Source organism: Mustela putorius, unplaced genomic scaffold (genome assembly GCF_011764305.1).
Source record: "Mustela putorius furo isolate JIRA1106 unplaced genomic scaffold, ASM1176430v1.1 tig00003909_pilon_pilon_pilon, whole genome shotgun sequence".
Classification (NCBI taxonomy): domain Eukaryota; kingdom Metazoa; phylum Chordata; class Mammalia; order Carnivora; family Mustelidae; genus Mustela; species Mustela putorius.
The window spans coordinates 28,192,105-28,657,189 of NW_025422057.1; the positions used below are offsets into that span (position 1 = coordinate 28,192,105).

A 465,085-nucleotide genomic window follows, 5' to 3' on the forward strand; every position below is an offset into this window, starting at 1 on the left:
CTCCCTGCCTTGCTGTCCCTCCCTCCCCCCGGCATTCTCTCTCTCTCAAACAAATAAATAGATAAATAAATAAAATATTTAAAATGAAATGCTCAAGTTCTATTTAATGCTGATTTCATATGACATACTTGACCCTGTCCAAGAAACATTAAAAAGTATATGCAGAAAACACAAAATTGTGGTTAAGGAAATAGTAACAGTGTTTTCAAAAATAAGGGCCATAAGTTTGCAATGTTAATGACTTATTCTTAAGAAGAGAAGTCCCTATTTTACAGACAAATGAAGTATTTGTTAACAATTTCGACAAAACCCAGAGTATCGATATTTTACCAGAGAGTTTTCTGCCCACAATGTTGACATGCAGCAAAAAGGAGGAGGGGAATCGTAGGGCTGTTCCTCAAAAAATGAAACCTAGAATTACCACGTGATCCAGCAATTCTATTTCTGGATGTATACGGAGAGAACCGAAGGCCGGGTTTCAAACACATATTTGTGTGTACGTCCATGTTCACAGCAGCATGACTCACGGCAGTCAAAGAGTAGAGGCAAAGCTTGGATGGAACAAGTCCCCTGACACAGGAATGCATGAACAGAAGGTTCTATCATACAACGGATACTACTATGCTAAGGGAGTCTCAAAAGGACAGATAGAAGATTCCACTAATAGGAGGGATCTGGAGTAGTCAGATTCATGGAGACAGAAAGTGGAATGGAGGTTGCCCGTGGCTTGGTGGAGAGAAAAGAGGAGTTAGTGTCTGATGAATACGATTTGGGTCTGGGGAGATGAAAAAGCTGTGGGGTTGGGTGGTAGTGATGATCGCCCAACCGTGTGAATGTACTTAATGCTACAGAATCGTCCACTTAAAAATGGTTAAAATGCCGAAGTTTTAGGTTACGTGACGTATATTTCACCACAAGGGAAGGAGAAGGGAAATCCCATGAACATTTCTGAAATAGAGGTTGCTCTGTGATGGACACACAGGGAGAGACTTGTTGAATTTCTTCGCCATCGCCTGGGTAGCTCCCAGAAACGTGAGGCGCACGAACTCAGACAACACGCCGGCAGAGTGACTCTGTGGCCTTGAAGACGCAAAGGGAATCCTGCGAGGATTCACGGGCAAGTTGAAAGCCTTCTCTCAGCCCTGACCGGTTCTCGCATTCTGTTGTTCGTCACTTTTAAATTCTCAGAGCTGTCCCGAGAGACTCTCCTCAGGGAAAAATGGGACGGACCGGAGCGGACGCCAACTCTGCCTGCTGTGAGGAAAACTGCCTCGGGCGGGGGAGGGGGAGGCCCGCACCGCAGGCAGGAACCCAGCGGGCCTTCGCTCAGAAGAATTTCGCCTTTTTTCTAGGCTGGAAGGCCGTGTGGGGCCGGGGACTCGCACTGAGCCCAGGCGGCACGCAGGGCCCAACGACCGGCGAGCGGCGGGCGCCGGGCCCTGGGACCCGTGCCTCAGTTTCCCCGGCCAGAGGCCCTCCGAGCGCCGCCCCCTCTGACTCCGCGGGGCGGGCGGGCCGCCAGGGGGCGCGAGCGCGGGGCGGGCGCCCGGAGGTGGGCGCGCGGGGACCGAAGATCCCCCGGGCCGCGCGGCCGCGAGAGGCGGAAGCCTGGGCGGGAGGCGGGAGGCGGGAGGCGGGGCGGCCGCGCTGAGTCACACCGGATCGGCCCGCCCGCCGCTTCCAGGGGCGGAGGTGACAGCGGCCCGGGACGGGCGGCCGCAGCTGCCCGCCGCGCCGAGGGACCGCTGGGCGGCGGAGAGCAGGTCAGGGGCCGGGCAGGGAGCTCGGGTCGCGGACCCGGTGCGGCGGGCTGAGGGGACCCGCGCCCAGAGGGACGCGCCGCGCGGCCGGGCCTGCGCCACCCTTGCCCCGCGGCGGCCGCTGCCCCGGCCGGGAGCCCCCGGGTGGGGGACGGGGAAGGAGGTGCAGAGCGCCGGCCCTCCTCGCAGCCCGGGTCAGGTCCGGCCGTGTGAGGTCCCTGCCGGGGCGGGGGGAGAGGCTGGGCGGCCGGCAGTCGGGGGGACGCGGATGTGGGCTTTTGAGACGGTGTCAAGCCCCGGGCTCTTTTCACTGCACCGCCCTGCCACTCGGGCAACGAGGCGGAATCTGAGAGCTGGAAAAGAATTCAGCACGAGCCCAGCCCCCCTGTTTTACAGATGAAGAAATATTCTGGCTTGCTCAAAGTCACATCCAGGCGGTCTCGGAGTCGGTGATTCTGTGTCAGGGAGGCAGGGAGGGATGATTTCCGAAGCAAGACTAAGTAAGACCAGTTGGGCTAGAGATGCAGGTTTGGTTATGCTGGACTTTTGCTGTCACTCACGGACCCCCGCATTCCTGCCACAGGTATTGATGTCCACCAGGCATCAGTTTCTCCAAGCACTTAACCACGAGGAGGGTGACGGTGCCGTCCTTTGCATAAAGGAATACTGGGGTTATGAACTGCCCAGGTCTGCGGCGGATCAGGCGCTGTGGAGACCTCTTGGGGTGTAGAGTTAATTTTTTAAATGCAGAAAAAACCCCACTTTAAATGCAGTCTCATTATCCTTTATTGTCTCTCATTTATGCAATGATGAAGGGCCCTCGCACCGTTATTCTGTTATATTGGTAACTTGCCTATTTTACAGTAATATGCACAGCTTATGTTGGAAGACTTTCTTTTCCTAATTATTGATGCTGTGATACGTGGCAAGCCAGTGGTAGGCTAAATGTTTAGGGTCTGAGCCTAGTTAAGCTCTGATTGTTTGCAAAGGGGGAGTTCCAGGGGGAGAGTGGGACTGATTAATTCCTGGTCTTATTTGGCATTTGGCAGACTAAAAAGTACCTGACCACATACAGGTGTGCTTTCTTAGTGCCGCATTTATTACCCATCAGAAATAGATTCCAGGTGATAAGCAAGTTAGTTTATCCCTCAGCACCTGTTTTTCTCTAAATTATTGAATTAAAGGATCTCCAGCCCCCTCGGAACTCCTGATTTTTCCATGTTAATTTGAAACATATGTCACTCATTGTGACAAAAATTTTAATAAAACAAGTCACCTTATCAGCGTTGGCCTAACATAAGTGTGGAAGCGATTTTTCAAATTACTTCAGTGTTAAATTCACTTAAATTCAGAGATTGGAATGGATTGCTTTGTGAGGATAGCTAAAATCTGACTTGGGAATGGGATGTGTGGGCTGCACAGATAACTTCTGCAATAAGCTGAGAACATTCTGCCTCAGGAAATGTGATAAGATATCTTTTATATAGGAGGCATATTGTGTGTGTATTTGGCTGAGATAGAATAAGAATTGTTACAGTCTGTCCAAATATGTGCAAGTTATTTATTTTGTCTTGCGGCCCCAAAGCAGAGCATTTTCCCACTTCTGGTTTCTTCTGGAGCTTTCCGAGTGGCCCTTTTTCCTGCAGAGACCCTTTCCCGTTCCTCTTTCATTCACATTGCATTTCAGAGCCTCCTGCAAGCACTAATCGCTGATCGAGCTTTGCGCTGCTTCGAATATGACAAATCCCAATTCTTGAGTCACTACTTATGAACTCCTAAGGGTGGGTGTTCATTTTTAGAACATAGTGCGAGAATCCAGGAGGCTCTGGCTCTGAAAAAGGGTTAAGTGGACTGTGGTTAGATTTTTATCTTTGGTGTTACTTGAAGGCTGCAGTATGGGAAGGCTCCCCGGCCAGCAAACTCACTTATCTCTGCCTCAGAAGGAAATCCTTTCTGCAGAATGCCTGGGGAATCTTCAAGTGTGTTATTGTTCTCAACCCTCCCACTTTACAGTGTTGGGCTAAAATAAGCAAAAAGCTGTTTTTCAAATTTCAGATACTTCAGTGATTTTTGTTGTAGATACTTGTTATATTGGAATTTTTTAAATGATAGGAGCAACTACAATAAAATGCAAATGGAGACTTGCAAAGCTATTGCCAGGTATAAGACTTGAATCATTTTCTAGGTTTATTATTGTTTCTGAAGTCAGTGTATTACCTACAGAATAGCATTGTTACAGGCTTATCTGCTCTGAAATTCTCAGCTCTGCTGGGTTTTTAGCTAAAGCATCCTGAAAATTCATTCAGAGTTACATATGAAAAGTTTCACAACAACAATCTAATTACTATTAAATAGTTTCTTACGTTCGGCTTAGGAATACATCTGGATAAACTAATTTTCAAGATTGGATAACATAGCTTGTGGGTCAGGTGTTAATTATGAGATACCAGGGACATCTGGCTGGCTCAGCCTGTAGAGCATGCGACTCTTAATCTCAGGATTGTGAGTTCAAACCCCACGTTGTTCATAGACCTTACTTTAAAAAAATTATGAGAGTTAAGCCTCTGCCTTTGGCTCAGGTCGTGATCTCAGGGTCCTGGGATCGAGTTCTGCATCGGGCTCTCTGCTCGGCAGGGAGCCTGCTTCCTCCTCTCTCTCTCTGCCTGCCTCTGCCTACTTGTGATCTCTCTCTCTCTCTCTCTCTCTGTGTGTCAAATAAATAAATAAATAAATCTTAAAAAAAAAATTGAGATATTAGACTTTTGCCTGGAAAGACAGAGACCTAAAGTAATCGCCATAAAATAAGATCACAGAACAGCTCTATACTGAAAAAAGCCCTTAACTTTTGGTTGGGTGCTTTATCCTCAATGCTGTAAAAGCCAGAGGAGATAAAATGAACATAGAGTAGCTCAAATGTATTCTTTTATTTTTAGGTGTTAGGGATTACCCAAGGACCCAATCACCAAGAACCGAGACAGCACAGCAGAGCAAATAGGGCATTGTGCTAGGGGGCTGAGGTCTGCAGTTCTGATTTGTCCATTCACTACATTAAGCACCTGTGTCTACCAGGCGCTATTCTGAGGTTCTGGGGATAGAGCCCCAAATGAAACAGACAAAGCCCCATGGAAAGGCGGTAGCATTGCAGTATGCGGCAGACAAATCAAACTGCGAATGGGTAGATGGTCACATGCTCATCATGCTCTGGAGAACTTTAAAGAGGTGTAAACAAGAGGAAAGAGTAAGTATGTGGGGGGTGGGCAGGATTGACTTTATTAATACAGAGAGGTCAGAGAAGGCCTCTGCTAAGGTCACTTTTGATCCAGGCCTGGAAGGAATTGAGACTGTGAGGGTGGAGGGGACAGAAGGATGAGCAAGTTCCTGGCCCAGATGCTGAGCCTGTTTGGCATGCGTGAGGGCTGGCGAGGTCCTAGCGGCCCGGCAGTGCCACGGTGGACGAGGGTGAGGTGGCAGCAGAGGAGAGGAGGTGGGAGTGGGAAGGGGCGCATCAGTGTAGCCCATTGTAAGGACTTTGACCTTTGCTCTGAGTGAGGGGGAGGAGGCCATTAGAGGGTTTTGAACAGAGCTGTTCATGATGACTTCAGTTTGACAGCGTCACTCTGGCTCCTGGGCAAGAGCAGAAGGGGGACAGAGCTCAGAGTCAGAAACACCTTCCCTTTCATACTAGTGTGTGACCCTAAACCATAACTCTTCTTGGGGCCTTAGTTTCCTCATCTGTAGGATGACCAGGTCCCTTCGAGCTCTAGAATTTTAAGATTCTAAGTAGCGTGGAGCTCGGGGATATGAAGAGTTTCTAAAAGTAAAGAGCTTCAGATGACCTGGAAACTTGACTCAGACCTTCCTTTAGCTGAATCCCTCAAATCAAGAGATAATCAGTCTTCTCACTCAGGTTGTCAGGTCGTGGGAACTAAAATAGTTTCGTGAATATTCGCTGCTGATCCCTTTAGTGCTCTGCTGATCCCTGAATTTTCTCTTCCTGCTTGAAAGAGGATGAAGAGCTGTTACTCATCAACAGAGCTGGCAACCAAAGTAGCTTTTGTTGTTAGGAAAGTTGGAAACTTTGGGAAGGAAACAATTCTAATTTTATATTTATCATGGGTCATTCGAATTTTTCTTTCTTTCTTTTTTAACAGGGAGGAGGCTGAAAGATTTGTTTTTAATTCTCTTAGCCCCTTCCCATTCACCTTATGTCGCATAGATACTCATTCTAATGCATGGAATGTGTTTCTTTTTATCTGTGTAGGATCTTGTTTGTTTTATGTGTGTTTTAATTTATAAAACTGTGTTTCATTTTGCTGCCTTTTTCTCTAAATACTGGTTTGAAGATCCATATGTTTCTACATGTACATCCATTTCTGTGTGTACATCGTTTTTAATTAATGCATTATACTCCATGCCATGCGCTCAAACCCTAGTTTTTCGTATCTGTCTGCGTGATAGACACTTGGGTTGTCCTTCCGTCCTCACATATGTGTTGCTGCAGGGACCATCTTCATACCTATCCATTTATAAAGCTGCATAATAGTTACTCAGAAGGGAATCGCTGGGCTATAGGCTGGCACATAATAAATTTGATTAAATAGTGGTAGGTTCCTCTCCGCGTTGGCTGCCAGAAGTGTTGGAGACTTCCTACGCTCCCCTGTCCTGCCAGCACTCAGCTTTATCCAATTCTCCATCTTTCCTGGTCTCGGAGGTACAAAGTGATCTCTTGCCATTTTAATTTGTGTTTCTTTGCTTACAAAAGATTGCGAGCATCTCTTATATATACAGCTCCTTCTGTAAATTGCTTATGCAGATCTTTGACCAGTTTCTATTGCAGTTGCTATCTGCATTGTTCATATTTAGACTGCAGATGTCTTCTCTTTGGGCATCTGCTAATTTTGTCTGTCTTTTTTTTTTTTTTTGAAGTTTTATTTATTTGAGAGAGAGAGAGAGTGTGTGTGTGTGTGAATGTGTGCTCACGCAAGCACGCAAGAGAGGGGCCGGGGCAGAGAGAATCTCCAGCCAACTCCCTGCTGAGCACGTAGCCTGACTTGGGGTCCATCTCACGACCCTGAGATCAGGACCTGAGCCAAAACCAAGAGTCAGTCCGTTAACCGACTGAGCCACCCAGGGGCCCCTCTTTGTTGTCCTTTGATCAAACGTTCTTAATTTGATGTAATCAAATAAATTCTTTGACGTGTTTAATACTTGTCGAGTTTGAAGAAGCCCCTCTCAATCCCTGGGTCATAGCAATTTCTTTAATTCAACTAGAACCCATGTTGTGTAGGGATCCAGTCCTATTATTCTTCATTTAATGTGACAAATTTTCCAGTAATATCTCCAAAAGCATCCATGTTTTCCTCCATTGAATTGTGGTATCTTTTGTCTCATCTATGGTTTCTGTGGATATACTGGTCTGTTCGAAGCCTCTGTTCTGTTCATTAGTCTGTCAGTTACTGCTACATGTTTTATTGCAATGATTTTTATAGATTTTATAATATGTTCTCATGATGGGCACAGCAAGTGCCCCATCTATATTCTTCATCTTTAAGTTTAATTAGCTACTCCTGGACCATTATTTTTCTATATAAAATTTGGAATCATGTTTATAAATTCCTCAAAAATTCTATTTTTAAGGAACTTTTACTTGGATTACATTGAATTTATAAATTATTTGGGAGAAGCTTGACATCTTTTTGATATTAACTCATTTCCTCCAAGAGCATGTAATGTGTCTCTCCATTTATTCAGCACTTTTTAAAAGAATTTTTGTTTGATTTGGAAATAATTTAGAACTAGCAGAAGAGTTCTAAGGTTAGTACAAAGAGCTCCTGTATGTCCCTCACCTAGATTCACCAAATGTTAGCATTTTGCCATATTTGCTTTATTACTCCCTCTCTGCATTTCTATGCATGTTTTTTTTCTGACCCATTTGAATTTGTTACATCATGCCCTTTTATCTCTAAATACTTCATCAGCTAATTTTTAAATCCTTTATTAGAACTTTAAGTTTTTTCTCCATAAAGGTCTAGGAAGGTGTTTTGGTTAAACTAATTTCTAATTATTTCATAGTTTTGCTGCTGTTGTGAATCATATCTCTATTTTCTCTATTTTCTTAAAATTGGTAGTTTAAGAGAAAGAGTGTTGACTATTAGCATGCTTATTTTGTATCTGACAGCCTTTCTTCCCCATCTTATTCAAATAGTTGATTTCTGGGTTTCCCCCACTGTTCCCACTATTCTCATTTTTTCCTCGCTATTAATTACAAGTCCTTGAAAATAGTGCTAGTTTTGTAGCTTCTTACCCATCCTTATACATCTTATTTCTTTATCTTTCCTTGCAGCAGCTGCCAGAATTTCCAGGACTATTTCAAAACAGTTGCTATGCTAGTAGGTGCCTTTGTCTGGCTTTCAGTCTTAAAGAGAATGAGTCCAGCGTTTTTCCATTTCATATACCGTTTGTTTTGGATTTTAGATGTGCCTTTCTCCAGTTAGGGTGTTCTCCTCTGTTCCTAGTTTACTGAGCATTTTCATCATAAATGGGTATTAAGCCTTATAGATACTTTTTCGGATTTGTCTCCAAAGAAGTAAGATGGCATCAAGAGGGTGCCTATGGAAAGCCTTAGCCTCTGCTAAGGTTAAATTTTAAGCAAAAGAGGATTTTTAAGAGGAGTCTTCAGTACTTCTGAACCTTATTTACATAAATTAATGGTAAATGTTTCATGATTCCAATATAAGCTTATTTCACCTTTAGATCAGCTTTTTTCTCCTGCTGTTAAGAGTCAGAATTTAAATAGCTGGTGTAAAGAATGAGAGAGAGCCATATTCAGCATCACAACTGGGGTCGTCAGCATGATTGTAAATATAAGATATGTAAAATTATAGTTTGTTTACTCCGGATCAGTTTCTAGTACAGGTATAAATCTTACCCACGTAGATCTCACAAAATGTTGAGATACCTCAACAGGTAGGTCTTTAGCAACTGTAACTACTGGGGTATCAGGCAGTTGAGTGTCATCATCATCTCTTTTGGTATAGGGTTGGGTTTTTTTTTTTTTTTAACTAGCTGTTTTCTCCTAATTATAAAAATTATACATCTTCATTGTAGAAAACTTGTAAAAATATAGAAAGGCAATTCTTTAATCCTGACTTCTAATACCAGCCTGTAAAATGTTGGTTATTTCTCGCTCTTTTTTTTTTCATGGGGTTGGGGCATGCTCATGGAGAAGGAGAATGTACTTAAACTTGGGCTATATATAATTATATCACCCTTCCTCTTTCAGGGTTAGACCACCAACTCTCGTTCTTACTTTGACTGATCCTCTGAAAAAAAGCAAGAAGATATGAGTAACTTCTAGGCTGATTCCTTAGAAACTGTTAGGCTGTTCCTGTGGGAGCCTTAGTACACAGACAGCCCGGCCTCACTGTCAGAATTCGGGGTTTTTGTAGCCCAAAGGCTACTGGACCAAAGACCAGCCTGGTGTGAGAGAGGGCAGCAGTCTCTCTGATGTCATTTTGCTTCAGTTCATTGAGCATTTTTCCTTCTTTAGGCCACTCTCCAAAAAGACAAGTATGGAGAAAATAGTTGTGATTTATCTTATTTTGACTCTGAAATAAGTCCAAGGTTAACATTCCTACCAACTGGTAGATTCCACATCTGCCTGGCCCTCCCCCTTCTCATTCCCTCTCCTTTTGCCTTGCCTCCCCCCACTTTTTTCTCATTTTTGTCCTAACACCCACCTACCACACCTGCCTTCCCCATCCCTCAAGGAGAAAGTGCTTCAGTGGCAGCAGATCTTTGTTTTTTTGGCTGACAAGTCCCAAGCAGGTGCCTGGCGCATACTGTGCTCTCAACGAATGGAAGCCATAAAATGACTCAGTCTGTAGAGAAGTAGCTCTGTGATACAGAGCAAGGAAGTCTAAGGGGGGGATGAAGAAAGTTCTCTCAGCCTCCTTTAAATACATGGATTCAGTAAAGTGGTAGAATGCCTATTTCCTCCTTGACCTTGTATGCATTACCATCAACCCAGGCACAGAGCTGACTTCTCTCCATCTGGTTTAGCAGCACCTGTGAAGCCTGTGGTTTCTGAGCCTGGGGTGTGAGTGACTGTGTTGCTGACAAGCACACGATGGGAGTGGGGCCCCGGAGAGAATAATCCTTGCTGACGTTCTAGCCATGGGTTCTGAGCCCAGCACACACTGCATTGTTTTCATGAGGTGATTCTCTGAGGATAAATGATCTGTGCCATCAGCAGAAAAAGTTGCAGTGGATGTGTTAGGCGGTGCTGAACTCCCCAGCCTCGTGCCCCATGTCCTCCCGTTTTCTAGTCTGTTCTTCCCTCCCATCCCCAGGAATGCAGAAACCTTTTGGTGTTTCTGTCATTTCTGGATCCAGGTCAGGATTGTCATGATGACAGTCGTGTTGTGCATGCCTGGTGACTTTATCATAAAGCAAGGCCTCAGATCATGTTAATTGCACAATATAGGGTGACTTAAAAAAAAAAAACAACAACCAGTTGCTGCTAATACACTGAATGGTGCCAAAGAGACCAATGGCACAGACCCCATCTATCCTGTACAGACTGTTTTCTGACTCATTGTCATTTATTACTCTACTTGATACCCACCACTGCCCCCAGCAAATCTGAAACTCTGCTGCCTGGCCCTCTAGTCTGTTGCAAATCTACCTGTACACAGTAATTTACTTTAAGTCCCCACTTCATGCTTTCCTCACACATTCATCAGATGATCTTTCCTACAACAATAATGCTAGCGGTAGTATGCTGTTAATTACAATTGCAAATACTTCATCTTTCATTTTGCTGGGTTTCACTAATGGTCTAAATTCAAATGAAAGGAATATAAAACAACAATACTAATAGAAAATGGCAGCTAATATTTTAGCCAGTCACCATACTAATGCATTCTCATTTAATCTTCAGAATGATTTTATAAGGAAGGTGCCAGTATAATCCTCCTTTTACACATGGAGAAATTAATGTACAAATTGGTTGAGAGGGGCGTCTGGCTGGCTCAGTTGGTAGACCGTGTAACTCTTAATCTCAGGGCCTTGAGTTCAAGCCCCACATTGGTTTAAGAAACTTGCCTGGAAGTTACACTGCTGTTAAGTGGTAGAACTAGAATTCAGACTCACATGTGTCTGTCTCCAAAGCCCATGCTCTTAACCAGCATGCTGTATGTGGTTGGCCTCAGGTGAGCAGGTGACTGAAGACAGGGAGTGACACAGAGTCACATGGTTCTCGAGGACTGTCCTTTTTTCACGTATGCTGTGTTACTCACCAGTGCTCTGAGTTGTGGAGCGCATGGGAGGATTTTGCCTGGAGCCGAAACCATTTGGGAGGCCTCCTCTCCAGATCCTGCCTTGACTCTTCCAGATAGTCAAGTACCCTCCTCGGGGCGCCTGGGTGGCTCAGTGGGTTAAGTCTCTGCCTTTGGTTCAGGTCATGGTCTCATGAGCATCGGTCTCTCTGCTCAGCAGGGAGCCTGCTTCCCAGTCTCTCTATCTCTGCCTGCCTCTCCATCTACTTGTGATCTCTGTCAAATAAATAAATAAAATCTTTAAAAAAAAAAAAAAAAAGAAGAAGAAGAAGAAGCTAGTCGGTGTTCAAAAATAACCCATGGTGGCTCAGTTGTTTAAGTGTGTGCCTTTGGCTCAGATCATGATCCCAGGGTCCTGTGATCAAGCCCTGCATCGGGCTCCCTGGTGGGCGGGAAGTCTGCTTCTCCCTCTCTCTCTGCTCCTCCCCCCGCTTATGCTCTCTTCTCTCTCAAATAAATAAATAAAACCTTTTAAAAAAAATTCCTCATCCCAATTGTTTCAATTATTTATTTTTTTATTTTTATTTTTACAGAAGATTTTATTCATTTATTTGATAGGTAGCAGAGCACAAGTAGTCAGAGAGGCAGGGAGAAGGAGAAGCAGGCTGTCTGCTGAACTGGGAGCCCAATGCGGGGCTCATCCCAGGACCCTGGGATCATGACCTAGGCTGAAGGCAGACGCTTAACGCACTGAGCCACCCAGGTGCCCCTAATTTTTTTTTTTTTAAGATCTTATTTAAAAATAAAAATAAATTTAAAAAATTGAAACGGGGAATTTTTTTTTAAAAAGCTTTTATTTATTTTAGAGGGAGACAGAAAACGAATAGTGGGGAAGGGGCAGAGGGAGAAGCAGGCTTCTCCCTGAGCAGGGAGCTAAATGCAGGGCTCCATCCCAGGACCCTGAGGTCGAGAGCCCAGCTGAGGGCAGCCATTCAACTGACTGAGCCACCCAGGCACATTCCCCCCCTTTCTTTTTTTAAGATGTCTCTATTTTTTAAATAATTGATTTGTTTGGATCAGGACCCAAGAAATGGGCACACACTGCATTAAGGTTTGAGTGGTTTTTAACTGATTAGTCCCCCTTTTTCATTTTAGTTTTTTGGTTACCATTTATTTTTTTTTTTTTTTTTGGAGAAACTGGGCTTTTATCTTATAGTTTCCCAGATTCTGGATTTAAAAAATAATTATTTATTGAGAGAGAGTGGGATGGGGGGGTGAGGGGGAGAGAGTCTCAAGTAGGCTCCACACTGAGCATGGAGCCCCATGTGGGGCTCAATCTCAGAACCCTGAGATGATGACCTGAACCAAAACTAAGAGTCAGATGCTTAACTGTCTGTGCCACCCAGGGTCCCTACATTCTGAATTTTTTTTTTTTTTTTTTTACATTCTGAATTTTTAAATTGGTTTTTGACTTAACTTTTTTCACCTATTATGAGTTAAGTTACCCTTTTAATCTGTCAGTCACTACAAGAGGTTCCAAGTTATTCAGCTTCCATATATAGTAAGGATTCGCTGGTCTGCATATGGCTTGGTCTGGCCCAGAGGTAATTTCTGAGGAGTCTTCCAAAACATTCCAGGTGACAGGGTAAGACATAATCAACAGACTGTCTGTATTTCAAAACATTCTGCCTCTGAAAGAATTTTATAACTGCTAATTGGCAAGGCATTTCTGTGTTCCTGGAGTTAGTGGGGAGAACAGAGAAGGGAGTGAGTAGTCTGTTTTTCTTCTTTTAGACAGTGTTTGTTGCTTTAAGGATTTCTGGGGCTCAGGGCCAGAACCTCCTTGGGATATTATTGTCTTACGGTTTAGATCTGCTTATCAGGAAACAGAATCCCCGAAGGGTCAGGTAAGAGGAGAATGGGTTTACATTAAAACCAGACTTTCGTTAGCGTCTATTGGGGTCCTGTATTCCCGAGCAGCGAGCTGAACTGTGGCATAATGCTAATACTTATGTTTTTCAAACCTGTAGTTTTCATTACTTGTTCTTCTTGCTGCTGCCACCTAGATGTGAATCAGTAATTATGATAGCTGGACCACTACAGATGTGAAGTCCGGTTTTGTCTTATAGTTCTTCGAGTCTTGTTGCCTTAACCTGGTGGGCGGCTGTGATGGTTGTGCAGCGTAGTGAGTCAATATTGGAGGTCAAAGAATGAAAATAGCTGAAGTAGGAAGCCAGGTGTGGATTTATGTATCCAGTGGCTCGGAGAGTATAAGAATACAGTATCACAGTGTTAGTATGTTCATCTAGTTTTAAAGGCAAATAACTAATCAACCAAAGCTAAAAATTTTAATGTAGAATGAGAAAGACATGTGATGAATATATTTTAAATAATTTTATTATAAGGTGCCTTGTTTATTTTAAGTAAGAGGTTTGCTTTCAGGCTCTGAAAACAGTAAAGGAATGAAATCTCTCTGTTGACTTTTACCAGTGTGTTCAGAATTTATTCTTATATTCTCTAGGTATGAGTCAGGCTTGGTATGTGTTCTTTTCTGGTAACTCCAAACACTTACAAAGTGAAATATATTTATTATTCACAAGGTGTTAGAGTGGTTTGATAGTTCACTGATTGTTGATCCTTGCAGTGATCAACTAGCAATAAGAATAAGCACATGACATTCTTAGCTGATTGCAGATAGCAACAACGCACACGAGATGAGGTATTTGAGAAGTGGGGTGTGGGTCATTAGATGGTACCGTTGTGAGCCATAAAGCTGTAGTGCACTGCGGAGTGACCTCCAGCATCTTAGTGAGGTTGGAGTTGAAGATGCAAGAGAAGTAGGGAGTATCTAGAAATGAGGCTGAACTTGGGGGAGCAGGGACCAGGTCACAATGAGCTCTATACAGTCAGCAGAAGGGTTTGACATACTTCTGCAAGTGCTGACTGGGAACCCCTTGTGGAGCGTCAAGCAGCCGCAAATGATGGGATTTTTGTATTTAAAAAGATAATCCTCATTGCAGTGGGGAAAATAGAACTGAAGGCCAGGAGCCTGGTAGATAGGCATGTAGGAAGTTGTTGCAGTAGTCCCCAAGGAAAGGTGCTGAGGGTCTAATGTGGCAACAGTGATCTCAAATTTGTACATTTCAGGCCCGAAAGGACAATTTTTAAAAGGTCGACGCATTTGAGGGATTTAACAGTAGTGTCCGTGATTTCCCTAGAAGTTCAAGGGTTTTTTTTTTTTTTTTTTAGAAGAGTAAATAAATTAATTTTATATCCCTCTTCTAATCCCTGGAAGGCATTTGGCAAAGGTTTCCTTGGACCCATAAGTGGGGATCTCGTTTGTGAACTGCTGCCAAATCCCTGTGGGTCTGTTGTGAATACACAGCTCATTTAGAGCTTAGAGTAGAGGGGGTGTCAATTGCTTTGTCCTTGTGACCAATAACCACAGAATCACATTGTTCCCCCTTCCTCTCAAGAAGCCTGTAGCAATTTTGGGCAGTGAGCCAGCACCCAGAAGTTGCTGCCTCATCTATATTTTGTATGTTAGTCAGTCTGGGTGATGAATGATGGTTCTCCTCCTCCTCTGTCACCATCATCATCATTCTCATAGCTGACATTTACAAAATAGAGGAGTGCTTACTATTTGCCAGGACGTGTACTAAATGTGTTATCTACATGATCAAACTTAATCTTCCTAACACCCTGTAAAGTAAATTGCTATTACTGTCTTCAGTTTACACATGAGAAAACTAAGGCTGAGAGTGTGTAAGTAACTTGTCCCATGTCACATAGCTTTACAGATGCTGGAGCCAGAAATTGAACCCAGTTTTCTTTTTATTTTAGAGTCTGAGCTCTTAACTATTAGGAATTTAGTTATTACTTGGTATGATTTGGTATGATTTCTCTATTTAAATTTGCTCTAAATTGCAGCTCTGCCCAGTAAGGTCCATGTAATCAAACAGTGTTTCCTGCAGCTCCTAACTGGTATAAAACACAAGTATAGAACATTTTTAAACATGAAGCACAGGAGGGACACCTGGGTGGCACAGTTGGTTAAGCATCTGGCTCTAGATTTCGACTCAGGTTGTGATCTCAGGGTCATGAGATCGAGCCCCACCTGGGGATTCCTTGCTTAGCATGGAGTCTGCTTAAGACTCTCTCTCCCTCTCTGTTTGCCCCTCTGCACCTCAAATCAATAAATCTTAAAAACAAAACAAAACAAAACATGAAGCACAGGAGAAATCATGGGGGAGGTGGTGCATGGGCAGAATAGGGAAGCTATTTAAATTTCTAACTTTTTTTCAAGGATATTCTTGTATGTCATGAATATTCATGTATGTCATCATTATTTTGACTCCAGTGTAGCAGTTGCTGAAATACATTCAATTTAAAAAATTGAGATATAACTCACAAACCATAAAATTCACCCTCTTAAAAGCTATACAGTTGAATGGGGTTTTTAAAGTGTATTCAGAAAATCATGCAGCCATAGCCACGATCTAACGCCAGGACATTTGCTTCACCCTGTACTCATTAGCAGTCAACCCCCATTTCCTCCTGCTGAGACACACATTTTCAAATGTATTGAATACCAAAACACATCCTAAGCTATGAAAAAAATTCCAAGACTATCTATAATCATCTTCTCTTTAACACAGATAATAATAAATAATAATAGCAACCAACACCTCTATCATGCTTAGTATGTGTAAGGTACTGTTCTAAGTGTCTTACTATGAGACACTATTTCACTATGACCCTACAAGGCAGGGTCTATTATTAAACCCATTTTACAGATGAGGAAATTAAGGCACAGAGAAGTTAAGTAACTCACCTCAAATCATATAATTCTAATAAGGGATGGAGTTAGGATATAAATGTGGGCAGACTGGCTTTGTCGTCTGTGTTCTTAATTATTATATATGTCTTAAGCTAATCATTTATATTTGAAAATGATATGAAGAGCTTGAAAACATGCTAAATAAAAGAAACCAGTCACAAAAGACCACATACTATATGATTCCATTTATATGAAACATCCAGAATAGACATATCTATAAGGGTATTTATAGAATAATAATTTGTAGAAAGTCAGTTACTGGTTGCCTAGGATTGGAAGTGGGGGGGGGGGTAGGGTGGGTGAGAGACTGTTGTGGGGAAATAGGAAGTGACCCCTAATGGGTATGGAATTTCTTTTTGAGATCGTGAAAATGTTCTAAAATTGATAGTGGTAAAAGTTGCACAACTCTGGGAATATACTAAAATACAGTGAATTGTATGCTTTAAGTGGGATGAATTATATAGTATGTGAATTATAACTTAACCTGTTTTTTAAAAATATGAAAAGAAACAACCAGAATGATTTTCCTTAGAATACTTTTGTCTTCATCTGAAAAAAATTAAATATATTGTATAAATACGGTCTCTCACACATATGGTCCCCCACCCCTTTGCCCCCCTTTTTTGGGGGTACTCAGTCACTTACAACCAGTTCTAAGCCCCTGCTTGCCTACTCAAACATTTCAGATGCTTCCAAGTACCTAAAAAATCAAAGCCCAACCCTGGATGTGTGGCCTATGAGACACTATACAACTGTGTTGGAAAGAATGGCATGATCACTGGGAATGTGGTACATGCTTGGGTATATAATTTAAAGCAGTTCAGTGCATTCAGTCATTTATTCTGCAAATATTTATGGTGGGCCTGCTATGTACCAGACTGTTCTCTAGATGCTTGATATAGATCAGTGAATAAAATAGACAAAAACAATCCTTGCCTAGTAGAGTGTATAAGAGATAAGGTCTAATCCTATAGGCTTTGTAGAGCAGGGATTATTGGAGTTGGATGTTAAAAAACAATAGGAGTTTATGCAGATGATAAGAGTTATGTGTGTTTGATGGAAGAATGAGGTGCCTACCTGGTCAGGTCGAAACATCTAGCATCTATACTGTTTTTTTTTTTTTTTAATTTTTATTTTAACTTTAACTTAAAATTTAAAATTTCAGTGATTTATCCCAACAACCATTTACTTTCCTCCTCCTGGGTCTGAAGTCGGGCTGCAATTTGGCTGATCCTAGACTGGGCCAGGTGGAACACAACAAGCTTTCATTTGGGTTCAAGTCTCTTTCCCCTTGTCTTCATTCTGGGCCCCTGGCTGAAGGGACAGCAGCTTTCCATGGCATGTTCTTCTCATGGTGGGTTATTAGAGCACAAGGAGACCAGCCAAACCATAAAACATGGTTTTAATCTTCTGCTCATGTCCTTTCTACTGGCACTCCATTTGTCAAAGCAAGTCACATAGCCAAGTCCAACAAAAACGTGACAGGGAGCTATACTCTGCCCACGGCGGAAGGCACTGCACAATCACACAGCGAAGGGTATGGATCCATAATTCTATTATAAAGAAGGTGATGAATTTTGAATAACAATTTACTCTACAAGAGTATATGTTATAAACTGGAGAACTGGCTGAACAAGGCATGAATACAGAGGTGAACAGACATGGGGATAAAAATGACAAAAAATTGTGAGGGTATGTCAAAGATGTTGTTAGAGGATTGGAACAAATTGTCAGTTATGGTGCTCCACTGATTCTTGACTTGTTTTAGTTAGTTCTGTGTTGCTGGTATCAATTTTATTTCACAACACTATGGTGTAAAGACATTGACTATTTCTTTTTCTGAGACATATTTTACCTATTCTAAGTTTCCTTCTGCCTGACTTTTGGAAAATTTAATTTTAGGCATCACTGGTGCCCTTCCTTCCCTGCACCCAGTAGTATCAGAGAGATTCCTGCATCTACATAGTAGAAAACTAGAGGAGGAGCTGTGTCTTTAGGCTACAGTGGTTGCCTCCTAATGTTGTAGGAAAACCTACTGTTCACATATACAAAATTCAGAGAGTTTAAAATTTAGAGTTAAAAAAAGATATTCTAATCTATGAACCAGAGAAGTTTAATACAAAACATTTGCAAATACCAAATGCTATGAAATGCTTCTGCCTTTGATGGAAAAAACAGTGGCAGACTTATATTCTCATGGTAAATAACTGTAAAAGTGGGAAAAACATGAGGCAGCTGTTTTCAGACACTAAACAATAGGCAGCATAGGTCTGTGATCCTTGAGAGAAAGGAAATACCAGGTAAACCCCATATTCACCCTGGCTCTTTGCCTGGGGACGTTTTCCTAACTACAGCCCAGGAAAGTGGAGCTCAAGTGAGAGCAATGGTCTCACTGAACAGGGGAGGAAGAGATCAGAGTTTGGGACTACAAAGAAGGCTGATTTGTAGGACAGAGTACAGGAGGAGAGGGAGCAACATATGGGTATAGGGCACAGGAATCTGATCAGGCATTCCCCTCAGTTGCTTGGCCAAAGGCCAGGATGGGTAGTCACAGGGCAAGACTCTGTGAGACCTGATCAGAGTGGCTGCTGTGGGGCTGAAAGGTGTACAGAGACACCCGAGGGGGGCTTAGTGCTCAGAAATGTTGAGGGGCACCTGGGTGGCTCAGTGGGTTGAGCCTCTGCCTTCAGCTCAGGCCATGATCCTAGGGCCCTGGGATTGAGCCCCGCATCAGGGTCTCTGCTTGGTGGGGAGCCTGCTTCCCTTTCTCTCTCTGCCTGCCTCTCTGCCTAGTTGTGGTCTCTGTCAAGTAAATAAACTCTTTAAAAAAAGAAAAAAAGAAATGTTGAAGTTCTAGTCCAGCCTGAGTGAGAGACCTTGATGAGTACTTCAGACTTTCATTTGAGACCCTAAATAGGACAACTTTAGGAGTGAGAACAATACCCTAGAGTAAAGGCTTTACCTTAAGACTAGGTTAAAACCAAAATAGACCCATCTTATGCTGCATAAAACCAAACCTGCTAGGATCAAAAGGATCTTCCAGTAATTTAACTGCTTATCAAACCAAAATTCAACACCCATTAAAGCAAAACAACATAATCCAGGCTTTGTACAACATTTCATCCACAATATTTAGCATACAATAAAAATTACTATGATACAAAGAAGTAAAAATATGACAAGCAAAATGTGACCCATACTCCAGAGAAGAGGATATATGATGGCCCAGATGATAGATTTAGCACACAAGGAATTTAAAGCAGCTGATGTAAATGTGTTCAGATATTTAAAAGAAGAGATGGACATAATTAATGAATAGATGGAGAACATTAGCAGAGAAATGGAACTATAAAAAAGAGCCAAATGGGGGCGCCTGGGTGGCTCAGTGGATTAAGCTGCTGCCTTTGGCTCAGGTCATGATCTCAGTGTCCTGGAATCGAGCCCCACATCGGGCTCTCTGCTCAGCAGGGAGCCTGCTTCCCCCTCTCTCTGCCTGACTCTCTGCCTACTTGTGATCTCTCTCTCTGTGTCAAATAAATAAATAAATAAAATCTTAAAAAAAGAGCCAAATGGAAATTCTAGGACTGAAAAGTACAATAGCTAAAATAAAGATTAACTGGATGGATTTATGAGAGCAAGGGAGACAGGCAGAAAAAAGAGGCCAATGAGCTAGAAGGCAGATAAATGGAAGTTATCCAAACTGAAAAGCAAAGAGCAAAAAGATTGGGGACAGGGGTAACAAAACTGTAAAGACTGAGACATTATCAAGTAGTTTAACATATGTCTAATTGGAGTCCCATAAAGATGGGAGGAAAAACAAAGAAGAAATTCTATTTGAAGAAATAATGGCCAAAATTTCCCCAAATTGAGTGACAAACATCAACCCATAATCCAAAAAACTTAGTGAACCTCTAACAGTGAATATGAAGAAAGCTACACCTGAGCACACTGTACTCACCTGGTGAAAACCAAACTTAAAGAGAAAAATTGTACGAGTGGTCAGAGAAAAAAAGATATGTAGAGAAAGCTATGAGAGTGAAATAAAAATATTTTCAGATAGGGGTCCCTCGGTGGCACATTTGGTTGGACGTCCAACTCTTGGTTTTGTCTCAGGTTATGATTTCAAGATCATGAGTTTGAGCCCCATGTCAGGCTCTGCACCCAGCTCAAAGTCGGCTTGGGATTCTTTCCCTCTCCCTCTCCCTTTTCCCCTCACCCTGCCCATGCACATGCTCTCCCTCAAATACATAAATCTTAAAATATTTTCAGATAAATGAAAGTTGGAAGCATTTATTGCCAACAGACTTAATACTGTTAAAAATGCTAAAGGATATTCTTTAGGTTGAAGGAAAATGATACCAGAAGGAAACTCAGATCCTTAGAAAGGAATAAAGAGCACTAGAAATGGTAATTATGTAGGCATATGTGAAAGGCTTTTGTTTCCTAATTTATTTAAAGAACAACTGACTGTTTTTAACAAAAATGGCATTGTATAATGGGTTTTATAATATATTGCATTATTTATTGCTGTATAATAGATTATCTCCAAAGTTAATGGCTTAAAACAGTAAATATTTATTATCTTACAGTTTCTGTTGGTTGGGAATTCAAGAGTAGCTTAACTGAGTAGTTCTGGCTCAGAGTCTGTCATGAGTTGCCATCAGGATGTTGTCTGGGGCTGCCTTCATCTACAGTCTTGACTGGACTCTAGGATCTCCTTCTAAGATCTTACTCACAAGACTGCTGACAGGAGGCCTCATTTTCATCATGTGGGCTTTTCCATAAGGCTGCATGAGTACTCTTACAACCTAGTCTTGGAAATTACACAATGTTACTACCACAACATTAGTATGTGGAAAATTCTTTAGGTCTTTCAATGGACTTTCCTGAAAACATTACCTTTTGGGAATAGGAATCCATTTTATAAACGTCGAGTCTTGGCAATGAGAAATAATATTTAACTTCAAAAAGCAAGTGTGTGGTTCTCTTATTCTCGGCAATACAGGGCTAAAAAGAATAGTTGCTTTGCTTTGTGTGAAGGGATCAGAGGTGTCAGAAAATGAAGTTTAAATCTGTTTCAGGAAAGAAATTCTAAGTATATGCATATTGTAATTCTTAGAGAAATGATCAAGAAATCCAGAGGTATAGCTAAGAAGCCAAACTAAGAAGCTTGGCTTAAGAAGGCAATAGAGGAAATGAAATGGAATACTAAAAAAATATTTGTCTAGTTTGAAATAAGGCAGGCAGGCAGGAACAAACAAATGGGACAAGTAGAAAACAAATCCCATGTCAATAACATTAAATGTAAGTGGTCTAAATATTTTAATTTAAAAGTGAAGTGCTCCACAAATAAGTGGAAAACAATCTGAGGGTTTTGAAGGGGCGGGGGGGTGGGAGGTCGGAGTAGCCAGATGGTGGGTATTATGGAGGGCATGTATTGCATGGAGCACTGGGAGTGGTGCATAAACAATTCTGTTACACTGAAAAGAAATAAATAAAAAAAATTAAAAAAAAATCTAAAAGTGTAAGTGCTCAGACTTAATGTCAACTGTTTGAAAGAGAGGTATTTTAGAAATAATTCAGAGAAAGACAAATACTGTGTGAGCTCACTTACATGTGGAATCTAAAAAAAGCCAAACTCATAGAAACAGAGAGTAGAATGATGGTTCTCAGGGGCTGAAGGGTGGAAGAAATGGGAGGATGTTGGTCAAAGAGTACAAACTTTCAGTTATAAAATGAATAACTTCTGGGGATCTAATATAGATAGGCATGGTGACTACAGTTAACACTGTATCATATACTTGAAAATCGCTAAAAGAGATTTTAAATGTTCTTACTGCAAAAAAAAATTAATATTGTGAGGTGATGGACATCTTAACTAATCTTATTGTGGTAATCATTTTGCAATATATACATATATCAAATCATCACATCGTGTACCTTAAACTTACACAATGTTATATGTCAATTATATCTTCATAAAGGTGAAGGAAAAAAGAGATGTGCTTTAAATATAAAGGCATTAGATATGTTGTGAAAAAAAATAGAAAAAGGTAAACCATGTAAATAATAAAAAGCAGGTATGACTATACTGACGTCTGAGAAAGTGGACTTCAAGGTAAGGAGTATTAACAAGATAAAGAGGGACATATTGTTATGATAAAAGGGTCAAGTCATCAAAATGACTGAGCCATTCTAAATGTGCTAATAACAGAACTTCAAAATACATGAAGCAAAACCAACAGAATTAAAGAGAAAAATTCCTTTAAGAGGGGTTTAATACCTCTTTCTCCATATTGACAGAGCAAGTAAATAAAAATCAACAAGGATATTTATGATCTGAATGCCACCATCAGTCACCTTAACATAACGGACATTTATAGAACACTATTCTCAACAACTACTGAAGTACACATAGAGCACTCACAAAGATAGACCATATGCTGGGCCATAAAACACCTCACTGAGTTTAAAATAATACAAAGTACATTTCCTGACCACAGCAGAATTAAACTGGAAATGAATAACAGATTGGTGGACATATGGAGTCTTTGGAAAGTGAACAGTGGGCTTCTAAATAACCCCCTAGTTAAAAGAAGAAATCACATGGGAAATTAGGAAGTCTTTTTGGTTTAATGAAAGTGAACGCATCATATCAGAATCAGTGGGATGCAGCTAAAGCAGTGTTTAGCGGGAAATTCATAGCTTCAGATGCTTATATTAAAAAAAAAAAGAAGAAGGATTTAACATCTGTTGTCTAAGTTCACAGGACATTTCTCATTCACAGGAATGAGAAAAAGATAAATTAAACCTAAGGTTGAAGCAGGGGAATAACAAATATAATAGAAGAAGAAATCAGTGAAACAGAAAACAAACAATAAAGACATTTAACAGTGCCAAAACTTGATTCTTTGAGACGATCCCCAAAATTGGTAGCCTCCTAGCAAGACTAAGGAAAATGGAGAGAGAACAAAAATTTCTGATATCATTACAGATCGTGCAGATATTAAAAGGTTAAAAAGGAATATTATGAACAACTGTATGTCAGCAAATTTGATAACCTGGATTAAGTAGAACCATTTCTTGAAAAACACAACTTACCAATATGGAGACAAGAAGAAATGGAAAATTTGAATAGCCCTATATCTGCTAATAGTATTAAATATAATGAAAAACCCTTCCTTGAAGTTTTATAGGCCCAGGTTATTTTACTGATGAATTCTATAAAATTTTTTTTTTAAAGATTTTATTTATTTATTTGACAGAGAGAGATTGCAAGCAGGCAGAGAGGCAGGCAGAGAGAGAGGAGGAAGCAGGCTCCCTGCTGAGCACAGAGCCCGATTCGGGCCTCGATTTCAGGATCCTGAGATCATGACCTGAGCCGAAGGCAGCGGCTTAACCCACTGAGCCACCCAGGCGCCCTGAATTCTATCAAATTTTTAAGTTTGAAACAATACCAGTCTTACATAGACTTTTTCAGAAAATAGAGAAAGGAACACTTCCCCATTCTTCATGTGGCTAGCCTGTCCCATATACCCAAAATCTAACAAGGACATTTAAAGAAAAGAAGATTATACACTAATCCCTTAGGAACACAGGTGTAAAATCTTCAACAAAATAGTAGCAAATTGAAATTTGCACCATATAAAAATAACATTAAGGGCACCTGGCTGACTCAGTTTGAGGAGTGTGCTATTCTTGATACTGGGTTCGTGAGCTTGAGCCCCAGGTTGGGTGTAGAGATTACTAAAAAATAAGAAGAAGAATACATCATAAGCAAATAGGTTTTATTCCAAGAATGCAAGGGTGATTTGGCATTTGAAAAAATCAATGTGATTTGCAACATTAATGGAAGAAGAAAAAACATGATTATCTCAGTAGATACAGAAAAAGCATTTGATAAAACTCACTTATTCATGACTTTAAAAAAGGAAGGGGCAAAACAAAATGGTATGCACAACTGAAACAAAGTTCTGGACCATGCCCTTCATTTCCTTTTTTTTTTTTTTTTTTTTAAGATTTTATTTATATATTTGACAGGCAGAGATCACAAGTAGGCAGAGAAGCAGGCAGAGAGAGAGGGGAGGAAGCAGGCTTTCCACCGAGCAGAGAGCCCCAGGCGGGGCCCGATGCCAGGACCCTGGGATCATGATCTGAGCTGAAGGCAGAGGCTTTAACCCACTGAGCTACCCAGACGCCCCATGCCCTTTATTTCTTTTGGCAGGAATCATAATGATCAGACATGTTAGCTGCCCAGAAGGCCCAGAAAAAGATAGGACATAGTTAATCAATTGCCCTGAGATTGTATGCCTTTTCTATTTCTTAGGGAATTAGCATTCCAGCTTGTATCAACTACCAGACACTACTGTTAGTTTCTGTAGCAATTTTGTAACCTTCTTATTAAAATGTCATCTTTGTTATCTTTCATGGGAGTCTGTAATATAAATCTCCCATCTGTTTCATTCTCCATTTATCTTATCCAGGCTCCTATTTGTAACTGGTTACTCCCAGATTCAAGGTTTCCATTTAGATACATTATTTTCTTTACATATCCTACTTTAGTCCCCTCCTCTCCTGTCAGATATCTTATCACACGAGAGGAACCTTGAATTTAAGGTTTGAACATCCTGATTTAGAACATTAAATCCTTCTCATCGACATTAAGGAATCAGCCATTCATTGGGTTTGCTGTGTCTTGGTGTTACTCTCAGGTTCGTCTTAAATAGACAGTACCAGAAGATTCCATATATACATTTTCCTTTCAAATTTAGTGGCTTTAGCTTCTATAAATGACAAGTATTAGTTTTCGTTACTTGTTTGTATAAAGCTGCATGTCTGTTTTCCCTGGTGTTTGACTGGTGGTGCTCTTTGAAATGAGCTAAGTCACCCATCCTCAGGTACTTTTAACTCCTTTCTTTTCCCTGTATTTTTTTCCTCGGAATTTTCTGTTTTTAGAATTCCTTTTCTTACCCTTCCTTTGAAAATACCAAGAATATTTTATAAAGTAGGCTGAGAAACTCCTCATGTCTTTTTAAGTCTTTGTCTTCAGCAAAAGATTAGCTTGTACTTGAAACAGATCGGGGAAAGAAACAAGATGCCTACCTTGCAGATCTCTGTAACATTTACCCTCACTGTTTGGAACACTGGGTTAATACATTTTCTTGGCGTTCCCTGGATACTGTCCTTAAAACTGCCTGTTCTCGCATGTTCATGGTGCTTCTTGTTATCTGCAGCCTCACCCAAAAGTTTCATTTTACAGTTTCATCTTCATCTGCAGGTCTGCAACTGCTGTCAGATGTATTATCTGGGCATTTCTTACATGCACAGCACAGTGGAGCTGTGAATTTTAATGTATTGCTCAGCTGCTTAGCTCAGACATGTCCAATGTATTTACTTATGAGTCAGTAATTCTTAAATATCCACCCATAATTGAGATTCATGTGTGGTTTAAGGAATGGGCACCTGAGAGAGTACTCCAGGAACGCGTAGGTTGACCTATTTGAAAATAATATCTTAATGGAAATATCTTCAAACTTGGTAGATGAAATGTTAACCTTGGGACCTTCCTCCTCCGGTGCAGTTTTGTTAAAAAGACAAAACTGATGTAGAGATAGATGAGCATATTTTTTTAAAAGTAGCTACAACTTTGTTTTAGGTGAGAAGTGTTTGGTTTAAATGCTGTGGTGGACCGTGATTGGCAGAAAGTCTGGTCTATATCCTGTCCATCTGCCAAGGTTGCTGCCTTCCAACGGGGGACCAATTTGAAATGAGCAAAATGTAATATAAATTGTAAGACAGTTTATGATAGAAAATTCCTTTTCTGCCTTCGTTACTCTGATCACCCTGATTCAGTATATGTGCTGCCGAAGCGAGCACTGATCACCCTGATTCAGAGCAGGCTTTTCATTTTTTCCCCTAAGAATCCAACATGCCATATAGCCTGTTTTACCCAAGTACTACTTGGGTAAAGCAAGTCAGTGCTGTTGTCATCAGAAGAGCAGAAGGCAGAAGATTCTGTTGTAGGAGGACATGTTGACCTCTGTCTATGCTATGCTACTCAGCCCCATGGGGGACGCCATGATCAAGATGTATTTTACTTTTCCTCCTCATTCGTTGCTGGTTCTCTGAGTAATCACCTAGCAGTGACTATTGACCTTCTGTCCAAAATGATCTCCAGTGACATAAACCAGAAAAGAAAATGCTATTTTCCTAGCTTCTCTCATTTCCTTCCTGAACAGATTTAAACTTCATTTTCTGACACCTCTGATCCCCTCACAACTAAAGCAGAGAGACTATTCTTTTTAGCCCTGTATTGTCAGGAATAAGAGAACCACACACTTGCTTTTTGAAGTTAGATATTATTTCTCATTGCTAGGACTTGACATTTATAAAATGGATTCCCATTCCCAAAAAGTAATTTTTTCAGGAAAGTCAATTCCACATATTCATGAAAGGATATTCCTTTGAAGGAAACTATACTGGAGAGTCCTCACAATGAAGATCCCCTGCCCCACTCCTGTCAGGTAGGCAGAGAGGTGCTGGTGGGAGCCAGGGCTCCCCATCTGCAGGAGCAAACAAGGAAGGAGAAACAGGAGGCCTTTGTTAAGGAAACCCCTTCGGAAATTTTGTTCTAGAATCCCAGAATGTAGACTTCTACTATGAACTGGGAAATATTAGGAAGAATATTGGAAGTGTCACCAGCGCTTTTTCAAAGAACAAGTTTCCAAACCTTTTGTACATGGCATCCTACTTTCCTGGTAGTAAAACAGATGGCTCAGAGTTTTGAAATGAGAATTTAGAGTTTGGGCCCCCTGCACCAACTCCATCAAAAGTGGGGCGATTTTTTTTTTTTTTTTAGTGGAGTAATGCAGGCATCAGTATCTTCATCAATATTTTTTGAAGCCTTCAAAATTTACATCTCTAGCTCTTATCCCTCACCTGGATTTACAATGGTAGGTTTAGGAAACTCATTTTTATAGTTTTCTGTATTCTTTGTCCCCATTTTTTTTCATGCAGACGTTCTCAGAAATGCTGAAAAATCTTTTCGGGCACATACTCATCAGGGGCCTGGCAGAATATGGAAGGCATGCTTAAGCTGGGTCATTTGAGGAAGTCCAACTTAGAATGGAATGGACAGTTTTGGGGTATATAACTACCCCAGGCTAGCAGGAGAGCCACCCCAGGCCTGAAGGGGCAGGGAGCCAGGAGCCAATGGATAGCAAGGAAGGAAGCAGGGGAATAAACACTCCAGCCTTACCGTCCTTCTCCCATCAGCTCTTCTGCCATACCCTCTGTTGGCTGAACCCAACTGGAAGCCAGAGGCAAGAGGGCACCTTGATGCAGTTCTTGTGGGCTCTGAAGGGCACCGTTGAAGGGAGCAGGGCAGAGGAAGGTGGAGGACAGGCCCAGGAGGGAAATGCAAGACATCTAGCACATTATTTATACCTCAGTGTCCTCCATCTGTACCAAGCTCAGCTCTTCTCTCCAATGACTCCTTTGGAAATGACTTTTTAAGCTGCATAATATCAGTATCTATCAGGGTAAAAGTTTATAATTTGTATCTTGGGAGATTTCATTAAGTATGTCCAGACTTGTAGATACGTTGCTCATTAAACATGACTGAAGTTCCCCAGGCCTTCCTTCACGTCCTCTTGCTTGAATGACATACATTTTAAAAACCCCTTGTTTACTGTGGTAAATATATGTAACATAAAAGATACCGTTTTTACCCACGTGAAGTGTGCAGACCTGCGGCACGCCCCACATTCGCATTGCTGGGCAGCCATCGCCACCAACTGGCTCTGGAAGTTCCTCATCTCCCCACACTGAAACTCTAGACCCGTTTCTCCCTCTCTCCTGTCCTTGGGAACGACCATTCTAATTTCTGTTTCTTCGAGTTTGTTCTTGGCACACCATGTAGGTGAAATCACACAATATTTGCCTTTTTGTGACTTAGCATAATGTCTTCAGGGTTCATTGGTGTTCTAGCATGTGTCAGACCGAATTCCTTTTTAAGGCTGAATGATATTCCGTTGTATGGGTGTACCACATTTTCCCCCTAAGTTTATTTAAATTCCAGCTTGTTAGCATACAGTGCGATATTGGTTTCAGGTGTAGACTTTAGTGATTTGTCACTTGCGTAGAATACCCCGTGCTCATCACAAGTGCCCTCCTCAGTCCCCATCACCTGTGTCACCCAACCCCACACCCTGTAACCATCAGTTCTCTACAGTGAAGAGTCTGTTTCTTGGTTTGCCTTTATTCCCCCATTGTGTTCATTTGTTTTGTTTCTTAAATTCCGCATGAGTGAAATCATACAGTATTTGTTTTCTCTGACTTATTTCACTTAGCATAACACTGTCTAGCTCCATCCATGTTGTGGCAAATGGAAAGATTTCATTTAAAAAAGAAAAGATTTATTTGAGAGCGAGAGAACATGTTTTGGGAAAATAGTGGGGACTATTCTAAGCTTCTGGGGGGCAGGAACTGTATCTTGAATGTTCTTTGGTACATCGTAGGAGTTACACTGTATTAAGAGGCAGCTGCCACAGGTGTAAGTTGTAGAAAGTGCTAAAATATCCTTGAGTCACTAAAAAAATGTCACTATAGATTTAAGAATCTCTTTGTCTCTCTTTTTCTCTTGCTGTCTAACTGAAAGATAAGCCTGCGTATCTCCTCCTGAGATGAATGGTCAAGTTATCTCCAGGGTTTTATTTTTCCCTAGGTGGGGTAGATACTTTGGAATAGGAGTTGATCTGTTTAGGACAATAGAAGAGAGTTGAATGCTCCTGTCAGCCACCAACAGGATTAGAGAATAAATATTTAAAGAAGAGTGGGTTCAGCCGGCATCAGAATTTGATTGAGTCCATAAGGCTTGATAAATATTTGCTAAATATCTGAGTGAATTATAGAAAATGGGAAAACCTGGTGAAAAATGTAAAAATCAACCGTTTAAAAGATTAACCAGGTTCATGGACAGGTTAGTGGGGAGAAAAGAGGAAAATGACTCTTAAAAACAACAACAAGAACAAAATGTAAACAGATAATGACCCTCGTTAAGATACATATGCCTAAGTGCTGTATGGTAAAGTCTGTGGTTTATTTTGAAAAGCATCAAAAATAAAATAAATATTGCAGTGTGTCAAAAAACAACAGAGCTTGCTAAATGGATAAAGGGAGAGGTTGTGTGATGACAAGCTTTGAGATGTGAATGGTAGACTCTAGGTCTTGTGTGTGAAATTCTTTCAATTTTGCTGTTGGAAAAATGTTATAAGAAAATGTCGGAGAGAGTGGGGCACCTGGGTGGCTCAGTGGGTTAAAGCCTCTGCCTTTGGCTCAGGTCATGATCCCAGGGTCCTGGGATCGAGCCCCTCATCGGGCTGTCTGTTTAGCAGGGAGCCTGCTTCCCTCTCTCTCTGCCTGCCTTTCTGTCTACTTGTGACCTGTCTGTCAAATAAATAAATAAAATCTTTAAAAAAAAAGAAAGAAAAAGAAAATGTCAGAGAACCAAAGAGGAACAATGGAAGTTTAGAAGATTTTGAAGGGAGAACCCAGTGAGGTTTAAGAGAAGGGTAGCTTGTAGTAAAAACAAAACAAAGCAAACACACGGTCACTGGAGTTAAACAGACCTGAGTTCTGGTATTCTTTTTTTTTTTTTTTTAAAGATTTTATTTATTTGTCAGAGAGAGCAAGCGAGAGCGAGCACAGGCAGACAGAGTGGAAGGCAGAGTCAGACGGAGAAGCAGGCTCCCTGCGGAGCAAGGAGCCCGATATGGGACTCGATCCCAGGACGCTGGGATCATGACCCGAGCCGAAGGCAGCCGCTTAACCAACTGAGCCACCCAGGCGCCCCGAGTTCTGGTATTCTTGAGAGATTTTAGCTCTACTACCCGGGGGTGGCACTGGGATTTGAACCTGGGCACCCAGGCTTTAGAGCCTTCCTGTCTACCTTGCAATGCAGCGGCGATTTAAGCTTCTAGCTCGTGTCTGGCACATGGTAGATTCTCAAACGGTAGCTGTTGCTATTAGCATTACTGTCGGCTCTAGAGGATGAAGAAGCCCACAGGAGCCTTCCGGAAGGCTTAGAGGACACCTTTACACAAGCTGGAAGGTCAAACCCTGTGTGGAGAAGAGATGGTGAATTTCATTTTAGATATGTGGAAGTAGAGGTTTTGATACAACAGTTTCATATGTTTTTTGAAAGTTTGATGAATGATTTGCTGACCCCCAATTTTTTTTTTAAAGATTTTATTTATTTGACAGAGAGAAATCACAAGTAGGCAGAGAAGCAAGCAGAGAGAGAGAGGGGAGGAAGCAGCTCCCTGCAGAGTAGAGAGCCCGATGCGGGGCCCGATCCCAGGACCCCGAGATCATGACCTGAGCGGAAGGCAGAGGCTTTAACTCACTGAGCCACCCAGGTGCCCCTGCTCACTCCAAATTTAAAAGCATGTTAATATGCTGAGCCCCGCTCTAGGCTGGTGAGCAAAACAGACCCAGATCTTTCTCCTCATTTGGGTTCTGTGTTCTAAAAGAGTTTGAAGAATTAAGGATCTTTATATCTCAAATGCAGAACGGAAATGCTGGCATTCACCAGCGAGCGAGGAAGATAGTGTTTCCACAGCCGACTTCCTTGAGGTCCTTGACATCCTGCTGCCCCGGCCGCTCTTTCCCCTGCTTTCTCACAAACCCAGCTGCGCTCAGAGTTCCTCCGCCATTCTTCTTCCTTCCATCTGGAGTTGGTGGAACAGCTTATATAAGCTATTTGTGATTAAGTTTCAAAATATCTGTCCAGGGCGCTACAATGGCCCCAACAGGAGCACTAACAGTTGCTTCTCCTAGGGTGTCCAGGGTGGAGAAGACGGGGATGAAATTCACTAGGTGCCACGTAAACCAGGGGGGCCCGGACACCTCTGGTCTGGTCTCTGTCCCACACAAGTCCCGCACTCCAACCAGGCCTGGACTCCGGCACCCTCGCAGGGTGTGTGCTCCACAGCATTACGCACTCCTTCCAGCAGGGTCAGAGGTCAGTCAGCAAAAGTATTCACAGCAAAAGTATTCACCGAGTCAGTCCCTCCCCTGCTTCTGAGTCATTCTCTGGTGCAGCTGAAAGGCTCTCAGGGAGAAGCTTTGACTCTTTCACCTCGCAAAGCTCACTCCTCAGTGTGGCAGGGTCTCTCTCACATCCCACAGAGCTTATGCTAATTCTTTCCCTGACATTTCAGATAATGAGGTACATATTTAGTCTGCGAGTGACATGGAATTTGAGAACATGTACTAGGAGGAGGAAAATAATATTCACCACGGCCCAGCCTTGAGTTGTGTTAATAATATATCGATGGCTAAGAGGTTTGCAAAATATTACGCTTGTTTAAAAAAAATATTTATGACACCACCCTTACACGGAAATCTGACATCTGGCAACGTCAGCTATTTGGAGGACAGCCAGAAAATAAGAAAGGGGCCTCAGAGCACATGAAAACTAACTGTTGAAAAACTCTAGCTAACTAACACATGTAGTTTGCCACTACAGAAGAGTTTGTTAGCATTTCTTTTGGAGCTTGTTGACTTTTTATGTATCTGAGAACTTGTAATAATTTGGGTGGTGTCTGTGCGGTCTTCTCTCTCCAGCAGAGTATAAACAGTGATCTAGAAAGAGGGTAGAAAAGCTGACAGAGGAGATGACTGTAGCAGGAAGACCCAAAAGTTACACAGTACTGCTGTTATCCATCACTGCACAGTAGAGTAATGTATGGTCTTCATAATGAACTTGCATCCGTCAGTTGAAGAGTAAATTACGTTCAGTGTCTTCCTGTTGCAGAAGGCAGAGAGGTATATAAAGTGTCTATTTTTTTTTAAGATTTTATTTATTTATTTGACAGAGAGAGATCACAATTAGGCAGAGAGGCAGGCAGAGAGAGAGGAAGGGAAGCAGGCTCCCCACTGAGCAGAGAGCCCGATGCAGGACTCGATCCCAGGACCCTGAGATCATGACCTGAGCCGAAGGCAGCGGCTTAACCCACTGAGCCACCCAGGCACCCTAAAGTGTCTATTTTTTAAACGTGGTCAAAACTAAACCATGTTTCGACATGTTAAAATGGTCAATTCTGTGATGTTTCTGTACTTGAAATAGCACATTCTCTGGTCATGATTTATCAGTGAGACAGATTTGAGCCTGTAGCTGACTATGGAAATGTTTAGTAATAACTGCAAACATTGCATACTTCCTGGACCAGCCCTGTCCTAGGGGCTTTCGCACTAGCAGCCTCCTGTGTCTTTGGTGACAGATCTGGGTTTCCATTTCCATTCCATCCCTGACTTACTGTGTGACCTCGGACCGATTACATCACCTCTCTGAGCCTGTGTCCGCAAAATGAAACCAATAATACACGGTAGGATTGTTGTGAGGACTCAATGAGAAAGTACCTGGTATAGTGCATGGCACATAGTAAATGCTCAGTAAATAGTAGGCATTGTTATAATAATTTTTATCATTATCATCATCCTCTTGATGATTATGACTGTATAATTAGCTATCCCTGTTTTTCTGAATAGGAAGCTAGCACAGAGAGTTTAAGGAATATGTCCAAGGTGAAATAACTAGTAGTGGAGCTGGCATTTGACCCCTGGTTACTTTGCATTCACATTAAGCTGCCTCCTCAGCATGTGATTATAATTAGACTTTTATTCTTAAAATACATGGTAGGAAAGGACAGAGGATGTGGGGAATGTTCCTGGCCCCTTCTTTTTTCCACTGTGGACCCAAGTCATATCATTATAGAAAAAAGTTCCAGCAACACAAAAAATAAGCTTCTTTCACTCAACAGTACAAATGAAATATTCAATGTGAATTGTGTTGCATGATTCACTAAATCTTAAAATCACTAAAATCTTAAAACCCCACATTGATATGCTCAATTACTTATTATTATATGCCTCACATGTTTGGCCACATCCCTGTTTTCATAGTAATAAATCAGTGGCACTATAACCATTGTCTTTTTTTGTAATTCGGCATTTAGGGCTTTTTGATGTCATCATAGTTATATGTGAGATGAAAGTTAGAATCCTTGTTGCTAACAACATCAAATAGATACTTGAGGTAAATAAAGGAGAATAGACTTGAGGCCTGGACACTCTGGAGAGAGTCATTTGCTCCAGGAGGAAGACCTAGGGAGGGAGGTTGCTAATCATGGCTAATTGTTTATAGGTGAGCACATGCCGGTGAGTTCCTCCCTTTCTGTTGCTTAAACTCGTACTGAGGCTCCCCAAGCACATGAGTCAAGGTAACTAACACACCAACTTAGCAAAGCACAGACACCGTAACAGTATGAGGATACTGTGCAGACTTGGGGCCTAGGTGTCTTTGAGCTGAAAACACACTCTTGATCTGGTGTTGTGTATGTACTAGATCTTGTCTGGAGGTGTCATTTTTCTATCACCTTGTCTTGTTCTTTTTGTGGGTTTTTACTTTTCAGTGTTTTTTAAATCTCTGCCTTTTTTTTTTTTTAAAGATTTTATTTATTTATTTGACAGAGAGAGATCACAAGTAGGCAGAGAGAGAGAGAGAGAGAGAGAGAGGGAGGAGGAAGCAGCAGACTCCCTGCTGAGCAGAGAGCCCGATGCGGGACTCGATCCCAGAACCCTGAGATCATGACCTGAGCTGAAGGCAGAGGCTTAACCCACTGAGCCACCCAGGTGCCCCTAAATCTCTGCCTTTGAGGTGTAATCCCACATTCGTTTTTCTTTCTTTTCTTTTCTTTCTTTCTTTTTTTTTTATTCTGTAGTGGGTAGGAGCCAGGATCCCCTGGGCCTGAATCCTGGTCCTGCTGCTATGAATGAACTCTGTTGATCTTAGACAGTTTAAGTTTTCCAACTCGCTGAGCATAAGTATCCTAATCTTTAAGATAGTTCTGGGGACATAAATGAAATGCTGTATTTAAAATCCCTACTTTTTAAATACCACATTTTAAAACTACCATATTGCCAGTACTTGAAAAATACTAATTTCCTTATTGCCCTCTACAGGTGTATTGAGAGGTCTACATTTCCCATCTTTGTATCTTTTCTGTCTTTCATAAGTAAAGGTCCCTTTTTTTTTCAATTCCAGAATTGCCTTGAGAAGCAAATGAAAAATGTATTTTGAGGAAGTTATTATTTTTGTGAGATAGTGCCTTAATTTCTTTAAAGTACAAAGTGCAAACTTCTTATTTGCTTGGCTTTGCCTTGATTCTAAGTGTCTTATCTTAAGCTTTATCATTCTCAAGATATGGACCTATATTCCAGTGTCTAGTTACGCTTTCCAATTTCTTTTTGACCTGTCTTTCTAGGCTGTAAAAACATGGAGGCTGGCTCAGTGGTTCGTGCCATCTTTGACTTCTGCCCTAGTGTATCTGAAGAACTACCACTCTTCGTAGGAGATATCATCGAGGTGTTGGCAGTGGTGGATGAATTTTGGCTTCTAGGAAAGAAAGAGGATGTTACAGGTAAGAGGCTCCTACGTAATTCCTTGCTGACAAAACAGACCACCAACCCTCCCTTCTTTCCATACTAAAAACAAAGTTTAAATGGGAAGCCCAAGTCATAAATTTAAGAATCCTTTGTGTTTTTTCTTATGTTTTTACTGTGGTTTCTACCAGAGAGGAGAGAATGTTTGTTATCATTCCATCTCTCCTCATGGGTTCCTTCCAAAGGTTGAGATGGTTTGATACCAGCTGTCCCCAGCCCGTGGTCTGTTCATGTGTTTACCTCCCCTTCCTGGGCCTTTATCCACCATTGCTTCCCTTCTGAAAACATGTGTTACTTCTTTATTCAGAAGCCTGTTGTTTGCCTTTACTTTTCACTACTAGCCTTTATCTCCGATTTATGGAACTTAAGTCACTCTCCCCCATGTTTTCTCTGGTTGTCTTCCTCAAACGTTTTCTACCCTTTCTTCCACTCTTTTCAAGGGAGCATGATGCATTCTGTTCACTCCTTCCCCAGATCCGTGGTTGGTCCAAATTTATTAAAGTTGCACCTGCGCTCAGCACAGCCACCTCCCACTTCTTATGCATCTGGTTTCCTTTCTTCTGGACTTTAAAGTCTATGTTAGCACCTGTTTCTTTCTTTCATTAGCCTAGGGAAGGGTGGAAGTTTTTACCCCACACTGTGCACCTGTGTTAAATCCAGTCCTTAACTTGCATGTATTTACAGGAGTCTGGCCTGGAGTTTGTTATATAGTCCTTTGAACAGACTCTGTTGACGTTTACCACACACTTGGGAGATAATACATTATGTCCCAGTAGAAATGATAACTCAGCTAAGACAAAAACGACAAGTTAAGAGTTAGCAAGGCAAAGAAGATAGACAGAAAATGCCCTGGGTTGACAAAGAACTTGGAGAGTGGAGAAGAGTTGAGCCAGGCATGCAGTGTGGAAGGTTGAGGGGGCAGAATGTGCTGGACAGAGGGGCAGGAGCTTGGCCATAGAAGATAGAGGATGCCATGGTAAGGAATTACAGAATGGGGTATAGTACAGGTGCCTTACACACAGTCAGATCTGTAGTTGAGAAAGCTCGCTGCTATGGGTTGGAAAGTGACCAGAAAGGGCAGAACCAGGGGCAGGGAGGCCTACCGGGAGGTTGTTGCGATAACCCAGGTGAGACATGCTGCTGACTTGGACCAAGGTGGTGGGTCTGGAGATAAGTGGAGGATACAGGAGGTTTCTAGAAGGTGGGATCCATTAAATTTTCTGATGCTTTTCAGCCAACAAGCCCTGTCTGTCTACTACCACCTTATTAAAACCCTACCTATCTTCAGACTCAAATGCAAGGTTTTCATAAAATTTTTCTTGTTCTTCCTGAAAGCCTTTCTGCCTTCCTTAACTTCCACAGCAATTTGTACACCTCTATTGTGTCGCTAGATTTCAGAATGGAATTATTGCTTATGTCTCAATTCAGTTTTAAGACCTTTGAGAGCCAAGACTGTCTTACCCATTTTTCCTTCTGCAGCGCACCCTGTGTCGAGGGGCACTGGATCAGTGCTAATTAGATCGAATTGCATTCCCTGTGCCCTGCATGCCTTAGAATGTGTGGTCTGTGCTTGTTCTGTAGAGATTCTCCAGTTATGAGTACTTGGTTTTCAATTCATTGTCTGTAAATGGGCTCAGAAGAAAAGTTACTTTGTCCTGGTACATAGAGAAAATGAAATTTCAACATTAGAAATGTTTACCTTTATTTTCAGGGCAGTTCCCCAGCAGTTTTGTGGAAATTGTGACCATTCCCAGTCTAAAAGAAGGAGAGAGGCTGTTTGTCTGTATCTGTGAATTTACATCCCAAGAACTGAATAGTCTTCCCCTCCATCGAGGTAAGTTGGCCATTCAAGAGTAGAATGTTTACTTTTTTCAAAAGATTATTTATTTATTTGACAATGAGAATGAGAGAGAGAGAGAGAGAGAGGGAACAAGCAGGGGGAGCGGCAGGCAGAAGGAGAAGCAGGCTCCCCATTGAGCAGGGTAGCCTGATGCAGGGCTCCCTCCCAGGACCCTAGGATCGTGACCTGAGTTGAAGACAGATGCTTAACTGACAGAGCCATGCAGGCACCACAGGGTAGATTGTTTAAAATAAGATTAGTTGGGCACCTGGGTGGCTTAGTCAGTCAAGTATCTGACTTTTTTTTTTTACTTAAAAAAAATTTTTTTTTTAAATTTCTTTTCAGCATAACAGTATTCATTGTTTTTTTGCACCACACCCAGTGCTCCATGCTATACATGCCCTCCCCAATACCCACCACCTGGTTTCCCCCAACCTCCCACCCCCGCCCCTTCAAAACCCTCAGGTGACTCTTGATTTCAATTCAGATCTCAGGGTTATGGGATGGAGCCCCACATTAGGCTCCATGCTCAGTGGAGAGTTTCTTGGGTTTCTCTCTCTCCCTCTGCCCACCCCCCGCACTTATGCCCTCACTCTTTCTCTCTGAAAAAATTAAAAATAAAATAGGTTTAGTGGAGTTGTCCCATTTTGACAACTAGGTCTTTTTTTTTTTTTTAATTTTTTAAAAAGATTTTATTTATTTATTTGACAGAGACCACAAGTAGGCAGAGAGGCAGGAAGAGACAGAGAGAGGGGGAAGCATGGAGCAGAGAGCCTGATGCAGGGCTCGATCCCAGGACCCTGAGACCATGACCTGAGCCAAAGGCAAAGGCTTTAACCCACTGAGCAGCCCAGACGCCCCCCTTTTTTTTTTAATTTTTTTAAGTGGCTAACCTCTGGGGAGTAATGGCAAGATTGTGCTGACAATAATAATGTCATATTTGCATAACATTTTAGAATTTCCATAGTATTTTATCACAAATACATTCTCATCTGATCCTTAACACAGTTTTGGGAGGTAGCACAGTAGATATTATTAATTGCATTTAGTAAATCATGAGAATGAGATTCAAACTTTTGGCCTCCGAAAGTAAAATCATGTCACCTGATTATAAGCCCATCATTCTCTTTCCACTGCCCCATATTGTAGCCACACTTCAGACAACCTTTAGCTTTTTCCCCTTAAAAACTAATACAACTTTGCTAGCAATATTACTATAAACGTATAAGAGCTGAGGAGGAATTGTGGTGTGGAGATTAAGAGACAAATACAAAACAGCCCCATTTGACTCCCAACCATTAAGTAATGTTACCTTAAAGTTCTCATCAGACCCAGTTTAAAAGGACGTGGTTTAAAGTGAATAGTCATAGCCACGTCTCAGTGACATTCCAAGTATTTCTCACTTCGCTCCGATAGGCATAGAAACTTCTAAAGACGGACTATAAACCCTTTCACCAGATATACTTAAGTCCGCACATTTCTGCATAAGCACAGGAAGCAGTACTGTTCTGCAAACTGACGTTTACGATCAGTGCAATATTGTGATGACTTAGGACAGCCAGCAAAATGGTAGAATTTATTGCGCATGTTATTGTCACTTGTTCTTTTAAGTATGGCCCTAAAGGGATAGGCTTAATTTCTTAAACCACATGCATATATGAGAGAGACAGAGCAGAGGTGGGGAAAGAGAGAGCCTAGCCAACTTCCCTAACCCATAGTCATGGAAGAAGGAATATTGGATTTGGATCTTCATCCTCAAAATCTGTTTTGAGAGTTTCTCATACTTCACTTCACACTTGACCCTCTGCCTCTTTTCTGAACACTTCCTTATTAATCAGTGTTGGGAAGGCAGAGAAAAATAGATGAAGATGTTAGAGCAGGGAATTCTGATCTGTCCCTACTCACAGCCCTGGGGCTGTAGTTCATGTCAGACCAGCGGGAGCGGAGAAAGGGCCCCAGAGCACAGTGTCTTCCATCACAGCTATGCAGAGGATGTGGGTGGCATGGATGTGTCCTTTCCTACATCTGATTCCTGGAGCAAATAGTGGGCATAAGAAAATACTCTAGGAATATGCAGTATGTCTAAGACATTTGAGGGCACCTGAGGATGTAGCTTCTGGAATTAGCATTTTTTTGCTTCATAACTGTATCTTGTGTCACCAAGCTTTAGATACTAAAAAGAGACATTTTCTGCTAAATGCCTTCTCTGGGAAGACTGGTCTCATGGGTTCTTCTGAACTTGCTTTGAAGTTAAAATCCACTTTGAAGTCAGTAATCCCAGGGCTACCAACCAGATTTCTCAAGAAGACCCTAGCATGGACCTTTTACCCATGAGCCTCCTGAGCCAAGACTGACTCAGGCTCAGGCTGGGCCCTGGAATCTGTAGATGTTATCGTGATTAGTTTTTAAGCAAAGGAAGAGGATGTAGCAGGGGCGATCCATAGGAAGCGACCAGAAAGAGGTATGCTAACTTCCGGCGGTTTGATCTGGTTGTCTTCCCTGATGCTCTCCTGCCAGTAAGTGCGCTATTTAGCTCTCTTTCCTTCTGAGCTTTTCACATCTTTCTTAGCTCTGTGTCTTCTGGTTTGAACACATAAGCCTTTGAGATTGGGGAATTTCGATGTACCTCTGCAGTTTGTCTTTTTCTGGGAAGTTGAGCACGAGACACAGAAATGATAATTAACTTCTCTAATTTTCTATACGTGATAGTCCACATTAACAGATAATAATAGTTGGAAACACAGTAAAAATGAAAGTATTGTTTTATACCACATACAGTTTATAAGACTTGAGTCAACACTTCCTGATTTTCAAGTCTAGTGCTTGAAATGGCCCTTCTGTTTCTTATACTGAAAATTGTTTTTTTTCCATTAGGTCGGTGTCTCAGCTCATGAGTAGCCTATATTCCTGTATCTCTTTCTCCTAGTACTATTAATCCTGTTGTTTCTTTATCTCTCGTTAGTACCTTCTGTGTAGCGTGAAGTTTCTCCTGTCTTGTGTAAATAAAACTTTTGGTGATTTAATATCTCAGGAGGGGATCTGAAAACCTTGAGAGCTTGTGGGATGATGTTTGAGAACTGTTTTGTTTCACCAGACTGCCTTTAGTTGTTACCTGCTTATCTTTCAGAAATATCATTGGAGTTACATTATTTTTTAGATATTTTATTTATTTAATTGAGAGAAAAAGAGAGAGAGAACATGAGAAAGGGGAGAGTCAGAGGGAGACCCAGACTCCCTGCTTAGCAGGGAGCCTGAAATGGGGTTTGATCCCAGGGCCCTGGGACCTTGACTTGAGCCGAAGGCAGACACTTAACTAACTGAGCCACTCAGACACCCTGGAAAAATGATATATTTTAATGGTAAAATTATATTACTAAAGAAACATATGTATTTAGATATATGTAGAGCAGGCAGCATAGCTTAGGGGATAAGCATTCTGACAGCCCTAGATTTAAATCTGACTCCACAACTTATCACTGTGATGTTAGGCTGGTTACTTGCATTCTCTCAGCCTCATAGGATAATAATACCTAACTCAGCTGGTTGTGAGGACTGAAAGAGGTCGTACATGTTCAGCATCTGGCACAAGGTAAATATTCAGTAAAGATATCTTTCTTCTTCTTCTTCTTTTTTTTTTTTTAAGATTTTGTTTATTTATGTGACAGACAGAGATCACAAGTAGACAGGCAGGCTGAGAGAGAGAGAGAGAGAGAAGCAGGCTCTCTGCTGAACAGAGAGCCCGATGCGGGGCTCAATTCCAGGACCCTGAGATCATGACCTGAGCTGAAGGCAGGGACTTTAACCCACTGAGCCACCCAGGTGCCCCTCTCTTTATTATTCTTTTTTTTTTTTTTTTTTTTTTTTTTTTTTTTTTTTTTTTTTTTTTAAGATTTTATTTATTTATTTTACAGAGAGAAATCACAAGTAGATGGAGAGGCAGGCAGAGAGAGAGAGAGAGGGGGAAGCAGGCTCCCTGCTGAGCAGAGAGCCCGATGCGGGGCTCGATCCCAGGACCCTGAGACCATGACCTGAGCCGAAGGCAGTGGCCTAACCCACTGAGCCACCCAGGTGCCCCTCTCTTTATTATTCTTAACCCAGGGTTCCCGGACTTCATAGATGTGCTTTGGGAGGCCTGGTTTCCTGATTGTTCCGGGAAGGTGTGTGTGTGTGTAAACATTCTTTCAGATTCTTTCTGGAATTGGGATCACCAGTACTCCTTCCAGCAGGTGTCACTCTTTCTCCTTTCCATAAAGCTGTCCAGTTGTTATGGACCATTCCTGTCTTTTTTAGTTGAAACTCAAAGACAAGGCTGTCTTTGTATGTCTTCTTTGGGAAAATGTCTGTTTAAACCCTCCGCCCATGTTTTAATTGGATTGTTTTGTTTTTTTGGTGTTGAGTTGTGTAAGTGCTTTATATATTTTGGATATTAACACCTTATGGGATCTATCATTTTCAAGTATCTTCTCCCATCCAGTGGCCCGCCTTTTTGTTTTGTTTGCTGTGCAAAAGCTTTTTATTTTGATATAGTTCCAACAGATGCATGAAAAGATGCTCAACATTACTAATTATCAGGGAAATGCAGATCAAACCCACAGTGAGATATCACCTAATACCTGTGAGAATGGCTAAAATTAAAAAAATAAATAAAAAATAAAAACAAGAAATAACAAGTGTTGGCGAGGATGTAGAAAAAAAGGAACTCTAGTACACTGTTGGTGGGGATGTAAGTTGGTACAGCTACTGTGGAAAACAATATGAAGATTCCTCAAAAAATTAAAAATAGTGGTGCCTGTGTGGCTGACTTGGTTGAGTCTGACTCTCAGTTATGGCTTAGGTCTTATCTCAGGGTTGTGAAATCAGGCTAGGGGCTCCACACTGGGCATGGAGCCTGCTTAAGGTGCTCTCTCTCCTCCTCCCTCTGCTCCCCATCCACCCTACTCAGGCGCACATACATGGTCTCTCTCTCAAAATAAATAGAGAAAGAGAGGAAGGTAGGAAGGACAAAAGGAAGGAAAATACCATATGACCCAGTAATTCCAATAATTTACCTAAAGGAAATGAAAATGGGGTTCTTGGGTGGCTCAGTAGCTTGAATGTCCGCCTCTTCCTTTTGGCTCGTGTCTTGATCTCGGGGTCTTGGGATTGAGTCCCAAGTTGGGTTCTGTACTTGTTGTGGAGTCGGCTTGGGATAGTCTCTCTCCCTCTCCCCTTCGCCCATGTGCACGCACATGGGCATGCTTACTCTCTAAAATAAATAAATCTTTTTAAAAACCCCTGAAAAGACTAATTCAAAAAGATATGTGCACCTGTATGTTTATTAAAGCATTATTTACAATAGCCAAGATATGGAAGCGACCTAAGTGTCTCTTGATAGATAAATGGATAAGGAACATGTAAATATATACAATGGAATCTTACACAGCCATAAGAATGAGGTTGTACCGTTTGTGACAACATGGATAGGCCTAGAGAGTATTATGCTAAATAAAATAAGTCAGACCACGAAAGACAAATACCAGATGAGTTCACTCATATGTGGAATCTAAAAGAGCTAATGAATAAACAACAACAAAAAAGCAGAATCAGCCCTGTAAATTCAGAGAGCAAAGTGGTGGTTGCCAGAAGGAACAACATGCATGAAGGGAGTGGGAGGAGCAAGCTTCCAGCTATGGAATGAGGAAGCCACGTGGCTAAAAGGCCCGGCATGAGGTATGGAGTCACTGGTACTGTAACCACAACGTATGGTGACAGATGGTAGTGATGCCTGGGCACAGCATAGCATGTAGAAAAGTTGAATCACTGTGTTGGACACTGGAAATAAATGTAACATTGTGTGTCAACTCTATTCAAATAGAAACATTTTTTTTTTTTTAAGAGAAAAACAAGGTTTTCTCCTAGAAGGATCCATGCAAGTGGCCAGGGCCATTGATTATCTTAAAAATAAACAGAGGGAGAAAAAAAAAAGATGGGGGGTGGGCAAAAAACAAGAATGAGAGTGTGACAAGGAAAATACAGAGAAAGAGGAGAGAAGAAAGTTGGTGGGAATGATGAAATGCCACTAATAATGACCTCACATAGCACAGGATGCCTACAACCTTAGGTTTCTAGGCACCTCCCACCCTCAAAAAAGACCAATAAAAAAATGAATCAATAGTTTTTAAATTAAGTTTTTAATTTTAATTCCAGCATAGCTAACATACAGTGTTATATTAGTTTCAGGAATATAATGTAGTGATTCAGCAATTCTGTACATTACTCAGAGCTCCTGGTCAGTGTGCTCTTAGTCCCCATCTCCTATTTTACCCATCCCCAACCCACCTCCCCTCTGGGAACCATCACTTTGTTCTCTGCAGTTAAGAGTCCATTTCATGGCTTGTTTCTCTTTCCTTATTTTATTTATTTATTTATTTTAATTTATTTGCGAGAGAATGAGAAGGGGGGAGGGTCAGAGGGAGAAGCAGGGAGCAGGGAGCCTGATGCGGGACTTGATCCCAGGACTCCGGAATCATGACTTGAACTGAAGATAGTTGCTTAACCAACTGAGCCATCCAGGCACCCATTTCTCTGTCTTTTTAAAATTTTGCTAGTTGGTTTTATTCCTTCTTATTTTTAAAGATTTTATGTATTCATTTATTTATTTGAGAGAGAGAGAGAGCGTGAGCTTGGATAGGAGGGAAGGACAGAAGGAGAGGGGGAAGCAGGGAGCCTGGTGCAGGGCTCGATCCCAGGACCCTGAGATCACGACCTGAGCTGAAGGCAGGCGCTCAACCAAATGAGCCCCTCATTTGTTTTATTTCTTAAATTCCACATATGAGTGAGATCATATGGTATTTGTCTTTCTCTGACTGACTTATTTCACTTAGCATTGCATTCTCTAGCTGCATCCCTGTTGTTGCAAATGGCAAGATTTCATTCTTTTTTATGGCTGAATCTGAGTAATATTCCATTATGTGTATGTATATATGTGTGGGGTGTGTGTGTGTGTGTGTGCATTAGATCTTTATCCATTCATGTATCAATGGGCAGGCACGTGGGCTGTTTCTGTAATTTGGCTATTGTAAATAATGCTGCAGTCCGCACAGGAGGGCATGCATCCCTTTGAATTAATGTTTTTGTATTTGGGGGTAGATCCCCCAGTAGTGCGATTACTGGATCATAGTAATATTACTGGATTTTCTGCAAAAAAAAAAAAAAATCATAGGGTAGTTCTATTTTTAATTTATTGTGATGCCATGTGTGTGACATATGAGGGTCGGGTTCTGACATGGGTCATTGGAAGCGTAGTAACATGTGTGGTCAATCTACCTAAAGCACATGGTCTCCTGGGCATTGCAGTTTGGGGGGACCTAATAACTGCAGTTAGGCTTTTTATATTCAGATTCTAGGAAGACTTGCATTTGTTCTTACCATCTTATCCCCCCCCTTTTTTTAAATATTTATTTGTTTGATAGAGAGGAAATGCAAGCAGGGGGAGTGGGAAAGGTAGAAGCAGGCTTCCTGCTGAGTGGGGAGCCCAATTCGGGGCCTGATCCTAGGACTCTGGGATCAGGACCTGAGCTGAAGGCAGACACTTGAGGACTGAGCCACCCAGGTGACCCTATCTTATTCCTAAATGCATTTCCTGCTCAAAGAAATAAAAAATCCAACTAGAAGAAGCAAGCAGCTGGGTGCTGGGATTAACTGTGTGTGAGTGAAAGCCTCAGCTTGACCCTGAGGGTCACCACACTTCCTGTTTTCCTGTTTGCACAATCTGGGCACTCTCTTCCAGCCATTACTCATATTGTTTCAGAAGTCTGGAAATGACCCCTAGGTAGCCTCTGTTCCTCAGGAATCACCTGGGGTGCCAGGGGAAGAGCTACATGACTCTGACGAAAACCAGAGACTCGTGCAAAAACCTTAGCACCAGCGACAAAATAAAGATGTTGAGCTGAACTATCTCTAAAGTGATTTTCAGGGTCTAAACTCTGATTTTCAAAAAAAAATCCACTTTTTTTTTTTTTTTTAAAATATAGAAGTAGCCAACAGAGCTATCCTGGTCTGCTAGGTAATAAAACTTACCAAAACAGTCGCCTGGCTGAAAATAGGAGAAACAAGCCCTATGATAAGGATTTCCGGGAGATCTGGCAAAGCAAGGAAAATACTGTCTGTCGTTCTGCAGCTTTAGGAAAGCCAGCTCATTTCCAAGCCTGTGGAGTGGGAGTTGTGGCCAGCTTTTATTGTTCTTATTCCCCAAAGGCCCATTGTGCCTGGTCAATAGTCATATCTCCGAAGACTTCCCTCTGGGTTTTTGTTTTTGTTTTTAAGATTTATTTATTTATATTTGACAGAGATTTATTTATTTTTTATTTGACAGAGAGATCACAAGTAGGCAGAGAGGCAGGCAGAGAGAGAGGGGACAAGCAGGCTCGATCCCAAGACCCTGGGATCATGACCTGAGCTGAAGGCAGAGAATTAACCCACCGAGCCACCCAGGTGCCTCTCCCTCTGGGGTTCTGATGGAAGACCCTTAGAGTTGGCAGGGGGAAAAAAAATCACTTATAACACTCTCAGGACCCCGAGCTCCAACCAGTGGATATTGAGTCATAAATTAAAGGAATATAGAAATAGAGGGCCAAGACCCCAATTTTCAAGAATATCTAGGTTTTAAAAAAAAAAAAAATATATATATATATATATATATATATATATGTAAAACCTATCAAATCAGTGAAAATGTATTGGATGCCTACCACCGAGTACAAAAGCTTACATGAGGTGCTGTGTAGTTATAAAAATTCAAGTGTCAAAATGAGTGATATTGATAATTTCTTCTGTAGGCTACAGATGGCCAAGGGGAATGTGGGTTTCTGAGATCCTTTAGAGAAGTATGCTAGGGTTTCAGAGGGACAGGCTTGTATAGGAGCTAATGAAAGTGACCTTGTGTGGAACAGGGTCTCATAGGTGAAATAGTATTGACTGGCTTGGGGCGGGGAGGGTATGACTGGCTGTAGGTGCCTGGTTGCACAGAGGTAAAAACATAAAAATAGTGTTTTGGTAGTTTAGTAATTAAGCATCTTTAGAGAGTGTCCAGAACAAACTTATTTTTTATATATTTCAGTCAATAAGAATATAATTTTTAGAGAAGAATCCTATGGGAGTAGGAAGAAGCCTTCATGACTTGAGAGAAAAGTTTGAGCAGGGGAGGAATGTGGTAAAATTGGTACATTTCTCATTTTATTTGGCACGAATCATTTGGAAGAGAAAGTCTGGGGCAAGGTTTAAGAGAATGAGATGATGATTGTTGGACTCTGGTGGTAGCAAGAGCAAGCAGTGAGAGGAAGTAGTTTCTGCAAGAAGATATTAGAGTGAGGTGGCTCAGTTGGTTAAGTGTCTGCCTTTGGCTCAAGTTCATGGTCTCTGGAGCCCTGGGATGAGCCCTGTGCTGGGCTCCCTGCTCCATGGGGAGTCTCCTTCTCCCTCTGCCCTTACCTGCTGCTCCATTCTCTTTCTCTCACTCTCTCATTTTCTCACTAGTTCGCCCTTAAATGCATAAAATCTTTTTTTAAAAAAAAGGCTTACAAGAGGCTATTAGAGGGAAAAGGGAAGCTAGCTGCTTGAAGCCAGTTTTGGAGGGAAGATATAATTAATTTGGGAGTTGAAGTTGGAAAATCATTGTCATTATCAAATGGACATTGACTGCTTGCTGTGCAAAAGGCATTGTATCTGACTCATGAAATACAAAAGTGGTACTGGCTGTTAAGGAATATGTAATTCACTCAGTGAGAAGATAGGACAGACTCAATTTGTTAATTTAATTTGTTAACTTAATTTGTTAATCAAGAGCATGCAAGTTGATACCCTAAAAGAAAATCCAGTTTCAAAATAAGCTTGACTATAAAATGACTTACATGACTCAGGAGCTTTGCTCTCCTGGTCTTACTTGGGCTAGTTGCGTTCCTTGATCACCTCTGCTGATGAAAGTAAAGTTGACCAGGTGTCAAGTGATTGGAAAGTTTAAACAGGTTGAAACTGATCATCCACAAAATGAACAGTTAGTTCATCATCAGGTCATTAAGAGTTTGTTATAAAACAATTTAGTACATTATAGAGTAACTCTTTAAGTTGGGGGAAGTCCACTAAGACCGAATTTTAGCTTGATTTTTTCCCCAGAATCACTTGTGCTATCCTTTCCTATCTTTTCTTTATCTTACCTTCTGCAACAGTAAGGCCGATGCTAACTGTTCAGCTTACATTTTGTAAAGTTAACCTGAAACATTGAATCTGTTTTCAAAAACAAAAGTCCTGGAGCCCCTAGGAGGCTCAGTTGGATAAGCATCTGCCTTCTGCTCAGGTCAAGAGGATCCAGTCCCAAGTTGGGCTCCCTTCTCAGTGAGGAATCTTCTTCCTCTCCTTCTGCCCCTCCCCCCAGTTTGTGTGGGTATGCATTCTCTCTCTCTCTCTTTCTCTCTCTCAAATAAATCCTTTTTTAAAAGATTTTATTGATTTGTCAGAGAGAGACACAGTGAGAGAACACAAGCAGGGAGAGTGGGAGAGGGAGAAGCAGGCTTCCCACTGAGCAGGGAGCCCAATGTGGGGCTTGATCCCAGGACCCTGGGATCATTACCTGAGCCGAAGGCAGACGCTTACTGACTGAGCCACCGAGGCACACCTCAAATAAATAAATCTTAAAAAACAACAACAAAAAAACCCACAAAAGTACTGAGTGCTAGAACACGCTTTTAAGATTTCATTATGATGTATTGTCAGGGTAAGGATAGTTCAAAAAGGCCCCTGGAGGAAGTAAATGAAGAGCTTGTTGCTCGTATACTGTACCTCCAACCATTCCTGAGGGGTGCCTGGGTGACATGGTTGGTTGAGCACCCCAGCTCTTGGTTTTGGCTCAGGTCCTGATCTGAGGGTTGTGGGATTGAGCCCTGAGTTGGACTCCTAGCTCATCGTGGAGTCTGCTTGAGATACTCTCCTTCTCCCTCTGCCCTCCCGCTCATCCATGCTTGCTCTATCTCAAATAAATCAATAAATATTTAAAAAAGAAAAGAAACCATTCCTGAAGACTTCTTTTTGTTTTATTTGATATTGAATAAAAGTTAGTGTGAGAGATCAGATGCCTCTTTCAAAGGATTATTATGGACATATATATAATCTTTGTCATTTATAAACTAATCCAATGGCACAGACAGTAAGAATATTGGTTAGTGGCATTTTTTTAACTTTTTGGTCCTAAGAGCCTTTATACTGTTAAAAGTTACTGAGACCCTAGAGAGCTCTTGCTTATGTGAGTCTATTGATATTTACAATATCTGCTGTTAAAACAGAAATTTTAAAAACATTTATCAATTCATTTTTTTAAAAACCTATTATGTATTAACATAAATAGCATATTTTTAATGAAAAATTTCTAAACAAAAAAGTTTAGTGAAAAGAGTATCATTGATTAACATTTTTGCAAATCTCTTTAGTATTTGTTTTAATAGGGGCTCCTGGGTGTCTCAGTCGGTTAAGTGTTTGCCTTCAGCTCAGGTCATGGTCCCAGGGCCCTGGGATTGAGCCCTTTATCAGGCTCCCTGCTCAGCAGGGAGCCCGCTTCTCCCTCTGCCCCCTGCCCTTGCTCTCTCTCTACCTTAAGTAAATAAATAAAATCTTTTTTTTTTAAAGATTTTTATTTATTTATTTGACAGAGATCACAAGTAGGCAGAGAGGCAGGCAGAGAGAGAGGGGGAAGCAGGCTCCCTGCTGAGCAGAGAGCCAGATGCAAGGCTTGATCCCAGGACCCTGAGATCATGACCCAAGCCGAAAGCAGAGGCTTAACCCACTGAGCCACCCAGGCACCCCAATAAAATCTTTTTAAAAATATTTGCTTGAATAGAAGAAAGATAGACTTTTATATTTGTATTTATGTTCAAATGAATGTGGTTTGTTATTTTAACTGAAGTACATAAAGTGTATGAAGAAAATATAGGTTGGACTTTGCAGACTCTCTGGAAGGATCTTGGGGCTTCCCCAGGACTCCATGCACAACCACACGTTGAAAAGCACTGCTTTCCGGGACTGTGCACTATATTGTCACTGAATTGTCAAAATTCACTAAATTGTCATCTAGTTCACTAAATTGTTGAAACTTTTAGGCCCTTTAAACTCCAGAGGTACACTTCCCTGAATCTGATAGATGTTTGAAATGATGAATGGCACTATTTAGTCATGGTAATGTTGTTTTGGGTTGATGACTCAGGTCGATATCTTTGCTTGTCTTTCTTTAGGTGACCTAGTGATTCTCGATGGTGCCCCCATGGCCAGCTGGCTGCAGGGCCGGAGCTGCTGGGGCACCCGGGGCTTCTTCCCATCATCCTGTGTTCGGGAGCTCTGCCTGTCCTCACAGAGCCGGCGGTGGCACTCACAGAGCGCCTTGCTTCAGATTCCTGACTACTCGATGGGACAAGCGCGGGCGCTGATGGGGCTTTCAGCCCAGCTGGATGAGGAGCTGGACTTCAGAGAAGGGGATGTGATTACCATTATTGGAGTTCCTGAACCAGGCTGGTTTGAAGGGGAATTAGATGGTCGAAGAGGCATTTTTCCAGAAGGGTTTGTAGAACTTTTGGGGCCCCTGAGGACTGTGGATGAGTTGGCAAGTTCTGGAAATCACAACGACTGCATTATTAATGGAGAAAAAGAGACCCCTGCAGGAGAAGAAGAGAGGGGGCCAGAAGAGGATGAGGACCAGCCCGGGACCTACGGAATAGCCCTCTACAGATTCCAAGCCCTGGAGCCGAATGAGTTGGATTTTGAGGTAGGTGATAAAATCCGAATTCTGGGAACACTTGAAGATGGGTGGCTAGAAGGATTGCTGAAGGGCAGAACAGGCATCTTTCCTTACCGATTTGTAAAGCTGTTTTCTAAAACAAGAGCAGAGGAGACCGTGGGTCTGCCACAGGAAAGCAGCCCTGCTGAGACCGCTGACACTTCTTTGGGTTGCTCAGAGAACTCCTTGGTGGTGGAGGGAAAACGACCCGGATCTCCCGAGTACAGCACGGAGAAGTCCCACTGTGCTATTTCGGAAACATCTGCCTCTCCCCAGGAGCATCTGACTTCTGAGTATGAAGTAAACAAAACCTCCTGTCAGGATGAGGGCACCTCAGGGGAGCCCCCAAGAAGCCCAAGCCTGGGGCACGAACAGCCTCTTGCCAAAGACTCTTCTGCAGAGGATCCTTCAGAGATAGTCAATGGGGTTTCCTCCCAACCTCAGGTACCTTTTCCTCCCAGATGGCAGAAAAACCAGTGTTATTCTGCAGCAGGAGGCGGCCACCTCAGCTCAGAGCAGCACGCTGACCCTCTTCCCTTTGACGCAAGGACTAAAGAGGACTTCAGCCTACCTCCCAGAGGAATGGCCTCCCCACCAAAAACCCTTCAGAAGCCAGTGCCCCCTCCTCACGGTGGCTCCTGTCTTCTAGCCCCTCCGGCAATCAGACCCAGCCAGTTGAGCTCTGCGCTCCAGGGCCTGGTAAGATGTGCTAGAAAGCACCACGCGTCCAAGGACAACCCTTCCAGCTTTTGTTCTGCACCAGAGAGATCGGGAGTGAAGCCAGGTCTGCCGGACAAGGTGTTTGCAGCCGAAGAGATGGCACTCTTACAGGGAGAAGGCGACACTGACCTGGATTCCAAGTTGACACAACAGCTGATAGAGTTTGAAAAGAGCTTGTCGGGGCCTGGCATAGAACCAGAGAGAATTTTGCGTCACTTTTCAATCACGGACTTTAACTCTGAGAAGGACGTTGTCCGAGGTTCCTCAAAGCCGATCACCCAGCAGGAGCTGCCTGAGAGGAGGAAAGCCCGAAGGCCCCCGCCACCGCGCCCCTGTACTCCAGCATCCGCTTCTCCTCACGTGCTTGTTGACCAGAACCTGAAGCCTGAACTGCCCTTGGCAATGCGGCCCTCTCGCCCAGCTCCCCTGCCTCCCTCAGCACAGCAGAGAGAGGCTCCCACATCCCCCAGGCTCCTGCCCTGGACCGGACCCAGCTGTGAGACCCCAGAGAAGGAGAGCCCTGAGAGTGTGGACCAGACTTTGGACCAGACTTCCCAGTGTCCCTTAGTATTGGTGAGGGTTCAGGAAATGGAACAGGACTCAGATGTGGGTAGCAGGGCTCAAGAAGAGCTCAACTTAATGCTGGACGAGAAGCAGGATGAACCATTAAGGGCAGAAACCCTTGAGGATCTTGAGTTCTATGACAGCAACATCGAAAGTCTGAATATGGAACTCCAGCAACTCAGAGGTAAGTGATGGGGAATTAATAGATACGCATTATTGACATCTACCAGTCCACGTAATGGCCTCTGCATGTTTTTAAGAGAGATGTTACTATCTTTGACAAAGAATGATTTGCTTTTGCATTACCTCATTTCTTACTCTGTCGCCACAATTGGACTGCTCTGTCCCAGTATATCCTCTAACCACTGGAGCCTCCTGTCTTAACTTGCTGCTCAGTTAGGCAGTTCAAACCTCATGGACATTTATATCACCTGTTGTGCTAAGGCCTCCATAGTGGTCCTGCAGATGGGAAGTCCCTGACTGTGGTGGCCTTCTCTAACCAGCGTCTGGTAAGGACTAAAGACTTGCAGGCTAAGATTCATGAAAAAAACTATGCCTCTTATCTTTGTGTTTGAAGAACTAGGTTTTGTTAAAGATTGTGTATATTTGAGGGAGGGAGAGAAAGAGAGTGAGCGGGAGAGCACAAGCCAGAGGGAGAGGCAGAGGGAGAAGCAGATTTCCCCATTGAACAGGGAGCCAGATGCTGGACTCCATCCCAGGACTCTGAGATCATGACCTGAGCCGAGGGCAGATGCTTCATGACTGAGCCACCGAGGCACCCCAAGGTCTCGGTTTCAATAGTAAACATAAGAGCTAATAACTATTAACTTGTTCATAGTGAGGATGTGTTACCATTTGCTTGCACAAATAATCTTCCCACCCACCCTAAACATACTGGGATAATTCACATGGCTGCTTGATGGGTGAGGCAGATAAGATCTGTAGAGACGGAGTAGCTTACTGACGGAGCTGGGAGCTCCTGTGTTTAACTACTGCGGTTTACTGCTTCCCACCTTGCACATTCAGAAATTTGAATTCTGTCCCTCAATTTAGGGGTGAGCAGCTTCAGGAGACTTCATTCGTCTTCACCAACTCCCATAAGATATAATTTCTAGAGGGAAAAGACAGAAAGCAAGGTGACCACAACAGACTAGGACCCAAGGACACACAGACACATCACTGGGCAGGTGTGCCAGAGAGCTCCGAGCCCACATGCGGTCAGGAGAGGAGACAGCCCCAGTGGTCTGTGGCTGCAGGGCCTGCAGGGTGCTGAGGGGAGAGAAGCGCAGGAGAATGGCTGGCCAGCTCCGCTCGCTTCCCTCCCCCCTGCTTCAGGCCGCTGACCAGTGACTGGAAACAGAAATCCCAGCGAGGAAGAGTATTCTGGCAAAGCCAGAGATGGAGTCATTTTCTGAAAGCCGGAAAGCAGACGGGGTGAAAGAGAGGAGACTGTCTCTGCAGTGAGCTTGGGGGAGGACAGCTGTGCAAGTGGGAGCCGGTGCAGGGACTGCAGACTGGGTGGTGGCGTGGCAGGAGGGGCTCCTGGAGCAAACCAGTGTGATGAATGAGGGGAGCCAGACCCCTGAGTCCCCACCCCCGTCACTGCGCTGAATGGGGGCGGTGGCCGCAGTTACCCTCAACATGAAGCATGAGGCTGAGCACCAAGGCCCGTCCTCAGGGGATCCTGCAGGGGCGCCTGGCTGCCTCAGTCTGGAGAGTCTTGGGGTCATAAGCTAGAGCCCCACGTTGGGGGTAGAGTTTACTTTAAAAAAAAAAAAAAAAAAGAAAGAAAGAAAGAAAGAAAGGAAGGAAGGAAGGAAGAAAGAAAGAAACAAGGAAAGAAGGAAAGAAAGAAACAAGGAAGGAAGGAAAGAAAGAAAGAAAGAAAGAAAGGTGGCATTTAAAGAAATGATCATTGAAGATGAGTACCTGAAGTCTCGGGGGATTGCCAGATACCATGATGATTTCAAGAGCGTCTGAGGAGGAATTCTAAGGGAGTTTTGGCTCAATACCACATCCCCAAAGTCAGAGCAAGTTCCAGGATCTTCCACTGCCTTCCGTACTTCTAGGTTTTGGGATATACTCGTAAACTGTTCCTGTGTGAGATATACAGGAGGCAGAACAAAAGTGTCTCAAATTCCAGGTAGTGGGAATTTCTCAATAATGATACTTTTTAGGGGTGTCTGACTGGCTCAGTTGGTAGGGTAAGTGACTATTCATCTTAGGGTCGTGAATTCAAGCCCTATGTGAGGTTCCTTGCTCAGTCTGGAGTCAGCTTGAGATACTCTGTCCCTCTCCCTCTGCCCTCCTGCTCATGCTCTCTCTCTTTCTCTCAAATAAATCTTTAAAACATTTTTTGCTTTTTAATGTAAAATAATTTAAGATCTATAGAAAAGTTGCCAAAAATTAAAGATCTCCTATACCCTTCACTCAGCTTCCCCTTACCTTAATGTCTTACATAACTATAGATTATTTATCAAAATCAGGAAATAAATATGACAGTAAACATTTGAAAACATTAAAAGGGCATATTCACATAAAATAAAAGACAAAAAATAATTTCAAAACTGTAAAATAATCTCACAATTAGTATTAAAAAGTTATTCTGAAAACAAGGTTTTTTTTGTTTGTTTTAAAGATTTTATTCAGTTATTTGACAGAGATCACACGTAGGCGGGGGGAGGGGGGAAGAAGGCTCCCTGCTGAGCAGAGAGCCCAGTGCAGGACTTGATCCCAGGACCCTGAGATCATGACCTGAGCCAAAGGCAGAGGCTTAACCTACTGAGCTACCCAGGCACCCTGAAAACAAGGTTTTAAATACACAAAGCTTTAGTCGCCCTGAGAGTATTGATCTTTATTTTGTTAGTGTTCTAGGCATGGGAGAGAGTTTCCATCTTGGATTGATTTTTACTGAGTTAAGAATGTTTCTAAAAGCATCTTTAGATGGGGCCAATAGGGTGTAGGTTATTTCGGGTAAGCTCCTTTTTATAAACAATGAAAATATTTTGTGTACTTGCTCTGATTTTTGCTTCCCTATTAAAATAAATATTGTTTTTGCTAATTCAAAATTTAGGCAATAAATTTTGACAATATTCATATCTTAAAATTTTTTGCGGTGTAATTGATATATATCAGTGTAGAACATAATGATTCACTATTAATATTCACATCTTCTCTATAATCTTCTGTTAAAATATTTTAAATAACTATAACCTATAGCAAATATTAAGCCCTGGAGAACACTGGGCAAATATTTTTGGTTTCAAGTATTCAAATAATGGAACATTATTCACCCCTCGGAGCAAGATTTAACATTACACAGAATCATTTGTCAGGATTGCCAGTTTAAGGACTTTTTTTGCTTCTAAAACTTGATATTTCTTGGACAGTCACTTTATAAGATCTGTATAAAATGTGCTGTACAAATAAGGTTATTAATATTTATTTGATTTGCAGGCATGACTCACTGTCAGCAGCACGCGGGGCCACGAACACAAACACTTATAAACACACTCATAGCATAGCAACAGTTACAAGCAAAACTAACTGATTAGATCCTGATCGATTCTCTCCTGGTTCTGTCCTCCTGGTCAACCTTAATCTTTTACTCTGTGTGTCAGCATTTTCTGCTCTTGCTTTCAACTTGATGCAGTGGATTCCTTCGAACCAGTAACGTGTCTACCTTTATTACTAGGCTTTATTCTCACAGGAGAATTATGGTATTTTCTCGCGTGTTCCACATTTCTTGACTGATTTTTCTTTGGATTCAGGAAGACATACACATTTCCCAAGAAACACTGAGAAGGTATTCCCACAGGGAAGCACTGCTCAGTCCCAGCTCAGTTACCTGAAACTAATTTCAAGGCTTACAATTCCAGGGATGACCAGGATTTTGGAACCCCAACTATAATTTTGCAGGAGGGCTGTTCTAATTCTGACGCATTCTCAAGAGTCCTTTGGAATCTCACCAGCTTATTCTAGTGAAAGGTCTCTTTTTAGACTTCTCCCCTCGGATAGGCCCTGGGGTTTGAGTTTTGACCCCTTCTACTGAGAGGGTCCTTGAAATAAATGTTCCATTTTTCCTGGGATGGACAGATGCCCCAGGGCAGTGCCATTTCTGTGGTTTTTTACCTTTCTGGATTCCAGTTTTCCTTTGGTTTTGTCTAGCGCACTACCATCTTGTCAGTGTATTGATAGCTTTAAGATTTTTTTATATTTTCTCCAACTTTTTAAACTTTTTTTCTGTGAGAGGATTGACCCAAATAACCCAAACTTCAGTTATTAGAACTAAAAAGCCCCAATAGTTGTATCATTTTTTTAAAGATTTATTTATCTGAGAGAGAGAAAGAGAGAGAGAGAGAGCACACTCACCGGCAGAAGGAGGGGCAAAGGCAGAGGGAGAAGCAGACTCCCCGCTAGCAGGGAGCCCGATGGGGGCTCGAGCCATTGATTGATCACAGGACTCTGGGATCATGACCTGAGGCAGCCCCCTAACCAACTGAGCCTCCCAGGAGCCCCACAAATCCCTGATAGTTTCAGATAAGCCATTATTTGGCTCTGAGAATTTGGGGTTTCAAATTTGGAATTAGCACATTGAGTCAGAGTAGAAGAGCAGGAGGCGTCTCTGGTTATAGAGTTTTGGGGAATGAGATGCCGTTTTGCAGGCTTTACGATGGCATTCAATTCAGTCTCTCATTCGCCCAGCAAATGTTGGTTGAGTTTTTGCTGTGCGCCAGGCACTATGCTAAGGGCAGGGTAATAAACACAGATGTGCTCTCTGCCCTCAAAGAGCTTCTAGTCAAAACGAGTTGCTGGTTAGTAAGTTAAGGTCTATATCTAAAACACAGTACCTTCAAATCTGATAAATGTGTTGACTTCCAGAGCAGTGGAAACGTGTAGAGTTAACCCACAAACTTTCAGATTTCTTAGTACATACTTCTATTTTTTTTTTTTAGTTATTAATTTTTATTTTATGGTCTATTTCTAGTTCTTATTTAAATTCAAGTTAGTTAACATACATGGTAAAATTGGTTCCAGGTGTAGAATTTAGTGATTTATCACTTACATACAACACCCAGTGCTCATCACAAGTGCCCTCCTTAATCCCCACCACCCTTTCAGGGCATCTCACCACACCTCCCTCTATCAATCCTTTGTGTTCTGTAGTTAAGAGTCTCTTAGGGTTTGCTTCCCTCTCTGTTTTTTTTTTTTTTTTTTTAAGGTTTTATTTATTTATTTGACACAAAGAGATCACAAGGAGGCAGAGAGGCAGGCAGAGAGAGAGGAGGAAGCAGGCTCCCTGCCCAGGACCCTGGGATCATGATCTGAGCCGAAAGCAGAGGCTTTAACCCACTGAGCCACCCAGGTGCCCCTGTTTTTTGTTGTTGTTGTTGTTTTTTTCTTCCCCTGTAGTTCATTGCTTTGTTTCTTAAATGCCACATATGAGTGAAATCATATGGTACTGGTTTTTCTCTGACTTATTTCACTTAGCATAATACCCTCTAGCTTCCTCCACATCGTTGCAAATGGTAAGATTTCATTCTCTCTGATGGTGAGTAATACCCCATGGTATAACTAGGCCAGTACACATCACTTTTAGAGCCCCTAATTAGGACTATATCCTGTAGCCCTGAGAGAATTGTATTTCAGCATGTGACAGTTCTGTTCTATCTCTAGGAGTGGTTCCCTTGCCTCAAAAGGACAAGTACATTCATTTCTTTACTCAGCAAATATTTCTAGAGCACATACTAGGAGGCAGGCACTGACTATCCATTGATTAATAAAAAGGCCATAGTCACAGTATCATTCATGTTCCTGTAGCTCTTAAATTCTAGTGATACTGGCCTCTGTATTTACTGAGGTCACTGTTTGTCTTGTTGCCTCTGACTCATGGCCGTAGTTACTCTCTTATGGGCAAGGACCCCACATTCTGAATCAGGGCAGTGGATGGTGAAGTGTAGAGCCAGTCTCCTCCACATCAGGAACCTTGCTCCTAAGCTTCTCTTCCCTTTAAGGTATTGTGAAAAGGGATATTGACCAGAGACCCTCAGCATAATTTTAAAAGACTGTTGCAAATCAAATCAGAACATGCTTTTTAAGGACCGGAACATTTTCAGCAAGATATTGAGTGAGATCTAAGGCCCACTAAAGAGAGCCATTCAGTTAACAAGTAGGAGAATTGCTGATTTGGAACAATAAGATCTTTATACTGAAGTGATATATAATATTCTAGACAGATTTTTAAAAATTTGAAAGTCTAGTTTTTCTACATACGGAAGCAATTTGTTATCCTGAAGATTCCTTGGAATGCCTCAGGTATTAAAAATTCATTCTCGGACACCTGGGTGGATCAGTGGGTTAAGCCTCTGCCTTCAGCTCAGGTCATGATCTCAGGGTACTGGGATCGAGCCCCGCATTGGCCTCTCTGCTCAGTGGGGAGCCGGCTTCCTCCTCTCTCTCTCTCTGCCTGCCTCTCTGCCTACTTGTGATCTCTCTCTGTCAAATACATAAATAAAATATTAAAAAAAATTCCTTCTCAAACTAGTAAAAGATAAGGGAGTTAAATAGCCAAAACTCTTGTGGTCTTTCAAGATATAAAAGTTTATGTGAAAGGATTAATAACCTTTGTTTCTGGTTTGTCAGTACGTAGGAAAAAAGCAAGTCTCCTTGACTTGTGACATCTGGTTCAGTGTGTTGGCTCAGTAAAAATTAGCTCCGTTACTTGTAATGGATTTTATCTTGGTATAAAACAGCAAACAGAGTCAGAAGGCATTAATAATCTATGTGAATTTAGGACTGAAACTACTTTTCCTTTTATGATAGGTCTTTTAACGTACATCAGGAAATGTAGCTTGAAATGGTTGACTTAGCTATAAGTAACCTGTGAATGAATCACTGTTCTTAACTTTGCAGTATGGCTTTGTGAGCATTTCCTCATCCCCAGCTCCTGGCAGAGGGGTGGAGAAACTGGACTACATCCAGGGATTTTAAGTATCAGTTTCAGATTTCACTGAGGCTTTGCTGGACCCAGGGAAAGCTGCCGCCGCCATCCCCCCCCCGCCCCCCCCGCGGCCCGCCTGAGTGCACCACTTCTAACCCTTCACTTTCCCAGACGTAGCAAGACTCAGAAAGACTCTGGAGCAGTCATTTATGCAGGCAGTATTGAGTTCCTGCTGTATTCTAAGCCGTGATCTCTGCCCTCACTGGGAGAGACAAACAGTAAGCAAGCAGAAACATGCATATGAATTAGAAGGCAGAAGAAGCTAAGAAATCAGGGAAGACCTCACTGAAAAGTGACATTGTGACATTTGAGTGAAGATCCAAATGATTGTAGGAAGCCAGCCAAGCCATTTGGAGGGGGAGGTAATCGTCACCGGCAGATGGGACAGCAAGGACAAGAGTGCGTCCCGTGTTTGAGGGACAGCAGGAGGGCAGTTTGACTAGAGCGAAGGTGTGGGTTTTATGGTTCATTACTGAGAGTAAGATGAGAAGCCACGGGAAGGTTTAGAGCAGGGGAGTGGTGAGATCTGATGTACAATGTTAGAGTCCCTCTGGGCAGCCTGTACCAGGACAGTAGACCAGGGATGATGCAGAGTGCGTGGTTCTGGGGACATTTTGAGTCTGAGCCTGTAGGACTTGCTGGTGGGTCGGGTGTGAGGTATGAGAGAAGAGTCAAGGATGACCCTGAGGTTGGACAACTGGAAAGACTGGAGTTGCCAGTAATTTCTCAGTTCATGGTGAAGACAGCAGGAGACGCTGGCTGCTGTGGGAGGTAGGACAGGGCAGAAGTCAGGAGCTCAGTTTTGGTCACATTGTTGCATCTGTAAGACATCTGAGTGCAAGTGTTGCCTAGGCAGTTTGATAACAGCCCTGAGCTCAGGGGGAGGGCTGGAGACGTGCATTAGTGACAAAGACATTTTGGCAGCACAGAGACATTATTTAAAGAGAAATTTACCGAGATTACTTAAAAAAAATTTTTTTTTTTTAAGATTTTTATTTATTCATTTGAGAGAGAGAGCGAGCACGAGAAGGGGAGAGAGGCAGAGGAGAAAGCAGACCCTCCACTGAGCAGGGAACCCAATGCGGGGCTCCATCCCACCTGGGATTACAACCTGAGCTGAAGGCAGATGCCCAACCATCTGAGCCACCCAGGCGCCCCTAAAATTTTTTTAAAAATAAAGTGTAGATAGAGAAAAAGAGAGGTGGCCCAGGCACTGAACTTTCCCAGGAGCAGAAGGAGCTTGAAGAGTAAGGCGTTAATCGTAATTAGAATTAACCGAGCACTTACTACTTGTCAGACAATGTGCTGGGTCATTGAGCACTTTTTCTCATCCTCTACATTGCCCACATTTGACAGATGGGCAAGCAGAGATTGGCCCAGAGTGTCACAGTTGGTCAGTGGTCGCACTGTGGTTCGAATTCAGGCCCATCTCCTCAAACAGGCTGTGTGCTCTGTCCCTGGCTGTCCTTGCGCCCCACTGTGGTGTCCATGCATTTCAACTTCAGGAAAAACTGCTCCATCTCTGAGAGCAGGTGGTAGGACGCAGCACTTGAAAAACTCAGAAGTACAAGTGCTCATGGAGGAGGGATTCCGAGTGGCCCTTGCCAGCTTCCAAAATAAATATGCCAAGCATAACATTTTTTAGTACTCTCATTTGTTGAAAACTACAAGAGCATATATGTATTGATATGCTTTGAAAAAATATTTAACCCTTCCTCACAGATCCACTCCCGATGGCTAGCTTATCATGAAGTTGCATGAGTTTCCAAAATGCTTACTCATTTATGCTCAAGGTTCCAGTTTCTCTATTTGAACCCTCACCTAACTCCTAACCCTTTAAGTTCACCACTAGGTGAACTTAAATGCTTCTCACAGCCTGTCACATTAAAAGCATACGCACCTTTCAGATCACATCAGATTTCCCCCAAACACCTCTTATTTTCCTATATTCCAGCCTTTTTCTCCTTTTACAGTGCTCCCAGACTCCTGCTCCTGCCTCCCCTTCTCCCAGTTGTCTCTTTTCATTCGTGCTTCCTTCCTGCCTCTGTCGGGGAACTTACCTTTAGGTCTTGGGGGGTCTTTCCTCTCCTTCATTTGCAGGCCCTCTGTACACACCACCAGAGGTTGTAGCACCACAGACGCCCTCTGAGTAGCTTTAGCCAGAGCCATTTCCTTGACAGCTCTTTCTTAGGCAAAGAGGCAGCTGTATTGGATAAGGGCAGAAACCACATTTCCAGTCAAATTCATGTTCCCCGCAGTCCTGCTGTGTGCCAGGTGATTGCAGATCTAGGAGAAGCCCCGGGACATGCTGGTGTTTGCAAGCGGCAAGACAGGAAGATGGGCTAGCCAAGGAGAAGCAGGTAGTCAAGTGAGCGGGACTGATCCATTAAAGCGGGTGCATTGAAGAAGCCGAAGTGGCGGGGGGGGGGGGACTGCTGGAACACCATCTCTTGAGGGGCTGGGCAGGAGCGGGGTCCAGTGAACCAGAGGAGAGACTGGCCTGGTCGGAGCAGAGACTGTTTCTCCATTTGAACAGGAGGGCAGGCAGAGTGTATGGGTACAAACGCACTAGGATGGTAGATGATAGGGAAAGGATGAAGAAATGGTAATGATTTCTGGAGGAAAAAGGCAGAAAACAAGGTAGCCACAGCAGACTAGGGCCCAAGAACACATAGCTGTGTCACTGGGCAGGTGTGCCAGAGAGCTCCGAGCCCACATGCGGTCAGGAGAGGAGACAGCCCCAGTGGTCTGTGGCTGCAGGGCCTGCAGGGTGCTGAGGGGAGAGAAGCGCAGGAGAATGGCTGGCCAGCTCCGCTCGCTTCCCTCCCCCCTGCTTCAGGCCGCTGACCAGTGACTGGAAACAGAAATCCCAGCGAGGAAGAGTATTCTGGCAAAGCCAGAGATGGAGTCATTTTCTGAAAGCCGGAAAGCAGACGGGGTGAAAGAGAGGAGACTGTCTCTGCAGTGAGCTTGGGGGAGGACAGCTGTGCAAGTGGGAGCCGGTGCAGGGACTGCAGACTGGGTGGTGGCGTGGCAGGAGGGGCTCCTGGAGCAAACCAGTGTGATGAATGAGGGGAGCCAGACCCCTGAGCTCCCACCCCCGTCACTGCGCTGAATGGGGGCGGTGGCCGCAGTTACCCTCAACGTGAAGGATGAGGCTGAGCACCAAGGCCCGTCCTCAGGGGATCCTGCAGGGGCGCCTGGCTGCCTCAGTCTGGAGAGTCTTGGGGTCATAAGCTTGAGCCCCACGTTGGGGGTAGAGTTTACTTTAAAAAAAGAAAGAAAGAAAGAGAGAAAGGGAGGGAGGGAGGGAAAGAAGGAAGGAAGGAAGGTGGCATTTAAAGAAATGATCATTGAAGATGAGTACCCGAAGTCCCGGGGGATTGCCAGATACCGTGATGATTTCAGAGTGTCTGAAATCTTCCTCCTGAGGAGGAATTCTAAGGGAGTTTTGGCTCAATGCCACATCCCCAAAGTCAGAGCAAGTTCCAGGATCTTCCACCGCTTTCCGTACTTCTTGGTTTTGGGATACACTCGTAAACTGTTCCTGCGTGAGATATGCGGGAGGCAGAACAAAAATGTCTCAAATTCCGGGTAGTAGGAACTCCTCAATAATGATACTTTTTAGAACTAATCATGTTCCACAGAAATGTCATGTCTTCTGTTCTTAAGATGAAAGCATGACAACACGGGCTCAGAGAGCTTAGTAACTTCCCCAAGATTATCCAGCTGGTGAGTGGCAAGGGCTAGACTCGCACCCAGGGCTCACAGAGGTGCGTTCTTAACCCCTAAGCTAGCTTGCCCTCTCCTCTAGCGCGTGCCTATAAATTAGACATGGTTCCCGCCTGCACAGAGCATTCAGTGTAAGAGATGGAGATAAACAACTATAATGAAGTCACATGGATGAGATGAGAGAGAGACTTGCTCTGGAAGATGGCAAGAACCACAGGAAGCAGAGACTATCACTGGGGCAGCGCGTCTGTCACCTGACCAGAGGTGCCTACTGGCACAGTAGGTATTTGAGGAAAGGAAAAAGAAGTAGTGAGGAAAACAGCTCCATGGATTTTTTATAACTGGAAGAACTGGAGTCCTGGGGATCAGCTGTTTCATTTTACATATAGGTAGATTCAGTCCCGGAGAGAGTAAGAGGTTTGTCCAAGAGTAAACATATTATTGACAAAGTGCATAACCCTGGTCTCCTCACAGTTATGTTGTGTATTGTTTCACAAATAGGGATTAGGCGAAGGTTCAAGGAATCATTCCTGGGCATCCAGTAGATGACACACTAGCCAGAAGAGTCATCTTACCAAAGCCTGGCTCTGAGCCTGGTACTGCCCCTTGAATGAGGTAAACAGCATTCAGGTACTTCGGGACCTGCCCCAGTCTACCCCTCTGGCCTTATCTTCTGTTACTTTTTCTACTTACTCTGTCCTTCAAACTGTTCCCCATTTCCTAATTCTGTGGAAATTCTGCTCATGCTTGAAGGCATTGCTCAAAAGCCACCCCTTCTGCAAAATCTCCAGTTGCCCCAGTAGGACTCGGCTCCATCGCCAAAGCCATCTGTGTTTGTTATAGAGCTGGTCACATTGGATTTTCCTTTGAGTGTTGCTCCTGCATTGCAAGAGGCAGGGGCTAACTTGCCCATGTTTTCTCTCTTCTACAATACCTCACCTATAATGGGCGCCTAGCTAATGTTTCTTGATTCAAATAGGTATTTTTATCTGTACCTTTCTGCTTTCTAACCTTCTTCCCCAGTTCCTGAATATGCTGGATGATTGGATAGGAAAGAGATTTTTAGGAAATGGTCTTCATGCTTCTCTGTCATGGCAAGTTTCAAGGAAAGTGGGAAAGTCTACGTGTAACTACGTTCTTCTTGGGGACAGTTTGAAAATGATCCGTACACCCAATCGGAGTAAAAAGGAAGTTCTCTTTCTTGCTCCAGTGGGATGTCCCCATGCGTCTACAGGTGGGAGTGGAAACCACTTGTGATTTGAGTGTATGCCAGCTGGTAACTTCACTCCCATAAAAAGCAAACTCTCAAAGGAGGAAGAGTTCTGCCTCTCACTAAGGGAGATCCACAGAGTTTCAAATGTCCAGGGAGTAGAAAGCCCAACTTGGAGGATGGGGAACATCCATGTGTTGTGCTGAGCTGTGCATGAAAACATGACTTATACCACTGGTTGATGACTGAAATACCTAAAGAGGCAGAAGAGCTATGGGACCTTACCTTGGCCTTTTAAAGGGGGCTGTTCTCCCTCACTCGGCATTTTTCTGCAAGACCTTTCGAACAGCAGAATGCTTCTACCTTCAGCATAGAAAGCAGCCAAGCCAGTCTGACCAGCTTGAGGGAAACACCGAACAAAGCTGCCAACTCCAATCACATGAACACTGGTTACTAATTATCTTCTGGCCTCTGTGGGGAAAGATATAGCAGCTTCCTGATTGGATCCTGAGGTTAAAATAGCTCCACATCTCTCTGTGCTCCAGCTGGAGGAGCAAGAAGAGTGTCTCAGACACTTTGGGAGACATTTTCAGAAGGACGGATACAGCCTCAGGCTAACCTGCATCTGTCCACATTTCAGCCCCGCCCAGGCCCATGGAAGAAGGAAGTAAAACGCCCATCTTTACGCACACCAAACATGTGTGAGACCTATGAAGTTAGAGAAGAAAGAGAAGCAGAGAAGAAAGGGCACTGGGGTTCCAGCTGGGAGTATGAAGACCACAGGAGTCTACAGAAGAGGGACCTTACAGGGCTGGATCGACTTTACAGAGAAGGCAGCTTGGATTCCAGACACTGGACCTTGGGGCAGAATCGGCCCTACAGAAAAAGGCATTGTGGATACTGGGCTTTTGAGCAGAGTGAACCAAGCTACGAGGACTGTGAGGAAGCGGAAGAAAGTAGAAAGGACTGTATGAACTACGGAAGTACGGCTCAGAATTGTGATGGTTACAAGAACTCAGAAAACATGGATTATGGGAATCTGAGCCCAGGGACTAAGGGTAACTGGCTTACAGGCAGCCCGGAAAGCTGGACAGCTGGAGGGTATGGGGACGTGAATGGCCACACAGATGGTCAGAATCTGAATGGTGATCCTGAGGTCTCCAAAGAATGGTGCACTCGCCCCAGTGGTTTGAATGATTCTGGGGGGAATTGTGGTCAACCTGAAAAGTGGCACATGGACCACAGGAATTTTAATTATAATCCTGAGGATTATGAAGAAGCTAATTTTTATTATAGAAACCGCAACAATTTATGTCAGGCTCCTGGGAATTATACTAAGGGTCGGTCTGTGGACTTCCCAGATTTGGATGGAGTGAATGAAGGTAAAGAATTTGTCAAGTTCTACGAAAGGGACAGAAAGGTTTATCAAAATGGTAAAATCTGTCCCAAAGCAAAGAGTCATGCGCTGGCTCCCAGTGACTTTGATATGGAAAATAAAGGCTACGATACTCTATTTGCAAACTGTGAGTATAAATTTCAGAATTACAGAGGGACAGATTCTGTGCATCAGATGAAGAATTGGGAGGATAATGGTATTGACAAAGCAGGAAAGACAGCGCTTGGGAGCAGAGACACATTCCCGGATAGTCTGCAGGATCAGCGGATGAGAGGGGACCCGGGAGAACACCACGGTGGCATTGTTCAGGGCCCTTGGTTAGGGAAGAATACTTGGCATTTTGAGGAAGAGAAGAAAAGAAATGGCCTGGAGACTTGGAAAAGGAATAGTTGCTACCGCCGCACAGCCCCCAGCAGCCTGAGGCGCTCAGAATTTGTGCAAAACAGAAAGAAAACCCAAGGTATGAACTCAGCCATCCTTTTGAGAAGGATACAACATGAAAATAGATAAAAGGGGTGGTTATACCAGGTACTAGGAACACTCATGCACTTAAGGAAACTGACCCTCAAAATTCTTATTTAAGTGTGTCTTGAATGAGAACAGCCTAAGAGATTTAATCCTTTTGGGAGGCACTTCATGGAGCAAGACCATATATAGTGCTATACATATGCACCGTGGCCTCCAGAAGGAGACCCTATTCTCATGTGAACTTTCCTTTCCTTCTCGGTTTTGTCAGGCATCTCTAATCCTAAATATCTTTCTATTCTTACTGTAATTTTTTTTTTTTTTTTTGGTCTTCTGGGGATGGCAAGTTCATTATCCAGGCACCAAGAGATAATTTATTTTCCTTCTCTCAATCCCTATAGTGTAGACATTAGGGAAAAGAAGATTTAACTTGTTTTATAGAGTGTTCATTTCTTGACATTCAGGAAACTTGCACTACAAGATTGTAGTGCAATCTTGGACTACAACTCTTCTGGAAATCAGAAGATGATATTCTGCATAGTGCTTTGTTCAAGCACACAAGGCTTTGTATATTCAAATTACTCCATCTCCTTTAGCCCTAAACTGAGTTATCTGTAACATGAGTATTAATTGAGTCTTTTGTAATGTAGAGGTTCTTTCTTTCTTGCCAGCTTATCTTCTCCAGGTCTCTGAAATGAACTATGTTTGTTTTATTTTGTTGTTGTTTTTTATAATTTCTGGACTCTCTGTTAAACCTTTATTTTTATTATGTATGTGCTATTCTCCTGTCAGGCCAACTTTCTGGTTGCCAATTTGGGGGAGTGTAGGTTATGGTTATGACCAGAGGATAAGCTGTAGAGTCACAAAATGTGAAGGATCTAGAAAATCTATTGCACACCTTCCTCCTAAGTGGAAAGTCTCTCACCGAGATCTTCAGAATATGTTCACTCTTGGCGGGGGCACGGCAAGTCCCTGGTCTGATATCCCCTAACTGTTGATGGTTTATCCTGTGGTTTTCCAGCACAGTCTAGACTAAACTAGAATTTCCAGGACATTGTTTTGGATAAATCAGGCTCCCCACCTGCATTTGTAAAGATAAGAATGAAACCTACCTGGTTTTAGTTGGGAGAATGAGGTATTTAGCAGCTAGCCACTTTTTCTAGATGCATTTTTGCTCTGAGATGATAGGGATTGAATGACCTCTAAATTCCTTCCAGCTCAAAACAACCACAACAACAGCCACCACTCCCCCCCCCCCCACACACACACACAACCAAAAGTGGTTCTATGATTCCTTATATTGGTTTTTGTATTGGTCCTATTCCCTTTCCCCACATCTGTTCCTTAGATGAACTTTGTTTCCTATCTTTAGTTCCTTATTGTATTAAGCCTCTTAAGTGTAATAAATGTGTTTTACTCTCTCTGACTTAATGAGAGTCAAACCCTTCTGTCCAGAGTGGTGAAATTTGCCCTGTGATCTCTCTAACAGTAGCTCAGTCCCACCTTCTGTCATTTCCAGTTTCAGAACTCTCTCTGTATTCGAGGACTGGAGTTTTGATGGTGCGTTCGTATTTCGCTCAGTTGTCACCCCTTTTTTGTACCTCTAGAATCCTCCTTAACCTGTAACAATCTTAGTCTGCCCGAAAACCCTTTTGCTTTCTACCATACTTTGCTAGCTGTCTTACACACACACATACCACTGCCCTTCCCGAATGTTACAGTTACAACATGTAATTCAAGAAAGAAACAAGTGTGGGAGTCTGTCTTCTGCCCTGAGTTCACATCTCAGCCCCATCATTTATTAATAATGTAACTTCAGGTGAATTACCTAACCTCTCTGAGCTTTGGATTCCTTATTTATAAAATGAGGCTAATACTACCTGTGTTGGTGTGAGAACATAAATAAAGCACTTAATGACATGCCTGGAACATAGTAGGTGCTCATAAATTATGAGTTCTTTGTCTCATGGTGACCCACCTCCCCTCCCCCTTATCATTTGCTCTGCCAGCCTGTCACTTCCAGGTCTCCTCTCTCCTGAGATCCAGATGGACGCCCCCCACCATGGGACATCTGCCCTCAGACCCTGTGTCTGCAGGTGTGATTACCCAAGGGGAGTGCCCTGTCCCCTCTGCCTCTTCCACTCTCCCCACCCCCCCATCTGAGAAACAAAGCCCCATTTAATGGCTGCTCCAGCCTGTCTCTTGAACTAGAAACCAGGTCCTTCTATCAGGACGTGTCCCTTCCCTCACCTGCCTTATCAGTCATTCTCCTCTGACAGCCTCAGTCTTACGTGTTGTTAGGGCAGGTCTCTTTGCCCTTAGTCCTAGGGTGCGGCCCCTCGTCCTGGGAGGCGGGCCTTAGTCCTAAGGTATTGCTCTTTTGACGTTTCCGTGGAAAACCAGAGTGTTTATTGAACCTCCTAAGTTGAAGGGACTCACATTTCAGGCGGCGTCTTCTTGGCTCCAGACCGTTGTGAATGAGTATCCGCTGGGCTCTTTGGCGTCCTGCTGTTCTGCTTTCTCCCGGCTTCCTGGAGTCTCAGCACCTGCAGGCAGCGTTCAGGGATTTGAGGGGAATTTCTGCACAGATCTTGGGCTGCTGTCTGTGTGGCTCCCTCTTTTCCAGACATCTCCCATAATATCTAAACACTTCACAGCCCCACATGCGAGCCTTTGACTCTTCAGCTCAAGAAAATTGCCAGCTGTTGACTTAACATTTTTGCTTTATTCTCCCCCCACCCCCAACATTCTGGAAGACTAGGGATTGACTTCAGGGGATAAGAATTGGGGAAATATGGATCTTACCTAGTTTGCTTCCCTTGTTTTGAGTATTTTCCCCTCTAGTTTCGGCTGATTTTGGTTGCTTTTCAGTGCCTTTCACATAGTTAATTTAGGAAATGCCTTACCGAGAGTTGCTAATAGTTCTCAATAGGGAGCTTGGTAACAATGTAAGAGCTGCAAAGCTCCCATTGCTAGACCAAGAATCAGCAGGAAGATTTTACACTTGCTAGTAACAGAAGTGGTTATAATGGGGAAAGGACTTGGTGCTTCGAATTCCATGTTAACTGAGTTACATGATATTAGGATATTGGAGTGAAGGAATCTTCCAGAGAGAAATAGGACACTTGAATCCAAGTGAGAGTCAAGGCTTGGAGGTCCAGGGTTGGAGGGTTACAGTCAAATCCTGTATGACTATACATCAGCAAGTCCCATGTTTTATAAATAATGGGTAACCACCAAGACTGAGTCTTAAAAGTCTATTTGGTGGGTTTCAACTAGCATTTTTTAAAAAAGATTTTTATTTATTTATTTGACAAAGAGAGGGATCACAAGTAGGCAGAGAGGCAGGCAGAGAGAGAGAAGGAAGCAGGCTCCCCGCTGAGCAGAGAGCCCTATTCGGGGCTCAAATCCCAGGACCCTGGGATCATGACCTGAGCCAAAGGCAGAAGCTGAACCCACTGAGCCAAAGGCAGAAGCTGAACCCACTGAGCCAAAGGCAGAAGCTGAACCCACTGAACCCCATGCCCCTCAACTAGCATTTTTGAAAAATAAATTAGAAGTAAATAGAAAATGTCATAGCACATCTGATGTAGTAAAAGTATGTATGTATGTCATACTTTTGTGTGTGAGCGTACACATACACACACACGTCTTATGTGTTATGTATATGTTGCATCACAGTGTAAAGTGTGGCAGCCACAGTTAAAAAATGTTTGAAAAACACTTAAAGCTGACCCATTGTTTCTGTAACCGAAGAGATGGAGCACAGAGAAATTGAAACGTCTGTCCAAAGTCCTTAGCTTAGGAGCTGAACCAAGGTCTCCTGAAGCCCAGACCAGTGCTCTCAGGGTTGAAGTCAGAAGCACAACTGTAAGTTCCTTCCACATCAGTGAACTTAGAAAAGCAGAAAAGTGTTGCATTAGGGGTGTTGGAGGAGGGACTTCAAATGGAGGGGCGGTAGCCAGAGTGACACACTGCAGAAATAGGGGAGGGGTGCGGACCAAAGAAAGACCTTGTATTTGGCAGATAGAGTGAGGAATAGGTACCACTAAGGCCCAGAGCACATTACAAGGAGTTTAGGAGGGAAGTGGTGATGAAGATAGAGAAGCAATTCCTTTGAAGTCTGGACAGTAATTGTAGTGAAACAACAGAATCCAGGAAAATCTTGTGTGTGTGTGGCTTTTTTTTTTTCTCCCAAGATGAGAAAAAGCAGCATAGACCTGAAGGCACTTTTGCCCATATTACACACATAGTTCAGGTTTTAGTACTCTGTGGGGCAAGGTTTCTTTCTTTTCATTGTAGGTGTGTGAACATGATACTTTTGTAGGCTGGATTCAGACTGGATTCAAACTATTGGAATAAAATGTCTGCCAGTCTTTCCAAAACATTAGCTTTTCATCCTGGCTCATGTCATAGCTGATTGAAAGCTGTGAGTGTGGCAGGTGCCATGAGGGGCGTACCCATCCGAGTCACAAATGACCAGCAAAATAGAGGTTTCACGCTCAGTAATGCTGGTGTTCCATGCTCAGTAATGCAGGTAGGGGCGGTAGGATTACTGTAACTCACCTGCTTGGCTGTTCTTGGGGCACTTTGTGCCACTCCCTCTAATGTCATTCTGTTACTATAAGCATGAGCCGCTCCCCAATTTTTAGCTCACGAGAGTGTGTTGAGTCCCAAACACTTACATTCTGGTTAGACCTCGCTTGCCTGACGGTCCTGAGGAGGGGTGGGGCTCCTGCTCCAATGCAAGCTGGCTAGAAGTATGTGTCCTCTTCCTGACCAGCTCTTCCCTTTCTCTCTCTCTCTCTCTCTCTCTCTCTCCTTCAGGGACCGTCTTTCTCTTGATGTTTTTTGCATTTTCCTGAGTGTCTGCTTCTCTCGTTGCAGACTCACACTTCCCGTTTACTCATAGTTTCTACTCCTGCTTCACTTTAGATTACATAGAACCAGACTCTTGTCCCACCACTGCCTTGGGCCATTATTACAGCTTCTGTTCCTGTCTAATCTGCCTGATATCCTAATTCAGATTCCGGGGAGAGCAAGTACAAGTGATTCAGCTGGTGTGTTTTAGTTCCTCCTCATCATATGAACTAACCATTCATTGATCTAGATACAAACCAGTGGCCCAGAATGATACAGGTGTGTCCGGGACGGGGGTCACGGGGACTGCCGACCCCGCCCATTTGGAATGGGGTGAGCTCTAGAGTGCCCCAGTTCTGAGGCGTGGCTGGCCCACACCAGCCCCTGCATTTGGAACTGGGTGGAGGTGTTTTTTGGCTGTCACAGTGGCAGGTGCAAGGAACTATTTGTTTAGAAGGCAAGGACCAGGGACACAAAATGTTTTCAGTGTGTAGACCTGTCCTATCCAATGAATTGTCCTCTCCAGAGTGCCAGTTGTGTTCCCACTGAGACACTGGAGAAGATAGATAAGACTTGTGCCGGCCTTCAGGCACTTGCAGTTTTGAAAAGAAAACAGCATATAAACAAATAGTTAAAATACAATTTTATAAGTCCCTTAAGGGGAACTGTTAGATACCTTTACTCCACTTGCCCTACTACCTGTATAACCTTGTGTAAAGAATTTAATCTCACGAGCTGCAGTTTCTTTATCAATAAAACGAGCTGATATGCCTACATGACAGTATTGTGAAGATTAGGTGAGTTTACAGATATCTACGTACCTTGAACAGTCCAGTAGAGCCTGGCATGTGGGAATGCTAAATAAACATAAGCCGCCACCGTCACTTCACCAGCACAGAGATCCCACATCCCCTTTGACTACAGTTCCACAGGAATTTAGTAGCCAGTACTTGTACTTAGTGCTGTACCAAGCATCAGGGGGTATCCAGAGAAGGGTGTCCCCCGACCCCCAGTATACACACAGGACTTTACAGACCAGGTGAAGAGGTAAAATGTAAAACAATCATGTACTATGGTACAGAAATGTACCATCTAGATAGTGAATGCTAGGGACAGTCAGAAGGGGAAAGCTCAGTCCTTATCTGAGTTAGGGGAGAAGGCTTTAGGAAGATGTTTGAACTTGAGCTAGAGCTGAAGAGAGTAATGGAGGTTGACCTAGGCAGAGAGAAGCAGGGGGAGCATTCCCAGCTGGGGAAACTTTATGAGCAAGGGTACATAATTGTGGTGACAGAGAAACACAGTGTGGGGAGCACTGGAGTACTGAAGTCTCAGAAACCAGATGGCGGCTTTGACCAGAGCTTGAGAAATAAGATGGGCTAGGCGTGCATGGGTTGCGTCATCCTCTCAGATGTAATCACTGAAACTCTGCGTAGATGCCTTCTGTGAGGCAAAGAGTGACTGGGGAGAAGAGCAGGTGTCTGAGAACCGAGCCACAGTTTGGGGGCAGACAGCGGAGGGATAGGGCAAGATCATGTGAGGAGGTCAGGAGAAAACCAGAGAATTTACCTTCAATGTATGTACTTTTTATTAGCATATAATGTATTATTTGCTTCAGGGGTACAGATCTGTGATTCATCAGTCTTAAACAATTCACAGCGCTCACCATACCATACACCCTCCCCAGTATCCATCACCCAACCTCCCCATCCCTCCTACCATTCTCCCCTCCAGCAACCCTCAGTGTGTTTCCTGTGATAAAAAGTCTCTTATGGTTTGTCTCCCTCTCTGGTTTCATCTTGTTTCACTTTTCCCTCTCTCCCCCTATAATTCTTTGTCTTGTTTCTCAAATTTCTCCTATCAGTGAGATCATATGATAATGGTCTTTCTCGGATTGACTTATTTGGCTTAGCATAATAGCCTCTGGTTCTATCAGTGTCATTGCAAATGGCAAGATTTCATTTTCTGATGGCTGGATAATATTCCATTGTATATATATACCACATCATCTTTATCCATTCATTTGTTGATGGACATCTGGACTCTTTCCATAGTTTGGCTATTGTGGACATTGCTGCTATAAACATTGGGGGGCACGTGCCCCTTCAGATCACTACATTTGTATCTTTAGGGTAAATACCCAGTAATGCAATTGCTGGATCATAGGGTAGCTCTATTTACAACTTTTTGAGGAACCTCCATACTGTTTTCTAGAGTGGGTGCACCAGCTTGCATTCCCACCAACAGTGTAGGAGGGTTTCCCTTTGTCCGCATCCTCGCCAGCATCTATCATTTCCTGACTGGTTAATTTTAGCCATTCTGACTGGTGTGAGGTGGTATCTCATTATGGTTTTGATTTGTATTTCCCTGATACCAAGTGATGTTAAGCACTTTTTCACATGTCGGCCTTTTGAATGTCTTCTTTACACATATGTCTGTTCATGTCTTCTGCCCATTTCTTGATTGAGTTTGATAAGTTCTTTATAGATCGGATACTAGCCCTTTATCTGATATGTCATATGCAAATATCTCCTCCCATTCTGTGGGTTGTCTTTTGGTTTTGTTGACTGTTTTCTTTGCTGTGCAAAGCCTTTGGTCTTGATGAAGTCCCAATAGTTCATTTTTGCTTGCCTTTGGTGATGGAAAACCAGAGAATTTAAAGTAAGAGAGAATGGCCAATGCTTTGAAGAGCCCCAGGGAAATGCTGTTGGATTTGTTGAGGAGGTTATTGTTTGACTGAAAAGACAATATTGATGTTATAGTGATACTCAGAATTACTTTCAGAGGATTTCTATGGGGGATGAGGTCATAGAAGGAGTGCATGAAGATCACTCTTTCAAGACCTTTGGCAAAAAGAATCAAAGACCTGTGACTGTATCTGAGGGGTCACAGAGTTGGACAAATCTTTCCTGTGCTTACTTTTTACAATCAGGGTGGTGTTGCTTATTGGAGGACAGATGGGTAGGCAGGAGGGAAAGGAGAAGGAAAGGGTTAATATATGGAGGCAAAAGACATATCTGGGGGGCCATATTTACCCAAAGGTTAGGAGATGACTGAAGCCTGAGAGGAAATAAGGCCCTCCTGAGTTTGGAATGATCCAGTCTGGTAGATGCCCACCAAACCCAAAGACCTTGCCCTGGCATCAGAAGCTGTGTCCTCAAGCTAGGTTGTCTGTTTTCTCCACAAGCCATGCCCTAAATTGTCTTTGTAGAATGTTTCATCAGCAACATAGGAAGATTGGCCTGGGGCAATGGCAGGTCTCTGTAAAAGCAAGAGATCTTAAGGAAAGGCAAGCTGTTGGGGGTGGATAGGAAGAAGAGCTCTTGAGGACCATCTTTCATGCAGACTGGAGGATGTTAGAGGGCGCAGTGGGAGAACCCATGAATCAAAGCAGCTAACTTGCAAAACCACGGCAGGCCTGGCCTTAAATAGGATGTCAAAGTGAGAACCCAGGAACTTGACTCACCCACAGAGTAGATGCCCCAGAATTTTCCAAATTGGTACTTCCCGAGAAACCAGGCAGTGCCCACACTGGGCATGACCATCAGGCTGTAATCGTGCCCACGCACAGTGATTACTGGTGGGAAGGGACATGTTTGCATACACGGTTCCACAGTGGACCTCATTCCACCATATCAAGAAACCCATAGCTTCTAACTGTGAACTGAGAGGAGGCTGATGGAATATATTATGTTTCATTGACTCTAAAACACCATCTATTGTAAGACATTGAAAAAGTTTAGGTACCATTAAAAAGACAACATCTAATTAAACTTTAACACACTATTGGAAAACACATCTTGCTTTTAGAGATGTTAAAATGTGAAAAAAATGTGCATCTTAGCATCTACTGAAATGTGAAGATGTTTCTACTTAGTGCTGACCTCACAGCGATACTTAGATGAAAAATATGGTAGAATTTCTTTAACTTTCCTCAGTGATTTGGAGATAGGAAATTCAATTTTTTTTTGGTCTCCAGCCTCTGCCCAGCTTAGAGGAGGATGGAAACCTCATTTACCCCCAGTGCCACAGGTCCTAAATTTTAACTAAAATTTTCATAAAACTTAGGATAGTTCATGATTTTTCAAAATCTTTGGATAATGTCTTGTATCCCAACAATAGCAGAGTAATGCTTAGGACACTCTAAGTTACAATGATTGTTGCCATTTATTAAGTGCCACTTGCTGTGCTAAATCCTATGGATTAGGTATACATTAGGTACAGAAGTCCAGTAGCATCTAAGCTTTGTGACGGTGGTAAAGAGAGTATTTCCAGAACCTAGTAAGTTGGGATGTCATAGGTACTCACTGAATGTGTGTTGTCAAATGGAATATTCTATTTTGGGGCACGGAATAGGTTCACTGAACAGTAGGTAGGGTTTTAATACATGTTCTGTTCCAAGTTGAGATAACTGCACTCTAGTCCTAGTTTTCCTATTTCTTTTTTCCTATTTATTACAATAAATGGATGTTGGATTTTTTTCAAATGTATTTTCCCCCCTGTCAATTGACTTGGTCCAATGATTTTTCTTCTTTTGCCTGTTGATGTGGTAAATTACATTGTGTGATTTTCAAAAGTTGAACCTGCATCATACTCCTAGAATAAATATGACTTGAGGGTGTTAAAAAAAAAAAAGATAAAATGGTACATATTATTTTGAAGACTTTATTTATTTGACAGAGAGAGAGATCACAAGTAGGCAGAGAGGCAGGCAGAGAGAGGGTGGGAAGCCGGCTCCCTGCCAACCAGAGAGCCCTATGTGGGGCTCGATCCCAAGACCCTGGGATCATGACCTGGGCTGAAGGCAGAGGCTTTAACCCACTGAGCCACCCAGGTGCCCTGGTATATATTATTTTGTATTGCTGCTCAAGAAGGGAAGTTTAGGGAAAAGACCGATGCAGGGATTAGAGAGGCTTTCATCTACCTGGACTTAAAGGACAGAAGGTGAGGAGAAAGTTAGAAAGACAAGCTGGGCTTGTCATGTTCAAGGATGAGGAAGGGAACATATACTGGAAGTTGGTGTCACTGAGTTCCATAATAACGGCAGCAAGGACCCTGTCCTCAGGGCTTGAGGAGACGAAGTGGCTGCCTGGCTGTGTCCAAAGAGGCCTTACATACCAAGTGCCACTGCTTTTGGGATTAGTTAGTAGCTGATGTGGTTACTCCAAACTGAAATGAGTAAATGAAGTAATAAGGTAGCACATCATGGAAGAGTTTAGATCTCCGAAGTGACCAACGAGTCCCAACCCTTTTGTTATATATATATATATATATATATATATATATATATATGGAAACAACACTCCAGAGAGGTCCTGTAACATGTCTGAGATCACACAGGAAGGAGGGGAGGCAGGGCTTTTTTGAGTACTTCATTCACTATACCTGCTGTCCTCTGAAGATCTTAGAAGCAGCTCCAGAAACTGCTCAGAAATGGAAGCCAGAGGAGATAGAGAAGGAGAGAGGGACTACTCTCCTTCTCCACTACCCAGAGCTTGTTTAAACCAACACAATACTTTATGATTGGGTTCCCAGGGAAAACCTAACTTATATTTCCCTTGTGTTGAGGTTTTATTTTTTTTTCCGTGTTTCAGCTAGAAAACAGATACTAGCAATATAATGTCAGATATCCTGAGTTTAATGAGATTTTACCATCAAAATATCGGATCACACTTGGAAAGAATCTTTGAGAGATTGGGTTCATTCTAATAAATATAACCAAAGCCCTCAATGCTTAAGTTGATTCTATTTTGCATTATTCGTTTGTTTCATGAATTTATGTTTTGCCTGTTCAAGTAGATTCATTAAATCAAATGGGAGTAACTTTAAGTACCACCAGTTATACTCTGTTCCATTTACTATTCCTGAACTCAGGAGAGATGACATAACTTTCCCGATGAGACTAAGGAAAGCTTTTGAGGGCATTTCAACTTTTTCTACTTGCCCAATGGCCTAACACTCTGCTTGGTAGCTCCCTATTAAATATTCATACAGTTTTGTAGTTAGAACTTGAATAGGATTATGATTCAGGGAAATTGATTGTGGGGGGATGCTCATTTATAAAGGATATGTAAAATACTATGAGAGCAAGTGGAAGGAATAAAAGTTAACTACCTCACAGAAGCTGCAAAGTCTAGTTTTATAGGGTAGGATAGAAAAATAGCCAGAGGGGCACGGACATGAGCAAATTTTGAAACATCACCGTGGTGTCATGATTAAAATTGGAACTATAATGCCAGGCATGGCCATGTGCATAGGAAGAAGACCTATAATCCAGAACAGACCTTGACCCCTCATGGGAAGCACAGGCTGTGGATGCTGGATTTGAATATGCAGCTGTCTCAGCCCTGCAGTCACAGACCAGCCATGTCAATGCTTTGTGCCCCTGTTTCCTCATTTGTAAAATGAGAGCAATAATAACTTCCTTCAAGAGACTTGGTAAATATAACATCAGGTACGTGTGTGTTTGGATAATAAAGTTTTTCATATATAGGTTTTTTTGGGGGTCTGATTATAATCGATATCTGCTTACTCAATAATTTATTCTTGGCTGGCTATTTTATGAAAACTGTTTTTGCTCTCTTGATAATTCCACTTCTGCTGCCTAAAGATTAAGTAACAATAGTGCTGTCCCACCAGCAATACACCCCTCTAGGAGTGATGTATATTGGAAAGTGTTCAAAAATGGTGCTTGAGTTGGTCCTAGAATTAAACTTCCCAGCCTAGCAGTATAGGAAGGTACAGACTTGGATACGGTGCACCTGACTCCTTGGCTCTTCCCAAGACCCGGATAGGATCTAGAAAAAGGAAGGGGCAAATGAGAAGTTTTGAGCTGAGTTCCCCCTGGTGGAAACCCTCCCAGCAGGGACTGTGCTAGAGGCTACTTGCCAAAGTAGGTGGCAGTTACAGAGCAAAGGCTACAGGGAAAGTTTTTTCAGTTGCCTTTGAGATTTAGGACCTAAAGGGGATCAATTCCTCTCTGAAGCCGGGTGGCCCCGAGTGTTGCAGGTGCTAAAGGTAAAGACAGGGTGGGGGCTGGGTGGCCTGCCTGGAATGGCAGGAAATGCGGGAAAACCAGGATTTCTGATTGCCCTGGTTGGGACTGGGGAAGATGAGCAAATTTACAAAGACCGCCTGCTCAGGAGACTGTGGTGTTGTTACTTAAGCAGCATTTCCTGACCCACTGTCTCCCGCAGTCTACAGGGATGGGGCCAGCAAAGAGACCTCAGATCATTAAAAAGTGAAGAAAGAGTTTGCAACAGATTAACAGAGTAATTGAGAACTGTTGGTGTTAGAATATTCTCATTTTGGGACGCCTGGGTGGCTCAGTTGGTTAAGCAGCTGCCTTCGGCTCAGGTCATGATCCCAGCGTCCTGGGATCGAGTCCCACATCGGGCTCCTTGCTCCGCAGGGAGCCTGCTTCTCCCTCTGACTCTGCCTTCCACTCTGTCTGCCTGCGCTCGCTCTCGCTTGCTCTCTCTCTGACAAATAAATAAATAAAATCTTTAAAAAAAAAAAAAAAAAAAAAAAGAATATTCTCATTTTATAGCAAATGTTCTCTCCTCCACCTTTTTACTCTTTGTCATATCAGCGTTACATGTTCACTGTAGAAATACTAGAAAACACAGCCCAAGAAAGGGAAAAAAAAATCAGCACTTCCATCTCTGCCAAGACTTTCTCATTTTCAGATATACGCACTGAAAGTATTTTCCCTTTTTAACTAAATCGCAGTTTGTTCATAAACTCTTGGTGTACGCTTTTTCCATTTAACCACACACAGACAACATTCCATGTTAAATAAAAATCTGTATCTCCGTGGCTATAATAGTATTTTGTCATACAGATATGCCGTAATTTATTTAACCAGTTCCTTTTGGGGAGAAAGTTTGGCTGTTTCTGCTTAGGTCGTTCTGAATTTTTTTTACACATTGGAGAACATCCCTGCCTATGCATCTTGCGCATTTGTCCAACTACTGATGTATAATATCTTCCTAAAAGTAAACTTCTGGCTTAAAACGTTTGACTTTTTTTATTTTAAGAAGTAGAGAAAGTAGGGGCGCCTGGGTGGCTCAGTCAGTTAAGCATCTGCCTTTCGCTCAAGTCATGATCCCAGGATCCCAGGTTTGAGTCCCAAGTCGGGCTCCCTGCTCAGTGGGGAGCCTACTTCTCCCTCTCCCTCTACCTTTCCCACTGCATGTGCTCGCCTTCTTTCTTGCACTCTTCCTCAAATAAATAAAAATCTTTTTTGCAGTGTTTTTTTTTTTTTCAAGATTTTATTTATTTGTCAGAGGGAGAAAGAGAGAAAGAGCACAAGCAGGGGAAGTTATGGTAGGCAGAGGGAGAAGCCTGCTTCTCCCTGCTGAGCGCTGAACCCAGTGCTGGACTCAATCCCAGGACTCTGGGATCATGACCTGAGCCCAAGACAGGCTCTTAACCAACTGAGCCACCCAGATGCTCCTAAATAAAGAAAATCTTAAAAAAACAAAACAATAACAGTATTACAAGTTATTACCTGCTGCCCTGCCCCTTGAGGTATCATGTCTGTCAGGGTTGACAAGAAGGAGCTGAGGGTTCTTGAAGGGGGAGCTCCCCCCTTCCTTTAGGAAGATGATGACTCTGTAAGTCAGAAAACCATCAGATGACAGCATAAAATAAGCATTTTCCTTGGTTTCACGTATGTTCTGCTGTAAATTATCAGAATACTGTGGAATCGTTACTGTGCTTGACACCGTTAGATTGGATCCTGAGGGGTTATTGATTCTGCCAAATGGGGTTTTACAGATCCCCTTACATGAAGATATGCAGATGTGCTTACATATGTAATTGCTCATGGTGGGTGCTTCAGAGCCGCTATGCCCTGCCATACTGTTGGCTCCCTGGTGGCCGCCAACCCCCCCCCCAGGTAGAATTTGGGTCACTGCTGGCCTCACTTGCCTGCAGACACGGTAGCTGTGGGTCAGGGGCCATAGGTGGGCTCCAGTCCCAGCTGCGCTTACTGAGGACTGTGCTTACTGAGCCGGTTCATGGAGTTCTCGTTTCTCGCCCGTGCCATGGGGACGATATGGTAGGCTTGTTAGGAGGATTAAATACCCTGGTGTTTGTAAAGTGCTGAGAACCATGCTTGACGCACTCCGTGAGGCCCTGTAAGTGTTGGTTAAAATACGAAGCTCCGAAGCTCCGAGGGGCTGCACGAGCAGGTGGAGGGAAGCCAGGACTGGGGAGGTGGGGGGGCCTCCCAGAGAGAACTGCCATTCCAGACGCAGCGTGAAGGGCTCTTACCGAAAGCTGTCACCTCCGAGCTTGCTCAAACTTTCACCAACAGAGACGTTTCTTAGTTAGCTTGACATCTGATTTTCAATTACTGGTGATACATTAATAGATTCGGGTGCGATGGAGAAGTGCAGGCTCAGCACTTTCAGAGCCTTCTGCCCCAGAGCCAGCTCCTGCCCTGATGCGGGTTTTCTTTTTTCCACTCTTTCCCTTCTCTCTCTCTCTCTCTCTCTTTTTTTTCACGTAGTGGCCTCTTTTTCTGCAGCTTTCATTTCCTTAGTTTCTTTCAAAGTGTGAGTGCTTGAGAGCTGTGAGCAGGGCTCCCAGGCCCTGTAAATCCCTCCGGGTTCTCTTTGCTGTGCTGGGCCCGGCCCACTGGGATCTGCATTCTGCTGGCTACAGGGTAAGGCCCCAAAGTGGGAGGGCTGGGTCCCTGGACAGAGCCCTGGCCAGCGGGGAGGAGGGGGTGCTGCCGAAAGCCAGGTCCTAAGGCAGACAGAGTAGACAAGTACCACCCACTTGTCTACTTAATGTCTACTTGCCTCTTAAATGAGAGCTGGATAGGCCTTCAGAATTCTTCCCTAGAAAGCATCCCCCCAAAACAAAGCGTAGTAAGCGTAGGCAAAGTGGGAGGCAATACTCTTCGATTAAAACCTCCTGAAGTTAAACTGTGACTGTTTTAAGGAGCAGGAGAGGAAGGCGTGAGAGGAAGGTGTGGAGTTTGAGTAAAGCTGGGCCTCACCCTGCCGCTCGTTCCCCAGGAGGATTCCAGCTCCATCCTTTAGAACCGGCCCTGCCGTGATAGCCTCGGGGACTCGGGCGATTCATATGTAAATGTGGGAAAGCCTCAGGGAAATGCCTACCCTATTCAAAGGATTTGGGGGTTGCGGAGCATTCCAGAGCTCTGGGAAGATTCTGCTCTGCCTGTTACCCTGGGACCCACACGTCCTCCCCCTGGCTGCGGCCCTCGGGCCCTGCAGGTGCGTCCCGGGGCACCGGAGTCCTCGGCAGCAGGTGGGGCAGCCTGAGCAGCTGGGGACCTTGTCGGCAGGTCAGAGACTTTCCCCACCAAACCCAGATCCAGCTTGCAGAGGAAGCCAGAAGTGAGTGGCTTTTTTTCTGTGACCCTGCTTACAAGTGTGGCTTGTAGAGTTGAGGGAAACTGCGGGGTTGCTGGACCCCCTCCTTACCCCACCGAGGAAGGAGCCTGGTGACGCACGCTAACCTGCGGGGTGGGGGTCCTGAGAGTGGCTGGAATGGGGACTTTGTGCAGGTGGTGGGACCTGGGACCGGGAAGGGGAACAAAAGGAAAGAAACAACCCCGCACGAACTGTTTGATCAGAGAGACTAATTTTGTGCAATCAGCTTTGGCTCCAGCCCCTGAATTCCTCTAGGGCCATCCCAGGAAGAAGGTGGGAGCTGGTCTGCACAGGGCAGTGTGGGCTGGTACTGGCCTCAGCCTCCTCCTCCATGTGCTTCCTCAGTTTTTATTGTTCTGAGAGAAAAGTGGAGTGTTCCAGTATCTTGACAGACGAGCATTTTGACTTGGAGCATTTTACCTAAATCTGGTGCAGAGAACATATTTTGGCCTGTGGTGGGAAAAGAACTAACTTGTGTTGAGTTATGGTCTTGTTTATTCCCTCAACAGCTTGGCAAAGCAGGCACAATTACCCTCATTTTACAGATGAGGACATTGAGGCCCAGAGGTCAAAGTGGCCTCTGTCGGGGTTGACCAGATAGAGCAGGGAAGAGCAGGGTTCCAAGCCTGTCCACACTGCAGCTCGCTGAGCGAGGAGGCCCCCTCTCTCACTCGGTCATCCCAGGCACTAAAATTTTACATCAGAACTTTTTCCTTACGCAATACATGGAATAACGGAAAATGGGTTTTACATTTGGAGTCATTTCAAGCCAGATATTTCTAGTTTGACTTAATCTTGAGAATTAATATGTGTTTAGAGCTTGAGAGTCACCTATACCTTCAGAAACATGTAGAATTTTAACAAAATTGCTGATACAGTCTTTGAGGATTTTAAATCATGCTAAAGTGTTCTTGGTCCAAGAGTTTATAAATACACCTGCCAAAAAAAAAAAAAGAAAAAAGGAAGCATCACACTGGTCATTTAAAAGAATTGTTACCATTTCATTTTTCTCTTAATAAAAATAAAAATCGAGTTTCTTAGTGTAGGTTGCTGGCTTTTGATTGATGAATACACTTAAGCTTTCAGCTATTATAATTAATAGAATTTTGATTCCTGAGATTTGAATAGTTTCCAGGGAATTTTCAAGAGTTGAGGCAAATAAAGCCCTGACCTTTTCTAGTTGAGATTCCAGTCTAGGGAGGCAAATTGGTACAGGGTGAAGTGCATAGGATTTAGATTGAAATATATTCAGATTAAAATTCCAGCCCTGCCATTTCCTCACTACATAACCTGGGACAAGTTGGTCAGCCTCTCAAAACCCACGTTTTCTATTAAATCAAGTAATAATAAATCAAATAAGAAGTTCAGAGTTTTGACATGAATATTAAATAAGTTCAGGGACATAAATAGGTAAAGTGTATTGCCCTTGGTAGAAATTCAATAAATGTTCTCCCTTTCAGAGCTTTTTGTCCTGTATTAAAAACGAGTGTCTTCTAAAAGTAACGTATAATTATGTTGTACACCTAAAGCAAGCATGTCAATTATTCCTAAATAAAAAAGATAATAATACATTTTAAAAATGAGCTTCTCTTCTCAACTTGCCACTTATGGAACCATATTTGGGAGTGAGATCCTATTGCTTGTAATTGCAAAGAAAATTTGAAACAAGGCTATTGAAAATGAATTTTTACGTATGCTACAATTAATTTGGGCCGGTGATTTAGCATTCTTGTGAAATAAGAGTTATGCTTGAACTTCTGTCATTCGTTTGCCCAAAAAAATTTCAAGAAAGATATTTTCCAATTATGTCTTTTTATACTTTGTTTTGAATAGTATAAAATTTACACGATTGCAATAGTACCAAAAACCTCCTGTATATCCTTTATTCACATTCCACCAGTGTTTAACATTTTGTTAGGTTTTTGTATTCATTCTCCACACACACACATAGACACACACACACTTTTTTTCTGACTGAGTGTAGGTTTCATACATTGTGTCTTTTTGTAAGCGTCCATGTGTGCATTTTGTATGAACCATGGATGTCATACCTGACCGCATGGATTTGCCATTTTAGGAAATTTTTCACTGATTTAATCATTTATCTAACTTATAGTCAATATTACAACTTCACCAATTGCCCTAGTAACGTCCTTTGTAGGAATTTTTCCCCCAGATCAGGACCTAGTTCATATTCACACGTGGCATTTATATATCATCTCCTCAGTTATCTTTGGGAACTCTCAGGCTTTGCTCGCTCGCTTGCTTGCTTTAAGTAAACTGTACACCCAGTGGGGGGCTCACACTCATGACCCCCAGATCAAGACTCACAGGCTCCACCAATTGGGGAGCCCCTGCTTGTCTTTCATAACGTGACATTTTGGAAGAATACAAATCCTCAATCTGCATGTGTCTGCTGTTTCTTCAAGATTTGTTTGAGATTTATGCATGTTTGACGGGGATACCGCATAAGGGATATGTGTTGTTTCCAGATATGACAAACAGAAAAATATGATGTCTGTTTGCCCCTTATTGGTGACGTGAATTTTGTTTACTCAGTGACCATATTCTCCCTTTCTCCATTATATATAGTCACTATTTTTTCATTTTTGTAATTAATAAGTAATTTGTAGTAACGATCTCAAAACTGCAAATATCCTCATCATCAGACCCCACCATCAACACCAGAATCACCCATTGATGATTTATGCCTGGACCACATTTTATTCTGATCATTGCAAAATGCTGGTTTTCTAATTCCCATCATTTCTTCTATATTTATTAGTTGACATTATACCATAAGCAAAAACATTATCCTCTCCCCATTTACTTATATACTTATATGTTATCAATATGAATTCATGGATTCTTAGTCAATGGATTATAGTCTATAGCTTATTTACTTTGATACTCAAATTATACCAGATTTGGCCAGTGGGAGCCATGTTAAGCCACCTCCATGCCTTTTGGAAATACTTTCATTGTTTTGTTGGGCACTTTCTTACTTTCTGCCATTCAGTGTTTCCGGTTCACCTGTACCTTCCTTGCCCCAATCTTAGTTATTTCTCCAAAGAATTCTGGTTCCTTTTAGTGGAGAGTGGTTTTTAGAAACCAGAATCTGGGTGCATTCTTTTTTAAACATTGGAATTCCTAGAGAAGGGGCTGTGGGGAAGATTTTTGAAGACTAAAGTCTGATGTGAAAGCCTCGTTTCCCATAAATCGTACCAACACATGTGTTTTTGCTTCTTAGATCTGCTAAAAATATTCTTGTGATCACACCCAGATTAGTATATTTACTCAACCAAATTCGTAGTTTTTTTAATGTGGATTTTTAAGGAATTTGAAATAAACTGAGCAGAGTCAGCTTGATTTTCAGATTTTTTTCGTGTTTATTTTAGTGTTTAATGTTTATTTTTAATGAACAAATGCCATCCCATCTTTATGAATCTCATCATGTGTAGCTAACCATCATGTGTAGCAGCCAATAATGGGTCATTGTAAAAGCTAATGACCAGGTACATATTTGTTTTTGTTTTTAGTTCATACGGTATGGTTCTACAGAGGTTCTTTTGGTTGAAAATAACATTAAAAAGAACTTCATCTTTCTAGTACTTTTGTATCTTCTAGGGCATTTGGAATAACAAGGTACTCATGTCTTCATTAATGTTTCAGTAGGGACAATCTAGATAATTTTTGTATATTTCATTGTGGATGTTCACCCTCCATCACGGTGACTGGAACACAGTAGGCCATGTAAGTCACCCAGTTCTCGGACAGGTAATTCCCATCTAACTCTTGTCTTCTCCTTAGTTGTCATTGTCATGTTCCCCTAATATTCTTTTTAATGTGCTCCATCAGTGTTTTTAACGTCCAGTTTGGTATTTCTGCTGCTGACCTCATGCATTGGTTTTTTTTTTTACACATAATTAAGTGAAAGCAATTCTTATAAGAACAGCCCCTCTCTCAGCCTCTTTCCCAAGGGGTTTTGGACACTGATTTGCCCTCCTGAAGTGGCCAGCTTCTCTTTTTTAGGATAAATTCTAGAAATGTTATCACACCGATGAGAGAAGTTCTCTTTGCAGAAATGGCTTTCTCAGCCCTTCATCTGTTCATAATTGGAACTGACGTGTGATCAGATTGCCTGGTGGTTGACAGCAATGAGACTTTGGTTCTCAAGGAATGTGTTCTTTTCAGCCTGAACTGTTGAAGAGTCTTGCTTCCACACCCGGAGCTGCTGACCAGTTCTCTCTTCCCTTCTAGAAATGACGCTGCTCTCCTCCCAGTCTTCATCACCGGTGGCCCCTCCTGGGTCCGTGTACACCGAAAACCCAGAGCAGAGGATGCTGGAGAAGAGAACCAAGGTGATAGAAGAGCTTCTCCAGACAGAGAGAGACTACGTTCGCGATCTGGAAATGTGCATTGAGCACATCATGGTGCCCCTGCAGCAGGCACAGGTGGGAGCCGTGCGAGAAAGTTTGCTTTACCCCGAATGTGATTCTCCAAGCCTGGAGCATTAGATTACGGGTGCTTTCACCACAAGGATTACTGGCTTTGAAATAAAGGCTGTGACTGCTTCTCCTGCTCTTAATTGAAGGGCCCCCACATGTGTGTGTCATCAACTTACGCTTTCAGCATCCTGTCACTTCCCGAGACTACTGTTAACTTACCAGACTTGCTGTATTAGCTCCCGGGACATTCCCTGCCTCTGTGGCTCCTAAAGACACTCCCAGGCAGTCTGGATGGTCACTGCATTGGGAAGGCGGTATAATAATGAAGTCTGGGGACGGCGGGTTCGGTGGCTCTTGCACCTGACAGTACAGCGTTTGTTCAGGAAACCCTGACCTTCATGTGTGTGCCAGATACTTGTCTAGATGCTGGAGGTAGGGAAAAAAGGTTAACAGCCTCCTGGGCATTTACTGTCCATATTGCTTGTTACTTGACCATCTGGGCCTGGCTTGGGTTTATACTTCTGGAACATTCACTCCTAAGAGCTAGTACAGGAAGTGGGCACTGCCATCAGATTTTGGATTTTGCATGGGAATTTGTATCCCAGTATAATTCTAGACCAAACTGGTAACACGGTCCTTTTAGGAAGGTAGTGGGGGCAGGGAGTGAGCTGAGAATAACTGGGTCAGGGACAAAGAGTGACACTAAAGACAATGCTGGACGCTTCTCTTCTGGAATCTTGGTGATGGCAAGTGAAGATGACCTTCAACAGTTTTGTACCATCCTTGAAGAGATGTTCCTAGTATGAATGGTGTGCCATTAATTTCATTTCCATGCATCTTTACATTTTGTCTCCCTTTCTCAGATACCAAACATTGACTTTGAAGGACTTTTTGGAAATATGCAGATGGTGATTAAGGCCTCAAAGCAGTTATTGGCAGATCTGGAAATCAGCGATGCTGTAGGTATGACCTCCTGCCATTGCTTCAGAAGCAGCTCCTCCCCACCTCGCAACCACCACATTTGTTAAACTTCATGGGTAGGAGGTAAGAGGTGAAGCAGCCTTGAGAAGCTAGAAAATGAGATTCTAGCTACCTAGTTCAGGGGTCACTTGGCCCTCTGTTCTCCTTTATCTACGGCCTACGTTGAGGTGATGTCAGCAGTAGAAGAGATTTTAGATGTCACATAGTGTGGGTTTTCCGGACTGACACTCCTGAGATTGCTAGCACAGGTTGCACCCAGTATCTACTTTTGTCTATAAAATAAAATAGACAATACCGAATATATTGTAAAGAATAAGCACAGCTACAGTTTTTTGACACTTCAACTCTACATATAAGTATGCTGAGTCATGATTTACAGTGTTGGCTGTCATGTGGGTCATGGTCAAAACTGTTTGAAAAACAGGCATCTGTTTTTAATCAACAAAGGAACTGTGTTAGTTATCTATTGCTTTGTAACAAATTACACCAAAACTTAGCAGCTTTAAATCAGGGACATGTATTACCCCACAGTGCATGTGGCTGAGGAATCCGGGAAGGGCTTAGCTGGGTAGCTCTGCTCAGGGTCTCTCCGGAGGTGGGGGTCAAGCTGTTGGCCTGAACTGTCATCCTTTGGGGCTCAAGGATCCACTCTAAGGAAGCCTCCTCAGCTCTTCAGGCCCTAATTCCTTGCCCTTTGAGCCTCTCCAGGAACTGTCCTCAGGACATGGCAGCTGGCTTTTCCCAGTGAGTGATCTAAGGTGGAGAGAAGGCTCAAGATGGGAGACCCACAGAGTCTTCTGGATATGACATACTGTCACTTCTGTTGGTCACACACACCAGCTCTCGTACAACATGGGAAGGACATCCTACCATTTTGCTATTTTCCTGGAATTATGGTCACAAGATGCTACCGCAGTTCTAGCCATCCCCCTATACACATTGACACATCAGGCAGAAGGGAAAAGTAACCCTGTGTCATTTAAGAGTGAGCAGTGCTTTCCCACTGCTCTCCTATCAGATTTCTCTTTATTTCTCATTGGCCACAACTGGGTCACATGCATGTGCTTATTAAGCTGATCCGTGGAAAGGAGAATGTGACCATGATGTTGGCTTAAACTAGGTACTATTCACCTGACTCACCTGGGAGAGGAATGGCCACAGGAACAGAATGCGGGCGAATTAAAGCTTTGGTGACCCACTAGCAAAGGGCAAATTTGGCATGAATTGCATAAGCAATTTTTGGGGAAATCAGGTTTATTTGAGTATATTTCTTTGTTTTTTTATTTTAATATATTTCTAATTTAGCTTATTTTTAATACATTCCCACTGCACATAGAGAGTTACAAAGAACAACTTAATGAAAAAGGCTCTTACCCATTCCCTCTCCACCAGCTCTTCAAACCAGAAGCACCCAGTGTTACTAGGTTTCTTCTCTTGCCTTCCAGAGAGTTTATCATATATCCACAATTACATATATATTTACTCTAGGCCCCAGCCTCCATTTTTTTTTTTTTAAATCACACAGGTAGTAGGGAATTATTCAAACTGTTCTACACTAAGTCTCACCCCTGCAACAACAGTGTACCTTCCAAGCAGTTCTATGAGCCAGGAATAGAAATGGAAAAAGTATACAGAGAGGGGGAGAACTCAGCCAAAATCAAGGTAATACTGGGTGCTGGCGAAAGCAGTGCAGAATTCGCATTAGTAATCTGACTGGGGAAGGATTCTAGTGCAGACAGGACAGGATCTGGTGAGGGAGGAAAGAATGGGGCTTGTCTGAGTAAGGAGAGGAGAAAAAAGCACCAGGAGATTCTGGGTACATAGAGTTTTAGATTATTTTACCCCTGTCTCACAGAAAGAAATCTATTTTACATTGTGACCCAGGATTCGTGTGTGTGTATGTCTGCGCTTTGACTGTGTCCAGCATTGCTTGAGATTTTCTTTTCTATGCCATTTATTTCCACAAAGTGCTGAATGTGACCCACACAGTAGATCACATGACCCATTTATGGGTTGTGACCCACAGTTTGAAGGACACTGGAAATTAAGATGTAGGTTGGCGAGTTGGTGATTGGTGTAGAGTGGGCCCTACAGAGAAGGTCACTGCAGTGAGTGGAGGGCACACGTCAGCAGCAGCACGATCATGATAGTTCTGGAAATGTCGATGCGGAAACGGTGCAAAGGAATAACGCAGAAGAAGGCAGGCAGATATTCAATATGGAGACATTGGAGGTCAGGGCTCCCAAAGTGTCCCCAAGGTCAGGAAGGCAGCCAGCCCCGTCCACTGCCATGCCCGCTAAGCTGTGGGGACAGGCAGAAGTGAGGCTGCCCCAGAGAGGGCAGCGTGAGAGGGATGTTTATGGGAGAAGTCAAGTTTCTCTCATAGAAAGGAGCAGTAATTAAAGACGTAGATTTAATGTAAATGAAAACTACGTAAAAATAGAGCGTTCCATAAGACAGCACATAGAGAATGGAGGTGACATTGAAGAGAAAGCAGTTGGGTTCTGTGGGGGGGTTTCTGTCCAGAGCAGCTGGTAGGAAGGGTTAGCAGGCTTGCTAAGTGGGATCAGGTTTTGAGAGAGGACCTCAAGGGTGAGCGGACCTTGAGGAGCAGTACAGGCTGAAGCAGCAGGAAGGACGACGGAATTGTCAGAGTCATTATGGTGGTTATTAGTTTACAGCTATGTTTTGTTGTTTAATGCTTTAATAAATACACATGTTACTGTCACAGATTTGGAATTTTTTTTAATATTATAGGTGTTTTAATATAATAAACTTCATTTATAGTCCTGTGTATTTAATTCATGCACAAAGAAGAGGTTAGAAACTGCAGCTGTGGAAGGACTCTCTTCCTCACTGTGGTTTTCCCTGGGGCTTAGAGAGTGAGGGGTCCTTACAGTTCTGATCTTATGTGAGGAGCACTTGCAGACACCTGTGCCTGACTGAGAAGGGACTGGAGACAGTTTCTGTGTGTGTGTGTGCTTTAAAAAATAAATATGTGATGACATGATTCTCTGAAATTTTGCTTTAAATAAATATGATTTTGAGCTATTTCATGTAGTGCTCGCTTCGGCAGCACATATACTAAAATTGAGCTATTTCATGTAAATTATAAATTGGGTGATTAGTCTCATTATCGTTTCTTGTGATAGGATTTAATTGATAAAAGTTTGGTTATCCGGCCTGCATGGAGGCTACTGAGAAGAAAGTTACTAAAAACACTCTATGTTTACGTATAATCCGAAGGGCCTGTGTTTCTTGATCACCGGGATGAGCTTGAGGGAACATACAAGGTTTACTGCCAGAATCACGATGAGGCCATTTCACTGCTGGAAATCTACGAGAAGGATGAAAAGATCCAGAAGCATCTTCAGGACTCCTTGGCAGATCTCAAGTAGGAGTTTTGACCCCACTCCCCTTTCATCATAATTCTTTAGTTCTGTCTTTGAGAAGTCAGTCAGTCTGTTCATAGGTCTAGACTTCTTATGACATCTGTCTTATTTTAATCATAAATGATATGTTATTATAGGTCCTGTTATGTAACTTGCTCTTACATATTGCCTTTTCCCTTGAAAATCTTTAGTGGCTTCCCACTTCCTATCTGTTACAAAGTGTTAAGTTAGCATTTCAGGTAAGAAGCAGCCAGGAAGGGGCACCTGGGTGGCTCAGTGGGTTAAGGCCTCTGCTTTTGGCTCAGGTCATGATCCCAGGGTCCTGGGATCAATCCCCTTAACGGGCTCTCTGCTCAGCAGGGAACCTGCTTCCTCCTCTCTTCCGGCCTCTCTGCCTACTTGTGATCTCTGTCTGTCAAATGAATTAAAAAAATCTTTAAAAAAAAAGAAGCAGCCAGTGAGATAGTTGGTCCAAACGAGTAAGAGCATAGGTAAGAAGACCCAATTTACCTATTTCTGATCTTCAGGTAAGATTCTCCTGGACTTAGGTTATAAGGATACAATATATGTCTGAGTAGATCAAAGTGAAGTTAGGGGCTTAAATAACTCTTTAATGGACTAGACATGCCTCCATAGATATTCATGATTTCCCTTTTACCCTGTGATTTTTGTTTTTTGTCTGCCCAAGTAACAGGCATTACTTGAACTAATATATTCTCTGAAGAATGTGAGAATCGGCATTTAGCATTACCTCTAAGCAGTTGTCTGTTTTTTTTTTTCATGCTCGCTGCCCTGTAGGAGCCTATACACAGAATGGTAAGCTCATTTCTTTGTTTTCTTCTCTTATATATAGACAGAAACCTAGAAGTAGACCTTTGCAGTATTTTTCTCCATAGCGCTTACCACAAAATGATACTTGCTACAATGTTTGCTTGTTGCCTATTTCCTTCCACTGCTAAATCCCTAGCACCTACCACAGTACCTGGTATTTATTAAGGTGCCTAGAAAATATTTGCTGAATGAATGAGATTGGAATGGAGAGCGAGAGAACAGCTATATTTAAGAATCATGACCATTACCAATAGGTCCTGTATTATTGACATTTGATTAAAAGTCTTTTTCCTTTTGTATTAGGGGATGCACAAATTACATTAATCTGGGATCCTTCCTCATCAAACCGGTCCAGAGAGTGATGCGCTACCCCCTGCTGCTCATGGAGCTGCTGAATTCCACCCCAGAATCCCACCCTGATAAGGTGCCCTTAACCAGTGCAGTCCTTGCGGTCAAGGAGATCAACGTGAACATTAATGAATATAAACGTCGCAAGGACCTGGGTAAGAAAAGCATACTTGCTGAGAAGGAGGTATGCCCTTGACAGTGCTGTCTTCCTCAAAAGAACTACTCCTTCACCAGGGATGGGCAAGGCAGGGGCTGTAGAAACGGTGGCAGAATGGGGGGAAATGGGCTATGAAAAAGCAAGCAAGAACATAAAATACAACTGTGGAATATTGGAAGTAAGGCGCCTGTGATCGAGCTTGTAGCAATGAGAGTCTTTCCAAAGGATACGGAGAGTGGCTCATTCAGGCGCGGGTGAGTACTTTCTCTGTTCATGGAAGGCCAGCCTTTTCAACGCTTAGGCTTGTTTTCCTGCATCTTGTGTTGGATGTTTTACTATATCCACTCAGGTTAGGACTTCTCCTCTTCTTTCAGGAAACCCCAGTTTGCCCAGTCTCTGGGTCCTATGACGCTTCTCTGGCCTGAGCTCCGCCCCCAGTGCTGTGTAGTCAGTTGTAAACCACCCAGCGCTTTCTTTATAATGTGGGAGGAATTGAACCATATCTTTTCTCTTTCATCACACCTCTCATGAGGCTCTCATTTGAACCCCCGATGAGTACAGCATGGTGACCATGTTAAACGGATTTGTTAGTCACACCCTCAAGAAATCTATAATGTGGTATAACCTCTTTCTCTACCTTCTACGCACTGCAACACCCACATTGTTATGTAGTGTTGACTGTGCTCTTAAAACCCTCAGGCCTGCTAGCCTTTTGTCTTGGTTTAAAATTTATTTATTTATTTTTAAAGATTTAATGTATTTATTTGAGAGAGAGAGTGAGAGAGCATGAAGTGGGGAGGGTCAGAGGGAGAAGTAGACTCCCTGCTGAGTGGGGAGCCTGATGTGGGGCTCGATCCGGAGACCCTGGGATTGTGACCTGAACTGAAGGCAGATGCTTACCAAATGAGCCACCCAGGCGCCCCCCCTTTCTTAACATTTAACATAGTATGTATTACTGATTTCAGAGGTAGAGTTCAGTGATTCATCAGTCTTATATAATGCACAGTCCTCATGACATCAAGTACCCTCCTCAGGGCGCCTGGCTGGCTCAGTGGATTAAGCCTCTGCCTTTCGCTCAGGTCATGATCTCGGTCCTGGGATCGAGTCCCGCCTTGGGCTCTCTGCTCAGTAGGGAGCCTGCTTCCCCCCCTCTTTGCCTGCCTCTCTGTCTACTTGTGATCTCTCTCTGTCAAATAAATAAATAAAATCTTTAAAAAAAACAAAAAAAAGGTACCCTCCTTAATGTCCATCACCCAGTTACCCATCCCCCCACCCAACCTCTTTCAGCAACCCTTAGTTTGTTTCCTAAAATTAGGAGTCTTCTGTGGTTTGTCTCCCTCTCTGCTTCGTATCTGCTAATGTGATGTCGTCTTCATCTCCTACAACAACAACGTATACCTTTGTAGCACCACCCCGTCTTCTCCCTGTGACCATGTCTCCAGACTTTTCTAGAGATTGTGCCTAAGGTATGACACAGTAGTTGGTCACATGACTCCCATATAGCATTTTACTATGTGAGACGATTGCATAGAAATATCTCGTTTGTACATGAGACCATTTAAGATGGTCTTATAAAGGAAGTAGGGTTCCTTCCTACATTTCATTGGAGAAGAAAATGAGGCTTAGAGGAGTTAAGTGACTTCTGGGAGGCCACACCTTGATGAAATGATGGACCCAGGCCTTGAGCTCAAAGGTGTCCTGGACTCCAGATCTTGACTCTTCTCCCGACCCCTTGCTCCCTTTCCTCCTAACCACCTCTAGTCTGCACCATCTCTAGCTTCGTCAAGTAGCCTGTCTCTCCATAACGGTGACTTGCATTCATGTGTTGTCTCTACTCAGCTACAAACTCATTGAAAAGAAGCACTAGCTGTAGTTTGGGTTGTTGATCTCATTTTGTGGCTCATGTTGTAGCCTGTCCATGCTCAGAGAAGGGCTTTCTTGACTCACTCCCTAGTCCTCAAGTACCGAAAGGGCGATGAAGACAGCCTCATGGAGAAGATTTCCAAACTGAACATCCATTCCATCATCAAGAAATCCAACCGCGTAAGCAGTCACCTGAAGCACCTGACCGGCTTCGCTCCACAGGTGAGATTCCCACCGTTGAAGGCTTGGCGCATCTTCAGCAGCATTTGGGGGTTCCACATCATGGGCTTCCTGCATGGTGTCATGTGGCATGATTCCCCTTTTAGTACCTCTTTCGGTGTTTGCCCCGGGGTGGATACAGGGCCCGGCAGCTCCTGTGCACGGGAATCCTCACGCCCCGCCCTGCCCCCCATGCCCTGCGGAGCCGCTTACAGTGTGTGCAAAGGCTAACCGGGAGGCCTAGTCGGTCTTGATAATAGTCATTGTGGTTTTAGACGCCCGGGAGGAGCTTGTGACATATTTGGAGAGACCAAATTAAAGACGTGAAGCTAGAAGGGATTTAAGAGGTCACCGTAGTTCCACACAACTGTCACAAATTTTAAAAATGTGAAATGTGAGAAATTGAGTCATTGGGAAGCGTTTGTCCACATCCCTGAGAGTGCATCACAGACTTCATTGTCCAGCTTACGTGCAGCCTGCGGCCAGTGGGGAGCAGTGGCTAGCAAACAATCAGTTGCCCAGCGTTGCAGTGTGTTCTTGGTATGCCCTAGTACTTAGGAAGATAGGAGTTGCAGGAGAACGAGCTTCGTGTGGACAAGAGATTTAATCCAAGCTCAAAGAAAGGGGCTTTAGCATAGGGACAGAAGAGGACATTCCAGGCAAGGGGGCAGCTCGAGACAATGCACCGGGGTAAACGAATGTGGTCACCGGGGCAGGGAGAGAGCACCCTGACCCGAGCAAAGCTCATCTTCCCATCAGGAGCAGGAAGAGTTAAGGTGAGAAGGCAGGACGGCCCACATGTATTTTGGCGCTCTTTCAAGGTCATGTAGATGTATTTAACTCAAGTATGATTTGGGGAAACATCAAAGGCTTGAAATTTGGAGAAAAGATATTTTTAAGAAAGATACTTTTGCCAATAGGATAGATTGAAGGAGAATCCAGATCGGCTAATAGCACTTGTTTATTTTGAACAGATCAAAGATGAAGCGTTTGAAGAAACAGAAAAGAACTTCCGGATGCAAGAAAGATTGATCAAATCATTTATCCGAGACCTGTCTCTCTACCTGCAGCATATCCGGGTGAGAGAAGGCGCTGCCCTGCTTAGAATCACACAAGCTGGAATTCTGTCTGTTTTCCTGCTTGTCCGCCTACTGTGGGATGCGTGTTGAATAATTTGAACTCAGATGACCACTGTCCCCTGACATACTTGTTCCTGGGGGTCCTGTACGTTATTTAAGAGGTGACAGTGTTTGGAAGATGAGCATGCTGAATCTGAATTCTAGAGCAGGCTGCTCCTTCCCCGCTCTCGCTTTCACCGACCTCCCCACCATCTTTTTCTTACCGTCCCCTCTGTCCAGTTGTTTGTGAAGCACTTGGCACAAGTTCATTTTGTCAAGATCATTTCGAAGATCGAATAGTATGAGAATGGTTCCCATTGGAGGCATGTGTTCTCATAATAATGTTAACGTCCATCTAATTTAGTTGCCGTATACGAGGCCTCCAAAGCTGTTAGGATCATGAATGGGTCTGGAGAGCTGGAGGGGCTGAGGAGGTCAGGAGGTGTTTGCTTCTCAGTCAGAGGTGGGACTAGACTCCTTTCTGTTTGGGTATCTCCTTCTCCTATGGGCTTCACAGAATGGTGTTTATGTAAGCATATCATGTACCCCTGTCCTTCACACATGACATCTCTTCCTATGAAACCGTTTTCTTAAAGAGCCTCTGCTTGCTTAAAAACAAAAACAAAAATTCAGGAAAATGGTACAAATTCAAAAGGTACCAAAGGGATAAGTAAATTTCATTTTTTAAAAATATTTTATTTATTTATTCGACAGAGAGAGAGGATCACAAGTAGACAGAGAAGCAGGCGGGGGTGGGGGGGGAAGCAGGCTCCCTGCTGAGTAGAGAGCCTGATGTGGGGCTCGATTCCAGGACCCTGAGATCATGACCTGAGCCCGAAGGCAGAGGATTAACCCACTGAGCCATCCAGGCGCCCCCCAAAGGGATAAGTAAAAAGTGGAAATAATTCTTCCTCCAACCCGTCTCCTAGGCACCCTCTAGAGACACAATCTGCATTTATCAGATTCTCCTCTCATTGGAGATAATCGTGTGTGTGTAAGAGAGAGGGAAAGGTACACCCTGTTGAGCATCTTGGGTTTTGCACATAGTAGTATTTTGGAAGTCATTCTAGACCTGTGCACACAGAACTGCCTTTTTTTTTTTTTTTTTAAACAACTCCATAGTATTTAATGATACAGGTGTGCCACAACATGTTTAACTTGTCTCCCATTGATGGACATTTATTTGTAGTTGGCAAATGATTAGATATATTGGCCCAAGATAAATCACAGATATATCATTTTCTGATCTGTGAGAGTATATCTGAACACCAGAGGACTAGATGTGCTGAGCGGAATCATAGCGCATGTACACAATGTACCAGGGAAGACTCCCTATTGGTCGTGTAAGAAAGGATTTCCCCTATCCCTTACTAACACACGGTGTTACCAAATCCAAATGTCTTCTCTTTGCAAGATAGGTTAAAAATGCTATTTCCACATAGTTTAAGTTTGGATTCCTTATGAATGAAGTTGAGGATATTTTCCTATCTTTAAGTCATTATATTCCTTTTTCTGTTCATTTATCTATATCTTGAGGCCCTTATTTATTTATTTGATTTATTTATTTGATGATCCTTCTCTTATTGATTGTACTTATTGACAGTACTTCTGCATTGTTGGAGAAAATAGAAGAGGCCTTTGTGTATGATGATAGTTTACCGCTATTTCTCCCTCAGTTTGTTGACTTTTGAGTTTGCTTCAGTGTTTTCTCCATGTTGAAAATGTTTAGGTTTGCATGGTCTGAACTTTTCTTTTATGGCATCATAGGCCTATGTCATACTTGAAAAGTTCTTTGCTCTTCCAAGGTAATAAGTATCTCCCAGGTTTTAGTATTTTTATTATTTCATTTTTTAAAAGTTGAAGTCATTGATATAGTTGGAATTTAGTGTATAAGGTTGAGGTAGGGATCCAGTGTGATTTTTTTTTTTCACACCTGCTTTTTCAATTACCATCATTTATTAAATAATCCCTATGATTTGAAATGCTCCCTACATTTCCTACAGGCCCCTAAGTAGCAAAACTCTCTCGCTTCATGTTTTAAGTATGTAATTATTTAAAAATTAGGGTTTATAAGACTTTTTAAGAGCACATTGGCTTAAAGTGGAAGATTTGGCAAAAACAGTGTTGATACAACTCCCAAGTATAGTCCCTGGTCTAGGACTTTGCCTTATAGTTCCTCTACTTTTAGTACCCTCCTATTGGGTGTTTTTACCCCATGTTTTCTTCTCTTTTCTTTTTAAAGGTTTTATTTATTTATTTGACAGGGAGAGTGCGAGATCAGAAGTAGGCAGAGAGGCAGGCAGAGAGAGAGGAGGAAGCAGGCTCCCCACTAAGCAGAGAGCCCAATGTGGGGCTCGATCCCAGGACCCCGAGATCATGACCTGAGCTGAAGGCAGAGGCATAACCCTGAAGGCAGAGCCACCCAGGCACCCCACGCCCTATGTTCTCTAAGTGTGTAGCAAGCAAATACCTGAGTCCCCAGCTCTTAAAAGGCCTACCTCCATGGTAGTGGGTGGGACATAATGGAACAGACACAGCCATTGATAGGCAGGTCAGTTTGGTTCTGACTACTAACCAGAAATGAACGGAGAGGACGTCGAACGGTTTCATCACTGACATAAAATGAAAAGCCCTGCCACATAAAAATTAGCTGGATCCACGGAGAGAGAGCAAGCTGGCAAGAACATAAGCTGAGGGACATTGATTATATGTGGTATCTACTTTGGCATGTAGTCTACTATTTTGATATTTCACCACATTATTTTTTAAGACTTTATTTATTTATTTGACAGAGATCACAAGTGGGCAGAGCAGCAGGTGAGGTGGGGCAGAGCCGGGAGTAGGGAGCAGACTCTCTGCTGAGCAGACATGTGGGGCTCGATCCCAGGACCCTGGGATTATGACCTGAGCTGAAGGCAGAGGCTTAACCCACTGAGCCACCCAGGTGCCCCATTCAGCATTGTTTAAAATGAGAGGACATCACTTTTCACATTTATTCTCCCACTCAGGAGGAATTAGGAAGATGACACAATCTCTCCTTCTGACGAAACACCATGTCTACACATACAGGCATAGGACTTAAAGACAAGAGGTCTGCCAACATCATAAAATAAAATGTAAAGTCAAACTGATGTATGAGGCACTGCTGTTTTTGCGCTTAGGGACTTTATTTGCCCTTGAAATCTATGAATGGGAGTTTTGGGTACATTTAGATTTTATTTGGGTTAATATCAAAATAATAGACCTTCCCCTAACTTCAACTAAAAAAGGAGAGAACCCAGCGTTGTTTCAGTAGCCAGAGAAAACAGCCTGGGATTTAAAATGTGTCAGGATCTGTCAGGAACAGTTTACTATTGCATTTATTTATTTATTCATTTACTCAGCATGTGATCATTGAGTCAGCAAACAAAACAGACAAAAATCGCTGCCCTCTTGGAGCTTACGAATTTTCAGGGGATTGTGGGCGGGGGTGGAAGTAGAGTCAGTGAGCAAACATTAGTAAGTGATCTTGTCTGCAGCGACAAAGGACAGAGCAGTCAGGTGTGTCTGAGTGCAGGAAGTGGGGCTGTAATCTGCATAGGGTCCTGGCCAGCTGTTGAAGAAGGTGACACCATGAGCTAACGCTTGCAGGAGGAGAGGTGATCGCTCCTTATCACGATCCTGCAGGAATCCTTTTGGGCTCAAGTTGGGAACATAAAGGAATGCTAAAGAGCTGAAAAACCGTCACCACCTTTTCCTAAGAGTCTTAGGCTTTTCTCTGTGCCTTATAAATCACAATTGATGAGAGTGTCCTTATTTCAAAGCTAAAATACTGTGCTAGAGAGAAAATTTTAAATTTTTTAAATTAAATTTTGTCCCATTCTGCTAACAGGGATGAATGGTAAAGGCTAGAAAGTTCTGCCTGTCTTATCGCATTTGTTTCTAACCGGCTCCAGGAATCGGCGTGCGTGAAAGTGGTGGCCGCAGTGAGCATGTGGGATGTGTGCATGGAGAAGGGACACAGAGACTTGGAGCAGTTTGAGAAGGTGCATCGCTACATCAGTGACCAGCTCTTCACAAATTTCGTAAGTGACTCTTCCTTCAACCCTCTTTTCGTAGGGTGGCCTTCTTCCCAGGGTTCTCAAGAACCTGCTCTGTGGAAAAGTTAATTCCACAGACATACCATGTGCTTCAGGAATACCAGTCATCCTCTGGCTCCATTCGTATCAGGGTTTTATTTTCAGAACAATGGCTTTAATTAGTTAAAAGGACAGGTTGGGCCTCTGGTATTCAAAGAGAATTTTTTATAGCTTGTGATCAGTCAGGTTTGAGGAGACAGAGGCAAACTGGGAAATTTCATCTGGTATCACTGTTGATAACTCTGAAGAAAAAGGACAACTGTAGGAGCCCTAACTTAGAAAGGAATATTTAGTAGTTTCAACGTTAACCAATGGATCTTTGAAATGGCGTGTGCTTCCTTATAAAGATGGTACTAAAGGCCAAATTGCTCTGGCAATTCTAAATATAGATGTGGGATTGTTTGATGGTGAGGAGAAAGAGATGAGTGGGGTTTGAAGGTTTCTTGGAAATTTCTGGATGGTTTCAGGCTGAAGAAAGTATTCATTCACATTTGAGGAACACACAGGTGTTCTCACCAGTAGCATCTTACTGAAAGTAACATACTAAGTCCCTATTTATGTTCTTTACGTGACAGTATCCTGCCCCTCGATGTCTGTCCTTCTAGAACAAATTAAAGAGAAAAATCTTTTGAAAACTAGAAGCAGGTGTTAACAAGTAGTTATGATTAGAAAAGGTATGGTGGGTGTATGAAGGCTTCTCCCCCTCAGACTTCTGCAACAAGTATCTCTTGGGTTAAATTTGATCCGTGTAGACCTGTGTACTAAGCTGTGATACCGGGCAGATGACCCGTTATCCACGGTGGCGCTAAGGCAGGCTCAGCACATTTTGCAGGCTCTAGCGAGTGCATATGGTTGGTGAAGGTTATACATTGAGAAGTTTTTATAAAATGTGTGAGTCTGTCTGGCGTTGAGTAAGTAGAACGCCTTAGACCTGCGTGGGTTTCCATTGTGCGGGAGGAGCAAAGCAGGCGCTGCAGGATATCACAGATCAGCCCGACGGGTGTTTCAGGGAAGGACACATATCCGTGGTGACGGGTGGTCACTGGACTTACTGTGCAGATCTAGCCTCAGTAAATACAAACCCGGATAAATACAAAGTAAATACAATTTACAAAGTAAATACAAACGTCGTCTGCCCCAACCTGATGCTTGGTTAAAACCCCGAAATAGGGGATCTGGAAGGGCTGAGCCTTGTGGTTGTCTTGTCCCCACAGAAGGAGAGAACGGAGCGGCTGGTCATCTCTCCCCTCAATCAGCTGCTGAGCATGTTCACGGGGCCGCACAAGCTGGTGCAGAAGCGCTTCGACAAGCTGCTGGACTTCTACAACTGCACGGAGCGGGCGGAGAAGCTGAAGGACAAGAAGACCCTGGAGGAGCTGCAGTCGGCCCGGAACAACTACGAGGCCCTGAATGCGCAGCTGTTGGACGAGCTGCCCAAGTTCCACCAGTACGCGCGGGGGCTGCTCACCAACTGCGTCCACGGCTACGCCCAGGCCCACTGTGACTTTGTGCGCCGGGCGCTGGAGCAGCTCCAGCCGCTGCTGTCGGTGCGTGAGCCGCCTACCCTCCCCTCCGCGTCCCGCCCCCCAACCTCCGGCCTGGGAGAGGGGTCACAGGCTCTCCCAGTGTCCTGGGAGTGCACATGTGGGGTGCCTGAGAAAGTCTTCCCGCTGGAGATATTAAAGAGGGCCCTGGGTCAGGCCCGTCCCACCTGGAAATTCCTGGCCCTTGCCTGTGTCTGGGGCTTCCAAGCGGCTCTTTCCACCCTGCAGAGCTGCGGAGTGGTGGAGAGCCACCGGCCGGGCCTGCTGGCAGGGCCGCGGGACCCACACCGGCAAGCCTGGGTCCTCCATCCGTGGTCTCTCTCTCTCTCTCTCTCTCAATCTCTTTCTCTCTCTCTGCCCCATCCGCCAACTCCAGTTAATTAAAGTTGCTGGCAGAGAGGGCAACCTGATTGCCATCTTCCATGAAGAGCACAGCAGGGTCCTACAGCAGCTCCAGGTTTTCACCTTCTTCCCAGAGTCACTTCCCGCCTCCAGGAAGCCCTTTGAGAGGAAGACCATGGACCGCCAGTCCGCGCGGAAACCGCTCCTGGGCCTGGTGAGTGGGGGGGTTCAGGCCCGGCCTGGTCAGCAACGACCCCTGTGTCCCAGAGCAGGCCACTTAGCCCGGTTCTCAGCTAATGGACGCAGGTATCATACTGATATCAACGAGTTATGATGTTCAGACAGGCTCGTATGTGTAAAGCACTTAGAAATGGCCTGGCACAGGGAAGCTGTCTTCATTGTTACTGCTGATGCACCCAGCTTCGGCCACAGAGGAGTGCTTTCACAGGAGTTTAAATATCTTATCGTAATGGATGATAAAGGTCATGGAGTTCTCACATCTGTCGTGGGCTCCTGCAGGCAATGTCCCTGAGCATCAAGGTGGGTAATGGTAGTGACCGCCAGTAGCTTTTTTACACTCGATATGTCGGTCAGAACAGCTTCTGAAAAGCATTCTCAGATCTTAGTCTATCCAGTGAATGGAGTTTGCAAAGGACTAATATTAATACTTTGATCAGTTAATTAAGGAAACTGATTTAAGGGTATGTTAATTCTGCCAGGCTTCCCCATGTTCAATCATGTATTGGAAAAGCCACTAGGGTGGCTCAGTCCGTTGGGCATCTGCTCAGGTCATTCCGCTCAGGTCATGATCCCGGGGTCCTGGGATCAGGTCCTGCATCAGGCTCCCCACTGAGGGGGGCTCTGCTACTCCCTCTCCCTCTGTCTGCTGCTCTCCCTGCTTGTGCGCTCTGTCAAATAAATAAAAATAAAATATTTAAAAAAAAGTAATTATCTGATACATGGCCAAATTGTTCATGGCTGACTGCTTTTCTACCCAAAGTAACATTCTTTTAGAACTCATTTCCAAAGTAGGATGAGATACACCAGATTATATGGGGCCATAATTGGAAAGATTATTGATCTCTCTTGACAACACATTGCTCCGTATAATCTCATAGGCATTAATTTATATTACCTTAAAAGGGAAAATCAAATTTATTATTACTTTTATTTAATTCTAATTTTTACAAATCATAATTGTTTTTATAGATGGGGAAGTCAAGATAAGGAAAGTCTCAGTTTATTATTATTTTTTTTAATGGATTTTATTTATTTATTTGACAGAGATCACAAGTAGGCAGAGAGATAGGCAGAGAGAGAGGGGGAGGCAGGCTTCCCACTGAGCAGAGAGCGCGATGTGGGGCTCAATCCCAGGACCCTGGGATCATGAACTGAGCTGAAGGCAGAGGCTTTAATCCACTGAGCCACCCAGGCGCCCCCAGGAAAGTCTCAGTTGTTTAAATTCATATAGCAAAACAGAAAATCTTGTAATATTACTTATATAGTTTGAACTCTTCTGGTGGCACTTCTTTTTAAAGTTTTATTTTTAAGTAATTTTTACACCATGTGGGGCTTGAACTCACAACCCCGAGATTGAGAGTTGCACATTCTACCGACTGAGCCAGCCAAGCACCCCATGGGACACTTAAATCACATTTTTTGGTCACAAGATAAACAGATGTGGCACTAAGATGGGACATTAAATTTTCTTAATAGCTACCAAGGCATAAAACATGAGCTAAGATCATGATTTTTACCTAGCCACATGGACTGTCTCAGGCTCAAAAATATCTGATGGGAGTAGCAAGGGGCTGGCTGTTGTTGCCCCCATTTCTGAGACTCACTGTGAGCTGAGATTAGTTGTGGCCATGGTCTGGGGCCAGGGAGGACTTGTGTCTACTACGTCTCTTGTGTTGCCTTCCAGCCAAGTTACATGCTACAGTCGGAAGAACTCCGGGCCTCCCTTCTGGCAAGGTATCCCCCTGAGAAACTCTTCCAAGCAGAACGGAACTTCAATGCCGCTCAGGACTTGGATGTCTCACTTCTGGAAGGGGACCTGGTGGGCGTGATCAAAAAGAAGGACCCCATGGGCAGTCAGAACCGCTGGCTGATTGACAACGGAGGTAGGAATATTAGACCTCAGATTACTCTAACTCTAGATGAGGAGAAAGTTATTTCTGACTGTATCCAAATCTTGTCTAGGCCAAAAAAGAAAAGAAAATGAAAATCTTTGATTAAAGGGGAAAAATAACCTTCCAAGTTCTGTCCATCTTGGGAGAGTGCAGTGCCCAGTCATTACCAAAACAAAATCTGTCTTTGGTTTTGGTTTTGTTTTCACAAATTCCAGAAGGGGCTCCATTTCTTACCTTTGCAGGCTCTTGCCAAGCTTCGCAGCTCTTCCAGGCCATGCTTACAGGCCCCCGAGCCCTTTCAACCTGTTCCAAGTGAACCACAAAATAAGCTGCCCTCTTCCAAGCTCTGGAAATGGGTTTTGAGGATGTGTGAATTTAGAACCTGTAGTAAAGGGTTTTTTGTTTGCTTTACTGGTTTTACCTCATGACTAGGGAATGGCTTTAAAAATAGCTTTACAGCTTTTTTCTAGCGGGGGTGGTAGCAGGGGCTAGGGGGTTTGTTGGGTACAGAATTTAAAGAAAAGTAAAAAAGAAAAATCCATGTCATTTCTCCACTATTCCAATAATCCAAAAAGCTCTAAAAAACAAAGGGCTTTTTTCCCAGAACTCACTCACCAAAACCTTCCCTGATCTGAACTTATTTGGTAGCAAAATCCCAGCAAAGTGTTGTAGCTGTTTATAATTGTAACTCCTCTCTTTTGACGTGAATAGTCATACATTATAGAAACATCAGTGGGTTTAATTTTGAGGCGGTGACCCAGACCCTGCTGGGGTTGTCATTGTCATAAACCATATACGGACCTGATTCCTTTCCCCAAATTCAAAAAGGCTGAATTCCAAAGCCCATCTGGCTCTTAGCATTTTAAATAAGGACTGTGGGCCTATACAATGAACTTCTCTGTTCACACCACCGGAATGGAAAATTGTGACATTCTCAGTTTGAAAGTATTTTGTGGATCTCCTCCCCCGCCCATCCTTCCTGCTTACCCAAAAAATGGAGATTGGCAGTGGGAAAGGAACGCAAGGATGGGGGGCGATGGGCCAGGGAAGCTGCTGATGGGTTCACAGAAGGGTTCCCAGTAACCATCCAGGCTGTTCCACCCCTGGGGCTTTTATCTACGCCATCCCGGTGAGTGGTGGCAGGAAGCCCACGGTATTAGGATCGGCAGTTAGACCCTCTACCCCTCACCATCTGCCCAAGGGAAACCACTCCCTCTGCCCCCATTAAGGCAGATGTAACAAAAACACATTGAAGATGAAGGCGGAGATGGCTGTTGGTCGCATGGAGGTTTTATGCTCTGGGCACTTCCCTTGACAGATCCTCCTTTCTTACTTAGTATTATGAAAAATGTACCTGTGGATCAAGGATTTCAGTCTTATATGTTACAAAGTTTGAGCTGCAGACCCCTGTGTCATTATCTTAGGACATTTATTAAAGTGATCACGTGCTGTGCCCGCGTTGCGTCCACTTGAGCCCCTATAGACCGCTTCCAGCCTTAGCCTGTTCTCACAATACATCCACCATGTTCCCAGAGCACACGTGGAGATTCAAGTGCCCTGGATGGAAAAAGGGCCGGTGGCCCTCTTCGAGCGGATCAGTCACTAGGAGGATGGTTTTTAAAATCCCTTTTTCCATACTTAGTGTATCTGAGCACATCCTTAGTTAAGTCTCTCCTAGCCTTTGTTTCCGTGATGTAGATATCCTGTTCAGTTTTCTTCATCTGCTCATTCTCAAGCACATGGCCACTTGTATTACTGTCCCCTTGAATGTCCACAAGGACTCCCGTCACTCACCTTTCAGGCAGTGGTAGTAAGCTTGCCCTGGCAGGTAGCCACAGGGTTGTGTCTCCTGGGATTAACTGTCCCACCTTTTTTGTCCCTAAGCATCTTATTTTGTGTCTCTCACTATTGCCCTTGCTCTTCAACCATTTTTTTTTCGGTGACTCTGCCCGCCATCCATTCCATTAAAAGCACTTCCTGTTGACTCTTCCTCCCTGTAGTCACCAAAGGCTTTGTGTACAGCTCCTTCCTGAAGCCCTACAATGCGCGCCGCAGCCACTCGGATGCCTCGGTGGGCAGCCACTCGTCCACTGAGTCGGAGCTGGGCAGCTCCTCCCCCAGGTTCCCGCAGCAGAACAGCAGCAGCACCCTGACCTTCAATCCCAGCAGCATGGCCGTGTCCTTCACATCGGGGTCTTGCCAGAAGCAACCTCAAGATGCCACTTCATTGAAGGAACTGGACCAAGAAGCTCTCAGTGCATCCTTAAATTTGGGTTGTTCAGAAAGCAGTCCTTCCAGATGCCCCACCGACCCAGACCCCAGCTCCCAGCCCAGGTCATGGGACCTCCCAGAGGCAGCCAGAGACATTCACCCGCCTGCCCCCGCCCTCAGGAGTTGCAGGAACTCCAGGCGTCCAGAAACGGTCGGTTACTCCCTACAAGGGCGAAACGGGCAGGGAAAAGACCTTATGAGAGGGTGTACGAGAACATCCCAGTCTCTGGAAGACAAAAACGAAGAGCCAGAAAGCAGGGAGGCAGAAGGCAACCAGGCAAGTGCTCCCTGGTCGCCGTGTGGCAGACGTGGCGGGAGTGTTGGGGGGTAGGTGGAGGAGAGGGGGAGTCCGAGGTGCGCCCAGGGCCTGGGTGGTGGTCTGGGCTGAGCTCACTGACTAGTCTTATAAAGCACACACGGAATCTCGCTCTAGGAGTGAGCACCTCCACGCCTTCAGGTTGGCTGACGCTTCCCGGGCTGTTTCTGGGCCCCTTCTGCTGTGTCATTGGGCATTCACAAGGTGTTACAACGAAAACCTTTTCCACTGTGCCAGCTCATAATCCCTCATCGTATAAAGTCTGCCATTTATCCCATCTGTTTTTTTATTCAAATAGCTCTGTGTTTTCCCCCTGGAATTTAGAAATAACATTCTCAGTTTTTTCTATTCTTTTTATAATGGCCTATTTTTGTCTTTATGAATTTGAGTAAGCTTTTGTATCTTGAGCATATTAAACCTACCTATTTTAAGGTCACTTTCACATTCATGGCTGGCGAACCTCTGGTTGCCTTTGCTCCCTCTTGTATCAGGGATTTTCCACGTGTGTCTTAGACCATCTGTCTATGAGCTCATCTCCAGCCGGGTTGCCTTTGAGAGACTCAGATGTGTCCTGGGTTGTGGAGGCATTTGCCTCTGCCAACCTCTGGATTCCAAAAGACCAGTTTTCAACACAAGCTTCTCAGTTCACCGGTCATTCTACGCCACATTCCTCAGGACTACAGATGGGCTTAAGGAATTGCCTGTTCCTCAGGTGATTCTGCTGCTGCCCACTGCCCAAGACAGGCATCCAAGTTTTGGGCCAGTCAGTGGACGCTTTTCTTAGACATGTGGAAGGAGGAGATGGCCCCCCCCTTTTAAAAATTCTGATTTTGTTTAAAAAGTTCACTTATCGCTTCATCGACTCCTCCAAGTCCTAAGAGTATGTTTTCATCCTTGTGCCTCCCTGGGCTTTGTGGCTTTGCCTCCCTGGACTTTGTGGCTTCCCCTCCCGATCACTGAGCACCGCCTATCAGCCATATTGGCCAAATTTCCTTCTTTCACTTTTTAAGGCAACTCTGAAAGAGTAGAAGGATATAAATTCTGGTTTTCTTTGAATCTGCCCTGTTCATTATGGTAGCTCTCAGGTCTATGTAGCATTTTAAATTTAAGTTAGTTAAAATTAAATAAAATTTAAAATTAAGTGCCTCAGTCTTACTGGCCATACTTCAAGTGCTTGATAGCCACACGTGTCTAGAGGCTGCCATATTGGATGGCACAGGTATAGAACATTCCTATCACCGCAGGAAATCCTGCTGGACAGTATTGCTCCAATCAATGTCTCGTTTTCTCTCCCTCTCATAGGTCTATTTTGCTGTGTATACCTTCAAGGCACGGAATCCAAATGAGCTGAGTGTGTCAGCCAATCAGAGACTCAAGATCCTGGAGTTTAAAGATGTTATGGGAAATACAGAGTGGTGGTTAGCCGAAGTTAATGGGAAGAAGGGGTATGTCCCATCCAATTATATCCGCAAAGCTGAATATACCTGAACTTATTCTCCTCCTCACTCAACCTTGCTGCCTTCACTTCCTTCTGCTGAAGGGTCCTGGTGGCCCCGTGAGAGGGCACCTGCTCCTGGGACACTGGCCCCATCCGCACTGTTTAACTACGGCATGGCACAGGACACAAGATGAGTCTTGTTTCCCGCCATTGGGTCGTCAACTTTGATGCTCACTAGACTTTCTAGAATTTGAAATGGACCCCAGGGCTTGTGAGTGACTCTGTGACCATGAGAAGAAAGGCATGTCTCGGGTCAGCCTTTGGAAATGAGAAATTTCCCATAAGAAGACCAGTATCAGATATATGCTGGAAGCACGCTCCAGCCTGAGAGGATGTGGGCTTGGGTTGTACCATACTGAGTTTGGGGTGGTCCCATGCTCCGTGAACAAATGCCAGATACTGACTTGGATGAAGAGAATTCTCTGGGAGCCCTTATAGACTGCGCCTCCGCACGTGGCAAGAAGTTTGTTGAGATTGTACCAAATCTGGTATTTCAACGCTTCCGTGTTTAGTATACATTCATACATACACCCACACCCCTAATTTCCAAAAGTCCCTCAAATACTACCACAATCTGTAACCTTATTTGTTTCAAATACTGCATTCCCAGATTGCCGAGCCAACATTCAGTTGTGTTCTCTTTTTTAAAAGCATTTAGGGTCTTTTTTCCCTTCATCATTTCTGTGAATGGGTCTCTTCCCTTTGAGATGTACAACCGTCTACCCCTTCTTGACAGTCACCTGCACCTTACGAGTCCGTGTGTGATGTCTCCTGGCCCTTCACCCAGAATCCAATAACAGATAGCTTTTCCTAGGAGAACAAGGTGAGAGCTTCAGCCACCCCATGGAAAGAGCTTGCCTTATGGTGAGCTGAACCCGTTTGGCCTGGCGGAAGCCTGGATGCCTTTCTCCTTCATCCGCACTACTGTCCACAGATGCAGAAAGCCTAATACTCGTGTAGTGTATGAATGGGAAGTGGTCCCAGAGGTAGCTTATCCAAGACTTGGAAATAAGCATTTTTCTGTTTCACAACTAACCTCCATGCTTCAGAGACCATAGTCTAAGCCAGACAGATTCTAAAGTGCCTGATCGTCCCTCCATCTGGCTTCAGGAAAATCTCCGCTAATCCTTACAACAAAGAATCGCTCCCTGACTATTCTATTTAAGCAAGGCTCTTATTCTTAAGGTTTACGCCAGATATGAGGCCTACCTGGGAATAGAAAACTAGACTTTTGTCTCAAGAAAGGGAATTAAGAACACCTGACAGCCCCCTGCTCCTTCAAGTGCACCTTTGGCCTTAAAAATCCTGATGAACTGGAAGACACCTATGGGCCCCTTAGCCTTGTGTGTCTGCGGGTCGGTCAGAAGGCAGCAATGCGAGTCTCTTGTGAATAGTGTTTATATTTAGAGATGTTTATATTTAAGTAGTTATTTTATAAATAAAAGCATTTCTATGGGCCGTGAGTGTGTTTTCTTGATTTCTGTCCATGTGTTTAGCCTGAACCTTGTCGGATTTCTGAAGGTAACTTTTTGACAATTCAAAACAATGGCGAGATTCCAGACAATGGGAGAGGCTAACTGAAGAAATTCCAGTCAAAAATCCATTTTGTTAAATATAATTTCAACAGAATTCCCATACCCTCAAAAGATGCCCATGTTGCAGGTGATCGCCCCTCTTTACGCTGTTTTGTACTATAAAATGCTAGTGGAACAGAACTGGAGGCTTTAAACTAAAGGCTATAAGGTAAGCTCTTTGCTGATATCACAGAGGTGGAAACTGACGCCCTAGAGATGAAGTAACAAGGCATGGAGTAGCAGCTGCGCGAGGGTGGGGATGGTACGGGGGTGGGTAGGGGGAGTAGCAGGAGCACTGGCCGCCCAGGGTTGGGGGTGGGGGTTGCTGTGGGTGAGGGGAGACCCTAGACCATGAAGCAATTACCTGATACTGTGAAGGGAGAGAAAACATGACGGGTTAGGTGGACTCTGAGAAGAAATTTATCAGTCAGCTAGGCCAACTCTTACTTTATGGACTAGGAAAATGGGATTGAGAGACATTGTGACTTCCCCAAGCCACCCATTGAGTTTTTAATGGATCCTGAATTGAAACTTGGGTCTTGGGTTCTCTAGCTGAGTCTCTCCACCTTGTTCTGGAGCCAGACGGTCTGGCTTCAGATACTTAAGAGCTTTGTGACCTTGACAACTTACCCAACCCATTCTTCAGCTTCCTTATCTAAAGTAGGTGGTAATACTATCCGCATCATGGGTTATTGTAAGGATTGAATAAGTTAGTACATGGAGAGTCCTAGAGCTGCCTGATCCTTAGTAATAAATTGGAGAGCCCTTGGGGTCCAAGTCAAGGAATTTAAATTTGATGAGTCTGGTAGTAAGAAACTCTGGTAGGCTCTTAAATGGATTGTCTGTTTTAGGAAAGCTAAATGTTAAGGGGATGATTGAGAGGGAGGACAGATCAAAGGCAAGAAAATCTTAATTAGTTGGAAAAAAGTTAACTGCTTTGGGCATCAGATTGCTGGAGAGTGGAAAAAAGCATTCTACAAAGACTGCAGTTGAAGAAATGATGGAATCACTGACAAAAGGGAGATCACTGAGATGGGAGCAGGTTTATGAAAAGATGAGGTTTCTCATATTAAACACAAGATATCTGCCTATCTTGCTCCTCCAGGTGTGGCCTTAGCCCAGTAGCATCACTGCAACCCGGGAATTAATGGAAATGCAGGCTCCTCCTGAGCATCCCAGAGCTCAAGATCCTGACATGATTTATGTGCACAGCACAGTTTGAGAACCATCTGTCAAGGCAATTTTTTTAAAAGATTTTATTTATTTGCTTGAGAGAGTGAGAGAGAGAGCACAGAGGGAGGAGAAGCAGACTCCACTGAGCAGGAAGCCCGAGGTGGGGCTCAATCCTAGGACCCAGAGATCATGATCTGAGCTGAACTTAAACATCTGCTTAACCGACTGAGCCACCCAGATAACCCCCAAGGCAATTTTTTTTAATGGAACTTTCTACTGTCAGAAAAGTAAAAGTTACAAAACCCATGGGAGGAAAGAGTATCAGATGTTTCAGAAATGTTCCTGAAGAAAATTTCTTAATCTGGTTTATCTGCTTGCTTCAACTCATGCATTTTCTCCCTTTCCTGCCTGGAAGTAGCTCTTCAGTTGTGCTTTTATCCGAGAGTCCTAGGAGAACGGAGCAGTGGTGGGGACTGCCATCTATAAAGTCTGGATTTCTGGCTTTCATCTCAAGAGCACTGTGAGAACCAAATAAAATGACGTGTACATTTTTGTGCAATGTGAGCTCTAGGACTACATGGTTCTAATAAGGATTGAATTTTGTGTCACCCTGTTTTAATTAGATTGTGAAACTAGGACTCTGCTATGTGGATTTTGTTTCAAGATCAGGATTTCAAACCAGCCCCAGAAGAACGTGGTTGTTTCATGTGGAGAACCTTAGACCCAAGGACCAAGATACCTCAAAATGCCGACACATTATTCTAAATCCTCTCTCTAGTTGCCACAACTCACACAACTGGGGATTTTAAGCTCTTCTGCCTGTTAATACATTGTATTGATGGAGTTTTTACTGTCACACCTTTGCCAAGTACAACAGAACATTGCCTTACCTCACCTAGCCTACTGGAATCTTCCTGCAATTGTTAATGAAGATCAGGATTAGTCTTTTGCCTCTATCGAGAAGGGAGAATTCAACAACAAATTGGGGGCCTTGCAAAGCTACATAGGGCCATCTATTCCTTCATATCCCTCCAAGGTGACCCTCAAAGAGAAAGGAGCCAATTTAGTGTCCTCCCAGAAGTTCTGATAGTGTGGTGGGAGGGAACGAATGTTCTAGTTAGGGCAACAGTGGCGTATTCATTCAGGAAAAGTTGATTGGGAGCATGGAGACACCTGGGAATCCACTGCTGATCAGGGGGTGTCTACAGACTTAAACGATGGTACAAGGCCCTGCCTGAGTACCGCCTGTCCCTGAGACACCAAGTTTCTAGCTCCAAACCGTTCCCATGGCAGCTGTCCTCAGGTCCAGGATCAGGGATGCCAAGAGTGACTGTGGATCTGTCCACAGCCTCCTCCTGTGGTTGGAATCACCATGTCTCACTTTAACAAGGGACCTTCCTACAACCCCTCGGCTGAGATCAAGAAAACCTCCCAAAAATGATGAAGCTGAATAAGATCTTCGCAGTTTGCCAGAAGGGGTGGCAGGCATGAGGACTGAAACCCATTTCAGCAGGGCTAAAAAGATGGCATAATCCTACGAATTCAGACAACAGGATTCATTGAAGATGAAACTTGGGTCTTGGGTTCTCTAACTGAATCTTTCCACCTTGTTCTAGAGCCAGACGGTCTGGCTTCAGATACTTAAGATACCTCCATTTTGTTTCTTGTTCACATATATACAATATTGGAGAATATTGGCAATTTTATCAGAGCTTCTTAGACTCAGGGTAGTGTGTTGGTTTCCCACTGCGGCTACAACAAATTACTACAGTCTGTGGCCTAAAACAACACAAATTTATTATCTTACAATTCTGGAGGTCAAGAGTTCAAAATCTGTCTCATGGGGCTAGATTCACTGTGGCAGGGGGGCTGGTTCCTGCTTGAGGCTCCAGGAGAGAATCCGGTTCCTTGCCTTTTCCAAGCTTCTGGAAGCTGCCTGCATTAGCTTATGGCCCCTTTCTCTGACATCAAAGCTGGCAGCATAATGTCTCCTAGGGTCTCCATCATCATTCTGGCTGTGACCCTCCTGCCTCTCATATAGGGATCTTTTTGATAATCAGGCCCCATGTGGGTAAGGTCATCTCAGTATCCTTACTCATGTTTGCAAAGTCCCTTTTGCTATGTAAGGTAAGTAAATCCTCATGGGTTTGGAGAATTAGAGCATGAATATCTTTGGGGCCCATTATTCTATCTGCTGCAGATACGAAACCATCTGATATTTCTGAGGCAAATGATCTTCTTGAAAATGGAAACATGATCCAGTTGTGGATCATGTGGCTCATCACTGGTGATCCTGGAATAGGGGTCAACAGAACTTTCCTGGAAAAGATCAGATAGGAAATATTCCAGACTTTGCAGGCCATCCAGTCTGTCACAATATCTCAGCTCTGCCTTTGTAACCCAAAAGCAGGCATAGATAATACAGAAACAAGTGAGCATGGCTGTGTTTCAGTAAATCTTCATTTACAAGAACAGCCAGCCAGATTTGGCCCGGGAGCCATACCCCTCCTCTCAGTCTGGCTACAGTAAAAAGATCCGGGTCACCCATTAACTTTGAGGTTAAGTGTATAGGAAAATGAGACCTTTTGAGGAAGGAAAATGAAAAGCTAGCAAAAGTGTAATTGGTTTAGAGATGGGAACTAATGTATCAGCCAGGCAGATATCCGTGGGGTTAGGAGGTGTCTTTTTTTTTTTTTTTAAGATTTTTATTTATTTATTTGACAGAGATCACAAGTAGGCAGAGAGTCAGGCAGAGAGAGGAAGGAAAGCAGGCTCCCTGCTGAGCAGAGAGCCCGATGTGGGGCTCGATCCCAGGACCCTGAGATCATGACCTGAGCCGAAAGCAGAGGCTCTAACCCACTGAGCCACCCAGGAACCCCAGGAAGTGTCTTTATGATACCAGAATGTAAACCATGACAAACCAGATCACAGTTTCCCTGCAACGGGTGCTAACAACAGAAGAGCCAGCAGGCAATGTTGTGAACATCAGGTCTGGGAGAGAAATCTGTGTCTTGCCAATCTCTACAGGATTCTAACCAAGCTGTTTCCCAGAGAGCTGTGAGTGACTGTGAGCTTAAGCAGCAAATGTCCCAAAGATTGGTGTTCCAGCAGAGCCTGTCATTACAGTGGAAGCCAAGAAGAGGATAAGAGAATCTGAGATCAGTGACAGTGGTTGTCAGGAAGAGGCTGTCACAGCAAGGACCAAGTTTACTAATCAATAGGGTGACCAAGGACTTGACTGAAGAAGGGAGTTCTTATACTATTAGTTCATTTTTGTCAAGTTTAGTAAAGACCAAACTAGTCTTAAGTAGCATTTCTTCCTGAAACTTTATTTTTCTGCTCATTTTACCTAAAGAAGCCCTACCCCTTTTATTTCTTTCTGCAACTTCTTTCCTAAGTGACTGCTTTTTACACTGCAGCTGTTAAATTCTACAGCCTAATCTATTACTTGCCTATGAAGTAAAAGAGAGTACGTTGGAAATGGACGACTTCTCTTGTTGTTGTTGTTAACTGCTTTATTCTCATGGTTTTATTTTTATTTTATTTTTTTATTAACATATACTGTATGATTTGTTTCAGGGTGAAATGAACTGCTTCTTATAGCCAATTCCTTTATGCATTTTTTACAGTCTTTTACTTTAATATCTTCAAGCATCATAAAGCCTTTTATTTTTTTATTTTTATTCCAGTATAGTTAACCTACAGAGTTCTAAGAGTTTCAGGAATAAACTGTAGTGATTCAGCAGTTCTGTCCATGACTCAGTGATCCTCACAATAAGTGTGCTCTTAATCTACATCTGTTTCACCCATCCCCCCATTCACCTGCCCTCCAGTGACCAACCAGCAGTTTGTTTTCTTGAGTTAAGAGTCTGTTTCTTGTTTTGCTTGTTCATGGTTTTATATATATATATATATATATATATATATATATATATAAAACACGTTATACATATATCATATATATGTGAAGATTTTTATTTACTTGGCACTGCATGAGCACAAGCAGGGGGAACAGGAGGTAGAGGGAGAAGCAGGCTTCCCACTGAGCAGGGAGCCGGATGCAGGGCTTGATCCCAAGACCCTGGAATCACGATCTGAGCTGAAGGCAGACGCTTAACCAACTGAACCTCCAGGTTCATTTGGTTCTTAAATTCCACATATGAGTGAAATCATATGATATTTGTCTTTTCTTTTTTTAATTTAATTTGACAGACACAGTGGGAGAGGGAACACAAGCAGGAGGAGTGGGAGAGGGAGAAGCAGGCTTCCGCCTGAGCAGGGAGCCCAACCCCAGGACCCTTGGGATCATGACCTGAGCCAAAGGCAGACCCTTAATGACTGAGCCACCCAGGTGCCTGGTATTTGTCTTTCTCTGACTTATTTCCATTAGCATTATATCCTCTGGTCCATCCTTGTTGTTGCAAATAGTAAGATTTCATTCTTTTCTATGGCTGAGTAATGTCCCATCATGTACACACACCACATCTTCTTTATCCATTCTTCAGCTGATGGACACTTGGGCTGCTTCCATAATTTAGCTGTTGTAAACCTGCAGTAAACATAGGGGTGCACACATCCCTTTGAATTTGTTTTTTTGTTTTTGTTTTTGTTTTTTTGGATTAATTCCCAGTAGCGGAATTACTGGATCATATGATAATTCTATTTTTAGTATATGTGTTGCTGAAGCGAGCACAATGATAATTCTATTTTTAACTTTTTGGGGAACCACCATATTGTTTTCCACAGTGGCTGCACCAGTTTGCTTTCCCACCAACAGTGGGAGAGGTTTTTCTCCACATCCTCACCATTACTTGTCTCTTGTTTTGATTTTACCCATTCTGACAGGTGCGAGGTGGACCTCGTGGTGGTTTTGATTTGCGTTCCCCCGATGGTGATGATAATGAGTATCTTTTCATGTGTCTGGTGACCATCTGTGTGTCATCTTTAGAGAAATGACTTTTCATGTCTTCTGCCTATTTTTAATTGGATTTTTTTATGTTGAGTTGTACAAATTTTATATATAAATGCATATATACACATATATATATGTATATATATGCAACTATCTTCTTCCATTCAGTAAGTTGCCTTTTGGTTTTGCTTGTTTCCTTTGCTGGGCAGAAGCTTTTTATTTTGGTGTAGTCCCAATAGTTTATAGTTTGCTTTTTTTCCTCTTGCCTCTGGAGACATATATAGAAAAATGTTGCGGCAGCTGATGCCAGAAAATTACTGCCTTATTCTCTTCTAGGATTCTTATGGTTTCAGGGCTCACATTTATGTCTTTAATCCATTTTGAGTTTATTGTTGCAAACGTGTGAGAATATGGTCCAGGTTTCTCAACACTGTTTGTTGAACAGACTTTTTCCCATTGTGTATTCTTTCCTCCTTTATCCAAGAATAACTGAGCATATAATTGTGGATTTATTCTGGGCTCTCTGTTCTATTCTGTTGATCTATGGCGTCAATTTTTGTGCCTGTACACACTGTTTTGATTACTATAGCTTTGTACTATATCTTGAAATCTGGGATTTTGATACCTCCAGTTTTCTTTTTCAAGATTGCTTTTGCTATTCAGGGTCTTTCGTGGTTCTGTACAAATTTTAGGATTGTTGTTTCTGGTTCTGAGTAAAATGCTGTAGAGATTTTGATAGGGATTGCATTAAATCTGTAGATTGCTTTTGGTAGTATGATCACTTTAAGAATATGAGAATGGAAAATCTTCAATTTCTTTCACTAGTGTTTTGTAGTTTTCAGGGTATACATCTTTCACCTCCTTGGTTAAGTTTACTCCTAGATATTTTATTATTTTTGATGCAATTGTAAATGGGATTGGAGTGGGGTTTTTTTTTTTCATTTTTCCCTTGTTTAATTTTTTAATTTAAATTTAATTAACATACAGTGTTAGTTTCAGAGGTAGAATTTAGTGATTCATCGGTCGCATATAACATCCTGTGCTCTTTACAACAAGTGTCCTCCTTAATGCCCATCGCTGTTAGCCCCACCCACCCACCTACCCTCCAGCAACCCTCAATTTGTTTCCTGTAGGTAAGAGTCCCTTATGGTTTGTCTCCCTCCCTGATTTTATCTTATTTTATTTTTCCCTCCCTTCTTCTATGATCCTCTATTTTGTTTCTTAAATTCCACATATGAGTGAGCTCATTGGTTTTTTTCTGACATATTTTGCTTAGCATAATACAGTCTAGTTTCATCCACATCATTGCAAATGGTAAGATTGCATTTTTTGATAGCTGAGTAATATTCCATTGTATATATACCACATCTTCTTTATCCATTCATCTGTTGTTGATGGACATCTGAGCTCATGCCATAGTTTGGCTGTTGTGGACGTTGCTGCTATAAACACCTGGGAGCACATGCCCCTTTGGATCAGTACGTTTGTTTCCTCTGGGTAAATACCCAGTAGTGCAGTTGCTGGGTCATAGGGTAGCTCTATTTTGAACTTTTTGAGGTACCTCCATGCTGTTTTCCACAGCGGCTGCACCAGCTTGCATTCCCACTAGCATCATAAGAGGGTTTCACTTTCTTCACATCTTTGCCAACATCTGTTGTTTCCTGACTTGTTAATTTTAGCCATTCCTGCTGGTTTGGGATTTTGATTTGTATTTGATTTGTATATCATTGTGGTTTTGATTTGTATTTCCCTGACGCTGAGTGATGTTGAATATTTTTTCATGTGTCTCTTGGCTATTTGTATGTCGTCTTTAGAGAAATATCTGTCCACGACCTTTGTCCATTTCTTGACCAAATTGTTTGTTCTTGGGATGTTGAGTTAGATTGGATTGTTTCTTTTGCTTTTTGCTACTTCATTATTAGTATATAGAAATACAATGGCTTTCTGTATTTTTGATTTTGTATTCTTCAACCTTTCTGAATTCATTTTTCAGTACTAGTAAAGGGGTGAGTGTGTGTGTGTGTGTGTGTGTGTGTGTGTGTGTGTGTGAAGTCTTTAGGATTTTCTATATATAGTATCATGCCATCTATAAGTAGTGAAAGTTTTCCTTCATCCTTACTGATTTGGATGCCTTTTATTTATTTATTTTTTTGTGGTCTGATTGCTGTGGCTCAGACTTTCAAGACTATGTTGAATAATAGTGGTAAGAGTAGACATATTTGTCTTGTTCCTGACCTTAGGGGAAAACCTCTCAGTTTTTCCCCATCGAGTATGTTTTCTGTGGGTTTTTCATATATCGCCTTTATTATGTTAATGTATGTTCCTTCTAAACTGACTTTGCTGAGGGTTTTCTTATCACGAATGTATGTTGTACTCTGTCAAATGCTTTTTCTGCATTTATTAAAATTATCTTATGGTTTTTATCCTTTCTTTCTTTTATTAATGTGATGTATCATATTGGTTGATTTGTGAATATTGAACCACCCTTGCATCCTGGGAAAAAATCCCACTTGATCATGGTGAATGATTCTTTTCAGTGTATTGTTGGATTCAGTTTGCTAACATTCTGTTCAGGATTTTTGCATCTATATTCATCAGAGATATTGGCCTATAGCTCTTTTTTTTGTTAGTATCTTGTCTTTATCTGGTTTTTGTATTGGGGTAATGCTGGTCTCATAGAATGAATTTGGAAGCTTTCCTTTCTCTTCTATTTTTTGGAATAGTTTGAGAAGAACAAGTATTAACAATTCTTTAAATGTTTGGTAGAATTTCCTTTCCTGGTGAAACCATCTAGTCCTGGACTTTTGTTGATTGGGCATTTTTTTAAATTACTCAATTTCATTGCTGCTAATTGGTCTGTTCATATTTTCTCTTTCTTTCCTTATTCAGTTTTGGGAGGTCACGTATTTCTAGGAATTAGTCCAGTTCTTCTAGGTTCTTCAATTTGCTGACATACATCTTTTCATAATATTCTCTTACAATCCTTTGTATTTCTGAGGTGTTGGCTGTTTCTCATTCTGTTACCCTGGGGTACTACTCTGGGGTAACAGAATGGATACCCCAGGTCTTTTTATTGACCTGGGGTAACAGAATGGATTTTGACCATTTATACTCAAGTAATTACTGATAGGTATGTATTGCTATTTTGTTACTTGCTTTATGGTTGTTTCTGGAATTCTTTTCTGTGTTTTCCTTCTCTTGCTGTCTTCTCTCAAGCTTTGGTGGCTTTCTTTAATGATATAATTCCTTTCTGCATATCTGTTACTGGTTTTTGATTTGTGGTTACCATTAGGTTTATATATAACATATATATATATATATATATATATATATATATATAGCAGTCTATATTAAGTATATAACATATTAAGCTGTCTACATTAAGATGCATACAATAGTCTGTATTAAGTTGTTGGTCACTTATGTTTGAATCCATTCTTTACTCCTCTTCTCCCCACATTTTAGGTAAATGGTGTCATGCTTTGCATTCTTATTTTGTGTCTTCTTGGATTTTTATAGATATACTTAATTTTACTGCCTTTGTGTTTCCTACTTTTTGTCTTTCTTTTCTACTCAGAGTCCCCTTAATATTTCTTGGAGAGCTGGTTGAAGGATGATGAATTCCTTTGTTTGGGAAACTCTTTCCCTCTCCCATTCTGGAGGACAGCCTTGCTGGATAGAATATTATTTGCAGGGTTGGTTGGGTTTTGTTTGTTTGTTTGTTTGTTTGTTTTACTTTCAGCACCTGCATAGATCATGCCTCTCCAGGGTAGCCTGCAAAACTTCTGCTGAAAAATCAGCTGACAGCATTATGGGGTTTTGCTTGTATGTAACAGTTTTCTCATGCTGCTTTTAAATTATCTAGCACTACTTTTTGCGCTTTTAATTACTATGGGACTTGGTGTGGACCTCCTTGGGTTGATTTTGTTGGGGGCTCTCTGCCTCCTGGATCTGGATTTGTTCCCTTCTCCAGATTCAGCAACCTTCTGGCTATTATCTCTTCAAATAGATATTCTGTCCTCTCATTCTGGGGTCCCTATAATGTGAATGGTATCATACTTCATGGTGTCACTGAGGTGCCTTAGTCTATTTTCACTTTTTTTCCCGCTCTCTCCTGTTCAGCAGCATAGTCTTTCAAAAACAGTTTAGTATCTATGTGGAAGACTGCACACTTAGAGCTAACTATGGTTCTGCTTACTAAGTTGTAGCCATTTGAAGATTTAAATGTCAATATTTTCACGAAGTGTTCGCAAATTTTTTAGTAAAGTCATGAACAATGTGTATTTGTGATTAAACGTGCTCATCCTAGGACCTAACTGCAACAAATTTCTCTAGAGAGCATTTCAAAAGGCGCTTACACAAAACCAGCCCACAAGAAATTAAGGTTTGATCGTTATGTTTATTCCTCCTGTTCGTGCCAGTGTACCAACGTGGAGTTATGCTTCTTTCCCTTTTGCTGCACTGTTACACAACTGGGGAAAATGTGTGCTTTATTTATGAAGATTTTTTTGAATCCTGGAAAAAACTGTTTTCAAGAGGCTCACAGCTTAGTGAGGGAGATCCAAACAGAAAATTATCTGACAAAGTGATAGAGTAATAAGAAATTAGCTGGGGAGTATTTTGAGTTGTAAACTATAGTTCCCAATTCTGGTAAAACTTAAGCAGAAAGGAAGTTTTCAAATGATAGCAGCTAGCTCACTGACTCTCTGGGAGAAGAAGATAGCCCGGTTTGAGTCTTTGAACCCAGGAAGGATGCTCAGTATCGGGCCAAATCCCTGGCCCCTGGTGCCAGAACCCCCACCAACGGAGGTTGGTCATAGCTGTGACTGCCAGATGTCCCTGCCTTGGTGTCCCTGGTGCTGATGTATCTAATTAATGGAAAGACTTTTTATAGGCAGAAGGGAATGGGACACAGAAATTATACTAGCAAAAAGTAGAATGGTTGTGGCCAGGTCACCTTCCTTTAGGGGACACAGGGGTCTGTTGGGCAGATTACCTCAGTAGGATTGACTGGTTTAAGATTCCATTCCTGGGAAGGGCTGAAACTAAAAAGTGAGTATTAAGTCTCCGCTTGGTGGCTTGAGGCTTAGCATAAGTGACCCCGTTTTGGGCTTCTTGTCTCTTTCTTTAACAGGAATTAGAAGAAATGTGATTGGACCAGATGCTGGGGAGCTGTTATACCATACTCAGGATTCTAACTTTACTCTGGAAAGTAAGAGTAACCTGGGCAGTTTTGCATATCTGATCACTCTAATAGACATGGGGAGATATATTTAAGAAAACAACACAGGATGCACAGATATCTATGCCCTTAGATGTTATGAGAATCTGAGAGCAAAAGGGATGGGGGTAAAGACCGAAAACTGGAAGGGCTGGGTGGTCAATGCGATCTGAGAAGAAAAGAAAAAGTGAAGAGTGATGCCCAGGGTTTTCCTTTTGTAGGACTGAATGGACAATGAGGTCACCCCTGGAGGTAAGTAGAGGGAAAATCTTCTGAGTGGAGGGAGTAGAAGCATCTGTCAAAGTAGGGTGAGTTGAGGGTCAGATGCCTGAAGAATATTCAGGTCTGAGTATCTGCAGTAACTGAGTATCAGTTGAACATATGAATGTCAAAACTGGATGGGAGGAAAGGGCTAGAGGTCAAGGACCAAAATATAAGAATATCTTAATGTTTCAAGGGCAAGTGAAAGAAGGGGACCTTCAGGAATAAAAGTAGGAAAGAGCAATCATATTATAAGTGGTTCAGAGTGGGGATTCAGTTATCCAGGGTCTGGGCCAATAAGATTTGAAATGGGAGGAGTCATCACCAAAGTTTTAGATTCAGGCTGGTTCTGGTTTCCACCAGCTTCACTGCCTGTCTTAGTCATCACTTCTGAGAAAAGAATGACCTTTACTTTCTCTTTATTTGCATCAGTAGGAGTAGGTAGGTCAAAAACTCTTTGCCATTGAAGGAAAAAAATCAGCAAATTGATTTCTGGTCCAGGCTCTGCCAGAAATACCCATGTTTTGACTTTGGATACTCTGACCTTTTGTAGGTTATGTGCTTTTCTGAAAAATAAGAGACTTGAACCTGATAATCTCCAAGGGTTCTATCAGCTGGGTTAGTCAGGAGACAGAAACCTTATATTATTTTAACAGAACCATATAAAGAATTAAGCAGGCATTGAAGAAAGGACCAAAGGAAAATAAGTTTCAGAGAGCCAGCACCTTCCAGAAGCAGCTGCCACTGGAAGTCTATGAGAACAAAATGAGAGCGGTCTGCATTCCCACAAAACACAGGAGGTCCTCAAAGAGCCAACTCCCAGCCTTCTGAGAAGGCGCGCTGCTAGTGTCTGAGGAGCACAATGACCCTGCTTCCAGAAGCACAGGACAAACTGAAGTCTGCCCTGCTGCTGGTTATAACCTGCCCTGCAGACAACACTGCCAGGGTGATGCTGCTGAACAAAGCGAATAGGAAAAACCCCTTCCTCCCCCAGCCTCGCAGCTATTCTGCTCTTCCTACAGGACGTTTCGGTCTCTGAGCATCTCATTCAACAGTCAACATGATGAATAAAGAAAAATATAATTTCATCACTGAAATGGAAGTAAAGAATATACTGAACCCAAAGTAATGGGACACACACACACAAAACCCTGGAAGATAAGAAGGGGCAAAGCTTAGGGTGACTTCTGAAGCCTGAAGACTTTGACCTTCGTTGACAATACAGGATGCCAAGGCAAGAGATAAAGCCAATGCCTGTCAAGATAAAGAGTATAACAGGAGACCCTCTGATAAACCTGGACGCAAAGATATATACGCCTTTATCTGTAGTAATACAGATAACCGAGAAATCAACCGCACCCTGCAGGAGGAGTCAACAAGGCAATGTGTCTATCTCCAGCTAGACACTATGGTAAGGAGAGGAAACCGCCTTTGGAATTTGTAAACCACAAGTTGGTTCTTGTGCCAGATATGGTCTGAAGTCCCACTAACTATATGGTTTGAAACCCCTAATAGAGAATTTAATTCAAATCAGTTCTGGGTAATGCCCCCAAGGGACAGGCAAACGCTTTCCCAGGGAGCTCAGCTTTCAAAGAATGCCCACAGATAAAATGCTGGGAGTGAGCAGCTCACAGTCATAATTCACAAGGCACACAAGGAAACAAAGCACCATGAATAAGAACCAGCAGAAATCTCAGTAGTAACCAGGGAAACTGATAAAAAGTGTATTGAATTGGCACTCAGTTTGGCGTTACCTAGTGGGTGGATGCACATAAGCATGTGCTTAACCCATATTCCTACACTACATCCTAAAGAAACTCTTAAACACGTATCTTAGGGGTAATATAGCAGAATGTTCCTGGCACTATTGTTCATAATGGGAGAAAACCCCTAGCAATAACCCTACTGAGCAGCATGACAATGGATACATGGTGGCATATTCACACCCTGCCTTGCTGCAGGAATGAACCAGCCTCACTGTGTGCATTGACACAGATGGATTGTTAATAAAATAATACTGAACAAAAGCCAGAGAAGAATATGTCAAGTATGAGTCAGGCCATTTACATAAATTTAAAAAGATACACCTTGTTTAAGGGTACAGACCAAGCAGTAAAACTAAAGTGAAAAGCAAGAGAAAATTATTATCACAAAATTCAGGATAGGAGTTATCTCTGGGAAGGTAAGTAGGAAGGAAATATAATCAAAATGGGATCATCACAGCGGGGTCTGGGGGTTCTACTGTGGTTGGATAGAATGTGATCCTGCTTTAGAATGTACATTTTACACACTTCTGTGTGACTGCGCTTACAAAAAATCAGACATGATCCCTACAGTCCTTTCCCAACCCGTGGGACCTACTGTCAGAGTGATGTACTATCCACACTTTCAATGCCAGCCTCTTTGGCCATCAAATAAAAGGGACCCGATTTTCTCAGCAGTTCTTGAGGGCTGCTATACTCTACAATCTTCCCGTTGTCTAAGACCATTATCCTGAAACAAAGGAGAAAGAAAGGTGTCAGCAGTCATTTTACATCTTGGCATTTGTATGAACAATCAGGACCAAGACATGGTGTATTCATTCATGAAAGGCTACAAAGCAGTGAGAACAAATGGACGGCAGCTGTCTGCATTGACAGCTGGTTCCATATATATGGCCAAAGAATGGTGGGTTCCAAAGAATCAAGTAGTAGAAGAATACAGTAGACGTCCCTTTACAGAAGTTTTTTTTTTTTTTTTAAAGATAGACCTTGTTTAAGGGAGCCTGTTGTCTCCAAACAGGTTCCAAGATTATGGACATTACCCCCATTTTTAACGTACCATGCCAGAGCTGGAAAAAGCAGGAAGCGTCTAATCATGGTTCAGTGGTTGAGAAGATCTGTGGTTAACACCTGCCCCTCATGGCTAGGGTCTTCACCTCCTCACACTCCGTTAATAATCATATACAATTGCCCATTTTGCCCTCAAGTCCATTCCCTTAACCCTGCTGGCTTTCACTCACTTGGTGTATAATTTTGGACAAATTCCTTGAAGCTTCGGTTTCCTCATCAGTAAAATGATGGTGTTTAGACTTTCAGCTGTGGGGTATTTTATGACTAATGCTATTTCTGTCATTCAAGGGCCCAGTGGTGTCTGTCAAGCTGTCCCCACACTCACTTGTCGCTGTCCATGATGGTGTGCAGCCTGTGAGCGATGGTGATGGTGGTGCAGTGGGAGAACTCCTTTTGGATGGTTGTCTGGATGAGGCGATCAGTCTCCAGATCCACGGCAGCGGTGGCCTCGTCCATGATCAGAATCTTGGATTTCCGAAGCAGAGCCCGGGCCAGGCACAGCAGTTGCCTTTGTCCTACGCTGCAGCCAAGGGATCAAAGTAAGCATGAGCCTCTGGGAGCCATGGCCAATGTGGTATGGGGTAGGTCACATTCCAGATCCGACTTTTGAAACCCCAACTCCTAAATTCCCCCAGAACAAACACCTCACAGAAGGGGCTAAGATGAGGTTTTCCAAACTCTCTCCTACCGCAGGTGCTTAATTTTAAAAATTCATAGGCCTGGGTCCTGCTCTTCTCAAACACGAGGGGGAGGAGCCTCAGGGCATGTATTTTTTAATAAATACCCCCAGGCAATTTCCATGTTTCATGAGTTTGGAAAACCGTAGCCGGGGAACCATTCTTTGGGTCCCTAGGTGATATCCCAGCACATCAACAGCAATTCCAAAATAGGATGGGAGGTCTCCAAGTTCACCACAGCCGTGTCTGACCCAACACCATTAATATAGGTTGACGCCGCATCAGAATGTCCCAGTGGCATTTCTTAGCAGCCTCAGCAAATCCATTCATTATTTTAATGTGTAATTCTAGTCTCAAGGCTAATTATTTGTTCAAGCCCTTCTGCCTCGATTAGAGACGTAGCTATCTAATGAACATGGTGTCTTGGTGTGAGATGCAATGTATGTGGAAATCGAATATGCTTGTAAAATGCAAATCGCTTTAATTTGCTAAAAGCCAGTAATGAAGGCTGGACCTCTTACTTACATAAAGCAGCTTTGGGAAATGATGTGGAGGAAATATTTGGGAATTCGCTAATTGCTCTTTCCTGCTGTGGCCATTAGGGAACATATTAAACAGAGGGGGGCTGGGCTAAAGTTCTGTAATTCTCCACAAGAAAATTTCTGCTGGAGATGAGAAGTCACCCAAGATGAACTCCCAGTTTTCTACTGTAGTGTCCGCACAGAGACAGGGCAAGACTGGAGTTCGGTTGCATGCCCTCCTGCCTGGCCCTGGGGGGCTTCCTAGAGCAGGCTGGGGCCCAGGTGCCAGTCTGGCTTTCAGCTGCTGTCTCTCTCCACATGACCCACCTCCCATCACTCACCAGAGAAATGGAGGCTTCAACCACTCCAACCCAGGTCTGAAATCAAGGCCCTGGTCGCGCCATTTAAGTGTCCCCAGCATGAAGAGAGAAAGAGGGTCGGATGTGGTGTTCTCACAAACCAGACATGTCAAGGCCCCCATGTCATATCTGGCCAAAGGAGCTCCATAGCCCCTCATGGCTGCTTATCTGCTACACGACATTTTCTACACGATCAGTACATATTTGTGGACTGAAGGGTCTTTTGCATAGGCCTGAAGACCCACTTACGTCCTGCTAGTTCCCAGATCCGTTGCTGATGGAAAACAAATGGGATGGCATTCTGTATCAAGGCTACACACTGATGTCACTGATGTCACCTGGGCCCCGATTCAGTGGGTCTGGGGCACCACCTGGGCATTGGGATTTTTAAATATTTCCCTAAGGGGTTCTAGGGACTAAGACTCTCTGCTCTAGGTAGTGCTTCTCAAGCTGTAATGTACACACAGACCACCTGGGACTCTTGCTAACACGTACATTCTGATGAGTCGGTCTAGTGTCAGAGTCTGCATTCGTAACAAGTTCCCAAGGGAAGCCAGAGCTACTGGGCCACCCTTCTGTTCGGAGCTTCCTCAGCTCAGGGTCCATGCCCTGTCTACCACTCGGAAGGCAACCCAGGACCGGAGTAATTCTGTGATCCCACAGAATACTATTAGCACCAGGAACAAAGGGGTGCTTCCCCCCACCTCCTCCCACTGCCTGTGGGGGGAAGTGGGTTATGAAACATTACCTAAGGTTGTCACCAGCTTCTGTCACTTCATGAGACAACCCAAGTTGCAGGCCAGATACAAAGGATTTGAGGTGAGCCAGCTCCAGGGCCTTCCAAATCTCCTCATCTGAGTGGTTGTTAAAAGGGTCTAGGTTCATCCTCAGGGTTCCAGAGAACAGGATGGGATCCTGTGAGTCAAGGGAGGAGGGGGGCTATTGAAGCTCATGACAAGAAAGGGTCTAGCAGGTTTTATTTGTGGCTAGAAGAGGGCAGATAGGACTGGCCCGAGACGCACAGCTCAGTAGTGGTCAAGCTCTTGTGAAGCCTAGGGGGCTTCCACAAGATAAAGGGGAGCTCTCGGTTTTTTCACTGCGAGATTCATTTATGGATTTCCAAGTTCACCTCAGCATATCTTAAGAAGGTAAGAGGAATGTTCCACACCCTCAGATGAAAATTCAGGGTATGGAAGTGAAGGGATCAGGGGTGGGCCGGGGAAGGGACAGGACAGTCATGGAAGAATGTATTAAGCTTTTTGAAGAAGCTGGAGAAAAGATTACATCAAACTGAGTGAATATTGGACAAGACAAAACCATCCCCAGAGACTTGGCTACAAGAAGAGAGGAAGAATGGACCCACATACCACCTCCCACCCCCAGGCCAAGAAGCCTCCAAGGCAGACCTTATTTGGGAGGGTCCAGAGGAAGCCAAAGGGAAGACTTTTTTGCTGATGCACACTAAGCGTTCCACTTGCTGGCAAAAACCTGCAGCAAATTCCCTCCACTGTCTTTTAACGATAGCAAATGGGGAGTATAAAGCTTAATGGTTTCAAGCTTCAGCAGCAAAACTGCAAATGTTGATTGCAATGGTCTTGTGAACCCAGGATGGGCTCTAGAAATGCTAAATAATCATCTGCTCTATTTCACTTCTGTTGTTTTCCTGCCACCTAGTGGTTAGATGCTGGCAGTCACACAAGCCTATCCCCACAAAATGCCAGCGTTATTTTTAAGTTCTAGCAAGGATGTGTCTTAGGGAACGGGCGTAGATATCCTTGGTAGCCTGCAGAAATGACACTGCTAAGTGAATATACATCAAGAAGCAGATGCATATGTTTCCTGCATAAAATCTGTCCCCTGCGGCTGGTACAAAACAAGTTCTAGAACTCACCTGGGGGATGATGGTCAGCTTCTCTCGGAGGTCATGGAGCCCAATGGAAGCAATATCTACTCCATCAATGATGATCTGGCCACCTGCAGCCTCAAGGATTCTGAAGAGGCCATTTGTCAAGGAAGACTTCCCAGCTCCTGTCCTGCCGACCACACCAATCTGTAAATACATTTCCTTTGTACATTAGTTCACCATGTACTTCTTCGGGGGGATGATTTTATCCTGGGCCATTCATAACCCCAGGTGGAAAGAGACAGTGATTGGCTCCTCCTTCTCAAAGATATTCTACAATATTTTGGTTTTGGTGAGAGAAAAAAAGTGCCCAGATGTCAGAAAAAGAGGCCTTCTCATTCTACTTTCTCAATTACTGTTGCTCAGAACCACAATGACTGTTGGACACATCAGCAACTGTTACAATTATGACTGGACATTATAGGTTTTTTTTTTTTTTTAAATCTTTGTTTAGAAGTGAGGAAAAGGGAAAGTCAGGTCTCACATCACTTGAGAACCTCATCAGCAACCTTACCCAGACACTTTTTTTTTTTAAACGTTTCTATGTTTTTACATCAGACCCCAAGTCCTTGAGAACAGGAGCACCACAGGAAGGTGCAGGACTTTGCAGACCAGAGAACTAAATCATTCTCTCTGCTGGGACCACATTGCTGTCCTCACCAGTTCCTTCCCTAGGCTGGGTGCTTCCTGACTTCCCCTCCACAAGACATGGCCCTTACAGGAAATGAGCCCCCATCAGCCAGAGGCGAAGACGGTGCTGCCGCCCCGCACCTCAGGGAAACCGGGAAGGGCTGAGCGGAAAACCCTTCCAGCCCCGGTAAGTCGGTTTGATCCTCTGTTGATATCCTGCCCTCTGGTGGTGGAGCTGTGTCCCTGCACCTTCCCAGGGCAGAAGACTGCCCTGACCCTCTCATTCCAGCCCAATAATGAAAGCAGAGTCCAGCTGCTTTCCACCCGTGTCCAACTGTGTCCTGATCACGAGGACGCACATTCAGGCCTTTCTTCAGCTCCACATACCTTCTCCATGCTCCTAATGTCACAAGTGATCCCTCTCAGTACAAGATCCAGCTCCGGCCGGTACCGCACTTGGTAGTTGTTAAACTGGATCTCCCCTTTGCTGGGCCATCCTGGGGGAGGTCTCTTATCAGTCACCCAGGGTGCCTGGCAAAGAGACAGGAAGAGAAGTGCTTTACATGGTGGCCACTCACTGAATAATCCCCACAGGTCTCGTGTCACAGACTAGGAGGATAGCAGTGTCCTAGCCGCCTGTGGGCATCTGTATGGACTAGAATGAATTAGACTAGTACTTCCAGAAGGTTCCTGCCTTATTCAATCAAAGAAGCTCCATTCCACAGTGCTGCTCTGTGGACTTCCAGAATGAAGACACCTTTAACTTGGTGCATTCCAAGACCTCACCTCCCCCTAAACCATTTCCTATTTTAAGTTTCAAGAAATTGGGTTGAATTAGAGCAAAGCAAACTTCAGAAGAACCTTTGTGATTCCCCGTAAAATCGCTAGACAGGGTAAAGATGCCCTCTGGAAGGGAACGTTTTTCTTTTGCCTTGTCCCTGGGTTCTTCTAAATCCTCCGTACCTCGTTTTCCACTTTTATGTACTCATTTATTCTTTCAACAGCCACAATGTTGGTCTCTATTTCTGACGTCATCCTCACTAGCCAGTTCAAGGTCTGTGTGATCTACAGAAAAAAACCCAGAAAACGAAAGATCACCTCTGGCTTAGATACCAGCTCAGTCAAGCCATAAGGTCAATCTGATGCCCACTTCGTACTAGCACTCTGCCGAGCTCTTTGAGAGAACAGGGAAAAGTGTCAGTGACAGTCCTCACCTCCTTGGGGGAGGCAATGAGACCAGTATGGTCTGGAAGACAAGTAAGACCTCAACCATGTGACGGCACATGAAAGACAACACGAGACCAGAGCGGCTGGGGCTAAGTTGGGGTTGGAGAAGCTGGCAGGGGGTAGAGGGGGACCAGAACTCCAATCTCCTGCCTGGAAGCCCAATGTTCTCTGTAGAAGGAAGAGTGGGTGGCGTTCTATAAATGGGGAAAGCATAAGAGAAAACTTTCCAAAAAGCTGCTTCTTCTCTCTGCTTTCAACAAGAACCCAAGGCTCGGGGTGGAGCATTGACAAGGACCCTCTTTACCCCAGTAAACTCCTGCCTGCAGAAATACGTGTAACCAGCAGTAAGAGCTTGTCCAAGTCTGCGCCAGTCTAGAGCCTGGGGAATCTGTGGATTACTTAGATGCAAACTTCTTTCACACATACACTTAGACCAGGGTTGTTGGTTTTTTGTTTTTTGTGGGTTTTTTTTGAGCAAATGGTGGTTGAAAAGAGGGAGAGTACAGGATGTTGGAGAGAAGAGTAACCACTTTGTTTAGGTAGAACCACGTGAAATGAATTGTTGATATCTGAATGTTTTTGTTTTCATTTAGTCTAACCGTTGTCTTTGCCCCATCTCCCCGAGGTTAATGAGCCCAAAAATGGGGTTGAGGGTAATGAAGGAGCAGTGGAGCAAGGAACTGAATAACTCTGGTGTATAAGAAAGTTCTCTTTGGGGCCCCACCATGATTGCCTTAGGCCTTAACAACTCCAAATGAGCACAGCACCATACAGAATAGACTGGTAGTTATGTAAGCCAATATGTTCCCAAAATATCGTGAAAGATGGCCAAATGACTCATAAAATGAGTATCCTTTAGTGAATACAGATTGTAGTGTCAGCCACAACCTTGGGCACTAGGAAATAATGTATTGCCTAGTCATACTGGGGATACATTATATAGTTTACTGGACTACATTCTTTATTAGAATTTATTCTGTGATTTAAGAAAAACAAAAATAGAAAAAGATATTCAAAAGACTTTGTTACTATTATGGAAAAGAAACTGGGGGCACCTGGCTGGCTCAGCTGGTGAAGCATATGACTCTTGATCTCAAGGGCATGTGTTTGAGGGGCGCCTAGGTGCCTCAGTAGGTTAAAGCCTCTGCCTTCGGCTTGGGTCATGGTCTGAGGGTCCTGGGATCAAGCCCGGTATTGGGCTCTGCTTCCCCCCCTCTCTCTGCCTGCCTGCCTACTTGTGATCTCTGTCTGTCAAATAAATAAATAAAATATTTTTTTAAAAAAAGGGGGGCATGCGTTTGAGTCCCACGTTGGGTGTGGAGCCTTCTTAAAAAAAATAATAAACGGAAAGAAACTCATTTCTCATTTATTCTCTTTTGACTAGAATCAGGCAAAGAGGTAAAGAGGCAGGGAACTATCAGATTAAGTCATATTGAATTGCTGTCTTCTTTTAAGATTTATTTAGAGGGAGACAGTGGGAGGGAGAGTATGTGCACGAGTGTAGGGGGAGAGGCAGAGGGTGAGAGAATCCCAAGCAGACTCCATGCTGAGCAGCACAGAGCCCAGCACAGAGCTCTATCTCACAACCCTGAGATCACAACCTGAGCCGAAACCAAGAGTTGGATGCTTAGCCCACTGTGCCCCCCAGGCACCCCTCACACTGCTTTCTTAACTCCCAAGGGCAACAAAATTTTTGTCCATTTTTCCAGATGACACTGGTACCCACTCAGAAAGGGTAAGGAACATGTCGATAGGTCACACAATTAGTAAGAGACAGAGCCAGGGCTTGAACTTCAGTTCCCTAGTCCCTCTGGATCTAGAAAGGAATCAAGAACACAAACTCCACAGTATACTCTAGACTCAGTTTGAGAATAAGTGCATTAATTTAACTCCCAACCTTCATACTCACATTAAGCGCATTGGACAAAACAAAGCCCACAGTGTCTCCACGGAGGTTATCTTTATAAATAACCATCATCAGGGATGAAAAGAAGACAATCAGGTTCCCAATCAGCTCCAGACGAATTGCAAGCCACCTGTAGGGCAACAGAACCAGAGAAAAAGTGTCACTGACATTCACCTCCTTACCTTAACCAGCAACCTACATGTCCATGGAACATGGGGAGGGATTGAGTTGGTTGGGCTGTGTTCTTACAAATGTCTCAATCTGACTATATCATATGTTCCTGAAGTCTTTTAAAGTTAGGTTTTAGAAAATAAATGGCATTTTAAAGGTACTAGGGAAGTTGGCTACATGAAGAGAATCCTGTGATTCAGGGTCTCTCATACTTGCCAAAGCAGAAGAATGGTCTGAGGTAATTATTAAAAATACAAAATTCATGCAAGAAAATTCTGGGACTCTTTCCCAGGAGATTGATTCAGGGAGCCTAGAGTGGAGTTTGGGAATTCACTTTTTTTTTTTTTAAGTAAACTGTACCCCCAACATGGGGCTCAAACTCAAAACCCCAAGGTTGAGTGACATGCTTTACCAAGCGAGCAAGCTTCTTTTGCCACCCTACAAAGAGTGTCCTGCCTGTGGAGAATCTCACATCCACTTCTCAGGGATGCCAGCTACGAATGCCCAGCTCACCCCGCTTGTTTGGTGCCTGGGATATCAAATGCTTATAGAGGTCATTTGACTTATGATATAGGTTATGTTCTAGTCATTGTAAAAACAAGAACTGAGATTTTCCTTTGAAGGTCAAGGCATTTTACCTAGCTTGGTAAATAGCAAAGTATGCACAGGGACTCCGTCTCTGACCCTGAAGCTCATACTTTCTTCTACTTATGGGACAGCCATGTTTGGCCACAGTGAAATTCACATCACTGGCTACCCCTCCCCTCCCATAGCTAATATCAAACACGTGGAAGCTTAAAGTGTATATTTCAGTAAATACACAGGGGCAGCCTCACCTGTTGGAGACAATCCAGGAGAAGACACATTTCTGGTTGGTGTCAATCTGCCTCTCATTGTGTTGCAGAAATCGCTGCTGGTGCTCAAAGGCACGGATGACGGACAAACCTGACACTGTCTCACTGAAGTGAGAGTAGATTGGGGACCTGGTGACAGAGTCCAGGCGTTTCAGCTGGCGGGAAGTGGCCACATAAAATATCTGGACCCCAAAAGTAAAGAGTCAGTCACATAATCATGTTGCATATGGAATACCTCTTCCTCGGTGGCCTTTCACCTTCATGGGCACTGCCCATATTTGAACAGGACAGAAGCCTCCAGCATCCCCTCTGGTTAGAGGAATGAAGAGAGAGGCACAAAGGAAGAGGTTGGTGGAGAACAGAAGACAATGAAGGTGAGATTATAACCACATGAGGAATTTTGTCAGCCTAATCCATATTCTCCCAAGAATCTGCATACACTGTCCAAGTGACAGTTTTTGTAGCAGCTAGAAAAATGGTCTCCAAATGGATTTTGTAAATTGTAGCTGGGATACAAGGGGCATAGAAAGTGGAGAGGAGCAGGAAATGGCCAGAGAAAGGCATTCTGAGGTTTAGATAAAAATTGAACAGTCAGGTAAGTGACCACACTGTACTTTAATGGTTTGTGAAGAGAGAGATAGTTCTGGAAATGTGTGGAGTGTCAAGAGTCTAAGAACTAGAACTAAAAGTGTACAGTTGGATTTTGAGACACAAGGGTTGAAGGATGAGGTTCAGTGGGAAGAGGTTCAGTGGTGCTACGAGATTCTGTGGAGATTTGTTGAAACCAGGAAAGGGATGGGCATTTGAGTGTCAGAATTCAAAATGTTATACCTGGAAATTTCCTTAAATATCCTGCTTCTTTATTGGCTGAGAGGCGGTCATTGAGGTAACAATGTACCTGAGGAACTTAACACAAATACCAGGGGGTATCACCTTACCACAGGTGACAGGGCTGCCCTTGAATGAAAGTTTTTTAGAATTGTTTTCCCAAGGCGAATAGATCATCCTAAGGAATTCTCTCCACAGCTTGCCTCCCCTCATCAGTTTTTAATATGGGAATGGAGTCCCTTCTTTTTTTTTTTTTTTTTCCTGAGAATTGGCTTTCAAGCCACCAGTTCCCTCAAGAACATACTGCCATTGAGCCTACAGACATCCCATCATTCATAGGCATCGCAGTGAAACTAGAACTACCCTGAAGTGAGAAGAGATCTAGCTCTTGCCAAGATACATCTCCCAGCAGATAAGCCTAAGCCAATCAAGGAAGCAGCCATAGTATATAACCCTTCTAGAAGCAACCAATGACTTAACCATTATGGGAGATCTTACTGAACTTCAAGATCATCCAGAGCCAACCTCTGGATGGCTTGACTACCTCAAGGTAGTCTTGGATCCAAACATAAATCTGCCCCATATAAGCTTCTGGGGGGCAGCAGCTAAGGTGAGATTTTCTCTGAACCATATACCAATTGGTATTGATGTTTGAGCTCTAGACAGTGGCCTACAGCTCCTTGGTATATCAATATAGGACTAAGTGACAAAGATGCTGGATGGGACTAAGTGACTAGCAATAGACAAAACAGAAGATTCTCAGGAAAGAAACTGGGCTTTCATAAGTAGAGAGGAGACCTAGCTGTTTCCAAACCTACCTGAACAGACACATAAATGATGCCAAGAGGAATGATGACCACGACGAAGATTGGAGTGGCCGTGCAGATCATGACAAGGGTGCTGATTATTCCCAGGAAGCACAATATCCAGCTGCGCAAGGATAAGGGAAGGGTGTCATCCACTGTGGAAATATCCTAGGAACACAGAATTAGAAGAATGGTATACTAATGGATTCCTGCCCCATTTTCCTTCTTCCTGATTCCAGCAGAGAATTTGTTTGATTCTGGGTTCTCAGTGTCTCCTTTGTTTAATCATTTCATGATATTCATTTGCAATATACTGTTGTGCTCCTCCCAATAGCCAATCTCATTTCTGTAATTTCTTCATCTTTCTAAACCCCTCCAAACAGACATGGAAGTCACCCTTCACCTTTTTCAATAGACTTGGTAAAGGTTTTTGAATTTATTAAACCAATGTAATGGCCTAATTTAAAGCTAATAGAGCTTTACAGGTAAATCCTCCTATAACCAAGCCAATTCAATTAATCTAACAATACAAGGGGCCTAATTCCATTGAGTGCCTAAACAGAGCCTGGCACATAACCAGCATTCAATTCGTATGAAGGCTCCAGTCAACAAGCCTGGTCACCCCCACTTGACTAAAGAACCATCCTCTACCTAGGAAGTTGTTTTCTCCACCGAGCACAGAGCCTCAAGGGGAGAGGGAGGAGGAGTTTGAATGTGACCCTTGCCTGACCAGTGTTCTAACAGAGTAACCCAGAGGTGAAAAAATGGGTCTTGCTGCCATATTGCCTTCATGTCATGCTGAATAAATGAGCAAATGGACGGGTGGATGAATGGATAATGGTTTAGTATACTGTACAAGGAAGCCTGACTTACACTTTGGGTTTCCCTGACTGATTATTTCTTAGATTATGCTGATTCTACAATTAGTAATATGTGATTATCAAGGCAAATTCAAATTATCTCTGGAGTGTCCCAATCTGATAAGGGTAAGTTTCCCAAGAGAGTCCTGAATGACTCCTGAGTCTAATTTACCTTCCCAAAGTCAAAGCAGGATGCAAATAACTTTATGTCCAGGATTGGCAGAAAAAAAGAAATCCTCACAGGCTATGAGTTCTATGTAGATTACTTTTTACCCCTACTTGGCACAGATTCTCCAGCTTTCTTTCTTCCACCCTTTCCCTTCACCTCTTCTTAGGGGCTCAGCTATCAATCCTAGAGGATTCTAAATCAAACTTTCCTTTATAGGCATGGGCCACCTTCCCCTATACCTCACCATGTAATCAAACACGAGCTTCCTTTTTCATGCAAAAGCAGTGAGCAAAATAGAACAGTTGCCTTACTAACTCACAGTAAGAGTTCTGCGTTCTTTTTTCAGAAATTATGTATATTTTGCAACATAAGAAAAGGGTGTGCAATTTTTGCAAGATTCCCATGAGAATCTTCCCATCTAAAATTGTGTGCTATTTTAGGTTCTGTTGAAGAGCAGAAAACCTATTGAAGTGGTCCCCAATGACCTCATGCTCACCAATTTTGTCCTAGAGGAAAGTGATAAATGCAGACCAATCAATGTGCCCACTTTTGAAGCAGGCACTGTGTCCCCAGAACCTGGCTGTGGGCTGGCCTTTCTTCTGTCTGCTCCAAGATGAAACCAGGAAGGGCCCGTAGCTGCTCAGACATTTTGAAAAACGTGCTCCCTCTTCTAATAACAGAGGACTTAAACTGTGCTGATGACAGTTGACTGTTACTCAGAATTCCTCGCTTTCTTCCTCTGTTTCTGAAATTACTATCTCCTATGCACTGAGAATGAAGGAGTTGGGTTTGGCCCTTGGAAGAGAGCCATCTACAATTTAACGTTTAGTGAGCGTTCCAGTGTTCCTCTTGGGTGCTCGAGAAGTGCTTTGGAATGAGTGAATGCCAAGGGCTCCAGGATCTGCAGTATGTAGAGACCAGGTTTTAGAACCTTATTAAAATTTGGGGCTCCCGTGTGGCTCAGTCAGTAAGCATCTGCCTTTGGCTGGGATCAAGCCCCTACATAGGGCTCCCTGCACAGTAGGAAGCCTGCTTCTCCCTCTCCCACTCTCCCTGCCTGTGTTCCCTCTCTCGCTCTGTCAAATAAATAAAATTCTTTTAAAAATTAAATTAAATTAAATTATATGTGGCTCTCTTCCACAGTTCAGACCCAGTTTATTCTTAAAGTAGCAAAGATAGAAGCAGGAACAGAACATAAACCAAACAAAGGGTTTTCCTGTTTTCCCTTTTATTCACCATTCTAGCCAGTGATCGTGCTTTTACTTGTGTTTCCCCCTCAGCAGAATATTCCTTCTCATTTTGTTTCTACCGCCAACCCCTGGCTCCACCATCTCCATGGCTAAGAAAGTTCCTTCTAGGACCTAAGTCTCATGTTTTCTGTCATTTCCCGCCCTGTCACCCAGGCTGAGCTACTACTGCTGTTCTCTGTCACTGTTTTGTGTTCCCAGAACACCAATCTACACACATCGCTGTCACTGGTTTTACTGTCTTCCGTCATACTCCTCTTATTTCCTTGGTTGTTTCCCTCACTAGATGGTGAGCACCTTAAAGGGCCAGAGCTTTTTGTCTCTGTGTCTCCAGGATCCTTGGGACCTCATCCAGGGTATGCAGGAAGCATGTGCATGCTAAGTGGATGGAGGAACTGTACCAGCATGGCGTTGCCTCGGGCCGTGGGAGAATTCTGTCCCTGTCAGAGTGGAAACACCCTCAACAAACAAACACATCACACAGCCATTCAGGTACTTACCCCAGCAAACCTGTTCACAATCCGGCCTGTGGGCGTTGTGTCAAAGAAACTCATGGGTGCTCGAAGGATACTGCTTAGCAGTTGCCTATGAAGGATGTTTGATGCGTGAGTAGAACCATGGGCACTCCAGAGATTTGCTATGAGCACAAATGCACCTAGAAACAAAACCATTTAGTCAGCAGGATCCGCAGGACTTGTGCCAAGGACACAAGGGCATTTTTTTTTTTTGCCCTGAGTCTAGGCAAAGTACACAGACGAGACAGATTCTCTAAGAGATGGCTGTCATTGCCATCAGACGTACCTTGCACGCATCCCAGAGCTGCATAGACGCCAATTCTCAGGTTTCTCTGAGACGCTGGATAGTCAGTGCCATTATAGGTTTTAGAGTCATTGGTCCAAGCACTGAGCCAGAGGTTGGATCCAATATAAGCCACAGAATTGATCACATAGGCCAAGATGATGAAGAATATCGAATACCATCCTATTGCTCCTAGGTACTTGAGGTAGATGGAGAACTTCACCTGAAAAGCCCCATCCTCAGTGTTAGAAATCCTAATGGCATTTGGTGAGGAATTACCTAGAATACCAATCACAAGGAGGAGTGGCCTCCCCTGGAAAAGTGGATAGCAGGTAGCAAGGTTTGGTCATCTGTGGTCTATTTCTGCATTGGGCCAGGATCATAATCAATGCTGAAATACAGTGCAGGGGAAATAACATCACATTATGTATTATTTTTTTAAAAGATTTTATTCATTTATCAGAGATCACAAGTAGGCAGAGAGACAGGCAGAGAGAGGGGGGGAGGCAGGCTCCCTGCAGAGCAGAGAGCCCGATGAGGGGCTCGATCCCAGGACCCTGAGACCATGACCCGAGCTGAAGGCAGAGGCTTAAACCACTGAGCCACCCGGGTGCCCCATAACATCACATCATTAATGAGCTTCTAGATGCTATCAAGGGAGAAAGACAAAAACAGAGTGGAACGACAACGACAACAACAACACACACACACACACACACTCACACCCCAGAATGGGATGGGGTTTATACTGTAGACCTTGGATTATTAATTTGGACTTATTAATTTGGATTTAAATTTGGACTTAAAGTTAAAAAACTTAATGTTTTAACTTAAAACAAGTTAAATTATTAATTTGGACTTAAGTTAAAACCAAGGTCTTAGGGGCGCCTGGGTGGCTCAGTGGGTTAAAGCCTCTGCCTTGGCTCAGGTCATGATCCCAGGGTCCTGGGATCAAGCCCCGCATCGGGCTCTCTGCTCAGCAGGGAGCCTGTTTCCTCCTCTCTCTCTGCCTGCCTCTCTGCCTACTTGTGATCTCAGGCTGTCAAATAAATAAATAAAATCTTAAAAAACAAAACAAAACAAAAACAAATAAACAAGAAAACAAGGTCTTAGGTTTAAGGTCTTAAGCTTTACTAATTTGAATCGTGTGCTCTGAGATTGATTTATTAGTGTTCTCTGGGTCCAAGACTTGCATCTCAAAGCAGTTTTATTGTTCTCTCCCCATATCAGAATGGAATCATTCATGAAATGTGCTAGGAGGATATACACGGGAAACCTGTCATTCTTGGAAATATGATTTGATAGAAAGCCCAAAGCCTCTACCAACATTTCAATGATAAATTTAATGATTTGCAAAGCACACAAGACTTATCCCTCCTGTAGACAGATAGTCAAATGATCAAACTTTACAATGTTCAGATCCCAAGCCTTGTATCACCTGAAATGGAACTTTTTATTATGGTGCCCACCTTTCCAGTTTGTATGAATTCCTTCTTAATTAGTTTTTGTCCTTTCACTGTTTCTTCTTCCTCCTTCAGGGTATTCACATTCCGAGTTTTCAGAGAGTTTCTTAGGGATTTCCGATGCCTGCTATTGGACCTAGAACTGAGAAATCGGGGGGGGGGGATGCGTTCTTGAGCACATAAGTGCACCCCAAGGTCAAGAAGCAAGCACGTGTCACAGTCGCTCTGCTTACATTGAAGTGCTCTGGGGGAAATCTGCCACCCCCCAGCCCCCACTCCATTCAAAGAAACAAAGGAAGGGCTGAGAGTATCCCGGAGTCCACTCCCCTGGGAAAAGCCCACAGAGAGAAAGAGAATGATCCAGTGGAAATCTGGATGTGCCGAGGGCTGCCGGCTGACGAGATGACCAACCTGCGACTGAGTGTTCGATGAAGGCTGTTCTCTCTTTTTGTGGCTAAGGAGGCCACATCCTCAGGGATTTCCTCCACACTGGGCATCAGCCCACAGTCATCATCATCTTCAGTGTCCTCATTGACTAGGAGACACATCAAAGGTTAGGGAGATGGCAACTTAGAGCTGCAAAGTTCTACAAACAAGAATTCTTTTCTGACCTTGCTGGCCCCTCAGCAAGAGATCCCAGACATACACACAGGCTGGTGATTTTGTTCCAGATTGATTATTGATTAGTACACCGAGGAATACCAGAATAAAGGAGAGAGGAGTTTCTAGTAGAAGAGAAATGTTCAAAAGGAGAGAAATATCCCCAGAAGTGTCTTAGTTTCTTTGCAGCAAGAAAAGAACTTTTTAAGGGTTAGAGTAGATAAGCAGAAGAGTCCTAATTCCTAGACTTGACTCAGGAGGTGAGTGTAAATTGAAAATGCTCTTCTTGAACTTCAAATAACTTTACAAAGTTTTATGAATTTAAAATATATTTTTATTTTTATTCTTTTTTTTCCTCCCTTTCCCCTTTAGAGAGGGAGAGAGAGGAGGAGGAAGGGAGAGAGAAAATTCCAAGCAGGCCCCATGCCCAGCAGGGAGTCTGATGTGGGATTCAGTCCCACCACCTGAGATCATAACTTGAGCCAAAATCAAGAGTTAGATGCTTAACTGACTGAGCCACCCAGGCATCCCTGAATTTAAAACATTTAAAAAACATATCCTGCAAATAAGAAAGAAATTTTAGAAATTAAAAATAAAATGTAAAACAGCCTGGGCATCAGTGGCAATGACAAAGAGCTCTGGAAATTGATAACCCCATGAAATCAATGGCAAAATATATTTTTTTAAGACTTTATTTATTTGAGAGAAAGACAGAGAGAGAGAGTGAAAAGAGAGCATGAAGCAGGCTCCCACTGAGCAGGGAGCCTGATGTGGGCCTGGATCCCAGGACCCTGGGATTATGACCTGAGCCGAAGGCAGATGCCCAAACAACTGAGGCACCCAGGTGTCCCCATGGCAAAATATTGTTAAAACCAACTTTATAACTCTGAAATTAACCAGTCTTGCAACAATCCAAGGAACATTTATTTAAGAAAAATGGCTAAATCTCAGTAAGAACATGAAGTTTTTTGATAGATTAATTTCCTCCTGGCATCTGCTATAGCCTAGAATACTAATAACCTCACAAACATGGTTAACTACAAAAAAATCAGCAGCCTCCTAACTGCTGGAGGGAAGAGAATGTGTTCAAAACTCTCCCAAACATCTCATCCTGGAACCAAACCCAAGTCTGACTTCCCAATAAACAGGACAGGCAATCACTGAGATACTGACTGTTCAACAAGGAAAGGGATTACGCAAGATGAAGCCAAATGAAGAGACGGGAGGACAAGCCTCAAATTTGCCTCCCCAAGATGGGAGAGTCAGGGGAATTTAAAGGTAAATCAAAAAGGCCTGGGTAAAAAGTTGCAGTTGTGATTACTAGTCCCATTAGCCCCTGGATTACCAATTTCAGTCCCTAGAGAATTGTCATTATTTGACCTGCCTGCAGTTCTCTAGAAAACCCCATTAACAGGGCTGGTCTTTATACTTGATCTTAGCCAAAATGCCAAGCGATTCACAGGGCTTGTCTTTATTGGACCGGACTTACTGGAGTTAGCTAAAATAATCAGCAGCAACTGTTTAACATCGGAGTTGCCTAAGGGATGATAACAGTTGGGGCACATAATAAGCTAAACAAAAACTTTTAAGATTTTGGGGAAGAAGATACCCTTAGAGATCTTTGATATTTTTAATGTATTCCTGGCAATCTAGAACGCTGTACGCATGGTTAGGGCTGTGCACATGCTCACGACAGACATGAGAAGGTCATATTCTCTTACCCAGGCTAAACTTCAGACTCTGGGCAAGAAGGAAAAAAAGGTGAAGTAGAATTGTCAACTGCCTATTGCCGTGTTAGGGACATACCTTCCCTCCCACCATGAAGTCTTTCAGAAAAAGCTGAGTGACTTATTGATTCCAGGCCCTTAAGGAAATCTCTGTCCAATCAATAGCTGACCAACCAAGCAGAGACTTCTGTGGCCACATAGGACAAAAAAAAAATACAGATTTCATAAGAATTAGTTAAGGAAACTAAACAGGACAAACAACAACAAATTCTGGCAGGGTAAGGAAGAAAAATCTTATTTCCAGAGTTGCATTATTTAAAGTGACCAGTTTTCAACAAAAAAATTGTGAGAAAGCATGGGACCATATACAGGGTGGGGGTGGGGAGGAACAGTCAACAGGAACTGTACCCATGCAAGCACAGACATTGGACTTAGCAGAGAAAGACTTCAAATTGACTATTATAAATATGTCCAAAGAACGAAAGGAAGCCATGTCTGAGATCTAAAGTATGAGAATGAGGGGCACCTGGGTGGCTCAGTGAGTTAAAGCCTCTGCCTTCAGCTCGGGTCATGATTCCAGGGTCGTGGAATCAAGCCCCGCATCAGGCTCTCTGCTCAGCAGAGCCTGCTTCCCCTCCTTCTCTCTCTGCCTGCCTCTCTGCCTGCTTGTGGCCTCTGTCTGTCAGATAAATAAATAAAAATCTTTAATAAAAAATAAAGTATGAGTTCACATCAAATAGAGAACATCAATAAAGAGATCAAATTTTAAAAAGGAAAACAAATCCTAGAAAAGCACAATAGTGAAAATGAAAAATCCACCAGCAAAGCTCAAGAGCAGATTTACTAAGGAGATTGAGTATATGACTTAATCTGACCAACCCTCTTAGCAGAAATGCTAAGACTGAAGGGGACAGAGACAGGACTAAACGAAGGAACACTGTCAGACTTCTAGGATTCTAGAGGCGGAAAATGTACTAATAGAGCTATCCAGCTGTGGAGGGCTGTGTTATCATTCAAGTAAAGGGAACAATAACACTGGGGTCTGCTACTCTTCAGTTCCATAGGGTACAACCACTGCCCAGGGGTGGAAGAGTTGAAACCACCAGCCCAGGTTGAGCCTAAACAGACAGCAACAGGCCAAACAAGATCATTATCGAACCTTAAAAATCTGATGGAATCTGTCCTGCTAGATTTTAGATTTGCTTGGGATTCATGACCCCCTTTTTCCTTCTGATCTTCCCCTTTTGGAATGGGAATGTCTATCCTATGCTTGTTTCACTACTGAAGCAGATAACCTGTCTGATCTTGCAGCTTGACAGATGGAGAGGAATTCTGCCCCAAGACTCCAGGTCTCACCCACAAGTGACTTGCATGAGTCAAATGTTGACATGTGGGACTTCGGACTGACATTTAGATGAGATTTTGGACTTAGAGTTGATACTGGAATAATTAAGACATTGTGGGTGTCGGTATGGCATAAATATATTTTGCACACGAGAAAGATATGAATTTGGGTATGTCAGAGGACTGGTGTGAAAGACTGAATTGTGTCTGCTGCCAAATTTGTGGTTGAAATCCTAACTTCCACTACCTCAGAATATGACCTTATTTGGCAGTAGGCTCATTATAGACATAGTTATGAGGAGGTTAGATTGGAGTAGGATGGGCCCCTAATCCATTATGTCTGATGTCCTTATACAAAGGGGAAATTTGGACATAGAGACACACATGCATCCCATGAGAAGATGAAGGCAGAGAACAACGTGGTGTGTCTCCAAGCCAAAATTGCCAAAGACTGCCAAGAAACCTCCAGAAGCTAGGAGAGAAGCCTGAAACATATCCTTCCCCATCACCTTCAGAAGGAACAAATCCTACCAACACCTTGATTTGGGACTTAGCCTCCAGAACCATAAGAAAATAAATTTCTGTTGTTTAAGCCACTTGGTCTGTGGTTCTTTGTTATGCCAGCTAATTAAGAAACTAATACACCAAACCAGTATTGATACAGGTCACCTTGCCCTTCCCTTCATTCTGCCATATACTGGTCTGAACCTTGAGTCCCAGAACCAACAGCTAGCAGCGTGTCAGGCATCGCTCAGACATAGTTAATCAGTGTTTACCAGAACAAAGGCTTGATGAGCTGTTTTGCAAACTGACCTTTGTACATAAAGGACAAGATTCTTCAAAGGGGCTATCCATCCATGTGGGTTTATAACAGAATCCAGAAACTCCGATCATGGCCAAAGGGAGGGGGGGAAAGGCTAGACTTAGCATAAGGAAACTGTTGGAGCAGGTCATGGTGATGTGGTTGACTAAGCAATGACTCAGGGGAATCAAGCATCAGATACTGCTCTTTGACTTGGGACCTTTGCTCCCCAGGCAGGTGCTTTTAGTTTTCTCCAGGCCAGTCCCTAGAGTACATAAAGGCTGATGGAAAGTTCTGGCTTCTTCCTTTCTGCTGGTTTGAAGTGCCCCTACCCGGTCTCCTGGGATGGCTGCCAGTCCCTGTCACCCAGATCATCCCGTTTTTTTGATCCTGCACTATCCCTCCAACACTTACAGACTTTCTGGTTTAGGCTTTTCTTTCCATCCCTTGAGCTCCCCAGGGTGGTTTTGAACCATCACATTTCCTGACTTCAATGCCTGCATGAGCCCGGTAGCTACTTGCAGGCTCGGTAGCTACTCCCTCTCCCAACTGACTTCTGGAATTCACTCTCCAGATCTTGCTTTCTCAGGCTTGATCTCCTGCTGGTGACTGCTATGGAAGTAGATACCTAGGACTATGTACAGGACTACTGTTGGCAGATCCTTGGGAAGGTCCTCAGAGATCAGGGCTCCATTGCTGACTAGAACTAATTGATGATCCCAATAGTGGTGGTATTAGGGGCTATTCCTATGGTACACTGTGAGACCATGCAACTGCCATGATTTTTCCCGAGTTGAAACACCCAGTGGTTTTGGTATATTGGTCCAGATGACTTTGTTAGGGCTTATCAAGAATTCTGTGTACAGGGACGCCTGGGTGGCTCAGTGGGTTAAGCCTCTGCCTTCAGCTCAGATCATGATCTCAGGGTCCTGGGATTGAGCCCTGCATCAGGTTCCCTGCTCAGCAGAGAGCCTGCTCCTCCCGCACCCACCACCTACCTCTCTGCCTACTTTATAAATAAATAAAATCTTTGAAAAAAAATTCTGTGTACACTTGGGACCAGCCTATGAAGCTGTCCAGGAAGTGGTTTTAGTGGATTCAGGGTGGTGGGATAGGATGGGTAATATGAATCAATAGAAGCACAGCATCCCTAAAAGGGGGCCCCTGAAGCCACTAGTATTTCTTCCACAAGGGCTAATAGCCCTAAATCTTCAGTCATACCCTTCTAGTGTCCATCGACTGCATGTCAGAGACCATATGAGCAAGATGAGCCCCCCATTTGGCTCAGGCACAGAGTTTTTAGACTGTTTCTTTACAGAGACATAAAATACAGAAAGAACAGATTTGGGCTCTCTGCATAATTCGCTTCCAAATCTAATCTATTGGATACTGAACAGTGCAGAAAGGAGACAGTTTACCAGTCCTACCCTGTCCATACCCAAGCTTTATCCTGTTCCATTCTTCCGTACATACCTGTGGCCTCTTCCTCAGGACCCGACTGTTTTGTGAATGTCTTCAGAATCTTAGCAAATGATCCTTTCTTGGCCAGCAGAGAGCTGTAGGATCCCTTCTCCAAGATGGTGCCATGCCCCAGAACCACGATCTCATCCACTTGGGGAAGAAAGTGAATGCTGTGCGTAACCAAGAGTCGAGTCTGAAAGAACAACAGGGAGTTGTACCATCGCCTTCCCTTAGTGAGACGCTCTGGCCACCACCATCCTTGGCTTGCTCTTAAAAAGGAAAGAAACTGGACGCCTGGGTGGCTCAGTTGGTTAAGCAGCTGCCTTCGGCTCAGGTCATGATCCCAGTGTCCTGGGGTCGAGTCCCGCATCGGGCTCCTTGCTCGGCGGGGAGCCTGCTTCTCGCCCTGCCACTGTCTGCCTGTGCTCGCTCTCTCTCTCTGATAAATAAATAAAATCTTAAAAAAAAAAAAAAAAAAAAAAGGAAAGAAACTAACCTCCCACTAACTATGAGTAGCTAACTTCCAATTACCCAGAATGTCTATCACCTTCCTTGACTTGCTCTTTAAAAAAAAAAAAAGAAGAAGAAGAAAAAGAAAGAAAGAAGGAAGAGAAGAAGAAGAAAAGAAAAACAGTCATCTTAATTCTGTTTCAAAGTAGGGCTCGGTTTCAAAATGTAGCCCTGACCACCTAATCTCTTTTCCTTCCTCTTTCCTTTCCAACACCTAATCCTGACACCAGACCCTGTGTGTAAGAGGAGACTCCTTCCCTGGTGGATATATTCAGTTATTTTCTGTAGTGATATGTGGTTTTCCCTACACACCTTCTTCCAGCCTCCTGGGAGCTTAGGAATGTCACTTGAGATCAAAGTCTATCAATTTAACTGATGCATACAAACCAAATAACTAGCTAACTAACTTCCCCTTCAAATAACCGGCTAATCAACTAAACTAACAACAGCTGCTCAGATTCTTTCGGCACGTTAGAGACACGGCAGGGGAATCCAAGGTTGTCTTCAGCCCAGGCCCTCCCTGGTGCGGGAGAGTTGGCATCCCTTGTACTCCTGTGTACTTGCGAACCACACTGACCAAGGACGCAGAGACTCCAGTCAGAGAAAGAAAAACACTCATGGATCAGTAATGTGTTTCAGACAGGGGATGGGCTTGAAATGGGCCTCTGGAGAGAGGACCCAAACCACTGCCTCTTTTCTCTACCTCATGACCCCACAGAGACCAGATCCCTCATATCTAGAAGATCCAGGAAATGCTCACCCTCCCAGTCTCAGCTCAAAGCCAAGTCTTCTGGGAGCCTTTCCTGAGTCCCCAGGTAAGACTTGGGTATCCCCCCAATGGTTCTATTGTAGTCTGTATAGACTGCCATTAAAATAATTCTTGTATTATTATTGCTCACTTTTCTGTATGTCTTCCCATTAGATTGTATGTTTACTTGAAAGCAAGGACCAGGCCTTTTCGTGTGTGTATGCCCAGTCTTTGCAACAAAGTCAGGCACAGTCAGGCACAGGGTGGTACACAGTTCATGTCCCATCCTTTCGGAATTTTGTGGTTTTTTTTTTTTTAAAGATTTTATTTCTTTGAGAGAGAAACAGTGAGAGACAGCATGAGAGGTGAGAAGGTCAGAGGGAGAAGCAGACTCCCCATGGAGCTGGGAGCCTGATGTGGGACTTGATCTCGGGATTCCAGGATCGTGAACTGAGCTGAAGGCAGTTGCTTAACCAACTGAGCCACCCAGGTGCCCCGGTCCACAGTTCATGAATAAATGGGGCCAAGAGGACTTACAGACAGGAGCCAGAACCCGGAGTAGGATGGAGAGTGAGCTCCTGTTGACTCGCTGATCCAAAGAGGCAAAGGCCCTCAGTGGGACAGCAGCCCACCTATCCTGACCGGCAGCAATCCAAAAGTCTTGAAAGAAACAGGCCAAACACTGACCAATGCTCAGGGAGCTGTTCTTGACAGCCCTCATTCTACACTTACTGCTGGTGAGAAACACAAATCCTCGAGGGGCTCTGTTAGCCCCTGCCCCTTTCAGCCTGCCGTGTCCGGGAAGATGTGCTAAGTGGCCCGTGGTAAGAAAAGCCAAGTCTTCACCTACCACGGGCTCTTCTGACTTGTTCTGGCTGCCTCCTCAGTGCTGTCTCTCAGGTGCATTGCAAGAACCAAGTGAGGAAATGCAATCAAAGTACTTAGCACCAGCCTGGGACAAAACAAATACTCAAGAAATGTTGGTTTTTTATGTTTAGGTTGAGTCATCCCTTCCAGCGTTCCTACATCCTGCTGGGCATCTGGGGAAGCGCCTTCATAGAGCAGAGCGCTAAAACCTGCAGGGTGACCTCTGTCCCACCAGTGAGGTGACTTGTTTGGGTCCTCTGGGAGGTTTTCAGACGATTCAGTTCCATTCTGACACTGACTTCCTGGAATGAGCGCCAAGCCCACAGCTTACGGGCTCGGGCCCATGAGATGGACCTGATCTCAGATGCCAGTTGGAATTCTTGAGCCACCCATACTTCTGACCAACCAGCTATAAAGTCCCTTCCTTGTGAACAATAACTTGCTAGAGTGGCTCTCACAGATCTCCAGAACACACTTAGGTTTGTCAGCTCGTTGTAAAGGACACGACTCAAGAAGAGTCAAATGGAAGAAACACAAACAGAGCAACAGAAGGGGTTGTGGGGAGCACCTATGGGCCTCCCCTGCTCTCACCAACTGGGCCATCCTCTCAGGACCTTTGCGGCACTGACACCAATCCAGGTGTAACCCAGATTTTTGTAACCCAGTCTTCAGGCCCACGGTCCCTCCCCAGAGGTTTGTAGGTGGGGCTGGAAGTTCTAACCCGCCCATCACCTGGGCTTTCTCTCCAACAGCCCTGTCCTGAAGCCTTTATGTACTCTAGGGACTGGCCTGGAGAAAACTAAAAGCACCTGCCTGGGGAGCAAAGGTCCCAAGTCAAAGAGCAGTATCTGATGCTTGATTCCCCTGAGTCATTGCTTAGTCAACCACATCACATTACTCGGCAAAGTCCAAGGGTTAGGGGGTCTGTGCCAGGACCTGGGGACAAAACCCAAATGTATTCCTTATTATACCACAGGTCTCAAAGAGCCTTTTATCACATCAATCATCCTAAGAGGCTCAATGTCAGAGACACAGAATAAGGCTCCAATTAGACAGTTCTGGCAGAAGCCATGACCTCAAGATGGAAGCTTTCATGGGTCCTTGCCTGGGAGACCAGTGTGACACTGTATGTCCTCAGCAGCCTAGGAGGCAGGTAAGTAAGGAAATTTGCTTCAGGACAGCAGCAGTCCAAGGACATGTGTCTCCCCACCCCACCCCCCACGCCAATGTCTTCTTTGCTTTAAATAATTTCTCACCTTGCCTTTCAATAGGCCATTGGGACCCAAGACCTTATTGAAAATATGTTTTCCCACATGAGCATCCACGGCCGACAGGGGGTCATCCAGAACGTAGATGTCTGAATCCTGATAGGTAGCTCTGGCCAGGCTGATCCGCTGCTTCTGACCTCCACTGAGATTTATACCCTGAAGAATAAAATAATTTCTGTTAAGCACTACTCCACAGTTCTGCCTTTGCAGACACTATTCGTTAAGGCAGGGAAAGGGAGAGATTTGCCCCCATAAGTTATCAAGGACTTTAAAATCTTACAAGTTCCTTTATATAAGTAAGTAACTTAGATTCAAATCTATTACTTCAGGCCCAATTATTACATGTAGGCCCAAATTACCATTTTCTTTTAATATTTTATTTATTTATTTGACAGAGACATGGAGAGAGAAGGAACACAAGCAGGGGGAGTGGGAGTGGGAGAAGCAGGCCTCCCACTGAGCAGGAAGCCCGATGTGGGCCTCGATCCCAAGACCCTGGGATCATAACTGAGCCAAAGGCAGACGCTTAACAAATGAGCCACCCAGGCGCCTATCATCTTCTATTATATGATTTACTTATGAATTTTGTATCCATCCCCATGGGAATATAAAACTAGATCAGGGCAGATTTTTCTCTATTTAACTCGAGGATGTAAATCCAGCACTTAAAATAGTGTGTGGCACATAGTAGGTCCTCAGTAAATGTATGTTGAATTAATGTACAAAATCACTCTCAAGCCCTATCTTCATTAATCTGCTAATATCTGAAGGTCCTTGTCCCCCGAAAGCTGCTCTATTCATTGTTAGTAATAGGGAGGAAAGTTAAAAACACCCTAAATATGTAACCAGTTATGCTGTGACCATATAATGGATACAGTAAAGTCATTTAAAACCTGTTTTTAAGAAAGGCATTAATAACCTGAGAAAATAATTCACACTAAATTTCTAAGCATGTGAAGGAGATTTATCAGACCTTTTTCGGGGCACATCCAGAGGTCGAGTTAGGACACAAGTTCTGGTCCTGCCTCTCTGCTCCCCTCCCTGTGAGGTCAGCCTTGGGCCAGGCACTGGTTGGTTAACCTCTCAGATCCTCATCAGCTTTCTTTTAGATGACACAAATCTGAGATTTGCTTCCAGCTACAAATTTTTAATTTTCAAATATTGTATAAACTCATGTTTTCTGGTATTTGTTCCAACCCGACTATGCAAACCGGCCAGCTCTTGTCCTCCCGTCTTCTCCACCATCCTCACGCTTTGGTCTTGGCCATTTCTTCACCCTTCAAGGTCCCTTGGAATTCCAAGTACCTTCTCTCCAATCTCAGCCAGGTCTCCTCCAGGCAACACCTCCAAGTCTTGCAGGAGGGCACAGGCCTCCAGAATCTGCTGGTATCTCTTTTCATCAAACTCGGATCCAAAGAGGATGTTGTCCTTTATGGTGCCATTCTGTATCCAGGCCTGCTGGGGGACATAGGCTACGGTGCCCTAGACGGGAAGGATCAGAGCACGTGACAGTCGTCTCTCCAGAAATGCAGGGTTGGAGGAAGGAATAGGAGGATGGGGAAGAAAAAACAGAACTTGGATTTGAAAAGATGAATGTTAGGCTAACTGAGCATCTGATATTTATAAATGTGCTTGTATGTATTGTAGCAACAAGGGAGAAAGATTTGAGACCCTATTCTTCGTTTACCCCTACCCCCCCTTTATTACTATCACTTTGTAGTCATGATCCCCCAAACTGGGAGATGAATGCACATGCTGCTCCTAGAACAGGGTTTTTTGGTTTGTTTTTTAAAGATTTTATTTATTTATTTGACAGAGAGAGATCACAAGTAGGCAGAGAGGCAGGCATAGAGAGAGGGAGAAGCAGGCTCCCCGCTGAACAGAGAGCTCGATGAGGAGCTCCATCCCAGGACCCTGGGATCATGACCTGAGCTGAAGGCAGAGGCTTTAACCCACTGAGCCACCCAGGTACCCCAAACAGGGGTTTTTTCAGTCAGTCCCCAGTGAGCTTCCTAAGACCAATAGAGGGCTAACACTGACACAGGACATAATATAGATGATATTTTAGGAAGAACCAAGAGATTTGAATTACGATGCAGGCTGATGCATGAAGCAGATCATGTCCAAAGAGAGATGGAGCCTGACAAAGGCTCCCTGAGCAGGGAGACTGGTGCGGAACTCGATCCCAGGATCCTGGCATCGTGACCCAGGATCTTGAAATTCTTGACATTCTCTCTCTCCCCCTTTCCCTCCACCTGCCCCGCTCCCGCTCACTCACATGCCCTCTAAAATGAAGAAATCTTTTTAAAAAAGAAGTTAGGAAACAGATTTTAATCTATAGAGTCTGTTCTGCTATACTGCAAGTTTATTTAATGTAAATTAGCTCATAAGCGATTGGTAAATCAGGGAACAGTGTCAGGGTAATGTGAAAGAAGTGTTAGTTCTTCATTTTCTAAGCATGTCAGTGTCAAGCAATCAGGGGCAAGGTCTCTCCTAATTAAAAAGAAATGCTTGGCAATATACGAAGATCTTAAGGAAAAAAGCTAAAAAGCTTATTGACTTTTTTTTTTTTTTTTGGATGCAAGTAGAAGTAGTGACTGGTTAAATGATTCCAAGTACCTATAATTTCCCCTAAATTTAACTCTCTGGGGAAGCAGAGAGGGCTAATGAAGCTACTATGAAAAGATTTCTTCTCTGTTTAAAAAAACTGATGAAGATATCTACACCTGGTATCAAGTTTCTGTATTGGAAGCAGTGACCTCAAAGACCAAGCTCTCAAAGGAGCAGGTAGGCAGTCCAGGGCTAACTGTGATGCTGAGTGTAATTTACAATGTTGCTGTTTTAATTGTTATTATTGTTATTAGTTTTGTTGGTACCCTGGTAATAGAGTTTCATTTTTTTTTTTTTAAGATTTGAGAGAGAGAGATAGAGAACACAAGCAGAGGGAGAAGCAGACTCCCCACTGAGCAGGGAGCCCGATGCGGAACTCGATCCCAGGACCCTGGGATCATGACCTGAGCTGAAGGCATGAGAAAGCACACTTAACCAACTGAGCCACCCAGGTGCCCCAAAAGTTATGTAAATTTTTAATGATGCTTTTAGAAACACAGATAAAGTAGAACCGCCTATACTTTGAAGGAAGACGGCTCTGTTTACGTTTTCAAAGTTAAGTATACATATGGGAATCACCTGGGGACCTCATTAAAAACGCAGGTTTCAGTGCACCTGGGTGGCTCAGTTGGTTAGGAGGCTGCCTTCGGCTCGGGTCATGGTCCCAGTGTTCTGGGATTGAGCCCCGCATCGGGCTCCCTGCTCGGCGGGAAGCCTGCTTCTCCCTCTCCCACTCCCCATGCTTGTGTTCCCTCTCTCACGGTGTCTCTCTCTGTCAAATGAATAAATAAAATCTTTAAAAACAAACAAACAAAAAACAAAAACAAAAAAACAAAACCCCGCAGGTTTCCAGAATCTGCCCCAGAGTTTGAATCTATGTGTGGAGTAGGGCCAAGATCTACAGTTTGCACGTCTAACAAATGTCCGTAAGACAGCACCAATGGCAAGACAACAGCAGCGCTTGGCAGATTCTCCTTCTCAGTGCCTTCTCCCAAACAAGAAAGCAGCACGAAGTGGCCCACACTTGAATGTCAGAACTCTTCTCCTTGGCATCCACTCTCACCTTGATGGTGACGTGCCCGTGGACATTTTCCATTTCTCCCAGCATGGCTGACATCAAGGATGACTTCCCAGAGCCCACAGTGCCCACCACAGCCACCAGCTGGCCTGGCATAATGTCCAGGTTCACACTGAAAGAGAGAGAGTATTTGAAGGAGATGGAGGGAGTTATTCAAGAATAGTTCAGGCTGCTTCTCAGACTCTCCATGGGGAGTCTGGTGTTAGGAAACTTCTCCTCAAGATTGGAAAATTTGTCTTGGATATAGAAGACCCTGAAATGCTTCTTTAATACTTTTTTTTTTTTTAAGCTCGAAAGGGCTAGAGAGTGAACCCTTTCTTACCCAACTATATGAGCTCTTTGTACCATTATAGCTTTCAACTGGAAAAATTCTCTTAGCACCAACATGGTACCATTGAACAAGACCTTAATGGGAGCCTGGAGATCTGAGTTTGAGTCTCAACTCTGCTACTGCTAAGCTGTGTGACCTTGGAAAGTCGCTTCATCTGGACCCTCATTTAAGGACTAATGGGGTTGGAAAAGATCCGTGTTTCCCAAACTTGGTTATTTGACGAGAATAGCCACTCAGGGGGACACTTGCTGAAAGCACACATTCCCTGCCCTGTCCCCTGGAGATCTGGCTGTGTCTGGCTGGGGAGGAGCATTCACTGGCCTGGACTCCTACGAACTCTGTGCCCATCCTGTTTTTGAGTCCCTGGAATATTTGGAACATCGGGCTCTTGCTCACAATCTTTCTGAATCTGCCCGTTGCTAGTAAAAGTCTAAAAGAAGTTCAACTCAAAGTGGGAGCTCTGTCCAGTCTTCTCTCTGCAAAGGAAGGCTTTCGGGTTGGGAGGGTTCAGAGGAGGGGCTGGCCTGATGCCCCCTGGGGCAGGCTCCAGAATCCATAGGAAAGGCTGTAGAAATAAGAGAGAAGCGTGGCAAGTCCTAGGTGTAACAGAGAGAATATAAGGTTTGCTGGGTCGAGAAGGAAGATCTGGCCTGCACAGGCTTCCTGGGTATCGTGTGTGCTGTGTTCAGTGTCGCTGGGTATATGCTCTGTATTTCACCCTGTGTAGACAGTGTTTTCTCCTGTCCAACAGCCCTATGATACAGTTAAATTCATATATTAGGCCCAGTAAGAGAGTCACAGTAACTAACAAGATAGAAAAATCGGAACAAGATAGTGTAACAAAAGGCACGTGAATGCGGTCTTGCTCCCTTACAGCACCGCACGCACCCTTCTTCTGATGACGCAAGATCAGACAAGGCCTACCTGAAGAGCTGAAGGGAGGTGAATAATTTCAGTGCTGTGACCTTCAGACTGTTGGTCAGGAGGAGGATCACCTCCTTCCAGACCAAGGTTGGCGGCAGGTAACCGAAATCATGGAGAGCAAAGCTGTGGATAAGGGAACTCCGGGGCGAGCAGCAGCATGGCAGGAAAGGGTCGGCTTAGGGCAGAGGAGGTGGGATGCGGAAATGGGTTATTTAGACGTAAAACTCAAGTTGGAGCTTAGTTAGAGGCAGCCCCATTGTTCATTGAGGGGAAAGAAGCCATGGCTACTGGTCTTGAACGGATGGATAACATGAAATTGATTTTGGATTCTTGTGTGTCTTCTTTACCATACCCAGAGCCCTAGGCCACTTGTCAACGCTGGGCTCCCTCCATCCACAGTCTGGAGTACGTCACGGGTTCTTAGCTGGAGGCGTTCAGCCCCAAGGAAGATAGCCGGGAGTCAGAGGCAGTTACGGGGAAAGAGGCTCAGGATTTTGCCGTCAGTTCGTCCCTCCTGGGATTAGCCTATACTGAACATGGGCACATAGCCCCTTTCCCACGTGCCCTATTACGTGGAATCTTCTAAGAACAGGACTGGCAAGGGAAATCCCGAAGAACAACAATACGGAAAGGAGGCAACTCACTCTCGGATTGTGGCTTCAGAGTCCTGGTCCCAGGTAAAGGAGGCCTCTGAAAACTGCACAGCTTTGTCTGTGGAGAAGAAGGCCCTCTCTTTTAGTCCCCTGGAGATCCCCACGTGTCTGTCTGCCTCCTCAGCTCTCACATGTCCTTCTCCGCTTCCTTCGCGCATCCCGCATCCCGAGGTCACCTCTGTCAGGGGCTGGCCCCCCTATTAACAAGGGCAAAGGGGAACTCCCGGGGTGAGACCAAAGGTGGCCCGCCCACAAAGGCCCTTTTGCTCAGATTTCCAGCCCTGTCAGGAACCCAGATTCTGGACTTGCAGACACTCTGGGTACATTCTCAGGCCCTCTGTTGCCTTATGTCCTGGTAAAAAAAAAATTCCACCTCCAGACAGAAATCTGGCCACTCCCTGGATTCCAGACACACAGCTCGCTCTGGTCCATGGAGGACCCCAGGCCTCAGACCTTCAGAACCTGTGTATGTTCTTCCCTACCTTCCCCAGTTTACATGCTTGGCTCCATCCTGACTTTTGTATCTTTTGCAGGACTCCCTGCTCTCCCCTACAGTAGCTGGCCCAGCTCAGTTTAGCAATCTGGCTAAGCACTCTGCTCTAAATGAAAACAGAATTTAAGTAAAAACAGTAAGCTTCTTATGCAAATGTAGGTTCAAGGTAACCCCCCCCCCGCCCCCCCACCCCCGCTCTCCCTGTCAATCCGTTGGCTGCCCCTAAGCCCCCCATATCAACGTGCCAGTGCTGTGAAGCAGCAGCGTGGGGAACAACTCCAGAATTCCTCACCGAAATGGCAGTCATGGCGAATGGCGGACGTGTCCAAGTCGTCCCCTCCCAAGTACTTTTCTAGCCGGTCTCTGGAAACACTGGCCTGGGGAAGGACACAAAACATCTGAAGAATAAAATATCCAATGACAAGCACAAGCAGGGAGAGGATTTTGACTTCGTCATCAGCCCTGGAGGTGGAAACAGAGCGTCAACCTGCCAGGCTGCTCGCCAGGTGCCCCAGCGGGCACCTCGGACCCACCAAAGACTCAGCCACACCTCAGCCTCGGGAGACAGAAGGCGATTACGATGTTCTGTTTCACCCCCTTTAGAAAACTCGGAGGTCAACTCTTTGGCCATCTCTCCAATCTTTGGACCAGTTCCAGAAACCATCTCTGTCTTCTTCTAAGACAAAACCTTAACTTCTGTTTGGTTTTGGTAAATGGGCCCCTGGTGTGCTCTTCTGTAATGGAGTCCCTGCCTTGGGCTCATCCTGGGTCCTAACTGAGCCACCACTGGGAGCCTGTATAGAGGAATTGGCCATGGCACCCCAGAGACCTTACAAATATCCACACGGCCCAGGTTTAAACTACAGCTGACCTAGGTTGCCAGGGGGAGAGGGTCGGGAGAAGGTGGTTGGGTTATGGACACTGGGGAGGGTATGTGCTATGGTGAGTGCTGTGAAGTGTGTAAACCTGGCAACTCACAGACCTAGACCCCTGGGGCTAATAATACATTATATGTTAATAAAACAAAACAAACAGACTACAGCTGACCTAAGCACTGGCAGAACACCCTGATGTCTCCTGAAACAGGAGAACTTGGGAGGATTCCTGGCAGCTCTTAGAAGGACATTTGTCACTTGCCTCCCTATTCCCAGGGGGCCTGCCAGGAGACGGTCTCTCATTACCGCCTGGCTTCTAGTGAAGTTGCGGACTGTCTGCCCAGCCCCCTCCCCTGAGGGCAGCTGCCGTGTGGGTCAGCGCCTCAGACAGGAGTGCCCCACTGCCCGTTCATGTCTTAGTCATCCTGTGAGACAGGGAACGCAGGGAGCAGAAACCTCTCCTGAACTTGCTTTGCGATCCACGTAAGAAGCTCTCTGAACCTAAAAAGGGCCTGTAGTTTCTTCATCAGCCAAGTTAGTCAGCCTTTCTTTTTCTCTTTTTTCTTTTTCTTTCTTTCTTTCTTTCTTTTAAAGATCTTATTTATTCATTTGAGACAGTGATACAGAGAAAGCATGAAAGGGGGAGATGCAGAGGGAGAAGCAGACTCCCTGCTGGGCTGGGAACCCCATGTGGGGCTTGATCCCAGGACATGGAGATCATGACCTGAGAGTCAAAGGCAGACTTAACCATCTGAGCCACCCAGGCGCCGTTGGTCAGCTTTTCTTAACACCCTCCCGGGACAGGGAGTCCTTAAACTCGTCATTCTTACAGACTGAAGCCAGGCGCCCCTGAGGTCAATGCACGTCACCACATTCCATCTTCCTGGCCACGTCACTAGTCTACCACCTACCCCACGAGCGTCCTCCTGACGGCTGATACCCGGTGTGTCTCGCGGACGGTGCTCACTCTTCAGGAGCCCGACTCTCCCTCCGGCCCATCTGAGGCCTCTCGAACTCCAAACTCACGAACTACATTCAGTTTTACCACCACATGGCTTCATGCAGAGAGGATTTTTCTTTCCCTTTGTGCCATATTTCCCTAATGCTGTATAAATTACCGCTTCCCGCCAACCCTCCCCCCCCCCCCGCCAAAGCCTTGGAAAAATGTGGGGGAAACTAGGCTGGGGAAAAAGGCTTAGGAATATTCCAGGTATCAGGGCTCGTCATCATTCTCTCACTAAATGCCTTCACTACCATTGTCTCCCTGTGAGTAGAGGAGATTGGTATGATTCTCCCCATTTTTTTTTTTTAAGATTTTTTATTTACTTGTTTGACAGAGAGAGATCACGAGTAGGCAGAGAGACAGGCAGAGAGAGAGAGAGGAGGAAGCAGGCTCCCCACTGAGCAGAGAGCCCGATGTGGGGCTTGATCCCAGGACCCTGAGACCATGACCTGAACCGAAGGCAGCGGCTTAACCCACTGAGCCACCCAGGCGCCCATCCCCATTTTATAGTTAGATAAACTAGGGGTCTAAGAGCTTGTGATTTTAATAAGATCAAACTTGGTCTCCAGAGACCAAAGAAATCGCTCTGATCAAAAGTTCACCCATGGAAGCCGGAAGTGAGCTACGACACGCCAGTTATTTTGAAAAGTCAGGCTTTTAACCAGAGATAATCAGTTAGCAGGGAGAGATCCTACCCACCTGGAGAATGGAGGAGATGACCATGGGAAACATGCTCAGGGGAAAGCGCAGGATATTGAAGAGGGTGATGGAGGTGAAGGCCTTTTCTGCATCCAAAATATTATTGCTGTCCACCAGAGTGTAAACTGAAAACGTGATCACAGACACCTGGAAAAGCAAGGTCATGAGGAATTCATTCCGCAACGGTTTCAAGCGGTCTTACGCTAAGTCTCGGGAACACAGTCTCTTAGAGTTGAAGCAGGCTCGGGGATGATTATCTCCACCTTCTTGTGTTACAAACGAGAAAGCGGAGTCCAGAGAAGAGGAAATATCTTGCCTGGGGTCACAAGGTCAATTAATAGTATTGCTGGGACCACAGTTTGGGTCTCCCGGCTCTCATTTTGCTGTACCTTCCTGCTCTAGACCCACACAGCCTCCTCAAGAAGATAACACACCCTGCTCTGCAAACCATTCCTGGATGCCATCTTCATGCAGACCATCCTGGAAACGTGCTCTGGGCAGACAGACCACCATATTGTACACCAGATTGAAACTAGAGCTGGGGGGGGCATGAGGTAGGAATAGGAGCTTTGGGAAGTTGAGGAGAGGGCGGAGCTTCCTGGCTTTCAGGGTCAGGCCTAAGGGCACTGGGCAGTTTATCTAGAACAGACCTTCCTTTTCAGGAAGCTGATCCAACCCACTGATTCCTGTTACTCACCAGGACTGGAGTTAAGTATAAGAGAAACATCATCATGGACTGCATCTGCCCAAAGGTCAGCAGGTTCTTGAGCTCTTTCTTCCGAAGTCCATGAACTTGGTTTTTGAATGAAGTTTCCCAGGCAAAATATTTCAAGATCTAATAGGATAGAAAAAGGCACAGCTCACACTGTTGCCCCAAAAGGACACCAGGTACATCTCCTCTGCCCAGACTTTAGGATATGCTCTCCAAAATGGGTAACAGAGGGTAGAAATCCACATTATGAAGTATGATTATAGAAAGGTGGGTTACATCTATTGACAACCTATGTACAAAAACGGTTTATACACATTATTGTACTTAATCCTTGTAACAACTTTAGTGAGATCGATTGTCCCAGTTTGCTGGGGTTAAAGGGGTTGCTGAAGACTTGGGATCTCAGAGTGCTAACCCCAGAAAGTTCTGGGCAAACCAGGGAGAGTCCCCCACTTTTGTAGAATTATTGTATCAATTTTAGTGATAGGGAAACAGGTTGAAGAAGCTACTTAACTTGACCAAAGTTACCAAGCTAGCAATGTTAGAGCTGAGACTCCAAGCCAGGGCTATCTTTTCATTTGCTACATTCAGCAGAAAGGCATATGATAGCTCTGTGTAGAGAAATATCAGGGAGTTGAAAGAAGCCTCTGCATTCTAACATGTGTGGTGATGAGCACTGAGCGTTATGGGCTGAGTGTTATGGGCAATTAATGAGTCATTGAACACTACATCAAAAATTAATGATGTACTATATGCTAGCTAACTGAACATAGTTAAAAAAAAAAAGAGTCCTTGTTTCATTTTCAAGAAGTTTAGGGTAATGTTTAGATTCCTGAATTCAAAACAACACAAATATTAAAAAATAACTTCTTAGTGATCTTTGCAGGAGGAAATGCACTATTTTGAAAGCTGGCCAAATGGAGGGAAAGAAGTAAGCATTTACCCCACCTGTTCTATACAAACTTTATTTTATTTTAGTTGATTAAAGATACTTCTTCATTATAGAATTCCAGCTAATCAATACCAAAGGAGTAATAGAATTAAAATTTTAATCTTTTGCTACTCTTACTAATAGATCAGAGCAATGAACTTTCTTAAAAAAGATTTTATTTAATTATTCGTCAGAGTACAAGCAGAGGGAATAGCAGGCAGAGGAAGAGGCAGGCTCCCCACCAAGCAAGGAGCCCGATGTGGGATTCGATCCCAGCACCCTGGGATCATGACCTGAGCCAAAGACAGATGCAGATGCCTAACCAACTGAGCCACTCAGGCTTCCCAAGGCAATGAAACTTTTTTTTTTTTAAAGGATTTTTTTAATTTATCTGACAGAGAGCACCAGTAGGCAGAGAGGCAGGCAGAGAGAGAGAGGGGGAAGCAGGCTCCCTGCCAAAGCAGAGAGCCCGATGTGGGACTTGATCCCAGAACCCCGGGATCACGACCTGAGCCGAAGGCAGCGGCTTAACCCACTGAGCCACCCAGGCACCTGGCATTGAACTTTTTTTTATGACTGTTTTCAAACTTGGATGCATATTAGAATCACTTGGGGAGCTTCAGAAATAAATAATACACACACATACACACACACACACACACACACGCCTAAGCCTCAACCACAGGAGCTTAATTTAAATGGTTTGAATTAGGGCCCAAGCCTCAGGGGTTTTACAAACTTCTCAGGGGGGTCAAAATGTGCTTCCAGAGCCACAGATGACCGCTCTAGGTGAAAAGGCAGGAAGTCTATTAAGGGGTGAAATCAGGCTGACCACACCCGGACCCCTGCAGAGTACTACTGAAAGTATTCTTCCCCTACCCCTACCAATCAAACAAACCAAACAAAAAACCTATCTAATCAAGGCTCTAGATCTGATTATTAATTTGTAATATAGGAAATAAGACAACGTCTTTTCTCCAACAGGACAAAGAGTTAAAAAAAAAAAAAACCAAAGTGAAAGAGTCTATCGTAGATTATAAGCACTATTGGGGCACCTGGGTGGCTTAGTGGGTTAAGCCTCTGCCTTAGGCTCAGGTCATGATCTCAGGGTTCTGGATGGAGCCCCACATTGGGCTCTTTGCTCAGCAAGGAGCCTGTTTCCTCCTCTCTGCCTACTTGTGATCTCTGTCTATCAAATAAATAAATAAAAATGCTTTTTAAAAAAAGCACTATCATATACCACGTGTGGCCTTTTTTTTTGGATCTTTATTCCAACAAATTCACAGCAAACAAATGACATAGGAGGCAACTGGGAAAAAAATTTAAGATTATTTATTTATTTGAGAGAGACCATGAAAGGGGAGAGGTCAGAGGGAGAAGCAGACTCCCCACGGACCTGGGAGCCTGATGCGGGACTCGATCCCAGCACTCCGGGATCATGACCTGAGCCGAAGGCAGTTGCCTAACCAACTGAGCCACCGAGGTGCCCTGGGAAGATTTTAATTGTACCAAAAAATTGCCAGTTTTTTTTTTTTAGTTGTGGTAATGGTACTGTGGTTATGTTCAAAAATGGTCTTTTGGAAACACATACAAAGCATTTACAAGTGAAATGACAAAATATCTGGGATCTGCTTTAAATATCACCCAGCGAGCATGAAGAGGATACGCAGACAGAACTAGTTAGATCATGCTGATAATTGCTAGACGTGGGTGAGAAGTCCATGGGGTTAATCAGATCATTCTCTCTACTTTTGTGTAGAAACCTGGAGACTTGAGGGCAGAGTCAGGGGTCCTGCGACACACCTCAGGCCCACAAGGGGGCGTCCACCACCCCAACGAGCTTGGTGAAGGCCGCCACCCCACGGGGCTGCCAGTTTACACAGAGCGCCACGCGTCCCCCCTCCACTTCTCACCTTCATCCCACTGAGAATTTCATTCATGATCTTTAGCCGTTTGTCCTTATTTTTCATATTTTTTACCTGCCAGGAAAAAGTAAAACAAAACACACTTCCTCGTGAGAGTGTCCAAATTTGGCACGAATGCTAGGTTCGCTGGCGGCACTGTGGATGTCACTTGGAAAGCACTGGAGGTGCCCGGTGATGGGATGCAGCTCCCCCCCACCTCCCACCCCCTTTGCCCAGGCTGCTCCTGCCACACCCATCTTCGTTCTGATCCTTAAAACATGTTTTATTAAATATTAATATTTGTATTAAATATATTTTAATAAATATATTTATTATTATTATTATTATTATTATTATTTTGCTTGGCTTGCCTCTTCCCAGGGTGTACTTCCCTGGGTTTGCTCCTTCACAGTCAGGCTCCTGCTATTTGCAGGTGGAACTCAGAGGTACCTTCCTAACAGCCCTTCCTTGACCCCATAATCTAAAACCCCCACCCACTCGCTTGCTCTCCTATCACCCCATTTCATTTTCTTCATCATATTTAGACCTGATAGATTTCCTGTTTACTTCTGTTGATGGCCTGACTCTCCACCCCAAAGAAAACATAAGCTCCACAAGACCAAGAGCTTTGGTCTAATTTAATGCCCTGATCCCAGAATAGTATGTACCATAAATCTTTTAAAAAGAATTCTTTGTAACTAGAGGAAGGCAGAGTGAATAAGTGAATACATCACCTTCACCATGAAGCCCTAGGATTTCTGGCAGATCACAGGACTGCGCACAGGGAGCCCTGACCCCTGGTAGTAGCTGGGCTGATTGCCAAGAGTTAGGCTTAAAGTTTGGGTCACTCATGCATCTGCTCTGAATGACTGGTCTGTTCTGCTGTGATAGGGAAACAGGACCAATCACCACGATCTAAGAACAGTCCTGGGGTAGTGGTTGGCTCAGTCAGTGGAGGGTGCGACTCTTGATTTCAGGGTTGTGGGTTCAAGCCCCACATTGGGGGGAGACATTAGTTAAAAATAATTTTTTTAAAGATGCCCAGCAGAGCAGGATAGAAGAGTTATGTGCAGGATCCCTGGGACGCTCTCCCCTCTCTAATCAGGCTCTGCCCTCTCGCATGAGTAAAGAGGGAGTACATTTAAGAGTGGCTGAAAGGTGAAAAGGGAAGATAGAGAAAGCCATGTTCATATGGGATGGTAGAATGTCTTCTATCAGCTCTGCCTGCCCAAATGCCCAAGAGTTAGAGTAAGTCCAAGACTTTAGACTTTGAAGAAGGTGACTTGGTTTCTTTACCTGAATAGCTCTGCTCTTAGAGGCAAGTATCCCATTAACTGGGATTAGGAGTATCATCACCCCAACACCCGCTAAGACAGAGGGTCCCAGCTCGGTCCATAGGAAGTAGATGGATAAAGTAATCTGGAGAACATTTGACCACAGCAGATGAAGGTAGCTGGTCACATCCATGAGCTTCTGGGCATCCACAGACATCAGGTTCACTGTTTCTCCAACAGTGTACTGCTTCCTGGCCTGGTTGGATAGGGTCAGCGCCTAAGATAAAGATTGGAATTAGGATCTATGGACAAGGCCAAGGACAACGGGGAGTAAAAAGAAAACTCAAGAAGTGAGAACACAGTAGAAGGATGGGCTCCACATGGACACAACTTTTCCCAGGGGCTCTGCCTTCTTGTCTCCAAATCTTACACACAATGTTCTCTCATTCTCGATAACTCTTTTTTTTTTTTTAAGATTTTATTTATTTATTTGACAGACAGGGATCACAAGTAGGCAGAGAAAGAGGAAGAGAAGCAGGCTCCCTGTTGAGCAGAGCCCCCAACACGGGGCTCGATCCTAGGACCCTGAGATCATGACCTGAGCGGAAGGCAGAGACTTTAATCTACTGAGCCACCCAGGCGCCCCCTTGATTACTCTTTCAGGTTATTCCAACCTCCCTGAACCCCTTGCCACCCCCCTTCCCAACACACATGTCTTTGCTCAGAAAATTCCCATTCTTTAGTGTCAGTTCAGATGGAATTTACTCTACGAAGACTTCCTGAGTCTGGGTTAGATGCCAGTACTTCCCGGGTACTCCCAGAACATTCTGGGCTTACCTTTGTCATTACTTTCATCACACTGAACTGCGATTGTTTCACCTTTCTACTTTTCCACCAGATGTAAACTCTGTAAGGGCTACATCTGTTCATTTCACTATTGTATTACATGGCACGCAGTAGGGCATCAGACACTGAAGGATGACAGGAAGGGAGGAATCACATATTGATGCTGGCCCTTCAGACTTTGGATATGGCAGTGTTATTTGGAGCAACGTTCTTATGTGGAAGTTGCAACCATTTCCAAGAAGGACAGAGATCTTAGCATGAAGAGGAAAGCTGCATGGTTCATGCATATGAAGCAAAACAATTTTCTTATTGTCAGGAACTGTGGGCAAAATCTAGATGCTGAATCATACAGCATGGGCTTTTGTTTTCATGTTAGAGAGATTAAAAGACTGACTTCCACAGGTCTGTCACTTACAACAGTGCCTTGCACAAATGTACCCAGCTAAGGGACTTGGCACTTATTCACACCATGCTCACCAAACAAACACCCGGCATGGGCTACATCTTCCTAGAGGAAGGAGAGCCTTTTAATTCCCACAAAAGATGGTGTATGGGCTAGGGGTGGTCCTAGGGATCCACAGCCATCCTCGTCTTAGAAGCTCTACTGTCACCTTAATCCACCAAGACATGCTCCTTTGGAACATAACATTCTTGGTTATACAGTAAAATGAGGGAAATTCTCCAAAATGTAAGGCCACCAAGGTTTTAGAGAAATCAGTTGGCTGCTCTGTCTCCCCTTTGGAGTAGGAGGGCAAAATCAAACACCTCCTTCCCATAACAAGCCAAACAGCCAAACAAACTAATTACTCATCAAGGTCATCATTATTCTATTCTCTATAAAATTTCAGTACGGTAGAAGAGACATTAGACATTAGTTTAGGACCAAAGCCCTTATCTGAGGGCAAGACCGGATTATGTGACTGTAGGTAGTGAAATGATCTAAGCCTTACTTCTCTGTAAAATAGGAAGAATGCAGTTACTTCACAGGACCATGAACTGATAATGGATATTTAAAAAAATTCATAACATTTCATTAATGAAGCATTGTCTAAACCTAGGAGATCAATTTCAAATTCTAAGTAGCAAACTTCATTTGAATGAGAGTCTTATTAAGGATTCCATTTTACAAATTCTTTATGGAATGTAACAGTTTAAAACTTGGAATATATTAAGAATCAAAAATAGTGGGAATGAATCACCACAATTATAAAAGTGTACCTTGACAGATGGCTGAGATGGCCTGGTTAGGGACCCCCAGATCCTGCAAAATCCAGTTATCTCCAAAAGAAATAAGGGGATTAAAAATTGAGGGGGAGACAAATTCTAGTCTGGACCAGACTTCTGATCTAAAGACATTGTGGACTACCTGTCTGGGTCTCTGGACAAGTCAGCATCTGCGAGACCATGACACACTAGTTTTAAGAGACAAACACAAAGGAGAAAACTAGGAGCTGTAACAGAGAAATCACTATGGGATGCTCTAGTGGTCCAAGAAAGAGAGGAAGAAAAAGCAATTGGTGTTTAATGTTCTAGTCTATAGAAAGTCCTGTCTCCTCATGTACGAAAATTTCCCCCAGGCTTATAGTCACTGACGGTAGCTATTCTATTCTCATTTCTTTTCATTTTTTTTTTTTATTGAGATAGGGTTGATTCTATTTTCAAAGGACAAAATGAGATTTCACCTTGGTATCTGGGACATGAGGAAAGTACAGTGGCTCTCAGAACGTTAAATGTTAAAAGCAACATATCAGAGGGAAGATTAGCAAAATCTTCGTAAAGGCATGGGAATCTTGCTAAGTCTGCAGAACTCAGTAGCCAGAGAGCACGTGTTTACAAAATGAAAAAAGGAGGCAGGCAGAGAGTGGATGGGCAGATGCAAAGATGAGAAAAAGCAGAGTCTAAGCAAAAGTGGGGCTGGGGAGATGGATCCCTGGCCGACAGAGCATTCTAGTCTATGGCAAAATTGTCACCGAGATGGATGCACAAGTCTTATGAACCCAGTTTCACATAGTAGCTAATTTAAATGTTGGTGGTTTTATGAGTTTGCCATAAACCAGCGCTTTGTTTCTGGTCTTATATGCTTTCCGATTTTAGTATATGTGCTGCCAAGGGAGCACTCTGATCTTACATTCTTTCCCAAGGTGCTCTCACTTTGTCTAGAGAGGCAAGAAGAGAGGGACAGGTATGCAAGCCTTGGAGGCTGAAAGGCAGATCCTGGCTGAAGAAGAACCTGCCAGCTCTCCTCTAGTGTGTGTCCTCCCCTGTGTCCCCTGATCACACACATCCCCCAGGTCTGTGAATCTACTTGCAAAGAAAAATGCAGAGGAGGCTATCTGGCTAGTCAGAATCAAGTGTTAAGATCCCATTATCATTCCCATCAAATTTTTCTCAGCCCCTTGGAATCAATGCTGACACTTAAGGGGATTTTTTCAGCAAGTTCTGACCCAAGCCACTCACCTTCTTGTATATGGACGCCATGATGGTTGTCCGCACAGTGACGCCCAGCATGAAGCACATTTGAAAGTAGCCCTGAAGGCAGAGAGACTGCACGAGGGCCACCACAAAGAAGAGGACTGAATAGAGATACCCGGTCCACGCATACATGTCTCGGGTATTTGCAAAGGAGATCAGCAACCTGCCGAAACAAAGCGAAGTCAGTGATGTCCGGTCAGGCCTCCAGGGGCTCTCCCCACTCCTCACGCACGGCCAACTACCCTACTCTTGCCCTGTGGTTAACAAAGTGACCAGAATGGTCCAAAGCCGGTGGAAGACCAGAACTCCACAGTTGTGCTGGGGCTCTTGCTTTTTCTCGCAGCAGCAAGAGGTCCAAGGGGATGGCTGGTGGCTGTGAGCAGGGATGATGAAAGAAATGCTCCTTACACCTGCTGCTGCAAGGCTTTGGCCTGGCCTTCCCCCACCCCCTGATAGAAGAGGTTGCGTGGGAGACATGGATTTGTTCTTGGACAAAGCAAGCCCAGGAAGTAATTGTATCCAATGCGAGCTCGAACTCCCCCTATAGGAGAATTCATCCCATAGATTCCCGCCTGCTGCAAAGTCTTGTCCTGATCACGCTGAACCTCCCACAGAAGCCTGTGGCTCTAGGGCGGGGGCTCCAGAGATCAGGTCCAAGGCTGTCCTGTACCCTGTTGCCTGCCTCTTGGGCATGGATCTTCCCCTATCAGTTCTGTTTAACAAGAGCTCCTAACAAGGATCTGGCTTCTTAGGAGGGAAGGGCTATAGAAAAGAGGGAAGCTAAAGGACCTAGCATTTTGGATCTTGAAAATGGCCTTGTGCTTTTCATGAACACAACACAATCAGGTAGAAGAATCTCATCAGCATTTGAAATAGCGGGGGTTTAATAATAAGCTCCTGCCTGCATTTCCAAGGGGCCAGCACAGAGGAGAGGGGCAGAGGGGACTTCCCTCAAGGAAGGACTCACTTCAGCAGCTGAGGGTTCAGAAACATGAGGAGGTCGTGCACCAGCTTCAGGAAGAATGATTTCAAGAGTATGCTGTATAAAGTTTTGAAGAGAGCCTTGACCAACCAGGACTTGGGAAAGTTTTCTGTTGTCCCAGACTTCTTTTTTTTCTTTTTAACTTCTTCCTAGGTAAAAAAAAAAACAAAAAACGAAAATACCAACAGAGGTTACAGAGCCGTGAAGTATAAAACTTTGCCCTGCACTGCTCAGTTTTCAGAGTGTTAAGGCCCAGAGTCCTGTTGCTGTCTTTGTACGGGTTTTGGTTTTCTGCCTGGTCACCATCCACCCCTTCAGCGACCGTCCGTCACTGGTTCCCTCTCCCCTATCCTGATACACCTAATCTAGTGTGGGTGAGAAAAACCACGCTATGAAGCAGGGGAGAATACATAAAAAACAAAGAATAGACCCTAAGTGGCGGGGGGTGGGGGGTGTTCTGGGTAATCCCGGAGAGTGAAGGGCACGAACCCGATGCTTAGTTTTGATACTCAGAGCCTTTTTGTTTGTTTTCGCTGGTGGTTGTTGTGGGATGTTATGGGTTGAATTATATCCTCCCTCAAAAGATGTGGAAACCCTAAGCCCCAGTACCTCAGAATGGGTCTTTATTTGGAAATAGGACCTTTGCCAATGTAATCAAGAGGAGGTGCTCAACAGGGCCCTAGTCCAATAGGACTGGTGTCTTTAAAAGAGAAGAGACTCCGAGCCAGAGAGAAGATGGCCAGGTGATAACAGAGGCAGAGATGGGAGCGACACCTCCACAAGCCAAAGAACAGCCAGACTAGAAGGTAAAAAGAAGCAAGGAAAGTTTCTCCCCTCCGGGTTTTGGAAGGTGCATGGCCCTGCTGATACTTTGCCTCCAGCTGGGCTTCTGGATTCCTGCCTGTGAACCTGCCTGTGAACCGTACGTTGGTTTGAAGCTATGCAGTTCGCGGTGCTTTGTGAGGGCACAACTTCACTGTCCCATCCAGGAATCTACTCCACAGGCCACTGCTGCTCACTTGCCAGCTCTTTCTCTTCCTGTGATCTGACCTCTTTGTTATATTCTCCATGGTCCCATGAGGCCCCAAATACAGCCTCGCAGCCCAAGTTTCCAGGTTTTTCCTACCAGTGACGTCCTCTTGTAACTGGGTCACTGAGATCCCATCTGATCAGTCTCTCTTGCCTGGGCAACGGCCCCAGCCCGCCTCCCAGCTTCTACTCTTACCCCAACCATCCATCTTCCCAGCGACAGCCCAAATGCACTTTCTAAAGTACAAATCGGATCCCATTACTCTTCTGTTCAAAACCTTCCACTGGCTCTCCACCCTTTGTAAAAGAAAACCTGGACTCCTTACCATGGCCCACCAGAGTCTACACGGCACAGTCCCTGTCCACTGCTCTGAGCGCATCTCACCTCTTACTCGGCCCCTCTTTCTCTGCCTCCGAACCTTCTTGCAGTTCTCCAGACAAACTAAACGTGTTCCCCTTGGCCTCACACTTCTGCTCCCTTGGACGGGATTACCCTTCCTTCTGATGGTTCCTCGGGTAGAAATCCACTTCTAAGACTTTGGGTCTCCATTCAAGGGACACCTCCTCTGAGAGGTCTCTCCTACAACCCTAAAGGCATTCTATTTCAAAGACTTTAACAGGATTTATACATTCTTAATAGCATGTATCACTTTCAAAGAATTACATGTGTTCTTTTATTATTTATTTTCTGGCTCTCGAAAGAGGACGCTTTCAGGCTATTCCTTGTACTCAGTGCCCAGAATAGTCAGACACTCAGTACTTAATACTTTTGAGTGAAAAAATACGAAGAGTAGCTGCTATGCTAATGCCCACCAAAGTACGAATTCTGGTAATGCCAAGGTATTATTTTTCTGTTTCTTAAAAGATTATTTGTTCATTTGACAAAGGAAGAAAGTGGGGTGGCAGACAGAGAGGCAGGCAGAGGCAGAGGGAGAAGCAGGCTCCCTGCTGAGCAAAGAGCCCAATACAGGGTTTGATCTCAGGACCCTGGGATCATGACCCGAGCCAAAGGCAGACACTTAATGGACTGAGCCATCCAGGCACCCCTTATTTTTCTATTATTAAAGATGTACTATAGAAAATTTCAAATATACCCTAAAGGAGAGAGAATAGCACATCCTACCCAAACGTATCCATCACTAAGGTATTATTAGTATTATAAACACTATTATTAGTGTTATAAACACAAATGCCATAAATGCACTGCAATATATACAGCGCTATCAAAATAGGACAGAATCACTAGGATACTGATATCTTCCTGCCTGAAACCGAGAGCATATTCACACAGACACTCATGGGAAAGTTACCAGGACAAGGATATCTTGGCTTTGACTCTGATTCTTGTTCAGTCCATGCAGCCTGTCTCCGGTGTTCCCCTGGGACTTCCTCTGCTGCCGTCTCCGGAGTTCCTTCCTGGCCTTCTGCAGCTCTCGTACCATGCGTTTTTCAAACGTGCTGACCAGTGTCTTGGTTTTCATCTTTTCATTGACATCCCAGATATCTTCAAGTGTCAGAGGTTGCTTGTAGCCTTTCAAAATGATGCTGGAACCAGAGCGATCCACAGGCTGAGACCCTACATGCTGGGTCAATGGCAATGCCCCTGCTGCTTCTGACAAAAGCTGCCCCCCCGGCCCCCAGTTCCAAGATGGAGGGAGAGAGGAAGGGAAGGGGCCACTGCTCCACCTCCCGGCTCTTGAAACCTGACAGAGGCATGGGGAAGGCAGAAAACGGATGGCAGAGGTGATGGAATGTAGACTAAGACGAGGAGGAGGCCACGAGGAGCAATGCCACTGAATGAAAAACCAAAAGAGCATCATGTCCACCTTCTCCTTCCTCTTTGAACACTGGCTGCCGCTCTGCCCCTGGGGCATCTCCCTGAGGGGCCTTCAGTGCCCTTAAGGAACTGAGCAGCCCTGGAGGCCTCCTCTCTGCTCTCTCTCTTGTTCAGGCCCACCAACCTGCTGTTTGAGAACACGGATACAAAATGAATTACATCTTTATTCTCACTAGCCTCTAACTGAAACCTAGCCTTTCCTTATAACATGAACGGAAGCAAACAAACAGTTGTAAACAGGAGTACCCGTTCCTTGGACACCAAGAGACATCGCCGTGTTTTCGTGGCACAGGTACTCTCATTGCTCCTTCGAGGTTGTGGTCATTGTTAATGACCTATTGCTAGATCATCACTAGATCTTGTTATTTAACACATTTGTAAAGGAGCACTTGTGTTACATTACAAATTTTTAAAAAATATTTAAGTGAATATATTTCAATATATTTGGTTTCCTTTGTAACCCTGTCTTTTTCTTTATGTACAGAAAACATGATCTGAGGAGGGATTCATAGGCAGTACCAGTTGCCAAGTGGTCCATGGAACTACAAAGGCCAGGAGTGTTTGCTGCAGATCCTTTGGTAGCCCAGGCCAGCTAGTACATCCCTTACCCTTCAAATGGGGTCACACTGCCTGCTTCCCTTCTTATCCTTCCGCCTTTCCTAACATCCTTCCTTTGCCCTGTGAAGCTCCAGGCCACCAAGAGCAAAGCCCTCGCCATCCTCTCCTGAAATCTGTCTGAAATAAATCCCAGTCTGAAATCAATAGATCTGTTAAATTAACATTCTCGGACTCCAAGGAGAGGAGACATGGAGGCCTCAGGAAGCATTTTTAAAATTAAGATTTTCACCACTTTCAGAAGAACAAGGGGGTAGGGATACAGACAACCCACACCCCAGGCATTTCCTACCTGTCATACCAACTAAACGTAATGCTACTCAGAAATGAGGCTGTGAATGATGGATTCTGCAAGACAAAAAAAAAAAAAAAAAAAAAAAAAAAAATCAAAAAGTAAATCAACCTGAAACAGGGACTTTGTGGGACTCTAAAATCGGAAAGTGATTTTTCTAGATATAATGTTATGCGATAAAGCAGACTTAAGACTGAAGTAGACTGGACAACATAAGTTTATCTGGAGACCCTAAAGTCTTACCAGTAAAAATCAGATTTTCTGGCATAGATAGATGAATGCATTATCCATGCTAAAGATTGGCGGGTCAATATAAAAGTATTTCCAGACTCATAAAAGAGTATTTCCATACACTAGCCACTTTTGGTCTCCTTAAGCCATTAATGATCCACACAGCTATATTCTGGGCTCAAGGGACCCCCCCCAAAAAAAAGGCCTAGGGCATCTCGAAGTTACACGTGTCAAAATACCATCTAATGAAATAATACATGAGATTGGCATATTTAGAGTCTCACATTTGAGGAGGCATCTTTTTCAGAAAATGCTGAAAGGATCAGGATCAGGATCTGTAGTGCATAGCAGATGAAGAACAGGCAGGAATAGGCCAGGTTAAAATTGCTGCCCTATGGGGGAAGAGGAAAAAACAACAAAACAAAACAAAAAAAACAGAGAAAATGAGCCTTTTCCCAGATTAAGTCTAAATGGCCCACATAGGTCAATGCCTGTGCTTAAAGCCTATCATCAAATCTCCTAAACATACTTATATCCCAGAGTCCAACTGACCGTATGCCATTCACTCTGACTTAGAAGTTGCTCACCACACTACCTCCTCAAGTAACCCTCTCTTCCCTCCTTACCTTTAAGAGTGTCCGGATCAGAGTCTGAAATTGGAAAACGCCACAGAGTACTGAGAGAATCCAGAATAGGGAGAGGAACCAAGAATCCTTCTGTATGCACCATCGCCTGCTGTGTTGGATCAGCAAAACCAGGAGCTAAAGAGAAATTCACATCAAGTTCTGAAAAATACGGTCACCAAGGATGAGAGGAAAGAAAGATGCCAGAGACAGGGAAAGAATGGTGGGTTAGTGGAGGAGACGGTTAGAACTAATCAGGCCAAGCAGAAAACACACAAATGCCAAGTTATAGACTTCCTCCTTGATATAATCCAACCTCCTCTTGTAGGGTGTCCATGCTCTCCCTGGGACCCCCTTCCTCACCCCATATCCCCTCCGCACTTGGGTGGGGAGTTAGCCACAAACACAGAGGGTCACTTCTGCATATAATGGAGTTGGTTGGGGAGCCAAAAATCTTTCCAAGACCCAAGGAAGTGAATCTCAGGTGCTGCAGTAGTCCACTTGGGAGGGAGTTTCTGCAGGACAGGTATAAGCTGTCTATGGGATTTTCTAATAATATCAAACCAGGCAATAAAAAAAAAAAAACCTTGCCTTGTAACATCTCACTTAAATATAATTAAATGTTGGTTTCCTAGACTCAGTGCAGAGCTTGTAAACTAGCGTTCCGAAAACAAAGCCATGATTAGTATCATCTGTTAATTTCTGTGGTATAGATAATACCACTGTGGTGGATTTCAGGCCCCAACAAGCTGTCACTAAGCACAGTGTTAGGAAGAGATGCACACGCAAAGGCTGACCATTGTCCTACGGGGATACAGGCCCATAGATACTAGGCATTCTGATTTTTCAAGGAGGTTTAGAAATCCAAATAATTATGCAGCATCTTTTCCGTTGAAAAGCATAGCAACTTAGTAGCAAGATGGTGGAGGTGTGCAGACTGAAATGACATCAGGTCACAGGAGTTCAGCTAGATAGTTACCAAACACCTACAAACTCAATAGGAGATAAGCAATTCTTGGAACAGAAAATCGACCACTTTCTGAAAGGTAGGACGTGTGGAGAAGTGAATCCGAAGTGATGGGAAGATAGACCTATGGGGAGGGGCTGGCTCTCAGCAAGCAGCGGAGCAATGGAGCACAAAATCAGAACTTTCAGAAGTCTGTTCCATTGAGGGACATCATCCAGAGGCTAAGCAGGGGTGGAGTCCTCACAGGGACAGTGTGGTCTCAGGTCCTGAGGGGTCACAAAAGACTGGGGGTATCTGAGTGTGGCAGAGCTCACAGGTATCAGAGCAGGGAAGCCAGCTACAGAGACGGAGACAAGGAGTGAGCTCTCAGCTCGCAGTTACCTTAAACTATGATCCATGGCACAGTTGGGCCACTGACCCCACAAGTGGCAGATCCACAGAGATCCCCCTCCTTCCTTCTGAGAGAAGCAGCCAGGAGTGCACTGCAGGAGTTAGCAGGTTTGGCAACTCCAAATGCACCAGGGACAGAAATCCTCAGTCATAGGCCGGGAGAATTCAGAGCATGGCTAGAGACCAGGGAGACAGGAGTGATTGACCCCTTTTCTCTGAGGGCACACTGAGGAGTGGGGCCCTGAGCTCATGGCTCCTCCAGGCCAGAGACCGGGAGGCCGCCATTTTCATTCCTGTCCTCCAGAGCACTAAGGAAAGCCTTCAGGGAACAAAAGCTCCCAAGAGTGAACCTTAGCAGATTACTCAGCCTGGCCCTGGAAAGGGTAGTACAATTCCACCTTGGGCAAAGACATTTGAGAATCATGACAACAGGTCTCTCCCCCCCAGATGATCAGTAAGAATATCCAGCCAATGATCAATGATCAATGATCATTGATCATCTCGTTGATCAATGATCAACGAGAAGAGTGGAACTCCAGAGCTAGGGGAAACCAACACATAGAATTCATGGCTTTCCCCCCATGATCCTTTAGTCTTGCAAAGTTAAATTATATTATTCTGTTTTTTTGACTTTTCCTCTTTCTTCTTTTAACATTTTTTAACTAGTCTATCTTAACAATACCTTCTTTAAAAAATCTTTTTAAGCCTTCATTGTTATAGTCATATTCTACCCCTTCATTGTATTTAGCCTTATTTTTTATATACATATAGTTTTTATTCTTTAAAATTTGGGGATATGATTTCTTCTAATAGATCAAAATATACCCTAAATCTAGCACATGGCTTTGTTCTAGTCTCTACCCTGAGCACATTCTCTTTTTCTTTTTCCAACCAGCAATTCCTTTTTTAGAAATCTATTTAAATTTTCATCTGTACAGTCATATTCCTTGCCTTCATCATGTTTACTCTTATATTTGTGTATATATGTATGTTTTTATTTCTTTAAAATTTTGGGAGGTAGTTTCTTCTAAGAGACCAGAATACATCCAAAATCAAGTGGGTGGCTCTGTTCTATTCACCAGTCATATATAAATATATATCAGAATGGGTTTAAAAAAAAAAAAAAAGACCACCCATATGCTATCTACAAGAAACTCATTTTAGACCCAAAGACACCTCCAGATTTAAAGTGAGGGGGTGGAAAACAATTTATCATGCCAATGGACATCAAAAGAAAGCTGGGGTGGCAATCCTTATATCAGATCAATTAGATTTTAAGCCAAAGACTATAATAAGAGATGAGGAAGGACACTATATCACACTCAAAGGGTCTGTACAACAAAAAGATCTAACAATTTTAAATATCCATGCCCCTAACATGGGAGCAGCCAATTATATAAACCAATTATATAAACCAATTGATAACAAAAATTAAAGAAACACGTTGACAATGATACAGTAATAGTAGGATACTTTAACACCCCTCAATGAAATGGACAGATCATTCAAGCAAAAGATCAACAAGGAATTAAAGGCTTTAAAGGACACACTGGACCAGATGGACATCACAGATATATTCAGAACATATCATCCCAAGTCAACAGGATACACATTCTTCTCTATTGCACATGGAACATTCTCCAGAATAGATCACATCCTGGGTCACAAATCAGGTCTCAACTGGTACCAAAAGATTGGGATCATTCCCTGCATATTTTCAGACCACAATGCTCTGAAGCTAGAACTCAATCACAAGAGGAAAGTTGGAAAGAACTCAAATACATGGAGGCTAAAGAGTATCCTACTACAGATTGAATGGGTCAACCGGGAAATTAAAGAAGAATTTTAAAAAAATTCATGGAAACAAATGATAATGAAAACCCAACTCTTCAAAATCTATGGGACACAACAAAGGCAGTCCTGAGAGGAAAATATGTAGCAATACAAGACTTTCTCAAGAAACAAGGAAGTTCTCCAATACTCAATCTAAGCCTCCACATAAAGGAGCTGGGGAAAGAACAGCAAAGAAAGCCTAAACCCAGCAGGAGAAGAGAAATAAGCTGGTTCTTGGAAAGAATTAATAAGATTGATAAACCCCTGGCCAGACTTATCAAAAAGAAAAGGGAAAAGACTCAAGTAAATAAAATTATGAATGAAAGAGGAGCGATCACAACCAACACCAAAGAAATACAAACAATTATAAGAACATATTATGAGCAACTATACACCAGTAAATTTGACAATCTGGAAGAAATGGATGCATTCCTAGAGACCAAATTTGAACCAAATTGAACCAGGAAGAAATAGAAAACATTAACAGACCCATAACCAGTAGGGAGATTGAAGCAGTCGTCAAAAAAAATCTCCCAAGAAACAAGAGCCCAGGGCCAGACAGCTTCCCAGGGGAATTCTACCAAACATTTAAAGAATTAATACTTATTCTCCTGAAATGCTTCAAAAAAATAGATATGTAAGGAAAACTTCCAAACTCTATGAGACCAGCATTACCTTGATCCCAAAACCAGACAGACACCATCAAAAAGAATTACAGGCCAATATCCTTGATGAATACAGATGAGAAAATTCTCACCAAAATACTAGCCAATAGGATCCAACAGTACATTAAAAGGATTATTCACCACAACCAAGTGGGATTTATTCCAGGGCTGCAAGGTTGGTACAACATCTGGAAATCAATCATTGTGATATAATACATTAATAAAAGAAAGAACAAGAACCATATGATACTCATTAGATGCTGTAAAAGCATTTGACAAAGTACAGCATCCTTTCTTTCTTGATCAAAACTCTTCAAAATGTAGGGATAGAGGGTACATACCTCAATATCATCAAAGCCATCTATGAGAAAACCACAGCAAATATCATTCTCAATGAGGAAAAACAGAGCTTTTCCCCTAAGGTCAGGAACACAGCAGGGATGTCCACTATCACCACTGCTAGCCTCAGCAATCAGACAACAGAAAGAAATAAAAGGCATCCGAATCAGCAAAGAAGTCATCAAACTCTCTTTCTTTGAAGATGATATGATACTTTGTGGAAAACCCAAAGACTCCAGGAATTCAGTGAAGTGTTAGGATATAAAATCAATGCACAGAAATTAGTGGCATTTCTATACACTAACAGCAAGACAGAAGAAAGAGAAATAAGGAGTCCATCTCATTTACAATTGCACCCAAAACCACAAGATACCTAGAAATAAAACTAACTAAAGAGGCAAAGAATCTGTACTCAGAAAACTATAAAGTACTCATGAAAGAAATTGAGGAAGACACAAAAAAATGGAAAAGTGTTCCATGCTCATGGATTGGAAGAACAAATATTGTGAAAATGTCTATGCTACCTAAAGCAATGTACACTTTTAGTGCAATCCCCATCAAAACACCATCCATTTTTTGAAAGAAATGGAACAATTAATCCTAAAATTTATATGGAACCAGAAAAGACCCTGAATAGCGAGAGGAATGTTGAAAAAGAAAGCCAAAGTTGGTGGCACCACAATTCCTGACTTCAAGCTCTATTACAAAGCTGTCATCATCAAGACAGTATGGTACTGACACAAAAACAGACACATAGATCAATGGAACAGAATAGAGAGCCCAGAAATGGACCCTCAACTCTATGGTCAACTCATCTTTGACAAAGCAGGAAAAGAATGTCCATTGGAAAAAAGATAGTCTCTTTAACAAATGGTGTTGGGAAAATTGGACAGCCACATGCATAAGAATGAAACTGGACCATTTCCTTAGATCACACTCTAAAATAGACTCAAAAGGATGAAAGATCTCAATGTGAGACAGGAATCTACCAATATCCTTGAGGAGAACACAAGCAACAACCTCTTTGACCTCAGCCGCAGCCACTTCTTCCTAGAAACATCGCCAAAGGCAAGGGAAGCAAGAGCAAAAATGAACTACTGGGACTTCATCAAGATAAAAAGCTTTTGCACAGCAAAGGAAATAGTCAACAAAACCAAAAGACTGTTGGGCACAGCAAAGATGGCGCTGGCCTGCCTTCTCTTCCGGCTAGAAAAGGCGCCACCGTGGCAGTATTGGCGCCAACGTGGCGGTTTCGGTTCCACATATCTCTGATATTTCCTCCTCTCGCCCAACACACCCTACCCAGTTACTGACTACGTAACCAAACCCCATAGGCTCTCTCCCCGCTGACCTCATTTCCCATCCCCTACCCAATATAAGCTGCAACCCCGCTCAATAAAGTGAGATCCTGCTTCGACAGATACCCCGAGTCTGGTGTGGTTCGTTAATGTGCCTGGACTCGCGACACTCGCCATCCCGCTCAGCCCCAAGGGGAGCTACCGGCTGGCCCGGACGCTCTCCTCGTGCCTGTCGGCCCGCAAAACCTACTGGAGTCCGACAAAAGACAACCTACAGAATGGGAGAAGATATTTGCAAATGTCTTAACAGATAAAGGGCTAGTATCCAAAATCCATAAATAACTTAACAAACCCAACACCCAAAGAACAAATAATCCAATCAAGAGATGGGCAGAGGACATGAACAGACATTCCTGCAAAGAAGACATGCAGATGGCCAACAGACACATGAAAAAGTGCTCCACATTACTCAGCATCAGGGAAATACAAATCAAAACCACAATGAGATACCACCTCACACCAGTCAGAATGGCTAAAATTAACAGGTCAGGAAACGACAGATGTTGGCAAGGATGTGGAGAAAGGAGAACCCTCCTACACTGTTGGTGGGAATGCAAGCTGGTGCGACCACTCTGGAAAACAGCATGGAGGTTCCTCAAAAACTTGAAAATAGAGCTACCCTATGACCCAGCAATTGCACTACTGTGTATTTACCCTAAAGATACAAATGTAGTGATCCAAAGGGGCATATGCACTCAAATGTTTATAGCAGCAATGTCCACAATAGCCAAACTATGGAAAGAACCTAGATGTGTATCAACAGATGAATGGATAAAGAAGATGTGATTATATATATATATATTCCCTTGTTTTATATATAAAACAATGGAATGCTATGCAGCCATCAAAAGAAATGAAATCTTGCCATTTGCAATGATGCGGAGGGTATTATGCTGAGCGAAATGAGTCAGCCAGAGAAAGATAATTATATGATCTCTCTGATAAGAGGAATTTGAGAGGCAGAGTGGGGGGCTTGGAGGTAGGGAAGAAAAAATGAAACAAGATGGATTGGGAGGGAGACAACACATAAGAGACTCTTAATCTCACAAAACAAACTGAGGGTTGCTGGGGGGGTATGGAGAGGGTAGTTGGGCTATGGACATTGGGGAGGGTATGTGCTATGGTGAGTGCTGTGAACTGTGTAAGCCTGATGATTCACAGACCTGAACCCCTTGGGCAAATAATATATGTTAATAAAAATAATTTAGAAGCGGTGGGGGATGGGAGGTTGGGGGAATTAGAGAGGGTATTAGAGAGGGCACAGATTGCATGGAGCACTGGGTGTGGTACAAAAAACAATGAATCCTGTTATGCTGAAAATAAATAAATAAAAAATAAAAAATAAATAAAATGTTTTAAATCTTAAAAAAAAAAAAAAAAAAGAAAAGAGGGTGCCTGGGTAGCTCAGTGGGTTAAGCCTCAGCCTTCAGCTCAGGCCATGGTCTCAGGGTCCTGGGATTGAGGACTGCATCGGGCTCTCTGCTCAGCAGGGAGCCTGCTTCCCTATCTCTCTTTGCCTGCCTCTCTGTCTACTTGTGATTTCTCTATCAAATAAATAAAAAATTCTTAAAAAAAAAAAAAAGAAAAGGCATAGTAACTAATTTAGTTGTTTTTAAAACATTATGCAGGCCTCTCCCAAAACCAAGCCCGCAGGAGAGAGAGCAGTTTCTGTTATCAAGTTTATATAAACAACTCCTGACTCCATGATCCACTGATGAGTCATTAGTCAATTTAAGAATAATAGTTCCAGCATTTAGAAAAGTCTTTTAATATCAAGAAACTTGGCTTTCACGTGTGTATATATATATATTTATTTGTTTTTACTTTCCAAATACTGTTTATTTCACGGAAGCCTGGAGGCCAGGGAAAGGGCGTGTGAGTGTTTGGGACACCAAGCCTAGGAGTGCATGTTGACAACGGTGACATATAGGGCCACAGAGTGCTGTCCAGCTGCCCAGGGAACAGAGGTGGATGAAGGTCTCCATGACAAAGGCCTCATAGACTAAGGACAGTAGGAGCACTGCTGGCTGAAAAGTGTGGTATGGGTTGTAGTGTGTTATCATCTAGACCTGGGCAAATGAGATGATGTAATGGACCAGCCTGATATTGGAGTCCATGCTCTTCTGGATGTACTTCCAGTCAAACTCAATGCTCTGGGCTCCAACTCAGATGAGAAGGAGCGGGACATAATGAGCATGGCCATAGCCCAGCCCAAGACAGCAACCATGATCCTGTACTCCCCTTTGCATACATTCCAGGACATGACAAAGTTTAGATGTATCTGGTCTGCCACATTCACGATGACCTTCATGACATCCTAATGAAGTCACAGATGCTGCCTTCCCAGGTGGGAAAAAAACATGGCCTTAGAAGGAAAAAAAACATGGCCAGGAAGAGCATCTTGCACAGCTGCATAAACAGGTAGGTGACCCTGGCCTGTGCACATGTCCAGAAGGCATTGTACTCAGGTGACAGCGCTTGTAGGTGATGAAGTGGGGGAAGTAGACCAGGGTGAAGCCATTCCAGAAGTGGTCATGGTGCTGACCTTCTGGGCCCACCAGAGTGTGGGTCTCTGCCTCGGCCAACCTGGCACCCACCCATGTATAATCATTAGATGGAAGGATAGGAGGGCATAAGATGCATATCTTAGGCATTAAAGCTAGTATTTATGCCAGGGAGAAGGATCCAAAAGTTAGTATTAAAAAGAATATACAAAACTAAAATTTGATTCAGTCCATTATAACCACATTTTGCCTCATCATAGGCCCCTCAAAAAAGATAAATGAAATTAGACTTAATTTTATTCCAAAAGAGTACATTTCAACTAGATAGCTATGAATAAGAAGAAGATAAACAGGGCAGGAATGGAGGTAGGACTTACCCATGTACCCAGGTAAAGGCTTGGATTGGTATATCTAATGGCAGGGACTGTGGCTTGTCCAGAGTCTTCTGTGAGTACAAGGGCCAGCTCTATGACTGCTAGAATAAGAAGAAAGCCAACAAGCACCTGAGAAGGAAAAAGACCACTGTTAAGAGAATATCATGCTTTAGAATAGAATGGTTCCTGATAACAGATAATAAAGATGGTATGCACAGATTCAGAGAATACAAGAAATACTTCTGGCATCAATGAATACCAAGCAATAGACTGTAGTTCAAGCAATGGAATGAAGTTTACTGTAGGCCAGGATAGGTTTTTGAGGAATGCTGAGTGTGATGGTTTTAAACTATGTTCACAAGTTCTTTGATATTCTTCCCTTCAAAAAGGAGATCTTGGTACCTGTTCCCTTGAATGTGAACTTAACTTCATGATTCAATTCTAAAGAACAGAATATGGTAGAAGCTCATAAAAAACAATATGGCTTCCTCCTCTTTCTCAGATCACCCACTTCACTTCAGGGAAAGCTCCTAGTGCCATCGGGAGGACACTCAAGTAGCTTTATGGAGAGATCCACTTGGTAAATAATGGAGGCCTCTTGTCAACAGCCACGTGAGTGAGTCATCTTAGACTTAGTTGCTCCAGCCCCGGTCAAAACTTCAGATGACCTTAGTCTCTAGGGTATCAGTTAGCATATCAGTTGCAATGTCGTGAGAGACCCTGGAGCAGAACCCAGGTAAGCGGCTCCCAAATTTCTGATCCATAGAAAATGTGAGAAAAAAATGTGCTTTTTAAAAAATTGCTAAGTTTTGGAATAATTTTTTATACAACAATAGGTAACTAAAAAAATAGATTTAAAAAGGGAGCCCCCTTGCCCTAATTGGGATTTCCAGTTTCCTTGGTCTTATTCCCTTTCCTTGGTTTTTATTCCCAGCCTCTTCCCCAGACAAGATTTGAAGTTAATGTTGCAAACAGTTTTGACTATGTCACCCTAGGAGGAATCCAAGCCAATCAATATTTGTCCTATGAGCTCATAAGACATGCTGTACATCATATTATTCTAAAGAATCACCCCCGCCCATCAGGACGAAAAATTACTACATCCGCAGAGGAGGTCTACCAGAATCTTAGCCCTCAAAATGAGGGTCTTTCGGACCATCTCCCCTACCCTCATCCCTTCAACTCCCACCCATCTGTCCCTATTCACTCCCATGTATCATTCATCCCAACTGGTTCAGGCAGAAGTACTGAGCTGCTTAAAATGAAAACCAACCAACGGGGGACATGAATGCATCTATAGTAGGATAGTAGGACCTGTGTGGTTATTTAGCAAGGCATAAAGTCAAAGACACGTTAATGAAGGGAATGCATTTCTCAAGTACATAATACACTGTATTGTGCTTTCTCACATGAGACAGGCTTTTTTCTGGAAAAAAAAATAACAGCTTTTGACGTGGTGAGATACGTTTGCCTTTAGGTAAATTGGGTATAAAAATGAGCAAGGTGGAGGGACACCTGGGTGGTTCAGCGGGTTAAGCCTCTGCCTTCAGCTCAGGTCATGATCTCAGGGTCCTGGAATCGAGCCCCCATGGGGCTCTCTGCTCAGCAGGGAGCCTGCTTCCCCTCTCTCTCTCTGCTTGCCTCTCTGCCTACTTGTGATCGCTCTCTGTCAAATAAATAAGTAAAAAATCTTTTTTAAAAATGAGCAAGGTGGAGCTAGAGAACCTAGTCAAGGAGGATTTGAGGAGAATAGGTGAAGAGAATACTAACCAGCTACCCAGGCCAAGGAAAAAGAGCAGGTCTTGCCACAGGCTTGCACTTAAATTCTTACACATTGATTAGAGATATACTGAGCAACCCATATCAAAAAGAACAACTTAGGGGCGCCTGGGTGGCTCAGCGGGTTAAAGCCTCTGCCTTCAGCCCAGGTCATGATCCCAGAGTCCTGGGATCGAGCCCCACATCGGGCTCTCTGCTCAGTGCAGAGCCTGCTTCTTTCTCTCTCTCTCTCTCTCTCTGCCTGCCTCTCTGCCTACTTGTGTTCTCTGTCGAATAAATAAGTAAAATCTAAAAAAAAAAAAAAAAAAAAAAGAACAACTTACATTATAAAGCAGTCCTAGAAAACATTTCAAGATAAGAACCAACAATCCAGTGTAAAAGGCATAAGGTGGAAAGTTTAAAGAAAAAAATGTGGCTTTTAAAGACAGGAAAAGATGCTTAATGTGATAATTAGTGCAATTTCAAATTATAATGATATACCACTTCTTATTTAACTGCTTAGCAAATATCAGAAAGTTTGATAAAAAGTTGGTGAGACTGAGGAAAAACCTCTATGGAGGATAATTTTCACTATTTCAAAATTTTGAGTCCATATACTCTTCACCCAGTAACTTCATTTCTAGGAACTTATGCTACAGACACACAGGGGAACAAAGTTTAAGTTTTTTTGTTGTTTTGGGTTTTTTGTTTTGTTTTGTTTTGTTTTTGCAGCATTGCCTATGATGGCAGAAAGTTAAAAACCACCTAAATTTCTGTCACATAAGGCACATAAGTTATGATACATCCAAATAACAGCACTATGAGTGGACATTAGAAAGCAGATTTTTATGTGCTAAAATGGAGGGATCAAGACATGGAGATTAACACAAGACACTAACATTTGTATAAAGAAAAGTAGGCATTTTTATAAGCATGGCTTATCTCTGAAAGGATATCCAGTGGTTGCTAATTCAGACAAGAATGAGTGACTAGAATACCATGTACCTTTTGTAAATTTTGAGTTGTAATCCTGATTTACTCAAATGATTAATGTTAAATACAGTGGAATACTACTCAGCCATCAAAAAATGAAATCTTGCTATTTGCAATGACATAGATTAAACTAAAGGATATTATGTTAAATGAAATAAGTCAGGGAAAGGCAATTACATGATCTCACTCATATGTGGAATTTAAGAAAAAAAAAACACAACACAGAGGATCATAGGGGAAGAGAGGAAAAAATAAAACAAGACAAAACCAGAGAGGTAGACAAAGCATAAGAGACTCTTAATCATAGGAAACAAACTCGGGCTTGCTGGAGGAGAGGTACGTGGAGGGATGGGGTAATTGGGTGATAGACATTAAGGAGGGCAAGTGACATAATGAGCACTGGGTGTTATATAAGACTGATGAATCACTGACCTCTACCTCTGAAACCAATGATACATTATATGTTAATTGAATTTAAAAGTATACTTGGAAAAATGTTAAATACAGTAAAATGCCCGTTTTAAAAAATGAGCAAGTGGTATGAACAGACAATTCACAAATATGCTCAACAAATTAAAAAACATCATTTGTGGGCGCCTGGCTGGCTAAGTTGTTAAGCCTCTGCCTTCGGCTCAGGTCATGATCCTAGGGTCCTGGGATTGAGCCCCACATCAGGCTCCCTGCTTGGTGGGAAGCTTGCTTCTACCTCTCCCACTCCCCCTGCTTGTGTTCCCTTTCTCGCTGTTTCTCTCTGTCAAAAAAATAAACAAAATCTTAAACACACACACACACACACACACACACACACACTAGTTGCATTAGTCCTTTAAGAAATACAAAGTAAACCAAAAGGATGCCATTTTACACATAAAATAAAAATATGTTAGACCCAGTGCTGGCAAAGGAGCAGAGACAAATTCTAACACACCTTAGGTGAGAATGTAAATCAGCAAAATGCTTCCTAATTTATAAAAATTTTCCCGTGTTTCAAAAGCCTTAACCCCTCATATTCCTTGATATAATAATTCTACCTAGGAAGCTATTCTAAGGAAATACAATGAATTTCAGACAAATACTTGTGCACAGAATCTTAACTGGAATCTCCGTTTTAGCAGTGAATTATTTATAACATCTAAAATAACCCAGAACAATGGTGGAAAGGAATTAATGCTGCAAGAGTAGTTAAAGCAAGTTATGGTATCCTCATGTGATGAACGATTCTGTAGCTGGTAGAAGGCAGAGGAGGGTCAGTAATGTTTCCTCCACACTGAGAAGCTGCTTTCAAATGCAAAACTGCTGCAAGCCACTCTAGACCATTGGCAGTTTTACTCAGTTAACTTACCCACAGGGATAACCATGGAGGAGGACGGACACACAACAGAGGGCACTATGCAGCTGTTTTCCACAGCCATCCAGATCTTAATCTCCAGCTTTCATAGAGCAAGGGTCAAGCTGGTGAGGTTACAACACAGTTATCTAAAGTGGTACTATCTGTGCACCAGAATGGCTCTCTGCTAGTTATCTAAAGTAGCCAGAGGGGAGAACAAATGGAGGGCCTGATATGGAGTCAGTGTCTGCGCTCCTACACTCCGTCCCCAACGTCTTTATGGCCCGCACCATCTATGCACAGCACTCTTCACGATGACCCCAGAGCCAGATTGCAAGAGGTGACTTGCACTTCTGGGTCACAGCAGCAATGCAAACAGCAACGCAAGGTCCCTCCGGGCCCGGGCCCAGGAAAGAGGTCCTTTCCTCAGGCCCAACAGATGAAGCAACTGTGAATTTCAGCCCAAGAGGTAGCCCATGACAGGAAGACATTTCCCGATGCACCAGGAGGGAACATCAGCTGTGCTAAGCCCGTGAGACTAAAGGCTTTCCGGGCAATAGACATGGCAGATCTTATTCCAGCAATAACCCAATAGTTGTTTCCACCCCCATGAGCCAGTGGCACCCCTGGCTTTTCATCATTCGTCATTCCGGAGAGATACGGGTGACAACCACTCTGGCTTCTTCCTATTGAAAAGGGGTGTAGATCAGAATTTGAAGAACGAGAAACAGCCTTACAAATCCAATTAAAGATATTCCCTGGTGGTAAGATGAGCCCCCACAGCCTGCATGGAGCCATTATTTGGAGCTTTCATGGGTAGCCAAGTCAAATACTTGCTATTAACTCCTCTGCGATGCTTATGGATTTGGGTTACTTCCTCTCTTCCCCCAAATCTCCTGAACCTGCCAGATAAGTAAGGAAGGTCACTTACTTAGTAAGTGCACCAGAATGGCTCTCTGCTAGTTATCTAAAGTAGCCAGAGGGGAGAACAAATGGAGGGCCTGATATGGAGTCAGTGTCTGTGCTCCTACACTCCGTCCCCAACGTCTTTATGGCCCGCACCATCTATGCACAGCACTCTTCACGATGACCCCAGAGCCAGATTGCAAGAGGTGACTTGCACTTCTGGGTCACAGCAGCAATGCAAACAGCAACGCAAGGTCCCTCCGGGCCCGGGAGGGACTTAGTAAGTAAGTGACCTTACTTACTTAATCACTTACTTACTAAGTAAGTGACCTTCCTTACTTATCTGGCAAGGCTCCCAGGAATCCTATATGGAATGTAACAGGCTGGTTCCCGCCCCGCTCCTCCAATGGCATTCATTGGCTCCATCGTCGTCAGTGTTTTCAGGCTGTCTGGTCATATCTGGGTCTATGTAGGTCCCTCTCAGATAGGACACTCTTGTCAAGGCCTTGGTAATACAACCAATCATTCCAATGGTGTCGTGTTATAAGGAAAATATTCTTTTTTTTTTTTTAAGATTTTATTTATTTGCCAGAGAGAGAAAGAGAGAAAGAGAACACAAGCAGGCAGAGAGGCAGGCAGAGGCAACAAGAAAACCAGGCTCCCTGCTGAGCAAGGAGCCTGAGGGACTCAATTCCAGGACACAGGGATCATGACCTGAGCCAAAGGCAGTGGCTTAACCAACTGAGCCACCCAGGCGTCCCAGGAAAACATTCCTACTGAACTTCTGCAAATAAGAAGAACTGATTTCCCTTTGGACAGATTCTCCTAGTTTCACTTAAGTCAGCCCCATGGCAGCCACACTAGTACTGGGTTAATAGGGACTAGGAAAGACACTAAGGTCCTGCACTCCTCCCTCGGGGTCTTTCAGTCTCTCAGTGTCCCACAGTCCTAACTCCCAAGCTGCCACCCCCTCTCTCGGCCCTTTGGCTTGAAGTGGCTCCTTAGCGCCACTAATTTAGCTGCAGAATATTCCCGCAGTCACTTTCTGGCTAGCAGGAATTTCTTCTCGGTCATCCCCAGTACATTGTATTGTTTTTGAGTGACTACAGTATGGACAATTTGGAAAAAACAAAAACCCCTGTGAAATGGTGGAAATGAATCCGGTAACCCACCAAAGAGGATGAATAGTCTTGCATTTTAAAAGCTTATGGAAAACTTGGGACACCTGGGTGGCTCAGACTCCTAATTTCGGCTCAGGTCATCATCTCAGGGTCATGAGACAGACCTGGAGCCTGCTTAAGATTCCCTCTCCCTTACCCTCTGCCCCTCTCCCTCCTCAAGAAAAAATAAATAAAAGCTTATGGAAAACTCCATTTCAAATGGTTCAGAAATGTCAAGTACTATAAGCTGGTATTTAAGAGGAGTGTATGTATCATTTATGGTTTTAATTTTGTAAAATAAAGATTTATTTTAACCACACACATAAAAAGTCTTTGTCTTAATCAAAGAGGAGTCCTTACCGCAGGGATCTTGAGATTTAGGGGCCCAATTCTCTCAAGATAGAATAGTTCTGCCCCGCATCAGGCTCCCTGCTCAGTCGGAAGCCTGCTTCTCCCTCTCCCACTCCCCCTGCTTGTGTTCCCTCTCTCACTGTCTCTCTGTCAATTAAATAAATTTTAAAAATAAATGTATTAAAAATAAAGATACAGTAGTTCTCCCTTCAGTGCATGCTAGTCTGTGCCTGTGCACCTGCACCATCCTAATTTCTAACCATTCCTTCTGACGCTGAATTGTTTCAAACATAATGTCTGTATTAGAAGCACATGTGGCTCATTTATCCTTTTCCAAAGCCAATGCATCTGTGGTCTGTTAGGATTCTCTCACCTGTTACCCACCCTCATTCCATGGACTATTGTAAGGCACAGATCAATGGCCAAGCAACAACCCACAGTAACTCATGCACGGTCTCTTCCCCACTCCCTTGTCCCTACCTTTGTGAACAGGATATCGGACACTCCCTAGGACATCCCCCGCCCCCTCCAGCCCCACACCACCGAAAAGGGCAAGGTCATTAGACCAGAAAAGTTTTAGAAGTCAAAAAGCAAACATGCTTTTTTTGGTATAGTCATAGTCGTTGCTGTGTTTGTAGCTCCCCTCCCAGATTCACCCCCATCCTCGTCCCTTCAAGCCTGGAGTGGTAACCGTTGGCTGCTAAGCTCCAGGTTCCCTTGTAAATACAACCTTCTCACATCCTATTTGGCCTCAGCCGCCAGTTTCTTGTGACTGATGGTAGAGTTTCCTACTCAAAGCTATTCTCTTCTTCCTAATAGAACCCCTCCCCTTTTTTGTAAAATATCTACTCCATTCAGCTCAGCCATGTGCTCAGGTGGAAGCTGGACCCATCTCCAACCCCATGAAGTGAGTTAAAACCAGTCATGATGGTCCCATTCTCCTGGCCTGTAACTGCCTGGATCATAGGCAGGCAACACAATTCTGGCCGAAGAGAACTAGGGAACAGCTAGGGGGGTTCTTGTTTCTGGGGACTCTGGGAAACGTTTTTCTCACTGATCAAAGTGATACATAGATCCAGAATATGTAAAGAGCAATTCACAAGTCAACAATAAAAAAACCACAGGTGGGGTGCCTGGGTAGCTCAGTGGGTTAAAGCCTCTGCCTTCAGCTCAGGCAAGTCATGATTCCAGGGTCCTGGGATGGAGCCACACATTGGGCTCTCTGCTCGGCAGGGAGCCTGCTTCCCCCCCCCCCGCCCCCGCCTGCCTCTAGGCCTACTTGTGATCTCTGTCAAATAAATAAATTTTTAAAAATCTTTTAAAAAATTAAATAAAAATAAAAAACCACAGGTAACCCAATTAAAAAATAGTCAGAGGGTTTATTTAAAGAATAGGTTTTTTCCTAAGAAGGTATACAAATGGCCAAAAAGCATGCAAAAAGATGCTCAACGTCATTAGTCAAAACCATAGTAAGCTCTTTGCACCAACTAGGATCGCTATAACTGAAAAGATTAACCATGACAAGTACTAGTGAGAATGAGTATTAGAACCCCCATACACTGCATGCAGGAATTTAAAGGAGACAGCCACTTTGGAAAACAGCTTGTCATTTCAAAATATCAAACATAGAGCTACCATATGACTTAGCAATTCTACTCATAAGTATATACTTATTCTAATACTTAAACTAAGTATAAAAGTATATAATACTTATACTAAGTATGTAAGTATAATACTTATACTAAGAAAATTGAAAATCCATGTCCATCCCAAATAAACATGATGTATCTATAATATTGTATTATTTAGCCATAAAAAGGAATGAAATATTGATATATACTACCACACGGATGAACTTTGAATATATAATACTGAATGAAAGAAGCCAGACACAAAAGGCTATTGTATTACTGCATTTAGATATGAACTATCCAGTCTAGACATAGAGACAGACAGCAGGTTTGAGATTTCCAAGGGATAAGAGGAGGAGGGCACAGGGAAGTGACGGTTTAATGGATACAAAGTTTCCACTTGGGGTGATGGAAAATCCTGGAACTGGATAGCAGTCATGGTTGCAGAACACTGTGAATGTATTTAGCACTACTGCATCTTACACTTTAAGTTGGATGAAATGGTCAATTTCATGTTCTCTGTATTTTATAAAAAAAAAAAAAAGGAGTGAAGTACTGATTCATGCCATTACATATATAAAGCTTGAAAATAGGGACATCTTGGTGTCTCAGTCAGTCAAGTGTCTGTCTTCTGCTCATGTCATGATCTCAGGGTCCTGGGATCCAGCCCTACATCAGGCTTCCTGTTCAGTGAGGAGTCTGCTTCTCCCTCTCCCTATGCCCCTTCCCCCATTTGTGCTCCCTCTCCCTCATAAATAAAAATCTTAAAAAAAAAAGAAAAGATGAGGAAAACTTGAAAACATTTTGCTATGTTAAATAAGTCAGGTGCTGAAGGCTACATAGTATATAATTCCATTATATGAAATGTTCTGAAAAGACAAAGCCATAGACAGAAAGTAGATTAGTAGTTGCTAAGGCTTAGGGGAGAGGGGTGGAGGGGGAAGGGAATGGGTTGTTACTGCCTAAGACCTGAGTTTCTTTTTGGAGTAATGAAACTATTCTGGAATTGGACAGAGGTGATGGTCACACATTTTTGTGAGTCTACTAAAAACCACTGAATTGTACACTTTAAACAGGTGTGTTTTATGGTATGTAGACTATATATCAATAAAGCTATTTTTAAAGGGATCTATAGGAGCACCTGCTGTCTTTATCTGCCTTTGGACACTGACTTGAGGGTGTGATTCCTGGAGCTGCTGCAGCCACCTTGTCATCATGTGCTACTTTAATAACTGGCTTGAGAGGCTGAGCTGATGAGGAAACGAAAATAATCAGCTATCTGCTGAGGTTGTTGAGCTTCTAAAGTAATAAGTCCTGAGGCTGCACTGCCTCTGGTCTTCTTGTTATGTAAGAAAATCAGTTCCTCATCACCTCAGCTAACAGGTGTGACTTGCCAGTGAGATCTTCCACTGACAGAAATCTATTCCTTATAGTCAGCACCAGCTGAGAGTAAGACTGGGAATAAGGACAGAAATCAGAGTCTTAATGGAAGCCCTGTGCACAGAACTGGTACGGTTAGGCCAATCATTTCTTTGTTTTTCCCACTTCCAACCCATCATCACAAATCTACTGAAACTCTACTTGCCACAACCATTCCAATCAGGCTAAAACAGAAGTAATTCTCTGAAACAGATTGCTCTCCTGAGGAGGAATGAGAAGATAGTGAGTGTCTTGGTGCCCCAGAGGAAACTAGTTTTCGTATGGCATGCAGTAAGGGTGGAGAAGTCCAGCCTGGCCTCCTGCTTTTGGGAGAAGCCATAGTTCCACACACTCGTCCAGGACTCAGAGCTCAAAAGCAGTCCTCCCCTCAAGGAGAGGCCACCCGGCGGGAGATGTCTTACAGATTGGCAGAGGGGTCTGCTCCCATCACATATATTCATTAACTTAGTCCTTTGCTTATAAATGCAAAAAGAACAGTAATAACCATCAGAAGGTGGAGAAAAACCAATACTAGCAAAGAAGATTGCCAAGATAATTACACAGAACAACTGATTCTGGGATAAAACAAACAAATTATTAAATGAACAGAAGATACTTCTAAATTATTTTTAAAATTAATGTCTTAGGAGAGAACTGAGAAGACATTGCATCCATTAATAGGTTGATTTTTTTTAGTGTATTCTTAAATTAAGAATAATTCTTAGAAATCAAACCCATGATTACAAAAATAAAGGCTCTTTAGGATGACTGAAAGAAAAGAAATTAGGGAATATCTCAGAACATAGGTGAAAAGAGAAAAACAAATTTTAAAAAGAGAGAAGTTGAGAAGGAAAATAAACTCAGTGTCCAAAACCAACCTAAAAGAAGTTTTGAAGAGATGAAATTTCAAAATTGGAGGAAAGGAAGTAAAAAGACTAATAGATAAAAATTTCTCAGAGATAAGAAAGACATCAGTCTTTAGGTTGAAAGCATCAAACCCACTGAATGAGAAAAGACTCATGTAAACAGACTCATTAAATTTCAAGACATCAAGAAAAAAAAGAGGATAAAGCCTTCTACAGAAGATAACCCAGTAGCACAGGATGTTGGGAAGCAATATGACAACATCTTTGGAGTTAAAAAAAATGTGTTTGAAGCTAGCATTCCATATCCAGATGACATTTGCAGAAAGCAAGGACTTTGAGACTTTATTTACTGTTGCTCTCTCTGAAAATTTTATTTGAGGATCTTCTTCAGATCCAAGAACTGGGGGAGGGGGCACAAATTCTCTCATTTTACACAAAGGGGTATCAAGATGTCGAGTCTAAAATTGATGGCAGATCATCTTTAGGAATAAGGGTAACCAACAGAAGAACTGAAAGCAATCATACAAAATTAAAAGACAGAGAGAAAGAGAAGAAGAAAAGGAAGGTGAGGGTAGGGCCAATGAACTGAATTCCCTGTCTTGCATGGAGGGCAGAAATAGATCTTTTTTAAAGGTGATAGATCAAGAAATACAGGTATAAACACATTATTTACAGATATAGAGGTAACTCAAAATAATTTTAAATGAAGGTCTCTGGAGAGTGGTACTAGGAGATAGAAGGGTAACTTTTCATTTTGTGTTTCTTGGCTCTTTTTTTTTTCTTTTTTAAGAGAGTGGCAGGAAACATACCAAAATGTTAATAGGAGTGTATCAGGATGATAACAATAGTCAATGGATTTAATTTGCTTCCTATTTCCCTGGAGTTTCCAAACTTTCTATAATAATCTTGCATTATTTTTTTTTAAAGACTGTATTTATTTGACACAGAGAGAGAGAGAGAGAGAAAGAGAGAGTGTGTGCACAAGTGGGGGAGCAGGAGCCAGAGGCAGAAGGAGAAGCAAACTTCCTGTGGAGCAGGGAGCCCGATATGGGGCCTGATCCCAGGACACTGGAACCATGATCTGAGCCAAAGGCAGACACTTAACCAACTGAGCCACCCAGGCGCTCAACCATGCATTACTTTTATAATCAGAAACATGCACACACTTTTATTAAATAGGATCAGGGAAATATTATGGTTGCCCTGAAATAATCCTTGTCTTTGATCTCTGATTTATTGGAGGAGCTTCAAGTGCACATGGAATTTACTAAACTTCTTAAGGAAACATAATCTCATTGGTATTAAAAAAGAGAGAAGAGTGCTTTGGCCATATTTAATATCTCTCCATCTCTGCAAGATCCTCTTTTTCTCAGAGCTTTATGAATGATAGTCACTCTGGTTGAATCTTCTATCCATTGTAGAGGGTCTATTTCTATCACTTCACTGGCAGATTAGTATCTAACTTCAGCATCAATATTTTCAGGCAATATGACCCCCAGCAGTCTATTCTATTTTCAGAAAGTCAGTATTATTAGAAAGTCCTTCAATATACTTAGCCAAAGTAGGCTTCCCTGGAATAACCTCCACCCACTTAATCTTGATCCTGCTCTCTGAAACTCTGCTGAACAGAACAGGCTCACAATCTTCTATGTTATATTCTGCAATCACTAAAGATGATTTCCACATTTCACTGGCTCAACACCAAGTCTATTTTTGCCACACATCTTCCTTCCTCTAACCTCAGCACTTCCACAGCCTCTAGAACCAAATTCCTTTTTCGTTTCCCTGGGATTGAGCTCATTCATCCATTCATTCATGTATTTTGTGATTCAGTTCATTCAGTTACCTACTGTGCATCAGGTCCTTTCTGTAAGGATGCATCTTTAAACAAACAAACTTGTAGAATCTCTCACTTTGGTCAAGCAAATGGACTTAGTTCAGACAAGTATAGACAGTTCAGGAAAGTCGGAGAGAAATAGCCCAAAAGCAGGAAATGGAGAAATAAAATCAAGTTGAGGAGTGAGCCCAAAAGAAGGTTCTCATAGAAGTAAAGTTTTACTATGTGAGGAGTTATACTTCTACTTTTAAAGAAGAGACCAATTATTTTGAAAATTTTAAAAGGCAGCTAATTTGTGCTTGTTACTCTCAGGGTAGTGGGCAAAAAATAAAGTATAAATTAGGAATGCGGCTCGTGAGACTATGAGCAAGGATGAGTGGATGGATTATTAGCTATGAAAAAAAAAGTCAATATATTTATTTTCTTTTTGTCTATAAAGATTTGTATTTATAAAAGTTAGACAAAATGTATTATACCCACATAATAGAATGTAAGTTAGGCATAAAATGGGAAAGAAGTACTGATATATACTATGATATGGATGAACCTTGAAAATCTTACACTAAGTGAAAGAAGCCAACCATAAAAGGCCATATAGTATTATAAGATTCCATTTATGAAATCTCTGAAATAGGGAAACTAGAGATAGCAAGTAGGTTAGTGGTTGCTTAGGACTAAGGAGGATGTGGAGATAGGAGGTTTGTTTCCTAGAACAGCTTTAGAAAAGCTGATTATGTTGATGTTCTAAACTGTTCTAAAGCTGATTATGGTGATGGTTGTATATATCAGTATGCTAAAAATTATATTTAAATGGGTGAATTGAGTCTCCAAAGGCAAGGGAAACTAAAGCAAAAATGAACTATTGGGACTTCATCAAGATGAAAAGCTTTTTTACAGCAAAGCAAACAATTTCAAGAAAACCAAAGGAAAACCTACCAAATGGGAGAAGATATTTGCAAATTTCTTATCAGACAAAGAGCTAGTATCCAAAATCTATAAATAATAACAAAGCCAACACCCAAAGAACAAATAATCCAGTCAAGAAATGGGCAGAAGACATGAACAGACATTTCTCCAAAGAAGACATACAAATGGCCAACAGACAAATGAAAAAAATGCTCAACATCCCTCAGCATCAGGGAAATGCAAATCAAAACCACAATGAGATACCATGTCATACCAGTCAGAATGGCTAAAATTAACAAGTCAGGAGACAACAGATGTTTTTGAGGATGTGGAGAAAGGGGAATCCTCTTACGCTGCTGGTGTAATGCAAACTGGTACAGCCATTCTGGAAAACAGTATAGAGGTTCCTCAAAAAGTCAAAAATAGAACTACCTATTGCACTACTAGGTATTTACCAAAAAGATATAAATGCTGTGATCCTAAGGGGCACCTTCACCCCAATGTTTATAGCAGCAATGTCCACAATAGCCAAACTATGGAAAGAGCTCAGATGTCCACCAATAGATGAATGAATAAAGAAGATGTCACACACACACACACACACACACACACACACACACTGGAATATTTCTCAGCCATCAAAAAATCGAAATCCTACCATTTGTGATAATGTGGATGGAACTAGGGGATATTATGCTAAGTGAAATAAGTCAATCAGAGAAAGCCAATTATCATATGATTTCACTCATTATGTGGATTTGAAGAAACAAAACAGAGAATCAGAGGGGAAGGGGGGGAAATAAAATAAGACAAAATCAGAGAGGGAGAAAAACCGTAAGAAACAAATTGAGGGATGCTGGAGGGGAGGGGGGTGGGGAGATGGGGACTGGGGGATGGGCATTCAGGAGAGCATGTGATGTAATGTGTACCAAGTGTTATATATAACTGATGAATTCCTGAACTCTGCCTCTGAAACTAATAATACACTATATGTTAATTAATTGAATTTAAATTTAACTTAATTTAATTTAAAAAATAAATGGGTGAATTGCATGGTATGTGAATTATATCTCAATAAAGCTGTTTTTTTTTTTTTAAGATTTTATTTATTTCTTTGACAGAGAGAGAGAGATCACAAGTAGGCAAAGAGGCAGACAGGGGGAGGGGGAAGTAGGCTCCCCGCTGAGCAGAGAACCCAATGTGGGCCTCGATTCTAGGACTCTGAGATCATTACCTGAGCCGAAGGTAGAGGCTTAACCCATTGAGTCACCCAGGTGCCCTAAAGCTGTTTTTTTTTTTTTTTTAAGTTAGAAGTTCTTATAGTTAATTAAGTACTATGATTAAGTACTGTGATACTGATTTATTCATTACCCAGCCTTTTCTTGGAAGTCTCTAACTCATTCGCAAGGGTATTAAAGCATGTTGTTCAATGTTCAGAATCTAACACATTCTTGACTCCACTTCTACTTCTAGAATATGTTTAATATTAACATTTAACAAATTCATACTGAGTGTTAAGCCCTGTGCTTGGCACTTGGATCAACAAAGGAGACAATGACCCTGCCCCTACTCTCAGGGACTATTCTTTCCTGTCCAGGGTCCAACAAAGCTCACCACCAGCCCCTGCCTTGGAGTGTCGATGAAAATCCCACTGCATTTAGCCAAGTTGCTTCCTTCTGTTTAGATTCCAGGTAACCTGAGGTCGTTAGTATGTGCACTCACAGAACGTCAAATCTAATTAATCTTTTTAATTAAACCCAGTTTAAAGATCAGGAGAGATAGGGAAAAACAAACCACCACCAATAACAACAAAAAAGGTAATGAAAAAAGCAGATGGTGGCGTTTAGGAGGTGGATTTTCAAACTCAACTGAATGTCTTGGTTCCCACAACCCTTTATGCATTAATCAGTGCAGCTGGCCGACCGGCTCCTCCCCTAGTTCCTTTTGGGCCCTCTCCTGCAGCTCCTGTCCTTCCCATATTTCCCTACTCAAGCATGTCATTGTGAGCACTCACCGTACCTCACTCTACTGTGAGTGTCCAGGGACTCGTGGAAGACTTTGGGAAAATGGAAGCCTTATTTCAGACCCAAGTTATGAGAGATGAATGATGGTTGGGTTGCCTGAACGGTACAGAGAAAATGGTGCATTTTATTTTTACCTCATTGTAGGTGCCAACTGAATTACAGTCTCCTGAGTTATTCAAACAGTCTCAAGACGGGTCATCCAGTATTTGCTTCTCAAATATTAAAAAGACAATAAATATTTGACTGATTGGTTACTTGTCACTGGTGTTTAAAAAATCTGCTATCAATAAGATTTAAGTGTCACTACTCTCCTATTTTTAAAGATTTTATGTATTCATTTGAGAGAGAGAGAGGGGGGAAAAAGAGCGAGCATGAGTTGGGGGTGTAGAGCAGAGAGAGGAAGGAGCAGATTCTCCACTGAGCAGGGAGCAGGGAGCCCGACATAGGGCTGGATCCCAGGACCCTGAGAACATTAGCCAAACCGAAGGCAGGCACTTAACCAACTGAAACACCTAGGTACCCCAAAAGTCATCATTATGCAAAAATTAAAGTTACCTTAACTAAGAAATATGACATGGGGCCAGTGACTGCCTGTCTTAGGAAAGCTGATTAAAGAGAGGGAAGCAGACACTTTAACCATCAAAAAATGTCTCTGCCCTGTACCAAGTAATTAGAAAATAGTGGAGTTCCCATACCTGCTTAGTGAGGTAGAGTTTGGTTATAGGAGATCTCTTGATCTTAGATCTATACACATGAAGAAGCTGCCAAGGAGCCAGGAGCCAAAGGAAACCCAAAGGAATCCACACCAGAACAGTTTGCTCAAAACAAAGTGGCAGGTCCGCTTCTGGGCTATCCAAGAATGAAGAATTCTGGGGGACCAAAACAGAAAGATTGTTGAATATACTCATTTTTTGAAGACAGAAAACCCGTGTGAGGGAACCCTCCACTTCCACCCCTGTTCCCAAACAATTTTAATTCCGTTCTATATCCATAGCCAACCTGACCCTTTACCTAAATGCATTTTCCTATTAATCTCCATGGATACAAAATCAACATTTAATGACAGTGACTTTTTGGGTCAATGCAACCTTTATGAACCTTTCATTCATGAGCTACTCTAAGTAAACCTCACCACTGCATTTGCCAAGTTATGGGAAGAAGAGGGACAGACTATTCTTCAAATAGTTCCCTGGGATACAGGAACTTGTTCTTATTTTTGTTTCTAGCACTAATTATGCTCCCTGACAGATGTTCAAACATGCAGGCAGCAGGATGCTTTCATCAGACTATGGCATTTCGCCTCCTTGGGCCAGAGGGCTTACAGTGATTTGAACCTAGGGGACCTTGGGCCTAAGAGCTGTAGAGCACCAGTAGAAGGAAGGCTCATCCCCAGAAAGTCTATACTAGTCTTTACATTCTGCAATGGATAGAAGTGTCTTGTGAAGTGAGGGTAGGGATTACCAGTTATTTCTTGAGTCTTCTGAGGGTAGATTTTTCTCTCCTCATAAACATTTTTAAGTTATTTTTGTAGAGTTGTTCACACAGACTCTTTAAAACAAACATTGCGGCACCCTGACCAAGATGATCTGTCAGATATTCCCAGAGAGAATTCCCCAAAGATGGCCTAGTATGATCCTGGCCCCATTAAGCCCCACCTTCCTGTGGTAAACATGTCCCAGCCTTGAGGCCCTTGGGGCCCAGGTTCTTTCTAGGATGTGAAGAGTTAACCAACTGCTCTGCTATCTCATTCCCACTCTTCTTATCACTCCATAAAGTTACTTGACTTTAGAATTCAGAAGAATTCCCTAAGATATTTTAACCAATTTAACAAACCCTCCATGTGATTCTGATGCTAGACATTTGCAGACCACACTTACATAGAATCACTAAATCTAGGTTCCTTTTCATTTTCAATTCCACTAAGCCATTTGGTACTGTTGCTCACCCTGACTTGAAATTCTCTCCTCTAATGGTTCAAAAATTGTCTCAGTGCTCATGATGCCCAAATCTGTATCCCTGGCCTCACCTTCTACTCCATACCACTAACTGCCAGTCCCTCTAGAACTGTCTCCAGAGGATATTCATTTCTACATCAGCAAGACTCAACCTTGGGTCTTCTCTTCTTCCTCCCACCCCCCAAACTCCACAACAACAACTTTCCCTCCTAACATTGTTGAAAGCCTCTTCCCCATTTCTCTTCAGAGAACACAATTTTATGGCTAGCTAGTCTGAGAAGAGAGTCTGGGATACAATAAATATATGGTAGAGAATACATCCATTACCTCTTCCACACAGAATATCCTCTGGAGATACTATGACATATCTTTTCTTAAGCCCCCCAACCCAAAACCTAAATAATAACAACAACAAACCCAAACCAAAAAACTCTGAGCTTTAGACCACCTGCCCATCTAACTCTTTTAGTTCTTATTGGTAGCAACTGAGGTTAATCTACTATTCTGAGTCTCAGAAGAGTCAACAGTGAAAATAAGTATTATTCCTCACCCAAAATGTAGAGTTGCAGAACTTCTCCAGCATGGTTCCTGGAGCGCTTGTGGAATGAAGACTCTCCTGTGACTCTTGTTTTTTATTTACTCTTTTCCTCAGAGAAACTGGACTGTAAGCAGCAATGCGTTATCTCCCATTCTGATGTTCTGATATTCCTAATAAAACCAGGTCTCCTGACCTTTCATCTCAACAGTTTACTCATTAACCTGACTCAGATGTTTATTTACAATATCCCAGTAGAGAGACACATGACTCAAGATTGAGGCACCCTAAGGGTAGGTAGACTTATCATTTCCCAAGTACCAGAAGCCTCTGTATGTATGGTCATAAAAGGAAACATTGAAAAATGTCAGCAGAGCTGGCAGACAATTCACGAGTGGAGGAGCCCATTCCTTCTCTTGAAGACATATGACCTAAAAAGAGAAGTATCACTGGAGGGGCAAGTACCATTAAACATGCAGGTTCACATCCATTTTAAATCCTTAGAATTTATAGGAATGTGAAATATCCTACTCCTTTGGATTTTAAGACCATAGAATTTGAGGGGTGCCAGGGTGGTGCAGTCTTGTGAGATCAGAATAGGCACCTGACTTTTGGTTTTGGCTCAGATCGTGATCTCAGGGTCGTGGGATTGAGCCCCTTGTAGGGTTCCATGTTCAGTATGGAGTCTCCTTGAGATTCTAACTTTCTCTCTTTCCCTCTGCCCTTCCTGCTCATCAAGCTCTCTCTCGCTCTAGAATAAATCAATCTTTTAAAAAAGACCATAGAACATAAAATATACTTAAAAGTAGTATAGATTTTATTTCAAAAAGTCAAGTTCTAAAATAACATATATAGTGTGATACACACACACACACTTGTTTATTTATTTATTTATTTATTTGATGCAACGAAATGTTAGCCTTAGCTGTTAAGATTGTGGGTGGATTTTGTTTTTGCTTGTCTATATCTTCTGATTTTTCCATAATCATTAGGTATTATGTAATAATATTTTAAAGTAATTATTGGTATTGTGGTAAAAAATACATGACATAAATTTTACCATTCCTAAAAGTATACAGTTCAGTAGTGTTAAGTATATTCACATTGTTGTGCAACCAATCTCCAGAACTTGTTCATCTTGCCCAACTGAAACTCTAATTCCCATTAGACAACTCCCCTTTACTCCCTCCTCTAGTAAAGCAAATGCTCTTTTAAAATCAGGTCACCCTAAATTGACGGCAGCCATACGCACACTGGCCAATATATTAAAGTGCAAATGTCATCATTTGGGGGATCATGTGAAACCATTTTGGTCACTAACACATAAAAACACTTCTTTGTCCTATGGTTATAGACAGACTATACCTACAGAGAGTAATTAACAAGAGCATAATGTATACTTTAATGTATACATATATACATATATATTTCATGTGTACTTTAATGCCTGGCCTAAAGTTAACTATACCAAAGGTATAGTTAAACTTAAACTCACAAATGATAGTAACATTTACTCACTAGTACCAGTGGATATGTTGTGAATTATTAACATCTGAAAGATGTATAAGTTTTATTAGGACGTTCACTCAGTTCTCTTCTTATGAGAAGATAAGCATAAGATGAACTCCTACACTTTTCTATGTGCCTGTAACAGTGTTAAAATTGAGTTAGGCCTTAGGGTGTCCAGATATATTTGGATGGATACTGGCTACTATTTACCAAAAACAACATTTTCCAGTTACTCAATGTGCACATTCTAAACTATTCTTATGTAATCAGATGGCATCATCATACTTACCACATAAATGTATAAAAGCATGAATAAAACCCGGATAAAAACATGTTTTTTTGTTTTTTTTTTTTAAAGATTTTATTTATTTACTTGAGAGAGAGACAGTGAGAGAGAGCACGAGCGAGGAGAAGGTCAGAGAGAGAAGCAGACTCCCCGTGGAGCTGGGAGCCCGATGCGGGACTCGATCCCAGGACTCCAGGATCATGACCTGAGCCGAAGGCAGTCGTCCAACCAACTGAGCCACCCAGGCGTCCCTAAAAACATGGTTTTAAAATGTGAGATGTTTCTTATGGATTTGTGATCATCCTCATACCTGTTATGTGCTTCCACTGTTGAACGTCAGAATGCTTACATGTTGTATGTCCGTGATCCCCAGCTGACATTCAACTGATATTGTCTCAAAAAAAAAAAAAAAAAAAAAAAAAAAAAAAAGCAAAGCAAAGCAAAGCAAAGCAAAAGAAATCCTCATCGTTGAATCCATTCTTTGGGAAGCCACTTTGACCAAAGTGGGGAAATGAGAAATTCTGGCGAGAGAAACAAATAGTACACCCCAGGCTGACCTAAAGCAGTGATACTAATAGTACACGGGCAGATACTGGATGACTGGTCACACATGCCCCATGGCCAAATTCCAACAAAAGCTTTTCAGAAAAGTCATAAAAATCTGAAATCGTTTTCTCTGGTGACCCAGCTGGCCTGCTCCACACCAGACTTTCCATACCGGCCTGTCTGATGTCCTCCAGCGAATTAGCGTAATCAGGAATAAACCTTCCCTCTCTCCAGACTGTGTGTTTTCCTTCCTTCCTGTCTCCTTTTTATAAGTCCTGGCTTTTGCCTTTGTTTGTTGCCAATAGTGTAATGACGATCTTCCTCAAGCAAGAAAAAACTAGCACACAAACGTTTAACTAAATGTCTGAGTTATTCCTTGAGAACCACGTCAATCCTCATCTTTCTAGCAGGTGGAGGATCTGCTGACTGCGCTTGTCTAGCAGGTAGTTGTGAAAGCAAATTGGCTGTGCTTGGAAATGTTCGTTGAGACCAAAGAGAGGACTTAATGAGTGGGATGGTGTGAGTGGAATTATTTTCTATAGATAAAATATAATCCCCCCATGTCTATTGCAAATAAGTGGAACAAAATAACTGATAGAAATTATAATCATGTTTTTAAACGAGCAGAAATTGCATTCATTTGTGCTTAAAACAATTTGAGTAGCCAAAAAAAAAGAGATGGTGGAGGATCTAAATATTCATCAGAACAAATGCTGAGATTATAGGATATATACTGACATGGACAGAATAAACATATGATGTTATTAAAGGAAAAAAGAAGTGGGTGGGTCTGGCATGTAATGAGCTTGGCAGTTACCACTCCATCCTAACAAGTAAAATGCTGAGTAAACTGAAAAATCAACAATTCTTCTTGGATCAATAAGAGATGTGAGGTCACACAGCAAAATGCTGCTGCTAGATTGAAAAGACAGACAAGCCAATGCAGAGAATCACAACTTAATAGAACAAAACCCCATGAGCTAAAACCTCTACACAATCCAGTGCTGGGGTAAAGAATCCTGAACTATAACTGACCAATTGATAAGAGTCTAAAGTGTCTGACAGTTGTGGAGTCGCTGAGAGGTTTTTGTTTTTTTGTGTGTGTGTGTGTGTGTTGTTTTTTTTTTTTTTTTTTTGAGCTGATATACTTATTGGCTTTGGCAACAAAAGTACAACACAAATAGGCAAAGTCCTCCTGAAATATAATTAGTGTAGTCATCATCCAGTTGATAATTTGTAGTAGAAATGTCGTGTCATGCAGGGACATGAGCTATGACTGGCTTCCCACATCTGAACTTGGGTAAGTGCATGGGGGTAGACTCTGCTCTTGGAGCCACACTTGCAACGGCTCTGCCATTGTCTCTGCCAAGTCTATTGGGCAAGCCTGATAGTACAAGCAGGACTCACTCTATAAATAAGCACCCCGAGGCAGGGAGTACTATTGACCTCTTCAAATATTTGTGCATTTTCCACAGCCATGAGAAATTCTTCTCATAAATCTTCAAAGTTTTCATATGGAGCTAAATCAAGGCAGTTAAAGCATTGTGAACTCTGGGAAGTTTTTCAGAACTCCAGTATTGCTCTATTGTGAACCACTGAAAACCACTGGGATAAAAGGGTGAGGCAGGGGCGCCTGGGTGGCTCAGTGGGTTAAGCCGCTGCCTTTGGCTCGGGTCATGATCTCAGGGTCCTGGGATCGAGCCCCGCATTGGGCTCTCTGCTCAGCAGGGAGCCTGCTTCCTCCTCTCTCTCTGCCTGCCTCTCTGCCTGCTTGTCATCTCTCTCTGTCAAATAAATAAAATCTTTAAAAAAAAAAAATTCATAGACAGGTACTTGGGATGTCCCTGTGACACACTGTGGTAACCAGAGATACTTCTTGGCAAGCATCAGCAGCACAGCTTTCCAGAACCATGGAATGTCAGGAGGGTTTGGGCAGTAGCCTATCCCATAAATAGAATGTTGTCCCCAGTCATTCATGCCCACACTGCCAAGGTTGCACATCAGCAACTCCAGCAGCTCGTTTTCATCAAATATTTTAATCAAATCAATAGAAAGCAGTTCTGTAAATTGCTCCGAGGAGGTGTTCATTTGCTGCTGGACCCTGTTTATGAATCAGAACTGGGTGACTCAGTCTGCCTAATGACCAACTGAAGTCTCAGTCAAGTCTGAAAGATTAAAAAAACAAACAAAAAACCCCCAAAAAACAACCCAGGGGGACTCAGTCCGAGGGGAGATCCACCTTACAGACACTGCTGTGAGGTTTTCCTACAGGAGCTTTAGGAGGTTCTCACAGTGAATACTGGTGAAAATTATCCTGCTTCTGGCAGGGGGAGAGCTGAAGCCATTTGAAATACACCAGAGCATTCTGTTCTTAACAAGGTCTGCTCTTAGGAGATGCTCTTTAACCAGAATGTAACCTGTTGGGGTGTCATCAGAGCCTAACCAACCTGGGGGAAGAGAAATACCCAAATCCAGCTTATTCTACCCTTCTTGTTCCATCTAAGGGAGAGGGCTGGGAAGTCCTTGTGAAGTTCACAGTCCAGGGGCATAGGCTCACTAACAGCCTAATCAGAGGACCAGAGAACACTTCCTCTCCTTCCACACCTTACCACCACAGCACTCAAGGCCTATTTTCAGTGGTTCCTTTTTCCCAGTACAAGTCATCTATCAAGAAAAGTTTACGAGGCACACTAAAAGGCAAAAAATGGTTTGGAGGACAGAGCAAGAACCAGAACCGGATTCAGAAATGGCAGGGAAGTTGCTATGATCAGACTATGATTAATATACTAAAGGCTCTAATGGATGAAATAGACAACATGCAAGAGCAGATGGGCAATGTAAGCAGAGATAGAAATTTAAAGAAAGAATTGAAATACCGGAGATAAAAAACATTGTAACAGAAAGGAAGATTGCCTTTAATGGGCTTACTGGTAGAATGGACATAGCTCAGGAAAGAATCTCTGAGCTTGAGGATATCTCAATAGAGAATGCTAAAACGTGATTGAGAAACCACGTAATAGCTAAGAACTGGGACAACTACAAAATGTGTAGTTCAAAGAGATGAACAGAATTATGTAACCTGAGGGACAGCTTTATTGTCATGCCAAGAGGGTCCGCAGTCACTTCAGCACCTTAAACATTTGTATCAATGACTTACAGGCATTAAGATAACTCCCATGTAGTGAATCTCTATTATATGTCAACCTCACATATGTCTCTTAAATAATGAATACATTTCTATGTTAGACACTAACAATTTTGTCTTCCTTAATCCTTATAATAATGCTATGAGATAGGTACTTTTATTACAATTTCACCAATTAGGAAACTGATGTTCACAAGGGTTAAGTAAATTAAGATGATGAGGATGATGATGAAGAAGAAGAATATTCTATAGCTGTATAGTAGAAACATTGTCAGGTGTCCTTCTACCCTTTTATGAGGTAGGGAACACTGGAAAAAAGATATATGTTCTGGGGAGAAGTTCTGACTAGATTTCCAAGATTTTATGATACAATGTATATGCAATTTATCATCAAAGACTAAAAGAGTGTGATGATTCCCTTTACCTGAGGATACCCTGTAGGATTTCTTTAAATCAAGCTGTCTTAGTGCCCTGAAGATGTGATCTGGGTATGTCAATACATGCAAGTTTGCAGGGATGCCCCTATTCTATCAGACGAGTGTTCTGTGGACTCTCCTTTCGTGTTATCATTGATGTGTAAAGACCGTACTAAGAATGATTGCAGGATGGAAAGCAGTCAGGAAACCTAGATCCTGGCCTTCCCTCTGCTGGTCTTATGTAAAATGATCTCTCCTGAATCTCTTCTTAATAGTCTCTAAATGTCTTTTTTTTTCTCTTATTTTTCCAAAATTTAATTAAATTAATTAATTTATTTCAGTTTTTCAGTGTTTCAAGATTCATTGATTATGTACCACACCCAGTGCTCCATGCAATACGTGCCCTCCTTAATACTGATGCAAGGTGTGTACACTAAATTCGTTGCATAGAGATACTTCAGTTGGAAAGAACATTTGACCAGAATGACCTGGCAAAAAAAAAGAAAAATGCTGTATCATTTTTATTTAGTAAGTAGATGTTAAGTTGTAAATGATTACATTACATAATTTTGAAATATATGCAAAAGTTCAATGTTCAGGATAAGTAAAGAGTCATATACTTTAGTTAATGATTACAGATGAACTTAAGAAAGGTTTTAAAACAGATACTGGGATTTAAGTGGTAACAGTAAAAAGATTGCTTTTTCCTTCATATTTTAAAATGTGGTCTAGGAATTCATGTTCCTATAGCAAAAACTAAAAACTATAATTATAAAGTAATAAGATGATTACTCCCCAATTCTCCCACCAAAGGTAATCTGTATATTTTTGTACTGCTAAAACAAAAATCTTTTTAGAATAACCAGAGACCAAGTAGGATGTACAGAAGATTAAATTGCACTAATTTTTAAAATACCATCATTTATTATAAACCTATACTCCTTTTAATTATTAAAACCTGAAATATAGCAAAACTCTTCCAGAAGAATAAACAAATTGCAAATAGATTTAAACAATGAATGAACTCATTGAATTAGACTTAAAGCCTCCCCCCAAAAGAGTCATCTACTAAAAAGTTTCATATAAGGACCCCTGGGTGGCTCAGTTGGTTGGACGACTGCCTTCGGCTCAGGTCATGATCCTGGAGTCCCGGGATCGAGTCCCGCATTGGGCTCTCAGCTCCATGGGGAGTCTGCTTCTCCCTCTGACCTTCTCCTTGCTCATGCTCTCTCTCACTGTCTCTCTCTCAAATAAATAAATAAAATCTTAAAAAAATAAAATAAAAAAAAATAAAAAGTTTCATATAGTTTTAAAAAACAGTATATACTTTAAAAAATAGTAAATGTTACTGATGGTACAGAATAATGTTTCTAGTAAATTCAAAGGATAATCTTTTAACTTTTGAGAAGCTAGAGAGAAATAGGATGAATTGTTAAACGTTTTTTGGACAGCAGAATATTAGTATAGAAAAGAAGTAATTAATTTAGGTCTTTATTGCACCCCTTCCCATAATGTATATTCTTTTTTTTTCTTTTTTTAAATTTAAATTCAATTACCCCACTTATAGTACTTCATTAGTGTTTGATGTAGTGTTCAATGATTCATTAGTTGTCATAACATACATTCTTGGTAGGCCATAAGACAACAGAAAAAAATGGACTGGCATAAAAAGATATACGGTAGAGAGAAAAATACTCTTCTGAGTCCTGGGATGGGGGGAGTGATACCCAAACATACAGAAATGTTTATATCACTTTTTTTTAATTTTCAAGAGAATTTTATAAAACAAATATTAATATGAAAGCAATCAAACAGGAAACATATCTGACAAAAATAGTAATTATCACACAGGAAATCACATAGCTTTACTAGCAATTACATACAAATAAATTATAAAAATTTCTGGAAGTATATACAAAGAATTGTTAAGGTTGCTTTCAGGAGAACTTGAGGACTGAAGGAAACAAGTGAAAATATATATAAGATGTTGAATTCTGTAAAACACTGGCTCCCTGAAAATAGCACCAAAGCAATCTGTTGATCAAAAGAAACTGTTGATAAGAAAAATCTGAAGTTATTCTTATCAAGGTAAGAGAAAGTACAAACATACATTGGCCTTCTTATTATGAAGTTTAAATTCATAATGCCAAAAGCATTCTTGTAATTTATGGTTGGACTATTATCGTTATTGGCAGTTCTGTGAATTGAGAGCATGAAGAGGGCCAAATTAGTGGGCCCAAGAAAATTTGCTGGATAAATACCTTTAAGTCTACTGTAAGACTGTAAAATGCATTTCTCTGTGTGTTTACATATGTCCACATATACATGTAGCAATTTTGGGAGAGGGCTTTTATTCACACTTGGCATTTTTACTTATCATTTGGGGACATATTTGAGAAGGACTACCAAGTGGTTTCGCAAAAAGAGTTTGAAGAGGCTCGTATTTTATTTAAAGGAAAAATGTATGATTTCAATCATATAATGTCAACTTTAAATTCTTTTACTGTTGAGGCTGCATCTATAGAACAGGAGTGACAGTGCTGGACAGAGGCTAAATAAATAAAATCTGCCATTCTCATAATAATGACTTTTGATATGACAGGCAACTGTTTCCCTTTGATCTATAAAAATGGAAGGGCTATCTCTTTGGCATCATGTGAATGGACCCTTGTGAGTGGGTTGAAAGATTCCAAATAGGATGGCTTTATAAACGCCTTATCTTCACAGAAACAATAACGGACTACTTCAAAGTATGTAAACACAGAGAGAAATGACATACATAAAATATAACAAGATAAAATATATGAATGAAGAAAAAAGGATAGAAAAAGATGAAACAAAGGACAAACACGTTGCACAAAATTCATTCAATATTATCTTGTCCACTTGCCGTAAGTGGGGTGCAAATTTAACTCTGATGTTCCTACATGTAGATTAAAGGAGAAAAATGTACTTAATAACCGTATTAGCTATAACTCTTTTTTTTTAAATTTTATTTATTTATTTGATAGAGAGAAATCACAAGTAGATGGAGAGGCAGACAGAGAGAGAGAGGGGAAGCAGGCTCCCTGCTGAGCAGAGAGCCCGATGCGGGACTCGACCCCAGGACCCTGAGATCATGACCTGAGCCGAAGGCAGCGGCTTAACCCACTGAGCCACCCAGGTGCCCCATTAGCTATAACTCTTTTGCTTACAAGTGTTAGATCCAAATCAAACTTTTATTTTTTAAAAAAGGAAATGTATTTGCTCATCTAATAGAAAAGACCATCAATGGAACTACCTTTAGGCATAGATGGTCCAGAGAGTCAAACAATGTCCTCAGGACATTGACCTCTGTGTTAGTTTCATTTTCAAACTTGATGGCAAAGATGACTACAAAAGCTCTAGGCTTACAGGGTTGTTACAGCCTGTAATCCTAAAGTAAGGAGAACATCTCTTTTCTCAGAGCTCCAGAAAAAAATCCTTGGTAAGATTCTGAATGGTCCTTGTGTTCTGTCTGGATCAATAATGTGGACAAAAGAATGAGGCATTCATTCCACTGGCCAGCCTTGGTCATGTGCCTTCTTCCACGTGCAGGGGAGGTAAAACTATATGATTGGCAATCTCACCAGGAAAGTATCATCTTTCCAGGGTAGCTTCAGAAAGGAAGAGTTAGGCAGACAAGAAAATAATGTCTTGATAGTGACATGATTCCATATACATAGAATATGAACAAATTATTTGTTTAGAAGCCCAACTACTCTTCAGACTAACACACAGAAAAAAGTCTCCTCCAGGGCCTCAACAACACACCTATATGATTATTTTATACAATTATTTTCTATCACATCTCCAATATAAACCAGTGGCATAATGCCAACATGGTTTGAAATTTTTTTAAAAAAGTTCTATGAGGGATCAGAGTAACACAATCCAAATATGTCATTTTTGTACTTTTACCCAAGGATGAAACTTAGCATCTATACAGGAAGATGGAATGTGTATTCCTCAGGTGTCTTGGCCACAACTTTTGGTGGCAGGTACAGGAAGCCGTTTAACCTAGTGTAGCCAGCTTATCAAGATGCAAACTAAACAGAAAATGAACTAGAAATATTTGGCTTCCACCATTTTCCTCAACCATACTGTATCAAACCTCCTTCCTGGGCCTGGACCACATCTCAGGCAGATCCTACAGCTTTTTGGTCTTCTTCAGGCATTAAAATAAGTTAATCGAATCTGAAACTCGCATTTTAGAAAGACAGCTTTACTGAGTTATAAATTATATGCAATTCACCCACTTAAAGTGTACAATTCAATGGTTATGCTACCTCAGTGTGTTCAATTTTGGAACATTATCATCGCCCACAAAACAATCACGCATTCATTTTAAAGCCACCCTCTTTCCTTGGCTCGATGACTTCAGTGACTGCCAAGGAGAGAGAGTCATTCCTTTTATTATTTTTTCCTTGTTATTGAATCCCTTGCCATCTGATTTCCAGGATTGGGGCTGGGATGTGAGGACTGAAGGAAAGAGATAAAGGTAATTTTACTGAGCTGATAGGGTGACTGAACTTTCCCAGTTTGGCAATAAGGAGATCCCCAAGCAATGGGACTTTCCAATGAGAAAGTTGGAAAATTCCAAGCCACTCTAGGAGCTGCTGGTGTTTGTAGTTCACTCTTGCGTCATCAGCGGCTAACCTCACTTTGTTACAGCTGCTTTGCAAGTAGTCGGGCTCTTCTTCCTTGAGGCACATTGGAGGCCTCCAAACTGCCATTCCTGACATAGGTTGTGCACTCTGGATGACCTCTTCCCCTCTCAAATTCTTTCAGTCCTACACTCTCCCACTGCTAGTATTATTGTTTGTTCACTGGATTAAGTTGATGACCACCAGATAGCTCCATTATAACGTTAAGTGCCTACTCATGTGAGTAGCAAATAATCTATGGGATATTCAGCTTCTACTCAGCCTTTTACCTGATGGTTTTAGTATTGGTGGTCTTTAACTGATTTTTCATTAAGGATGGCAAAAGGGTTACGCTCTAATTCAAGAAGATGAATGATGGTGCTAATGAACATTTGGATACAACTTTTTGCGTGAACCTGTTTTCATTTCTCTTGGGTATATACTTACGCATAGAATTGCTGTGACATATGAAAACTCTATGTTTGGGCGCCTGGGTGGCTCAGTGGGTTAAAGCCTCTGCTTTCGGCTCAGGTCATGATCCCAGGGGTCCTGGGATCGAGCCCCGCATCGGGCTCTCTGTTCTGCAGGGAGCCTGCTTCCTCCTCTCTCTCTCTCTGCCTGCCTCTCTGCCTACTTGTGGTCTCTGTCTGTCAAATAAATAAAATCTTTAAAAAAAAAAAAAAAAAAAAAAAAAAAAAAAAAAAAAGAAAACTCTATGTTTAACATTTCAAGAACCCCCCAGACTATTTTACAAAACAGCTTCATCATTTTGAATTCCCACCAGCAGTATATAAATGTTCTAGTTGCTTCACATGCTTGCCAACACTTGGTATGGTCAGTCTTTTCCATTATAGTCATTCTTGCAGGTGTAAAGTGGTCTCTCTGGGGTTTTGACTTGGATTTCCCTAAAGATTAATGACACTGTGCATCTTGTCATGTACTTGTTTGTTGGTCTACTGTGTGCTTTCTTTGGTGAAATGTCTATACAAACCCTTAGCCCATTTTAAAATTGGGTTGTCTTATTGTTGAACTGTAAGTACTTTTTTAATATTGTGGATAAGCCCTCTATCAGATATGATTTGCAAACGTTTTCTCCCATTCTGTGGGTTGTCTTTTCACTTTTTTTTAAATTTATTTTTTATTTATTTTCGGCATAACAGTATTCATTATTTTTGCACCACACTCAGTGCTCCATGCAATCCATGCCCTCTATAATACCCACCACCTGGTACCCCAACCTCCCACTCACCCGTCAATTCAAACCCCTCTGACTGTTTTTCAGAGTCCATAGTCTCTCGTAGTTCACCTCCCCCTCCAACTTCTCCCAACTCCCTTCTCCTCTCCATCTCCCCATGTCCTCCATGCCATTTGTTATACTCCACAAATAAGTGAAACCATATAATTGATTCTCTCTGCTCACTTTTTAAAAAAAAGAATTTATTTATTTATTTATTTGACAGACAGAGATCACAAGTAGGCAGAGAGGCAGGAAGAGGGGGAGAGGGGGAAGCAGGCCCTCAGGTGAGCAGAGAGCCCAATGTGGGGCTCAATCCCAGGACCCTGGGATCATGACCTGAGCCACCCAGGTGCCCCTCTTTTCACTTTAAAAAAAAAAATTAAAAAAAAATTTTTTTAAAGATTTTATTTACTTATTTGACAGAGAGAGACACAGTGAGAAAGAGAACACAAGTAGAGAAAGAGGGAGAGGGAGAAGAAAGCTTCCCTCCAGGCAGGGAGCCCAGTGCAGGGCTTGATCCCAGGACCCCAGGATCATGACCTGAGCTGAGCCATCCCAGGCGCCCCATCTTTTCACTTTCTTGATGTTATCCTTTAAGCATAAGTTTTCAATTTTGATAAAGTCCAATTTACCCATTTTTTTTTCTTATGTCATTTGTGCTTTTCTTATGTCATTTGTACTTTGCCTAACCCAAGATCACAAAGATTTATTCCTGTTTCTTTCTCAGAATTTTATGTTTTAGTTCTTTTATTTAGGTCTATGATGCATTTGAGATAATTCTGGTACTTGATGTGAAGCAAGGTCCAACTTCATTCTTTTGCATGTGGTTATCCAGTTGTCCCATCACCATTTGTTAAAAAGACTTTTCACCAGTGAATTGTTTTGGCACCCTTGTCAAGAATCTATTGACTGTTAAGAGTTTATTCCTGGACTCTCAATTCTATTGCATTAAGTTATATATTCATCTTTATGTCTGTACCACATTATCTTAATTACTGCAGCTTTGCAGTAGGTTTTTAAATGTAAGTCTTCCAACTTTGTTCTTCTTTTACAAGACTGATTAATCTGGGTCTCTTGTATTTCCAGATAAATTTTAGGATCAGCTTGTTAATCTCTGCAAAAAACACAGCTGGAATTTTGAGAGATTGCACTGAATTTGTAGACCAATTGGAGAGTATTTCCTATCTTAACAATATTGTCTTCCAATTTACAAATACAGGATTTTTGTTGTTTTGTTTTTAGGATAGGGAGAGGTAGAGGGGTAGAGGGAGACCCCCAGGAGGGGTAGAGGGAGAGAGTTAATCTCTACACCCAGTGCAAGGACCATCTTGGGGCTCGAGCTCACAACTGAGATCCTAACCTGAGCTGAAATCAAGAGCTGAACACTTAATTGACTGAAACACCCAGGCACCCTGGGATGTCTTTTATTTATGTTAGGTCTGCTTAAATTTCTTTCAACAATGCTTTGTAGTTTTAAGTGTATAGTCTAGTACTTCTTTAAATTTATTCCTAAGCATTTTCTTTTTTTGATAATACTATTATAAATAAAATTGTTATCTTAATTGCATTTTAAGATCGTTAATTGCTGCTGTATAGCAATACAACTGATTTTGTATATTGACTTCATATCCTGCAAACTTGAACTCAAATTTAACTTTTTGTGTTTTTTTACCTTAGAATATCTACATACAAGATCATGTCACTAAAAACAGTTTTTTGCCTCTTCCTGTCCAATCTGTATGCTTTTTATTTCTTTTTATTGTCTAATAGCCCTCACCAGAACCTTCTGTACAATGTTGAATAGGAATGGTGAACGTGAACATCTTATTTCCTTTTTTTGTTGTTGTTTTATCTTACTTGTTTACTTGAGAGAGAGAGAGAGCAGGAGAGGGGACAGGTCAGAAGGAGAAGGAGACTCCCTGCTGAGCAGGGAGCACGATGTGGGACTCGATCCTGGGACTCCAGCATCATGACCTGAGCCAAAGGCAGTCGCTCAACCACTGAGCCACCCAGCCACCCCTTATTTCTTATTTTAAGTAAAATATTAAGTATGATGTTAGTTGTGTGTTTTTGTTTTGTTGAAGATACTCCTTATAAGGGTGAGGAAGTTCCCTCTATTCCAAGTTTGCTAAGTGTTTTTATTATGAAAGGATGTTGAATTTTGTCGAATGCTTTTTCTGTGTTGAGTAGTTTGTGTGATTTTTACGGCTTATTCTATCAACGTGGTGTTTGACTTCTGATGTTAAACTAGCATTGCATTCCTAGTATAAATCCTACTTGGTAATAGTGTATAATAACTTTTATGTTGCTGCATTCACTTTACAGAACAAAGAAAAGAGTGAATTTGGAGGGGTAAACCAAAAATACCCAGCATAGTTACCAAAGATAGTGATATAGTCAGGACCACCAACCCAGCACTCTTTTCCCACTAGCAAGGTAATCAATACTATGAGTATATAACTTGATGAGTGCAATGAGAGATATATAAAAATACAAAGACATGGTCCTTTAGCCTTCAAAATACTTATAATATTGTTGAGAGGAAACTTCTGCGTATGAAATAATCAGTAAATATTTAAAAACAGGACTAAAGTGTAGAAAAATAAAATCAAGGTAGGAATTACCTTATACTTCTTTTATATTCACAAAGTAGAAGGCAAAGTGTTAGCTTCAATACTCAATGCCTACATTCCTGGGAAGGGCTTTTGAACTATCAAAGACTGATACTAGAAAGCGAAATTAGAAGAAAAGAACTGGGGTGCCTGCCTCAGTCGGTTAAGCGTCTGCCTTCAGTCAGGTTGTGGTCCTGGGGTCCTGGGGTCCTGGGATTGAGCCCTGCATCGGGCTCCCTGCTCAGCGGGCTCCCTCTCCTTCTCCCTCTGCTGCATGCTCTCTCTCTCAAATTGAAAGAACAAAACAAAAGAAAACAAAACTTTAGAAGAAAGGAACACTCAATGTGTACTCACTATGTATTTGGTGTTTGAATATATCATTTAACCAGGAACCATGGTTTAGTTATTATTCCTGAATTACAAATGAGGGACTTAATATTCAAAATATTAGATCAACTTTCTCATGCTTAAACTGGAACTAGGATATCCAAGATGTGTCTGATTTTCCTAGGAGTATTGCTCTCTGTAGCACATCCACATGCCAGAAACATCTTAAAGCAGAAGACCTGAAGGTTAATAGCCTAGCAGTCAAGTCTCATAAACAATATTGATTTTGTTAAAGTTTGAGCAATTCATCCTACCTCTCACATCCCTAGTTAATCTGTATTTATAAAAATGAGATGATAACATGACTTGCTGTTATCTTTGGAAGATCATATGGTAAAGTCCAAGCATGGGGGAGGGCCGGGCCAAAACACTAAATATGATTATGTGTGTGTGTGTGTGTGTGTGTGTGTGTGAGATACTTATATTATCTGTATCTATAACATTTAAAGTCAATAATGAAAACTATTTTTTGAAGTATTTATTATCTTTACTAATAGTCTGAACAACCAAGAAAAGAAATAACTGAGGTCATTGTTGGTTTTTATTTTTATTTTTTAAGATTTTATTTATTTATTTGACAGACAGAGATTACAAGTAGGTGGAGAGACAGGCAGAGAGGAGGAAGCAGGCTCCCTGCTGAGCAGAGAGCCCCATATGAGGCTTGATCCCAGGACTCCGGGATCATGACCTGAGGGGAAGGCAGACTTTAACCCACTGAGCCACCCAGGCACCCCACATTGTTGGTTTTTAATAGTTTGCCTCTCCTTTTTCTTAAATTACCCAGCAAATATTCCACATTGAAATTATACCTGAAAAAGTTGGGAAAGAATATAAGTTTTAAAAGTGAGGTAAGGGACTCATGTGAATAAAGGCAAAGCTCCTGCTATACACAATCATTAGTACCCAAGTCTATGCACACTATTCATAGAGACCACACTACTAACTTTCTAAGGGCAAGCTCTTCATATTATTCTTCAGTTACTCTCTTAAAATAGAAACAACAGTTCTATTACCAGTGTGTTGTTAATATAAAATGAGATTATAAATATGAAAGTGACAGATAAAGCTAGTGATGAACTTCACAATTTGGGACCCACTCCAGGAAAAGCCTCTTTCATCACTAGAATCCATTCTCCCTATCTGTGGCCTCAGTTGAAAGAAACAGCTATTTTGCTAACATCAATAACCTCCCCAATTATTACTATAGGTCTTTGTAAATTGTTAGATGAACCTTGTGGCTAAGTCACTTCTCCATCTGGGACTAGAGGAAGAAGTAATCTGGTAAATACTAGAGATAGCTTTTGCCTTTATAAGTCTGAAAACATTTATATCCTGCTTCCCATGTATTGAAATTTTTATGCTGAACCATTTTACTCTGAATCCTAGTGTCTTGCCCATCTAATGAGTACATAAAAAAAGGAAAAAATGAAAGAAAAATATCTTCCCTTTTATATCTGGCTACAGACTGTATTCAGTGGCAACGTCCACAACAGACAAACTATGGAAAGAGTCCAGATGTCCACTGACAGATGAATGGATAAGGATGTGGCATATATAAATGTACACAATGGGATATCACTCAGTGCCAAAAAGAAGGAAATCTTGCCGTTTGCAATGACATGGATGGAACTAGAGGGTATTGTGCTAAGCAAAGCACAGAAAGACAAATATTTTATTTCACTCATGTGTAGAATTTAAGAAACAAAACAGATGAACATATGGGGAAAGAAAGAAAAATAACGGGGAAAAAAAGAAAAATAAAATAAGAACAAAGAGGGAGGAAAAACCATAAGAGACTCTTAACTATAGGAAACAAAAAAAAGGGTTCCTGGCGGGGAAGTGAGTGGGAGGGTGGCATAACTGGGTGATGGGCATGAAGGAGGCACTTGAGGGAATGAGCACTGGGTGTTCTATGCAACTGAAGATCACAAAATTCTACCTCTGATACTAATAATATGCTATATGTTAATTAAATTGAATTTAAATTTAAAAAGACTACCAAAATAGAATGGAAATTTTTATTTTACAAATGAAAAAGCAAAATACTGCTATTAAATTGACCCTGAAGTCACACTCTAAATTCATATCTTACAGTCCAGTTTCCCAGTTCATCAATTAATTCCACAAAACAGACTAACCTCTGTCTGTGGAAGAAGCATACACCACATTTAACCATGATAACAGAGATGGCTGGCAAGATTAAGTAAAGCAAATTCGTAGCTTTGCTCGAATTCTTTGTCTTCTTGAAAACACTCTCCATGGCCATGTGAGACTCAAACTGTGACAGTCCGGGCCAGAGAAGAAGGTTAAAGCTGTGTCATAATTACAGATTACTCTTCTACCTTCATCTTGTGATATCCATGTCTCTCAGAGAGGTCTGGCTAAACCAGAATATTCTTTGCAATAGCATTCAAAGTCCTTACTTGTGCCACATCTGTTACCTTTTGAGAATATTCTGAGCTAGAAAGAGAGGCTCCCATGGCAACAGAGAAATTTCTGCAACAGAAATAATAAAAAGACAGTAATTACATAAGTTGTTAAATGAGCTCTCCTACCAGTGCTTCATTTTATAGACTATTTAATGGTTCAAGAATATGGGTAGGTCAAGGATCCTGGATCCCCATATTTCATAATTTTTATTAATTACTTGAAACATCTAGTAACCAAATGTACCTAACAATATACTTGACGTTATGTCTAAAAATGTAGTTCTAAGGGTCTTGTTTCTTTTACATCTCATTTCCCCCAATTCTAAACAGAAATAATAAACTACTAACTATTAAATTACAGGAGTCTTCTAAAGTATTTAAAAAAAAAAACCCTCAATAGTTTCAATTTCTTAATGGTGGCATAGTTTCAAAGTAACTAAAAATAGCAAAGGTGAGAGAAGACTAAGTATTAAATGTAGGAGGGATAAAAATGACTATGATTCTTCCATCCTTACACCATAGTTATTAACTCTGCTAAAGGAAATCACAGTTGAATGGACATCCATACATACCTGACTCATTTGAAGCTCAGTTGCTGAATTAGGGTTTATTATTAAGTGGTCTAAGTTCAGCAATGACTTAAAAATATAAAGTTCACCTATGTTCAGAAGAGCCTGCTTATGTGAGGCAGGTTAAAACCATTTTGCAATTGAAAAACTGCAAAATGACTGCAATACTTACATATTATTCAAAACATTCCATTCATTAATCATGCCATCAACTAAGGTTTTCCTCTAACAACAGATTAATCTGTCCCTTCTTGTATGAATCAAAGAATACATTTTTACCGAAATTTCATTCCTGAATCTCTAGCAGACCGAGCAGAACAGTGAAATTCTGTAGCACCTGAACCCTCAAGGATCCTTTGTAGATTTCTGTCTGTTATACCACCCCCTGTTGGAAGAATAAGTAATCCATTAAGTCAAACAGAATTCTATATAAAATTTAATGAATAATAGTGACTGCTTGCTCTACCTGAAATTTCCATACCAAAATTTCTCATTGACTCAAGAGTTACTCTCTCCCTACTAAGCTAGAATGAGATTAGAAAAAATGATAAAGGACATAGGCTACAGGTTCTGGAGAACAACTAATAGGGTCATAAAACCTTATGATGGAACCATAGAACCTATATGATAGTATCTTCTACATCCATTGGTTTATATGATAACATCATATGATCCTGACTTTAAAAAGGTTGTTCTAGGGCAAGGAAAAATAAGTGAGTAATCTATCCCTACTCCCCCTCAATTTAAGCAAAATCAAATTAACAAAAAATAAGGATACATTTGAGGATGAAGCTACAAAAGCACAGCCCGAGAGATGTGTCTGAAAGACACAAGTTCTCTCTTTAGCCCAAAAACAAACAAACTTCTTTGGAAATTGGAGTAATGCAAGGTGTTACACAGTTTATTTATTACAATATCAACTTTGTTTTACACAGAAGAATCTGATTCTACTTTAGTAAAACAGCACAATCCATACTTTGTAATGACTCATTTGTTTTGTTGAATAATCTCTTAAGTATTTTTATATAAACAATCATATTCTGAACTGATGCCAGATTAAAAATATAAAATTACTCATCTTTATATTCTTCTTTCCTAATATACAGGATGTATTCAATAAAGATTTTTTAATGACTGATTAAAATATGTACTTGGTATTTCAACTATTCAAGTTGCTGAAGTAACTTGACTTTACATACTCTTTTGGACTCATTAACTTGTTTGTTTTCTTTTTTCGTAGTGGTACAGTAATATCACTGAGCCCTAAGAAGCTGAAAGAACAAAGACTTTTTTTAACATGTGTAAAGATAAAATGTCATGACACTTTTCACTTTAAAATGCCTAAGGGTAAAAAATGACAATTGTGGCAAAATGTTAAATTTGGGGAATGAATATATGAGTATTCATTATGCTATCTCCAACTTTCTTGTATGTTTGAGAAAATTAATATGAAAAAATTAAGATTGTCTTTCTATTTGTCTCACTCTGATTCTAGATCTCCTTATTAATTCTTTAAAAATTGTTCATCTCTAGGGGCACCTGGGTGACTCAGTGGGTTAAAGCCTCTGCCTTTAGCTCAGGTCAGGGTCCTGGGACCGAGCCCCGCATCAGGCTCTCTACTCAGCAGGGAACCTGCTTCCCGCTCTCTCTTTGCCTACTTGTGATCTCTGTCAAATAAATAAATAAAATCTTTAAAAAAAATTGTTCATCTCTAATGAGCCAATATGCACCGAGTTGATCTTATGGTCATCATCAGGAGCATATGTTCCAATTGTTCTGGCTTTAAGGAAGAATTTGGTGATCTGAGATTTTCAAGAATCAAGTGAGTATTATATCTGTCCATAGATATTGCCTAAACATTTGCTTACACTTTGATAACATCTAGGATATTTGGCCCTAACTCATTATAGCAGTATCAAACTTGGTGTGTCTCATCAGAGATGAACATCCATATTCACAAAATTCTACACTATGGGAAAGCAAACATGGAGAAACCCCAACCCCAAACAATCTACTTCCCTATTTGCTACTCTCTGAGCTAATTCCTGGTAGAATGTTCTCCATATCTGAAGTTTTAAATTCCAGCACAGATCTCCCATCTTAAAGTTGTAATCAAATTACATATTCTTCTCTCTGAATACCATGTATTAATATTTTCTCCCATATTGTCCTGCCTCCTTTGTTCTTCTTTCACTGCACCTCAGTTTACACTAACAAATGGATAGATAATTAAATACCTGGCATTACCACAATCCTCCCTTTTGCCTGAAAAAAGAAAAAAAAAACAAATTTTAATATCTTTCTCTCAAATGGGGTAATAAGGCAGTGAGAACAGAATCATGAGTGAAAGTATATTAAATTTTAAAAACTAGTACTAATATCTAACTTTCAATAGTCATCTCTATTTCTTTGGGATATTGATTAATAAGATTGTTTAGCACAGTAACTCTTTCTATTGCTTTGAAGACTTGTACTGTGATGAACACAAAGAATAGGGGACTACAGTATAAATACTGAATAATCACATCACTGTAAGAAAAGTCATTACTGAAAAATAGCACTAATTCTGAGGGTTTCTTTTTGTTTTTTTGGTTTTTTTTTTTTACTAATTCTGAGTTCTTAGTATGGAGTGGAATGAAAATTGAATTTAAACAAGATTTTAGCAGAAAAAAAAGAGCACAGTGTAACAATAAATTACTGGGGGAAAAAAAGCAACCTCCTCAAATTTTGTATCTTCAACTAAATTCCCTAGCTTATTATATCAGTTAAACAAAGCCACAAGTCAACTTAACTGGATTTTACGTAATAAAATTAGACTATATGGATTAATTTCTGATAATTCTGGATGATAGGTATTGAAATTCCCTTATTTGTATTCAAATGTTCATTATATTTCCTAATAAGTTTTGGGGATATGCTCTGTATCACTGAGAGCTGAAAGGATATAAACCAAATGCAGATTTAGTAGAACTACTAGTAACAGGTAGGTAGTGATGACAGAATAAAAATTATACATTATCCACACACATTTTTCACAGAGTTATAACAACCAATCCTAAAATTTGTATGGAGCCACAAAAGACCCTGAAGAGCCAAAGCATGTCCAGAAAAGGAAAAAACTGGAAGCATCACGATTTCAAGCTACATTACAAAGCTGTAGCCATTGACATGGTATAGTACTGGCACAAAAACAGACAGACAGATCAATGCAAGAGAATAGAAAACCCAGAATGGACTCACAACTATATGGTCAACTAGTCTTTGACAAAGCAGGAAAGAATATCCAGTGGAAAAAAGACAGTCTCTTCAACAAATGGTATTGGAAAAACTGGACAGCAACACGCATTAGAATGAAACTGGACCACTTTCTTATACTGCACACAAAAATAAATCTAAAATGGATGAAAGATCTAAATGTGAGATGGAAAACCATAAAAATGCTACAAAAGAACACAGGCAGAAACCTCTTCAACCCTGGCCACAGCAACTTCTTACTAGACACATCACCGAAGGCGAGGGAAACGAAAGCAAAAATGAACTACTGGGTCTTCATCAAGAAAAAAACCTTCTGCACAGCAAAGAAATAGTCAACAAAACTAAAAGGCAGCTTATGGAATAGGAGAAAATACTTGAAATGATATATCTGACGAAGGTTAGTATCCACAATCTATAAAGAACTTATTAAACTCAATATCCCAAAAACAAAGAACTCATTTAAGAACTGGGCAGAGAATACATGAATAGACACCTTAACAAAGACATTCAGATGGATACCAGACATATGAAAAGATGCTTGACATCACTCATCATCAGAGAAATATAAATCAAAACCACAATGAGATACTGCCTCATACATGTCAGAATGGCTAAAATTAAGAACACAAGATGCAACAACAGGTGTTGGTAAAGATGTGGAGAAAGGATAGCCCTCTTGCACTGTTGGTGGGAATGCAAACTGGTGCAACCACTCTGAAGAACAGTTGGAAGGTTCCGTGAAAAGTTAAAAATAGAACTATCTAGGATCCAGCAACTGCACTACTAGGTATTTACCTAAAGGACACAAAAATACAGATTTGAAGGGGTATGTGCACCCTGTAGCATTACCAACAATAGCCAAACTATGAAGAGACCCCAAATATCCATCAACTGATGAATAGATAAAGATGTGGTTTATATATACAATGGAATATTATTCAGCTGTCAAAAAAGAAATCTTGCCATTTGCAATGATACAGATAGAGCTAGAGTGTATTAAGCTAAGTGAAATAAATCAGTCAGAGAAAGACAATTACCATATGATTTCACTCATATGTGGAATTCAAGAAAGAAAATAGATGGACATATGGGAAGGGGGAAAAGAAAAAAGGAGAGAGGGAAACAAGGGACTCTTAATGATAAGAGAACAAACTGAGGGCTGATGTAGGGATGTAGGCAAGGGATGGGCTAGATGGGTATTAAATAGTGATGAGCACTGAATATTGTATGTAAGTGATGAATCACTGAATTCTACACTCCAGAAACCAATATTGCACTGTATGTTCACTAAAATTTAAATTAAAAATAATTACATACTATGTCAAGCTCACTAATTTTTAGAATGAAACCACTGAAACTGCATGGAAATTGAATTTCTTCATGTGTGATTCTTTTTTTCTATTTTTATTTTTAAAATTTTTAAGATTTCTTTCCAGTGTTCCAGAATTCATTGTTTATGCACCACACCCAGTGCTCCATGCCATACGTGCCCTCCATAATACCCACCACCCAACCTCCCATCCCTCTCCCCTCCAAAACCCTGTTTGTTCCTCAGAGTGTACAGTCTCTCATGGTGTGTCTCCCCCTCTAATTACCCCAACTCCCTTCTCTCCATCTCCCCATGTCCTCTGTGTTATTCCTTATGCTCCACAAATAAGCGAAACCATATGATAACTGACTCTCTCTGCTTGACTTCATGTGTGCAGCTTGAGATGAGTCTTTTAAATACTGGATCAGCTAATTCTGTCCCTCAAAACAATTCCAAGTACTTTGCTTCAACTAAGCAGCTTATGCTCTCAGGGTTGGGTACATAATCTTTCTTCTATTGGGTGCTACTGAACTATAAAAAATTTCAATAAAGAGCTACATATAGCTTAATTTCTTTTTCCACAGAAAAAAATGAAACAAATGACTAATATATTCAACAAATACAATTAATGTTGAGAATACTTAGTTCTATAGCATGTCCAGTTAGGACAAATAAGAAAACAAAAAGATTGGCTTAGTGTGGGGAAGGGAAAATGGGGAGAAAACAAGAAGAGGTAGTAGCATGCCCGATGTGACAAGAGGGACAGAAAACGAAAGGAAAAAGAGGATATGAGAGGACAGAAGAGAAAGAATGGACTAAAGTAAAAAATTAGCGAACACCAGAAATAACAAATGCAAGGAAGGGAAGAGAAGCAGAAACTCTCAAAAGCAACGGTAGCATAAAGACAGTAAAAAGGAAAGGTAATAAATAGGGAGGACGACAGACATTATTGTGAGTAGACAGAGAAACAGACATTCCCATACCTTTCAGACAAGTTACAGATACTTTAATGAGCTCTAAGTAAGTAGCAGTGTAAAGTTAAGATAAGCATTCATTATGACTTTTGGGGATCTTTATGTAATAGCAACATACTCTAAAACAGCTCCAAAGAGCTAGATACATTATAAAAGTTATCTTATGAAAAACATTCCAAATTTTTTTAGTTAAAAAATGATACAAGGGTGCAAAAAAGGAAATAGAGACTGATGAATTAGTGGCACATTACAATACTTTAAGGTGTAAAAAAAAAAAGTCTCTTTAGCAGATCTGAGGCAACAACTCATACTCTCTAATGAGGAAATCAGAATCCCCAGACTAGTATTTAAGTAACAGAGATTCAGTAAAATAATCAAAAGTGGCCTCAAAGTCAACTTCTGGCCCATTTGTCACTGAAAAAGCACATAATTTTTCACGACAGCTGAATTATATCATTTTGAAAAGGTAGCTCTGAAGTTACCAAAAAGGATTAGATTCTTTTTCCATAGAAAAAAATCAGTAGACTGCATTTTTGTAGATTTTTCAGAGAACTTCCTTCTGATCATTTTTTTTAACCCTGATCAAACTGGTCTATCATAAAAGTGTTTATCAGTGTCACTTTACTCACTCATCCATCCATCCAACAACTATGTATTAAGTGCCTACCACATCAAGCACTGTTCTGGGTATAGAGAATATTGTAGTTGAAAGGACCCAGAATATGACACTGTGTCATAAAAATAATTTTGAGCTGAAAGCATTTGAATTCCTGAAATTCCTTATCTGCCCTAAAAGCAAAGCCTCCCAAAATAACTCAAAAGAACTCAGTTGTCAAAAATCCCCTCTCTGGGAGCAACTCATTAGTACCACATCCAAAAAGACATTGTCACAAAACTACAGTATCTTCAATTTATTCTCACTAGGATCCATCTATTTATCTTTCCAAAAAGTCTTTCTCCCCAACCCCATAAATGCTGTCTTCCTTTTTCTAAATTCCTAAGCGCCCTTCTCCCCACTTCTCTTTACCTATTAAGATGGTATATAAGATCCAAATTCTAGCACCTCTGAGTTACATTTCTTTGTCAACTCCAAATCATGTACATACTTGATTAAAATCTGTTTTTTCCTCTCACTGATCTGTATTTTGTATTTTATCAGTTTACTTCCTAAGCCCTCAAACACAAAATCTAAGAAGGCAAAGAAACAGTCTTTCCTCCCTGACATGGTAAACAAGAGAACATTCCTACTGTCATGGAGTTTACATGTTCATGGAAAGTAGACAACAGATAGGTATACTTATATAATAAAATTTTAGGTAGTAATATGTACAATGAGAAAACTAAAGCAAGTTAACGAAATTAGAGAGTAAAAGGGGGAAGGGGCTAACTCTTAGAATTTAATAATTGTTCAGAGGAGGAGTCAAGATGGCGGAGAAGTAGCAAGCTGAGACTACTTCAGCTAGCCGGAGATCAGCTAGATAGCTTATCTAAAGATTGCAAACACCTGAAAATCCATCGGCAGATCGAAGAGAAGAAGAACAGCAATTCTGGAAACAGAAAATCAACCACTTTCTGAAAGGTAGGACCGGCGGAGAAGTGAATCCAAAGCGACGGGAAGATAGACCCCGGGGGGAGGGGCCGGCTCCCGGCAAGCGGCGGAGCAACCGCGCACAAAATCAGGACTTTTAAAAGTCTGTTCCGCTGAGGGACATCGCTCCAGAGGCTAAACCGGGGCGAAGCCCACGCGGGGTCAGCGTGGCCTCAGGTCCCGCAGGGTCACAGAAGGATCGGGGGGTGTCTGAGTGTCGCAGAGCTTGCGGGTATTGGAACGGGAAAGCCGGCTACAGAGACAGAGCTGACAGTCAGCTCGCAGCTCGGGTTTACCTTGAACCGGTCGCAGGCTCGGTGAGCTCGGAGCGCGGCCGGAGGTCAGGCAGACGGGAGTAACTGGGCGCTGTTCTCTGAGGGCGCACTGAGGAGTGCGGCCCTGGGCTCTCGGCTCCTCCGGGCCGGAGACCAGGAGGCCGCCATTTGTATTCCCGTCCTCTGGAACTCTACGGAAAGCGCTCAGGGAACAAAAGCTCCTGAAAGCAAACCCGAGCGGATTACTCACCCCGGCCCCGGATAAGGGCGGTGTAATTCCGCCTGGGGCAAAGACACTTGAGAATCACTACAACAGGCCCCTCCCCCAGAAGATCAACAAGAAATCCAGCCGAGACCAAGTTCACCTACCAAGGAGTGCGGTTTCAATACCAAGGACAGCAGCAGAATTCCAGAGGAGGAGAAAGCCAAGCACGGAACTCGTGGCTTTTTTCCTGTGAATTTTTTTAGTGTTGCAGTTAATTTAATTTTTTCTTTTTCATTTTTTTTTTTTTCTCGCCTTCGGGTAAAATTTTTTTTTTAACTGTTACCTTTTTCTTTTTTAACGATTTTTTACTAGTTTATCTAATATATATATATATATTTTTTTTACATTTTTCTTAGGTGTTTTCTTTTTTTTAAAATTCTTTTCTTTTCTTTTCTTTTTTTTTTTTTTTTTTTTTTTCTTTTTTCTCTCTTCCTTTTTGAACCACTTTTTATCCCCTTTCTCCCCACTCACGATTTTGGATCTCTTCTAATTTGGTTAAAGCATATTTTCCTGGGGTTGTTGCCACCCTTTTAGTATTTTACTTGCCCCTTCATTTACTCTTATCTGGACAAAATGACAAGACGTAAAAATTCAACACAAAAAAAAGAACAAGAGGCAGTACCGAAGGCTAGGGACCTAATCAATACAGACATCGGTAATATGTCAGATCTAGAGTTCAGAATGACAATTCTCAAGGTTCTAGCCGGGCTCGAAAAAGGCATGGAAGATATTAGAGAAACCCTCTCGAGAGATATAAAAGCCCTTTCTGGAGAAATAAAAGAACTAAAATCTAACCAAGGTGAAATCAAAAAAAGCTATTAATGAGGTGCAATCAAAAATGGAGGCTCTCACTGCTAGGATAAATGAGGCAGAAGAAAGAATTAGTGATATAGAAGACCAAATGACAGAGAATAAAGAAGCTGAGCAAAAGAGGGACAAACAGCTACTGGACCATGAGGGGAGAATTCGAGAGATAAGTGACACCATAAGACGAAACAACATTAGATTAATTGGGATTCCAGAAGAAGAAGAAAGTGAGAGGGGAGCAGAAGGTATACTGGAGAGAATTATTGGGGAGAATTTCCCCAATATGGCAAAGGGAACGAGCATCAAAATTCAGGAGGTTCAGAGAATGCCCCTCAAAATCAATAAGAATAGGCCCACACCCCGTCACCTAATAGTAAAATTTACAAGTCTCAATGACAGAGAGAAAATCCTGAAAGCAGCCCGGGAAAAGAAGTCTGTAAAATACAATGGTAAAAATATTAGATTGGCAGCTGACTTATCCACAGAGACCTGGCAGGCCAGAAAGAGCTGGCATGATATTTTCAGAGCACTAAACGAGAAAAACATGCAGCCAAGAATACTATATCCAGCTAGGCTATCATTGAAAATAGAAGGAGAGATTAAAAGCTTCCAGGACAAACAACAACTGAAAGAATTTGCAAATACCAAACCAGCTCTACAGGAAATCTTGAAAGGGGTCCTCTAAGCAAAGAGAGAGCCTACAAGTGGTAGATCAGAAAGGAACAGAGACCATATACAGTAACAGTCACCTTACAGGCAATACAATGGCACTAAATTCATATCTCTCAATAGTTACCCTGAATGTGAATGGGCTAAATGCCCCTGTCAAAAGACACAGGGTATCAGAATGGATATAAAAAAAAACAAAACCCATCTATATGTTGCCTCCAAGAAACACATTTTAAGCCCGAAGACACCTCCAGATTTAAAGTGAGGGGGTGGAAAAGAATTTACCATGCTAATGGACATCAGAAGAAAGCAGGAGTGGCAATCCTTATATCAGATCAATTAGATTTTAAGCCAAAGACTATAATAAGAGATGAGGAAGGACACTATATCATACTCAAAGGGTCTGTCCAACAAGAAGATTTAACAATTTTAAATATCTATGCCCCCAATGTGGGAGCAGCCAACTATATAAACCAATTAATAACAAAATCAAAGAAACACATCAACAATAATACAATGATAGTAGGGGACTTTAACACTCCCCTCACTGAAATGGACAGGTCATCCAAGCAAAAGATCAGCAAGGATATAAAGGCCTTAAATGACACACTGGACCAGATGGACATCACAGATATATTCAGAATATTTCATCCCAAAGCAACAGAATACACATTCTTCTCTAGTGCACATGGAACATTCTCCAGAATAGATCACATCCTCGGTCCTAAATCAGGACTCAACCGGTATCAAAAGATTGGGATCATTCCCTGCATATTTTCAGACCACAATGCTCTAAAGCTAGAACTCAACCACAAAAGGAAGTTTGGAAAGAACCCAAATACATGGAGACTAAACAGTATCCTTCTAAAGAATGAATGGGTCAACCGGGAAATTAAAGAAGAATTGAAAAAAATCATGGAAACAAATGATAATGAAAACACAACGGTTCAAAATCTGTGGGACACAACAAAGGCAGTCCTGAGAGGAAAATATATAGCGGTACAAGCCTTTCTCAAGAAACAAGAAAGGTCTCAGGTACACAACCTAACCCTACACCTAAAGGAGCTGGAGAAAGAACAAAGAAAGAAACCCTAAGCCCAGCAGGAGAAGAGAAATCATAAAGATCAGAGCAGAAATCAATGAAATAGAAACAAAAAAAACAATAGAACAAATCAACGAAACTAGGAGCTGGTTCTTTGAAAGAATTAATAAAATTGATAAACCCCTGGCCCGACTTATCAAAAAGAAAAGAGAAAGGACCCAAATAAATAAAATCATGAATGAAAGAGGAGAGATCACAACTAACACCAAAGAAATACAAACTATTATAAGAACATACTATGAGCAACTCTACGGCAATAAATTTGACAATCTGGAAGAAATGGATGCATTCCTAGAAACATATAAACTACCACAACTGAACCAGGAAGAAATAGAAAGCCTGAACAGACCCATAACCAGTAGGGAGATTGAAACAGTCATTAAAAATCTCCAAACAAACAAAAGCCCAGGGCCAGACGGCTTCCGGGGGAATTCTACCAAACATTTAAAGAAGAACTAATTCCTATTCTCCTGAAACTGTTCCAAAAAATAGAAATGGAAGGAAAACTTCCAAACTCATTTTATGAGGCCAGCATCACCTTGATCCCAAAACCAGACAAGGATCCCACCAAAAAAGAGAGCTATAGACCGATATCCTTGATGAACACAGATGCAAAAATACTCAACAAAATACTAGCCAATAGGATTCAACAGTACATTAAAAAGATTATTCACCACGACCAAGTGGGATTTATTCCAGGGCTGCAAGGTTGGTTCAACATCCGCAAATCAGTCAATGTGATACAACACATCAATAAAAGTAAGAACAAGAACCATATGATACTCTCAATAGATGCTGAAAAAGCATTTGACAAAGTACAAACATCCCTTCCTGATCAAAACTCTTCAAAGTGTAGGGATAGAGGGCACATACCTCAATATCATCAAAGCCATCTATGAAAAACCCACCGCAAAATATCATTCTCAATGGAGAAGGAAAAAACTGAAAGCTTTTCCGCTAAGGTCAGGAACACGGCAGGGATGTCCATTATCACCACTGCTATTCAACATCGTACTAGAGGTCCTAGCCTCAGCAATCAGACAAACAAAAGGAAATTAAAGGCATCCAAATCGGCAAAGAAGAAGTCAAATTATCACTCTTCGCAGATGATATGATACTATATGTGGAAAACCCAAAAGACTCCACTCCAAAACTGCTAGAACTTATACAGGAATTCAGTAAAGTGTCAGGATATAAAATCAATGCACAGAAATCAGTTGCATTTCTCTACACCAACAGCAAGACAGAAGAAAGAGATATTAAGGAGTCAATCCCATTTACAATTGCATCCAAAACCATAAGATACCTAGGAATAAACCTAACCAAAGAGACACAGAATCTATACTCAGAAAACTATAAAGTACTCATGAAAGAGAATTGAGGAAGACACAAAGAAATGGAAAAATGTTCCATGCTCCTGGATTGGAAGAATAAATATTGTGAAAATGTCTATGCTACCTAAAGCAATCTACACATTTAATGCAATTCCTATCAAAGTACCATCCATCTTTTTCAAAGAAATGGAACAAATAATTCTAAAATTCATATGGAACCAGAAAAGACCTCGAATAGCCAAAGGGATATTGAAAAAGAAAGCCAACGTTGGTGGGCATCACAATTCCGGACTTCAAGCTCTATTACAAAGCTGTCATCATCAAGACAGCATGGTACTGGCACAAAAACAGACACATAGATCAATGGAACAGAATAGAGAGCCCAGAAATAGACCCTCAAATCTATGGTCAACTAATCTTCGACAAAGCAGGAAAGAATGTCCAATGGAAAAAAGACAGCCTTTTCAATAAATGGTGCTGGGAAAATTGGACAGCCACATGCAGAAAAATGAAATTGGACCATTTCCTTACACCACACACAAAAATAGACTCAAAATGGATGAAGGACCTCAATGTACGAAAGGAATCCATCAAAATCCTTGAGGAGAACACGGGCAGCAACCTCTTCGACCTCTGCCGCAGCAACATCTTCCTAGGAACAACGCAAAAGGCAAGGGAAGCAAGGGCAAAAATGAACTATTGGGATTTCATCAAGATCAAAAGCTTTTGCACAGCAAAGGAAACAGTTAACAAAATCAAAAGACAACTGACAGAATGGGAGAAGATATTTGCAAACGACATATCAGATAAAGGACTAGTGTCCAGAATCTATAAAGAACTTAGCAAACTCAACACCCAAAGAACAAATAATCCAATCAAGAAATGGGCAGAAGACATGAACAGACATTTCTGCAAAGAAGACATCCAGATGGCCAACAGACACATGAAAAAGTGCTCCATATCACTCGGCATCAGGGAAATACAAATCAAAACCACAATGAGATATCACCTCACACCAGTCAGAATGGCTAAAATCAACAAGTCAGGAAATGACAGATGCTGGCGAGGATGCGGAGAAAGGGGAACCCTCCTACACTGTTGGTGGGAATGCAAGCTGGTGCAGCCACTCTGGAAAACAGCATGGAGGTTCCTCAAAATGTTGAAAATAGAACTGCCCTATGACCCAGCAATTGCCACTATTGGGTATTTACCCTAAAGATACAAATGTAGTGATCCAAAGGGACACATGCACCCGAATGTTTATAGCAGCAATGTCCACAATAGCCAAACTATGGAAAGAACCTAGATGTCCATCAACAGATGAATGGATCAAGAAGATGTGGTATATATACACAATGGAATACTATGCAGCCATCAAAAGAAATGAAATCTTGCCATTTGCAACAACATGGATGGAACTAGAGCGTATCATGCTTAGCGAAATAAGTCAAGCAGAGAAAGACAACTATCATATGATCTCCCTGATATGAGGAAGTGGTGATGCAACATGGAGGCTTAAGTGGGTAGGAGAATAAATGAAACAAGATGGGATTGGGAGGGAGACAAACCATAAGTGACTCTTAATCTCACAAAACAAACTGAGGGTTGCTGGGGGGAGGGGGTTTGGGAGAAGGGGGTGGGATTATGGACATTGGGGAGGGTATGTGATTTGGTGAGTGCTGTGAAGTGTGTAAACCTGGTGATTCACAGACCTGTACCCCTGGGGATAAAAATATATGTTTATAAAAAAAAAAAAAAAAAAAATGAAGGAAAAAAAAAAAAGAATTTAATAATTGTTCAGAGAAATAAGTAGGATAAGACCATTTGGTATTCTCAAATGTATTAAACCAAAGCATCTATAATACAAAATATTACTATCTGGAATACTGAAATGATTTTAGGAGAAAAAATCACATTTAACTCTTTCTTCCAAGTGAAAGCTTTCCAAAACATGAACAAATGAAACTACCACTTTTGGGAGGGGGCTGATTTCTATAAAAAGATTATTGAGAACTTTATGCTTACTTACCTAAAGCTATCAAAGTGATTGATAGCTACATATCAGACTTTGTGCTGTTATCTGAAGTAATCCACAAGTATTCTAGCAGGTAGGTGCTATTAATATACTAACTTTGTAGAAGAAGAAACTGAAGTTTAGAATGGTTAGGTAATTTGTTCAGAGTTACTGTTAGTAAGTGGCAAAACCAGGATTTAAGCACAGACCTTTCTAATCCCAAAACCTATGCTTTAACCAGTATAGCACACTGCTAGGTGATTGCTTCAAAAAGTAAAGTTGGCATGATCTCACTTATATGTGGAATCTTAAAAAGTCAAATACACCCGAAAAAGAGAGTAGAACACTGCTATCATGAGTGAGGAGGGGGGGAATATGGGTAGATATTGGTCTAAGGATACAAAGTTGCAATTATGCAGGATGAATAAATCTGCAGATCTAATATACAATAAACTATAGTTAATAATACTGTAGTGAATACTGAAAATCTGCTAAGACAATAATATTTGGGTGCTCTCACCACATACAAACACACAATGAACAATAACTATATGAGGAGATGGATATGTTAATTAGCCTGACTGTAACCACTTCACTAATATTAATATCAAAATATCCCATATACCCTAAATACATGCAATTTTTATTTTATAAAAAATAAGTAAAGTTAATGTATGAGAATATTTAACCCAGTGCTTCCTGCCAACCTATGATAAACTACAATTCACATATGCAACACAGTGATTATGAAATGCAAGACACGACTATGGCATTATATCTACCTTATTGTCTCCTCCATGGTAACAATTTCAAAATGAAAACCTGATTCATCAGCTCTTCTATTTTAAAACACTTCAGACCTCCCCACTGCCCCAAGGATAAAATCCAAACTCTTCAACAGTTTTCAAGGCTCTGGACAGTACTTTTTTCTTTGTATTCAACATTCTGGTTTGTTCAGTATGTCAGAAGTCATGCTTAACTTTTTTTCCAGGCCTTTGTATGTACTATTTCTTCTGCATGAAGCAGTCACCTACTCTTTCTACCCATTTTACATAGATAACTCTTAACCATCACTTGAATGAGTAAGACACTGCAATGTGTGTGATGTGTCTTCTTCTGGAGAACTAACTACTGCTAACCCCTTGCCAAATCTCTCAAATGTGCCCCCTGAGCATCTTCAAATTTGTTTTATTAAGTAAACTCTATCCCCAACATGAGACATGAACTCATGACCCCGGGATCAAGAGTTACATGCTTTACTGACTGATCCAAGCCAGGTACCACTTAGGACTTTTCTTTATAGCACTCTATTAGAATTGCCTAGTCTATTAAAGTGCCTGTTGTACACCAAACTGTAAGGGTAGTGACTCTACACACACACACACACGATGGTCATTACCATAGTACAAATGCCCTATAGCTAATATATACTTAATAAATATTTACAAAATCAGTAAGTTCTAGACTAGCAAAGTCACATCAGATCCTTAGCTGAAATTTCTGAAAATTATTTTCATGGCTATAGGAAAGTGAACATATCAGATTTCTACACAGGAACACTAAAAAATATTAGTAACAGCATTAGTAATAATAATGTAGCAAGATCTATTATACGTCAAGCACTGTACTAAGGCTGTTACAGACCTTATCTCTACCAATCATCAGAACAACCTTATAAAGGAAGTAATAAACTTATCTCAGTTGCACACACAAGGAAACAGAGGCTTAATAATCTACTCAACATTACAGAGCAAATAAGCGTCTGAATCTTAAATCCAGAATTCTTGTCTCAAAGTCTGTACTCACTAACCTAGAATGGTGCTAGACTGGTGTGAGAAAAAAAGACATACCACAAAGTCACCTTTATACTGGAAATTTGATACAAGTGAAAAATATATTTCTTCCTATCTTGATAGATAGGGAGAGATGATAAAAGAATATAATTTTGTTTTAGAACTCACTTCCAAATGATAATTATTTCAAATTTTATATGGATCTCCTGAGTATACGTAGGCTGACAGTGAGATGATATGGCTTAAAACTATGAAATGCTAAAAAAAAAAAACAAAAAAACTATGAAATGCTGATGGCAGACAAAAGGTAAAATTTTCTGTGGTTATCCAAGTTAGGTTAAATCCTTAAGCATTGTCTGTAATTTGACCTCAAGAGCCTTAACCACTAAAAACAGTCATTTGAAAGAGGGGCGCTTTGTTGGCGCAATGGATTAATCATACGACTCTCGGTTTGGGTTCAGGTTGTGATCTCAGGGTCTTGAGATCAAGCCCTGTGTTTGGCTCTGTACAGAGTCTCCTTAAGACATTCTCTCCCTCTCCCTCTGCTCCTTCCCCACTTCCCCATCTCTCTAAAATAAATATATCTTTAAAAAAATAATTAACACTTATGTTAAAGAAATGAGAACTATATAAATATATTACTACCTGATTGCTTTTCTGTATAGGGGAACTATTAAGTCAGTAATATTTAGTTACCTAACCTAGCTAAACAACAGAATATCAGGAGCAACCACAACAGAGTTAGGAAGAAAGGAAAGAAATTATGTATACCTGTTCTATGAGTCGCTTTATTAAGGGTAGCCCTTCTAGTGCTGAACTGTCACAGCCACTGGTCAATACTCGTTCAAATCCCAAGGTTAAGAGGGTCTCTAGAGCGGCCATTGGATCATGCACCATGTCAAAGGCTGAAATAAATAAAATTGATTTGAATTTTGTATAGATATCCTCTAATACAGTGCTTTTCAAAATGTAGTATACACACAGTGGTGTGCTGGACTTAGCTCGTACTGGCAAGCCAAAGTTAATTGTTAAATATTCAAGAGTTTTGCAAGCACCATTTTTAATCCATTGACAGCTTGAAATCAGTCAAGGTGAGACAATTTAAACCACAGAAATCTACAAATACTATATATTAGAGCTCTTTTTGTCCAAGAACAAGTTTATCAGCATATCACAGTCTGCATACCATAATGGTATGCATTTTAAAGATTTTATTTATTTGACAGACAGAGATCACAAGTAGGCCGAGAGGCAGGCAGAGAGAGGAGGAAGCAAACTCCCTGCTGAGCAGAGAGCCCGATGCGGGACTCGATCCCAGGACCCTGAGATCATGACCTGAGCTGAAGGCAGAGGCTTAACCCACTGAGCCACCCAGGCGCCCCAACGTATGCATTTTAGATGGTAAACATTTTAAATAGATGTATTTAAATAAACACAAATTTAAAAAGATGTATTTACTTAAATACAGATCTGAAGTGAAACATTTCCATTTTTCATGAGTTATAAAAGTCTCTCTTTAAAATAATTCTCTTAGATTTTATTTAAAGAAAATTATTAAATAAATTTGCCACGTAGCACTCAGGTATGGTAAAACTATAAATATGATAGTTTGGAAAATTCTGTTTTAAGGCCTCAGATAAACTGGACAAACTGGACCTCAGACAAACATTACACTGACCAGTTCTAAAAAAGGCCTTGGTTCACATTCTCATTATTGACAATATTTTATGCTATTCCATTTACCCCAAATACTTAAGTCTCACAGTATAAGGACAGTTGTTTACAATAGTCTATCTATATTCACAATTCCATTCTATTTTCTAAGAGACTTTTCTCCTCCTAAGAGAGGAAAGTGGCACTAGGAACCTCAAAAAGAAAAACTGCTGCTTTGGTTCACAGCACTGGTACATAATATGGAAGTTCTAATCTATAGTGGATTAGGTGCTTGACCCCTTTACTTTACCCTTCAGTGTATACAGACAGCTAAATATACCACAGAGGCTTTTCCTTTTTTTGCAGCAGTGCCTCACTAGTGATTAAACTATCATACTATCTCATTAAACACATGAATGAAAAAAATGTAGAACCCAGGACAAAGTAAAATTTTGAAAACATGAAAAAATGTTTGTTAAATGTATTGAAGGAAAAGAAATATGAAATGATTTTCTTAGTTTAAGAACAGAGAAAAATACATTCTACATGACACCTTTATTTTTTAAATTATTTAGCATGCCAAACTTTAAACTACACATTTTTCAGATAAAAGTTTACTAATTTAAACTACTTTTCATATTTAATGATTGCTTATTGGCCACTCTCAAGGTGCTGAATTTTAAACACTCTAACATCTTTTAGTTATTGCTAGTTTATGAGAAACATTACTAAACAGCAAGTCAAGAAAACAGTTATCTGGTGGTATTATTCATTTCAAAAAGAAACAAGGGTAACACATGTTTTATCTCTAATTTCTATAAAGAGATGCAAATGCCAGTGCCCACCCTTATACTAATCTTTGCTTACTCAAAAGGTCAGAAAAACATTCAACAATTTCTCAAGCACATATCATCAAGTTAAAAAAAAATGACAAGACTTCTTTCTTTTCATGTATAACAGAGTGCCCTCTTCAGGCAAAACAGTTACTTGTTCCTACATTTTACCAACCAAGGTTTGACAAAAGTATACAGAAATTAGAACTACTTGATTTATAAGTAAGAGGTATTTTTTACATGAAATTATCAGATACTTTTTAGAAATCATTCTGATGCAGACAATTAATATAGTTTTATGTGCAACAGTGAACATCTCTTCATTGCCTATCTCCATCTATTCTGTCTTTCCTCCTTCCTAATAGTATCCAATTCTTATGTAGATATCCACCCCTCTCTCTGCCCATGAATCTTATATTCATCTGAGAAAGCTGGCTGTTACTACTAGCTCCTAGATTGGTCTTGTCTGGCTTAAGACAGACAATACATATCATTTCACTGACAGTGGTTTTTGGTGGTTGCATATGGTCTAAGGCAATCTAATAAAAATGAACCACAGGGCACCTGGCTGGTTCCATCAGAAGAGCAGGTGACTCTTGATCTTGGGGTTGTGAGTTCAAGCCCCACATTGGGTGTAGCGATTACTTAAAAATAAAAAATCTAAACAAAAAATAAATAAATCTCAAAATTCTTGCTTAGACAGGTACATATACTTGTAGCCAATTCTTTTTTTTTTTTTTTTAATTTTTTATTTTTTATAAACATATATTTTTATCCCCAGGGGTACAGGTCTGTGAATCACCAGGTTTACACACTTCACAGCACTCACCAAATCACATACCCTCCCCAATGTCCATAATCCCACCCCCATTTGTAGCCAATTCTTAATCTCCCCCTCTATTATAATCCACCACCACCATTACCACTTACTTTTAACAACTTTTCATAACGAAGCTTCAAATTGTGCATCTCTAAATTTAAAACAGTCCGTCCCAAGATCAGGATAAAGAAAACAACTGGCTGGGCGCCTGGGTGGCTCAGTGGATTAAAGCCTCTGCCTTCTGCTTAGGTCATGGTCCCAGGGTCCTGGGATAGAGCCCTGCATCGGCTCTCTGCTCAACACGGAGCCTGCTAGCCTGTTTCCCTTCCTCCCTCTCTGCCTACCTCTCTACCTACTTGTGATTTCTGTCTGTCAAATAAATAAAATCTTAAAAAAGAAAAAAGAAAACAACTGGTAATAGTGTAATACTCAAGTATTGCATTCCATAAAAAGGTTATGGCATTTGGTGAAATTAGAAAACTGAAACTGTTCAACAGAACTTCTAAAATGGAAATGACTCACCTCGGTGGAAAGTGACTGGTAGAGGACGGCATATAGCTATAAAAAGAAAGCCAAATAACAATATAAATGAGGAGATCATCACTGATTACTATACACAGAATTTTCCATGTTAGGTGAGACTTTTTTATACTTTCCTTTCTTAGGAAGTAAAAAGAGTGAACTAAAATAACAAAATTGCAGCTTTCCAAATTCAGAATTCCTATGTTTCCATTAATCTCTGATTTTCATACCAAAAAACAGTCATCCACTCCTTAGCTAGACCAAATAAAAATTATGCGATCTGGTGAGTATAAAGGCAGCATTATATCTATTACTTTTACCACTCTGAGAATCTTCAAGAAAGACTTTGCCTAGTAATATAAGTAGTATGCTTCTATCCTCTCCACATCTCCCCATCCTCACCAATTGCAATAGCTTTTAAAGTTTTTCGTGTAGTGATTAAAGGAATCAAGGTAAACTTCCCTTAAACCTTTGAGGGACAGGGGCATCTGGGTGGCTCAGTGGGTTAAGCCTCTGCCTTCTGCCCAGGTCATGATCTCAGGGTCCTGGGATCGAGCCCCCACATCAGGCTCTCTGCTTGGTGGGGAGCCTGCTTCCCCCTCTCTCTCTGCCTACTTGTGATCTCTCTCTCTCTCTGTCAAATAAACAAATAAAAATCTTAAAACAAAGAAACAAAAAACCTTCCAGGAACAGTAACAGAACTTGATCTATAACAACTTACACTTAGGAGTCATAGGACTAGAACACATATACCCTCTGCCCCAAACATCTACATAACTACTGCTTAAATAGGTTAGCTTAAGTGTCTGCAGGTGTGACTGAAAAGCCAGTTTTCAGAAAAACTTGCGTTTTTCTTTCTTTACTTTAAATCTGAGATGACACACAATGTTATATTATTTTCAATATCAGGAGGATTAAATGCAATTATCACTAGAGGCTACATTCTTACCCACAAGGGACATGCACAACTCTTTGTCAATGTTTCCATCTTCAGTCAATGCTCCAAATACCAAACCATCAGCACCATAAAGCTTGGCAAGACGAATGTCAGCCTTCATCACCTCAACTTCACGATCTGAATATAAAAAGTCACCTCCACGTGGCCGAATCATCACAAAAACTGGGATCTGGACACATTGCTTCACTACTTGAAGGACACCTAAAAGAATAGAGAGCAGACTAATTAAATTCAAATGTAAGGGGTGCCTGGGTGGCTCAGTGGGATAACTGTCTGCCTTCAGCTTAGGTCATGATCTCAGGGTCCTGGGATCCAGCCCTATATTGCGCTCCCTGCAGGAAGCCTGCTTCTCCTCCCACCCTGCAGCTCCCCCTGCTTGTGCTCTCTCTCTCTCTCTCACATACTCTCCCTCTCAAATAAATTTTAAAAATCTTTAAAAAAAAATAAAATTCAAATGTGAACTAACAGCTCAAGGAAGTCAATAAAATTTACTGGCCTTTTACATTTGCTCTTGTGTATCACTTCTACAAGAAAAGGAAGCAATGCCGAGAAAACCAGAGAAAGGAGGATCTAAAGGGAATGACAACATTAATTTAAAAATGTGTATATAACAGAGGGGCACCTGGGTGGCTCAGTGGGTTAAAGCCTCTGCCTTCGGCTCAGGTCGTGATCCCAGGGTTCTGGGATCAAGCCCCACATCAGGCTCTCTGCTCAGCAGTGAGCCTGCTTCTCCCCTCTCTCTTTCTGTCTGCCTCTCTGCCTACTTGTGATCTCTGTCTGTCAAATAAATAAATAAAATCTTTAAAAAAAATACTCTTTTAAAAATGTGTATATAATAGAAGTAAAGTAATAAGAGAATCAAGGTTAAAAAAGAGCAATTTAGTAAAAAAAAAAAAAAAAAGGAATTTACTGCATTTTTAAAAGCACTTGTCAGCTGACTAAAAAAAATCTTTTTCCTGGGGACACTGGGGTGGCTCAGTGGGTTAAGCCTCAGCCTTCAGCTCAGGTCATGATCCCCAGGGTCCTGGTATCAGGCCCGACATCACATCAGGCTCCTTGCTCAGCAGAGAGCCTGCTTCCCCCCTCTCTCTCTGCCTGCCTCTCTGCCTATTTGGGATCTCTTGCTCAGTCAAATAAACAAAATCTTTAAAAAAAAATCTTTTTCCTGGTATAAGACGTTTTAAAGTGTAATATAACAGGCTCAATATTCTGCCTGTATATTCCATAAGATTTTTCCTTTCTGATTGATTATAGCTCTATTTAGAACTTACTACAGAGATGTTTACATAACTCTAAAGTTTATGACCCTTTAATGAACAAAGAAATTTATCAAACCTTTTTTGAAAATAATATACAAAATAATATAAAAAAGAGCAAAGTTCTACTTGTGAATTTATGTAGAGATCTATGAACAAAAATACCTAAATGACACAATTCATTGCTAGCTCAGAAACCCTCTATAGTAAAGATCTTCCATAACTTACATTGCAATTACATCTTATACTATAATTAAGCTGAAAAAATCCTAAGTCAAAATGCCTTTAATACACCTAACGTATTGAACATTACAGCTTAGGTTAGCCTACCATAAACATGCTCAGAAAACTTACATTAGCCTACAGCTGGGCAAAATCATCCAATGGAAAGCCTATTTTATAACACTGTTGAATATCTCATGTAATTTATTGAAAACAGTATTGAAAGTGAGAAACAGAATGGATATGTGGGTACAGAATGGTTACAAGTGTATCAGTTGTTTACTCTTGTGATTGCACAGCTAACTGGGAGCTGTGGCTGCCCAGCATCATGAGAGTATCATACTACAAATGGCTAATCCAGGAAAAGATCAGAATTTAAAATTCAAAGTACAACTTCTACTGAATACATATTACTTTCATACCATCATAAACCCAAAAGCCATAAGCCAAAGCACCATGTATTGGGAATCAATTGTGTATGTTTTTTGACAGGCAGGATGGATTTACTTCTTCCTTCCTAAAAGAACCCCAACCCCAATTTTGCATGGGATAGCAATATGCCCAATACCAAGCAATAAATCACGATTGCTGTTGCAAAACACAGATTGCACTCAAATTTAGGTATGTTCTAAAGATACCACAGAATGGCCAGGGAATGCTCTCCTTCAGTGAGAAGATTCCAAAGAGCTATTGCATATATAATCCCTTTATACTAAATAATGCTATTATCAACTTTAGAATAACACAGAAGAGTCAAAAATTCATACACAGACTTCTGCTTTTGACCAAGACAGAGTAACAGGGACTGGATTTACCTTCCCACCTATAAAAACCAAAACACATATGAATATGAAAAATATATGAAACAATGGTTGCAAGAGATTTTGTGTCAAGCAACAAAAAACAATGATGCCTGAATGATGGGAAACAAACGAAGTCAGCTCTATAACTGGCCCAAATTACTACCTTGAGGATTTTCTTTCTTACTTTCTTTCTTTCTATCTATCTATTTAATGTCCTTAAGGGTTTTCTAGGCTGCAGCATAGAAAGGGGGAACCCAAGTGGAAGCCAGAGAATTCCGAGTTGAAGAGACAAAGCTGAGAGTCCAGGGAGACCAAGTGACTGGAGTTCCCAGGAAAGAAGACCAGGGAGAACAGAAAGAAATTTTGGAGATTTGCAGAGACTCTCCCTTCAGTATTCAGCTCAGTATTATTGAGTGCATATATACAATGAATCGTACAAAGCCAGGGAAAAATGCACTAAAAGAATTAGAAAAAATAGTGCCTTTCATTCACATCTGTCAGGTCAAAAATAATACCCATTCCCAACAGGCAGATAGGAAAAATTGAAGATTCATGGGGCAGTGGGTACAGTACACAGAAGGATCTTTCTTCAGTAGTAGGAATAATTAACTCTAGACTGACCACTGTTTCAGATCTGCTTAACAAATTTTAAAGGCAATACCCAAAAGGAATAAACTGTTTCCAAATAACCCAACTGCTTCAGAGTGTTTATAGGAATACAAACATATCCAGGATCCAATAAAGCAAAATTTATGTCTGATAACCAATAAGAAATTATCAGGCAGGAAATGAAGATGCATCATGAGGTGATAAATCATTGAAATGAAACCAACCTAGAACTGATATAGATGTTAGAATTAGCAGCCAAGTCATTAAAACATCTATTATAACTTTATTCCAAATCTTAGAAAGAGTTCAGAAACAATATATGAGATATAACAGACTCAAATTAAACTCCTAAAGACGAAAATTATAATGTATGAGATGAAAAATATACTAGATGGGTTTAAGAGCACATTAGACATTGCAGAGAAAAGATTAGTAAACTTGCAAACAAACCAATAGAATCTATGCGAAATGAAACAGAGAAAAGGTAAATTAATATAAAAAGAGGGGTGCGTGGGTGGCTCAGTTGGTTAAGTGTCTGACTCTTGATCTCAGCTCAGGTCCTGATCTCACAGTTGTGAGTTTAAGCCCCAAGTTGAGCTCCACACTAGGCGTGGAGGCTACTTATAAAAAAAAAGAGTAGTTCATCAGTGAGCTGTGGGACAACTTTAAGCAGCCTAAAACAAGTATAACTGAAGTCTCTTAAGGAAGGGGTGGTGTACACTGAATGATGAAAATTTTCCAAATGTGATGAAAACTACAAATGCCCAGGTCCAAGAAACATGAAGAAAACTATAATCAGGTATATCATATCATATTGCTCAAGCCAGGAATAAAGAAAAAAGTTTTAAAGCAACCACAAAAAAGAGCCATTACATAGAAAAACAAAAAAACAAAGGTATAGATGATATTTCATATGAGAAATAACACCAGCAAGAAGACAGTGGAGAAACATCTTTAAAGTACTGAAAGAAGGAAAAAAAAAAAAAACTATTGATCTAGAATTCTACACCCAGCAAAAATAACTTCCAAAAAATGGGGAAAGATGTTCTGAGATATATAAAAGCTGAATGAATTCATCCCCAGCATACTTGTACTACAAGAAAAATGTTAAAAGAATTACATTAGACAGAAGGAAAATGAAATCAGATGGAAATACGGACATATATAAAGGAATGAAGAACATCAGAAATAGTAACTACACATTGGTAAATACATGATTGTTTTCTTATTAGTTTAATATCTTTAAAAGAGATAATTGATTCTTCTTTTTTGGAAGATTTATTTATTTGAGAGAGAGTGTGTGAAAGAGAGCACTAGTTGATGGGGGAGGGGCAGAGGGAGAGGGAGAGAATCTCAAGCCAATTCCCCACGGAGTGCGGAAGCCAAACATGGGGCTCAATCTACAACCCTAAGATCATGACCTGAGATGAAATCAAGAGTCAGATGCTCAACCAACTGAGCCACCCAGGCACCCCAATTGGCTCTTTAAACAAAAATACTGGGTGTTATATGCAAATAATGAATCATGGAACACTACTTCAAAAATTAATGAAGTTCTGAATGGTGACTAATATAACATAATTTTAAAAAATACAGTGTGGAGTGTATGTATTTTTAACATATACAGAAGCAAAATGTATGATAACAGCACAAAGACCAGGATGGGAGAAATGAAGACAAAAGTCAATATGCTGAAGATGCCAGGATGAAAAGATATGTTAAAAGTAATTATCTCTCAACTTTTTTATGTACAAGGATCTCATCTTTGAAGTTTATTTACAACCATAAGCACCTGTAACTAATTTAATATCTATAGCATTGTTAACATATCTAATATATATATAATATATATATCTAATATATATCTAATACACACACACACACACACACACACACACACACACACACGTTAACATTGTTAACATTAGTAAAGGATCTCAATGAAACATATTTTCTATTGTCTCCAGGCTCTATAAACTCCTACCAGAAAATAGGGAAAACACTTAACCCATGCTGGGTGTGGTTCCTCCTTCCAGTAAGCCAGAACATAATTCAATCCGACCAGCACCTATGTAAAAAAAAAAAAAAAAAAAAAAGGAATTGCTCAATACAATAAACTTTTAAAAATTAAGAAAAATTTTAAGAAGCACTTCTCAGAATTATCATCCAAAATAAACATTTATGAAACAGTAAACTTAACATTTTTTTCCAAATATAGAGCAGAGTCTTAGGGACTGAAAGATATCAAATTATAAAACTATATTTTTAATCCCAACTATATTTGGCAACTCATCTGGTGTTACTTATATCAAATTTAAGAGTTAATTCAAGTTAAGCTAGGTCTCTTGAAATTTTGTATTACAGGGTTTCTTCTCCATGTACAAGGATGTGACTCAGAATAAATATGGTCTGGATTGACAACAGTGGAACCCCGACCTTCACTGATCATCTTTTGCAAGAGTCTTTATTATTCTAAGATATATAAAAGTACAAGGTAATTTTAAATAGCTTACATCAAAATAATTTCAAGAATAAGTGAATGCTAAAAGCAGATTAGCCACCAGCCTACAGGGTCATGTCAAAAGAGTCTCAGCATCTAGGCTGAAGAGGCTCCTACTAGCCAAACATGGGACACTCTGAGAATCAATAAGAAGAATAGCTATAGAGGAGTAAAACATATCAAATATGTCTAAATCTAAATTCATGATGATAAAACAATTCACTGGGAGATAGAGAATAAACTCATTATCCAAAAATCAGTAAATGGGAAAAGGAGCAAGCATTTATCCTACCTTTCTTCTAGAAACTGAACCTCAAGATAAACAGTTGATGAGGGAAAGTTCTTTATAGAAGAAGCATACTGCTAATAAGTGAAAACTAAATGTTTCATGTAATATAGTACAATTTCTCACACCCTACTAAAAGATGCAGTGCTAAAATTATTAAGTAAAAAAAATGAAAAAAAAACTTATAAAGAATGGATCAGGCTGACAATATCTTAATCCACTGCAGGCCAAAGGTCACAGCTTTTTTTGTTATGACCTATAAGTTAAAAATGTATTTGTTTTTTAAAAAACAAAAATCTTTATTGCTACATAATTCACATACGATATAATTCACCCATTTAAAGTATACAATTTAATATTTAGTGTACTTACAGAGTTTTGCAGCCATCACCACAATCAATTTTAGAATATTTTCCTCATCCCAAAAAGAAACCTCATACCCTTTAGCCGTCACCTCTGTTCTCCCATGCCCCTCAACCCTAGGCAACCACTAATCTACTTTCTGACCCTAAAATTTGCCTACTGTGAGGGGCACCTGGGTGCAAACTGCGGTAAAGCCTCTGCCTTGGGCTCAGGTTATGATCTCAGGGTCCTGGGATAGGCCCCACATTGGGCGCTCTGCTCCGCAGGGAGCCTGCTTCCTCCCTTTCTCCTCTGCCTGCCTCTCTGCCTACTTTTGATCTCACTCTCTTGCTCTGTTAAATAAATAAATAAATAAATCTTTAAAAAATTAAAAAAATAATAAAATTTACCTAATGTGGCATTTTGTACAGGTGGAATCATATAGCATGTGGTATTTTGTGACTTCTTTTCCATTTATAATGAATTTCAAGATTCATCTATGTTGTAGCACATATCAGAACTTCACTCTTTTTTTATTGCCAAATTAAGAACTGTTTTTATATTTTCAGAGGATTATTTTAAAAATACAAAGAATATTCCATGAAGACCAAATTTTGCCAGTAAAACTGAAAATACATACCATGTGGCTCTTTTTTTTTTAAGATTTTATTTATTTATTTGACATACAGAGATCACAAGTAGACAGAGAAGCAGGCAGAGAGAGAGGAGGAAGCAGGCTCCCCGCTGAGCAGAGAGCCTAATGCAAGGCTCCATCCCAGGACCCTGAGATCATGACCTGAGCCGAAGGCAAAGGCTTTAACCCACTGAGCCAGCCACCCAGGTGCCCCTACCATGTGGCTCTTAAAAAAAAAATTTATTTACTTATTGAGAGAGCATGTGCATGCACACATGACAGCAGGGGGAGAAGCAGAGAGAGAGGGAGAAAATCTCAAGCAGATTCCTTGATCCTGAGATCATGGCATGAGCTGAAATCAAGAGCCAGATGTTTAACCAACTGAGCTACCCAGGCACCCCTATACTATGTTGCTGTTTATGAAAAGTGTCCTGATTTCCTGATATAGTTGAAATATTGGCCATGTGCTGAAACTAGCAGATGCTGAGTGATGAGTACATGGGGATTCAATATACATATTCTACTTTTGTATATGTTTGAAATTTTCCATGATAAAAAGTCTTTAAAAATTTCTGACCCTGAGATGAGGGGAATATTTACATTTCCCCCATTAAAGCAGGTTCAGAATGCAAAACAAACCTGGAGGTAAAACAAATAATGTTAAAAAAAAAAAAAAAGATAATGGGGGCACGTGGTTAGCTCAGTTGGCTAAGTGTCCTCCTACAGTTCAGGTCATAATCTCAGGGTCCTGGGATTGAGCCCTGAGAGCAGGGAGCCTGCTTCTCCTTCTACCTCTGCCCCTCCACCCACTTGTGCTCTCTCTTTTGCTCTCTCCCAAATAAATCTTTTTAAAAAGAAAGATTTATTATAAAGATTTTAAAAAGAAAGATCATTATAAAAGTCTTGATGATGAAAATGGCAGCAAAACTCTTAAATCATCTTTAATCAACAATTTGAAAAAAAAAATGAAGTCTTTGCTAAGTTCAATTGAAAAAACATGAAGTTGGTGAGTAAGCATTATTATGAACACTTGACTCAAAATGTGATCTATTAGAGGAGTAAGATTAGAAGATGATAAAGATGATAATTTTCCAGTATGTTTTCCAGTTGGTTGGCTGTTTTCAAAAAAATTACTAGGATCCTTAGAGATCACAAGGGATCCCAAGATCAGTTCATACGATTCCTTTTCAGACCTTTCTTTAGAGGGAGAGAAAGGACAGAGGGAGGGGCAGAGGGAGAGGGAGAGAGAATTCCAAGCATGCTCCATACCCAGCGCTGAGTCTGACCTGGGGCTCAATCTTACAATCCTAAGATCATGACCTAAGCAGAAATCAAGAGTTGGATGCTTAACCAACTGAGCCACCCAGGCACCCCCATTTTCAGACTTTAAGGAGGATTGCCAACTGTCATTTATTCTCTTTTGTCTTACCTCCTCGTTCTGCATTTACAGCTGACTCTACTGAATCAACACACACTTCCATGAGAAATCCATTTGCAGTTCCTAGAACACATAGAAAACAATGCAATTCATGATGGTACTATCCATCAAGACCAACTGACAATCATTATTTCATATTTTGCTGTCCAAATCCAATGTCCAATAATAGGCAAGTTGGTAAATACACTAGAGACCATGAATGCAATAAAATACCATACTGAGTATTAAATCGGTCTCTTAACTATGAAATAAGTACACAGACATATGTATAATAAATTATACTGAAGAAAATATACACTGAATGCCAAATTAATCTTCCTAAAACACAGCCCTCATCTTCATATTCTAAGTCAGATTTTTTCAATGTTTCTCAATGTTTTCAGAGTATGTTTAAATGTCTTTATAAAGATATGTTTAGGAACAAGGATGGACTTCAAATCTTGGCCCCACTACTTATTTGTGTGATCCCAGACAAGTTACTTAGCTTAAGTTTTCTATAAAACAGAGTAGCTTTTAGAACCTACCTCAGAGTAGTGAGGACCAAATTTAATTAATGTAAAGTGGAGAATACCCATTGTATGTACAAAAAGTTATCATTAATAAATGACATATTATTTCCTCTATAAACCTCCAGTTCCCCTCAATTCTCATCTTTGCTCCTACTTATACCATCTCCCCAAACCACAAAGTCCTGCCGGCTCCATCTTTGAATGGTAAATCTTCCAAGATTCATATTGAATCACATTTCCATATCTCCTCTCTCCCAATGTAGGAATCTCCCTCTTTTGAACTCATATAACTCTTCATAATTTATATGTTCCTCTTTAAAACACTAATTGTATCTTCTTAAAATACTAATTACTTTCTACCTCTTATTATTATGTATGTAGATAGGTATCTGTTCCATTTTACTTGACCTAAAGTTCCTAAGGTTTTTATATGAGAATCTTCATTATCACCTACAACAAGCACAGTGTTTACCTTGGTACACAGTAGTCATGCAAAGACTTACTGAAGGCTGAATAATATAAATTCACAAATTTCATTCATGTATTTCCACTAAAAGTGTGATGAAAATAAGTTTGGAGTTTTTCTGTAAGTTGAATACATAAGTTTTTTGTTTTGCTTTGCTTTTTTACAATTAAGGGTATTAAATGTATACTTCATGCAGTAATACAAAAAAGAATCACTATGTGCTGATAATGATGGCTACTAGGTGGTAAGATTTGGAATTACTTTTATTTTCCTCTTTTTACTTTTTTTTTTTTTTAAAGTAGGCTCCACTTTAAAAAGCCCAGCCTGGAGACCACTGTGGAACCCAAACGTCAGGCTGAGATTAAGATTTGAGCTGAGATGGAGAGTCTGATGCTTGGGGTGCCTGGGTGGCTCAGTTGGTTAAGCTACTGACGCTGCCTCAAATTATGATCCCATAACCTGATGATCCCTCCTGAGCAGGGAGCTTGTTTCTCCTTTTCCCTCTGCCGCTCCATCTGCTTATGTGCTCTCGCTCTCTGTCAAATAAATAAATAAAATCTTAAAAAAAAAAAAAGAGTCTGCTGCTTAACGAACTCTGCGGCCTAGTGGGTCCTCCCCTTTTTACTTTTCTATGTTGCTTTTTTTCTACCCAATATTGCTTTTATCATTTTAATAGATTTTTTAAAAAAAGATTTTATTTATTCATTTGACAGATCGAGAGAGCACAAGTAGGCAGAGCAGCAGGCAGAGGGAGAGGGAGAAGCAGACTCTCCGCTGAGCAGGGAGCCGGATGTGGGGCTCGATCCCAGGACCCTGGGATCATGACCTGAGCCGAAGGCAAAGGCTTAACCAACTGAGCCACCCACGTGCCCTAAAAAGCTATTTTTAATTTGAAAAACAAACATCTATCATCTGCAACACTCTCACTTATTTAAAAGAAGACTGTCCGTCTCACACTGTTCAAGACTTAAGAGCCACTCTATGTTCTTAACCAAGAGCACTGCATTCATTCCAAGTTTCCAGAGAGCCATCCACACCAGTGTCCCATCAGTCTAACTGGACAGTGCTGCAGAGGTACCACTGGCCTCACAGGAGGAAGGACTTTGGCCAAGAGAGGAGGGAGGCGCACACGGGAGGCTCTGACAGAAGGCAGAGTATGTCAGCTGTCCAGGAAACAGAGTTATTTGTAGGAATCAAAGGCGTCCATCCACTCCACAAAGGGTATTTGTTTGGAGCAGCAGTTCTCAAAGTGTGGTAGTCCAGTTAGCTCCGGGTGCCTTTAAGACCCTCTCAGAGTCTGTGCCGTGACAAGCATTTTCATAATAATACTGAGACTTTATTTGCCTTGTTCACGCTCATTCTCTCACAAGTGGCGTGGAATTTTCAAGCGGCTCCCTGACAGGTCAGATTGAATGCAGAAGCAGGGCTAACAGTTCCATTAATCTAGATCTTAAAGAGATTTGAAAAAAAAAAAAAAAAAAAAATATATATATATATATATATATATATATAAAACGCTGGCATTCTATTTGTTTAGGAAGACAGTTATTTGTCACACACACACAATGTGATTTGTGCTAACACGTAATGGGTACCTAATTAATATTTTTAATTTTCTGTTTTAACTTCGTATAGGAGCAACACCAATAGACTCAGCCTATATAAGTAAAACGTCTCTGAGGTTCTCAATTAACTTTTGGGAGGGGAAAAGGGGTCCTGAGATCAAAAAGCTTGAGAACCTCTGGTCCACAGGAACCAAGAGTTCAGGTGCGGGGTGGAGCGGGGTCTGCCACATCCCCTAGCACCTGCCACCCCGTCCCGCCTGGCTCAGCAGCGAGCACTCGGGACTGGAGGCAGTCACAAGCTCCGGCACTCGGCAGCTGTGAAGCTTTGGGGACAGTCCTCACCTCCGCCACAGCAGCTACAGGTTACCAAGCGGTCACCAGGGGTTGGCACGGAGCTCAGCGCTCGACATCTAACTGTCCCAACGACGCCACGGGGTGGGACTGGTAGCCTCGCGTGGCGACGGGGAACGTGAGGCTGAGAGAAGTTAACCAACTTGAACACGGTCGCACCCGACACGTGGTGGCGCCGGGAATCGAACCCACGCGTCTGGTTCCAGAGCCCGGTCACTCTCGCTACAAGCCCCTTCTCAGGCCCTCAGCTTCGCCACATTTAAAGCCAGAATGACAGAACGTGCCGCGCGGCGAGGAGCGAGGGGGTGGGCGAAGTGCTCTGAGAGAAATCGCGACACCACTGGCCAGAACTCCCGCAGGCCCGCCCCGCGCAGTCAAGCAGGACGACCGCCCCCTCCCCGCCCCCTTCCGCACCGGCTTTCCCGGACGGTATGCGCGCCCGTTTCCGCTCGGAGGAGGCCCCCTGCCTCTTCATGCTCGACGCGTTCCTCTCTCCTGCGTCTTCAGTTTCTACGGAGTCGGGGTTCCCGCGCGCGCGACGAAGAAAGCGCGCCTCACGGCTGCGCGCACCTTTGCGCGTCCCCGACAGCCGGACCCAGCAGCCCCCGCGAGAGGGGAGTCGCTGACGCAGTCGCAGTCACTTCTTGCCTGCTGAGAAGGAGGGATCACGCTGTATGACCCGGAAGTGTCTCTCTGTTCAGTGGTGGAGAAAGACCACGGAGAGCTGGGGTTTGGACGTGTTTTCTTTGCACTGTCTTCAGTATGCAGCGATTGCTCTTTCCGCCCCTGAAGGCCTTGGTGGGGAGCCCGTGTCTCCGGCTCCTTGTTCCTAGGGCGGCGCCTAGAACCCAGGTATTGCACCGCAGAGGACTCGGTCGCGGAATCGTACAGGAGTCGAAAGAGTCAGGAGAAAGATAACAGATAACCCCACATCACATTCCCGTAGTTCCTTAGGATTCACAGCGCATTTCTTTGTACCCAGAGTCCCTGAGGTAGGATCCGGACCTGCCACTTACTGGCTTTATGGTATTAACCAAGTTAAGTAACCTTTCTGTGCCTTATTCCGCCCATCTGTGAAATGGGAATAGCAGTACCTACTTCGTTCAGTTGTGGTAAGGGTTAATTAATTTCATATACAGCAAGCGTTTAGCACATAGTAAGAGCTCAGTAATTTTTACCTATATATTTGGTTTTTGCTAAAAGTCCCCACGGAGCCAGGTAAGGAACTTATAACCCCATTCTACAGAGAAGGAAATTGATACTTAATTTAAGTTCACTGAAGTTAGGAAACAGAACGCGAATCTTTAGACTCAGGGACAGAGTCAGAAGAGGACGTGCGTTCGCTCAACAAATAATTGCTGAGTGATTATTATGTCTTGGGATCTGGGAAGCAAAAGATAAATACCAAAAGGCTCCTGCCCTGGGGGGAAAGCACAAATTTGTCAAATCTTTATTAAGGTCTTGTTATGTAAGGGAACTGTGTTATGAACAAAAGTGTCAGGGGACAAAGAGCCAGACTGACCAGAGACTTCTGTCCTGCAACTCAGCTTAGTAGGAGATAGAAACAAATAAACCTGAAGTACATTATAATATTTTAAGGGCTGAGATAGGGAAGGTACAGTGTGCTGGGGGAATGACCTGTTGCAGACCCAGGAGAATCTAGGAATATTTCCCGAGGAGGTGGCATCTGAACTGAGATGTATTGTAGATATTCTCAGTAAGGAGGCAGGGAGCATCCCAGTCAGCAAGAAAGAAAAGAATCCATATCTAGGTGTAAAGTCTGGGGGACGTATGCAGAGAGAAGGGTCATGTAGTGTGGGGATGGATTGGAGTGAGGCAAAACTAGAGGAGAGCCAGCTGTGGGCTGGAGTCAGTAAACCAGATAGGAGATGATGATTTACTAGGGCAGAGATGTGGCCATACAGGGTACTCTAGTCTAAACAGAGAGGGATTGTGTTTGAGAACAGTGGCCTGAGGACTTCCCCTCTGTCGCCAGTTGTAATTTGTCTGTCTTGATCCTTAGTGTGGTTGCAGCTGTGGGATCAGGCACTCCCTGAGGCCAGGGCAGTACAGCACCATCTCTGAAGTGACTTTGCAGTCTGGAAGGGGTACAGTGTCCCTTCCCTCAAAAGCTGCTGAGCGGGTGGTAGGTCGATGGCTCCTGGTCTGCAGTGGAACAGTGGCTGGAGCAGTTATTCTTGGTGGACTGACTAGGTGAGTAATTTGCTTGTAGCGAGTCAGCTCTTTGGGTCATCAGTAGAAGCACAGGATGACCAAGGGGGAAGGGACCTTGGGAATCACCTAGTCTCACTCCCTCATTTTATATATGTAGAAACTGAGGCCAAAAGTGGGACATGTCTGAGGGCTTGCCTGCCGTAGAACAGTTTATAGACTTATTATTGGGAGCCCTTCATAAAGCCTGGTTTAGGTCTTACCTGTTTGCTGTGCATTATTTGTATATATTTTCCCTCTACAAACAGTTTTCAGGTTTGTCTCAAAAATTAAAAAGTTTGTTTGAATTAAATGCACATAAACGGATCACAATTGTTTTGTATGCCTCTTGGGTCCCTTTAAATCTATAGATTTCTTCTCCCTCCCTCCCCCATTTCATGTAGTTTTGTTTTGTTTTGTTTTGTTTTGTTTGTTATTAAAGAAACGTAACTGATTGGTCCTATGGAGTTTCCCAGTCTGAATTTTGTTAACTGCATACTTGTGGTGGTGTTTAACATGTCCCATTATCCCCAGTTTCCTGTAAGCCACTTTTTGCTTGATCAAATTCAGATTGGGAGGAGGGGGCAAAATACTTCACAGGTGATTACGACATTCATAAATATCTGGTGTCCATTAGAGATGCCAACAGCCATTGATGATCATTGCCTAGATCCATGATTTTATTACAGTTGCAAAACTGTAATATTTTATTAGCTCAACTCTAAAGAAAAACTTGTCCTCATCAACAATTTTGTTATTGTAAGGTACAGTTTCTATAAGAAAGGCAGGATAAATATTTGAATCTTCCTCTTAATTTACCAGTTTTGAAAGTAGTAAGTTGGTTTCCAAGCATCCTCCAAAGGTGATCAATAAAGGGTTTGGGTTTTAAGTATTATAAGTTCATAGGTTTAAGTGTACTTGATGTTTCGATCCATTGCACTGATGATTCGGTCAAATTGTTCCATCTTTAGTCAATGAGAGCCTCTTCAAATTGCCTCCTGAGTCTTTTTGGCAGAATTTTAGTAACTAAATTTTTTGCTTTGTGGATAAGATATTCCAGGTTCATCTTATACATTTGCTGCCTCCGACCTAAATCAGCCTTTCACTTTAGAGACACTCACACCTTTTGGTGGAAATACCCTCTGGTGTTAATACAGTATGTGTTCCTCACATTCTCTGCACATTCCCTGTACTCTTATTTCAAAATACCATATGTTATATAGACTGTAATGGGAAATTGTGAAAAATTTAAGTTTTATTAGCTTTAAATTCACTCAAGAGTCTAAACTGGTCATTGAGGGCAGATTTCTTTGCTCTAAGGGTTGATTTTACCTGTTAAAGAATGCTAGTAAAAGAAGGAAGTAAAGAGAGCTGAATTAAAGGATCGAGAGAACAAGGAGTAAAGAAATTTCTATCTGATGGCAGCTTTCTGGTGAAATTTTAAGCAGTAAGAAGAAAGCAGGGTGTTAAAAAAGAATACACTAAAATGATGTGCTTACCTTTAGAAGGGTTAAGCTCAGATCCATTTGGTTCTGTAAACCATTTATGAGAAATCCGGCATTGTGTGTGCACTTGTGTGTGCATGTAGCACACACACTTCTTTCCTATCTTAAGGTTGACAGAGTCTGGACTCTCAATGGTAGACTGGCATTTGATAAAGGAGATGAAACCACCTACTAGTCAAGAGGAGTGGGAAACAGAATTCCAAAAATATCAGCAATTTCCAGAATTTAAAATGTAAGTATAGTGGCCCCTGGGTGGTTCAGTCGGTTATGCATCTGCCTTTGGCTCAAGTCATGATCCTGGGGTCCTGGGATTGAGCCCCATGTCAGGCTCCCTGCTCAGCAGGGAGTCTGCTTCTCTCTATCCCCGCTAATGCTCTCGCTCTCTCTCACTCATTTTCTCTCTCAAATAAATAAAATCTCTTTTTAAAAAGTAAGTATAATAGAAAATCAAGTAAACATCCCACTAGGCCCTTTCAATCTTTTGCTTATTTAAACATTTTAGTATGGTGAGATTCCAGTGTTTCTCGATATTTGCTTCAGTTAATGTTTAGTGAGCTTCCTACTCTAAACCTCCAGTTCCAAAGTGATCCTGAGATCACTGATGAGGAAGAAGGCAGACCTTTCATTTCAAGCTTTGAAACTGAGAATGCTCCTGCATTCTGTCTGGAAATAACAATCAGGATGTTTCTTCTTTCTTTTTTGACTTCCCTTTTCACCCAGCTTGAATCATGATATGACACTGGCCGAATTCAAGTTCATCTGGTACATGGAGTACTCACACCGAATGTGGGGTCGCTTTGTGGGCCTTGCATACATCCTGCCTGCTGCCTACTTTTGGAGAAAGGGCTGGCTCAGCCGTGGCATGAAAGGACGTGTTCTTGCCCTATGTGGGTTAGTCTGCTTCCAGGTAAGATTGGTTCAAGTTTGGGAAGCCAGAGATGCCAGCTCCCTTGTTGGGATTGTTTTTAAGGAAGGAATCTGAGTCTGTATAACAGAGTAGAAAAGAGGATGAATTTTCGTGTTACAGGCATGGCCAGCCCTGTCACTTAGTAGGGCAAGTTCTCTACCTTCTGTAGACGATGCTTTCCTTACCTGTAAATAGGGATAATAATAGTGCCTACTGGTTAGGTTCTCTGACTTATTAAGATAGATCATGCATATAAAGTAGTTAGTTTAGTGCCTGGAATTAGTAAGCACTTGGTGAATACATTTTTAAGTCACAAGAGGTTCTTTCCTCTCATGGCTCTCCTCCTGGGTTCTTGTCTTTTCTTTTCTGACTTGTCTGCTAGATGGGGAATGGAATCCCTGTGCTAGAATGGCTGAATAAGCAAATTTGAAGATTCCCACAGTTAAGGGGTTTCCTGAGACTGAGATCCAAGAAAAGGAATATGAGAGAAGGTACATACTAGTATTTCACAATTATAGGCCCTCAGAGAGCATCTTAGAGCATCAAAGAAACATCAAAATTTGATCAGGAAGATGCTAATTCGTTAATTGAGCTCAAAAGTAGTAAGAGCCAATCAGAAGAAATTAAAGAGGGAGATGGAAGAGAAAAAATAGACTATAGAAAGAGATAAAGAGACATAATAAAAGTCTAACAATAATTAGGGGAGGGTTGGTTAAACAAAGTGAAAGTTTATTTTGGAATGATAAAAACCAAAACCAAAACCAACCTAAAGCAGACTCCCAGGGAGGCAACAATTTGAAGATGGCACATAGGATTATGGGAAGAAGAAAGTGAAGCTGGCAAATCACACTATGTACTCCTTTGTCTTCCAATGCCCCATGCAGATGGAATCAAGCTAATTAGAACATCCAGGATAATCACGAAGGGGGCAAGAGATGCCCTGAAAGATTTCCTGAGGAGATCTTTTAGAAGAGATGGGAGAGCTGTGAATTGTATAAGATTGATGATTCACAGACCGGTACCCCTGAAGCAAATAATACATTATGTGTTAATAAAAAAAAAAGAAGAAGAAGAGATAGGCAAACGCTACCTCTCTGACATGCTTCTGTTGACTTGGGAGGGCAGTGTTGAAAGGGCTGTATCTTATCTGATAGAAGTGAAACTGACATTTGTATTAATTGAAAAAAATTAAAGCAGTGTATCAGAGTAATACGTACCTTGAACTTTTAAGCTTAAACATGTACTTTCATTACCTTTTTATTTTTTTTTAAACAAAGAACTAAGGCCTGTTCTTTGATTTCTCAGATTGGAGTTTAACTTCCAATCTCTTGCATCTTCATAAACTACCATTTCATTTCATTTCATTTTCCTTAAAAGAGAAGTGGGAACTTAGACATTTGCAAAGCCATCTGCCAGTAAAGCCTTACAGATTTTTATGATTCCTCCCCATGCAAGACTTTTATAATTGTCTATTCCTACTAACTTGACAGTAATTGTTTTTAAGCAATTATCTTTATCAAAGCTTTTCCAAAACACTAAATCTGGTTTTTATTGAAAAACTCTCCTTTTATTCTTATATTTTACTTACACTTCATTTTACATAATGTTAAATTATATCAAGTATTTTTAAGGTTTTGCTTGTAGATAAGCTTCTGTGTAATTTTCTACATTTGGCTTACACTTTAATAAAATAATAATCTAAACAGTGGTTAAGCATTTATGGTGCTATATGTGAAAATGTGGGTAGGATATGACTCCCGAGATACTGGGGATATGGGAAGGTATGGAATGAGAGGTCAGGTAGGGAGTACTCCTGATAACTGACAACTCACTTTCTCACCTAGTACAGTTGAATGGACAGATCCAGCCTTGTTTTATTTGCCTCTTGTGCTTTTGGTTCTAGGGTCTGTTGGGATGGTATATGGTGAAAAGTGGATTAGAAGAAAAACCAGACTCCCATGACATCCCTCGAGTCAGTCAGTATCGCCTCGCCGCCCACCTGGGATCAGCTCTTGTTCTTTATTGTGCCAGCTTATGGACTTCGCTCTCACTGCTGCTACCTCAGCACAAGGTAAAAATGTCAGTCTTTATTATTAGTATATCTGCACAGATGCTGACAAGGTCAGAGGAACAGAAATTCTGCTTCTAATGGGAAATTATCAATCCATATGCACACATTCCTTTAGGAACATCTACCAGTTTGCCAGCAATTAGGTATAACCAAAGATGACAGCAACATTGAACTTTTAAGACTCTGGAAGTCTTTGGAACTGAATAGTAAAATGTACCATTATTCTTTTGAGCTGGAGCAACGCATTCAAAGGAAACTTAGTACAGGACCCAAATATCCTGTCAGCATTGCCTACTGGAAAAAGTGAAAACATGAATTTTAGGAATGGTGGGAAGGGGTTGCAACAAGAGCTATCCCCCCACAACCACTTCTGACTCCTAGATGAATGGTGGCTAGCCGGTGAGGAAGGCCAGAGTGAGAGCTGTTTCTGGACCTCTGAGGGTATACGAGAGCCATGAGAGTTATTTGTTCTTTGGGTGGGGACCTACCACTCATCAAGTCTGACAAGTCTGCTCTTGTGATCTTGCCTGAAAGTATTTTCCTGTATGCTGATTAAAGGAAAATAGTAGTTTTTCTAAAAATGAGTATTATTTTAGGTATTGATGTTATGGTTGACCTGGATAACCTGTTGATGGAATGAAGTTTGAGATGACAGTAGGACTTTTAAGTAGAATTACCCAATAGGTACTTGGAGCCAGTAGCCTTGATTCCGGTACGGAAGGGAGTTGTGGACTTGGCAGTCATCCCCACAGGGAAGCCAGATGGGGCCAAAACATTGGTATAGTAGACAATCTACATTGGAATAATTCTTATTCTGTTTCAAAGCTGGACTTCTCAAATGAATTGCCTAATGTGTAACTGTACTTGCTGACAACCCACTCTTTAAATTCTTATCATCTGGCACTCCCACCCACTCACCTCTGTACATCGACATCCCTGTACATGGCACTCTGTACATGCCTACACGTATACCCACACACTCCTAAACACTCTCTGTGGGAAATGGTACTGTGAAAGGCTGCCAATGACTTTTTAAATTATCAACTGTTTTTCTCTTCTTATTTATTCATATTCCACTAATTTGCAGAAAGGATTTGAGATGATAGTCAAACATGTAGTGCTGTGCTCTCCAACACAGTATCTACTAGTCACATGTGGCCATTTAAATTTTAATTAAAATTAAATAAATTTATATTTTAAAAAGCAGTTATTTTCTTAAAGTTTAAAAAAAATTAACTTTTGGGGCACCTGGGTGGCTCAGTTGTTAAGCATCTGCCTTCAGCTCAGGTTATGATCCCAAGGTCCTAGAATTGAGCCCTGCATCGGGTGTCTAGCTCAGCGGGAGGCCTGCTTCTCCCTCACCCACTCCCCTGCTGTTCTCTCTTTCACTGTGTCTCCCTTTGTCAAATAAGTAAATAAAATATTAAAAATAAATTTAAAAATTTTTAAATGAAAAAAGTTAACTTTTTTTAAAATTTTCAGGTGCGGTGGCCTCATTTCAGGTCCTCATTAGGCACGTATTGGCCACTGCAGATAATAGAACATTTCCATAATCATAGAAAGTTCTGTTGGATGGCAACAGATAATTGATAATAATTAATAATTGATAATTGATTATTTTTAAAGTTCTGATAGACAGTCATATGGTATCTTAGTAATGATGGCTCACTCTTCATATACTAGATTATAGACCGTTGAAGGGCAGCACTCTGACTTAACTCCTTTGTATCTTTATGGTAATCCGTTTATAAAATTCTTAATAATTATTTGTTGATTCACTGATTAGTATCAGAAGTTGGTTATAGTAAAAATAAAACTAAATTTTTATCTTACAAAAACACTAAATGCAAGAATTCTACCTTTGCGATTTCTTTTTATTTTTTATTTTTTTAAAGATTTTATTTATTTATTTGACAGACAGAGATCACAAGTAGGCAGAGAGCGGGCAGGTTGGGGTGGGGGAGCAGGTTGCTTCCCTGCTGAGCAAAGAGCCCGACGCAGGGCTCGATCCCAGGACCCTGAAATCATGACCCAGAGATCACAAGTAGGCAGAGAGGCAGGCGGGGGTGGGGGGGTGGGAAGCAGGCTCCCTGCTGAGCAGAGAGCCCAATGTGGGGCTGGATCCCAGGACCCTGAGATCATGACCTGAGCCAAAGGCAGAGGCTTAACCCACTGAGCCATCCAGGCCACCAGGTGCCCCATTCTTTTTAAAGATTTATATATTTGAGAGAGAGTGCGCACAGCAGAGAGGAGCAGGAGGGGAGGGAGGGAGACAGAAAGCCTCAAGCGGGCTCTGGGCTGAGCATGGAGCCTGACATAGGGCTTGATCTCATGACCTGAGATCACTGCTTGAGCCGAAACCAGGAGTTGGAATCTTAACCGACTATGCCGCCCAGGTGCCCCTCTACTTTAGGGATTTCATACAGTTTTGATTCTGACTATATTTGCTAAACATGAAATATCACAAACAACATGAAAATCTAGTCCTGTATCTTAAGGCACATCATGCCTTCAACCATGGTGAAGCATTTTTCCCTTGAACAACGCAAATCATTATTGAACAGGTATGTATTGAGTACTTACATACCAAACCCTAAGCTAGGATTACTTCACTAAGCAGGACAGATGGCATTTCCTGCCTTCACAAGACTTACAGGATAGCAGGGAAGACAGACAGTAAATGTATAAATGTAGTAGAATATGATGCATGTTAGACCAGAAAATCTGCTGGGACCGCTTAACCTATTTAGGGCATCAAAGAAGATCTGACCTCAGATTGTCACTAGGGTTTGGCTTTGGAGAGTTTTGCTGTCTCCCTTAGTTCCTGCAGTACAGTTTATCGGAATGGTTTTCTTTTCTTCTTTAGTTGCCTGAAACTCGTCAGCTCCTGTGGCTGAGGCGATGTGCTCATGGAACAGCAGGCCTGGTGTTCCTTACCGCACTCTCAGGTAGGACTCTTCACATCCCGCGTGGTCTAGTTTTGTTCTCCACTCGGGGGAGAGGGTCTCTTGCCAAACACTTTGTCCTTCACACTTGCCTTTCCATACCCATCATCTCCCTTCTCTGTTTTCTGTTTCTCCCTCCCTTCCAAAAACTCTGCTTCCCAGTCATTTGAACACAAATCTTGAGCATTTATCTGGATCCAGATTGCCTAGGTTCGAATCCTGGCTTTATCACCTATGAACTCTCTGACCCTGGGCAAGCTGTGTAACCTCCTGAGCCTCAGTGATCTCATTTGTAAAATGGGGATGATAGTAATAGTATGAGTGATACACATGAAATGCTTAGAAAAGTACCTGGCATGTAGCAAAAGCTAGGTGCAAATCAGAGAAAAGTCCTTTCCTCAAAGATGGCCTAAGATGAGGAGCTCATTGGGGCAAAGAGACTGATAGTTCTTTTTCATTCTTTAAATCACATCTCTATCCTACCTTTCTTGCTCGAGTACTGTACCATCTAGTACATTAATCGCTAGCCTCACATGCCTGTCTAAGCTTAATTAAAATTAAATAAAATGTAAAATTTAGTTTGTCAGTCACACTACCCACATTTTAAGTGCTCAGTAGCCACATGTGGCTAGCAGCTACTGTGTTGGCTGGCAGATACAGAACATTTCTATCATCACAGAAAGTTCTGTTCGGTAGCACTGCTCCAAAGAAAACCATCAAACCAGTGATTCACCTCCCTCCATTTTTGATGGAAGAACATGAATTTTTACTTTATATGTGCTATTTTTAAAAACAAGGAATGTGATCTAAACATCTCTGAGTCCTCCTTTGATCATAAATAATGGATCAGTCATCCATTAACTCATGGATACTTTATATGTTTATCCAATATTTAGTTTATAAATTTTTTCACTTCTGTGTTCACTCAACAAACATTTTTTTGAGCACTTGGGGAAGACAGATAATAAACAATGAAAACATATGGCAGATGGTGTTCAGTGCTATGAAAAAAATAAAGCAGGATAGGGGATAGAGGTGAGTTTGGGCAAGTGCTGTCTTACACAGGATCATTGGGGTGATCTCTTTGATAAGGTGACATTGAGTGGAGATGTGAGGAAATGAAGGAGTAAATTATGCAGGTATCCAAGGGAAGAGCATTTCCAGAATAGATGGCGTTCATAGTGGGATAAGGAGGGCATCAAAATCACTAAGGGAGTGTTTCCATCCATTGTGCCTTGCTCTAGAGCTTCTAGTTATGGGAGACATGCAGAATCTTCGGTGGGAGAAGGTGAGGATGCACTTGTGTTGTTTTATTTTGTTTTTTAAGTTCCCATGGTGATGCTGATGTATATTCTCTGTTTGAGAAACCCCTCCTGTAGATCTTTTTTATTCTCAATTCCTTTTGTCTAACTCTGGGATAATGGACTTTTTCTGTGGCAGAACTAGTATTTGAGCTCTTTTCTATTTCATTTTAATAAATACCATTTACCTTGGAATATAGGGGCTTTTGTGGCAGGGCTGGATGCTGGGCTTGTGTACAACTCTTTCCCGAAGATGGGAGAATCTTGGGTCCCAGAGGATCTCTTTACCTTCTCTCCCGTCCTGAAGAATGTTTTTGAGAATCCCACCATGGTGCAGTTTGATCACCGGATTTTGGTAAGTCTGGCTAGTGGTTACCGGCTGCTGAGTCCATGGAGCCTCTCCCAGGCTTTGGGGTGTCTGAAGCACTGATGGCAGCCCTGAGAGGGTAGAATACCGTGGGCACTAGATTTCCTTTGCTTTTTAGAAGAAATTTCCCACCAATTCTCTGATGGGATGTTTTTGTCCTAATTATCCACACCTGTTCCAGCCAAATTCTGGCTTTGGGGATAATACTGTCTTACTGAAGTTCACACGTGCCTTTTACCATCTGGCAAAGGATAACATCCCTCGATCCTACACACACAAAGGAGAGTGATTTTAGTGGAAATGAGGCTGAGTAGAGAAGAGAGGGCAAAGGCAGTGGTTGCTGAACACATAATTGTCAGAGCTGACCCGAAACCCCAGGGAGCTAAGAGCATCATAAATATTTCTCATCTTAATTAAGCTGATATTAAGGGCCTGCTGGGGTCATGTTAAGAGTGGCCTGGTAGCCTGGGCACGACACACTGGAGCAGGGCAAGACTGGCAGCAAGGAGGCCAGCAGGAAGCTGAGGGGCCATTGCAGTAATGCAGGTGAGAGTGGTGGGGCTCCAGGCTGCATGGAGGAGCAGGGCTTGAAGAGAACGGTGGATCAGAGAGAGGCTCTGAGGAATAGAAGATTGGGTTATAGGAACGAGGGTAAAGAAGATCCCAAAGTCTGTTCTGTGGCATGCTTAAGACACACCCGGACATGGGACTACTGAAATGAGCATTGGGCTGAAGATGGAGGGTGCCGTCAGATTGAGGAGTGTTGGGTGTGATGATTGAAGCACACCCAAAGAGAGGTCCAGAGGCCTCAGATCCCCAAAGCCAACACTGGGGCTTGGGCCAGTTATGTTGTTTGGGCTCAGGCTCCTCCACCGACAGCATTTTGTAATAAGTAAAGTCGGGTTGAATTGTCATCATGGACAGCTCTGAAAGGAAAAGTGGATACAGAAAATGACAGAAAAACATTCTCCTTGACATCATGGAAGTGGGGAGGAGATCCTGTTGCCAGAGTGGGGAATGGATATGAGACTTGGGCTTGTTTTTAGCCTAGTTGCCAGTACCACTACCTCCTTTACTCACAGCCCAGGAAGGTAATAAGCTTCATGTGCTGGGGTCAGCCCTGCTTTAAAAATACAAGATTAGAGAGGAGGTAAAATGAGACATTAGGATGCAAAGAGTGATTTCAAAGGTGAGGGCCACACCTGGGGGGGGCACCCACTTGAGAAGAGAGAGTGTGTAGCGCGATAGGTTCAGAAACTGCTGGTAAAGCCTCAGGGAACACGAGCATTTAAGTGGCAAGCAGAAGAGCATGGAGGAGACCAAGGAGTAATTATAGGAGAAGCTGCAGATGGTTCTCTGGGTCTGGGACAAGGAACCCTCAGGGTGACTCACTGGTCCTAGAGGAGAGATGCAGCGGACAAACAGCAGGAGGGTGGAGCATTTCTTCCTGATTTTTGATGAGAGGTCTTCGTCCCCACAGGGAATCACTTCAGTTACAGCTGTGACAGTGCTCTACTTCCTCTCCCGGAGAATCTCCCTTCCTCGAAGGACCAAGATGGCCGCAGCGACTTTGCTAGCTTTGGCATATACACAGGTACAAACCACTTCTTTTTGGTCCCAAAACTAAGTTAAAGAAAGGTGACAGGCTAGGAGAAAATATTTTCAGTATTTATAATATTGATTATCTCTTTATATATCTTCTAATAAATTTTATGTATTGTTTTATTTAAGATTTTTATCTTAATAAAGAATACTCAGAAAATAAAATGAGAGTTATCAATATACACAGTTCTCACAGGAGAAACAATGAATGGCCAATAAACATGAAAAGGTCTTTAGCCTCACTTGTTATCAGAGAGGAGCAAATTAAAACAATGCTTGCCATTTTGTGCCTGTCAGATTGGGGGAAAATTTTTTTTGTAAAGATAATCAGGTATTGGCATAGAGTTAGGAAAATGGTATATCTTCCTGTATTCTTGGTGAGAGCATGAGTTGGTATAGTTTTTTCAGAGGGCAGTTTGTCATTAGCTTTTAAAATGTTAAATGTATAATCCATTGGTCCAATAAGCTGACTTCTTAGTGCCTGCCCTAGAAATATTCTAAGGCCCAAAGACCTGTGTAAAAAGTAATTTTCATGGTAGAATTGCTGTGATAGCAGTAAAACCAGAAACCACCTAAATAAACAACAATGGTACACACATACTTTGTAATACTATATAGCAGTTTAAAATAATAAGGTCTCAAGACATACATTGTTAAGTGAAAAAAGCAAGTAACAGAACAACCCCATTTTTTAAAGCATAAAAGTATGTTTCTTTATAAACACAGATACAAAAGTACAAGTGTATGGAAACTGATGACTCTCTGTGGGGAGGGTAGCTGGCCTAGGATAAAGGATTATTAAGGAGAATTTTAGGTTTATCTGTTTTGTTTGAATTTCCTCTGCTGTGAGTATACTTACTTGTGAAAATTTAAAAATACATATTTTTAATGTTTTGATGGGAGAATGTGGAGGTGTATGTATTTGGTTGTCCATGCCCAGTCATGTCAATTCTGAATTTGTGGTTCCTGCTTTTTTTACTGCATTCTCTCCTCTGGAACAGGTGGGCTTGGGCATTAGCACTCTGCTGATGTACGTTCCAACGCCTCTGGCTGCCACTCACCAGTCGGGCTCCCTGGCTCTGCTCAGTGTTGCCCTTTGGCTCATGAGTGAACTCCGAAGAGTCCCAAAATAATTCTCAGAGGATCGGCTTCCTAGGACTGAAAGTGCTTTTGAGAGCTCATCAGAGAGCACAGAATTTGGGAGTTTTCCTTTTAAAAGGATGACCTTGGCATACCAAATTGGTCAAGTTACTTAAAATTCTTTGTCTGTTTTTGACAAAGTCACTGGATCCAGAGTGTCATTAAGTATGTTTAACTTAAGAGTCCTTTTTTAAAATATTTGTAAATTTGGTTTTCTTGTTGAAAATCATGTTTAATGTACTAGATAAAGAAATGGCTGCCTTTGCTGCTTAATAGACTGTCTCAGATTTCTTAATGTTGGCAAGCTTTTGATTCTACATGCACCACTTCATCTCCTTGACCTCCTGAGTCCTGAATTATGTCTAAGTAGAAGTTCTTTATGCTCTCGATTTCACTTCCATCAGGTAAAGATTTCAAAGGGAAAGACTGGCACACACTCTAAAGTAGCCAGAGAGCCTTCGGCAGGAAATAGTGTCTTCTGGTATCCTGATTTTCACAATGGGGAAAGGGTGCAATCTGACAAGCTTAATGTCTGTATGTAGCAAAATGGCTTATAAGTACTTAGAAAAGGAGAAAATCACTGGTAACCCAACTTTGACTCATCAAGCACTAACCTAGTTCGATTGTGCCGTTACATCTCTAGGTTAGATGAATGGAATACCTAGTATGAGTCAGTTCCTGAAAGCATTTCCGAACAGCCTCATGGATAATTAAAGTATGGTCTTGATGGTATATGAAGTACATGGACATCTATTCAGATACGTAAACAAATTTTTGTTTAATTAATTGTTGTTAATTTTAGTCTTTTGGTCTCCTGCTATTTCACAGGACTCTGTCTTATTCAACTTTTTTTTTTAAGATTTTATTTATTTATCTAACAGAGATCGCAAGCAAGCAGAGAGGCAGGCAGACAGAGAGAGCAGGGGGAAGCAGGCTGCCTGCTGAGCAGAGAGCCTGATGCAGGGCTCGATCCCAGGACCCTCGGATCATGGCCTGACCTGAAGGCAAAGGCTTTAACCCACTGAGCCACCCAGGCGCCCCTCAACTTAATTTTTTTAAATTGGTGATTTGGGTAAAGGCATCACAAAGATCAAATCTGAGGATGGAACAACCCAACATTGCTAATGTAATATAGATGACAGTCACAACTCAAAATAGTTCCACGGTGGTACCAGCAAGATGAAATTAAACAGATTATAAATGTAGCATCCTCATTTTAATTAAATGGGTTGTGTAAGTTTGAGGTGGAGAAACCTGGCATCATATCATTTCATATAAAAAAGACAGGGATTTTAGTTGGCCACAGGCTCAACATGCACCACCGGTGTGATGACGCTGATTAAAAAAAAATCAGTGGTGTTACAGATTTCATCAATGGAGGTGTCACAGCCACACTCAGAATACCTCCATGCAAGTGCTGTGTTTCACCATGGGTACCACATTTAAGGAAGACACGGACCACTAAATATGTATCCAGAGGAAGGGACCAGGATGGTGAGGACTCCAGAACCCTATACCCCACAGGGAAGACTTGAAGGAACTAGGGGTATTTAGCTGGAAGAGAACATTTGGAGAGAGCAAGATTCCTGCCCTTCAGAAGTTGAAGTTCTTTCATGCAAAAGGAATGAGCTTCCTTATGCTGCGGAGCTGGGAGCAGTGGGTAAAAAGAAAAACAGAAAGCTAGTTTCTTGTTTTGTACAAGGCAAGAGTTGGATCAAAACAAACACCCACTAAGGTATGGCTGGTGAAGACTGTGGCAAAGTGGAGACAGGTGCCACAGCTAAGGGGTTAAACCATTGCTGGGCTCTGGCCTGTTGCTGCTGTATAGGTCCAAGTTGTCAGATCTGATTTTTTTTAAAGACACAGAACATCTATATTTTTATGTGAAAGCTCTCAATAGTTAGCAACTAATTTCAGGGTTTTTAGAACCTGATGCAGGCTAAACATATCTGAGAGCCATAAATAGCCCAAGGTTTGCCCATTTATAATCTCAATTAGATGATCTCCGTTCCCTTTCAAGTCCAATATTCTGTGAGTTTCATTGTGACCTACAGTTACCACGTTCAAGCAGTTCTTAGCAAAACAGAAGTTAGATTTTGTCTTTGATTTTTTTTTTTTTTTTTAAATTCCAGATCCTGGGGCTTATGCTATTATTAGAAGTAGTTTCTAACTTTTTTCACATTAGACTTTTTGAAAATCTTGAAGCCCAAGCCTCACCCAAGACTAATTAAATCATGATCTCTGGAAGCATTAATAGATATATTTTAAATTCCCTGAGTAATTTCAGCATGCAGGCAATTGGGCACCACTGGCCTAGGCCCTAATAGCCTAGGCACCTTAGAAAGTTTTGACTGGCTTATTGCCATCCCCTCCAAATTTCTACCCACCCCCATCTCATTTAATCTGATCTACTAGTGTGTTCACAGGTTATCACCACCTCTTCTAGATAGAATTCTTTAAAGAAAGGAAACTGGTGACTGGGGCAGGTTCCTATTCATTATCACATGATTTCGCAGACTGGGGTTGTCCTTAGTTATAACTGAGTCAGCAGAGAGCAGTCTGACCCAACCCCAAAAGCCATATGCTAGGGCTTCTATGGTTCCCTCCAACAAAGTGGCAAAGAGTAAGTTCAAGTTCCAAATGTTTTACTTCATTTTTCTTTTATTACAGATAGGTAAGTTTGGAAAAACAGATTTTGATTGCATTTAGCTATATAACTGTAGTGTGCCTATCTATGAGCTCTTAGTGGATGAAGATTATCTGAATTATTATGTTTGCATTATTCCTAGCTTCAGACATAGACCAAATACTGCATGAGTGAATGGAAAATGAACAATTACAGACTGAGGTCCCAGATACTTCCTTCAAAATAAGTCATCATATATCTAGAAGATTAAATGAATTTCCCTTAATATTTTTAAGTCGGTCAATAATTCTGTCAGTTTTTGAAACATCAAAGGAAATTAAAACACCAGGCTTTTTTAAATCAGTCCAGAATTTTTTGTCTTTAACTTACACTGACCAAATGTTGTCCACTGTAGAAGAGGTATTGATTAGCTATTGCCTGGAGTGATGCTCAGGACGTCAGGATAACCAGCCAATCTGTAGCATTCCTTCCAGTTCTGGAATGAATGGTGGGTTCCATATTGGCTTATGTAACACATATACCCATGTCCCAGAGTGAGGGACAATGCATCTCTCTCTAATACGCATTGCACTTTTGTACGACACTGGTTTAACAGTATTTAACAGAATTTTAAGAACTATTGAGCAAAATTACTTAATGTGAAGCATTAGAAAAACATACAGTCTTAGCAACCCCTCAAAGTGATGCAGTACAGGCAGCCTTTGGTTTCTTTGAAGCAAGAAGGGACTCTCTGGCTGTGGGTCATAATAAATGCCTCGCAACACTGCGGAGTTCATTGTTGCAGGCAGAAGCAATGGAGGAGACAAGGCATACACGTCAGGGCTTCACACGTCACACATACACGTCACAAAAGGAGAACCGCGGAATGAGAATTTCAAACACAACATAATGACAGCAATACCAAAAATCAGAGTGTTCATCTAGGATCCTTGCCTGCAGAGAAAGTTATGAAGCTAATAAGGTACAGAGCCTGCACCACTACCAGTTTTAACAGGCCAAACTCGGGAACGTCCTCTGCAGGAGGGGCTCCTCGGGAAAGCAGCAGGGCTACCTTAATACTGGAGAAACAGAGTGGTAGACGCCAGGGGGGCTGTGAGCCCAGGCACTACTTAAAAAGGAGAGGCTCAGGAGCAGGCAGGCATGGTTATAAACATCCTGTGACTCAGAACATTTTTTGACTTTGGTTTTTATAAAAATGGCAGGCCATGACTAAATACACTTTTAAAGTAAAAAGTCCTTATAGTCTGAGTAATGACTCGATTTTACAAATAAAAGGCTCTTCTTAGTGCTCAGACTTTCAGATAAACAAAATGGTCAACAGATGTTGACCTCCTCTGTCCCTCTAATAATGGCACTGACAAACTGGAAATAATGAATTAGAGTAAATGGGAAGCACTTATGTAATAATACACGGGAAATCTGTTAGTATATAATAAAAGAGTCCTGGTTTTTTAGTAAGTATTTTTTGTTAACACCAACCAAATCCTCGCATGTGGCCCTAGTGGCCAGACTCTGAAACTACACACGACCTAAGCCGCTCATCTGGGAGAATCTGAAGGATCTGTGGCCAATCTACCTTAATTCTTGATCCCAAATGAAGGGACATCACATACCACAGCATACAGGGAAATTAGATACTAGTTCTGAATTAGTAAGAAAAGAAGTTTAAAGACCACAGAAAGCAATAGCATTTTATTTCTGTAAGGGAATCTGAGAACTGCCCAAGAATTACAGCCAAGTTCATTAATGAGGTAGATCTGATTGGCATTTACACCTTAAATAATATCAATTCTAACCATCAGATGAATTGCTTAGTTGCTGTGGTTAAGAAAATTGTACAAAATTAAGCAAATTGTTTAAAAGAAACATCTAAAATGTAAAAGTATTAAAAGAAATATAGAAGGTAGAATAAATGTAGTCACAACTTAGTGCTATTTCTAACGAAGTACTTCTTTTTTTTTAAATATTTTATTTATTTATTTGACAGACAGAGATCACAAGTAGGCAGAGAGGCAGGCGGGGAGTGGGGGGAGCAGGCTCCCTGCTGAGCAAGAGCCCGATGAGGGGCTCAATCCCAGGACCCCAGGATCATGACCTGAACCGAAGGTAGAGGTTTAACCCACTGAGCCACCCAGTTGCCCCTTTAATGAAGTATTTCTTTCATATTTTATTTCTGAATGTGAGCAAAGCAATTACAAATGAAGATCAGAAGCAATTGTAAAGATTAGGCCTGGCTACTTGCAGTCAGCTCTATTATAAAGAATAGATTCTGTTGAAATACATAATCTTACAGGAAGATTCTCTCAATGAGAATTTAATTGCAGCTGTCAAAGGTATGTATCCGTAGTACAGAGAACAGAGAAAACAGAATCCAGGAGGCCACGCACAGTGACTTTGCACATATTAGCAATGCTCTCGGCCTCAATTTCATCATCCATAAAACCAAGGGGGTTAACAGAAGATGGACCTCTAAAATCCCCGTTGTAGAAATCTCATCTTCTGAAATTTACATATAGTGATTGCTGTTGGAAACTCCATTCCCATCAACCTTAATGTCAGGGACAATGGATAAAGTAGGAGATGACCACTTGCTCCCTTGGGCAACCTGGCCTTTCAAAACAAAGACCAAAATCCACTTCCTAAAACTCTATCACTTTCCTCCATTTTCCCTCACCTTTAAGCTCCTTAGGCCAATGGTTAGTCCCTTAGTCCCTCTGGAACCAGCCTCAGAGCATCTTGTCTAGCCACCTTGTTTTACAGATGAGAAATGAACCAGAGAGGGTAAGTGACTTGCCTGGAATACCAGAGCTAGTCAACGACAAAGCCAGGACAAGAAACCAAGTCTGCTGTTCCTGACGCCAGTCTTCTTTCCCCTAGGTCATACCACCCACTTGTCTTTCACTGCTGACAAGAAGCAAAACAAAAGCATAGGAATGGGGGTGGGAGAGCAACTATTTAGATGATTCCAGTGAGAAACAGAAGTTATAGAACTGAAGGGGATTATGCAAAATGAAATAAGTCAAGCAGAGAAAGACAATTATATGGTTTCACTTCTATGTGGAACATAAGGAATAGCATGGAGGTCATTAGAAGGAAAGGAAAAATGAAGGGGGGGAATCAGAGGGGAAGATGAACCATGAGAGACTATGGACTCCGGGAAACAAACTGAGGGATGGGGGGGATGGGTTAGCCCGGTGATGGGTATGAAGGAGGGCAGGTATTGCATGGAGCACTGAGTGTTATACGTAAACAGTGAATCATGGAAAACTACATCAAAAGCTAACTAAGTGCCATATGGTGACTAACATTAAGAAAAGAAAAAAAAAAAAAGAAATAGAAGTTATTTTATTTCAAAAATGTAAATATGGATGTGAAAGCATCATGCTCCCTGATTTCAAACTATATTACAAAGCTATAGTAACTAAAACAGTATGTAATTGGCATAAAAACAGACAACATAGATCAATGGAACAGAATAGAACGCCCAGAAATAAACCCTTGCATTTATGATCCATGAATTTACAACAAAGGAGGCAAGAATACACAGTGGGGAAAAGATAGTCTCTTCAAAAAATGGTGCTGGGAAAACTGAAGAACCACATGGAAAAGAATGAAACTGGACCACTATCTTACACCATACACAAAAATTAACTCAAAATGGATTAAAAACTTGAATATAAACTTGAATATAATATAAGCCATGAAACTCCTAGAAGAAAACATAGGCAATAAGCTTCCTGACATCACTCTTGGCTATATTTTTTTTAGATCTGACTCCAATGGCAATGGCAATAAAAACCAAAATAAATGAAACTGTATCAAACTAAAAAGCTTCTGTACAGCAAAGGAAACCATCAGCAAAATAAAACGGCAACCTACTGAATGGGAGAAGATATTCACAAATCACTAATCTGGTAAAGGATTAAATATCCAAATTATAAAAAGAACTATATAACTCAATATAATTTAAAATCTAATTTAAAAATGGGCAGAGAACCTAAAGAGATACTTTTCTAAAGACATACAGATGGCCAACAGGCACATGAAAACATGCTCTCAGCATCAGTAACTACCAGAGAAATGTATCTCAAAACCATGAGATATATAATCTCACATCTGTCAGGATGGCTATTACCAAAAAGATAAGAAATAACAAGTATTGGTGAGGATGTAGAGAAAAGGGAGCTATTGGGTACTATTGTGAATATAAATTGGTGCAGCCATAATGGAAGGCAATATGGCGGTCCCTCAAAAAACTAAAAACGTAACTACCATATGGTCCAGCAAGTCTACTTCCAGGTATTTATCTGAAGAAAATGAAAGCACTAATTCAAAAAGGCATATGCACCCCTATGTTCACTGCAGCATTATTCACAACAGCCAAGAAAAGGAAACAACCAAAGTGCCCATTGATGGATGAGCAGATACACAAGATGTACATAACTCCCCTCCACCCTGACACACGCACAAAAGAATATGACTTCAGTCTTGAAAAAGAATGGAATCTTGTCATCTGTGACATGGATGGACCCTGTGGTATTACGCTAAGTGAAATAAGTCAGAGAAAGACAAATGTATGATTTCACTTATATGTAGAATCTAAAACACAAAAGAAGAAACAAAACTCAGATCAGAGAACAGATTGATGGTTGCCAGAGTGCAGGGGAGCAGGGAGGGTGGGCAAGACAGAAGAAGGGGTCATAAAATAAGTCACGTCATGGGTTGTAATGTTCAACATGGTGACTACAGTCAATAACACCGAGTTGCATGTTACTTTAATTTTATATGGTGATGGGGAAAACTAGACTCATTGTGGTGATCATTTTGTAGTGTATATAAATATCAAGTCATTGTGTTGTACACCTGAAGCCAATACGATGTTATATGTCACCTACACCTCAACAACAACAAATATGGATGTGATACTAAATGTTAATCCCTGAAAAGATTAGTTTAGCAAGTGCATGACAGACTCAATCAACCACATTATTAATAATCACTGCCCAAGGCCTTTGAAGTTAAAGAAAGCTGTCAGGCTGAGGGAAGGGGAGGTGGAATGCTTTAGATAACATGAAAGATTATGACAAGGCTATTGGAAAGTGACTAAATCCCCTGCACCAAGGAAAATCAATCCAAGGAGCTAAGGTACAGAGACAAAGACAGTATAATTTGACCTAGAGTTAACTGCAACTTAAGTCAACATAATGCCATATACGTGGGTATTATACATATTTTCATTATGTTCTAGTGACAAGAATTCAGAAAAAGTGATGGGTTGTGCCATAGTAAGACTAATAAAAGCATCACCTCTTATCTGACTCTGATTTTGACATTTGTGACCTGTCTCGTTAATGATAGAAGTACAAAAACAGTTCACATTCATTTTGCTGTTATCAAGAAGACTGGCTGGTTAAGATTCAAAGGAACTGCTGGCATGTGAATTCAATGAAACTATAATTATAGGGAAACCACTGAAAACACAGAAATACAAACACAGATCTTTAAAAAATCTTTAAAAACTAAGAGCTAAAAGGCAAAATTGATTCCATTTATAAGACAATTATGAGAAAGCAATATATATAAGTAATTGGCCTTCAAAGAATAAGTGGCCTCTGTTTCTAGCTTAATGAGATTTCATTTAAAATTGTTAACTGGGAGTAATGAAAGCAGCACAGGAACCAATACTAATAGCAAATATTCAGTTTTTCTAAGCAGTATGATAAGAATTTGTCCTCCTGATACAAAGAACTCTGAAAAATCATACAGTAACAAAGCCAAGCCTAGATCCTATAGTATTAAAATAATAAACAAGACATAATACACTAAACACAATAACTCAGAAGCCAATTAAAATAAATTAAAAATAAGAAATACATTTACATGAAAAAAATGATAAGCATAGGATATCCTGAGTTTTCTTTATAAAATTATAAAAAAACACAAAAAGTAATATCCATCTGAAAGGCTGTCATAATGATTAAATAACACAAAAAATTCATAAGAGTGTATGGTACACAGTAAAAGCTTAAAAATGGCAGCTATCATTATTATAACCAGAAGGAAGAATAACTTCATTAATAAGAGCTTTCAAACTGGACTCACCACCACCTCCTCCCTGCTTCATCTTCATTTTGAGCACACAAATGTGATCACTATTAGCCGATTAGACAGCTTTTGGCCAGATCGTGACCAGATCTCACTTGATGATGATGAAAAAGTAAGAGTACCGGAGGAGGCACTGGCTAGCAAAAAACATATTCTGACATTATTTATAGGCAGTACTCATAAGGCCAGGGCTCAGTGACACGAAGGTAAGGAGTTAAAAGAAAATCAAGGCAATTTAGAAGTCTTAAAGATGAAAGGAAATTGCTGTGACATGAAACCCTCATGAAAAGTAAAAATATTTCCAGAGAGAGCTATAAGATTCTTTGCTAGATACATTTTGATTTAATTTGAAAACAATTTAAGACTCATCATCTTTTCGCCTGCCAACTAAGAGTAAGGATACTTATTTTATCTCTAGGAAGATCTTGATTTCTTTTTCTCTGTTTTATGAAGCATTTAATTCCTTTCTGATCCCACTATGGAATTTATATTTTAATAATTCTACTTTTTTCCCCACTAAAGTCAGGATCATTTCCTGTACTCATCTAACCCTAAAAATAAAGTGACAAAAAAAGAAAAAAAGCTACTTCAAGTCTGGGAGCATATTCTTGGGAAGGACATTTAAGGCTACATGTAGGAAAGGGTAAAGCATGAGAAAGATCCCACAGGGGAAGGTGCAAATTAAATGTACTGGCAGAACAGAGCTCCTAAAAGACAGTGAATGAAAATGTAATCAAATGGCTTCTCTTCTCTACTCCTTAATGGAAGCGCAGTCTGTGACTGAGCAATCTCTTAACAAAGGTTCTGAAAGTTTCCAGGTGGCTTATTAACAGATTTACCTATTTATTCCCAAGTTTAGAATTTGCTTCTTTTCAGACATTCCAAGAGTCAAACTGAGAAAATTTCTATTTCTCAGGAAAACATTAATAAATAAGAGCTTGGATTTTATTGCCTTTGCCCACTCTACTGACACTGTTCTTTCCTTCTTTAAAAACAACCCAAATATACCCCTCTCTGAACTATGTATTGATCTTAGTGAAATAAAAGAACTCTTTTAGAATTTTCCTATAAAGTGGCTCATAAAAATAGGCCTAGAGACAGTGACTTAAAACCAGACAAACCCAGATCTCCGATCCCATCAGTTTCTCCATCCTACAAGCACACGTAAGGCTCGAAAAGAAAAATTAATGCCCAAACAGCTGGTGAAGCGCATAGACACAGAAACATTTTCTATCCTGGTCATACCAGCTATCACATAAGATACTGTCGAAGTCTTCAACTTACCACTCACTTAGAAAGGGTTCTAACCTTTTAAAATCACATACTAATTAATTAACATCAGCAATATTATGTCAGGGATCTCAGACCACACTCATAATGGCTTCTTTGTCAAGTAAGCAAAGAAACGATGTTATTTTGTTTGCCTGGAAGCTCACATCTGTTCCACTGAAATGCAAATATCTTGGATCCCTACTAAAGAGTGTGGATGTCCACATAAATGATATCTCTGTTACAGAGAAAGAAGCAGCTGCTGCACTTGCTGGAATGTCTTCGGCTTTGTATCAGATGCTCCTGTTTGGTTACAACCAGGCTTCCAGTCTGCCCAATGCCAAACTTCATGCTTTAGCAAGGGGAGAAAAGTCTAGATGCCAGAAACACACCAGACCTCTCAGATAAAGGGGTAGAAGCATGCTTCCACTGGACTAAGATTGGTCCTCTTTGTTAGCACCAAACTCTCATTACTTAGTTCTTCACAGACTAAATTACAGCTTCTCTCAGAGAAGAGGACCTAGATAATGAAAAGGAATTAAAGTAGATATTATGGTAGAAATTCCAAGGCCAAATATCCCAAGGTCAGGCAAAGCAGCATCTGAGGCCAAAACAAGAAAGTGATGGAATTCAATAGGCAGCATTCTGGGGTACTTGGGCTTCCCCAGTCTTTGTCTGGCCTCACGGCCCTACCTGTACCCCAATCATGGGCACCACCTCCTCAATCCACAGCAAGTCCAGTGGAGCTGAGGGTCGAGTTTGTCGGTGGTGAATTCGGCGCAGACGCAGAAGGTACAGGATGATGGCCAATAGCACCACCAGGATGCAGGCGAAGAAGAGATAGTGGTTGTAGACAAAGGAGAGGCGGAACCAGCTGCCATGGGCCTGCCGGATACCTTCTTGCCGTAGATCCCTAGGAAGAACAGGAAGGTGGAAAGTCATGTTAATTTCAAAGAGAGACAGCTATGCTGACTTAAAAGGCCAGTGGTATCCCACTTTATGCTATTCGTGTAAATATGCCAGGATACTAGCTCCACAGCGCAAGCAAAGCTAAAGAATGTCTACAGCCTGAGGACTGCTGTGTGGTTCCTCCTGCACTTTCTTTGCCAGGGCCTACAGGGGGAGGGAGCATCATAGGCCTACATCCTCCAGGATCTGGGGAAAAAACTAGAAGGCAAAAAAAATGAACAGTAAGAGAAGTCAGAGAGGCAGGCAGAGAGAGAGAGGAGGAAGCAGGCTCCCTGCTGAGCAGAGAGCTTGATGCAGGGCTCGATCCCAGAACCCTGAGATCATGACCTGAGCCAAAGGCAGAGGCTTAACCCACTGAGCCACCCAGGCGCCCCTCTATAACCTTAGTCTCAACAGTGACCCCATACCATTCCCTAAACACATGCATCCAGTTTGTAAATACAGTACTAACAAGAACAGGGCGGCCCCTAAATTCAATCAAGACATCAGAGTGCATCTAAATCTTTAAAACAAAATTGACTGTGCTTCCTGAGGGGTTAGGCTCTGTCTAGAGAAAGCGGTCACCTGGTCAGTAGTACTGTAGTCTGGAAAAAAGTAAGGAGACCTATAAGCCAAAGGGCAGCAGACTGTGTGCTTAAGAACAGAAGCCGCTCTTTAGTCTAGACACCAGTTCCATTTTTGTTTTGTTTGACCTGCAGTGTTTTTTTTAAATGTCAATCTCCAAACTGAAAAGCCTGTCTGGAAAATATGACAGATGAGAACTGGCAGATGCTGGGACATCTATGCATGGGGGCCACCAGCCCTCCATCTGGATAACATAATCTCTAGCTCCCCACTTGTCTCAACTCTCTCTGCCACCTGCCTTCTGAGGTTAGAGAAACAGGCAGCAAAGATTAAAAATTCATTTTAGTTTATCTGAAATAATCCAGAGGAAAGAGAACCTAAAAATTATCCCATATATCTTAAGGTACATAGAGCAAGACATCAGGCAATCACGGCTTGATGACAATGCCCCCCTTAAGGGCTTCTCATGTGCTTTGTTCTCATTCTGGCCCACCAAAAAGCCTTCTAAGTCAATGACATGATCTTTAGAGTGACTCTACCATTAGGAAAGACTGCCCTACACACACCGCCTTACTCAGTTCTCTAGTCCAGTGTTTTCTGTAGCAATTGAAGAATGGCATTTTAGTTGATCACTTGCTATCTTAGAACTAGTTAAGTAACAGCTCAATCCCAAAGACTGATTTATTATGGATAAACAAATAAAACTGAATTCCTGAAATTGAAAAGCTAAAGAACAGACTATGGATTAAATTTTCAGCCTTCTTTCTGTTTTAACATGCCTGGGTAGTAATAATAGTTCGCAGTGTAGTAGAGTAATAAAGGGAGTTAGTTTGGATGCTTTTTTGAGGGAGAGGGGTCACTTACAAAACCTATTCTGAAACACCAACCAACATCCTCTGATCTCAAGATACCAGTTCAGTTCACTTTACCTGAGTGGTAAGAATCGTGTTTTATACAGAATGGCTCCCAGTGTCCACTGAACCTCTCTGTCATATACCAGCTGGGCTGTCCGCAGGTGCGGGTAGTCATAGGGAAAATGGAATCCTTCATGAAGGACTTGGTACATCCAAGCCGATTTAAAACACTGATATCTGTGTGACAAAAAAAATATTTTTCTTGAAGAAGAAGGAAAAAAAGAATTCTAATGCTTTCTACGTACTTCCACTGGATGTCAAAAAAAGACCTTTCTCTCGCCATTTCACCTTCTTCGCCTCTAGGTGGAGCCAAACCTGAGCCTACTTTATCTTGAAGTTCACAAAGGCGAAGAATGCCTTTATGCAGTAATGATATTGTGACTGTGATTTTTTTCTTTTTTCTTTCTTTTTTTTTTTAAGAGAGCGAAAGAGGGTAGCGGAGAGGCAGATGGAGAAGGGAGAGAAGCTCAAGCAGGCTCCATGCCTAGCACCCGACGGCGGGCTCAGTCTCACAATCCTGAAGTCACAACCTTAGCCATGATCAAGAGTCAGATGCTTAACTGACTGAGCCACTCAGGTGCCCCCTTTTTCTTTTTGAGTCCTTATCTTCAAGGAGCCTGCTGAAGTATCTACAAGTCTACTTATATCATATCTAGGATTTGCTTCAAAAAAAAAAAAATTCCAACTGTGGTAAGAGCGAAGTAGAAAGTGGGAAAATAGATGCAACAAGATTGGGCAGAAGTTGGTAACTGTTCGTAAGAAGCAGGGTGACAGGCACAAGGGAGTTCATGATACTGTTCTATTTTTATGTTCAAGATTTTACAAATATTTACAAAAATGGGAGGGCTGATGAGCCAAATTGGCAAAATATTGGCATTTGTTGAAATGGATGAGGTTTGTATTACTTTTCTTTCTACCTTTCTGCATGTTCCATATTTTAATTAAAAAATCCCACTACTTTTGATTTCAAGCCACTCATCGAGAACATTTTAGTGACCCTGGTTTTCAATGACTTCGCTAAACTAGGCTTACCGTTTTGGCCCCTATTGCTCAGGAAACCAAATCTAAAAAAACAAAATTTTCCTTCAACATAAAACCCCATCTGTACTCTTACTTGCTCTCTCCCTCATTATAATCTGCCATCTATACTTTCAGGCCACATCTAAGAGAAAAAAGGAAGCTACTTACTTGAGTCGATGTTCATCTGCGTGAGATGAAAAGAGGCCATTCTTGAATCTCTGGGTTAGTACTGACCAGGCCATGCCACAGTAATCCTGGAACAGCCACACAGGAATGGTATGACATGAAATTAAAGCCAAACTCTGTAACTTCCCTACACTCACAGCTGCTCCATGTCTAAAGTTACTCGTGGGCTACTAGATGACAAAGGAAAACAGAAGCGCCATCCTCATTCAAAAGACACTGTGCAACACAAGTGCCAAAATGCAGGCTGCTATAGGTCTCCTTTCTATTCCCCTCACCTCAGGTCCAACACAGAGTCAGCCCGACACAACTCCTGCTCTTCAGCTTCAGACAGGGGAAGGGGAGGACCAGGAAGAGCAACATCAAAGCCAAAGGGAGCCTCATTCTGCCCTGTGTCAGTCTAACACATCAGACTAAAGTAGATGGTACAGAATGGTCAAAATTTTACCACTGGCCTGACTCCACGTTGTAGTTCTCCTCAAAGGAATCGTTCCTTTGATTCCTTTTGCTCTGATCAGTAAACTAACATTTCCTGAATGTCTACTTTGTGCCAGGTGCTATTCTAGGTGCCAGGGAGATTTGGCATTGAACAAAACAGAAAAAACTTTCTGTCCTCACGAAGCTTACCTTCTAGTGGTGATACAGCAACCAAATACATACATATACATGCTTGCATACATCCAACATGCACATACACATACGTACAGAGTGTTAGATGACATAAGTGCTCACAGGAAAATTAAAGCAGGAAAGGGAAACAGGTAATACTGGGAAGGGCTGCAGTTCGGGACATGATTGCTAGGGAAGGAATTACTGGGAAAGTAACGGTTGAGTCAAAGTGAAAGAGAGAGAACAAAATTATCTCTTTTACCTGGGAAAGAGAACATATTAAGCCACTAGCAACTTGGGCAAGCAATAACTTGAGCCCTTTGGTGTTCAAGGGAATAGAATCTGAAGAAGTTTTAAAATGAGAGAAAGATGCGGGCCATGGACATTTAGGGAGCCCTGGATGCTGGAAAGGAAAAGGAATATGAGTGTATTCCTGGAGGCTAGAGAAGAAAGAACAAATACAAACCAGGTTTTCCTCAGTATTTCTCTCTTTTAAAAACAAACAAACAAACAAAAAAACATTCTATTTGGGGTGCCTGGGTGGCTCAGTGGGTTAAGCCTCTGCTTCAGTCATGATCTCAGGGTCCTGGGATCAAGCCCCGCATCGGGCTCTCTGCTCGGCTTCTCCCTCTCTCTCTGCCTGCATCTGCCTACTTGTGATCTCTCTGTCAAATAAATAAATAAAATCTTTAAAAAAAAATTTTAAAAAACCATTCTGTTTATTTATTTGGGAGACAGAGAGCATGTTGGGGTGGGGCAGAGGGAGAGGGAGAAACAGACTCCCCTGATAAGCAGGAAACCCAATGTGGGGCTTCATTCCAGGACCCTGGAATCATGACCTGAGCTAAAGGAGACGCTTAACCAACTGAGCCACCCAGGCGTCCCCCCTCAATATTTCTTAGGGACTGCTTTTAGGGAACAGAATACCACACACACTACAGATATATTTTTTTAAAAGATTTACTTATTTATTTATTTCAGAGAGAGAGAAAGCACAAGTGGGAGGGGCGGGGGGGAGGGAGAGAGAATCTCATGACTCCATGCTGAGCACAGAGGCTAACTGAGGGCTTGATCTCATGACCCTGAGATCAGGACCTGAGCTGAAACCAAGAGTTGGATGCTTAACTGACTACCACCCAGGCACCCCACAGATATTATTAAATTGCAAGTCTTCTATCCAGAGAACCCTAGAGAACTGTACCAAAGCAGAAAAGGAAAGAATAAAAAATGTAAGGAAGGACAGATTTTTCCAGATCAGAAAGATGAGCGAAACTTCAGAAATGAATCTAAATTAAAGAAGGAGATTGGGTGCCTGTGTGGCTCAGCTGTTGAACATCACACTCTTGGTTTCAGCTCAGGTCGTGATCTCGGGGTCGTGGGATCAAGCCCTGCACTGGGCTCTGTGTTCATTGTGGAGTATGCTTGAGATTCTCTCCTTCTTCCTCCCCCTCTGCCATTCCCCCAACTGTGCATGCACACATGCTCTCTCTCTCAAATAAATAAAATCTTAAAAATAATTAAAGGAGCTATACTATCCCTCTGCCCCTCCCCCGCTTACCTGCTCACTCTCTCTAAAACAAATAAGACTTTTTTTTAAAAAGGAGGAGCTACAGAAAGCTGGCTAAACTTTTGCCTATTCAGGTAACCAATGATTTAAGCTTACAAGTGGCTAATGCCCTAGATATGCTCTAAACGAATTTTTATTTCTTCTGCATTTTAGTTTAGTTTTTTTTTTTTTTAAAGATTTTATTCATGTATCTGAGAGAGAATGAGTGAGAGAGGAAAAGGTCAGAGGGAGAAGCAGACTCCCCAAGGAGCTGGGAGCCCGATACGGGACTCGATCTTGGAAGTCCGGGATCATGACCTGAGCCCAAGGCAATCGCTCAACCAACTGAGCCACCCAGGCGCCCCTGCATTTTAGTTTTAAGTAATACTTCCACTGACATTGCTTTTCCCAACATCTTTCTAATATTCCAAGTGACCCTGTAGGCCATTCTGGCCTCCTAATGAATCCTACCAAGAAAATGAAAATGCACTTGCCCACCTGTGTGACATCATTTCCAAAAGCACATTACAACCAAGAATACCCAGTAAGGGGAAAAATATCTGGGGAAGACACTTTTGGCCACAAACATTAAACAAGATTATTAGAAAACTAAAGGAAAAACTGTTAGCCACCACAACAATTTTGGACTTGGATGATAATTTGGGTGATCATGGCATGCATGGAAACCTAAGCTTAACGAACTAGAAGAGAACTGGCATAACAGGTTCCTTAACTTCTGAGTCTACTTTCTCATCTATAAAATGAGGGCCCATAGGGCCCCTATAGGGAAGAATCCAGGGAGATCAGGCATGCAGAGCTCTTTGCACATCTAGCACAAAGTTAGGCACCCAATCAATGGCTGCAGCTGGCACGAGTCATCTTTTTTGTAAGTAATTTACCTGGGCAGCCTTGGCAAATGTTGGCCCGTGATAGCGGCCACCAATGCGTAACACATCCTCTGTACAGTAAAAAAACTCAGAGAAACCATAGAATTCACTGTTGTTGAAGTCAATTGGCGACTGGTAGATGCCATTCAGCGAGGCCTGGCTGGTGTTGGAGCGAGCCAGCAGGGGGCTCAGCAGTGCCCCGCAGGACGCCCAGTCTCCCCTTCCTCGGATGTGCAGCACCTGGCTGTTCCTCTCCACCACATCTGTGAGGCCCACGGGCAGGCAGGGATCCAGAAATGGACTATCCGGACTCAGACCGATCTTCTGGCCCAGCAACCTGTCACAATGACAAAAACACACAGAACACATCACTTATGTACACAATCTCTTCTAAGAAACGCTTAGTTTAAGAAATTTGGCCTAAGAATGTGCTTCACAGATTATCTTGTTTTACATGGCATCCCTAGAATTAGCAGCAGTCATAACACATTAAAATTTACCTTAAGCAAATTCAACTTAGTGGAAGAAAGGATGGAAGGATGGATGGATGGATGGAGGCAGGAGGGAGGGAGAGAAATATGGCAGTGATCAAATTTTGTTCAACCGTTCAGTCCACATGTACATCTCCCAGTGTAGAGTAAAACTGGAAATATTAATCTGGGGGTCTCCTTCTAGTCTTCATCCCCAATGGCCTCTTAAAAGTGTCAAGATCTCAGGGCACCTGGGTGGCTTAGTCGGTTGAGTGGCTGCCTTCAGCCCAGGTCATGATCTTGGAATCCCAGGATCAAGCCCCACATGGGGCTTCCTGCTCAGAGAAAAGACTGACTACTTCTCCCTCTGCCTGTTGCTTCCCCTGCTTATGCTCTATGTCTCTCTCACTCTTGCTCGATAAATCAATGAAATAAATCAAAGAAATCTTTAAAAAAAAAAAAAGTGTCAAGATTTCATCCACCAAGTGCAGTTCTAATATCTAACAAAACACCTGGGAGGAGGTGAAGAGGGAAGGCCCTGGAGAGGCTCCTGAGGAGGAGACCATATCAGTGGTGCAGTGACAACTGCTGGCATTAGCAAGGAGGACATGCCTGGCCCCTTGCAGGGAGGGGGGCAGGTTTTCATCCCCACCGTGGCTGTCACATGGTTCTGGCTGTTTCAAGGCAGCACTTGTCCAGCAACAATATTCCCATTCCTAAGGGGATGAAATACAGATCTAGCCAAGAACAGAAATTAGGTGAAGACCAAATAATGTTGCCAACCACAGTTAATTATTCACCAGTTCCTAAAGAGACACCTGTTGAAGAGTGGACTTCCTGGGATAAAGATGCCCCCACAAGGTTAAAGACTGAAGGAGAGAGTGGGAATGTGGCAACAGCACAAAATGCTTTAGGACTAGAACCTATTTTAAGGGTGTGACACCAACTATGAAAAAACAAAACAAAACCTCAAAAAATCTTATTAAGAACGAACCTGGGGTGCCTGGGTGGCTCAGTCAGTTCAGTATCCAAATCTTGATATCAAGTCATGATCTCAGGGTTGTGAGATTGAGCCCCAATTCGGGCTCCACCCTGGGCGTGGGGCCTGCTCGAGATTCTCTTTCTCCCTCTCCTCCTACTGCCACCCCTGCTCGCTCTTTAGCTCTCTCTTAAGAAAGAAAGAAAGAAAGAAAGAGAAGAGGAAGGAACCATTATGTCCTGACATCCCAGGAAACACAGGTTTCTCTAGATTAGCAGCGACACGAGATGAAGAATAAATCTTCTGATCTAGGAACTTAGAAAATACCAGTGAATGGGATGATGATGAAGCAGCCTGGTTCTGAGCAGAAAACAGCAAAGCGTAAAGGGCAACAGAACAAGATAGGAAGGCAATGGAAGAGGAAACACAGCAGCTAACAAAACAACAAAACTGGTGTGAAACTCTCCTAGCTGTTCTCCAGATGCTGCGGTGCTGGCAGCCCAAGCAACAGGAGTACAGATGTGGGAGTATTTTCAGAATGCAAACACACTGCCTGATTTTAATGCATTCATTATTCCTCTGGGATAAGAGATTTCTCCCAAAATACCATGAACTCTTGGTAGTTGAGACGCACAAAAACAAAAAAGAATTATGAGACAGGATTTTCTTTAACATGGTCCCAATATAAGACAATTGCTGTGGAGAGGTTCCTACAAACAGGCTATTCCATTACTTCTTCAAACTAGAGTTTCTAGCAAAACAAATGGGGGTAAATAATTTTATGGTGAAAAAAACTCTGTCGTCTATTATGCTTCCTTCAGTGCACATAATGATAACAATTTTAAATAATTTAAAAAATCTCACAACTATTTGTATATTATGGCCTAAATACTTCACAGGTACTCAAATGAGGAGTCTGTGATCTGTCCATGCTGCAGGGAAAATTGGCTATTCTGAATTTAATGAGAGAAAAATGTAAAGGTTAATTTTGACTACATGCTTTTTATCTTTTACACATACTATGGACCTCACTTCCACATAAGATGCAACCCCATGTAATTCAACAAAAATGTCATCCGTGCTGAGGGAACTGCTAAGAGCTATATCATACTGCATGCACATTGTAAATTAAGAACTTAATCTCACTGGGGCGCATGGGTGGCTCAGTCGGTTAAGCATCTGCCTTCGGCTAAGGTCATGATCCCAGGGCTCTGGGACTGAGCCCAGCATTGGGCTCGCTGCTCAGTGGGCAGCCCTGCTTCTCCCCGTCCTTCTGCTTGCTGCTCCCCCTGCTTGTGCTCACTCTCTCTGTCAAATAAATTTTTTTTAAAAATCTTAAAAAAAAAAAAAAAGAACTTAATCTCATTTATCCTGTAATACCATTTCTGAAAGAGAACACTGCAAGAGGTCCCAATAAGCTGCTGTACTTTTTTGAGTCTGAACTGCAAAGACCATAAGGCACCCTCACCTAGATTGGGTGGGACAACTAACAGAGGGTCTCTAAGCAACACTACCCCATTGGCAGGAATGGTCAGGAAGAAGAAGGAAGCAAGGACATACCTATCTTAGTAGGGCAGGAGTATTTCCTCCTCGTACCTGCACCCTGACGACATTCTATTTCAGAGGCACAGAGTCCCATGTCAAACGTACCTATTTTTTTTTTTAAAGATTTTATTTATTTATTTGACAGAGAGAAATTACAAGTACACTGAGAGGCAGGCAGAGAGAGAGAGAAGGAAGCAGGCTCCCTGCTGAGCAGAGAGCCCGATGCGGGACTCGATCCCAGGATCCTGAGACCATGACCCGAGCCGAAGGCAGCGGCTTAACCCACTGAGCCACCCAGGCGCCCCTCAAACGTACCTATTTTTGGTAAGGGTTTCATTTAGCACAAGGTCTTCATAGCGCTGCCGAGCAAAGTTACCCCCAAAACCCAGGAAGGTTGTGACATAAACCCTATACACGTGTTCAGTATGTTGCACATCACAGCCCAGGTTGAATTCAGCCAGCAGGATCTTTGCTTCTTCTTCCTAAAATACAATGTAAAGAGAAAAAAGGGAATTTTAATTTTGGCTGATTGACAGAAAGTTATGACATCACTAATACACCAGTCTTCTAACTACTCTTTTAAGATAGAGATGATAGCATTGTCTCATTCTCATAGCATTATTTTCAACAAAGGCAAAATGACAAGCCTATCTAAAACAGTACAGAGACTAAATACCAAATTAGAGATCACAACACTGTAGTTCTATAGAAAATAGACTCATTATTACAGATGATGTCACTTTCTTGCATGTACTTTTCTGATTTTCTAATTCTCCAAAATGAGAATGTACTATTTTTTATCATTAGGAAAAAAAGTCCCTTAATAAAAATAAATTTAAGGAATTTGGGAGAGTACCATGATACCTATTCTATGGGTTTTTCTAAAACTACTGAAGAAGATCTAATGTTTCCTATGACAAGGACTGGGATTAGGAAGGTTCAGTTTTGCTGGACCTCCCATAAAAAGGGCTCTATTTTTTTTAACTTTAGGCACATGAGTTGAATTAAGTATACTCCTCAGTTCAAGGTACATTATTACAGCAAAGCCGCATTTTTGCTTTATTTATTTACTTCCTTTTATCCTCATATTCACTCCCATTTCCACTCCCCACAGGCAACCATTCTAATGTACTTAATGCGTAATATATTTTTGTACGTACTGTTGTAAAATGAAATTATTGCTTTGAATGTATTTGTTTTTAATTTATGAAGATGCTATTGTGCCCAGCAATTTCACTAAGTATATACACAAGAGGAGTGAAAACTATGACTGATCAAACATGTGTATGAGAATGTTCACAGCAGCATTATCCATAACAGCCAAAAACTGGAAATAAAACCCAAAAATCCATCAACTGATGAATGAATAAACAAAATGTGGCATGGTCATATAATGGGATATTATTCAGCAATGAAGAGAAATGAAGTACTGACTGACCTGTGCTATAACAGAGGTGAACCCTGAAAACATGTTGCTAAGTGAAGGAAGCAGACACACAATGTCACATATTGTATGATTCCATTTATGCGAAACACTCAGAACAGGCAAATCCACAGGCAACGAGAAGCAGATTATTGGCTATCAGGGCTCTAAGGAGAGAATGGTATGTGACTGCTACTGAATGTGGGGTTTCTTTGGGGGTAATGAAGATGTTCTAGAATTCAGTAGTGGTGGTTGGGTTACTTTGTGAATGTGCACAACTCTGTGAATTGTACCAAAAAAACCCACTTTAGGCACAGAGGATTATTTGTATCTTTTTAAGTGCTATTATGTTATGTCTCATTGTTCTTTTCCTTCTTTACCAAGCGCTAAGATCCATCCTTAAGACCATTATATTGCTATGCATACATCTAATTTATGCATACATCTAATTTAGTGGCTTGCAAGATCACTTTCTACACCATCGTCACTTTCTAAATCTACACAAATAAAAAAGTCATGTTTTAAGACTTTAAGGATCAGTGCCACTTAGTGGAACCATGCCTTCAGTTTACTTGTTGACTAAATACTAACAAATACAGACTAAAATTAAAATGTCTTACAATCTAGTTCCCCAAATTTCCAAACCTTGCACAGACCCCTGCTGTTTGTCAAACCCACAGTTCCAACAATCTTGCTGGCTATTTATACACATCTGTTCCTCGAGGATTTCAAATTCAACATACTCAAAACTGAACTCACCTTGTCATAGTACTTGGGCTAGAGACCAGAAAGTCGCTCTCACCCAAACCACCCAGACCATCCTGATTTGCTTAGCATCAACCCACCCTTTACCCTGGGGTCTCTCTAGTGACTGAGTTCTTTCCCCTACCAAGTATCTAGGCAGGCCCCTCAGCATCACAGGCTATCCCTCTCTGTCCTGCCGATACCACTTCATTGCACTGGTGCTTTAAATTCCAAAATACACCTGAAATCTGTCCCCTACTCCATTTCCATTGCCTAGTTTATCCCTTATTATTTCTCACCCAAGGTTCCCTGACCTACATTTCTTTCTCCCACTAATATCAAAATTATTTTCCTAACAAATCAATTAGCCCACAGTCATACAATACAAAGCTGGAAAGCACTTTGGGAATTTTATTTCACAGGTGATGAAACTGAGGTCCATATGACTGCCCTTCTCAAAAATCTTTGCTGATTCTGCTCCATCTACAGATAAAAAAGTGAAATTCCCCAGCATGGCACCCAAGACTCCTCACCATCTAACTTCATCTTCTCTTCCTAGACTTAGCTGTGCCATACTGAAAATCTTACACCGCAACAAGATATTCACCACTCCCTGGACATTCTGGACTCTTTGCTTTTCCTTTTGTGCCCTCGTGCATACTGCTGCTGCTATACAGGTGGCCTTCCTCCACCTCCACTATGCAAAAGCCTACTATCACCCACGACCCAGGTAACAAGCCAGGATGACTCTCATTCATGGAGCAGGGGACATTGGATAGGGACATTACTGGATCTGGTAGAGGCCAGAGATGCTGCTAAACATTTTATAAACTGGACAGCTACACCAAACACTTAACCAGCCCAAAATGTGAATAGTGCCATTAATGAGAAACCCTGGTTTAGATGAAATAATAGCACTGTCATGGTCTGCCTGTTATCACAGGCTGTCTTCACTGATAGATTATAAGCTTTTAGGGAGCAGTATAATATGTCTTATTCCTTGCCCATAATAGATGCTTAAAAGCTGTCTGCATTTCTTTTTCTTCTCTGTGCTAAAACTACTTCAAGATACATTCTTTACACCCTAGTTAGGTAAGGAATATTAGAAGCAAAAGAATGGAATTACAAGTTAGGGAAAGGAAGTAACATTTAATAAACAAGTATATATCAAATACCATGCTCTGGGATTTATATGTATTATCATGTTTAATCATCATGCAGCCTTAGAAGACAGGAGTATAATTATAATTGCTAAAATATATTAAACATTTATCACATACTGGTTAAGTCTGTTAAGTCTTTACACACAAGGTGTCATTTCATCCTCCCAACTTTATGAAGTAGATACTATTATTATTCTCTTTTTATATATGAGGAAATTAAGGCTCAGACGGGTAACCTACCCAAGGTAATATAAGCTAGCAACTATGTGAACAAATACTTGGACCTAGGTAGGTTGGTCTATGTCCAAAGATAGTGCCCTTCGTCTTAAATACTGGCATTTCAGGGCGCCTGGGTGGCTCAATGGGTTGAAGCCTCTGCCTTCGGCTCGGGTCCTGATCCCAGGATCCTGGGATCAAAACCCGCATTGGGCTCTCTGCTTGGCAGGTAGCCTGCTTCCCTTCCTCTCTCTCTGCCTGCCTCTCTGCCTACTTGTGATCTCTGTCAAATAAATAAATAATCTTAAAAAACAAAAACAAAAACTGGCATTTCTAGCAACCAAATTTCCCTAAAAGGTAAAATACCTGTTTTGGAGGAAGGACAGAAGTTGAGGTAGGAACTTCATAAGCAATTTGAAGAGAGGCTCCTCCCATATCCAGTATCCCTACTGTTCTTCTGCGCCCTGCTGCCAGTTCCTGGGGAGCTTCGGCATCGGATTCTAAAATAAATAAGGGAATAGAAAGGATCTAGTAATTAAAAAACAAAATTAAATCAAAAAGAAAAACCCAAAATGGAAATCCCTTAAAAAATAAAGAGCAAACAGGGGCGCCTGGGTGACTCAGTTGAGTTGAGCCTCTGCCTTAGGCTTGGGTCATAATCTCAGGGTCCTGGGATCAAGGCCCACATCGGGCTCTCTGCTCAGCGGGGAGCCTGCTTCCCCTCCTCCTCTGCCTCCCTCTCTGCCTAGTTGTGATCTCTCTTTCTGCCAAATAAATAAATAAAATCTTTTTTAAAAAATAAAATAAAATAAAAATAAAGAGCAAGCTGAAATATATTAATCTAACTATATCAACTATATATTATAGAGAATTCTTTCAAGTAACTTACAACAGCATTTTTATTATATCCCTTATAGAATGTATCTTAATGACAAAAGGCAAATAGATATCTTAAACTGCATTTTAGTAGTCTTATTGATAATAATTTTATTGGTATCATTGTTTTTAAATCATTAAGCATATTATTATGAAATAAAGCAAATATTTATATTAGTATCTTTAGAAACATAATCAGCATAAAAAACCTAAGAGTATAAAATCAAACATATTAAGCAATAACCTTATAACTTTAAATATGAATTGGAACTACCACTGTGAAATCATGATTTATTTTTCTCTTTCTAAAAACACATATTTTCTAGGTCTGTTCACCGAAAGGGCCTAAGAGCAAGGATAATCCAGGAGCAATGAGCACCCTTGGCATCCATGTTACTATATACCATTTTCCAATAAAAGAAACCAGGGCTCCTTAAAAAATGGTTGATGCTAGGTCTAAGGTAGAAAAAATACAAGATGATCACAGTATATCTTAGTGTGCCCAAAAGCAAGGGAAATAGACTACAAAACTACTGGGATGTTAAATGGTACAGGAGCCAACCTAAAGATGCCTCTACTGGCCAATGACAGTATAATTTGAGCACAGAAAGGAATAATGATGTGATGGACCATGATGCATCAAACACATTAAAATCTAAAAGTCATAAGATACTGAGGAATAAAAAAAACTTCACTGGTTACCTTTAACCTTTTCGTGCTAGGACATGCAGTCGTTATTAAAAAACTTGATAAATGAAAGAAGCAAGGACTCATTTTGTCTTTCTAATAAGGATAATTGACTAGTTAGTGAAGAAAATTTTGTTATATAAAAATCTAAATTGGGGCACCTGGATGGCTCAGTGGGTTAAGTGTCTGCCTTCAACTCAGGTCATGATCCCAAGGTCCTAGGATTGAGCCCCACATAGGACTCTCAGCTCAGCAGGGAGCCTGCTTCTCCCTCACCCTCTGTCTATCACTCTACCTACCTGTGCACTCTCTCTGTCAAATAAATAAATAAAAATGTTAAAATATTAAAAAAAAAAAAAAACAAACAAGAAAAGAAAAATCCAAGCTGTTGGGGTGCCTGTGTGGCTCAGTAGGTTAATGTCTGCCTTTGGATCAGGTCATGTTCCCAGGGTCCTATGGTGGAGCCCCAGGTTAGGCTCCCTGCTCAGTGGAGAGCCTGCTTCTCCCTCTCCCTCTTCCCTCTGCTTATTCTCTCTCTCAAATAAATCTTAAAAAAAGAAAGAACAATATTTATTTTATTTATTTATTGCAGAATAACTGAAAGAATTAGAAAAATCAACATTTTGCAACCTCTAATGAAGAAAATGGATCTAAGCAACCATCATAATTGGCTATTAATTAAGTGAATAGTGGCTGGAAAATTTTTATAATAGATTACATCAGGCTGACAATACCTGAATCCTGAATATCTGATCAGTCTTAACATGACTAAAAGTGGGACAACCAGGAAACACTTAACGCCAATATTTACGATTTATTCTTACCAAAAGAACTGAATCTCTGTCTAATCAAGGTTCTATCTCTAATCTCCAATATATAGGACAGAAGGAGGGATGAAGGGCATGTTGCAGACCCCACAAAAATGCAGTTAATCAAATCAAGAATGTGTCAAATTCATGTTATCAAGTAACCCAGTTTTGTTTTTGTTTCTAATCATTTGAGAAAAAAGAGGTGTAGGGGGGTAACTGTTTTAGATTACTAATCAAATATAACACGTGATCCTCATTCAGATTCTAATTTTAGCAAGACAACTACAAATAAATATTCTTGAGACAATAAGGTAAGTCTAGATGGTAGATGAATGTTACATAATATTAGAAATTATTAACATTTTTAAATTTAAAAATGCCACTGTGTATATTTTGTTTGTTTTGAAACTCTTCATTGGTGAGAGAGATCACTGAAGTACATGAAGATAAAATGGTATGTCTGGGGTTTGCTTTTAAAAATCCAATAGGAGAGGCACCCGGGTGGCTTAGACATTTAAGTGTCTGACACTTGGTTTTAGCTCAGGTCATGATCTCATGGGTCCTGAGATTGAGACCCATGTTGGGCTCCACACTCCGTGGGGAGTCTGCCTGAGAGTCTCCCTCTCAACCCCTCTCCCCACTCATACTCTCTAGCTCTTGCTCTCTCTCTCAAAATAAATAAATATATATATTTTTTAATCCAGTAGGGAAAAAACCTGTGTTGTATAAAGGGAGTGTGGGGCCAAAAAACTAGCTAACCACAAATTAGTGTTGAGTCTGGGTATTGGGTTCATGGAGATTCATTTTATTATTTACTTCTATGAATGTCTGAACTTTCCATATTAAAAAGTTAGAAAGAAAAAAAAAGAAGGCAAATTAGGACTAGAAAATAAGCATCTTAAAAGAGTTTTTAAAAACTGAAGAAAGAAAGAAAAACAACTCAAACACAGCACTTATGTTCTACAGATAGGTTACAACATAAACCTTCAGTGCTTAGAACAGTCAGTCATAAGGCAACAGTATTACTCACCATCCTCATGGTCAAATCTTCCCAAAACAAAGTTGATTCCAATCCATGCATAAACTCCTAAGTAAGAAATATGAAAGTCCTCGCTTAATTCTCTGTTGCTGTGCCATGACTACACCTCTTCCCAGGGCTGCTCTTTTCCTCCTTTTCTTAGCAAAAGGTGATGAGAGTATTTTATTCCACACTCTCAGTTTATGAATTTAAAAATCTCTTATCTTATGATGCTTTTCCCTTTAGTCATTTTAAAATGATCTGCATTGTCTAAATTTCCTACAGATGATTATGGATTAATGTATAAAAACAACTAGTAAAAAATGTGACTCTTTGTGGAGTTCTGGTCCTGGGCAAGATGGAGTAAGCACACTCCATCCTGTCTCCCCACTGAATACAAGTGTAAACTCAGGATCGAATGAATAGAGCATAAACCTAACCAGGTCAATTCCCTGCTAAAACAATCAATATTCTCCTTATGACTGAAAAAAGACCCAGAATCTCATAATGTAATATTCTAAATGTCCAGGATACAATATAAAATTATTTGGCATAAAAAGAACTAGGAAATTCTCAACTCATAAGGAAAAAGGTGCCAACTGCAAGAAGACACAGATGTCAGAATTATCAGACAAAAATATCAAAGCAGCTATATAATGAAAAAGAGCAGTCCTAGCATGAATGGAAAGATAGTTTCAGCAAAGAAATAAAACATACAAAAGAACCAAATGAAAATTCTAGGGCTGAAAAACACAGTACTGAAATTGAAAAAGGTAAATCTTTTCCCTTAGAATGCATAGATTTTGTCTTTTTCAAGAAATGGAAACATAATTTTGTCATATGGGCCACATTTGGGCCACAAGAGAACACCCATTCAACTCCACCCCCAAATTGCAAGCTTTTAGGGACTTATCAGTACTGCACAGTAAATGCAATAGAGGGAGTGCCTGTAACAAAAGAAAAATAGTAATCATCCTGATCACCCCCTAAAATTAAAGTTTCCCCTTACTTTAATCTAATAATTTGATTTACATTTGAATTTGGCAAACTCAGTAGAACTCAGAAAAGTATGTATGCTTTCAAAACTACAATTAGTAACAAAATATCCATTTGGAATCATCGCTAAATACTAATACCTTCTTTTCTTTTTTTTTTTTTTTTAAAGATTTTATTTATTTATTTGACAGAGAGAAATCACAAGCAGGCAGAGAGGCAGGCAGAGAGAGAGAGAAGGAAGCAGGCTCCCGGCTGAGCAGAGAGCCCGATGCGGGGCTGGATCCCAGGACCCTGGGATCATGACCTGAGCCGAAGGAGGCAGCGGCTTAACCCACTGAGCCACCCAGGCGCCCCCCCTTTTTTTAAATTTAATTTAATTTTTTCAGTGTTACAAAATTTAGTGACATCACAGAATTTCTTAGGGCAGAAGTAAGAGCTGACCTGGCAGAAGTTAAAAATGCTATCAGTGAGATCCAATCTAATATAAATACTCTAACAGGTAGGGTAACCAAGGCAGAAGAGAGAATTAGTGATGTAGAGGACAAACTGAAAGAGAAAAAGGGTCAAGAGGAGGTCTGGAACAAACAGCTTAGAAGCCATGGAAACAGAATTAGGGAAATAAATAACACCATGAAATGTTCCAACATCAGAATTATCGGGATCCCTGAGTGGGTGGAGAGAGAGAAGACTAGAAGATATAGTTGAACAAATTCTGGATGAAAATTTCCCCAATCTGGGGAATACAACAAGCGTTTGAGTCCTGGAGGCAGAAAGGATACCCACGAAGATCAACAAATCTAGAAAGACCACCAGACACTTGATTGTGAAACTCACGAATCATATTTTTAGACAAGAACTTCTAAGGGCAGCTAGGGGGAAGAGATTCCTTATATGCAGAGGAAGGTCCATCAGAATAACGTCAGACCTGTCCACAGAAACCTGGCAACCATACAAGGCTGGCAAGACATATTCAGGGCACTAAAGGAGAAGAACATGCAGCCAAGAATACTTTATCCAGCAAGGATGACATTCAAAATGGATGGAGAGATAAAGAGCTTCCAAGACCAGCGTGGTTTAAAAGAGTGTGTGATCACCAAGCCAGCACTAAAAGAAATCTTAAGGGGTGGGGGGGGGAGTTCTATAAAGGAAGAAAGAACCCAAGAGTGACATAGAACAGAAATTCACAATTTATAAAAACAAGGACTTCACAGGCAACATGATATCAATAAAAACGTATCTTTCAATGATCACATGAACAGCCTAAATGCTCTCATAAAATGGCACAAGGTTGCAGACTGGATAAAACGACAGGACCCATCCATATGCTGTCTACAAGAGACATACATGGAACCTAAAGATACATCCAGATTGAAAGTGAAGGATGGAGAAGCATCTTTCATGCCAACAGGCCTCAAAAGAAAGCTGGGGTAGTGATTCTCATATCAGACAAATTAGATTTTAAACTAAAGACTGCAGTCAGATTTAGAGAAGGACACTACATCATTCTTAAAGGGTCTAACCACCAAGAAAATCTAATACCTTCTTATAAACATAGAACTTAGCACAAAGTTAAAAACAAATATAAACATAGGACTTCTAGAAGGATTCTTTTTTTTCCCATTGTAAAAAAATTTAAATTCAATTAATTAAAATATACAGTACTCATTTCAGAGGTAGAGTTCAGTGATTCATCAGTCTTATGTAACACCCAGTGCTCATTATATACATCACATGCCCTCCTTAATGTCTGTCACCCACCTCCCCTCTAAAAGCAGCATTCTAAAACAGATACTAATGCAGAATATGCAAATAATAATATTAACTAAAAAACTATACAGCAGAATCAAGAAAATTAATCGAAGGAAAGTAAATATCAAGTATATAAAGTAATCCTAAACCCCCACCAGAAAGACTATGCCATGGTTGGCTGGGAGCCAAACCAGGGTGCCCCTTGAGGCCCATTACCTTCCTGCTTCCCAGAGATCACTTCTGCCTGAGACTGAGAAAAGAGGAAGTCAAACTCCAGCGGTAAATCTCTCACTAGATCAGCCAAGATGGCCAGCTGCTTTCTGCAAGAAAGAAGAAAACATATAAAAGTTAATCATTAAACACTTCTCACAATTAGCTTCAACTTGACCTTCTACTCAGACTCGTTACAACTCACTGCTCCTACAGCCATTCACCAGTTGAGCCCTACATCTTTCTGGTACCTTCTTTAATTTCAAAGGTTTAAACTTATCCTTCTACCTAAAGGGTAATGTGGTACTAGTAATACTTTCCCTTTTTATACTTTTACAATTCGTATAGCGTTAAAAGATGAGACCGTGGTTCTGTGCCTCACACAGGCTGAATACGTATAAGTGGCAGGAAGCACGGTTCGTAATTACATGATCCCTAACTACTGTGAACGGAAGCTGTTAGACTGAGGAACACAATCTCATCCTCAGCTCTTACATAATACAGAAACAACACCTCAAGTCACCACACGACGAACACTGTTAGGTCCACAAGTTTTTAATAATCCTTTCTTTACACAAGCTGACAATGAACTTTTTAATCTCCCTTTATCTATTTCAAGGTTGGGGTTTTTTTTTCTTTATAAAAAAATCTTATCATTTGAAAAACCTAGATCAGGATCAAAATCCAAAGGTTATAACAATTTGGGGACAAAGTTTGAGTCTTATTATCTAAGGTTGTTTTTGCCTCTAAAGTTTTGTGTTATCAGTGTTATTAAAGGAGAACAAAGAAACAAAGCTATAAGTAATAATATGAATCTAGAGAATATGGTTAAAAATAAGAGCAATCATCCTGGATTTTTTAAATTACTCATTACAAAAATATTCCATTGGCTCAGATAGTTGTCGGCATGAATTAGTGGAGAATGTTAACACTTAAAAGTGAAGAATACGTTTAAAGTAATAATTTCCCAGTATACTGTCAAATGTAGTTTACAAAAAAGCTCATTGTTAAAATATTAAATTCTTGCAATAAGAATTTTGCATGTGTAATAAGAGGGACTATCTTGCCCTCCCTATTGGATACGCTTCTAAAATACCCAAAGAAGAAGGCTTATTGGTTTTGGCACTGATTTGGAAGAACAGGCACCAGTACACACAAATTCCTGGTATGATGTTTCCAAGAGCAATCCAGACCTATGTATCCACAATTTTAATGTGCTTAACCCTGGACCAGCTATTACACTTTAAGAAATGCATTGCAAGGAAATCATCAGATAAGAATACAAAAAGGAGAGAACATTGCAGCACTATTTGTAACAGCGAAAATAACCTAAACGCACATCATTAGGTATTGGTTAAATAACCTGTGGTATATCCACACAGTGTGATACTAGACAGATGTTAAAAGAAATGAGGTCAATATAGATCTGTATGTACTGATGTGAAAAGCTGTCCAATATATTCTGAGTTAAAAAATACATATAATGTGACCCCAATTTATATTAAACAATGAAACAAAAAAATTCTTCATGTACTGCACAGGACTCTCTAAAATTCAATTACTGTTTCTTTATTAAAGAAAAACTTTCAGTGGCAAAATATTGGTAATTGTTAAGCTGGGTGGGTAAGAAAATACAGATTCATCATGCTGTTTTTTTTTTTTAATGTTTGAAATTTTCCATAACAAAAGTTTTCTTTCCCCTTAAATATCACCTTATACTATATTTGTAGTTTTTTAAAGATATTTCCATTACAAAATGAAAATGAGGTAAAACAAGTTAGCTCAGGACTTTGGCAAAGAAATAAAACCTAGTGCTAATACATTTCAAAATTACAGTCCCTGTAATTTGAACCCATTTTGAATACTGCTCACAAACACTAATAAATTAGCAAAGCATCCATTATACAAAACAGGTTCTTGCAGCGATGGTTACATTTATGTCAACAACTATGGCTGCCTCAATTGCTAGCAATGATTTCAGAAGCCCAGGATAGATCCAGGCATTATTAGATGAGGTGATCAGAAGGCAAGTTTAAAGGCAAGCTCTTCACAAATACTTAAGATAAAAGAAATATTAATATTCAGAGCTTCCATGCAGTGAACATCTTAGACAAATAGAAGGGAACTACATAGTGGGTTTTCCCCAGGTGGAAACTTCGACAGAGTCAGTGCTGAGCGGTGTCATGAGACAATCCTCTTTGCTCCAGACCCCCAAAACGTGGCTAAACCATCATCCTCCTGGTTGGCTCTGCCTTTCTGACTTCTGAGTCAGCTTTTTCTCCGGCCACCCTCCCCCTGCTCCCCTCTGCTGACTGCAGACCACTCACAGACCTGTGATGCGGCATCCCTGTGTCACCTCTACTCTTCCCAGGATTTCTGAATTTTGAACTATGTGAATATCACTTAGGTCAAAACGAAAAATCCTAAATTGCAAGTACAGTATGGTTACAACCTTGTAGAAACTACATATAGATGTACAGAGAGAAGGCAATGTGACAAAATGAAACACTTTTGAAAGGGCAGCAGGAATGTAAGTGTTTGGGGTTTGTTTTGTTTTGAAGATTTCTTTAATGAAGCTGTAATATTTTAAAATTTGGTTTTAAAAATAAAAACAAGACAAAAATTTTTTAAAGGTCAAGATAAATGGAAAAATAAGGGGCTAGGAGAGCTCTCATTTCCACAAATGGCTACATAATCTCCTCCTCAACTGTAAACCAGAAAGTAAACCAGTAACCTCGTATCTAAACAGAAGGAAGGAAGTCCACTGCAACAACTGTGGACATGTGTTTTCTGGCTCATCTGGCATAAGCCGTATGAAGCCCTACATTCATGGCTGAGGTTTTTGTTGTTGCTGGCCAAGCATACAGAACAAAACTTCCTCGAAAAGGTTACTGTTATTTACCAAGAAAAAAATATTTAAGCTAATTAAAAAACACCTGATGCCTGTGAGACTTAGAACATTCCAAGAGACAAATTCTAAGGTTAAGGAAGGTCACTCCCTGGGCGCCTGGGTGGCTCAGTGGGTTAAGCCACTACCTTCAGCTCAGGTCATGATCTCAGGGTCCTGGGGTGGAGTCCCACATCAGGCTCTCTGCTCAGCAGGGGGCCTGCTTCCCTTCCTCTCTCTCTGCCTGCCTCTCTGCCTGCTTGTGATCTCTCTCTGTCAAATAAATAAGTAAAATCTTTAAAAAAAAAAAAAAAAAGGAAGGTCACTCCCTCCCCATGACCATAAGTGTGCAGGGGTCAGGGAGGTGTCAAAGGGGGGAAATCACAAACAAGAAGGGATGTCACCTAAGTATAGCTACTGCCTCTTCCTCCTCCTCTTCCTCCTCTTCCAGAGAAGGGAGAGGGATCAGGTGGCAAGGTCCTGGGCTAAACTACCAAAGTCAAGTGGACACTGGACTGGTTGGGATGGAAAAAGCTAGTCTAAAGCAATGGAGACTGAGTTTTGCAAGCAGCACCAACTATCACCAGGGAGCCAGGCAGTTGCAGACAGAGCAGCATTCCTACCAGAGCCTCTCCTACTGGCCTCCAGGTACCCAGTCATTCAGATGAACCTCCTACAGCCCTTCTCTAACTATGTTCCCCATCTAGTGATCCAAAGTTACCACCATCACCATTGCTTCTCAATCAAAACTAACAATCATTACAGCCATCTCAGATATTGATCCCAAAGAAGCAAGTGACACGAAGCTCTGAACAACAGATTGTGAAATAATGATGTGCGGAGGTGGCTCTGTTCTATTTTGAGCAAGGAGCCTTTTACTGCCTGCCACCTGCCAGCTCTGTGTGATATATCCTCAGCCCACCTTCAGACTGGAGAACTACAGAGAACAATGTGTAGAAATCAGTCTTGTGGGGCGCCTGGGTGGCTCAGCCATGAAGCAACAGCCTTCGGCTCAGGTCATGACCCCAGGGTCCTAGGATTGAGCCCCGCATTGGGCTCTCTGCTCAGCGGGGAGCCTGCTTATCCCTCTCACACTCCCCCTGCTTGTGTTCCCTCTCTCACCATCTCTCTCTCTGTTAAATAAATAAATAAAATCTTAAAAAAAAAAAAAATAGAATCCGTCTTGCAACTCTTGTACCAGCCATTTTCCTGTGTCCATACGCCAGCCCTCACCTCTCGGGGAGAAGCCGCATGCCTGCAGTGCAGAGGATGTAGAGGGGTGTCTCCTTGTGCTTCTTCACAGGCACGTGCGCTGCGGCAAAGCTCAGCAGAGGACGAAGGTAATCACTGGCATGTTCTGGGGTGTCTGCCATTGCAGAGATTCCTTAAGCAAGACAAAATATTTTAAAAAGCAGATCACATTGACTCAGAAGACTGATACGCCATGAAGTTCTGCTTAAGGTCCTAAACACATAATTATTTGTGAGGATGGGAGCAGCAACGAATGAGATATCCCTTCCATTATCCCGAATCTCAAGGGAAAAAAAGGTTTTTTTCCGCCTCTTTCCTTCTGCCGATTCCTTCCTCTCTCATGCCTGCAGCAGATAAAAAGGGACTGACAACGAAATATATTCCAATTAGTACCTGGCTTGATTTTTTTAACGACTGGCTGGCTGTTGCGGTCTCTCATCTGTTTGATGTCCAGCAAATCATGGGGGTTGCCATTATGTCTTGGCCAGAAATAAACAAAAATCCGAGAGCCACTGCTGCCACAGTCCACAACAAGTCCGTAATTCAGAGTTGGGTCTGCAGTGTCAGTCGCTTCAAGCTCCCCGACTCGTGCCAAATACCTACGCCAGGCAGAAAGAGAAATTGGTATCAAGCATCCAGGTCCACAAAAGGCACAACTACTTTAATTCATTTGTTCATAAGTCTTCATTAACTGTCTATATGTGCCAACCACATGGAACCACACGTCTCAAGGAATGAAACAACACTGACCATAGTTACTGATGGATATGTATGAGGCAATAGCTGGTTCGCTCGCCTAGAGGCCACTGGAATCAGAGAACGAAAAGACTCCTCCATGTTTGGAGGCAGTTATGAAACTGGCTGAAGTACCAAATCTTTTACCAACTTTAAAGAGCTTCTAGGCCTGAGTAAATTACTGGATTTTGTTGTTATAAGCCATTAAGATTTGGGGCAGTTTGTTATACACATTGATTAACTAAATGAATCCTAATAATTTCTCTTCATCTTTTCTGTATCTAAAGAATACTTTGGAATGATTATCACTTAATACGTGTTTCTAGGTGGTAAAAATTTATGGGGCTTTTTGCTTTGTATTTTTTAGTGCTACATTTGCATTAACAAAAAATGTATTTTAAAATACTACATTCTTCTCTACAATCTTTTAAACTATTTTTTAGTCATAGAAAGAATGTTTATAAAGTATGTATAAGTAATAACAATAAGACAATGCCTCCATGCCCAACACCCAGTTTAAAAAATAAAAAATTTATATTGCTTCAAAAAAAAACACCAAAAAGCTTCTAGGCCCAAGGACAGCAGTACTTTGTGGTGAGTTTTTTTTTCAGATTCTTATTACAAGATATTTATTTGGCTGACAGCAGAAAGATGAAACAAGTGAAGATGTTACCATCAGAACACCAAGGTTTGAATCTCAGCTCTAGCACTTTCTATGCTGTGTGACCTTCAACAAGTTACTTAACTTCTCTCAGACTGTTTTCTCATCTGTAAAATAAGAGTATGAGAGTGCTGAGTGGTTAGCTCAGCGCTGTGCTGCTGCTGCTCTTGTTGTTACGTGATGAATATTGGGAGAGCAAATAATAGAAGACTCTCGGGAGAAAAGGGCAGGCAAGTCCAGAAGGAAAAGAAGTCTAAGGGTTGGCAAAAATGCTCCTGAGCTCTGAGTCTTTAATAAACATTAAAGTTCACTCAGAACCCGAGGGTCTGAAAAGTACAAATATTATCAACTCCTCTTCAAAAGCTTCACTTGAAGGGGAGCTCAGGAAGAACGGCTCTTAGCTTATTATATGGAAAAAGAGCTGTTTCTCAGTGCTATGAATACATACTACATGGCAGACAGATTCAGATGTCTTCAAAATTCCTTTAAATTTGATTAAGTATTACTATACATTGAGATAATTGCTGAATAAATGCTCTGAAAGCAGTGCTGTGAATTTTTTCAAGTATCACAGCTGAACAACCTTCCTTCTATCTGCCCTAGTCACCCAACACTATATTTAGAGCTAATTCCTAGATCCCCTAGACCCTTGCACAGAAGCCCTCAGAACTAGGTATGAAGCCAGTGCCACTGGGGAGGTGTTCTTTTTAAAGAAAGATTCAACATTACAAATGCGAAAGGAGTCCAAACATGTCTGGGGTCTTGAAGTATAGGTATCAATAGCTCTGCAGGAAATCTACCTCTGATTAGGCAACAAGCCACATGTCCTACCCCTGAAGACAATCTAATCCATGTTTACCGGTGATTTCACATTGCTATGAAGACCATAGAGTTCCCTACTTTGGACAGAAAAGCAAACTTGGTGAATAGATGACCATGTAAAAACTGTGGAAAGAAAAAAAGGGAGCTAAGTACCTTTCCTAAGGTACAATACAAAATAAAGGAAGAACATGTATTTGGGCTCCAATATAATGCTGCAAATTATTACATAGATACAGTCGGGCAGAACTTTTTTCTGGATCCAACATCACAGTGAGTTATGGGAAATGAAGCAGGTGGTAAAAACTGTTACAGTCTAGTCAATTTACAGTCCCCAAAACCACATATTTATCCATTCTGATCAAATGACTGGGCTGAACTGGGCTTAGAATCCACAAATCAACTCACGACAGCTCATTGCTATCACATGAAAGCTGGGAAGATATCTGGGTTCAAGTTACAGAACTTGTGCAAATACTGATCTCACAGCACGCCATAGGCAAGATAAGCAATCTCTCGCCCACAGTGACTTTTCATTTCTCATTTTAGCAATCTTTCTACTTCATATGCTTCAGAGATCCTTCTCTGCTTTCCCCCTCTGAAAATCTTCCCCTCTACTTTTCTCACTAGATTCTGAATCCCATTCCTTCCTGCTTAATGAATAACTTTTCTCCAGTTCATTAGTTCTCAAATGTTTGGGGCTCAAGACCCTTTACTAAAAATTATTGGATCCAAAGGAGTTTTTGTATATGTGGGTTACATCTATTTATATTTATCATGTTACAAAATAAAAACAAAAATTTTTAGAATTTTTTTAATTTAGATATAACAATAAACTCATTACATATTAATATATTTTATAAAAATAACTATTTTTTAAAACGAAAAAAACTCAGAAGAGTGGCACTGTCTTATGGTTTTGTGCATCTCTTTAGTGTGTAGATTAATAGAAGACAGCTAGATTCTCATTATTTGCCTCTGCATTCCATCTGTTACAATATGTTGTTTTGGCTGAAGTATTTCAAAAAGTCTAGCTTCGTGGAGACATGTTATTGGAAAAGGGAATACTTTAAGAGACCATTTAGATCACTGTGCATAGTCTTCTTTAATACTACACTAAAACTCAAGAAGTGAAGTTTCTTAAAGGCTAGTTGCAACGTGAAATCTAAAACCCTAAGAACGTTTCATATTCTATAAAGTTAACCATCAGTCTATCTTGTACTTTGAATGACTTTTATCCCTGCATAATTTTGTAACATCCTATACTCAAAAATACTGGTTCACTGAGGATGCAAATCTTCCCAACACTGACACATTTCATTCTACAGTATTAAAAAAAACAAAACCCATCCACTCATTCATTAGTATCACTACCCATATTATCCAAAAAAAGTCATTTAAGTATTGAGAAGCTAGAAAACACATAGTTGCAGACACAAATTTTCCAAACTGCTAATTTTCAGTTGAAAGCTCAGATTTTATCATTGGCAATAAACACTGACAGTTGTTTTCCTTAAAGTGACAGGTTTTTACTTCATTTGTTTTCAAAAAAATAATCTATGAAATATCCAAGTCTGAAAACCATAGCTTTTCTGGTAGTCATTCTTTCAAGTAAAAATAATATTCCATGATAAAAGCAGTTTATAACCCAAACTGCGTAAGGGCTTTTCCTCAAGAAAACTCCACTGTGCATCAGAAGTGCTTAATACGTATTTCCAATTCTGTCACACAGAATATGAAAAAGACATTCTTAAATGGAACTGGAATTTTTTCCCCATTACAACTATGTGACAATGATGATTACAATAATTAATAGCATAATTTGGTGCTTCCATCTTGATTTGTGCTAAGGCACCTGCAGTTTTACCTACCCGTTGCTTTGCATCATTAGTATAAATGTCAACTCAGTGAAAAGGGCAAAAAAAAAAAACACCACAGTAGCCAAGAGGTAGAAACAACATAAATATCCACGGACAGATGAATAAACAAAATGTGGTGTATACATAAAATGGAATATCATTCAGCCTTAAAAGTGAAGGAAACTTCATCTTGTGCTATGATATGGGTGAATCTTGAGGTTATCATACTAAGTAAAACAAGCCAGTCACAAAAGACAAATACTGTATGGTTCCACTTCTATAAGAGTAAAGCAGCCATATTCATCAAAACAGAAAACAGAATAGTGGCTACCAGAAGTTGGCATGGGGTGGGGAAAAAAGGGGAGATGTTGTTCAATGGGCAGAGAATTCAGAATTGCAAGATGAACAAGTTCTGGAGTTTGGTTGAATGACAATGTGAATATAGTTAACACTACTGAACTGTATATTAAAAGTGGTTGAGATGGTAATTTTATGTTATGTGTTTCTTAGCAATTAAAAAAAGAGCAAATAACATCTTAGTAGGTATTACAAAAACAGTTTTGGCCAAATTTTGACCTCACAGATACCATGAAAGAGTCTCAGGAACTCCCAAGGGTCAGTAAACACTTTGACAACCACTGCTCTAACCTTCTTTTTCTCTGGAACATCCACCTGCTTCTCTACCTATCTCTCCCCCTTTCCTTCTTTGACATGGCTTCCCAGTTCTTAAGAAGCCTCCACTCAACAATGCTGACTCTTCTAATACTCACAGTGATCTAAAAAGGCCTCCTTCTTCTGTTTTAAAATGTGGAGTGTCATTTTCCCTTTAAGCAGTTTGTTTATATTCCAGTATGAGCCCCTAAGACTTCTTTCGTATTTCTTTGTTTCACCTTTGCATCTCTCAAGCACAAAAACCTTAACCCGCAGTATCTCAGAACTGTCACGGTATTCCTCATGTTTCTCTGATGTGTACCAACCAACACTGGCTGGTTTGGTCCAAAGCTCACAATATAGAGCTGTAAGTTTGTTAACTCCTCTATGTCTTTGTTATCTGTCTAGCTATACATACTCAAAAATCAATTGGTCTCCTCAGAAAATTTCAATGGCTTTTTAAAGCATCCTGTCACCCTCCTGGGTTTCTGTCAAGATAAGCAACTCTAAGTTGGGTCCAAGTCAACTTTGCTTTCTCATCTCTTAGAAGTCTCCATGTGTGCATTAGTCACAAATGTCAGCTGACCTTTGAACACAAGGGTGAAAGCTAGGACCAGACAGCATTTATGTTACACTTCCCACTTGAGTCTTTGCTTAATGGCTGAAGTCAGCAGGAAGCCTCCATCTTTCTCATCACGCATACAAATGAGTAACTGAAGAACAATTTTCCCCTTTGGGAAGTAATAGCATCGCCTCTTTCTGAAACTTGGATGTCTCATGATCTAATCAGGCTTCTTAACGGTTTTCAAACACCTGGGGGTCTTCCTCTGTCCAAGCTTGTGATATGAATGGATCAATGCTCCTTTCCTGGATGTTTTCATTTGTGATTTTCAGTCCTGGCCTTAGCCATCAGGGTCAATTACTTGCATTGCTGGATTCTCCTGTTTTGCTGACATTATGCTAAATTAATCCCTAAAGAGGATGTAAAGTCCATGAGAAAAGTTCCAAAAGCTCTGGAATCCCTCATATCTGCTTTCCCAGGACAGATCTGATTCATTATCCCACATATTTAACTCCCCTACACACATACACATACTGTTTCTGTTTGAGAAATCTGATTTCCCTCTAATCACTGCTCGGTCAATGAAAAGGGAATTACTCACATATACATCACCCAAGGTAAAACTGGAAGACAGTGGCTTTCACTGCCATTACTCTGAAAACATTAACATTGGGGTGGTAACTGACCAAACCATTACCTAGCTTACAACCAACACTAATTATACCACTTCTAGAGTTCAAACAGAACTCAGCAACATGCCAAAAGTCCATTAAAGCAACCCCCATCAGTATGGAGCTACCAGCTTTTTGCTGAATGTCATCATACTCTTTCAACTCCATTCAAGGCTCAGAACCAAATATAATGACATTATATGGAAAGTAGCTGTGCATGACTGATGACAGTAATAAATGCGCAGGAAAGCATCTTAAAGGTTATTGCTTATCTCCTAAAAAGATTAATCAGAGCAGTCAGAAGCATTTATAATTTAAAGCTCTGCTTGCAAACACTTTAAAGACCATTAAAGAACAAGTAAGTTAATAAATGAATAAATGCCAAAGAATGCAGGTAAATGCCTTCAATTTCACTAGGAAAAATCTCTGAATTTTTCTATTATACATAAGAAGCCTTAACTTCATCTGCATATCTCAAAGTTTATCATTTTATCCTAACCAAAAGTATTAGTGATATAGAAGACCAAATGACAGAGAATAAAGAAGCTGAGCAAAAGAGGGACAAACAGATACTGGACCACGAGGGGAGAATTCGAGAGATAAGTGACACCATAAGACAAAACAACATTAGAATAATTGGGATTCCAGAAGAAGAAGAAAGAGAGAGGGGAGCAGAAGGTATACTAGAGAGAATTATTGGGGAGAATTTCCCCAATATGGCAAAGGGAACGAGCATCAAAATTCAGGAGGTTCAGAGAACACCCCTCAAAATCAATAAGAATAGGTCCACACCCCGTCACCTAATAGTAAAATTTACAAGTCTCAGTGACAAAGAGAAAATCCTGAAAGCAGCCCGGGAAAAGAAGTCTGTAACATACAATGGTAAAAATATTAGATTGGCAGCTGACTTATCCACAGAGGCCTGGCAGGCCAGAAAGAGCTGGCATGATATTTTCAGAGCACTAAATGAGAAAAACATGCAGCCCAGAATACTATATCCAGCTAGGCTATCATTGAAAATAGAAGGAGAGATTAAAAGCTTTCAGGACAAACAACAACGGAAAGAATTTGCAAACACCAAACCAGCTCTACAGGAAATCTTGAAAGGGGTCCTCTAAGCAAAGAGAGAGCCTACAAGTGGTAGATCAGAAAGGAACAGAGACCATATACAGTAACAGTCACCTTACAGGCAAAACAATGGCACTAAATTCATATCTCTCAATAGTTACCCTGAATGGGTAACTAAATGCCCCTGTCAAAAGACACAGGGTATCAGAATGGATAAAAAAACAAAACCCATCTATATGTTGCCTCCAAGAAACTCATTTTAAACCCGAAGACACCTCCAGATTTAAAGTGAGGGGGTGGAAAAGAATTTACCATGCTAATGGACATCAGAAGAAAGCAGGAGTGGCAATCCTTATATCAGATCAATTAGATTTTAAGCCAAAGACTATAATAAGAGATGAGGAAGGACACTATATCATACTCAAAGGGTCTGTCCAACAAGAAGATTTAACAATTTTAAATATCTATGCCCCCAACGTGGGAGCAGCCAACTATATAAACCAATTAATAACAAAATCAAAGAAACACATCAACAATAATACAATAATAGTAGGGGACTTTAACACTCCCCTCACTGAAATGGACAGATCATCCAAGCAAAAGATCAGCAAGGAAATAAAGGCCTTAAACGACACACTGGACCAGATGGACATTACAGATATATTCAGAACATTTCATCCCAAAGCAACAGAATACACATTCTTCTCTAGTGCACATGGAACATTCTCCAGAATAGATCACATCCTGGGTCCTAAATCAGGACTCAACCGGTATCAAAAGATTGGGATCATTCCCTGCGTATTTTCAGACCACAATGCTCTAAAGCTAGAACTCAACCACAAAAGGAAGTTTGAAAAGAACCAAAATACATGGAGACTAAACAGTATCCTTCTAAAGAATGAATGGGTCAACCGGGAAATTAAAGAAGAATTGAAAAAAATCATGGAAACAAATGATAATGAAAATACAACGGTTCAAAATCTGTGGGACACAACAAAGGCAGTCCTGAGAGGAAAATATATAGCGGTACAAGCCTTTCTCAAGAAACAAGAAAGGTCTCAGGTACACAATCTAACCCTACACCTAAAGGAGCTGGAGAAAGAACAAGAAAGAAACCCTAAGCCTAGCAGGAGAAGAGAAATCATAAAGATCAGAGCAGAAATCAATGAAATAGAAACCAAAAAAACAATAGAACAAATCAACGAAAGTAGGAGCTGGTTCTTTGAAAGAATTAATAAAATTGATAAACCCTTGGCCAGACTTATCAAAAAGAAAAGAGAAAGGACCCAAATAAATAAAATCATGAATGAAAGAGGAGAGATCACAACTAACACCAAAGAAATACAAACTATTATAAGAACATACTATGAGCAACTCTATGGCAATAAATTTGACAATCTGGAAGAAATGGATGCATTCCTAGAAACATATAAACTACCACAACTGAACCAGGAAGAAATAGAAAGCCTGAACAGACCCATAACCAGTAAGGAGATTGAAACAGTCATTAAAAATCTCCAAACAAACAAAAGCCCAGGGCCAGACGGCTTCCCGGGGGAATTCTACCAAACATTTAAAGAAGAACTAATTCCTATTCTCCTAAAACTGTTCCAAAAAATAGAAATGGAAGGAAAACTTCCAAACTCATTTTATGAGGCCAGCATCACCTTGATCCCCAAACCAGACAAGGATCCCACCAAAAAAGAGAGCTATAGACCAATATCCTTGATGAACACAGATGCGAAAATACTCAACAAAATACTAGCCAATAGGATTCAACAGTACATTAAAAAGATTATTCACCACGACCAAGTGGGATTTATTCCAGGGCTGCAAGGTTGGTTCAACATCCACAAATCAGTCAATGTGATACAACACATCAATAAAAGTAAGAACAAGAACCATATGATACTCTCAATAGATGCTGAAAAAGCATTTGACAAAGTACAGCATCCCTTCCTGATCAAAACTCTCCAAAGTGTAGGGATAGAGGGCACATACCTCAATATCATCAAAGCCATCTATGAAAAACCCACCGCAAATATCATTCTCAATGGAGAAAAACTGAAAGCTTTTCCGCTAAGGTCAGGAACACAACAAAGATGTCCATTATCACCACTGCTATTCAACATCGTACTAGAGGTCCTAGCCTCAGCAATCAGACAACAAAAGGAAATTAAAGGCATCCAAATCGGCAAAGAAGAAGTCAAATTATCACTCTTCGCAGATGATATGATACTATATGTGGAAAACCCAAAAGACTCCACTCAAAAACTGCTAGAACTTATACAGGAATTCAGTAAAGTGTCAGGATATAAAATCAATGCACAGAAATCAGTTGCATTTCTCTACACCAACAGCAAGACAGAAGAAAGGGAAATTAAGGAGTCAATCCCATTTACAATTGCACCCAAAACCATAAGATACCTAGGAATAAACCTAACCAAAGAGACACAGAACCTATACTCAGAAAACTATAAAGTACTCATGAAAGAAATTGAGGAAGACACAAAGAAATGGAAAAATGTTCCATGCTCCTGGATTGGAAGAATAAATATTGTGAAAATGTCTATGCTACCTAAAGCAATCTACACATTTAATGCAATTCCTATCAAAGTACCATCCATCTTTTTCAAAGAAATGGAACAAATAATTCTAAAATTTATATGGAACCAGAAAAGACCTCGAATAGCTAAAGGGATATTGAAAAAGAAAGCCAACGTTGGTGGCATCACAATCCCGGACTTCAAGCTCTATTACAAAGCTGTCATCATCAAGACAGCATGGTACTGGCACAAAAACAGACCCATAGATCAATGGAACAGAATAGAGAGCCCAGAAATAGACTCTCAACTCTATGGTCAACTAATCTTCGACAAAGCAGGAAAGAATGTCCAATGGAAAAAAGACAGCCTCTTCAATAAATGGTGCTGGGAAAATTGGACAGCCACATGCAGAAAAATGAAATTGGACCATTTCCTTACACCACACACAAAAATAGACTCAAAATGGATGAAGGACCTCAATGTGCGAAAGGAATCCATCAAAATCCTTGAGGAGAACACAGGCAGCAACCTCTTTGACCTCAGCCGCAGCAACATCTTCCTAGGAACAATGCCAAAGGCAAGGGAAGCAAGGGCAAAAATGAACTATTGGGATTTCATCAAGATCAAAAGCTTTTGCACAGCAAAGGAAACAGTTCACAAAATCAAAAGACAACTGACAGAATGGGAGAAGATATTTGCAAACGACATATCAGATAAAGGACTAGTGTCCAGAATCTATAAAGAACTTAGCAAACTCAACACCCAAAGAACAAATAATCCAATCAAGAAATGGGCAGAGGACATGAGCAGACATTTCTGCAAAGAAGACATCCAGATGGCCAACAGACACATGAAAAAGTGCTCCATATCACTCGGCATCAGGGAAATACAAATCAAAACCACAATGCGATATCACCTCACACCAGTCAGAATGGCTAAAATCAACAAGTCAGGAAATCACAGATGCTGGCGAGGATGCGGAGAAAGGGGAACCCTCCTACACTGTTGGTGGGAATGCAAGCTGGTGCAACCTCTCTGGAAAACAGCATGGAGGTTCCTCAAAATGTTGAAAATAGAACTGCCCTATGACCCAGCAATTGCACTATTGGGCATTTACCCTAAAGATACAAACATAGTGATCCAAAAGGGCACGTGTACTCGAATGTTTATAGCAGCAATGTCCACAATAGCCACACTATGGAAAGAACCTAGATGTCCATCAACAGATGAATGGATCAAGAAGATGTGGTATATATACACAATGGAATACTATGCAGCCATCAAAAGAAATGAAATCTTGCCATTCGCGACAACATGGATGGAACTAGAGCGTATCATGCTTAGCGAAATAAGTCAAGTGGAGAAAGACAACTATCATATGATCTCCCTGATATGAGGAAGTGGTGATGCAACATGGGGGCTTAAGTGGGTACGAGAAGAATAAATGAAAGAAGATGGGATTGGGAGGGAGACAAACCATAAGTGACTCTTAATCTCACAAAACAAACTGAGGGTTGTTGGGGGGAGGGGGTTTGGGAGAAGGGGGTGGTATTATGGACATTGGGGAGGGTATGTGTTTTGGTGAGTGCTGTGAAGTGTGTAAACCTGGTGATTCACAGACCTGTACCCCTGGGGATAAAAATATATGTTTATAAAAAATAAAAAATTATATTAAAAAAAATTGCTTTGCCATGCATGTATGGGTAGAGGGTATCTGGGAAACCTCTGTACTTCTGATAAACTTAGCTTTGAACCTAAAACTGCTCTAAAAAATAAAGTCTGTTAAAAACAGCTCTGGATTCTAGCTTTACTGATACCCCCATCACTGACTAAATTTATCTTTTCTGAAATTCTAGTTCTGATGCAAACCTCATGATTTCTCCTTCCTGAAGCAATATGGGTACATGTTCATAATAAACAAACAAACAAATACAACAACTCTTCAGTTTTGAAACTACAGAAGTAAAACCCTCATGCAGGCTTCTAAAATCCTGGGTCATGTTGCCTCAGAAGAAATATGCTAAGTTCCACCAATGACTGTAAAAAATTCAAATTATTTTTTTCAATACAAACTACTGATATAATTTCATCATGAGAACTGGAACAATTTAAGTTGGAAAAAATATGACTGTATTATAAGTATATAAAAAATCTCAATAACCGCTTGTCTGATTTTTTAATAAGCTGTTGAATTGAAGTATTTCCATCAATTCCTAATCATTTGCTTAATCATCTTATAGTCAGCTAGTGCTCACCAATGTTTAAGCAACAGCAGCAATCAGGAAGAAAAAAATTCTGGAAGGAATATTTTAAATGCAGATAATGCTGCCCATTATCTTCAGTGTATATCTATAGGGCAGAAAATTAGAGGAATTAGAGAAAAGAAAAATCAAGATTATTTCAAATAAAAGACTCTCCCCTGCCTCAGGGTCAAGATGCCAGTGTATTATTTATTGGCAGTTGTCATCAGTGTGCCCGCATCTAATGGTCAACATATCCTTCCTACTACCACGATCTAGTTTGCTGTTTATATGCTGTGTACTGAGACAAGACAAATCCAAGCTAATTAACACAGTGTGTAAAATAAAAGCAAACAGGGTCTATGGGAAAGACTATCTTATCAGTAAATAGCATGAGCTTAAGGATATCGACGTTAGTTACTCATAGGCCTCTGCTGATTAATTTCTGATTCTTTGTTCCTGATTCTTGACTGTGTACAGTTCTTGATTCTACACAGATATATATATATAAACTATTATCTCACTGGGAAATAATTCTTCCTTCACATCTGCCTCCCTAACTAGATTATGAACTCCATGAGTTCAGGAGCCACATTTTATTCATCTTTGTACCTTAATATCTACAATAGCAGCAAGCACACAGCAAACTCTCAATGAATGTTTGCTTCCAAAATGACTCACAGGGGCTGCCATGAGTGAAATGTAATGATACACAGTAATTTGTGGCAATATGCACATAAGCCTTCAATAAAGAACAGGAGCTCTAGGCTATAAGGCTGATGGCTGCTCAACTAGAGCATTACAGGGGTCAGGACTTTGGTAAGATAACCACACAGGCACAGTGTGTCCCTTAGCTCTGCAGCTCACTTGTTGCGATTAATTCAACTTCAGTATTTATCAGATCTTGCCACTTGGGGTAGAGTGGTAGACAAGAATATCAGATCACTCTACCTCCCACATATCCCTCAAATTCATTTACTTCTTTCTCTCCATTATCGCTGCTTCCACCCAAGTTCAGGCGACCGTCATCTCTTCTGGAGTATTCCAGTTCATCTCCCTCCTTTCATGTTTATTCCCGTCCAATCCATTCGCCACAATGCCACGAAAGTGAGCTTTCTTTAAAAAGAAATTCCAATCATATCACTCTTTGAAGCCTTTCAAAGCCTTCCCTCTGCCCTGAAAATAATGTCTAAACCCCCTCAAACGACTTAACAGGTTCGAGCTGATTTCTCCAGCCACACAGCTCACCACTCATTCCCTAACAGTCTTTACCCTAGCCGTATTAACCCACATAGAATTCCATAATTAGACCATGCTGTCTTCCAGTGGAAAACTGTCCTCAGGTGTGTCAAGAAAATCTCAATAAGTATTTAAAAAACACTCAAACTATGGATTTAGTTCTTTGAAGCTAACAGACTGCTTCAGGCCGATTACTGACAACTATAGTCCCCTAAACAAATATTCCTTCTTCAGAAAGACAGAAAGAAAAATACAAATGAATAGTGCTGTTGAGGGAGGAAAGGTTGGAAACATAAACTTCTTGAAAAAAGGTACCAAAGTCTCCATGTCCTGGTGACTGTCATCACCCAGCACACAGTGGTTGCTCAATAAATGCTTGCTGAATGAACGAATGGATGAATGACCAAAGTGAAGTGGAAATGAAAAATTATGGAGAAAAACCCAGAAATATTAAGGGGAGTGGTCACATGTCCCAATTCTGACCAGAAAAGATTGAAGGAAAGGGCTGATGGAGGTTTCCAGGAAGAGCTCTCCTCATTCTCACACAAGGGCATAGAAAACCTGTTTCCCTCCTGTAGGACATGAGTGTGGATGTATGTAGCCCTAGTGGCTACTAGCTGCGATCTTATAACCATTCAACAAGTTGACACTGTGTAAAACGGAGACAGAGATTCTCAACCTGACAGCCAATGTTGCACTGATGGTCCCTTTGTTCCTGGACTTCTTGTTGTGTGAGCCAATAAGCTTTCTTTTTATTTAAGTCAGTTTGGCTGTCACTTGCAGCCCAAAGTCTCCTGATACTGAGAAACAACAAAGAGAAAGTCATATTGATGATGAACACAACACATCATCATTTCACCTTGTAGCCTAATCAGAAAATAACCTCAAAAAACAAGAGCAAAACAAATCATTGTTATAAAAGATACAGATCTTCTATGTAACTGGTGAGGCATTAAAACTATATCAAATAATTCAGATGTATTTTCCAGAAAAAAAAAAGGTATTTAGCACTCACTGGATGGAACTAAGAGTAGATTAGATTTTATAAAAGAAAATACTAGTGAACTGGACGACACAGCAATATAAAACACCCAGAAAGAAATACAGAGAGAAAAAAGACTGGGAAAAAAATGAGTGAGAAAACTCACTGTGAGAAAACTTCACATGGTTCAATATGTATGTGACTGAAGATACTAAAGAAGAAGTGGAGGAGGTTGGGAAAAAATATTTGAAGAAATAATGGTCAAAATTTTTCTGAATTTGATTAAAAAGTATAAATCCATAGATGCAAGAATCAACAAATCACAAGTGAAAGTATCATGAAGAAAACTACACCAAGGCACATCATAATCAAATTGCTCAAAACCAGTGATAAATGTAAAAAGCTAGAGGAAAGACACGTGATGTACAGAGAACAAGATTTAAGAATTACAGCAGACTTCTCCTCAGAAAGAATGCAATGCAGAAGACGGTGAAGCATCATTTCTTTTTTTCTTTTTAATTTTATTTATTTATTGGACAGAGAGAGAGCAAGCATAAGCAGGCAAAGTAGCAGGCAGAGGGAGAGGGAGAAGCAGGCTCCCTGGTGAGCCATGGGGCTCGAACCCAGGACCCTTGGATCATGACCTGAGCCAAAAGAAGTTGCTTAACCAACTGAGCCACCCAGGTGCCCTGTGAAGCATCATTTCTAAAGTAATGAAAGAAAAAAAAAAAGATCAATCTAGAGCTCCATACCCCAAAAATATTTTCCAAGGAAAGCTAAATGACTTTTTTGGTCGTAAAAGTTAAAAGAACTCTCCAATTACAAACTCACACTACCAGAAATGTTAAAGGAAGTCCTTTAGGCAAAATGAACAAATACCAGATGGAAATATGAACTACAGTACAAAGGAATGAAAAGGCCCGGAAACGAGAAATATACCAGCTGTATTTTATTTCTGAAATCTCTTTAAAAGACAATTAAATATTTGAAGCAAAAATAATAACAACACCTGGTGTTTATAACATAAGTAGAAAAAATGTGTAACAACAGCACAAAGGCCCAGGAGAAGAGATAAAGAGGTATGCGGGAAGAGGAATTATATTACTTGAAGGTAGTCTATGATAAGTTAAAAATATATACTGTAAACCCTAAATCCTAAAGCAACCACTTAAAAAAATTTTTTTTAATATTTTATTTATTTATTTGACAGACAGAGATCATAGATAGACAGAGAGACAGGCATAGAGAGAAGGGGGAAGCAGGCTCCCTGCTGAGCAGAGAGCCTGACGCGGGGCTCGATCCCAGGACCCTGAGATCATGACCCGAGTGAAGGCAGAGGCTTTAACCCACTGAGCCACCCAGGGACCCAAAATTTTTTTTGAAAAATTAAAAAAACCAGTTGTATCTACTCAGCCAACAAAAGAGATAAAATGGAATATTAAAAATGTACTCAATTCAAAAGAAGGGAGGAGAGGCAAACAAAGAACAGATGTGACAAGCAGAAAACAAATAGCAAGACAGATTTAAGCCTAAGCATAATCAATAATCACATAAAATGCAAATGACTTAAACACTTCAAATAAAAGGCAGACATTGTCAGACTGGATAAAAAGCAGTTACTTATTAAAAAACTGGGTAGATATAAAACATAATGACATAAAGCCTAAAACAAAAAAGATGGGAAAACATCTATAATGATAACACTAATTAAAAGAAAGCTGGAGTAATTATATTAAAACCAGACAAGATAATCAAGGATTTTTTAAAAAGTCATTTAATAATGATAAAAGGGTTCATTCATCAAGAATACATAACAATCCTAAACATTCATGCATCCAATAAGTCAGCCCACCAACACAAGAATATAGAAAGATGCATTTCATGATTAAAATGCACCATCAGCGTTCCTGAATCAAAAGTGAACATTGCCAAAACGGGACTTAAGATCTTTATGTAATAAGTGGCATGCAATTTTACTAATAAAACTGCAGTATTCCCCAAAAGGGTCAAAGGTTAAATGTGTTAAATGACAAAATATTTATGACTTCAGTGCCAGCTCTGATCAAAGAGATTTAAAGCTGACTCACCTTTCATATTGCCTATCTCGTGGTAATGAAGCACCCCAATGTCGAAAGTCCATGATTAACAGAAGTAAAAGGAGACAGGATATGAAGAAGAGTCCTAGGAATGCCACCCGCTGACGTGGAAATGGACTCACTGTTGGCACAGTAAAGTACCAAGAGGCTGGGCAGAGGTAGGAAAAACTGATCCTGAAATGAGACAAACATTATCAGTAGGTAAGGCAAGTCTCTATAGTTGAGTGCTCAAAAATGGTTTTTAAACTGGACTAAAGCCCTTCCTATTAAAGGCAAAAATTTATACCACCTGAAGTCTATCAATGTTCTCTTAGTCTCAAACTTTAGAAAAGAAACTACATAGTTCATAGTGCTTCTATAAATCAGAAAAGCCTTATCTGCTCCTTTCCCAATGTCTGCTCTTTGGGGTGTAATTCAGAGAATTAATCTCATGTTTATGGAAAGATCACCAGTCTCCCTGGTCAATCTTTAACACTGTGGAATTAAAGCAACTACAGCATTCCCCTCAGGAATGATGTCCAAAAAAACGGAGAGTCAGAATATTTTTCCAACTAATTTTTTTAAAAATATTTTAAATAAATAAAATATGCACATGGTAAGAAAAAAATATAAGTTTGAAAGGACATATAGTGGAAGATGCGCCTTTGGCCTTAACCAATCATTTCCCACTCAAAGGGAACCACTGGTGCCGTTTTCTATATATTTTTCCAGGGATACTCCATGTTTACACAAGCATAAATGGGTATCATGTGTGAATACATGTGTGAATCTCCATTCCTCTGATTTTACACCATACCTACTGTTCTGCATCTCTCCCCACATACTCTATTTGACAACTGTTCCATCTGGTATTTTGATTCACATTAATCTTTTCTGAAAGTTTCTAGGCATCACAATGTATGGATGCACATACTCAACTATGATATGAAGTTCACTTTCCATATTGTTCAAAAGGACCTCATCCTATTTTCGAAGTTCATTAAAAAAAAAAAAAAAATTTTGTTTAACCTCCTCAGAAAGCATGTAGCCTCACTCAAATGGAAATCTGAAAGAACATTACATTTTAGCACTTTTCACACGTCAGCAAGCACTCACTCCATCACCCTGGGGTTATGAGCCAGAAACTACAGTTGTGTCTGTCTTCAGGGGGGAAAAAAAAATCACTTCAATCTTCTTTGCATCCATCCGACCAAGCAGCCAAGTCCAGATGCAGCACTAGGGCAAACCTCACTTGTAAAAACATTCCAGGGTCCCTCCACCTACCTGCCACCCCCAACGGAGCCCCAAGCTGAGGAGAAAATGTGCAGCCTTACCTAGCCATGGGATCCCTTCAGCGGTCTCAGTGCCTGTCACCTCCTTTTCTTTTTGCCCTGAGAAATTGGTCTCCTTGTCTCAGGCATCTCCTAAGTCTGCAGCCTGTTAAGAGTTCGTGGGGTTTCAGGCTTACCTCCAGCAGTGCCCACAGGACTAGACCTCCGAGGGAAGGCCAAGGCGCCCACCCACCCCATAAGCCTCCGCCTTTTTTCCCGGGGCCCAGCTGACGCTAAGCCGACTCCCCCGGAGTCGGGCGTTCTCGAGGCAGCGGCGCTTCCCAGGTGGCGAGGCGGCGGTGCCCACTCCCCCTCCCCACCCTCCCCGCCTCTGCCAGCCCCGCGGCCCTCCCCCGCTCGCACTCACAGGTCGAGCGGCCCGCAGGCTCCCTCGGCAACGTTCCGCCCGGTCCAGAGCGCTTCCCCGCGGCCTTTCGCCCAGCCGGAAAGAGGCCTGGGCGAGCGGCGGCGCCACGTCCCCAAGGAAACCGCAGGGAGCCAATGACGGACGGCAGACCCGCGGAGAGGGGCCCAGCCTCCTCCTAGCCGGGGCCGCGGGCGAATAAGTAGCGCCGCCGCACGTCCGTTCGCCAGAGTGGCCAGTCCCCAAGAGCGTTCGGCTTCTAATGCCCGCCCCGGGATTTAGCGCGCGTCCAATCCGGAAAGGCGTCGTGCCGTAGCTCCGCCCCGACGGGCCCGGTAGGCGCTCCCGAGAGCCGGGCGAAGCGGTGCAGGAGTGCCCTGCGCCCGCTGCCCTCCTGGCGGCGCGATTTCTCCGCCGGCTTCGTGCTGCGCCGCCGCTTCCAGGACTGAGCGGCGCCGGCAGGTGAGTCTTGCAGTGGCCGCGACAGAAATGTATCCCTTGCCCACAGCCTATCAGAGGGATTTTGCCCAGCAACCGTGATCCCAGAATCAAACCTTCCTTATAGCCTCCCAGACTTATGCCTTCGCTTCCTTGTTTTGTCCTGTTAGAAAAACAGAAATGGGGGACAATATCGTTTACACCGAATTCCTTCAACATTCACTGAATGTCTACTGTGTGCCAGACGTAAGCCCCTGTGCCCCTGCCCTCTCGGACCTGACAGTAATACATAGAGAGGTAATGAATGTTTCCTTAATGTTTTTCTTCCTTGCTGACACCAGCCGTTTCTCTCATTTCCAGGAGGGAACCCTTTGGACAGAATAAAGTCCAAGTCCTTCCAAACGTGACATACACATGGCGATCCAGGACCCGCCCATGCAGCCTCCTCTGCGGCTCCTCACCTTCTTTCCTGTGCTTTAACAGCGCACGTCTGTGGCTTCTGCCCTCTTAGGCTTTGTTCATTCGGCCTTCTCCACCCTTCCATCCGCCTTGAATATCCTTCCCGGCCACTTAGCTAAGCCAATCATACTCATTCCTTACCACTTAGCTTAGGGGTCACCTCCTCTAAAAACCTTCCTTGACCTACAGCCCCGTAATATATGCGTGTTGTTTCACTTACCATATTGAATTACAATTTATGTGTCTTTCTGTCCCAGTCGACAGAATATGCTTGAAGGCAGGGATTATCTGCTTCCGCAGCAAGGCTGGGTATTGTCAGGCATACAATACACCTATAACAAATAAGGGAATGAATGTAGAAATAAATGAAGACCACCCCAATGGGATAAAAAAGAGGCTATTTGTCCTATACCTACTATAAAAAGACAGCCAACCATCAACACTTAAATATGACAGAGATCTAAAGACTGTCAGGGAAATGGGAAAGCTTAAACTGGAGAGGGGAAAAAAAGGGAAGGCTTCGTGTATGCTCTGATTTGAGAGTATTAGCATAAGGAAGCTGGTTGCGGTTCCTAACTTAACTTTCTCCATCGATTCTCAGTGTTTTGTTCTTCTTTGTCCTTTAATTCCCTACTCTGCTTCAGGTGTTATATTTTATCTGGGCCTCCCAAAGTCACATTGGGTAGAATAGTTGCATAAAGTTAGGATTAACTCCAAAATTATACAAATATCAGGTGTTTATATTATTCCAGAGCTCAGCTCAGGTAGTCATGGGAAAAACTCAAAAAAATGTTTTGGAACATATTATATATATATATATATATATATATATATATATATATATATATATTTAATTCTTGAGGTTGCCTGCCAACTGCACCATTCTGTCTAACCTATGTATATTTCAAAATCCAGTGGTTCAATAAATGGTGTTTTTGCGTGGGAACAGAATTCCTATTTATGTTTTAAATAGTACTTAATCCATGTGATTTATGATCTATATTAACTTAGAACTAAGGTGCATTGAAACATCTTCTAACTTATATTTAATAACTACTGTTCTAGAACAGAAAAGAAATCCATATTTTAATCCAAATACCTCATTATACTTTCTTTGTCCATTGCACTTGGATAATACCTCCTTCAGTAAGTCCATATGCATCCAGGAATTTGTAAAACATGATTCTTTACAAAAGCCTGCAGTGCTTATCTGATTAACAGCTCACAGGGCTGAGTTCTGAGGTTTCCAGTTAGGAGGCCAAAAGAAGTAGGTTGAGATCATTTCCCCATCTCATTTGCTGTAACTCTCAACATGTTGAAACAAATTACAGAAATCCATATTTCAAAACTGGTCTTTAACTGCTTTTCAAAGCCTTGCCTTCAGTTGCATTTACAATTTTCTCAAGAAGTCCTTGACTCTACCCAGCTCTGAGCAAAATCAGCCATACCAGCCCCACACTTGGTATCAGTTATCTGTATCACTTTATTTCCCCTCCATTCTCCTTCATTCCACACACCATCCTGCCTTAATCTCTAAAGGAGTTGAAGTACTGTCGTCTTCACTCTCCTTTCCAAGTTTACTGTCTTCTCTTCGTGTGCCTTGTAGGTACCTCCTTGCCCATGACAAAACTCATTGTCTTGCCACTCTTACTTTATCCACCCAACCTCCTCCATTTATATGCCCAACTTTAATGAACTACCCTGTGATCCACCCAAGCAGAAATTTGCAAGTCATTTTAGAATCTCTTCCTTCTACTTCTTTTCTGCTGTAGGGGAGCAAAATTTGCTGCCCCCAAAGGGGTCTCTTTTGCATGTGCATTATTTTAGGCTGATTATTTTTAACAAACAGAGGCTCAAGAAGAGCCTTTCAAACCAACCCCCCCCCCCCAACCTGCCTACAAGAATTTGGATAGAGGACCTGCTCCAGGAAAGGAGCTAGCACCACAAGTAACTACAGTATAATGTGGAACTAGATGTGACACAGAGGGAGGAACTTAGGAAAGTCATTTTATTAAGATTCCTCTCTGTGTCCCATCTTTTCTCTATGGTTCAACAAACATTTGCTTACCAAACATTTATTCTTTTTCATCTTCCTGTGAATTGTCCTCCTTCCCTTTGAAGTCCCAGCTCAGAATGGCATATAAGCCTCAATTGCCTGACTACCTGTAGACCCCTTAGTCTCATGGAAACCCCATCTTACATGTAATTACATTTTATTTTCTCCTGTTAATCTGTCTCATGTCAATTTAATTCTTAGGTCTGCCAAGAGAATCTTGAGGGAAATAGAGAATATTTTCCTCCCCGACACCTATTTCATCCAGGTAATGACTAGCCGTTCTTAATTCAAGTTTCTAAAATCCTTTCCAAAATCTTCTGATGAAGCCTTCTAGCTGGTGACCCTACCTCCAGACTCATGTTCCTCCTTAGTCCCCCTCCATTCTGATCTAGTGAAATACAATCATGCTAATTCCCGTTTTAACGTCTTTGTGGTTCCGCATCCCAACTGGATACAGTCCAGATTCCTTGGTATGGTGTGGCAGATTCTGCTGACTGCCTACCCAAAAAGCCAACAATCTCTTTTCTTAATTCTTAATTCTCAATTCTTAACAGAATCCCAATTTTATTCTTATAACCATACTGCTATGCTTGGCCATATACTTAAAGAGTGCCAGGCTCTTTAAGTCGATCATGGTGTCCCACTCCCTAACCAAATATTGAGCCTGGGAATATGATGCAATTCTAACCAATGATACCAAAGGGAAGCCAGCTGTAGGGAGGAACGAGAGGAAGAGGGGAAACATTTCTGGGAGATGTTTTATCCAACTTATAAAGAGTATAAAAAGTTTACATAATGAGAGTAGGAAAAAAAAGTCCCTTTTCTGCCTCCAGAAGTAATCGTAAGGATATGAGTCCTGGAGCCGCTGTAGCCATCTTACAACCATAGGGTGGGAGACTCAGGGTGTGGGGGTGGAGGGAAGCCTAGAAATAACAGAATAGAAGTACAGATAACGTCATTAACATTGTTGCTAACTTAATGAACACAGGAGAAGCTCTACCTATGGGCTTATTAGAGATACTAAATTCATTACTGCTCTCATTTTTAAGCCCATTGAATCAGGTAGTTCTGTCACCTGTACTCTCCTAAATGATGCATGTGGCTTCCAGTGCCTGATAAGATCTAGCCCCAACATCCTCTGGCTCTCCAGTAGGTATTCTCACCCACACCCTGACATATTTCCAGTTCTCAGAATTATGCCTTCGCTTACCTCTGAGCCTTGGTACTGGCTATTACTTCTGCATAAATGATTTTCTTTCACTTCTTTACCAAATGAATTCCTGCTTATGCTTCAGAAGCCAACTCACATGTCACCTATGAGCTCCCGCAGTCTGCCTGGGTGCTTCTCTTTCTCTGCTCTTGTAGCACTTTGCTCATGTATGCTTCTGTGATGGCAAGAATACTTGTTTGAAAACCCGGCAGCTTTGTGAGTGGACCTGTCACTAGTTGGTCTGGTGGGAAGACAGAGTAGCTAGGTTTATGAACTTTAATCTGTATGTTTGGTCCTCAAAAGTGGGATCCCTTGGCTTAGCCTAGGCAGAAGAGGCTTAGACCAACAAGACTGATGGCTCTGCCTAATAAAATGCGGGATTTTGAGCACTCCCACTAGAGACTAGGTTTAGGAAGCCCTGGTAAGACAACATGAAAAAGACATGAAGGGAAAGAGGGACCTATGCAAGGTGCTAGAAGACCAAACTAAAGAGAACAATGACCCATGAGAGAGTTCCTGCATTCTTTTTCTTTTTCTTTTTCTTTTTTTTTTTTTTAAAGATTTTATTTATTTGACAGAGAGAGGGAGAGAGAGACAGCAAGATAGGGAATACAGCAGAGGGAGTGGCAGACGAGAAGCAGGCTTCCTGCTTCGTAGGGAGCCCAACTCGGGACTCTATCCCAGGACCCCAGGACCATGACCTGAGCTGAAGGCAGACACTCAATGACTGAGCCACCAAGGCACCCCTGCATTATTTTTCTATAGTTGCATCACAAATTACCCCAAAACTTGGCAGCTTAAAACAACAATAAGCATTATTATTATCTCTCACTTCCCGTGGGTCAGGAATGTGGGAGCAGCTCGGCTCAGGGGCTCTCATTAGAATGCAGTAAAGATGTCTGCTGGGGTCATCTGAACTCTTGAGTGGGGCTAAAGGATATATTTCTAAGATGGCATGCTTGCATGGCCATGGCAAGTGGATACTGGTTGTCTGTGGAGGCCACGATTGCATTCCATGTCATGGACTCTCCCAGGGATGCTTGAGTGTCTTCATGATATGGCACCTGGCTTCTCCCAGAGCCATCTGAGAGCAAGTGCCAGGCAAGAACTCTATCCCTTTATTATCTGACCTCAGAGGTCACATATCTTCACTTCTGTCACATATTATTTGTTGAAAACCAGTCACTAGGAGTGCCTGAGTGGCTCAGTGGGTTACCCTCTGCCTTTGGCTCAGGTCATGGTCTAAAGAGTCTTGGGATTGAGTCCCACATCGGGTTCTCTGCTCAGCAGGGAGCCTGCTTCCCCCTCTCTCTCTGCCTGCCTCTCTGTCTACTTGTGATATCTCTCTCTCTCTGTCAAATAAATAAATAAAGTCTTTAAAAAATAACAATAAAAAAATAAAGAGCCAGTCACTAACTCCCAGCCCACTTTCAAGGAGAGGGCAGTTAGGCTCCACATTTTGAAGGGAGAAGTATCAATTTGGAAACGTGTTTTTTTTTTTTAAATATTTCATTTATTTATTTAACAGAGAGATAGCATAATTAGGCAGAGTTGGCAGGCAGAGGGAAAAGGAGAAGCAGGCTCTCCCCTGAGCAGGGAGCCCCATGTGGGGCTCAATCCCAGAACCTGGGATCATGACCAGAGCCAAAGGCCGAGGCCCAACCCACTGAGCCACCCAGATGCCCCTGCAGACTTATTTTTAAATTTTTTTTAAGATTTTGTTTATTTATTTGACAGAGATCACAAGTAGGCAGAGAGACAGGCAGAGAGAGAGAGGAGGAAGCAGGCTCCCCGCTGAGCAGGGAGCCTGATGTGGGGCTCCATCCCAGGACCCTGGGATCATGACCTGAGCCGAACGCAGAGGCTTTAACCCACTGAGCCACCCAGGTGCCCCCAGACTTATTTTTAAATCACCAGAGTCCCTACGGTGGAGTAGTCCAGGAGATTTAGATAATAGTATTGACTTCTAGGGTTCAGTTTTGAGTTCTGTGCTATGTTATAATACTCTCCACAACCCCTAAACTTTCAGTCTGAAAACCTATAACTGGCTTGGTAGATGGCTTTGAGAAGAAATTTAATATCGTGAAGTTTCCTGTGCCAGAGGAGAAATATACCATTCAGGTGGATGCTGAAGAAAAAGAAGATGTGAAAAGCTGTGCTGAGTGCTGAGTTTTCATCTCTCTCAAAGGCCAGGATGGAGGAATATGAAAAAAGAGCTGGAGAAGATGAAGAACATAATTCCGTTTGATCAGATGACCACTGAGGACCTGAGTGAAGTCTTCTCAGAAGCCAAATCAGACAAGAAGAAGGACCCCTATTGGCCTCATAAGCCAATCGAAAAAGCCCCACTTGAGTTGGGGAGAAAGCTCTGGCCCCCGTATTATAAACACTGGACACCAAAAGTAATATATGGTAAGAAAAAAAAAAAAAGATCAAACAAATAAACAACCCTTTAAGTGGAAGATTACACACTTATCCAAAAAATATATACAGATAACCAATAAACCCATGAGGTATTCAACATTATTAGTGATGAGGGACATGCAGATTAAAACTATAAGGAAATGCTACCACGTACCCACTAGAATGGCTATAAGCTAAGAGAGTAATTTGCCAAGAATGTGGTACTGTGTGCCGCAATGTCATGAGGATCCTTAGCGGCTCTCTGGAGAGGCCCATGTGGAGAGGAACCGAGGCCTTCTGCCAACCGGCAGTATCAACTTGACAGCTGTGTAAGTGAGTCACTGTGGAAGTGGATTCTCCAGCCCCAGTCAAGCCTTCATGTAACTGCAGATCCTGCTGACGTCTTGACTTGTGCTTCCTATGCCCAGCCCTAACCTCTCATCTAAACCACCATCATATACCTCACCAGCAGAAACTGGTAATAAATGTTTATTGCTGCTCTAAGCCACTATGCTTTATAGTAATTTGTAACAGAGTAGCACATAACTAATTTACAACCACATAGGATTAAAAAAATAATAGATGGGGCACCTGGGTGGCTCAGTGGGGGAAAGCCTCTGCCTTCAGCTCAGGTCATGATCCCAGGGTCCTGGGATGGAGCCCTGCATCAGGCTCTCTGCTCAGCAGGGAGCCTGCTTCCCTTCCTCTCTCTCTGCTTACCTGTGATCTCTGTCTGTCAAATAAATAAATAAAATCTTTAAAAAAAAAAAAAAAGAAAGAAAGAAAGAAAGAATAGATACATTGGCTGGCACATAGTAGGCCCATCATAAATGTTGGCTGTTATCATTGTGTAATGCATACATGGGTTTTTTTTCCCCTAGCAAGTACAAGTTTCTTGCAAAGGAGGACTTCAGTTCATTCCTTTTTTTTTTTTTTTTTCCACTCTCCACCTCTCCTCATCCTTCTTAGTCCCCAGCACAGTGCTGGGCAGACATACAGCAGGAGCCCAGTAAGTAACTCAAAGGGAGGCAAAGAAATCCAAAGGTGAAATAGTTTTATCTTTGTCACTCGAAGGATAATTTTCACCACCTGAAATATTAGATTAACCTCTTTGTTATAGTTAATGTAAATGCCTGGGCTTTTATATGTTATTTTGCAATGAGTAAGCTGTAAAGGCAAGGAAGTCTAAGGGGTGAAGAGAAAAGATTTGATTAATTAAAAGGAGATAATGAAGAAACAAGCATCAGACAAGGCAAAAGACCAGGTAAGAGGGTCAGGGATGTGCCTGTATAAAAAAGAATAAAAAATGGGAATTGGACCCAGAGGACAACAAGGAAAATCACACTGATAAATCAGGGATTCAAGGTTCATGGGTTGGAGACCCACATCTGCTGCCATAATTTGTTGTTTGTTGGTAATTATGTTGTTTCTGTTGTCAATAAAGTTTGTTGGGGCACCTGGGTGGCTCAGTGGGTTAAAGCCTCTGCCTTCAGCTCAGGTCATGATCCCAGGGTCCCAGGATTGAGCCCCGCATCGGGCTCTCTGCTCAGCGGGAAGCCTGCTTCCTCCTCTCTCTCTGCCTGCCTCTCTGCCTACTTGTGATCTCTGTCTGTCAAATGAATAAATAAAATCTTTATATAAAAAAAATAATGCTTGTTGCCTCCTTAACTATGCCATATTTATAAAGGATTCAACACCACAGAGCATTAAAAATATATCATATCAACTTAGATAAATAACCCAAACCTCATCCCCTGCTGATAGCTTATCTTCTTTGTATGTCATGGACAATAGGCCATTACATTCTTTGGTAATATTCAAGGGAAGTTTTGTAATTCAGCCATTTTACTTAAGGAATTAAAGATAATTAAATCAACTCTTTAGGTATGAATTTTATACACTAATTGAGGACACACATGACATGGGCCTGGAGTTAGGATATTATTGTTTGGAGAAAAGCAGGCTTATTTGTGAGATATCCCACAATTGGTGCTCTAGTCTAGCAAAGGACAATGACTAGTCATGGTCTCTTTGTCAGCAGGTAGGTAACAGGTTGCCAGCGATTTCTATGATAGCTGGATGACAGTCAAAAAGGAAAAATGGATAATAATAATTATAATGATAGTGATAGTGATCAACCTTGTCAAGTTCTAACTATATGACTGATATTAGAGTAAGAACTTTATTTCTTTTCTGATAGAATCCTGAGACAACCCAGTAAAATATGCATTATTACCATATTACAGATGAGGTCCCTGAACCTTAGGTCAAGTCATGGAACTTCAGCTCCTCCTCATTTTCTGACAGTTATGATCAAGGTAAAGTCAGGAGGAGTCAGAGAATAAGGTTCTTGTTTATAACTTAAAAAAAACATCTTTTTAACTAACTCTATTTTGGTGGTTTATTACCTTGCTCTAGAAAGGCAGCAGGCTGTGGTTAAGTTTTCAGACCAGTGTTTGAAGCTTGGTTTTACCACTTACTATGTGGCCTTGAAGAAGTTCTATTCATTTACGCTCATTTTCTTATCCATAAAATAAGAATAATGACTCAACTTCCAAGGTTGCTGCCCTCACTCTTTCTTTGCAGACAAAGTGTCCTTTCCAGAACACAAAATTGCCCAGGTTGGGACGCCTGGGTGGCTCAGTGGGTTAAGCCGCTGCTTTCGGCTCAGGTCATGATCTCAGGGTCCTGGGATCGAGTCCCGCATCGGGCTCTCTGCTCGGCAGGGAGCCTGCTTCCCTCTCTCTCTCTCTCTGCCTGCCTCTCCATCTACTTGTGATTTCTCTCTGTCAAATAAATAAATAAAATCTTTAAAAAAAATTGCCCAGGTTATCTCACTTCAACTTAAAATTCCACAATGGGATCCCATTTTTCTTAAGATATAAACTGATTCCCTTAACATGACTCTAGAACTTCTCAGGATGTGGCCCCTATTTACTCCCAGGCTTGTCTCAAAACTATGCTTCCCCGAGCCCTGTATCACTGTCCCAATCCTCTCATTAGGGACTTTGGCAATATGGTGTTCTCCTGGTCCAGAAGGTTTTACCTCCTTTACGCCTTTTACCAATCCCATCTGACTTAGCCTAATTAACTATCCATATATTTAAGATCTTATTTCAAATGTGACCTTTTTATAAACTCTTACAAAGCAGTGACATGAGCTTTTTCAAGTCCTGGCTTGTGAACTCACCTTAGGGCCTGTCTCTTCCGTGAGTGCTTCCGAAAATCAATGCCAAGATTAGGACTGCAATGAGTTTTGCTAGCACCCTGTTGGGTGGTATCCCTGATTACAACTGCCAGGACACCAGGGAGGGTTAGGCCTTGGGTTGGAGGGAGCTATCAAAAGAACTGGAACTCGCTGGATGAGTCATTGCCACCATTCAAGGGGAGACATAGTAGCTCAGGACCAAGATCCATCAACGTCTATTGCTCAAATAAATGTTACCAAGTACTTACAGAACTTGAAGTACAATGCTTGAAGTGCAGGGGAAAAAAGAAAGTAAAAAGATGTTCCCTGCCCTGATGGGGATTATCATCTATTAGTAATACAGACACTAATGAAACAATTTTATACAACAATCCAAAATTATAACTAACGTCTACAAAGTAGAGGACCTGAGGTATGTGATGGGGAAACTGATCGGTCTGGGGCATCAGGGAAATAATGATTGAATTGGATTGAATGAATAATTACCTGCATAAAAAATAAGTGTCTTGGTAGCTCATTTGGTTAAGCTTCTGACTTGGGTCTTGGTCTTGGGGTCATGAGTTTGGGCTCCACATTAGGCCCCATGCTGGATGGGAACCTACTTTAAAAAAGAAAGTAAAATTTTATTGGACTATACCTCTTAATAGGTGGATTGGGTTTTTAGAACACTTTAGGTTACATCATCCATCATTAGATGACTGTTATCTTTTGATAGAGTGAGATGGACTGCATCACCAAGTCTTGTCCCTTTTTGTTGTTGTTGTTGCTATAGGTAGGTACCAAGTAACCTTTTTACACAAATAAGTGAATACAAAACAAAACAAAAACAAATAATGAATGGAGTTTTGCCAACTATTTTTCACAATTTTTCTATCTTCTTAAATTTAGTCAAAGGATTAGGAACCATTTCATTGCAAAAGGATGTGTTACTTATTTGAGAAATCATTTTTTCAGTCTCTGGAAGTGACACCAAAGTCAAGTGACTATTAGTTGTTCTTGTTTCTCTCTTGCTTAAAGCTATTCTGGTTTTGGAGCCAAAACCCCACAAAATTGTATTTCATAACTTTTCTTGTTGATTGTGAACAAAGATCTTTTTCTGTTATTTAGGTCATATTAAAGTACCTTAAGGAGACATTACAGATGGGTAGAAATTGGTTTAGTAAAAGTATTATATGTGTGTGTGTATATATATATTTATGTTTATATATATATATGTATGTTTGTATTTTCAAGATTTAAAGTTTTAAATTATACATTTGACAGAATTAAAAGAACATGTCACTATCTGAGAAGGAGATATTCTAATTAAATGAAGTGGTTCCCTCAAGTTCAGGACATTATATCTTAAATTATTTTGAGGGTACACTTGGTCTTACCAGGGACATTAGTAGGTGCTTTTCAGAGGACAGTTTTAGGGGTGCCTGGATGACTCAATAGGTTAGGCATCTGAATATTGATTGCAGCTCAGGTCATGAACTCAGTGTCATGATCTCAGGGCCATAAGATAGAGCCCCACATCTGCTCGAGATTTTCTCCCCCTCTGCTCCTCCCCCTGTTCATGCTCCCCCTTTCTCTCTCTCTCAAATAAATAAATAAAATCTTTTAGAAAAGAGAGTGCAGTTTTACTTTGTGGAAATAAAAAAAGAAGAAAAGGTATTATATGACAGGTAGGTGCAGGGCTTACAAAAAGGTGTAAAAATAATTGTTTCAGGGCATTATTTCCAGAATTTACATTTTTGTTTAAGTAATAAGGATATGATAGAAATGAGAATGAAAATGAGTGGCAATAAGACTGGTGCCCGGATAAGAGTGACTATAGTATTTTTTTTCCTGTGTCTGTTTCAACTCAATTTGAGTATGAATTGAACAGAAACTTTCTATTAGACAAGAAACAGTGAAGCAGAGTAATTTTTCTGAATTTCTGCCTGTGATTCAGAGGTGAGATTATGTTTGTTTCATAGACCAAAGTTAGTAATTTTTCTTGTTTTGGATTTTTTTTTTTTCTTTCACAAACAAAATCCTTTAGGAGAAACTTGAAGAGAAAAGAATGGTGTAGTTGCAGTAACTACCCCCCCAAAATAGATGTGCAAAGGGTTACAGTTTATTGCTTAAAGAATGATGAAACTGGAGTTCAGGAAGAAGATACTCTTCAATGTATCTCGATTAGACATTGTGGTGTGTTAAGAACAGCTTTATTGAGATGTAATTTATATACCATAAAATTCACCCAGCTCAGTAGGTTTTAGTATAATCACAGGGTTGTGCAACCATCACAGTATAAATTGAAAGCATTTTCATCAACCAAAAAGAAACTTTGTATCCATTAACAATCGCTGCCCAGATCTTTCACTTTTGTCCAAGGTAGATTTTCTTCAAGTTGGTGTGAGGCAACCTAGGAATTATATAATGACTGGTGTAGAGCTGCTGTTTGGAGTTACAGAGGCACAAGCATTTGAGAAGATAATGAAGTACTAGTTTATTCAGCTCATCTGTGGGGTGCTAGCGAATCTTCCCTTTTTACAATGGAGGTGAAAGTTATGTAACATGAAATTAAACCACCTTAAAGTGAACAATTCAGTGGCATTTAGTATATTTATGGTGGTGTGCAACCAACACCTTTATTCGTTCCAAATCATTTTATCACCCCCAAAAGGTGTTGTGCTCTGTACCCATTAAGCACCATCTCCTATCTCATGACCCCCTGACCCCCACTGCCAGCCTTGGTAACCACCAGTCTGCATTCTGTCTCTATAGAGCAACGTATTCGGGATATCTCTTGTAAGTGTCTTCTTTCACTTAACATATCTTCAAGGTTCATTCCCATGGCAGTATATATCCCTCCTCCATTCCTTTCTGCAGCTGAATTGTATTCATCTTGTGTACGTACACAATTTGTTTATCAGTTCTTCTCTTGATGGACACTTTGACTGTTTCCATCTTTTGCCTCTGTGAAAAGTGATGCTATAAACAAGCATATGCATGTGTTTGTTTAAGTACTTCTTTTCAATATACCGAGGAGCGGAATTGCTGGATCACGTGGTAACTCCATGTTTAACTTTTTTTTTTAGATTTTTTATTTTTTTATTTATTTGACAGAGAGAGAGAGAGATCACAAGTAGGCAGAGAGGCAGGCAGAGAGAGGGGGGAAGCAGGCTCCCCGCCGAGCAGAGAGCCTGATGCGGGGCTGGATCCCAGGACCCCAAGAGCCAAAGGCAGAGGCTTAACCCACTGAGCCACCCAGGCGCCCCCTCCATGTTTAACTTTTTGAGGAATGGCTAAACTATTTCCCACAGTGGCTGAACCATTTTACAGTGCCAGCAGCAACATCTGAGGATTCTAATTTCTCCATATACTCATCCACACATATTTTTTGTATTTTTTATTATAGCCATCCAAGAGGGTATGAAATGGTTTAGTCAATAGTCTATTGACAAAAGAAAATGAATATGTTTTTAGTACAAACCTGAATAAAATGTTCAAGATAAAACAAAATATAAATTTACTTTTGACATATTTCCTTCTATTTGAAGGCATGAAGCTGATCTGTGAAAATTAAACAGTACTTTCCCTATACTTCTAGAAATTATGCAAGATAGAAAATTGAGACCTAAGTTGAGATGTGAGCAAATGAAGAACATCACTCAGCTTTCTTGTTTCTGACTAGAGAAGGAGCCTTGCACTTTGTACATGTTAGTACTTCCCAGCATACATTTTTATAAGTCTGGAATATCCTTGTCCCAAGAGAAATAGATAAGACACTGACCTTACCAGGAGTGTGTCAGCTGAATGAAATAAGGCGCTACAACATTTAACATTTAATTATGCTCTTTTTTTGCTTTATTTGGAGAGGAAACTTCCTCAGAAACAATGTATTCTTTGATAATAAGGTGGGAATAGGTGATGTGGTTAAATTAAAAACCCATTACTCCACTGTACAATATATATGTACACCAGATATCCCATAAGGACGAAAATATCCATTTCTAAAGCCATTTTTTGCCCTAATCAAAATATAGGTAGTTGGAGAAAGACCTGAAATCTACAGTTAGTTGTGTCTTGGTTGAAAGGAGCCTTGTTAGCACCAGGACCACTCAGCTACCAGGAAATTTATGTCCCAGGGCAACGAACTGTAACAAGCTGGATAGGCAAAGGCACACTTCTTTTATAAGGTGGGAAGACAGACAAAGAAACAAGAGGAAGGAAAGAAGAGATGCCTGAAATGCGTTCTCAGATTAATTTTAGCAAAGATGCCAAGGACAAGGAATAACAAATGGATTCCCTTGAACCTGTCCCCACACCCCCCTTGGAGCACCTTCCTGTGCACATTCTCCTGCCGTGAACTGCTCAAACGCATTATGTCTATTGGAATCAGTCTCCTTCTGTATGATACACGTACCTCATATGGTCACATGGGATGGCAGTTCAGGGGAAGAGGGTGATGGTCAGGTAAGCTGGAAGGAGTAGGGGGACTTGTTTTGGACCTTCAAGAATGAGAATTTTCATAAGAACAAAGGGGGAAATGCATTTTAGGGATGAAGATGTGTCCGTTAGTATATAAATCTGACGGTGTAACAATTCAGACCAACAGCAACTGTTTAAACAAGTTCTCTCATGTACTAGAACATGAGAAGTCCAAAGGTACTGTTCCTGCCCAAAAGGCAGCAGGTTTCTTCTACCTTCTGCTCTGCCACCTCAAGTATAGGCCTTGTCTCATGGCCCAAAAATGATTGATATCTTCTGGGTCTGTATTCTAAATGACAAGAAGAGAGAACATGGGAAAAAATACTCAGAGAACACCATCTTTCCATTTATTTATTTATTTATTTATTTAAGATTTTATTTATTTATTTGACAGAGAGAGATCACAGTACACAGAGAGGCAGGCAGAGAGAGAGAGAGGGAAGCAGGCTCCCAGAGAGCCTGATGCGGGACTCAATCCCAGGACCCCGAGATCATGACCCAAGCCGAAGGCAGCGGCTTAACCCACTGAGCCACCCAGGCGCCCCTTATTTATTTATTTTTAAAGAATGCATTTATCTGAGAGAGTGAGAGAGTATGAGCTGGGGGAAGGATAGAGGGACAAGCAGATTCCTACTAAGTGAGAATCCCAATGTACGGCTCCATCCCAGGACCCTGACTGAGATCATGACTTTACTGACTGAGCCACCCAGGTGTCCCCGTAAACTTTCCTTTTAAAAGTAGAACCCAGATATTTCACACCACTTACACTCACATCTCATTAGCTAGAACTTAGTCACGCAGCTAACACTAGCTGTAGGGAAAGCTGGGGGGAAATGGACTTCAGCTGGACTTTTAGCTCCAAGCTAAAACTCAGGGTTTCTATTGCTAGGGAAAATAAATGAGACTCAGTAGTGAGACAATGAGTAGTCTCAAAGGTTGAGGTAGAAAAGAAGAAATACAGTACAGAAGGGAAAATATGGAAACGATTACTTTAGGAATATAAGAAAATAAGATTCGGGGCGCCTGGGTGGCTCAGTGGGTTGAGCCGCTGCCTTTGGCTCAGGTCATGGTCTCGAGGTCCTGGGATCGAGTCCCACATTGGGCTCTCTGCTCAGCAGGGAGCCTGCTTCTCTCTCTCTCTCTCTGCCAGCCTCTCTGCCTACCTGTGATCTCTCTCTGTCAAATAAATAAATAAAATATTAAAAAAAAAAAAAGAAAATAAGATTATGCCAAGCCCAACTGAGGAGCTGCATGTATGGGAGCTACTGAGGGCTTATAAAAAATATCTCCAAGACACTTCTTTGCTTGCTAATTGGTTTAGGAAAGTGTAAGTGCTGGTGAGATGTAGGGTAGTGTGCGTAGTTGGGTTGAGAGTGGTATATCATGTAGTCGGGATGGGTTCTTGCTATTCAAAGTGTGGTCCAGGGTCTAACAGCATCAGCATCACCTGGGGACTTACAAGAAATGCAGAATCTCAGGCCCCACTACAGAATAACAATCTGCATTTTAACAAATTCTTCAGGTGACTTTAATATCACATTAAAGTCTGAGCGGGAGTGGGCTATATTTTGCTATGGTATGGAATAATCCTAAAATCTGTTTTAAAAACAAAGATTCTTTCTTATTCATGGTGAATGTCCATCTGGGAGGAAAGGGATGGTGAGTAGAAGACTCAGCTCCCTCATCTTCACCAGGTCCCAGGCTGATGGGACCTTCTAAACATCACCAGTTGGTGCATGGCTCTCACGCTTCTCTCACATTTCATCAGTTAATGCAAATCTGTCGGCTCAGGTCATGATCCCAGTGTCCTGGGATCGAGTCCCACATCAGGCTCCTTGCTTGGCAGGGAGCCTGCTTCTTCCCTTGCCTCTGCCTGCCTGTGCTCTCTCTCTCTCTCTGACAAAAACAAAACAAAACAAAACAAAACAAAAAACAACTTTAAGGGACGCCTGGGTGGCTCAGTGGGTTAAGCCTCTGCCGTTGGCTCAGGTCATGGTCTCGGGGTCCTGGGATCGAGTCCCACATCGGGCTCTCTGCTCAGCAAGGAGCCTGCTCCTCCTCTCTCTCTCTCTCTCTCTCTCTGCCTGCCTCTCTGCCTACTTGTGATCTCTGTCTGTCAAATAAATAAATAAAATCTTAAGAAAAAAAAAAGCGCAAATCCAGAGCCATGCCTATCTTTAAGGAGGTGGAAGAGTGGGAAACAAGATACTGGAAGAGTGGGAAACAAAATACTGATGAAGCCAGGGGATCCTGGAGGTAATGAGGACATTCAAAGGTTACTACAATATACATGTGAAGGGAACAGATACTGGGAAAGTGTATCAATAGGAAGGAAAAGGAAAGCCCAAACCAAAGAAACATTTCAGAATATTTCTGAAGGACAGCTCCAGAAGACTCCCAGCTTTAGAGTCTGGTTGGGTAGAAAAGAAAAATTTTGGAGGAATTGGTTGGGGTGTGAAGTTCAAAGGCGAAGTTTGGAATGAACATGCTGAGTCATGCCAGAGATTAAGGTAGATGTCCACGCGGTCTCATCCCAAGTCACCTCCCCTTTCCCTCGCCACGTTCCAGCCACACTGGCTTTCTGTTCCTTTATACACCAACCTTGTTCTCACCTTAGGGTTGTTGTATCTACTGTTTCTTCTGGAATGCTCTTCTCTGGGTTCATCATGGCTCCTGTCATTAAGTGTCATTTTCTCAGAAAGGCTTTCCCTGGCCCAATAAATGTAGCCACCTAGTCACTCTTTATCACATCTCCCTATTTCAGTTATCAGAATAGTACCTAGAGCTAGTGGGTATTTTTGACTATCCCCCTCCCCTCATTAAAAAGTAAGCTCCAGGGGCGCCTGGGTGGCTCAGTAGTTTGGGCTGCTGCCTTCGGCTTGGGTCATGATCTCAGGGTCCTGGGATCAAGCCCCGCATTGGGCTCTCTGCTCCGCAGGAAGCCTGCTTCTCTCTCTCTCTCTGCCTGCCTCTCTGCCTACTTGTGATCTCTCTGTCAAATAAATAAATAAAATCTTTAAAAAAAAAAAGTAAGCTCCATGAGAGCTCCCTGGACTGTGTCCTGTGTCAGTCACTTCAAGTACAGTATCAAGCACAGAGCTGGTCCTCAATAAATATTTACTGAATGTTCGCATGGAAACGTCAGTTAAGAAGTATGTAACGAGGGGTGCATGGGTGGCTCGAAGGTTAAGCCTCTGCCTTCGGCTCAGGTCATGATCTCGGGGTCATGGGATTGAGCCCGGCAATGGGCTCTCTGCTCAGCAGGGAGCCTGCTTCCCCCTCTCTCTCTGCCTGCCTCGCTGCCTGCTTATGATCTGTCAAATAAATTTTTAAAAATCTAAAAAAAAAAAAAGTATGTAATGAACCCCCCAAAACAAAAAACCCAGTTATGAAATGGGCAGAAGACATGAATAGACAGATTTTCAAAAAAGACATCCAGACGGCTAAGAAGAGATGCTCAACATCACTCATCAGCAAAATCTAATCAAAACCAAAATGAGATACCGTCTCACACCTGTCAGCATGGCTAAAATTAACAAGAAACAACAGGTGTTGGTGAGGATGCAGAGAAAGGGGAACCCTCTTGCACTCCTGGTAGGAATGCAAACTGGTGCAGCCACTCTGGAGAACAGCACAGAGGTTCCTCAAAAAGTTAAAAATAGAACTACCTTACAATTCAGCAATTGCACTACTAAATATTTACCTGAAGGACACAAAAATACAGATTCGCTGGGACACATGCCCCTGGATGTTTATAGCAGCATGTTAACAATAGCCAAGCTACGAAGACAGCTCAAATGTCCATTGGCTGATGAATGGATAAAAAAAGACATGGTTTGTATATGCAATGGAGTATTACTCGCCATGCCATTTGCAATGACATGGATGGAGCCAGACTGTATTATGCTAAGTGAAATAAGTCAGAGAAAGACAAATGCCGTATGATCTCACGCAGGTGTGGAATTTTAAGAAAGAAAACAGATGAACATATGGGAAGGTGAAAAGAAAAAAAGGAGGGAAACAAGCAATGACACTCTTTTTTTTTTTTTTAATTTTATTTGACAGAGAAGAAGAGACATCTAGAGAGGGAATACAAGTGGGGAGTGGGAGAGGGAGAAGCAGGCTTGCCGCTGAGCCAGGAGCCTGATGCGGGGCTCGATCCCAGGACCCTGGATCATGACCTGAGCTGAAGGCAGATGCCCAACAACTGAGCCACTCAGGCACCCCACAATAAGACACTCTTAATAGAGAAATTGATGGCTGATGGAGGGACGTGGGTGGGTGTGGGCTAGGTGGGCAATGAGCACTGGGTGTTGTAAGTGATCCATCACTGAATTCTACTCCAGAAACCAATGTTGCACTGTATGTCCACTGAAGTTTAAGTTAAAAAGCAGCAGCAGCAGCAGCAGCAGCAGCAGTAGTTTAGTAGTAGTAGTAGTAGTAGTAGAAGTAGCATGTAAGGGAAATACAGTAGCAGTAGCAGTAGTAGTAGTAGTGTAGTAGTGTAATAGTAGTAGTGTAGTGGTAGTAGTAGTAGTATGAGGAGGGAAATACAGCAGCAGTAGTAGTAGTAGTAGTAGACAAGTAGTAGTATGTGAGGAGGGAAATACAGGCCCAATGGGGGAAACAGATTTGGAATGGTAAGGTTCTCTAAGGTATTAAAGATGACAAAAAGCATTAAAACATTAGCAATGCTTCCCCTCGGTGTTTAGAGAAATGTAGAAAATTGAGAAGTCTAAAATGTAGAATAGAGTGGTTCCTAGGGAGGAAAATATTTCAGTGAGGGATGAGTCAGTGGGGGCAGGAGGGAATAAGAATAATACCCATTACATTTGGAAAGGTCATCTGTGGTCACTGGATAAATGAGTGAAAATGTTGGGGTTGGGCACCTGAGTGGCTCAGTCTGTTAAGTTTCTGCCTTCTGCCCAGGTCGTGATGTCAGGTCCTGGGATGGAGCCCCCCAAGGGGATCCCTGCTCAATGGGGAGTGTGCTTCTCCCTCTGCCCCTGCTCGTGTTCTCTCCCTTGCTCACGCTCTCAAGTAAATAAATAAAATTTTTTTAAAATTTAAATGTGGGGATTAAGGAGAGAAAGGATACAGCAGGTATAGCTCATTACTGCAGTAGTTTGGCAGTAGAAGGAATTAGTTCTCTAGCAGGATTGAGTGGTTTATCTTTTGGGGAGATCTATTCATTTCTCAAGGGAAGCGAGCTAGAGGAGAGAGATGTAGAGAAGGGTTTTTAACCTAAAAGTTTATGGCCCCCTAGGTGGTGTGTGCACGGCGGGTGGGAAGTGGAGGGAAGAGGATCTGTAGTTTCGTTACTTTCACAAAGGTCCAGGCCCAAAGATTATTAACCATTGCTGAGGAGGAAGAGAATAGATGAATCAAACAGTCAAAACCAAACCAAACCAAACCAGTCCTTAGTCAAAGAAGGACTAAGCTTTAAAGAAAAAAAGAAAGCCTCTTCCTTAAAAGCTATAACGAGATGGAAAAGTTCACAACTGCATCGTCATCTCGGAAAAATAGGTAGTTAAGAACCGAGCTGGAAACGGGGGAGGCTTGTGCAAACACACTCCCGAGAAGGGATACCGAAGCAAGGACGACGGAGAAGCGGCGAGTTCTGCGTTCCTCAACCGCGCCAGCAGCCCCCGTGCAGCTCCCGCGCAACGTCACCGCCCAGGAGGTGGTGCTCCCGGCTGGGAATCGCCGGCACAAACCAGTGAGTGCGGCTCTCAGACTCGGGCCGCCCCGCTGGGGAAGAACAGCGATCTTATCACAAAAGGCAATCACCCCAGGCAGTGGTGGTCATCAGCGCGTAAGTGCCGGGAGAAGCTGTTCTGTCCGAGCTTCTCCACAGTCGCCGTACTTTCTGTGCTGTTTGGCAGCTGTCTCCAGACCGGCCTCTCCACCTGTCATCTCTGAACCATCCCGCCCCATTTCGACATCTCCTTCCTGCCTCCAGCTCTCGGCCTGGCGCAGGACCCAGAGACAGCGGGCCCCGGAGAACTCATTCATTCAGCACCCGCGGGATATACCGGGTGACTTCGCGTGCAAGCCCAGGGCGGCATGCCGGCGCTTGAGGAGCACCGAGCCCACAGGAGCCGGCTCGCGCGCGGCATGGGGCGGGGGACAGCACACCAGATCCAACCGGAGTCTAAGGGGCCTCCGCCCGTCTGTCGCAACAGCTTCCCGCACTGGCGGGCAAGCAGCGCCAGGGAATACCCGGCCCAAGCTGGCTCCACCTCACGCCGGCCCGAGATCCCGCGGGAAGAGAGCTCGGGGGCCAGCGCCGCCCGCCCGCGACCTGCGTGTCCCGGGATTTGGGGCCCGCGCTCGAACGCAGTTCTAACGGCTGACTGCAACGGTTTGACCTTGAAGGCCTGGCACCACCCCCACCCCCTCCCGAGACGATCCAGCATGCAGCGCCCGCAGTTCCCCAGCCGCCAGTCCGGGGCCCAGATCCGGTCCCTCTACCCGCTGGGCTCTTCGCTCTCTTCCCGTAGCCAATCGAATCCCGACGTGGTGATGGCCAATGGCCGCCGTCAAAGTATCAAGAGTGGTTGAGCCTATCAAAGTTCAGCCTTAAGTTTCCCTCCGCCCTCCAGAAAAGTCGGTGGGCGGGCTGTTCTTGCATGTTGGCCAATCAATGGCCAATAAACAAGAAGCTTCCCAAGATCAAAGGGGAAGGGGTGGGATCCAAACCGTAGCAACGCCGCAGGGCGGAGGAATGACAGGCAACTTCTCTAATACCACAGACATCTTTTTCTGACGTATGCAAGGGGGCGGGGCTGCCTTGGCGGCCGCACCAATGCCTGGCTGGGGGGCGTGTTCCTGGGCCGAGCGGGAGCCGGAGGCCCCGGGCTCTCTGGGCCGCGCCTGAGGCGGACACCACGGGGCTGGGGGACGGTGGCGGCAGCGGCAGCGGCGGCGAGGGTGGGCGCCGCAGCTGGCCCGGGTGGATGGAGTTGGAGGGGCGGGGTGCTGGCGGTGTGGCGGGGGGGCCGGCGGCTGGGCCGGGGCGGAGCCCCGGGGAGTCGGCGCTGCTGGACGGGTGGCTGCAGCGGGGCGTGGGCCGGGGGGCCGGCGGCGGGGAGGCCGGGGCCTGCCGGCCCCCGGTACGGCAGGATCCGGACACCGGCCCGGACTACGAGGCGCTGCCGGCTGGAGCCACTGTCACCACGCACATGGTGGCGGGCGCCGTGGCAGGGATCCTGGAGCACTGCGTGATGTATCCCATCGACTGCGTCAAGGTGAGACGTGGACCGGCTCCGAATCCGACCTGAGGCAGACCCGACCCCTGCCTGGGTCCTGTCCAGAGCCAGGATCCCGGCCGAGAGCCGGAGCCGACATGGGTTTCTTCCTGGCCCCTGCCATCGCCGCACGATTCGACCGATACTCCGTGCAAGCAAGGTCCCGGCTGGGGATTGAACCCAGCCAGGAACCAGGACCCATTTCTAACCATCAGTGAGATCTGAATCGGCACTGTGGAAAGAAAATCTGTCAGCCAAGGCCCCGGAACCTAGCTGGGACTAAGCAGGAATAGGGTGGGAGGGGATGGAACAGGTAAGTGCTACTAACTTGATGAAGATGAAGCCAACTGGGGTGAATCAGACCCTGAATAGAATCTTAAAGGCTTGAGATGTTCTGTGGCAGGTGCTTTTATAAGCTTCTTGCTGTGTCTTCCCTTAAAAGTGAGGGGGCAGGAACAGAAATCTGAAATCTTTCAGCTAGATAGAGCATTTACTTATTAAATCTTAACCCACGAGTGACTGGAAATCATTTGTGCAGTGAGAATTCATAGTTCTAGACTGGAAGTAATTTGGGAAAGACCACTTTCAGGAAGAGGTTTCGGTTTCCCTGCATCAGGCATGATACCCCACCTATTTCCTGAACATGAAAACTAAGCTGGAATTAGGATTTTGTATGTGCAGCCCTCAAACAAGAGATGGACCTGACAGTGTATTTCTTTAGCCAGCTGAAGTTGACAAAGGGGAAAAGTTGCCTAGAAGGGAAGCATGATGATATTGAAAATGAATTGGGATCAACATGACGACATGATTCCTGTGAAAGTAAAAACTAACTGCAGCCACAACCAAGCAGACTGATAAGTGGGTAAAGAAGTCAAGTGCTTCGGAAGAAAGCTAGGTGAAGAGAGGAGCTGATTTTTCTTTACAGTTCTTATTCTTGTGCATTAGTAAAGGTACCAGTCTCTCAAAGTAAGAACTAGATTGAATGAAAAGTAAATTCAAGGGGACTGTAGAAGTAAATGTATTGGCAGACTGATGCCTCCTTTAAAAATGTTGGGGTTATAGTCAAACAGTATCCTCACAGCTCTTTGAAGTGTGTTTTTTTTCCCCCCTCAAATTAGGAAGATGTTACATATTCAAAAGGAGAGAGTACTGAGTTGGGAAATACAAAGTCTATCTTTTCTGCTTCTTCCTGGTTCTGGTACTCTCACTTGTTTTCTTTGGTAGTGAAGAAATAGGGAAAGTGCTCATTAAGCTTTGTGAATGACTCTGAGTTGATAGTTTTCTAGCAAGTTGCAAGGCAACTCCTACCAAGGGCCATATCTATTGAAACTGGTAGATTGCACTTGGTTAAAATGGATACTAGAGTTTTAAATACCCTTGTCAGTTGAGAGGAATAGGAATAAATAGTAAAATCCATGCAAGAGAAGTAAGAGGATGGTTAATGCTCTAACAGTATTAAAATATAAAGTGGATAAGTACCAGTAAAGATTCTGACATTTATGTAGTAAAGTCTAGGTTGAATGACTGTGAGTTGTTAATGCTATATATCCAAAAATTAAAATGACCTAACTGCAAAGTAAAGTAACTTCACTATACTTAGACTGTGAGTAGAGAGCAGGGTTTAGGGTGCTATGTATCAGGATGGGTATCAAATGAAAACTAGATCAAAGAAAGCAGTGAAAATTATTTAATGACTTGAAAAATACAACGTAATAATGTGACTGAGAAATATTACTGTAACTTATCAACCTAAGTGTTGTCCCATTACTTTGGGAGGCTATCTTCTTATTTAATATCTTTGCATAATGTTGCTATAAATATTTTATAGATTCCTCTGTTAGGAATGCTTGCAGAATATTTGGGTGAATATGAAAGAGGGCAAATCTTTGCCATGTGACAAAATGGGTTTGGGTTTTTTTTTTTTTTTTTTAGTAACAGACCATTCGGAATAAAAAATGATAGATAAGGCAGAAGATCAAAATGGGTAATACTGATTGAAAACAAAGAGAAGGTGGGACCAGAAAGCAAGGAGACTGATATATTCTTGAGGCTGATAAACCCACTGAGGGAACTCTTCTGAAAGAGGAGTTCCAGAAATATTTTGCATAATCACAGCATTGCTAGAATAAGTTACTTCTAGCCTTCCAAGGTAACTGTTTCGAAGAACAGTTCTTATTCATTTACACAAACTTTTAAGTGTTTGTTTTTTAAAAAAAAAATTAGTCATATGACATTACAGTCATGCCTCAAAGTCCTGTATTAAATAATTATTTGGTTCAGAGGCAAAAAAAAAAAATGCTCAAGAGTCTTCAAAGATACAAAAGCATATTTTAGAAGAATCATTTGCATTTGCCATTAATACTGAGATTTAAATGACTAGAGGGAACAACTAGGTGAGACTGGTAGGATTTAATGTAAGTAGGATGTTAAGACATTGTTGTGCAGACATGAAAGTAAAATTCAAATCTCTTCCTTCAGAAAGGACTTCCCAGTTCACTTGTCCCAGGGCTTCCCAGTTCCTCTTTTACCATAAATGGTGGTGGAGAAGAAGAACAGCTCAACGGTCTTTAAGACTAGAGGCAGGTAACTGTGTTGGAGCCTAAACAGCAGCCACAGGGTTTGCAAATGAAAGTTGGCATTGCCTCTTGGCATGCAAGCCTGTGCACCCCAGCTACTTATCAGGGTCAAGTTGATTTAAAATATCCTTGGGAGGAACGTACCATAACCCGCTAGGCCACAGTTACTCAGCCAACTATTTACATAGTCATAATAGGGAGGTTTGGGAGTCCAAATATATTCCAGTTTTCCTTTTCTGAGCCTCAGAGGCAAACACCAGACTTTATAGGGATAGGCTCTGCAACCAAAGTAGAATCATCTCAAAATCATTTGGCTAAGCACCCGCCTGCCTGCAAGGTGCTACTTTTTGGCTCTGTAATGGGGACACAAATAATCTACTTACATAATAAGTTAAAGAGAGAAAGAGCAAGGGAAATCTTTTCCAAACTCCAGATGCAAATGGTTATCTATACATGTGCACCAGTGAAAGGTTAGGAAGTAGAAACATTGGCCTTTTCGACTTTCTTGTATCTAATAATACTTATTATTCAATAAAGGGCAATTGTTCTTATTTGCCAAGCACTAATGATGTGCCTTACATAAAATTATTCATTTAATCCTTGAAGCAATTTCACAAAGTATACACCATTTTCATTATTTTACAGATGAAGAAAAGGAAGCAAGTTAAGTGGCACCGTCATGATTGGAACCCAGTCTGACTCTCAGGCCTTCCATACAGCCTTCTCAGAAGTAGATCTCCAGATCCAAGCAAAGCACAGAGTTTCATAATAGTGCTCATCCCTAAACATGACCTCCAGATTAATAGCTGGACATAAAAATCATTATAGCCACAGAGAAACTTTAAAGTAAAAACAAAAAGATACAAAATTAAACCTAATTTACTAGTGGCTAAGCACCAGTTAGTTGCTCATGCACATTTGTGAAATGTATACAAGAGACAACAGTGCCATCATCTATAAATTATATGGTATGAACAAATATGCCCAAGAATCGTGTTTGAATTAAAAAAATAAAAAGCCTTATATTTCTAGTGCTTCATAAATTACCAGTGGCTTTTACATCTCCTCTTGGAATCTGCACAACAGCCCCGTGACCCATTCTTAATCTCATGTTTTAGATGACAACATTGAAACTCTGGTTAAGTGATCTATCCAAGACCACACATCCACACATCTAGCAAAGCAGGGGCTCATACTCAGGCTCATACTCAATTGACTCAAATGTGGCTTGTCTTTTACCAAACCACTTATCTCCCTATTAGTTTATTTGGATTTTCTTCAAAGCCAGTGTTTTTCTAAATAATTAAAGGCTATTCGTAAACTTGTAGAGATTTCATTTTTCTCCCAAAGAAAGATTTATTGGTTCACTCCTTTGGGGAGCCATATTGATTTTTTTTTTAAGATTTGATTGATTGATTGATTGATTGATTTGACAGAGATCACAAGTAGGCAGGGAGGCAGGCAGAGAGAGAGGAAGAAGCAGTCTCCCTGCCGAGCAGAGAGCCCTGATGTGGGGCTCGATCCCAGGACTCTGGGATCATGACCTGAGCCGAAGGCAGAGGCTTTAACCCACTGAGCCACCCAGGCGCCCTCCCATATTGATATTTATATTTGGCCTCGCTTGTGCCTGGGTCCTTTCCATAAGGGTGTAAGTAGAATTGTGTTAGATGTAAAGGTATGTATAAAATACTCAAAGTTACTTTCAGTCCAGGTTTCTCTTGAGGGTGAAAGGTTCTAAGTCTCTGAGGCCAGACCTTTCAAGGCTGGTAATGCCACTGACTTCAGCAGAGCAGTGCAATTTCTGAATATTCTCCCTGTACAAGATCAGTTTCAAACAAACCTATGGAAACACAATTGTTAAGCTACCAGGCCCAGTTTATCTTTATCAGCAGCTGTAGCCAGCAAAGACCTGTAGTCACAAATAACTCCTAATGGTTTCTGTACCTCGGCATGATGTGAAAGATTTGTCATAAGCATATCCTTTATTGGAAATTTATGGTGTTATTTTTTTTTGAGAAGTAGAATGAGTCAAGTTGTAATAAACGATACTGTATTTATGATAGAACTTACAGTATTAACCTTTTAAGCTTCCAGTTCTTTGTCGGTAGCAAGCTGGAGAAAATAACTTTAGAGGAATGTGGATTGCTTGCAGCTAACTAGGACCTGTTAATCTGGTTAATTGTTTTCCCCTATGCTCTTGAGAAGAGGCAGGGCTCTTGAATTCCAGATGGCCAAAAGGAAGGTTCAAATTGAACCAGTAACTGGAATGAAGTAGGAATTTAAACTGCATTTGGGCATTAGTTGCCCCTACTGACTCACTAATAGCTCACTTCTTACTTTGTGAACTGGTGCAGACAGCTAAGATTCATTTGTTCTTTCATTCATCTGTTCATTCATTCATTCATTCATTCAACAAACAGATCTTGAGTGCTTACTCTGTTTAGGCCCTGGACATTGATTTTATATTGTTAATCTCCATGCTACCTTAATCTTGAAGTGGATCAACAGACAAGAGATTTTCATTAGGAGACACACCCTTCCCCTGAGGGTCTGTGATTTGGGGAATGTTTTGAAAAGATACATTTCCTATATTTCAATCCAAATTTGTCCAGCATTATACAAAGTATCTACCATGTATTTTTGTCTCAGTCATTGAATCCTCTGGAAATTCCATGGATTATGTTTCACGAAGGCTGATATTATTTGATACCAATTTCGGGATTCATTCAGTTTAGATTAGAGATCTGGTAATCCCTTCAGTTTTAGAGACTAAGTTGGTTTCCACCTTTCATAAGTTTCAGGTTAAAGGCTCTTTCCCATGAAATTAGAGCAGTATCCATTACAGATACTGCCTTTGCCAAGAGTTTAACCTACAGGCCCAGGTGTCAATGCCAAGTAATCTGAGAAACTCAGATAATTAGCAAAGATCCAACAAAGGATGAGTTATCCTCATTAGTGTAGTATGTGGTGAGGAAGCAAGCCCAGGATCAATCTTCAGAAATAATGCATAAACTATGTTGTAGACAGAAAATAGTTGACTTCAAAATACATTTGGAAAGAACTCGGCCCGAGATTATTAAGGCACAAAAGCAACTTCTGAAACTTGGGCTTGGTATTTGTTGCTGAGGCTCTGAATCATTTCAGAGTCCAAGGCCACTTCCCAAGCAGTGATGTCCTCAGAGACAACAGCGGTGTTCCCCTCATAGATGACTAGCAAAAGAAAGGTCCAAGTCTTGGAAAGATTGGATGCAGATCTGGAAGGAAGTAAACCTGGAAGCCAGGCGGCACTCCTGCCCCTTGGCATGATTCCACATAGAAGTGCCCACAGCCTCAGTGTCGGAAGTCGGGAAGCTGAATGAGGAGTTGGCATCGCTGACCTTGCGCTTCTTTCTGTAATTTCAGACCCGGATGCAGAGCCTACAGCCGGACCCAGCCGCCCGCTACAGCAATGTGTTGGAGGCGCTCTGGAGGATTATAAGAACGGAGGGGCTGTGGAGGCCTATGCGGGGGCTGAACGTCACAGCAACAGGCGCGGGGCCTGCCCATGCCCTCTATTTTGCCTGCTACGAAAAGTTAAAAAAGACATTGAGTGATGTAATCCACCCTGGGGGCAATAGCCATATTGCCAACGGTATTGAGCCTTCCTGTGCTGGTTCCCCCACTTTCTCAACTCTCTGGGCTTTGCTGCTGTCCATGCTTTCCCGTCTCAGCATGGTTTGGAGCTGAAGCTGTGGGCTGGGGTAGGCCAGATTATAGGGGAGGGACTTCCAAACCTGAAGTTCTCGGATAAGGGGCAACCCCACCCCTCCTTGGGGGCGTCCTCAACAAAGTGTTGACAGTATCTTCCCTTACTTACCAGCTCAACTATTCTCCCTGCACCAACTTCTAATGCCCCGGTAACACATGGAGACACACGGAACTACCCCCTCATTGTGTATTTCCAGATAGTCAGGTGATGTCCTGCTCTTCGGGGCAGGATCAGAGGTGACCCAGCCACCCAAGGAAGACATTAATGGAGCCCCAGCTCTTTGCCTCACCTTTTCAGGACCCTAACTGACCAGAGGCAGTTTGAGTTGCTGAGGACATGACCAGGCCTCAACATGTGAATTGAGCTGGAGCCAAGGGACTTCTGCACAGAGAAACCAAAGGGTTGGAGGTTATGTGGAAGGAACAGAAGGGACAGCAGCCGGGTGCTTGAGGACCGAGCACCAAATTGAGAGCGAATGGGAGTGGTGAGGGATATGGCAGTTCAGGACCCGAAGGAAAGGTCTAGTACAAATACTAGAATCTGTGGAGATGGACTGGGCAGCACAGGGGTGGCAGGCTGGGAGACAAGATGCTGTGGTGCAAATCTGACCACCCCGCCGCCCCTCATGTTCTCCCTCCACTGGAGGCAGCTGACGCTGGCATCCCTTGGCCGCAGTGGATCTGGTTCCTATCTGGGGCATAAACTGCATTTATTCTCAGAACTGGCTGTAAAATCTGGGCTGTTTTCCTAGGCTCTTCTGGGCCTTCCTATTATACCTATGGAATGAAGATTGGTGACCCTAACTAAGCTGGTGGGAACAAGTGTCTTCATTTCTCTGAACGGGGGTTTAGGAGTGGTGGGGTCCCATCTTTTGAACTGGCTCCTACGTTCCCTGTCCCTACTCTGGCTTAGCTGTCCCCCCACCCTCCGCCAGGCCTCAGTGAATGACCTGACCTCTCCTGGCCTTATATGTGGCAGTTGTTTTCTCCTTTGCAGGTGCAGCTGGGTGTGTAGCAACATTACTGCATGATGCAGCCATGAATCCAGCAGAAGGTAATGATTCTGCCTCCATTCCCTCTGTGGGCAGCTGCATCTGCATCTCGGGCTTTTCCTTTATTTCTGGTTTGCAGAAGAAAGCCAGGGAGCACGTGGTTGGTTTGGGTGGGAAATCCTGCTGTGCTACTGCGTCTTACCAGTAGAGGGCGCTCCCCTCCATGTTGTGGGTCCCGAGGAGGCGCCCCTTAGGAAGGAAACTCCTTGAGATTTCTTCCGTCTTTGGGGCTTTTCTCAAAAAAAGAAGGCCTATTCCCGGGCCTTCCTGGAAGTCTCCTCTGTAAGGGATTTGATCTCATCTGAAAATTTAACAGATTATTTCACTTTTCTTCAAAGAGGTGAAGATGGATGATTTTAACATTTAAAAATCCAGCCTTTCTTGTTGAAATGAAGACAGATGATATAGGAATGAAAGGGTACATTGTAGAGCTCAGTTCATGCATGGCTACTTGGATCTCGGCTTTCCAGGTGGAGGGTGAGATACTCAAATATGAAGGGGTAGTGTGGTTGCTATGTTCTTTAAGTTCTAGTTCTTTACTTGTATGTGCAAGGCCGTGGAGTGACAAGGGCCAAACCTAAGCTAGAGATCCCGAGCTCACATCACGTTAACCACTTGAGGGAGCAGATGTTCGGAAACTAAAGCCACAGTTCTTCTTGGTTAAGAATTTTGTTTTCTTTTTGGTAGCCCTTCGCCTGTAGAAGGATTAACCATCCTTGTTCCGTAAGAGTTGGGTGCTCTGCATACCTGAGGATGCAGATTAGGGCTATCTGTTCATTATGATGTTCACTGCCACGGAGTCATTTCTTGTCTTGGGTTTTATGAAAGAGTAAGATAATAGTAGTACGTACTTACTTCAAGGAAACCCTCTGGAGTCTCTAAATCATACATATATTCTGTGTGTTTATTGTTTTTTTTTAAATATTTTGTTTAATTTGAGAGCACTAGAGAGGGTGAACGTGGGAAGGGGCAGAGGCAGAAGGAGAAGCAGACTCCCTGCTGAGCAGCAAGCCCAGGCCTCGATCCCAACCCTGGGATCCTGACCTGAAGTAAAGACAGATGCCCAACCAACTGAGCCACGCAGGCACCCCTCACTGGTTGGTTTTAAAGAAAACCTAATAGAAGGGGGTCTGTTATATTTTGGCTCTTTACCAGTCTTCTCCTATCCCCTCTCAAAAAAGGGAAACCTGAATGTATTAGATAATAACATATTAATATATTATTGACAGCTCACTCATATTTTTTTCTCTCCCTCTGCTCCGATGGCTGACCCGCCGACTTGGGACTCTGAATCTGGATACCCTCGCTCACCCGTTGACGGCTGGCTTCGTTTCCTTCCTTCTTGTTGGTGGCACCCTCAGTGGTCAAGCAGAGGATGCAGATGTACAATTCACCATACCACCGGGTGACAGACTGTGTGCGGGCAGTGTGGCAAAATGAAGGGGCCAGCGCCTTCTATCGTAGCTACACCACGCAGCTAACCATGAATGTTCCCTTCCAAGCCATTCACTTCATGACCTATGAATTCCTGCAGGAGCACTTTAACCCCCAAAGACGGTACAGCCCCAGCTCCCACGTCCTCTCCGGAGCCTGTGCAGGAGCCGTCGCTGCTGCCGCCACAACCCCACTGGACGTTTGCAAAACACTGCTCAACACCCAGGAGTCCCTGGCCTTGAACTCAAACATCACAGGACATATCACAGGCATGGCAAGTGCCTTCAGGACGGTGTATCAAGTAGGCGGGGTGACCGCCTACTTCCGAGGGGTGCAGGCCAGAGTCATTTACCAGATCCCCTCCACAGCCATCGCGTGGTCTGTGTATGAGTTCTTCAAATACCTAATCACCAAACGGCAACAAGAGTGGAGGGCCAGCAAGTGAAATGAAGCAGCAGAAAATGCAGCCACGTTCTCTGTCTCCTGGCCTGCTCCAGCCTTGCGTGGAGTTGGAAGGAAGGGAGAGGGTTCTCCCCAGGCTGCTGGTGTTTTGGCTAACACCAGTTCCTGCCGACCTCTGTTGCCGCCACCTTTCCTTCCGGGCCCTAAGCGATGCAGCAAAGCACACCACAGCACCTCTGATAACCTCTCTCCCTCCTGGACCTGACGACCTGCTCTAGACTGTTACAGAGGGATAAGCAGCTCATTCCCGTGGTTCCTAATAAAAAGCCTTTAAATTAAATGGTTTCATTGGGTTTGTTTCGCCAAAGGGGAAGTGAAATGCTATCAACTGCTCTTAACTTTAAGCTTAAATCGAGGGGCCCGAAGGGAAGATTTATCACGTGTGTCTGTCCACAGTTTGCGTTTCTGCTCGTTTACACAGTGACTTAAGACTTTGGAGCCTTACTCCCTTTGTTTTAGTAATAGGCTTCTAGGAATCTCTCTGAGGGCAGGAACAATGGCTTTTGACAGATCCTGGCTAACCAGGCACTCTTGATTCCCACTTTTCCCTGGGACAGTGGCTGGGCACAGAAGAGGTAGCTTTCCCTGCTGTCTCAGCTCTGCCTGCCAAAGTCCAAATCCCCACATGGCACTTTGTTTTCCAATGTCGTTGCAGAACAAGAGTTACTCAGTGAAGCTGCAAGACCTAAAAAAGATTATGTGGCAAATAATAATACTTTCCATTTGGCCTGAAGGCTTTTACAGAGTATTGTATGGGACTTCATCTGGTTCTCACAAAATAATGTGAAGTAGGCAGTCTGAGCATCACCTCTATTTTACAGGTAAGAAAAGCTCAGAGAGGCCATCCTTTGCACAAGTTCTCACAGCAAGTACAGAACTGAAACCCCAGACCAGATCTTTTGTTCCCGGAAGTGGACCTAATCGTGCCTTCCTGCAGACAGGAAATGAGTGGAGGGCACGTACTGCAACCCGTCTCCTGAAGAAGCTCTCCCCTGACGGCCATTCCGGCTCCGTCTGAAGACTTTCAGGGGTGGGGTTTTCACTGTGCTTCATGGGTTGCTTCAAATCTTTGTTTGAATATCCCCAGTTAATAGCAAGTTCTTCAGTACACAGAATGGAAATCTACCTCCAAGAATACCCATCTGCCATCCTTGTTATGTCATCTGTCATTCATTCATTCATTCATTCATTCATTCAGTAACTGTTGAGTGTCCCTGTGTCAGACACTGGTGTTGGGGTTATGGTGATAAATAAAACCATCCCAGCCCTCAAGGAGCTTCTTGTCTGGAGAGGAAGGCAAATGTAAACAGGTACCCACAACATAAAATGACAAGAAACATGTAAGATCACCCAGCCTAGGCCTTGGGTGACTTAAGGGTGGCTTCTGGAGGAAGTGATATCTGAGGTGCCCTCTGGAAGGCAAATTAGCTAACTAGGTAGAGAGAGGAGGGGAAATGTTCTAGGCAAAGACCTAGAAAAGAGAGGTAAGAGAGGATAACAAGTGTTGAGGCTTCAGTGTGCAAAGGACTTGGTAGGGCTGACAACCTGGGCAAGGCATGCACCTGGCTGAGTCTTAAAGGCAATGCTAAGGAGTTGAGAGTTTATCCTGAAGGCAGTATAGAGGCATTACAGTGTTTTAAGCAGAGGTGTGGTGTGATCAGATTTACAATTTAAACAGATCACTTAGGCTCTCTGAGAAAGGATTAGAGGAGCAAGACTGGACAGGCCGGCAGACCTGATGAGAGGCTGCACGATGGTCTGCACCAGGACTGGGGCAAGGGAGACAGCAGGTGCCAGACTGGCGGGATGTTAGGGTTGTAGAAGCAATAGAAATCTGTTACAGAATACATCTCACCCTTCTTCCACCTGACAGCCCGACAAGTATCTGTGGAGAATCGTGTCTGAATACACTTGAAGAAAAACTGTCAAGGAAACAGCAGGGTCTCCTGTTCTAAGTCTTATTTAAGTAAGCGATGCTGCTCTTCTGCTGTAATGGAAAAGAGAGACATTAACGGCTGGCTGGTGGACAGTGGAGTTTGAATCGCCTACAGAGCGAAACGGGCACGATGAAATCATTGCAGAGGCCGTTTCATAGGGTTTTCTGGTAAAAATCTAAGAGAGTCACTGCCTCCCGGCACACATGGAACGTGAGAACAAAGGCATGCCTTTCCAGACCTCGTCTCTTCAGCTGGCCCAACAGAGCTGCTATCGGCATGGTATGCAGACCACAGTAGGCACTGTGTCAATATGACCATTTTCTAAGAATAGAATATGGGGTAACTTTTTGAAAGAATGACAGTCACTGAAGATTCTCTCAGCTCTATTGTCATTAGCAAACTGAGAAAAGAATGCAAAAGTCACCTTCCAATCTCCAGCTGTGCCCTAGCTATTGGAGGACCATTGGTTTGGAATTTGAACAGGGCCTTAGTTTCTGCAGGTCTCTTTGTCCAGTCACTAGAGCAGATAGAGACAGTGTAGTGTGAGAGGGTTGAACGATCTTGGTTCCTGAATGCCTGTGTCAGAAGCCAAGCTTCGCCTCTACTCCCTTAGAGCTGTGAGCTTTTGGGGCATTCTTAGGTCCAGGGCCTCTCTGGAAGCCAGTTAAGTCATGTGGCACCTTGAGGATCCAGGACCAAGAGCAGTTCCTGCACAATGCCATACCATGCAAGAAGTCATGCCAAAGCCCACCTCTATGCTAAAGCAAGAAAAGAAGTCACAGGTTAGCCAGAGAAAACCTTTCTTAATTGTGGAGACAAGACAAACATGAATGAAACAGTTTTGTAATAACACAAGACAGAATACAGCCATGTAGTGGATTATACAGAACCAACAAGAAGATTTAGAGACAGAAAAGGTAAGTGTAGGTCAGAGTTATTGGGAAAGATGTGGCTTTGATGAATAGAATTAAAAAATAATTTTGTAAAAGCCAATAAAAGTCAAATCATGCTAATTTTATATAATTTATAAAAATAGATAAAGAGAAAATACCTCCAATCCCATTACCCAGAGAATATGACAACAATTTGATGTACTCATTTTCCAGTATTTTTTCTATGTTGGGGTTTTTTTTTTGTTTTTTTTTTTGGTTAACACTCAAAATCAGGTCACACTGTAACCAGCTTCTTTCTCGTGATAGTATATGGTGCCCATCTTTCCACATTATTAAATCTTCCAACACTTCAATATAAATAGCCACCCAACATTCCAATACAATAGCTTATTCTGTCAATCTCTCGTTGCACCCTTGTAATAATTTATTGTCAAGAGCACTGCTGTGGGTAGGTAGAATCTGAATGAAGGAAAGGGAGCAGGCTGGCTTACAGAGAGGGTTCTGAGGAGGGGAGTCCATTTGGTGGTGCCGCTGAAGAGATCCTGGCTGGAGATGTGGGGTTGGAGGGGAGGGTGGGAGGCCCGGGAGAATGTCAGAGGTGGGAGGGTTCTCGGAAGTCATCTTGCTCACCATCCCTCCTGGAGCTCCACTTCCCTCTGCAACATCCTTGAGAGGGGGTTCCCCACTCCACATTCCTGTGTCTGGGAGCTCATTGCCACTCAAGGCCATCCATGACATCGCTGCCAAGTTCACTGCTGTTAGAAAGCTCATTCTTCATGGTCTCCTGCTTCCACTCTAGGATCACGTCGCTGGCCTGCTTCAGTTGCCAAATTCCTCACGGTGGTCAACAGGGCTTTCCATCACTGGGCTCCCGCCGATCCCTCGAACCCCAGTGTACCACACAAACACAATGCAATCAGAAAAAATACGTATTTTCTTGAGAATCTAAAATATTCCTCCTGTTGTCTCCACTCATTGATTTAGGAGGTCTGTTGAACAATAGTCTGTCTAGACCATCAGAAACGTCACACGATTGGTGTTTAGACCGGACGTGCAGTATTTTGTGACTTCCTGCCCTGTGAGGCTGGTAAGCAGAGAAGTCCCGCGGGTGCTGTGCACAATATTCCACCCGTCATCAGAGCCCCCCCCCACACCGCCTCACCGCCTGTCCCCCCAGCCCACATCCACACACCAAAAACAAAGGAGAATAATTCTTTCTATTGAGGCACCCAGGTCTCCCCGTAGTTTCCACCTATGATCACCTTTTGCCTGCTGAAGCAGCAGGAATCAGACTAATCTGTCTTCTCTCTGATGGCCTTTCACAACTCTGCAGACAGCTGTCTTGCACTCAGGGAGGGTCAGACTGGGGAAGCCTGAAAGCCAGGCAGAGGTGTCCAGACTTGACTTGGCAGCTAATGAGGAGTGCTGGCAGTTCTTAAGCGGGGAGGGAGATGACTGAAGTCATGTCTGAGGACAACTCCACCAGCAGCCCAGGCCTAGGGTGACCTGGATGGGGAGCCAGCTAGACACGGGAGCTCCGGCCAAGGAGCTATCATCATCTAGAAAAGAGGAACCTAGGAAAGGTAGTTACAAGAAGATGAAGGGGACTTGGTGGTTCAGACACTGGTATGGAAATGAACCTGTAGGCTGTCTTGCACTCCTCTGGCTATGTTTCGTCTCCCCAGACTGGGGAACCTGTAGAATCATGCCTCTTTGGTACCATCCCTGCACTGTGCTTGAAAACCACCTGCTGACAGGGGGATGCAGGTACTGTTGTAGTCAGACACTGAGGTTTGCCTGGGAAAATGGTGTTGGCGTTAGGAACGACCATTTCACTTCACAAACCTGTACAGAGCAGGGAGGGGTCCCAGGGTAGATGCTAGGCCTATGGAATGGGCAGTTTTTTGGTGACAAGGCGGCAAGGCCACCGTCTCCAATATTTCAGTCAAATACTGATCTAGACATTGCTGTGAAGGTATTTGTGGATATCATCAGTTTTTCGTTGTTGTTGTTTTTTGTTTTTTGCTTTTTTAAGTAAGTAAGATTATCCTAGATAATCTGGGCGGGCCTCATTCAATCAGTTGAAAGGTCTTAAGAGCAGAACTGAAGTTTGCCTGAAGAAGAAATTCCAGCTGTGAACGCAGCTTCTGCCTGTGCCCAAGAGAACCTGTGTGTAGAAATACCTACGTACACAGGCACGTAGATGTGCATATGTGTGTATCTGTAACACTGATACAAAATGATTATCTGTCCCATAGTTCATATGTAAATTTCACCAACTGTTCCAGTCCTCCTTCATAGCTGTTTCTTCCCCCTGATCCAGCATCCAATCCAGGATCACTTACCACATGTTCATATCTCTTTGAGTCTTCTTTAATTGAGATCAGGTCCTCAGCTTTTTATTAATCTCATGAACTCGATTTTTTTTCGAATTTAGATTACAGGCCAGTTATTCTGCCGAATGGCCTTGCATTTGGTTTGCGTGATGGGTCCTCACAATTAGATCGAGGCTATGGAGTTTTGGCAGATACACCAGAGAAATGACACCAACTCCTTCTCAGGGCGTCATATCAGGCGGCACATGAGGTCAGTTTGTCTCTTGACTGGTCTTGTTAACTGACTCAGTGTTTAAGGTTGTGTTCACCAGGTTAACCCACCGTAGAATTACTCATTTTCCCTTTGTACCTAGGAAGCAATTTGTAGAGAGGTACTTTCTGTTCATGTAAATATCCTATTTTTCATCAAACTTCCAAGTTGTAGCATCCACTGATGATTCTTGTCTCTGCCGGTTATTATTAATGGTTGCACAAGGATGATATTCTAACTTCATTATTCCTTCTACATTTACTCGTTAATATTCTTCTATGAGAGAAAGTTCTCCTTTATTTATTTATTATTTACATTAGTATAAGCTCATACATTCTTTTTTAAAAATTTTTAATTCAAGTATTGTTAACATACAGTGTTATATTAGTTTCAGGTGTACAATATAGTGATTCAACACTTCTAGACATTACTCAGTGGTCATCACAATAAGTCTGCTTAGTCTCCTCCACCCATTCCCCCATCCTCCCACCTCCCCTCCAGTAGCCATGAGACTCTACAGTTGAGTCTATAGTTGAGTTTCTTGGTTTGTCTCTCTCTCTCTCTCTCTCACTCACTCTTACTTTTCCTTTGTTAGCTTTGTTTCTTGAATTCCACATATGAGTTCAATCATATGGTATTTGTCTTTCTCTGATTTATTTTGCTTGGCATTATATTCTCTAGCTCCACCTATGTTGTTGCAAATGATAAAATTTCAGTCTTTTTATGGCTGAATAATATTCCTCTGTGTGTGTGTGTGTGTGTGTGTGTGTGTTTATGTGTGTGTTGCGTGCGTGTGTGAGAGAGAGAGAGAAAGAGAGAGCTTCTTTATCTTCATCTATTGATGGATACTTGGGCTGCTTCCAAAATTTGGCTATTGTAAATAATGCTGCAGTAAACATAAGGGTGCATGTATCCATTTGAATTACTGTTTTTGTATTTTGGGCGGTAATTACCCACTAGCATGATTACTGAATCATATGGGAGTTCTATTTTTAGCTTTTTGAGGAAACTCCGTACTATTTTCTATACTGGCTGTACCAGTTACATTCCCACAACCAGTGCACAAATGCTTCTTTTTCTCCACATCCTCACCAACACTTGTTACTTCTTATGTTGTTGATTCTAGCCATTCTGACAGGCATGAGGCAATATCTCATTGCAGTTTTGATTTCCCTGATGATGAGTAATGTTGAGCATCTTTTCATGTGTCTGTTGACCTGTATGTCTTCTTTGGAGGATATCTGTGTCTTCTGCCCATTTTAAATTGGATTATTTATTTTTGGGGTGTTGAGTTGTGTTAGTTCTTTATATATTCTGGATGCTATGGGTTCCTAGATTCTTATTTTATTCAAAGAATGTCCTATGGGAATGTAACTACTGTTATTTAATGTTCAGATTGCCCCAGATTTGACCAGTGGGATCCTCTTCTGATTCCTCTGTCCTTTTGACATATTGCTACTATCTTTTTAGCACCTCCTTAATTTCTGGAACAACATGATATTCTAGTTCATCTTGTATTTTCTCTCTCTGAGCCCTGAAACCAGCCATTTCTCCAATGAGTCCTGGTTCCTTTTACTGATGAAAGGTATTTAGAAACCAAGAGCAAGCTGCCAGGTGTGCTCAGTGCTATTGGGTGTCTACTTCTAAGACTTTTAGCAGACAGAACTAAGAAATATGAGCTGATATTGATATCTTATTACTATATCTGTACACATGCACAACCATGAACTCATATAGATATCTCCCATTCTAATCCATTACCATAAGATGGATTTTAGTGTTCCTTCTCTTTATCTTTGTAACTCTCTTCTCCAACAGCAAGAATGGGCTCCCATTAACCTCAATATATTTATTCAATTGTTCGATTCTATACACACTAAAATCTTTTAGGATTGCTAGCCCATACCACTATAGGAAAAAGTCCTTCAACTAGAATTCAGTATTCATTGGTTTTTGTTTGTTTTTTTACTCTCCCTTCAGTGAGGTAGTATTATTTATTTGAAATAGAGTTAGGTTCATTCACTTCAATTTATGTTCCATTTTTAGGTGGTTTTGAGGGTTTTTTTCCCTTCTCCTCATCCTTGTTCATTATTTTTTAAGAGGAGAAGTATTCCTTACCTAGGGCCTGTGGGTTTGTGGATGGATTTGATGGGGTCTGTAAACCCGCTGCAGTTTAATGCAAACTATTTGATATGTGTGTACCTTTCCTGGGGAGAAAATCCACAGCTTTCAAAATATTCTTAAAGTGAACTTTAACCTAAAAAGTTTAGGGAGCAAGAGAAGAGAGCAGAAATCCAGGGGCCAGCCCTCTTTAGAAGTCTCTTCCCAGTGGGGGAGAAAGTTTCACCAGCTTATAAAATTCTCCAAAGAAGACAAGTGTCTATTTATCTTGTATCTACGCCAAGTGCCAAGGACACACACAAATGCCAAGTGAAGAGACACCAAAGGAGGGAAGAGAAACTTGGGAGCAAATCTGCACATGGAGCTCACGACTGCTCTTTGCCAAGAAGGCCTAGAACCAAACCAGAGTACAGAGAGGTAGGTTGGAGGAAGGGGAACCCAGCATGAGCATTTATCTATAGGTATACACAGAAAACTAAAACAGGAGAAAAGTCTCAGCATGCTGAAGAGACATTGACCCAAGGCTCTGACACACTCCTTGCATAGATCGTTTCAAGGTCCATGGGTGGTTTCAAGGTCCCTGATAAATTAGAGAACAAGAGTAATTACACCTGGGTAGGACAGCAGTGAGTCAGACGGGGTTTACCATTTGCAGGCATGAGTTGAAAGCTTTCCCTGGGTGTGGTGGGAGGTAGGAACCCACCTTGGCATCTGACATAAGATGTTTCATGGAAGGGTGGCACTGCTCCTCAAGGAACTTCTGCTGCTAAAGAGGGACCTTCTCTCTCTCTCTCTCTCTTCCTTGCTCCCTCTCTCTCCCCCAAATGAATAAATAAAATCTTAAAAAATAAAGGGGGGAGGGGCGCCTGGGTGGCTCAGATGGTTAAGTGTCTGCCTTTGGCTCAGGTCATGATCTCAGGGTCCTGGGATAGGGCCCTGCATCAGGCTCGCTGCTCAGCGGAGAGTCTGCTTCTCCCTCTACCTCTGCCTCTTTCCCTGTTTGGGCTCTCTCTGTCTCTCACTCTTTCTCAAATGAATAAATAAAATCTTAAAAAAAAAAAAAAAAAGAGCGGTCTACAAGACCAGTGCTCTAACCACTGGGCTATGGAGGCTGCCCGTTAAAAGAGCGGTCTAGAATGGAGATAATGAGGTGCAAGCCTCATGGCCAAGGACAACCTCCTCAGATGTGTCAAGGACAACCCACTAAGGGCCAGCCAGGAATCCAAAAGAAACCAAAAACCTAGTCTGTGCCACGTGGCTCAAAGCTTGTCTAGAAAGTCATGGGCAGGCCACAGCAAAATCACAGAACACAAACCGAGCCCATATATGCTAAGTGATCTGTGGGGTGAGTAAACCAGGGGAAGTCTCCTAAAGGAAAGAGCTGATACACACTATGAAAGGACTGAGACTGAGGAAAAGATAAGAGAAGTGACAAGGGTGTTCTACTTGGCAGTGACAGCTCAAGGGATAAACAGAGGTTTGGGGCAGAGATGGTTGATCCTCCAGCAGAGAAGGGGGTTTGCATCAAAGACCGATCTGGAGGGTGCTGAGGTCACATGCCCATAAAAGACACGGTTCTTGAAGAGGAACGATGTGATGGTTATGATGTTTGAGGGAGAGACTATGTAGGGCTGAACTGGGGAGTTGCAAATGCAAGGAGAACAGCAGGGGGGTTAGTAAGATCACCGGGATGGGAAGTATCTGCCTGGGCTGGAACAGGTGGCAGTGTAAACACAGATACATTTACACAGATAATAAAAATGAAAGTCACCACTCACATTTTATATGGCTCTGTGGACTCAGATCACATGTGCCCACATAGAATTCTATGAGCAACACTGAGAATTATTTATAATGCTTTACTGAGCAGCTATTATGTGCTGGTCATTGAGTTAACTGCTTGGCTGAGTCTCACAACCACTGCATGAGGGAAACCATGTACTTTCTATCACTCGATATCACGTGCTGTAAATTTGCTCAAATGTGAATCTCATGAGAACCCTGTGTGTTCAGTGCATCAGGAGTTATTATCCCCCACTTTATAGTAGAAAAAACAAATGCTAGAAAAGGTGAAGGCCCTCACTCACAGCCACTCAGCCAAGGGCTGTCCGCCAACACTTTGGACTCTTATTTTAGGGATCCCTTACTTTCTCCCTCGGTTCACGTACAAGGTATTAACAGAGCCCTCCAGTGTCAAATGTCACTTTGGCCTAGATCTACAGCCCACTTCATCTAAACACACCAAATTCCTACCATTGGTTCACCAAAGGTCAGTAATGCGGCTCACTCAAGGGTCACTCAGCTGAGTCTGGCCTGCCTGGACAAAGAACCCAAGGAATGGAAGTAGAGGTGAGGGCAAGGTGACCTAAAAGATGAGGTCACCTCCCCATCTTTTAGAAGACATAACCACTCCAGTCCCCTGCTCCTGACTCAGTGGGAGGACTGGAGTGTGGGGGAAGACACACATTCAATCTGCATTACATCAGGTTGCACAAGACAGAGGGAGGGCAAGCTCTCAAGGTCACCATTATGTCTTCAAGCCAGGGTTGGGTCTTAGGAAAGCAAGCAAAATGCTGGCGGTTGCTTGGAACTGGAGCAAGCAAGGAGGAAATCCCTGGGGAGACACTTGCCTAGGGCTTGTTCTGCAGATGGTCCCTCCGGCCCCTTGGAATCTACTCCCACTCTCTGTGGCTCCTGCCATTAGCCAATCATAGCCACACACGCACCCTACTCTTCCATTTGAGATGCTCTCCCCCTTTCCCTTCAAATCCTCTTTTCCGGATTGAGCTGCTTGTTTCAGTTTTTCTACACCGCACAATGACACGGGTTATTATGAACCAAGAGAGTTGCTGCCGGGCTCACCTTGGGAACAGGTGAGCGTAAGGTATGTTTTACATCTGGCCATATACTCAGATCTCTGCTCTATCACTTGCCTGGCTCACCTGATTCTAAGACTGCTTTCCACAAGTCACAGAAATGACTGCAACATGGTACCGAGGTGGGGTGAGCACCAGGCCCACGTGGAGCTCCAGAGAGGCTGAGGGGAGACCCCATGGGCAGGAGCTGGAAGACAGACAGAGCTGGGAGGGCGGGGAGCAAATGGGCTGCTTTTTAGCTCCAGGCAAAGATCAGGCACTGTATCTGTTCTTATCAAGTTAGCGGCTGGACATGTTTTCCATCTGAGAATGAGACTAAAACAGACCCTGGAGCAAGGAGTTCAATTGGGAGATTTAGCTTGCTGGCCTGTCTGGTAGGTGTTCCAAGACAATGGCTGTGTCCCTTCTGGGGGCACCGCAGATCCCCTAGCAAGAGCTGCAGAAGAATATGAAAGTCTTCGTGCAGCATTTTCTTACACTAAAGCTCCCATTCCACAAAATGCATTGAGCACTTACTATATGCCGGGCATCTGGAACATGGGCACTGTTGATGAGCAATGTATAACTTTGCACTTACTATACTCCAGGCCCTATTCATTCTCATAGCAGCCCCGTGGGTTGTCTATAAAAATGCCTCCACTTCACAGATAAGGAAACCAAGGCTCAGAAAGACAAGAAACATGCCTGAACTCACACAGTAAGAACATGATAGAAGCAGGATTCCAACCCACGCTTTCCAAGGCTGTGTAGCTCACCACCATCCCACAGGATCCCTGAGAAGTCAGGGCCACTCCTGGCCCTGGAAGCCATGTCCCCAGGGGGAGACAGAATATAAACAGATCATGAAATGTAAGATGCTCCTGGCTCTAATGGAAGCGCGAAGAAAGTACTCTCTTTTTCTTTTAGTCTATTCCTGTGATAGTGCGTGAGGGTAGGACCCCAGGACCAGTGGAATGTCAGGTGCAATTCTTGTCTTTCTGCGACTGCTCACCTCTTTGTTCATTGTCAGAGAGTCAAGAGGCCAGTGAGAAATGGCCACTTTGGAGGGTTCATCTATTCCCATTTATAGGCTGGGACCGTCACACCCATTGTCATGCTTAAACCCCACTCTGTGGCCCTTGCTGTTGAATGTGCTTCCCCAGATACCCCCCAGCTCGCTCGCTCGCATCTCTTGGCCTCTGCTCCAGTCTCCCCAACCGGGAGAGGTCCTCCTCTAACTCCTTGTCTGAAATAGCTTTCTGGGGAGCCTGGCTGGCGCAGTTAGTAGAGCACACACCTCTTGATGTTGGGGTTGTGAGTTTGAGCCCCGTGCTGGGGGTAGAGATGACAAGGATTGAAAGATAATAAATTGAAATGAAAAAATGGAATGAAATAAAATAAAATAGCTCCCTCTACACCTTTATGCCTTCTACTTAGCTTTCTGTCTCTTAGTGAACTCAGCAGTCTGAAGTTTGATTTTACACTTACCTGCTTGTTGTCTGTCTCCCCAGATGAAGACCGGGCCTACTTCTGTCTCAGTTACTGTTCTACCCCCAGCACCTAAAACGGGATCTGGAACACAACAAAGAATAAATAATTGGTTGAGCAAGTGAATCAATTTGAACCTTACAACCATCCTTCAAGAAAAATAATCCTTGACAACATGAACCTCGTTGCCATTTTTAAAAATAAGGGAACTGGGGTGCCTGGGGTGGCTCAATGGGTTAAAGCCTCTGCCTTCAGCTCAGGTCATGATCCCGGGGTCCTGGAATCGAGCCCCGCATGGGGCTCTCTGCTCAGCAGGGAGCCTGCTTCCCCCACTCTCTCTGCCTGCCTCTCTGCCTACTTGTGATCTCTGTCTGTCAAATAAATAAAATCTAAAAAAAAAAAAAAAAATTCTTTAAATTAAAAAAAAAAGAATAAATAAGGGACCAAGCATATAAAAGTTATGTGGCCAGTCGAGTCACACAGGGCCTGCCGTTGGGACAGATGTGTGCCCGGGCCCCTCTCCTTCCCACACCGCCCTCCCGCCCCCACACTGCTCTCTTCTCCTCCCCTGACTCAGTCCATTGTTCTGTGGTCCAGGGTCTGTTGGTTGTTTACAGAAAGGAAAGAAACCCAACACCACCCAGGAGCGCCATTTACCAACCCCGGGCAGGTGGAGTGGCATCCTCCGAGAAGCACGGCACGGTCTCAGTGTCGCCTCCTCCCTTCTCTCTGCCACCAAGCATCCAGGGCAGCGTGGTGGGCCAGGTTCAGGTCACCCTCCAGACAGCAAGAGTGGCTCAACCTCCCCAGTGTTGCAAGGAACACTCGCCTCTCTCTCTCCCTCCTGGCCTTCCTCCACGAGCCCCACAGCGGGGCACCCACACACCTGTCTCAACAGCCCCGGGGGGGAGTAAAAGAATCCATCTCATCAGTGTGTGGACGTCCGCCTGCAAGGCTTCTCCCAGCATTGCGAAGGTGGAAATGCAGGGAAAGACCCACTTTTGGGTTCCTTGTATGAGGCAGAGGCCACGTGAGGGAGGAGAAGTGAGGGCAAGACCACAGACTCATGCATGAACTGGTAGCAGGGGTCCAGAGCTCACTCTGAGCAAACACAAATGAACAAATGAGCAAACACAGGGTCTCAGGGAGCAAAGAAATGGGAAAATCAGCTGACGGATCTGGGTTTGTGTCACAGCCCACCTCTGATAAGCTATGTGGTGTGATACAAGGAAAGTTACTTCCTTTGCAAATAGGGATAATTAAATAATAGCTGCTCAGAGTACTTTACGCAGTAAGTACAAAACCCACTAAGAAATCTGTGAGGGCATCTTGGAAACTCTCAAGTATCTATAAACACAGAGATGTGTTAAATGTATATTTTTTCTGATTAAAAATGACTCATTATATGGGGGCACCTGGGTGGCTCAGTCGGTTGAGCATCTGCCTTCTGCTTAGGTCATGATCCCAGGGTCCTGGGATCAAGCCCCACATCGGGCTCCCTGCTCTGCGGGAAGCCTGCTTCTCCCACTCCCACTCCCTCTGCCTATGTTCCCTCTCTTGCTGTGTCTCTCTCTGTCAAATAAATAAATAAAATCTTAAAAAAAAAGACTCATTATAGAAAACATAACCAACACAATCAACACATAAAAAGTATAAAGAAAATAAAAATCACCTGTAATTGCACTACTCATAACCACTGTTATCATTTCATGTATCTCTTTCCATCTCTTTTCAAAAACCCATGTATGCAAACACATACGATATACACCCGTGTCCCCTCACCACAAGACTGGACTGCACAGGCTGCACACCCAGGAATTTGCATCATTAATTTCATTAGAGCAGTAATCGCAGTCCACACTGGAATTTTATCATAGTTCTGGCTAAGAAGTATTAGAAACTTATTGCTAATAATTCCTCAGTCCTTTCGTTTAATAAATACACAGTTAGTTCTCTGCAAAATGGTACACTGGGGAAACCATTATTACACCAGGAATCAGGAGATCTGAAATCTTCCTCTGAGGGTGCCAATGAAGAACAGTGTATGCTCTCGCAAGAAGCCTCTGTGCCTCAGTTTCCCCATCAGTGAAAGGAAGGTGAAAATCTATGCCCTGAAGGTGAGATGGGAGCATGCAGGGGAAGGTGCACAAAGCACCCCTCTGTGGGAGGTCCTGTTCCTGTCCCCCCCCTCCCCAACACCCGTGAGTACATCCAGGCAGCCCATGCACTTGAATTCATCCCTGTCCCGTTTAACAAGTGCTGACAACTCAGGGACCAAAGGAGACCTTGAGTCCTCTTGTCTCTAAGAGGCTAAAGCACCATTCCCTTTGCCTCGAGCACTTAACCAATGAGTCGTTCCCATCTGAACCAGAGCTAGAGTGTGCCCTGAAGCGGCTGGCCCAGGAGGTGAGGAATACTGTCCCAGTCCCTTGAGGAGTCAGAGTCTCATCCTCTCTCAGACCACTGGGTCCTATTTTCTCAAAGAGAGCTCTCCAAATGGCTTGCTTCATAGGGTCCCAGGCCAGAGCCAAAGTCTTTGAGGGCAGGGCTCAGGAATCTGCATTTTAATGCAGTCTCACCCCCATCCTGGCAAAGACTTAAAACCACTCCCCCATCACCACCACCACAACTGAGATGCGCTCATAAAGTCAGAGAACTAACCTGTTAACAGCTCATTTGGGAAGACTGACAATCAAGGTTACAAAGCCATGAGTGGCCAAGCTGGAGCCAAAGGACCAGAACTCACATTTCTTTCTCAATCTTTCTCTACTTCTTTCTCCTTCTTCCTGTCTTCCTTCCCTCCTTGCCCTCCTCCCTTCCTTATTTTCTCTTTTTATTTCAAGAAAATAGACTTTTCTCATCACATATAGTTTGGCACTGGGATTCCCATTTATTGGGCAGTGCTGCTCCACACGGTTATAGAATTCAGATTTTTTGTTTGTATTTAAATAATGTTCTAGGGTTTTTTTTTCTTTTAAAGTCATAATTCTTTTTAAAAATTTTTTAATAAACAAATAATGTATTATTGACCCCAGAGGTATAGGTCTGTGAATCGCCAGGTTTACACACTTCACAGCACTCACCATAGCACATACCCTCTCCAGTGTCCATAACCCACCCACCCTCTCCCGACCCCCGACCCCCTGGCCACCCTCAGTTTGTTTTGTGAGATTAAGAAAATTCATCATTCTTTTTAAAGTCAGTAACCAGGAAAGACGTCCTGACGCACTGTAACAAATCACCATAATTCTTCCTCTGCCGGTAGGAGCTAGAACATGGGAAGAAGGAAAACAAGTGGTGTGGGAATAAGTGAAAGTTTCATTAGTTCACGTGTGAATGCATTCATTTTATGCACCAAATGTCACTAAGCTGGGAATTCAACAGCCGTCTTTCCAAGTCAGCTCATGACACAGCACTGCTGACTGAAAAATGAAACCGGATGTCTCAGTGAACAAGCCCTGGGCCAAAAAGGGCCAGGGGCAGTTGTTGGGGGCTGGGGAAGGGGGAGAAACAGAGAGAAGATGGTCCCAAGCCCACCTTTGTTCTCTCAAATGACCATCTCTGTCTTTTCACGCTCTCTCTCTCTCTCTCTTTTTTGTTAATTTTGGTACTAAGTTTAAAAATTTATATTATTTCATTTATTTATTGTGTTCAGTTAGCCAGCATATATAGTACACCGTAAGTTTTTGTTGTACTATTTAACGATTCTTTTTTTTTTTTTTTAAGATTTTATTTATTTGACAGAGAGAGAGTCAACCAGAGCGGGAACACAAGCAGAGGGAGTGGGAGAGGGAGAGGGGACCCTGATGCGGGGCTCGATTCCTTTACCCTGGGATCATGACCTGAGCTAAAGGCAGACGCTTAATGACTGAGCCACCCAGGCCCCCTTGTTTAGTGATTCATCAGTTGCATATAACACCCAGTGCTCCATCTCTCTTGGTTTCCCTCTTTTGGGAGGGGCAGAATGTATGCTGCAAGAGTCACATATGGTGTTTTTACTCCCAGATTGGCCACATCCTTGGCTCGAGAACAGAATCCAGGGTGGGGAAGGAAGGGGACTTCCGCCCTCCCAGAGCATCAGCGCCTGGCATGCTGGGAACGCCAGGGAGGCAATCCGTGGCATCCCTGGACAGACCAGCAGGCTTAGCTGACCATGCAGAGCCAATAAACATCATCTCCCTGGATTTTCATAAGGTTTTGAATGGGTTCCCACACTTAAGTAGTCCTTGGGAAACTTAGAAAAGATGGCTGAGTATAAGCAGGATGTTGAGGAGATTAAGGGTGCTGTTTAGCACCCTCCAAAATCATTTTTGGCATTAATTTGCTCTGCCTCACGTGGTCTCCTAGTCAACCTTGTCTTCTTCTCTCTCTCTCTCTAATCTCAGTGGCCCTTCACAACTGTATGGCATCTTCCGCAGACCCATGCCGCTTTGCACAGGGCTATACCCTGGGACTTGCACAAAGCTGGGGTCAAGGGAGGTATAGCAGAATGATCTCAGCACACAAAGGCCACTTTATGTTCCAGCCTTAAACACTGAAGACATAAAACCATTCTTAAATATGTGCTGGCTGAGTATATGGAGGATAAAACATCCTTTTGAAGAGAAACTTGCTCTTGTACAATCAGGTCATTATGTACTGTCACAAAAGCATGGTCCTGGCAGAGGGGAAAGCACTGTAAAGGCGGATAAAGGAGGCAAAATTGCCCGGGCGGGGGGGTGTCAAAACATCAGGGGGGCAGCGGCCCAGAGGCATGAGGTGACTGAGGCTGAGGAAACCGCTCAGAGCTCTGTCTCCCTCCACGGACAGTCACCCCATAAACTGACAGCTATGCACCTGCAAGATACAGAAAGCAGAACCGAGAGCAGAACAGCACTCAGTCTTCAAAGCCACCATTACTGTGGGTCTCCAAAGTGCAAAGCACTGTGCTAAGGAGATCTCGCTCACTTTCTTTCTCTGTACGTTATTTCCCTTCATTTCCTCAGTAATTACGCGTGGAAGGCATCGTTCCCTACTTCACAGGTGAGGTAGCCAGGGTTGTCCAGCTAAGGTGGGATTCAAACTCAGACCCTCCCCCCGGCACATGCACACACACGTGACAGCCTGTACCTTTTTTTTAAACCACATCATAGAGAAGATGAATGTAAGTGTCTATGCCTGCGATGACAAGAGAATTTCTCAAGGCTTCTCCATATTTATCAATATATTTTGTTTTTGAAAAATCACTCACTCTTTAAAAAAAAAATAAAAGTCATACATAATTATTCTTATCAAGCCAAACAATTCAGAGAAGAGTGAATAGTATGACTTGTCCTTGACATTCCCTATGATTGAAAGTATAGATGTAACAAAAGCATATTGGGGAGGAGAAAACATTTTTTAAAGAGAGAAGAAACAAAATCTATAGTCCTCTCACTTTAATGAAATAACCAAGAGAAATTCAGAATACTAATTTTCTACATTTGGGGTGTTTGTTGTGTGATATACATTCAGTGTATTTTGTATCCTGTTTTCCTCGAGTTATGTCACAAGCATTTCCATGTCATCTGTCTGGTCTTCTTACTCCTTGAAGTTCATGGCTGAGTGGCATGTAACTGAGAACCACGGTTTGCTTAAACCATCCTTCCACCGCCGAATTTAGATTGTTTCTAATTATTTGCTATTATCAAGTGTGCTGTGATTAAGATCTCCATGCATTCTTTTTTTCTGTCTCCAGTTTGGATTATTTCCCTAGCATTCCCAGAAAGTAGCATTACTGGGTCAAAGGGTGTGAACATTCTTAAGGCTCTTGATCCATAGTGCCAAATTATTTTCCGAAAGGACTGAACCAATTTCCACTGTTTGGATGCTTGCTTGTTTTCTCCATGTGAGAAGTTCTGGGGAAAGACTTTGTTTAAGGCTTCTTCGTCTGTTTAACTGAAATCACTACACTTCAATGTAGCTGTTTCATACGGCCCCTGTCAAAGTCTGTTGACAATATTTGGCCATCTGATTACTGGGTGGAAGATTTATACTGGTCTCCCTGTCTCCAGGCTCTTCCTGCCTTCAATCTGTTTTGCACACTTCAGCCAGATTCATTCTTTTGGAAACATCTCTTGCCTCGTGTCGCTGCTCCCCTCTCAGTAACGTGTAGTAACTCTCTGTTTCCTCTGGGATCAAGTCCAGACTCCTCTACTGGGCCCTGAGGACCCTCCATAATAGGGTCCCATCTCCCCCCGCCTCCAACTTTTCCAACTCAATCTCATCTCCTACCACCCTCAGCAGAAACCTACCGCCACTTCCTGTCTAGACCCCCCATTACCTCCAACTGCTCTTCCCTTTTGCTTATGTTTTCTCCCACCTGGAATGCTTTCCTTTCCTTTCTACCTAATCCAAATCCTCCTCTGCTTTTAGGGTACTTCAGTTCCACCCAGTCAGGTGAGAATTCTTCAAGAAAAGCCATAGAAAGTAGGGAAAGACCCAGAGTCAGGAATTTAGAAAGAGAGGGAAACAGAGGAGGGAAAGAAGTGGGGGACCAGGAGGATATGGGGGCCCCCACATTAAAGGCACGAATAGATTGGCAACAGAGACCAGAACAAAGGCAAAATTCACTGTGTTATTTTAAAATTCACTGCTGTTCCTACTGGCCTGAAAAAGGAATCTGTGAGTGCACAAGATTGTGGGCCAGTGCTAATAAAATAATGATGATAATAATAATTATAGCATATTAGTTAGGATTATCTTCACTTAGGGAAATGAAGACCTAAAAAAATAATGGTTTAGATATGAGAAAAAATTAATTTATGCTTTATGAAAAGAAATCCTCAGGAAGTCCAAAGCTGGAAGAGCAGCTCCCTGCTCATCCAGGACCCAAACTCTTTAGCTTTCTGCAATGCCAGGCACCCTCAGAGTGTGGTCCTCCTCCTCATGCCCCAAAATAGCAGTTAGGGCACCAGCCATCACATTCAGAGTCCAGACCAGTAACAGGCAGAAGAAGGATGATGAAGACTGTCTCCTCTCTTTAGGGAGACTTCCTGGGAAGTCACTTGCAATGCTTCTGCTCAGAACTCATTGGCCTAGTCCCATGGCTGCACCTAGCTTCAAGAAAGTCTATGTGTTCAGATGAAAATCAAGGTTATGTTACTAAGAGAAAAAGAATAGGTTGGGGGGCACACAGGTCACAGTCTGTGCTACCATTTATTGAAGCACTGTGGTAATCAATTTATATCTATTTCTCTTTTCATTTTTATACCAATTCTACTAGCAAGTACATGGTGGAAAGGAGCATAAGACCTGGACTCTGTCTGAGTCCAGTACCTGGGTGGGCTCATTTTTTTTCCTTTTTCATGGAGACTTATTTTTCATGATATTAAAAAAAAAATCACAAAGTAATTGGTAAATCTCTTTTTTTTCCCCTGCTTAGCCAAACACACACACACACACACACACACACACACACACTCGTACACACGTACACACACAGTTCACCTTTTAGAGATTGAGTCTTCCAATCTCACCATACAGAACTCACTGGAGTCCTTCCTTTAGTCTATGCTTAGTTATATCTTTTTGGCATTGTAGGTCTTATTTGTGAAAAATATATAAGACTTCCTCTATAGGTCATCAAACACAAGCAGTCCTCAATAAATATCATTGAAGTAACGTTCTAAAGGGAAACAATAGCAATACATTCTCGAGAACACTGAATGGCAAACAGTTTTTATAAAGGAGAGGTTTACTAACAGTTACGAATGCAGAGAAGAGCATAAGGGAGATGAAATTCTTTCTCCTTCAGTTTGTATTGTTTTGTACTGTTACTCCAGTTTTCCTGTAAAACAAATGGATGGGAAAATTGCCAGATAAAGACTAGGCAGGTTTGCTAATGCTGATTTTGTGATTAATTGGTCTCCAAGACCTGGGAAGCATGAACTCTGGTGGCGCTGGAAGGGTAGCAGGGCTGGGGTTGGGGAGGCGGGGTGACAGTGGGGCAGGGTGGTTGAGGGGGGGCAGGTGGAGGGCTCATTTGATGACAAACAGAAAGCTGTTTGGAAAAAGGGTTTCAGACTGATAGGGATTACAGACAGAAGGAAGGGAGAGTCTAGAGCAGAGACTTAAAAAAATACAGTGCGCATGGAAGTTGGGTGGGTGGGGCAGCCAATTAGCATCTGAGTATTGGCAGAGAAGGCAGTTTTGGCTTTGTACCACTGGCTACCCTGCGTTTCTCCCAAGGCCGAATTATTCCCAACAAGGGCAGCTAAAGAATGATCCGGCCCAGTAACTGCCAACATCTTATTGTGCCCTGCCTCCTGTGGCTTTGTGAGCCTGAGCTGTCTGCATGTTGCAGTAAAGGAGGTTTTGCGTTCTGGAATGACTAAGACTGGGTGTTGTCAGGAAGAGGAGCCAGAGAAAACCATAAGGAAAGGCTAGTTCCTAGAATTTAAGCAGCTGGAGGTCAAGGACCAGGTCAATTTTGTCTGTGCTATATCCCCATGCCAACTTCAGTGACTGGTCCACAGTTCCCACTACCCTTACCCAGTGAAATTTGTTGAATGAATGAATGAATGAATGAATGAATGACTATGGCCCCAAGGTCACAAGCTAAGAAGGATCCATAAGCATCTTCCTGCTGGCCCTTTAAGACGACCAGTTGGAAATGTCAGGAAACATTCTGGGGGAATTCACCCCCTGGGCAACAGCCAGTCAAAGCCAGGGGCTGAGTACAACAGGCGGTGGGTATCTGGTATTGGGTGTGGGACCTCACAAGACAGTGACTGGGAAATCATTGAGACTGGATGAGGAAAGACTTTGTACTTTCTCTTTCTGCCTTCTTCCTACCATGTCGCGACCCCCTACTAAGCCTCAGGCAACGTCCTAAATATTGTACGTGCATTATCTCCCGTAATTGGATACTCTAGGGAGGTCGACATTCACATCCCCATTTTCCAGATGATAAAGACTGGAACTTGAAGAGGTTAAGTAACCTGTTCAAGGTATGACAGCTCTTAGGGTGGAAAGCAACAGGCCAACGCCATTGGCCCTGACCCTGTGACCCTCATCTTAACGACTTCGCTTCCTGCCTCTGCTCCACACTGTTCCTCATATTCTTGCTCACTTACTCAATCTGGCTGCAAAACGGATTTTGTCCATCTATCTAAAAGACATTTTATTTTCAGATGTTTTCAGATATCAAGAAGATATATTGCAAGAACAATATGAAGAATCCCCATAGACCCTCTACCCCCATGCCCCAAATGTTGGCCTTTTACTGCCCAGAGTAAATATTAACTACATTTTCTGACATTTTTATATTCCCTTGGACTTATATTTTCATTCATTTTTTTGAGGCTTACAGACACTGTCCAAGGGCGATGATGAGAAGCAACGTGGCAGCTGGCTGGTGGGCAGCAGGCTCACTGACCACGTGTGAACCCCGAGCCCCGGGAGCAGATGTGCTGACTCCCAGCATTCCCCCAGAGGACAAGAGGGTCATCCAGTGACTCGCCTAATGGGGAGGCTTCTGAGGAATGTCCTAGACCCCAGGCTTGAGAGATTCCCCAGCTACAAAAGATGTCTAAACAAGGGAAGCATTGGTGATGACAGCCCCACAGAATAATTCTACCTCTTACTCCCTTACATTGTCAATTCAGGGCAGAAAGATTAATGTGAACCTACTCCTCATCAGGACTGAATTAGGTACCCGGGCAAGTGAGAAGACTTAATGATGCCAGCCTCCAACAACAGACAAGCAGGATGGTTGACTAGAAAAGATAAGGGAGCCTTGGTAGGAATTTCCCTACTAGTAGTCAATCAGGGACCCTCAGCTGGGGAAAACCTCACAATTATTTTGGAAACAAAATTAGAAGCTGGAGGTGGGGGGCGGGGAGACAGGAGAAGATGGAACAAGTTCTTGCATGAAAACAAGACAATCCAGCTCTGTTTCCTGCCTAATGCTGGTGGTCTTTGGAAGCTGGGGGCCGGAGGGGGGGCAGTTCAGGGGAAAGGAGGCCCTGTTAGCTGTGGCCAGAGAAGCCAGGGGGCCAGAGTACTGCAGTTCCACGGACAGAACCGACTAGCAATGCAAGTAGAGCTGTGGTTCAGCCCCCAAGCAAATCTACAGAATTTAAAAAGAGGGAATTTAGCTAATGCTTCTGGGACAATATTTGCATGCAGAGTAAAGGGGAAAGCAAGAGGGAGGAAGAGGCTCCACACACACCCCCACACTGTCCTCCCCGCCAAGGATCATTCATTGTCCCTGTAAGCCTTGCTGGTCCTTTTTTCTTGCATGTTCTCTGTGCTGTCCTGTTTCATCTTGCATTTTCACCAGCCCCCCCAAAACCCAGGAGGGACCTGCTGAGACTCTCGATTCGACAGATCTGGATCAAAGTCCCAGTCCTGCTACTAACCAGCTGAGTGACCAGCCAACCTCTCCAAGCCTCAGTTCCTCAAGTGTAAATCTGATGTGACAGTTGAAGGGGATGATGCACGCCAGGTGCCACCAAGGCTCCCTGCAAGCAATCTTCTTTCTCATTTCTCAGGCCACCTTTCCCTCCTGCCGGCTCTCAACCTCTGATAATACTGGTGGTGAGTGTGCTGCTCTCTCGTTTCTCCTTTTTTTCCACGTTATAATGGAAACAGACCAAGGAGCCTGCATCTGGATTTGAACTCCAGGTTCTGTCACTGGACAAGTGTGTGATCCTGGACAAGTCACTTAACCTCTCTGAGCTCCTGCTTCCCTGCTTCCAAAATGGAAACTGTCCCTGCCTCGAAGGAGATAATGTAGAGAAGTGCTTTCTAAGTGTTAAAGCACTCGATGAGTGTCAGCTGCTGTTTTGCTGCCCTTCCCACAGTCCCCCACACCAAGCCCAACTTGGGAGGAGGGAGCACTGGACAGAGATTTAGGAAGTTCTGAGCTCACGTCCCAGCCCTATCACCTATGTGGGGCCCTTCAGCAAATCATGATCCTCCCAGGGCCTCAGTTTCCTCACATGTAAACTAAACTGTTTGAACGGAAGATCCTTTATGGTTTCTTCCACATTTGTTGTTGTTGAAGGGGTCAGGAGTTTATTTTCTGATAAGAATACAGTTGGGGTTCGAAGACATCACTGCTTCTGTGCTCAGGTCTGCTCTCACTGAATTCCTCTATTCATATGACCGGGATCAGGCACTTCTGGGTCAGGGGTGGCCTGAGGGTGTCTCCAATACTCGGTTTTGGGTAATTAGTCTTTTTGACCCTTAGCAGGGGAAATGTCTCCAGTTAGGGGGAAATGAAGTTGTCAAACATGGTCCTTAAGGAGAGGGAGATTTATAGGGGATCACATACAAAAGCACAGGAATTAAACAAACAAACAGGGAAAGAGCACTTAAAAGCTCAGACCAAACAATGTATACTGCACGCTATGCTCGGGCAGGGCAACCAGGGGTCTGCCGTCTCCCCCAACCCCACCCAGGCCTGACAGCCTGGACAATTGTTCATCTTCCAAGAAGCCCTTCCCAGAAACCATAGGGTTGCAGGAAGGTAAAGCCAATGACTACACAAAGCGAAAGAAAGAGCCGTGGTCAGTACAGTCCTTTGGTGACCATTTGGTTTCTAAAACTTGCCTTTATGTAGCCCAAGATTTGGGCCCTGCTACCCCCCCCCTTCCTTGTGGCACCTTGCCCCGACTACCCCAGTCGCTTGCTCCTCCTTTGTCCCTCCAACTCTGTTCCCTCCTTGGTCCTCTTTAAGGTAGGGTCTCCATAAAATATAGGATGTCCAGTTAAATTCAAATTTTCAGGTTAACCACACATACTTTTTTTAGTATAGGTATGTCCCAAGCAGGGACCCTTGGGTGGCTCAGTAGATTAAGCGTGTGCCTTCTGCTCAGGTCATGATCCCAGGTTCCTGGCATCCCTGCTCAGCGGGGAGCCTGCTTCTCTCTTTAAAAAAAAAACAAAACTGTGTCCCATGCAGTATTTCAGATAACTAAAAATTATTCATGGTTTAGCAGAAATTTAAGTGAACGTTTTATATTTTGATTGGCTATATCTGGCAATCTCCTTTCAAGGCATTTTACTTGCTGATGTGTCTGTCCAGAACATACCACCCCTACATCTTCCCTTGGCCAGCCCCTTGTTACTCAGGCTCCACTCAGGGGTCCTTAGAGAGATGCCCCCTGATACTCTCTCCCAACTGAAAGTAGCAGCCCTGCCCCTAGAGTGCCTCTCTAGTAAATTCTCCTGTATTACTTTTGTCCCTCTGAACTGTGTTTGCCTATTGGTTTTCTTGCGCAATGACTATTTGTTTCCTCCAGCTGGAATGGCAGACAATGCTGTTTTTTCCCTAATCGCTCTCCATCACCTGACATGTACAAGGCACATGCCAGGCATTTGATAAACATCGGTTGAAAGAATGAATGTATGCTTTACAGCAGTGCTCTACAGACTTGAAGAAAACGCTGAAGATTTTGTTCAATTCCGTTAAAATCCAGATCCTGATTCAGTGGGGGTGGCCAATGGCCTGAGAACATGCATTCTTAACAGGCTCCCAGGGACGCTGATTCTGCTGGTCCATGGGCAATGCTTTAAGAGGCAACAGAATTCTCTGTGACGACAGAAATAGTCCATCTCTGCACTGTCCAATATGGTAAGCCAGTAGCCCACGTGGCCACTGAGTACTTGAAATGTGGCTAGTGTAAGGAACTGAATTTTAAGTTCTAGTTTTAAAATTTAATTTAAACTACAAATTTTAAGTTGTAGTTTAATGTAAATTTAAATAACCACCTGTGGCGAGTGGCTTCCATATTAGATGGCGTGTGTTGAGGCAAGTGGTTCTCAATCTTGGCTACACAGGAGGATCAACGGAAGCGCATTTCAAAGTAGAGATGCCCAGGACCCACTCCAGACCAGTTCAATTAGAGTCTCTGGGTTTGGGTCTTACAGCACTGGTTTTGGTTTTGTTTGTTTGTGTTTGTTTGTTTGTTTTTTTTAAAGTCATCCCTCTCCCCACCACATAATTCCAGAGTGCATCCAGTGTGGCGAACCCTGCCTTCAAGTATTCCGATTAGTCCCTCCCTCCTTTGCTCATTTAATCCTCACCACAGCCTGGACAGCAGATAAGACAAGTGTGACTAAATGTCACCAATCCTGTTCTACTGGGAGTAGCTGAGGTTCAGGCAGATGAAGGGATTTGCCTGGGGCTGCACCGCTGGTAACTGATGGAGGTGGGACCCGCAAAGCCCTCAGGTTTTCACAGCCAACCTCACCTCAAATTCTCTGTGGACGAGAGGCAAACGGTTATCCAGCAGTTACCTTTGCAAAAAGAGGCAAAGGTCTGTCCTTCAATTAGACAATCAGGCAAGCCCATCCTTTCTGCATAGCTGCCCCCAGCTTCGATCGCCTTTGAGGTCCCCTTTTCCAGGGCCTTGTCTGGTCATCATGCCTCGGGGAGGAAAGCCGCTTAGAATCCTCACCCTGTTTTCATCGTTGATCAGTAAGAGAATGGGTCTCTCACGACCAGAGATGAAGGAAATCTAACTTGGAGTGGAAGAGGGCACCTTGCCATGGAACTCACCACTCCCAGGGTGGGACCTCGAGTGAAATGACCTGCTCCTTCCTGCCACATTGGCGCACCGATCCAGACTGAGTGGTTTCAGAGAACGAAGTCAACAGTAACAACATGGATGACCCAGAAGCATCTCTTGAAGAGTTTACAGACCTTGCCAGGGCTTCTTGTGGCTGGGCTGGAATACACCAGCGGGGGCCACCTGGGGAGGGTGGTTTTGGAGGATCCATAGGAAAATGTTTAACTGTTCCATACTTATGTATTTATTTTAATATATTCAGAAAAATGCAGCTCATTAAATCTGTAATTTCACAGATATTTTTGACCTAGTTCCTAACAAAATTATTTCATTTAAGAGAAAAGGGAGGGCCGGGGGTAGGAGGTTGGGGGAACCAGGTGGCGGGTATTAGGGAGAGCACGTATTGCATGGAGCACTGGGTGTCATGCAAAAACAATGAATACTGTTACGCCAAAAAGAAATTAAAAAAAAAAAAAAAAAAAAAAAAGAGAGAGAGAGAGAAAAGGGAGCACATTTAAAGGAAAATGTTAAGGAAATAATAAGACAAGCAGGACTTGGATGTGGCTGATGCAATGCCAATGGCCTGGGTACACCACAAGGGTGCAGCGGGAACAGGAAGACAGTATCTTTCACGTGGAAGGTCAGAGGTGGAAGGGAAGAACCTCATGAAACATTCTTGTCGGCAGCATGTCTTTCAGGAATAAAGAAATACTGTTGCTCACAAGAAATCCACTGTCCTGGAATAATGGCCAGGAATGAAAACAGCACAGCCTCAAGGCCTCATGGGCCTGTAGAGAAGTCCAGCTGAGAGAAGGGACTAGCCACTTCTATGGCCTTCTCAAGCCCTAACAAGCCTGCACCAGACCGTAGTCAGCCCAACTCCTCTGTCCTCCTACACACCTGAGGAGAGAGCTGTGCTCCATCGAGCCCAGCGTCCAGGGTCAGGTCCTGCTGAGGGCTAGAGAACCTGGTCTCAGCTGTCCAGGGACGGGATCTCCTCAGTCTCATCAGCCCCTGCCCGGAGCCTGGGAGAACTAAGCTCACAGTGGTTACGCCTAAAAGTGCACACCCATATCTACGGGGGCCAAACTCAGATGAAGTCAATTCGCACCTTCACCAACAGGACTCAGTTCCCTGGGGTATGGAGGATGTGTGTTCGGTTTAATGGGCTGACAGTCCCACTCTGACAATGACAAGGGACTGGGTCCAGTTTTTAGGAATTAGAGTTGCCATCTTTAAAATGTCCCAAGATGGCGGGGGTGGGGGTATGACTGGGTGGAGCACAGAGGATTTTTAGGGCAGTGAAAATAATCTGTATGATCCTCTAATGGTGGACACATGTCATTTATACGTTTGTCCCTAGTGTAAACTGTGGACCCTGGGTGAGTATGTTGTGTCCATCTGGGTCCATCAATGCTAACAAGTGTGACTCTGGTAGAAGATGTTGATAAAGGGAGAGAGGCTCTGCACATATGAGGGCAAGGGAGCATGGGGGAAATCTCTGCACTTTCCTCTTAATTTTGCTGTGAACCTAAAACTGCTCTAAAAAAAATTAAGTCTTAAGGGCGCCTCCATGGCTCAGTCAGTTAAGCATCCGAACTCTTGGTTTCAGCTCAGGTCATGATCTCACAGTTGTGGGATCGAGCCCCATGTCAGGCTCTGGGATCAGTGCAGCGTTGGCTTCAGATTCCCCCTCCCTCTCTCTCTCTCAAATAAATAAATAAAAATCTTTTCAAAAATAAAAATAAAAAAAAAAAAAATAAGGCCTTAAGAAAAAAGTCCCAAGAAAATTTGTGAACATCATAATCCAATCAAAGGAACCTGGAGGCTGTGGTGGGGAGGGTGACTTCAGGAAGACCCACCTTGATGGTGGGTTTAACTGAGGCAGCTGGAAGTGTTTAGAATTTCTGGGGCTTCCAGCCTGTAAAGCTGAGGCCTGGGCCCAGGAGTCTCTGTGGGGGTGCCTGGCAGACCCCCACCCCCCACCCCAGGCACCAGCCATCTGACCAAGGAGCCGCTCTACGGGCTGCCAGAGGATATGCCTGGGACTTCGCGAAGCTGCTAATCCTAGCATCAACACTGTGCTTCTCCTTGAAGGATTTCGTTTCCTGTGAGAAAACTGGTATTGACTAATATTAGCTCATAACTGCCAATTGTAAACACCGATGCTTGTTGAATCAGTGCCCTCCTAGGCATTTTCACACATATGTTTAAAAAAAAAAATGGGATTCTGTTTTATGTTCTATTTTTTCTTTTTCACTTACTAGATGATAGAAATCTTGCCATGTCAGAATATACAGCTCTGTATCATTTTTTAAAACACTTCGTAGAACCCAGCATGGTTTTTAAAAACTGGCAAAGGAAGATTGAATATTTTTTTCTTTTTACTCATGTACATTTGATAATTTTTCAACAAAGAAGATATATTACTTATGTAAAAAAAAAAAAAGATCACACTCTTTTTTACAGACAGTACTGAAAAGACAATGTAACAACAATACTTTAAAAGTTAACAGAGCGAGTTTCATTTTTGTTAATTATTTTCCAGTTCTTATTCCCATACAAGAACTAGACCAAGTATTTTTACCTGGTTATAGCCATGCTGAAATACTCCCTTTGCATGTTATCTGAAACATTCGTCTGTGTTTCTACAGAGCTTTCTCAAAGGCTTGGATCAGGGAGTGGAGGGCACAGGGGCTGTGGAAGGTGCTGGGCTATTCCACAGGGCAGTGCCTAGAGCAGAGTTCCAGGGACGTAGAGATCTTAGAGTGTGGTGAAACCTCAGGACCCCTTCTCAGAGCCATACTTTCCAACATATAAAATAAGATATATAGGACCACCAAAGAAGTCAATTACACTGAAATACAATTATCAAAATAAAAATGTGTAATATAGTAATAATACATACTTCTTTGCACATTAAAGAAGAAGACCAACAGTGAGTCTAATATCTATCATAATTCCAAAGTAATGATGGACACAAATATTTCATGAGATCTGCACACAATAACATGATATGAAAACATCCATGATTTCTATTAGCGACAGGTCTCAGCTTCACCAATACAGCTGGTCTGTGGTGTACATTTTGTAATTGAAGGAAATACCAGATTTCATTTTATGTTAAGGAAAATAAAGATGTCACTTTTTCCCCCCCCCAACCAAGTTCACAGACCTCCTGAATTTTACAAGGGACAGTGGCTTCTAGCTCAACAAACATCTGTTTCACAGAATTTCTATGCTTATGAGCCTGGGAAAGGTGAAGGGAAGAAATTATTTCCAAATCTCCTTCCCTTTTCATTTTTCTTTTTCTATCCGTTCTTCCTAAACCACCAGCCTCTCTGGCTCCCGTGACTATGTGATCATTCAGAATTAATCTGGGGTTTCTCCCCTCTCTAGCCATCAGCCCAACCCCTAACCCCTCCCACCCCCTGGTCATCCTCTGCTCATACACAGAAAGAAGCTTGTCTTCCAACTCAGCGTGCTTCATATTTGCACTAGATTTAACATGCACATCCCTCCCCTCTTCCTTCCTGACAGTTAAGAAGTCGTCCAACAAGTCCAGTCAGTTCTGAACGAAGGAAGCTGGATAATCCGCCTACTTATTGGAGATCGCCTAATCCAAAGAGATGTTTTTCATCACCGAAGGTATTTTCCAGGGCTCTGCAAATCCAGAGGATCAGTCTCCTTCCTTCACGCAAGCATTGGCCCTGGACTCATTTCTGAAATCACCGGCACCAACCAGGCTCTGGTTCTTGGCCCAGGTTACAGAAATGATCTGTGATGGTACTCTCCTTTCCTTCCACCAATAATTATAACATAAGGCAACTGAGTGTCACCTTAGGTGGAGGTGATGTTCACACACAGAGTGCTATCCTCCCGGAAGCAGAATACAGACCCAGAATTCTGGATTTTTTTTTAAGATTTTATTTATTTATATGATAGGCAGAGAGAGAACACAAGTAGGCAGAGCAGCAGGCAGAGGGAGAGGGAGAAGCAGGCTCCCTGCTGAGCAGGGAGCGGGATGCTGGGCTTGATTCCAGGTCCCTGGGAATCATGACCTGAGCTGAAGGCAGACACCCAACCACTCACTGAGCCACCCAGGTGCTCCCAGAATTCTGAATTTCTAACCCAAAGTTCATTCCATGATTCAGTTATTATTATTTCTGCTATAAAACAATAAACTTGGGGCGCCTGGGTGGCTCCGTAGGTTAAGTGCCCAAACTCCTGATTTCAGCTCAGGTCTTGATCTCACGGGCGATGAGATTGAGCAGCACGTTGTGGACCCTGGTCAGCGGGGATTCGACTAGAGATTCTCCCCCCTCCTCTGCCTCTGCCTTTCCCTCCACTCATGCCCCCCCTTAATAAATAAATCGATCTTTTAAAAAAACCAATAAGCTTGTGTTCTCTTTAGCTAAACATGAAAATCTCATATTTTCCTTTAACATTATTTGAAAACTTAAAATACTTAAAATACTGTGGCTTAAACAAACCAAAGCAATGGAAATTTTTAAAATAAAAACTCTATTTTATTTTTTAAAGTACCACTCCTATTTCTACTCATTCATACTCATACTACTTGCTTTCATTACCACACCCGTGTTGCTCCACCAAGATATGGTTCCTCCCCATCAGTGATACATTAAATGGACACGTTTAGCCAGATAGAAAAATTTAATCAAATATTTATTTCTCTACGGGCGCCTGGGTGGCTCAGTGGGTTAAAGCCTCTGCCTTCGGCTCAGGTCATGATTCCAGGGTCTTAGGGTTGAGCCCAGGCAGGGAGATTGCTTCCTCCTCTCTCTCTGCCTGCCTCTCTGCCTACTTGTGATCTCTGTCTGTCAAATAAATAAAATCTTTAAAAAGAAAAATATTTATTTCTCTAAATGATCTTTAAAACTAAAAACATACTTAAGTGCCGAAAATTTGGCTTCATTGGTTGTAAGCAACAGAAACAAACTCGCTCTAACTTAAGTGAAAGGAAGGAAGGAAATTTCTTAGAAAAATATGGAATAGCTCACTAGAAAACCTGAAGAACCAGACTTTGAAATGGGCAGGAACCAGGATAGCTCCTGGGATTTAGGCAGCAGGAATTAATGGGAAATCCTTTAGGGCAGAGATTAGCAAACTTTTACTGCAAAGGTCCAGATAGTGAATATTTTAGACTTTGTGGGATAGTCTCTAACGTAACTACTCAAGTTCGTCATTGTAGCATGAAAGTCATAGACAACAAGTAAATAAATGATTTTATCTGTGTCCCAATAAAACTTTATCAATATTGCCATTGGGCTGGATTTGGTTCAGAACCACAGTCTGCTAACCCCTGCTTTAAGGTACATTTTCGGCATGGATCTGCTCTGCTTTCAATCTTCACATCACTTGGCTCAAGATTCAAATTCCAGAGAGAGGGTATCTGACTGGCAGACCTTGGGTCACTTGCTCATTCTCTGGCAAGCGGAGTGTGGGGTGCCTTCACTGGCCAGACTTTGTCCAATTGGGAAAGGTGATTCCCCAAAGCAAAACAAAGAACAGTCACCAAAAGAAGGGTGAATGGATGCAGGCGAAGCTGAAACAACAGATACCACATTGTCATCTTGTTTGTTTCTACCACTTTACTCTCTAGGGAAGGAGTCAAAGAAACCCAGAACATGGTGTTTTCTCAAATGACACTTAACTGAAGGAACTTGGTGTGCCAGGATCCCATTCTCCCAGTGTGGTGCTTAGAACTGAACCATAAAGACTGTCAACTGGGGGTACCTGCCTGGCTCAGTCAGTGGAGCATGTGACTCTTGATCCTGGGGTTGTGAGTTCAAGCCCCACACTGGGTGTAGAACATATTTTAAAAAGAGAGAGAGAGACTGCTCCTCAACAGAATAATGAAAGACTCAAATTTAGTCCTTCATTTTATAAAGGGAGAAATGGAGGGCCTGGGAAGATATGTGGGGGTATCCGTGTATTGTGAGCCTTAATGGGGCACATTCACAGGCTTCTGTGAAAGTCACGTGTCCTTGGGGTTACAGTTAGTCAAGAAACGGATGGGATGAGAACTTCGCTTTAAGTTTTTTGACTTTTGGTTCAGACCTCTCTCCATTGCACTGTTAAATTTAGTCTAATTAAGCCCAAGGCTTGATTTCTTCAATGCAAACAATCCTCTTTCCTCTCCCCTCCAACAAGCCAGGCACCTCACACTTTTGCCCTGATGGATACGGCAACTGCCAGACACCTCCTCTGAGTAAGCACAGCTTTGGTGGCAGGATCTGATAAACACATACCATGCTTCCTTCCCAGTGATAGCTATCCTACTAGTCTATTACAGTGCTAAAGTTACGATGGTCAGTGAGGAGGACAATTGTCCTTTTACATTACAGCAAGTCATACCTGGGGATCCTGTTCTGTTTCTTTATTCTAGAAGCAAAGTGTTCCCAGCCTCCAATGTCCTGGAGTCATTGTACCTTGTGTTTCTGTCTAGCCTATGTTGACCCCAACCCCCACTTCTCTCCCAACACCTTCCCCTTCTTGGCAGTGGGAGGGGGGGCTCTTTGATCATGGCTCACGTGGAAGCCAGAGGAAATCCCAGATTAGACTCTGATGGACAAAGAATGTCTATAAGCCCCCAGGACCAGGAGGGGTGGGGAGTGGGGAGGACACTCACCTGGAATGAGATAAGAGCATGGATTTTATGTGTATGAAAAAAAAAATTTGCATTTTGTGATGTATCTATAAAAGTAGAGCTAATCCTTGTAGGTACTGCCTAGTATGGTTTTGATGGAGGAAAAAAAAACACACACTTTACTGAGCAATAGGGTTATGGGTGATAAAACGTCCTAGTTTTCTCAGGACTGAGGGATCTTCAAAGACTTGGGACTTACATTGATAAAACCAGGGAAACCCCAGGCAAGCAGGTCTGAGTTAATCACCCTATGGGCAAACAACAACAACAACAACAACAATTTACCATGCATCAGGCACTGGTTTAAGCATTTGACATTCATTTACTTCTCAACTACCTCAATGAGACAGGTACTAAATTTATTTGTTTTACAAATGAGGAAATCAAGGCAAGTAATCAAGGAAATCTAAGGCAAGTAACTCACCAAAGGTCACACAGCTAAGTAAGTGTGGAACTGAGATTGAAACCAGATCTATCTGACTTCCAAATCCATGTTCTTAACCATCATAATAATGTTTTTTCCTTCAAATACTTACAAAAGTAAACATATATTCGCCCAGGGATTATTGCGTTGAATTGAGAGGCTCTGGACAAGCCCCATCTTTCTATGACCACTCCTCAAACTAGAAAAAGGTTTAGGAAAAAAAAAAATTTTTTTTTTTAAGATTTATCTATTTAGTTGAGAGAGAGCGGGCGAGCGAGCGTGCACACAAGGGAAGGGCAGGAGCAGAGGGAGAGGAAGACACAGACTTCCTGCTGAGCAGGGAGCCTAGTAAGGCCATCCCAGGGCCCTGACATCAGGACCTGAGCTGAATGCAGATGCTTAACCGACTCAGTCACCCAGACACCAAAGAAAAAAAATTTCTTTGACACACTATGCTTAACAATTCTTGTAAATGAAATAAAATGTTCAGAAATAGACACAAACACATATAGGAATTTACGGTAGATAAAGATAGAACTTCAAATCAGTGCTGGAAAAGGTGAATTATTCAACAAGTATTGCTGGGACAGTTAGGCAGTCATCTGGAAAACAAATAAAGCTGGATCCCCATTTCCCTACTTCATACCAAACTAAATTTCAAATGGAGTAAAGGTTTATGTGAAGGAATGAAATCAAAGAAATGCCTGAAGAAAGTATGGGAGTGGAGGTCTTTCTGAGTATGATACAAAATTGAGAAGCCATTAAAAAAATCTGACAAATTCAACTACATTTTTAAAATACTCTGCATGGCAAAACAAAGTTCAAAAGATAAAATCAACCAAGGGAAGTATTTTCAATGCCTCACAAACCAAGAACAAATGTCCTCAATGGATAAAGCATTTGTACAAGTCATAAGAAAAAAACTAACAGGCAATTACAATAAAGAAATCATGAGGACAGACAGATCACAGAACGGACTGACTCCCAGATATTCAGTGAAAGATACTCAGTTTCACTGATAATAAGAGAGGTGAAAATCAAGGCTACAATGAAGCATTGGCAAAGACCCAAAAATCTGACGAAAATCTGTATTGCTGAGGGTGTACAGTCTTTTTAGAGGGTAATTGGCAAGATCTATGAAAATTTAAAACAAACCATAACCTTTGACTTGACAAGGCCACAGAATCACTCACACATGTAAAGAGATGATCTGCAAAGATTTTTGTTGCAACATTTTTGGTCATTGAAAGCAACTTCTATATCCATCAAAAGGAACTAATTAAATAACTGTTACATATACAGAATGGAATATTATGTGGCCATGGAAAAGAATTATGTGGTTATCAGGAATGATTTGCAAGATCTATTGTTAAGAAAATAAAAAATGCAAAGCAATGTGTAAAGACCGCTACTATTTGTATGTATGTGTCTTGAAGGAGGGTAGATAATATATTGTTTATTGTATGTATTTTTGTAAGTGAAGGAAATCTCTGGAAAGATACAAGAAACAACTTAGAGAAATTTCCCTTCTCTAGAGACTTAGTTTTATTTTTTAAATTTCTTTAAAGGTTTTATTTACTTATTTGAGAGAGACAGAGAAAGAGAGAAAGCAGGAGCTGAAGGCCAGCTGGGGTGGCAGGAGAGGGGCAGAAAGAGCCGGAAAGGGACAAGCAGATTCCCCACTGAGCGCAGAGCTGGAGGCAAGGTTCTATCCCAGGACCCTGACATCATGACTTGAGCCAAAGTCAGAAGCTTAACCCACTAAGCCACCCAGGTGCCCCGAGGCTTACTTTAATATCTTGCAAAATTTTCAATGTTTTAATATCTTATCTACAAATACGTAAACACATTTTAAATATAAGAGAGACCCAGGCCTGGCTTCATAGACGTACCACCTGTGCACTTGCAAAGGCTCCTGCACTTGGTTTAATGTTCTGACGTTGCCATCTTGAAATTTTTAATAATTTTTGAGCAAGGAGTTCTTTGCCTTCATTGTAACTGGGCTGTGTGAATTATTTAGCCAGTCCTGGAGAGACCCCTGGATAACAAAGGCTGAGGCAACTCAAAGACACTTGCGTTTTCCTGCGGCCACTAATCCCCATCATTAAACAATAAATATCCAAATAAACCTTTGCAGCTGCAGTGCAACCACACAAAACCATCCGGATTTTCCTGATCACTGAGAGCAACACATGTGTCCGCAGGAATACCTCCTCTTGGATGACGCGGTTCACGCTACCCAAACTGGAAACGCAGTTACAGCTCTTCAAACACTACCTGACATGGCAGCTTCTTGTGAAAGAAGGGTCTGCACGGTAAAAATCTCATGCGGTTTCTGCCTGCGGAGCAGACGAAACAAAATGATGGCTCTGTTAAAGCACAGATGCGTGAAATAGTTCGCTTTTAGGAATTTTGTTATGACGACCCCCGGAGGCAAATGAACACAACAGCACGAGCTCCTACCTGGCGACGGTGGCAAGGTTTGCCTATCTCATGTCTAAACAGCCTCTTCAGTTTGGGCCATTTTGGTGAAGGATGTTATCCACAGGTGGACGAATTCCAAATATATTTTATTGTAGGACGGGAGTAAGTGCTCGAAGCGCTACAGCGAAGTGAAGCAAGGGCAAGGCTCAGAGGATAAGGAGGGAGTGAAACGCAGCTGGGACGCGCATTTCCCGTGCACTTCGTTTCTCAGCTGTAAAATGGGTAAGATATTACCTACTTCCCCAAACTGTGCCACAGATCAAATGAAACAATGGATGTCAACATATGTTGTGATTTCCTAATTACAAGGTAACATCAGCCGTGTTATTCAGTAGGGATATCATTTTGAATGGGTATTTGTGTTTTTACTGCCAGTCTTGTTTTGACTGGGAAAGGGCAGCCACTTTTCATACTTAATAAAATACTTCTCAAACTTAATAAACAGTTGTCCTGTTTTCCCCAAGTACAAAAGTCATACAGAGCCTCACAGTATAAAATAAGCACAACAACCCAGAAGCAAACAGGATGACAAGTGAAAAGTTCCCCCTTATCTTCAGCCACAAATCCGATTCCTCTGTTAACAGTGTGTGAATTCTTTCAAGAGATTTTTTTTTAAAATGCTTCTGAGTAGTTTAAAATAAAACCACCACTAGAACTCTATCAGATTATCATGACCCCCTCCCCCACCTGACAGAATGTCATTGTTTCTGGTGGGATAAGATCCTCACCACTAAACCCTTTGCAGAATCAGAGAAGCCTCTAATTCCTAACACTTTTTCATTAATAAACTCATTAAGTTGCAATGGCTTCCTGGGTCCTTGAGAATATTCACAGTCATGTAAAAAGGAGACCCTGCCATTAAGTGTTAGAATATTGTAAAAAATCACTTTGCATATATCAACTCCTCAGTTTTTTTACAAAGACCCTATTAGGTAAATAGGGTTATTAGTCCCATTTTAAAGATGAAAAATCTGAAGCCCAGAAAGGTCCAGTGGCTTCTCACATCCCGGTAAGGGGAAGCCTATACTTTAAAGCCCGGGTGGCTGATCTTCATACAGGGCTTTGCGGAAGTATGAACGCAGCCACAGGCACCAAATGCCAATGTCTCTCCATGGCCACCTGCATCGAAACCCCCAGCAACTTAAAAAAGACAGACTGCAGGATGCCTGCATGGCTCCGTTGGCTGAGTGTTGGACTCTTGATCTCAATTCTGGTCTTAATCTCAGAGACATGAGTTCAAGCCCTACAATGGGCTCCATGCTGGGCAGGAAGTCCATGTTTTTTAAAAAAAGAAAATAAGGCAGATTCTTAAGCTTCAATTCAGACCTATGGAATCAGTAGTGTGAAACCCTGCACTTTCAGAGTTTATTAAAGACATTTTCTCATTGTGCTAAAATATACGTATACATTACCATTTTGACTGTTTCCACATGTATAGGTCAGTGGCATTGAGTACATTCACAATAATGTGAATTCAGACTATCGTGAATGTACTTAACTATCTCTACCATCCATCTCTCAAATTTTTTCATCATCCCAAACTAAAACTCCGTACCCATTCTACAACTCCCATCGCCCCTCCAGCAGTCCCTCGTAACCCCCATGCTACTTTCTGTCTCTATGAATTTACCTATTCTTGATATTTCATATGATTGGAATCACACAATATTTGTCCTTTTGTGACTGGCTTATTTCACTCAGCATAATGTCTTCAAGGTTCATCCGTGTCGTAGTATGTGTCGTAATTCCATTCCTTTTTTAAGGTGGAATTGCATTCTTCTGTGGGTACAGACCACATTTTGTGTATCCATTCATCCATCGGTGACACTTGGGCTGCTTCTACCTTTTGGCATTACCATCAGTAATGCTGCTATGAACACGGGTGTGCAAATATCACTTCAAAATCCCACTTTCAATTCTATGGGGTGTACACCCAGAAGTAGACTTGCTGGACCAAGGGATGATTCTATGTTTTGTTTTGTTTTTTAAGAATTGTCATAACTGTTTTCCTCAGCGACTTCGCCATTTTCCATTCTCACCAACAGGACACAAGAGTTCTCCACCCTCCACCACTTGTCATTTTCTGCGTTTTTTTCCTCAGGGTTATAACAGCTTTCCTAAGGGTGTGGAGTGGTGGAATCTGCACTTTCAACACGATTCCCCACATGATTCTCCCTCATACCCAAGTCTGAGAATTGTTTAGTCTTTAGAAATCTTAGCATCAGAAAGAGAAGGGGCAGTGAGCCTTCTAAGTCTGAGAAGCAAAGGAGGAATTTGGCTACAAGTGTCATCATCAATAATAGATTGATTAGAAAAGCTTGCCCATCTCCCAATGAAAAAAGTTTGTTTTTTTTTTTTGTTGTTGTTTTTGTTTTTGTTTTTTGAGAAATAGTCTTAGACCATCGGCTCAGGAGTTGGTAGGTGGAAAAGAAACAGAGAGTTTACTGACCTTGATAGCTACCCTGAGCTGGGTCTAAGCAAAGAAAAAAGTCCTTCAAACCAAAAAGTCCTCTACAGCAGCCTTGAGCATTTAGCCACCCCATCCACTAACGGGGAAAAAATTCCTTTCTGGCAATGTCTGGCTGAGTTCGTGAGGTCCTGCCACTGTGCGGAGGGAAACCGGTGCCATTTATGAGAGGGCAAAAGAAGGCAAGAGAGGAGACCCATAAAGGGGCCGAAGGGTGAGCCTGTGACCTTGAGTTTCCGTCTACCTGAAAGCGTCCTTAATACTTAGGTTCATAGGTAACTTTTGGATGGAAAAACGCGAGGGTTAACAAGTTGGACCCATACTCCCAAGTGGTGAAATTATGCCCCCTAGTGGCTATTCTCTAGGACCTTTGAGTCATGAAAGATTTGCATGAGAAAGTGAGGAATGCAAGGCAGTGGAGGTAACAGTTTTCAATTGATTCATTATAGTTGGTTGGAATGGGGCCGAGGTAGAAAATATTCCCCTCAACCCCACCTCCAGTGGAAATCTGGATGATGCCAGCAGTACCTTCTGTGACGGAGAGTGACTGACTGACATCAGTTGCATTTCCAGTGCTTCCATATCACACTGCACTCCTCTGTACAAGGGAAGGTAGGTCTTATTACTGTTGTTCTTATTATCACTATTCTCATGGAAAGGGTAAAGGAACAGAAGCTCAGAGAGATTAATGGACTTTTCCAAGGCCGTGGGCTCCACTTTTGAGCCACATCTCCTCTTAACATGTAACCACATAAAAACATAACGGAAAAGAAACAGTAAGATCGTTAGAAGTAAAACCCCTATCTCTTTGAGTTCTCTACCATGGCAAGGGGGAAGCAGAGATATACACTAGAAAACAATTTTAGGCACTTTTTGTACCATACATAATAAAATTATGAAGAAAAAGAAAATTATTGAAGAAAAAAAAGAAAATTATTCATAATCCCACCATACAGAACTATTCACTCTTTGTACCTAAGACTTCTTACCATGCATACCTATAGCAGTAAAGAAACAGTCTTTTTTGTTGTTGGTCATTGAGGCATTGTATTTGTATGGATGGATTACATCCTTATAAAGGAATCCCAGGATTTTCTGTCTTGTGTGTTTGAGTGTTGCTTCCTCTTGTTCTTTTTTTTTTTTTTTTAGATTTTATTCATTTTATTCGACAGAGAGCAAGATCACAAGTAGGCAGAGAGGCAGGCAGAGACAGAGGGGGAAGCAGGCTCCCTGCTGAGCAGAGAGCCTGATGCGGGGCTCGATTCCAGGACCCCGAGATCATGACCTAAGCCGAAGGCAGTGGCTTAATCCACTGAGCCACCCAGGCGCCCCACCTCTTGTTCTTTGATGCCAGCTGAGGTCACCAGCATGGTGAAACCAAACTGATGGGATGAGAGCAAATTGTGCTGTCATTTTTGTAGATCGTTGACTTGTATACCAAATCTGGGGTCAATCACTCCACACTTGTTTAACCTGAGTGCAGGTTCACAGCAATTCCGCCAGCTCTGTGTTAATTAATGGTTTCACATTGACCAGTGTAAGCATGCTTCAGCATCGGTGTGAAATGCCTTTGGAGCACAGCCCACATAAGAGCCTGCTGTTTGCCTCCCTTCTCAGCAGTGTTGATGCCTCTGAGAGCAGAGCATGGGCCCGGCTGCTCACAGATGCCATTATAGTGGCAAGGAAAGAGGTGGACAGAGCATGGCAGCTTTCGATACCCAACTTATCCCATTCCCAGGTCACAACATTCTTTCTAAATGTTCCTGTCTTAAACTTTTTTTTAGTGGATTTATTCATAATAGTCAAACACTGGAAAGAAGTCAAATATCCAGATGTCCATCAACCAGTCAAATGAATAAGTAATTTGTGATATATATACACACACACACACAAAAAAAACATAATCTAAAATTTAGTGTTTACTATTCTCTCCTCCCCCCAGCCCTTGGTAACCATTATTCTATTTTCTTTCTCTGTGAATGTGACTCTTCTCAGTACCTCACATAAGTTAGATCATCCAGTGTTTGTGTGAATGGCTTATTTCACTCAGCATAACGTCTTCATGGTTCATCCATGTTGTAGCATGAATCAGGACTTCATCCCTTTGAAGGCGGAATAAAATTCCATCATATGTATGCCCCACATTTTGTGTATCCATTCACTCACTAATGTACAGTTTGGGTTGTGCCCTTAACTTTTCAAGTTTCTTTTCTTGTCACTTGGGTAATTACAAAGGCGTTAGAACATCAAGGAGTGATATGTGCCTCATTTCTAAGCCTGGCGTATGGTGGTGGAAAGAGACATCAAGTGAATGCTTGGAGGAAGTTGCCTCAAGTTCTTAAATCTTTCCCGAAGGCTGAAAGATTCCTATCTTAGAAGGTGCCTGCTGGGCCCTGCTGGAAAGAGCAGTCGAGGCAAACTGGAGAGTATTTAGTTGATCTATAGCAGGCTACGGTACATGTGGCTTGAGGTTCTGACCTTGAGAGCTCAGTGAAACACACATGAGTTGAAACAGTCCTTAGAAGGAGGCTGCCGGCTCTCTGCCTACTTGTGATCTCTCTCTCTCTCTCTCTGTCAAATAAATAGAAAATCTTAAAAAAAAAAAAAAAAAAAAAAGAAGGAGGTTGCTGGGAAAACGGCAGTTCCAGGAAGGCGTGAGTATTAGGCAGGAAGCAGCAGGCAGTGAGTATATTAGGAGGAAGCCTTAAGGAACCTCTTTTCAGGGGTGCCTGGGTGGTTCAGTGGGTTAAAGCCTTTGGCTCAGGTCATGATCCCAGGGTCCTGGGATCGACTCTGCTCGGCAGGGAGCCTGCTTTCTCCTCTCTCTCTGCCTTCCTCTCTGCCTACTTGTGATCGCTCTGTCAAATAAATAAATAAAATCTTTAAAAAAAAAAAAGGGGAACCTCTTTTCAAGTTAGATAGACTGATTTAGGACAAACAGAAGCATATAACGGGTAATAAAAATGTAGCGGCAGTTCCTGGAAGAGGCAGCTGAGGTTAAACCATCACTAGGTACTCCTTCCTATCTGGGGCATGAATTGATACATGAATTTAAATGAATCCAGGCCCACGATGAATCATCACCCCACTGGAAGTCTTCATTTTAAAGACTGTTTACCTGCTCATTATCTCATGTCGTTTGGTCCTAATAACAACCACGTGAGTCAGGCAGGGAAGGGATCACTCTCCCGACTGTGCAGAGCAGGACACTGGGGCCCAGAAAGGTGAAGTGATTTGTGGCATTATGGAAAGACCTGGAGCCCCCTTGCTACCAAGGTACAGAGGATGAAGCGGCAGGCAGATCCCTAACCTTTAGTGTCATATGCAGCTCAGAGTAACCTCTTCTTCCACGGGGTTTCCTTAGAGGCTGTGTCAGAGAAGCTCAAGGGAAGGCCTTCAGCCTCTTCTGTGTCTAGGACACTTCCCCCTTGGCAGCCTCAGCAGTAAGGGCTGGCTGTCGTCTAAACTAGGGAAAGATCCCTTCTTTTCTTCCTCTGTAAAAATGCTGGGTTCAACTCTGAGGGTACCCTTTAAATGTAAGGCTATAATTAATCTCCACAAGTCTAACAATCCCTTCCAAACATAACTTAGCATTTTTAAATCAAGAGGTATCTTACAGTCAATTTCCAAAGAAATTTCTCTGCCACCACTTCCTCTACCCTAGCCCTCTGAAATATCAAATAGACGGCATCTTTGAATTAAAGAAATCATTGATCCCCTCGGGGCATGGGATAGAGGAAAAAGAATGGCAGGTCAGATTCTGGCTGGGCTTTCCAGATGACGTGGACCCCACCACCCTGTTGTTGGTGAGATAGATTCCGGACTGCTCTCCTCGGTCTCAAGCCCAGGCTGAAACTTCTATGTGTGAAAAGAACTTGACATGAAATGCCTCAGGACACACACTTAAGGCTTAGCAGCAGCAATTCCACCCCTAGGAACAGACCCAGAGGACGGAAAACACGTGCGCACATAAGTTTGTTCCCAAATGTCCCCAGTGATATTATTCAAAACAACCCAAATGTCCAGCAACTGATGAACAGGGTGAACAAAAGGTGGTATATCCATACAAGGAATATCACTGGGCCATGGAAAGGCAGGAAATCCTGACACCTGCTACAATGCGGATGAGCCTTGATAACCATATGCAAGGCGAAGGAAATCGGTCACATAAGACCACATCCTTCAAGCTTCCAGAATGGGAAGATCCACAGACAGAAAGTAGGTTAGTGGTTGCGGGGTTGGGCAGAGGGGAATGGGAGTCCCTGCAAATGGGTGTGGGGTTTCTTTTTGGGGTGATGAAAACGTTCTGGAATTAGATAGTAGTGATGGTTGCCTAACTCTGTGAATATATTAAAAATCACTGAACTGTACATTTTAAAATAGTGAGTTTTATGGTATATATAAATTGTACTTCAACAAGAATTTTTTAAAAACAAAACAGTCATGTAAAGAACTGTGTAATATAGCTCAATTAAAAAGAAGAGTAAACAGGGAGAGAGGTCTTGCAGCTTCCTTTTTGACTCTGGAAAGCTAGTCAGAGTACAGAAGAAATTCCTGTGAAGTCGGAGTCTCTCAGGTTCCAAAGCTTCCAGTGGGGAGACCTGCAGAATCTGGAAAGAACCCACATTATGTCTCAAGGCCTCTGACATCCCTAGGTCCTCCCGCAGAGAGCACACTTAGTGACACGTGAACCCATCCTAGCATAGGTGAAGGGCCGTTGAGACCCAAAGACTGGGCTTCCGAGTGACTTCAGTGGGCAGTCAGGACCAGCGGATGGGGTGATGAGGAAGCAGTCTGATCAATAAGAAGAAAGACTCCTGAGGGATGGGAGCTATCTGAATATGGCAGGAATGCCCAGTTTGGGCTGGTCCTCAGTAGACTGACCCTGTTCGAGGAGAAAAGTTGTTCAAAGTCAAACTTTCAAATACTATTGTAAAGTCTCGTGCAGTGGCTACGTGCTGGGTCTCTGGGTTCAGCTGGTCCTACGCTCAAATCCTGATCCATTACTAATTAGCGATGCGATCTTGGATAATACATTAAGATCTCTGGACTGGAGTTTACTGTTTTTTGTTTTTAAGGAATAATCATAGGACTTATCTCCCGACTTTGCTCTGAGGTTTAAATGAAATCCTCAGCCCTGATACGTATTTACAGTAGCTGTTGTAAACTGACCTAAAGAAATTTAATTATGCACAGATTATGCGGTTGTTATTGTAGACATTCTGGAATACTGAGAGCCAGCTGCTCCCTCTACAACTTCACAAAAGTTTCAGATCCAATCCCACCACATCCTGGACATTAGACACACTTTTATTAGTGAGGAGACACAAAATCTATCCTGAAAGCTAATCACAGCTCTGTCCTTTCAGGAGCTCTAATCAGACCTGGCATGGCTTGTTCTAGGAAATTCCACGACCTAGAAGCAGAATTAAGTTAACCCTAAGGCTTCAAGCAAGTCAAATTCTTTGCCATCATAGCTAGACACAGGACCATGTCACAATGCAGCCTCAGGTACTGTCCAGAAAGATGAAATGAACAGAACTCAAAAAATTCTTTTTTCCTACCATCCAAGGATGGAGAGTGACTGTAAACTATCTTAGCCAATGTGCAGATCTTCCATACCACTGATTTTATTTTATTTTTTAAATATTTTATTTATTTGAAAGAGAGAGAAAGCGAGAGAGAGAGAGAGAGAGAGTGTGTGTGCAAGTAGGGGGAGCTGCAGAGGGAGAGGGAGAGGCAGGCTCCCTGAGCAGGGAACCCCACATGGGGCTCAATCCCAAGACCCTGAGATCATGACTCGAGCTGAAGGCAGATGCTTAACCGACTGAGCCACCCAGGCATCCCAGTATACCACTGATTTTAATGATGAAACCTTACTACTAACTGGGATTTTATTTATTTTTATTTTTATTTTTTTCTAACTGGGATTGTTAACAAGCCGCATTTTTCTCCCAGTGAATACCTAATGCACCAATTGCACTAATTACAATGCTCTGGTACTTATGGGAGATATTAATGGCTGATACCCTCCCAGCAGCAGTGAATATTTGATTAAATACTAACTAATCACTCCTGTGTATTCTCCATTAAGGCACTGACCTTCCCTAGAGCACGGTTTAAATGAGCACATAAATACTAATTACATTGTAGACCACAGACATCTGAGAGCTGACTGCATTTCTCCAATGCCCCAGTATTTCTAAAATAGAGACTTGTTTTAGTATGTGCTAACCGCCCAGGTGGTGGAATGCCTCCTATAAGCCAGCCATTCCTTTAAATCCTTTAGCTCATTTAGATTCTCACCACAACCCTTTGAGGTGTGGGATGTGACTCCCACTTCATCAAAGAGGAAACTGAGCTTCCAAGTCAGGGAGCTCTAGAATATTTGGCAGAAGTAAAGTGAAGAAAAAAAGAAATAGGAATCTTGCTCCCTGTAAATAAGGTCCTTATCTTAGCTGAGGAGCATGAAGGAAGACTAAGTAAAGTCCACTCAGCCCAGCAGAGAGCCTTCCCTTAGTAAAAAGAACCACTTGTCCTGTCACATAATCTAGCACATTTCCTCTACCTCCATTTGAGTGTTAATTTCATACTTTCCATGGACTGCACCGAGATGCACTCTCTTCCCGCTGCCTGGCTGAGGACCTCCAGGGTCTGTTCTTGCTGCTCTGTCCACACCCAATCCCAGACCACCTCCATCTAGAATTACAGCCAGCCCAGGGCTAGGGTTACTGCACTTAGCACTGAAAGGCTGCCTCCTTCCAGCCTTTTAGAGCCAGCCAGCTAATCACTCATCACTTGCCAGTTGGCTGATGTATTTTGGGCTTGCTTTGTTTCTACCAGGGCTGAAAACAAGCAAAGGGTGAGTGGCCATCAGGAATGGAACAGGCTGAGCAGGGCTGGAGGATATGAGTGACATGGGAATTTGGAGAACCAGCATCCCCAGGGTGTTAGGGTTTGTGGGCAGGTGTGAGTGTCTCCAGAACTGACACTGTGCATGTGACTAAGAGCCTACATGCATCGTCCCCACCTAGAGGTGGGGGGCGTTCCCATACTGAGAGCCTAGTATGTGCAAGGCATTTTTAAATGGGAATATCAACAGTTTCTGTTTTTAAGGGGAGCCCTTTAGTAGGGAGGTAAGTGTCCTAATTTACACCCCAACATTCTCAGTCAACCTATTCTCTCTCCTGTCCTCTTTCAGTTTTTATGAAAGATACCCATTCACCTTCTCTCCTAGCCTTAGAACCACGAGTCACCCTGGAGTCTCCCCGCCCTCACCTCTTACATCTGTACATCACTTCATACGAATGCAGTCTCTTTTCTGTCCCATTTCCATGATCCTAGTTCATCATTTATCACTTGGACTCAGTTGTCCCCCAACTAGTTTCCCCAACTCCAGGGTGTCCTTGTAACCCTCCCCCTACCCACTGTAGCCAGAGTGATCTCTGTAATTTAGTGCGTCTGACCATGTTGTTCCCCTGTGAGAAATCCTTTGGCAGCTCCCCATGTCTACAAAATAAAGTCTAACTCCCCATGTGCTCTGTCACTCTCTTAGCTGTTGATGGGTACTTTCTCTGAGGCACTATGCTAGGACAAGTATACAGGTGTGAACAAAACAGAAATGGTCTTTGTCCTCGGGAAGCTGGCAAAATGGTGGAGGAGACAAACAGAAGAAACAAAACCATGAAATAACATCATCCTGTTACAAAGAGCTGCCGAGCACAGGAACTGAGGGCCAGAAGAGAGAATCACAGTGGCGCCATCTTGATACCAGGCATGCAGGGCAGGCGTCTCTGAGAGCTGAAGGCTGAGTAGAAGGCAATCAGGTGAAGAGTGGGCAGAGGATAAAAGAATGTACTGTGTTTTAGAAACTCGAGGCAGGTCGTGTGGCTGTGCCATGATGAGCAAGGGGTAGAGGCACAGAGAGTCTGGAGAGGTCATGAGGTTCAGACCATGCCTTACAGGCTATGGGGAAGAGTCTGGATTTCACGCTAGCACACTGGGAAGCCACCGAAGTCGTTTAAGCAGTATGTAACCTGGTCTGACTTACATTTTCAGAAGATCACTCTGGTGGCTGCCTGAAAAATGGTGAAAGGGACAAAAGAATAGAAGTAGAATTATGTGCTGATTTGTGCCCCCCCCAACCAAATTCATATATGGAAGTGCTAATCCCCGATACCTCAGATTGTGACTTTAGTGGGTTATTAAGTTAAAGTGAGTTCATTAGGGTGAGCCCTAATTCACCATGACTGTTCTCCTTATAAGAAGAGGCGATTAGGTTACAGATACCCAGGCAAGGAGGGAAGACCGTGTGAAGACACAGGGAGAAAGGCCTCAGAAGAAACCACCCCTGCCAACATCCCGATCGTATACTTCCAGCCTCCAGAATGATGCAAAAATATGTTTGTATTATGTAAGCCACCAACCTGTGGTATTTTGTTAGGGCCTGAGCAGACTCTGCTACAGGTGGGATGTCCACTTAAGAGGCCACTGAAGAAGCCAGGCTGGGAAAAAGAGAGTGGTCGTGGCTCGTTCCAGAGGAGAGGACTAGGAGATGTAGCAAGGATGGACTGCAGAGGGAGCTTAAGTACAACTCAGTGACCCTCTAGATGTGGGGGGAGGGAGACAAAGGGACCAAGTGTGATCGAATCAGGCTGCCCTTAGCAGGGAGGGGTGGGGCCTTGACACCAAGGACTGGGGAGACATGGGGATGGGAAGGAAGGAAGGTAGGCTCCTTGTCAGACCTCCATGGAAGAGGGAGTTCCATGTTCTCGGGGACAATGAAGATGACTTTGGCTGCTCCCATCCTCCAAAATAAATTAAGTAATCCAACGCAGGGTTTTTAAAGAACTGAAAGACTTTAGTTTTTAGGGCATTTTTAGATTTACAGAAAAATTGAACAGTTCCCCTTTACTTGTCTCCTCTGGAGCGTCCCTCACGGTAAGCTTTAAAGCCAAAGGGAGTCCTAGAGTTGAAACAAAACCTATGCATATCTACCTATTTCTCCCACAGCACAGAGAGAGGATTTCAATGTGGGAAAAATTCATAATGACACAAGGGAGCATCACTTGTCCCCAGTAATCTTTTAACCCTCTCTCCCACCAGCTTCCCACTTTTCTTTTTATGGAAACAGCTTTATTTCACTTATGCTGGCTAACTCCTATTCATGCCTCAAAACTTGCCCTACCTCCTCCCAAAAGTCTGTCTTAACCCCTCCATGTTGGGCCAACAACACACTGTGCAACCCACAGGTTATCACTTCCCATCTCAGAGGGAGGGAAGTGTTCTTTACAAATGAACATCCCCCACCCCCACCCTCATGACACTATAACCAAGTGGAGAGAAAGCACCTGGAGTATTGTGTCTATTCCTAGTGGTCAGCATAGCGCTTGGCTATGGTAAACACTCCATAACATTTTTTTCTTGATGGCTAATTAGAACAAAATAAAAAAAAATTTTTTTGATTATACAGAAAGCCATCGGTGCCATTCAAAAAAAAGAAAGTGAACAAAGTACTCTGGGAATTCAGGACTTAATAAACTCAAAGCCAGTCGGCAAGACTGCCTGTTAATTGCATGTCACAGCCTCGCAGGGAAGAGGGATCACATGGCTCGTTGCAGAGGTCCTTGGAGGAAGCAGAAGGGCAGAGAGAAACAGGAGCTGCGGTCTAACATGTCAGTGGAGGAGGCGCTGGGTGTGTGCTGAGTGCTGAAAGCAGAGTCGATCATCTTCTGTGTCCACGGCCCCTCCATTAGAGTGAATTATCGTGTGTGAACACGAATTTGACATGTAATCTATAGACTTTAGGGTTGAATCTGATTTTGCCCACCTGGTAAATGAGTGTAGGTTAAATGATCTAGCTTCTCCCTGGAGGTCATAATTCCATTTAAGGGGCATCTGGGTCTTATTAAGCTGTTTGAATTCTGGTCCCTCCTACAGCATCCCCACATTACATACCCTGTGTTTTTACCTTTGTTGTGGTCAACCAATAGGTTCTACTCAAAGATTTGCCATGAACTGACTATGTGACTTTGGAGAAATCAGGTAATTTCTCTGGCCCTCCCTTTTCCATCTGGGGGGCACTGACATGATCTCTGTCTTCTTTAGAAAAGTCGGGGTGTGGGTGGGTGGGGAGAGCCTGGAAACAAAGCGAGGAATGTGGAGTAGAGGATCTCCTTTGGATCTCTTCTCCTTCAGTGCTCTCATAAACCTTCCCTGCTGCTGGTATCCTGAGGACTTCCCCTTGATGCTAATCATAGGAGCTCCTCCTTGCTGGCTTCACTCCCTCCTCCCTCGCCAGTATGATAGAAACTATGTGTGTCTGTGGCAGGGAGTTGGGAGGGGGGCTCTTCCTTATCAGAGATCACTGATGCCCAGAAAAAGTCATATTGTTTGTATACAAATAAGATCTAAATTTAACATAGTTGCTATTTTTGCGAGAGAATTATGACTGGTTAGAGTTGTCTCCTTTTTAAACACAAAGAATATAACATATAAGGTTGTGGAGCACTCTTTAATTCCATGAGTCTGTTAGTGGATAAAAGGAGAGGTGAGGGAAGAAAGAGGAAGGGAGAGAGGGAAGACTGAGCAACCCACAGAGGCTGAGAGAGAAAGAGGCAGAGGACAGAGGAGGAAGGCAGAAGGGAGAGGAGGGGAGAGAGGGGGAGAAGAAGCCAGAAGTTGAGGGAGAAGAAAACAATAGAAAACAGCACGATCAGCCTGCCGCTCACCAGGGCTGTTTCGCCACAGGGTTATTTGTCCTTGCTTGCCTACAAGGGTAAGCCTGTAACTCATCCCTGTCCACAACCCAAGTCTTTGCCCGGAGCTTCTAGTGACTTGTGGCTTAAATCCACTGTGGGAAGTGCAGTCAGTTAAGGGAGGAGCTCTCTAGGCAGTAGGGGTAGGGAGGCAGCATGTGCACCAGCGCTTGAGGATGTCAGCGAACCCAGCCAGAAGGCTGGCCTTTGCCTCCCCCGCTTAGAGGTCACACCACCTATTTATTGCTGAATTTTTTCTGAAACGAAGATTGTTTGGGTGACCTGTAAAGGCATTCGGCATGTCCATTCAGTGGCATGTTATTCAGGGACTAGAGGGATTTGGAGATGTCTGTGATACCAAAGTCCCCACATTTGGTTGTGTGGGTTATTCACTGAACAAGGGTGCCCAGACCAAGAGACACCCATATCTACCCTCCAAGCCAAGCACCAGGCAAAGCCATGTCCACTCGGAGGAAGCAATGGCTTTTTCTAATTTGCCCAAAGGCTCCAGTGGTTCTGTGTGACCCAGAATCCATTCAGAGCAAGTCTGTTCTTTATCTGAAGAAATGCTGAGAGATTGTGAGCAGCTCTGGAGGCTGGATCCAAACACACGGGCTCCACTGTCCCCAAGATGGCAGTGGGAGAAGAGGATAGACACCCCAAGCCTCAGCCCCATTTTCCATTTGCTCTCTGGCTTGATCCTCATCACGTCCCTGTGAGGAAGATGAGGCAGGTGTTCCCCATTTCCAGATGGGCACTGTTGCTCACAAAGACTGAGACTTACTCAAGAGCACACAAGGTAAGTACATTTGGGAACTTCGCACACCAGGCCCAGGGGTGTCAATGAACAAAGAACTGCGGACACTAAGAATAGACATCAATTATACAGACTGAGTCAGCTGCTCTTGCTGACTCTCTGAAGAGGAATTTGGGGCTGATGCCAAGTCCCTCTCTTAATCTAATTTTGGCCATTGTCAAACATGAGTGGGTCTTTCTTTCTTTCTTTTTTTTTTTTTTTAAGATTTTATTTATTTATTTGACAGAGAGAGAGGGATCACAAGTAGGCAGAGAGGCAGGCAGAGAGAGAGGGGGAAGCAGGCTCCCCGCCAGGCAGGACCCTGGGATCATGACCTGAGCCGAAGGCAGAGGCTTAATCCACTGAGCCACCCACGTGCCCCATGAGTGGGTCTTTCTTAAAGGACTAGCAGGAGTGGAGGACTCAGAGAATCCAGCTCTTTCCTCGGTCCAGCGAAGCCTGGGAGACTTAGGCACCTCTGAAGTCTGATTCCACATGGCCTTGGGTCCCCAGCACCAGAGGGTGCTGAAGAGGTCCTGAGCGCCTGAAAGGGTCATGCATCTCCTTGTGACCACTAGAGGGCACAGGCAAGGACCTGCCTCCTGGGGTCCAGAGAGGCTAAACACAGGGGATTGATCAGTGATAGAGCCAGGGCATGGAGATGGTTCATAGATGAGAAACTTACCAAGAGCAGCCATGGTAGAGGAAGCGGGTATCCAAGTGAAGCAGCCAACAGTTGGGTCAGTGTGTCTCAAAGAGTTTTCTGGACAAGGTAAGTAGATCAGTTCAAGTCCCTGCTCTGATACTAGCTGAGTAACTTTAACCAAGTTGTTCTAAACCTCTCCGAGCCTCAGTTTACTCATCTGTAAAAAGGACCTACCGTGACTTGGAGTTGCAGAGGTGCCAAGAGCCTCCTAAGCTGTCTAGTACACTGCTGGCCACTTTAGGCAGCTGAACTATTGTATATTATTATAAAAATCCCACTATGTTTCTAGACTCACGGAAATTCTGAAAGGGTATTTAAGCCCTAGAGAGGGTCCCTGAAGAGATTCTGAACTGTAATTTCCTGGTAGAGGCTGTGTTCCTCCCAAACAGTCACATGTTATTGAAGTGTGTGTGCTCACAACCTTGGAGGTATTTTTGTTTACATTCCCAAGAGACACTGTTGTACAGCATTAAACACAAATTGGGGGCAGGCAGAGTGCAGAGCTAGGACAGGGGATGTGGGAAAGGAAACTTGCCAGAGAGGAAGGAGGGCTGGGGATCGGTGTGGGGAGAGAACACTGAAAAAGAAGGAGTTGGTGAAATCCAATATTAGGGAAACACTGGATTGGACAGAATGTCAGAAGGCCACTAAGAGGAGGGGTGAGCTGGGGTCAGACCCCCTCCTCTCTGGGATCTTTTCCTCACCCTTGAAATGGGGAGGTTGGGCTGATATCCTTCTAACTCTGACGTTCTCTCATTTCACACAGGGAAACAAGAAGAGGACAAGGCTGGCATCGGCTCCAAGTCATATGTCCAGTTCATTGTTTTGTCGTATGTGTATCAGACCTTCAGCATGTTCTGGGCATTGTACTAAGGTGCTGGAAAAAATAACTGAACAGGCAAGACAAGTGTTCCTTGTCCTTGAAGCCAGTTGTCTGGTGGAAAATGTAAGTGCCTCTCCTTTCACACGTTCCCAATGAGAGGGCATGAAGGAGCTGTTAAACAGGATGAGGAAGAAACCGCACTCTGAGTTCGACTCTTATTTCTTGAATCCCTCAAGTTTCTGCCAACTGTTGTTTGAACCTGTGCCCAATATCAATCAGGTAATAAATTTTGCCAATGTCTATCACATCAGTATTTTTAAGAATAATATAGTTAACTCACAGTACCCTTAATACTCTTCTGAGCATTTTCTCCTCGAATTCATTTATGTTTATTTCATTTATATTTATCTCTGTAGGCAATATGGGAAAAAAAGCATAAAATATGACCCTTATCCTCAGGAAGCTTATGGTATAATTGAGGATGGAGATAATGAGACAATAAATAAAACCACTTGGATCAAAAACTGAGTTATGCAACAGAGGCTATTAAGTCTATGTCAAGATAATGGGACATGTGATCACTGTGAGCCGTGGTAGCTGGAAAAGCTTTCAGAATTGGGGGACAATGGACTTGGAGTTAAGAAGGGTGAGAGCTCAGAGGGTCCCCAGGAATGAGCATGGCAGATAAATGGGTCAGGGAGAGGTACAGTGAGAAGACTGTGTAGATCATTTACAAATAATGAGAAATTCCATTGATTAGACATGGTAATGAGAGTTCACCAGTGGTCTTGAAAGTCCATTTGATCCTATCCACAATGAGGAGCCATAGCACTGTTGAGAAGACATAGGTGCCTTTAATGAAGAAGCATTTGAAGAAAAAGAATCTGGTGCTGGTGTGAGGTTGAGTTTTATCTGCGATCTGCCCAAGCCAAGTTGACAAATTAGGAGGTCATTATAGTAAAGTATTTAGGCTTTGGAATCAGATTTTGATTTTGATTTATACCCTGAAATCTGTCACTTAAAAACTGGGCAAGTCCTTGAGCAAGATGTTTGTATTCTCAACTTTTGATTTCTTAACCCATAAGACATAGATGATGGCACTTACTTTTTAGGATGTTGTTGTATTAAACGGTGAGGATATGCAGAGCCTAATCTCTGAAATGTATTAGGTTCCTCTGCTCTTTCTGCTCTGAGTGAAGAGAGACATTCAGGGAACTCATTCGTTGATCGATTCCAACCAAAGGGAAGAGAACAAGGAAAGATATGCCACTGGCAGAAGTTGAGATGTGAGTAGTTTGGGGGAGTGGTGATGACCTTGAGACAACAAAGTTACAGATACAAGTTGAATAACCCCCAGAGGGAAACGAAGATAAAGGTGTAGATTAAGGGCTTCTTAGTATAAAAGTGATAGTTGATGCTGTGTGGGCAGACAAGCGTTAGGACAGCAAGAGTCCAGAAGAGCCTTGGAGGGTTCCATTAAGTGGCGCTGGAGAAAGAAGATAACTACTCATTGAGAAAGAAAGTGATCAGGATAGTACAGAGTGTCAAAACCACAATAAGACTTTCCAGGAAGAAAGTCACTGTGCCAAATACCAAAGAGAGGTAACAAAGCACAAGCCTAAGTAGAATTCGTTTGATCTCAAAGAATGAATCTCAGATAATTAAGGGAGAATGGCAGGACTTTAACTCCTCAGGAGTGCTGGAAAAGGGAACGAGGTATCAGGGAAACAGCTGAACCAGCTGACCACAAAAATCACTTCTAAGTGAGCATCAGTACTCACCACTTGGGAGGTAAGAATCATGTAGACTGAGGGAAAGGGAAGTAGCTGGTGAAGACACATATTCAGAAATCTGACCCAAAACAGGGAGGAAAGATATTTGAGGAAGGGGCACCAGTGTTAAGAGAAGATAATATGGGCGCCTGGGTGGCTCAGTGGGTTAAGCTGCTGCCTTCAGCTCAGGTCATGATCTCAGGGTCCTGGGATGGAGTCCCACATCGGGCTCTCTGCTCAGCAGGGAGCCTGCTTCCTCCTCTTTCTCTCTGCCTGCCTCTCTGCCTACTTGTGATCTCTCTCTGTCAAATAAATAAATAAAATCTTTAAAAATAAAAAAAGAGAAAATAATATGACAAGATCGCTACATGTTTCATGGTGAAAGAAAGGAAGGCAGAGAATACTGAATTGTAGGGTGAGGGGAATCTCAGAACTCAAAATAAGAAGCACCGTTTCTAGAAGTAAGAAGGAAAATATATCAAGGCTTTAAGGAGTAGTGTTATTTTAGAGAGAATGGATGACTAAAGAAGACTCGAAGACTAAAGAATTAAAACATAAATTGAGGAGAGTGGGACCTGTGCAAGAAAGCCTCCCGGTGGGCCTCAGCTTTCTCAGAAGAATATGGGAAGATGAAGATGGAAGTAGTCAAAGGTTGATGAGGAGGAGACACCTGTAGGGAATGTATCAGAATCCCCCAGGCACAGAAGAAATGGTCGAGCTAGAGAAAATCCACGGAAGAATGGCTGGGAAGCAGAGAATAGTCAAAGAAACTGAGGTTGTTTCACATGGAGAATCATGGGAGTCAATGGCTGGCTTCAGATACTTGAAGAACTGCCATGCAAAAGGAGTAGACATCTGCGGCATGAGGAGGAGCAGCGGAAAGGGACACCTGGCTCAGTTCCTTAAGTGTCTACTCTTGATCTCAGCTCAGCTCCTGATCTCAAGGTCACGAATGCAAGCCCTGTGTTGGGTCCGTGTTGGGCTCCAGGCTGGGTGTAAAGACTATTAAAAAAAAAAAAAAAAAAAAGAATGAATGAAAGGAGGAGCCTCTGATGGAAGCTACAGGAGGAAGATTTCACCTGAATATAAGGCAGAACTTTCTCACACTTAGGGAGTGGAGGGGTGAATGGTTCTCACCCGTGGTTGATCCAGAAGACATGGAACTCTTACTTGCCCGGGGTTGTAGCACCACAGGATTCGGCATCAGAAACAAATTGGACTCTGGCAGTTTCTGAGGCGCTTCCCACCAGCACAGCTGAAATTTATGCTGGATCTATAGGTATATAACAGATTTAAAGAATCTCATGGCTGGGGCGCCTGGGTGGCTCAGTGGGTTGAGCCTCTGCCTTTGGCTCAGGTCATGATCCCGGGGGCCTGGGATCGAGTCCCGCATGGGGCTCTCTGCTCAGCGGGGAGCCTGCTTCTCCTCATCTCTCTCTCTGTCTGTCTCTCTGCCTATTTGTGATCTCTCTCTCTCTCTGTCAAATGAATAAATAAAATCTTTAAAAAAAAAAAAAGAATCTCATGGCTGAAAGGGACCTTTGAACCCCCTTTGAACCCCCTTTGAACCCCCTCTCTGAACCCCCTCTCTGAGAGGCCCACTAAATGATCAGGGATTGTAAAACCCACCCAAGCTAATGAATCCACGAGTAGCCACTAGGGACACTGGGTTTTTACTTATTTCTCAACTGGATAGAGAACTTATCTGTGGACCTCCCAAAGAACTTGAGATGTCCAGGTGAAACATCTCAAGTGGTCTCAATAAAGAGGAAATATGTGTAAAATGTTGATGAATCTTATATATGATTTTGAGTTACTCTTGTTTATTACTTGAAAACCCAATCCTACAAAGAAAATGTGTTCATTTTTAAAAAGATACTTAGAGAAAGCAAGCAAGAGAAAGAGCATGAGCAGAGAGAAGGATAAGCAGGGTCCCCACTGAGCAGGGAGCCTGATGTGGGGCTCAATCCCACGATCCAGGACCATGACCTGAGCCTGAAAGCAGACACTTAACCGACTGAGCCATCCAGGTGCCCTAAATGCTGTGTTATTATTCATATTTCAAAAGGATCCTTCACTTATAAAATAACTCATATTGGGATACTTTTAGGCAACAAATTCCAGGGATGAACTTGAAATGTACTCAATTTTTCTCCCTCCCCACAAGCAAAAGTCTATTTGCACACAGCTTTCCAAGAACTCACGTATCATACCAAGTGAATTTCACTGTTATTACAACATAACAAACAATTCCTCTGCTTAACTAGCCACACACAAGTGGTTAATGATCACTTTGGTTCTGTCCAAAGGGAGTCTTCACAGAGGACATCAAATTTGATCCAGGAATTCAAGATCTGTACCAGCCAGGGCTCTGTTGACCCACGGAAGGGAAATTTAAGAAAAACGTCAGAACTGTTTTCGGTGGCACAGGTGGAAAGTTCTCTTGGGGTTACTGCTGTTAACTAGCTGTGTGGCCTAGAGGAGAGTGGTTCAGTGTCTCACAGCCTCAGTGTCTGCATGCGTAAAGAAGGAATACCTAATTCACATGATAATTCAGAGGTTTAGAAAGAATTTCTACAAAGACACACACACACACACACACACACACACACACACACCACACACACACATATACACACACACTGCTGCCTCCTGGGCGGGGGAGTTTACTTTGCTTCTCAGCAAACCAGTGAGGTAGCAGACCCAGAGATGGTATTAATGCCATTTTATAGAAAGCAGAATAAAAATAAAGAAAGGAAGCAAGCAAGCAAGCAAGCAGAATCAAGCTGCACACTAAAACCAGCACAAAATCTGGCTTTTGTGCCATGGCTGTAGCCTGCCAGGCAATTTCATCATCCCCTCTGATAGGATATTCCAATAAGTAATAGTAAAGGGAAAGGGGTGTTGATTTGAAGGACGCATAATGTAACAAGAGCTGTGGGAAATGGATCACCTCCCAACACACAGCCCCTTTCTAATGTCCTAATGCCTTGCTAACCCAGGTGTAGTTTCGGGGGGAGAAGGTTGACTGGGTGGGAGGCCTGACGCAGGGGTGGGGTGGTATAGAGGGTAAACTTAAGACCCTATAACAATGCTCTGTCCCCAAGAACCCCTCCAACCATTATCATCACCTTTACTATGGTATAAGTGGCAATTTTCATTATCTTGCTTAAAAGCGAACAAAAGCCTCGTTTTAACTACAGGCTCAGCAGAATGGCTAAAATGAAAAAGAAATGAAATGAAAATACTGAGTTGAGGAACACAGGGTGCTACCGCCGGTGGGGGTGAAAATAGATGCGCCAACTTGAGACAACCACTCAGTACACTCTGGAAGCTGGTGTTCATTTCCCTGACACAGTGATTGCACTCCTAGGTGTAAACGGAATAGAAACATTGACTACAGTCCTCAAAAGACGTGTTAGAACTGTGCTGCCCCGGGCATGACTTTCTATTTAAATTAATTACAACTTAAGAAAATAAAAAATCCAATTCCTCAGCCAAGCACATTTCAAGCTCACGTGCTCGCTACCTTATTGGCCAGCACGGACTGAGAACATTTCCATCACTGCAGAAAGTTCTGCTGGATATCGCTCTAGAATGTCTTTAGCCGCCGCATTCACAACAGTTCAACACTAGAAACCGCCCAAAGGCCCATCAGCAGCACAGCCGGTAAATCATCTGCCGCACATTGATACAAAGAGATACTCTTAAGTAAGGAGAGTGAGCTATCTCCAAGTGCACGCTGCAAGGTCGATAAATGTCACAAACGAAAGGAGCCAGGCGTGGAAGAGTACATACTACAGGCTTCCGTGTATCTAACGTTCCAAACCAGGCAAAACTAATCTGTGCTGGTAGAAACCACGACAGTGGTTATCCTTGGCGGTGGGAACAGTGACCACAAGGGAGCCTGCGGGGGGGCTAGTAATGTTCTTTTTCTGCACCGGGATTTGGTCTCATGGCAGTATTTGAGGATTCAGCCAGTGCTGGTGCACTGACGTCCTTTCTGCATGTGTTTCATACTTCGTTACATTGTCTAAACGCCCCATCAGAAAACTTTGCTGTTATTAATGTTACCTACAGCTGAGAAAGAGCGCGACCTTTCAAAAGAGCAAATGTGGCCTTGGGATCAGTGCCCCCTCCCGCAGAGGCCTCCCCCGCACTCCCCACCGAGCCCTTCCCGGCTCACCACCCCCTCCCCGGCGCGTCCTACCTGGGGCGCCCGGGTCGCGTCGTCGGGACGGCCGGCTCCGCAGGTTCGGGCGGCCACCCAGAGGGGCGGCCAAACTCTCCGGGGGCTCGCGGGTGTGCTCCCGCGCCAGGCCTGTCTGGGAGGCGGCGTACGGCCCCGCGGCACCTGCGCTGCCCGCCGCGGGTCCGAGGATCCTCCCCCTTCGCGCGCGGCCGCGCCGCGGCCGAGCACCGCACTCCTCGGGCAGACAGTCCGCCGGCCTCCCAGGGCTCGGGCCCTCGGTTCGGGAGAAGGCGCCCGGGGAGTTCGCTCCGCGGCCCAGAGCTGTAAACGCCGGAGGGGGAAGCTGCAAGCTAGGCGCGGAACCAGCCCGCCCTCCGCACGCGCCGTTCTCCCGGGAAGCGCCCGCCCTTCCGCCGCACCCTCGCGGGGACGCGCGGCCCGAGGTCCCGCCGGCTGGGCCCGGGAACAGCGGAGCGCCGGACCCCGGGCTAGCTCTCCGGAGAGGGGTTAGGTTTCCCCTCCTAACCCTTTCTTCCTGTACTGATGAGCCCGAGGAGGGTCGCCGCTCCGCCCGGAACCTCTTTGCACCTTCTCCTTCAGTCGAATTCCCTTGAAGCCTCCAAGGTCCAAGCCTCCGCGAAGCTCTCCGGACTCCGCCTGCCTGTGGTGACGCGTGCCCGCCGTGTTGGGGTGGCGAATCCCCCGGGCCCGCCGCGCTCCCCCTGCGGACCTGGGAGCGCTGCAAAGGCAGATCTGAGTCCTGAGCTTCTCTGCATACTAGGCAGCAAACGCCGGCCTGGCCAACGCCAGGGGTGCAAGGCCCGAGACATACCAGACACTGTGCTAAGTTGCTTTTACAAGGATTACCTCATTTAATTTGAGTCCTTTAAGTGTTTACATATATAAACACTCACTTAATTGCACACTTACTATTTGTGCGTTTTGCTTAGGTAAAAGAAAAAAAAAACCTATGAGAGAAGTGTTATACCCATTTTACAGAGGAGGAAACTGAGGTTCAGAGTGCTCCTAACTTACTCAAAGTCTCTACTACTGGTTGTGGAGGCATTAAGGTTAGAATGGAGGAAGGCTGACTCCAGAGCCAATCTCTTAACTCCTCTCAAGCTTAGACTAATGCAGGAAAAAATTGCTGGCCTTAACCTCTCTCACCAGTAACACCGACCCCCGACCCCTGACCCCCCACCCATGAGTCCTTGGGTAGGGAGGGATTATCCATGCATTCAGAGAAGGGGCGTTTGAGCCAGAAGTGATTTCTGAAATCATACAGTCTATCCTTCTCTGCCTTAGAGCTCAGACCCTAGATGCTATAGGGGTGACTTACTTCACATGCTCAAAGTCTCCCCCATCCTTAGAAGGCATTTTACTCTTCCTCCCGGCTCACAAAACTATTCAGTGAAGCAGCAATTTGGGCTTGCGGGTGGGGTGTGTCTTTTCCCCTGCAGAGGGAGCTCAAAGAGAGGTAGCTGTGTTGGTCAAGAGTTTTCACCCTTCGATGGCCACAATTTAGCAGTAAGGAAATCCTTTAGCGGAGAGATGGGAGCTATTTATACCCAGAGACTGCTGGCTCTGGGGAAGTGTAGTGAGCAGGGAGGGAGTTGGTTCAGTCTGGCTTTAAGTATCTCAAGACACGCGAACTGTGTGGAAGCCAATCCTTAGAACTAGTCTCCTTCCTCTGCCACGGTCGCACACCTCTTTTCGAAAGAGGAGAGAATGCAGAATGGAGGAAGATTAATGCGGGCCGGGAGGAAGCCGGACAAGGAAGGTGGGGATCTGGTGCTGGGAGCATTGAGAGGCCAAAGCCCGCTGGACACAGACTAGGGTGGGGGAAAGGAGTTGCTTACTTAGGAAACCCCCAGCAGAGCAAGGACATCTGCTCCCAGAGTCTTGGGTTCCTAGAGCTCAGGTGATGGAATCCAGTGTGGGAAATGAGCACTCCTGGAGTGCCAGAGCAGGCTCTTGGTCACCTCATACCCCTCAGCGAGGGAAAGTTGAAGTGGAACTGGGTTCCCGTTGCAGGTCCCAGATTTATCATACACATCTCAGCTCTTCGCCCTTCCCGCTTGAGTTCTCACTCTTTTCCCTGCTCTGTGTTCCTCCCAACCCCTAAACTTTGTGCCCAGGGTATCAGGTCATTCCAAGTTCTTAGCCTCCTTTCCTATGTTTTGAACTATAGGGAGAAGGGTAACAATCTCTTGCAGAAAGCTGTGTCCCCAGCAGCATTGCAGGGTACCAAAGGCAGGACATTTCTCTGGAATCTGCATGGGCTGTGTGTCTTCTGCAGGCGGTTTCAGGTGCCTTGGCCCCGCCCAGATGGGCTAAGAGTCCAGCTCAGCACATGCCTTGTAGTCAGCACCCAGTGCCGAAGCTTCACATCACCAGGGCCACTGCATGAGCTGGGGAGGGTCCTTAAGGACTCTGGTCTCATGATCTCCTACTTACTGTGTTATCTGTCCCAGGGGACAAAAGATGTCAACCTGGTGGCTCATGACCTCATTAGGACCTCATGAAGAGGGAGAGAAACAAATAAATCTTTGCATGACATGATGTTGTGGTATTGGAAAGTACCTAAGACTCTGGTGGCATATATGTGGGAGGGATTACCTCCACTTGGGTGGTTCAGGAAAGAAGCCTGGCCTTGAAGGGGGAGCAAGAGTTCACCAGAAAGATGGGGGTGGAAGGGCATTCCGTATGGTGGGGAGGGCAAGTGTGGAGGAATGGGGTTGCAACTGCGAAGGCCTGTTTGGCCTGGCTTCCCTTTCGTCATTTAGGTGTCAACTTAAGTGGCTTTCTCTGATCACCTACTCCAGAAGAACCCTCCCTTCAGCCCTTAGTTCTATTTCCCTTTTAGAATTTATCTGCTTATTTTTACATTTACTTCTTTGTTGTCTAACTCCTGTCCCCAGGCACACTCATTAAAATAAACTCCATGAGCCTGTGGACATTGGTGCTCCCCCCCCCCCCCCCCCCCGCCCCACTATCCCCAGCATCCAGAACAGTACAACTGAACATGTATTAGCAGGTGTTCTGGAAATTACTGCTGGCTGGCTGGCTGGCTGGCTGGCTGGATCAGTGGTCCGAGGCTGCAGGCCATGAGAAACGTGTTAGGAAGCGAGAATTCCCTCCCCAGCCCTTAGCCTAAGCAACTCACGGGAATATAATAGCTTCAGAAGAGGGCTCGCTAGGAAGGGGACTTGGGGCGACAGGGCGGTGATAAGGGTGGTGGGTGGAGTTGTCCCAGCTCCTGCGAGGCTTAGGAGAGGAGGGAACTGGCGGCAAGGAGCTGAGAGACCGGCAACCTGGTGCACGATAACTCACACTCAACTCCAGGGTTTTTCTGCCTGGGAAGAGGCGAGGAGAGGGAGGGTCTTCGCCCCGTAGGCGCCGCCTCTCCAGCCTCCCGCTAGGCCCTTTTGGACCCGTCCAAGCCTCATCCTGGGCGGTCAGCGGGTTTGGGAGGATTCCCTTGCCTGCCTCCCTCCTTTCCTCGCTTCCTTTTTTCCTCCTCCTCCTCCGGGTCTCTGCAGATCCCCAGCCCCGCCGCCCCGCCGCAGCCTAGCAGCCCCCGCCCCCTCCTAGAAAGGGCGAAATTGCTAAACTTGTAGCAATAATGACCCTGCATTCAGGCCGCCGACTCCCGCTGAACGTCTCCGCGCCGCGGCTGGCCGGCCTAATCAGCGCGCCCGTCCCGGCTGCCCGCCCAGCCCCCGTCCCCCCTTGCCGCTCCCTCCCCCAGCGCACAAAAAGTGGGGAACAAAACCCCCGCGCATTTCTCCGTCCCTCTGTTGAGCAGACTGCTACACAAAGCCCCCGCTCTGAGAAGCAATGGGGAGCTCGGGGGGGACGTCAATCCCGACGCGCTGGGGTTTTTGTTCGCGCAGGGGACTTCGCCTTCCTACCACACCTTTTGTTCGGGACTCCAATAAAAAGCCATTCTTTCCGCACCTTCCCGGCCCGGAGCCGCCTTTCAGCGAGGCCCGGCCCCACAATGGCGCGGCGCTCTGAGGCCTCCCCATTCACCCGCCTTGGCACGCTCACAATCGGCCGTGTGGCAGCACAGGCCTCGCACAGGCATTCTCCGCAAGTGACAAGGAGCCGCATAAAGCCGCGGCCGCCGGGGGAGAAGGGAGGGCGGCCGAGGGGGAGAATTCGGCCGCGGCGGGGCGCAGCGCCCCTGGGCGCGCTGGAGGCCCCGGCGGCGGCCGCTGATGGAGCCGCCTTCGCGCCGCCTCTGGCTGGCCCAGGGGGCGAGGTTTCCTTTTCCCTGGCGACCTCCGAGGTGGGGCAGAGTCTCTCAGTCTTGGTCTAACGCAGGCCCAAAGACACTAGTCAAAGCATCTGGTAAAACTTGGGGGGATTACAAAGCCGGGGACCTCAAAAGGTCCCGAGTCTCCGATCTGTTCTCCTACAAGAGGAAAGAGAAATTTAATGAACAAAACCAAGAGGACGCAAGACTTGCAGTCCCCCGGGCTGGCCCAAGAGAGGCCAGGCCTGTGAACGCCCCGGGAAGATTGCTTTCCCCTACACACCTCCTTCCCTACCCGCCCTGTCTAAAGGATCCCTTTCCACTTCTGGGGGTGGGGGGGAAACAGAGTCTGTAGCCAATGGTTTGGAAATATTGCACCTTGTTTATTGACTCCTGTAGTGTATGGCAGCGGGTGTGTACACGGCGTGTGGATAGTTATAGGTATATTATATGTGCTGAATACAGAATATGAAACAGAAAGGAAACCTGGTAACACCTCCCGCGGGCCACCAGCTCCCAGATTTGTTCAGCCCCCTCCTGCAGCACCCCCCCCCCGCCATGTTTGATCTTGCTTCGCCGGTTTTTCTCGCAGAGTTCTACACCCTGACGATCCGGAGATCCAGGCCGAGGTATCTGCTGCGGGGGGCAGGCGGTAGGGAAAAGAGAAATCCGCTGTGGTGTGGCGCTCCGGGCCGCAAAAGAGGCAGAAGGGTCCGAGGGGCTTGGGGATTCTCAAGCCCCGACACCCATTTTTCTTTCCTTCATGCTTTTCTTTTTTTTCTTTTCTTTTTTCTTTTTGTCCTTGGGCTTTCTGTCGACATTTCGAGGAGGCCGCGGGAAGGCCGAGGGGGAAACACGGCCTTCTTGATCTGGAAGAAGCAAGCGGCAGCCAGAGTCCCAGTCTCCTCACCCTCTTCGGGGCCAGAGTCGGGGCCATTGTCCTCCCCTGCACCCAGCCGGAGTTTCTGCCTCTGAGACAGTCTCCGCGACCAGTCCCGGGCCTCCTCCTCGTCCCGCAGCCCCCTTCCCCAGGCTTCGCCGGAGCTGGGTTCCGGGGCCCTGGGGAGCGAAACATGTGTATTGGGGGGTAGAGGGGATTGTGGTTTGTTTTTTTTTAACGAGAGGACCTGGCCCTGGGTTCCAGCCTTTCTCGCGTTTCAGTCCCGCGGTGCCAGGCTGCAGTGGGGCGCCCGCCGCGTGAGCCGCCGCGTCCCTACCAGGCCCGGATGCCCTGCAAGGTGCCCTGCGCGCAAGCAGCCCCGGCCGCGGCACCCTGGTGCAAGGGCTGCGCGCCGCCACCGCCGGCGAAGCCGCCCAGGTTGCTCACGTTCACAAAGGGGCCGCCTCCGGCCGCGCTGCAGGCGGGCTGCATGGCCGCGGCCGCCGCGGTAGCCCCGCTGCCCCCGCCGCCGCCGCCGCCGCCGCCGCCGCCCGCCGGGTACGCACAGCCGTAGCTGCCGCTGTAGGCCGCGGCGGCGGCGGCGGCGGCAGCAGCGGCGGCGGCAGCGGCGGCCGAGTTCCCATAGCCGTAGGCGGGGAAGCTGTTGTAGGAGTAGGCGCCCGCACCCACGCTGTAGGGCGCGCCGTAGGCTTGCGCACCCGGCGTGACGCACGGTTTGCCGTCCCGCACCAGCACCGGCACGGCCACGCGGCGCGGCGGCGGCGGGGGCGCGTGCGCGCCCAGCTCCAGGGACTTGTCCTGCCGCTGCCTCTTGCACTTGTACCTGCGATTCTGGAACCAGATCTTCACCTGCGTGGACGTGAGCTTCAGGCTGCTGGCGAGGTGCTCGCGCTCGGGCGCCGACAGGTACCGCTGCTGCTTGAACCTGCGTTCCAGCTCGAAGACCTGGGCTTGCGAGAAGAGGACCCGGGGCTTCCGGCGGCTGCGTGGCTTGGGCCTGTCGCTCTCCTCCGCCGCCTTACAGTCTCCGGCCGCCTCCAGAGGCTTCTTCAGCTGGCAGCTTTCTGCGGAAGAAGCACAACAGCGTCCTTTAGCAGTTCCCCGCCTTACCGCGGCTCCTGTCCCAGAGCGCTGTGGCCCTTTTGGTGGCAGCGCGGAGCATGCGGTAGTAAATGCCTGGGCTTTCTGGAAAGTTTGTGGTTTCTGGCGCCATGGGACCCTGCGACAGACCCAGTACCCTCAGAACGCCTTTAGTGGGCAGAAGCACGTTCCACGGGGAGGGATAGGTAGTGCGGGTTTGCTTAGAATTTGAGCATCTGTGAGAGAGTAGTAAATGTTGGGCTCGGCGTGCTAATGACGATTCTCGGGATGAAATACATAGTAACTAGAGTGTTTGCAAACTCATCTGCTTTCCACTCTGTTACGGATAGCGGAAGGTGTGAAGCATATTGGTCGTTGGGGGCCCGTATGCGTGCGTTACGTCAATAAATCTTTCTGTTTTGGAAATGCTTGAGTGTGACCCCCCCCTGCATTGCTTAGGAACTTTTTTTTTTTTTGGTCTTTTAAAAGATAACAGACCTCCTGCTACATGCGTGACGATGTCTGTATTATCTTAAAGAGAAAAAGAAATTTGATTGACTGATTTAGACCGTTTCGTGTCGATTTTAGGCCCAGGCGAAGTGTCAGGAGTCTAGGCCTTGGCTGCTGCCACATCAAGCCTCCTCTTGGGGAAGAGATTCTTTGATTCTCCCCTCAGAATCCCCTCAGGTTTTATTCAGCTGTCCGATCTCCCCACCCAATTCACCTCCCATGCCAGCGGCTGGGATCTAGGACTAGGTTCCGCGCGTTTTTCACACAAAGCATAACATTATGAATTTTCAAAAAAGGCTAGTGCCTCGGGGGGTGTGAACGCTATGCACGCGCCTAATGGACTGTGTTCCCACGCACTCTCCGACCATCCCCTCCCTCTCTGCGGGTGCTGTGGGTGCCAGGGACACTGAACTCCAAGCATAGAAGTGAGGAAACCACCCAGCTTGTCTCTAGCAAGGTTCCTGCGCCCTGCCAACACAACCTGCCTAGATCATCTTTTTGAAGAAGAGGGGATGGCTGACTGGCCTCAAAGACCTCGTCTCACCCTAGGGTCAAAGAGGAAGAGATTTGAGCTCTTGTCTAAGTCTTGGGAAGAACAAAAATGCTGTGAGTTGTCAGAATCCAGCAGCTGAGCCCGTGTTGCTTATCGGCGTCAGGGCAGCAAGAACTACTTTCCCTTCCTTTGGGGGCTTGCATCGCCTCTCCTCTCCGGGAGGAGTATTTGTCGGGGTCACCTCGTCCTTCTCCCTCCGCCCCAGCTCCCTCGCAGGCACCTGTGCTTTGCGGAGCTGTCGTGGACCAGGGTGAGGCATGACCCCAGCCAAAGGTTAAGGGGGCGGGAAGCAGTGCTGTTTGCGGGCGCTCCGCCATTGCTCCAGATGTGCGGGTGCGTTCTCTTCCCCCCTCTACTCACTTTGGCTCCGGTCCCTCACGACCTCGGGCTCCTCTTCATGTTCCTTAGGCCCGCTACACGAGTCTCGCAGGACTGTGTGGACATAGCTCTGCGGACAGAGCCCCGAACCCCCGTGGCCGTCGGCTGTGGCTAGTGAGTTCAAATAGGACAGTTTCTCGCCCTCTTCTTCCTCGTCTTCCTCTCCTCCGTCAGAAAATTGCGTCCCCTCGGTGGCGGCCAGCATGCACGGCGCCGAGTGAAAGTGGTGCTCCAAGTCCGCCTGCAAGTGCGCGCCGTGGAAGTGCTGTTGCTGCTGCTGCTCCAGATTCAAAATGTCTTTGACTGAGAAAGGGGTGGAGGTGACCGGGCTTGGTAACATCATCAGGGCCACTTAATTGTCCAGTCCAAATACTCAATAAATCCCGGCGGGGGCGGGGAAGCAGCGCTGCGGCTCCAGCTCTCCTTCTGGACTCTGCCGCTGCTGCCGAGTCGGGCTTTTGACAGACGCGGTCCGGCTCCAGTCTAAATCGCCTCCATTGGCCGGGACCTGGGGGTCTGGGTTTTGTTACAGCCACTGCAGGGACTGGGGCCGGGGCTGCGAAGCCTGTGTCCGGGGGTCGTGCGTCACGTCGGGGGCGGGCCTCTCGCCTCGGCCTACCTCCCTATTGGTTCCGGCTCATGTGGACCACGCCCCCCGCATCGACTGAGTGGGGTGCTGCGGCGCTACCAGAAATAAAGGACTAGTATAGAGTCGCGAAGTCCAAGTCGTTGTAGGCGAGGCTGCACCGCCCCAGGTCCCCGAACTACCGATTCCCTCCTCGCCTGGCCGTATCTTCCTGGCCAGGGCCAGTTCTGGGAGGCTTCTTGTCCACGAGCCAACTACCAGGAAGAATGGCCCAGGAGCGTGGTTTTTCCAGCTGCTGCAGGGCAAGAAAACGTCCTGGCCTGTAAATACCGGCCTCTGGATTCCCAAGAAGACGGAATGTTTTGTATACCAATGGATGGGCAACGTGTCTGTTCCCGACTTGTTGACTTTGCTCAAGCTCTTCCCTCCACTTGGAATGCCTTCCCTGCCCTTGTCTCCATGAGTGGAAAGCTGTTCTCCAAGGCTCTGCTCAAGTACCACCTCCAAAAGGAAGCGCTCCCTGATCGTCTAGCCGGAAGTCGTCTCTCCCGAATCTGACCTTGCAGCGCATGTTAGTAAAGGACATTCGTGTCACTTACCACTTCCCACCTAGTACTAGATATTGCTGTCCTGGTCTCCCGGGGTAAACTATGCCCCCCACCCCGGGGAGGGGCAGGGTCCCGGTTATCTTTGTCCTAGTAACTCTTGCAGCTGCCCACTAAGCAGGTATGTGAGAGACAGGAGGACGGAGTTGTTACTGACCTTGGTTGGTTGACAGGTCTTGGTTCCAATCCTGACCTAGTCGATGTGTGGCCTTGGGTGTTTCTAAGCCTCAGTTTCTTTGTCTACAAAAAGGAACCCAATACATCTTCAGGGGTTGTTGCCAGGGATAAAGGACAAAACAGCTGGGAGCTTAGCGCCGGGCCCCACACTTGTTAGGTGCTCAGTACACCGCAAGTCCACTATTCTGCATCAGTGTTTGTTGACTGCATCGGTGATGGAGTGGCTGGAGTGCTGCACACATTGGGTGGCCTCCTATGGCCTTGAGAGTGGTATCTGCCACAAGGGAGGCAAGCCAGCTGTGGAGGCCTTCTCTGCATATTGAGACCCGGGTCCTGGATCTAGGCCTTTACCCTCTGAGATGTATTTCTAATTTCTCCAGCCCATACGTGGCGCCCTCATGCGGCCCCCAGGTGTTTTCTGGGCGAAGCTGTGGGGTCCTCTGACGTTCTGGGAACTCAGCATTGCTGGGGTTCATCTTCCCCACAGTAGGCGTTCGCCAGCCACCACGCTTCGCCTACTGAGGAGCAGCGGTCACTACCGTGGAACCCACAGAAAGACTGAGGCGCAACACTGGCCTTGAAAAATACAGAGACCGGTTCCAGCCTAATCGAGGCGCCCGACATCCGCCCCTGGCCGCCCCAAGCATTTTTTGGCGGCCGGGATGGCGGAGCTGGGGGAGACCGGCCTCAGCTGGCAGGGGATGGTTGGAAGGTGCAGGGACTGATGGACAATGCCTCCGGGCGCGGCACCTACAGGATGGAGTGGGGGCAAGTGGAGAACTGGCCTGCGGGGCCCCTCGGCCGTTGGGAGTGTGGGTGCCCAAGGCCAAGGAGAAAAAGGCGGGAGGAGAGAGAGGCGGGGCTGTTCAGGAGGGAGCGGAAATGGTGCGGGGAGTCAGCCTCTGAGGCCGCCCGGGGAGCTGGGATGCGGCGCGAGCCACGTGCACCCGGGAGTACTTAGGGCGGCGGCGGCCGGCGGGCGGTGGGGGAGACCCTCTGTGGGCAGGGCCTTGCGCTGGTACAACCATTCTTCAGCCGCAGGGGCGCCGGGTGCCTGTCTTCTCCGCATTGAGACTATTGACGTCCCAGGCGGGGCCGACGTCTCTAAACCAGGCCAGGGGCTACATACAGAGAGAAGGCGGCGCCTGGTTTTGCAGCGGATCGCAACCCCTCGGGCGCAAAAGATCCAGAGTGAGGTGGGGGTGAGTGCGCGGCCCTGTGGGGTGGGGGTCCTAGTGGGTGTGTGTCGCTTTGGCAGGTGAGCCTAAAAGAAGGAAGCTGCGCTCCTGCCCCACTCCTCCACTCCCATACCCCCCCCCCCCCCCCCCCCCCCCGACCTAGACCATCTCGGAGAATGTTTCTGGTTCTCAATTTCTTCCACCTCTTTGGGTGGTGTTCTTTTTGTTCGTTGTTTTGAGTGATTTTAAGAGGGAAAAAAAAGTGGTAAAGGACAAAAGCTACGGAAACTCCCTGCCCCCAGTTTCCAACGGAAGGTTGCATTTCTTTCTGCTACATCTCTCGGTTCTCTGCAGCACTTCGTTCTTAGGCCTTCTCTAGGTCCATCCCTAAAATGGGGTTTATCTTAGGACCCGTGGCCAGGGGCGCTGGGAGTAAACACCCGCTGCTGCTGCCAGGAGCGCACGGATTGCCTCCAGACTGAGTACGGAGAAGGCTATCTGCTCCCTAGTCTCAGGCTCTCACGGTCCGCTCTCCCCCAAACCCACTGCCTGCCACCACTACTCTGCCGGGTACCCTTGGCTAGGCTTGAGAGGTTCTCTTCTGCAGCTTCTGACCGGGTTGCTCCTTGGCAGCCCCCGTCGGACAGGGAAGTAGCTCAGGCCCGAGCGGCTGGAGGCCCGTGAGGGTCCAGAGCGTGGGCAGCACAAGGGCCTAGTGTGCCCTGGCCCCCCTTTCTCTTCACACCCCTAACCCTGCTCAGGGCCATTCTAGTGGGCAGGAGACTTCTGCCCGCTACCTAGAGCTGATCTTGGCCTTGTGACCCGAGCTGGGGCTTTGGTCGCCTCCAGCCACCCTCCTCCTGGTTGTTCAGGTTCGTCCTGAACAAGGGTCCGTCTTGGTTCCGCTGCCCCGGAGTTTCTTACCAAGGATGCCCACCAGGTCAATCGCACCGAGGCAGCCTGCCTTTGCCGCGCGCGCAGCCTGGACGGCCGTGAGAGTGTGCGCGGCCAGCTGCGCTCCGGGGTCCGGGAGGACAATGCCGGGCGCTAGTGACACTGCAGCAGCCGGGTTCTCGGGAGCCGCTAATCAGAATGTGGAATCTGGTCTCGACGTGTATCTAGTTACGATCGCGTTCTGGGACATTTGTATTCTCTTGTCTGAAAAGAGGATCTTTGAAATCCTGGAGTTGTGCTCCACTAATAATAGGTTTTCGTTCCAGTCAGTTTAGCTAATTACTGTCAGATAAAGTAGATATCGCTGCAACCAAGGAAGCGTTTGATGTTATTTTAATCGAGTGTATCTGCCTCCATAGGTAGGATTTTGTCGCAGTACACATTTATGCAAATCCCCCTCCTCCCATAAAGATCATAGTAAAATGATGGCAAATTCTATGAGGGGGAGATGTTGCCTAGAGGCATAAGCGATATATAAAATTATATCTTTTTTGGAGAAAAGCCCCGTGCTAACCATTGGAGTACATTATCAAATTAAAATGTGATTACTCTTTGAAAACTATGATGTGTTCCCATAAGTTACTATTCTCTACACAAAAATTGCTTCATGAATACACGTAGAAATACAGGCAGATACAGATCATTTTCGTTATCCGTGCCACTGCTTATGTTATTACCCTCCAACAATTCAAATGACCATTTAATTGTGTAACCACGCTCACAAAAAAAAAAAAAAAAATCGCCAGGTGGTGGGTATTATAGAGGGCACAGATTGCATGGAGCACTGGGTGTGGTGCAAAAATAATGAATACTGTTATGCTGAAAATAAAAAATAAATTTAAAAAAAAGTCGAAAGTTATCATGGCTTCTAATCTAAATGTAGCACCACAGTCAGAAGTAATTGTCTATTAAAGTAAAGAAATAATTCCGCAATGAACACAGCTAGCCAAAACTATAGAACATTGCAGGTAAATTTGTTTCATTGGATGTTCCGTTTTTTACTGCTCTTCTAGAAATGCCATTCAATGGCATCTTGCAAAAAAAAAAAAAAAAAAGACATATTTCTTCTTTGGCAGTAGAACTAAATAGGTTCTTGTTTTTTTCTTGTTGTTGGTGGTGGTGTATAAATCCATGTTTTGGTTTGCTTTATAGTTGAAGGATATTGGAAAGCTCTCCAAATTTTTTGAGCTATCTAGAAGCAATAGTATTTTATGAGAAGGGTAAATGCTTTTCTATTTTTAAAGAAATGGCAAGTAAGTAGGTCAGTCCCAGAAAGCATTAAAATAATCTAATTCCTTGAGAAGAATTTTTTCCAAGTTTTGATAATTTTGTAAGAGAGATTTTAAAATGGAGTTTTGAGCATTTTTGCCTTTTTGTTTTGTTTTGTTTTGGGCATGTGTTTGTATAAATGTTAGATTTCTCCCAGATTGTATTTGGAATGGAGTTTTCTAAATAACCCACCACTTCCCTTCCCTGGGATAAAATCAGTCCAAGTTCATTAATGCAAGTAGTTCTTTGTAAATTGCAGGCCCTTACTGAGGAAGCGAGTTGAGTTTCGATTTCTCAAGGAGAGGACCTTCTGTATCTATCTTGTGTGTATCTGCCCCACTCCAAAAAAATTTCAAGGTAATGTAAATACAGATTTTGTCAACAAAACCAGTCCTATTCTGCTGATAAAACACACAAGAAAGCCTAACTTTGTTGAATGAAAATTCACTATTTTTTAAAAACAAGAATACGTCTATGAAGGATGCCTATGCAGACACTTATTTGTACTATCTGTGTGTGCTATTTGGGAGTGCGCGGGAACAGTTTTAACTTGGGGATTAAACTGGAATTCTAGATGCATTCCTTAACTTTTATTATTTTTTTTTTTTTTAGCGTGAGTTTAACTTCCTGTAGCGAAGTTTCAATGTCTATAGACCTTTTAAAATATAATCTAACTTCAGAAGAGCGGCTGCAGTCTTTGGCAGATTAATTTTTTTAAACCAGAGCGCCTGCTTGTTCTGTGCAGATCTCTGAGCAGTAAGGGTGGATGGGCGGGGGAATGTGGTTATCAAGTTCCAAGAAGCAGAGGTTCTTCGTAACTCTTTCCAGTTGCAATCTTCCCAGTCCTGTCTGCTCTCAACCACAAAGCCACGGACTCTGGCTTCCTAGAACACAGAAATCTTTACACGGATCTCACTGGAGGTCACTTAGAGTAAATAACTTAAAATCATTTGAGAAGGAAAAAGATTTTTCTCATTTGGAAAGAAACATTTGCCACATTCTTGGGGCTTAAGAGAAGTCTTATCCCGTCTTCAGTGTGTCCAACCTGGAGGTCCTGGTCTTTGGGTCTTTGGTCCGCACTGGGGAGAGGAATCCCCAAGATCCATGGGGAAGCTTTGCCCCATCAGTGGGCATCCAGGTCTGCTGGCCTAGTTGCCCACTTACCCTTGGTTTCTTGAAGGTGGGGGGGTTACCCAACAATTCCCACTGCTCTGGTGAGAGTTCGAGCTTGTATGACTCTGCAGGAATGTTGCAGGGTGGGGTTAGCGGGGGCAGGTGCTGGCCTTGCTCGGAACCAGAACCAGCCAGCCAAGGACCCGACCCGGAAAGGACCAAGGCCCCCAGGCAGCCGCTGTGCATCAGGGCACACAGCCACAGGGACTAAAGGCACTAGCACTACTCGCCTGAGGCGCCAAGCCCAGGTCCAAAACTCTGGGCTTCTGAATTTCACAGTTTTGCCCTGTGCAGACTCTGGTGTGTTAGGTCGGAGGTCAAGAGCTCAGCAGTAGCAGCAGCAAGCCTGTGGGGACCTGTAAGGTAGTCGGGCCTCACTCCGCTTGCGCCAAGCCCCAGCACTTTGTCCATGCAGATTGGGGCCCTGGAGTGCTGGGCTTTGCCCTGGGGTTCACTTCTCTCCGGCTGCAGACCAAGAGCCCAGGACCTTAAAGAGGAGCACCCCGGGGAGACATAGGCTTGGTCTCGCCTCTGTCTTTGGAAGTGCCTGTAGGTTCTGGAATTCCTCTCAACCTCTCCGTGCTCCTGCCAAGTGAAGAGAAATACCTTCTTACCTCTTGAGGCTCCTGGCACCCCAAGATCTGGAAACCCCACAGCACCTCGGAGCCTGGGACCCCAGAACTTCCGTAGCAGTCTGCCTCTCACCCCTTGCAGCCAACCCTTTTCCCTTTGGGCTCCTTCCTCTTGTACTGGCCCAAGTCTAATTCCTCCACCCCTTCCCTTCCTCACTCCACCTTTCTCCCTCACCTCTTCCTCCTCCCATCCTGGGCCTCCTTTCTCACTCTGTGTCCACTCCTCCCTACCTTTTCCACTCTTATTTTTTCACTATCTCTTCCTTCCCCCGATCTTGTCTCATGACTCCCCCACCCTTCCCCCACTCTGAAGACTTCATGCATTTTTGTCCCTGGCCCTAGCAGGTGTTTGATATGTGCACCTGAGGGCTGCACAGGATCGGGGTCAGACTAGTTGAGCATGGCCTCTTTCCTGAGCCCCAGAGCCCTCTCCCCTCTCCCACTCCGCCTCTCCCACTCCAGCTCAGAGCTGCACCTGAAGATGCCCAAGCACTTTGGCGTTTGTGACAAGAACACTCCTTGCACCCTGCTTCGACCCTCCAACCCTGAGCAACCTCTGCAGAGGGCCTGTGGGGCTCCAGGTGGCAGGGCTGGGCCACCCTCCCCGTGGAAATCCCCGCTCCAGGCAGATCCTGCCAGGCCTCCGTTTCCTACTATTGTGGCGGTCTGGAGAGGATCACAGCAGAGCTGAAGGCAACAGTAAGGCCTGGGCCCCAGACATCCTTTGAGAGCACAGATCGGGGCTCCCAGATCAGGGCTGGCCCCCTCCAACCGCCCCCCCCCCCCCACCACCACCACACAGGAGCGCTCTCCAACTGAACTGTTCTTTCCCTCCTGTTTCTTTCTTGCCAGCCCCACTGGGGCACCTTGAGATCACCCCAGCTGGGATGTGTTTCAGGGGCTGCCTTAAAATGCAGGAGCCAAATCTGGGAGAGGAGCCTGGGATTGTGGCTCAACCCGGCCAGCAGCAGCAAGGACTGAACACTCTGAAGCGGGTTCTCAGCCCACCTATAGTATCTTACCCTCTTCCTAGCTGCTGGGTATGGGGCCAGTGGGGCCACTGACAGGGTCTGTGAGTCAGGCTCCCCAGCTGCGTAGGAGACAGCTGGCCACCTCTACCCTCTTCCGTTCCATCTGCAAGCACATTTCTGAGGTCGATGATAGTTGCATCACTCTGATAAATACGGGTTTCCAACAGATGGACACAGTCCTGACATGTATGTTTCGATGGAATTCTGTTTCTCCTTCGATGAAAAGGAAAGTGCTTTCTTGTGTGAACACATCAGTGTGTGCACGTGTGGATGGGCATGGGAAAGGAGGCTTTCAGGACAGTGCCCATCAGCGTCCACATTAGGGCTCTGCTCTTTCAGAATGTGGGCAAAGCAAGGGGGCTGGACTGACACTCATTCTGAATCTCTCCCTCTGGCTTCTTTTTTTCCCACCACAATAATGTGATTGCCAGTAGCGACATGAAGTTTGGAGAGAAATGTTTATATGGTCCAAGAATAAAACTAGCTTCCATGACTATGAGACACACTATTTCCATACAGACAATTTATGGGATCATTACAATTAGTCTTGTACTAAGCAGTCCCACAGGGACCACCGCAGCAGAGAAGAGGGCACAGGTTCTCTTGCTGGAGTTGTAATGACTGTGTGTGTTCGTGAAAGTAATAAAACCACACTGAAATTATTCTGTAATTTAGACTTTTAAAAACTTTACATGCTCCTCCCCCATTGTAATAGGAGGCATGAAACCTCACAAGCATACGTGGGTAAAAGATGGTGCCTAGGACGCAGGTCTTCGGCAGGGAGAGCTGGGTTTTGGGGTGTGGCATGGGGAGAGACGTGGCTTTCTCTAAATCATGATAGTACCTCCTGTGTCTGTCTTGAGCCAAACCCTGGAGTTTGGAGCCCGGTCCGTCATTTCGCGTCATCTTGTAACCTTGAACCAGTCCCTCAACCTTGCTAAGCAGCTGTTTTCTCACCTACAAAAAGAGGTAATAATGGTTTGGACTTTATAGACCTGCAGTAGGATTAAAGAAATGATGGAAGGAAAGCACTTAGAGAGCTCTGAGCACATGTAAATGCCAAGGGTGACACACGGGGTGGTTGTTAACTCAAGGAGGGAGGCTCTGAACCTCTCCACTGAGCAGAGATCAGGGAGTTGGATTCCCAGGCACACTCCTTTTTCTTACTTGGGGTGGGAGGGAAGCATTATTAAACTATCAATCAAATTTTGCGTGTGTGTGTGTGTGTGTGTGTGTGTGTGTGTGTCCCCCCAAACAAGGAGACCAGTTCTCTTAATCATTGGCGTTTTAGGATATACTCTTGGAAGCAACAGCCTCCTCTTAGCCTCCTCGCTCCCCATCCTCCCCTCTAGAGCTGCAGCGAAGAAATCCCACACCCAGACTGAGCTTCCCGCTCCCACAAATGCATCATTTTTAGCAGCGGTAAACAAATCCCCAAAGACTCTTGTCATTGTTATCATGTTTAGATAAAGATCTGGCCAATTGGTGTCCACACAGGAATGTAAATAAATCAGCTGCCCTGGTCCTACCCCAGTGGGGGGTGGGCGTCCCTCTCCCACCCGGCCTCAACCCAATGCCAGGCACTCCTGCTTCTCTCTTTTCCCCCTTTTGGAATGGGAGAACATCTGGCCTTGGAAATCGCTTGGTTTCTAATCTTTTCACTCTGTCCCAGATCTGCTGTGTGACTTCAAGCAAGTCCCTTATCCTCTCTGAGCCTGTTTCCTCCTCTGTACAGAAGACTTAATGACTGCTACCTCTCCGGATTGGGAGGGGGCAGCAATAACTGCAGAAGAATACTGCTGCGTACAGTAACAGCAATAACCCGCTCATAAGCAGCGGTCCTATAGACAACATCGGCTCCCGTTCAGGGCTTTCCTACAAGCGCACAGTAAGGCTCAGTGATTAAGAGCCTCCCCACTCACACATAAACTGTCAGACTGCGGGCAAGCTGCCTTGGCGGGGCTGGGAGAGTCGTGGGTATGAAGAGGGGAGACTGGCACCAGGCCTGTTGTAAACTCTTCTAAGTGTCCATCCTGGTTATTGTTTCTGCTTCTTGCAACAGGTCTTGTCTATGGCCCCGTTAATGTCACTGTTTTATATATGGAGTGTAGGAAACCGAGTCTCTTAAGAGGTAAGGCGACTAACTTGCCTAAGGATAAGTTCCTTGCCTTTCACACGGAGCTGCCTCTCTTTGTTCCTCTCCCTTCCCTGGGCAGCCCCAGCGTCACCAGGCTGTGCACCAGGCAGGGACTGCTTGCCCAGGCACTGTTCTCTTTGCTTTTATGAATTCCTGCTGTGGGTAGTGGACCGCCCACCCCCAGCACAAATCTTCCTGAGGCCCAAGCAGTCATCCCCAGCCCCCAGGCCCTGGGATTGAATGGAAGCCGCCTTGAAGATAAGCACGTCTTGGCGGTGGGGCTGAGCTGCGTGGAGCCCCCTCTCCTCTTCTCCCTATCAGCACCCCCTCAGAGCTGCTTCATTTCTCCCCATCTCTATCCTTGTTTGCTTTCTTTTAAAAAAGAAGAGGGGTTGCGTGAGCCTCTGCTCTGCCTTCTGAGGCACCGGGCATGCAGTTAATATTAATCATGATGATAAACTCCCCTACATGAACAAAGCACTCCACGTGTGTGATCTCTTTCCTATTGTTACAAGATCCCTACAGGGCAGATATTACTATTTCTCCCCCTCGTTTTAGAACCATGGAAATTGAGGTTCACAAAGATGAAATGACTCACCCAAGGTCACAGAGCTGGTAAGAGGTGGAGGCCAGCCTGCAGGCCTGTGAGCTAGATGCCATTCTGAGACTCCAAAGCTTCGGTGGGCTGGAGCGAAGACCCTACTCCAGCCCAGCTCTAGGAACCTGGACTTTGAGGCCTCCTGGCTCCAAGCAGAACTTCTTTTTTTTTTTTTTTTTTAAAGCGAGCGACACAGGCAGACTCAGGCAGAGTCAGAGGGAGAAGCAGCTCTAGGAGCAAGGACCTGGACTTTGATCCCCTCCTGGATCATGACCTCCAAGGCAGCTGAACTTCTGAGCCACCCAGGCGTCCCCCAAGCAGAACTTCTGCTTGAGCCGACTCCCTAACCTGGAGGCCCTGGTGTGGGAGCAGTTCCTCCCAGCCTGGCCCAGGCATCCTGGTCCTCTGGGAGTTTGGAGCCATCAACTTCTGGGCTCCCAGAACAGGCTACCTGGCTTTCCAGGCAGCTCCCTTCCTTCTCTGTCCCGACATCTCAGACCACTCTGCCCACGCCCTCTGCAGAAGTAGCAACTTCCCACTGGAAAATCACTGCGTCCCCGCCGGGCCAGGGGCACGCTGGAGCCAGGCACGTCCGAATCTGAGCAAACGCGTTCCTCTGGGGTGTGCATGGGGCGCTTCTGGGAGAAGAGTGGTGGGTTCAAATCCTGTCTCCACTCTGTCTCTGGGTGAACTGAACGCCAAGCTCTGCTTTCCCGACTTGGAGAACTGGGAATATTAGAAGTACCTAGAAGTACCTACCTCTGTAGGTCGCTCTGAGGATTAGAGGAGATTATCTCTGTGAAGCACTTAGCGGGGTGCCCAGCTCCATAAATGTTAGTTTATTATTATTGACCCCAGGGCTAGTGGAGGCTGACTTCTTTCCGTTTCTGGGTGTGAGCTCTGAGTCCCCGAGCGCACCGCGGCCGCGGATGGGGCCAGGTGGCGTCTGGGGGCCCTGGCTGGACACTTAGGCGCGAGAATTATTGGAGAAGAGCCGGTTAACCCCAGTCGCGCTGTGTTTGGGGCCGGGCTCTGGCGGATACGTTACCTCCAGCCCCAGCGACACTGCGCTCTGGGCGTGTGCGTCTGTCCCAAGCCGCGTGCGTGTGGAGGCCTGTGCGTGTAGGAGCCGGGTGGCCCCTGACGCGCCTGAGGGGACCTCACCTGCGCTGGATTTAGATTTCGGCGAGGACATGGACCTCCGGTTTACCTGACAGATGCGTGGTGTCCGCGCTGTGTACACAAACCCGAGCGAGACCGGAGTCCGGGGTGCTCGGCCTCCTGCTCATCGAACAATTTTGGCTATTAATGGTTATTTTATTTATATCGTTTGAATTGTCCCCCCTGGCTCTGTTTACACCAACGTCTGGCCGTCCGGGCCGCAGTGTTTGGACAGCGGATTACACTAATGGATGGCGAGCCGGGCGGGGGGGTGGGGGAGAAGGCGAGGCTGCAAGCGGGGCTCCGGCCGGCCGCTGCGCGGGGTGGGCGGCAAGGGGAGAGGGAGCAGGCCCCTCCTGGGCTCGACCTCTGACCTTAGGAGGGAAGGAAACGTGTCTGCTCGCGATAGGAAGCTTGGGCCTCCGGTGGGGTGGAGGCTGGAGGTGCCTGCTCCCGGGGTGTGTGTGTGTGGGAGGGGGAGAGCAGGGGGGGAGCGGGGCGGGGGAGGGTGCTCTCTACTCTCAAGGCTGATTCAAAACTCGAGGTCGTCCCGCTTGGGTGCGTACACGTCAACAAGTAAACAAGACTTGGAGCTACCAGGACGGCGGCCGCTTTGATTCCCCCAGTCGGTGGCGGCCAGCTTAGTGCTTCGGCCTCCAAATGCGGATTATGGCTGAGCCCCGGGCGCCTGGCGGCCGGCAGGGCTAGAGCCGCCTTCAAAGCGGGCCGCCCAGCCAGCGCGCAGCTCCCCAAACTGGAGAGGCTCCACCGCACCCGGCCCCAGGGGCGCACCCGCACGCCCATTGAGCACTCGGGGGGCAAACGCGGCCTGCGCTCCCACCCCCGCGCGGCGCAAGGGCCGCGGTCCGAGAGTCCGCAAGTGGCACGCTCGCTGGCGCTCAGGACCGGGGAAGGTTTTGAAGCTCTGGTAGCCCTCAGCTTGAACAGAGTAGGCCGGGGATTCCCGGCTTCAGAGACAAACGTCTTTACTACAGGGCCAGGGTGGATGGGTAAAAATATCTAACATTTAATCAGCATTTACTATGTGCCAGACACCATGCCAAGCATTTGTATCCTCCCGACGATCCTAGGAACTGTTATCCCATTTTACAGAGGAGGAAACAAGAGGTTCAGGTAATTTGGGCAAGGGCTCACAGCCAGCGCGGAACTAGAACCCTAACGTGCGGTACACGCCAGGACTGGTGAACTAGTTCTTCGCCTTTTGGGGTTGGAGCACCTGTTTGGGACCTGATGTAAGCTGTGGATCCCCTTCTCAGAAGAATGCGCATGGCCATACGCAGCCCTCTGTCAACAATTCCAGGGGCTTCTCGGAACCCCCCAGGCTCACTCATGGACCTTTAACCATTTTGGTTTTACAGGTTATACAAATCGCTTTTGATATATTTTCTTAATTCTGGACATAAACTAGGAAGGTAGTACTTCTTATATCCGTTATATAACGCAAGATTCCAGACTGCGGAGAAGTAAAGTCATTTGCTCAAGATCACACAGCTGGTAAATACGCAGTTGAACCTCTCAGGTCTTCGGGTGCATCACTTCTCCAGTCTCCCCAGCCCCCCAAGTTCTCCTTTTCCTTCCTTCTTGGCTCTCATGTTCTCTCCCCCGCTGGGAAGACATGAGGCCAGCCCTTGGAGGATCTGGGTTTTCTTGGGGGCCTATGCAAGGTAGTCCGCTGGCGGGTGCGCAGCGCCAGGACCCAACGTTGCCCTGTGTTCTGTGGGCCGAGCTGCCAGAGCGCTTACTCCGGTAAACGGTTTATCTAAAGAGAACTTCTGTTTCTCGTTCCCTGTCGGGAGTTGCCCTGCAGCCAGCAATGAAAAATGCGCCTTTTCCCGAGACTCTGGCGCTGGTGATTTATGTGGGAACCTTCCTCACCCGCGAGGCCCGGGCTGCTCAGGCGGGCCTAGCGGGTGCAGGGGCAGAGCCCGCCTGGAAGAGAAGCCGGTGCCTCGCCCCTTCCAACGCCCGCTTTTACGGCGCCCCCCTTCCCCTCTACCTCCAGGACGATTTTACAGCCGCTCCCCCAGGGAGCCGAGCGCTTTATCGCGGTAAAGTAAACACCATTATCCCAGGTCCATTAACACGGAGATTTTGGCGTTGTAAATAGCCAGCGAGAGGGAGAAGAACAGCCCCCGCAAACTCCCTTGTAAAATCGCGAAGGTTTTCCAAGATTTATGGCCACTGATTGGCCCCCCAACCTTCTAAGAAATCCCAGTCTTGACCAAGGCCAGGAGGTAGGGCATTTCCCCCAACCTAGAAATCCCGCCCTGGGTGTTAGGACTTCAAGGGTAGGGAGTCCCTAGGACGCGCCCAGTCGTTAATTTTCTTTAAGCCACAACCCCAGGAATGCTGATTCCTTTCTGGCAGTGGAGGTACAGATAAACTCTGCAGGTCCCCCGCAGCTCTTAGAGAGCAACCAGCGTAGAGAGAGCTAGGGGCCAGAATGCTTGTGTTTCAGGCTCCTTTCTCATTTGTAAACTGGATAGTGCTTTCAGCAGCTACTTAGATGTCTATAAAAAACAGCACGGTTACACTGGTGGGCACTGCCCAAACAGCCTCTGACCTAGGGCACTCATTTTGCCAGCTTGCATGGTCTTATTTTTGCTTCTCTTTCCAAAAGGAAATACCCTCCTTATTTATTCTTGGGCCAGCCAGTGTATGAAATCAAGTCAGGTTGATGGTGCTGGCACACAGCACAGGAGACGGTCCTTCTCTGCTTGAATTTCTCTTTCTGATGAGTATCTCATGACCTGTTTCTGGGAAGTTTCTGTTCATCTACCGTGGTTTTCTTACCCCCTCAAGTCAATATTTATACTGACAAAACAGAGGATTTTGAACTAGGAAAAGTGGCTCTGATTGATTGAGAAAACCAAGAGATAAACAAATTATCCAGGCCAAGGGAAGCTTCAGTAGAACCCAGACTCCCCTAAGCTTTGCCAAGGTCACTTTCAGGATGTAGTCCCTAAGGGGAGGCAGCTCCTTCTTTAACCCTGAGAATTCAGTAATTCTTGTGAGGTCCTCCACCTGGCTAATGAGTTGGATTTTGGGAAGGCCAATAGAGAAAAAGCAGGGAGCAGAAGGGAGACAGAAATTGGTTTTGGTCCCTTAGTATTACTGGCTCTATCTAAAGCAGGGTCTTTTAACCTTTTTTTTTTTTCCTATGCCAAGGAGCCCTTTGACAACTTTGACAAAAGTTGGTCTGGTGGACCAACTGTAGATGCCCCCCTTCCTGAATATTATTTTACTTTTTTAAAATTTTATTTATTTATTTATTTATTTATTTATTCCTACCGACACAAGTAGGAAGAGAGAGAGGAGGAAGTAGTCTCCCTGCAGAGCAGAGAGCCCCATGCGGGGCTCGATCCCAGGACTCTAGGATCATGACCTGAGCTGAAGGCAGAGGCTTTAACCCACCGAGTCACCCAGGCGCCCCCTGAATAATATTTTAAATGCTTAAAATAAAATACACATGATGATATTAAGGTACAGTTATCAAAATATTTTTTAAAAGATCTTTTTAAAAAAGATTGTATTTATTTGACAGAGACAGAGATCACACGTAGGCAGCGAGGCAGACAGAGGAAGAGGCGGAAGCAGGCTCCCCGCTGAGCAGAGAGTGATGGATGCAGGCAGGGCTCCATCCCAGGACCCTGAGACCATGACCTGAGCCGAAGGCAGACGCTTTAACCCACTGAGCCACCCAGGCGCCTCCTATCAAAATCTTTTTTAAAGAAAATATATTTATTTATTTTAGAGAGAGTGAGAGAGAAAGAGAGAACTGGGGGGAATGCCAAAGGGAGAGAGAGAGTCTCAAGCAGACTCCGCCTGAAGACTCAGCCCAGAGCCTATCCCATGTTCCCAAGATCACGGCCAGAGCCAGAACCAAGAGTCAGATGCTCAAGAGACTATGCCACCCAGGGGCCCCAGTTATCAAAATGTGGTTTTTTTTTTTTTAAATAGTGTTATAGTAATATATGTGCTGCTTTATTAATTGATTAAATAACAGAAGCTAGTGGTAAGTGTAACAACAATCATAATTCAAAGTAGTGATGAATATAAATGGAATTCAAGGTGTCTGCAGCAGCAGGAACATGCTGTGACAATATGAAGGATTTCTATTGGTTCCAAAGTCACAGGTACTACTAATACTACTGAGTGTGTTATCTACATTCAAAACTAAAGGAAATGCTAAATCACAACTGGAACTAATAAAAAATAAAGATGTATTTTTCCACTTCCAAGTTCATGGATCCCCTGAGTTCTATCCTCAGGTCTCTTAGGAATCCATAAACTGCCAGGTTAAGAACCACTTGTCTAGGGGTGCCTGGGTGGCTTGGGGGGTTAAGCCTCTGCCTTTGGCTCAGGTCATGATCTCAGGGTCCTGGGATCAAGCCCCGCATTGGGCTCTCTGCTCTGCGGGGAGCCTGCTTCCCCCTTCTGTCTCTCAGCCTGCCTTCTCTGCCTACTTGTGATCTCTGTCTGTCAAATAAATAAATAAATAAATAAATCTTTAAAAAAAAAAAAAAAAACCACTTGTCTAGGGTCAAAATCCAGACCATGTCATCTCAAGAAGTGGCCTTTGGCTCACCTACAACAGAATCTTCTGGGGGGTGTTAGAAGATTCTCGGTCCCCTTCTGAGATTTAGGTAAGACCCAGAAAAGTGCATTTTAAACTTAATAATCAAAGGATTATGTTCTTGCAAAGTATGTCAGGACTTCACTGATGAACATCAGCACTTTGGCTGGCTGCTTAGATGATGAAAAGAAGGAAGATCTCTTTGGAGAGCTGAGAGGTGGGGTGGCACAGTGAGGATTCTGGGCAGAAGCTCTACCATGGAGATGACTTTGAAGTGGTACACGCCAACGTGGTGGGCACAGCAAGCTGGGGCCTGGGAGACCACCAGAGAAAGAGGCTGGAATAGGACCTTTTGGTGAAGGGTTCCAGTGTGCTGGGAGAAGCTCTGGGAAAATGTTGGATATTAACTGTTCCCCATCCCCACCTTGATCCTGTATTTTACACATTAGAATAGAAACTTGCCAAAGGCCACATTTCTAGTGGTGGAGGTAGATCTGCAGAGTCCACTATATGAAATGTCAAGTTTAGTCTTCACACTTGCTGGTGGTTAGTTCATGGTCAGTAGCAAACTGCATCCCTGTGGTCCTTAATAGTCTCCTCCATCAGCTCTCTGCACTGGCTTCCTTTGTGCTTTGAGTGCTCCTGCATTCTGAGCTCTTTTACAGAGTCTTACCCTGTTGATATATTTGGAGTTTTCATTCCTTCACTCACTCAGTGGACACTATGGACCAGGCCTGGTCCTAGATACTAGAAAGATACATACATGAGTAGAAAGATTGATCACCACCCTTAAGAGATTTTCATAGACACCTGCTCTTATCCCCACCAATCTTAAGTAACTGTGATAAGCATCAAATCTTTCTTGACCCAAATCTGATTTGATGTTTGCGTGATCCCTGGAGGCCAAAGAGGACTTACTGGAAGGGAAGAAGAGCTTGCAGCATCATGATTAGTCAGGGACCTGTCTTTTCTATTGTAAAAGGTGACTAGTTAGACCCTGAGGTTTGATGAGCATCATTATAACGTCAACATGTTGAACAAAGTGGGGCTTGTTCCAAATGTAAGAAATGTGCAAGATATGCCCCACATGACACTCGAGAATAGTTACGACACTGTTGGCTCCAGATCAAACAAGTGATTATGACAGAGAGCGCAAGAGTAAACACAACTCTAACAAACCAGTCTTCACCTGGCGTAAGCTTCAACTTTAACAGTACCGTTTGCCTCCTTCTGTCTTCTCACACGTGTCTTCATCAGGGTCTCATATCACAACCGCATAGATAGCAGGTGAGTCTGTGTGCAGAATTTAGAGATTAATACAAAGAGGGAAAGGTGGAGAAGGAACAGGATCTAGAGTCAGACAATTTGGGTTCAGTTCTGTTTCTGTCACTTAGGAACTTTCTGATTTGGGCAAGTAAGCTGAATTTGTATTTTCCCTGGTAAAATGAGTACAGTAATACCTATTTCATAAACTTTCCCCCCATATTTTTAAAAATTATTTTTATTTTATTTTACACAGAGAAAGAGATCACCAGTAGGCAGAGAGAAGGGGGGAAGCAGGATCCCCATTGAGCAGAGAGTCCGATGAGGGACTCAATTCCAGGACCCTGAGATCATGACCTGAACTGAAGGCAGAGGCTTAACCCATTGAGCCACGCAGGCGCCCCATCTCATAACGTGTGGGAAGCAGTAAGATAATGTATGGTAAAGGTGCTTTGTAAAACGTAAGCCATCCTACAGTGTGAATAGTTTATTACATGCTTTTGGAGCCAGAAGGACCTGGATTCAAGTCTGACGTATACCACTTACTTGCCATTTGTAGATGTTCTTTAACTTTGCAGGCAGGCTTGGTTTTCTCACCTATCAATGAGAATAATGATACCAATTTCTCTGGATCATTGCTCTAAGATTTAAATAAGATCATTGTGTGTGAAAGAGTCTCCATCAGGGCTGTCTGGCTGGCTCAGTTAGTGGAGCATGTGACTCTTGCTTGATTTCAGGGTTGTGAGTTCAAGCCCTAAGTTGGGTGTAGAGATTACTTAAAAATAAAATCTTAAAAAAAAAAAAGTGTCCATGATATTGTAATGCAGTCAACACCCATTCCTAGGATGTCAATGTTAAGACAGCCATGACTGTGTCCTATTTATCTTTGTGTCCTTAGACCATAGCACAGAGTGCTGCAAATAGTAGAAGCAATCGGTACAGTGTCCGTTATACTTAGCACAAAGTCCTCATTGACCGAGTAGAGCTACTTCTGGGTCAGTTCCAAACTCATTTCCACCCCAATGGACCCAGTGCATGCCCCCTTCTCCTTGGAGGAAGGTAGGGTCATAATGATACTCAGAGAGTCAATAGTAGCACATGGCTCCAGCACATGGCTTGGGGAAAAGATGTAAGTTTCTTTTTTATTTTATTGTATTTTATTTTTTCAGTGTTCCAAGATTCATTGTTTATGCACCACACCCAGGGCTCCATGCAATACATGCCCTAAGATACAAGTTTCTAAATTAAATTCATCAATCAAGTAATAAAGCAAGAAATGTTTATTGAGTTACTACTGTGTACTAAACACTGTTCTAGGTGTTGGGGATTCAGCAAGAAATAAGACAGACAAGATTTCTGTCATCAGTCCCATTACCAGTGCAGAGAGTAACACTGGCTGTTGCTGTTTCTTTACTGATTTTCTTTTTGAGATAAGTGGGCTTGAGAATCTGGAGGTTGAAGTGCAGGGAAATTACTGCAGTGACTGTCCCTGGGAAGGTAGTCGTTGAGAAATTCAAGGATATACACAGGACTGGAGAATCAAGCATATTTATACACATTAGTCGATAAGGACACAGTTAGGGGCGCCTGGGTGGCTCAGTGGGTTAAGCCTCTGCCATCGGCTCAGGTCATGATCTCAGGGTTCTGGGATTGAGCCCCACATCGGGCTCCCTGCTTGGCGGGGAGCCTGTTTCTCCCTCTGGTCTCTGCCTACTTGTGATCTCTGTCTGTTAAATAAATACAATCTTTAAAAAAAATAAGGACACAGTTAACAGGGAGAAGGAGGAAAGAGAAAGAGGGAGAGAGGGCAGGGGAAAAAATAGAATTGGTTTTCTACTGCTTCTGTAACAAATTATCACAAATGTAATGATTTGAAACAGCGTAACTATTATCTTACATTTCTATGGATTAGAAATTTTACATGAGTCTCACTGGGTTAAAAGCAGTGTTAGCCTTTCTAGAGGATCTAGGGGGAAATCTATCTCCTTGCCTTTTCCAGATTCTAGAGGCTGCCTCCATTTCTTGGCTTATAGCCCCGTTCCTCTATCATTGAAATCCCAATAACAGGTTATGACCTTCTCAGCTGCCATGTCATTGGTTCTCTCTCTGACCCTTCTTCTGTAGTCAAGTCTCACTCTGACCACTGTTGGCAAGGTTTCTCTCCTATTAAGGATTCATGTGATTAGGTTGGGTTCATCTGGATAATCCAGGATAATCTCCCTGTATCAAGGTGTATATCCTTAATCACAGTGCAAATTTGCCATGTAGCGTAACATATTCACAGGTTCCAGGGATTCTGGTATGAGCATTTTTAGAACCCATTAGTCTGCCTACCAGAGGGAGAGAGAGAGAAGCAGAGGGGAGAAGAGAGAGGAGGGGGAGTGCGGAGAAAGAGGGGGACAACAAAAGTTTGCTTGGTGTCTTTCCCAGAAAAATGGACTTCCAGTAACTAAACAATTAAGAATTAAGAATGCATCAAAAAGACGAGAAATAACAAGTGTTGGTGAGGGAGAAAAAAGAACACTTGTACACTATTTGTGGGAATATAAATTGGTACAGCCACTGTAGAAAATAGTATGGAGGTTCCTCAAAAAATTAAAAATAGAAATATCATATGATCCAGTAATTCTACTACTGGATATTTACTCCAAGAAAACAAAAACACTGATTTGAACAGATATATGCATCCCTATGTTTCTTGCAGCAATATTTACAATAGTCAAGATATGGAAGCAACCCAAGTATCCATTGGAAGACTAAATAAACTTAAAAAGATGTCACACACACACACACACACACACACACACACACACACATATTTACAGAGGAATATTATGCAGCCATATTAAAGGATGAAACTTTGCCATCTGCGACGCTATGGATGGATCTATAGTGAAATAAATCACTTATTTCACTGAGTGAAATAAGTCATACCAAGAAAAACAAATCCTGTGTGGCTTCACTCATATGTGGAACGTAAAAAAAAAAACCAAAACATACAAAAACCAGAATCAGACCTATAATTACAGAGAACAAACTGAGGGTTGTCAGAAGGGAGCAGAGTAGGGGATGGGCAAAATGAGTGAGGAGTGGGAGATACAGGTGTCCAGGTATGGAAATGAGTAAGTCATGGAAATAAAAGGCATGGCAAAGGGAATATAGTCAATGGTATTGGAATAGTGTTGTATGGTAACACTTGTTGTGAGTATAGCATAACATGTAGAGAAGTTGAATCAGTATGCTGTACACCTGAAACTAATGTAACATTGCATGACAACTCTACTCAAATAAAGCAAAATTTTTAAAGAATTAAGACTGCAGCTGAGGTTCAACATTTCTTAGTAAATTACATTTTTACCCACACATTCACCAGCTAGAGAAGTAACATATACTCTGCCATCTCTTCTCGCCCAGGAGTTCTGTGCTACATGCTGGCTCTCCTTGAGCATGCTGGAAATCAACTTCCTGTTAATTATACTTTATCTGTGTCCTGTTTCCAGGTTTTCATCCGATGCAAGATGAGCCCCAGGCAAAGCTGCAGGAGAGCTGATGTTTGTCTTTGGTGCCACTCTGGTCTTTACCACTAAACAGACACCTCTGCTTAAAAGCACATACATAGCTTGGGCGCCTGCGTGGTGCAGGCGGTTGAGCATCGGACTCTTAGTTTTGGCTCAGGTCATGATCTCAGGGTCATGAGACCATGCCCCTTACAGGGCTCCTTCATGCCCAGTGCAGAGTTTTCCTTGGTTTCTCTTTCCCTCTCCCTCTGCCCCCCGCAAATAAATAAAAAAAATCTTTTTTTTTTTTTTAAAGCACATATGCAATTGTCTGAGAATACACACCCCTTTAAAGGTATATATACGGAAAAGGGATGGAGAAGAGTCTTCCAAAACAGTAATATTTGTTAGTTGATAAAATAACAGATTTCCATCTTATAGAAACATTACCTGCCATTCTTTTGTACCTATCGATATAAATGCATCTTATATCGATATAAATGCATCTTAAACATTACCTGCCATTCTTTTGTACCTATCGATATAAATGTATATTCACATGTGTTAGCCCTTTGATAGAGATCTCATTTTGCAATAAGGAATTGAGAGTTGGAGATCAGGATTTAGATCTTATAATACCTTTATTTCTGAGGAGCCAGTTTTGCCTAGAAGTGAGGAGTATGAGATGCAGGTAGGTCTGGGTTCAGTCCTAATTCCTCCATGTACAACCTAGTCGACCCTGCACAAGTGGCTCCATTTCTTCAGGTGTAGAATGAGGACATGAAATAGCTGCCATCTCGTGGCGCTTCTGTGAGAATTAAGTCACAGCTGTATACGAACCGCTTAGGCTGGTGTTTGTTGCACACTAGGCCTTCAATAAACACAAATTGTTATCTTCAGAGCTTGAACACTCCTTAATCCAACCCTCAAAGCAACTACCAAATCTAATTTAGAGACAGCAGGGGTAGTCATGTTCCCAATTTCTGAATGTGGCAATTACGCATAAACAGAATGTGTTTCCATCTGAGAACCTTCAATTTGGGTGAAAGCCCGTAAGTGACTTAATTATATAGACAAACACTATTGGTAATGCAGGATAGTAAAGCAAAGAATAAAAAAATAGTCTTTCAATTATTCACTGATTATTTATGGAGTACTTAGTATTTTCCAGGCCCCCTGGAGAGGGGTCTCTGTCCCAAGAATTTATAGTGTAAAAGGGGAGAAAGGAAATGAACACAAATAATTATAAAAAGAGGCAGAAGAGAGAACAGCCTGGAAGGTTAAAGAAAGAGGTTTCCCTGGATGGTGGTGAGGCTTCCTGGAGGTGGAGAGATCTGAGCAGGGCCTTGAAGAAGGGTGTGTTTTGACGAGGTGATTGGGTGGCAGGAAGACAGTCTGGATTATCCTACAAGCGTTTTCAGGAAACAAGCTTCCACTAGTACAAAGATTCAGAGCGTGTCATTCCCAAGAGCTATGGTTTTTGAAACCAGGAAGAGTCTTAATACACTATTACAGTGATCCCTAAAATGATAAGATGCAAAGCATTTAAAAACATAAGATACTGGGGCGCCTGGGTGGCTCAGTGGGTTAAAGCCTCTGCCTTCGGCTCAGGTCATGATCTCAGGGTCCTGGGATCAAGCCCCACATGGGACTCTCTGCTCAGCAGGGAGCCTGCTTCCTCCTCTCTCTCTGCCTGCCTCTCTGCCTCCTTGTGATCTCTGTCTGTCAAATAAATAAATAAAATCCTTAAAAAAAATAAGATGCTTATGTAATACAGCCTCCCAAGAAAAGCACGTATTGAAAATATGTACCATATGATCTCAATGATGAAAAATGCACAGAAAATAGATGATAGGACATACTAAGTTTAACACTCATTGAATTTAGGTATTGGGATTATGGACATTACCCCCTCTGTGTAGTTATTTGTGTGTGTGTGTGTGTGTGTGTGTGTGTGTGTATACTAAGTACCCAGAAAGGAGGGTGTAAAACACATATGTTTATTAATAACCACAATAATATAAACACTTATGCACTCTCCACCTAGGTAAAAAAAAAAAAAAAAAAAAAAGAACCATTATTGGTACTTAAAAATCTCCTCTGTGCTCTTCCCCAATTTGTATGCCTTCCTTTTCCCCCCAATAGTGTTAACTGTTTCCTTAGATTTTTTTTCAACCTATGTGTGCATCCCTAAACATAATATTGCTTCCTCTGGGGAAAAAACAGAGTGTCCAGCAAATCTAGCTGTGTGAGAAAAGGACAGTGTTGCCACTATTATGAAGGCTCCCAGGAGGGAAGGTGGTCAGTCTCTAGGTCATGATCCTCCTGTAGCTTTCTTAAGAGATTAGCTGAACCACCTAGAAGAAGTCAGTGGACAAGACCATAAACATGTCCTGAAGTCTATGGGCTCTGGAGCCAGGGAATCTTAGCACTATAGTATGGGATAAAGACAGGATGTCCAGTAGATAAACATGCTTTGTCTGTTTTTCTTCTAAGCACCTACAGTTTCTCTCTAATGCTCTGGCTTCTAGAAGACTTCCAAGGGGGTGAAACGAATGTCTTCAGTTGGCCCTAGAAGTAGCATGGAAGGGAGAATTGGAATTTCATCCACACTTGACCATTTCAGAATCTGGACCAGGCTTACCTGGGTACTCTGTCCTTAGGTTAAAAAGATGACATAATGGCAGAAGAAATCCTGGGGATGACAGTGCTAAGAGCGTCTGGTCCTTGGATCTTATTGGTCCGGCTGGAACTGGCTGTCCTCTTCAGTGGGAGAAATCTGTTCTCCTGGGATCTCTATCACTGTCTTAGAGATTCCATTCACCTCTCTCCTAGGTTGGCTTCCTGGTTTCCTGGTATCCCATGTCCTCCTCATGGTTTGTAAGAATGCTATTTCCAAGAGTTTTTGTAAGAAGAAGGAGACAAGGAAGGAAGTCAACTATACCTTGATATCTTAAAGTGAATTTTACATTCATATTTGATCAATTGTTTATCTGAATCTAGAATTCTTTTTGGAAGGTAAGTTTTCTTCAGCATTTGGAAAACAATGCTTCATTGTCTGCTAGCTTTCTTGTTAGTGTTGAGAAGTTCTACCTCTCCCTAATCACCTGTATTTTCTCTCTGGAACCTTGGACAAACTTTTCTATTCATCCATCTTGTGAAATTCCACAATAACGTGCCTAAAGTGGGTCTGTCTTCATTCATTGTGCTAGGCAGCTGGAGGATCCCTTAAGTATATCAATTAGTTTTGGAAATTTTCTTGGATTATTTTACTAATTATTATCTTCTCTGGACTTCCCTCCCCCCCTTCTATTATTTGGATATTGGATCTTTCGGATTGATCCTCTATTTAATTTTTCTTTTCATTCCTTTCTCAAATCTCCTTGACTTTTTGCTCAACTTTCTGAGAGTTTTTCTTGATGGCCTTCTCCAGCTTAACAGCTTGGCTTTTCAGTGTTGCGTTTATGTTTTTAATTCTCAAGAGCTCCTTTTAAGTTTGTTCTCTGAATATTCTTTGTTGAAACACACATCCGTTCTTTTTTATGATTGTAAGCTCTTCTCTCATTTCTCCGAAGGCAATATTGATAATTTTGTTGCGTTTTCTCCTGTCTGCACAACTGCTGTTTCATTTTTTTTAATGCTTTGGGTTTTGTTTGTTTGTTTGTTTGATTCATTTGTTTGTTTGTCTTTGCATTTCATAACAGTGGTTTTCCTCTGATGTCTGGTCATACTTGAATGGTGGTGATTAAGAATGGGCATCTAAAATGCTGATCAGAGCTTCTGAGAGCAAGAGTGCAGTTTTGGACACTGAGCCTCACTGTACGGTGATCTGGGTGACCTCTTTGCTGCAGAACCCCCATGGCAGAATCTTGAGGTATTTCCTCTTCGACTGGTCAGATTCGCAGGGAAGAATCTTGCAGTCTGCCGCCTGATGCTTCTCTTTCTGAAATTTTTGGATTCTGTGGTATAAATTAGATCGGTTTTCAGCTTCTCCCACTGCTAGCTTGGGATTCAGTTTTCTTGATTCTGTCATCTGTCCTTATCCGACTCCAATGGGAGGTGAACAAATTAAAGGACAAACAAAGAAAGGGAGGACAATGGTGTGAGGTTAAATTCTGGATCCTCGCATCTAATTTTTTAAAAAAAGATTTTATTTATTTATTTGACAGAGAAAGAGAGAGAGAGAGAGAGAGAGAGAGAGAGAGAGAAAGCATGCACAGACAGGGGGAGTGGGAGTGGGAGATGGAGAAGCAGTCTCCTCAATAAGCAGGGAGCCCAATGTGGGCTTGACTCCAGGACCCTGGGATCATGACCCGAGCCAAAGGCAGAAGCTTAACCAACCATGCTACTAAGGCGCCCCATCTCACATTCAATTTTTACTTCAGAGAGGAGTCAGACATGTATGAGAGGATGAAAAAAAACAAACAAACAAATAATACTGTCTATGTCCAAGATGTTCACTAACTCTTGAACATCTTCATTACCTCTTATTACTTCAATAACTCTTCATTACCTGGGGGTGATGAAGAGAATCTTGGATTCCCACAAGAGCAGAATTCAATATTCAAAATGGGAAGTCGCTTTGGAACTAATTCAAACCTGACAAGCCAGTCACCCTGTATTTGCTCCAGAAAGCGTTCTCTGGGCTGCGTTTGCCTGATGGCTAGCTAAGATCATTGAGCACACATCTCCCAGGGGAAGAGAGGGTTCCCAGAAGTCTGGATCTTGAGGGATTTCAGAGGTGATCAGTACACTAAAGCAAGGTGTACAGAAGTTCCCTCATTAGGTTTTCCCCCTTGTGATAAAGCTCTGAACATTTGGGAAGGGCTTGGTCCTGGAGGAGCTGATGACAGCGTGATAACAAGAAAAAATGCGGGAGGAATACCTCATCTCCCATCCCCCCACTAGGGGCAATTCAAAGCTAGAACCCCAATTTCCAAACCCATCATTAAAACCAAAGCCATGCTGTAAATCAGTATGGAGTAGTGTTATTCCCAGTAGGCTCAGTTGATAGAATCATAGTAAAAAATAGGAATCAGAGGCTTCTAAAATTATCTTTGATGTCATTCTGATTGTTCTTTCTCCTTTAATTTCTCTCCCTTGGTAATATGTTCACTTGGTGCCACATCCTCTCTTTTTTGTTTCATTGTATTTTTGAATTAACTGTATTTACTTGTGTGAATGGCTATTAAATTCATGTTTTTTAAACTTCAAGACGTATGCGTCTCTTTTTTTCCAGTGTTTTCTCCTAGTGTCCTTGTCTAGAGGCAACCAGTATTCCAAGTTTTTCAAATGTATCTTTCAGAAATATACCTTCTTTTTTCCTTCCTTTTTTGCCTCTTGCACAGATGGTAGTGTACTGTACACAGCTTTCTGCCCCTCTTTTGCCACCAAATTACACTTTCTGTTGCTGCTGCTTCACATACTTCTACACAGTGTTCCGCAGTGTGGGTAAACCACAGTGCGACCGGCCGACCCAATACTGAGGAGTATTTCATCTCTACTTTTTCTTTTCAAGGTTGTATTTCCCAGTCTTTCCTTCACTCTTCTTTTAAATTTCTATTTTTTAACTTAAAAAAATAGGTCATAAACATTTAGAATTTTAATTGCCAAATTACGCGCTGAAAAGGTAATGGCAATTTACATTCTCACCAAATATATGAAAGAGCCTGTTTTGCTTTATTCACAACAGCCAAAATATGGAAACAACCCAATTGTCTGTTGGCTGTTATGAATGGATAGAGAGGACGTGGTTTACATATACAATTGAATATGTGTGTGTGTTTTAAAGATTTTATTTATTTATTTGACAGACAGAGATCACAAGTAGGCAGAGAGGCAGGCAGAGAGAGAGAGGGAAGCAGGCTCCCTGCTGAGCAGAGAGCCCGATGTGGGGCTCGATCCCTAGACTCCGGGATCATGACCTGAGCTGAAGACAGAGGCTTAACCCACTGAGCCACGCAGGCGCCCCTACTTTGAATGTTACTCAACCTTAAAAAAGAAGAAAATACTACCATTTGCCACAATATGGGTAAATAAACCTGGAGGACCTTATGTTAAGTGAAATAAGCCAGTCATAGAAGGGCAAATACTACATAATTTTACTCACACGAGGAAGTTAAAACAGTCAGACCGACAGAAGCAGAGAATAGAATGGTGGGTACTGGGAGCTAGGAGACAGGAACTGGGGAGTTGTTCAGCAGGTAGAAAGTTTATTTTAAATGATGAGTAATTTTTAGAGATCTGCTGTACAACATAGCAGCTAGAGATAATAATATTGTGTTGTGCACTTAAAAATATGTTAAGAGGGCAGATCTCATATTAAGTATCTTAAATAGATCTCATATTAAGTACACACACACACGTACACACACATGGACACAAGCAAACTTTTAGAACTAATGGATACACGTATTTCCTTGATTGTGCTGATGGTTCATGGGCATATGCATATGTCCGAACTCATTAAGTTGTTTACAGTAAATATGTGCAATTTTTGTATATCAGTCATACTCCAATAAAGCTGTTAAAGAAAGAGAAAGTGCCCTTTCTTCACAGCTTTCACAGTACAAGTTAGTCGCAGTCTCTGAGATGTTTGTCCATCTAATAGGCTGGCTCTTTCTTTCTTTCTTTCTTTCTTTCCTTCTTAAGCTCTTCACCCAGCATGGTGCTTGAACTCACAACCAAGAGTCACATGCTCTACCAACTGAGTCAGCCAGGTATCCCTATTTGTTTCTTTTTTTAAAAAATTATTTATGGGACGCCTGGGTGGCTCAGTTGGTTAAGCAGCTGCCTTCGGCTCGGGTCATGATCCCAGCGTCCTGGGATCGAGTCCCACATCGGGCTCCTTGCTCAGCAGGGAGCCTGCTTCTCCCTCTGCCTCTGCCTGCCATTCTGTCTGCCTGTGCTTGCTCTCTCCCCCTCTCTCTCTCTGATAAATAAATAAAATCTTTTTAAAAAAAATTATTTATTTATTTATTTTAGAGAGATAGAGAGAGAGAGAGGCAAAGGGAGAGGGAGAGAGAGGAACTCAAACAGACTCTGTGCTGATCATGGAGACCTACTTGAACTCCATCCTAGGACCCTGAGATCATCACAATCTGCGCGGAAACCAAGAATCAGATGCTTAATGGACTATGCCCTCCAGGCACCCTCCTATTTGTTTATTCTTTTTCTTTTAAGATTTTATTTATTTATTTGACAGACAGAGATCACAATTAGGCAGAGAGGCAGGCAGAGAGAGAGGGGGAAGCACACTCCCTGCTGAGCAGAGAGCCTGATGTGGGGCTCAATCCCAGGACCCCGAGATTATGACCTGAGCCGAAGGCAGAGGCTTTAACCCACTGAGCCACCCAGGTGCCCCATATTTGTTTATTCTTAAATAACATTTTCCACAATGCAATTAGGCAAAAAGTTAATGATTGCTAAATAAAATTTAAAAAATATAGAATAACAAAATAAGAATTTAAAAGAAAATAACCATAATCCCACCCAGCTACAACCAGTTTATAATCTTGGGGGAATTTACTGCTAGTGCTATAGTTTATATTCCTTTTCTTCTTCTTTTTTAAAAATAAATATAGTAACATATTATACACATTGCTTCTTAACTCACTTTTTGCAATTAATAACATATGATGAACATGTGTGATACTATCGATCTATCTATATGATAGAATTATAGGGCTTCCCTAAGGCAAAACGTAGATCCAAGCAAGCTCTTTGTCCTGAGGTACCCAGCACCTTTGTCCTTTTTCTAGGGACCCAACAAAACCATTCACACAAAGTTGCTGGGAATGTGAAAAGAAAACACAACAGGTATTGAAGAGCATGTAAATTTTAAATTTTTTTTTCTTTTTCAAGCTCTGTTACAAAGCTGTTGTCATTAAGACAATATGGTGCTGGCACAAAAACTGACATGCAGATCAGTGAGAACAGAAAGAGAACCCAGGAATGGACCCACAACTCTATGGCCAATGAATCTTTGACAAAACAGGAAAAAATGTCCAATGGAATAAAGACGGTCTCTTCAACAAAAACAAAACCGGACAGCAACATACAAAAGAATAAAACTGGACCACTTCTTTACAACGTCCTCAAAAATAGGCTCAAAATGGATGAAAAACCTAAATGTGAGATAGGAATCCATCAAAATCCTAGAGGAGAACATAGTCAGAAACCTCTTTGACCTAGGCCACAGCAACTTCTTACTAGACATGTCACTGTAGGCAAGAGAAACAAAAGTAAAAATTAACTATTAGGACTTCAACAAGATTAAAAAAAAAAAAACCAACTTCTGCACAGTGAAGGAAACAGTCAACAAAACTAAAAGGCAGCATATGGAATGAGAGAAGATATTTGCAAATGACATATCTGATGAAAGGTCAGTATCCAAAATCTCTAAAGAATTTATCAAGGGTACCTGGGTGGCTCAGTGGGTTAAGCCTCTGCCTTCAGTTCATGTCATGATCTCAGGGTTCCTGGGATCAAGTCCTGCATTGGGCTCTCTGCTCAGGGAGGAGCCTGCTCCCCCCACCCCTGCTTGCCTCTCTGCCTACTTGTGATCCCTCTAAAATCTTTAAAAAAAAAAAAAACAACAACTTATCAAACTCAACATGCAAAAAACAAATAACCCAGTTAAGAAATGGGAAGAAGACATGAATAGAGTTTCCAAAGAAGACATCCAGATGGCTAAGAGACACATTAACAGATGCTCAACATCACTCATCATCAGGGAAATACAAATCAAAACCATGATGAGGTACCACCTCAAACCTGTCAGAATGGCTAAAATTAACAACACAAGAAACAACAGGTGTTGGCAAGGATGCAGAGAAAGGGGAACCCTCTTGTACTGTTGGTGGGAATGCAAACTGGTGCAGCTATTCTGGAGAACAGTTTGGGAGTTCCTCAAAAAGTCAAAAACAGAACTCCCCTACTATCCAGCAATTCCATGACTAAGTATTTACCCAAAGGATACAAAAATACAGATTCAAAGGGGTACATGCACCCCGATGTTTATAGCCGCGTTTATCAACAATAACCAAACTATGGAGAGAACCGATGTGAGGCTTGATTCTGGGACTTCAGGATCATGACTTGAGTCAAAGGCAGCTACTTAACTGACTGAACCACGTAGGTGCCCCTAAAATTTAAATTAAAATTTTTTTCTTAAGGCAGCATTAGCTCTAAGGTAGCTAAGGAAGACCTTAATATCTAAACTTCACAGACCACAAAACCAAGGTTCCATGAAGTTAAGAACTTGTTATAGGGGCGCCTGGGTGGTTCAGTGGGTTAAAGCCTCTGCCTTCAGCTCAGGTCATGATCCCAGGGTCCTGGGATTGAGCCCTGCATCAGGCTCTCTGCTCAGCAGGGATCCCGCTTCTTCCTCTCTCTCTGCCTGCCTCTCTGCCTACTTGTGATCTCTGTCTGTCAAATAAATACATAAAATCTTAAAAAAAAAAAAAGAACTTGCTCTAAGCTTACACACTAAAGAATAGGAATTCTAACTCATCTTCTTACTTCAAAACCAAATGACCTTCATCCCAGGAGTTTTGTATCTTAAAAAAAGACCATAGGAGGGAGTGATGCTTTATAAACAGTAATGAAGTGGTGGTGTGGGCTTCTGGGCTTTAGAAGATATCTATCTATATATATATATATATATATATATATATATATATATTTAAAGAACCATCTTTCCAAAGACCAGCCTCTGCCTGCTTCATCTGGAATGGGAGGCAAATGCATGAGGGTCTTTCTTGGGGAGGAAGCCTTTTGGGGAGATTTTGCAAAGAGAGAGCTAAATGGATTTGGGAATTTGCTGGATGTTGGGGAAGAGGAAGAGGAATCTGATAAAATGCCAAGGTTTGAGGTTGGACGAAAGGAAGAATTTGTGCTTGGAGCTGGTTTTGGAGAAAGGATGACAGTAACCATGGACTTTGACATACTGCCTTTGGAAAACATCTAGATAAAGTTGTCAAGTGGTTATTTGGAGATTCAGGGTTGCGGCTCAGAAAAGGAAACAAAGGTGTAGAGTTAGGAGTCCCTGAAGCAGAGGCAACGGTAGGTAGAGGCCATGGCAGGAAATGGATGGAGACAGCGGAGAGAGGGAAGTGGGGTGGGTCAAGGATGAGGCTGTATATAGGGTCATCGGGAGAAAGAAGGAGAAAAGCAAGAACACATGAAGACAGAGAAGAAGCATCAGTGAAGAGAATGATAGGAGGATGGTGTAATGTCACCGCAGTCTGAGGAAGAGTCCCATAGAGGAAGGCAGGGCTTATCAACAGACAGAGGTTACAGGACAGTCAGGGAGGATGAGAACTGAGAAAGGGCTATTGGATGTGTTGAGAGCTGACAGTATGTTACTGAATTGAGTGGCTTAGGGAAAGTAAACGCCAGTTTGAAGGATTGCGAATGGGATGAAGTATGGATAAAATAAACATATATCATTCCACCCCCTTATGCTCCTCTGGGAGCAGAAGGGGTCATTGGCTCAAACCAGGACAAAGTAATGGGATACTCCTTTCTGTCTCCCTGCACCGCCAAGTCCCAGCTTCTGATCTCTAGCAAGTACATATTACATTCCAATCTGCTGTTGGTGTTCATTTAAACTACCTCCTTTCTAAACAAAAATACCAGTAAGGGGTTATAAAATAAGGCTTTTTGCCATCTACCACCCTATGTCCTTTGTAGCTTTTGTGCTTTAAAATACTCATATTACCATAGTCCTGGTAATAATGAGAGAGAGATCAAGGGGGTAGGGAAAGAGAGAATGTGTGTGTGTATGTGTTTAAATAAGGTGTAGCGTACAACTTAAGTGTGTGGCTTCAGAGCTGTGATGCAGTATGTGCCTGAGTAGCCACTATCAACATGCTGATAGAGAACATTTTCAGCAGCCTAGAAGGTGCCCTCAATGCCCTTGGCTGTGATTTCGGAGAACTGGCCCAACTCCAGAGGTGAACCCACAGTGGGGGAGAAGTCCTCACTTCCATGTCCAGCTGCTCCTGAAAAGCAGGATAGCATAATGTTGGAAGGTGGACACCGGGCTACTACCGAGTTTGAATCTCAGCTCCACGACTTACCAGCTCTGTGACCTTTGGCAACTTACTTAACATTCCTGAGCCATAATTTCCTCATCTGTAAACTGAGATAATAAGGGTACCTACTAGACGGGGTGGTGGTGAACACTGAATGAGGCACTGAGAATAGTGTCCGGCACATAGTAAACACTCTCAGTCAAGGTAAGCTCTTCCGAAGCCATTGGTGGGAACTCCGGGTGCACCGCCAGAGCCAGTGGAGCATATATTTGGGGGGTTGGTCACGTTGACCCTTCAAATCCCGCTCTTAGCCATACCTATCTTGCTTACAAGGAGCCAGAGCTTTTCACTAGGTTTCCCAATGTCTCCATAAGGTCTCTGTTCTATCCTGTCCCTGGGTACTGCACACTCAGCCGAGGGAGTAGAGATGCCAAGCCCAGCTCTGGTGGTGACCTTATCAAGAATTTTCCATCAGACCCACTGGGTCATCGGAAAGGCTTGCTCACTGTGCCGGCGAGTCAGCTTCCAGGGAATTCATCAGCAGGCTGGAACGGGGGTGTGTGTGACCCTCAGCTGCTCCCAGGGCTTTCCCCTTCCTTCTCCCCACCCTGGGTTCACCTCTGGAATCAGACCAGTTCTCCACAATCGCGGCCAGGGTGACAGCAAAGTGTGATGGATGAACGAGGAGCTGTGGAGTGGCAGCGTGCTTGGTCAGGAACCCAAGGCTGTGTTTATGAGAAGGAAGAGGCTGTTTCCTGGAGCAAGCATAATGCAGCTCTAAAAAAGGCAGGGGAAATACATCATGCGAGGGAGCGTAACCCTGGGAGGGCCGCTGGGAATCCGAGTACCAGAGAAGCCCTGGCAGGTCAAGGTGCCTCCGACAAGGCCTTTTTTATAGGCCATTTGCGTGAGGGTTTGCTGCTGTTCCCTGCAGAGCTGACAGCCACTCAAGGTCTTGGTGGGGAGGTGGGGAGCTAATCTCAGCTGTCATTTTCCAGACCTTCTCCACAGGCCCTGTTGATGCATTTAAAGAAGAAATAACAAACTCCATTGTTTTTGTGGTGTTTTTGTTTTTGTTTTTACTGCAAAAATGACCATTTTGGCTGTTGGCTCTCACAGTGCTACAAATAGATTAGGAGTATTGGCTCCTTTCCCTTCTTTCAAACCCAGGGCAAAAGAAAGTTTAACTGGGGGTGCCTGGATGGCTCAGTCAGTGAAGCGTCTGCCTTTGGCTCTGGCCATGATCCCAGAGTCCTGGGATCGAGCCCCACATCGGGCTCCCTGGTTTGCAGGGAGTCTACTTTTCGCTCTCCCTCCTGCTTGTGCTCTCTCTCAATCAAATAAATAAATAAATAGAAAGAAAGAAAGTTTAACTGGATACCTGCAATGGTCAAGAGAGGTATGAGAATGAGTTTCCCCCCAAGAAAGTGTGCTAATATTTCTGTTTATCTCTATGAATTTGTAACCCTCTGACTTCCCTGAAGATCCTGGAAAATGAACATTCCCTATCAGTCTCCTATAGCTACCATAACCAACTACACATTTAGTGGCTTGAAACAACAGAAATGTATTCTCTGATATTTCTGGAAACCAGAAGTCTGAACTGAGTCTTATGGGGCTCAGACCAAGATTCTGGAAGGGCTGGTGCCTTCTGGAAGCTCCAGGGGATAATGCAGTCCTCACCCCTTCCCGCTGTGGAGCTTGCAGGCAATCCTTGGCGTGCAGTCCCGTCCTCAAGCTGGAAGGACATCATCTTCTCTCCCTGCACCTACTTGCCCGTGCTTCTATGGTCTAATCTCCTTCTGCCTCCTTTTTGTTCCCCTTCAGTTTTTTTTTTTTATTGTGGTAAAATACACACAGTGTAATTTGCCATCTTGACCATGTTTGAGTGTAGTAGATTTCAGAGGTATTAAATACATTTCTAACGCCGCACCCCCAACATCACCAACCATCTCTCTCTCTTTTCATCTTGTAAAACTGAAACTCTACTAACTCCCCATTTCCCCCTTCTCCCAGCCCCAGACACCCACCATTCTACTTTCTGTCTGTATGCATTTGATTACTCTAGTTATCTTAGATAAGTGGAACCATACAGTATTTATCCTTCTGTGGCTGGCTCCTTTCACTTAGCATATTGTCCTCAAGGTTCATCCATGTTATAGGATGCATCAAAATTTCCTTCCTTTCAAGGCTGAATATATTCTGTTGTGTATGTATATACCACGTTTTGCTTATCCATTCTTCTGTCAATGGACACTTGGGGGTTGCTTCCACGTTTTAGTTCTTGTGAATAATGCCGTGAACATGGGTATGCAGATATCTCTTTGAGAATCTGCCTTCAATTCTTTTGAGTATATACCCAGAAGTGGAATTACTGGATCACATGGTAATTCTATTTTTATTTTTTGAGGAACAATTGTGCTGTTTCCCGCAGCTGCTATACCATTTTACATCCTCACCGATGGTGTACAAGAGATTCATTTTTTCCACATCCTTACTGACACTTGTTTCTTTCCATTGTTTTGATGGTGGTCATGCTAATGGGTGTGCGTGTGGTGGTATCTCTAGGAGTTTTGATTTGATTTCCCTAATGATCAATGCTATTGAGCAAGATGCTAATGGGCCATTTAAATATCTTCTTTGGAAAAATATCTATTCAAGTCATTTCCTCATTTTTGGATTGGATTCTTAACAGGATGCTCAGGATTACATTGAGGACCCACCTGGATAATCCAAAATAATCTCCCCATTTCAAGGTCCTGCAGGGGTGCCTGGGTGGCTCAGTTGGTTAAGGGTCTGCCTTCAGCTCAGGTCATGATCCCAGGGGCCTGGGATCAAACCCCACGCTGAGCTCCCTGCTCACCAGGGAGTCTGCTTCTCCCTCTCCCTCTGCCCTTCCTCCACCCCTGCTCATGCTCAATCTCTCTCTGTCTCTCAAATAAATAAATTTTTTTTAAAAAATCCCATGAAGTCTTGTTTGTCATATTAAGGTAACATTCACAGGTTTCAGAGATTAGGACCAGGATGGTATAATTCAGCCTATCATAACTTGTAATAATCATAGGAATTTATTGAGCATTTACTGTGTTCTAAGTACTATGTTAGCTCTCCTAATGCAGGTACCCATCTAATTCTCCAAATCTGTAAAGGAGGTGCTGTTCCACTTTGCAGACAATAAAAGCTAAAGTTCATTGAGTTCTTAGCATGTGCCAAGCTTTCTTGGACTTTGGATGTATTAATTCCTTGAACTCTCACAGCAATGTATGTGGTAGATACCACTATGATCTCCATCTTAGAGATGGGGAAACTGAGGCATAGATAAGTTAAGTAATTTGCCCCAGATCTTCTAGTAAGAAGCAACCTGGAATGTCAAACTAAGCCCATAGCTGCTAAACCTTGCGGTAAGTCGGCTTTATTCTTCCCGCTTCCTAGCACAGTTCCCCTGGCTCTTCTCTGTCTTTATTCCACTGACAAGGTGAGAATGCTGCTGTGATCTCAGGGTCACCTGGAAGGTCAGCTGGCCAAAGATCAGTTTTTTTTCATTGACTACATTCAGTATTGCCCTTATACCCGCTTCGAACCTCAACATTCTTAGAGGAGGAACAGCTGGAGTCATTAATACCTCTTGTGTGACAGGTCTACTGGGTAGTCTTTATAGTAGAAAAAGCAGTGTGAACTTAGAATGCTACAGAAGAGAACGTGGGGACGCCAGGGTCAAAAATCATGGCGTGGATGAAGAAAGGGGGAATGAAATGAACCAGCTTCTGCCCTGGGAGGAAAAGGTCATGCTGAGGGAGGAAGGAGAGAGAGCGAGAGGTATGACAGAGGAGAACTGGAGTGTTTTGAGCCCACTGGGGTCAGGTTTGTTTCAAGGCAACCAGACCCGGCTGGAAGTGTGGAAATGAATAAACAAGCCCTGGAGCAGGCACTTTCCTGGGAGGCAAGATGGAGAGAAGCAGGGATGAAATCACATCCCATTGTTCGGCCCAATAAACCCCCAGTCTGTCACTACAACTTAGAACTTCCAGAAGTGTTCCTTCCACTCCTACTAGGTACAGGGCTTTTCAAAGAGCTGCCGTGGAGAGGCTCCTGCCATCATAAGTGTAGTCATGAGGTGACCCCTGGTTTGCAAAGTGGCAACCCAGAAGCCTGATTCTGGAAGCAAAATTTTTGACAGCACAACATCTAAAAAATGAATTTGAATTTTTTTTTTTTTTATTTTTTTTAAAGCTTGAGTGTGCCCTGTCCGGGTCACCATACTTACTTCTCTCATTCTGCACTGGGCGTAGTCCCAAACCCTTCAGCCAGTACTCATGCAGCCCCTGAGGGCATTCGAGTTTGCAGCCTTTGGGATAAGGCCTTTTGCCATGTGGCAGAAGCCGCCAAACTGTGAAATACTAGCACTTGTTCAATGAAAATCTGTGAAGCCAAAGAAAGCCATGCTTACAACCATCTTAACTCTGGAAGGTCTCACATCTGACCTTTCAGCTTCATTTTCCACTAAGTGTACCCCATTAGAAGAGCCATATGCCATGAGATTTATTGCTACAAATTTGAGGGTCAGATCTTTCCCCATTTTGTCCCCTACCTTTGGCTTTCCTCGGAGGCTGGAGGCCATTTCTCACTTGGAGTATATGGGAAGTGTTGGTCTCGACGACTTTTAATGGGTGGGCAAGATTAAACTTTAGTCTCCACATGTTCAAGGGTTTTGTAGTAAAAACACAGTTTGGACCAAGACTGGGGCCCAGTTGCTATTGGCAGGGGTTAGGGAACCAACACTGTATCAGATGATTCTGTTCAAAGTAGCAGGGTATCAGCGCTAGAAGAGACCGTAGATGATTCATTCATTCAACAAGTATTTATCAAGTGCTAGTATTTTGTTAGGTGTTGGGATCACTGGAATAAAAGACAAAGTTCCTGCCTTCACAAAACTTCAATTTAATAACGTAGCTACTCAGAAGTTAGTAGTCTGACGCCTTTATTACACAGTTGACTGTTTCCTTGTGGAAAACAGGATTAGAGTGGGCACACGAATTGCCTAAAGTCATGTGGTTCCTTTTTTTTTTTATTGTACTGATTTCATTGCTTTTACTAAGCCATTTTATGTTCTTCATATGCAAAGAAATAATGCAATGAAATAATGCAAAGAAATAATATAAAGAAAAATATGTTCTCATTATTATTCACAATAAAATAGGTCTGCCTCATTCTGCAGTCCTGGGCTTATTCTATAATAGGGAGAACTTCACAGCCTGAGTGGACCAAAGTACCATTTTGACTCTGACCCACTGAATAGACATCTCATGCATATTTGGTGACTGGACTAACTCCCCAGGAGCTGAGACGTACTGAGCCATTTCTGTGGCATCCCCAGATCTCACTAAATTAAGAAAAGGCTCTATACAAGAAAGATAACAATCAGTATGTCCATAAACTGTATCTATCTAAAGCTCTTTCTTTAGTGTGAGGTGGAGAAAGGGACCCTTTCTTGAGTACATATATACAAGTATTTTTGTGGTCTAAAGATTGCTGAACTGATATTGGGTCTATTATAATGAAAATAAGGTGTACATCAAAATCACTGCCAGAATAAGAAACTTCCATGACTTGTCTCAATTCTTCAAACCACAGAGCAAGCTCCCTTTCTAGGCTGATAGTGAGTTCTGTGTTGGCATTGCCGCTGGCTGTGAAACTCACCACCAAAGGTAAATGACTGAATTGAACCACCTGATGGGTGTTATCGTAACAGCTGATCCTTTTATTTTTTGAAAGTCCGAGTTTGCTTCCTCAGTCTGATGCAAAGGCAAAAGTAGATAAGCGACCAGGTCTCCCAGCATGCTCTGGGACATTTATCACCAGCCACTCCAACAGCAGTCACTCCGTCTCTATCTGACACAACCACAGCACGGCGCCCTTCAACGCTTGGTAGTTTTGTATGCAGAAATCACTTCAGGTCATTTACCATGACGAACGTTCTCCCGCAAGATCAATCTCCACTCCTGGCTTTCTGGGCTGCCATGTTCTCATAGCTGTAAACTCAGGGACAGCTTCAAAGACCGTCTTCAGTCATGTGGCTTCTTAGCGACAAAACTAGGACTGGAAATAAGGTTTGACACTGATTTCCAGGTGTTCTCTACCTTACCTCCTTCTTTCCTCCACAGCCATCTAAACAGGTTTTATCTGCCTCCATCTTCCACAAAGCTGCATCCCAAACCATCCTTCCCCTGAAGTTGGTTTTATTGAGGGCCCCTGAGCTTAATTATCAGTCAATTCTCCTATCTTAAAAGATCAGTAATTTGCCCCATATTTATAGAACAACTGCCCTCCTTAATTATCAGAGAATGTTTCTTTTCCCTTTAAGTTATATTCAAAGACTTTACCACCTACAGAAACCATTGTATTTCTATGAATGGGTTAAACCCTTGTTTCAATGGGTCATTTTCACAGAGGAGTAAATACTCTATGATTCCATGTACATGAAATTCTAGAAAATACTTGAAAAGAGAAGCATATCAATAGTTACCTAGTGTCAGGAATGGGGATTTACTGCAATGGGTCATAACAGAGCTTTCTGGGGGTGATGGCGATGTTCTAGCCTTCTATTTTTTAAAAATCTATTTATTTGAGAGAGAGAGAGAGAGAGAGCGAGCGCATGTGTGAGGGGGAGGGGCAGAAGGAGAGAAGCTCAAGCAGACTACGCACTGAGCACAGAGCCCCTGAGATCACGTGGGCCCCCAGTGTTCTATCTTTTTTAAAGTTTGGTGGTGGTCCCATGAGGGTATACATTTGTCAAACTCTTCAAACTGTGTACTTAAGATAGATTTCTTTGTTTGTAGACTATATATACATAATGTCAATTTTTTGAAAACGGATCCTTTGAAACAGACCTGCCTCTCAGCAAAGAGGCAGATAGGATCCACTAGAGTAGAGAGCTGGGACTTTAAATGCTAGTGTGGGTTGATTCTTCCCCAAAAGGAAGTGAGACGGGAGAGTTGAATCTGCTCTTAGCTCCTGTGGTCTCACTTGCCAGGTGCCTGTTGTAAGGTGAGTTCCACAGTGAGTGCGCTCCTGGTGTTTAAAGACACTTGAACTGGCTCGGCTGACCCATGCGTATGTCTTTTTTTTTTTTTTTTTAAAGATTTTATTTATTTGACATAGAAAGACACAGCAAGAGAGGGGGAGTGCGACAGGAAGAAGCAGGCCTCCTGCGGAGCAGGGAACCCAAGACCGGCGCTCGACCCTGGGATCATGACCAGAGCCGAAGGCAGACGGAGCCACCCAGGCACCCCCCACCCCCACCATGGGTATGTCTTTAGAGAAGCATGGAAGTGTGGGCACAGCTATTCTACTTTATGGCCGATCTAAGGACTTTTCAAGCATAGTTTTTATTATATGTGATCTCACTGTATGAGCTAAGTTAAAACTGTATCTGCTTTTTTTTTTTTTAAGTTGGGGAAGGGGCCCAGAACCACCATCTTCCAGTAATTTGCCAAAATGACCAACACAAAGAGAGAGAGGAAAGGTACTCTTTACATGTTCTTAAGGTCTTTTAAGAATCATGGAGTTGTTCGTTGAGCCACACATGGGAATCTACAAAGAAGGTGATATTGTCACTGTCAAGGAAATCGGCGCCCATCTCACAAGTGTTACGTGGCAGAACCCAAAAAGCTTACAGTGTTACCCAACTTGCTGTTGGCATTGTCATAACGAACAAGGGCATGATTCTTGCCCCCAAAATTAATGTATGCATTCAGCATAATAAGCACTCCAAGGGCTGAGGTAGCTTCCTGAAGTATGTGAAGGAAAATGATGAGAAAAAGAAGGAAGCCAAAGAGGAAGGTACCTGGTTTTAGTGAAGCACCAGCCCGCTCCACCCAGAGAAGCACATTTTTATGACAACCAACAGAAGGGATCTGAGCTACTGGGATCCATTCCCAATGAATTCATGGCACAACAGCATTAAAACAAAACAAAGAAGTTTTAACAATCTCATGGAAGAATCAACTCCATTTTTTGTTCTCAGCACGTTTGGGGGTAGAGGACAGAAACTGAATTCTATTTCCATCTCAGCCTAATCCCCCTGTCCCCTGGGGTATTTGGCAGAATATTTTCTCAAGGTCTTGAATCTATGTTTCAACCTGAAAATAAGCATGATCCTTCAGTGTCTCTGAATATGGCTGTCTGTGTGCATGTGTGTGTGCTTATAACTGGTGGCCTTGTCTTTTTTTTTTTTTAAGATTTTATTTATTTATTTATTTGTCAGAGAGTGAGAAGAGAGAGAGCACAAGCAGGCAGAGTTACAGGCAGAGGCAGAGAGAGAAGCAGGCTCCCTGCTGAGCAAGGAGCCCAATGCAGGATTTGATCCCAGGACCGTGGGGTCATCACCTTAGCTGAAGGTAGGAGCCCAACCAACTGAGCCACCCAGGCGTCCCAAAGTCTTGACTTTTTATCAACTTGGAATCACCTCCAAACTCCTGGAAGTGAAAGGTTATGTTCATTTTTACAATAATATGAGTATTTATAAGGGTCTCTGTGGTTACTTGATAAATACTTGTGAATCATTTAATTCCCTCTGCTTTTCTAACTTCACATTGTAACTGCAGTTTAATTTTATTTAAATTTTATTTAAAAGGATTAGTTAAACACCCTTGGTGCACAAATCTCCCCCGTGGAAGAACCACAGAGCTGGTGAAACCATCCCAGGGATAATAATTAGGTCACTGAAGTTACTCAGTCTTCTCTACTCTTAACTCAGGTTCTGGGTTATGGACATACTCTCTGCGGGAGTGATACAAATAGGGTTTAAGCCTAATATATTAGATTTGCTGGGTGCTTGGTACATTTCATGGTACTTTCACATGCATTAATCTCCTAACCAGGCTTGAGGCATATATTGGACAGACAGGATCCCCATTTTCTTGCTCAGAGAGAACATGAGATTTGCCTAAAGTCATACAGTAAATCAACAGCAGAGTTGGAACAAGGACAAACAGCCATGGACAATGAACAAGACAAGGGCAGAGAAGAAAACCTGCAGACTTCTCATGAAAGCCTGAGGAAGGCAGCCATATTTTATTGAGTACTTATTATGTGCCAAGCATTACAAGATGTGTTTTATGTATATTACCACATATGAGGTCATAGAAAAATAGGGTCTTAGATTGTGTGGGGCAATGAAGTTTGATTATACCAGGATGAGTGATATGCTAATTAAACTCAAATACTAAAGGAAATCCATTCACCATCCCTTTCATAAAAATATCCCAGAAGGTAGAGGTGATCCAACCTCAGTCATTCCTCAACGGTGGCCTCTAGTTCCTTCTTAGCCTCTACTTTCTTATTCCTCTTCATTTATTCTCAATCATAAACTTGTTTTCAGTCTTAATTTCGCCTTCTTCTCCCCAGGATCAGGGAGAATCAGCCTCGATGAATAGTAGTTGATTCAAAGGAATTTCATGTTTCCTGAGTAGCCCCACCTAGTCTCCAACTTGCCAGCACGATTTCTGACATGCCATCTTTCTCACGCCAGTCTGTACAAAACTGTTCTCAAATATTTCTATTGAGTAAGGTTGTGTATTGTGTTCCCCATTAATTTGTAAGCTCCCTCAGAACAGGAATTATGGCTATTCTTTGCTCTCTAGACTAAAAAGAGAGCATAGTTATTTTTGCCTTGTGGGAAGTTAATATATGTTTGCTCCTGGTGATGATATGATTTTACTTACGTTGGGTACATAGTGTTTCTTCACTGATCATTTTCATTTGCTTTTTGTATTAGACCCAGAAATTCATCATCCTTTCTTATTTTCATTACACATTATTACTATTACTGTTAGATTTTTACTAAATGTCTTCATTTATTCATTCAACAAACACTTATTTGCTAGGTAACAGGAAAGAAACAAAAAACAAGACAATCTCAGACTTCAAGTCCTGAGGCATCAACTAATAAACCATATGGCCGAATTTTCTCTTACATTTGGCATCTCTGCATTTCTCTAGCATTCAACCAGGCTCCACTAGCTATTGCCTTTTCATAAGGAAACAGGTGAGGATAAAAGGGCCCCCAAAGTCGTAAGTAGTAAGATGCCAAAGACACTTTAGGACAACTGTACCAAATGAGAGAGAGCGAGAGAGAGAGACTGATCTTTTCATGATTCATGATATTTACTCTATAAGGAGATTTATTTATTACCCTAAGAATCCCATTTACAAGTAATTGTGAGATGCCCATGGTCAGGGAACATGACATATTGGAATTTGGGGATTGCAGCCAGATTGCGTCTTGGTGAAGGACACTGTAAGGACACGTGCTGCCCTTTTTTCTCAGTGTGCTGATTTAATACTGGAGTAAGTCCATGTATGAAAGAAAAGAGAAGTACAGGTTTACCTTTCCTGGAACTTTCTAATTAGTAAGATATGTTGTTGTATCTTTCAGAAGACATCCAACTGGATAAACATCATTTTGATTCTGAGAACATAAAAACTTTCACAGTACCTCTTCCTTACATATAGCATCCATCAGTATAACTGATTGTATTATTACTATTATAGTGTTTACTATCCAACATAGTTCACCATGATGACTTTGCAGTATAGACCAGAGCAATTAATACTTCAGAATATTGGAATATTGGATATATTCCATCGACGTGCAGGTAAGAAGTTCGTGAGCATCCCTCCCCTTATTTCTTTACCTTTTCTTTTCTCTTTGTTTGTCTTGATCATTCATAATCAGAGGTTCCCTTATCTCCCTTAACTTATTTTCCATATGGTTCCTCAATCAAAACCCCTCTCACAGGTTAAGTCAAGTTTCCTTGTTTTCATCCCTCCCCCACAGGATACAAATCCCTCCCTCAGTTCCCCTAGGGAGGAATGCCTTTTCTGCTTCCCAATCCTTTCCTTCCTCCAAGGTCCACTTTAGCCCAATGTCCTCCATCAAAGTCCTCCCTGACAGCTCCTGCCCAGTTCCCTCTTCCTTCTCTGACCTCCTAGTACACAATGGCATAGGATAATAATAGCCTTCTCTGGACTGGCGGTTGACAAAGCACTGCACTCACTTGTGAATGTCACAAGCCCCTGAGGTTGGTAAGGAGAACTTTCTTGACCCCTCAAGAGAGAGTGAAAAACCATCCCAGGACCATATTGCAAGTGGCAAAACTGGAATGTCAGCTCAGGTCCTGGAAGTCCAAAACTTTTCCACTAGACTCTTTTGTCTTTCTCTCACATTTCCATACCTCAATGGTACCTGGTTCAGAACTGAGAAAAATGAGGCCCTCTAACAACTATATGTAGGTGGTTCCATTGATCTTGTCAAATCTTCGTCTTTCTTCCTATACCCCACCTGCTCCCAACCTAAAGCGATTGCTTCCATTTTTTCATGAACCACAAGTCTACAAATCACCAGGGGTAGAAGTTCTCTTCCCACCCCTTCGTCTCTGATGGAAGCTGTATCTGGGGAGTGGGGCTGGGGTCTCTTCTTCAGAGATGCCATCCGTGGTGAGGGGCATGGTCTCCCTGAAGAGCTACAGTTAGGATAGCTCTAAAGCATGGCAGAATAAGGACATGATTTCACTTGTTTGTATGAGGATTTTTTTTTTTTTGAACCAAAGAAAAGAGGTCTTTAAAAGACACTAGCAGAGAAAATCTCTCTCCTGTGCCTGAGTGACATTTCATGCCTGTTGATATCGTTTTGTCAGTCTTTGAAAAATGAAGAGCTAAAGTAGTTGCTTTCCTCCGTAGACAAAAGGAAGAGCTGGGTGTTTCCCTGGTGGGAGAGCCAAATGTGATGAGTGAGACATCAGGATTGAGACTGAGTCACTGGCACTGGGAGGGTGGAGGTGGGGGTCAGAGCTTCCCCTGAGCTTCAAAAGCCAGCAACCATGCTGAGGGACACAGTTACACACACCTGTTGGCTGCAGCCAGCGCAAGCATTGTCAGCGCCTGGGATGTGGCTCAGGGAAAACCTTCAGCTGTCTTTAGTTCTTTCAAAATGGACCTTTTTCAGATCATGTGTTTCTGTTTTTAAAAACTTTAAAAAATAGCACTTTAGGGGGTGGGGGGTGCCTGGGTGGCACAGTTGGTTAAGCATCTGACTCTTGGTTTCAGCTCAGGTCATGATCTCAGGGTGGTGAGACTGAGCCCCACTTGGGGCTCCGTGTTCAGCATGGAGTCTGCTTGAGGTGCTCTCTCTCCCTCTTCCTCTGCTCCTCCCACTTGTGCTCTCTCTCTCTAAAATAAATAAATATATATATTTTTCAAAAGTAGTACTATAGGACCCAGAATTAGTTCCAAAATGGTACAAAGAATTCCTGTGTACCCTTCACCCAGCTTCCCCCAATGGTAATATCTTACATAACCATAGTTGTTTCTGATGTAGCATCTAAGAACAAATATTTATTATGATTGATGATCTCGGTTGCTGGCTCTCATGTGGGCTTCTTTCAGTTGCTATCACCTGGCCACTGAGGCTAGAGCCATCATGAAGATTTCTTCCCTCATGTGAAGCTGGGATGGTAAGGCATCTTTTCTACTCATGGCTACTCCATCCTCTACTCCTTTTTAGCAACAGGGCAGTCTCAGGTAATCAGATTTTTGTATGGTATCTGGCTGGCTCCAGATCAGTTGTTCCAAGAGGTCTGGGTGGAAGTTGCAAGGTTTCTTAAGACTTAGTCTTAGAAGTCCCAGAATATCACTTCTGTATCATTCTATTGGTCAAGAAAGTCACTTAGGCCAGCCAGATTCAAGAAAAGGGGAATTAGACTTCACATCACAACAGAAATAGCAAAAAATTGGCAGCTATCTTTAATCAACAGAGTAGCTGTGGTAGTCCCCAAATGGATGAGCATGGTAAGGAAGAACTCATTAAAATGGTATATATGTCACTGGAAAGATAAGTCCTTATGTCTGAGAATTTTCATCCATCATAGTATCATAGCACCAGTAGATAGTATATGCTCAATAAATGTCTGATGGGGCAATTGCATCACCTTTTAAATCCATATATAGGAAGTAGAAGAAAAATGGAAGTAATGAATATCTCTGTGGACTTTTGGGTAAACCTGGTATAGCTTCCATTCTCCAAAGAAGCTGAAATCTATCTTTTTTTTTTTTTTTTTTTTTGCTCTATTTGTGTCTGTTACAGAGTGATCTGCCTGGACTAGTTAAGGCACTGTGCTAGGTGCTATGTGGGATGCCAAGACAACTTAGGCATGGCTTTTCCTCTCAGGAACATTGATATCAAATCCTCCCTACCATTCTGTTGGGGTCCTATTGTCCAGCCTAAGTGTTAAGCACCACTGGAAACATGGAGAGGCTCTGGCTCGCAAGGAGAGATGGCTAGCGGTAGAATCGCCACAATAGTTGTGATGGTTGAACAAATTACAGTGGTTATTCCATGAGAATAAGAATGGGGATTGGCACTTTGGATCCTGACCTTTTTCCTAAAACATTTACCCTCTTCTATGCCTAGATCTCAAATTATCTGGAGGACAACTCTTTGAGCGTGTACTGTCTGGGTGGAAAGAAATCTTCACCAAGGGGTGGGGAACACCCACCTCACAGTGGGGAAGTCTTTTAGGTAGGAGCACAATGGGTTTTAACGGAAGCTGCTGAAGTGCGCTGAGAGCTAAGAATGAACCCATGCATGGCTTGAATTGAGGGAAAGGCGCAAACTGAGTAGCTCTGCTGGTTTGTGTTTTAAACACATTTCCTGTGATCCTCTTCCTCAGATTAAAGATGATTATAGTTCCAGTGAAGGAAATTCAGTGAAGAGGAAATCAGTTGGGAACCTAAAATGGGTGTGTCTGACAATAGCAGAAGAAGCCAATGAAAGGGCTCCACCTGGTGGTAGCAGAAAAGTGATACCGGGGGCGGGTGGGGGGAGATGTCTGGGACGTAGTCTTGGGGTCCTGAAGAGGAGAGGAGAAGGGTCCTTCACCCGGCATGTTCCACAAAGAGTGGCAGAATTGTGGAGTTCTGGGTTGATAGAATGGGCTGGAAGAGAGCTGTGCATGTCTGACTGAAAAATGAAGAGGGTTACTGAGTGCAAGGGGGAAGGCTGCCCTAAGCATGGGGCTGGAGGGAGGGAAAACCCTTAGACAAATGCCAAGGGTTGAGCTATGGGAAGCCCCTCAGCTTGGTATCGCCAGTTCTCTGAACGTGCCATGCTCTTTACACCTCCATGCCTTTGCGGGTGCTGCTTTTTTTCTGCCTGGAGTATTCTCCCTTCTTCTTGCGCTTGAATGATAGGAGATTTTAAGATTCAGTGGAAGCTTCAGGACCTTAGGGGGAACCTCTTCTGATCATTCACAATTTGGATTAAGGACCCCTTTTCTGTGTCCCAGGGGATTTGGGATTTCCATGGGGTATGAGCGTCATGAAGCTGGGATTGTCTGTCTTGCTTATTGTAACATTCCTGGTGCCTAAAACTTATAAATTCTCAATCAACATTTTTTTATTTAATGAAATATCTCTGTGGTAGTAGTTATCATATGTGTGGAAAATGAACGTACACCTGTCTGACTCTCCTGCCAGAATATGAGCCTCCTGAGAACAGGGACGTGGCTCACTCACCGTAGTTTCCCGAGCACATTCACACCAAGTATGAGTAGAAGACAGCTTATCAATGTTTGTTGAATGGATGTTAGAGGGGGAGGGAGCAATGTGGGAATACACATGAGGCTAGTCTGTGATTCTAAGCTCTGGTTCACCGTAAGATCACTAGGAGAGTTTTAAAGATACTGATACCTACACACCACACCAGACTAATGATAACAGTCTCTTGGGGTGAGGTCCAGGCATTGGCATTTTCTTGAAGCTTCATAGGTGAATCTAATGTTGGAAACCTCTGGGCCAGGCTCTAATGGAGTGTAAGAATCTAGGGCAGCTAAGAGAACATTCCAGAACAGGGACCCTTTCTGCTGGAGAGGAAAGTTTTCATTTCCTTGCAAAACTGTGTAAGTACTAGAGCAGAAGATTCCATTTTAACAATCAATGGACAAAGAACAATCTCTGGGAGAAGAACTGAGATAGCCAAATGTGCTTGGCAGTTAGGAAGTTAGGACTTTTCCAAAAATGGTCTTCACCAAATTCCCAGGACCAGCAGAATCAGTACCAAGGGGAAGCTTCTAAGCAGTGCAGAATCTCAAGCTCCAACCCTCCCAAACCTACTGAATGAGAATCTTCTGTTCCCCCGGTGATTCATGTACTCATTGAAGTTTGGGAAACATTGTTCTAAGCACTTGCACGCAGCAGTGTGGTACACCAGCACCATCTGGGCTAAGGGGTTGTAGTGGGGGTCGTGGTTCTCATGCTTTTGTTTGCATCAGAATTACCTGTCTGGTTTCTAATTTCAGATTGTTGGGGCAATTCACAGTTCAAAGGGAATCTGGCGAACCTATAAACCACATCCTTCAGTAGGTTTGAAGCAGGGGAGGAGGAGAAGTTGCATTTCTAACAAGTTCCCGGTTGATGTTGATGCTGCTGGCTCAGTGACCACCCTTTTTGGCAATTTATAAATAAGGCTGTTAGGACCATTCGTGTATAATTCTTTGTACAGATACTTTTTTAATTTCTTTTGGGTAAATGCTTTGGAGTAAAATTGCTAGATCATGTGAATTATATGTGCAATTTTTAAGAAACTGCCAAACTATTTTCCATAGTGGTTGGGCCATTTCACATTCCCACCAATGGTGGATGAGAGTTCTAGTTCTTTCATATCCTCACCAAACCTTGGCATGGTCTGTATTTTAATTTTAGTCATTCTAATAGGTATATGGTGATATTTTGTTATGATTTTAATTTGCATTTCCTTAGTGACTAATGAAGTTCACCATCTTTTCATATACTTATTTGTCATCTATATGTACCCTTTGGTGAAATATTTATTCAAATCTTTTGCCATATTCTTATTGGGTGGGTTGTTAATTAATGAGTTTTTTTTTTTCTTACTACATTTGAGAGTTCTTTATTCTGGATATAAGTCCTTTTTTAAAGATACTTATTTATTTATTTATTTGATAGAGAAAAGAGAGAGAGAGAGATCACAAGTAGGCAGAGGCAGGCAGAGAAAGAGGGGGAAGCAGGCTCCCTACTGAGAAGAGAACCCAATGTGGGGCTTGCCCAGGACCCCGAGATCATGACCTGAGCCAAAATCAAGAGTTGAATCTTAACTGACTGAGCCACTCAGGCACCTTATCAATTAATTAATCATTTATTTATTTACTTACTTACTTATTTATTTCATTTATTTGAGAGAGAGAGACAGAGAGTGTGCAGGAGTGGACAGAGTAGCAGAGGAGAGGGAATGGGAGATGGAAAGAATCTCAAGCAGACTCCGTGCTGAGTGCCCAGCTGATCTAGGGCTTTAGCTCATGACCCTGAGATCACAACCTGAGCTGAAACCAAGAGTCAGAAGCTTCACTGATTGAGCCACCCAGACTCCCCTATCAATTTGGTTTTAATGGAATATGCTTTAGGGGTTGTGTCTAAGAAATCTTTACCTAACTCAGGGTCACAAAGATTTTCTCCTGTTTCCCTCTAGAAATGTTTGGGGCGCCTGGGTGGCTCTTTACGGCTCAACTCAGGGTCACAGGGAGCTTCCTTCCTCCTCTCTCTCTCTGCCTGCCTCTCTGCCTACTTGTGATCTCTCTCTGTCAAATAAATAAATAAAATCTTAAAAAAAAAAAAAAAGAAATGTTATGTTTAAGGTCTCACATTGAAATCTAGAGTTTGTTTTTTAAAAAGATTTTTCTTATTTATTTGAGTGAGAGAGAGCCTGAGCAGGGCAAGGAACAGAGGGAGAGGGAGAGGGAGAAGCAGACTTTCTGCTGAGCAGGGAGCCTGATGCAGGGCTCAATTCTAGGACTTCGCAATCATGACCTGAGCCGAAGGCAGACCCTTAACCAACTAAGCCACCCAGGCGCCCCTATAACTCATTTTTTATATATGGATATCTAATTTTTTCATGATCATATGTTGAAAAGACAATCTACTGAATTGCCTTCCACCTTTGTTGAAAATCAGTTGTCTATAAATGTGTGGGTCTATTTCTGGACTCTCTGTTCTATTTCATTGATCTAATTGTTTTACTCTCATACATTGTCTAATTACCATAGCTTTATACTCAAATGACGTTGGTCCTCCTACTTGTTCTTTTTCAAAGTTGTTTTGACAATGCTAGGTCTTTGCATTTCCATCTGAATTTTGGAAGCAACTTTTCAGATTGAGTTTTCATTTTCTTTCAGTTAAAAATATTTTCTGATATCCATTTTGATTTCTTCTTTGTTTCATGGGTTATTTAGAAGTTGTCATTTAATTTCCAAATACTTGGGGATTTTCCAGGGATCTTTTGGGTCTTATTTATATCATAATTCACTGTGGTCAGAGCATATACTTTGTATAACTTGAGTTCTTTTAAATTTATTTAGACTGGTTTGGGGCTAAGTGTATGATTTATTCTGGCGGATGCTCTATTTACACATGACAGGAATGTGGATTCTGCTGCTCTTGGGTGGAATGTTCTACAAATGTCAATTAGGGCAAGTTGATTGATAATGTTGGTTAACTCTTCTCTATCCTGATTTTCTTTCTACTTTTGATAGAGTTGATCAAATCAATCATGAGAAAAGGGTACTTAAATACCAAACTAAAATTGTGAATTTGTCCATTTCTTCTTACATTTCTATCAGTTTTTGCTTCATATGTTTTGAAGTCCTGATATTAGGTATATCAATGTTTAGGAGATTGTTATATCCTTTTGATGACTTGACTCTTTTATCCCTCATAATGTTCTTTGCTCTGAAATCTATCCTATCTTAAATTAGCATAACAACTCCAGGTTTCTTTTGCTCAGTGTAGTGCGATGTATCTTTTCCTACTTTTTTTTTACTTTTAACCTATTTGTAGCTTTAGATTTGAAAGGCACTTCTTATAGAGCATATAGTTGGGTCTTGCTTTTTAAAAATGTAAACCCATATAATGATCTCTGACTCTTAATTGAGGTATTTAGACCATGTACATTAACGTTGCTATTTATATGATTAGGTTTAAGTCTACCATCTTGCTAAGTGTTTTCTACTTGTCCCTTCTACTCTTTATACCCCTTTCCTCTTTTTCCACCTTCTTTGGGATGAAGCAAATTTTTAAATGACTCCATTTTGTCTTTGTTGATCCATTACCTATAACTCTGTTTTATTTTAACATTTGTTTTAGGGTTTATAATATACATCTCTAATATATCACAGCGTGCCTTTAAATGATATTATACTATTTCGTGACTAGTATAAAATCCTTACAATAGTATACTTTCATTTCTCACCACCTAACCTTTGTACTATTGTTGCCACACATTTTACTTTTATGTATTGTTATTGTTTTTGTTTAGATATTCAATTAGGTTTCAAAAAGAATTAAATGATAAAGAGAAAATTCATGTATTTAGCCATATAGTTACCATTTTCAGCTTTCCTTATTTCATTGTATAGATCTGTATTTCCATCTGTTGTCAGTTTTCTTCTGCCTGAAGGACTTCTTTTAATAATTCTCTTGTATGGATCTGTGATGATGAATTCTTTCAGTCTTTATTTTAGAAGGATATTTTCACCAGATATAAAATTCTTGGTTGAGGGACCCCTGGGTGGCTCAGTTGGTTAAGCAGCTGCCTTTGGCTCAGGTCATGATCCCAAGGTCCCAGGATCTAGCCCCACATTGGGCTCCTTGTTCAGCAGGGAGTCTGCTTCTCCCTCTGCCTGCTGTTCCCCTAGCTTGTGTTTTCTCTCTGATAAATAAATAAATAAAATCTTTTAAAAAAAGATTCTTGGTTGACAATATTTTTTAATACTTTAATGATGTTGCTCCATTGTCTCCTTGTTTACATTATTTCCAGACAGGAATCTGCCATCAATCTATTTTTATTCCCCTGAAGAGCAGTGTTCTTTTTTTTTTCTGGCTTCTTCTTATATATTGCATTTCATCATTCCTTTTGAGCAATTTGTTTAGGATGTGCCTTGGTATAGTTTCTATGTGCCTTGTGTTAAAAATTCAGTGAATTTCTTGGCTCTACAGGTTTTCTAAATGTTCAGAAAAAGTTTTTGCCATTTTTTAGAAAACATATTTTCCTTCCTCCTCTCCCTCCTCTCCTTAGAGAATTCTAACGACATGTATTTTAGATGGCTTGAAATTGTTCCTCTGATCGCTGGTAGTTTGTTTTTTAAAATTACCATATTTGGGGGCACCTGGGTGGCTCAGTGGGTTAAAGCCTCTGCCTTCAGCTCAGGTCATGATCTCATGGTCCTGGGATGGAGTTCCGCATTGGACCCTCTGCTCAGCAGGGGAACCTGCTTCCCCTCTCTCTCTCTGCCTGCCTCTCTGCCTACTTGTGATCTCTCTGTCAAATAAATAAATAAAATCTTTTTAAAAAAAAAAAAGTGGTCAAAGGACTTAAATAAGCATTTCTCCAGAGATGATATACAAATAGCCAATAAGCATATGAAAAATGTCCCCATCACTAATCATTTTGAATCAAAACCACAACAAATTATCGCCTTACACTCATTGGGGTAGGTATTATAAAAAAGCAACAACAGAAAATAAATGTTGGTAAAGATCTGTTGAAATTGGAACCCTTGTGTGCTATTGGTGGGGACGTAAAAGGGTGCAGCCACTATGGAAAGTGGTAAGGCAGTTCCTCAAAAAATTAAAAATAGAATTAACATATGATACAACAATTGCACTTCTGAGTATATATTCAAAAGGGTTGAAAGCGGGATCTCAAAGAAATGTTTGCACACCCATGTTCATGGTAGCACTATTCATAGTAGACAAGAGGTAGAAGAAAACCAAGTGTCTATCAATGGATGAATGGATAAACAAAATGTAGTATATACATAAGTGGAATATTATTCAACTTTAAAAAGGAAGGAAATTCTGGACACATGCTACAACGTGGATGAAACTTATAGACATTATGTTAAGTAAAATAAATCATGAAAAGACAAATACTGTCTGATTCCACTTATATGAGGTATCTTGAGTAGTCGGATTTAAAGAAACATAAAGTAGAATGGTGGTTTCCGGGAACAGGAGGGAGGGAGAAATGGGGGAATTGTTGTTTAATCAGTACAGAGTTTTAGTTTTGCAGGATGAAAAAGTTCTAGATATTGGTTCTAAAACAATGTGAATATATTTAATACTATTCAACTGTATATTCAGAAATAGTTAACATGGTAAATTTTATGGTATGCATTTTTACCACAATAAAAAAATTCACAGCAAAACACAAAGTAGATTATAAAGCAAAAACATAATAAACAGGGGCGCCTGGGTGGCTCAGTGGGTTAAAGCCTCTGCCTTCGGCTCAGGTCATGATCTCAGGGTCTTGGGATCGAGCCCCACATCGGGCTCTCTGCTCAGCAGGGAGCCTGCTTCCCCCTCTCTCTCTGCCTGCCTCTCTGCCTACTTGTGATCTCTGTCTGTCAAATAAATAAATAAAATCTTGAAAAAAAAACCATAATAAACAAGGAATCTATGAACATAATGCCAAAATATTTTTGGAAAAAGTAAAATATTGTTCATCCTCGTAATCTATCTTATTTTTTTAAGATTTTATTTATTTATTTATTTATTTGACAGACAGAGATCACAGGTAGGCAGAGAAGCAGGCAGAGAGAGGAGGAAGCAGGCTCCCTGCTGAGCAGAGAGCCGGATGCAGGGCTGGATCCCAGGACCCTGGGATCGTGACCTGAGCTGAAGGCAGAGGCTTCAACCCACTGAGCCACCCAGGCGGCCCCGTAGTCTATTTTAAAAATGAATTTTACTGTGATCATTGTTTCACAGGTGTATCCGATCCATAAGTTTTGTATATTAAAGATCTACAGTATTTTCTGATGTCAATTATAGCACAATATACTGTATTTTAAGATAATTTATTTTTTAAAATGTAACTTTTTGACTGACACTTATTATATGATCAATAAGATCATTTAAAATTACTATAAAAAATGTCCTTTCTAACCATATAATTAGAAAGAAAACAAAAGGTATTTGGTATTTGTTTTCTTAAAGAAACATATCTTTCATGTCTTCATTTCTGAAACATGGTAACTGCTTTAATATCCTTCCCTGCTCAGTCTAACATCTGTAACTGTCCTGCATCAGTTCCAACTGACAGTTTCATCTCCTCCCTGTGGATTGTACTTCCTACCTTTTTACATGGCTAGTAATTTTTTAAAATTGGATTCTAGGCATTTGAATTTTATTTTGTTGTGTACTGGATATTTCTGTATTCCTATAAATATTCTGGAACTTTGTTTTAGGATTTGGTTAAACCACCTGGAACTAGTTGGATCCTTTGGGTCTTGTTTTTAAGATCTGTTAGTCAGAACCAGAGCAGTGTTCAGTCTAGGACTAATTAGCCCTTACTACTGAGGCAATACTCTTCTGGGTACTCTATGCTTCCCTCCCCCACTTCCCATCGCCCCCCCCCCCCATGAATCTTGAGGTTTTCAAGTCCAGCCAGTGAGGACAGACACTATTCCCAGCCCTATGTGAGTGCCAGTCAATTACCTCTAATCTTTTTGGACGGTTCTTTCTCTGGGCTCAGATAGGTTCTTTACATGTATGTGCTGATCACTCCTCAGCTGAATACTCAAGTGGGAACCTCCTGAAAACCTCCAGAATTTCCTTCTCTGCACCATTCCCTCCTTTTTTATACTCTGCACTAGCAGCCTTGACCTCCTCAGGCTCTCAGCTTTGTCTTCTCAACTCACCAACTTTGCCTGGCTCAGCCTGGGCTCCCCTTCTCTGCACTGTGACCTGCAGACTAAGCTCTTTCAAGGCAGTAAGCGGTGGGTAACTGTAGGGCTGACTTCAGTTGTTTCCCATCTGGCAGGGATCACTGTCCCTTGCTTGATACCTGGTGCCTTTCAAACTGTGTTACAGATACTTTGTCAACTCTTTCGGTTGTTTCAGATGGGAGAAACGAGTCCTTCATGTTGGCCAGAATTTTAAGTCTACATCTAAGTTTCCCCAAACGTGCTTTTATCCAAAAAGCTCTTTATCCATTTAGAAGAATTAAAAAGAGTTGGTTTATGTCTTTCTCAACCATAACTCTAGTTTTCTTCACCTGAAAACTATTCCTGACCAGAGGAATGGCCCTTTGCTACTGTAGCAACCCCACTGCTCACTCCAAGTTGTTGGAATAGAGCTGCCTCTGAATATAAACCAAGCTGCACTAAATCACTGTGTGTGTACTTCACCACGACCGGCAAAACACAACTGTAGTTCTAGGTAGAGCCACTTGAACTAGAGCAGCGGCATTAAATCTTTGCCTCACTCAAGTCTGGCTGTTCTGTGGTTTGCTTTACAGCTGACATGTCAAAGACATTATGAAGAAGAAGATGAAACTCAAAGGTAAGATTTATAAACATACGCTCCCTGCTCTCAGATTATGTGTCCCTAAAGACTTCAACCTAAAGTGGATCTCTGTAAGTCAAATTCCTTGCATGTGCACACGCTGAGGTCTTCTATTTGGGTACCAGTGGGAATTGCTAAGTAACTATGTAAATCTGACGATAGGAAGGGACAAGCACTTATTTGACAGTGTTGTTGGGGGGGGGTGCAAAATGTGAAGCAGTAACAAATGAAAAAGGCCCGGAGATCCAGAGGAAGGACAAGGACATCTCAGGCATGTACGGATGTATGAACGTGTTAAGTGCACTATAGAAATAAGGCAGACTCTGGGGCCTGGGTTCGAGTCCTGTCTGAGACACCGAGAGTTGTATCATCTTGGGAAATTCACTCATCCTTCCTGTCTTAGTTCCCGCCGTACTGCCTCGTAGGGTTGTTATAAGAATTAAATGAACTCCCATGTGCAAAGCACTTAGTGTCTACACAGACTGAGCTCAATAGAAACTTCGCTGTCAGTTTCATCATAATTGTTGTTGTATTGAGAACAACAGGTGGAAATATACAGGAAATATAGAGAAATATACAGTGTACAGGCAGCTGAAAAGATTATAGACTACACAGCATTAAGAGCAAGGTCTCCTTGAGAAGGTAGAATAAGAGCTGGGGAAGCAAAGAACGAATAATGGAAATGGGCAGTAATTCTGGGGGTAGGAAAGGGAATGAGCTGACATCCCAAGGTAAAAATGTTTGACATATGAGGAAGTCAAGTTGGCATGTATGGTGTTGCTGGGCAGTAGAGAGTGGTAAGCCTGGAAGAGAAAAAAATTACTAGGTTTGGCAACTGTTTAGATGTGGCAAATGAGGAGGAAGGCAATGTCATGTACAACTCAGATATAAACTGGACATCCACATGACCCAGTCTCAGAGCAACGATAAACTGAAAAAAAGTCTAGCAAACAAAACTATTTTAAAACTAATGAAGAATTTTGCTTGCCATTTTTTTTTTAAGATTTTATTTATTTAATTTGACAGACAGAGATCACAAGTAGGCAGATAGGCAGAGAGAGAGAGGAGGAAGCAGGCTCCTGCTGAGCAGAGAGCCTGATGCGGGACTCGATCCCAGGCCCCTGAGATCATGACCTGAGCTGAAGGCAGTGGCTTAACCCACTGAGCCACCCAGGCACCCTTTGCTTGCCATTCTCCAAGAACATTAAAAAGCATGCAATTCACAAGCTTTAGGAACAATTCTTAAACATCGCTTTCCTTTTCTCAGTAAGTCTTACATTTCATTAGCTCTGGAACATCTCGTTCTCTTGACCCCTCACTTTCCATTTCTCCTGTCATGAAACTCTCGACAGTGTCAGCCCACGAGACCCTGTCTCTTGTTCTCTCCTCCTTTCTTTCCGTCTCGTCTCTGTTTATCCACTCTCCCAATTTTGAATCATGAGGCCGAGGGGCTGTCCTGAGAAAGGCAAAGTCATCAAAGACAATATTCTGGCAGATCCCACCACACGGGCAGAGGAAAACCCTATAGGGGGCTCCCTCATAGCTTTGTGAGCCTGGTGGGAAGGTAAGCCTCCAGAAGAAAATTGAGGTGGGGGAGCATCCTGTTTTCTGAGGTGCGGGAGGTGGAGAAGCCTGATTCCCGGCACGGCCCCCTCCTCCGGGCTTCCAGCAGCACCCTCTGGGCTGTTTATGAACTGGCGTCGAAGTCTGGGGCTGTGGTGGCGAGCCTGCCAGGGCTGATGAGGACATAGCATTTGTGGGAATTCTGTGACTCCAGAAGGCAAAAGGTCAGTTTCTTTTCATTGACAGTGTTCTCGCTGCCCGAGGGTTTATCTCCAGGAATCTTGACTGGTTTCCAGGGTCAGGCTTCACCTCCATTGTTATCTGGAAGCACAGGAACAGCCCTTTTGTCCGGCCAGACTGGGTTACACATTGGACCCCATTCCTCACGGCTCTGGAATCATGCCCTTCCCCCACCACTAAAGTTCTATACTCTTCCAGAACAGCTGGAAGAGGATTTTTAAAAACACTCAAACCTGCTCACGTTCCTCTCAGGCACACACATTTGTGCTCCATTTCTACTCCCCTCTGTATTTCCCTTTGCCTCTGGGCACCACAGAACTACCCGTGAACGCAATCCAACACTGGAATGCACTCTGGAGCTCAGAGACACGCCTGAAATCCCCTGCAAACACTTGTCTTTCACCCCTCCTCACACACAGAAAGGATGTGCGTGCATAACCCCTGAACTCACACGGGACTCCAGCAGCCCATAGCCACACTCAAAGGGGGTTCAAGTTACACGGGTGTTTGCTTACACCGCAGCTCGCACACTCCCACCCAGAAGTGTGTTCAGAGCTGCGTCAAGAACCCATCTCCGGGTTCCTGGAAACAAATGGCAGTAGAGAAGGGAAACAGGGCAGCTAAGAGAATGGCCCTGCTCTTCCCTCTTTTGTCCTGAAGCAAAACCATCAGGATTCTTTGGGCTAATGTGGGGTGCTGGGCTGCACTGTAGACTCTTACCCCAGGCCCTGATCTGACTCCAAGGCTAAAAGCAACAGTCTCCTCCCCAGCCGTGTCTGCTGGGTGCCTCCAGCTGTCCCGGGGGCGACTTTCCCTAAATGCAAACTATTAGCATTTCCTGTTAAAACATTTCTAATAAATAAATGAATACATCATCTTCCCAACCCAAAGCAGGTCTGAAAGCTACTAGGAGCTCCTCTGGGCTAAGGACAGACATGGACCACCCAGCACCAGCCCACTGGCTCAGGGCCAATGCTGCTTTTGTTTGAATTCCTGTATGAGTAACTGCTCTAGCTGACGCCAGCCAAACTCAGTGAAATATTATTTTTAATATTAAATAAATACATGATGGGATGTGTTGATCTATTTTTTTCCCAGTAAATTGCAGCATCACAACATAGGAACTGGCTCTTGTACCCAGATTTCCTCAGATAGCAGCAGGATGGGTGACACTGTCTTAGACCTTCCTTATGGAGCACCTTTCCCTCAGGAGACAGGGAAGGCTCAGATGACGTTGACAGGACCCTATCTGGAGTCAGCTGGGAGTTCAGACTGTAGCAAAGCTTACAGAGGATCATCAACTATTCTCTTTCGTTTTTCTAACTTACTGTTTCCTTCCAATAAACAAAAAACTCAAGCTCTTTATATAAAAATCGGAAAGCTCCAATCAACAAGAAGCATCTGAAATCCCATTATCCATTCAGAGATAATTACTGCTACATTTTGGTGGATCCTCTTTCTAGCGTTTACATATTCATAGGCATATATCCCACTCATGAATGTTGCTTTTACAAAAATAGGCTCCCACTGTACACTGTACATATATATGCATACATTTTTAAAAGATTTTATTTATTTATTTGACCGACAGAGATCATAAGGAGGGAGAGAGGCTGGCAGAGAGAGGGAAGGGGAAGCAGACTCTCTGCTGAGCAGAGAGCCCAATGTGGGGCTCGACCCCAGGACATGAGGCCCATGACCTGAGCCTAAGACAGAGGCTTTAACCCACTGAGCCACCCAGGCACCCCTTCATATATGTTTTTTACGTGGAATTCATTTGGGGCATCTATTTTATACTTCCCTAAAACTCTGCTTGTAAGGGCTACATATTGCCCACCACTCAAATCTACCGTCATATTCTCAAGCAGACTCTCACTGTGGGATGTCAGGCTCCCTTCCAAGTTTTTACAATTACAAACAACTCTCCAGTAAACAAATCCTTGTAGCTAAATCTTTGCTTACATCCTTAATTATTTTCTTAGGATAAAGTCCCTAAAGTAGCATCTTGAGACTTTGGCTACGTATCGTCAAATTGTCCCCTGAAATGATTATACCAATGTACAGTGCCACCAGCAGGAAATCAAAACCTTCCCCTGCTTGTTACCATGTTGATATTATCCTTTAGAAACCACCTCTGACAATCTGTTAGACGAAAAAACAAAAATGAATCAACCTTAAACATTTAACATAAGAGGTGAGCTGTATGGAACTTTTCAGGTCTAGGTGGTGGACAGCGGTGAGTGACTGCCGTGTTGGGCAGTGAGGGGGACAGACAGAAAAGGACACCCTGGCTGTGATGGCTTTGAGGAAGGCTCAGACAGGAGAGAAGACTCTTTGACATCAGGCAAGCTTGAGGCTCAAAGAGGCTCTACCATGGGAAGATTCCCAAAACGTATCCTGAACGAAATTCATTTATTTGGAGGGAAGAGTGTCTGGGGTCGGAAGGCTTTGGGAATAGTGATACAAACCCGGTTAGACCAGTTTCCTCACAGGAGGACGTCTCCTGTACAATGCTAATGGGGGATGCTGAAGCTCCAAGGGGTGTGTGTGTTGCAGGGAGGGGGAGGTAATGGTTTCCAAGCTTTATATTTAAGCGCAGATCTGGCCCCCACTCTCATCTTTTTTATTTTCCACAGTGCATGTCATGGATCTAGCACTCGGTGGAACATACTTTAGGAACCACCATCTGATGCCGTGAGTGGAAAATGGTTTCCACAGAAAAGAAGGGATGGGAGAAGAGAGAAAGAAGAGGACAGGAAAGCAGGAGAATGGAAGGAAAATTGGAAAAAAAAGGGGAGGCAGAAGAGGAACACAAAGAGGAAAAAAAAAAAGAGAATGAATGCAAAGTGAGAAGGGAAAATTTTAAGAGAATGAGGAAAAAAGTGGAGCTGGGAAGTCTCAATAGAGAGGTTCCTTATTACTGCTTTTAGGAGAGACCCAGGAGCCTGTAATCTCCTCCATGCTCAACTCCCCTGAAGGGCACCCCAGCCCTGAGCATGTCACTCTCTATGGTGGGGTTTCTCTGACATTGTTACCCACCTTGCAGGACCTTGCAATTAGCGAGGAAAACTCAGAATATAGAAATAAATGGTGGGCCCTAAAGAAAGCTAGAAAAAATAAAACATAGAATAAGGAAATCCAAAAATATTTAATTACTACATCTTTTATTGATGTCGTGTAGCTTCTTATAGCACAAAAGGACGTGACCAAAACCTAAACAAACACACTCTACTCAGCCAGAAGTCTAGTTGCCTAAAGAAATTGACAGCTTTTAAATGCCATCTGGGCCTTTCAGCCAAGAAGGCCTGCTTTCAGACAAACCGAAAGTACCAAAGTGGTAAAATAAATTCCTAAAAGCTTAAATGGAGTGCATGTACACAGAGCCAAACCCTTTAGAATTCCCCAACAAAAAGTTATTTAATTGTTTAATGAAAGCTATTTGCTATTTAAAAAAAAAAAAAATCTCAAGGAACACATGCTAAGATAGAAGTAGGTATTTTGGTTTTTGTTTGTTTTTGTTTTAAAGATTCTATGCTAAGATAGAAGTAGGTATTTTGGTTTTTGTTTGTTTGTTTTTGTTTTAAAGATTCTATATATTTGTTGAGAGAGAGAGAGAGAGAGAGCGAGCGAGCATGTCCTTGCATGCCTGGGAGAGACCCCAAGCAGGCAGAAGGGCAGAGGAGAGGGAGAAGCAAACTGCCAAAGAGTCAGAGACCAGTTGGGGGCTTGATCCCAGGATCCTAAGATCATGACCTGAGCCAAAGGCAGAAGCTTAACTAATTAAACCACCCAGGCACCCCAGAAATAGATACTTTGAAATAAACTCATGGAGTCATCCAAATCTGAGTTCCCAGAAATATAGGGTAGGATTTGAAGTAGTTTCATTAAGACTGACGTCAGATTTCTTTAGAACAGTGATTCCCAAACTCCTCTTAATCACTAAGCTTTTTTTTTTTTTTTTTTTTAAATTTAAGGATTATTTCCTGCAGTCACTTATCTTAGGTCTTCATTCTATTCATGTGTGCAATTACTCATGGGTTCAATGCTGGGCTGTCAAGTTAACCAATGATATTCCAAAATTGTCTGTAATTTCAACAAATTTAAGACACAGTGACTAGTATGATACACCTAGGGTTAGTGGAGAGAGTAGATCCTATTCTACCCAAAAGAAAAAGAAACTTTGACATTTAATTAACCTAGTAAACCCCATCAGAGACAAGGAGCCTTTCATACTATTAAAAAATAAGGCGCAAGTCATTATTTCTGATTTTATAAATGCCCCGGGGATCCCAGACCCCAAGGATAAAAACCCTCACATTTGAGATTTTTCTGGGAACCTTCCAACTTTCGATATTTGCTGCCTATTTAAGAGTTGTCTCATTGTAAGCCTGTAAACCAGGGGTGGCCAGGAAGAGCCCAATGTTGCTGTCCTCACTTTCTGGGCCTGTGGCAGGCATCTCTAATCAGTCTCTACAATCTTTCCCATTGAGAGGTTTTTTTTTTTTTTTTTTTTTAAAAATTTACTTCTTAATGCAGTGTTTTTTGCAACCAATTAATCAGAGTTGGTGTTGAAGGTGAAACCAACTTGTTTTTCCTGCTCTACCCTATTATCTTAGGGAATTTGTTCATAAGGCAAGTGCATGGGCTACAGACTCGGGATTTCACTGAGTAGGGAAACCCGAGATTCCATAATAAAGGAGCAGGATGTAGAAATGCAGAGAACTGAGACAGGTCAAGAATGAGAATAAGATGACTTTTCTCTTATCCCCTTGGGCAACTTGGTTATAAGTAGCTCTTCCTCATTCTTTTTGCTCTTCGTACTCCACTTCTTAACACAGGTGCAAGAATTGGATAAACAAGTATCAGAATGAACAGGAAAGGTTGGTCCAATAATGCATTAGTCTGGGCTGGGGAAACTTCCAAAATGGTCTTGGACTAATACTAATATGACCCTACCAGGCCATGGGGTCAGAGTGCTGTGGTCTCCCAAATCCTTTCTCTTCCAGTAATTCCTTGGAGCTTGCCAGCCTTGTGAGAAAGGCAGAAAAGATGTCATGTTCCCTTTAACGTAGGAGGCAAGAGAAGCTTAGAGAAGGTGAGTGATTTTGCCAGGTCATTTGGCTAGGAAGGGAAAGAACTGGAAAGAGAATCCAGAATAGAAAACTCAGAGGACAGCGCCCTTTCAATGCATTTATGCTACTCCCATTGGGGTATGCTGTGCCAGTAGACAGGGCAGGGCCAGGAGATTGTTTCAAAGATTTGGTATAAAATGACACTTCTTGAGATTTTTAGGGGAAACATTTTGATATAAAAAATGTAAAGACACATTATGAAGTAGAATGTAGAACTTGTACGACTTTTTATGATAAAAATACAAGGTTTTGAAGATATTGGCATTAATGTGGACATTTTGTGGCCCTGCCTCAGACTCTGATGGTTCTTTCTTTGCTCTCTGCTCTTCTGCTGGGAAGGAGGGAGATGAACTGTCCTCCATCATACTGCTTCTCACCTCTTCCTCCTTCCCTCTCCTCCTTTGTTTTTCTTCCCTCCTCCTCCTCCTTGTTCTTCTTGTCCTTTGTATTTACTTAAGTGATGTTGTCCTTCTCAGAGACCCCCAAGGGCAGCTTGCTTGTGAGTCATCTCAGAGCTATGGGGCTGCTGTGGTCGGTTTCTGATGAGGCTCTCTTCCTGGCTTACAGACAGCTGCCTTGCCAACAGGTCCGCACATGGCAGAGAGAGAAAAAGGCTCTTTGCTCTGTCTCCCCCCACCCCTCAACTTTTTAAGAAAGACTTCATTTATTTATTATTTATTTATTTATTAATTATTTATTATATATTATTATTTATTATTTATTTGAGAGAGAGAGAGCATAAGCGGGGGAAGGGGCAGATGGAAAGGGAGAAGCAGACTCCAGGCTGAGCAGGCAGCCTGACTCGGGGCTCTATCCTGGGACCCTGAGATCAAGACCTGAGTGGAAGGCAGATGCTTAACCCACTGAGTCACCCACATGCCTCTGCTGTGTCTTCTTATAAGCACACTACACCCATCATGGGGTTCTACCTCATGACCTCGTCTTAACCAAAGACCTCATCTTCAAATGCCATCATATTGGGCTTGGGGATTCAGTAAATGAATTTGGAAGGAACACAATTCAGTCCACAGTGATCAGTTAGGATGATTTTGGTTGTAAGTAATAGAAGATCCAAATCAGGGACTTAAATCATAAAATGCATTTGTTGGCCCAGATACCTGGAGGGAAATTAGGGTAAGACTCAGGATTAGGTGATGTAGAGCCTGAACCACATCATCA

General features: G+C 42.9%; 8 protein-coding genes, 1 long non-coding RNA gene and 3 pseudogenes across 16 annotated transcripts; 5 read left to right on the forward strand and 7 right to left on the reverse strand.

Moving 5' to 3' along the window:
• Positions 1-1,645: 1,645 nt before the first annotated feature.
• LOC101682266 (dynamin binding protein) lies at positions 1,646-106,404 on the forward strand. 2 transcript variants are annotated; one of them, XM_045068456.1, is made up of 17 exons: positions 1,646-1,763; positions 34,205-34,360; positions 36,094-36,216; positions 48,477-50,483; positions 83,629-83,822; positions 84,680-84,779; positions 88,044-88,191; positions 88,988-89,005; positions 89,324-89,523; positions 91,480-91,610; positions 92,582-92,686; positions 96,661-96,789; positions 98,058-98,390; positions 98,764-98,943; positions 100,654-100,852; positions 102,862-103,409; positions 104,751-106,404. In XM_045068456.1, the coding sequence occupies exons 2-17, from the start codon at positions 34,216-34,218 to the stop codon at positions 104,934-104,936; spliced, it is 4,746 nt and encodes a 1,581-aa protein (XP_044924391.1). In that variant the 5' UTR covers positions 1,646-1,763; positions 34,205-34,215; the 3' UTR covers positions 104,937-106,404. The 2 variants fall into 2 exon arrangements, with proteins under 2 accessions (XP_044924391.1, XP_044924392.1); XM_045068457.1 differs by lacking the exons at positions 1,646-1,763; positions 34,205-34,360; positions 36,094-36,216; positions 48,477-50,483 and adding an exon at positions 61,878-64,097.
• A 10,580-nt stretch (positions 106,405-116,984) lies between these two features.
• ABCC2 (ATP binding cassette subfamily C member 2) lies at positions 116,985-193,324 on the reverse strand. Of its 2 annotated transcripts, XM_004749506.2 has the most exons (32): positions 193,192-193,324; positions 191,382-191,555; positions 175,512-175,637; positions 167,082-167,216; positions 166,740-166,847; positions 166,225-166,280; positions 164,791-165,025; positions 162,437-162,600; positions 161,455-161,632; positions 158,174-158,428; positions 156,887-156,952; positions 154,028-154,165; positions 153,331-153,477; positions 151,046-151,130; positions 150,252-150,318; positions 148,338-148,464; positions 145,970-146,146; positions 144,653-144,820; positions 141,284-141,464; positions 135,749-135,872; positions 135,344-135,479; positions 133,878-134,097; positions 133,577-133,731; positions 130,813-130,968; positions 129,149-129,348; positions 128,145-128,271; positions 125,972-126,073; positions 125,396-125,539; positions 124,367-124,525; positions 123,224-123,390; positions 121,244-121,438; positions 116,985-120,580 (listed from the first exon to the last, which is right to left on the reverse strand). In XM_004749506.2, the coding sequence occupies exons 1-32, from the start codon at positions 193,222-193,224 to the stop codon at positions 120,451-120,453; spliced, it is 4,635 nt and encodes a 1,544-aa protein (XP_004749563.1). In that variant the 5' UTR covers positions 193,225-193,324; the 3' UTR covers positions 116,985-120,450. The 2 variants fall into 2 exon arrangements, with proteins under 2 accessions (XP_004749563.1, XP_044924728.1); XM_045068793.1 differs by lacking the exon at positions 125,972-126,073.
• LOC106005501 lies at positions 174,469-175,417 on the reverse strand (annotated as a pseudogene).
• Positions 193,325-209,982: 16,658 nt separating the features above from the next.
• On the reverse strand, positions 209,983-242,738 carry CUTC (cutC copper transporter). 3 transcript variants are annotated; one of them, XM_004749511.3, is made up of 9 exons: positions 242,543-242,738; positions 239,229-239,300; positions 236,046-236,105; positions 231,139-231,348; positions 230,190-230,225; positions 227,133-227,266; positions 213,214-213,241; positions 211,256-211,361; positions 209,983-210,474 (listed from the first exon to the last, which is right to left on the reverse strand). In XM_004749511.3, the coding sequence occupies exons 1-9, from the start codon at positions 242,601-242,603 to the stop codon at positions 210,360-210,362; spliced, it is 822 nt and encodes a 273-aa protein (XP_004749568.1). In that variant the 5' UTR covers positions 242,604-242,738; the 3' UTR covers positions 209,983-210,359. The 3 variants fall into 3 exon arrangements, 2 of the variants coding, with proteins under 2 accessions (XP_004749568.1, XP_004749569.1); XM_004749512.3 differs by lacking the exon at positions 242,543-242,738 and adding an exon at positions 242,120-242,476; XR_006603274.1 differs by lacking the exon at positions 209,983-210,474 and adding an exon at positions 212,176-212,247.
• A 9-nt stretch (positions 242,739-242,747) lies between these two features.
• Positions 242,748-269,932, forward strand: LOC101683349 (cytochrome c oxidase assembly protein COX15 homolog). Of its 3 annotated transcripts, none has more exons than XM_004749510.3 (9): positions 242,748-242,980; positions 244,152-244,342; positions 245,954-246,076; positions 246,565-246,751; positions 248,655-248,822; positions 251,689-251,770; positions 253,269-253,423; positions 254,916-255,029; positions 269,801-269,932. In XM_004749510.3, exons 1-9 carry the CDS (start codon positions 242,891-242,893, stop codon positions 269,855-269,857), a joined length of 1,167 nt encoding a protein of 388 aa, XP_004749567.1. In that variant the 5' UTR covers positions 242,748-242,890; the 3' UTR covers positions 269,858-269,932. The 3 variants fall into 3 exon arrangements, with proteins under 3 accessions (XP_004749567.1, XP_004749566.1, XP_012910105.1); XM_004749509.3 differs by lacking the exon at positions 269,801-269,932 and adding an exon at positions 256,039-256,450; XM_013054651.2 differs by lacking the exons at positions 244,152-244,342; positions 269,801-269,932 and adding an exon at positions 256,039-256,450 and having other exon boundaries at positions 242,850-242,980.
• Positions 263,971-307,960, reverse strand: ENTPD7 (ectonucleoside triphosphate diphosphohydrolase 7). Its single transcript, XM_004749508.3, has 13 exons — positions 307,720-307,960; positions 307,356-307,458; positions 306,034-306,216; positions 290,307-290,512; positions 289,896-290,046; positions 285,782-285,885; positions 282,833-282,889; positions 279,797-279,930; positions 276,200-276,366; positions 272,903-273,227; positions 269,834-269,919; positions 268,661-268,822; positions 263,971-267,111 (listed from the first exon to the last, which is right to left on the reverse strand). The coding sequence occupies exons 2-13, from the start codon at positions 307,361-307,363 to the stop codon at positions 266,880-266,882; spliced, it is 1,815 nt and encodes a 604-aa protein (XP_004749565.1). The 5' UTR covers positions 307,364-307,458; positions 307,720-307,960; the 3' UTR covers positions 263,971-266,879.
• Positions 273,754-275,547, forward strand: LOC123388765 (annotated as a pseudogene).
• LOC123388767 lies at positions 307,961-309,401 on the forward strand. The gene is made up of 3 exons (XR_006603275.1): positions 307,961-308,178; positions 308,325-308,400; positions 308,515-309,401. It is a non-coding gene; the product is annotated as an uncharacterized LOC123388767 (long non-coding RNA).
• A 19,355-nt stretch (positions 309,402-328,756) lies between these two features.
• On the forward strand, positions 328,757-338,752 carry SLC25A28 (solute carrier family 25 member 28). 2 transcript variants are annotated; one of them, XM_004749748.3, is made up of 4 exons: positions 328,757-329,201; positions 335,180-335,408; positions 336,522-336,578; positions 337,938-338,752. In XM_004749748.3, the coding sequence occupies exons 1-4, from the start codon at positions 328,911-328,913 to the stop codon at positions 338,453-338,455; spliced, it is 1,095 nt and encodes a 364-aa protein (XP_004749805.2). In that variant the 5' UTR covers positions 328,757-328,910; the 3' UTR covers positions 338,456-338,752. The 2 variants fall into 2 exon arrangements, with proteins under 2 accessions (XP_004749805.2, XP_044924542.1); XM_045068607.1 differs by lacking the exon at positions 328,757-329,201 and adding an exon at positions 329,221-329,514.
• A 311-nt stretch (positions 338,753-339,063) lies between these two features.
• On the reverse strand, positions 339,064-400,179 carry LOC101671807 (translation initiation factor IF-2-like). The gene is made up of 6 exons (XM_045069004.1): positions 400,153-400,179; positions 399,729-399,878; positions 398,942-399,301; positions 395,000-395,642; positions 350,353-350,436; positions 339,064-343,987 (listed from the first exon to the last, which is right to left on the reverse strand). Exons 1-6 carry the CDS (start codon positions 400,177-400,179, stop codon positions 343,971-343,973), a joined length of 1,281 nt encoding a protein of 426 aa, XP_044924939.1. The 3' UTR covers positions 339,064-343,970.
• Positions 399,605-403,197, reverse strand: NKX2-3 (NK2 homeobox 3). Its single transcript, XM_045068876.1, has 2 exons — positions 402,647-403,197; positions 399,605-401,207 (listed from the first exon to the last, which is right to left on the reverse strand). The coding sequence occupies exons 1-2, from the start codon at positions 403,005-403,007 to the stop codon at positions 400,456-400,458; spliced, it is 1,113 nt and encodes a 370-aa protein (XP_044924811.1). The 5' UTR covers positions 403,008-403,197; the 3' UTR covers positions 399,605-400,455.
• Positions 403,198-414,832: 11,635 nt separating this feature from the next.
• On the reverse strand, positions 414,833-440,526 carry LOC101672402 (annotated as a pseudogene).
• Between the last annotated feature and the right edge of the window lie 24,559 nt (positions 440,527-465,085).

What these genes read in the sequence shown, in the direction of transcription:
- SLC25A28 (XM_004749748.3), top strand. Translation starts at nt 328,911, where the DNA reads ATGGAGTTGGAGGGGCGGGGTGCTGGCGGTGTGGCGGGGGGGCCGGCG. An exon ending in ATCCCATCGACTGCGTCAAG is followed by an intron (nt 329,202 to 335,179) that starts GTGAGACGTGGA and finishes CTGTAATTTCAG; the next exon opens with ACCCGGATGCAGAGCCTACA. An exon ending in CAATAGCCATATTGCCAACG is followed by an intron (nt 335,409 to 336,521) that starts GTATTGAGCCTT and finishes TCTCCTTTGCAG; the next exon opens with GTGCAGCTGGGTGTGTAGCA.
- ABCC2 (XM_004749506.2), bottom strand. Translation starts at nt 193,224, where the DNA reads ATGCTGGAGAAGTTCTGCAACTCTACATTTTGG. An exon ending in AAAAAGATGCCTCCTCAAAT is followed by an intron (nt 166,281 to 166,739) that starts GTGAGACTCTAA and finishes TTTGTCTTGCAG; the next exon opens with AATCCATCATTCACAGCCTC. An exon ending in ATGGCCTATTGAAAGGCAAG is followed by an intron (nt 141,465 to 144,652) that starts GTGAGAAATTAT and finishes TTGTTCTTTCAG; the next exon opens with ACTCGACTCTTGGTTACGCA.
- ENTPD7 (XM_004749508.3), bottom strand. An exon ending in CGAGATAGGCAATATGAAAG is followed by an intron (nt 290,513 to 306,033) that starts GTGAGTCAGCTT and finishes TGCCTGGCGTAG; the next exon opens with GTATTTGGCACGAGTCGGGG. An exon ending in GATCTCTGGGAAGCAGGAAG is followed by an intron (nt 282,890 to 285,781) that starts GTAATGGGCCTC and finishes TTTCTTACTTAG; the next exon opens with GAGTTTATGCATGGATTGGA.
- NKX2-3 (XM_045068876.1), bottom strand. Translation starts at nt 403,007, where the DNA reads ATGATGTTACCAAGCCCGGTCACCTCCACCCCTTTCTCAGTCAAAGAC. An exon ending in CGTGAGGGACCGGAGCCAAA is followed by an intron (nt 401,208 to 402,646) that starts GTGAGTAGAGGG and finishes CTTCTTCCGCAG; the next exon opens with AAAGCTGCCAGCTGAAGAAG.
- LOC101671807 (XM_045069004.1), bottom strand. Translation starts at nt 400,179, where the DNA reads ATGGCCCCGACTCTGGCCCCGAAGAGG. An exon ending in CGACTCTGGCCCCGAAGAGG is followed by an intron (nt 399,879 to 400,152) that starts GTGAGGAGACTG and finishes TGCCCCCCGCAG; the next exon opens with CAGATACCTCGGCCTGGATC. An exon ending in GGCGGCTCCGGGCCGGGAAG is followed by an intron (nt 395,643 to 398,941) that starts GTGCGGAAAGAA and finishes GCGTCACCACAG; the next exon opens with GCAGGCGGAGTCCGGAGAGC.
- LOC101682266 (XM_045068456.1), top strand. Translation starts at nt 34,216, where the DNA reads ATGGAGGCTGGCTCAGTGGTTCGTGCCATCTTTGACTTCTGCCCTAGT. An exon ending in AAAGAAAGAGGATGTTACAG is followed by an intron (nt 34,361 to 36,093) that starts GTAAGAGGCTCC and finishes CTTTATTTTCAG; the next exon opens with GGCAGTTCCCCAGCAGTTTT. An exon ending in GGAACTCCAGCAACTCAGAG is followed by an intron (nt 50,484 to 83,628) that starts GTAAGTGATGGG and finishes CTTCCCTTCTAG; the next exon opens with AAATGACGCTGCTCTCCTCC.
- CUTC (XM_004749511.3), bottom strand. Translation starts at nt 242,603, where the DNA reads ATGAAGAGGCAGGGGGCCTCCTCCGAGCGGAAACGGGCGCGCATACCG. An exon ending in GTTGTGCATGTCCCTTGTGG is followed by an intron (nt 230,226 to 231,138) that starts GTAAGAATGTAG and finishes TTCTTTTTATAG; the next exon opens with CTATATGCCGTCCTCTACCA. An exon ending in ACCAGTCACTTTCCACCGAG is followed by an intron (nt 227,267 to 230,189) that starts GTGAGTCATTTC and finishes TATTTATTTCAG; the next exon opens with CCTTTGACATGGTGCATGAT.
- LOC101683349 (XM_004749509.3), top strand. Translation starts at nt 242,891, where the DNA reads ATGCAGCGATTGCTCTTTCCGCCCCTGAAGGCCTTGGTGGGGAGCCCG. An exon ending in ATTCTTGGTGGACTGACTAG is followed by an intron (nt 244,343 to 245,953) that starts GTGAGTAATTTG and finishes TCCTATCTTAAG; the next exon opens with GTTGACAGAGTCTGGACTCT. An exon ending in AGTTTGATCACCGGATTTTG is followed by an intron (nt 253,424 to 254,915) that starts GTAAGTCTGGCT and finishes TCGTCCCCACAG; the next exon opens with GGAATCACTTCAGTTACAGC.